This window comes from Drosophila nasuta, chromosome X, assembly GCF_023558535.2.
Source record: "Drosophila nasuta strain 15112-1781.00 chromosome X, ASM2355853v1, whole genome shotgun sequence".
Lineage (NCBI taxonomy): Eukaryota > Metazoa > Arthropoda > Insecta > Diptera > Drosophilidae > Drosophila > Drosophila nasuta.
Genome location: NC_083459.1, coordinates 26,077,064 through 26,652,052, shown reverse-complemented (window position 1 = coordinate 26,652,052; position 574,989 = coordinate 26,077,064). Strand labels below are relative to the sequence as shown.

The window sequence follows — 574,989 nt, the reverse complement described above, 5'->3', positions numbered from 1 at the left end:
GATTGCTCGTTCTCTGCTCTCTAGTCTGGTTTTGCTTTGCCGCGAGATTGTCTGCTATGTGTGTGTGTGTCTCTGTGTGTGTGTGTGTGTGGCATGTGGTTGCTTCGGGAGGCAGACAGAGTGCCACACACAAGGTGGCGCGAAGCAATACGAAGCGATGCCAAGCGGTGGTTGCTGTCGATGTTGAAGTCGAAGTCGATGTGCCAAAACACAAGCGGGGCAAAAACTGAAATAGATATAAATGTATCAACCGACGACGACGCTGTTGCTCATTTCTTTATACACTTTGTAATCGGGTCAAACAGCTAATACGTTCAATTGGTAAGGAACTAAGACCCCTAGTAAGTATGTAGGTGTTTTTGCCCATACAAAAGTATTTCTTTAATACGAGTAACTTCCACAATTTGTATCTGATCGCAATCAAATTTTCAGGACTCATAATTCCTATGGTTATTATTCTATTCACCAAAAATTCGCAGCTGAAAATTACGCTTGTTATTCGATTTTATTGATATGCGGGGGCGGAAGTGGGCGGGGCAAAAATTTGAAACAAACTTGATCTGCGTGCAAACATAACAAATGCTGTCGAAAAAAAAAATTATAGCTCTATCTCATATAGTCTCTGAGATCCAGTGTTCCATACGGACGGACGGACAGACGGACAGACACACAGACGGACAGACGGACATGGCTAGATCGTCTCGGCTGTTGATGCTGATTAAGAATATATATACTTTATGGGGTCAGAGATGCCTCGTTCTACCTGTTACATACATTTCCTGTCGGCTCAAAGTTATAATACCCTTCTATCCTATGGGTAGCGGGTATAATTATAAGCTAGTACTCTGTAGTATATCGATATACCAAATATAGGTTTCGGTATACTTTAGAAAAGTATATTTATTTACTTAGTTGTACTTTTTTAGTATATCGATATACCAAATCTAGCCTTCAGTATATTTCAGTATTTTTAAAATAATACCGTTGTTGCTCATTTCTTTATACACTTTCCCATCGGGTCAAACAGCTAACACGTTCAGTTGGTAAATAAGCTTAATTAAAGTGGAGAATACTAAACATTATTTATTATGCCTTAAATTAAATCAAATTTATTTATTATTAATAAACTAAAATGTAAAATAAATTGTATTTAATTACTTATTTGTACTCTTTAGTATATCTATATACCAAATATAGCCTTCGGTATATTTTAGTATATTGTTTTTAATAAGAATTGAAGTGAAGAAGAGGACGAAACAGAAACTTTTTTATTATGAACAAACAAAAATTAAACTAAAGAAAGGTATTTAATTACTTATTTGTACTCGTTAGTATATCGATATACCAAATAGAGCGTACGGTATATTTTAGTATTATTTGCTCATTTCTCCAGACACTTACAAATCCCGTTTAGCAATTAATTAAAATGAAGAAGTTTAAATAGAAAACTTCCTAACAATTTGTATTTGTTGATTTCTTATCAAATCAAATTAAATTTATTTGTTTACTTAACTGTACTCCAAATGTTCCAAATATAGCCCCAACTAAATTTTCAGTATTTTTGATATATGGCGTTTGTATATTTTAATAATAATACCGTACAGTTGTTCTTTTATTGCTTGTTTATAATAGATTTCATAAATGTATTTATATATTTTGTTATTACTGAATTTGTTGTTAAATAATGTGATTTGAAAGTTATTATTTTAAATTTGTTGAATGTAAACAAATACGATTAAAGTTACGATACGATAAAAGTTATTTTAAGGGTATTTGCTAGTCGACACTTTGCGACAAACTTTTGTGTGTACGTGACTCTGTGTGTGTGTGTGTGTGTGTGTTTAGTATTGTTATAGAAGTGTGTGTGTGTGTGCGAATATTTTTTTGTTGTGTTCGTTTATCTTGTTTATCATGGATTTCATTATGGCTGCGGTTGCGTGTCTTTTGCTTTGCGGTGGCTTATGTCGCCATTCGATTTTGAAAATGTAAATCTCTTGTACTCATCCTGTGCCATCATCTTGCGATGCCCTCTGCCTCTCTCTCTCTCTCTTTGTCTCTGTCTCAACGTGTTGTTCGCGTCGTCATCGTCGTCGTTGTTGTTGTTGGTGTTGGCGGCGTCGTTTGTCAACATGTCAGCTGCGCTGATTGGTGATTTCGATCTGAATTATTAAGTTGCTTTTAATGCGTTTGCTTTTGCTTTTGCTTCTGCTTTTTGCGTTTGCTTCGTTCGATTTTATGTGGCATACTTTTCAGCGCCCGGCGGCAACACTGCGAAAACAAAAGCGGCCAACAGCAACAACAACAACCAGCAACCAACAACAACAACAATGAGAAGAGAAACGAGCGCATATTGAGTGCAAGTGGATCACTTGGATTCGCCTTCGCCTCGTAATTGGTTCCTTACATTATTTAGTGACATTTGACGTGGCTGCTAAGTATTTTTGGATTGCCACAGACAACCATCGAGAAAGAGAGAGAGAGCATAAGAGAGAAAGAGAGAGAGAGAGAGAGAGATAGCGAGAGCTGATGGTTGAGCATAAGATATTTTGGTTGCGGCTTTCAAGTGGTTTAAGCCAAGTGCCGAGCGCAGTCAGCTTAAAGCACATCGATAATAACCAACAACCAAACATACAACAATGATGGATGAGGCAAGCTTTAAGCAAACTGTAAATCTACGTGATTATTAAATAATTTTATTCGCGGTATTTTTGATGACACAAACAATATAAGTAAGGGGCATCAGGTTAGTGTGTTCATAATATAAATAATAATAAAAGTAATGATAAAAACAAATCATCAGTATTTTGTAGTCTTTTAAATATGTTCAGAATTATATAATAATATGGAAATGGTATATTCTAACTATAAATAAGGGATGCAATGATAGTATGTTAATAATAAAATAACTAATATAATAATATAATATAATATAATAACGATTTTATATGAGTCATAAAAAAAAATGTTTATAATATAAGGGGAACAAAAATAGTACTATGTAGTATGTATGTTAATAATATAATATATGTATGTTAATAACGATAATATATGAATAACAAAAAAAAGTTATTTTATAATATCATAAATATAAAAACAAATCATCAATAGTTTGCAGTCTTTCAAATATGTTAAGTATTACACAATAATCAGAAATGGTATATTCAAATTATAAACAAAGGTCAAAACATTGAATGTTGATATTATAACAATGATATTTTATGAATACAAAAATACAAGTGTGCTCGACTGTGCAATACTTGCTAACCATTTTAAGAAAAAGCAATAGTGTGCGGTATTATTCTTAAAATATACCAACTTAATATACCAAAAATATACTAAACATTATAAAAAGTTTGTTTCTGGTATATAAATATACTAATACATTTAAAATATACTATAAAGCACAAAATATAACAAATTAAAAATAGAAGTATATCAAACGTTTATCTTAGAGCCACATAAAAGCAAAACAGTGCGGTACTATTTTTAAAATATACTAAATTAATATACCGAAAAATACTAAAATATACCGAATATTATATTTGGTATATGAATATAGTATTAAATACAAAATATACCACATTCTCAGTTATTTGATGTTCAAATATTATACAAGATAGTATATTAAAATACTTAAATCTGTGGCCTACTCTGCTTAAAATTCTGGTACTTATTTAGCTTAAGAATTATTTATATTAAAGCCTCATAAAAGCAAAAAATACCAAATGAATATACCGAAAAATATTAAAACTACGACGAAGACTATTTTTGGTATATCAATATAATCCAACATTGAAAATATACCATAAAGCACATAATATACCAGATTATCAGATTTTACAAATTATACAAGACAGTTTATTTATATACTAAAATCTATATCGGATACCTATTTAGCTAAAACAACGTTAATCTCAAAGTCATATTCAAGGCGAGCACATTTATCATATACAGCTTATATTATACATATATATATGAGCTATAGATTTCAGTATTTTAATATACTGTCTTGTATAATGTATTCTGGTTGCTATTGCGTCGAATGCAAATTGTCCAAATAAATCCGGGAGGTGCAAAAGGCTTACACATAGACCACAAAACGTGGGCAAAACGACTTTGATAAACCGAAAAAGAGATTTACGAGCCTGATTTCAAGAGATACAAATGCGAAACACACGCGCTTAGTGAGGAGAGGGGGGAGGAGGGGGAGAGAGGGGAGTTTGAGGAGTTTTTTTTGGGGTCGTCCGTCGGCAGAAAAGTTTCAATTGCATTTTCGGCCAAGTTACTTGTGGCTTATCTTTATTATCGTCGCTGTTATTAACACACACAGCCAAGGTGCAGGGGCAGTCTATGTGTGTGTGTGTGTGAGTGTGTGTGTGCGAGTGTGTGTGTGCGTGTGTGTGTTTGTGTTTGTGTAGTGGCTCATAAAGTATGTCATGTGTCATAAATGACAGATTCTTAGGCATACTTCATTGATCCCTTTTGGCCGCAACGTTTTTACGACGACGCTTACACACACATACGTATAGAATACCACTACACACACACACATACACACAGTGAAATTGTTGCAGTATCTATCGCACAAACACACACATGAACAGAGTGCGTGTTTGAAGTTTGCTTTTGATAAATGAATGGATTTTCAAAGGCGACGTTAATGAAATACGCACACAGCATGCGAGCGAGACAGAGATAGCACAAGGTGGGTCAGAGAGAGAGGGAAGGAAAGAGAATGAGAGAGAAGGAAGGAAAGAGAAGGAGAGAGAGAGGAGAAGGAAAGTGAGTAGCAAGCAAGTAAGAGAGAGAGAGAGAAAGTAGACAGTAGACGACGCCGTCTAGCTCAGCGTGTGTCCTGCCAGGATGTGTGTGTTCGTGTGTGTGTGTATGCCTGAATGTGTGTGTGTGTGTGTGTGTGCTTCCATATATCCTTCAATCTATCAAACTCACGTGTCCGTCGTGTCTCAATTTACTCGCTTAGTTTATGTTCAACTGGCGGCGTTTTCCGCAGCCAACTTCATTCTCTCCACACACACATTCCCCACTCTGTCTTTCTCCCTCTCTCTCTCTCTCTATTTCTCTCCCTCTCCCTCTCACATTTGATAGAGTCCGCTTGGCATATTTATGAAGTCAACGCAGCGGGCACTGAAAGGACACAAAGCATCTCCGACTGCTTTGAATTTATTTCTTTTCTTTTTTGCATACAATATCAAGGATTAGCCATAACTAGTTTACTCTCAGAGATAAGTGTGGTAAATACTTAAAAAACAGTATAAAAAATAATAATTTAAATTTGTGCTTACTAAGTATATCTTAAGAAAACTTTCAATCAAAGTAAATTTTGCATTAACTTTATATTTTTTGTTATTTAAATTTGTGCTTTTGTCAGCTTATTTACAAATTTCAATTTAACGTAAATTATGCATTCATATTTAAATAGTTTATCCATGTTAGCTTTTAACTATTTGAGAAAAGGCTTAACTAACAATTTCTACATTCAGTTCAGCTATGAATTTTGAATTAGCAAAGTTTATGACCATTTAATTTGTGAACTTTGAAATAGCAGTGCTTATGACCTACACATTTAAAATTGAAAAATACTATTTAAAACACATTGAGACAAAATTTAGCTAAACCAATTTAATGTATTTAATTTTTAATAATTCAACATTTTTTAAATTTAGGGTAATTAAATATTTTAGTGAATATGGATCAAAATAAAATAATAAATTATGTAAGTATTTAATACTTGATTAAATTTAATAAAATACAAATATTTTGTCCAAAATGATCTCTCCATTAAGAGAAGAGTTTAAACAGTGTGACCATGCATTTTTAATTTTAGGATTTTTATGCTTTTGCTTTTAAAACCTTAATATTAACGACGCTAAGGTAATCTATAACCTTAAAAATGAGATATTGTAGGCAACATTTAACAATATAGTTATTAAACTATTTGAAAGTAAACTAAGCTAATTTATTTTTATTGTAATATGACCTTCCATTCTTTAATATATATTCAAACGATTACTATTCTATAATTATTATGGTTTTTTTTGTTTCTTGTTGATGCTTTCATTTTATTTGTAGTTCAATTTATTGTTTCTTTATTAAAATGAATAATTGTTTTTCTAATCACATTACCTTTGCTTCAGCCCCAAAAATTTTGCTATATCCAAGTAGCCTTTGACATTTCAAGTTTTTCTTTATTTAAGTTTCCCTGTGCATTTTTCCTCAGTTAGTTGGCTAAACTCATCGGGAGCACAGCTAAACTGAAACAAAATTGTCAGTGTTTTCTTTTTTCTTAATATATTTTTCGGATTTCATATTTTTTCTCAGTTTTCTTCTTTTCTTTAATTATCGAATATTTTTCAAAAAGTATGTACTTATTTTTTAATAATGTGAATTAATTTTCTTAACTTTTTTCAGATGTTCCCGATCGATATGCAAACTATTTTATTGAAAGAATAAAAAAAATTTATTTAAGCTGTAGCTGGTACCAAAATGTAGAAGGCTGAGGATTCTTCTTTTTCTTCAGTGAGTTTCAAGCATATTATATTATATTATATATTTGTTGTTGTCTTCATAGTAATCCTATTGTTTAAATTTGCAGCTTTGAAAGTATTTCTGAAACAACAATCTTGCGCCCTTCTTTGATTTCTACATTTCTAATCTGGATGGTACCATGAAATGCAACATGTGATTGGCATCCTTAAAAACCCCAACGAATTAATATTTTACTTATTTGGAACATTGTGGATTTTCATGTACTAGAAGGGCTGAAAAGTACAAAAAATGTTTTTTTAATTTTTTCTTTTTTTTTATTCAATTTAGTCTTCTTTTAGGTCGATACACTTATTCCAGCGATTTTCTAACTTTTTGATCCCATCTGAAAAGTAATTCTCCGGAAGGTCTGTAAATACTCCTCTGCAGCATCGATGATTTCCCTCCTAGCTCGCGGATTTTCACTTTCCGGTCAGCCAATACCATTTCATGTATTTTTTTGGACATTTTCCTGTGTAACCGCATCGGAGGGCCTGCCACTAAGGACTTCATCGGTAGTGAAGGTTCGGCCACCAAGAAACTCTCGAAACCAATATTTCACGGTGTAATCTGAAGGAGCATGAGCCGCATAGTATTTATCCAACTTTTGTTTAGTTTCCGTCGCTGTTTTGCCTCTCAACAAATAATGTTTTATGAGGAAACGAAAATCGTTTTTTTCCATGGTCAACATGATGTCAAACACGTCAACAACAAAACGTAAGAGCTGTATCGCGCTGAATTTCAACATGGTCACCTAAATATGAATGGACTATAAGGAGCGACAATAATTTTTGCGATAGCAGCGCATCTAGTATACACATTTCTTTTTATTTCGTAGTTATCACAATTATTTTTATCATTCTGCGGATGACACACATTCATTTTGTATACCAAATATTTCGACATCTTTATAATATATTATTTTATATGAACTGTATGATTTGTTTTAGTATATATAGTATAGTAATTTTATATATTCTGTTTATTTATGGTTTAACTAAATTTATTTACTATTCAAACTGAATATTTTTGATTTAAGTGTTTGTTCAGTCTTTATTATCTCTTATTTTTTTATAATTTAATTCTCAAGAATGCATTTTATACATATGTTTTTGCATATAACATTTAATATTAGACAATTACGAGCAATTAATGAAGAGCAGACAACAATTGAAAAACAAAAGCAAAACAATAAAAATTAAATATAATAAAAACAAATTTTATGGCTTTGAAATAAACAATATGACAACTTAATCTATACATTTGAGAAATTGAAAATTAATTTTTGTTTCTACCTTTAATTTGTTGTTCATATAATATATTGATTTCTAATTGGATTATATTTAGAATTCTTAATGTAATAAAAATTAAATTGGGTTGATTTTTCTTTATTTATTTATTTTTTTTTTTTTAATTCCCTAATTTTGTCTAATTTCCCTTTCATATATAGCACTTATATATATGTATAATCATGTAATAATCTAATCACATTCCGAATTCCCGAGTTACATTATATTGTCTTTAAATATTTCATCGTTTATTTTTTTATGTGCAATTATTATTATTAAAAATAAACATATTAAGCTGTTACAAATAAATTTTGTTTCGAAGTTGCGTTTATAATAGTATTTTTTAATTTTAAACGCTATTTCAAAGTTCACAGTCGTATATATTTTTAAAAAGGTCTTTCAACTGAAGTTCCGTCCATTTGATAATATGGATATTAATATAAATAAATATACATATAATGTAATAATCGAATCACATTCAAAATTTCTTAAATAAAAAGTAAGCTTAATTTAAGTATTTCATCTATTAATATTTAAAACTATTTGCAACTAATTTCCTTTTTTACTTTAACTTTTCGTGTGCTTCTTTCAGCAAGTTAATGAAGTATTTATGTTGGCTTCCTCTGATCACATTCATTAACACGAAAGAAACACTGACTAAATAAAAATAGAAAAGGTGCCACAAAAGGGAAAGGGTTTTAAATTCAATTTAGACAACAATGCGGTGTTATGTTAAAATGTATCTACTGTTTTTGTATAATTTCCGAGCGGATCTAAAAACAAGGCGAAACCCGAAAAACCGAAAAATGCCAGCGCACTCTCAACTCAACTCTCGACTCTCAACTCAACGCAGACACAATCAAATAAAGTCACGCCGCTTTAACATTTGCGGTTGTCCTGGACATCAGGACATCACAAAAGGGGTCAAGTGATGGACAGGTTCGTAGCCTGGCTGGGTAACTCGATATGTGCCCAGAGAGCGAGAGAGAGAGAGAGAGAGAGAGGGAGAGGGAGAGGGAGAGTGAGGCAGACACATGTGGATGGATGGATGCAGGCGCATAAACTTGCAAAAGGCTGCAGGACATGTACACGAAATTAATTTGCAACGAAGGGCACGACGCGCTTTTAATCCAACATGATATCGCCCGCAAAATGCAAAACGTTGCCCATTGCCTGGCATCATCAACGGTTCGCTCCTCCACTCTCCCTCCTCCTCCTCCATGGAAGTGTTCCTCAACCGAGTTGCAACACAAAAATCAGAAAGCGGATTAAACGTATTCGTGAGAATTCGTCAACGATTTCACACCTGTTCGACAGCCAACACACTGTGTCCTGCTCCCTTTTCTCCTCCTCCTCCTCCTCCTCTTCACCCCTCCTTCCATTGCATTGGCTGCGGCATAAAATGCCAATTAGAATTTCAAGTTCGCAGTCCGTTGAGTTTCCCTCTTTGCCTCGAGTTGAACTTCTGGACAAATTGTTTGTTGCCTGCAGGGGGCGCTTTATTAACTTTACGCCAAGCCAGAAAGAGAGACAGCAACTAAGAGAGAGAGAGAGAGAGACTGAGTTTGACCAACAACTTGAACCGCAACTGACCTGTGTCCAGGCTCCAGGCTGAGACTTTCGATTTTCCGATGTTGCTGTTGTTGGTTCGTTGATTTTCCCTCTGCCAAACGCGTAACGCGGAAATGCACTCAAAATATTAAATGCTTCAGTAGTTTGCAATTATTGAGCCGAGTTCAGACTTCGCGCTGCTTAATTCATAATACGAATGCACACACAAAAATACAAAAATAAAAAAAAAAGAAGTAAAACAACAGGCAAACAGACCTTTCTGTCCCCAGACATCTGTCCACACACACACATTCTCTCTTCACTCAATTGTCCACTTTCCTGCTTAAAGCCACTCGGATTCCGGGCAACAAATTTGCGACTCTTCGTCAGACATCGACAGACAGAATCTGGCAATCAGTTCGTCAGTGGAAGCTTCACTTTAGTGCCATTTATTTGCTGCAATTATAACATTAAAAGATTCATTTATTAAAAATATTAAATATTATATGTGTTATTTTATAAAATGTGATAGAACATATATGAAAATTGTGGCATTAATTTTTTAATCATATTTTCATAGGTAATAGTTTTCATATTAGTTTATTAAATACCCTGATCGAATTTTAATTTCATTCTAGTCTATTCTATTATTCTAACAAATTTGTTCACAATTTTATATTACAAATAAATATTAAATTAAATGTTATATGTGTTATTTCTTAAAATGTGTTAGAACACTAAATTCAAATATGAAAATTGTGGCATTCATTTTTCAATCATATTTTCATAGGTAATAGTTTTCATATTAGTTTATTAAATACGCTGATCGAAGTTTAATTTCATTCTATTCTATTCTATTCTATTATTCTAACAAATTTGTTCACAATTTTATATTACAAATAAATATTAAATTAAATATTATATGTGTTATTTCTTAAAATAAGATAGAACACTAAATACAAATATGAAAATTGTGGCATTAATATACCAATCATATTTCAATCATAAATAATCAATCTAAACTTATAAACGTAGTTTTCATATTTGTTTATTATATTCATATTATTTTTCTTAAATTATTTTATTATTCTAACAAATTTATACACAATTGTTTATTAAAAATATAAAATACTCTATATATTATGAGAGTAATAACAAAAATGCATTGCATATCAAATAAAATAGTACATAATAAAAATAAAATTATAGCATGGAGTTCACTAACATCTAATAATTTATAATATAAGCTAAAATTTGTAGAGCTAACACTTAAAAGAAATATAGTAAAGAAACTAATTGAATTTGCAAGCAAACTTACGTTTAATTATATTATTTACTATCTATTCAATTTTATTTGACACCTAATATTGAATATGTGCCAATAAATAAATAAACATTTAAATATCATTACATTCTTTTATATTTTGTGAACTAGTTTCAACTTTAATACTTTTTTATACATTTAGTTTTGTTTAACACCGATAATTGATGATGATGTTTAGGGATTTAACATAAGAAATTCGAATTGATTTAACATCTGTAAAATTGAATATGTGACAATTGTAAATCAATATTTAAATTTCATAAAATTTTTGTTTAATTTGTGAAAAGCTTAAAGAACTTTCTTAACTTTTTATATTCCAATTGTAATTTCGTATTTAAAAATTGTTATGTTCTTTAATAGTTTAAGAACTTATTTCAACTACGTATAGAAAACCTTAAAGAACTTTATCAAAATATTTGATTTCAATTTAAGAAATTACAATTACAATTAAGACAAACAATTTTAAATCAATTTTGAGGTAACAACAATATAAATAACCTTAAACTTATGAACTTATTTCTACTATAGAAAGATTTTAAAGAAATTGTAATCAAAAATAAATATTTAATTGACACAAAAACATTTTTGAAAAGAATTAACTTCAATATAAATAAGACTTCTTAGCCAAAAATGTATAAACTTAAGTATTTTAACTATGGAAATACTTAAGAAACTTCCTTCTGCTTATAATAAGATTGAAATATTAATATAAAAATAAATATAAATATAAATGTGAATAATACTTTTTAACCTAATACACAGAAAGTTGACTTACTTCAACTATCAACTGAACTCTCCAAATGTTCCGCTCTGATTTAAAATAATTCGAAACTCGATTTCGATGTCACGCATCCTTTTGCTTTGCTAATCTTTAGTCACCTCCACTCCGTTGTGCTCTCGAATGTCCTTTTTCTTCTTCCTTCTTTTTCTTCGCATGACATAATAAAATATGTTTATCAAAGTCTCTGCAAAGTGCATAAAAGTTTTCTTATTATATGAATACTATCTATAGTAATATGTGTGTGTGTGTGTGTGTATTCCATATTTACCAGAGATTGGACACTACTTGACATGCTTCATCCATTCAAAACACTGCGAAAAGGCGTTGAAAAATACATACATACATAAATGCCGATTAAATCTTTATTTTCTAGCTTGACGCACGCAATTCCTGGTTAACGTCCTGCGACCAGGATATTTGGTTACTTCGCTATTTTTTTGTTGACTGTTGACAGACATGTGACAGCGGATGGGCGTTTTTTTGGTCGCTTGATCGTGCAACCTGATGATTTAATAACTGGCAAAAGCTGATTAGGAGTTGGGGGTGAAGTGTTGAGAGGGGAGGATATCGAGGATATCAACGCATCGCCAGTATCCTAAAGTAAAAAGGGGTTGCAAATATTGTTAAAGGTGGCAGCAAATTTGTAAGGGTGGCATCAAAAGAGGGAGACAGGGAGGGAGAGGGAGAAATGGAGGAAGGGAAGGGAAGGGAGCGAGAGAGGGAGGGAGTCAGGGTTAGCTTACCATCAAGGATGACGCCGCTGCTGCTTGTTGCTTCCCTTGCAGTAGTTGTAGTTGTTGTTGTTTTTGTTGTTGTCACCGCAGCGTAGCGCGGTCTCTCTCTCTCTCTCTCTTTCTCTGTGTGTGTGTGTGTGTGATTGATGACAACTCAAATAAGCGATGATTGATGCTTATTTTACACTTTTCGTTACAACACACGGCGACACATGTTTATTTATGTATGCGTGAGAAGTGCATGCGCATGTGTGTGTGTGTTTGCATCGGCGGCCGCTTTTTTTGTTCCTTATAGTATATCGGGATTATGATGAGCACACGTTCGAGCGTCTCCAGACACCGACAACAGCAACAACAACAACAACAACAAGAAGAACAAGAACAGCAATAACAATGGCGGGCGCCGTCAACGAGCCGCAATCATCAATGTTAGCAGGAACCGTTAGCCGCCGGCCAAAAAGTGGGTGGCAATCTGTGTTAGTGTATTGGTAATTGTTTGAATACGCTCCATGCGTGTACCCTTGTGTGTGTGTGTGTGTGTGTGTGCGTCGGTGTTCTTGTGGTTTACTTATTACTGCGCTGCTGCAATACATCATCGGGCTGCCAGCCGCGAGACGACGACGACGACGACGACGACAGCACAGGAGAGATTCTGCACATCACACTAACACTACAATAGTTAATGTTAGCCCAATTGAATTTTAGAGCAGTGGAAAGCCGCAAACGCGCTGCCAAAGTCAGGCAAAATGTCCACGAAGTAGTAGAGATGAGAAAACGACGATGATGATATCGATGCATTGATGTTCTATAAACATATCGATATTTTTGGAAATTGCATTTACTTTACATTTACAAATTGATCAGTTTCATAAAACACTTTTCTATTATTTGTTAGTCAGTTCAACTCCGAAGGGAACTTAGTGTTCATCAAACTTCAATACAACAATTTTGTGCTCTAATCGATTAATGCAATACATCGATAACGATGCAGTGCAGTGAAATGTTGTAAACGTGCTGCCAACGTCAGGCAAAATGTCCACACACGTAGTAGATGATATCGATGCATTGATGTTCTGCAAACATATCGATATTTTTGGAAATTTTATTTACTTTACATTTACAAATTGATCAGTTTCATAAAACACTTTTCAATTATTTGTCAAACTTCAATACAACAATTTTGTGCTCTAATCGATAAATAATACAATACATCGATAACCATTTATTCACGCTTTCAACTGATCGCCTTCCCGTTTCCACTAACAGCCATTCACTCCACAGCGTAAAATACCCTTGGGGTAATGGCAGCAACGTCACGTCACTATTTGCCCCCTTCCCCCACTCCTGCGCAAACAAGGAGTACACTCCGCAGAACCAACGTCTGCTGTCGCGCGCACAAAGTTAGCGGCCACCACATGCAACATCATCACATCACATCACATGACATGGTTAGCACAGCAGCTAGAACGTTAGCAGCTTTTGTTTGGCTGGCTGACACCTTTAAAATGCATCAATGCCACACGCCAGCAACAGCAACAGCAGCAGCAGTTGAAAATTGCAACACAAGCGTAGTTTCAATTATTATTCCTCAATATCAATGCCAATAATGCTAATTTTCTTAAACGATAACCACTTGATGCTTATGTGAATCCTTTGTAATGTATTTCACCCGCGTCACCTGGTGAATGGCAAATTTATCACATGTAAGGTGGTTTTGTCTCGCCACAGCAATTAATTAAACGCATATAATCTTTAATTAACTCAATTTAAATAAAAACAGTAAAGAAATTGAAAATATTAATCATATTAATCATAGCATTGTATGTTTTCTATTTTTGCATCATTTTTACCACTTGCGCTTTGTGCTCATTTGTGACGTCAGCAAGGTCAATGACCGATGATTAGAATGCACGAATGGGGGGCATAAAATACATTTAAATTTGGTAGCGACAGGTGCATTAATTATTTAGCGTTTGAACTGCTGTCAGTCAACTGTCAACCTTAAACGAATTTGGCATATGAGTAACATCAAATTTGGCATTTTAAATCTAGACAGTTTGAGGGCAATTGGAATTCAATAATCGACAACGGTCGTTATCGATATTTTCCTTGATTAAAACAGCAGTTATCCGTTCGCTGTTTCTAACAAATTATTGATATTTGGGAATATCTAAATATATAATGCTATTATAAACCACAAAAGCTTTTAAATAATCTTTTTCCAATTGATTTCTAATCGGTGCACTATCGATTACACAGTCACGATCATCACGGTATTATGTTGCAGCCCTGGATCTCTGCAAATGGCAGTTGCAAATTTTCGCGCGCGTCGGTTGGCTGGCATCGCGTTTTTCGTCGTATTTTTTTCCTTTTTTTTAAGTGATATAATTAAAGTGAGTGTAGAAAAAGTGTAAATTAATGGTTTAAAGTGAATTAGTGATAGTGTAAAATGAAAGAAACGAGCACACACAGCATAATAACTCTCCAATTGGATACGTAGGTGAGTTCCATTCACATACACACACACATTCATAGCTATTAGCTACATTCAACAATTCTTATTGGATTCTTGAAAATTAGACTTTGATGTATTTGTTATAAGAAAAATGCAATTAGTTTGTAGGCGACAAAAAAAATTGAGTATTTGGTTGTTCGTTTGGCACATTCGCTGTAGTGTCCTGAGCAGCGCTAGGGCTTCACTGGCGGCTGCGTCGATCGCAGGACAAAGATGGCGGCTGGCGCAGTGTTGGGCCGGGCTCTTGTGACGTCATTGGCCTGGGGCATTGGCCACAGCTGCAAGAAACAAAGAGAAGGCGAATTGAATTCGCTGCAAATAGCGAAAGTCTATGACTTACATACCTTTCTATGCGGACGGCGAAATCGCTGTCGATGCACTTGCTGCAGCTTGCCATTGGGCAGCAAGGAGCGTTTGCGCTGCTGCCACGACTGCGAGGGCGAAAAAGAGATGGCAATATGTATTTGGTTTGAATATTATGAATTGAAACTATTTGAATGGAATTTTTTGCTGTGGGGAAATTTATGGAATTGGAATTTAATTTTGTTTTCTTTTTTTAAGTCGGTGAAATACATCTGTATCTACATATGTATATACATTGAATTTTACAAAATGAACATTATTTTTTATGTAAATAAACGGTAAATTAAATAGTGCATAGGGACTTTTCCAAGGAAAATTTAAATATCTTTTTAATATAAAGGTTTTTAAGGAAAAGTTATGAAAACTGCATTAAAAGTTTTTTGGTAATTCCATTTTGAAATTGAATATTTAAATTAAATTTATAAATAATTACTTAGAAATACAGATGTTGGTTAGAAAAAATGCACTTAACAATTTGAAGTATTAAATATTTGTTATTAAGGGTTTTAAATGCAGTTAGTTGAGAATGCATAGTCGAAACTACTTAAATAGAGAAAGAAAAATAAATATAAATATATAGTTTGGAAAAATTGTAATTTTGACGAATAAGAAATAATGGATCAGATGAGAATTAATTTTCAAAAATTATTAATTTATTATTATTATTAAGAGATAGGCATAAAAATATAGATTGGAAAAACTTATGGGAAAAAATTGTATATTTGACGAATAAGGAATAATGGATAATACTGATATTAGTCGAGAATAAGTATTACAAAATAATAAAATAGCGAAAACGAGATAAGCATAAAAATATAGATAGGAAGTTTCCCTAAGAAATAATGAATATAATAAAATAATGAATGAATAATGAAATTTGCATTTGAAAAAATCAAGATTTTCAAGAAGCTGTTCGACTTTTTATTTTAATGTAAACGAAGTGGAGTCAATCTACTCGACTATTTCTCTCAGTGTACATGAAGTGGAGCCAAGCTGTTTGACTTTTTCTCTCTGTGTACCGAATTGAAATCAAGCTGCTGGACTTTTTCTCTCAGTGTAAACAAAGTGGTCTCTTTCTCCCAGTGTACGCGAAGTGTCAGCTCGACTTTTTCTCTCAGTGTAAACAAAGTAGAGTCAATCTACTCGAGTATTTCTCTTAGTGTACCGAAGTGGAGTCAATCGACTCGACAATTTCTCTCAGTGTTCGCTCTGTGAAGTCGAGTTTACCTGCAAATTGACGTCGTATTTGATGCGTTGCAACAAAGTCGGCGCCAGGAGTTGCAACTGTCGCTGCAGCCAGTTCATGCCACGTTGCAGATCCTCGTTGTCCATGTGGCAGATGTGCAGGGGGCAACCTGTGCTGCGTGCCACATGCTCGAGTCCAAAGGCATGCTCCACATCGTAGAGCTGGACGCCATCGCGATGCCGTGTGGCAACGAGCAACACCGGCTTGCCACGCATTGCCTCGTGTTGCAAGCAACGTTGCAACACCTCAAAGTGTTGTTGCAACGTCTCGTTGCTGGCACTGAGATCGAAGCAAAAGATGAGCGCATTGCAGCTGGCATAGTAATAAGGCCAGATGCGTTGCATGTCCTGGCTGCCACCGACTTCGGTGAGGAGCAACAGTGTGACCAGATCTTCGATACGATAGCAACGAACTCCGTTTGTTGGCCCCAAATCGTCGGCGTCGCGTTGCTGCCCACTCAGCTGCAGTCCCAATTGTGTCTTGCCACTTCCTGTGGCACCCAGCAGCAGAATCTTAAACTGCGCTGCCGCTGGTGCAGCCGCTGCTTGTGGCGACTCCTTGCAACACCGGAAGCAGCAACAACAACAGCAGCAAAAGCGGCGCAGCTTATCGCACAGCAAACCCATTTAACACATGGCGAATTTGGTAATTGTTTAAGCACTCGTTTTTTTTTTTTCGTTTTATTTATTTGTTTACATGCAGCGGTGGCCAGCTGATTTGGTTAAAAGTTGCCACTGGCAACGACATTGGCCTTGTGTGTTGTGGCTTAAGTTGCCATGGCAAAAGCCACGTATTCGCTGTTAACTGCTTGCTTTAACATTGCTCACAATTTACGATTTATAAATGCATTTTAATAGTTTTTTAACAATCTTTTTTATTGCACGTTAAAAAGCTGCTGCAATGTTAAGTTTGTGGCTGTTATTAGCAGTAAATTAACCTTAACAGATGCTGTTATGGACAGCACTGTTACGTTAACAGCAGCAGCCGCTGTTAGCCAACAGCATGCTTCGGGCTGTTGTCGCTAGAGGTCGCTTTGTAACAAAGCTTTGGAAATGTACCACAAAATGTCCTGCAAATGTACTTAATGGGAATTGGTAGGACTTTTGCTAGGAATTTCCTCTTATGGGGAAATTTAAGCAACACTATTTCCCAAGTTGGCTGCAGGGAAATTAAAAGTAAAAATGTACCCAGATTTAATAAAATTGGGAATTACGCATGTTAATCACGTCAAATAAATTATTAAATTGCAAATTAATATAAATGAAAAATCAGTTAAGATTAAACACACAAATAATAATTATATTCTCTTATTCCCTTTGAGCATTAAGCTCTTAAAACTGGGCGAAAACTTCAAATGTGATGCTTCATTTGTGATTACAAATTCATGGAAAATTAATTAACTAGCTGTCGAGAGAGGCGCAGAGAAGAAAGCACGCCAAATAACAGCTACAAGATTCACCTTTGATGAGAAATTCCATCAACTTTGGCACAATTACTGTGCTGGCTTTACCAACTCTTTCTTTTTTTTTCGGATTTGTTTTTCTTTCTTTCATTCGCTTTTTTGGCAAGCGCAGAACGAGGTGCGGAGGTGAGGTGATGTGAGGTGAAGCGACATATTCGCTAATCGCCATGTGGCAGATGTTTTGAGCTGGGGACTAAGCTTGAAAGGAGCTCTTTGTGTTATTGCATTGCATAATGGCGTCATGCCCGAGACCGTTAGGCACTGTTAACTCGACACACACACTCAACCCGCACCGCGCCGCCCCTCCCCCGCCTCTTCTCACCACCCTTGTGAACTCACACATACCTCAATTGAAAAGTAAGCAAGCTAAACGTTCCCCGAAACTTTGTCACCTTTTGTAACCGAACGTCTGTAGCCTTGAGGCAGTCGTCAGCATCTTTTCGAATACCCTGCGAGCACAGGTTATAAATATGTTGCTCGCATTTTGCGGGTTGTTTACCTTTAAGAGTATCCTACTTATAATCTTACTACGAGTACATACCGAAAATACTGAAAAAAGGGTACATTCTTAAAGTACATACTTAAAATAAAAATATTCCTACTATTAATCTAACTACACGTAAAATACTAAAAAAATAAAGTAAGATGCATACTTAAAATACTGAAAATATATTGAAAACTTAAAATATTGAAAAAATACTGAAAAAGCGTACTTAAAATACTGAAAAGATACTGAGAACTGTGCATACTTAAAATTCTGAAAACGAGTACACACTTTAAATACTGAAAATATACTGAAACAGAATTCAGTACTGAAAATATACTGAGAGAGTGTAGATACTTTAAATATTGTAAAAATACTGAGAAAGAGTATATACTTAAACGAATCCATGCTTAAAATACTGAAAATATACTGAATAAGAAAAATATTATAAAATACTAAAAAGGAGTGCATACTTAAAATACTGAATAATACTATTACATATTAGTAATAGTCTTTAGTCTTTTTTTTATTTTTTCAGTGTATTTTCTGTATTTTAAGTATAAGTATTTACAAATAATATTTGGTCTATTCATTTGATGATTAAATACTTTATTTCTATTCTCTGCAACATGCTTGGAACACAAGAATTTGTAATTCATATTAGCGATACTTTAACTACTTAATATACTTTAAAATATAGAAAAGTATTTCATATGATTATTTCGCAGCCTCCCTTGCAAACTGCATTTATAAGTTCTAAACCTTTCACTTTGTATACTTAGTTGCATTTTTTAACTATGCTAACATTCATAGCATCCATGAAACGGAGTCTTAAATGTTTTATGGTAACTTACAGTCGAGCATACGCAGTGCATTTTTATGTTTTCTTAGCTGGCTCTAACTCTTTTTGTTGATAGTCTTCCTCGACCCTCGACCCCGTGGTACATTTAGTATGTACCTTGTATTCGAAGTCCTCTCTCAGTGTGTGTGTGTGTGTGTGTGTGTGTGTGTTTGTGTTGCTGTCAGTCTTACATTAGTTCGCCTCGGCAGCCACAACGTCGTCCATTTTAATATGCGCATTAATGCGGCACAAAGCGTCGCGAAAAGTGACAACCTGGGAGCTGGATACTGCGAAGACATTTTGCATAAAAGTGCAAGAATGGGAAGTATATGCAAATACCTGCTTGATTGCCTGCCTGCCAGACTGCCAGCTAGCCTGACTTTCAGCCTGCCATCACATGTCTCCCACATTACATTTACAGCAGCATGCATATGTATGTGACCCCAGCGAGATGAGTTCCAACAGTTTTTAGCTAAGTGTTGTCAAGTACTTAACAGTTTAAATACATATTACACTTAGTGGCTACAATTAAGATAAAAAATTAAGCCGCTAAGCGCAATTTGTAGCCTTGGAACATCAGCGAGCTGAATTCAAAGTATGTTTCGTAATGTTCATAAGTGTTTTTGTGCGGCTATCACTTATATCTCGCTTAGCGGTCACAGCTGGATTAAATGAATTGTCCGGTAAACGCAGTTTATTGCCTTAGAACACCAGCGAATTGAGTTCAGTAATACTGATAAGTGATTTTTTACAGTTATCACTTTTATCTCGTTTAGTGGCCACAACTGGGTTAAATAGATGTGCCGCTAAGCGAAGTTTGGAGGTATGGAATACCCACGAATTGAGTTTCAAGTGTGTTCAATAGTGGCGATAAGTGCTCTTTTACAGTTATCCCATATATCTCGCTTAACGGCCACAACAGGGCTGACTAGATGGGCTGCTAAGCAAAGCTTTAAGGAATTTAATACTCGAAAATTGAGTTTTAAGAGTGTTCAATAGTGCTGATATGTGCGTTTTTACAGCTATCACATATATCTCGCTTAGCGGCCACAACTAGCTTAAATAAATGGGCAGCTCAGCAAGATTTGAAAGTGTTGTAGTTAAGTGTGAGCTTTCAAAGAGCAGCATATGCCGCTAAGCAAAGTTGAAAAGTGAGTTTAACTTTGCGGCACACTTCTGGGTTGCAGTTGTGGCCGCTAAGTGAAGTTTTTGCTGATTAGTGAGCTGAAAGATTATATAGAAGTTGAGTTCGTTCTGAAAAACAGCAACAATTAAGCAGTTATGCTTTAAATGCAATGTTGGTAAATAAATGAATATTCAATGCTGTGGCAGTTATCCTTAATTTGTTGTTTTATACATATGTAGCTGCAATCTACTGAAAGACACTATTGCTAAAAATGTGAGTTCCTGGTTGTCTGGCATCTACATTTTTCTATGTGTTACGTCTCACCCGCTAACAATTCAATTATCCCTCGCATGTGTGTGTGTGGAAGAAAGAGAGAGAGAGAGAGAGAGTGGAGTCTTCGTTTTTGTGAGTTTTCTAAAGCTTAAGTCAAACATTTGCCCGTGTGCCGTCGCGCCAGCTAAATGAAGCGACACCGGGTAATCGTTTGTCCTCGCACACAGTCACAGTCACAGTCACACGATGGAATTGTGACTTTCGGACGTGGCACAACATACAAAACAAGCACAACGTGCCACCGTCTCGCTTGCTGCTTGCTGCTTGCAACACCTACTCAATGCGGAGTTAAGAGAGAGAGAGAGAGAGAGAGAGAGAGAGAGAGACGAGCTACGGCTTTATTCGATTATTTGTGCGCAGCAGCATCATTTCGTTTGCTTTCCGGTTGTTTTTCCTTTATCCTCGCCAACGTCCTTCTAGCTATGCTTGCTGCTTGCTGCCTGTCGACTGCTCTTTGACTCTGCCACACGGCGACGTCATATTTCCTTTCTTTCTTTCTCTACGCGCAGACGGTGTTCACTTTTTTTTTTTTGTCCGTTGTTGTTCTGCTGCTGCTCTTCACCATCATCATCATCATCATCGTCATCATCTTGTTCTTAGGGCGGCGACGGCGGCGGCGACAGCGGCACTTGTCGAGTCGTTCACCGTGTGGAAAGTTTAGTGAGCTTAGGCGCTGGGCGCGCCAGCTTGCCTCGGATTTCATTTCCGGCATGTTGCGGTTACGTTAAGTAACGGAGATTGCATCGCTAATGATGCAATTGTGTTTGGCGGAAATGAAAGCGGTTTCGTGTGACGACTTGCGCCCGAGCCGACCGCAAGGACACTCTCACACTCACTCACACACTCGCAGGACACACACACAACCCCGAGTTGAACTTGAAGCAAAATGAAGTAGCAGCAAAAACTTGTAAATTGAGAAAAGAAAACTATGCTGCGCCGTTGACTTAATTGCACTTTACGTTCCACGTTCCACATTCCTCGTTCGCACTTCCGTTTGGCGCCGTCACAAAACCGGAAGTGCATGTCAATGCTAAAGCTTTTTTGCTAAGAAGCAACTCGCAACTAACGCACATAATTGGCTGATTGCCTGAAGTAAATGAGACAGCGAAAAAATGCAAATGAAGCAACGGATTGCAGCCACTTGCTGTGGGCAACTTTAAGAAGTAAGAAAACTGCAGTCGAGAGTGCTCGACTCTAGGAAACCCGCTACACCTTCTGAATAAAAGCGAAATAGTGTGGTATTATTCTTAAAATATTCAAAATGAATGTTAGACCATAAACTGCAATTATACTACAAAATATACCAAAAGCTATATTTGGTATATTGAGTGCATTGAATATATCAGATTGCCAGTCCAAGCAAAAACTTTAAAATATACTAAATACTATATATAGTATAATGATATACTACTACATTAAAAATATACCATATAGTACTTAAATATACTAGATTGCCATACAAACTAAAACTATAAATATACTAAAAGCTTACAATACATTCAAAATATACCATGAAGTACTCAATATACCAAATGCTATATTCGGTATATTGAAAACTTACTACATTTAAAATATACCATAGAGTGCAAAATATATCAGATCCAAAATATTCGGACATAACCATATCGTCTCGTCTATTGAAGCTAATCAAGAATATATTTTATAAAGTCAGAGATGGCTACTTATGCCTGTTACATGCATTTCTTGTAGGCACAAATTTATAATACCCTTCTACCCTATGGATACCGGGTATATAAACTGCAGCGAGAAATCCGAATGGATTCCTATTGTAGCACCTCAAAAACTGAGCACAGCTCAAAACTGAGAGATTTCAAATACAAACATGAAATGCCAGCAGGCTTTGCCGGACATTGTTCACTCGGCTTCTCTCCCCCCCGACAAAAAAACACATTTCATTTCATCATTCAGGCTAAAAGTGCAATAAAACATTAAGTGATTTCCCTCCCCTGCTCAGCATGTACAATGAGTCGCAACAAACGAGAGCAAATGATGCGGCACAGATTCGATCACAACAATGTGAACCAACTGACGAAAATTGGCGAAGGAACATAACATGTCGGTTGAGTTGATTAAACACTTTTCTTTCATTTTGATGCTGCTGCTGTTGTGCCTAACTAACACCTGAATTTGTAGTTGCCAACAATGAAAATGAATTCCGTGGCCCATTGGCACACAATTTGGCCACAATGCCGCTGGAGCAATTGTCGGATATGACGCCCCCAAATTGGGAGACGACAGCGACGACGACGACAACAGCTGATGCATCGACGACGCAACCCAATTCGTATGTGGACAGTTTGTATCAGGAGATTGTGAATCGTTTCGATGAGCTGCGTCGATGCATTGCACGTGGCGATAATCAACAGCAACACCTGCCACACGATGCTTGCGATGTGTGCACCACGCAGCAGGTTAGCCAATAAAAAAGTAAAGAAAAGTAAACGCTTCTCGACTAACTTCACTAATTCACACAGAAGAACGGAACACAGAGAACGATGCGTAAGGTGACAACGTTGCGGGATCAATGTGGCAATGTCACAGGTCGCCTCGAAGAGACGAGCACCGTGTCGAATGGTCGAACAGAACCGCCTGGTGAGCAGCTCGCTGATATTTCAATGCCAACGTTTCACGAGGATAATTCAACGATTCCAACCCTACAACAACAACAACATCTGTCTGGTGAATGCATTGCGAATACAAATGCACCGGGGGCAATGCTGTTGGACTCAACGATGACGGGCAGAGTTAATCAGACTGTGGGCAACATTCTGGCACCGTCGTTTGGCACCAATGTCTGTCTCGAGGATGTCGGCCAAGGCATGCAAACGATGCGACAGCAACAGCAACAACAGCCGGTAAACAGTTTGCCCAATGAGTGCCTGGATAATGTGACAGCACACTCGTCCTGCGAGTGCCTGGAGGATGTCACGGCGCCTTCGTCGTTGGGTCACAGCCGATTAGCGTCAAGACGACACCAACAGAGATCACAGAATATCTGCGATGTAACAGCTCCTTCATTCGCCAGTTCAACTCACGGAGCAACGCGTCTGGAGGATCTGAGCATGCCCAGCTTTGGTGGCATCTCGGGCGCTGCCAGAGCCCGTTCGCCAAGTCGCCAGCAACGTGAGAATATCTGCGATATAACGGCGCCTTCGTTTGGAAATGAATCTATAGGCGATGCAACAATGACTACTGAATGCCTGCAGGACATCAGTATGCCGACATTTGGACAAGTCTCGGGCGCATCGAGAGCTAAATCTCCGCGACGTCAACAACGATCTGGACGCTTTGCGGTCGTGACTAATGAATGCTTGAATAATGTGACTATGCCTTCGTTTGGTGGCGTTTCGGGTCCATCGAGGCGACAGCAAACTATGCCTTCAGAATGCCTGGAAAACATAACACAACCTTCATTCGGGAGGAGTCGAAGTGTAGACAATTTCTTAGATATGCCTTCTTCTTATGGAAATAGTCGAGGCGCAGCTCTCATTAATGAGTGTTTGGATAATGTGACTATGCCTTCGTTTGGTGGTGTTTCGGGTTCATCGAGACGTCATCAAACAATGCCTTCGGAATGTCTGGAGAACATGACGCAACCTTCGTTTGGAGTAAGTCGGAGATTAGCTATAACCAACGAGTGCTTAGACAACATTACGATGCCTTCTTTGAATGAAGCCTCCGGCTCTTTAAATCGTCAGCAAACTATGCCTTCGGAATGCCTGGAGAACATAACACAACCTTCCTTCGGTAGTAGTCGAGCTGTAGTTGATTTTTTAGATATGCCTTCATCTGGAAATAGTCGAGCTGCGGCCATGACTAATGAATGCTTGGATAATGTGACTATGCCTTCCTTTGGTGGGGTTTCAGGTTCATCCAGGCGACAACGAACTATGCCCTCGGAATGTCTTGAGAACATAACGCAACCTTCATTCGAGAGTAGTCGAGGTGTAGATCATTTTTTAGATGTACCTTCGTCTTATGGAAATAGTCGAGGTGCAGCTCTTACTAATGAGTGTCTGGATAAAGTCACAATGCCTTCTTTTGGTGGCGTATCAGGCTCATTGAGAAGACAGCGAACAATGCCTTCGGAATGCCTGGAAAATATAACACAACCTTCTTTTGGGAGTAGTCCAGCTGCTGCCTTAACGAATGATTGTTTAGATAACATTACGATGCCTTCTTTCATTGAAGTATCCAGTTCCTTAAGACGCCAGCAAACCATGCCCTCAGAGTGTCTTGCGGATGTAACGCAACCTTCGTATGGAAATAGTCGATCGCTGGCCATAACCAGCGAGTGTCTGGATAACATGACAATGCCGACGTTTGGCGGTGTTTCTGGCTCGTCACGCAGACAGCAAACGTTGCCCCTGGAATGTCTGGATAATGTCACCCAACCAACGTTTGCCGACAGCCGAAGACAACAGAAAATGTACGATCAATCTGCTTATTATGACAATTCAAGTAACAGTCGGACAGGAGGACGACGGCAAAGATCACAGAATATTTGCGATGTGACAGCTCCTTCCTTTGGCAGTTCAAGTCGCGGTCTGGATGACTTTGGCGGTGTTTCAAGTGCCTCACGCACAAGATCTTTGCGACGTCGCCAGCGTTCAGCGGCCCCAGCATTTCAAAGTACCGGACGTGGACAGTTGACCAACGAGTGTCTGGACAACGTAACAATGCCGAGTTTTGGTGGCGTATCTGCTGCTTCGAGACGTCAGCAAAGCTTGCCCTCGGCGTGGTTGAATGATGTGACACAACCCTCGTTTGGCAGCAGCTCGTCACGTGGTCAGACGACTCGGAGACAGCAGCAGAACATGTCGAACATGCGATCAATGCGGACTCAAGAGTGTTTGGATGATATGACAATGCCGTCGTTTGGCGGAATTTCTGGCATTTCGAGCAGACGCATGCCAAGTGAATGCTTGGCCGATGTGAGTGCCCCATCTTCGTTTGGGGGACGCAGCAGATCAGCGCGACGCTCGCCGTATCGTGGAGAATCCTTCGGGAATTCAACGATTAATCCATGCTTGGAGGATGTGAGCATGCCTTCGTTTGGCGGCGTCTCCGGTGCTTCGCGAGCTCGATCTCCGCGACGCCAGCAGCGATCTGGACGCTCTGCGGTCATGACTAATGAATGCTTGGATAATGTGACTATGCCTTCGTTTGGTGGCGTTTCGGGTTCATCGAGGCGACAACAAACTATGCCTTCAGAATGCCTGGAGGACATAACACAACCTTCATTCGGAAGGAGTCGAAGTGTAGACAATTTCTTAGATATGCCTTCTTCTTATGGAAATAGTCGACGCGCAGCTCTCATTAATGAGTGCTTAGACAATGTAACTATGCCTTCGTTTGGTGGTGTTTCGGGTTCATCGAGACGTCATCAAACAATGCCTTCGGAATGTCTGGAGGACATAACGCAACCTTCATTTGGAGAAAGTCGAAGATTAGCTTTAACCAACGAGTGCTTAGACAACATTACGATGCCTTCTTTAGCTGTTTCTTTAAGACGTCAACAAATAATGCCCTCGGAGTGTCTTGAGAACGTAACGCAGCCTTCTTTCGGTAGTAGTCGAGCTGCGGTTGGTTTTGCCGATATGCCTTCTGCTTATGGAGATAGTCGAGCTGCGGCCATGCCGAGCGAATGCTTGGACAATGTGACAATGCCTTCCTTTGGCGACTCTTTAAGACGGCAACAAACAATGCCCTCGGAATGCCTGGAGAACATAACGCAACCTTCCTTTGGTAGTAGTCGAGCTGCAGCTCTGACAAATGAATGCTTGGATAATGTGACGATGCCTTCCTTTGGTGGCGTCTCAGGTTCTTTGAGAAGACATCGAACTATGCCCTCAGAATGCCTGGAAAACATAACACAACCTTCTTTCGGAAATAGTCGAGCTGCTGCCTTAACGAATGAGTGTTTGGACAACATAACAATGCCTTCTTTTAATGAAGTAGCCAGTTCTTTAAGACGCCAGCGAACTATGCCTTCTGAATGCCTGGAGAACATAACGCAACCATCTTTTATCGAAGGTCGATCGAGAGTTATGTCCAACGAGTGTTTAGACAACATGACTGCGCCTTCGTTTGGCGGAGTTTCAGGTGTTTCGCGACGTCAACAATTATTGCCCTCGGAGTGCCTTGAAAATGTGACTCAACCCTCTTTCGAAGACATGTCCTACTACGTTAATGACAATGCAAGTGTTGCACATGGACGCCGTCAAACGTCGAGAAGACAGCAAAGATCACAGAATATCTGCGATGTAACAGCTCCTTCATTCGCCAGTTCAACTCGAGGAGCAACGCGTCTGGAGGACCTGAGCATGCCCAGCTTTGGTGGCATCTCCGGTGCTTCCAGAGCCCGTTCCCTAAGTCGCCGGCAACGTGAGAATATCTGCGATATAACGGCGCCTTCTTTTGCCCCGGAAAACGCGACAATGCCAAGTTATGCAGGACGCAGTCAATCACAAGGAGCAACAAGGAGAAATATACGCGACCTCAGCTCGGAGTATTTGGAGGACATGACAATGCCTTCATATGCGATGAGTCAAAACACGCCACAATTGTGGGATATAACGCCGCCGGAATGGGATTACAATAGTTATGCCAGCTACACGCGACGACCGCGCTCCGTGGATGATGGGAATGTGATGAGAAGTTTGCAAGTAAGTGGCCTCGAGTGCCTGGACGATGTAACAATGCCAACGATGCGTCGCACTCGTAGCTTTCCATGTGTGCCCAGCCAACAGCGGCTGGGCAACGACAACGAGAGCACAATGAATGTGTTGCACTTCAGCTATCAGAGCCGGCAACCCATCGATGCGGATGCCAGCTATCCGAGTGAGTTGCTGGGCAATGTGAGTGCTCCGACATACGCGAGCAATTTGAGTAGACCACAACGTTCGGATCGAAGCAATATGCAGAGCGAAAAGCCAACGATGTTGGACTCAACAGCGAACCAACGGCCACGCAATAACTTTGCACGCTCCACAGCCATTGGCGAAGAAATTGCCACCGCCGACTCTAATGAGGCACCCTGTCAATGTCCCGCTTCGCAAGTGGATCAAACGAGCAGCCAAATCAGACAGAATGCGAGTGAGAAGCAGGCATCGAATCAAAGCATTGCCAAGCAAGAGGATGGATCTGCTGCCAAGAAGGAAGTTACGATTATTGCGTCTGTGACATCGATGACACGCATCTATATGAAGAAAAACGATGACAGCAACTATCAGAATATTAACGACATATCCATGCCATCGGAATATCAAAGTGGTGCCAATAAAACAATGTTTATCACGAACATCAGTGAGCCGAGCTTTACTAATCTATCTGCCACGAATCCAAATTATAATGCCACAGCACAAACATCGACAACGCTTGGCACTCCCCAGCCAGTGCGTGACAATCCAAATAATGCCAGGAAATGTGTGGCAAACAATCGAGTTGAGGCTAGAGCAAAATGCTGTTGCAGCAACAATTGTCGCCGATATCGCAAATCACGGCAATCGACGATGAAAACTCGTCATAATCCTGACTTTAAATAATTGTACTCATTTTTTTACATTCTGATATTTGACAAAACGCTGATGGGATGGAAACAGTTAATGATATTTATTACATGTTTTATTTTTAGCCTGATGAAATGATCGAAATTTTTAATGCAGTTGACAAAAATAAGAAGTGAATGGAAAACGTTTTAAATATTTTGTAGTTTTCTTCTTCGTTGAAACTAGAGTTAATTTTTTGTACATACAATATCAACCACAATATTTATAATTCTTAAAAGTTTGGTTGCTATCAGATTCAATTGTTTTAGATTGTTTTAGAAGTTAACATATTTAAGAAATACTTTTGTAAGGGGAAAACACCTAATTACTATAGGTCATAGTTGCTTTGGCTGACAATCCGGTATATTTTGCACTCTATGGTATATTTAGAATCTAGTACTATACCAATATACCAAAAGTAGCCTTTGGTGTGGCATTTTTTAATGTTGTACTATATCAAAATACGAAATATTTATATCATCTGATATTGGTTGACAATCTGGTATAATTTTCTCTTTATGGTGAATATATCGAATATACTATATATGATACTTATTATATTTTTAGTATTTTTGTAGCATATTAATTTGGTATATTTTAAAAATAATATCACAATATATTTCTTTTATTCGAAATTTCCAAATTTAGAAACTTTGTTTTCCATATTTTCTACTTTTTCTTCTTTTTAGCTTATAGCTGTCGAGTCAACTTTTCAAATTATTAGAAATATATTATTTAGAGTCCATAACTTTTGGTTAAGAATCCATTTTTTTATATTTAAACTTTATGTACATATAGTATTTGTATTGGACTCTCTTATTGAATATTAAGAAAACATTTCTTATATTTAGTTTATTTATTAAAAATAACGTTCAGAGTTATTGCCAACAAACATGTTCGCAATCAAGTGGCAGCGCATTAAAAGTGTGTCAACGTTTTTATTGACATTTATAGTTAGAGTCAGTCAGAGAGAATTTGCCGCACACCTTGAATTTATTTCTGTGCAAAGTTGCGACACGACATATTGAGACGATTTCCGCTGCAAGCTGTGACATTTCGATGGGGCCAAGTGGGCTAGATATCACATAAGAGAGGAGCGATAAGTGGGCGTGGGGGTTGAGGATTGAAATTGTTCCATGACTGTCATAAGACAATTGAACAAACGCAAAATTATTCACAACAATAGCGACAAAGGCAATCACAACAACAGCAACAACAACAACAACAACAACAACAACTGCAACAGTTTAACAAAACGTAGACAATAGAAACAAGGAAACAAACAAAAAATCGAGTAGATGCAATTGAACTAAGCAAGACTGACTTATACCTTGTAAATTGTTAAAATATCATTCCAAACGTGAGCTACAAATAAAATTTCTAAAATAATCGAGTAATCAATTAAACATTACAATATAATTTTATGCGATTATTGTCGAATTTTTAAAAGGAAAAAGTACATTAAGTATACGCAGAGTATGCAAACACATTTTAAATGCTCAATTATATAAATCGTCTTTTAGTCTTAATGAATGTCAAAGTTGTAGCATGAAATAACATTATAATATTCTTCATGCGAGATTATAAAATTGATAAAGTATATTAAGTATACGCAGGGTGTATAATCACACTTAAAAAAAAAAGAATAATAAACGTCTTCTTAGAGTCGATATTGATCATAAGTTTCATGTCAAATGGAATATATATTCATTATTTTGTATGCACTAACGTTTATGAAATATATTAAGTATACGCATATTTGGCAATTCATAAGACGAATAAATGTATTTTTTGAATTGATATTGTTCGAAGGATCAATGCGAGTATTGAGGAATAAAATAAATATGCACAAAAGCACTTTAAAGGAAAGGAAATGTGGAAATGTGTATGTAAATTATAAAATCTAGAAAATACGTATATTAAGTATACGAATAGTGTTTAAATAGAAAGTTCTAAGCGTTTTTCTCAAGTCGAAATTGTTCGAAAGATCAATGCCAAAACATGCGTAATAAAAGAAACATATAATAATTTATATGCGCTTTATAAAATTGATGGAATAAATTAAGTATACGCAGCATGTACAAACACACTTTAAAAAGAGGGGACTACAAACGTCGTGTTGGAGTCGAAATTGATCTCAAGTTCAATGCCAATGTTGTGCAATAAAATAACAATAGAATCGTTAAAGCCTCTTTGGCATTTTGGTGTGCAGGGTATCAAAGAGGAGAGGCAAAGCAGAACGAGTGGCATAATAAAATTGAAAACAAATAAGTTCAGGAACCAGGAAGCGACAACGGAAGCGCGTTCATTGTTAGCTTTTGTCGTTGTTGTTGTTGTTGTCGTTGTTGTTGCTGTTGCCAGGCAGTTTTGTTTGTCGATGTTGTTCTTCTTGCTGTTGTCGTTGTTGGTTTTTACTGTTGCTGGCAGCAGCAGCAACCGAAGATGGCAATGGAAGAAGGAAGAAGGGTAAAATGCAGGCACACACACACACACACACACAGCATAACACACATGTGCTGAGCCCCCAAGGGGAGACGCTTGGCTGTGTGTTGTTCGAGCGATGTGTGGAGCTATTTAAAAACAATTTATTTTTAGCCACTGCGCGAAAAGCCAACAGCAAAATCAACCTGTCGCAGCATCACCAACAGCAGCAGCAGCATATTGTGGGCTATGGGCGTGGTTTTGCCTGTGTGTGAAGTGTGTGTGTGTGTGTGATTTCGATGAGGGAGCTAAAGCAAAAAAAGAAAAGGAAACGTAGAAGAAATCGAGCATCGTCAGTCAGTCAGTCAGTCAGTCAGTAAGTCAGGTATGCAAAACATGAAGTGCAGATGCTTCAGATTGGTTTTCCAATTACTCAACATTTCAATGCAAATAACACACAGAGCCACGGCGACGGTTAACGCCAACGTTGAGGAATTTAAAAGTCAAACGTACACCTACACACACACACACACACACACTCTAACATTTTCACACATGCTGTGTGTGTTTGAGTATATTTTTCAGGACAGCTGGCTAAGTCGAAGCCACATATTTTTTCGATTTTTTGCAAAAGATAAAATTTCAATCACGTTTCTTCACTTTCGCTTAACATACGTATTTATGCATCTGTATGTGTTTGTGTGTGTGTGTGTGCAGCTGTTAAACCAACAACAACAACAAGAAACAAGAGAGAGAGAGAGAGAAAGAGAAATCTATGCCACGTTATACACGAAAGTCATTGGAAAGTCACTAACTAATGATTTGTGTGTTTCTCACACGACTTCAAATTGAATTTGAACTAGAAATAGTTCAATTGAACTCCTGTGCTTTACGAACGAAGATGCCGAGATGCATTCCAACTTTTTGACAAAATATTCTTTAAAGAAGAATAAGTTGCACGCATTTCCAGCCAGACAAACAATAAGTCATGCATTGCACTATGGGTCAAAAGCCCAAATATGCGGCATAAATGATTTTTTTTGAAATAGTGTTGTTTAATTATTTATTTGGTATCTTGAATACTTAAATGATATAAAAAAATTTTGATAAAATTTTTTGGGAATACCCCTAATTTTTGGCGCGCTTTTAAAGTCAGCTGTTCAGTGTTGTTTTGTTTTAGACAAAAAACCCGCGAAAATTTTGACGACTTGCAGCTCGTAATTCAATTGAACCAAACATTAAAAGTTAAAAGTGTGTTAATGGAAAATAAAGATCAAGGTATGTAAATTAATAGTTACTAAACGTTTTTCTATATTTCTAAATGTTTGTGTTGTTTTGACTAATGTGTTGCAAATGTGTTGTTCTAGTTTATTCTAACAAAAGTACATGTGTTCTGTGAAGCTTTTCTTTTAAGTGCCTCAAAGTGCCTTAAAGGTAAAAATGTAATATTTTTAACAAATCTCTATAGAATCCATTTTTTAGTAATGGTTTTTGCCCGTTTTTGCCCGTTTTTGAAATAACAATACATGTTGCAGGTGTTTATGAGTTCTCTCATGCAGCGCTGCTCAAAGTGTTTTTTTAATAACTTCGACAATTTTAATCTGATTGAAAAATTTTCAGGAATCATAACTACTATGGTAATTATTGTATATACCAAAATTCGTAACTCTAGCTTTAAAATTAGGCTTGTTATTCGATTTTTTTGATTTGCGGGGGCGGAAGTGGGCGTGGCAAAAATTTGAAACAAACTTGATCTGCGTGCAAACATAACAAATGCTGTCGAAAAAAAATTATAGCTCTATCTCTTATAGTCTCTGAGATCCATAGTGCATTGGTCAGCAGACGATAAAGTTCGCCAGGTTGGAGTTAGAGCTAGAGAGCAGAGTCAGAGTCAGAGCTTTTATAGTTTTTAAGCAACCTATCAATAAAGTATCGATATACCAAATATATATACTATAGTATATTTCAATATTTTTTTTGGTATATTAATATTGTTTTAGTTTATGGTTTTTCATCTACGCGGTATCAATATACTAAATATATTTACCAAATATAGCCTTTAGTTTATTTTAGTATGTTTTGGTATATTTTATGAATAACGACGCACTGCGGTATTGACATACCAAATGGTCAATCAATATTTTTTTGGTATATTTTTATGGTCTTAGTTATACTTATTATCTTCACGGTGTCAATATACCAAATATAGTCTTTAGTATATTTCCCTATTGTTTATATAATAATTTGGCTTATTTATTTACGGTATCAATATACCAAATATAGCGTTCGGTATATTTGAGTATTTTTTCGTATATTTTATGAGTATATCGCACTGTTTTGCTTTTATTAAAAAAGAGGAGCGAGATTCTCTTGATTCTCTCTTCTCTCGACTGTAACTTTCTCTTCTGTTTCCAAATCCTATCTAATCCAAACATAGTCAATTAATAGTCAATTCTGTCATTTATTTATTTACGTTTTTTATTAACAATAGTTCATATTAAGCAAACAAGTTTACTCCTATTTGACAGCTTAATCTGATTGTAAATTTAAGAAATTGTCGCTAGCAGCTGGTGATTAAAGCTTTCTAGACTCATGATATTTTTACTAATATAAATGAAAATAGTTCAAATACAACCAAGAATTGACAATGTATGATTTACAGTTTAATATTTCACTTTAAATTTTTTAAAATGTATTTATAATTTGACATTCATTTATATATCAAATAAAAAGGAATTTGATTGAATGCATTTTAAGTCAGATGACTTGCTGCCAAAATATTGAAAAACATATTAAATTCTAAGCATCAATAACTTTACGTTGCTGACCTACTGAAACACCCTGTCATTGGCTGCCGATGCGCCCTGTGTTTGTTTTCAACTGTGGCCTGGTTCATATTTGCTGTTTGTGGATTTAACTGAAACTTTACATCAAGCGACAAGCGATTGAACGGGAAAAAGGGAGACAGAGAGGAGTAGAGGGAGAGATGGAGTTGAAGTGGGAGAAAAAGTGTTGAGTGTGACGATAGGCGAAGCGTGGGAATGGGGAAAGGGGAGAGGGGAAGAGGAGACGTGTGTCAAGTGCTCTGCATGGCTTTAGCAATTAGAGAACTAAATATTTGTGGCGCAGATAGTCAACGCCAATTTGCTAGGAAAACTGCTTGCTTGGAGAGCGTGTTGAGAGTCGTGTGTGTGGTGGGTTAGTGGAGGGAGGGAGTGAGGTTAAGTGAAAGGAGGGGGAAACCAGAAAACGCTTGCAAAGCTCTCCCACATATATACCTTTTATCATTGCTTCATCATGGGCTGATTTACGTGGCGCATTTATTGCAAGGGCAGCCACTAAAACTTTTAAATTACAATTTACAGTTTCTGTTTTGTGCCAAGTGTGTGTGCTGGTGTGTGTGTTAGTGTGTGCACACATACACATAACTTTTATAATATATATGTTGTATATGCATTTAGTTGCTGTGCTCATTGTTTTTAGCATTCAAGTGGCAGTTAAAATGGCTTCAGCCTCAATTGCTGCATCCGGCAAGCTCCCCTTAAACTCCGCCTACCCCCCTACCCCCCGTCCCCGTCTTGCCATGACCTTAGCCCCTGCTCCTTTAGTTGGCCACTTCGCCTCTTCGTCCATCCCCTGCGGCAGCTGCATTAGGAAAGTTGACGTGACGCTGTGAGCGATTTATTGTTTTTGTGTAGAGAGCGTAAAATGGAACAAATTTCGCACACACACAAACACACACACACACACACTCGGAGTGCCACGCCCCCTTGGCGTATGCGGTTTTTAGGCGCAGCAGCCAAACAAGACAAAAAAAAAACGAGTAGAAGGAACCTCGTTCCTCGACAACCCTGACAAGGCTGACAACCCTGCTGACGACCCAGTGTGTGTGTGTGTGTGTGTGTGTGCTGACTACCCTGTCATCCGATGCCGTGGCAACTCTATGACGCCCAGCCAGTTAATTGTAATGCTGCAAAAATTTCCCGTCAAAGTTATGCGAGTGCGAAAATGTCCACAAGCATGGCAGTTGTTGTTGTTGCTGTTGTTGTTGTTGTTGTTGTTGCAACAGTCCGTGGCAAGTCCACGACGTCCAGGCTCAGGCAGGCTGCCTGCCACTTGACAGAGAGAGCTTCAACTCTCGGTGCCCGCAGTTGTGGCCAACATTCGAGGACCGCCAGCTGCATTTTCTCCTCACTCACTTCTTCGCCTGCTTTAAATTTCACTGTTTTTTTTTTCTCCTCATTCTAGCATTCCATTTAAAGGAATTGCATTTGCTGCTTGAAGGTGTTTAGTCACAGCGTCACAGCGCCTTGAAGTGCTGCTCTTTGATTGTTCCGATAAGATTTAGAACTAAGCTTAAGCTTTGCTTCGGGCAGTTCATAAACATCTCAGCAATTCAGCTGCTTAGCACAGCTCAGCTTGCAAATGACCTTTCAGCCTTGGCTACGTGAGTTAAACAGCGAGCAATCGAAATACCGCTGAATTTTCGCTTCAACTCTGATTAACAACATTTTTACTTAATTTTGGGATGAAATAGCATTGACTTTTAAATAAGATTTGCGCAAGCTTTAAGATAATCTGCTTTGATCATTTGTATACCTGCTGCACATAAGATATCGATATACGAAGTAGAGCTTTTGGTATATTCTGGTATATAATTTCAGTATTTTTAGTCCCACTACCCATAGAGTAACAATATACCAAGAAATGCTTTTGGTATATTTTGGTATATCAATTCGGTATCTTTTATTTCCATTAACCATAAAGTAAGGAAAGCTTTTTGTATATTTTGGTATATTTATTCGGTATTTTGTATTTGATCAATTTTATATCTGTTACACATCGGATATCGATATACGAAGTAGAGCTTTTGGTATATTCTGGTATATCATTTCAGTATTTTTAGTCCCACTGCCCATAGAGTAACAATATACCAAGTAAAGCTTTTGGTATATTTTGGTATATCAATTCGGTATCTTTTATTTCCACTAACCATAAAGTAAAGATATATCAAGTAAAGCTTCTGGTATATTTTGGTATATTAAATCGGTATTTTGTATTTCCACTACCACAAAAATTTACATATGTACATATCTATACATCAAATTTATCTCTTATTTCAGTATTTTTTTGGTATATTAATTTAATGTTCTTCATACCCGCTGTTTGTACGGTATCAATACACCAAACATACATACCAAATATAGTCTTTGGTATTTATTTGGTATATAGCTTTAGGTATATTTCGGTTATAGATGTATATATAATTTGGTATTTGTTGTTCCCACTTTGCATAGATTACCGCTATACCAAATATACATATATACTAAATATAATATATATATAATATTAGTATATTTCAGTATTTTTTTGATATATTAATTTTGTTTTTCTTTTACGATATCGATATACTAAATGTATATATCAAACAAAATATTTGGTATATTTAGGTATTTTTACAGTATATTTTAAAAAGAATGCCGCACTGTGCTTGCTTTGCTTTTGTTGAAATTGAGTAGCGGGTATTTCGCATTCGAACACACTCTACTGTAACATTCTAATGTGTTTCTATTTTTTTTTGTTTAATTCAGATATAATAATTTAAATGAAATATACATTACATACAAGATTAACTGCCTATTTGTTGGCAATGATTTAAAATCAATTTCATTTCAATTTATTTGCAGTAACTTGCCTTATGCTTATCCCCATTCAATGGTTAAGCGGTTGAGCTGCAAACTGACCTAAATAAACTCAACGTGGAATGGAATACTCCATTTACAGTTAAGCGTTTCGCTCGCCAGAGTTGCCACGCAACTGCAACGAGGTAAGTCCGCAAAGAGAGTTGCAAGCTTTTTATTCAATTTTCTACTAACATATTTTTGTCGATGGGGATTTTCAATTGATGCACTCACAATGAATCTTAAGCCTTAAGCTATTATTTATGCTTGCCGATTATCTTACATCATTTTGCTTTGCTTTGCTTTACTTTTATCTTGTGTTTTTTTTTTTGCTTTATAGCCCCGTTTTATCCATTTTCGTAATGCACATGCTACGCATATGGTAAAATCAGAGTCGAAAAGTTTTGCAGTTTTGCACAGTTTTCAAATGCTAAAAGCAATATTCGCACGCTCATAATTTACAATACGAAAGTTTTCATGCATAGGGGAAGGAAATTATTACTTACATCAAAGATTTGCATATATTGTCGCTTGTTCTTTCAGCGTCTGTTTGAGTGTGAGTGTGTGCGAAACGAGTGAAAGAGAGAGAGAGAGAGAGTGAGAGAGAGAGAGAGGCAGATTTTCGTGTTGGGGTTAGGCGTCCGATTTAAAGGCAAATTTGTCGTTTGCCAAGCCCAGCAACCAAACCGAGCATAAAAGACAGACCAAGTGCACGAGAAAAAATAACCCAAAAAAAGGTGGATAAAAGAATAAGTGCAAATGCTTTACACGAATGTGATGGACTAATGGATACCCTTTATATTTGATTAGAGTGTTTGGTTTAAGCAGAGTCTTATTAGCTGATGTTTCAAGTTGTAATTTTAAAGTACTTTTATGCATTTCAAATTCCTTAAATTTAGTTTAATAAAAACACCCAAGTTGGTTGTGGACTTTAGTTCTTCGAGGGTATGACAACGGGGAAAAAAAATGGTACCGCACCGAAAACCAAAGTAAAGTAAAAGAATTCGACGGGAAAACTTTGCCTTCAATGAAATGAAATAAAATTGCATTACAACGGGCACAAAATGGGAAGCGTGAACGCTTCAAGGGCGCTGCTTTGCCGTCTCTTTGGCGTGAATTGCGTGGCAAAGAGAGCAGGATAAGACAGAGAGAGAATGAGAGAGAGAGAGCGAGTGAGACGTGTGGCACGATAAACTTTCACCATGATGCCCCCCGTTAGAGTGCTGCAAATGCTGGCTTAAGTAAAGTCAATGAACGGCATCGCCCACAATTCACGCACACATACATGTATGTATATATGTATGTAGCACGCATTTGCTAGTATAAATTTGTTTAACCCGCACATGTGTCAAAGTTTTTTAACCCAATTTCCGCAATTAAGTTTATATCATTCAGCCACCTCAACAGCAGCAGCGCACGCTGTCGACTTTATATATCAGTCAAGCGCAGCCGACAAAGACAGACAGTCAGACAGACAGACGGACGGACGGACGGACAGACAGACGGACGGACAGAGAAAGAGATGAAAAGTTTTCACTGTCTCCGAAAAAAAAATGCAAAAAAAAAAAAAGAAATAGCATTCTACATGTTGTCCCCATGTTTGGATGGGGATGCAAGAGGTGTCCGCTTGTCTCCTCTGGACGACGACATGGAAACTTTTGAACGACGCTGCAGAGGAGCGTTTGCCAGCGTTTCGTTTCGTTTCGTTTCGTTTGCTTCGCTCGATGTGGCTTCATGCGAAAAGAATGAATGTCATGTGCCAGCTGACGTTTGACAACACTGTCTGCTTTGCCTTGACTTGACTGGAGCACAAATTGTGCTACAAACAGCTACAACTACAGCAGCAACAACAATTGTTCAATAAAATGCTATAAACATATATGCAAAAGCTTGTACGTTGATGTGTAAATCTAGTATAACAAATCCTGCAGATATTCGTATTATGTATAGCAGCAAGAAAACATGTTATACTCGTAGAGTTCACAACAAATAATTCTTGTGAACAGAATTGTTATTAACTTTTCGATTGCTTAAATTAACCAAACTACAATTTTGAGTTGATATATATGTATAAGTATATTGTAGAATCCCTAAAAACCTTATCAACATCACTTTATAAATATGACAATGGTGTATTTTATATTAGTAACTGAACTGCTAAAAATACTGAAAGTCAAAATGGTAATACAAAAATTTATTTTTAATGTAGTACTATATTAATATACCAAATATTGCAGTTGGTATATTTTTAGTTTATTTTTTGCTGACAATCTGGTATATTTGGCACTCTATGGTATAATTTGAATATAATACTATATCAATATACCAAATATACCATCTGGTATATTTTGAGTTTATTCTTTTGCTGACAATCTGGTATATTTGTCACTCTATGGTATAATTTGAATATAGTACTATATCAATATACCAAATATACCATCTGGTATATTTTTAGTTTATGCTTTGGCTGACAATCTAGTATATTTTGCACTCTTTGGTATAATTTGAATTTTGAATTCTATATAAATATACCAAATATAACATCTGGTATATTTTTAGTTTATGCTTTGGCTGACAATCTAGTATATTTTGCACTCTTTGGTATAATTTGAATTTTGAATTCTATATCAATATACCAAATATACCATCTGGTATATTTTTAGTTTATGCTTTGGCTGACAATCCAGTATATTTTGCACTTTATGGTATAATTTGAATATAGTACTATATCAATATACCAAATATACCATCTGGTACATTTTTAGTTTATTCTTTTGCTGACAATCTAGTATATGTGGTAATCTAAGGAAAAATTTGAATATAATACTATATCAATATACCAAATATACCATCTGGTATAATTTTAGTTTATGCTCTGGCTGATAATCTAGTATATTTTACACTCTATGGTATAATTTAAATATATTGCTATATCAATATACTAAATATATTTCGTTTATTTTAGGTATTTTGATAGTATATAAATTTGGTATATATTTAAAAACCTTTCTTACTTTTTTACTTTATTTTCAATTTAAAAACATGTAAATCATTTTCCACTTATTTTTTTTAATTAATTTTCAAAAAGATTTTGTTTTAAAATTTAAATGATAGTCGCTGCAGTTTTTATTTATTTGCAAAATCAAATTTGTTGTCTTGTTGCCATTTTCATCTCTTCACGGATCATTTTTGTAACCAATTGAAGCCAACAATTGGGATGCATTAAATATAGAATATAAGTTTTCAGCACTCTCCAACAATTCTAAAAGAAACGATTTTGCATATTGACATAGGTATATGTGTGTGTGTGTGTGTGTGTGTGTGTGTGTGTATGTGTGTTGTTCATGTTCATCTTATTGATGCTATTCATGTCCACTCAACTGCAAGCAACTGCAGCAAATTGCAAACATAACCTACAAATTGAGTGAGCAATTTACAGTTGGTAACAGGAGTTGGGCAAAGGGATTTGGACTTGGACTATGTTCGTTCTATTGTATGTGTAGAATGTGTATAATCCACACTAAATGTAATCAATATTTTATGTATTTTGCAATAATTGAAAAAAAAAACACACACAGAGACAGGCTTTGAAAATTTGAGGAAAATGCAAAGTGTGTTGTGCTAAGAGGCTGGAAAAGTGGACGAATCGGTGAAAACGTAAAAGCACAGTCAGGTCAGCGACCTCACACACACACACACACACACACACACACATACACACAGTTAAGCACAAGAAACACATACTTGCACATTGAGTAAGATAAGGCTTAAGGAAGGAAGCAGTGCGATTGTCAAAAACTGTTCAAAGGATGTGTTTTCTTTTTTTTTTATTTTTATTTTTTTGGGAAGGATAGATGCAAGAGCACGAGAACGAGATGTCTAAGGAGAACACTGAGCTGAGCTGCATTAAATCTATGCTTGTTTGTTTGCTTTTCATATGTATTTGCAAACAAGGACACACACCAGGCGAAGCGTCACATATGTATGCAACCAGCAACCAAACGGGCTCTCTCTCTCTCTCTCTCCGTCTCCCTCTGACATGTGTGTGAGTGTGTGTGCGGCGCGGCTTTACGTTAGTGGAAAAAATAATTCTAACAGCAACTCAAACAAACAGGCAAACAAACAAACAAACCAACCAACCAACCAAACAGCCAACAACCAACATAAAAAGCGGCCCAAGTGCTCTGCTCAACAACAACAATACGCAAAGCTAGACAACTAATGTAGCAGACTAAATAATACCCTGTCAATGCATTAAGATAGTTAGAAAATGTATAAAAAAATCTAAATTGAAGTAATCTTGATTTAAGATTCATTCGATCTTAAAAAAAAACTAATATTTAATGAAATTGGACAACATAAAACAACAACTCAATCTATTTTGTTGTTGTTGTTGTTTTATTTTAAATTATTCAATCTACATTTAGGATCCTGATTAAAAATGTTGCCTTCATGGTTCAATTTTACGATTATTCCATTCTTGAAGCAAAGTTGTTATCTCGAATTTGAAGATAGGAAAATCTAGATCTTTTGTAGAATTTCGATCTTGATTTTAGAATAAACTTTCTTGCTTCAATTTCTACATAACAAAATCTTGATTCAATATATTAGATTTCTGTACGATTTTTCGTTATATTATATGCATATATAATATTCAGCGCATTTCCAATAAATCCATTATAAATTGCAAATATAATTTAGTGTATTATAATCCCTATCGATTTTAACAGTTTCTCTTAAGGCTCAATACAAATTAGGGTGTCTATAAATATTTATTGTAGTTCTCTCTTAAATATTGCCTTCAAATTTTATTTTGATCATGATTTACTTTTTTTTCTGTCTAGCATTTCAATAAATATTTCCCCTTTTAGTATTTAAAGTTCTTCTGTCCCAAAAAACATTCACAAGATGCAAGCTAAGTCTTTAATTTTCAATTTTCCATTTAATTTGTAAATAATTGATGTGTGTTTTACATTATGTTCTTTTCAATGAATCTACTTTATCTAAAATAAGTGAAATTAGGCTGTAACTCTTTTCATAAGAGCTTAAAATACGTTCACATGCATAAATATCCTTGACTATTCTGTTAAAAAATAATGTAATAAATTGGTATTGGTTTTATTATTTTAAACGTGTTCAATTGTTTGTAAAATCGCAAGTATTTTTCTGGCTATACTTTAGTTTTCTGAGTTTTTTTGATCATTGGTTATGCAATCCAATGTTTCAACTTTACAGGGTATCAAAAGTAACACAGGCACACACCGCTTGGATGAGCGTGTTGACCGAGAACTAGTCGAAGCCAGAACCCGAAGTCGAGTGCAACTTTTGTGCCTTGTTCCCCAAGAAGAGGCTGAAGAAGAAGAAGAAACCCCCAATAGTCCATAGCTAACTCTTGCTCTGGTCTCGTCTAGTTTCGTTTGCTCCTCTGCTTCAATGTTGTCTCCTCTTCCCCTTCCCCGTACCCTCATTTCAAGCTATTTCCATTTCTATGCTGCTTCTCTACCCTTTGTATCTGTCTAAAGATCGATCACGTGTTTGAAAAGTGCTGACAGAAGATGATAGGTGTGCGTGTGTGTGTGTGAGTGTGTATAAATGACATCCTTTCTCTCCCTCTCCCTCTCTCTATCGCTGTCTCTGTCTTTTAACTGTGTACTTTATGCCAATTTTGTTTGCATACTTTTCATTCCAAATATATTTATAGCAATTTTTTCTTGTCATTGCTTATGTGATGTTTGTTGTCAGGTGTGTGTGTGTGTCTGAGTGTGTGTGAGTGAGTACACGTGTGTGTGTGTGCTCGTGTGTGTTCATTCAATCATTTTATGCAGCACTTCGACACACACTCTGCCTGTGTGTTTAAGTGTATTTACGACGTTTGTCTAGCGATTGACCCAAAAAATACGTATAAAAAGAGAAAGAAGAACAACAACAAAAATGATGTGAATCGCACGTTCTTCGAGCAAGTTGCCAGCTGAGCAGCTTTTTATCCATATTTGCGAACAATAACAACAATTTTTGGCGGTCGATTTGATTAGCGAAGCGTATGCTTGCGAGCTAAAAAGAGCTCAAGAGCACTCAAACTCAACCATTTCGAATAGTTGGCACTGCTTTATGTAGCTTTCTTCTCATGTGATAGTCCAATGAATAGAACGCAAAAACATTGAATAATGGAAGAGCGTTAAAGCGTCAAGTTGGGAGACTAAATTTCTTTGCAGTTATATTGTACTTATTATTTAGTTTTTTTTTTCTATGAATATAGTATATTCTTGATATCATGGTATTCAATTCTTATTCTTGATATCATGGTATTCAATTCTTATTCTAAATATATATTATACTATATTCTTGATCCTTTGAATGGTGGTATAAAATTATACAAATTATATCGTATGGTATTTTAAGCTTTCTTTAGTTTCGATCTTATTATTTAGTTATTTTAAGTATATACTATATTCTTAATCTTTATGCAATGTTATATAATTATACCAAATATATCTTTTGGTATTTTCAGATTTTTTTCGATTTATATCTATTATACAGTTTTTCTAAGTATATGTTATATTCTTGAATTCTATGCTGTATTTTAAATGTAGTGGTATATAATTATACTAAATATATCTTTTAGTATATTCAGCTTTTTTTCGCTATATTAATTGGGCATATTAGGTATATTATTATTATTCTATGCATATAATATATTTTTATCTCTATGGTATTTTTTTGAATTTAGTGGTATATAATTGTACCAAATCTTTCTTTCGGCGTTTTCAGCTTTTTTCGGTATATTAATTATGCATATTCTTATTGTAAGATTATTCTCTTTTCTTGAGCTCTATGGTATATTTTGAATGTTGTGGTATTATACCAAATATATCTTTTAGTATATTCAGCTCTTTTTCGGTATATTAATTAGGCATATTCTCCATCTTAGTATATACTATGTTTTGGATATCTACGGTATATTTTTAATGTAGTGGTATACAATTATACCAAATACATCTTTTGGTATTTTTAGTTTTTCATATTGAAACGATAATACTTCTTTCATAGAGTTTTGCACTTACTGAAATTTCGAGCATTCTCGAATTGTATTTTTTTTATCCCAGATCTGTTTTCCATATTCGTTGTCTTGCTATTTGGTCACACTCCCAATTTGCTTATTTTTCATTTAACTCTCATACTGAATCCATTTGAATTTTTAATTTTTTTTATTAAGCTTTTTGTGCTTAGTTTGTTTGCCCTTAGCATCGTCTAATGCATCAGCCACAATAAGTTAATCACTACTTTGCTTTGCTTTTATCGTTAATTCTTTGCAAATTGTTTACGTTCTCGCAACTTTTGTCGTTTTCAGCTTGTTTTATTTCCCTTTCACTTTGCCTTCTCATTCCGTGTTGAGCTTATGTTTTCGTGCCCTATTTGAACTGGCTCCCTTTGACTATCTCCATCTCTGTCTCACTTTCGCTCTCTCTCTCTCTCTGTGTCTCGCTCGCTCTTTCGCTTGAAGTCAAATCAGCCATGTGAAAGTCTTTGATAGCACATTCCATCCATATTGCGCAATACATATTGCGGAAAGCATGCATTGCAGTTATGCGACGCCACACCACAGCAGACTGGTCTTGGGCTTCCCTACAACATACATATGTATGTACATACATACATACATACATACATATATGTATATATACATACATACGTTGCGATGCCTGCTTTAATCCACGCCACTCGCCTCCCTTCCGTTTCCCACACCCATTCCTCGGGCCTTTCACAACCGCCTTTGCCGTCGCATAAAGTGTGAAAATACCAAAATTGTCGTTCGTTGCGGTTTTCGAGGACGAATTTTACCCAAAAAATTATTGCAATTTTGTGACTTTGGCTACGTGCACTTGCTACTGCCACATAAACACACATATATGTGTATGTGTATTTGTGTGTAAGAACATTTGGTGTTTGTCTTAGTGCTGGCAGCGTTGAGCATTCATAAAGTTGACTTACGCTTAAGTAAACAGCAAAAGTGTGAAATGATTTCATCTGATGATGATTTGGCTTCGACTTCAACTTTGGCTTTGGCTTTGGTTTGGCTTTGCTCTTGCCTTTTTCCTTCTCCCTTTTCGCCTTTGGGCGCTTCGACTTCCACTTCCACTGCCACTTTAGCTTCCACATGCTTCATTGCGGCTCTTATAGTAGTTATAGTTACACACACGTTCACAAAATTATACAAGTTAATGTGGCAAACATTTACAATTATGATTTCGTTTATTTGCGGTTATCGCTGTCATTTTATGCGGCACCTTGACTTGACCTCATTGAGCACTCAATCATTTCGACTATCTCGGAAATCACCATCAATTAATTACTGTTCCATAGATCAATCAAATACTTTACTCTCTCCGTTTTGCATTTTGCATTGTTTTGGCGCTTCAATTTCTCTTCAAGTGCTCAAATTGTATTCATTTGTGCCAAAGCCACGAAGATGCATCTAAATTATTCAAGTTATTTCGAGAGTCAAACGCAACTTCATTTACCAGAGTCAAAGTCCTTTTTGTGGGTCTTGTGCAAATTTCATTCAATTAGCCAACAGGAGTTTATAATGCAACATTAACATTTGCGAGTAGTTTAAATAAATTATTCCATTTGTAATTTGAAAAACAAACATGCTGTCAAATGTGTTTAGTATGTTCTTATACCCGATACTCATAGTGTGGAAGGGTATTATAATTTTCTGATGCCAGAAAATGTTTGTAATAGGCAGAAGAAGGCATCTTCGACCTCATAAAGGATATATATTCTTGATCATATAGAACAGCCGAGACGATATAGCCAATACTTTTGAATGGACAAAAACGCCTACTTACTACTTTCTGACAATCTGGTATATTTTGCGTTGTATGGTATATTTTGAATGTAGCACTTTATCAATATACCGAGTATAGAGTTTGGTATATTCTTTGTTTCTGCTTTGGCTGACAACCTGGTATATTTTGCACTCTATGGCATGAAGTACTATATAAATATACCAAATTTAGCATTTGGTATATTTTTCGTTTTTGGTTTGACTGACAATATAGTATATTATCGATATACCAAATATAGGCTTTGGTATATTTGTAGTATTTTTTATTACTATATAAATATACCAAATTTAGCATTTGATATATTTTTAGTTTTTGGTTTGACTGACAATCTAGTATATTTAGTACACTATCGATATACCAAATATAGCCTTTGGTATATGTTTAGTATTTTAGCACACCACATTTGATTTATTTTGAATGTGATATCTCCATATACCAAATTCAGTCTTTGGTATATTTTTAGTATACTTGCGGTTCATTAATTTGGTATATTTTAAAATGAATACACCACATCACATTTGATATATTTTGAATGTAGTACTATATCAATATACCAAATGCAGTCTTTGGTATATTTTTAGTATTTTAGCGCTACATTAATTTGGTATATTTCAAGACTAATTCCGCACTGTTTCGATTTTATTCACAATGTGTAGCGAGTATTTCACAGTCGTGCCCACTCGACTGTAGCTTTCTTACTTGTTTTTATATTTGACAGTCGTATTTGAGGAATGTAAAAAATGGCACGCCTTGTATTGCATTAATTAGTTTATGCAAATGGTGTTAATCCGCATTTTAATTAGTATTTAGAATAATGGCAATCAATCAACAAAATGAATCGATATAATTTGTTCTTTTTTTGTTTTGGGCTGTTGTTTGGTGACATTTAAACGCTTAATTAATGCAGTGGCGTGACAACAACTTAAGTGACAAGTACAACATAATTTAGCCAAAGCACTGAGTCCACATTATCCAGCGCAAATCCCCAAGCGAAATCCACCTTGAAAAAAGAAATCGAAAGGAAAGAAAAAAAAAAAATGTAGAATAAGATGAGCAAAACCAATGCGACTCGCGATGTCTTAGCTTAGGTGTGGATCAGAGGTATTAACGAGGAAAGCTCGACAAAAATTTCACTCTGGCACTCGGTGATTAGCTCTCGCACACACACACACACACAGCCACAAAGCAGGAGAGAGAGAGAGAGAGAGAGAAAAAAAAAACGAAGAAAATAAAATAAACGCGGCCCAGAAGCGGAAATGGCAATTTTCACACGTTTCATGTGAGCAAACAGAGAGGAAAAATGAAAGCGAAGCAAAAAGTAAAAACAGTGGCTGTTTTTTTTGCTGTTTTTTAAATATATTTTAGATAAGATCAAGTATGCGCCCCGTGTGTCGGCGTTGTGTGTGCTGTTGCCTTGCCTACTTGTTGAGCATCGCCTGGGCCAACTAACGAGCAGTCTGCCACAGCTGTAGGAGACACACACAAACACAGAGACACACACACACACAGACAAGTTGAGAGCGTGCTAAAAAGTTTCCATAATTGACGACATGCAAAAATGTGGCTAGCGGCTGGCTGCTGCCTTCTGCCTGCTTCTGCTTCTGCTTCTGCCTGATGACGATGATGATGAAGTACAAATATTTTACGTCATTAATTAGCGCATAGCAGAGCGCTTGAAACTATTACGTAATACGATAACACCAACAACAACAACAACAACAACACAACTAGAACAACTATTATATGCGAAATTTTTAATGACGTTATGCAGGAGAAGCAGCCGGAGCAAGCGAGCTAGCTGACTGGCGGCATACAACAAAAGGATGCCACTGAACAAAGGACACTGTGTCTGAGTGTGTGTGTGTGTTGCCAGTTCAAAAAGGACTTTCTTTTTCAATTTTTGTCTGCTGTCGCTGCAATAAAATGCATGAAAAATGGCCATGATTAAGTTAGCAGACAAACCAAGGAATGCCCGTGAGCTTTTCTGAGTTTGAGATCGGTATGATCAATTGGGGCGAAGCCTTTTCTTTGATTTGTTCTCAAGGAATGCACCATAATTAAGTGTGCGAAGAGAAATTAGAGATTGTATCAGAAAAAACATATTTTTTAAGTTTCTCTATCAACTAAACATCGTTTTAAAATTCAAATAAATTGTAAAAGAATAATGGATGTGTGACATGAAGTGGGAAAAGTATAAGGTTTGATGAAAAAATTAAAGAGTATTTTACAACAAATTTGCATATTTTTTTTTAAAGGTTTCACACAACTATAAACAAAAAAGAAAGAAAGCTACAGTCGAGAGTGCTCGATTAAAAGCAAATCAATGCGGTATTAGCCTAAAAATATACCAAAATAATGCACCCTAAAAATACTAAAATATACCAAAGGACATATTTGGTATATTGACATGGTACAACATTAACCCAAGAAAGAAATCTACAGTCGAGTGTGCTCGACTGTGAAATACCAGCAACCTATTTCCAAAAAAAGCGAAACTGCGAGGTACTAGTATTTGAATATACCAATTTAATATACCACAAAAATACTAAACTATACAAAAGGCTTTAATTGGTATATTGATATAGTACTATATTGAAAATATACCATAGCGGGTATAAGAATATACTTCAAAAAACTTCGTAAGGGACTCAACACAGTTATAATTGATATTAAAACAATAAAGAATAAACAGTTTATTCCTAATTGAAGCGTAAAAGTGTATTGGAAATGCTCCGTGACTATAAATGTAACAGAATTCTAGAAAAAATCCTTTTTTTTCACACAACTATAAACCAATAATATGTCTTATATATTTGTATATAATATTATAAAACAATTGTACAATAATAGTTTTTTGCTGTTGTAATAGCAAAAATTTATTTTGAAAACAGTATTTTGAAAACTTGATTTTTATTCACCATTAAAACGTAAAACAAACATATATGTATTACTATTTAAAAAGTAAATTATATTGTATGTATTTCGCTAACACTGAAATAATCTAAGTTCTATCAGATACGATTATAAACCAAACGAATTATATTTTAATGGTTTTTTTCAGTTGCAGGCTACGGAAAAGTTAGAAAGGAAATCCCCTTAATTATTTAATATATTTTAAAATATGCTTGCGTTGTTTTTATTTTTGTTTCTTTTTTTTTTTGAGTAATGTTTTTGTTTTAAGGGTAACTGCTATTCAAGCTTATGTATTTTGTAATTATGCTTGCAATTCTTTGCTTTTGGAGCTGCACTAATAATTAAATTATTTTGCGCAAATTTCTCACAGTTGTTGTCTCTCACATAGACACAAGGAGATTAGATAACTTATCATTAGGTGGTAAAAGTTGGGCACAACCTCCTGCTACACACACACACACACACACACACATACGCATACACAGACAGCAAAAGATAATGAGAATTTAAATCGCAATAAAGTGCTGGAAAGGAGAGGCAAAGAAATAACAAGCAAAATAAATGTTGAGCACGTTGAGAGAGAAGGAAGTAAGCTAGTGCTATAGAGGGGCGCAACAAAATGGAGGGAGAGAGTGAAAGTGCTGCCAACTACACGACAAGTGTCTGTATGTGTGTGCGTGTGTGTGTGTCTGCGCTAATAAAATGTAATTTTGAAGCGTATTAAGGCGAATTTTGTGCCGAGTCAGACAACGGCAGTGTCTGTTGTCTTCTATCTAAATATAGGGATTAAAGAACGCACATTCACACACACACACACACACACACACACACACACACACACACATATATATACATTCACACACAGACATTCCTTGTGTTCCTAAATACAGCGTAGCCAAAGAATTTCAATTGTCACAGCTGAATATTTGTGATAACTAACAAGAAACAAAACAATTTTTGCTAACTTTCAGTTCATTAACATACAAATCTTGCTATGAAGATCTTCAAAATTCTGTTAAACAGATCAAAGTATTTGATTTCAATAAGAATAAAGTAAAGAAAAACCTTGAAACGAAAAATATGTTTGTTTTTTAAGTTGCATTCTTTTGTCTTTAGTCTTTAGTTTTTAGTTTTTAGTTTTTAGTCTTTAGTCTTTAATCTTTAGTGTTTAGTCTTTAATCTTTAGTCTCTAGTCTTTAGTCTTTAGTCTTTAGTCTTTAGTCTTTAGTCTTTAGTCTTTAGTCTTTAGTCTTTAGTCTTTAGTCTTTAGTCTTTAGTCTTTAGTCTCTAGTCTCTAGTCTTTAGTCTTTAGTCTTTAGTCTTTAGTCTTTAGTCTTTAGTCTTTAGTCTTTAGTCTTTAGTCTTTAGTCTTTAGTCTTTAGTCTTTAGTCTTTAGTCTTTAGTCTTTAGTCTTTAGTCTTTAGTCTTTAGTCTTTAGTCTTTAGTCTTTAGTCTTTAGTCTTTAGTCTTTAGTCTTTAGTCTTTAGTCTTTAGTCTTTAGTCTTTAGTCTTTAGTCTTTAGTCTTTAGTCTTTAGTCTTTAGTCTTTAGTCTTTAGTCTTTAGTCTTTAGTCTTTAGTCTTTAGTCTTTAGTCTTTAGTCTTTAGTCTATAGACTTTAGTCTTTGTCTTTTTTGTTAGTACTTTGTATTTAGTATTTCGGTATATTATTTTGGTATATTCACATATTAATACGCCAATGTTGTCCTTACTTTCTTGTTTAATGTTTTCTTTTGTTACACAGTTAATAATTAGCAATTTAAATAGATTGTAAAGTAATTTAAAATATATTTGCAGAGGAGATTGTTGCATTGAAATAGCGTCAAAAAGCCATAATTGAGTGTACTTAACTTTTGGCGTCAAAGTGCAACTAATGGGAGCAAGCATGAATTATAAATAAAAAAGCTAAGATGGAAACGCATCAGACTTATTAAGAAAACTTTGTGCAAAGAAGCTGCAAGTTGCATTTCCAAAGGATTGTTTTCATTTTTGCTGCTTGCGCGAAACTTGAAATGAAAACTAAAGAAATTCTTTGCTGGAATTGTCACAATATGATGATGATGTTGAGCGTTGGAAATCGCTAACTGTGCACAGCTACAAATACAACCACAAACAGCAACATACACACACATGCATAAGCAGAGCTTACAACTACAGGCACATAAATGTTATTAGCATTAGCTGCGTATTATGAGCATTCATACAAATACGTGGCACGCCATCATTGTCTGTGTGAGTGTGTTTGTGTGTGTGTTGCAAGGGGTATTAAGCTCACACATACAGATGCAAATACGCTCAGTTGTAAGCGCATTAACACCCGGCATCAGTTGTTTAAGTTGAAGTCACTTGCATTTTGCTTTGACATTTGATTATTGACTAAGTCGTCATTCTCACCCTGCAGCAGCTCTCAGCTCTCAGTTTTCAGCTCCCTAATCAACATACATATTACATCAATGCAGCTGCAATATTGTCAAACTTCTCTCCTCTTCCACCTCTCGACGTCTTTCTATATTTCTGTTGTGCCATTTGCATTTGACAATGCAATGGGCGTGGCCTTTTGGAAGTCACGTTGCACTAAAACCCAATTTGACGCTAAATCAACTGGCTTCGAGCTGCTGCAAATGCCTCTATATGAAAATGAACAATAACCTTTCGATGCTTGGTTCATTATTCAACCATCTTGAGCTTGTGTAGTTAATCGGGATTTCAAGGAACTCTTTAAGATAGTTGCAAGCAGGGAATCGAATCATTATAAGTTGAAAAAATAAATACATATTAAAGAAAAATCTTGAATCAAGATTGTAAGATGTCAATAGATTTAGATTGCCTTATCTTGAAATTCAAAATTATAATTTTGTTTAAAAAATGAAAAAATCTTAATTTAGGATCATACACTCTTCAACTTATATTGCTTAAAATAAAACAAACAAAAAATATATTGCATGTTTTTTAGATTTACTACAACATACATAAAAGTTATTATTATTACACCTACCCCAAACCAGAAATTATGTTCTAATTTTAAAGAACGGGAATTCTAACATTTTATGAAAGAAGAACAAGCTTTTTCTTAAGACTAAGATTTGCTCTTTAAAATAAAACATTCTTGAAGCAAGATTTTAACTTAAATTAAGATGTTTTGAAACTTAAAATGCAAATTTAGCATCAAAATCTTGAGTTAAGAATTTTTCAACCCAAAAATCTTATTTCAAGATTGCTTTCTTAGTTTGAGATCGAAGAAATCTTAAATAAATAATTTGCAATCTACTTTTTTGTATCTAGATTTTATTCACTTTGTGTACTTTTAGTTAAAAGACTTTATATTTAATTCTTATGATCTCCAATTTAAGCTAATGCGAATTTCTGAAAAGATTTTAAGAAAATTATAGAATAAATTTATATTTATATTAACTTTTTTGAATATAAATGAATTAGCGAAGCTTGACACATAAAACCTGCAAAACTAGAATGTTTGACTTCAATTCAATTTTAATATCTGACAGTTGTAAAGTTCGCAGAATTCAAATTCGTTGTTTATACCCGCTACCCATAGGGTAGAAGGGTATTATAACTTTGTGCCGGCACAGGTAGAAGGAGGCATCTCCGACCCTATAAAGTATATATATTCTTAATCAGCGTCAACAGCCGAGACGATCTAGCCATGTCCGTCTGTGTGTCTGTCCGTCTGTCTGTCTGTCCGTCTGTCCGTATGAAACACTGGATCTCAGAGACTGTAAGAGATAGGGCTATAATTTTTTTTCGACAGCATTTGTTATGTTTGCACGCAGATCAAGTTTGTTTCAAATTTTTGCCACGCCCACTTCAGCCCCCGGCAAATCAAAAAAATCCGAATAACAAGCGTAATTTTAAAGCTAGAGTTACGAATTTTGGTATATATAATAACTACTATAGTAGTTATGATTACTGAAAATTTGATTACGATCAGATAAAAAGTGGAAGTTATTAAAGAAATACTTTTGTATGGGCAAAAACGCCTACTTACTAGGGGTCTGAGTTTCTTTGACCGACAATCTGGTACATTGTGCCGTCTATGGTATATTTAGAATGGTGTACTATATCGATATACCAAACATACAATTTGGTATATTTTTAGTATTTTTTTTAGTATTTTCGGTATATTTTGAAAATGATATCGCAATATTTTGCCTTTATTAAAAATGGGTAGCGGGTATCTCACAGTCGAGCACACTCGACTGTAACTTTCTTACTTATTTTTTGTTTGATATTTGCTTTAACTCAATTGTTAGTTTGTTCTTTAATTTAATAATTTTTTCTTTTAGTCCTTGTATAATATTATTTCAACATCTTGGCGGTGGCACTTTGACCTCCGATGAAAGTGAACGACAAGTTTGACATGCAGGCGAGAAAGGTCAATTTGTTGCGTTACGTGAATGGTAATTGGAAATATCGTAATACGCGTTGTGCAATTGGTATGCTAATCAGTTGAGAGTCCTCTGTCTTGGCAGTGACAGTGTGGCAAGTGCAGCAAAGTGGCAGGCAGCAAGTGGCAGGCAGCAAGTGGCAGGCAGCAAGTGGCAAGTGGCAAGTGCAGCAAAGTGGTAGTAGCTAGTTGGTGCTGATGAATCGCAGCTGCCAGAAGATATTAAAAAGCTTCGCTAACAATTTGGCCGGAAATTACAATCGCTATTTTTTTTCCACGCTTCGTTTTTGTCGCCATGTCTGAGGCACACACACAAACATACACACCCACACAGACACACACACACACACACAAAGAGAGCTTTGAAGATGCAGCCTGCCGCACTGGCAACATGAATGATTTTTTTCGCTCACACTGCTTTTTTTTGTGTTTTTTGCATCGATAACAAAAGGCAGCCTTATTAGAGTGTTCCTTTATTTTAATGCCACATTTTACACCATGTGGGCGGACAGAGGGGCTACTCTTGGGGGCGGTGTTTGGAGTGACATTCCATTGTGCATGCTGTGCGCCCCTTTTTTTATGCAGCTCTCTTTCTCTTTTTATACCCGCTACCTCAAGGGTAAAGGGGTGTTATAGCTTTGTGCCAGCAGGAAGTGTACGTAACAGGCAGAGGATGACATCTGCGACATCACAAAGTAATTATATAACTGTTACAATTCTATTTTAAGAATTCATTTTAGATGGCAAAAGACATTTGGGTCTGTGGTATATTTTGAATGTTATAGTATATCGATACTCTACATGTTGTCTTTGGTATATTTTATTTCGGAATATACATTTTTTGGTATATTTTAATAATAATACTCAACTAATACTTCTATATTCGGTGTATATATATTTTCTTGGTATATTTTTATAACAATACGTAACTGTTTTATTTTTGTTGCACTCTAATTTTAATTTAATTAGTTTTAATTCTTTTTAGTTGACATATATCTTATATATTATTTACTCTATCGTATATTTTGAATGTAATAGTATATCGATATACTAAATGTAGACTATGGTATATTTTTGTGCTCTCGGTATATGTATTTTTTTTTGTATATTTTAAAAATATATATATATATTTTATACTCTATACTCTATGGTATATTTTGAAAGTTTTATCGATATAGTGCATTTAATATATTTTTGTATTTTCAGCATTTTATACAGTATATGTTGAATGTAATAGTAAATCGATATACTAAATATAGGCTACGGTATATTTTTGTGCTCTCGGTATATGTATTTTTTTTTTGGTATATCTTAATAATAATACCCCACATTCTGGTCTCAATTGTTTTAGTTGACATATATTTTATACTCAAGGGTATATTTTGAAAGTATTAGTATATTGATATATTACATTTAGCCTTCAGTATATTTTTGTATATTCGGTATTTTATATAGTATATTTTGAATGTAATATTAAATCGATATACTAAATATAGACCTGGTATATTTTGAGAAAATACCCGCACTGTTTTGCTTTTACTAAAAATAGTATCTCATAGTCAAGCACATTCGATTTGTTCTTCAGACTTGTTTTTGCTCTGCTGCTCCCTCTTTCTTCCTCTTCCTCTCCCTCTCTCTTTATTATTGTTCAGTAGTAGTCGCAGTGGTTCTTTTGTTTTTTTCTGTAGCTGTCGAGGTTCACTTTCTTCGTACTACGTTGCTAACTACTCGAAGCTGAAAGGCAATCGTAGCCCTAGCTTTTGTTATTGCCACACTCTCAACTCTCAACTCTCGACTGGTGTTGTTGTTGTTTTAACCCACTCCCACTCTCAACTAACGCTATCAGTCGCAATTTTTCATTATTAGAAATAGCAGATGAGACACAAACACAGACACAAGGCAGATACATCGAAAGAATGAAAGATAAAGAGAGGGGAGACAGAGAGAGAGAGAGAGAGAGAGGTTGACAATGTGGAAGTTGTGTTCTTAATCAAGCATTGACTTGACGCCTCTTGCAGTTAGCGAAACGTGTCAACGCCTGTCTGTCTGTCTGGGACACCAAAACAACGAACAACGAACAACGAACAACTTTGAAGGCAACTTGTCTCATAATTATCAAAAGAAAAAAAAAACTAACATTCACCAAAGTCACATCAGTCAGACAGTTTTGCTGCCTACAACTTTATTTATACGCTTGGCTAAAAATAATACTCTGTATAAAATATTGATTATTTACTTAGTAAGTTGGTGGCCGCAATTTTATGGCAGTAATAATTTTTGAAGATTCCCACCAAAGTAAAACTTTTTGGTAGCTTAACAAAATATGAAATATTATGCGATTTATTGATACAGCTTTTTGCAACTTCAACTCAATCAACTTTATTTAAATTTGTTCTTTGCCAGTATTTGCCTTTTACCGGAAGCTGGAAATTGATAGATCAACAGAGCAAAGTAAAGCAAAGGAAAAAATGTTTTGCAATGCCTGTGGCATGCCCCAAAAGCTGAGCTGAAAATCGCCTCAAACTCGCACAACTCGAACTCAAGTGGCGACGACTTGTGATCAGATTTTTTGCTGCTGCTGCTGCTGTTGTTGAGGACCGGACGTGGGCACTTTGAACGCCAAATTAAACAGAGCGCCAGTCCATGAACTTGCACAGTCAACTAAACGATGGCAAGGGAAGGGAAGGGAAGGGGACATTGAACATTGACCGGCTAAGAAATTGAGGAGGAGACGAAACTCGGACAGCGATGAGACGAGACAGGACATCAACTAATTGAAATTGCGCGCCAATTTTGTGGCTTGTTTGATGCTGTTGCTGCTGCTTCGGCTTCTTCTCGTTCTGCTCTCGGATCATGCGCAAATGTTGCGCCTCGGCACCTGTGTGAAACAACAACAACAACAAAAAAAAACAGCTGTGTGTGTCTCGTGTGTGTTCGTGAGTGCGTTCGTCGGCGTCGTCGTTTCGTTGTCATCGTCGCGTTCGTGTTCGTCGTTGTCGCCGTCGTCGTCGTCTTTAATGTTGTCGTTGGTCGTGGTTCGAAGCTCGTTTGCTCGTGGTTCGTGCTCGTGTCTTTTGGTGTCCTAGTGCGTGTGTGCGTCTTAAATGCGCCAGCCAAAACAACACTGAATGCAGTCAGTGTCGGTATTTACAGCGGGCAAAACGTGGCTCCCGCAACGCAACGCAACGCAACATTATCAACTCCTTTCGTCGACGTCGTCGTCGTCGTTGTTCGTTGTTCGTTATTCGTGGTATCGTAGTTTTCGTTGCTCGCATTCGTGTCGTGTGTGTTTGACTGCTTGGGCTGTCTGCTGGCCTCTGCTCTTCAGTGACCCAATGAGCCGGGCAGCGACGATATCGTCGTCACTTTCGATGCGGGCTAACGGTTAAACGGTCTTACAATACCTTCTCCATATAGTTATATGTATTTTGAAACTGCCGTTTACGTCCTTAAATATCAATATCCAAATCAAAATAAATAAATACCAACCGCTTATCGTCGCGCGTTCTGATTTCAACACAAGCGAAAAAAAAATAAAGTATACAAATAAAAATAATATTTACATTTTCCGTTTTGTCGTTTTTTTTGTACATTTTTTGTTGTCACTCTGCCATTTCACGCTGTGCTTCGCGCCTTTTTTTTTGAGAAAGTCGTAAACTTCCTTTTGGGGAGTTGCTAGCAAATTAAATATATATTTTGTTGCTCGGTTCGTTTTATTGTTTATTGGCATGAGTTTTGTGTGAGGCCACAAAAAAAAAAAAATAGAAAAAAAAGAAGAAAGCAAATTGAAAATCGAAGCAACAAATCGCAATCATAATCATGTCTGCGTTAATTCCAATTGGCCACTACTGCAAAAGTGTTCAAGTGTTGTTGTGAGTGTCGTTCAAAAAAAAGAAGAAAAATCGCGGTCGAAATAAAAATAATAAACATACAAAGATTACACCGAATCAAATTGTTAAATTCCACGTATTAAACGCAAATTGTCTGAAATTCAGCGTGCACAATAAAAAGGTAAGTAAACTGACAAATTTTGATGACTATTTAAAGACTTTTTAAACATACTCAGAAAGAACAAACATGCTAAGATCAAGAATAAAATCTTGAATCAACAATGTTTGTATGTTAAAACTAAACCAAGAAAGTTTACTTTTAAATCAAGTTCCAAAATCTACAAAAAAAAGTAGATTAACTAATCTTGAAACTCAAGTTTAGAATCAAGAATTCAAGAAAGGAAAAATTTTAAAATTGAATCAAAATCTTAAATCAAGATCAAACAATCCTATATTTAAATTGTTTAAAATAAAAAAAATATAGATGACGTCTTTTTTTTTTTAATTATTTTTTTATAATTTTTACAAATTTTTGTATGTTCTCCATATATTTTTTTAATATTAGTTACAATTATAACACGTATCCCTTATTTTTTAAAGTAAGAGTTTAAATACAACATGATCTAGAATATCTTTTATTTAACAAGATTTCTATTTTGCAAATGCCGAGCGAAAGTCATGAGACCGATATCAATTTAGACAATTTGCATTTACAACCAAATATCGAAATTAATTGATACTTAAGCAAAGCGATTTGTTGCGGCCTTCTGACTGATGATAATTAACATTGCTCGTGAATTGTTAATGCAGCTCTTCAGCTTTTAAGCAGGTAAACTTTTGGTTTATGATAAATTGCCGATGTAGATGATTTACAGGCGGGGAATTTTGAGGCAAGATGCCATTTATTGAGTTGCCTTACAGAGTGATTAACTTGAGAGAAGGTTTATTAGTTGACTCGCATGGCTGGAAGGCTTTGGGTCTTTGGGGCTACTTGCGAGGGAATTGTGTTAACCCAACTATCCAACTATGTAGCTAGGATGCTAGTAAACGAGGTAAAAGCAAACGAGTTCAACTGGTCCCTGAGCGCTGCACTTTCCATGCCCAACGAAATCGAAAATGTTGCACAATTCGACCCTTGGGTCTAATTCGATTTGAAAACTAAAGCCGACAAACTCAATGTATGTGTCTGTGTATCTCTGTGTGTGTGTGTAATGTATGCTGCTTGCAGCCGAAAAGTAGGCAACGCATATTTACAAATGCAACTGCGATGAGGCAGAGCAACAACCACATGCATAAATTCATGTATTGTAAAATAGCTGGTCAACTGCATAATCATCATCATCATCATCATCATCGCTATTGAATCTGGGATGTCTGCTGTCGGATATGGACATCGATAATAAATGCATACGATATGCATTTTATTTTAATTTAATTAAAATGTGTTTATTTATGCACTTAAGTTGCAACAGCAACGGCAGCAAAACCAACAACAACACCAACAACAACAACGATGACGAACTAAATGTATGCACATGAACTAAAGTGCACATTTAACATGCATTTTACAGGTTGCTCATACGCAGTGTGTGCCCAACGAAACCAAATCAAACAATTTGCACTTGTTCATTCAACTTGTTCAAGTCGAACTGCCAATATACTGACCTTATTCCACAAATCCAAAATCCAATTCCATACTCAATTTTGGATCGCTTAGTTTCTTTTCGATTTGAAATATATTTTGCATAGAATAAAGAACTATTTTTTTGTTTTCATTCTTTCATTCCTTGTAGTAATAAGCTGTAAGTCAATTGAATTTACATGCTTTTGGTTAGTGTATAAATCGTATAGCAATGGGCTTGCTAGTAAAAATAATAATAATAATGCAAGCGCCTGAGCATTATAATGAAATATTTTGTTAAAATATTATTTACCTATAATTAAAATAAAGAGTGCGAGGCGCAGAGGCGAAGAGAGTTTACACAAAACTTCTATTGGGCAAATATAAATAATCGGCGCAATTTTGAGAGTAATTAAAGTGCACAAACGAAAGATCGATACGTTAAATAAACATTGGATTCAGTTGAGTAAGCATTGCATATGTTCCTATAGTAATAATCATACAAACAATATACAATACAATTACATGTGTAATAAGAATGCTTCGCAATAAATAGCACAGCATTTAAATATTGAATCAAGGCAGACTTTAACAGCACTTTACAAGATTTTTTTTAAAGTGAATTACTTGCTAACTTTTCTTTTGACTTTTCACTTAAAATTGTATAAATTTTTATGAAATTATTATGTCAAACTTTAATAGAGAAAAGAATAAATTTGCTGACAATTCAATTTGCAGTTAAAGGGCACAAAAAAAAACTTTTTAAACATTTATGATTCCTTAAAATGTGCTTGTAATCAAATACAAATTTTAACTATTAGTTGCTTAGATGCTTTCGGTTGACAATCTAGTATATTTTGTGCACTATGGTATATTATAAATGTGGTAGTATATCGATATACTAAATAGAGTCTTTGGTCTATTTTTAGCATTTGTTCGGTATATTATTGGTATATTTTAGTATTTTTCGGTGTACTTTTCGTAAATTTATAGTATTAGGTATCGCACAGTCGAGCACACTCAACAATAAAAACTGTTGATATTAGTAACGAAATAATTTTATACGACAAAGTTGAGTCCTAGTTGATTTTGGTTAAGAATCTGGTATATTTTGTACACGTTGCATATTTGCAGAATATGGTTTTTATTGAAATTGGGCACAAAACTCATTTTTTAGTATATTTTAGTATTTTTTCGATATATTTTTGGAATATTTGCAGAGTATTGTTTTATTTAAAATGGGTACCAAATTCAGTTTATAGCATATTTTAGTATTTTTCGGTATATTTTTAGAATATGGTTTTTATTGAAATTGGGCACCGAATTCAGTTTTTAGTATATTTTAGTATTTTTTCGATATATTTTTGGTATATTTGCAGAGTATTGTTTTATTTGAAATGTGTATAAATGGCTATTTAAAATGGGTACCAAATTCAGTTTATAGTATATTTTAGTATTTTTCGGTATATTTTTAGAATATGGTTTTTATTGATATTGGGCACCAAATTCAGTTTATAGCATATTTTAGTATTTATCGGTATATTTGTGGAATATAGTTTTATCGAAAATGGGTAGTGGGTATCTTAAAGTCGAGCATACTCGACTGTTAGTATCTTTTCGGTACATTAACTTTGTATATTTTAAGAATAATTTTAGGTATCCCACTCGACAGTGTTATTTTTTGTTGTTGTTGAATTTTGCCAGCAAAATTATGTGAAATTATGAGATTGTCACGTGTTAAAGGATTCTTTAAGGGGATGCTTTAGGTGCAGCGTGTTGCAGTTGCTTTCAATTTCTAATGTAAACTCAAATATTTATGACAGTTGCAAAGCAAATACAACACGCACACACACACACACACACACACACACACGTACACACATTCGTTTCGTGTGCATGCGGCGCAAATCCTTTTGATTATCCTTGTGCATTTACAAACGAAGCGGGCAAAGTCGGCTCGCTTTAGTTTTGCAATAAAATTGAGCAACAAATATTCATTGCAACAACAACGAGATGCAAACAAAACACAAGAGTGAATCGCAAGCACTAGAAGGATTCGCTTTCCTTTCCTTTCCTTAGTGCACAAAAACTAAATAATGCACACTCAAATACACACACATATGCTAGCTGTGTGTGTGTGTGTGTGTGTGTGCAGGCAACAGAACTTTTTCGCCGGCAACTTCAAGGCAAAGGCCAGGCCATTGGCCCAGGTTCCAACATGTTGCCAGAAGAAACAACAGCTATACGAATTTAATATACTTTACTTTTTGCATCTTTTGAATATATTTAACGCATAGTAAATTAATTAATTAAAACTAGAAAAAAGTTTGTAATAATTTGTAGTTAATTAAATATTAGTTTATTAATTTTGAATTGATTTCATAATTGCAAAAGTTGTGCTACATTCGCATAGAGCGCAACTCTCAAAATTCTCTCTCAACAACTGCCAAATAAAGTTATTGAAATAACTTGCAAATAACTTGCGTCTCAACATTTTCAATAGCATAATTGAAATAGTACGAGTTTATTTCCATTGTCTGTCGCTGAAGTGATCGATAAGGTAAGAAGTAAAGTTTTATAACTTGTTGTCAATTGCCAAACTCAGCTTGCTTGCTTGACCTTCATAAGAATTGCAAATCAGAATTTATTTATTTTTACTATTTTTCGTTGCTGCTGTAGTTGTGGTTGTTGTTGTTGTTGCTGTTGTTGTTATTCCCCTGCTATTGACCAAACTGCGTGGCAAAACTCGAGTGCCGCAGACATTTGGCCATCTGTTTCTCTTTTTATACCCGCTACCTGTTGGGTAGAAGGGTATTATAACTTTGTGCCTGCGGGAAATTAATGTAAAAGGCAGAAGAAAGCATCTCCGATACTGTAAAGTACTTATATTCTTGATCAGCGTCCGTCTTTCTGTCCGTCCGTACGTATAAACATCCAGATCTCAGAGACTACAAGATATAGAGATATAATTCATTTTCGACAGCATTATTATGTTTGCACGCAGATCAAATTTGTTGCAAACTTTTGCCACGCCCACTTTCGTCTCCGCTAATCGAAAAAAATCGAAAATCGAGACATGCGAGATTTTGAAACTCACGATTTTCAATATATACATTATATTATTTATGATTGTAGAAGTTATTTTAGAAATACTTTTGTAATGAAAAGAACGTTTCTTAGTTGTTTTGACTAACAATCTTGTATATTGTGCACTATATGGTATATTTTGAATGCATTTGGTATATTTCCAGTTAATGATTTGGCTAACATTCTTGTATATTTTGTTCTCTGTGGTATATTTTAAATGTTGTAGTATATCAATATACCAAATAAAGCATTTGGTATATTTCAAGTTGTTTTAATATAGTATATTTTAGTATTTCATGATATATTTTAAATGTTGTAGTATATCAATATACCAAATATAGCATTTGGTATATTAATTTGGTATATTTTACAAATAATACCAAAATCAGTAGCGGGTAGCTCACAGTCGAGCACACTTAAATGTAGCTTTCTTACTGGTTTTTTGTGTTTTTCTGTACCATGAGTAAGTACCATAAATTGTTGTAAACATTTCACTACAAATCGTTTACTCAACTCCCCTTTCCCCCACACACACACACTGAGGCAATTTTATGATAATCGCTTTGAATATTTGCTACAATATTTTGCGGTTTCTGGTTACGTAGATTGGGCAAGATAGATATGCAAGAGTATGTTATCTAAGAGTCGAAATAAATCGTATTTGGCAGGCACATAGAAATATTTACTCAGCTATTTCAAATGTTATTTCTTTTTTCGAAATATAATACATATTTATTGAGAAATTGTAATGTAAATTACAGGGCATTCAGTAGTCGAGCATGAAGTGTACTTTTGACACAGTTTTGCAATGCAATTGTAAAAACTCTTAACCAAGCAGAAAGCTGTAACATTTTATCGTCAAATTGAATGGAATATTGTTTGATAAAATAGCAAATGAAATTAAAAGACCTCAACCTGAGCCTGAGATAAAAGATAAGCAATAAACAAATGGACAAAACTTTTAGATAGATGTGGTTTCTTCTTGCACTTAATCTCTCCTGTAGTTTCCCAAAACAAAAAAAAAGTAACCTAAAGCCAAATTTGTGTATGTTTGGGATTTGTTGTCAATGCAGCTGCAATTTGTCACGTTTGACTGATTGCCGATTGATGTGAGTGCAAAGAAAAAGCAACGCGAACAACAATGCTTTTAAGTTAAATCCAAATAGAGATATCTTAATCAAATTGGTATTATTTTTGTAATTATAAAATGTTAATTTCAATATTGTTGCTATTCCGTTCATAAATAATGTCACAAGGGATTTCTTGGTCACATCTTTGCCTCTGAAATCGCGCTCTATCAATTTGTTCGCCCATTGTGTGAGGTGATATGCAAATGTCCAAGTGCAGGTCCAATGTGGTTGCTGTGTCCGCTTCATTTGGCTTGGACACGTTTCGCTGTGCTTTCTCTTTCTCTCTCTGTCTTTGTGTGTGTTAATGGTGTCACGTCCTCTCGAATGTCCTGCGACTGAGTCGCTTTGGACTCGAGGCGCTCATTTGATAACCTAATTGGAGGGCCGCAGCTCTCACTCACTTCTCCCATCTAATTGAATTTTATATTAATTAACTAATTTCTTCGCCTGTGCCCACTTTTAATTAACTTTGCCGGACATTTCACTCTCTGTCTCTGTCTCTCTCTCACTCTCACATTCAATACTCATTTTTCGTCGTAAGAAGAGCCTAATATGTGCTATTGCTCTTCTAGTATTTTGGTCATTCAGGTGGGCGCAACAGCGGATACGATTCACTGTCCACGTAAATACACGTGCCGCAGCTTCACTGGTGACAAAAGCACTGGAGAAGGGAGCACACCAGAGGGGGTGAGTTGGGTGTTGGGTGGGGTGGCGGTCACCAGAGAATACATCGATGTGCAACGTGTTTTTCCGGTTTAATACCTTTCTCAACTGAATACGAATGAAAATAACGGTACATGTGCCAAACAAAAAGTGAAAAAAAAAACCGAGAATAGGCTGCCCCACACACACACACACACACACACACACACATCGCAGTCAAGCAGACCTCTCGGTGAAACTTGCACAGCAAAGAAGAAAGCAAACAGAAAACATCATGAATCCCGTATCGCGTTTACCTTCTCTCCATCGCTCTGTGTGTATGTGTGTGTGTGTGTGTGTTCTCGGTTGTTGTTGTTGTTGCTGTGATGCAGTTGAGCACGCGCCGCTTTACGTTGCGGGCGTGACGACCACTGGGAACTGCTGCGAGGTGGAGTAAGGGTCAAGGCACGTCGGTGGCATCAGCGACGGGGACTTCCCCGGGCACATTGCCAGCTGTTGTGGAGGCAAATATTTGGCAAATTTCAACAATTTTCTCTTTGCCAAACCCAAACCCAAACCCAAATCCAAAAACCTAAACCCAATACTAACGCTTAACGCATAGCCAAAGCCTCCGAATTCCGAATGTGCAGCTCGTTGACGTTGCGTCCAAATTCAAATCTAACGCAAGCACCTCGAGTGCTCTAACACTATTAGCGGCAACTGTACTGTGGATAACTTCCGATAAACATGTCGATAACACAACTTGAATGTGTTTTGTTGCTATCGTTTTTATTTTCATGCGGAATTTTTACTCGTTTAGTGTTTGCAGGTACTTTAAACGTGTTCTATGTTTAATTAAAATGTTTTAAAACTACTTTACACATTGTTATCGATAAATGTGTGCATTGTTGCTTACTATCATTTTAATTTCCATGATGCATTTATATTCTTTCAGCGCTTAGCTGTTTTTTTTGTGGCTGTTTTAAAAGTAATTATTGCATATCAACAGAATAACCTTTCCCGTAGTTATCGATAAATTAGTTACTATCCTTTGTTTACTATCGTTTTCATTTCCTTGATGCATTTATACTCTTTAGTATAGTTCTTGTTTAGATATTTCAAAAGTGCTGATCACATTGTTATCGATAAATTTGTTTGCTTACTATCGTTTGCTGACTATCGTTTTAATTTGCACATGCCAATTTTATTTATTTTGAGTGTTTATTTTGTATGCTTTTCCCTAATATCTATGTATAAATTAAATTACCTGCTGTATTGTTATCGATAAATTAGTTATCCAAAATTAGTTATCTTGTTATCGACAGATTTCCTTGTATTTCTACTTAAAATTTTCTGAAATTGAGCTTTCTAATATCGATTGTCATGATATCGATAACATATCGATATACTTCTCAATACATGGCACTATTTATTTAAAGCTCTCTTCAATATATATGTACGTCTATGAGCAAGTTATCGATAACATAACGATAACAATATTACATCGATAACATATCGATGCACCTCGAAGGGTATCTATCACTCGTGTTGAGTCGTCTGTTGTTTGATAGATTTTGTATTTTGTTTTTGGTCTTGTTTATGCAGCGTCCACACACTTCGTCAACGCCTCGCTTTCCTTTTTTGTCTGTTGCCATATTCCTGTAGCAATACGTTGTTGTTGTTGTCGTTGTTGCTGCTGCTGCCATTGTTTGTATGCACAAGGAGGCGACAGCCACGCCTCCTTTACCCCAGCGGCACCTCGACAGCCAAAACAGGCAAAACAGTTGCTTCACTCAGCCTTTGTATTTTCGTATTTCTTTTGCGTTTTGTTAACAATTTTGTTTGTTTTTCAGCCTTTGTTGTTGTCGTTGTTGTTGTGCAGTCAGTTAGTGTGTCAGTGTGCTACACACACACACACACACACACACACACATAAAAACACTTGCTGTTGTTTTTTAGCTGCGTGTAAAGTCGCGTGCCAAAAATCGCTAAATTTTTTGGTGATTTCCGTTTGCGTTTATGTTTTACTTAAATTCCCTTTAACCGGCCTCAACATCCGACCGAACCGACACCCCGTTACACAGTTACAGTTAACCGGAAGTAAGCGCAGACTCACCTTCCCTTCCCCCTCTCCCTCTCACCCCCTTGCCCTTGCCATTCCTCTACTGCTGCTCTTCGCCATTTTACGCAAACGCCCCCATTAAAACCCTTGTTCACCTTTTCCACAATTTCAACGCTGTTGCTTTGCTTTTTTCTTTTTCTTTCACTTTTTACTTGATGTAGTTCAACTAACGATAGACGAACTATGCAAGAGCAAAGTGTTATAGATCAGATCAATGTACAAACATTATTGAGTTCAGTTGCATTCAACTAAACGCTACAGGGTATGAGGTAGTCGAGCATTGGGACTTTGCTTGTTTTTTAGTTGTTGCCATTGCGGCGGGTTTTCATTATTTGCAATATCACGTAACGCCAAATGAAGTCGTAAAACGTCCAATCCCAAACCCCAATTATTCGCTCGCTTTTTGTTTTTCTTCTTCCCAAGTGTGTGTACTCCGAATTCGGAGGCATTCAATGGATTTGCAAGCGGAAAACAAATTGTTAAAGTTATATTATACTGGATATTACAAGTGCGTTTGATTAAGCGCCCCGTCTGAACTCCATCGAAGGATCTGCAAACTTGAGGCATTTAAATTATGCACAAGTCTCGACAACCGGAACCGGGTCAGGACTGAATGGAACAGGACACAATGCCTAAGTGGTTTCTCATTTAGCTGCGACGCATAAATCAAGCATTAAAGTAAACAAAACGAACAAACACACCGACTGACTGACATAGCAAGAAAACTGTGGAGCGCACAAGTAAAAGTCCAAGACGAAGAGCGTGAAAATCAAATTGACAATGAAAACAAAACGTGAGTGGAAAAGCCCCCGGACAAGATAAAAAAAATAAAAACAAAATCTAAACAATAATAAGTGCATTTATGTGTTTGTTGACAACAACAACAACAAGTCGCAACTATTCCGAGTAACCAAAAATAATTATGTTTTTTACTTTGTTAGTATTATGTTTAGGCAATTAAAAGTTAGCTAAAAACTATATCAAATATTTTTTATATGTATATGAAAAGTTTCGCATTGAAAATATTTACCTACTGACAAAATTTCGTTTACATAGTCCTTAAAATTCTCTTGTAATCGGTATATATTTGAAATTTTCACGTGTTCTCCAGGTGAGGAAAAATATATTATTTGAAATGGTTTAAGATCGACGGTCTTATGAAGTTTTTGAATTGATTAAAGTGAACTGCGATTCGAAATTCATAAATTTGGCCTGTCACTATATTCATAAAAGTTTCGGAGATTATAGAAGGGTATTATAACGTTGTGCTTGGGTGAATAAGAAGGAGAAAGAGTTGTGTACCGATCAGACTATATAGTCATATCCGTTTGTCTGTCAGTCCGTATGAACTTCTTGATCTCAGAGACTGTAAAAGATGTTAATACAATTTTTTTCACAACATTTTCTGGTATATTTTGCATGTAATACCATATCAATATACGTAATCAAGCCTTTGGTATATTTTTAGAATATATTTTAATTGAAAATGTGAACCTTCTATAGCTTTCCTACTTGTTTCAAGCCTATTCCAGTGGAAATATCCACAGTTAGGGAATGCCAAGTTCTTATTGAATAAAACAAAAACAAATAAAAGGTAGAACTTCACAGCTGGCGACAGTGAAATGGTAAAACGAAAAAAGTTTCATTTCCCCTGTTGTGTGGGGTGTTCGATGTTGTTGTTGGTTTTTTGTTTTTTTTTTTGGCTAACTTGAAAATTAATTAAAAATCATATAAATTATTTGGTTATCGCGTTGATGTGGGCATCGTGGACGGCATTGTGAACTTGACACATTTGTCGCCTGTCATTTGGTTAGCGGCAACTTGGCAACTTGACTTTTGCCGGCCATCAGCCGCGTGCCACACGTCAAATTCATGGCTGCCATCAATTTGTGTTGTGTAAACGTCTTTTCGGTTAGTCGGAATCAAACTAATATCATAAATTTAATCCATCGAGGCAGGCCTTGAGGTTACACAGTTTGCGGCTTATGGCAATTAAAGCGTCTTAGGTCACACACATACACACACTCAGACACGCACACACTCACACACACAAGCGGTTATAATACAAAGCAGGATATGCATAATCGCAGTCCAGAGAGCTTAACCGCCAAATGACTCAAAGTCGACAGCTAATCGAGAATGCTCGAGACGTAATCATTATCAACTTATCAAGTTGCCTTTGTAGCACACCAAATCGTTGACTTAATCATTGAATATATGAGGAGGAATTCTCTTCAACGTTCAAAGTGCAGTTTGTAGAACTATTTAATGAATTTTTCAACAATTGTTACACAAATTCGAAAATTGTATGCGCAATTAATTGTATTTGAAAGTCAAATATGCTAAATTAGATTTACAAACTACTTTAGCATATTTGGCGATAATCTGTAAAACATTCAAATGCAATTAATTTAATTATGAATTTGAATTAATCAGTTTCATCATCATTTTCATCTTGAACCTCGAATTTCGGTGGAGGAGGCAAGTGTTTCCTCCAGTCCACATATGGTGGCGGCTCATTAGACTTTGGGAAATAATCGAGCTTATCTACAACATCGGCGACTCGACAACACTGAACGACACCGTAGATGGGATAATTTTGCAACTTCATGAAGAGACTCTCCTTCAGCCAGGGCACCTCGTGGCACATGCTGTTGCACAATTCTTGTCGCTGATCGTTGGTTACCTGTGAAAATAGCAAAATACTCGATTAGATGCGATATTGTGGAATGCTTCGAATAATATGTGCACTTACAAATGGTGAGTTGTGGGCGATGGCAACAAACTCATCATTTGTGGTATTATTGATCGATGCCTCGGACTGTTGTGGCAGGTGACGAATGTGGGCCCAAATGTGCGATGGCACAGCGACTGTATCACCATTTGGCAGTTCAAGAATCATTTGCTGGCTCACATTGCAGGACTGCAGCATCGGCAGTTTAACCACACCGGAGACGCCAATGCGAACATCATATTTGCCATTGAGATTGGCCACATCGAGGGCATTGAGCAGATGCCGCCAATTGCCCGAACGCAGAGCACGCAGCCAGACAATGTTTAGCATTTTCACAGCCATACTCGATTCATCGAAATCGCCTTTGAATGCATTGTCCTGTATTAGATTTGTATATTCGAAGGTTTCATCGCCAAACAATTGCTTCAATTGTCTATCCTTTTTCAATGCGTTCAATATGTCCGTTGTGCTATAGTATATTAAATATATTATATATATGTATATGTATATATTATTATTCATTCGAACATTACCTGATCGCATTGAACATGGCGTTTGTCGGAGAGACTTCGACATCAAGACCTAGGCTATTTAGTTGTCCGATTTGTGTCTGCGAAAAATGAGAATCGTTAACTAATTAGGAAATCATTGTTTATAATCCAAAATCCATGTACCTTTTCAATAATTTTCATCTTCGATGGATATGCCGTGTAAGCAACATATTTCAACTTTGCTTTTAGTAAATCATAGCAAATGGCAATGTTCTTCAAAGAGCCCAGCTCTTTGAAATCATCTCCAACAACCAAAGTCATCTCATTTTCACAATCGGGCAACTTTGTAAGACTTTCATACATTCGACTCGATTGCGAACCTGAACAGGATATCCAATTTACTTGCCGAGTGCCGTAATTTGGAGTGTCCATTTGAAAATAGTTGTTATTTTCACACTTCAGTTCTTTATGCTGACGGTTAATATTTTCATAACTTTGGCTAAATAAAGAAGGGAAGCTATTAGACTATGTATACAATATATATTTCACACGCAAATCTATGCAATAGGAATTGGCTTTGTAATGACAAAGTTATTAGATAAGGTAAAACCTACGTTTTAAATCCATGTTTGCAATATATGTCATATTTCTCATACAGTTCTGCGGTTAATGTATAGGGTGTCTCGCGTAACAAATGTTTTGAGCCAAAATGGACAACCATTTGTGGCTTTGGATATCGAAATTCAACACTGCAACTTCCATTTGCTCCATTATTTGCAAAAGAGAAGAGAACTGTCGCGAAAATTAAAACACTAAGCGGAATCATCGCGTTAAGGTTTGAAATATGACTGCAGTGCGCTTTAATCGAGTGGCGCTTTTAAAGCAAATCGAACAAAGGCAATCGCATAAATGCAAAAAAGGCTTATCTTGCCTAATGGCAAAGGTTAAAAGGCGAGCTCGGAAGAGAGATTGTCGTAATGCGTTGCACTCGAAGATGCAACAACTTAGGCTCATTTATTTTACTAAACGTTTGAACTTAGCTTCAGAATTATTATATATATATATATATATATATATATATATATATATATATATATATATATATATATATATATATATATATATATATATATATATATATATATATATATATATATATATATATATATATATATATATATATATATATATATATATATATATATATATATATATATATATATATATATATATATATATATATATATATATATATATATATATATATATATATATATATATATATATATATATATATATATATATATATATATATATATATATATATATATATATATATATATATATATATATATATATATATATATATATATATATATATATATATATATATATATATATATATATATATATATATATATTATTATATATATATATATATATATATATATATATATATATATATATATATATATATATATATATTATATATATATATATATATATATATATATATATATATATATATATATTATTATATTATATATTATTATTATTATTATATATTATTATTATTATTATTATTATTATTATTATTATTATTATTATTATTATTATTATTATTATTATTATTATTATTATTATTATTATTATTATTATCATTATCATTATCATTATCATTATCATTATCATTATTATTATTATTATCATTCTATATGTATTTATCTTCTTTTCTTTTTTTTGAGTTTTTAATACATCCCAATAGCAAATGGGAGTGTATTAATATATTCGTTATAACAATATCACATTGTAGTTTGCAGGCTTGAGGCATCACAAAGAGTGTGCTGATAACTCAAAATAATTTCATAACATGAGCCGCACTTTATACTGACATTTAAAAAATTATAAACTAAAACATTTCTTCAAGTGATGTTTTTTTCTGTACTTATTTTCTAATTTTAGAATATTTGTCAAGGAAAAAAAGTTGAGCTTTGCTTTTAATTTAAAAGTGAAATTGCTGATGTCTCTAAATAATTTTGGAATTTAGAGGAATAAAGGTTTAAATTCTGTAAATATTTATGTCTGAAAAATACACTGAAATACAATTTTTGCTATCATCAAGTTGACATTGCTATTCGTCACTAAGTAATACAGGGTATCTTCTAGTTGGTAGTTGCATTCAGTCTCAAGTAAAGTCACGTTTAGCTTACGTTCGCATTAATTGCGAACTCATTTCAGTTATCAGTTCATTGCTTGAATTAAAAGTCACATTGACAATTTGTACAAAAAAGGAGAATCCTTGCAATTCCATATTGAGAATATTAAGTCTGAATGAAAATGAGCATAAAAATACCGAAGTTTTCACGTATTGAATTTCGTTTTTAGTTCTTTGGTATTTAATAGGTGATTTTAATCAAGCTCAAGTATTTTTACACTCGTGATCAGACACATTTTGTTTTGTCTTGATTGCGATGATGATAACGATTAATTTTGAAATTGACTTAAAATACCAAAAATAAGGCAAATGAGAAGAGGAAATAAAAATGCAAATTGCGACGCAAGTTAGAAATTTTTGCATTATCTGAAATGTTATTAACTACAATGTAAGGCACCTATTGATTGTAGACACAATTCATCCTATCAAACGTCGTTCTCTATCTCTCTTATACTTAGTTTTGCGTTGATAAACACAAAGATTTGCACGCAGTGAACTTCACGACCTCTATATGCGATTATACACAGAGAAAAATAATATATATACGTTTAAAAAAACTGCAACAATTCGTTGTAGAAAATTTAAGAATCTAAGAGCAGAATTTTTTATTAAATAGCTCTTCGATAAATAAACAAACTTGTAATTTATGCATAGAAAAAAGTTTTAATATTAATATTTTGGTCTTTATAGTAAGAGTTGTGGTTTAAAAAGTGCGTTCATGACTTTTATATGAATTTCGTAAACTAAATTTAGTATTTTTGGTCTTATTTTGAGAATTTGGTATTTTTTTAGAGTAAAATTTCTTGTTTTAAGAATATATTCATTTTTTAAGAGCACAATTCTGTTTGATTGAAAAAACTGGTCTTTCTTTCAGTGTATAATATGCAAAAAAATACATAAAAATTTGACTGTTGAATTAATTTGTATTTTGATTTTATTTTAAATATATATTATATAAAGTAAAGTTGAGATTTCTTTTTTGGTTTATGGTCAATTATTTTTTTCAGTGTAGGTAGGGGAGTGGTGTTGCTTTCGTAGTGTCACCGCATGGCTATTAACAACAGTTTGCGTAAATGACACTGCAGTAAAGCATCAAAAAGCAAAAGAAAGCATTAAAATGATACAAGTGGCAAACAGTAAAGTCTCTACCTCTCTCTTTTTCTGTCTCTCTCTCTCTCTCTCTGTCTATCTGATTTGCGTTGTGCACCCTTTTGTCTCAGTTGCTGTTTGAGTCCATGTCTTGGGGCACTCTTCTGACCGCTGGGCAAGGCGATGTCTTATGCACAGATTTATTATGTGGCCATAAATAAATTACAGGGCCCAGCGCACAGAGTGCACATAATAACACGGGCTAAAGCGATGCTGACGATGGTGGTCACACAATGTTTGGCAAAAACCCCCAGATGGGGGGGCGTTGGCGTTGATGGTTTCAAAGCCAAAACACCAAATTACCGAAATACCAAAATACCAAAAATGCTTGCCAAGGGCAATTCAAGCGTGACCCGTTAGTGCGCTGTGCGTTAACCCATTTTGTTGGGGTGGCTTCGGTGCCTGCGATTTATATGATAAGGGTTAAAAGGTCTGTGTCGACAGTGGGAATGAGATATGTAGTATGTAACTCCATCTGCCCATTTCGTTCCATTCAAAAATGCATGAAAATGTTGAACGATCTAATTAGGGCCTCAAACTGTGAAGAGTGAAGAGTAGCTTCTCCCATCCGAGCATTATCTCTCACTTTGCCTGAGTTTTATAATAATAATGCTTTCGGTTGCATTAAGCGTCTACACTACGCACTCATACCCTGTTGGTATATGTAAGTTGCTCTCGTTGATCACTAAATGCATGATATTCTTAGTTCAACTCTGCTTGTGATTAAACATAATTTATGTCGTTGAATGTGCGATTTCACTTTCTGCTACTGCTAAATGGCTGGCCACACTTAAAGCTGACACGCCCCAAAATTCGAGTGAAACTTTGAGTGTGACTTCGTTGGTTTAATGTTGCTGCGAGTAGAAGAGTACAAAAGGGGGAAGAGACCTACGTAGTACATAGCTAAGAAGTAGAGACGATGAGTGTCAGGCTGACTGGCTGTCGGGGCTGGCAATAAATATCAAAGCATTTGTTTGCCGTCAAAAGCAAAAAGGCTGCCAGGTTGCACCACTGACACGCCCCCATTCTATGTGTGTGTGTGTGTGTGTGTGCGTGGGCGACTGTCAGGCACAGTCACTGTCACAGTGACTGTCACAGTCACTGTGGTAGTCACAGTCAATGGCTGTGGCACGTGCGCCGTAATTTACGCATTTAACATTTAAAGCAGCTCGTGAAACGCAAATCGCACACTCTTATAACAATTTCTCTCTCTCTCTCTCTCTCTCTCTCTCTGTCTCTGTCTCTAAGTGAATGTCTCTGTCTACGCTCAGGTGCATGGTAGACATGGCACACGGGGGCGTATGCGCAATAAATTTAACGAGCTGCCATTAGAGACGACGAGGCCAAGATGTCAATGCGGGTGCCAGCAATTGGGTGGCATAGAAACTTGCGTTAGGTTAATGATAAATTGACTTAATTATTTGACGTGCCAAAGCAGCACACACACACACACACACACGCACACATTTTTCGATTGTCTTTGCGAAGAAAAAAAAAAGCGAGCAAATAATTTATCATGCATTGCAAAATTGTTGGCAAATTGTTGCAAAATTTGATTGAAATATTTGATCAATTGTTTTCTTGCTCAATCAAATTATTTCATTAGAACCAAGCAATGCTCAATTTAATTCAATATTTCATGATCTCTTTGTACGGTCAAGAAAAACCTTTCTATGTTGTTCAATTAAAATTGCTTAAAATCTAATATGACAAAATTGCCACAAGTACTTAGGCATAATAATTTACTAATATTTCTATTTTTGCTTATTTTATTAAAAGAAAATTTAGTATTTAATTACTGAATTTAACCCTTTTGAAAAAATATAGCAATATTTCATCCTTTTTTTTAAGTAAATTTATATTTTTTGTATTACAATTTTATTAAAATACTAAAAATGTGTTAATATACTGCAGTGAAAATACCAACAATAAAAAGTAACAATATTTTAACCTTTTGTATTAATATGAAATTTCGAATTTCAATACTAAATTTTATAGTTTTGGTTATATACTAAAAATTAAAAAAATACTAAATTGAAAATACCACAAAAAACAAATATAATATATTCGCTTTTCTTTCATAATGCAATATTTTGAATTTTAATACTGAATTTGAAAATTTTAATAAAATACTAAATATGTATTAATATACTATAGTGAAAATACCAAAAAAAAAACGACAATATTTTGGATATATTATTAACATAAAATTAAGAACTTATAAGACTAATAAGAATTTAACAATTTTGGTAATATACTAAAAGTGTATTAATATACTGTAGTGAAAATACCAAAAAAACGACAATATTTTGGTTTTATTATTAACATAAAATTAAAAATTTATAAGACTAAGAAGAATTTAACAGTTTTGGGAATATACTAAAAGTGTGTTACTGTAGTGAAAATACCATAAAAATAAAAACAATATTATGGCTTTCTTTTAATAATATAAGAATTAGAACTCTAATACTGAATTTAACAGTTTTGGGAATATACTAAAAGTGTATTAATATACTGTAGTGAAAATACCATAACAAATATTGTGGTTTTCTGTTAACAACATAAAAATTTAGAATTTTAACAAGGAATTCAATTAATTTGATATTTCATAATCGGGTTAAAAAGGATATGCAGATACGTATTGAATTCGAACTTCGTTTCCGTAAAGGGACAATTATTAATAGAAACTCAAATTCAAAGAGATAATTGCAAAAGTGTCAGCACTACGCGTATTCTCTAGGGAAAGGTGTCTCATTAATTTTCAGATCACACAAACGACGACGACTGCGAGCTGCCGAAAGATTGACTCGATTGGAGCACACGTGCTTGACTTCAGGTGTGTTGAGCGAGCGAGCGAGAAAGAGAGAGAGAGAGGGAGAGAGAGAGGCTAGAGTGCGATATACGATAATTGAATCCATATTCCTAATGAGTGCACGCGTGAGCGAATTCAACAGCCAAGTTGCCCCCGAACAGGGGCAAGCAAGGGACCCTTGTGGCAATGACGAGGCGCACACACACACACACACACGTGCAGCAAATCAACTTTGGCCGAGTTTCATTTTCATTTTCGTCGTTTCGATGTCGATTTCGTATGCAACATGCGATGTTTGAGGCAACAACAACAACAATTGCCAACAAACATTTTTCAACAATTTAATTTATTTATTTTGGCACATTTTCGTTGTTGTTGTTGTTTTGTGTTGGCAATAGTCTGCTGACTGACATGGGTTTCTCCTCACACACACACACACACCAGACATCCTCTGTGATCGAAACGCACTGATAGCCTCTGTCACTCAAGCGAACTGGTTGAGTGTTTGCCCTTGTGCTTGTTTGGCTTGTTCTCTTCATTGTTGTTGTCGCTGTCGCTGTTGCTGTTGCTTTTGCTGTTTTATTTGGCTGCTTTCTTCTTCCTTTTGGCTACTTTGTCGATATCGCAGTCCGCTAATCTGGACGACAGCAGTGTTTTTGCTCCTGTTCGGACCCACATGCCATTCAATTAGCCCCCAACCGCTGTCAAACCAAACTGTCGTCTGTTGTGTGGCAAAACTTGCACATAAAATCATTAAAAAAACAACACAAAAAAAAAAAAAAAAAAATGGTGCAAAAGAAGCTGACAGAACTTTGAAATACCACAAATACTTTTAATAATGTTATGTGGGCATTTCAGTCAAGATAAAGTCAGTTGATATAGATGGTTCAAAGTAATTGGAAACTCGATTACCAAAAAATAAAAGAAAAAGTTTAGCTTTTTCTCTTTATTTCTTCCTCTATAAAATGAGCTGCTTAACACAACTCAAATTATGGAATAAAAATAGTATTTAAACGAAATAAATTTTCTTAATATTAATTTAGAAATAGAAGTATTTATTTAGCAACGATTTTAATAGCTAGTCGACAATTATTTATACAATTTTCTACTTTTTAATTTAAGCCTCGATAAGCTGCATTACATAATTTATTTATATACATATATCATATATTTAATTGACACAATCGATGTCTAATTAAAAGCACTTTAATTGTGATAGAAATTCATATTTTATTCAGCATGCTTTTCATTTTGTTATTATTGTTTTCTTTTCAGTTGACAACTTTCCCCACTTTAATCTGTCTCGTCATCGTCGGTAAGTTGTTGCTTTATTCTCTATGGTTTTTAGTTGATTTTGAATTCTGAATTTTTGTTTTTTTGTTTTTGCATTTTGCATTGCAAATGATAATTCAATTTGGAAATGTTTTGCTTTGAAGCATTTAATGCAATCAAATGCAAAGTTACATTTTAATTGAGCAAAATTTGTTTGCATTAGATGTGATAACCATGCAGATAAGAAGAAGAATGCATACAGCTGTTTAAACTTGAAGTTGAAAATTCCCTTTGAGTGCAATTTGTGCAAGCAATTTAATAGTTTTGATGCCATTTTAGCCATTTTGCCATTTGCCATTTGGCAATTTTCGCATTTTCGGCTTTAATGTGCCTCTTTCGCCTCGTCCTTTCTCTCTGCCCTAAATTCCCGCCGCAGTTACGTAGCCGACCCATTGGACAACTTGGGGTTGAATGAGTTTATGGGTTAAATGCGTCCAGCTCAGCGTAAAAACTGAATGCAAAATGAAAATTGAGAAAAATGAGAGTAAATGCAAATAAAATAAATGCGTAGAATATGCGAGAATTACTGATGTAGGTGACAAATGACAAATTATATTTCTCCATTCCTAAAAATATATATTTGTAAATGTACACATATATTTATGCAGCTGACATTTCACGACGAATGTTGCCACGATGCTTAACAACAGATTTTTCATCAAAATAAAAACGTTGCTCGGCATTTGTAACAAACATAGAGAGAATACTACAACAAACGCTTAACTCTATGTAATCAAGATAATATATTAACAGAAAAGAAATATCCGCTACACATTGTAAATAAAAGCAAAAAAGTGCGGTGTTCATTTTTAAAATATACCAAATTAATATACCACAAAAATACTAAAAATATACTAAAACGATGAATTTGGTATATTGCTTATTCTTAGAATATTTAAAATTTATATGTCGCAAAATTGCTTAAAAAATATACTAATGCCTATATTTGGTATATTTATATAGTATTAGATGCAAAATATACCATTGAGCACAAAATATACCGTATTGTCAGGCAACTAAGACCCTTAGTATGTAAGCAGGCGCTTTTGCCCATACAAAAGTATTTCTTAAATAATTTCAACAATTTTTAACTGATCGCCATACAATTTTGCGTAATCATTAAGATAATAGTTGTTATTGTTTATACCAACAAATAAGAAAGTTACAGTCGAGTGTGCTCGACTATGAGATACCCGCTACCCATTTTTAATAAAGGCAAAATATTGCGGTATTATTTTCAAAATATACCGAAAATACTAAAAATATACCAAATGGTATATTTGGTATATCGATATAGTACACCATTCAAAATATACCATAGACGGCACAATATACCAGATTGTCAGCCAAAAGTATTTCTTTAATAACTTCTACAATTTTAATCGGATCCAAACCAAATTTTCAGGAATTATAACTACAATAGTTATTATTGTATATACCAAAATTCGCAACTCTAGCTTTAAAATTACGCTTGTTATTAGATTTTTCTGATTTGCGGGGGCGGAAGTGGGCGTGGCAAAAATTTCAAACAAACTTGATCTGCGTGCAAACATAACAAATGCTGTCGAAAATTATAGCTCTATCTCTTATAGTCTCTGAGATCCAGTGTTTCATACGGACAGACAGACGGACAGACAGACAGACGGACATGGTTAGATCGTCTCGGCTGTTGATGCTGATCAAGAATATATATACTTTATACGGTCAGAGTTGCCTTCTTCTACCTGTTACATACATTTCCTTCCGGCACAAAGTTATAAAAGTATTATAATAATACCCTTCTACCCTACGGGTAGCGGGTATAAAAATTGCTGTCGAAAAAGAATTAAATCTCTATCTCTTATAATCTCGGAGATCTCGGTGCTCCTACAGACGGACGGACGGACAGACAGACGGACGCTGATACTTCTGCCTATTTCATACATCTTCTGCAGGCACAAAATTATAATACTCTTCTCCACTATGGGTAGCGGGTATAAAATTATCGCTCGAAGCTTTGGCAATATTTAAGTTGTATCTCGTAGTTGAGCAGCTTTTTTTTTTGCTTAGAAAGCTCAGTTGCAGTTGTGGCACAGTTAAATTCACGTGACAAGCCAATATTAAATGCGATTCAACAGAGCGACAAAGACGCAGCATAGAAACGAAAGATGCATATATATGAAAAACATAAAAAAAAAAAACGAAAGATGCGGGCCACAAAAAGTGTGCTCGAGTAGACGAGCAAAAAGAATAGGCAGAGTTTGCCTGAAGAGAGAGAGAGAGAGAGAGAAAGAGGGAGGTAGGGAGAGAATATAGATAGAGACTGAGACAAAAGCATGGATGGGTGGCAAAAACAGAAATAGAGTTCAGTTGGCATGAAATCGATCGCTGCAAGGCTCGAGGCGGGGCGGGGCGGGGCGTGGCTGAGGTAAACTGTCATGTTTGGTTTGCTTTGGTTGCCATTTGCCATTTGCGCCCGGACAGACAGTTTGTGCCATTCGCCGTTCGCCATTCACCATTCACCATTTGCCATTCGCCATTTGCCGTTCAGTTTCAGTTTCCGTTTCCGTTTCAGCTTGTAGCATTGCTGCAATTAAAATTGAATCAATTATGATTTTGACTTTGCCGCCACACCGAGTGCATATCAAGTGGATAACAAATGTCAACCAATGCCCACCTCCCCGTTCACCCCTTTCACCCCTTCCACTCCGTTCTCTCCTTCTATTTTGCTCTACTCGAAACTGTCTTGCCTGCAAGCATTCAATTTAGGCATCGACACAGCGCCAAACCGAAAGCACAACAACAATCAATAAACACAAACATCTACAATGTTGGTGAGAGGCAAACTTAAAGGTGATAGCGGGCGGGGGGGCGTGGTCGGGGACTGTGCATGAAATGCTTGAAATGAGTATATGTCACACTTGGCAAATTTGATCAACAACAGGCTTAGAGATCCTCAAGAATTCAGAGGGAACTAAATAAGAAAAAAAATTAAATATTTACATATTTTTCTTTAATTCAAAGAGTTTACTTTAACGTGTTTTTTTGCAAAAAAAAACTTTTTTCTTAAGAAAATATTATAGCATTTTCTTTGCTGTATTATTTTTCTTTAATTTCATTAATATTGTTAGATCGAAAACTTGTCTTATTTCATATCATTTAAAACTGCTCTAAAATAATAATAGGCCAGTAAGAAACCTACAGTCGAGTATGCTCGACTGTGAGATACTCGCTAGCCAAATATACCGCAAAAATACTAAAGCATATCGAACGCTTTATTTGGCATATTAATATTGTAATACAATCAAAATATACCAGATGCAAATATCGATTTCAAATTTTTTTTTTTTTCAAATTATTATTGTAATCATTTCGTAATACGGTATACAGTATATTTTGAATGCAGTACTATTTGAATATACCAAATATACATAGGTTTTGGTATATTTTAAACATTTTTGGTATATTTTAAAATGAATATTGCATTATTTTGATTTTTTTTTTTATGTCTCATTAATTGAGTAAGCTTCAATCGGGTGTGCTCGACTGTCAACCACTTGTTTTGCTTTCAATTTCTTCACAGAAATTTCAAAGTCTAGGTTTTATTTATTACTTTTTTTTTGTGGAAAAAATTATAGTTACATTTTTATGTTTTCGATATTCATTCCTAAATAAAATTGCAATATTTGAGATTTTGTTGAAGAAACACAATTTGAATGTTTAAGGTTTTAATTGATAAAATTGATTTTAAATGCAAAACATAAGATTAAAAACATTTAGCAAAACTTGCAATTATCAAACGCTTGAGTGTTGAATGTCGAAAACTACTTTCGGACCTTTTCGACAAATAAATAAATACACTTTTTATTTATTGCGTTTTGAGTTTCCTGTGTGTGGTGCTCTGTTCAATTGGTTTTGCTTGTGTCTTTGGGGATCTTGGAAGTTGGCAATTTTGAAAATGGCACGTGAAGTAATAAGCTCGCTTCGAGAGATGCTGAGTGCCACAATTTGTGTCCAATCCCATTTAAAATTGCATTCAGTCGTGTATCCAAGCGTGCGGGGGTGGATAGAGAGGGGGGTTAAAGGAGCGAAGCAAACAAGTTTTAAAGCAAACAACTTTACTTGTTGTTGCCCGTAACCGTAACCATAGCCGTAGCCGTAGCCGGAACCGTTACGGTTGCTGCGGCTGCTGTTGCTGTTGTTGCTGTTGCTGCCGAGTTCAATATATATGGCAGTTGGCGTTGACTTTTGATCGCTTTCCAACACACACACACACACACATGGTCCGAGCTACTTTGTTGTCGCTGTGGCGAACGTGGCGTATGCGCAATATTTGTATTACTGTTTCATACTCGGTCTGTGCCGTCAGAGAGCCCCCAAAGCGAGAAGTTGAAGCTGAAGCTGTAGCTGCCACGTGTCCTAGTTATGGAGTAAGTGTGTGTGTGTGTGTGTGTGTGCAAAGAAAAACGGCATCAGTTATGGCAAACGAATGCGACGACGACGACGCCGAGTCGCCCTTAACTCAAATGTACAACATCAATAAATAAAAAACCAGGCGAAAGGATATAAAAAAAAGGATAATAAACAGAGTCCCCTAAGAAATCTATAACTGAGTGCGCCACATCAACACACACACACACACACACACATACACATATTGCAACATTTGCTGCCTGAAATTGCCAGCGACAGCAGCAACAACAACAACAACAACAACACGGATGTTTGTGGTTGGAGTGTGCCTGAAACACACGTTCAAATTTAAACGATGTCTCTATATATACAGCGAGATGTCGCTGCTCCACACACACACACAGATATAGAGACAGAGAGAGACGAAGAGAGAGAGAGGGAGAGAGCAGCACACATAAATTTCCATATGGCAGGGCTCATGCAATATGCAGGATAACCTCGATGAAAAGGCGATAAAAGACGCCTCCTAATGCCCGCTCGCAATGCCCTGCGCACTTCTCTCCGTCCTCTCCCTCCTCCCACCAACGTCCACACACACTCTGATGTCGATGGCATTCAAATGAATAAAGCAAAAGCTGGCGCCTATCTCGCTAATGTATCCTGGCCAAGTTATGACTGACAGTCAGCGAGTGCGCCAAGTCGTAAACTCAATTTCTTGCCACTGTCAATGCAGCATGAATGTGCTCCACACACTCACACACACACACACACACACCTACACATATGTACATTTGGCCTGACGCGGTGAACTCTGTGACATTGACATAAATGTACGAACCGGATGCGAGGCAAGTTGATTGAATGCGGTTGCGACTTATCAACAGCTTCAGACATACTCGTATGTTGTACTCCACACACTTGGTGCACATCGAATTTGTCTTTGAATTCGCAAAATCCAAGTAATTGTAGCATAAAGTCTGGCAAACTGTATAGCTCGATAATTGATCTGAATTCTGATTAATTCGTTGCAGACGCTTCTTTTCAATGCAAAGCAAACAAAAGCAATTCCAGTTGAGATTTGAGATTCGAAAAAAGCAAGAGATCTTTTATTAAATTTAATTGATGAAGTTTGGATAAAAATGATGGAGAAAACACAAGTGTTTTACTTTAATTTGGTTTATTTTATATTTTTTAGTATAATTATTTACAAAATATAACGTTCGGTATATTAATTTCGTATATTTTATAAATACTGTTATACCACTGCTGTATCTCTTATGTTGGACGATCTAGAAATTGTTTAATAAACTTTCAGTAAAAACTTGAAAGATAATCATGAGAAAAAAAAATTCAACTTGAATTTAATAATTTCTCTAACGTAATTTCAAAAATAATGTTAACCAAATGAAATATAAAAATGATTTTATGTTTTTATTCAATTTTATCATTTTTCAATATATTTTTAAGAATCTGATGGAATGCAATTGATTCATTAATCAAACTCAAATGACTTTTTTACTAATGAAGAGCATTAAGACAATTTAAAAGTCTTCTTTGCTTAGCTTCACATTCTGGTATATTTTCACTATTTTAGTATATTGTTATACTAAATGTAACCTTCGGTATATTGCGGTATTTTGGTTTATTAATTTCATATATTTTAACTACAATACTGCATTGCATCTCTTTTGTTAAATTATATTTTTGGTATATTTATAATGTTGTAGTATAAGAAATTGATACATTTTGGTATATATCGGTATTTTAATTTAGTATATTTTAACAATAATACCGCACTGCATCTCTTTTGTTGGAGGATCTAGAAATTGTTTAACAAGCTTCAAGATAATATTCATATTATTTGACAAATTTTCGCTCTAAACTTGAAAGATAATTATGAACAAATAAAATGCAACAAAAATTCAATAATTTCTCTAACGAAACTTAAAAAATAATGAAGAGTATTAACACACACATTCAAAAGACTTCTTTGCTTAACTTCGTAATCTGGTATATTTTCAATATTTTAGTATATTGTTATACTAAATATAACTTTCGGTATATTGCGGTATTTTGTTTTTTTAATTTAATATATAGTATTTTAACTACAATACTGCATTGCATCTCTTTTGTTAAATTATATTTTTGGTATATTTATAATGTTGTAGTATAAGAAATATAAATATTGGTACATTTTGGTATATATCGGTATTTTAATTTAGTATATTTTAACAATAATACCGCAGTGAATAAGAACTTCACATTATTCGAAACTTGAAAGATAATCATGAGCAATAAGAATTTATTTATTTCTCAAATGTAATGTTAACCAAATAAAATATAAATTTTAAATGCTTTCTATATATTTTTTAAATTATTGATGCAATGGTGATTATTTGTCAATTTTAGTTGTTAGTTGGATAAATTTGCTGCAGTTTTACTATGTTTTTTAATATTTGTTGGATTTGGTATTTCGTAAGTGGGAATAGTTTTTGATTTGTAGGTCAACATTTGCCAACATTTGTTTGCAGCTGCTTAAAGTATGCTCTGCAGAGCAGCCAAAATCCATTTCCACATTTCTCTTGCCCCCACACACACACACACACACACATTTGGCTGCAGCTGAGCCGATGCTCACTGAACTGAGTTTTAGAAAATAAGCGTTGCAGTTGCAGTCGACGTCGACGTCGACGTTGACGTTGGCAATTCTGTGGCACTTGAACGTGCGCCAAATTAAAACACCGCAAAATGTCAAGTGGCACGAGTTGCAGGAGACACAACTTGATACCGAGAGAAGTGTATGTGTGTGTGTGTGTGGAAGCGGGGGCAACGCATTTATTTTAATGAGCATTAAATGATGTGGCAAGCCGACCCCCCTCCCTCCCTTCCTCCTTTTCGTTACGCCACTGCAAAGCTGCCACATTTACAACTTAATGATGCCAATCGACAACTATGCACAAAAGTATGCAACACATTTTTGCAACATGCTTTTAGACGCCACAAACGAACGCGTCTCCCTTCGCTTCGCTCCTTCGTTTTCAAATCACAATTGAAACAGTGCTTGAGCAGCATAGAGGCAGAAAGTGGGCGTGACTAGTAAATGTTACTAAATTTCATGACATTGCTGCAAAATTTATGCCACACACACAAACACATAAAAATCTTTTGTGCACACACAACATTCCCAGTGCGGCAATCGCTTTGTGTGGCATCCGATGGGATGGGGAAGAGGAAGGGTAAGGGGAGCGAACAAGGTTTGAGGAAATTGAAACAAATGTTTTAGAGATATTTATTTGCATATTTGCATAATTTTTCGGTTGCATTTTTTATGCGGCTTTCTATTATTCATATGCAGCAGCAACCACGGACACAAACAGCCGCAGACGTGACTTCCCATCATGCTGTGCTCCCTCTCTCTTCCACCTTCCACCTTCCTCCTCCCCCTCTCCCCCTCGGCAGTCGTATTAAGGCCGTACATGTAATAACACACACGCTTTTTGCGACTCTAATACGAGTAGATGGCGAATGTAATACAAAACAGTTTCTGATGCGACAGCTCTTCGCTCTTCTGACAGCTGCAACATTAGTCGCATCTATCATCCCCGTTTCCCTTTCCCTTCCCCTCTTCCCCTTTTCTATTCCCATTGCCCATTGTACTATGTGGATCTGGGCTTAGTTTAGAAATGCGCTCGACGCAATTTCTATGCATTGCATTTGTGATCCAAAACTGGGACAATTTTATACGCAGTCTGTGTGACGCTTTTGCCGCGTGTGTTTTAATCAATATCATTATCATCGAAGCTCGGCTTATGAACAATCTTTTGGGGAAAATGTTTCTAAAAGAAAATACCATATAGATAAGAAAATATTACAGTATTTCCAGATGCAGGGAACAAGCAGTTAAAAAGTCTTTTAATAACAAGAAGTTGATCGCTTATTTCGCACTTCAAACTAAAGTCAATCATTTTAATTTCCCTATAATAAATTAGTGGAAAAAAACAGTTCATATTATAGCAAATAACTTGAAAGTTTGAAAATTAATTTATTCATTCAATATCATTGATGAACAACATTTAGAAAAATGTTTTAAAAGAAAGTTCTAAATCTAACAAGTAAGAAAGTTACCGTTGAGTAAGCTTGCTACTTAAATTGAATGAAGCAAAAGAGCGTTAAAATATTCTTAAAATGTTCCAAATTAATATACAGCAAAAATACTGAAAATATACCAAATGGTATATTTGGTTTATAGTTAAAATACTACATTCAAAGTATGTCAAATTATTCTTAAAATATACCAAATTAATATACTGCAAAAATACGGAAAATATACCAAATGGTATATTTGGTTTATAGTTAAAGTACTACATTCAAAGTATGTCAAATTATTCTTAAAATATACCAAATTAATATACAGCAAAAATACTGAAAATATACCAAATGGTATATTTGGTTTATAGTTGAAATACTACATTCAAAGTATGTCAAATTATTCTTAAAATATACTAAATTAATATACCGCAAAAATACGGAAAATATACCAAATGGTATATTTGGTTTATAGTTAAAGTACTACATTCAAAGTATGTCAAATTATTCTTAAAATATACCAAATTAATATACCGCAAAAATACTGAAAATATGCCAAATGGTATATTTGGTTTATAGTTAAAATACTACATTCAAAATATACCATAGGGTGCAAAATATGTCAAAACTGAGCCAAGAAAGTTTATTCTTAAATCAAGATCGAAAATCTAAGAAAAAACTAGAGTTAAGACTATTGTGTAATTTTATTTCAAGAATGGAAAAATCTTAAAATTTAACCAAGATCAAACAATCTTAAATTTACATTGATTAAAATAAACCAAACAAAAAAATAGATTGCGTGTTTTTTAAGATATAAATTTGATTATATCAAAATTTGCATTCTTCTTTCCAATTTTTATTTGAAAATAAGATGTTTGTAACCTTAAAGTACAAAATTTGGCATTCAAATCTTGATTTAAGATTGATTGAACCTGAAAACCTTATTTTATTTTATTTCGTTTCAAGTTCATAGAATCAATATCTTTACAATCTGAATATTTTCTCTCTGTGCACATAATGTGTAAAAGTTAAAGTTGTATATTTAATTACCAGAGGGTTTCAATTTAGAGTTTTGCAGTTATTATAGATTGGACAAATAAGAAAATAATTAATTAGTTGAAATAGTCTTCAAACTTTAATTCATAGCAAACTAATTTCAACGATTAGTTTGGCAGTGATAAATGAAAACATATTGTTGCAAAATATTCACAATGCACAGCATATTTATTTTGATTTTTATTAGTAAGATAAAATATGTTTGCAATTAATTAAATTATTTGTCTATTTGAATAATTGATTTTTGAGCAAAAATTAATGAATGTTGGCTTGAAATTTTCGCTCGGACAACGCAGGGTATTTAATGTTGGGACTTGTCATTTGTTGACTCTGGCATCAACTGTCATTAAAATGGGTCAAGTGTGATATTTTTCAAGAGAGAGAGAGAGAGAGAGAGAGAGAGAGAAGAGGAGAGAAAGGGAAAGAGAGAGAGAGAGAGAGAGAGAGAGAGATAAGGGTTTGAGTAAATTTTTGTAAATGGACATGGACATGGCCACTGAACAGGCACTTTAGTCAATTAGCAGGGCAAATGTTTTGTTTTTATTGCAGTTTTGCTGCAATCTCATTTTAGTTGTTGTTGTAGCTGTAATTGTTATTGTTATTGTTGTTGTTGTAGCTGCCAGTCAATGTGCAAAGACTGACGCATTTGGGTAAGTTTATGCATTTATTTATGATTTTCAACATGGCCACAAAATTATTTTTATGTTTTTATCTGCATATTTGCAATTTTTGGTGTTTCTAGACCATTTCCTGAATTTCCCAGTTATTTATATATTATTGCGCGCCAACTATTATCTATGCACACACACACACACACACACACACAACTACAATATTAATTTGTGTTTGCACACATTTATTATTTATCATTTGGTTTTTTTGTTTTGCTTTTTGGTTGCAGTTTGAAATCATTTCAAATTATTTATTTAAATTGCGCACAACCAATGAAAGGCAATAAACAATAAACAAATTTTCTATCTATTTGTTCGCCATGTTTTTGTTATCATTGCCAATTGTTGTTGTTGTTGTTGTTCTTGTTGCTGCCATTTGTTGTTATTTACTTTTTAATGCTTACATTTCGGCTATTATTATTATTATTCTTATTTTTTCTTTAATTTATTTGCGACAAATACAGTCAAATGGCACTCGAGATACCCTAGAAGTGATTGAAAATATATAAGAATGTATTTCAATAAGTTTAAACTATTATTTGCACATGTTTTTATATATGTAAAAGAAGTTTATTTAATTATTAAAAGGTTTGAAAATATATTAGCACTCACATTAATATGTTTTGTGAGCAAATTTATTAATTATAAAATATGATAAACAATCTGCAATTTTAATTTTAGCCATCCACTTGACAAATAAAAATTTAAAACTTACTTTTCTTCTAATTAAACTATGTTTTCTATATTCAATTGAATAAAATCTACAATTTGGTATATAAATTACTGTTGAAAGTTATAAATGTTCACTTTTCAAGGTAAATTATTTCAAAATATTAAATTTGAAAGCAATCGAATTAAATTTCAAAATTTATGTTCGTAAGAAAACAAAATTCAGCCTTATAAAAAGTATTCAATGATATTAATTATCCATTTTTCATTTTGAAGCTAAATATGATATTTATGAAGTTCCTGAAATTGTAGAAGTTATTTAAGAAAATTTCCGTATGGCAAAAAACCGTTTTCTGCAATCGGGTTTTAGCTGCTTTGGCTGACAATATGGTATATTTTGACCTGTATGGTATATATCGAATGTAGTATTTTATCGATATACCAAATATAGCTATTAGTATATTTTAATATTTTTTATGTATATAAATTTGGTATATTTTAAGAATAACACTGCACTGTCGTGTCATTCATTTCATATAGCCTTTGGTATATTTTTAGTATTTTGCGGTATATGCTTTGGTATATTTAAAGAATAATACTAAACTGTATTATTATTTATTTAATCGATATATGAAATTTGTCTTAGTATTTTTGTGGTATACTATTTAGTATATTTTCAGAATAATACTGCATTGTATTATTATTTACTTCATTATTACTACTTTCAGTATTTTTGTGGTATACTATTTAGTATATTTTCAGAATAATACTGCATTGTATTATTATTTACTTCATTATTACTACTTTCAGTATTTTTGTGGTATACTATTTAGTATATTTTCAGAATAATACTGCTTTGTATTATTATTTACTTCATTATTACTACTTTCAGTATTTTTGTGGTATACTATTTAGTATATTTTCAGAATAATACTGCATTGCATTATTATTTACTTCATTATTACTACTTTCAGTATTTTTGTGGTATACTATTTAGTATATTTTCAGAATAATACTGCACTGCTTTACATTTATTCAAAGTGGGTATCAGATATCTCTCGACTTTAGCCTTCTTATTTGTTTTTACTTACAAAATATAAAACAAAAATCTATTCCTTCAATATTTCGAAATGTATTTAAATGAAGTATACAGGGAATGCAGTAGTCGAGTCACGGGCACAACGCAAACTATTGTGTTTGTATATTTGCATTCAATTTTCGATCATTTCGTGCAAAATGCATTTCCATTTATGTAGTCCCAGATGTGTGTGTGTGTTTGTGTGTTGTGTGTGTGTGTGTGTATTGTGTGCATGTCTAATTTATGTATTTATTAGCATAGCTCAATAACAAAACCAGCAGGCGTTCGCAACTTCATTAAGCAAACAGAAAAGCAATAAGCTAGACAAAGATGGCGATATCGAGCGTGAGCAACTGATAAAATGAAAGCGAATGAGATGAGTGACAAGAGCGGAGGAAGTGAGACAGCAAATTTTAAGCCAAATGCGGCATAAATTTCAGCTCAATTATTTGTAATAGCCGAAAGGTGGTCAAGTTGGTCAACAACTGTGGTCTAGCATAGACTGATAGATACCCTTTAAACGAAGGAAGTAAAGGAAAGTTTAGAGAAGACTTCTAAAGAGGAGCAAAGTAAAAAGCAATTGGCAAATCTCTTAATACTGTAATTGAGTGCTGAGTTCATGTTATTAAGGTGCTTTCAGCTTTCACAATATCTTTGACGTCGACACAAAATTTCGAACTCTGGATTAAATACAATTAAAGACCCTTTGTTGTAATTATGATTACGATTGTCGTAAGTGCTCTGCGCACTAATCGCCTTATGTGAGCTGATTTCGAAACCAGTTAAGTTAAGTTGCAATTTGGTTTGTTTTCATTGCAAGTTACCATGCATACAACATACAAAATTGCAACTTGAATAGCAACAGCCTCGATTGGCAGCTTAGCAAGGCAAGAGGTAAGCTCGAGCAAACAGCAACTCGAATGTTTCTTGCAAAGCACACTTAAGAGGTTACAACAACAAAAAAAAAAACAATGAAATATTTATCAGCAAATGAGTTGGGCACAAGTTGATTCACTTGATTTTTGCTCTACGAGTTGCTGGCATTTGACATTTGTGAAAGATGTTTAGATATTAATAACAAGCCAAGTCAGAGATGAAAAAACAACTCAGAATTGCTTTGTTTTATTTTGTATTTTTATTTCGTAGCTCTAGCTTTTATAGTTTGTTCGAACGACGTTTTAAACTAAACGGACAGACAGACAGCCGGAAATGCGCAACATAAGAATTGATGTCTACGGAATACGGGAAGAAATAAACAGGAAAGAAAGTGTGCTTGACTTTAGATACACATTATGAATAGAAGCAAAACATACCACAAAAATACTAAAAATATACCGAATGTCATATACATGAATGTTATCATAGATATATTCAAAATATACGGCTGGCTGTATACCAAATGCTACTTTTGGTATTTTTATACTTTGGTATTTTTATATATACCAAGCAAGAAGTAAAAAGGTCGACTAGACTGAAATCGATAATACCAAATACAGTTGTTGGTATATATTTTGGTATTTCGAGGTATTGCAAATATATAAAAACTAAAGAATGCAGAATTTTCGTCAAAATATGCCACCAAAATACTGAAATATATACCAACAACTATATTTGGTATATCGATTTTAGTATTTCTCTTTAATTTATATTTATGTTTTTTTTTTTTTGTTATATACTTTTTTTTTATTTATTTACGTTTCATATTTGCTTGAATCTTGAATTTTCTGGCTACAATTTCGCTAGCTTCTGCAACTGAAATGCATTTAAAAAAGGATGCGTTGTATCTTATGGACATTTCCCTTGGGGAAATCGCAGCGAGTCGAGCTCTTTTCACGATGCAATCAGACGGAAAAGTGGCAAAAGAAGAGGCTTCCTCTTCATCGTCTTCTTTTGCAGGCGAAAACAAAAGAATGCAATAATATAACCTCAAAGAGAGAATTCCCTTTCCGCTCGTTGCTTTTTCGCAGTTTTCTCTTGCTGTCTGTGTGTGTGTGAGTAAGATATTGTTGTTGTTGTTGTTGTTGTCCCTTGGGCGAGTGCCTTAATCCAATGTTAATCAATATTTATACTATGTGTGCAAGTGCGAGTGAATAAAGTGAATCAACTGAATGAGGAGTATTGAGTGAAAAATATCTGTTACTTTATTTTACCCACTTGCTCTCTCTCTCTCTCTCTCTTGTTGTGATTGTTCTTGTTGTTTCATTTGATTGTTTACAAGTTTCGGTTTCGGACACGTTAATTAATTGCCGAGCGCCACTTTAATTGCAAGTTTAATTAGTTATTTATTGCGAGATTTGAATACGCACAACGTGTTGCATGTGTGTTTTACACACACACACACACACACACTCGAACAAAAACTTTTACATATGTAGTAAATGCATAATTCATTAGCGCGTATACACGCCAAAAGTTCTCGCACAACATTAAAGTTGTTTTCATTCGCCAGCGAAATTAAATGCTTTCATTACATTAATTATTATTGCATTACATTTCATTCAATTGCTGGCTCACTCCAAAATAATTCGATTATCTAAATTGAAAGCAAAGAAAAAATAAACTTACTCTCTCTCTCTCTCTCGCTGACCAAAAACTTTCTTGAACTTTGTGGCGTTGCTTTTACTTTAATAATTAAATCATAAATCTTTCTATTATTTCCATTTCCTTGAATATGCTAAAGTTATTGCCCCAAGCAAGCACTCGACCTCATTTTGTCTGCGAAATATTCAACATTTTCTTATCAAATAAATGTCAGCTACTACTCTTTAAAGCATTTTTAATCGCATCACTTATCTATAGTTTATATTATCTGATATACGATTGAATTAGAAATTTATTGATGTTGTTGTCAAAGTTTTGATTTCATTGCCGAGCGTATGTTCTTTAAATTTGAACTGAAAGAAAATCTCGAATCGTTCAGCTTAAGTTGAATACAAAGACGACGGTGTCATCTCGTTGTAAATTAAAAGCTCGAATAATAGCAAAGCAATGCGGTATAAGAATAATACCTATAATATACCAAATTAATATACTAAAATATACCACGGTATATAATTGGTTTATCGATATACTATTACATTCAGATGCCAACTGATTGTTATCCAAAGCAACTTGAATATACCATATGCAAAATATAGTATAGTGGGTAAAATATACCATATTCTGAATAAAATCAGTGATCACAGCCATTGTGTCAACCAATGGGCGAACTAACATCGATATTCGGTATATTGATATATTATTTCATTCAGAATATACCCGCTTGTCAACCAAAGCAACGTAAACACGCCACAAGATGTATTTGGTATATCGATTCTATCCAAAATATACCATATTCTCAATCAAAGCATTGATGAAGAACGAATTGGCAAACTAACCCGCATATTTGGTATGTTACTATACTATTTCATTCATAATATACTCGCTTGTCAACCAAAGCAAAGCAAATATACCATATGCTATGGTTGGTATGTCGATTGCATTCACAATATACCGAATTATATAGTATATACCATTGTGAACCAAAGCAACATACATAAATATACCATAAGCTATATTTGGTATATTGATTGCATTTAAAATATACTGAAGTACATTAAATATACCAGATTGTCAACCAAAGCAACGTAAATATACTATATGCTATAATTGGTATGTCGATTGCATTCAAAATATACTGAAGTACATTAAATCTACCAGATTGTCAACCAAAGCAACATAAATATACCATAAACTATATTTGGTATACTGACTGCATTTAAAATATACTGAAGTGCATTAAATCTACCAGATTGTCAACCAAAGCAACGTAAATATACTATATGCTATAATTGGTATATCGATTGCATTCAAAATATACCGAAGTGCATTAAATATACCAGATTGTTTACCAAAGCAACGTAAATATACCATAAACTATATTTGGTATACTGACTGCATTTAAAATATACTGAAGTGCATTAAATCTACCAGATTGTCAACGAAAGCAACGTAAATATACTATATGCTATAATTGGTATATCGATTGCATTCAAAATATACTGAAGTACATTAAATCTACCAGATTGTCAACCAAAGCAACGTAAATATACCATAAGCTATATTTGGTATACTGATTGCATTTAAAATATACTGAAGTACATTAAATCTACCAGATTGTCAACCAAAGCAACGTAAATATACCATAATCTATATTTGGTATATCGATTGCATTCAATAAATAGTAAAGTGCATTAACTATATCCATCGTGGCAATCAATTGATGAACTAACATCAATTATCTGTGCTTTGATTGAAATTGTGTTTTTTGTTTTCCATAAAAAGAATTTAAAGAAAGAATTTCCCTTATCACATATCATATACTACTGTGAGTGTGTGTGTGTTTGGCTTAAGGCAATGAATTCTTTTGACAATTCGAGTAAAGTTCATTAGAAGCACAAGCTAATATTCCAAACATCATATTTCGTAACGTATTTTTAAAGTGCACTTTACTTAAATGCTTTTATCTGCAACTGCATATTTCTTATTGACTCTACTTTATATATATATTTATTTAGTTATTTTGTTTTTGCATTTTAAGCAATTCGTTTGCAGTTTATTGGCAACCGTCTAACTCAATAAATATCTGTTGCGGCATTTTCCCTTGCGAAGAGAGAAGGAGCGAGAGAGTGAGAGAGAGTGAGAGAGTGAGAGAGAGAGAGAGAGCTCTAGTTGTGGCCGCATAATGAAGTTGCGAGGCAAGCTTGTTACTAGTTTATTTCAGTGGCTGGTCTATACGAGGGTTGCTATTTAAGTTTCTGGCCTAGGTCACTTCTAGCCATATTAGGACCAATTGGCTATTTCCCAAAAAAAGTTTGGACTTTTATCAATAAAAGCTCCATACAACTTGTTCATGTACGAGCACGTTTGATATCGATAAACGATTAATCAAAAACTTACCTCGGCAGAAAAATCGAATTAACTCGTGAACACTTTTGAGCAAAAATTTTTCACAACTTTCGACTTGGATTATTACGACACGAGTGCACCGATGAACTTAAATCTTTATAATGCGATGAAGTGCCATCCTATAGCCCTGTGAAATACTGGTTTAATGGATTCTATCGTGGCCGATGCTCGCTAGAAGACGAAGGTTGTGAAGGTCGTCCAAAAACGGACGTTGGGCCAGAAAACATTGATGCCGTGCGTGAACTGATAATGCTAGATCGACATGTGACATATCGTGAGATAGAGGCATCCTTTGACATTTCTTCCACCAGAATACATTCGATATTGCATAAACACCTGGTCGTAAAAAAGGATTGTTCTCATTGGATCCCGCACAATTTAACGATTGCTCAAAAAGGCTTGTGTGGATTGGTTCAAAGAAATTTTGAAAAATACATTCCCTGTGCTTCAAAAGACATTTATAAGATGGTCACAGGTGACGAATCATGGATCTATGGTTATGAGCCCAAAACAAAACAGCAATCGACCGTGTGGGTCTTTGAAGACGAGCCAAATCCAACGAACCTTGTTCGTGGAGGAAGCACTATTCAGCAAATGGTCGCCTGTTTCTTCGGTAAAACTGGTCATGTGGCGACTGTTTCGCTTGAGCAATGTAGGACGGTCAATTCTGAGTGGTACACCATAATTTGTAAGCCTGAACTCCTTGTAGAAATTCGAAAAACGAACAAGAAAAGATGGATCATTCCGCACCATGACAACGCGAACTCCCACACACCAGCTCAAACCCGCGCGTTTTTTTTGCGGTCAAAACGTGGAATTCATGGGTCATCCGCCGTACAGCCCTGACTTGACTTCTTTTTATACCCGCACATCATCGAAAAAAGGCGTGGTCATTGATTTTCGATGTCAGAAGATGCTGTTAAAGTGTTCAAAAACCATGTTTTGGAGGTGCCTCAATCAGAGTGGAAAAAGTGCTTCGACAATTGATTTGAGGGCATTCAAAAGTATATAAATCTTGCTGGAGAATACTGTGACAAACAATAAATCCATTTTTTTTTATAAATATTCGCATTTTCATTATTAGGCCAGAAATATAAATAGCAACCCTCGTATACCAAATATGTGCTGGACTCCATACATACATTCTTTCTCTCTCTCTTTCACTCTTTCGCTCTCTTTCTCTCCATCTGGCAAGTCAATTGCCTATGCTGGCACCTTTTTGCGTTTGCCTTGTTTCTTTCTTTGCCGCTGCTTTTTGTGTTGTGTGCGAGCGGGCGGCAACAACAAAAATGTTATGAATATTAAGCACCTTTTGACTTTTGTGCATAGATGTTTTAGATGGGCGGTGTTGGTGGTGTGGGCGTGGGCGTGGCTGGCCCCCTCCCTGAACATGTTCATATTTTGCGGCTCTTAAGGAAGCGACCATGTATCGGCGTTCCATGAACAACGGATGTTGTGTGTGTGTGTGTGTTTGTGTGTGTGTATGGGGATGCATGTACTTTCACATCATAGCACATTACCATTCATGAAATGCAATTTCGCAGCAAAAGGATACACACACACACACATACACAAAGTGGCCAGAGAGAAAGAGAGAGAGAGAGAGCGAAAGTAGACATTGAGGGAAAGAGATAGAGAACTGGCATAAAGTGCTTTTTTTGCTTCAATGATTTTTAGGCGCAACGCATTAATGTGTGTTATCTGCGTGTGTAAGTGTGTGCAATACATATATGTGTTTGTGTGTGTGTGTGTTTATTAGAAGCTCATTCTACTGATTGCTGTGCAGGGATATGGATGTCTGTCTGCGTCTGTGTCTGTGTCTACATACACACATATGTATATGTGAGCCTGATATGCATATGAAAATTGCCAAGGCAGCCAAGCATCAGACTTTAATCTCGCAAAAACGAATAATTTGTCGATACAATATCGCATTTTGCCTCAAGTTCACAAAGTGACTCGAAATTACCAACAAAAAGAAAACACACACAAATGTAAAAGAACACACAGACGAACCTGAGATCAAATATTTTGCTATCCCAAAAAGACAAATCATAATTGCTCAAAGAGACGCAATGTGAGCTCTCGCAATGTGAATTAAACGAATTACATTCCCCTAATCAGTATATTTGCTTCAGCAAATTATATTTTTATGAAGGCAATAAAATTGAATATAATTTTTTATGTAAAGAATTCATTTTATATATTTGAATTGCTATTGAATATCATTGAACTACAAATTTGTATGACTTTAGGAATATTAAAAGCAGGGAAAAGTATTAATATTTGTATTTTACAATTAAGTAGTTCAAAAAATTGAATAAATAAATGAATATATATATAATTATAAGGTTACAAAGATTAAAAAACACATCTTTATTTTAAATAAGTTGTTTCAATTTTAAAAAATTCGTGAAATTAAAAATATATATTATATATATGATATATTTCAAATAAAACCTATATTTTATATCCAAAATTTCATGAATTCAATATGATATAATGTATTAAAATCTAAGAAAAATAAGAAATTTTTAAAAAAAATTTCTGCTAATATATTTTGCAACAATAAGAAAAAAAAAGTTTATCTTAGTTTTATTCATAATTATTGGACCTTCCTTAATATTATTTTTATGCATATAGTACCGACTAGAAGACATTTGAAGTGCTTAGTACAAGAAAATTAAAGTTGGTATATTTTGCTCTCCATGGTATATTTTAAATGTAGTTTTATGTCAATATATTAAATATAAAATATGGTATATTTTTAGTATTAGTCACTTTGGCTGATCGTCTGGTATATTTCGCATGTAATAATATACCAATATACCAAATATAGTCGTTTGCTATTTTTAGTATTTTTTGGTATATTAATTTGGTATATTTTGAAATTATTATTTAGATTTCTAAATGGCACTTAGCTTTCTTACTTTTTTTTATAAAGTAGAATTTAATTCCTTCATCATTTGAATTTTGTTTCCCTCTGAAAATTCGACAAGCTCTAGGGACCTAATCTGTATAGGATTCCGACTAGTTACGGATCAGTATTTTCTTCGCTTTTCATTTCTTCTCCATCGACCAACAAGACCACAGGACTTAGGAAGCTTTCGCTTTAGTCGAGTTCAGTTCAGTTCAGTTCAGTTCGGTTCGGTTTGGTTTGGTTTCAATATTAGTTGCTAATTATGTATGCATGCGTATTAGGCCAACACTGGGGAAACTTTTGGGTTAGAAGGTTGAGGCAAAAGTGGAATAGAGCAACCTCCCCCCGCACTCTCCCACTCACCTTCCCATTCCCATTCCCATTCCGTTTTCCACTCAATGTTGTTGCTGGGAGGGTCTGTTAATTAGCGTGGCGCATAAAATGGCTGCCGCATCGGCCAACTTTGCTGATAATGAAAATCGAGTCGTTTCGTTTCGTTCTCTTCGCTTGTCGTTTGCAAAAGTTGCGAAAAACTTTCATCAAAGGTTACAATTTTCTGCTACCGGGGTCTTTGTTTAGCACACTCTCCACACTTCTCTTTACCTTCTTCTTTTTTTTTTGTGTTTCTGGTTGTTGTTGTTGTGTGTTGAAAGGGGTGAGGGGATTAGAGGTGTGGACACAATAGTATTAGACTGTTTGCCTCCTCGTTTCATTTCGTTGTGTTCGTTGTTCGCTGTCAGTGGCGACAAAATGTGGGACACTGTCAATGGCATCTGATTATTTAACAACCTGGAATTTGGAATTAGTATTTGGCTGTCCTCGAGCGAGGCTCTTTTCATAAACTTGTCAAGACTTTCACTTGTTATTTCACTCTCTTTTTGGCTATTTTTGTCGCCTTGTTTGTGGCCGTGTTAATGATAAACAAACTCCAACTCATTGCCTCATTAGTGCAGCTGACGAAATTCATTAGTTGCACATTCAATTTTTCGAGGAATTGTTGGTTTATTGTTAATATTTATAAGTACATTATATTAGACAAATTTATATTTCGTACACTCAAAAAAAGAACAAATTCTTAAATCAAAAACATTCATCTTAAAAATTGTTTTCTTGAAATAAGACCACTTTAAGAACAAATTTTTAAAACTTAGAATATTTGTCTAAAAAACTACAAGTTTTTGAAATAAGACTAAAAATTATAGATTTATAATATCTTTTGATGTAATACAAAGATTTTTGGTCTTAAAACAAGAAGAAACATTTTTTTTTGTATTTTTAATGAGTCCTATATTAAATATTCTTGAAATCAAAATGATTTTTCTAACATTATGATTTTCATGGTCTTTACGGATTTTTTTAACCCAAATATTTAGTAACAAGACAAACATTTTTAGAATTTCTATTTTCTCTTAAAGCACATTTTATTACACAAATGGATATTTCGTAGATTTGTTTATTTATTTTTCTCATTTTATGGAATTTTGAGCACATTCATTAAAACATATTTCTAAGTTTGAGATCAGTCTTTAAAGCTAACTTGTTCTCTTAATTTACTTTACATATCCTTGGAATACATTAATATAATTTCTGTTGTATCAAATTATAAAAGTTGATGAGCATTATTCTCTTTTCCTAATATTTGTACTGCATTCTTTAATTAAATTTGTTTTACCTACAAATATCTTTTAGAAAGTATCTTGAAATTTATTCGTGTTACTCTTCATTTTTGTGTTGTAATACTTCTTATCCTGATTTTAGTTGCTCATTAAACTTTTCTTAAATGAAATGTACTTTCATCTTAACTCTATCTCTTTGCCATGCTGCCTACTGTCCACATTTTTAGTTCTACTATCGCTCTCTGTCTCCGTCTCCGTCTCTGTCTCTGTCTCTGTCTCTTTCTTGCCATCGCGGTTCTTCACCCTTTCTCTCACTGTGTCAGCAGTCTTATAATGGATATTTGGCCTGGGTAAACATCCGCATGCCATTGCTCTTCTCTGCTCAACTCTCCACCTCGTTTTTTCCACGTCTTTTAGCAGGGCCATAAGTTGATGTCTATTGTGTGAGTCCAAGCGGGGGGGGAGGAGGAAGCGGGCATCAAGAGGAGGTCGCAAGTGCAGCAAGTGGAGCGTATAAGTAAATGGCGCGCCCGAAAATAAATACGAGGCAGCAAAACGAAGCCGCCAGGCAAACAGGCCAGACCAGGTCCAAGTCCAGGACTATGAAGAGGACGAGAGGCACTGAGTCAACCAGTCAGCGAGTCACCGAGTCAGTCAGCCACTAAGGCAGCCATCTGGGCAACAGCAGCAGAAGAAGCAGCGGCAGCAGAAGCAGGTTAGTCACTGAGTGTGGCAAGTAGCAGGCGGCAGGTGGCAGAAGAAGGTGGAACTGGGCAAAATGAATAACAACAAGACCACCGAACCCGACATCGACTCCGTGAGTCTGTGTGGAAAGGCCACATGGCAATAAAGTGAAATGCCCGCCGTGTGCCACTTAATTTGTTTAAAGCCCTGTTGGAAAGTCTCGAGTAGCAGCTTTAACAGTTCTGAGCTTCCGCAACTCCCTTCAACGAACGAACCTCCATCTCCTCACCCCTTTCCACTTCCCACACAAACCGAGCTGAGCGACGGACACAGGAACTGTGCTGTGCTTGAAGAAATAACTCAAGATGTTTAACAACAACTGCCAGAGGAAACCCTTCCGATAACAAGTCGATAAATATCGCCACAACGCTGACACTTGACATGTACATTAAATTGTGGAAAGCAAGCGGAAGTGTTGACTTTCTTAGACCCTGAATGGTAAAGAATGCAGTAATTAAATCTTTATTTGGGATTGCTAAAAATGGAATCAATTATTTATTCAAAATATATTTACCACAAATACAAATATAAAATACATATTTTTACGCGTGCATTAAATTGTGGAAAGCAGGCGTTAGTATTGACTTTATGAGACCCTTTGTGATGGCAAAGAATGCAGTAATAGATACATTGGGAATAATTGAATTTATTGATAGTGTATTTACAGAAATATAATATATACATACATGTGTTTAAATGCAAAATTTAAATTTGAAAAGATGGCGATAGTATTGACTTTATGAGACCCTTTGTGATGGCACAGAATGCAGTAATAGATACATTAGGAATAATTGAATTTATTGAGAGTGTATTTACAGAAATATAATATAATAATATAATTGAAATTTGAAAAGAAGGCGATAGTATTGACTTTATGAGACCCTTTATGATGGCAAAGAATGCAGTAATAGATACATTCGTTATAATCTATCAAGAGTGATTTTACTAGAAATACAAATATAGTATATAAGTGTTTAAGTAGACATTGAAATTTCGAAAGCAGGCGACAGTATTGACTTAGTTAGACCCTTTACTATTAATGACTGTTAATAATTACCAATTATCCAATTCACTAAGAAATAAATTTAGCTCAAATGTAAATCTAAATATAAATACAAGATAATATTAACATTGAATGCTAGAAAGCAGAAAACATTTTTTCGATATTGATTATCAACTGATTACCATCCGTTTACTTTGTCAACAGGGCAATCACTGTGAATTTCTACATTTCTGACTAATTCTATACTAAATGGCTGAATCGAAAAGATTTGCTTACTTATTACTACATTTTTAATCTAAGCAACCTTATCATAGGGTCAACAACTTTTTGAACTCAGCTCACAGCTGAACAAATTTGTTTAAAATTGCTACAACTGCTGATTAGGATTAAGTAATTAATCAACAGTCGACTGTTTGTCTGATTATAAATAAATATTATTTAATATTACAATATATTAATGAAATGTTCGTTGTAGAGATAAGAGTTAAATTTTCAATATATAAGTTAAATTAATTATATATATTTGATTAAACTTAAATCATACTGCTTTCTGCTATCGAATGACTTTGTTACGAATGACAGGTATCATCAGATAGGTTGTTGACCTATCGGCTTGCAAATTCCAACCGATATCGATAGGTTCTATCGATTTTGCCTTAACCTCTTTTCCTTTTACATATATTTTAATCAAGTTATAGTCAATGTAAAGTTATATTAATGCAATTATATTCAATTGCATTACATCGACTATTTGCCGTAATCGTGAACATTAAGTTGGAAAAAAATGCGAGAGTTGTGGCTTTTCTTAGCTTGTGCCAGCTGGTCAATTGCATTGTCATATTTGGTTATATTTAATTTCCCGAGTTGAGCCACAATTTCCGTCAGTTAGAGAACTTTGCCTGCCCTCTCTCTCTCTCTCACTCTTCCTAGTTATCTTTCTCGTTCTGACACGCGTCTGCGTTGTGTGGAGTCTGCAGCTGTTTTAACTCCTGGAATGATGATTGATAGTGCTGGCTTTGCGCTTTACTCTCGCTTCAGAAGCGAACATTGGGCAGGTGGGCGTTTTTTTTTTTTCTGCTGCTGCTGGTGCTTGACAATAATATTTCATGCCAAGCAGCTGCCATTTAAATATTTATAAGCTCAGCCTACTCCTCCAGCTTTGCTGTTTGCCTGAAAAATCTGCCAAATGCGATAAGCTGCTGCAAAATAAAAACGACTAACAACAACAAGAAGCACAACAACAACAAGAACACCAAAAAAATTAAAACCGAAATACAAAATAAATAAAATTGCCGACAAATTTCTTGGGGGGCAAATCGGGCGCGTAAATGCGCTAAATCAACAAGATGACAAAAAATAAAGTAAGAACGCTACAGTCGAGTGTGCTTGACTGTGAAATACCTGCTACCCATTGTGAATAAACGGATAAACGAAAATATACCAAATAATATACCGAAAAAATACTGAAATATATCGAAGACTTCGTTTGGTATAATGATATAGTACTACATTCAAAAATATTGAGGCAAAAATATACCAGATTGTAAGTCAAAGCAGCAAATACTAAAAATATACCAAGATATACCATTGAAATTAAAATATACCAAAGATTACCAAATATACCATAGAGTAAAATTATACAAGAGTGCAGAGTGCAAACGCAACTAATACTAAAAATGTACCATATGACATATTTGGTATATTGATATACCATCGAGTGCAAAATATACCATAGAGTGTAAAATATACCACATTGTCAGTCAAAACAACAAATACTCCAAATATACCAAGATATACCATTGATATTCTAAAAATTACAAAATATACCATCGAGTGCAAAATATACCATAGAGTGTAAAATATACCATAGAGTTAAAAATATATCACATTGTCTGACAAAACAACAAACATACCAAGATATACCATTGATATTCTAAAGATTACAAAATATACCATACTGTGCAAAATATACCAGATTTTCTATCAAAGCTACTAGGCGTTTTTTCTCCTTGCAAAAGAATTTCTTTAATAACTTCTACGGACAGACAGACAGACATAGCTAAATTGTCTCAGCTGTTTGATTTTGATCAAGAATATATATTATTTATAGGGTCGGAGATTCCTTCTTCTGCCTGTTCTATACATTTCCCGTAGGCACAAAGTTATAATACCTTTTTATGCTTTGAGTATCGGGTATAAACACGAGACCTGATAGCGGGAGAAAATTGACGGCGACGTTGTAAATCCGGCCCGTTAGCTGCCTTTGCACTTATTCAATCAAAATCAAAATAAATAAACACAAATGTTGTAACAATTCTCGACATTAAACAAAGAGCGAGCCTACGGCAGAGAACGAGAAAGAGAGAGAGAGAGAGATGTGCTTTGCTCCCCTGTCAATTGTCATACGTCAGTCACATTATCGTCATCGTCATCGTCTCGGCACTTTTGATGTTGGCGACCTGCTCAATTGATAAGCAAATATTGATAAGCAAACAAATTGCAATTCACTTGTGAATGAATGTTCGTGCTCTCGCTTTTAGTATTTTCCCTTTCTTCTTGTTTTTGTTTTTTTTTGTATACTGATTTTTTAGCGTATTTCCCATCTGATTTTATTTGCAATCAAAGTGCAGTAGCGCGCTTTGAATTTGCTTTTGCATTTGCCACATAAAACGCTCTTCATCCTCTTCCACAGCTGCTTTATGAGTCAGCCAATCATCTCTTCTCCCCAACCACTTCATCCAAAGCAATTCCGATTGCCTGTTTATTCCCATGCACATCAAATTACACATGGAACACACTCGAAATGGATTGTACAGCTGTTGATAGCTTTTCACTCATATAAATATACTATATACTATATACTATATACTATATACATATGTAGATGAACACACAGACTGATTGCGATGCGCAGAAACAATTTTTTTCTCTCTAAAGAAGAGTTGTTTAGAAATACAAATATTTAACCAAGGTCAGCAATAGAGAAATTTCAATGAATGAAAAATTTGAAATTTAGTAATTATTAAGCAAAAATATTCAAAATTATTACATTAATCATTGGTTTTTATTTTATGATTGCATTTTTTTTTAGAATCTGTTTCAATGTGGAAAGCCCAACTAAATTTTTACGCCTCGACTGTTGATTGCCGACTTGCTCAAAAGGTAAAACTTTTTTTTTTACTATAATTTTAAGGTTATTATTTAAAAAAGGTTTGATTGCATTATATTTAACACTGTCTTATCGCTTAATTTTAAGGTATACATTGAGAAATCATTTTGCATTGTGAATGAATTTATTTCAAACTTGTCAACTTGATGCAATTCTATTCAACTGTTGAGCAACAGATGATCAAAAATAAATTTAGGTAAACTCTTCTGCCTGACCACGCCCACTTAGCAGTTCCGCCCACTCGAACACGCATACATCGAAATTTCACACATGCAAGTAAATTTTTGGCAATGATTTTTTTCTCACTGTGTCAATTTCGGAGAATTCTGTACAACAGTTGAGTAACTGTTGAGTTAAAGCACCCTAAGCAAGCTTTTTAATCTTGCTGAAGATCGTGTGCCTGACCACGCCCACTTAGCACATTCGCCTACAATAATATCTCGGTCCGCCGCCTAGTCAAATACACACACATGCATTTAGTTCATAAAAACTAAAATTGTTGGCAAACTTTTTTTACACTCGAGCGATTACCTGGAACACGTTGAGAATGTGTACAACTGTTGAGTAACAGTTGAGTAACTGATTTTAGCAAACAACTGATTACCAGCAGCTTGGCTTATCAACTTGTTGCAATTCTACTCAACTGTTGAGCAACAGTGGACCAAAAGTGCCCCTAAGCGAGCTGGGGAATCTTTGTGAAGATCTTGTGTATGACCACGCCCACTTAGCAAGTCCGCCCACTCGAATATTTTGGTCCGCCGCCTAGTCAAACACACACACACCATATGACACACATATCTCCAAATTTTTGGCATACACTTTTTTTACACCTCTGATTACTTGTCAGCTTCCACTTGTTGCAATTCTACTCAACTGTTGAGTGAACCTTACAACTGTTGAGTGAACCTTAAGCAGTCTTTGAGATGCTATTCTGCTTGACCACGCCCACTTAAAAATTATGACACACCTCTTGATTACCAGCACAATCATTGTGTATTTCTCATCACTCTACATTATCAGTGACTTGCCTTTGCTGTGCTGATTTATTTATATACAAATTTCATTTCTTTATAATAATTACTAAATTTCTAACTGATATATTTCTATACTAGTTTAATCTGTATGCAATTTAATCACTTATTACCTGCTCATTTGATAAGCAAACCAATTGTTCGAGCTCTCGCTTTTAGTATTTTCCCTTTCTTTTGTTTTTATACCCGCTACCCATAGGGTAGAAGGGTATTATAACTTTGTGCCGGAAATGTATGTAACAGGAAGAAGGAGGCATCTCCGACCCTATAAAGTATATATATTCTTGATCAGCGTCAACAGCCGAGACGATCTAGCCATGTCCGTCTGTCCGTCTGTGTGTCTGTCCGTCTGTCCGTCCGTCCGCATGAACACCTAGATCTCAGAGACTATAAGAGATAGAGCTATAATTTTGTTTCGACAGCATTTGTTATGTTTGCACGCAGATCAAGTTTGTTTCAAATTTTTGCCACGCCCACTTCCGCCCCCGCAAATCAAAAAAATCGAATAACAATTAAAGCTAGAGGTACGAATTTTGGTGTATACTATAATTACTATAGTAGTTATGATTCCTGAAAATTTGGTTGCAATCAGAAAAATTGTGGAAGTTATTAAAGAAATACTTTTGTATGGGCAAAAGCGCCTACTTACTAGGGGTCTGAGTTGCTTTGGCTGACAATCTGGTATATTGTGCCGTCTATGGTATATTTTGAATGCGGTACAATATCGATATACCAAATATACCATTTGGTATATTTTTAGTATTTTTGCAGTATATTCGGCATATTTTGAGAAAAATACCGCAAAATATATTTCTTTTATTCAAAATGGGTAGCGGGTATCTCACAGTCGAGCTCACTCGACTGTAGCTTTCTTACTTGTTTTTTTCTTACTGATTTGTAAGCGTATTTCCCATTTGATTTTATTTGCAATCAAAGTGCAGTAGCAAATTTAAATCTGTGTGCAATTTATTTATTATTATTACTACATTTTAACTGATCTATTTCTATACTAGTTTAATATGTGTGCAATTTAATCGCTTATTACAACATTTTCAATCGAAGCAAACCTTATCAGAGAGTCAACTATTTGAACTCAGCTGACAGCTGGACAAATTTGATTCAAATTGTTGCTCAAAACAGCATTAAGTAGAGTAGAGTGCAATTCAGATGTCGATTAATGTGATAAGTTTAAGGAGACATTAGGGATAAGGAAAACGGAATGCGTAACATAATTTGTCGCAAGCGTATGGAAACGTATTTATTATGCCATCAAAACTGATTGCAAATGAAAGCATTTGAAATAGGCTTCGAGAGATAGAGATAGAGATAGAGATAGAGATAGAGATAGAGATAGAGATAGAGATAGAGATAGATATAAAGAGAGTGAGAGAGAGAAGAAGACATATTTTTTGTGTTTTCCGCTTCACTTGCCCGATGCCTAGGAAGCAAAGTTGTCAGGCCAGCAAGACAAGCCCAATTTTACATAATTGAAGGACATTAGTGCGTATCAATTTTGAGTTTCGGCTTGGTCAGCAAAACTTGTGCAGAGGCTCGCAGAGGGGAATGAGGGAATGGAGGTCAGTCAGCCTGGGAATGCGATTAGCTGTTTTGCCATCAGTTTAATGAACCCAAGCAGAAGGTTTTCTGCCCCCTATTCGTTGTAGTTGTTGTTGTTGAAGCATGCTTCAATCATTCTGATAGTGAGAGAGAGAGAGAGAGAACATGGGCTGTTTTCGTTGTGAACACGCACTTATTTCATCATTGTGCCTGACATGCTTACTCAATGTCCTTTTTGCTGTTATTGTTATTGTTTTTGCTGCTTCGGCTTCGGCTGCTGCTGCTGTTGCTGTTGGCTCTCAGCCTTCATCAATCATACGCAACGTTGACACGTGTTCAGAGAGCGTTAAGAAAACTACGAGACGAAGTCTGAGAGACTGGCTGCCAAACCCCAAAAAACCAAAATTTACGCTTCACAACTTTTCGCTTAGTGTCATAACTGGGCTTTAATGAAGCGGCTCTGTTTCCTTATCCCTTTTCTGCAAGCACCTACAGCCTGTTGTTCTCCTTCGTGTTGTTTATGTATACTATATATATAAGTGTGTGTGTGTGAGTGTTGTTGTTTTTTTTTTTGTGGGTCAAATCGGTAGTCGCTTGAGCTCGAACTGTTGCTGTGGCTGTTTGCAGCTGCAGTTCCAGTTGCCTGGCAGCCATCGCAACAATTACAAAACTTCTAAGCCGGGTTGCATCCGATTACGCGTTGAATATACCAGTTGCAGAGGGAGACAGAGAGGGAAAAGAGAGAGGGAGAGCGAGACGTAGCAAAAGTTGCGTTAGTTGCAAACAACAGCTTGATGGTCGAGCAGAAAAGTGGAGTTTTCCTAGAGGAGCAGGAGAAGGGAACGGGAACGGGAAAGGGTTTCTCTCTTGTGCTCCTGCTGCAACGACAACATCCATAAAGTATGACAAAAAATGTGCGCAAAAGTTTTATTTAACTGAGACTCCAGAGTTGCTATAGTATACTATATGTTACTGCTGCCTCAGCTACACTCACAGAAACCACACAGACAGCACAGAAATGTGCTATAAACTATAACTAAACTGCGAGTGTATACTAAATCTAGTTAAAGTCTAGATTATGGCATGCCAGTCTACGAAATGTTTGTTGCACTTTGATAGCAGCTTAAGCTCCACTTGTTCCAAATGCAAGTGCTGGCAATCTGAAGTCACTTTAAATTTCGTTCTATTGATATTTTTGTGACACTACGATGTTTTATCAAAGAGTGTGATAGCTTAACGATGCTTTACTTGTTTTGTCAATAGCGAACAAGTCAAGTAACATACTAATTGTGGAATATAAAGGAAAGTTAATTGGATTGTAACTATTCTCGAGTTTTGTAAATCCATTGGAAACTGAAAGATTGCGTTTTGAAGTAACTGCAAGTTAACGATATTTTAACGATAGTAACACTTGGAAAATGAATTTAAACTATTATAGGAATAAAATATTCCTGAGCTTATACACAATATTATTATTATTGAATTTGTTTGATACATTCAGTTTTGCAATTTCGTAATAGAGTCTTAAGATTACGTCGAATATCAATTAAACATTAAACATTACGATAGTATAATTTATTTAAAATAAACTGTTGAATCAATAGGTTGATGATTGTTAAGAAACCTAAAACCTTTAATAAAGATATCAAAAGTAATGTTTATTTTAAATCAATAATTTTCTATACGCACAGTTATCGATAGTACGCACGATGGTATCAATAACCATAAGCTATTCGAAAGCACTTATAACAATGTAAAAGCTAATATCTAAATCTACAATCTCCAAAGTTATCGATAGTATCGATAACTGTAAGCTAGTTGAAAGTATTTCATTTCAAAGTTTCAAGACAAACAAATCTTCGGCTGTCTAATCATTACTATACTCACAGTTATCGATAGTATGCAAGATAATACTGTAAGCAAGTAAGTAATTACATTAGTCTTATTTTCCTTAAACTAAACTGTTGAATTTATAGGTTGATAATCGTTAAAGTAAAGCAAATATAAATTTATCAAAAGTATTGTTGATTCTAAATCTATAGTTATCGATGGTATGCCTAATAGTATCGATGACTGTAAGCTAGTCGAGCTAGTCTAGTCTATGTTAAGCTTGAAGACAACATAACCTTGGATTAATAGTTTGATAATCGTTAAGGTAAAGCAAATATAAATGTATCAAAAGTATAGTTGTTTTTAAATCTATTGTTATCGATAGTATGCTTAATAGTATCGATGACTGTAAGCTAGTCGAAAGCAATTCATTTCTATGTTAAACTGTTGAATTAATAGGTTGAGAATCGTTAAAGTAAAGCAAATATAAATTTATCAAAAGTATTGTTGATTCTAAATGTACAGTTATCGATAGTACGCTTAATAGTATCGATGACTGTAACCGAGTCGAAAACAATTCATTTCTATGTTAAACTTAAAGACAACATAACCTTGCATTAATAGGTTGATAATCATTAAAGTAAAGCAAAAATATATTTATCAAAAGTATTGTTGATTCTAAATCTATTGTTATCGATAGTATGCCTAATAGTATCGATGACTGTAAGCTAGTCGAAAACAATTCATTTCTATGTTAAACTTAAAGACAACATAACCTTGCATTAATAGGTTGATAATCATTAAAGTAAAGCAAAAATATATTTATCAAAAGTATTGTTGATTCTAAATCTATTGTTATCGATAGTATGCTTAATAGTATCGATGACTGTAAGCTAGTCGAAAACAATTCATTTTTATGTTAAGCTTAAAGACAACATAGCCTTGGGCTGTCCTATCATTACTATACTCACAGTTATCGATAGTATGCAAGATAATACTGTAAGCAAGTAAGTAATTACAAGAGTCTTATTTTCCTTAAACTAAACTGTTGAATTAATAGGTTGATAATCGTTAAAGTAAAGCAAATATAAATTTATCAAAAGTATTGTTGATTTTAAATCTACAGTTATCGATAGTATGCTTGATAGTATCGATGACTGTAACCGAGTCGAAAACAATTCATTTCTATGTTAAACTTAAAGACAACATAACCTTGGGTTGTCCAATCATTTCGCTGAGTGCAACGCACAGATGATGGGTAAGCTGCTGCTGCTGTTCGAAACGGTTTTGGTTGGGTTGAGGTTACTGGGTCGCTGCTTTTGATGGGTTGTATGATGGGTTTTTGGCCTTCCAAGTCGCTGGGTCCGACCGTGTCGTATTTTGTTCAAAGTTAATATTTACATGCCACGAACGCAACGATGGAGGCGCCGCAACTCTCTCTCTCTCTCTGTGTATGTGTGTGTGTGTGTGCGCAACTAGACAACAAGAGGCAACAAGACAGCGTGAGGCAAGTCGCAGCAAGCAGAGAGTGAAGTGAGTTCGAGGAGGAGGAGAAGGAGGAGGAGGAGGAGGAGACAACAAGCCTAGCAACAAATTCTTGTCATTTGCAGCTGCTTTTTGAGCGGTTGCCTTTGCCAGGCAGAGACCCAGGCCGAGTATCAACAACAGCAATGCCACAATGCATAGGACGACAGCGTCAACAACGATAGCTGCGATAGGCAGGAAGATGAAGAGGAAGAGAAGAGGGAGGGAGGAAGGGGAGTGAACGTGAGTCAGGACGTTGGGACATTAAGGACGACAGTTGAGCGTCAAGTTTGTTGGCTAGAAATGACAACTTCAAGTTCATAAAAGCGCAACTAATGTGCATAAAATACTTTTGATATATACGTACATATGTACAACTGCACAGAGTGCGAGTGAGAGTGCGAGTGATAGAAGAAGAGGAAGCAGTAGTCAGTGGCTCACCTTCAACCTTCGGCTTCGGCTTCTGCTTCTCCTTCCTCATTCCTCCTTCTTGCTTGCGTCTCGCATTCGGCATTCTCGGCATTTTATTTGCCATTTCCTCAACGCGCTTCCCTTTCATATTTCGTAAACAAACATAAACGTAAAACTTTGCCTTTCTTTTCCCCATTTTCGCTCCCGCTCTCCCTCTCTCTCTGCCGTTTGGTGTCATCTTTTGCAGACCTTCCACGCCCCCTCCCAAACCCGAAGCGAACCCCTTTGATTGTGCAGTACAAATTTTCGTCTTCTGCGTTTTCTTCTTCTGTTTTGGTTGTTGTTGTTTTGTTATTCTTGCGCATTGTTTTTACCTCTGTTCTGGGGAATGCCCTGTAGCTGACGCCGCTGGAGGGGTATGCTAAGCAAACAGATAAGTCGACAAAAACTCAAGAGTTATTTCAGCCATAAACTTTTCCAATTACTTCGGCCCAACTTTGTGTCATGTGTGCTGCTCTCTGCTCATGACAAGCGGCGAAGCGATTGCGACACAATAATCTGGCAACGCTGACAGTTGGCAGCGCTGCTTAGACGAGTGGGCAGCTCATTAAAAAAGAATACAAAGATTAGGCAATGTAATGAATTACGAATATCATATTCAAGCTGTTATAATTACATTTTGTTTCGAATTGGCGTTTATAATAGTATTTTTTTAATTTTAAACACTTGGATCGTAAGCACTGCTATTTTAATGTTTACAGCTACGACAAATATGAAATCCAAATTTTGTTTAATATTTGTTAAATCAAAAAATAAGTATTCTAAAAGATATTTATTAAGTTAGCCAAAGGCCAAAGCAACCAGATTGAAATTAATTTGTTGTATATGTTTTTTAATGTTTAAGTAATTTTATTCAGAATTAAACTAATCTTCAAAGTAAAGCTTAGGCAGTTAAAAGAGTCAAGTAAATTCATATTTTATTATACGTATATGAATAACTAAAATGTTCATGTTAAAGACTCTATATATATTATACAAATATATATATATCGATTTAAGCAGTATTTGCAGGTCATGCTGAATTTGACTTCTGTTTTCTCCCCCCGCCCCGCACATTGTTTTGTTGACTGCCATTTGTGCAGCAACTTTCAATGAAGCAAAAGAAAAGCCAGCCACGGAGCAAAAATAAGTTTCAAGAAATCACACACACACACACAAAAAGGAAGAAAAAAAAAGGAGGGAAAAAGTTTTCACATTGACATGTTTTGGCTGACGAAGTAACTCTCCGTTTCCACTCACCCCCCTCCCCCCCAACGACGTTCTCAGCTGCCCTTCGCAATCCAACTCGTGATCCCGTCGACCCGTCTTTGGCAGTGACAGTGCCAATTTCTCCCAGGGCGCATCAATTTGTGCACCCTTCGTCCATTTTGTTTGCCATATTTATGCCATTTATCTGGCACTGTCATTGCTCGCCCTTCTCCTCTCTCTCTCTCTCTCTCTCGCTCGCTTGCTTGCGGCATTGTTGTAATGCATTTGATGCTGGCAAAAGTTTCTTGTTTATATTCGTTTATTGTTTATAAATGGTTGATAAGTGATGCCCGTGCTGTTGTGCCCTGCAGCCAGGCAGGCAGGCAGTCCAACCATTCATCCATTCAACCATTCAAGCACTCAACCAATGCCCCACCATTCGGCTTTCGCACTCGCAATTGAAAGCGACGATGCGTTCGAAGTTCGAACTGATGGCCAGCGTCGAAACTCTCAGTGCCAGGTGCTTGTCAAACAGTTATGGCATCTTTCGTTTATGTGCATTCCCATTGAACGATTCAACACTCAATAAACTCTCTCTCTCTCTCTCTCTCTCTCTCGTTCGTTGTTACTTCTTATCCATGAAATCGATAAACTGTCTACATAAATATTAAAGTCAGTCAACTAACTTTTCGCGCGCGAACCCCAAAAAAAAAACGAATAAACTCAGAAGAAGAAAACTTTATTAGCAACTCGGAGTGCCATTTACTCTCTTTTATTCTCTGCATTCATTCATTTCAACATCACGAGCTCTACTTGCGGTTGTACTATATTCATTTATTCATTCTATCGCAGCTTATTTATGTAGTTCGAGCACTTTTAATTTCATAGCAATGTCAGAGAATTGTGCAACCAGAAAGTCGTACAATATCTATGACCATAAACTAAGCAGCATTGTTAAATGAATTGAATTATGAGTGCACTCAATGATTGACTGCCAAATGCGCTTGCTTCGAAATTGTCAAATTTCAAAATTAATATTAATTAATCCTTAACATTTATAGATAAAACTTGAACTATTTATTGAGAAACTTGGCTGTTAGTTTTTAAGGTACACGCCACATGGTAAGAGCTAGAAGGCTGCAAGTTTTACAGTTTATAGTTCGACTTATTTCATCGAGCAATAAAGGGAGATTAATTTGATATAAAATATATTCTTCTTTTAGTTAACTGACTTACTAGCTGATGTTTCAAAGTACAAGCCAAATGGTAAGAGCTAGAAGGCTGCAAGTTTTACAGTTTATAGTTTGACTAATTTAATCAAGCAATAAACGTGGATTAATGTGATTTATATATATTCAAGTTTTTATTGAGAATAACTGTAAACCAAATGGTAAGAGCTAGAAGGCTGCAAATTAATCAGCTTATAGTTTCACTTGAATTTGATCTAAAATATATTCAACTTTTAGTTTAGACTAACTGGCTAATTTATGAAAGTACAAGCTAAATTGTAAGAGCTAGAAGGCTTCAATTTTTCTCAGATTGTATTTTGACTAATTTGATCGATCAATATAGATGGATTATTTTAATGTGCATTTATTAAACTTTTCGTTGGGAATTACTGAAGTATTAACGCACAAGCTGAATTGTAAGAGCTAGAAGGCTGCAATTTTTTCAAACTCTATTTTGACTTATTTGATCGATTAATTTTGATCTACATATATTAAACTTTTTGTTGGGACCAATTGAAGTATCAACACACAGACCAAATGGTAAGAGCTAGAAGGCTGCAAATTTATCAGATTATAGTTTGACTTGAATTTGATCAGATTGTATTTTGACTAATTTAATCGATCAATATAGATGAATTAAGGTATCAACACACAAGTCAAATGGTAAGAGCTAGAAGGCTGCAAGTTTTGCAGTTTATAGTTTGACTTATTTCATCAAGCAATAAAGAGGGTTTATTTTGATCTACATTTATAAAACTTTTTGTTGGGAATAACTGAAGTATTAACGCACAAGCTAAATGGTAAGAGCCACAAGGCTAAAAATTTTTTACGTAGTTTTCAGACGTATTTGATTGTGCAATAGAAGTGAGTTTGCAGTATAAAAAAATAAAGAAAATGTTGAGGAATCTGGCACACTTAAAAATCGAGGAAGTGCAAGGACTCACTGGCTATCATAATAAAGCATTTTATCTCTAACAAATTGATACATTTTAGTTAAGATAAGTTTGCCAAAGATTTCTTTTGGGGTATCCCCTGTGTAATCTCTTTTTTTGCTGCAGGCGATGCGAAGCAAACGCCACAAATTGCAGCGAAAAATTCCTTTGGTGCAAATAATTTGCATCTTCAATCTGAATATTAAGTCGATTAATTCCAAAACCGCAACAGTTGAGAAATTCTTCAAGCTGCACTCTCTCTCTCTCTCACTCTCTTTCTGTCTTTCTCTTGGCTCTAGCTCTCTTGCATTTTTGCAGTTGGGAGCAATAATTGTGGGTAGAATTGCTTAAAGTGCAGACAAATTCATTTTTGGGTGGCAACATTGCTGCTGCTGTTGCTGTTGCTGCTGCAGCATTGGCCACGCCCACAGAGAAATGCCCATTTATAGGAAGCATTGCCAGCATTATCTAAATTTTTATGCGAAAACTTTCGGGCCAAGTGTAGTGAAGTGCAAAAGCAAAGCCATTAGGCAATGGCAACCACCGAACGAAAAGTCGCCAGCCAACAAACAACATCACCACCTCCCCCTTCCTCCCACCCCCCCACAGTCCAGTCTGACATCAATTGGAAAGCAGAGGCAACTTTTCCATCAAATGCTGCACATGCCCCTTCGTGTGGCAAGCTGGCTGGCTGGCTGGCTGGCTGGCTGGCAGCAGTGCAAATGAATGTAAAAGCAACCGCAATGTTTAGCTAATTTAACTATGTCTCCGGGTTGCCTGCCAAACAACAAACTAATGACACTTGGCAACCCTGAAACCCTGAAACCCTGAAAGCTCAACGGCACACAAACCGAAATTAATTTCGCAACATGAGCCAACAAACATGAACAACAAGAAAACGGGGCGCAACTTTAACGCGCGATGCGGTGGCGAAAGTTTTACTCTCCCACCAAAAACAAGCACAAAGAGTGTGGGGAGGGGTGGGAGGGAGGGAGGTAGAGGTGGTGTAAGGTCAGCCAACTTTTAATAAACAAAATTAGCCAAAAGCTGCCGAAGCGTTGGCCAAATAAAAAGCGAGATAAACGACGAGGGTCACTTAAACAGCAAAGCTGCCTTTTTTTGGCTTTGGCTTGGAAGAAGTGCAGGAGTTGCTCCCTCTTTCCCTCTCTCTCTCTCTCACTTTAACTGTCTCGCTCACACACTTATGTCGAAAGTTTTTGGGCACACGGCCAAAAGGCATTTCGAGCAGCGGGAATGTGAATGAAATTTGGCAAAGCAAGGGAAGAGAGAGAGAGAGTTAGAAAGCTGAGGAGGATCTAGGAGGTTAGCGAGAATCGTGAAACAGCATTCGCCCATCATCTAATTGAGTTGTGGTGTGCGCTTTGAACAAATCTAGACATGTCTCAGCTTAATACGTCGACAGCATCCACATAACCCAAGTCAAGCTCCTCTCTTCCCCTCTCGCTCTCCATCCCTTTCCCTCCATCGTTCAGCTAATTATTACGAGCCCTCGACTGTGGGCGACTGTCTAAGCAGCAAAGGATAAGCACAACCCTAACGCTAAATGAATTGTGGTTAAGCTGGGAGAAATGCATTGAGAAGCGTGAGAAGTCGACGTCAAGTTAAGCTCTTTATCAGTTGCATTTGCAGTGCGATTTACCAACGAAAAGATACTGAATGCAGCAATGCAGTTGAACTTCTCTATTCATTTTTCGTTCAGCTACTTGTTTATTTTCTAGTCTGCATGCAGTTGAACTTATCTTAGCATCGCTTCGTTTTCCTACTCGTTGAATTTGTCGCGCATCTTCTCGTTCAGCTTCTCGCTTTACTTCTCGTTCAGCTTCTCGCTTTACTTCTCGTTCAGCTTCTCGCTTTACTTCTCGATCAGCTTCTCGCTTTACTTCTCGTTAATTTCCATATTTTGCATATGGGTGAACTTCTCTATTTACTTTTAGCTGAGCTTCTCGTTAAGTTTGTCGTGTAGCTTCTCACTTTGCTTCTTGTTCATATGCTAGCTTTAGATACGGTTGAATTTCTCTAAATAATTTTGCTTCGCTGTTCTCGATTTGCTTCTTACGAAACTACTCGTTTATTTTCTAATTGAACTTTTCTATTCACTTTTCGTTCAGCAACTCGTTTATTTTCTAGTCTTCATGCAGTTGAACTCATGTTAGGATCACTTCATTTTGCTTCTCGTTGAATTTGTTTGTCTCGCTTTACTTCTCGTTAATTTTCTCGCTTAGCTTCTTGTTAAGCTTGTCGTTCAGCTTCTCACTTTACTTCTCGTTAATTTTCTAGTTTTGTATATAGGTTAACTTCTCTTTCAACTCTTCGCTTAGCTTTTCGCTTTACTTCTCGTTTATTTTCAAGTGTAGACATTGAACTTCTTTAAGTCTTTTTGCTTGGCTGTTTGCGATATGCTTCTCATAAAACTTCTCGTTAATTTCCTAATTGAACTTCTCTATTCACTTTTGGTTCATCTTCTCGTTCATTTTCTAGCTTGCATGCAGTTGCACTTACCTTAGCTTCTCTTTATTTAGCTTCTCGTTGAGTTAGTGTTATAACTTCTCGTTTTTATTCTCGTTCAGCTTCTCGATTTCTTCTCGTTTATTTTCTAACTTTGCAAGCCGTTGAATTTATCTTTAAACTTTTTGCTTAGCGTCTCGATGAGTTTCTTAGATAGCTTCTCGCTTTGCTTCTCGTTCTTTTTTAAGTTTAACTTCTCTAAATCATTTTGCTTAGCTGTTCTTGATTTGTTTCTCATGTAAACTACTCGTTTATTTTATAAATTCCACGCAGTTGAACTTATCTTAGCATCGCAACTTCTCGTTTTAATTCTCGTTTAGCTTCCCGCTTTACTTCTCGCTTTTCTTCTCGTTTATTTTCTGTCTTTGCAAGTCGTTGAACTTCTCTATTATCTTTTTGCTTAGCCTCTCGTTGAGTTTCTTAGATAGCTTCTCGCTTTGCTTCTCGTTAATTTTCTAGATTTCGAGGTCGATGAACTTCTTTATAACGTTTCGTTCAGTTTCTCTCGCTTTGCACTTTTCGTTTGCCTTTTCGCTTAGCTTCTTCTTTATCAATTCGTGCCACTTCTCGTTGTGCTTCTCGTTTCTTTGTTTATTTCACTATTTCAGCGAACTTATCTTTAGGAAAACTTCTCTTATTTCCCATTCCCATTTTTTAAGAGTGTTATTTTAAAAGTGTTTAACAATATTTTTTAACTTGATTTCATTTTAAACGTTCCTTTAACTTCTCTAATTTATTTTCATCATTTCTTGACAACTTTTTCATTAAAATTCTCTTAAATATATTTAAGCTTTCATGTTGCCTTGATTCTTTATAGTTCTCTGCCATCTTTTACTGATGTTGCCAGCTAGAACCGTAATGAAAATGCGTCCATTTTATAGTTTGGTATTCGTATTCGAATTCGTATATGCGACGATATCATGGCACATTTATTTTTTTTGCTGCTGTAACCAATTTGGATATCGAACCTAGCACAAATACAAATATGTATTTCAATTGTATATCGCATTTTTGTGGCTGCGATTGCAAAAGCTGTTAGATTTATTTGGATGCTACCCAAATAGCCGAACCCAAATGGCGAGAAGAGCAAGAGGAAGCAAGAAGAGTGGAGGGGGGGCGTGTCCCAATCCCAAATGTAATCAGTGCCCATATTCATTTACGTTCAAATGGAGGGGGAGAAGACCTGGACCTGGTCCAAATATTTGGCCAACTGTCGCTGGGCGCAGATAAAACGCTCGTGTCACGTGTTAAGCTCGTAAATAAAACACACACACAGATAGAGAGTGTGTGTGTGTGTGTGTGGGAGAGAGAAAGTAACATAACTGTGCACTAAGCTAATTAAAATACAGTGAGAGAAAAATATATATATATATATGTATATATGTAGGCAAATGGGCTGTTGCCGCCGTTTAATTTGAGCCAATTTCTGACAGCGTGAAGTCGCATTTGCATTTGGCTGTTAATCACGATTATGCATAATTAATTGGAATTATGCATAAACACAAATTAATAGACCAAATATGCATATTGCATCAATTAGTCCTATGAAGTGTCTGTATGTATGTATGTGTACGGGTGTATGTGTGTGTGTGTGTGTGCATTTGCAATCTGTGTTGAGGTCTTAATAGAGAGAGCCTTAAAACATAAACCGCAAAACTGATAACCTCATTTCATCTTTAAAGCCCCCAAAACAACGATAAATGGAGTTATCGTGAAATATGAAACAAGTCCCAACAAATCCTTGAACAATGGACACATACAAACACACACAAACACACACACAGATAGACAACACACAGTCACAGGCAGTTAGGACGTTAGGAACGTGTTGAAGCTGAAAAGGATTCAACGCTCCACTTGCAATTTCCGTTGCCCGTTTGCACCACATAAAGATATACGTATAGACTATATATGAATGTGTTTTTATATATAAAATAAATCTTTGTTTAAATACCCAAAGAATGTTGGCAAATATTTTCGCACAATCCTGTGTGTATCAGTGTGTGTATCAGTGTGTGTGTGTGTCTGTGGCTCTTAAGAGTCGCTATCATATCGGAGGTTCGAGTGTTGTGCGAGAGAAATAAAAGGCAAGCCATAAATAATATTCAACAGCATCAAATCCGCTTTAAAACGAGCTCCAATCCAAAATCAAAATTCCTTCCCCCTCTCTCTCTCTCTCTCTCTCGCTCTCTCTCTCTTTTCTCATGTCCTTGCTGCTTGGTCCTTTCGAGCGGTTAGAACCGGATAGCCTGGTCAGTGGTCAAAAGCAACGCATTGGCTATAAACATTAACCCCACGACAAACGCACAAAAGCAACAAAAAACAGAACGAGCTACAGCAAAATGTTGTTCGTTATTTTGAGTGTGCTTCAACTGTCACGTAGTTTAAGTTGTTCTAAATTCATGCTCGACGAGCAGATACCTTGTAATGATTGAGACCAGAAATCAACAAACTTGACAATTATGAAATTTGAAAGAAAGTGTAGCTAAGAAATAAAGCTAATAATGGTTTATTAGTAAAAACTTAGCCTCAGACTAATCTGTTTGCAATTAGGAATTGTGTTCGTTATTTCAATAAAATAATAAAAATAAGCATTAAAAAAACCGCTTTTTAGAAAACATAACTTTTGTTTTCTACTACAGCTGTCAAAGGGCAGCTTAGATGAAAAAAAAGTTAGCTAACTACACAGAGAGAAAAATGTTCTTTAAAAAGTTGATTGCCAATCTTGATTTCGATCTTACAAAAAAAAATTAAAAATTTAAAATAAGATTTTTAGATTGGACAAATCTTAAATCAACATTTTTGTGGTCAACTTGCATTTCAAGATATTATTCTTGATTTTAGCACGATTTTTCTTCTTATTAAATAGAAAAACAGAAAAGTAAACAACAAAAAAGTCTGTCCTAGTAAGTGATAAAACGATAAATTACTTAAATATTTTAAAACAAAAATAGAAAAGCTAACTGAAAATAATAAAGATAAGAAAAAGTTAATTTAAAATTAAAATTAAAATTTAAAAATGGAAAATAATTGATATACTAAAAAAAGTAAGAAAACTACAATCGAGTGTGCGCAGCATTATTCTTAAAGTTAATATACCACAAAAATACTAAAAATATACCAAAATATATATATATTTGGTATGTTGATATACTACAAAATATACCAGATTGTCAGATTGCTAGTTTCTCAATACATAGAACATTGTATGTAGTAGTGTAGTTAAGTGAAGGAGATTCCCAAATTTCATTTAAGGATACATTCTGCTGGCCAATTGAACTTGACAATTGGTTTTTGTGTATGCAAACTAAGCACTAAAAATGGAGAAAATGAATTAAAGTGAAAATGAACAACAACAACTGTCTAATTCCCTAGCGAAAGCATAAATTTAATATTGAAATGCGCTCGATGGAGAAGGTCTCTCTCTCTCTATCTCTCTCTGTCTCTCTCTCTCTCTCTCTCTCTCTCTCTCTCTCTCTCTCTCTTCTCTCTCTCTCGCTTTCTCCCTCGTATAGTGAACTGTAAGCTGACTTAATTGGCGATGGCAAAGTGGCCTCCTCTGGGTTCACTTTGCTTCGCTTTGTGGCAAACGAAGGATGCGAATCAACGTTGCTGCAGCTTTAGTGGCCATGTCTAAACTTTAAAATCAAGCTGAATGTGTGTGTGTTTGTGTGTGTGTGTGTAGGAGGGGGCGTGTCAGTCTATATGTGCGCGTTACGCCCTAATAACCTACAAAATAGTTGGCTCAGACACAAAACAGCACGTCCAGCTTGCATGTGTGTCAGTGTGTGAGTGTGTGTGTGTGTGTGTGTGTGTGTGTGTGTGTGTGTGTGTGTGTGTGTGTGTGTGTTGCTCTTCTCGGGCCACATAACTTGAACTATGCAAAAACAAAATAGCAAAATGAATGGGCAAAATGGAAGAAAGAGCAAAATAAAAGAAGAACAACTACAAAAAAAAAAACAGATGCAAACCAAATGGCAAACAAAAAAGCAGAGCCTGACTGACAACAACAACAACAACAACAACAACAACAATTACGACAAACAGTCAAAAAAAAAACAACAACAACATAGCAATAGAAAACGAGGGAAAATAAAATAAAATGGTTAAAGGAAATGGGGAAAATTCAAGCCAGACAAAACTAACTGCAGTTTCCTTCGCCTTTGCTTGGCATTTTGCTTATCCGTTTTAGTTTTGCATTTTTCCCAGCCGCAAAAAGAAAATCCAGCCAGTGACGGAGGGCAAAGAGAAAATAAAATGCAAATGTCTCCGTTTTCTTTCTCGTTCTCGTTGTCGTTGTCGTATCGATGCTTTTGAATGCTCCTTGGATGCTGTTCTCGAAGCACATGTGCACATCGAAGCCAATGAGTTTGGCAGCTGCCCAAAACTTGTCGCAGCCCAAAAAAAAAATATATATATATAGGGATAAACTGAAAAGCGAAAAAGTTGTAGAATATTCGCTATTCAAATTCGCTAGATATATACCATACATATAATATAGATGCTAGCAACAAGTTTTGTACATTGTTTTCTTTTTGCATTTGCAAATAAGCGGATCTTCAAGTGTTGTTCCTTTTTTCTATGTTCCTTGTATGTTTAAATAAACTGTCAATTCTATGGCAATTTTAAAGCACTTTATGTTAACTTGCCAGCTAAAAGAACCTCGAATTGGAAAGTTCAGTCTGTGCCTAGTTTAAAACATTATATTTGATATTTTAGTTGTTGATTTCTAAAATGTTTTAAAATGAGTTAGAAGGGTATTTTAACATTAAGGCAACACCTATATTTTAGAGACTAGAAGAGCTATAATCGTTTTTGACAGCAATATACCAATTATACATTTCGGTATATTTCAGTATTTTTGTGGTATGTATTTTGGTATATTTCAGTATTTTTCCGTTGAGAGATGAAGCTAAGAAGACTATTTTAACAAGACTTCCTATATCAATATACCATTTATGTTATGCATTTCGGTATACTTCAGTATTTTTTGGTATATGTCAGTATTTTCGATCGATATCCAGTATAGGCAACACCTAGATTTTAGAGACTAGAAGAGCTATAATCGTTTTTGACAGCAATATACTATTTATACATTTCGGAATATTTCCGTATTTGTTCGGTATGTATTTTGGTATATTAAATTTGCAGTATTTCTTCGGTATGAGATGGAGCTAAAATATTTTTAAAAAACACTTCGTGTATTAATATACCAGTTAAACATTTCGGTAAATTTCAGTATTTTTGGTATATCTCAGTATTTTCGATAGATTTTAGTACTTTTCGGTATTTATTTTTGATATATTTAAATGATAATTTCAAATCTCGCACATTTTTGTTAATTTCTAAAATGTTTTAAGAAGGATTCTAGATCCTAGAAGCGATAAGAGATGGAGTTATATGTTTTTTGACAGCACTTTCTATATCTAATATACACTTCGGTATATTTCAGTATTTTTCGACACATTGCAGTATTTTTTCGGTATATTTTCGGTATGTTTAAATGATAATATCTTACTATTTTTGAGTACAGGTAACGAGTTGGATGTGTTTGAACTAATATACTAAATTCGCATTTTGGTAAAGTTTAGTAATTTTTCAATATACTTAAATGATTAAGCCGCACTCGATATATACTAGAAATGCATTTTGGTGTATTTAACTGTAGTATTTGGTGTATTAATTGGGTATGTTTAAGTGAGCAAACCGCACTTTTATTAAGAACGAGTAGCGTTTTGGTATATTCAAGTATATTTTTGTATATGAATAGGGTATTTTTAAATGATAATACCGTTCATGCAATTCCCTAGAAAAGGTATTTCGCAAATGCATTTCAAAGTGCCGAAATAGATCCAAAACGTGCCTCCATAAATTGATTGCCCCAATTGAACACACACATATTCGTATCAAGTGCTGAATGTTTTAGTGCGCCTCATGACTTCATTTGCAGAATGCAAAATTCGCGTGCAATTTACTGCAGTATTTTTGTTTGTAGTATTATGCGAAACGTAATTGAAAATGCTGCTGCCAACGCCAAACGCTAAATTGACGCTGTCAAGTGTCAAAAGTGCAATAAAAGAACAGGAAGTGAAAACGTAAATGCGATGCGTTGGAGGCCAAAGCAAATGCCAAGTGTATCAATATCAGGAAAATACCAGAAACCATCAAGTAATTCTAGCAAACTGGCAAAAAAAAAAGAAAGAAAGTAAAAATGGGTATGGAAAACAAAAATGCAAAACGAGAAAGGAAATCAAAAATCAACAAGAGCATTCTTTTTTTTTTTTTTTTGTGTGTTCATTTGATTACCCTTCGCTTACACTGCTTTTGCAACTAATTTCGCTTTAGTCAAGCGATGAAAGAGGGGATACAACAAAAGTCGAGTGTGCAGAGAGAACAGGGGAAAAAAGGATAACTGATTTGGACACATATTGGAGTCCATGTATCATCACGTTGTGCTGCGCTGTGTGTGGGGAAATTAAAGTAAACTTTTGCTAGATTTATGAGCAACATATTGACCTCAAAGCTGTTGCACTAAAAACCACTCATAAATGTTTTGCATGCAACATAATAATGAATTACTTTATAATAAACTTGTGTGTGCTTTTTTTATGACCGATATCCAAAGGGTAGAAGGGTATTATATCTTTGTGCAGGCAGAAGCAGAAAAACATAGCAATCTCAGTCTGTCCGTCTGTCTGTCCGTCCGTACAAAGACCTAGAACTCAGAGACTATAACAGATAGAGATATAATTTCTTTCGACAGCAATTGTTATGTTTGCACACAGTTCAAAATTGTTTCAAATTTTTGCCACGCCCACTTCGACCTCCCTCAAATTAACAAAACTCAAATAATAAGCGTAATATTAAAGCTAGAATTTTAGCTCATACAATAAATAATCTTAATGATTCCTGAAAGTTTGATTGCGATCAAATAAAAAATGTGAAAGATATTAAAAAAGTTTATATGGTGAAAACTGTCTTAAAAGCTTTGATTGGAAATTTGGTATATTTTCAACTCTATGGTATATTTTGTAATCAAGTGTATATTTTATAATCTATGGTATATTTTGCACCCTACGATATATTTTGAATGCATCACCATATAAATATACCAAATATATATTTTGGTATTTTTGCGGTATAATATGGTATATTTTAAGAATACTAATGCACTTTTTTGCTCTTATTCGAAATGGATGGTGGATATTTTACACCACACTCTACTTATAATCTATGGCACATTTTGCACTCTATGGTATATTTTGAATGCAGTATCATATAAATATACCAAAGATATATTTTGGTATAATATGGTTTATTTTAAGAATAATAATGCCCTTTTTTGCTCTTATTCGAAATGGATGGTGGATATATCACAGTCGACCACACTCTACTGTAAATTTCTTACTTGTTTACCAAAGTAAATAATGCTAATAATAGCATAAAAAGCTGGCGAACAATATCAATAATTTAAAGAACGTAAAGTAAGTATTTCTTACGCATTCACACACCACATTTATTTAAAGAATTGTGGTATCGTATAATATGTATTTACGATTCCTTTCATTTCTTATGAATTTCATCATAAATTTCTAATGTGTTCTAAAAGGGAATAAAAGCGAGAGACACACACACACACAGCATAGAGAGAGAGCAAAGGAAAATAAAGTAAAGGTGAAACGTGTAAATGGAATTTATTGTTATGATTGCAGTTTGACCTGACAGAGACACACACACACACACACACAGAGACACTTGCATGAGCTGTGAGCTGAGCCTTAAAGTTAATATTTAGTTTCAAGGCAAACCATTTGCTGCTGCTGCTGCTGTTGGCAGTGCAACCAAGTGGGTCAAAGGCATTACAAGACAACCGACCAAATGAAACTCAGAGAGACAGAGAAAGAGAGAGCGAAAGGAGGGGAACAAGTGAAGAGGGGGGGGAAGAGGTTGACCACTCGGAAAGCCTGTTAAACTGTTACAGTAAAGTCCTCAAAAGTCAAGAGCTTAATACTCGTCCGAGTCCGTGTTCGAGTTCTAGTTGAACAAAAATACAAAAAAAAAATACAGCAAAAAAAAATACATAAAAATGAACAAAAAATACATGAAATACTAAATGCAACTGTGAAAATTGCAATTTTGTGAATCGCAGCAAAAATGCAATTTGTGTATGTGTGTGTGTGTGTGTGTGTGAATACAATGAGTGGACTACTTATGAATGCAACTGAAGCCTTTCAAAGCATTCATTCACAACAATTTGAAATGCACTTTGAGAATCGAATTTGTATTTTGTCCATTTGACTTTCTCTAGTTTTCCACTCAAATTCAGTTTTTGAGTGCATTAATATTTCGCATTTCTAAGCAGCATTTTTAATCACTTTGCTTAAATGCTAGTAAATCTTTATTGAAGTAGAATATTGCAAAATAAATTTTGTTTTTTTCTACAAATTTCAATAAATTAAACTGGTTTTATTTGCATGTCAATTATTGTTGTATATTAATAGCTAAGTTGTAACTTTTGTTTCTTTCATTTGGAATATAAAATGTTATCAAATTTTACAATTTAAATTAAATTAAATTCTTCTATATAACTTTTTATTTGGTAAATTTGTTAGTAATTTAAAATTCTATATTTTTATTTATTTTATATTTTCCTATTGAATTTGTTATGTTCATATCAATTTACACATTTTGTTTGTTTCATTTCATGTTTCCAAACAAATTTCACTTTATTAAATTGCAAATGTATTTTGTGTAATTTATAAACTTAATATTAAATTACTCAAATGAAATTACGCAACTTGCAACTTTGCTGCTTAAAATCTATGTGAGTGTTGACTTTGATAAAATGTTGGGGCAGTGAGCAAAAAAAAATAATAATAAAGAAAAGGGGGAATAACTATTTTTTGCTGGGGTTAAATCTGAGTAAACTAATTGCTGTCCCTTCTCGGTGAATTTTATTGCATTAATTCGCAAGCAGCGGCGACTCTCGCATTGCAAATGAAATTAAAAGTTTACACGCATCTTCTCTCTCGCTCTCTCGCCCTCTCTCTCTCTCTCTCTCTGTTTTTTTTTTGGTATTTGCCTTTTAGAACAATTCGTGCTTAGCCCGTTCTTCAACAACTCTCTCGCTGCTGAGCTTCAGCTTGGCCCCGCGGCCAAAGCCAATTCCAACTTTAGTTTCACTGCAAGTTGAAAACTTTGTGCCGACTTTTCACCTGCATGTGTGTGAGGGAGTATTACTCTTTCTCTCTCTCTCTCTCTGTCTCACTCTCTCCTCTCTGTGTAAGTTGTGTTAGCCAGCGGCATTCTAGATTTGCATTTGGAAATGTGCTTCTAAGCGCTTCTCGACGTTCGCTGTTCATGTGTGAGAGGGTGAAGAGTGGATGTGTATGTGTATGAATATATGTGTGTGGGTGTATGTGTGTGTGTGTATGTACCAGAGTATACTTGTGTGTGTGTGTGAGTTTATGTGCTGCATCACACACAAATATAATAAAATTGCCCTTTGGAAATTAGTTGCGTTCTGTGCTCACATCAAGCTGCCATTTGGCGCGCAGTCCAAGCACGCCTCCCTCTCCCCTCCTTTCTCCCTCTTGTGCCCGGCACCTGTTACCACGCCCCCACGCCCCACACACTCTACACTTTATGCCCCCCTTTGGAACAAGAACAAGAGCAAATAAAGATGTGGCAAGCGGAAATTTAATATTGATTGTGTTGGTGTGTGTACAAAATGGTTGCGCTTTCACTAAATTATCATGATACTCTAGCCTTCCCCCTCGCCCTCGCCCTCGCCCCTCCACCCTACTTCAACACTCACCAACCCACTCGAACACTCAAACAGACACTCACACTTATTCACACAGACACTCACTCGGTTCGGTGGAAAGTCTCTGGCGAAGCTTTGATTTTAGTTTTGTGGCTTTTGGTCATATTTTGCAGCTAGACAGAGAGAGAGAGAGAGAGAGAGAGAGAGAGAGAGAGAGAGAGGGAGAGCGAGAGAGAGAGAGAGAGATGCTTGGTTTCTTTTTTCTTGCTTTCGCTTTCGCTCTCGGCCAAGTTAATTAAAATGCTTTCTTGATTTCCTGCAGGGATTACAGCTAACCGAGCAGTCTCTGGTTGATCCTTTTGCTTTGGATGATGCCTTTTGTTTGCTTCCTCCGCTCATTATTTCGTTTCAATTTTTGCATGCTGCACGCATAAATTTACTTTCACTTTCACCATTTCAACATCTGTTCTGGGTGTGTGTGTCTACTTTCATTTTTTCACTTGCCAAAATCGCCTTATTTCCTGCCTTGAGCTGATTTTGTGGCTTAGCCCGTTTTGCTGAATGGATTTTACTGGCAATTAAAATGGTATTTGCAAATAGACAGAAATTCATTTCTTCTTCGTCGTTGCCATTAGTATTTTGGCAAAATTATGTTGCCATTGTTTTTTTGCCCCACAATAGTCCAAGCACATTTTTTGCTCTTCATTTATTAAGACTTTTGTGGGCTCTTATTTCACAGCTGGAGCCTAAACACTTAAATTTAATCTGGATTAAGTATTTTTTTTTTCGTTATGCTATAAATTGCCCAGCATAACAATTATTACTTGAAAAGTACACTTTGATTTTAAATAGACACATTTCAATTAGGTGCCTAAAACGAATTATTAATGAATTAAATGATTTTAAGGATTATTATTTGCAATAGACTTCATTTCTTTGGTTAAATATTGTGTTAACAAATTATTCAAAAACACAGTATAGAACAATTTTTAGCTTCTTATTTAGCTATTTCTTAATAATATGCTAGTTAAATTGATATGTTATTAAGGGCTTTTTTTGTTGACAAAATTGTTGTGCTAGCTTTTAGAGGTGGAGAACTATCGATAGTCTGCGCCATCGATAGTTTCCATAAAACTATCGACTATTGACGATAGCAAGGAAAATCTATAGTCGATAGTTGTCGATAGTGAATTAAAAGAAAATACATAATTTAATTAGTTTTTGAAATAATTCATAATTATTTAAAATATGAGAGTATGAAATTGGTTTCCCAATCTGTATCTGAAAATAATAATTAAATTTTACTCGAATAATATTTTCCTTTTTTTTTGAGGTTTACCTTAACTGCTATTTATATAATTATTTCGACCAATAATTTTGTATGCCTGTTTTGAAATGATTTGTCCTGGTTTGCTAAAGACTCTCTCCGACTCTACGGAGGTTGCGGGTATACAAAGATATTTGAAAAAATATCGACCACTATCGAGAGTGCTGGCCGCTATCAAGAGCGTGTCGATAGTGGCGAACCATCGATAGTCCCGATAGTCCCATCGATAGTTCTCCACCTCTACTAGCTTCATTCTTCTCAAAAACATAAACTGAAGCAATTTAAAAAAAATGGTTAAAGGTTATTCCAATAGCTGTGGATTATCACTATACTTAGAGCTAAGATTGATTTTACGAACTTTTTTTCTGTTTAACTATCAAATATAATATATAAATTCATTAATTTTTATACCCGCTACCCATAGGGTAGAAGGGTATTATAACTTTGTGCCGGCAGGAAATGTATGTAACAGGCAAAAGGAGGCATCTCCGACCCTACAAAGTATATATATTCTTGATCAGCGTCAACAGCCGAGACGATCTAACCATGTCCGTCTGTCCGTCTGTGTGTCTGTCCGTCTGTCCGTATGAAACACTGGATCTCAGAGACTATAAGCGATAGAGCTATCATTTTTTTTCGACAGCATTTGTTATGTTTGCACGCAGATCAAGTTTGTTTCAAATTTTTGCCACGCCCACTTCCGCCCCGCAAATCAATAACAATAACAAGCGTAACTTTAGAGCTAGAGTTGCGAATTTTGGTATATACAATAATTACTGTAGTAGTTATGATTCCTGAAAATTTGGTTACGATCAGATAAAAATTGTCGAAGTTATTAAAGAAATACTTTTGTATGGGCAAAAACGCCTACTTACTAGGGGTCTGAGTTGCTTTGGCCGACAATCTGGTATATTGTGACGTCTATGGTATATTTTGAATGCGGTACTATATCGATATTCCAAATATACCATTTAATATATTTTTAGTATTTTTTTTAGTATTTTTGGTATATTTTGAAAATGATACCGCAATATTTTGCCTTTATTAAAAATGGGTAGCGGGTATCTCACAGTCGAGCACACTCAACTGTAACTTTCTTACTTGTTTGTTTTGCGTACGAATCGGTTGATTCTTAATTCTTAATAATTCTTAGTACTAATTCGTGTATGCTTTCTTTCACTTTTAATGCTGTTACACACGAATTTTTCGGTCAACTAATTATTACAAATAATTGGTTTGGTTTCACATAGATTGTTGTCCACATTTGTTGCACAATCAAGTTAAGTTTCAGATGTGCATTGCCTTTAAGATGCCTTTGAGTACATCTTATTATTAGGTTCATTTCATTTTTGGCGTTCTACATACATTTCCAAATTCAAATTGAAAAGTACAGTTGAAGTCGGAGCAACATAAAAGGAGAGACATGCATGCTTAATGGAGTCGGCGCTGTAGAAAATTTAGTTCATTTGGCAAAGGCCTGCTTGCTGCAATGATGTAGTCCACCTTCTATTCTATGTGTGTATGTGTGTGTGTGTGTGGTTGTGTCCCCAGTTTGCTGATGGTCTCGCTTGTAATTGAATTCCATTGCGCGCCCAAAAGTATGCCACATGCAATAACAAGCGAAATTTAGGCGAAAACGTGAAATTGCCTGCGGTTTTTCATCTATGCTCTCTCTATATATATACATATGTATATGTTATATCTATAGTATATATGTACATTCATTTCTCTGCGACTTTCTTTTCTGGCAGGGGGTGTCCTTTTTGGTTTATCCGGTGTAACACGCCAGTGACAATGACAGCAATACTGACAACGACAACGACAACAACCACAACGACAGCAACAACGACGACAACGACAGCGACGACGACAGCAACAACGATAATTAAAAATAATTTGCAGAGCCAAAGGCTGGCAAACTAAAATCCAGCGAACAGAGGCGGCAGCAGTTGACCAATACACACACACACACACACACACATACCAACATACACCGCCACACACTTTACTATGCGGATGATAGGAGAACATGCAACGCATTGGATATGGACAACGTTTGGGTTTGGGCAGCACACACAGAGAGAGAAATAACTAGACATGAAGCGGGATCAGGGCAAAGCTATAGCAACAGGACAAACAAAACTAGTACAAGCCACAAATATGCTGGCCAAAGCACATGCATAGGCCCATCATCATCAACAGCAACAGCAGCTTCACCAACAACAACAACTACAACAACAACTACAACTCGAATAACAACAACATGTTGACGAGTGAAAAGTCAGGTGAAAAAGGTGAAAGTAAAGCCGGTCGCTAGCTCGTGATTAAAACTGCAAATACGCGCAGTTCTAAGCTCCAAAAACCCAAAACTCTAATTTACTGAGAGGGCGAAAACAGCTGAAAAGCAAAAAGCGTTGGCTTAACCAATGCGATGAAAGCGTGACAGGACACGACACACACACACACACACACACATGCATCAAAGAGACAACCCAAAGATTTCCGCAGTCTACAAATTTACTTCCACAAAAAACTCATCAAGTATTTTCAATTTATGCTTGATGTAGTTTTCTGAAAATTTGTTTGCGATCAGAAAAACATCCAAGAAATTGTTGAAGAAATCATTTTGTATGGCTTTGGTCGACAATTTGGTATATTTTGAACTTTATGGTTCATTACATTCATTATATTATATTTTGTACTTTATGGTATCTGTTGTACTCTATGGTATATTTTGTTCTTTTTGTTATATTTTACAATTTATAAAATATTTGAACCGTAACGCTTTATTTTACTCTTAATGATATATTTTGTACTTTATGATATACATTGTACTTTGTGGTATATTTTGTATTGTATGGTATATTTTGTACTTTATACATTTTAGTATATTTGTATTTTGTAGTATATTTTGTACATCACATTTTGTACATATCTTTTGTACTCTATGATAAATTTTGTTCTTTATGGTATATTTTCTAATTTATGGTATATTTTGACAATGTGGTATAATCTGAATGTAGTATTATATCGATACACGTAATATTGTCTTGGTATATTGTAGTATCTTGTCAGTATATCGATTTTATATACTTTGGTATTATTTTTATACCGCACTTTACACTATACAAATACATTTTTTTGTATATTTCAGTTTTTTTTTGTCAGCAGATTAATTTTGTAAATTTGTTGGGTATTATTTTTATACCGCACTACATTGATTTTCAATGCAAAGGGGCAGCAGGTATCTCACAGTCAGGTGTGCTCTTCTTTGGTAATTTATTCGTCATTTAAGTGAATGTATAAATGAGTTCATTATTTGAATAGTATATGCTACATTCTATGGAGATAGTTGCCTCTTTAGTGGTTGCTCCTAAAAAAAGCTTCGAAGTATTTTGAATTGATATATTCAAATCCTACATAATTTGATATTTGAGTGAATCGATATGATGAACGCATTATTGTGGCTTCATTAAAACTTTTTTGTTCAAAATATAATTAGAAGTATTCTTTAATTTTATTTTGATGTGTCTCCATTAAAAGTTCTTTATTCAAAATACAATCTTTAATTGCAGCAAAGTTTTTCATTGGAATTTTACTGATTCAGTTGCATGCCAAGAAATTCACTTTTATGCTGCCTTAATTAATTAATTGTTTGTCTACCGCTGGCAACTAATAGCTGGCAACTGCTGTCATTCATTGTTTATTTATTATAATTGTAGCTCTGAACTAAATTCTATAGGACAATAATAGAAAAGTAACGAACACCTTCAGGCTGCGACGCATCATTGTCATTGCCTTGGGTTTGATTGATTTGTGATTGTGCTGTCATTTAATAACTTTTCAATTAAATTTCAAACTTGTTTTCAATTATTAAAAAAAAAAAATACCATTTTCTATATCGCTTATGTTTTGACAGAAGCAATTGAAATTTTAGGTATATTCCTAAATTACTGAATTGTTGATTCTTGTTGATTTCTTGGAATTTAAAATATAAATGTATCTAAAGGAATTAAATGGTAAACTTATTTAGTTACCGAATAGTTGTAGGCGTTATAAGATTGCAACCTCACGCGCCCATCTCTAGTTGACACACACACACACACACACACACACACTTAGACAGACAGACAGAAGTCCGAATGAAGCGTTCACAGAGTCAGAGCACTGACATGAGCATTTTTAAGTTTGAGTGACACGAAGTGAAGGCACAAAGTGCTTGCCCCCAAAATACAGAGATGAGAAAGGCGAGAGTGCAGAGAGGAGAGAGGTGACAGAGATGACTGCTTGCATGAGGACTGTGGAAAGGAAAGGGAAGGGAAGGGAAGGTGCATGACACTGCAGGAAGCACTTAATGCAAGTGAAAACTTACAAAAGCAAATGGCAGTGGGTCGCTGGGTCGTACGCTCACTTGGCTTTGACTACATCAAGCAGCAGAAAGCGGTAGAAGCTTGGGCACAGTTTAGGTTCTCATCGTGGTGCTCTGGTCTTGGTCTTGGACTGGTCTGGTCTGGCTTGGCTTGGCTTCCTTCGTTTGCTCGGTAGACAGCACACACACACACACACACACAGTCAGCTCAGTCACTCAGTCAAGCAAACAAACAAACAAACAAATAGCCAGGCCAAAGGATAGCACTGAGAGTGAGCGAGAGTGAGAGAGACAGCGTTAGATAATATGTATTGTAAATTGAAATGCATTTTACCTTGGCTTAAAGTGTGTCGAGTGTTAAAAGCATAAATATCATTTAATAACAGGGATTATTCTGCTCACCTGCTAAAGTGTTCACGATTGAGGTCAAACATTTGTTGTAAGCATAGATAGCAAGATCGGGAAAGCATTTTGCCTTAGAATGCAGATAACCTTGCGTTATTGTCAACTTTAGTGCATGCCTGAAGCCCTAGAAAGTGAAAGTATTTTCTCTCCTATCACAGTGTTTAATGTCACTCAGAAATATGCTTGATTTCGCCTACCATTTTCATTTAACACTGCCTTCAATACTATTAAAATCTTACTGTGAGCTAATTGCACTTAGCGGCCACACGGCGTTAAGTAAGAAAATACTATTGGAAGCATAATTTTCCTCATTAAGTAATAGTTAAAAATAGTTAAAAAGGAAAAAAATAAATAATCCTTAAATTGAACGCAAAACAAAAGCAGAGAACGCAAAAAATAGGCTTATTTTTCACTTAAGAGCCACTTTGTTGGCCGCTAAATGAGATAAACGAAAACCCTGCTAGCGTTGTTCTTCTGAATTTTCTATCGCTTCTATTTTCTAATGGCTGATCATGGCTTATTGACTGGGACTGTTTACTTTTGTCCACCATTAACTAGAATATACCATTTTTAATGTTACACAGCGTATAATACTCATGAAACCCTTCCATTTACCTAATTGCACTTAGCAGCCACACGGCGATTAGTAAGAAAATATTTGTACCGACATCATTTTCTTTGTTAACCATTACCAAATGGAGAAGAAGAAATAATTTGTAAATTGAAAGCAGAAGAAAAGTAGAGAAACCTCAACACAATCTTTTTTCACTTAACAGCCACTTTGTTGGCCGATAAATGAAATAAACGTAATCGCTGCTAGCGTTGTTCTTCTGAAGTTTCTATTGCTTCGTAACCAACTTAAAGTTATTTACATTGACAAACAATTTCTGCAAGTTGCAAAAGTATGCGACAAAATTCAGTTAAAGAATATATTTATATATTTTTTTGTTGGTTTTTCTATTTTCTTATGGCTGATCATAGCTTATTCACTGGGACTGTTTACTTTTGTCCACCATTAACTAGAATATACCATTTTTAATAATACACAGCGTATAATACTCACGAAACCCTTCCATTTACCTAATTGCACTTAGCAGCCACACGGCGATTAGTAAGAAAATATTTGTAGCGACATAATTTTCTTTATTAACCATTACAAAATGGAGAAGAAGAAATAATTTGTAAATTGAAAGCAGAATAAAAGTAGAGAAACCTCAACACAATCTTTTTTCACTTAACAGCCACTTTGTTGGGCGCTAAATGAGATATAAGCTTAAATGTTTGCCAAAGTTGCTTTACTGTAGCTTTTATCGCCCTCTAAACCAACTTAAAGTTAATTTAAATGCAAACAAGTATGCGACAAAATTCAGTTGAAGGACATATGTAGATATTTTTTGTTGTTGTTGTTGCTCTTGGTTTTCCCATTTTCCTCTGGCTGATCATAGCTTATTGATGTGTGCGTGTGTGTGTGCGAGCAACTGTGTACACTGTCAATTAAATGTCATTTGTGGCTTCAGGAAATGTGCGGCTTTTGAATACACATACATATATTTCGCACTTCCGCTTTATAGCCGTAAAATATGTTGCCGCTGCTTTTGCTTTTGCTTTCGCTGCTGCTGTTGTTGTTACTGTCGCCTTGGCTGGCCGCTAGATGGCGACAGCTGCTATCGTTTATACCCAGCAAATATTGTGATAAGAGATCATAAACGAATCGAACTCTAGCGTGTCTGCTAGTCGAACTCTTCTCAGTGTTGTATTGCTTCATTTTAAAGTCGAATTTTCATTGCTTTTCATTACGGTTTGGCGCACATTTTGCGCTCAGTGGCCAACTGACACTCAACGCATTGCGATTCGTATAATTTATGCATCAATTTGTACGCTTCCACGTGTGCTTCTCTCTTGCAACATACTATACTACTTCCACATGCATTCAATGAGTGCACCACGCACACACACACAAACACACATGCATTCAATAAAATGCCAAAAACTCGTGATGTCGATCAGAGAAACGAGTAATTAGCTAGAAGATACCCTGTAACAAATAAACTAAATGGAAAATATGATTGCTGAGACAAAATGAAGGAATTTTGATTGCAAGCAAAAAAAATTACAACAAGCTTAAAATATTATTGATTTCATTTGATTCCAATACGAATAAAAGGAAAAATATGAAACTCAAATAATGACAATTTTTATTGTAACCAAAAAAACAAGCGTAAATTATTATTGTTTTATTAAATATATGAAATTTAATCAACAATATTTCATCAACAGCGAGACGAATGATTATTATATTTATTTCGAATAACAATTAATAAAAAATTATTTGAGGAATTTTAGAATTTTATTTAAGTTAAAATTATGAGAGACGATTTGGAAATTTGTTAGAAGTAAAGAAAACAAAGGCTGTTTAAATTCTATTGTTCTTTTATTTCAAATTTATTACTTTTGAGTAGAGAAAATATGTGATATTTAAAGATCTCTTATTTAAACATATTTTAAAAATCGAAAGGAGAGAGAATTGATATTTAAATTGATAATCAAATCAATTGATCATAAATCATATTCTTAATCAAGTAGTGGAAAGAAATCAAACTTTAAGATATATTCTAAATAAACTAGATAAAATAAATAATATCTAAAGATATTTTTTGATTGAAGAAAAGAAAACAATTTATATTTCAAGATAGTTTATAAATGAAGTTGACAAAAGAAATGACGTTTGAAGATATTTTCTACATCAAGCAGAGGAAATAAATATTCAAACATATTTTCTAAATTAAGCAAAAAAAAGAAATATCATTTAAGCATACTTTATAAATCAAATGAAATTTAAAGAAAAACTTTATAAAAATTGTATTGCTCATTTATTAGTTTGAGAAAATAATCACTCCAGAAAGGTTTTCATAGAGCCTAGCTATATGTTTAAAGTAGATAAATGAAATGCAAGCAAAACCTTTGTATGTTTGAATATCTGCAGGGTATAAAACGCGAAAAACGCTGTCGGTATTTGCATTCGCAACAACTACGCAGTTACCTCGCAGGCTATCTCCCTCTCTCTCTCTCTCTCCCCTCTCTCGCTTCTGCTTTCCATTTTTCACACACTCTCCATTTTGGTTGTTGTTGTTGTTGTTGCTGTTGTTGGTTGCGCATGCTGAAAATGTGAAAAGTGAAAACGCAGCACAGCGGCAATAACCGCATTGAGACCAAAAATATGTGCCAATTTTTATTATGGGCGCAGTCAAACGGCAAAAGCCAAACGACAATGCCACATGACGTTTCTCTCTCTCTCTCGCCATGGCAATAAACAGAGATAGCACGAAGCGAGAGAGTGAGACAGAGATACATAGAAATCGAATGAAAACAGCAGGCGCCAAATATGACAAAACATTTTTGAATTGCATCAATTGGATTTTTCATGTTTTTTTCTATTTTCTATTTTCTATTTTTTTTTTTTGACACCAAACTAAACCTGACTGCATTCTGCGTGCTCTGAATTTGATGTTTGAAAAAGATTGGACAATAGTCACGCTTTAAACATTTGAACTTTTTGCATGCTAGCATTGATTAAACTTAGCTTCCAATCGAAACAAATATTTCGACTATTCATTAATTGAGTACACAATTTAATTACAAATTTACTCGTAATGAAATTACATTATTAAATATTTACAGCGTATAATAAATGCTTTTTGTTCTCTATACGGCAATTAATAATTGTGAAATATTATTGAATACTTCATTGTTTCAAAGCCTTCCTTTTTTTTTCTCATTTCCCATTGGAAATAGCAATTAATTAAGGTTGTACATAAATTCTAAATTTCAGCGTTAATTTATAGCCAATGTGCCAAAAGGTTTTCAGTCTATTTGCGTTTCAGAAAAATGCATGATTTTGTGTAACGGAAGGAAGCTATTAATCAATTAATGCAATGGCGACATTAAAATGCTCAAAATTAATTACAAAACAAAAAGAAAACAAGTGAAATAGGAAAGCTGAATAAAAGCAAAATAGTGCGGTTTTAATTTTAAAATATACCAAAATAATATACCAACTAATATATTTGGTATATTGCTATAGTATTACATTCAAATAAGTAAGAAAGTTACAATCAAGTGTGCTCGACTGGGCAACACCCGCTATCCATTGTAAATAAAAGCAAAAGAGTGCGGTATTATTTCTAAAATATACCAAAATAATATACCAAAAAAATACTAAAGACTATTTTAAGTGAGATACCCGCTGTGAATGAAAAAAATTAAAATATACCATATTAATATACCGCAAAAATACTAAAAGTATCATATATATATTTGGTATATTAACAAAGTACAGTTAAAAAATACCATTGAGTGCAAAATATACCATAGATTACAAAATATACCATATGTGTTCATACTAAAAGTATCATATACATATTTGGTATATTGACAAAGTACAGTTAAAAAATACCATAGATTACAAAATATACCATATGTGTTCATACAAAGGGACGGACAGACAGACAGACGGTCATGGCTATATCGTCTCGACTGTTGACACTGATAAAGACTATAAATGTATATATTGTACTTTAAAAATTTGGATATGCCTTTTTTTTCCTGTTACTCTTCTACCCTATCGATAGTTAAATTGATTTTGGCAACTACTTAAAAATTGCTTCTTAATTTGATGAATGGATTTTAAAAGCATATTACGCATGCTTCGAGGGGTTAATCAATTAACCCACTAAGCGAGTTTTTCTATGTGGAAACTTTGTATTCCATTTCAGATAGATGAATGGGATTATTATCGAGGGGGCAGAAAAAAATACAATGCAAACTTTAATATGCTGAAAAGCCAATCGAAACTTTTTTACAGAATTCGCATATAAAACAATACTTCATTTTTTTTTGTTTGGTTTTTTTTTGCTCTATATATCGCTGTGAATTTGTGCAACTCAGATAAAGCATTGAAAATTAGATAACATCGCAGTTCGAGGCGCAAACAAAAACAATAAAATATACTATATGTATGTACAATTGAGAAACTTTTTAATGGGTTTATATCAACACGTTATATTTTATTTTCGATATATTTTATTTTGCATTTGCAACTGTCCAGCTGCAGTTCGTTATTGTTGTGCAAATCACAAACGCATTTTCATTACCAATTTCCTGCGAGTTTTTATCGCATCTAAAAAAAAAAAACCCAAACAAAAAAAATAAAGAACTAGAAATGTTGTCAACCCGTTAACGCGCTTGACTAACGACAACAAAATTCAAATATTGCCAAATCTAGGAAATAAAATTGCAAAAAAAAGAATCTAGAGAATAAATAATTGTCAGCGGGAAAATGTAGAACATTGAATAGCCTTTAGATGTTACATTCAAATTATTTGCTATCTGATTTCGATTTGCGCACGTGGTGCAAATCAAATTTATTTGCTGCGAAACTAAATAAAGAACAACTGAAGTTGATTTAGAGTTGCCGAATTAAATGCAGCTAAAAATACTCAACTAAAAACACAAAATAAATAAAGATATATATTACTAAGTAGATCTAACTAAAGTTGATTTTGTGTATAATTGCAAAACGAAATCAAGCTGAAAAAAGAGAACGATTAAAAGAGTGAACATATTTTAAAAATAGCACTAAAAATAAATAAAAAAAATTAATCAAATATTGTTAAGTAGATTCAAATAAGCAAACTGAAGTGGATAGTTGTAAAAGGAGTATAGATGTAAAATTAAAAATTGTTGAAAAGTTTCAATAAGTAATAAAATATTAAGAAGTAGATCTAAATATAGCTAAAAATACTCAACTAAAAATCACAAAAAAAAGAAAATAAACCTTGAATAAAAAGATCTATCTATATATATATACAAAGTTTATTTTGCGTATAATTGCCAAATGAATTATAGCTAACTAAGATTAAAAGAGCAATAATATTTGAAAAATTATGTTGGAACATTTAATTTGTATATAAACTAGAAAAATAAATAAAAAGATGTTAATAAGTATATCCAAATAAACAAACTGAAGTTGATTTTGTAAGAGTTTTAAACTTTAATATAGTTAAAAAAAAGTCTGATTTAAATCAACAAAAAGATCAAATATAGTTTTTAAAATGAAATATGCTAAACTAGAAAATAAATAGTTAAATGGTAAATATTCAAATGCAATTTTTAGGGAAATGCGAAAGCAACGGCGAAATTTGATCGGGCAAAGAAATGCATAGTTTAAATAAAGTTCACAGCTCGTCTAAATATCGTTTGTATATATCGCATGCCAAACAGCATTTGCTCTTCTATGCGTAGCACTTTCTGTGACAAAATTGAATTAACTTCGACTAGAGTATTAAAAGGATAAAAGGCATCAACAACGACAACGAAAAAAAACAAGAAAAACGTAGGAAAAAATCAGGGGAAATGTAACGAATATTCAAAAACTATTTTCAGCTGGCGCTGCACATTTAACTCAGCGCGTGTGTGTGTGTGTGTGTGTGTGTGTGTGTGTGTGTGTGTGTGTGTGTGTGTGCGATAGTTCAATATTCATTGGCCGTAATTTGATTGAAATAAGTGAAGCGCGCTTTTGTGCGTCGCCCGAGTGAGCAGAAAGGCAGCAGAGAGAGAGAGAGAGAGAGAGAGAGAGAGAGGGTTGAGGCTGATGTCAATGCGAGAGGCGGACGCGACGAGGGATGCGAGGGGGCGTGGCAGGTTAACGCTAAACATGGAAAGCTGTTTTCAGGTCGCAGTTTCCAACATGAAATTTATGAAGTATTCGACTCGTTGGCACACAGGAAATTAAAATTATTAAGCATCACCTTTTATGTGAAGCACACAGAGAGTGTGTGTGTGTGTGTGTGTGTGTGTGTGTGTGTGTGTGTGTGTGTGTACGTGCGTATGTGTGTCTGTGTGTGTGTGTGTTAGTAGGACAACACACACATTGTCATTTTAATGGCATTCTTATGGGCTATGTTATGACCACTTTAAAAATGAGCTGATGAATACAACACAACATTCCACAAAACATGCCACGCCCCCGACTATGATCACATCCCAGGCACTTAGTACCCGTAATTACATAATCAATAGTGATAAACAAGTAAGCTAGCTGCGGTCGAGGGTGCTCAACTGTGAGATACCTGCTGACCCATGTCAGTAAAAGCAAAAAAGTGTGGTATTATACTAAAATTATACAAAGTTTATATACTGAAAATTAATAAAATATACTAAGTGTTATATTTGGTATATTAATATACTAGATATATATAGATAGATGAGGCATAAGCAAACCAATGCGGTATTATGATAAAAATATACCATGTTCATATACCAAAAATATATCAAAAAATACTAAAGACTATGTTTGGTATGTTAATATACTAGATATATATAGATAGATGAGGCACAAGCAAACCAATGCGGTATTATACTAAACAGATACCATATTACTATACCGAAAAAATATAAAAATACCAAAGACTATATTTGGTATATCGGTATACTAGGTAGATAAATGAGATACCCGCTAACCATTTTCAGTAAAAGCTAAAAAGTGTGGTATTATACTAAAAGTATACCAAGTTTACATACTGAAAATTAATAAAATATACTAAAGGCTATAGTTGGTTATACTAGATATATAGATATATGAGTTATACAAGATATATAGATATATGAGGCATAAACAAACCAATTCGGTATTATACTAAAAATATACCATGTAAATATGCTGAAAATATATCAAAAATACTAAAGACCATATTTGGTATATTAATATACTAGGTAGATAAATGAGATACCCGCTAACCATTTTCAGTAAAATCAAAACAGTGGATTTTGTACTGAAAATATACTGAAAGTATACACTGAAAAATACTTAAACATATCTAAGACTTTATTTGATATATTGAGATACTATATTGATTGATAACCATTTTCAATTTAAACAAACACTATTATACTTAAAATATACTTACTTATCATACTAAAAGTCATAACATATACTAAAAGTATAACATATTGTCAATTCAAATAACTAACACACGATTGCAGTAGGCGTTTAATTGTCATATAAAACGATTTCTAAAATAAATACTACAAGGGAGAAAAAATAAATTATGGGAACTCTAATTATGATTGTATGTTCTATAAATCGTAACTCTTACTTGTGGGGATGGAAGTGGGTGGTGGAAAAATCTAAAGCAAACAAATCAGACAAGTGCTGATCTATCTCTTAAAGTCTCTGAGAGATGTTCATACCCACAAGCGGACAGACAGACAGACGGACGGACACACATATATGACAATATCATCTCGGCTGTTGATGCTGATCAAGAATATATATATACTTTATGGGATCGGAGATGTCTCCATCTCCCTCTTACATTCCTGCATTTCCTGCAGTCACAAAGTTATAATACCCTTCTACCCTATGGATAGCGGGTATAAAAAGAGTATCGCTTGCTTGTTTTATACCCTATTCTGTTGTAGTCATAAATGTCAACTCGATGCTGTTGTAAAATTTCAGCACATCAACATTTATTGCTAATTAAACTAATGTCGGTGCAGACAAGCATTTCACAATTGATAGAGTCAAACATTAATTGGCTGATGCGGTGAACAAACGTTAACGCTCATAATAATGGCAGCTATAAAATTGATGTGCTTGACAAAAGAGATAAGATAAGCGCCATGTTTTTATTGTTGCCTTTCCCGTTGTTAACCTTTGTTTTGTTATAAGGTGAGGTTTATTTTGAATAAAGTGTGTTTATTTGACTTGTAATGCGTGTCATTTCTTATTTTTATTCAGTTAGCTAACAAAGTTGAAGGACGAAGCAAGTCTTGAGAAGCTTTGACTCTGTAATGAGAACTTTACATTTAATTGTTTCTTATATTTTTATTATGAGAAACATAAATTGTTAATTTGTGGTTGCTTAGCTCTTTATTATTTGCATTCATTGAAATTAACTAATACTTAAATATGGTTATTTTCTCTTATTAATTTTATTTAGTTATTGAATTCCACTCTGCGATAAGAAATTTACATTTATTTATTTGGATTTATAATGAATATATATCATGTATATATACAAAGGATATATCTCTACTCGGTATTTAATATTTTTATTTTTAAATTCAACAAATTTGAAATGCAATATTAAATATAAGAAGCACTGTTTTTGATAGCACTCTAGTCTGCCAAAAAGAACTAATATTTATTTTTGAATATTTGTGTTTGATATTTATAGAATAATACCTTTTAAATTATGGTTATTTGTCTCTTCATTACTTTCATTTTAAATGATATACTTTAAGTAAATTAACTTATATTTAAGTATTAAAATATCTTTATATAATACTCTTTATTTATTAATTGTATTTTGTTATTTAACAAAGTTCATAAAATTTTGAGATGAGTTCTCGGATATTGGTCTCTAATAATAAGAAAAATTTACTTTGAATTTATTTCATATTTATAATTATATTTCATTCTCATCGATTATTAAGTTACTTCTCATTCATTATGTTTATATAAATGCAAATATGAATATGTCTCAGTTATTAGCATTATTTAGAAACCTAAATGCAAAGTGAAGGCCATTTATTTATATACATACATATTTCATATTTATTTATTTTATAATAAAAGTATATCAATGAAAATAATAAGAAGTAATATCATTTATATACTTTTGTGGAACTCTTTTATTATATTACTGTTATAAATATTTTATTATATTATGTATACATTTCACAATTATTTTTATTTATTATTTATTTATTTTGATTATTATTTATTTATACACATTTTTTAATCCATCTGTTAGTTGATTTTGTTGTGCTGCTTTTTCGAGGAAAGTTTCGTTGCATAAAACATAGAGAGCAAACAAATAAATGCAGACAGCAGTGCGCTTTGAAACTGAGATCATTCGTAATTAGATTTGCTGGAAATTCATTAGAAGTCCGTTCCCCTTGGCCAAAGGACAAGCGTGCATGCATCATAACGCCGAAGCCGAAGCTGAAGTCGAGGCTAATGCGAATGCGAATGCCATTAGTCGATGTGGGGGGTAAAATCCAAAGCTGACCGCGTTAGCTTAATTGTCACCCACACACACACACACACTTTGGGATGATATCAAGTTGCTGCATTAGAATGCATAAACTGCAAAACAAATGTCGTGTGTGTGTTTTTTTTTTTAATAAATTTAATGAAATAAGTTCAACAGTAGCTGCTGCTGGTTGCAGCCAGAGAAACTAAAGCCTCGGGGTTATGGCCAAGTATACATATGTGTGTGTGTGTGTGTGTGGGAGCCTGCAGCAAATTGGTGTGTGGCTCTAATTTTACTAGCAGGCGGCGCTGCTGACTCTCATTAAATTTTCATAGTTTTCCAAACGCGCGCGCCGCCGCCCGAATCTGAAAATGATAATTAAAATGCGACCCAGGCTTCACTTGCCCTCAGTCTGTGTGTGTGTGTTGGTGTGCTGGTGTGTGTGTGTGTGCATGAATTATGCGCAAGCACACTTAACACCCAAACGACCCGGCTTTTCCAAACGTAGCATCCTGCTACTGCTGCATCGGATGAATGGCGATGGCGATGGCAATGGCGGAGCAACTCATAAATGTTGTGCAGGCGAGCAAAAAAGGATACACGCAGCAACAGGAGCGTACTATAATATCCAGCACACACAAGCACACTCACACACACACACACACACCGAACAGCACAGCAGGTTCTGGTTGCTGCGTGTGCTGCGTGCATGCATAAGAAAGTAAGTTCTTACGCGTTCTGGGGTATACATTACGTATACGTAATGCCGAGTACAAGACAAACTGACTACCAGCGACGGCAATTAACTAACATTGATACTACTGCAGTAAAGCTAATGAATAAAGCATTGCTAGTGATAGTATACGAATATAGAAATACAAACAATCGAATATAATAATGACTTAAGAAGTAATACAAATAAGCGTATATAAAATCTGAAGTGAAATGACTTCAAAAGAAGAAAATCAAATAATCGAATATAAAACTGAAAGTTAAAAGAATTAAGAACAAGAAAATAAATGAATATAAAATTGAAAGTTTAAAGAATTAAGAGCAAGAAAATAAACGAATATAAAATTTAAAGTTAAAAGAATTGAGAACAAGAAATACAAAAAAAAACGAATAGAAAATCGAAAGTAACAAGTAAGAAAGCTACAGTCGAGTGTACTCGATTGTGAGATACCCGCTACCCATTTTGAATAAAAGCAATATATTTTGCGATATTATTCTCAAAATATACCAAATATACTACAAAAATACTAAAAAATATACCAAATGGTATATGTGGTATATCGATATAGTACCGCATTCAAAATATACCATAGACGGCACAATATTCCATTGTCAGCCAAAGCAACTAAGACCCCTACTAAGAAGGCGTTTTTGCCCATACAAAAGTATTTCTTTAATAACTACCACAATTTTTATCTGATCGCAACCAAATTTTCAGGAATCATAACTACTATAGTCGTTATTATATGTACCAAAATTCGTAACTCTAGCTTTAAAATTACGCTTGTTATTCGGATTTTTTTGATTTGCCGAGGGCGGAAGTGGGCGTGGCAAAAATTTGAAACAAACTTGATCCGCGTGCAAACATAACAAATGCTGTAGAAAAAAAATTATAGCTCTATCTCTTATAGTCTCTGAGATCTAGCTGTTCATACGGACAGACGGACAGACAGACATGGCTAGATCGTCTCGGCTGTTGACGCTGATCAAGAATATATATAAATGCATATTTTAAAAAATTAATGTATAAATTGATTTAAAAAATATATATTAAAATGCTATGTGAAATTCAAAGTCTATTTATAAGTTTTAAAACTGAGAATTATAGTTTTTCTAACGTTGGCAAGATTTAAGCAAATTCTTAAATTATTAAAAGAATGTGTATTTTAATGATTAATGTAAAAAAAATATAAGTAAAGAAATTAATAATTTTAACATTCAATTAAATCACGGCAAATTATGATTTCTTACTTATATAGTATTTTAGCATTAACATTATCATTTGCTTAAATATTTGTGATTAATTGAAGTATCTTAAAGTGAACGTCTGACGGATTTTAACAAAATCTTAAATGAAATGATTTGAAGCCAAAAAAGACTGTTTAAGTTTGATACACATATTTCAATGATTAATGTAGAAAGTGATAAAAAGATAGGAATATAAATACTTTTAACATTTAAGTGAATCACAGCAAATTATAATTTTTTTTGACTTATCTTATATTTTAGCATTTACATTAGCATTTGGCATTTCGCTAAATAATATTTTCATTTGCCTGCATATTTGCGCTTAATTAAAGTATCGCAAAGATAACGCTGTGCAAGGTTTAAATGAAAAGATTTGGAAGACAAGACTCTGTGCTCAGTGTTTGCTTTAGCTTTTCGTTAATGCTTACTGTACACGCAGACGCTTAACGCGTGTGTTGGTGTGCGTGTGAGGGGAGTGAGCGTAGGCGTGTGTGTGTGTATGTGTGTGTGTGTGTGTGTGTAAGTGTGGCCAGGTGATGTGATTTATTGCATTGTGGTAACTTTTAGGTATCGCTCGCTGAGCTCTGTCTGTGCGTGAGCAAAGTGTGAGTAAGTGTGTGAAGGTTGTGTGTGAGTAGGTGTGTGTGTGTGTGTAACGGTTGTGTGTGTGTGTGTGTGTGTTATGCGGTGTGCGGTGCGTTCTCTTTTGCGCTTAAAAGACAAACCGCTAATTTGTTATCATTTATCACCATGCTGAGACATCTGTATGTGTTTGTCTCTGTCTCCCTCTCGCTCTCTCTCTCTCTCTTTCTCTGTGTGTGTGTGTGTGTGTGCATAAACAATTTGTAAATGTGTTACATTTAAACCCTAAAGTAAAGTCTGTGCTCCCCGTCGGTTTGTCCCTATTTTCTTCTCCTGATTTTATCATTGTGATAAATACTTTGACGTCAACGTAACATGCGAGATTTGCACGTAACTCTCTGTGCGTATGTCTGTGCGTGTGTGTGTGGGTGTCTGTTACTGTGTGTGTGTATTTGTACAGATGCTGGCTTAAATAATGAAAAGGGACCAAGGATTTTTGGTCCAGCCGCTGAATAATGACAGCTGAACTGAACGTACAGCAAGAGATAAACATTTTTGTTCTCCTCTGCTTTTTTTTATGAATCCTATTTCATTTTTGTGACTTACAACAATGCAAACAAAGATAATCACAACACGCAGGTCAGAAGAAAAACCCTTTCCTTTTTTAATTCCCACTTTAATTTCAATCTTTAAATACTCGAAATTGTTGTGGCTTCACTCGCAATTTACTTTTGATCGAACTAATGCAATAACAATTCAATTTGCACATTTCGAATCCACCTTAAAGCTGTCATCTGTCAATTGTCAATGTGTCTCTGTCTCTCTGTCTGTCTGTCTGTGTGTTTGTGCTTGTGTGTATTTTATTGATTGTTGAGCAGAGTTTGATTGATTTCATGCATTTCAATCAATTTGATTTATTGAAAGCACACACATACAACACACAACAAAATGCTACGACTCACATGGGAATTATTGTGCATGTTAAGCATATTAAAAACTGGCAGCTGGAAGATGGGAAATGGGAGATGGAAGATGGGCAGCCAATCATGCTATAGAATCCATAATTGAAACGTTTAGACAAGTTTATGAAAAGGTAGAAAACTAAATGCTGCTTCACTTATTGTCTATGCAAAAACAAATCAATTGTTGAGTCTTGATTTAATTGGAGTTCAAATAGTTATATAGAAAGAAAAAAACTTAATAAAATCTTGAATCAAAATTATGTGATGTCAAAATTGAATTAAAAAGTTTTATTTTTAAATCGATATCTTCAAATTGATTAGTATAATCTTGTTTCATGAATGACAGAATCTTTGAATTGAACCAAGAAGGCAAAATCTTAAATCAAGATCAAACAAAAATAAATTTAGATTGTTACAAAAATAAAATAGATTCCTTTTTTTTATATATGTTTTTTTTTACATAATTATGTAAGCTAATCTATTTTTATTTAATATTAGTTACAATTATAAAAATTACCTCTTTTATATAAGAACTGACTGGAGTTTGAACCCAAGACCAAAGACCATTTAAGTTACTTAAAGAAAGAGAATTCCAACATTTTATAAAACAAGAAAGAAAGGATTTTTTTTTACTCAAGATTCGCAAACTACTTTCCAATATAGATTGAAATATTTTTGAAAAAATATAATAGCAAAGAAATAGGTTTTTAATCTTAAAATGCAAATTAAGCAAAAAAAAAAATCTTAATATACAATTTTTCAACCTAAAAATTTTATTTCAAGTTTTTTTTTTGTGATTGAAAATATTTTAAATCAAGATTTGCAATCTGCTTTTCAATTTAGAATAAAACATTTTTGAATCAAGACTTTTTTCTTAATGTAAGATGTTTTTAATTATAAAATACAAATTTAGCATTCAAATCATTGTTAAAGATCTTTTCAATCTAAAAATCGTATTTCAAGAAAAAGATCGAACAAATTTGTAAACAAGCTTTACTTTTCAATGTCAATTCTGTTTTATCTATGCACAAGTAATCATTTAACTAGCTGCCACTTTACAATTTCATTTAAAACGAAAACGAAAAAGAAAAAGAAAAAAAAATATATCAAACACGTTTATCCCAAAATTTTATTTCAAACTTATTTAAGAGATGTCGAAGCGAACACTGTTGGCACTCACTGTGGGCGCAGCCGGTGCTCTATTGCTCGGTTATTGCATCTATTACGATCAGAAGCGTCGATCGGATCCGAATTATAAGCAAAAAGTGCGCGAACGTCGCCAGAAATCGAATCGTTATGCAACACCGCATTCAATGGTCGTTGAGGGTCTAGATCCAAATCGTCGGATCGCTAACGATCCATTCGAATTGCCCGATCATGAGATTGTGCAGCATTATTTCCAGAATGAAATCAAAATGGGCGAGGAGCTCTTTCGTCAGGGTAAACTGGATGAGGGACTCATCCATTTGGCAAATGCCACAATGCTCTGCGCCCAGCCGGTGGCATTAATGGAGGCCATGAAGGTCGCTCTTCCCGATCGTATTTATAACATGTTGATGCAAAAGCTGCCGGAAGTCAATACGCAAACATTGTTTGCTCAAGGCATTGGCGTCGATGTGCCGCTGGATTAATCAATGGCTCGCGAAGTCGCTTTCAAATTTTATTTTCATTTGAGTTGAAGAACGAACATTGAACAAATTAAATAAAAAGATAAAAGATGAAGTTAGCATATTAAATAAAATAGACAAAGTTTTAAGCAAGTTAAAAGGAAAACTTAAGGCTTAGACAGAATCTAAAAATAACTATAAGAATTGCTTATTTTGGGCTAAAAGTTATAGTAATTTAAATTAAGTGATATTCGTATTAAATTCAAAACACATTTTAAGGGAACATTTTTAAACAAGTAAGAAAGAAAGGTACAGTCGAGTGAGCTCGACTTTAAGATACACGCTGCTCATTAGCAAAACAAAATAATGTGGTATTCGTTTTCAAATATACTAAATTAATATACCACAAAAAACCGCTACCCATAGGGTAGAAGGGAATTATAAGAGTATACTCTGTGTATGTCCGTCTGTCCGTCCGTCCGTCCATATGAACCCCTAGATCTCAGAGACTATAAGAGATAGAGCTATAATTTTTTTTCGACAGCATTTGTTATGTTTGCACGCAGATCAAGTTTGTTTCAATTTTTTGCCACGCCCACTTCCGCCCCCGCAAATCAAAAAAATCATATAACAAGAGTAATTTTAAAGCTAGAGCTGCGAATTTTGGTATATACAATAACAACTAAAGTAGTTGTGATTCCTGAAAATTTGATTGCGATTAGATAAAAAGTGGAAGTTATTAAAGAAATACTTTTGTATGGGCAAAAACGCGTACTTACTAGGGGTCTGAATTGCTTTGGCCGACAATCTGGTACATTGTGCCGTCTATGGTATATTTTGAATGGTGTACTATATCGATATACCAAACATACCATTTGGTATATTTTTAGTATTTTTTAGTATTTTTGGTATATTTTGAAAATGATACCGCAATATTTTGCCTTTATTCAAAATGGGTAGCGGGTATCTCACAGTCGAGCACACTCGAGTGTAACTTTCTTACTCGTTTTTAGTATTTTTGTAGTATATTTGGTATATTTTGAGAAATATACCGCTTAATATATTGCTTTTATTCAAAATGGGTAGCGGGTATCTCACAGTCGAGCACACTCGACTGTAACTTTCTTACTTGTTAATTCTTAGTATGAGACAAGTGACAAAATTATCTGAATATAAGAATTTATTGGTATGCAATTATAAATTAGAAAGTTCGAAAAATAATAGTAATCTGATTATATATCCTGGAGAGTTTCCGAAATGGCAACATAAATTTCAATTTCTCTGGGCACAGTTACGTGTGTGATGGATGGACATAGCAGGGCTTTGAGTTATCGGTTTTGGATTTGGAAAAAGTTAATCAAGCATACTCCTGTATGCTGGTGGTTGAATTGTCCTTGGTCGAGCTGCTGTTGCTCTGCAGTTCGGTGAGTTTCATTAGCAATGGCATAAATACGAAATCCGGCAGAGATTCTTGGATTGTTTGAAGCACTGGCAATGGATGGGCGCACATCATAATCGCGTTGGCAAAATGCGTGACACCATCCGCAATGTTGCCCTGACAAATCAACTGTTCGCCCATCTTCATCTCACTCTCAAAGCAATGCTCCAGTTCCAAATGATCGCTCACCTCACCGAGAGGCTCTTCCATTGGGCACTCAATGGTCAATTGATTGTCATTGTGATCATCTTTGATGTCTTGGGCCTTTTCAGTGTGTTGTCGTCGATCGTGTAATTTGCGTTTGTACTCGGGATCAGCTCGTCGCTTCTGATCAAGATAGATGCAATATCCTAAAAGTATTGCACCGGCTGTGCCCATGGTTATTCCCAGCAATGTTCTACTCGACATCTTCTGCTTCGCTTACAGTAAATTTTTGTGTTTCGTTAAAACTTTTATTTAATTTTGTTTTCCTTTTGATTGTTGTGATTTTATGCATCAAACGAACTGAACAAATGCCAACTGTATACTGAGTTGCTTTTCAATGGAAGCAAATGGCAAGGCAAACATGTTTTCGGGAATAATAAAATTGAAAGGAAATATTTGTAATTTCAATTGTGTTCAGACATAAAAGATTTTCTTTATTCAGTGTTTTTGATTCACAATTGTGGACTTTCGTTAAGCTTATTTCGAAGAATGTTTCAATAAACAAACATGTGAAATAAATGAAAAATACAATTATAAAAAGAGATTGCAAATATTTAATAGGGTTAAAGAAAATAGCAAAATATTAATCCATTTAGTCTTTTTTTTCATATTATGGTATATTTTGAATGTAATAGTATATCGATATACCAATTATATACGCAGGTATATTTTAGTATTTGGTCGCCTATAAATTTGGAATATTTTATGAATAATCAATATACAAAATAATGCCTTTAGTGTATTTTAGTATACTTTTGGTATATTCATTTGCTATATTTTCAAAATAATCGATATACACATTGAGCATTTGGTATATTTTAGTATTTATTCGATAATTAAATTGGTATTTTATCAGAATAATCGGTCGCCTATAAATTTGGAATATTTTATGAATAATCAATATACAAAATAAAGCTTTTAGTATATTTTAGTATACTTTTGGTATATTCATTTGCTATATTTTCAAAATAATCGATATACAAATTGAACATTTGGTATATTTTAGTATTTATTCGATAATTAAATTGGTATTTTATCAGAATAATCGGTCGCCTATAAATTTGGAATATTTTATGAATAATCAATATACAAAATAAAGCCTTTAGTATATTTTAGTATACTTTTGGTATATTCATTTGCTATATTTTCAAAATAATCGATATACAAATTGAGCATTCGGTATATTTTAGTATTTATTCGATAATTAAATTGGTATTTTATCAGAATAATCGATATACCAAATATAGTATATACTTTAGTTTATTTTTGGTATATTTTCAAAGTATAATTTGAATGTACTATATCGATATCTAATTTGGTAAATTTCCAGAATAAGTGATATACCATAAAGCTTTCGGTATATTTCAGTATATAATTGGCATATTTTCAATGTTCTGTTTTTTTTAAATGGATAGTAGATATCTCGCACTTAACTGCAGCTTTTTGTCTTTTCCTTAATAACATTAAACTGTTGAAGTAGAAAGAAAAAAGTATTCTTTACAACCAGAAAAAAAAAACAATATTACATAACTAGCTTATTATTTTTAATAAGCTGCCTGGCTACTGCTGGCCTTCGACCCAATATTAAATTTATAATTTTGCCTAACACAAACTCGACTCGTAATCAAATATACGTAAATATAAAATATACTATGTATGCGACTTGATGCTTACTCGTTCTCTTTCTCACTCTCGCATCTCTCTTTTTCGTTGCAGGTAAGAAAACCTTGGAATAAAATGTATAACGGCAGCTGAAGGAGTCGCTCAGCTAGGCTCATCTGTTTGTTTGTCGAGCTTGAGCTCCCAATGCGACCATCTTAAAGTGAGCGAAGGTCTTTGCTACTTTCGAACTTTAATGAAAAACTTCTGAATGACTGTGTGTGTGTGTGGCTCTGCATGTAAGTATGCCTCAGTGTGTGTGTGGGTGGGTGTGACTGTTTGCCATTTCGCTGTGAGCCCAAAATGAGCATATGCATATTTCATAAGACCTTTTCTTTATTTTTTTTTTTTGTGTTCGCTCTTTTGGATTTTTTTGGTGTTTTTTTTGTTTTATACTTTTCTCTCAAGTTATGTTAAAATTTTTACTACTACTCCGTTGGCCGTTGGCCCATAAAAGAACTTAAGAAAGTGCAGAAATTGTTGCCAACACATCGCATAAAAAGCACAAGAGCACAAGCTACAGCCAAAACAAAAGCAACACAAAGAAAAAAAAAAGAAAAACAGAAAAAAAATAATAGTATAGTAGAATGGGAATAAAAGAAAGCAAATGTGCCAAGAAAAATTGTGATGTGCCCATAACGAAATTTTGCTGCCGCCATTTCCCGTTTGAAATTTCCTTTTCTTACCGTAATTTGTCGGTGATTCATTTTTCTGTTTTCTCATTCCCTTTTTCTTTCTGCTGAGCCATGTCCCCTCATTTGCCTTTCGCATAGTTGCAACATCGCATCGCAGCTTGCCACCTAACCTCACATCCTTCTCAACTGTGCTTTGCTTTTGTCGTTTCCGCTCTCTCTCTCTCTCTCTCTCTCTCTCTCTCTCTTATATAGTCTTGGCACCGGCTGCAGCTTTCCTTATTGTCGTTGCTCTCCTCTTTGGTACCTCGGCACCTCATAGTCGCAGTTTGTCGCGCCAAGTGGACTCTCTATTAAATGCTGCTTGGCACTATTTCGGGGTCGTACTGCCACTTGTCATAGCCCCAGGGCAACATTAAGAGCAAACACGGTAAAGCACATGCACAATTTGCCACGTCGCACATTCTGATCCTCTCTCTCTCCCCCCTCTGTCTCTTCTACTCTTTCTCCATCTCTGTCATTCGTTTGTTGTCGACAGCCCTTCACTTTTTCCTACTTACAAAGCACAGCTCTCACACAATTGTCGCTGGCTGATTTGCTTAGTTATCTCCGTTGAACCACTTTGTGAACCGGTTCTCAAAAGACCCACATGAGCAGCGAACTTACAAAAAAAAATGCATTTAAATTGAAGTTTATACAACTAGATTAAATGAACCAAATTTAAATAGAACGGAGAGTTTTATTGCAACAAAATATGCAACTGTTTCTTAGAGAATTTCTTCAAACCTGAACCACAAACTGAACCGGTTCAATAATTGTGTTGTCACTTTAGTGAAGACAGAAGTTAAAGAAGAATAGTACATAATTTATATGAACTAAATTTTGATCTATTTAGCTAAATCTAATTTACAATGTAATACATGAGGAATTTTTCAAACCTGAACCACAAAGTAAACCGGTTCAATAATTGTGATAAAACTAAATAATGAAATGGCACTAGATAATCAAACAAAAGAAGTATTAAACATAATTTATACAAACTAAATATTTAGCTGTAAATTAATCTAATTTACAAAGTTAAAAAACAGAATGTTTTCAAAACTGAACCACAAAATGAACCGGTTCAATACTTATATTTCCACTAGATAATGAAACGGCGCATGAAATATGTATTGAGCATTATTTATATAAACTAATGATTTAGCTATAAATAAATCGAATTTAGAATATTGTTCTTGAGAATTTTTTCAAATCGGTTCTTGAGATGTGTTTTAACTGAATTATGAGAATTTATCCGAAGCTGAACCACAAACTGAACCGATATTAGCAAGATTTCACACATATTTCATTTTGGTTTAACCACCGTCAACTTGAGCAAATAAATGAACTACAATTTCAGTGAACCGCTCATTAACCGGTTCAATGCTTAACTGGTTCACAGGCAAAATAAGACTCTACAAATGAAGTGCGGTGTTTTACATGTTTATACCCGCTACCCATAGGGTGAAGGGTATTAAAACTTTGTGCCGGCAGGAAATATATGTAACAGGTAGAAGGAGGCATCTCCGACCCTATAAAGTATATATATTCTTGATCAGCGTCAACAGCCGAGACGATCTAGCCATGTTCGTCTGTCCGTATGAAACACTGGATCTCAGAGACTATAAGAGATAGAGCTATAATTTTTTTTCGACAGCATTTGTTATGTTTGCACGCAGATCAAGTTTGTTTCAAAATTTTGCCACGCCCAAATCAAAAAATTTGGTTGCGATCAGATAAAAATTGTGGAAGTTATTAAAGAAATACTTTTGTATGGACAAAAACGCCTACTTACTAGGGGTCTGAGTTGCTTTGGCCGACAATCTGGTATATTGTGCCGTCTATGGTATATTTTGAATGGTGTACTATATCGATATATACTATATCGATATATACCATTTGGTATATTTTTAGTATTTTTAGTATTTTCGGTATATTTTGAAATTGATATGGTATATTTTTGGTATGGTCTATGGTATATTTTGATTGGTGTACTATATCGATATACCAAATATACCATTCGGTATATTTTTAGTATTTTTTTAGTATTTTCGGTATATTTTGAAAATGATACCGCAATATTTTGCCTTTATTAAAAGTGGGTAGTGGGTATCTCACAGTCAAGCATACGCGACTGTAACTTTCTTACTTGTTTTATGTTTCGTTTTTTTTTTCTTTTCTTTCTTTTATGTGTTTTCGTCACTTTCATCATTAGTTTGATCAACCCGCATTGAAAATTTCTTGTCATTTCCGTAGCGAACACATATTTCGCGTGCTTTTAATTTTGTTGTTAAAATTTTGTTTCCTTTTTCTTTTCCGACAATTGTGTAATTTTTTCTGTTGTTTTTTTTTTTGCCCCGCCCTCAGTTTTTGCTAGTTTTTTTTTTGTTGTGTTTTGTTGCTTGTTGCTTGTTGCCCGCATGCGACGGTTGAGGCGTGAAACAAGCGTTGACAATGGCAACAACAAAAACAACCAAGCGGTATGCTAAGGTGTGCTAAGTGTGTGTGTGTGTGCGAGAGTGTGCGAGAGTGTGCGTGTGTGTGTGTGTGTGGGGCAAATAGCATAAAAACGGAGCGTATGAGTGATACAAGTGTAAATTTGTTCAAGTGCTCGGAGAGGACAAAGCACCGAAAAAAATATATAGTAGCATGCAAAAGAGTTTAAACTGAGAGTTTATGCACACAAAATACCCTGCAATAAAAAGGAAAAGCGATAGTATTAAATATAAAATGGAGAACTCTAACAAAGAAATGACAATAAGGGGATGTGAAATGAGGCAAAGAGAGTCTCAGTTAGAAGAAAAAATAATGCAGCAAAGTAGCAACAAATAGATGAAGTATGAAGAAAACAAAGAGCAAAAGATAAAAAGGAATTTAATATGAAATGAATAGAAAAGCAACATGAAAAGAGATTAAAAGCAAAACAAAATTTGGAATGAAAATAAGCAGAAGGCAAAGACAGAGAGATGAGAAAGAAACATTAAGGCTTGTTATGTTTTTTTTTTTTGATGTTTGCGATTACAGGGTATAACAATTGCATACATGCCTCTGAGATGTGTGTGTGCGTGTGTGTGTGTGTGTGTCTGTGTGTGTGCGTGTGTGTGTGTGTGCGAGCGTGTGCTGAGTGCAACTCATGTATTTATGAAGTGTCAACAGCTTCGTCATGATGCATGCTACCTTAAGCTATCTGCTCGCACACACAGCACACCTGCACACACACTATGAGTGCAGAGTGAGAGAGAGAGAGAGTTCTTTTTTTTTTTTTTTGTGCATTGCGTCGGCAACACAATTTGTGCGTTTCGGTTTCAGTTGCAGATGCAGCCGAAGAGCTGAAGCTGAAGCTGAAGCTGGAGATGAAGCTGAAGCTGCTTAATAGGTATTTATGCACACAAAGCACAAGCTACAGCTACGAGTGTGTTTGCCTTTCAGTGTTTTCCCCCTCCTCCCTCCGCTCCGCTCCACCTCCCTCGAGTTGTCTCTTCAACCAACACTGCGCACTCAGTTTGCAGGCAATTAGTGAGCCGAATTTGTCTAAGCTTCACATTTATCTGCTTGCAGCTGGCAGCTAAAAACTTCTTCTTCTTCTTCTATTTTTGTTCTCTCTTTTAGTGCTCGTCTCTATTTAAAATGTTGTTAATTTTCACCTGATTCTCTGCATTGAAGTTTTTTGGTTTATCATCTAACTTTTCATAGAGAAGAGGAAAAAGAAATACTTTGAATGTTTTGCTTAGGCAAAGTTCAAGTATTAAAATAGTTAATAGAAATAAAAAAGTCATTATGATGACCAAAACAAAAGACAATACAATGAAGTTCGTCGAATTAAATTCAATAAATTGAACTGAAAACATAAGAAGAAGAAAAAGTCGACAGTAATGTGATGTTTACAAGTCAATGCAAAAATGTTGCAGCTTTTTAGTCACACATATTTGGTTTATCATCAACTTCAAAGCAAGAGATGGAGGTAATAAAAATATGTTGAATGTTTTGCTTAGGCGTAGTTGAAGTAATGAAATAGTTAATAGAAATAAAGAAAGTCATTATGATGATCAAAATATAAGACAATGCAAAAAAGTCGATCGAAATAAATTCAATAAATTGAACTGAAAACAAAAGAAGAAAAAAAAAGTCGACAGCAATGTGATGTTTACAAGCCAACAGGAAAAAAAAACTTTGTCTCTTTCGCTTTCCGCAAGTTTTTGCAATGAGAAAATACCAAGAATTTGAAATGCCAGCTAGAAAGTTGTAGAGCAACTCCTTAGACAGGATATTTGCTAGTCGAATGAACAGCAAAAATTTAATTCACTCGCATTTTTGAGCGTGTTGCAACTCAATTTGAAAGCAAGCACAAAACATAACAAAAGCAAAAAATATAAAAAAAAACCAACATACAAAGGGAAAAAAAATGTTACGAAAAAAAATAAAGAGAGAGACAGAGAAAGAGAAAGACTTAGAGGAGATGACAACAACGAGACATGAAAACAAGCACGAGAAACGAGGAACGAGGACGCGACGGAGGAAAGAAACAGAAAAGCAACAAGCAACAAAATGGCCGACAGTCAGTCGAAATTGTGTTTCTATGTCAAGCATAAATTTCACCCGCTTCTCTCTAGCAACAACGCTGCTTTGCTCATGATTATGATGATGAATATAATGATAATGATGATGATGAAGACGAACGATTATACAACTGCAAATGAGTCGGCGATGGAGATGTACTCTATATGCTATATGCACAGACAACGACAACAGCGGCGACTGCGACTGCGACTGCGACTGCGACTGCGACTGAGACAGCGACTGAGAATGGCGACTGAGAATGGCGAGAAAGGCGTGAGCCAAGGGAATGAGCCATGAGAATGTGCAACGCTGCTGTGGATGGCATCTAGAGTGCGCTGCACAGTGGAGCAGACTAGATAAAAGCGTGCACAAAAGTGAATGGAGGCATATAATAACGAAAACACTTTCACATATAAGAAAATAAAACAGTCTTTACTTTAATATAAAATATAATATCGTTATTATCCGCTAACTATTCTAAAAAATAGCAAAATTTTCTTAAAAAATATCAAATTAATCAGTGTTATTCTTAAAATATACCAAATTAATATACCGCAAAAAATTACTAAAAATACTAAAATTAAATAAAACAGTCTTTACTTTAATATAAAATATAATATAATAGAATATAATTAAGAAGGCTTCAGTCGTTAATATCCGCTAACTATTCTACAAAATAGTAAACATTTTCGCTATTAATATTCTTAAAAAATATCAAAATTATCAGTGTTATTCTTAAAATATACCAAATGAATATACCGCAAAGTACTAAAATATAGCATGAGGTTTTATTTCTAAAATATACCAAAATTATATTTCACATAAATACTAAAATATACAATGAGGTATTATTCATAAAATATACCATCTTCATATACCGCAAAAAAATACTAAAAATACTAAAATAAAATAAAACAGTCTTTACTTTAATATAAAATATAATATAATAGAATACAATTAAGAAGGTTTCAGTCGTTAATATCCGCTAACTATTCTAAAAAATAGTAAACATTTTCGGTATTAATATTCTTAAAAAATATCTAATTAATCAGTGTTATTCTTAAAATATACCAAATTAATATACCGCAAAGTACTAAAATATACCATGAGGTATTATTCCTAAGATATACTAAATTTATATACCACAAAAATACTAAAATATACAATGAGGTAATATTCATAAAATATACCATCTTCATATACCGCAAAAAAATACTAAAATATGCAGAAGACTTGTATTTGGTATATTGATATAAAATAATATTCAACATTTACCATAGAATACAAAATATACCAGATCGTCAGCACTTCAGTCAGCTACTCATTTGAAACATTTCATTTTTACAATCTGTGTCTTCAAATTATTAATTTATTTATTTAAAGCTGAAGCTAAAATTCAAATTCGCGTTTATCTTAAAGCAAAAACAGTTGAGCTTTGAAATTATTGTCGAAAAAAAAGTGTTACTTTGAATTATGGCAAGTTTTAATAATATGCAACTAAAATCATATTTGAATAATGTCAAATTGTTCATTTATTTAATGGAGGAATATATTAACAGACTATTCTACTTATTGTTACATTTCTACAAGAAAAAGAACTACAGACTGTACCATAATTATTCAGTCAGAGCGAGTAAAGTCTTCAGGCAATAACAAAAATAAGATTTCAATTACCTTAAAAAATACTAATATTTTGCTTTGAATTTTGGAATGTTTGCATCGTTAAACTAAGTGCTGAAATTTACTGTGATATACATATATATTTTATATATTGATAGCAACTATTTTATTTATATTTATATTTATTGATTTGATTTTCATTTAAAGTTCTACATTGTTGGAGGAATTTTTTAACAACTTTTTTTCCTTTAAAGCTGCAAAATGTTGAAGAATTTGTTTAGGGACTTTTTTTTGTCACATTTTTATGTGCATTTGCGACACTGTGCGTTGGCAGTTAGCACTTAATGAATGCAGCCGCAGGGCTGAGCTAACGTTCCACGCACTTATATCATTTTCTTGGGGGTAGTGCAAATAAATTATACGGAAATAATTTCATTTAGTTTGTGCAACCAAAAAAGTAGCAGATGAAAAGTGTTACGAGTGCACCTAAAGGCAAAAAAAAAAAAAACCGCGATATTGTCTATCTCTCTCTCACTTGCTAAAAGTGTGTAATAGCTGCTTGAGAAGAGAGAGAGAGCCCACAAACTGCATTCTGAATGCTGCATTCTGCATTCTGCAATCCGTATTTAGCATTTAGCATTTTTCCCCCCGAATGAAGCACTTAACTCGCTTGAATGCACAATTGTCGTTGTGTGTTTGTTGTCTTTCGTTTCGTTTGTTGTTGTTGTTGTTGTTGTTGTTGTTGTTGTTGTTGCCATCAAGGTTGCTACACCACTGGCAATTGCTGTTGCATCTGCTGTTGCCTTGCGGTAGGTGCAATGAAGGCTCAGCTTTGCTTGCATGCGGTTCCCAGTTGAGCTTCCCCTCCAGGCTAAATGTGCAAGACCCAGACCCAGACCGCATCAGTCCAGTCAACTCAACTCAACTCGGCTCAAGTGGAGTACAATGCACTGATATCCCTAGAGAAAGCACAAGAGGAGGAGGAGATGCAACTCAAGGGTTCGGTGTAATGATGATACCATAAGCATTTCTCTCTCTCTCACCGAGATGATGTCCTTAATTAGAGAATAGCTTATGGTTTCTCACTCATCTCGTTGCCTTTCTAATTGCAATTGCCCTCATAGGTTTTCACCACAACTTTTGTTTTTTTTTTATGTCTTTTCATTTAAGTCATTTGCTTGGGATTTCACTTCATTTTCATTTGCTTCTCTATGAACAGCGTAGATTTGCTATTTTTTCTAAGCTTCTTCTTATGCTTAGCGCATTACATTGAACTTCCTCAAATTTAAGTTTCAATTTTCTGTCATTACTTATAAGTTTCACTTATTTACTGTTGCTAAAAATTGTAAGTAATGTTTATGGTCTGTTTTTGATTCATGTAGACATACAAACGTAAATTCATTCCATGCTTAACTTTTCATTGAATTTCTCTAATTTATTTTCACCTATTTAACGCTTAATTTGTATTCTCTCACTTTACTTTGTTATATTTTATCTTTTATGTTTGACTCTATTATTATAATTATTATTATTGTTTTTTGTTTACCTTAGCTATTCATAACTTCGTTATTTTGTTTTTAATTTCTATTCTCTCTAGTCTATTTTCTGATTTAACTATTTTTATACTAGTTCTAAATTAATAAAACGATTGTTATGTATTAATACTATTTTTTGCTTTTCCTTTGCTTGAACTTCTCGAAATCGTGCTTGGCGTTTAGTTTTCTGTTTCAGTTAGCTTCTGTTCAACTTTTATTCTGTTGTAAAGCATAAGCGAAGAACATCTCATTTCGCTTCTCAGTTATTACACATTTTCACCGCCAACTTGTGGCTTCTCTAACAAGTTTTCTTGGTAACTTTGTCAAGCTTTTGGCATAAAACAACATTGTTGCCTTTCTATAATTTCACTCCATCTGTTTTTCTTTTGATTTGTCTAGTGCTGAGCTGATTCTCCCATTACATTTCGCTTCGCTGCTTTGCTTCACCTTTCAACTCGATGAAGAAGAAAAAGGAAACGGAAATCGACACGCAGCTCAAATTGTTGCTGCTGTCCGTTTGTTTTACATTTTGTTGTTGTTTTTTTTTTCCCTTTTTGTACATTTTTTGGTGAAAAGTCCATTTGAATTTTCCCGTCGAACGCCTTTTGTCCAAGCACAACAAACTTTGCTTCTGCTGGCTGCTCTTCTTTCAATTTCAATTTCGATTTCGATTTGTGTTTTGTTTTATATTTTTAGTGCCATTTGTTATTGTAGTTTTGTTTTTTGTTGGTCCGTGTAGTGCTTTGAAATTCAATAAAATCAACCCAAATTGCTAGACTATATGAAGAATATACACATATATTTGTATATACATATATATTGTATATATGTGGAGTGTGGTCAGTATTACCAAAAAAATAAATAAAAGGAGAAAATAACCACAATAAAGCCGCACGGGTTGCTTTAAATTGTTTTCCGACAAATTCCATGATGAGTTCACATCGGTGAGGACGAGTGCTGAGCACATTTTACAACTCAGCTGAAGTACTTAATTACACACACTCACAGCGAGAAGAAGTAAGAGAGCTAGAGTCGAGTGTGCTCGACTGTGAGATACCAGCTAACCATTTTAAATGAACGCAAATCAGTGCGGTGTTAATTTTAAAATATACCGAATTAATATACCGCGAAAATACTAAAAATTTACCAAAGACATTATTTGGTATATTGACTACAGTCGAGTGTGCTCGACTGTGAGCTACCAGCTAACCATTTTAAATGAACGCAAATCAGTGCGGTATTAATTTTAAAATATACCAAATTAATATACCGCGAAAATACTAGAAATATACCAAAGGCTATAATTGGTATATTGACTACAGTCCAATGTTTTTTACTGTGAAAAACTTGCTTACCTTTGTAAATGAAAGCAAAACAGTGCGTTATTAATTTTAAAATATACCAAATTAATATACCGCAAAAATACTAAAAATATACCACAGACAATATTTGGTATATTGACTACAGTCGATTATGAAATACCCGCTAATCATTTTAAATAATAGAAAAGCTGTGTCGTATTATTCTTGAAAAAATACTAAAATATACCAAAAGATATATTTGGTATATCCATACACTATTACTTTCGAAATATAAGAAACTAGATAATAAATTAAAATATGCCAACTTAATATACTGCAAAATTACTAAAAATATACCACACGTTATATATGGTATATTAATCACAGTCGAGTGTTTGCTCCACTCACTAACCATTTTCAGTAGAAGCAAACCAGTACGATATGATACTAAAAGTGTACCAAAACAATATACCGTAAAAATACTAATAATATACCAACACCTACATTTGGTATAATAATATAGTTCAACACTCAAAATATAGCATTGAGTGCAAAATATACCAAATATCATAGCGTCTCGGCTGTTGACGCTGATCAAGAATATATATACATACGTTATAGGATCGAAGATGCTTCCTTCTACTTGTTACTTACATTTACTGGAGGCACATAGTTATCATACCCTTTTACCCTATAAGTAAGTAGGGTATAACAAGAGGGAGAGAGCGTTAAAGATAGACACATAGTTCGAAGGTGGCAAAAAGGGGACGGACTGTAGTGGCCCAAAAGTAGTGGAAGGCGTTAACAATGCCAAACAATGCGCAATGGCCAAAAGCAGAAGCAAATAAATTGTTTGTGGCCATGCTGGAAAGGGGGAGAAGTGGCTGGGGAGGGGTTGGGTTGGGGAGGTAACGTGTTGTTCTCTATTGTAATCGCCCCGGCAGCAACAAAATCAAAACCACTGCAAACTGCAACTCGCAAACCGCAGGACAGCAGCAATTGCAATAGGTGCAATCTCCTCTCCTCTTTCCTTCCCTTCCCTTCTTCAGCACCCTTTAACACTTGGCATCCCTCTTTCGCTTTTAGTTGGCCATTAGTCTTAATGACTTGCGAGTGGGAGTGAAGTGGAGCCAAAAGCGTGAAAGAGACAGACACAGAGAGAGAGAGAGAGTTGAGAGTGCGAGAGCCAAATAAATAGTCAAGGCCTGAATGAGTTGTAGAAAGCAGCAAAGCAGCGAAGTCTAGAGTGTCCTAAGAAAGTATTTAGCTCCTTGAAATGACAAGAACAAGCTGCACTCCCTCTCTCTCTCTCTCGCTCTTCCACGCTGTCTCCTTCAGAGACAAAGAAATTTTCTCAGCGCGGACAAAAACAGCTTGCAGTGCTTTTGTGTTTTTGATTCATTGTCCATTTTTAACATTGTTTTTCCAACTGTCCCACCAACTAATCATGTTAACGCGTGGCATAATATCATGTTCACTGAGTTTTGAGTAAGAAATTTCATTAAAAATTTAATTTGTTCAGACTTCTGCTGCTGGAACAAAACTTAAAAGGCAACCAAAGCAAGAAAATTTAATTTCAATTTAAGAAAATCTATTTAAGAAATGTATTTACTTACTCCGAGTTACGACTCGTTCATTGATGTTATCTTTGTTCATTTTGTAAATAAGTAAATTACATATCTATTGGAAAATGAATTGGAAATCGATTGTAAAAAAGTGTTCATAAAATTGGGAATAAAAAAATTCCATTTATTTTAATCAGCAAAATATAAAGTTCAAAAACTATATTTGTAATAAAATTATTATATGTTCTACACTTTTGTAGTGATCACAAAATAAGCTACTATTCTTGCGAAGTTACGTTTTTAAATACAAATTCTTTTTTTTTTTTGAGTTATGAACAAAATAATGGAAAAAATGAGTGCTAAAAACTATAACTAGAAAGCTATCTGTAAATCATATTCATGAAAGTTTCTTATTTTAATGTCTTTAAAGTTAAAATTTATGTCAAATTAAAAAAACAGTAGTATTTATAATGGTAAATAGAAATCTAACTATTCATTTGTAAATATCTTCATTCATTTTAATATTTTTTATTTATATGATTTCTGGAAGTTGGTTTGCGATCAGATACAAATTGTCTACTTACTAAGAGTCTTCGTTACTCTGGCTGACAATCTGGTAAATTTAGAATTGTTATATTTCGAATAGTATATTTTTAGTATTTTTGCGGTATATTAATATAATATATTTTAAAATAAGTTGTGGATATCTTCATTACTTATTTATACTTATTTTTATGCAAAGTTGACATATTTTATTTAAAAAATGAACAATAATTTCAATTTTTAATGATCAGAGAGTGTACTTAGTTGAATTCTTATTTTATTTTACATAAAAAAATGAATGAAAATGATGGTTTTAATGTTTAATACTTTGTTACTTATTTATACTTATTTTTCAAAAATGAACAAAAACTTGAATTTTTAATATTCAACACTTTATTACTTGTTTACATACTCGTATACTTCTTTTAGTGCAGAGTTGACTTAGTTGAATTCTTGTTTTAGTTTATTTGAAAAAATTAACCAATATTGGCATGAACTTTTAGAATTCATCTTTTGTTTGCACTTTTCATTTCGCACAGTGCATTTTGCAACGTTGCGTATTATAAACAGTTAAAACTTTGCTCGCCTTTTTCGCAGCAGGCAACTTCACGTTTTAATTCCACTTTTCATAAGAACGGTAATTTTTAATGAGCAGCCACAGAGACTGTGGCACAACATCATCATCATCATCGTCTTCATCTTCATCGTTATCATCATTGTCCTTATGAGAAGGACTGTTGCCCTATGCAGCTCGGCATCTACAACTGAAGCTGAAGCTGAAGCTGAAGCTGAAACTGAAGCTGTGTCTGTGTCTGTAGTTGGCAGCTTGAAGCTTCGCTTTGCTCTCTCTCCACACTCGCTGCGCTTCTTTTGCTTTATCATGCTTGCCCGGTTGCCGCCTTCCGTTCACGCGATGCATCCTGCTGCTGCTGTTGCCGCTCTGGCGTTTTTTGTTTACGACAATAAAACGCGCGCCAACATCCTGCAAAATGCGCCTCCTGTTTGTGCCAAGCAGCTGCCCCGCCCAGTGCAAAAAAAATAAGAAGAAGAGAGAAAAAATGCATCCCAGTTTCGCCAGCATTAACTCCCGTTTTGAACATCCTGCCGCACTTAACCCATTTTCATACTCTACACTTGTCGCTGAAAAGTATGCTACACATTTTTTTTGCTTAGTTATTTTCATGATTAGGTAAATGAAATTACAAAATTGCATAATAGTTTTCGGCATATTTTACTTTTAAAATATTTCAGCTCAAGTTATGCATAAAATATAATAAATAGTTATTTGCTGGGTAACAATTAGCTAATCACTTTATTTAGTTGCGCGCTCGCGTTTTTTTGCACTGTACTTGCAAGAAGCTGAATATAGCATCATTTGCACGCATTCGTTGTAGTCGTTTAGTAATTTTCATAAATTACCCTTCACACGCACACAAACACAAAAGGCGTCAGGGGAATGGAGGGGGAAACAGATTCACACGGATTTACTGACACACTCTTGTACACACACACACACACACAGAGAGAAGACGGAGAATGCGAAGGACGAGCACAAATTATCATTATCGGGCTGCACTCCTTGAACTTTTCCTCGTCGTCGCTCTGCAGACAACAAATTCGTTTTAAATGATCAAATAATTGAACAGATTTTCGCTGTTGTTTGCCGCATGAAAATTATTTCGCAATTTACGATGCTCTTGATTTGATTTCCGCCACGTTGTCCCCTTCACATACCCTGTACATTTATTTTGTTTTTCGTTTTTCGTTTTTTCTTCTGGTACATAAGTAATGGTAATTGAACTTGCAATTTATGGCCAAACTGAGAGCACTTATTTTGCACACGATGCCAAACAACTTCAAGTGTTTAGAGACTCCCATTTAAATTGCCATAATTTAGAACGAATGACGCTTTATGTTTATCAACATTGTTCAGCCATTTGTCGTTAGCTACGAAGTGCAATCTGAGTGGCTGTTCAACTCGAATATACCCTGTAATATTGCTATCATATTTATTTAATTTACTTTTATATATTGATTGACTTTAAAATTAATATTTATTACTTATGTTCTTATCACCAGCTTTAAATCCTATCTGTTCTAAAATACTTTTAGTATATTTTTCTTATTTGTTGGTATATTTATTTGACACATTTTAACAATAATGATGAACTAGACAAATTCATATAGAAGTGCAAAATAACTTTGGTATATTTTTGAATTTCTGTTGGTATATCAATTTGATATATTTTAACATTAATATTGCGCAGTTCGGTACATCTTTTGGTATTTTTGGTATATTACTTATTACTTCTGATTTTTTATTTAACTTGGAATCAGCTTTAAAAACTGTGAGTTTCGATTTCTGTGCAAAAATACTTTTGGTATATTTCTGTATTTTTGTTGGTATATCAATGTGGTATATATTTTGGTATATTTGGTATATTAATTATAACTTCTGTTTTTTTATTTAACTTGGAATCAGCTTTAGAAACTGTGAGTTTCGATTTCTGTGCAAAAATACTTTTGGTATATTTCTACATTTTTGTTGGTATATCAATGTGGTATATATTTTGGTATATTTGGTATATTAATTATAACTTCTGTTTTTTTATTTAACTTGGAATCAGCTTTAGAAACTGTGAGTTTCGATTTCTGTGCAAAAATACTTTTGGTATATTTTTCTTATTTTTTGGTATATTGATTTCATACATTTCAACAGTAAAACTTATCGCAAAGCTTTAAGAACTAAACAAATTCCTATAGAGGTGCAAAAATAACTTTGGTATATCAATGTGATATATTTTAACATTAATATTGAGCAGTCCGGTATATCTTTTGGTATATTTTGGTATTTTTGGTATATTAATTATAACTTCTGTTTTTTTATTTAACTTGGAATTAGCTTTAGAAACTGTGAGTTTCGATTTCTGTGTAAAAATACTTTTGGTATATTTCAGTATTTTTGTTGGTATATCAATTTTAACCTTAATATAGTTCAGTCCGGTGCATTTAACCATCTATTGGTATATTTTAGTATATATAGTAATTATTACTCTTGTTTTTTTATTTAACTTGGGTTCCGATATATGATATATTTTAGTATTTTTGTTGGTATATTAATAAGATTTATTTTAACATTAATTTTGCACAATCCAAAACATTCGACTATCTTTTGGTAGATTGTGGTATATTTTTTGGTATATTATTTTGGTATATTTTAACAACGTAGTCCAACACACTCGACTATAACTTTTTAACCAGTTTTTATACTAGATATGTTAACCTCAATATTCCATATTATTGTTAATTCTGACAATAAATTATTAATAGTATTTAACAAGCAAACAAAAAATCAGAATAATTGAGCTACCACAGAGAATATTATATATTAAGCTTGCTTTAATGCGCTGAAAAGTATGCTATAGTTATTGCAATGCAAATTGAATTTGATTTGAATGGAGCTCGAAGGATAATTGCTAGGTAATGGCTTGCAACCACAATAATACCGAAAAAAATGTGCAATAATTAAATGTAATTGCTTTGAATCAAACCAATTTGCTTTAGTTGCCACAGATATTTGGCTCAGTTAGTTTGCAAATTGCTATGCAAATAATGCTTCAACTCTCACTCTTTGAGAATGAGAAAATCAAACAAAAAAAAAAAGAAGGAAAACAATAGTTAAAGAAATAAATAAATAAATTCTTGGGTGAAGTGAAACCTGCCAGTTGACCTGTGAGCAAAAAGGGTTGACTATTGACTAGGGATGCTGCAATGAAATGAAATGAAATGAAATGCTGGCAAATGCTGCTCCCCAAAGCGACTGCGGCGGCAACCCTAATGAAACGAGAACGCATCCGAGAGTGGTTGTTTCCCTCTCCTTTTTCCCTTCTCTCTGTCTCCTTTGGCCCAGTGTCGAGTTGGTTGGCTGCACTTGAAGTGCATTCAAGTATGTGCTGCGTACAATGCAACAGTTCCTAAAGTGGGCACCTGAGAGAGGGCGAGGGAGGCAGAGAGAGTGGGAGAGAGAGAGAGAGTGCGAGTTGAAGGTGGTTTTAAGGTAGGCTTGGCTTTTATAGGCTGCCCCCTATTTGCAACACAGTTGCACAGTGACACAAAGCGGATAACAGGCATTGTAAATCAATAAAATAAAAATAAATTACAAAAAGTTAAAATCTACAACTGAAGATGAAAATATTTTGACCTACAAGTTGCGGCAAGTTTATTTAAAAGTAGTTCAATTATATTTGATTTGTAAATCGAAAGATTCATTAAAAGAGATAATTTATCGAAGATCTTGAAATAATTTGTCTAAATTCGCTGGAGGAGATCTGAAAATAATTTTTAAATTTTGTATTAAGCTAGATGTTGTTGCAAAAGTATTTAAAATCAATAATTCATTATATTTAATAATATTTGTCAACATTTATGTATCTCAAAATGTCATCAGAAAAATTGTAAAATATTTTTTATAATATTTGTTAGTTAAATCAATAATATCAATGAAATTAAGGTAATTTATAATAAATAATATGTTAGCCACAGAAATATATATTGTTACGTTATTATATGAATTCGAAATATGATTTCAATAGCACTATTATCATATATCGAAATGATAAAATATCAAAATCATGATTCGATACCATTTGCAGTAAAATGGTTAATAATAAAGTGAGTCCTTTTTAATTTCTGAGCGTGTTGTGCTATCGATAAGTCGATAATATAGACTTGATGAAAGAACTTTTAACAAAATTTAAAGCAGATGAAGCATATTTCTTAATATTTAAATTTGTTTGGTAACAAAATTGTCATAGTTGAAGCATAGTCCTTATAACTGATGTTCATGTTGTGCGCTTATCGATAACAGCAATCGATAACAATCGATAAAAATATATTTCATGCAAAAAACATATTTCTTAATATTTAAATTTGTTTGGTAACAAAATTGTCATAGTTGAAGCATAGTTCTTATAATTGATGTTCATGTTGTGCGCTTATCGATAACAGCAATCGATAACTGAGCCGCTTTTCTTTACAAATCGAAGCGAAGCGAAACGAAGACAAAGGCCAGCTACAAATGGGCAATCCTATTGTAAGCCAACAGCTGGAGCACAGTTCGCTTGGTTTACCACTGTTTTTGTGCACTGCACACAATGCTCGACACTCCACAGAGAGAGAGAGAGAGAGAGTGCGAGGGAGATGGAGTTCGCTTTGTGACAGTTGCAGTTACAATGCATGCAGATAAACAAGGGAAGCAGAAGCAGAAGCAGAAGCAGCAGCAGCAACAACAGAGAGAGCAACACTTCAAACAATAATAATAACACAATCAAGTGCCTTGTTCACACACGTTTTTCAAGTGTGCTCGATCCCCTTCCCCCCTTCCCCGTCCCCCTCCCCACCCACTCCCACTGACAGACACTAGTTTCGAGTGCAGAGACATATGCAGTTGCAAATTACGTATACGCAGCGTGCGCTGGCTGCCGGCCGGTCTTTGCATTCTTTTCACACATGCGTGCCCAAGAACAAGCTCCTCACTTCTGCCCCTTTGGGCAGCCGCTGCGCTGCGCGACCAGCGACGCTATTACCGCTGCCCCCACTTCCCCCCCCCCATCCTTCCACTTTGCGAGTGAACATTTTAAGCCTTGAGGCCATCATCATCATCATCATCATCAGCAGCAGCATCACGGGGGCAACATTTTGTAACAATAGCTGGAGTGGATGCACCTTTCTCTCTCTCTCTCCCTCTCTCTCTCTCTCTCTCTCGCTCTCTCGCTCTGCGTGTGTTTGTTTGCTGCCATGTCTGTGTTTGCTTTAGGTAATCATTTCAACGTGGCTCATTCTTGGGCTCTGCATCTCGCATCTTTTCCGCCCATTTTCCATTTCCATTCCCATTCGCCAACGTCAACGTCTCTGGCATCTAAATAACCAAGGATTGTGCAACGTGCATCAGTCTCAGTGGTTTGCCTTGCCTTGCCTTAGCATGGCTTGCCTTCCAGCTACATTGTGCGTGGAGGCATGCTCCAAGTCAAGCAGTCAGCAAGCTGTTCGCTTCTCTTCTCTTCTGTTCTCTGCTTTCCCAGATAAAAGCTGCTGCCAAGCTCTACTCGAATAATAAATTCGAGTTTGACTGCCTTCCTTCTTGCATTCTGCTACTGTGGTCAACACACTCACACACACACACACACACACGTATACACCTTGGTCCTTTGCACCCTCAGCGTCTGAAACTTAAGTAGCCATAACAATTCAAGCACATAAATCAGAAACAAAACATTTGCCCAAAATATTTGATCTCGCAATACACACTTTACATTCAAAACTTGAGCTTTAAGACGTATGTATATCACATATACCAAATATACTACATACACCACATATATAAGATATATAGCAAATATACCGTACATACCATATATACCGACTATATATAAAATATTCCACATATACCATACAAACATACCATATATTCCAAATATATATACCATGAATATACCACATATATCATGTATATAATATACCAAATATATACCAAATATCCCACATAAACCATATATACCATGTATATACCATATATATATTCTATATCCTATATCTTAAGCTAGCACTGAATGAGAAATCTCAAGTATTTGCATACTTTGCGTATACTTAAAATATTTCAATAATATAAATACCATACATACCAAATATATATAAAATAAAATATATAATATATACCATACATTCCATATATTCCAAATATATACCATGTGTATACCAAATATACCACATATACTATATGTTTATACCAAATATACCATATATACCGACTGTATATAAAATATTCCACATATAGCATATATACCATACATATATGGTATATTCCAAATATATACCATGAATATACCACATATATCATATATACCAAATATACCAAACAATCCACATAACCATATATACATATATTCCATATCCTATATCATAAGCTAGTACTGAATGAGAAATCTCTAGTATTTGCATACGTTGCGTATACTTAATATATTTCAAGTTGACTTTCTTGATTGTGAATGTTGTCGAATTGTAGTTCGAAAGGCAATTCAATTTTTATTAACCCACACACAGTAGTAATTGAAAAGAATTCATAGCCAAGAGTTGAGAAATTGTAATCATTGACAATTTTATTTTAAAATTATCAATTTACAAATTTGAAGCGATATACTTTTGGTGCATAAAATAATAACTACAACCATATAACTTTGAAGCTCGTGACTTTCAATACATACAATCATATTTACATTATTTATGATTCCTGAGAATTTGATTGTGATCCAATGAAAATTTTAAAAGTTATTTAAGAATTACGCCTGTATGGGAAATTTCACATACTGCAATTGGGTTTTAGATGCTTTCGACCTCAATGGTACTATATTTCTAATATTGTAAACCCTTCGGTATATTTTAGTATTTTTGCGGTATATTATATAATATATTTTAAGAATAATTCCGCACTGTTTTGCTTTTATTCGAAATAGGTAGCTTTCTTACACTTTTTTAATAATGTTGATCAAAAATGTAATGTAAATTTACAAAATCATGCTGAATATTCATCGATTTAACTTAAAGTATGTTGCTCCCTTTTCACTTATATCTAAGTTTTATATACGATAATTATTATTTGCAGTCTGTTTACAACTAAAATATGCAATTAAGTGAATTACTAAATTCTATTCCAATGCTTTCTGATTATAAGCATTACTTTCATAGTGTAGTAAAGCGAACACTTCTATTAGGAGGACACTTTATGTTACATAAATATTTAATTCCATTTCACTCATGAAATGATTTTCTGAAATTTCGTATATTTACATTTTTTCTGCTCTTCATTTTTGATAGCTCATCTTTATCTAGATCATAAATTTCAGGACATCGAACGCCAAACAAAAAACCTGAATTTAATAATTTAGCCTACAAAAAAAAAAAAACAAAACGAAATGAGAAAGAAACAAAAACCGAAAAACATATCAAAAACTGCTTAAAAAGTGGAAAGTTGCACAAGAAGAAAGCAAAGATGAGGAAGAGAAGCAACAACAATAGCAGTGAACGTTGCAAAACTCTCGTTTATGTATGCATGATGGTATCTGCAATTTATGTGCACAACACACACACACAACACACACACACACACTTAACATCAGAGTGATAGGCACGCAGCCTTGTGTGTGAGGCAAAAGTCAAGTTGGAAAATGTTGCCAGCCAACACCTTTTAATAGTTTCGACGTTGCTGCGCAAAATACCCTTTACTCAAAGGGCAAAAGCGAGCATGCTAAACAAAACATCCAAAAATCATTCGTAATCTGATGAAATTCGATCAACTTTCTTGGAATTTATCGATATAGAATTGTATTCGGTATTGCAACAAAATATTAATAATCATTATTAATGAACAAATCATAAAAATTAATGTATTTTAATCATTCTGTAATTTTTCAAATCACACTCGACGATCTCTGGTAATAATAAGTAATTAAAAGTACACAGAACAAAGAAAGAAATTAAGTTTTTAGTCTTAATACTAAATATTTTAATCTAAAATGTCCGTCAAGACCATGCAAATCTTAATGTTTGAAAACACAACTTGACGTCAAGAACAATAGTTTGTCTATTTGAAATCAAAAGTGACAAAAACAAGCGGCTTTAATCGATAATTATGTTGACAGTTTCATTGGCATTCTTCATGCTATCAAATATTTAATAAGCTTATTAATATTCTTTTTCATTTTGCAAAAATGTTCAAGTATTCTTTTGCTGTAAGTTTCGTATTTTTTAAGAGTCAATTGAAATATTGATCAATGTGACTTAAACTCCAATTGTGGCAATACTAAGATATCTCACTTTTGATGTCATAATAGCAGCCTATAAGAAGACGCTCTTCAAGTCGACTTGAGATCATTCAAAGGCACAAATATTGTGTACTGTTTCTTGCACATCAAAGTATACGGTTTTTAGGGCCAGAACGTGGAAAAAGGCCTAGCAATGAATGTTAATATTCAGAAAGAAAAGAAACAACTTAGGCAATCAAAAATAAGTAAAGAAAAGAGCAGAGTCCAAGAAAAATGAATATGACATTATATTTATGCCATGTATAAAATAGTTAAATATACTAAAGCATACTCATTCATATTTAAAAATAAAACAAGTCAATTTATGGACATGAGCTTAAAAACAGATATTTTCTTACGAATATGTACTTAATATATACAGTTGCGAAATTAGAAATAGCACCAACTTTGTATCTTTTATTTATTGATTATACTACACAACTTCTTAATTATGTTTTTATGTTTTTGTGAAATTCTATTATATTTTGTACTCTATCTACTTATCGTTATACCAAAATAAGTAAGAAAGCTACGATCAAGTATCATCGCAAATATACCAAAATAATATACTAAGAAACGCAGCATTGTATTTCAGCTAGTATATTTTTATAGTTTTAGTATATAATTTCGGTATATTTTAGAACACTCTGGACTGTAGCTTTCATACTTGCTTTCTTAGCGACAGAATTTGTTAAAGTTTGTAATTACAATGCGGTGTAATTATTATTTCTTTTGTTGTAATAGTTTATCGAAATATAAAATATATCCATGGGTATATTTTAGTATTTTTTCAGTATATTATTTTGTTATAATTTCGGGCACTCTGTAGCATTTTTAATTGTTTTACTGACAGACATTTTGAACACATAATTTTAGCCAATTTTCAAGGAATATTGACTGTAGCTTTCTTACTTGTTTTTTTTTGGAAAGTGTACTTAAAATACTTATTTTCGGTTATTAAATTTTAATGTTATTATTATTTATTTTGTTATATTGAAGCCAGAATTAAATGCTTATTCCATTTTAATTGACTTGACTTATATTTTAACAGGCTCATTGCTTTTGCATATTCAATTTGATGGCATTTGATTAATACTGTTAGCAAGCAACGATATGAACTTTGTGGCTAAGACAGAGCATAACTCCTAGTTGAGCACTTTTCAGAAGACGCGCAAAAACTTTTCGTTTTTCCTTTTATCTTCGCCTTGAGCTGCGTCTCCCCTTCTCCTCCTCTTCTTTCATTGCCCGCTCGCTGACACCATTTTGTAAGCCAGCCAAGTGGGTGTCTGTGTGTGTGTGTGTGCATAGGTGTGGTGTATTACCTGCCTGTTTTGTAGCTATTTTTAGTCGAAGCCAAGCTAAGAATTAAAAATTGTGTGTGTGTGTGTGAGTGGAGTAAACTTTTGCGCTTTGACTTTGGCATGATTATGCGCTAAGTTCGCACATCTTGTGGCCTTGTGGTTAAAGGACCGAAAAGAACCAAAAAAGGACTCGACAACAAACAAAACTGATGAACTCACAAAGCCGCAAAACAATGACGAGGATTTCTTCACATTGTAATTGATGTGTTTTGCTGGCAAGTGGAAGTAACTAAAGTACTCAAATGTAGACTCCACTTGATATTTATTTCTGCGTCTTGTCTTAGCCAAATTGTTGCACAACATGCAGACAATTAAAATTATTTACAGTTTCACATATATTCGACTCTCTCTTTCTCTATTTTTATACCCGCTACCCATAGGGTAGAAGGGTATTATAACTTTGTGCCGGCAGGAAATGTATGTAACAGGTAGAACGAGGCATCTCCGACCCTATAAAGTATATATATTCATGAGCAGCGTCAACAGCCGAGACGATATAGCCATGTCTGTCTGTCCGTCTGTCCGTATGAACACCTAGATCTCAGAGACTATGAGAGATAGCGCTATCATTTTTTTTGACAGCATTTGTTATGTTTGCACGCAGATCAAGTTTGTTTCAAAATTTTGCCACGCCCACTTCCGCCCCCACAAATCAAAAAAATCGAATAACAAGCGTAATTTTAAAGCGAATTGTTGCGAATTTTGGTATATATAAAAATAACTATAGTAGTTATAAGTCCTGGTTGGTTGCGATCAGATAAAAATTGTTGAAGTTATTAAAGAAATACTTTTGTATGAGCAAAAACGCCTATTTACTGGGGGTCTTAGTTGCTTTGGCTGACAATCTGGTATATTGTGCCGTCTATGGTATATTTTGAATTGTGTACTATATCGATATACCAAATATACCATTCGGTATATTTTTAGTATTTTTGCGGTATATTTGGTATATTTTGAAAATGATACCGCAATATTTTGCCTTTATTAAAAATGGATAGCGGATATCTGACAGTCGAGAACACTCGACTGTAGCTTTCTTACTTGTTTTTTTTTATGTCAGTTGAAATGACCCGCTTTCGATTGCTTTGATCCCTTTTTGAGCTGTGAACGTTGAACGTTGAACGTTGCTGTCTGCTGACGGCTGGCGGAATAAAAAATGGCAACATTGCAACAGTTGCACTTTAATGCGCAGCTGTGTGGCATGTGGCATGAGGCATGTGGCATGTCCTCAAAAAGGAGCGCGCCATCAACAGCTTTGCAGCGAATTAAAACCAAAATATATGAAGCAAAATGTTGCATAAAGTGCCGCAGCATGTCTCCGCCGTTCCCCTTCCCCCCGTTTCCCCCCACCCTTCACCAATATATTCCCGGCTATTTCTGTCGCACTCCTTTCGCAGTTCCCATTCCTCTTGCTGTTGCTATTGCTGTGTTCCCGCATCTCGGAGCTCAACGGGCACATAATATGCGCCTACGCAATTATTTTGCATGCCCCATTTTAACAATTTAAAACGGAGAAAAAATACAAGCGCCGCATAGCTCGCTAGTTGATGACGCGACTATGGCATACCCTGTAAAAGTCTTTAAGAGTTTGTATATCGATCTGGTATATTTTGCTATATTTGTGTATATTTAGTATATTAATATACCAAATATATTTATACGATTTTTTCTATATACATATGTATGTGGTATATTTTGTGTTAAATGGTATATTTAGAATACATTGGTATATTAATATACCAAATATGTATATCGAAACGACTTTTTCTATCTATCTGTAATATTTTGTGTCATGTGGTATATTTAGAATATATTGGTATATTAATATACCAAATATATCGAAACGACTTTTTGTATCTATCTGTAATATTTTGTGTCATGTGGTATATTTAGAATATATTGGTATATTAATATACCAAATATATCGAAACGACTTTTTCTATCTATCTGTAATATTTTGTGTCATATGGTATATTTAGAATGTAATGGTATATTGATATATCAAAAATATCGTTTCGTTTATTTTAGTATTTTATGGTGATAATTATTTGAAAATTTTGAACTTTAAAAATTGCAACAATTACTTGTATTATTTTAAAATTCACAGAATGAGGTTTATATATTGATTATTATAAGTTTTGTTAAAAAATTCAGAAATAATTATTATTGCTATCATTAAGCTTACATAATTTTGCACTTAATGACTCAATTGAAGTTTTCTTGATTGTTTTTTCTTAAGTACTCAATGTAATGTAAAAGTAAATTAAGTCTGTACTATTTTTAATATGTATCTGGTATATTTTGTGATATTTTGAATGTAATGGTATATTGATATACCAAATAGATCGTTTGGTATATTTTAGTATTTTGTCAGTACAATTCTTTGAAAACTTTTAACTTCAAAGATTGCCATCATTATAAGTTTTAATTCAAAATTCATAAACCGATTATTATATATTGATTTCTATGAAATATCATACATATATATAATATAATATATAATTTTTTATTAAAAGAAATCAGATATCTATATGTATTTGGAATAATATTTAAACAAAAACACATAAATTTTTAAATCATAATGAAAATGCATAGAAATTCCTTAAATTAGTTGAAAACTTTGAACTTCACACACTTTTGCTTTTATTGACTCAACTGAAGTTTTTGTTAATTAAAATCTATACGATTTTTGTCTATCGAAAGACAAATAACATAACATTTAAATATTATCGATTAAACAAAATTGTAAAGCAAAAATATAGATTGCATGATTATTTTGAAATATATTAAAAACCTATTTTGTATAAAAATTTAGATAATCATTCTTATTAAAATATGGTCGCAAAAAGTGTGAGACAAACTTTGAACTTTGTGTAGCCGATATACCCTGATAGCGATTAATTGTGCAGGGTATATGGAAAGTATGAAGGATGAAGTAGAAATGTGAGCAAGTGAAATGTAAAAATGAACGAACGAATGAATGAATGAATGAATGAGTGACTGAGTGACTGAGCGAGCGAGTATTTCTACTGCAGCATCGCTCTTCCTTCACCACCCCTCCACCACCCACTCGCCTCCCCCTTTAGCCTATATACAAGTATAAGGCAAAGTGGGGCATTAAAAAAGAGTCGCATGGATGCAAAATGTAGAAGACTCGCAACCCAAGTTGAGCCAGAGTCTGAAGCTCCAACATTAAATTGAAGGGGCAGGCGCAAAGCGAGCAAAGAGTCGAGTCGAGTCGAGTCGAGTTGAGTTCGCTTTCATATGCACGCTTAAGTACGTTGCAAGTGTGGACAAATCAACAATAAAGCGCGCCCAAAGAGAAAAATCAAGAAAAAATATTAAGTTAACCATGCATCAAGCTGCAACTGGCGCTTGCCTCTTATTTTTTTCACACTCTCTCTCTCTCTCAATATCTCTTATTTTTGTGGTATTTCTCTAAAGTTATTTTCTCATTAACTGCCGACCAGAATATGTTGATTAGAACATGATGGAAAGCTGATTAATTATGCTTAGCATAATGAATAAGAATATATAGCCAATACTATAAATATATTTATATGTTATATATATATATATATTTGGTATAATATAATTCCTGAATTTTTCTTCAATCCGCTTCAAATCTTTAACATTTATCTTGATTAAATTTGATATGGCAAAAATAAAGGTTGAAGCTGTCGAATTTTTGAGTAACAATCTGGTATATTATGTATTCTATGGTATATTTTGCATGTTTGGTATATTTTTTGCATATCTTAGTTTAATAATTTGGTAATTTAAGTATAATACCACAACATCAAGCATCAAGTCAGACTATAGAAATTTTGGTTCATATCAGTTAATAACCTTAAAAATTAATCATTTAAGTAAATTGTATTGAGCTAAAAAACAGCTTTTAAATCATAATTGATTTGACTAACATGCTGGTATATTTTGTGTTCTATGTTATATTTAAAATTGAGTAGTATATTGATATACCAAAGGTATATTTTCGTATATTTTTGGATTTGAAAACTTAATGTCTATATAACTCTCTTAAAGACTTCTGCCATTATTGACTCAACTGACTAATAGTATATTGATATACCATATATTATTTTGGTATTTTAATTTTGTCATTTAAGAATAATACGCTGTCAAGTACACTCGACTATAGCGACTGTTTGCTTGCCATCAGCTAAACATCTTAAAAGTTGTTTATGACATAATTTTAGCTAACTAAAAATACCATAAATATAATGACTCCAGCTGTTGGGCGTTAATTGCTTTGATTGACAATCTGGTATATTTTAGACACCATGGTATATTTGGTATATAATAGTATATTGATATATCAAATATATTATTTAGTATATTTTTGTATTTTGTCGGAAAATTAATGTGAAAACTTTTCAAGTTATTATAACACTCTTTCACACTTTTCCTTTTACTGACTCAACTGTAATTTTCTTAGTTTCATTTTTTTGGATTATTTTTTGACCTCATCGAATTCTCTTGAATGTCATTTGCATTTATTCATTTGTCATTTGACGATTTTTTTGCATTCGTCAAAAGGAAACGGCGAGATCATCAAAATAACCGAATCTGTTGGGAGTGTCGAAATATTGCAATAGATTTAAATTGCATCGATTTGATTTATGTGCAACTAATTGAGCGATTGTTATTGTCTCTGCTGCTGCTGTTGCTGCTGTTGTGTATGAAAAATTTGGGTTCTTTGGCTGCGACTTGATTTGATTTTGGGGGCAACGTTTTGCATTACGCATTACGTATACGCCGCATTGGTCGCAGTGAATCATTCGCTGCCATTTCCTGTCGTGCCAATGCAAAATGCAGGGGTAAAGGGGGGAGGAAGGGGGGCAATCGCAATTGTGAGTGGGTGTTGCGATTCGATGCGATTCATTTCGATTCGTTTCGATTCATTTCATTTCATTTGTATTTTCATTTTCATTTGTCGGCAAAGGAAAATTGTGCGCATTTCCTGTGACATCAATCGGCCGAGTTGCGTTTCATTGTTTTTGCCACAATGGTTATGCATATTTATTGCATGTCGCACCAGAGACACAGAGAGAGATAGAGAGAAGAGAGAGAAAGGAAGAGTATAGGAAAGAGCAAAAAAAATGTTACGTTGGGCATTTTGCAACCGTTTCTTCATTTTTATTTTGCACTTTTTCTGCATTTTGCTTGGTTTGTTGTTTTTGCTGATTGTTTGTTGATTGTTTGCTGCTGTTTATTGTTGTTTTTGTTGTTGTTGTTGTTGCTGCTGTTTGTCTTGCTGTTGTTATTGTTGTCTGTTTGCCAAACCGCAAAATATTTAATTACATGTCGAAAAATTGTATTGTGATATGTTGCAGAGCACGTCAACGAAATCAACAACAACAACAACAACACGACACTGGACACGCCCCCTTGCCGCCCCTTTAATGCATGTCTCCCCCCCCCCCACTCTTTTGTTGCTGGTAGAAACACCTGCTAACGCTTTGTGGCCAGATAAAGCGTCAGCGTCAAGCACAAAATGTTGTTGTACAAGCATTTATGGCACAACATGCAAAAAGCAAAAAATGAGAAAAAAAATGAGAAAAAAGGCAACCTCATTACCAAGCGCACAGGACACAGTCATTGTAAATATCCTACACACACACATGGCTGATACACTTATCAGTTCGTGGGGCAGACATAATTGCTTCCCATGCAACGTTGTGTGGCAACTTTGCCCTACCAAATTATTGACATAGAGCGAAAGAGTGCGACAAGGAGCAAGTGTGAGTGTGTGAGAGCGAGAGCGAGAGAGGGAGGAAATTAGGGAGTGTGTGTGTGTGAGAGAGAAAGAGAGAGCGAGACCCTTGCTTTATGCCATTATAAAAGCCTGCTGTCTATCATCCATCTAATGAATGCAAATATAGCCACAATAAGTGTTGTTACAAATACACAGAAAGAAAGAGAGAGAGGGAGGGAGGGAGAGGGAGAGATACCACACAAACACACACACACACACACACACACACAGACTGTGGCCCATCTAAAGTTTCCATGAAATGGCAAAATTAATTTTCATGTTGTGCTACCTAAAAATAACGCGACTTCATTAATGACTCTGAGCCTCTCTCTTTCCACCTCCCCAACAAGAACAAGAACAAACAAGTAAGAAAGCGACAGTCGAGTGTGCTCGACTGTGAGATACCCGCTCCCAATTTTGAATAAAAGCAAAACAGTACGGTATTCTGCATAAAATATACCAATTAATATACCGCAAAAATACTAAAGCATACCAAGGGCATAGAAACAGTGCGGTATTTGTTTTTAAAATATACCAAACCGATTTAACACTATATACTAAAAATCTACTAAGGGCTATATTTGGTATATTGATATAGTACCACATGCAAAATATACCATAGAGTGTAAAATATACCGACATATTTCATATAAACAGTGTGATAATTTTAAAATATACCAAATTAATATACTGCAAAAATACTAAAGCATACCAAGGGCATAGAAACAGTGCGGTATTTGTTTATAAAATATACCAAACTGATATAACACTATATACTAAAAATCTACTAAGGGCTATATTTGGTATATTGATATAGTACCACATGCAAAATATACCATAGAGTGTAAAATATACCGACATATTTCATATAAACAGTGTGATAATTTTAAAATATACCAAATTAATATACTGAAAAAATACTGAAATGTACCAGAGGCATATAAACAGTGCGGTATTCGTTTTTAAAATATACCGAACCAATATACCAAAATATACTAAAAATATACTAAGTGCTATATTTGGTATATTTGATATGAAAAAATTAATTCCGCATAATTTTAAGATATACCGAATTAATATTCGGCAAAAATACTAAAATATGTCAAAATCTATATTTGGTATATTGATATAGAGCTACATGCAAAATATACCATAGAGTGCAAAATATACCAGATTGTCAGCCAAAGCAAAGAATTTCTTAAATAATTTCCACATTTTTTATCTGATTGCAACTAAATTTTCATGAATCATAAATAACGTAAATATGATAGTAATTTTAAAATATATCGATTATACTGCAAAAATACTGAAATATATCAAAGGCTATATTTGGTATATTTATACATATATATATATTGAAACTCGCGAGCATTAAAATTACGCTTTATTCGACTTTCATCGATTTGTGTGGGTGGAAGTGAAACAAACTTGATCCGTGTGCAAATATAACAAGTGCTGTCTGAAAAGAATTATATCTCTATCGCTTATAGTCTCTGAGATTTAGGTGTTTATACGGATGGGCAGACAGACAGACGAACATTGCTATATCTTCTCTGCTGTTAATGCTGACCAAGAATATATATACTTTATGGGGACTGAAATGCCTTCTTCTGCCTGTTACATAAATTTCCTGTAGGCACAAAGTTATAATACCCTTCTACCTTATGAGTAGCGGGTATAAAAATGAATGCCAAGAAGCCAAAATGGGGGGCGGCAAATTAGACAGAGAAACAGAGAGATAGAGAAAAGGAGGGAAAGAGAGGGAAAGCAGCCTGACAAGTGAATGAATGCTAAATTTAGACAAAGTTGGTTTAGAAGGTTAAGGCTAAGATTGTGGCTGCCTCGTATTAAATATCGTTAATTGATTCAGCGGCAAATGCTATTGATATCTATATTCTATACATATGTATGTCGAAAGCTGCTCAAGTTGTCGCCACTTGTCGTTTGACTCACTTCAATTAGGCGACGCGAGGTGAAGAGGAAGCCAAATTATGGCCACAAAAATAAATGAAGAAAGTATTTAGCTTATTTTGTTTATTGTGCTGAAAATTAATCAACAATTTGTGGGAAATTTTGTAATTAAATACAATTTGAAGAACCTTAAACATTTTAATGTGAAGTACTTCAAATTCGCAATCCAATTTAAGCAATCCATTCTTATAGAAATAAAACATATTGAACCATTTAAAGAAATATGAAGTTTTTTCTATTTTGTTGAATTTTTATTGAAGTGTAAAAATAGTCATTTCTCAATAAGAAATTAAAGTTTCACAACTTTTGCAAAATTGGAAAAGAGTTGAAAAGATGCATCAGACTTGATGACAATGATAGCTTGCAGCTAATTAAATTGTTTCCAAACAAAGATGAGAGAAACTATCGAGATATCAAACAGCAATATTAAAATATCTTTGAAATAATAACTTGACAATTTTAGAACATATTCTGAACATGTTCTAATAAGATGTATTCATAATCGTATGAGTAACAAAACTGAATCAAAAGCTGGAGTGCAAAAGTATTAAAGCTGAGTTGAATATGAATAGTTGTCGAAGTATTATTATGGTCATGTATCTTAAGGATGAGCTGAGCATGAGGAGAGCAATAAAATAAAGAAAAGTGTAGAATGCGGTGACCTCGAGGATTAATGCTTTCACTGTCTCTCTCTCTCTCTGCTTGAAGTGGAGTTTTATTCAACGTGCTGCATGCAGCGTGCATTACGAATGGAACAAAGGTAAATGTATCTGTGTATCTGTATCTGTATCTGTGCAGCTGTGTATCTGGGCTTGTACGACATGCAGCTGCGTGTGTTTGGCATGTGTCTGAAGTATGTCGAGCATGGGAATGTTTATTACACGTGTTCCGAGTGGTTGCCTGGCCGTCGGAGCATCGAAGCATCGTAGCATCGGGGACGGGAGGCGGGAGGTGGGAGGCTGCTTGGCTCATCGAGGTGTGACAGGTGAAATGCCGAGACAGACGATAGAGTTAAAACAAAAAACAAAAACAAAAAAAAGAGAACGAGAACGAGAGTGAAATGGAGATGCAACAGATGCAGGCAGAGACATTTATGAACCAAACGATGAAATGAACGTTGCTTGAAATGAACACGAAATGAGAGCAAAAAAACATCAAGCTGGAAAGAAATGCGCATAAAGAATGCAAACAACTATGGAGCGATAAAAGCGAAACATGATTGACGGCTGCAGCCAAGAAAGCAAAAGACCAAGCATCAAAATGGTTCGAGATTATGCGAACCGGTTCACAAATGGTTCACAAAGCAAACTGAGCAAAAGTATTTCATATATTCTCATATATTTTCATGCTACAGCTGAGACTGCAAAGAAATTTTGTGAAATATTCTAAATACAATATGTGAAATAAAAATATTTTGTAAAGAGAGAAATTCAATTTTAACTATTTAAATAATAAATAATATAAATACTTATAAAAAAAAAAATATATATATATATATATACAATTATCTGGTAAAGTGAGCTACTCAAATTTAAGTACATATTCAACGAATTTTACAAATATTGAACTTCTAATAATATATAATATTTTTGTATTAGAATAGTAAATATAAACTGAAACGATTCAATTAAAAAATTATTTTATTTCTACATGAAATTCTGAAATTGATTTAAACGGAATTTCGCAAGGTTCAAACTAAAGTTAAGCAAATTAATTTGAAAAATGATTTCCATTAAACAAGTGAAATTACTTTAAATTTGAGTTGATTTTTCCTAAAGTTTTTTGGCCAATTTTCTTTGCAATTAACTTCGAAAATAAGCGAATTTTTATATAAATACTTTTTCAATCAAAATGCAATTTAAAGATAGTAAAGTTTTTACATAAAATGTGCAAAATAACATCCTAACTTATTTAATAAAAAGATTAGCTTGTTTTGAAAATGCTTTAACTTGGAAAATCAAGTGCTCAACAAATTGTTTATAGAAATCCCTTCAAAGGCGTTTAATTTGAATTGTGAAGATGCAAATTTGAATGCTGCAAGTGAAAGTTGATCGATATTTGGACTAGATTCCAGTTGTTGTTGTTGTTGTTGTTGTTGTTATTGCATTTGTCCGTTGAGATTAGATAAATGAATGCTTTGCAGCAGAGAAAGACCCTAAACTACAGTCAGAAAATCGCCTCCGCCCAGAGTTCAGAGCTGAGTCAAAGAGTCAAAGACTCTGAGTCTGAGTCCAAGTCAGAGTCAGTTATGGGTGGGTTAACTCTGCAAGTAATGGACCACTTGTCGTGCCCTTTTTGAGTGCATTCAAATGCGCACTCATCAAATCAAAAGCCAAATTGTCAGCCAGCCAGCTGAGCCACTGGACAGACACTCAGCAGGAGGCAGGAGAAGGCAGAAGGATCTGGGAGTTGGTCATAAAAGAGCGGCAAAGTTGATGCTGCTGGCCACCTCAACCTCCCAAAAAATACAAACACAAAAACGACTAATAACAGGCAACGTTTAAGAGCTGAGCTTCCATTTAATGCAATTGCTATTAAGTTCACTTGACGCCAGCTCCAAAGTAGAAGCTTCAACAATCCGAGACGCACACCACAATTGAGAATCGCTCGAGATGACATCGTGAATTTCTCAAAGCATAAAACTAAGCTTCAATTCTTTAATTATAAATAACAACAAGTATAACTGTGAATAACCTTCGACATATACCAAATCGACATACCAAAAAATACTCAAATATACCGAAGTATATATCGTTATACTACTAGTGCGGTATTATTCTCAGAATATAGCAAATTAATATACCAAAAATGTAAAAAAAAAATGTATCTGAGGCCATAACATAAAAGCTTCAATGTACCAAATCAATGTACCATCAAATACTAACTTATATTAAAAGCTAAAACGGCTATATCGTTATTTTAATACAATGCAGTATTATTCTTAAAATATACCAAACAAATATACCGAGAAAATACTAAAATATACCAACGAATATAACTGATATATCGTTAATTTACTACTAGTGCTATATTATTCTTAGAATATACCAAAATAATATACCAAAAAAAATACTAAATGATACCTATTACTATAACGGCTTTATAAGTATACATAATACTACTACAGCATGGTATTATTCTTAGAATATAACAAATTAATATACCAAAAATATACAAAAATATATCAAAGGCCATAACATAACACCTTAAATGTACCAAATTAATATACTAAAAAATACTAACTTATATCAACAGTTATAAGTGCTATATCTTCATTCTATTGCAGTATTAGTCTTAGAATATACAAAATACTAATATATACGAAAGGATATAGCTAATACATATATTGTTATTCCACTACTAGTGCAATATTATACTTAGAATATACCATAAAAATACTCAATTATACCAATGACTATAACTGCTATATAGATACACTATGTACTACAGTGCGGCATTATTCTTAAACCATACCAATTAATATACCAAAAAAATACCGAAGTATATCAAAGTGTTTACAATATTTCAACGTGGTATTCTTCTTAAAATTTACCAAATTAAAACAACTAAAAAATACAAAAATATACCGAATTAATACACCGAAAAGTACTAACATATACCAAAGGCTATAATTGCTATTATTGCTATTATTCTTAAAATGTGCTAAATTAACATATCCAAAAATAGTAAACATGGTCCAAATTAATATACTAGAAAAGTACTAATGTACAACAAAAGCTTTTACTGCTATATACAGTTCGTCTTAAAATATACTAAATTAATATACCGAAAAAATGCCGAATTATACCGAAGGCTATATAAAACATAAAATATACCAAATTAAAATATTCAAAAATACTAAAAAGATAATACTAAAGTAACCAAATTAAAACATTGAAAAATACTAAAATATACGTAACAAACTTAAATAACCCAAATTAATATACTAGAAAAGTACTAATGTACACTAAAGCCTATACTGATATTCTTAAAATATACCGAATTATATACCGAAAAATACTAAAATACTAAATACTGCTACATAGCTATACAATATTCTTAAAATATACCAAATTAATATACCAAAAAAAAAACTAAAATACTCGTGCGTGACACGCGCTCATCTCTGACACGCCGCTCAATCTTTGCTCTCAATGGGCGACAGGTTGAAGGTGGGAGGAGGTGGCAAAGGGAAGTGTGTGGGAACGGGAATGGGGAGGGGAAGGGGAAAGGGAAAGGGAAGTCAGAAGGTCGCCGGCTGCTATTTATTTTCATTTTCGTGCATTTATGGTTTTTATCTCTCTATCTGTTGCCCTCACACTCTCACTCTCTCTCTCACACTCTCTCTTGCTCTTACATTTTGTACGCTACACTCGACTCATGCTGACACTTTGTCGTTTTTATCGTTTCAGCGTTAATTCGGTTAAGCACTTAAAGCGTCCTCGTCAGCAGCAGCAGCAGCAGGAGGAGGACGAATCGGAGTTGGTTGTTGTGGTGGGCTGTTAAAGAGGGCTTGCTGGATTGAGCCAGCAGCTGTCCCAATGTGGCCCAGACATAAGGGCACACAAATTGCGACGCACAGCAAGTTACGTGCATAGTTCAATTGAAGGTGAATTCCAACTAAACGAGCCAGCGACACAATATTGAAACGAAGACAAAACAACAACACGAAAGCAGCAACAGAAGAGAAACAAAAAGAAACAAGCTTCAACATGTCCAGCAGCCATTCAGGCACAATTGGCCGTAAACGCGTTGGCAGCGGCAGCGCAGTTGGCAGCGATTTTTACTACAGCAGCAGCAGCGGCGGCGGAGGTGGCTCAAGCGGTGGCATCGGCGGTGGCGGTGAGCAGCTGCGTCGACAACGCTCAGCGGAATGGCACAGCCATCGACATGGACATGGATATGGCAGCAGCAGCGAAGATGAATATCAAAATACCGCCCAGGCAACGGCCTTTGATACCCAGCTATTGGCTCAGCTGCTGTTGCAGAGTCAGCAATTGGCAAGTGAGTACACTGAGAAAAAAAACATGTAGTTCTAATATAAGAATTCTAGTCTCAAAAGTGCGTGAAGAACGTGTTAGAAAACATACGAAGAAATAACCATAATAATAATAAATAAAATTTGATCTTAAAAGTGTGTCAAGAGTATGAAAATTCTAAGGTTAGAAAAGTCATCTTGATTTCAAGGGCGTTTAATAAAAGACCTAAGTTCTTATAAATAAAAAGAAATAATCATAATAATAATAATAAATCAAATTTGATCTCAAAAGTGCCTGAAGAGCATGAAAATCCTAATATTGGAAAACACATCTTGATTTCAAGCACATTTAACATAAGAACCAAGTTTTTATTTATATAAGAACTAATCCCAATAATAATAAATAAAATTTGCCCCTAAAAGTGCGTCAAGGAAATGAAAATTCTAAGGTTAGAAAACACATCTTGATTTCAAGCACATTTAATATACGAACCGAGTTTTTATAAATAAAAGGAAATACTTTATAATAATAATAAATAAAATTTGGTCTTAAAAGTGCGTGAAGAATATGAAAATCATTTCAAGAACATTTGATATAACACCAAGATCTTATTGCTAAGAAGAAATAATCATAATAATTATAAATAAAATTTGGTCTTAAAAATGTGACAAGAATATAAATATCTAACATTTAATATAAGATCCAAGTTCTTATTAATAGGAACAAAAATCGTATAGTTTTAAAATCAAAAATCTTATTTTAAGAGATGAAAAAAAATATTATAATATATGCGTAATTCTCTGGCGGAATTTGTTGCGTTTTTACACTATTAATAGTGAAAAAACATAAACTGAAATAATTTTAAAAATAAATAAAGGTTGTTCTTAAAGCTCTTGATAAGCACTATTTTTAGAGCTAAAATTGATTTTAGGGACTGTTTTTGTTTTACGATCAAATTTATAAATTCGTTAATTTTTTTTTCATTCATTTATGCAATTATCTTAAAATAATTCCGAAATCATTCTTAGCTCTAATTAAAGTGCTAAGAGCTTTAAGATTCACCTTTAGTCAAAATATAAAAATGTTAAAACATTTTACATTACAAGTAGTTCATATTTATATCACTTTTGTCAGTACTCTCTTCTCTGTTAAATGTTGTATTAAATACTAGATTTAATATAATACAAGAAAATTATTTCACTTTTAATAGTGTTCTACGCGATATTTTTGGTATAGAAAATGTTACTATTGTATGATTTTTTTTACTATTTTATGATTTCATTTGCTCATTAAGTTATTCTCAGTTAAATGTTGAGCACTTTACTTTCGAAATTTTTATCATCGATGCGTTCAGCTTTTGAAGCCAAGACCTTCTCTCTTAGACTTCAATTGAGAATGTTTCGCAATAGCTCGACTAACGAAGCTATGAAGGAAAACACTTTAATCTAGATAAAAACTTTATTGGAATTTCGATAGATTACAGAATTTCGTAACCCAAATCCAGAATTTTTGCTCTTCTTTTGAAAATTTGACTTATTTTATTTTATTTTCTTAATGTTATCTTACTTCAAGAACACAATTTTTAAGACGAATATTCTTGATTTTAGAACTTGTTTTTTTTTAGTGTATAACACAGGCACATATTCATACACACACACTACCTCACACACACACACACACACACACACACACACACACATCCTTGACTGCACACACAAATTGTTATTGTGTTTCGTCGTTGTTTGCTGGGTTTATAAGTCAAGTCAAAGCCACTAAATATTCATTATTTTATTTAATTGAATTATTCAGTGGTCAACTGATCCACGTCCTCCCTCTCCTCCTCCCCCTCCTTCACCTCTCTCCTCTCCTAGATGGGCTCAAGGATAACGAGCAGCAGGACAACAGTCAATTGAGCCACGTCTTGTTATTGCTCTTTACACAGAAGGTAGCTTAGTTTGTGCACAGCATTTGACACAATTGAAGAACAAACTTAAGACTTCGAATTCAAGACTTTGACTTCAAATTGTTTTCATTAACAACAACAGCTTTGATCCTTTGTGTAACATTAAAGCTAGCAATAATATATCTACCTTTATTTAAGTTGTAAACAAACTGCAGACAACTATTTTGCATAGCTGCTACTAAAAATTGTATTAATAAACACAAATTAAGGGAGAGAAACAAGAAAAATTTAGTTGATACTTAATTTATGGTTAATCGAACATATAAAAGTAAGCTCAAAAACAAAAGGCAACCAATTTTTTTCGCATTAATATCGCAAACTGATTAAATATATGATAAATTTAAAAACTATGAAAATAAAGGGACTTGTGTCATTTTTTTATTATTATTATTGAGTCGAAGAACTGCATATGAAATTGAAAATAAATAATTGCAACCAAGTTGTCATCTGTTTCCTTTAATAATTCCATTTATTTAATAGACAAAAGTTTCAGTGGTGTGGCCATCAATTTTTTGGTTTTTGGTGAAATTTCCATGCCAAATTTAGGCACATAAAGCTAGCTGCAAACTGTCATACTAAAATTTGTGTAACTGAAAATATGTAACTCTTTCAAAAGTCATTTACAGCGCTTAAAGGTTAAAAGCAATTTTAAGTTTATATATTATTTAATTACAACTTTCAACTAAATATAGACACAAATATTGTTTATTTAACAGCAACAATGTAAACCAGAAAAAATACAAAAATAATTTAAAAATTTACTCAAAAAAAAAAGAGTCAAAAAATGTTTTCCACTTCATTTTTAAGCACAAAACTTGAGTTGTTTGTTTAGCAATAAATGCAAAATTAAATTGATAGTTACAACCATAGATTTAGTTATTTAAAATCGAATCGATAGCTGTAACTTTTTTGAGCCATTTACAAGCATATTTTATGTATTGCATAGTTTTGCATTTTGTGAAAAGTGAAAAACGCCATCAGAATTGATTTATTCATCAAGTGCAGAGCAAAAAGCAAAAGCTTAATTGAGAGCTGTTAACTGGGTATGCGATAGTCGATCAACGCCTGGCTAATACAATTGTTGTTTGTCTTTTTTTTTTGGCGTTTTTCCATTCTTTCACTCTATTTCGGCTTTGGCTCTGATTGGATTCAATGCTCTTGCCATGCGATGCGATGCGATGCGAAGTGAAGCGACGCGACAGGATTGGATTGCATTGCATTGATGGGTTTTGTGTTTTCCTTTTTTTGTTGTTTGTGTTTTTGGGTGAGGAATGGAGAGAGGAGCTTTTGTGGCCGCTTGGGCTCATTTCATTGAACACAAAACCACTTGACATTTTGTAGCTGACGGCGGGTCAACCAACAATTTTTGGCCCCGTTTTTTCGGCATTTTCATTTACCTTTCTCCACATCGAATACCCTGTAAAGCAACGTAATGGACAGCAAAGTTTGAATTTATCTGTTTGCACTCTCAATCAATCAATCTAACTATTCAGTTCATAAAACTTTCCTTTCTCTTCAATTCACACATTGAATTGCACTCTCAATCAGTCTGTCAATCACGAGTACTTAAAATTGTTCATCAGTTCATTGGCCAATCACAATCTTTTAATAAAACAATCAAATTTGTTGAACAAACGTACTTTTTGTCAATCAATCAATCTAATCGATCACTTATTAAATACAGAATTTAAACAATTAATCCAATCAATATATTCATTAATTGCACAAATATCTTTTGATACTCTCAATCTGTCTGTCAATCTTGCAATTAATTTATTCACTACATCAATCATTCAATCATTTATTAAAATTGATTTAAATACATTATGCAGTCAATCACTAATAAACGAAGTTTCTCAATCATTTAACTCAACTCACCTTCAAATTGTGGTAAATAATTTATTCAATCAACATATAGTCAGGCAACAAACAAGAGACAACAAGCTCAATCAACAATCAATCAGTCATTCAATCAATCAGTTACTTAAAAACTCTATTAATTATGTAGCTAATCAAATATAATCATGAGATTTATAAAATTCCAACAAGTTTCAAATGGAAATTCGCTCAATCCAAAGTCAATCAGATCGTCAATCAAATTTTTAAGCAGCATATTTAATAACATAATAAAGCATAAAGTTACATATGTAATATGGCAAAATATAAAGGGAGTATTCTTGCTCAATCAACAATCAATCAGTCCTTCAGACAATCAGTTACTTAAAAACTCAAATAAGTATCTCGTTTATCAAATATTGTCAAGAGTTTTATGAACTTCAAGCTAGTTTCATATGGAAATTTGCTCAATCAAAGGTCAATCGGATCGTCAATCAAATTTTTAAGCAGCATATTTAATAACATAATAAAGCATAAAGTTACATATGTAATATGGCAATAAATAAAAGGAGTATTCCTGCTCAATCAACAGTCAATCAGTCATTCAATCAATCAGTTACTTAAAAACTCAAATAAGTATCTCGTTTATCAAATATTCTCAAGAGTTTTTTTTGAAGTTCAAGCTAATTTCATATGGAAACTCTCTCAATCAAGAATCAATCATACCGTCAATCACATTACAAAATTGCATATTTAATAAAGTAATACAACATTTTATTAAGGAGCATGTCTAACACGGCAAAAAAAAAAACAGAAAAATTCTTGCTCAATCAACAATCAATCAGTTCTTCAATCAAGCTGTTTCTCAACAACTCAAACAATTAACGTTCCTATCAACTAATCGTTAGAGTTTTATGAAATTTAAGCAATAGATACTTCCTCAATCAATGATGAATCAACCCATCAATCAAATTAGAAATCAATTTAAGTCCTATGGCAGTCAAGTTACCCGCTCAAGCTTTCATTTTTTTATAGGGTATCCGGTGGTTATTTACTGCTCACAAGCGAAGCATTCGCTTTTGTTTCGCCATCACACATTTGTTCCACGGATTTCAATTCGATTTCCATGCCATGCAACTAGACAAAAGGCTGATGTAGAATTCCAAAAAGCCGAATCCGAAACTGAAACTGAAACTATTGCTACAAAAAATTAAAGTACTAAAGAACTTTATTCTTTGCTTGTTTTTTTTTTATAAATGTAATGAAAAGTTTAGAGCATTTAATTATAGCGATTGAAGACACGGGTGGAGATTAAGTAACTCTGTGTGCTGTGGGCTTCAATTCAATTACGAGACGAAGAATGAGAATGAGAATGGGACGTGAGGGTGGCAACAGAGATGGTGGGGGGAGTGTAGAGGGAGGGGGGAGTAAAGAGGGGCAGCTACTCTGAGAGTGAACGCCTAATCGAAGCATAAAACGCAAATCGCCGCCTGCTGCGCAAATTTTTATGTTCCCATTGCATTCGGTGTGCTTCCCTCTCTCTCTCTTCTGCCTCTTCTGTCTCTCTCTCTCTCTCACTCCCAGTCGGTGTGTAGCTTTTATTGTCTGTTAATATTTAATGCAATTTACGATTCATTTTTTACAACCTCATAACTTTGGGTGCCCGTTGTTGGCAAATGCCGCCGCTCTGGGGAGTGATTGTTGCTCTTTTCTCCCTCTCTCTCTCTCTCTGTCACTCTCTGTCTCTTTCACTTTCAGTCTGTGGGCAAATCTCTGTTGGGACTTGCTGCTAAATCTAAATCTGTCAAGACCCCCGAGGGAGTTATTGAAAGGTCAACTAAACACGTAGTCTGCACTCGTCTCTGGCAATAGTTTATTTCATTTTGTGTCGAGTCTGGAAATGCATTAAAACGAGCAACGAAAGACCTGTTGAAAGCAATTCAACTGTCAGCATCCCATTGAATTTGTTGCTTTACATTCTTTTGCAATTGATATTCGTTGATTTTTGGACTAGATATTAGATATTAGAATAGAGGTTAAATGAAGCGAAAAATGAGAAACAAAGCAAATGGCACAAATGTTGAACTAAAAAAACTAAACTAAACTTATTAAACCTGCACTAAACAATGCACTTTGTGGTACAACAAATAATGTTGAGTTCTATTTTCAACATTTTTTAATGATCTATAAAGTTTGTGCCGATGTTTTCTGAAAGGATATTTTAGACTTTTCTATTAATAAGTTGTTCCAAAAAGAGGCTAAAAAGTGTCTAACGTCGTATGTTTCATGCAATTATTATATTTTTGACTATTAAATAAAATATTTTAGAAATTTTGTACTCTTACACTGAAAAAAAAAAAGATTCCAAAATCGAGATTTTGGTCTCAGAGTAAAGAATTTTAATCTTTAAAGTGTGTCAAGCACACGGAAACTTTCGATAGAATATAAGAGAAAACTAAAAAGAAAGCTACCTGATGAACATACAAAAAAAAATACTACAATTAAAAAATAGAATACAAAATATACCAGATTGTCAACAGACCGATTGTGAGATACCCACTACCAAGTTTTAATAATAACAATTCTTTTAAACAGCATACTGAAAAAATACTAAAATATACCAAAGTTGTTTGTTGTTGTTGTTCAAAATACACCGTAGACAACAAAATATACCAGATTGTTAACCAATCGTCTAAGACCAGACTCCAGCCACTATTATACCAAAATCTTTATTTGGTATGTCGATATACTATTTCATTCAAAATATACCATAGAGTCCAAAATATACTGAAGTCTTTGTATGCTATATCAATATACTATTGCATTCAAAATCTATCATAGACTTAAAAATATACCATTCTGTAAATTAGTATCTCAACCATACCAATATACCGTAAACATCAAAATATACCAGATTATCAACCGACTCTTATTATATTGATAGACTATTCCGTTGCAAATATACCGTAGCTAAGAAAATATACCATACTGTCCACGAATCAACTAAAAGCCGAATGCAGCTGTCATTTTCTTAAATAATATTACTTGATAATTTTTTTTTGACTATACAAATTAAGCCATTTAAACTAATTGATTATTTAGTAAGCAATCAGTTGTTAGGTAGAGGTGGAGAACTATCGATAGTTTCCATAAACTATCGACTATCGACGATAGCAAGGAAAATCTTTCGTCGATAGTTGTCGATAGTGCAATAAAAGAAAATAATTTAATAAGTTTTTAAAAAAATTCCATATTTGTTTAAGATATGAGAGTATAAAATTGGTTAGCTAAAAATAATAAATAATTATTATTCAAATATGATTTTTTATTTTTTAGGTTTACCTTAACTGCTATTTATATATTTATTTCAACCAATAATTTTGTACACCTATTTGAAATGATTTGTCCTGTTTTGTTGAAGACCCAAAGAAATTTGAGAAAATATCGATCACTATCGACGATAGCAATTAGCCGCCGATAGTGGCCAACCATCGATAGTCCCGATAGTGCCATCGATAGTTCTCCACCTCTAACAATGTTAGGACCTTTTCTTCTGTTCCATATCTGGCCAAGTAATGAACTCCATTGACTTTAAGTTCTTTAAGCTATTCCTTATCCATTGTAAAGTAATTACTAAAACTCAATATCCCTCTCTCTCTCTCTCTCTCTCTCTCTTTAGGCATGGAGCACTACAACTCGGACTGCGAGCCAGAATATTTGCGTCAGCGCAAACGCGACGCGCGTCACAGCGAAGACAACAACCTCGAGGTGACTTATGCGCAGCCGCATCAGCAGCGTCCCTCTGCCGCTTCCGCTGCCGCTGCCGCTGCCGCTGCGACGTCATCGGGATCGCCGCTAAAGCTGGCAACGTTGTCGTCGAGCACAACAACAACGACAACAACAGGCAACCAGAAATATCAAACGAACGCGAATCTGGGACTTTTTCCCAATAGCAGCAGCAGCAGCAGCACGCTGGCAGCGACGTCAACGTCAGCAGCAGCAGCAGCAGCAGCAGCATCGACGCGCAGCACAAATCCCTTCCTCAACGCCAAGTACAACAGCACAATGGACGACGCGGCTTTGGAGTCAGGAGCAGCAACGTCAGCGTCAGCAGCAACGCCAAGCAGCGCTTATTTGCTGCCAGCGTCGGCGTCGTCGTCGACGGCAGCGTCGAGCAGTCAGCGCAGTCAGCGCAGCGGCGCCGCACGCAACACATTGAATCGATTGAGCGGCATGACAAGCTCCAGCAGCGGCACCTCCGCCCTCTCCGTCAATCGCAGCGATTCGTTGCGCGACAAAACACAACAATTGCTCGCTGCCGCTGCCGCCGTTGCAGCGACGTCGAAGCCAGCAGCAGCAGCAACCACGACGTCGGCAGCGCTGCAGTTACAGCAGCAGCAGCATAGCGATGATGGCGGCGGGCTGAGCAGCGGGGGGGAATCGGAACCGCCGCCAGAGCCAGCGCCGCCTGAGATTCCGCCACGCACTCAATCGCTGTTGATGTCCTTGCGCAAGCATTCCGACTACAAGCTCAAGTACGAGGAGAAGGGGGACCAAAAGCACGAGGAATTCATTCCGACCAGCCAACTCCAGAAGGGTGAGTACCATATAAAGTATTACTAAAAGTACCAAATGTAACACTCAAAAGTACAAGACTTAAAAGTACCAACAAAAGTACCAAGAGTACTAAGAGTACTAATAGGAAAAGTACTTAAATTAAAACCTTAAAGTACCAAAAAAACGTAGAGAAACTAACACTGAAATGGACCGAAAGCAAAAGTACGTAAATTAAAACATTAAGTGTACTAAAAAGAAAATTACCTAAATTGAAGCTAAACAGTACCAAACAAACTACCGAGTCCGAAAAGTACTAAAAGAAAAACTTCGTAAATTAAAACATAAATTACCACTAAAAGTACCAAAAGTTACACTAATAAGTACGAAAATTAAAAGTACCTAAATTAAAAAGTAAAAGTACCAAGTAAAATAGCTTAACTAACACTGAAAAGGATAAAAAAGAAAATTACCTAAATTGAAGCTAAATTGAAGCTAAACAATACCAAACAAAATACCGAGTCTAACACTGAAAAGTAAAAATTGGAAAAGTTTTTAATAAAAACGTAAAAGTACCAAATAAAGTATCGAAACTTAAAGTAAAACAAAGTACCGAAACTACTACTGAAAAGTATTAAGAGGATACCTAAATTAAAACGTAAAAGTACCAAATAAACTACCGAAACTAGCACTGAAAAGTACCAAAAGCAAAACTACGTAAATTATAACATAAAGTAACACTAAAAGTACCAAAAGTAACTTTGAAAAGTGTAAAACTTGAAAGTACCAAAAGTAACACTCAAAAGTGCGAAAAAGAAAAGTACCTAAATTAAAACGAAAAAGTACCAAACAAAATAGCGAAACTAACACTGGAAAGTACCAATAAGAAAATTACCAAAATTAAAGCTAAACAATACCAAACAAAATACCGAAACTAACACTAAAAAGTAGTAAAAGCAAAAGTGCGTAAATAAATTTTGAAGAGTACCTAAAATACAACTGAAAGTACTGAAAGCAAAAGTACCTAAAATGAAAACTTGAAAGTACCACACAATGTCACGAAGCTATCACTTAAAAGTACCTAAAATGCAAACTTAAAAGTATCAAACAAAGTACCGAAACTTACATTAACAAGTACTACAAGAAACATTATTTAAATTAAGACTTGAAAGTACCATGCGAAACTAACACTGAAAAGTACCAAAAGGAAAAGTCCCTAAATCCACATTGAAAAGTACCTAAATAAACACTGAAAAGTACAATTCAAATGACAACATTGCATAGTAAAGCATGTAGAAATTATCAAATATAAATATATCAATCAATGAAATCATTGTTATTATTAAATCATTGATTACAAATTAATTTATAGCATAACGTAAATTTACAAGCGCTTGGCCTTTGACCAACATTAACAAGTAAAATGACTAAAACGATGAGCACCTACAAAGTGCCAAACATAAAAGTACTTCAATGATAAATAAAATGTACCACTAAAATGACTACAGTAAAAAGTACCCTACATGCAGAGTACTTTCAAAGTACCAACTAAAAATATACCAGCCAATTGCAAATTTCCCTTTAAAGAAGTCCCACCAAATGTCCTTCAGCAAAAGCTTAGCATGACAGCAACTTTTGGCACAAATGTTCAGCGCAAGCAGCTGTTAAACTTAACATTACAGCAAAATGTAAACTGCCTCAGCCATGTTAATGATTAACATAACAGTGCACTGTGAAACGCTAACATAACAGCGCGTTAATCTGTTAATGTCTTCAACTTTAACTGCAACTGTTAAGCAGTTGAACATTGTTCAAAGCTTTTCTTTCCTTCAACCAACGATTGAATCAAAAAAAAAATTGAACGTAGCCTGTTAATTAAAATTAGTTACTTAAATTTGAATATTAAAGTATTTAAAATAAAAATAATTACATCAATTCAACAAGATTTTATATTTATTTTACGCTATAATAAAATATAAAAAAAGAAATTCATAAATAGTAAATAATCAAAAAAAAATAAATAAAATAAAAATGATGAAATCCATAAATAAAATAAAATATTTGAAAATAAATTCAAAATATATGTATGAAGAAAATGAAATAATATTAGTAATACTAAATTTAAATATTAAATTCTTAAATGAAATGTCATTACTTATTTTATTTTATATTTGCTCTTTTCTTTTCATAATCTAATAGATTATATTATTAGCGATAATCTTCGCACAGTGGAGCAACAATTAAAACCCATTTCTCCAGGCGATTCTCAGGGGTAAGTGATGAATTCCATTTTAATTCTTAGATTTATTTCATAGAACTCAGTTACTCGGTGTTGAGGCAGGGCTAAGTTTGTAAAATATAAATTAGAATTATTTAATTATAGATATAAGAAATAATTTATCAACGTTAAGTATATTGCAATCTCTTATATTCACCTAAATAATATAAAAATTTCAGGGAGGCCAAACACAAGTTATTTTAAATTGTAATGAAATAAATAAACTGAACTTCAAAATAAAATATTTTAAAAATTTTGGAGTTGGAGACAAAAGTTCTGATCTATATAAAAAAATTACAAAATATGTGAAATATAAAAAATAAGAAAAAATATTTTCAAAATACTGAAATCCAAAAATTGTTCTTTCTTCTGGATTTTTAACACCACATAAAATCGATATATCGATATATATATATAAATTGAAAAAATATATATTTCTTGATATCTTGATAAAATATATATTGAACTGATTTTAAAATTGTGTGCAAAAATATTATGATGAAACTTTCTATATAAAATATGTGTGGGGGGAAAAACTCTTCCAAAAATTGCCTGGCAAATATTCGGAATATTGTATTTCAAAATATTGAAATTCTAAAATCTTAAAACAGTGAAATTCTCTCTCAGATAATTAATTATCATATTATTCGTTGAATATTAATTAAACTTTCTCTTTCATTTTTTTTAAAATTATCCTGTCAATATTACGATTATTGAAAACTCTTAAAAACGACTTCTTAAAAAAATTCTTTAAAAAATTCTTAAGAAATTACGAAACTGAAAACAAAACATTGAAATATAAAAATTTGTCTTACTTGCATTGATTTCTCGGAAACTTTCTTTATAATATTCTTAAAACTATTATGAATATTTTCTCTCAAAATGTATTTAGTTTTAAATCTTTAACGAAAAAGGTGAAAATCGCTTCCATAAAAAGCATTATAATTCGTTGGATGTTGGGGAAACTTTCTTTATAAAATATGCTTGAAAATTGTCTTTCTAATATTACGATTATTTTCTATCTAAAGAAATGCGTTGAAAATAGTTGTGAAAATTGTTTTTGATTTGGCTTTTCTTTATTTTTAAATTGTGTGAAAAAAGTGTGTTTTTTTTTGCTTTTTAAATACTTAAATTCAAAAATATGTGTTACTTTTTAATCTTTAAAATCTTTTAAAATGTTTATTTGTTGGTGCTGAGGAAACTCTCTTTATAAAATTCATTGAAAATGGTTTCGCAAATATTACGATTATTATATTTCTAATCACTTTAAATATATCTACAGAAATGCGTCATAAAAATTGATTATTATTCGTTGATGTTGAGGAAATTTCCTTTATAAATTATGACGATTATTTTATTTCGAAACACTTTAAAGATATCTAAAAGAAATGCGTTGAAAATAGTTGTGAATAGTTGTGTTTGGTTTGGTTTGAAATGCTAAGTCGAAAGATTCGTAGTGCTTTGTGGACTTTGGCAACCGCAGAAGCGCAGCAAAACGCCGTTGAATGCGCGTTATCTGTGGCATGTGGCAAGTGGCAAGTGGCAAGTGGCAAGTGGCATGTGGCAGGCAACAGGCAAGTTGTGTGTTTGCCACCGAAAACTGACCACAAAAAAAAAAAAGAGAGAGGAAGAAGCAGATTCAAAGATGGTGAGGCATGTGGCATGTGGCACGTTGCATGTTGCTGTTGTCGCTTTGCTCTCTAATCTGCGTGCGGCGCAGTCGAGGAGTTGTTGTTGTTTGTTTCTGTTGTCTCCGCTCCGCTTTGATGCTCGTGTTACGAATCTCGTGGGCGTGGCACTAGGGAGGGGGAGAGGGAGGGGAACTTTCAACGTTGCAGCAACAGCAGCAACAAAGTAAAGCGAGCCGCATGTTAACGGCAATTAAATCCGCAAATGGTTGCACATTGGCAGCAGCAACAGCAACAGCCACTTGCCTCCCTCCCTCCCCCTCCCCTTCACTCCCCCCTTTAACTCTTCCTCTTCTCCGCTCGCTGTCTGTGCGAAACTCCATTGTAAAATCCACGACAGACGCCGCAGCAAAAGCCGCAGCAACAGCGACTCCCCCCAAAACTTCAAAATGGCTGCCACACGCACCCCTCAACCCCCTTCTCCCCCCTCCCCCTCTCTCTTGCAGCTAGCTGTTGTCCTCGGCCTGACGTTGGCAAAAGATGTCCGTAGCATTTTGTGGTTTTGTAAGCGGCTTTCGCTTCGCATTTTGTTTGCGCTTCTCATCGGTCATCCTCCCCCCCTTCCCTCCCCTTTTTCTTTCTCCCCTCCCTCTCTGCGTTGCACCTTGTGTGTGTGTTGGGCATTTGGCTGCCACCTGCTGCGCACCGTCTACACAGAGAGAAAAGAAAAGGTAGGTAGGAAAAGGCAGAAAGGTTGATTGAAGATTCTTGATTTAAGTTTTTTTCGATCTTGAAAAAAAAACAATCTTGAAATAAGAATTTTAGGTTGAACTAAAATTTAGATCAAGATTTGTATGCTTAATTTCCATTTCAACATTTATTTTGAGATTCAAATTTCGATGCAAGAATGTTTTTGGAAAATAGATTGCAAAATCTTGATTTAAGATTTTTTCGATTTAAAAAAAAAACATTTTTAGATTGAAACCATCTCAAATCAAGAGTTTGCATTTCAACATTCCAAAAAATGTTATTTTAAAATTGAAATTTTGATTGCTGATTGTTGAAATGTTGATTTACAATTTTTCGTTCTTAAAAAAGATAATTTTGTTCATCTTTCGTAAAATGTTGTTTTCCTTTAAAATTAGAACCTAATTGCTGTTGTTGTTGTTGTTGTTAGCTCAATTCATTTTCTATTTTTTGTTTTTTTTTTGGTTTTAAGCAATATAAATTTAATATTGTTTAATTTTAATTTTAAGTTTTAAATTCTTGATTCAATTTTAAGATATTTCGATTCTTGATAGATAGATAAATAATCTTGAGATTGTCTCATCTTCCCATTTGAGTCATAATCAATCTTATGTCTATATGTCTTGATATAAAATTTTTCCATTCTTGAAAGGTTAAAATAGTGAATTTCAAGATTTTCAATCAAATACAGTTTTTTTGTAGAATTTGTATCTTAATTTCAGAATAAACCTTCTTGATTCTATTTTAACATAAAACAATCTTCATTCAAGATTTTTTTCTTGATTTTAGCACTTTTTTTCCTTCATAAAATATATTTTTGATATTTTTAATTACGCTTTAAAAATGTAATCTTGAGTTTGAAGAATGGCATTTTAACCTTGATTTAAGAATAAACCTCCGCAGTTAAATTTCTATTGAAGATTTGATTCTTGATGCTCTTGATGCTCGTTTTTTCTTTCAGTGTACATGTGCAGCAGCATAATTAAAGAACTCACTAGCAGATTACGTGGTTTTATCGCTACCCGATTCCCCTTTTGACCTCGTCTTTGTCTCTCTTTCACTTGCTGTCTCCCTCTCTCTTTCACTCGCTGTCTCCCTCTCTCTTTCTTGGCATTGGATTTGCCTCAGGTTGCCTCTGAGTTGGCTGCTTCTTTAGCCTCTCATCTCGTCTCATTCTTCTCATTTAGCCAGCTTTTTCTCTTCTGCTTCTCTCGATTGTGTATTGAGTGTGTGTTAAGTGTGTGTTTCTGTGTGTGTGTGTGTGTGTGTGTGTGTGTGTCTGTGTGTGTGTTTACATAAGTATGTGTGCAGCTGCATCTGCGACTTTGCTTACTCAAAGGATTCAACGTAAACGTTTCATGTGTAGCAAATTTTCTACATCAACGCCGCTAATGCACAGCTAATGATTTGTTCCTTGTGGCTAGAGGGAGACAGCAACAGTAGGGAGAATAGTGAGAGCGAGACAGAGATAGTTAGATAGTGGAAAGTGTGAAGGAAGTTGTGGGGTGGAGTCAAAGGGAATTTAAGTGCGGCTTGCAAACAACTGATTCAACTTTTTGTTGTTCTCTCTCTCTCACTCGCACACACAACATAGCCCAGCTCATGCTGTCTCTTTCTTGCACACGCATAAACAATGTGAAGAAGACGAGAACGCAACTAAAGCAGCGAATTTACAACTCGATCAATATCGATTAATTAACGTTACTATCGATAACTTCTCTCGATAGCAGACAACTTTTTATTTACTTGTAATTACTGCTTTTGCATTTGAGCTGCTGCTACAAACTAATTGAGGAGGCAAAGTAAATTAGACTGTTGTTGTTATCGATACTATCGATAAATGTCAGCTACATTTTTATTTTGAATTAAATCAAATGTTAATCATTTTGTTTTCATTACAATTACCTAAAGAGCAAATAAATTAGAGAACTGCTTTACTGCTACTTAAACTTAAACTATAGTTGTTATCGAAACTATCGATAAATGCCATATATACATTTATATTTTATATAAATGAATGTCATTTTATTTATTGTAAGGTTTCAATAAAACTACTTTAATAGCAAATAAATGAATACAAATTTTTCACCGTCACTTAAAATAAAACTTGTTATCGAGACTATCGATAAATGTGTTCTACATTTTTATTATTAATTTATATCTTATTGCGATATCTTATTGCAAATAAACTAATAAAGTATTCCACTACGACTTAAAATGCATTTGTTATCGAAACTATCGATAACTGTCAAACAACTTTGCCACCGCAGACTATTTATCGAACAAAGCTTGACAAATTTTCAAACGCAGTCAGCTATTTCAAAAAAGTTAATTGCCGAATCGATTTGCAGGACTTTTAAAGTTAAACTAAAACTATCGATAGTAAACAGTGCTGCTAGTTTCCTCAAAATAATCGATTATTTTGACAATTAGCAGACTTATTTCTTTATATTTCGTTAAATCAAACAGCTATTAAAAGAGGAATTCATTAACTGATTTCCCATTAGCGACAACTATCGATAGTAAAAGGTAATAAGTCAAATTATAAGTAATAATCGATATAGCTAACGAGTTAATTTAACTACTTAATCACTCAGAAAATTGTCTTAAGTGTAGAGCAACTTTTGTTAGCAGCATTTGAAGTTGGTAAGCGAAGAAACAGGTGATCGATAGTTTTGTTCAATTTATGTTATCGATTAGTTTGTGTGCTGGCAGCTGCGGCATGTCAACTGCCAGGTGCTGTGGCATGCAACCGCAAGGGGGGCACCTAGACGATGGGGGCGTTGGGGGCGTGGCAAGCAGCAGCGTGCAAGCGACAGCCTAAGACATCGATTGACAGCGAGGCTAAAACTTAACACACACACACACACACACACACACAGCTTCACATTTTGAGAGGAAGATGAAGAGTGGGGAAAGGGGGTAAAAGGGGGAAGGAGACGAAGATGAGTCCTTTGCAGTGTCGTTGACAGTCGTCATGCGCAGCTACTTAGATGGACATAAAATTATGATTACAGCAAATACCACATGTCACAGCTAAAGGCACTGGTCGGGCACTGGGGCAAAAGGGAGTAGTTGCAAGCTGGATAGAGAGAGAGAGAGAGAGAGAGCAACCCCCCGTCGACCCCCCTTCCACTGAATGCAGTCAATAACCGAGCCTCAGACTAACGACCATTGCCATGGATTACACTAAAAATATAACAGCAGCAAAAAAAGCAGAAAAACGAAGACAGCGAATGGAGTTCTCGACTTGAAGATACCCTGTACTATAAACTATATAAAGAGCTGAACAATAATTTTAGAAAATAATTCGATTAAATGAAGAAAAAATTAAAAAGAAATATTCTATAATGAAGTTTCTTAATGGAACTGACTTTAATAATAACTTTAATAATAATCAAAATATTAATAGAAATAAAAAATGAACGGAAAATAAAGTGAAAATTATAGTACAATAATGCTCAAAATATAACTTTTTATATTTTAAAACGTTTTTGTAAGATTCGAAAATATATTTTGATATGTTTTCAATAATCAATTTCAATAATTTGTTCATTTTTATGATATTCCCGTTACTTTAATTGTTATAAATTAAAATAAAAATACAAAATTAGCAAAAATTAAATGAAATATAATTATATAAATAATTTAATAGTTATCAATAAAATGTAAATTTAAAAACTAACGAAAATTAAATTAAATATTACAATGCATAAACAAATAAAACCAAATAAAAACTTTCAATATTCTAAAACTTTTTTATAAATTTAGAAACTTTATTACCCGATAAACAATCAATTTAATAATAAATTTCAATAATTTGTAACTTTAAAAGTTATAAATTACAATTAAAATAAACTTAAAACGGAAATTAAAAAAAAATATTTTAAAACATAATAATTTCCGTAACTTTAATAGTTACAAATTCAAATTAAAATACAAATTTACGAATTTTGAATTAAATACTATATTACACAAAAGTGCTCAAGTAATAAATTTTTGGGTATACTAAAGAACTTTAAAATTTGTTGAAACTTTCTTAGCAAATATTTATAATAATAAATTTCAGTTGTGTTCAAGAAATTTTGTACATTTCTTTATTGATTAAAGATATTTTGAATGCTTTTCAGTTAGTCTCTAACAGATGTGAAACATTTTATATTGCCATCAAAAAGATTCTTCCAAACAACTTAATTGTTTAATTCACTAAACGAAAGAAATTCCGTAGAATGAAAATGATTTGAAATTGATATAAAATTCCTGCTTAAAATCGATAGATTTAAAATGAGTCGGATTTGGAATCCATATCGATCTAAAGCTATTCTTAAGTTTACCCCCCTTGGGATATGTTTTATTGTGTAGGGTATCATAAAAAACGAGGAAGAGAGTGAGAGAGAGGGAGGGAGAGGAGGAGGAAGAGCTGCAGAAGCGGCGACGAAAACGAATCCCAAAGTAATTCATTACAATAAGCTCACGAATGTGCCATAAAAATCGCGTGAGATAGACATAGAGTCCACGCTTCGTATACGTAATGTGGTAAGCATCGGAAAGGGAAAGGAAGGGAAGGGAAGAGCAAGAGAATTGTGTATGTGGAAAAGCATCTGCGGGCTAAGGATGAAAAGTGTCGCTGACATGAGAGAGACAGAGAGAGATAGAACGAGAGAGAGAGAGGGAAAGAGAGACAGGGTCGAGTAGTTGTCGGGCAAGTTAATACACTCTTTCGGATATATATCCCAACTGTATTCTATTTATATATCCATTTCCTTTCCTCGATTTCCTCTCTCTCTCTCTCTCTCTCTCTCCCTTCTCTCTCCTCTCGCTCGGTTTTTTTTTTGATTGAAAGCCTTGCACTCGAAGCATGAAATTGGCAATTCGAATCGTTTTAGCTGTAAACTTTCGTGCCTGCTTTCCACGAAACTGCAATTGTTATTGTCCTTGCCAGAGAGAGAGCGAGAGAGAGAGTGACAGAGAGAGAGAGAGAGCAACAAAACTGTCGATGGCCTAGCTTGTGGCATTAATAAGACATTTCTTTGGATTAGCCGACTCTTTTCTGTGTCTCGTTTATTTCGCTTTTTTGTGCTTCACTCGCTGAAATGGTTCATCGACTGTCAACTGACATTCAACTGTATTCGATTCGCTTTCAATTCACATTCATTGCCACACATTACTATCGGAATAGCTAGCAATTAATTTCGCTAAAATTAATTGTGTCTTTTTTTATGACATTTTCTTAATAAACTTCAGATTCAATTGAATTCAACTTAATTTGAATTTAATAAAAGTAGTTTGATGAATGGTTTTGCAAGCGTTTGAAGTTTAGTAAAAACTATCGATAGTAATCGATCGATTGGAAATTACGCATTATTCGATTATTTTGACAATTAACAATCTTGTTCATGGATATTTACGCATTGTGTTTCGCTAAACAAATCAGCTTTAAAAAACAGAGTTAATTAACTGACTTAAGTTTTGCAAGAACTATCGATAGTAAAAAGTAATAATGCAATTAATATTCTTTCATTCAGTTTAGAGCAACTAAATTTAATTGTGTGATTGTATATCATTTTATTAATAAATTTCAGTTGAATTCAACTTAATTTAATGGATTTGAAAGCGTATGAAGTTTAGTAAAAACTATCGATAGTAATCGATCGATTTGAAATTACGCATTATTCGAATATTTTGACAATTAACAATCTTGTTCATGGATATTTACGCATTGTGTTTCGGTTTAAAAAACAGAGTTAATTAACTGATTTAAGATGTGTAGAAACTATCGATAGTAAACAGTAATAATTTAATTAATATCCTTTCCTTCACTTAAGAGCAACCAAATTTAATTTTATCTCATCAGACTCTTTTCAAGAACACTTTTAGCGTTATATTTCTCTAAGTCAAACAACTATTAAAAAATTAATTAATTAACTGGTTAAAGATTTGCGAAAACTATCGATATTACTATCGTAATAATTCATATTATAACTATTTCTTAATAAATACAGCTAGAGTGATATTTTAACTACTACTTTAGAATGTATCTTTTTATGAAATTTCTTAAATAAATATCAAATTCAATTGATTTCTATTAAACACAAACTATTTACCAAATGGATCTAAGCTCTTGCACTTTGAAGTTTTACAAAAACTGTCGATACTAAAAAGTGCTGCAAATTTGTACGAAATTTTCGATTATTTTTGACAATTATGAGGATTCCTTTTAGGGATATTTAAGCATTTAGTTTTGCTTAATCAAAAAACTATTAAAAAATAGAATTGGTTTACTGATTTAAGATTTGCAAAAACTATCGATAGTAAACATCAATAATTTCAATTATTGCTACTTCTTTGTAGTTATATCTGCAAAAATATTTTAACTACTTAATAATTAAGCTTAGCTTGTAGTTTCATAAGGATTACTGAGTTTTTTTTTGCTTTCGGTTTTCGTTTATTATATTGTTATTTGTTGTTGTTATTTATCATTGATATTTCTAAAATATAATATATATATATATACTTATTTTGTTTTTTTCTGCCCGTTAAATTGATTTATGTTTTGTTTGATTTGTTGTTTCGGTTGTTTGTTTTTTAGAAACGCCTCCGTAATGTAATTTTTTTTTGTAAATCTTTTTTTTTGTTGGGTTGGGGAATTAAAATATCGTAAGATATTTCTTTTCAGTTGAAAATATCATTGGCAGCTCGTTAACGGTTGAAAGTCGAAGTTGCAAGTTGAGTTTGTTGTTGTTGCTGTGGAAGTTGCGAAGGCGGCAGAAGGCAAACAGCAGGCGAAGAAGATTCACGCTGACAGCTGAAGATGTATGATGGAAATTAATAAAAACAAGCGTAAACACTTAAAAGGCGCTCCTTCCTCTCGCTTTTGAGTGACTCAATCGACTTCAACTCTTCTCCCTTTCTCTTTCTCGCTCTCTCTCTCTTTCTATCTTTCTTTGTCTACTCACCTTTCGAATCCGTTGACTCAATTGTCTGTGGAGTAATTGAAAACAATCATTAAGAACAGCAAAAAAAAATAAAAGAAAAATTTATACTGAGACTTAGGAACAGCAATCGCTCCCTCTCTCTTTCTTCCTCTCTCTCTCTCTCTCGCTTTATGTGTATCACTTAATTATAACTGTACACACATCCATAGTTTGTATTTCAACTCTGTGGGATACTCGCAAACACTTCGTACATTTGATCGTCTCACTTTCAGAAAAATACTCTAAAAGAGCATGATCAAATTGTGCCAGAGATGAAAATGTTTAAACTATTCTTTCTTAAATTATATATCAAATATGGTTTGATGATAATCAATTTGAATAACAATTATTTTAAAAGTATTTATTTGATAAATACATAAAACTTGAATTAAGATTTTAAAACGCTAAAGTTTCATTCAACCAAGTAAGATAGATGCAAAATAAGGCGGTATAATTCTTCAAATATACTGCAAAAATACTTAAATATATTAAATGGTAGTTTCGGTATATTGATACAGTACTGCATGAAAAATATACCAAAGAGTGCAAAATATACCATTAAGTGCAAAATATACCATAAAGTGCAACCAAAGCAACCACAGAAAGTAGGCGTGAGATCTCAGCCAAATTTTTAGAAATTATAAAAACTAACTTATTAATTTTTTATGTATTTTTTGTAAATTTGATAGCTTGTGTTTTATACGTCTCTTAAGATAATGATCTAAACACAGGCAGAATATTCAATTAATAAGCGACTTGGCTTTAAATTCTGTTGAATAATTTCAATAATTTGTTTAAAATTTTAAGTTTATTTTATTATCATGGACTTATAAATAAAGTGACACGATTCAAATGCGATTTCCACAACAGACTTATGTACTTTTCAATTTTCAATTAAAAGAGGATAAAGTACAGGGTCTCTTGCTGTCGAGTATGCTCTCTTCTTCTTCTTCTTCGTCTTCTTCTTTTTCTTCTTCCTCTTCTTCTTCTATATCTAAATCAACATCGATTCCTCCTCTCTGCATTAAAAGAATATAAAATACAGGGTCTCTTGCTGTCGAGTATGTTACTTCTTTAAAGGAGATTAATTCTTCTTCTTCCTCTTCTTCTTTTTCATCTTCCTCTTCTTCTACATCTAAATCAACAGTGATGCTCTTCTCCGCATTAAAAAAAATATAAAATACAGGGTCTCTTGCTGTCGAGTATGCTCTCTTCTTCTTCTTCTTCGTCTTCTTCTTCTTTTTCTTCTTCCTCTTCTTCTTCTATATCTAAATCAACATCGATTTCTCCTCTCCGCATTAAAAAAATATAAAATACAGGGTCTCTTTCTGTCGAGTATTCTTTCGCGTTGCTTTAAAGATTAACTGATCTTCTTCTTCTTCTTCCTCTTCTTCTTCTATATCTAAATCAACATCGATTCCTCCTCTCCGCATTAAAATAATATAAAATACAGGGTCTCTTGCTGTCGAGTATGCTCTCTTCTTCTTCTTCTTCGTCTTCTTCTTCTTTTTCTTCTTCCTCTTCTTCTTCTATATCTAAATCAACATCGATTCCTCCTCTCTGCATTAAAAGAATATAAAATACAGGGTCTCTTGCTGTCGAGTATGCTCTTTAGCTATGTTTCTCGCATTGCTCGCGCACTTCATTAAAGGAGTTTTGTTGGGTTTCTTCTTCTTCTTCTTCTTCGGCGTCCAACTGCGTCGACTGCGATGCTCCCCTCCGTATTATTTATTTCTTTATTAATTATTTTTGGTGCCCTTTCAACTTGTTGCTCTATCAACACACAAACTCGGGATTCAGTTTCAATCTGATTTGCATAATTCTTGAGTTCTTTGATTGCCTCGACTTTTCGTATTTTGTATTCGCAATTAGCTCAAGTAATTCTCTCCCTCTCTCTCTCTCTCTCTATCTGTCTCTCTCCCTCTCTCTCTCTCTCTCTCTCTCTCTAGAGTGGTCTCAATTCTCTCGATTCTCGTGTAATTATCTTCAATTGTTTAATCGCCCACTGATTTGGCTTAATTACAGACAAATTAGCCAGGCAGCAAATTGAAATTGAATTTGCAACAGTTGTGGGAAAATGGAGAAACAAATAAAAAAAAAAAGAAAGAAAAAAATTGCATTCAACTTGCAATTTTCAATTGAACTTTATCGATTTTTAATTGCTGCGCAAAATTGAAAGCCAAATTGAAAAGAAGCAACAACAAAAAAAAAAAAATTCAACTGTTGAAATTATGCTTATTTAATGCTTCAATTCAGCATATTAAAAATTGCATTTTGCATTTTGCAGTTTCAGTTTTCTTCTTCCCAATTGAAGCCAATTGAATTGAACTGTAAATTGTTCAATCATTAAAAAAATTAAAACAAAATTCATAAAGTTTCAACAGAATTTTATTTCAATTAAATTTTGCCTCTTTAAATTACTTTGATAAATATTCAAATTTGATATTTTGAAACAAAAAAATTGTTAGCCATATTTTCAATTAAATTTGAAATAAATTTTGAAAGTGAAATAATTGAAATAAATTACACAGAATGATTAAATGATGGCATTAAAATAAAAATTGAAATTAAAAAAAAAATAAATTTAAATTTAAATTAAAAAAAAATGTTAACTAAAAAAATTAATTTAATTCAAAAATAAAAATTTGAATGTAAAATTAAATCTCTAAGAACCTAATTTAAATTTCAAAACAAAAATTTAAATTTTGAAAACCACATTTAAATCTAAAAAATAAAATTACAATTTTTAAAATCAGATTTAAAATAAAAATTACAATTTTGAAAACCACATTTAAATTTAATACTAACAATTTAAAATTTAAAATTAAAACATAAACAAATTTAATTTAAAAAAATGGAAAACAAATTTTGAAAAAAACTTTAATTTCAAAATTAATTTTTTTTTAAATTTAATTTAAAACTGTTTCGATACATTCATAAATACAATCTTAAAACTAAAATAAAACGAATATGGAAATGAATAAATAGAAATAATAAAAATTAAATAGTAATCAAAATTATTTTCAAATAAAAATTTAAAAAACAAAATCAAATTGCTTCATAAATGTATGAAATTTAGAAAAATATATAATTCTGTTTTTAATTAAAAAAAAAAACATTTCTACTTTTCAAAAAAGAACAGAATATTTAAGGAAACTGAAATACAGAATTTAAGAATTTAAAAATCTTATGAAATATCTGAAATTTTGAAGTTTATTTTTTGTGGTAAAGTATTTATTTATTTTTATGAATTCCCTAGAAATCACATTCAACGTTTTCGATTTGAATTGTGTTTTCAATCTGATCTCATCTCAATTAATTAAAAGTAATGTATAGCCTGAAAAAAGTTTCACTTGCGTACAACAAACATGTTTACAAGCATTGCTCACACACACACACACACACACGCACACACACGCACACGAACACATTCTCATGTGCACATAAATCATATCATATCATACTATCATTTTACCAAAAAACAAATGTTAACAACAACAGCAAACAACGAACAAGAACAACAACAAGCAGAACAAGAACAGCAAGAACAAGCAATAACAACAACAACAACAACAACAACAGCAATGCGGGCCCACGCAGCAAATAGCAGAGATGGATGAGGAGGAGAGAGAAAGAATAAACACAACAGATCTTTGAGCCCGAGACCTCAAGTGGCGCTGAGAGCTGGCGCTCAAGTGGTGCACACACACTCACGCACACACATACATGCACGCCCAGAGTCAAGCACGCAGCACACAAATGAAGAGAGAGCATCGCACACAGTCAAAGAGAGAGAGAGAGTGGGAGTGAATGATGACAGCGCGCTGTAAGTGAGACAGAGACAATGGCATATAGGAATTGGGAGAGAGAGTGAATGCAGGGAACCCATCGCTCATGTGAAATTCATAAATTCACGCCGCAGACATCGGAAGATGACGACGACGCAATTAATCTGCCTGCTGCCTGCGCAGTCAACGTTGCGCTGCTTGCTTTTTTCGGCCTTCTGCGTCGGCGCGCAGCTGTTGACAACTGCGCTGTCGCCGCCCGCTGCGTCCGTTGATTGACCTTATTATTATTTCTTGCTGTTCTTCGTTTCCATATGTATGTGTGTGTGTGTGTGTGTGTGTGTTGTAACTGTTCATCGATGACAAGCAGACCAACTGCAGTTTTTGGCACTTCGGGTGGTGTGAGAGAGGGAGACAGGAAGACAGACAAACAGATGAGGTGTCAAATTACGTCTTGAGTTTGCACTCGCTCTGTCTCTTTCTGGCTTACGTTTATGACTGTCATTTATAAGACATGAATTGCTCAATTAATCTTGATAAGAAGCGAGGCGCGTCTGCAAAACCAGAGATGACACTTTGAGAGGATATTTATAAACACAAAAATACAACTATTAAGACTTAAAAGAAAAGCTAATTCATTGCAATTATTTATTTTTAAATTTATATATTTCAATATTATAGCACTAAAAGTTATCTGTTATACACTTGCCAATATCCTCAACAAGTTGTTACCGAATTTCGCCAATTTAGTCAATTTTGCAACCATCTTCTACCGATGCTCTGCATTCGTATAAGAGTTACATTCGCCATAAACTGTCACTGTTATACGCTGCTGCAGTTGCTCTCTTAATACTGGCTCTAAGAGAGCGTCGTTAACAGTTGATGCTGCTGTTATTACATAAAAATGTTAGCTATTGTTTTTCGCCAGTTATAAACATAACAAATTATGCAGACACAAGTTCAATTTTGCAATATAAGAAGAATAAACTATCTTGGCAAAAATCAGTACAAATAAAGTATAGCAAATAACGAAAAACTGACAATAAGACAAACAAATTGATCGTATTGAATGTGTTAATATTAATGAAGATTAATCGAGCAGCTATAAAAGTATGAATGGTAATTTTGATTGCCAGCAATCTTTTCTTATTTTCGTTATTTAATTAAACGCAATTAATTAAGCCAACAACTGTTATACGCAGCGAGTCGTAAACAACACGAAACAGCTGTTTGACAGCATCGCAACAACAGAAACCTGTGGCCGCTAACAGCGCTCCTTGGCTGTCCTGTAAACGTATAACAGTCACGTGGGTGAGAGAGCGACACAGCGAGAGAGTAAGAAATTAAGAGAGAGATTGAGTCAGAGAGCGGCAAGAGTGCAATGTAAAATCCTCACTGTTAGCTAACATTGCACATGTAAAGGAAATTATGCTGTGGCTAAAAAGTAACGCAACTTATAACGCAATAACAAATGACAAAAATCGTTGAAATTGCAGTCGAATAAATGCGTAAAAATTACAAAAAAATTCGAATAAGATTCTTAGACATACATACATTAGTAGCTCAAATAAATGAATTGAATGGAATTAGAAAAGAAAGTAAATAATGTTTGAAACATATCATTAAAATTGCTAAACACATTTATCTATTTAAAACATTTAAAGTTTATTTCGTTGCCAATTTGATTTTGCTAAAATGTAATTCAATATTTTGATAAGCATATTGCTGAGTTTTTACAGCTTTCGCAGTTAACAGCGTTGACCGCAGTTAACAGCGGCAGCATCATCAATGTAATCAAGTTCAGTTACAGAGGCTGCGAGAGCCACCCGCATGCTGTTGTGTTGTGCTGTTGTTTTTATATTCTTTTACATCTGCCCTTAGCAGGCGAGAGAGAGCGCAAGCAAGTGAGAGAGAGAGAGAGAGCGGCACACACTTTGCACTCGGCTTGCCTTGCATTTGTGCTTGCTTGCTTGCAATATGTACGCGCGCTCTCTCCCTACATATATTTCTTTTTGGTTGCGCTCTCACGCGCTCGCCCGCTCTCTTAATGCTGAAAGGCTAAGCCAACAACATTCGACGGCGGCGGCGGCGGCGAGACAGACAGACACGCCGGCTCCGGCAGACGGACAGAGACAGCAGCAGTCAGGCAGGCAGGCAGGCAGTCAGGCAAGCTGGCAAGCAAGCAAGCAAGGCAGGCTGTGTCAGGCAGGCAATGGTAAAAGGCAAAGGCAAAGGCAAACAGCAGCAGGCAGGCACGCGTTTAGTTCTGTTCGAATCGTTGAAGCGTTTGGACACGTTGTCGGTGCGTGTTCTCATTGTTCTCGTTTCGTTTCGTTTCGTGTGTGTCGCGCATTTAATCGTCATAATCAGCGCGTTTACCGTTCCCGTTGCGTTGCGTGTCTATGCGTGAGTGCGTGTGCGTGTGTGTGTGTTTGTCTGTATGAGTTGCGTGTGTATGTTTTTTTGCATGCTTGTCCTTTTCTGTGTGTGTGTGTGTGAGACGCGCTTTTACAGCATCCCAGCAGCAAACAACAACAACATCAACAACAGCATATAAATATTATTATTGCATTCTTTTCGTTATCACAACTTCTTCATTATTTTTTTTGCCATATTTTTTTTTCAAGTGCAAGCAACAACAACAACAACGACATAACGAAAAAAAAAAGTAAAATCAAGCAAAACAACAGCAAGAGCAGCTCAAGCCAAATGAAATAAATGAAATAAATCAAAAAAGACTTGCGAATAAAGATAAATGTCAAATTGTTGAGCAAAATATATATGTATATATTTGTTGGTGTCGCAAAAGTGTCGCGAAAGTGAAAAATACAAACAACAACAACAACTACAACAACCACAATTTTTGGATATTCTATTGCCGCCGCAACAACAACAACAACTAACTGCGAATAAAAGGAGAAGCAGAAGGAGACACTGCAAAGTAACTGCAGTTTGCGTTTTTTTTTTTGTCGTTGCTTTGTTGGTTGCCTGTTTGCCAAGTGCAGCGCCGCTTTGGCGGCGGCAGCGCAGCAGCGACTGCATCATTCATCGAGGACTGCGGACAGCGACTGAGGCAGCGACGTCGCCGCGAACCACAAAAGAAAACGCAACACAAATGTAGGTCAAACTATATTATATACTCTTATCTATACAATCTACACACACACATATACAATAATATACAAAATTGTATGTGTGTGTGTGTTTGTGTATTTTACAATCTATCAACCGTATCCTTTTTTTTTCCAACGCTCTTCGTACGTTCATTCTTTTGGGTGTTGTTGTTATCATTAACTCTGCTGCGTCAAGCAAAAGCAGGCAAAAACATTTCTAACGTCATCTCAAAGACAACTCTTTTACTTTGTTTTTGTTTTTCTTTCACTTTTTCACTTGTTTTCGGTGACATTTCAATTTGGGGGTGTTTTTTTTTTTCTTTTTGGGCAATTGCGATTTGCATTTGGGAATTTCCTTGCGTGTGAAATTTAAAAGGTGAATTTTAGCATATGCGTAAAATGATTTTCAAACTCGCTTTTCGCTCTAATAAACTTTTATAAAATTTGTGCAAAATTGTTGCAGTGTTCATGAAATACGGAAACTGAATTAATTAAGTATTAAAGAAGCGGTGCAAATTCAATTTCAATTCATACAAATGAAAACTAATTTGGAATTTTGTTGGCAACATTTCTGTGCAGCAATTATTTTCTCATTTTTCTTTTGATAATTGACAAATTTTGTACTTTGTTGCTTTCGGTTAGTTATTAATCGAAAATGGGAATTTTAGAAGTAAATTAATTCCAAATTTATGAAATATTTTCTTAGTGTAAAGCAATTGATTTGTTTCTTAGATAATTCGCAATGTTCTTGAGATGAGTAATAAATATAGTATAGTAATATTATATTATTATCAATCAATTTCGTTATCAGCATTCACTTTAATCGCAAAAAGTTCAAGTTCAAGAAAGTATTTTTTTTAAATGTTGATTGCAAATCAATTAATTAACGATTAAAAAAAAATTGTGTCAAGTCAAAGTGTTAATTTGAGTTCAATTCGATTCAAGCGAATTAAAGTTCAGAGTTCTTTGTGCAAAAATGATAACAAACTAAAGATAAGCTTTTTTTTTTGTTTCTCTCAAAAAGAAAAATACAGAAATGAGAAAAAGTAAATAAAGTTTGTCGCAAGTAAAATGGAAAATAACAAAGAGCAGGGAATTGAAAAGAAAAAGCAACACGAAATAAACGGAAAATGGAAAATTGTATTGCAGATGAGACAAAATAAAGAGATGCGTGTATTAAAGTGAAAAAAGTAAATGGGAAACTTACAAGGAAAAAGCTTAGAAATAATAGTGTGAAAGAAAAATAATGATATAAAGGTAAAAAAAAGAGAAAAACATGTTTGAATTTGGAAAAATATTTAAAGCATTATCTAAAGTTTATAAATTTATAAAAAGAACAACTAAATTGGAAACTGCAATGAAAAAACATAGAAAAGTAATGTGATAAGTGAACAAAAAAAAAAAAAAACAAAATGAAATAAAGCTAAATAGAAGACAAAAAAATGCTTCAAATTTGGAGAAATATTTTAAACATTATCTAAAGCTTAAAAATGAATGGAAAAAAGTAATTGGTAAACTTGGAAAAAACATAGAAAAGTAATGTGATAATGTGAATAAAAGAAAAATAATGAAATAAAGGCAAATAGAAGCAGAAAAAATGTTAGAATTTCGAGAAATATTTTAAACATTATCTCTTCAAGTTTATAAATTGCGAAATTTAGCAAACAACAATCTGAAAACATTGCTTATTAATTAGCTAAGAAAAAGAAGAGTTATCGGAATTATCTAAACAAAAAAAGGGCAAAGCTAAAGCGTAACGCAAACATCGAAGTTCGTAAAGAAGAGAGAAGGAGAGGAAGAGAGGAAGAGAAACAAGTTTGGTCTGGACAGTGTTAATTAGAAACAAATAAATGATGTTGGAAAAATAATAAAAACATAAATTCAATTAAAACTGACAACAAATGCCATTAATTAAACAAAGTTCGAGTTGAGTTCCAAAAGTAATATTTAGTTGCCCCAAAGTTAATATATTACTCTTCTTATTGTACCATAATTTAGGGAACCGAATGACTGACTGACTGACTGACTGACTGCCTAGACAATTATGTTTTTTGTTTATTTTTTACACACTTTTTGTGTTTATTATTGGTTCCGCCTCCAACTCGCCGACGGTAAAAAAAAAAAAATAAAGTGGCGTCTTCTCGCATTCAAATTGGGAAATAAATCATTTAACAAAAGTTATAGACAATTGATTGGGTCAGCGAACCAGGAAGCATTACTTCTTCTTCTTCTCAGTTCTTGGAGTGTGAGAAACGAAATGTGTGCAAACAAACAACAGTTAAAAATAGATTTTCGCGAACAAAAAAATAAACAAGAACATTTTAATTGGGCCCCAAAAAAATGCAGAATTCCATTTTACAAAGTTTTCGAACGTGGCTCAATTTTGTGGAAAACTGTCTCAACTGTAATAATATCAAAGACTTTTCCAACTGACTAAATTTTCACATGTGAAAAGGGATGAAATGCGATGATAAGAAAGTGTTTCGCTTTAAATTAGAAAACTTGCTTTAAATAAAGACTTTTTTCACAGAAGTAACTCGCTGCTTTATTTTTAAGCTCAAGCTCAAACTCAAGTTTCTTGCTTGAAGTGACTAATCAAAGGATTTTCCAATTGAGCAGGTTTTTCCCTGTGACACAAAAGCTTTAAGTAAATAGTGAAATAGTGAAATTATCTATTGATAAGTCTTGAATTAGTTTCAACACTTTTCATTGCATATTTGTATGTATTTGTTATTTCAATACTTTTATCTTCATTTTGGGGTATTTATGATGTTCCCACAACAGTTTTGAAACCTAAAAATGAGTTTGAATTTCGATCAAGTAAATAGTGAAATTATCTATTGATAAGTCTTGAATTAGTTTCGATACTTTTCGCTGTATTCCTGTGGATGTTTTTTTTTTCAATACTTTTATCTTTATTTTGTGATTTTATGAGGTTTTGAAAACACAAAAATGAGTTATATATATTCTTTATTTATTTACAATCTATCTATCTAAAGATAATAAGTAAATTCTATGACGAATAGAATGACAGAAAAAGAGTTCAGAGTAGTGAAATTATCTATTAATAAGTCTTGAATTAGTTTTTCAATCATTTGGAGACTCGCTTTCAAAATTTTTCTCTAAATGTTGTCAGCTTTTACTTCAACAATTTGCTCTTAAATTTCTTAATTTTATGTTTGAAGTTTTTACAACATTTTTGAAAAAGAAGTTAAAATTTCGTTGATCTAGTAAATACTGAAATTATTTATTGATAAGTTCTTCAATCATTTGCAGACTTGCTTTCAATACTTTTCTCTTCATTTAGTCGGTTGTTTATTTCAACACTTTTCTTTCTATTTTGTCAGTTTTTTCAACACCTTTCTCTCTCAATTTTGTCAGTTTTGATTTCAACACTTTTCCCTTAATTTTGCGATTTAATGTTTGATGGGAACCCAAAAATGAGTTCAAATTTCGCACAGCTGTTGGTAGAATGTTTTAAGCGAAAATCAAAGATGTCAGCTGCTGCTTCTTCTTCTTCTCCATCTATATAGAGATGATCATAATGAACATCATAATGCGCATTAAGTTGCGTTGCAAATGTGGCGCACAGCTGTTGTCAGTTTTTAACGCCAGCGCAAAAAAAAAAAAAAAAAAGAAAGGAAGAGAAAAAGGAGCTGAAAGATACATTTCAGTATCTGTATCTCATGGATGCAGCAGGCGGCGCGTCGCGTTTACCTGTTACAATAATTTTACGGCTCAGAAATTACAAAAAAATGTGTGTATCTTTGTATCTTTCAAGTGCGCAAATTAGTGGAACAAAAATGGCAAAATGTGTGTGTGTGTATCTTTGAGATACACTTGCAAATTGTTATAGTTATAGATACAAAAAACAAGGAATGAAAAACGAAAATAGCTGAATTTGGCCAAAAGCGCAGAGCCAAAGCCAGAGCGGCAGCCACTTGAGATGATTTATGATGCCAGTCAGAGTGCCAGAGTGAAAAGAGTGAGAACGAGAAGAACGAGAGACGAATCGAAGCTGAAGCTGATGCTGAAGCAGACGGAGGCAAGTGCAGACAGACCTTAAAAATAAGGCTGCCATTGATAGCAGCATTCAGCAGCCTCCGAGTTTCGAGTGTCTCTCTCTTTCTCTTTTGGTCTTGGTCTCAGTCTCAGTCTCAGTCTCCTCCTTCTACTTCTGGCATGATGATTGTGCAGAACCAGCTTGGAATGTGTGAGAGAAGGAGAGGAAGCGAAAGAGTGAGGTGTGAAGAGCGAGAGGCACAGGTAGCACAACGAAACCTTGAATTGAAAAATTCCAAAAACAAAAACACGACAATGATGCGGCTAAAACGAGCAAGTAAGAAGGCTACAGTCGAGTGTGATCGACGGTTAGATATCCGCTATCCATTGTGAATAAAATCTTTAAATATACCAAATTTATATTTTAAATTTACTACAAATATATTAAAGAGTATATTTGGTATATTATAGAATTACACTCAAAATGTATCATTGAGTGCAAAATATACCAGATTTCCAACCAAAGCTACCAATACCAAAAATATATCAAGGGTTATAATTGGTGTATTGATATAGTACCACATTCAAAATATACCATAGAGGTCAAAATATACCAGATTGTCAGCCAACACAATTAATACTAACAATATACCAAAGGCTATATTTGGTATATTGATGCAGTACTACAATCAAAATATACCATTGAGTTCAAAATATACCGTAGAGTGCAAAATATACCAGATTGTCAGCCAACACAATTAATACTTACAATATACCAAAGGGTCTATTTGGAATATTGATGCAGTACTACAATCAAAATATACCATTGAGTTCAAAATATACCATTGTGTGTAGAAAATACCATGGAGTACAAAATATACCATACCGTGCAAATTATACCAAATTGTCACGCAAATCAACTAATACTTAAAATATAACAAAGGCAATACTTGGGATATTGTTATAGTACTAAATTCAAAATATACCATAGAGTGCAAAATATACCATAGAGTGCAAAATATACTAGATTCTCAAAAGTATTTCTTTCATAACTTCTACAATTTTCATCCTATTGAAACCAAATTTTCAAGAATCATAAACACATACATTTTCTGCCAGCACAAAGTTGTAATACCCTTCTACCCTTTGGGTGTCGGGTATAAAAAGCAGCAACACGACGACGTCCAGGTAACACACACATACACAGAGCCAGAAACAATCTTTGGCTACATCCTCCACTCCACTCCACTCAGCTCCAACTCTGCAAAACTCTCCACAACTCTCCAACTCCAAGTCCAAGTCCATCGTCGTGGTCGTCGTCATTACCGTCATGCCTTGTCATAGACAACATCGTTTATTTTCCAGCTCGCCTCTTGGCCAGTTTTTCCCATTTGGCACCTCTTCTTCGCCTGCTGTGAATCAGCACAACTGTTGCCTGCCCCTCTCCCCTCTCTCTCTCCTCTCTCCACACCCCTTCGAGCTTGGCAAAACACTCGACTGATTTTGCTTGTTCGTTATTGTTGTTGATTTTGCGTTTGCGTTTTTTTTTTTTTCTTCTTAGCCAGCCTGAACATCTTCTTCATTTTCCCTCTGTGTGTGTGTGTGTGTATGTTTTCTTTGCGCCAAAAGGCCGCAAAACTCTGCAAGCAGGTAAAATACAAGATACAACATCAAGAACATCACGCCAAGACCTTTAAAACCAAAACCAAAACCAAAACTCAAGCTAAACACAAAGAAGAGAACTCAGATTTTGTTGTAGAAAAATTGCAAAGGGAATTTTCTATTTATTTAGTGTTTTAATAATAAAAAACTTTACTCAAAAAGAATCTGAATGCAAATTGAAAATTATTACATTTTATTGTAAAGAAATTTTTCTTTTTTTTTTTAGTTCTTAACTCGCAATTTTTATATTTTATTGTAAATGAATTTCCTTGGTTTTGTAATTATTAATAGAGAATAACTTTACTCGAAGTATTTACAATTGCATATTGAAAATTATTATATTTTATTGTAAAGGAATTTCCTCAAAAAACTCAGCCTTAGAATTTGCATTTGCAAAAGACAAAAATATGTTGCTCAGCTTCGCTCTTTAAGTCTTGCTCTTTTTTCTAAAGTTGTTAAAATATTTAAGATGCCGTTTAAGACAAAGCAAACAAATTGACATTATCGATAGAAGAGACCACAAAATAAACAACAATCTGCTGGGAATTTGAAATATGTGCAGGCAGCTTTAGTATTTTGTATTTTGTATTCTGTATTTTGTTTCAATATGTCAAGTAAACAAATGGCAGCTGCAATAGCTAAAAATTGGGAATTTAAATTGGAAAATCGATTGCGTTGCACATTGAAATGCATTTGAGCGAGCTAAAGAAATCTTTTTAGTGCTGGACAAAGTGTACTCGACTTGCAAATACTCATTGATAACAAAATGAAGCAATAAATAAATAAAAAAGTAAATGATTAAAGAAAAATACCAAAAAAATAAAAAAATGAAAACAAATAAAACAAAATAAGAAAATTTGAAAAAATAAATAAAGATAAATTGAGTAAAAAATATAAAGCAAATTATAATAAATAGAAAAAAGACTACAAAAAATATAAGTACATAAATAAAACTAAAATAAAATAATAAAAAAAATCAATACAGATCAAATAAATAAATATGTACACATAACATAATTTTTAAATTAATGAAAATAATAAAATAGACAAAATAAATAAGAAGTAAAATAAATAGTAAAAAATAAATACAGATGAAATAAATAAATACGCATAATAGTATGTTTGAATTAATGAAAAAAAAAATAAATAAGTAATAATAAAGTAAATGTATAAAAATTAAATAAAATAAATTGATTAAATGAAAATAAATACATAAAATAAATTAATAAAAAAAAAACAAAATTAATAAAAAAAGAAAATATATAAAGATCAAATAATAAATAAATAAAATTAAAATACACATAATATTATTTTTAAATTAGTGACAATAATAAAATAGACAAAATAAGTACAAATAAAATAAGTAAATAAATAGTAAATAATAAATAATAAAATAATTAATAAAAATAATAATAATAGTAAAGTAAATGTATAAAAATAGAAAAATTAAATAAAATAAAATGATTAAATGCAAATAAATACATAAAATAAATTAATAAATACAAAAAAAAATATATAAAAATAAATGTTAAAATACATTTTTGTTTTATATTCCACGTTAAATTGTGGAGCAGAAAAAATACAAAAATCAAATAAAATAAACGAATAAAAATCAAATAAATAAATAAAAATAAGTAAAAAAAATATGTTAATTGGTGAATACAAAAAAATTAAATAAATAAATAATTATGAAAATAAATAAATTTTGTTAAAATGCATTTTTAATTTATGTTCAACATTAAATTGTAGAGCAGAAAGAAAAAAAAAAAACAAAAAGAAAGGAATGCCTGTGAAAACATTTGCTCAAAATTGAGGCTAATTTGCGATGGAGAAGGTGTTGCTGCTTGCTGAATGTTGCTGCCACACACACACACACACACACAGGTGGCAAGTTGTGCTGCTGCTGCGAAGAGAAGCGAAGAGTGCCACACAATGAGTGCCACTCCAGGAGTCAAGTGGCTGTGGTTGCAAAAATATTTGCAGCGAGTCGTCGCATCATGTGTGTGTGTGTGTGTGTATATATCTCTGCATCTGTTTGGAGCGGAGCTTAAGACGTTGGTTGTGCAGCTAAAAGCAGCTTAATTAAATTTTACGTTGTGTGTGGCACAAGTAAGTCCTTGCCCCACCTCTTCCTCCTCTTACTGATGTTGCTTGCCACACGCATCCTGGCGAAACTGGAGCAGCAACAGATTTAAAGTCGACGCGGACGAAGAACTCATTAAATGCCTGCAACGAATTGTTTTATGTGTGTTGCCAAACTTCAGTGCTGCATTTAAAGCAAAGCAAAGCAAAGCTGCTTGCAACATCTTCGTGCTCTACTTCTATTTATTTATCTATAAAGGCTTTGACTTGACTGTGTTTCTGCAGCTGCTGCGAAAAGGAGGAACGACGACGACGACGACGACGACGTCAAGTGTCAACTTTTAGCTGCTCGAGTGACTCAAATGGCAGGCGATTCGAGTGCCACTAATGAGTTGCAAGCTCCACACACACACACGCACACACATGCTTGAGCTGTAATTAGACTGTGGAGCATAAGTGACAACATTAAGCAGCAAATGCATTTAGTTACTTATTAGTTGCGCTTATTCACTTGAAATTGCACTTGCAATTTGTTTTTTGTGTTCGTGCTATTTTTTTGTTCTTTCTTTTTTTGGAAGAGTAAAACAGTTGAGAAAGCTACACTCGAGTGTGCTCGACTGTGAGATACTCGTTACCAATTTTGCAGTATTTTCGTAAAAGATACCTAAATAATATACCGCAAAAATGCTAAAAAATATACTGAGTGTGCTTGACTGTGACACATCAGTTGAATAAGAGCGGAGCGGTGTGACATTATTCGTAAAATATACCAACTTAATATACCATAAAAATACTAAAAATATACCAAGGATTGTATTTGGTATATGAATATAGGACTACATTCAAAATGTACCATAGAGTACAAAAAAGTAGAAAATATACCAAGGAGTACAAAATATACCATAGAGTATGAAATATACCAGATAGTAAGACGATTTTTTGTCATACAAAAGTATTTCTTGATTACTTTTACAATATAGTGCGATATTATTCGTAAAGTGTACCAACTTAATATACCATAAAAATACTAAAATATACCAAGGGTTATATTTGGTATATGAATATAGTACAACATTCAAAATGTACCATAGAGTACAAAATATACCAAAAAGAGTATAAAATATACCAGATTGTCAGACGATTTTTGCCATACAAAGGTATTTCTTGATTAACATGTACAAATTAGTGCAGTATTAATCATAAAATAAACCAAACAAATATACCGCAATAATACTGAATTATACCGATTGTTATATTTGGTATATTGACATGATATTACATTCTAAATATACCATGGAGTACATACCAAAAATAGTCAGCCAAAGTATCTGAAACCCGATCAGAATGAAGAATCGAAAAAGTTAAGCAAAAATCACAATTATTATTAGCTATATTAACTAAAATTTGCATTTCTCAAATAACTTTTAAATAATATGAATAATAATTATTCTTATTTAAAAGTCATAAGCTGTTGATTGTCATTATTTGTTGAATTAGTATTGAATTTGTTAAAGTCTAATTTTAACTTTATATTGTCGAGCATTTATGATTCTTTAGGATATATCTCTGCCACTTCCTGGCTAGACTTTTAGTCATTTCATTGCTTTGCCTGTCAATTTAAAAATTGCATCTATATAACTTTGTGTGTTGTCGTAAATCACATAAAGCTCTGGCATTATAAAACGTTGCAATTATAATGTTAAACTTTTGCCCAAATACATATAATTCATGTGCGCCACAGAAGATAGGGAGAGGGAGAGAGAGAGAGAGAGAGAGAGAGAGAGAGAGGAAGGAGCGTAGTCATTGTCTTAAATCATTTTCATTTTGTAACTGCGTGTTTTATGGGCCGACGGTTTATTGTTTCTTAAAATGTATAAAAATAAATGAGCTAAATTGTTGCTGCAAGGCGCTGAAGTGATTTGCCGCCGTCGCCGCAAAAATGCCCCCCCCCTCCCTTCTACCTCCCCTTGCCACGCCCCCATCTCACTCTAACATTTTATGACCAGTTCGCGAAGGTGGAGTCCAAAAACAAAAAAAAAAACTCTCGAACTCGAGACGAGTTCTTTTTCTCCCGCTTCGAGCGTGACTTGGCTTTTTTTTCCCCATCTCTCTCTGACTCTCTTTGGTTTGATATTTTATAATTTTACAACAGGCAACCGAAGACCATAGAGCTATGTACATATTTATGGCAAAAATATATTATGCGTATAATTGTTGTTGCTGACGATTTTCCTCCTTTCTGTTCTGTGTTTATTATGATGATACTCTTCACTCAAAAAATGGGCAACAAAAAAATTTGTCAATGAAGGTCTCAGAATTTAGCTAAACACATTTGAAGAGTCGAAAGATTGAATAAATTCCTTAAAATTCTGTAAAATGGATTTATATTTTAAAATATTTCATTTATGGTAATACAAAAAAAATTGCTTAAAATTCTTTCAATTCAATTTTCCTTGATTTTTCGATTCGATTGAAGAATTTATAGTTGCTTTTAGTAATAAAATCTGTGCATTTTTTCTTGTAGTCATCAATTTACCAAAAAATTTGTTTAAAATCAAAATCATTTTTTGCCAAAAAGAAATTGAGGAGAAGATTTCGTGTTCAATCGAACTGACAAAATTGTTTTCAAAATTCTTGAGCTTATTTTAAAATGTATTCATTATATTTAATAAACTTGGAAGTACCAAATTTATTTTGAAATTTATTCATTATATTAAATAAACTACGAAATACAAAATTTAATTGACTTCAAAATTCATGAATTTATTTTGATATTTTGAATGTATTTTTTATTTAAATTTAGTATGAAATACTACATTTAATTTAACAGAAAAGATTTTGCAAATCAGCTAAATCAAATTATTGAATTGAATACTAACAAAATTCTTTAATATTCATATAGAATCTTAAATCCATTTGGTTTGAGTTTTTCGAAAATTTCTTTACAGATAAACTCTATAATTTTTTAGAATGTTGCTAAATATTTCTTTATTAATTGCTGTTTTAAGTTTTGTAGAGAATATGTTATTTTTGTTCTAAAACATTTCTTTACTTTGTATATAAAACTCTATAATTTTTTTTAGAATTTCTCAGAAATTTTTTTTAGTCTTTGTTGAACTTAATAATTCTTTGAAATTTTATTGTCTATAATTCATGCTTAATTACAATTTGTAATCGCAGAGTATGTGAAACTTCGTCTATTCTGATTTTTTTTTTTTTGCTGGTTTCTGAGTCGCCAAGTTTTCGTTTTGTTTCTTGGCACCTTTGCGTCGTCGTTTGTTGAATCAATTACATACATTTGCCTCCCAGCCAAATTGCGAGTGTGTGGCAACCAAAAAGAATGAACAAAAAAAAAAAAAATGGTAGAAAAAGGAGAAGCGAAGCAAAAGAAAGTGCACAGAAGCAAAAGGAGCGACAGTTACAGTCGAAGCCAAAGCTGAAACTGAAGCCAAAAAAAAAGCTGTAGCTGAAAAAAAAAAACTGCGCAGACTGGCAGGCAAAAATGGCAAATTATGGCACCCCAGAGATGCGCGATAAAAGCCCATTTACTTAAACTGAATATTTATTATTCCTGTCGGTCCCGATCCCGAGAACTCCGAGAGCCCCTCCCTCCGTCCCCCTCCCCGCCACTCGAACTTGGTTCTGTGTGTTGTGTGCGTTGACTTTTGCCCATTTCCTATGCAAAACGTTTGGCTCCTTGGGCCCCGAACTTTTCTTCATCGTCTCCATTTCGGTTTTTTTTTTTGTTTGGTCTAGTACGTGGCGCCTGCTGCTGCTTCTTCTTCTTCATATGCCGCACGTTTTTCATTTCCTTTTTTTTTTTTTTGGGGAAGCGAGGTTTGTTTTCTGTTCCATATATTTTTTTCGATTTCGGTGTAAGACTTTCTTATGACTGTGTCGTAAAGTTTTTTCCGGGCAAGTTTGATTGAATTGTGCAAAAAAAAAGTTTTCATTTCTCAAATGCGAAAATGTGAGCCTAATTCGATATGGAAATCAATTAATTGCAACCACGAATTTGATATTTAAAGGAGAAAATAAATTAATGAACTCAATGAGCGAAAGTGTTTCATAATTTTTATTCCAAGCGCCGCCATCGACAACACTGATAACAAGAGAGAACACAGACGGCACTCAACCAGTAAAGCAACCCCCTACAAAAGGCCACATGAAATATATGGTGCCCTGTTCACTACCTCCCCAAAAAAAAAAAAGAGTCACTTCTGTCGTCTCAGCCATTTTTGGTTGTTGTCTATTCGAAAAGCAAGAGAGAGAGAGAGAGAGAAAAAATTAAATAATTTATGTTTTATGTGCGCAGGAAACGTTTTTCTACCAAGGCAAGAAGGGGGAGGAAAGGGAGAGGAGGGACAGAGGGGGAGGTGGAGTACGACGTTTGGAACGACTCAAGTGATTTAGGAAGTGTTTGTCTGCGTTACGCTTGGTTAGTTGATAAAAATCAGTCGGCGCTTGTTTCGGTTTTATGCTTTTGGCTTTTTTCAAGGCGTGGCAGCGGAGTGAGGGGGAAGGGTATAGGAGAGGAGGTAGTCATCAGATGTCCAGTGTTTTCTTTTAGAGAGAGAGAGAGGGAGAGAGAGAGAGTTGAAAACTCTTAATTGCATTGAGTAAATTGCATTTTAAGCGCTTCGTTTCGTTTATTTCGCAATCTCTTCGCACAACTCGTTTTTCGTTCTCGTTTTGATTTATGCAACAACTGATCAACAACAACAACAACAACAACAACGTGAGCAAAAAGCGAGTCATAAATGCAAAAAAGGATGTCGATGCGATTTTGCTATTGCGATTTCGATTGTGATTGTGATTGTGATTGCGATTGAAAAGCAATTGCTTTCTTTAGCCACACACAATATTTGATGTTGGCATGATTTTCATGAGTTGCTGTTGCTGTTGTTGTTGGTTGTGCCACACTTTTCAAAACTTGGCCAAATTGCATTGTTGCGTGCCAAATATTAATCAAGAGAAGCCCAAGAGAGAGACAAAGAGAGAGGGAGAGCAGAGACTGAAATAGAAATGAGACCGACCTTAGATAGCAATGAGATACTTTTAGATGCCAGCCGCCACTTCCTGTCGAGTCGAGTCGAGTTTAAAGTGCCATTAACCCACAATTGCGCAGCCCAAAAAAACACACATTTGAGACGGATATAGAGAGGTAGAGCGAGAGCGAGAGATACAAGCATAAAGTACGTGTTTGTATCTTTGTATCTTTGGCATGTGCAGCCATCATCATTGCGAAGAGTTGTGTGGATTTGTGGCAACTAATTGCAAGTTTTATCCATTGCTGCTGCGTGTCAAAATATAATTTTGATTTGAGGAAGAGACAGAGGAGTTGGGGGGGGGGACTGCAAACAGTAACAGTCAGAGACTGAGAGATATAAAGATACAAAATAGATAGACATAGAGATACACAGTTTGTGTAACTAGAGTTTTGGGAGCCAGGGCCATTAATCGTTTTTGTTGCCCATTCGACTGTCATTTTGCGGTACGAATCTGTGGCAAATGTGGACAACACACACACACACACATACACTTTGGTACCTGAACAACATTTTGAATAGTGAATTGTTTGCGTTAGCGCAGCGAGGGTTGTTGTTGTTGGTCTGTGACCAGCTGGCAGGACTCTGTCGCCTGGAGGGTCGTCACAGGATATGCCAGCAACGTACCCTCGATAGACAGAGCGAGAGAGAGAGAGAGAGAGAGAGAGAGACGAAGCGTCTACCTTTTGGGCTGCGCGATAAATTTGAAATAATTTGATGCGTCTTGTTTTATTTGACAGCCAAACAAATTCGTCGCCCAGAGGGCTACAAATCGTCATCTCCCTCCCCTCTGATCTACCTCTGTTTTCCCCTCTCCCCTCCCCTCCCCTGTCCACTCTCTCTCTCTCTCTCTCTGCTTGTCTTTTGTTTCATTTCTCTGGCTGTGTAAACAAAGTCGTAAGGCTATGCGGCAATTAAAAAGAAAATGCTTCACATGGCATGTAGGGAAAATTCAATTTGTAGATTAAAGTATATTCTGTTTGCTTATCAAACCCTCTATACCTCTATACACTCTCCCTTTCCTTCTCTATATCGCTGCTGTCTGTGCCACGTGTGATGTCCTTTAAGCTGTGCTCTGGGAAACGACAAAACACATAATCGCATCGGAATCGACAAAATTTTAATGCTTTAGAGCATAGAGCACACATTTAAAGTGTGTCACAAACATGTAATTATTGTGTAGAGCAAGTAAGAGTGATTGCTTCACTATGAGATACCCTGTTCAAATGAAAAACTTAACGGAGTTTGCAGTTGAAATAGACAATTTCATAGATGAGACATTGAGATACGTATTTTAAACTTTAAAGTTCATCAAAAACAGTCTAAAGAAATCAATTTGAATTGGAATAAAAGCATTTAAAAATCTTATTGATTTGTTTTGTCTTCGAACATATTTTAATGTGAGTTTCTCAGAATGATGATTCTAATCGAATAAATTATAAATCGAATGCTAAATCTTCTTTGGATTTACTTGTTTTATGACAAATATAATTGTTAAGCATATTTAATCCATAAGCAAATTACTTGATCAATTATAAATTAAATTTTCTATAAAGTTACTTGCTTTTTGTGGCGAAAAGATTTATAGATTTAGATTTTTAAACATGTTAGCTAAACATTTAGTTTTGTCAGAGCCCTAATGAATTTTCTTGTATTTAGTTTCTTGATTATCAGTATTTTTATATTTAGTGTTCAGTATTTTTGAATTTATTATTTCTATATTAAGTATTTCTGCTATTGATATATTTTTATTTAGTATTTTTTATGTGTTTGGTATTTTATGCAGTATATTTGTATTTAGCATTTTTGTATTCAGTATTTTTATACATATGTAGTATTTTTATATCTATTACTTTTATTTTTCAATTTCGTATTTATGAAGTTAGTAGATTTCCATTTAGAATTTTTATCTCATTTTTTATATTTGGTATTTTTGTATTTAGTATTTTAATAATGGTTATTTTATTTTCAGTATTTTTGGATTTACTATTTTTATTTCGTATAAGTATTTTTGTATTTAGTATTTTTATAATGGTTATTTTATTTTCAGTATTTTTTCATTTAGTATTTTTATTTCGCATTAGTATTCTCGTATTTAGTATTTTAGTAATGTCTATTTTGTTTTCAATATATATTTTTATTTAGTATTTTTATTTCGCATTAGTATTTTCGTATTTAGTATTTTTGTAATGTTTATTTTATTTTCAGTATTTTTCATTTGGTATTTTTATTTCGTATTAGTATTTTCGTATTTAGTATTTTTGTAATGTTTATTTTATTTTCAGTATTTTTTCATTTAGTATTTTTATTTCGCATTAGTATTTCTGTATTTAGTATTTTCGCATTTAGTATTTTCGTATTTGGTATTTTCGTATTTAGTATTTTTATAATGGTTATTTTATTTTCAGTATTTTTCATTTAGTATTTTTAATTCGCATTAGTATTTTCGTATTTAGTATTTTTGTAATGTTTATTTTATTTTCAGTATATTTTCATTTAGTATTTTTATTTCGCATTAGTACTTTTCTATTTAGTAGTTCACTATTTAGTATTTTTTATGTATTTTAGATTTCTTTAAGTGTTGTAAGTTTATTTTATTTAAATCCTCGCTTAAAATTCGCTACAATTGAGAGTCATTGACTGCAGTTTTTTTTTCCTCTGATAAATGACAGTAAATACGTGATAATGTGGCGCATCAACACCGTCTTCACTCTCCTCTCCGCTCTCGTAGTTTTTCCCCTCGTCCGCTTTTCTTGATGGCATCGCAGCTAAAGTATTTTCATTTTATTGGCCGTTAAAGAGAGCACAGCGCTCAACTGTGTGTGTGTGTGTGTGTGTTGTGTGTTTACTTGGCTGGTGCACAAAGCAGCGGCACTTGCAACTAATATGCAACTATTTGCAGCCACGCCCCCCTCCTCCCCATTTGTTGTTGTTAGCTGCCGCCGCCATCACTTAACTTTCTTACACTTTGGCAGCTTAACTTTTGCCGCCGTCCCTTTAGCCATTTTAATATTTGCATTATAAGCACTTTAAACCATTTAAACTTGCCCCTAAAGGCGGCCAGGATAATGCGCTGGCAAAAGTGGGAAACGCAAGCAAAAAGAGAGAAAAAAAAAATACCGAAAAAGAATTGTAGAAAAAAGGATAAAGTTCACAGCAGCAACGCAGAGAAAAATATATAGAATGAAAGAAAAACTAGAATTGCTTGGGAAAAAAAATGCAATTTCCGCACCGACGCACACATTTTCCGGCCAACAAACATACAGATATATATATATGTTTATATATGTATAAGTATTATATAGAAAGAGATGGTAATAGACAGTTGAAGAAAGCATAAAAGAGAGGGACAGAGAAAAAAAACTCAATTTGCAAACTAAATTCATCGGAAAAAAAATGTAAAAAAAAACGAAAATAAAATATAATTTTTAAAGCAAGACAGGGTTATATAGAAATATATATATGTATGTATAGTTATATATATTCAGTGGGATTTAGTTGTACGTATAGATGGATGCATCATAAGCAAAATAAAATATATATATATATATATATAATAAAGGAAGAAGGGAATTTGTGAAAATTGTGTTTGGCAAACGCATTAAACTTTCATTTTTCTGTCAAGCCAAGAAAAACTCTGCCAGAAAGGGAGAGGGAGACAGGGTAAGAGAGTGAGAGGAAGAGGGAGATAGTGATGCAAGTGGAATGCAAAAATTTCAAAAACCAAACGCCACACTCAAACTGTGTGTGTGTGTGTGTGTGTGTGATATTTGAAAATCAAAGCGAAAGTTGGCTCGGCTTTTGTGTGTCTCCATCTCTTTCTGTCTCACACTCCATATCTCCATCTCGCTCTGGTGCGCCGAAAAACTTTTGTCATGAATTGAGGCTTGGGAAATGTGCGAGAAAAACACATCAAAGCAATCAAAAAGTGACGCCAGAGCAATTGAAAACTTTTCGCATGAACTGTAACAGCAACAACAACAACAACAACAACAACGACGACGAAGACGACAAAAAATGATTATAGAAAATGTAAACGCGCATCAATGCACTTTAGTGGGCGTGGCTGAAGAGTCGAAAAAGTGTGTGGATTGTTGTAGAATAGAAATAGGAATTGGATTTGGAATTGGAATAGAATGCGAAAGGAAACGAAATCAAAGCCAAAGAGTTCACAAATGCCAATTGCCAAATGACATCCTTTTCTCTCCCTCTCTCTCTCTCTCTCTCCCTCTCTCTCGCTGTAGTGCTGTCTCACTCTAGTGCTTGTCCTTGTGCTTATGTTAATGGCTTTGTTTGGCTTTCGATGGCCGCTGGCCAAAGAACTTTTGAGCGCCAAAAACTGTGCTATGATCACATTGCTTGGCACTCAAATAATGAGCTGAATTCCCCAAAGTAATATGCATACTGTATATATAGTATATCTCGTTTAATGTTCCTATTTTGCAAAACTTAAATAATTTGCACATAAAATATAATTTAATGCAGCTCCCTCCCGATTCTTGGATACTTTACCCAACACGAATCGAGGTCAATTGCAGCTCGGGTTAATTTTTTTTTTTGGCAGTCAACTTTTGACTTGGCAAAGAACTAGAAAAAAAAAATGCAAAATAAACTCAAGATTTTAGCCAAAAGAAAACGCACTTGAATATAGTTTTTATGATGTCCATCAGCAGTATAGCACTTAGTCAATGGGAATTGTGATAAACGAGATAGATACTAAATCAGTTAAAGACTTTAGCAGATGAGTTAGTTTTGTATTTAGTATTTTTGAATTTAATATATTTATACTGAGTATTTCTGTATTCAGTATTTTTGTGTCTAGTATTTTTATGTACAGTATTTCTACATTTTTTTGTGTTAAGTCTTTTCATGCTTAGTTTTTTTATATTTAGTATTCTTGAGTTTAGTATTATTATATTTAGTATTTTTATATTTCGTATTTTTGTATTTATTATTTTTGTGCCTAGTATTTTTGTGTTTAGTATTTTTTGTATGTAATATATTTATACTGAGTATTTTTGTATTCAGTATTTTTGTGTCTAGTATTTTTATGTTTAGTCATGTTAAGTATTTTTGAACCTAGTATTTTTTATGTTAGTATTTTTATATTTCGTATTGTTGTATGTATCATTTTTGTGTTTAGTATTTTTATGTAAAGTTTTTTTTACATTTTTTTGTGTTAAGTCTTTTCATACTTAGTATTTTTTTATATTTAGTATTCTTGAGTTTAGTATTATTATATTTAGTATTTTTATATTTCGTATTTTTGTATTTATTATTTTTGTGTTTAGTATTTTTGTATGTAATATATTTATACTGAGTATTTTTGTATTCAGTATTTTTGTGTCTAGTATTTTTTTGTTTAGTCTTTTTATACTTAGTATTTCCATGTTAAGTATTTTTGGAACATAGTATTTTATGATTTCATTATTTTTACATCCAACATTTTTAGTATATGTATATATTTAGCATTTTTGTGTTTAGTATATTTGCATTTATTATTGTCAAATTTAGTATTTTTAAATCGAGTGTCTCAGTATTTTGTATTTCATTTATCATTTCTGTATTCAGTATTATTATATTAAGTATCTTTGTACTAAGTATTTTTATATTTTGTATTTTTATATGCAGTATTTTTTTGTATTCAGTATTTAATGGGAATTGTGATAAATCTGTTGAAGATTTCAGCAGACGAAAGTGCGTTGTTTTTGCCAATTTTTTGATGTATGATTTTAAGAATATTTTTCTTTCTCGCTCCCTTGCACTTTGCGATTGTTTGCTCGACATTTGTGTGTTGATCTACTTTTTAAACAAAGAGCAAGCAAAAAAAAAAAACAAAAAGAGGAAAAGAAAAACGTTCAATCTGGAGCATTTTGTTCAAGTGCTTTTCACTCGTTGTGATTGTTGTTGTTTCCTGTTGCTCATTACACGCACACACACACACACACACACACACACATACTCATATACACCTTCTGCCCACCTTTCTCTTGGCCTTAAGACTGTGCTATGACATCATCAGAGTGCTTCTGTTTGTTGTCAACACATTCGACTGCGTTGCAATTGAAAAGCAGCTGCAGGCTGCAAGCTGAAGACTGACTCTGAAGACTGCGACGAGGCAAATCAAGTTAAGCAGCCAACAGGCACAAGTGCCTTCTACCAAGGGGTTGAGGGGTAGGTGGAGAAAGGGGAGTAGGAGTAGGGACTGCCGAAGGGGTTGCACTTCTCACTTCCGTGTGTTTGTGTGGCGCTCAAGTGGCCAGCACGAAAAAAAAAGAAACGTAGCTCCTCTCTGCTTGTTATTGTTGTGATTGTTGAGCACGTTGCACTCTCCACACACACACACACACACACACACTTGAGTGTGTATGGGTGCCTGCTGCCTGCTTCTTCTTTATGCCCCTATAAACGCCTCGCTGCCCTTACCTTTTTTTTTGACTATTGCAATTGCCTTTTTCAAGAGCTGTTTTCTGAGCTCTGTATCTTTTTTTTGTTGTTGTTGCTGTGTGTATCTGCAACTGCATCTGCATTTTGTATCTCTAGCTATTGCTATGTATCCGTATCCGTATCTGTATCTGTATCTGTATCTGTTTCGGTATCTGTGCAGCTGTTGTTGTCCCGTATTTAAATAGCAAATGATTAGCTCAATTGACTTCAATTGAGTGGAGAGTAGTTCGTGAACACCCAAATTGATAAATTCTTACAACAACAGCAGCCTAAAAAAAAAAAGTTTGAAAAGACGCTGAGCTCTTGACGACAATTTGATGCTCTTTAAGCTGAAGCTAAATATTTTGGCATATGTAAGAAAGCACAAAAAAAATTGCATTTATTTGAGTTTGGTTTTATTTATAATTAAACATACTTGATTAGACTTATCAACTTTAGATTATTTTATAATTTAATGCATTGCATTATTACTTGTTCTCTCGTCAAGGAATTGATTGATTTGCTGATTGGTTTTGAAGTGATTTATATATACTTTCGAAATCTTCTAGTATTATCGGCTGTTTTATTGTAGAGCTTCGTTATGAAAGAATTAATTTATAATCTGTCTGATCATTTATGTAGATATTTCTATATTCTTTTTGTTATATTGATTGTTTTATTATAGAAATGCGATGGATTGATTTACTGACTGTTGTAAAGTTTTATAGAGAATTCTTCTTCGTTTTAGCGATCATATTAATGATCGCTGTCCGATCAGTTATGAATGTATTTCTATATGCTTTAATCATAGCAAATATGTTGACAAGTTTTATATAGAATTCTTCTAGAAATTTAGCTAGTTTAAGCGATCGATTGATATGCTGACTGATCAATTATAAAGATATTTCAGCTTCACATGGTTTTAAACACTTTATGGAACATTTTCATATTCATTTTGATTTGTAGTGTTGATTTACAGCTTGTTTTCTTATCAAGATCGATTTATATACCGACTAATCAGTAATGGATGTTTTGATATGTTTTCTAAAGCGTTGCAAATGAGTTGTTCCAGTCGAAATACTTTTGTTTAGAGCGTCTTTCTATGCAGATACATTTCTTAAGCTAAGCATAGGCTAAATGAATGAATGAATGACTCAATGAATGACTGAATGAATGATTGGCTGACTGATTGACTGCGATATGTTGCTGCGGGTGCTTCTTTTTTTTTTATGGCACGCACATTCATTGCGCGTTTGCCAGTTGCCTTTTTTTTGAGAGTCGCTCAAGTGTCTGGCAAGTTAAATCATTTCGAAATTGTTAGTGTGTGTTTGCTAGCTCGAGTGTGGATGTGTGTGTGTGTGTGTGTGTGTAATTACATTGATTTGAATTGGCCTCGAGTTGAAGGGCCATTGAAACGCAACAAAACGCAAATTCTACAATTGTATCTCGTCGATTGCATTTGCTTCAGCCTCCATCTAATTCTCTCTCTGTCTCTCAGTCTTTCTCTTTCGCACTCTGGCCCACATTCTCAAGCGCCTCGTTTTGTATCTCTGTTAATAATCTGTGGTTTATTTTACGGATTGTTTACTTTAGAGCTGTTGCATATTTGGTGAGCATTGATTGAGGTTTCTTTTCTCTCGATCCTCGATTTTAAATTGCTAATAAGTATGTATTTTAGTTTCGCTTTGATTTAAGATTCGTGTACTTCGAAGTGAAGATTGATTGCCTGAAGATGCCTCGAACTAAATGTGTATTTAAGTTGAGGATCATCTTGAGAACTAATCTTTCAGCATTTACAACTTTCGAGAGTCTTTTGTCTGCGTCGATCTTCTGCTTCACGATCTGTGCAGACCCTAAACATATGCCAAATATGTGCAGAGTTTGAAGAGAATTGTAGCATCTGCAGTTTTACTTTTCGATCGCATGTGGGCGCAACTTCCGCTGTGCTCAGACAATAATCTGAGCTCCTGTTGCTTCCTGTGATTAAAGCAAATGTTTAATTCATAGTCTAGAAAGACAAAAATGAAGTGTGTAATGAAAAGTTGAACAGTTTAGAGAGGGAATCAGATTTTTGACAACTTAAACTTTATGGTAATATTTTTGATATTTTTGTTTGGTATTTTATGTGGTATGAAGGATATGTTTTGTTTGAGAACGTGGTATAAAATATATGTTTTTGAGACCTTAATTTGCATTGTAGATTTTTCAGTATTTTTTGGGGAAAATTTCGATTCTTTGCTATAAAATATATTGTTTTTTTTTTTTTAGGAACTTAAACCGTATTGTATATATTGCAATATTTCTTTTTCGAATTTTGTGGCAATATTATTGTTTTCTAGTATTTTACGTGTTGTAAAATATGTGTTTTCTGAAAGCTTAAATTTAGTATGCAGAACTTAATTTATATTGCAGTATTTGTTGGGAACATTTTGGATACTTTTGTAGTATTTTATGCGGTATAAAATATATATGGCTTTTGAGACCTTAAACTGTATGGTATTACAGTATTTTTTTTTTATAGTATTTTATGGTAATATTTTGAATAATAGAATTGTGTTTAAATGTTGTAATATATACTGCAGTATTTTGTGCTAATATTTTTCATAGCTTAATCTGTATAGTATATATTGCAGTATTTTCTTAGTATATTTATGCGACTCATATAAAGGAACTATTTTTGGGCATATTTCAAGTATTTTTATTACTTGCAATTCTCTTTCAGTATATTGCAGTATTTTCTTAGTATATTTTTGTGACTTAATATAAGGGAACTATTTTTGGGCATATTTTAAGTATTGTCAATACTTGCAATTCTCTTTCAGTATATTGCAGCATTTTCTTAGTATATTTATGTGACTCATATAAAGGAACTATTTTTGGGCATATTTTAAGTATTTTTAATACTTGCAATTCTCTTTCGAAACAGCTGCTTACTTGTTTTAGTATTTTTTTCGGTATTTTATTGAAGTTTTGTATATATTGTAGTATTTTCTTAGTATATTTTTGTGACTTATATATAGGAACTATTTTTGGGTATATTTCAAGTATTTTTAACACTTGCAACTCTGTTTCAAAGCTGCTGCTTACTTGCTTTAGTATTTTTTCGGTATTTTATTGACGTTTTGTACATATTGCAGTATTTTCTTAGTATATTTTGGGCATATATTAAGTATTTTTAATACTTGCAACTCTGTTTCAAAGCTGCTGCTTACTTGCTTTAATATTTTTTCGGTATTTTATTGAAGTTTTGCCATTCGATTTTGAAAGTATCTTTTGCACTTGAGTGCGAAATGATTTTGAAGCATTCAATTTGTGCAGCGTTGCATGCCCATGACCTTTGTGTGTGTTGTGTGTATGTGTGTGGTTTGTTCTGCTGTGGCATGTGGTGTGCGGTGTGCGGTGTAAGAGTGCACCCACACCATAGATAAAGAGAGAGAGAGAGAGAGAGAGTGAGGGAAGAGGGAAGAGAGAGAGTTGCAGTCGCGACTGAGTTGCAGCTGCAAATTAAAAGTTAAACGTTGCATGCTGCGCCTGTTTATCTTACGGATGCGCCCTAGGATGCATCACTCACTCAACTCGAGCGTAGCATTTAACTCATTCGTATAAAAGATACACACACACACTCGCACACACATTCGAGCTGGCAAACAAACAAACAAAACTGACGGCGGCTTCTGCCATTCATGATGTTGCACTCGATTAAAAATTTTCGTGTCTTTCTCTTTCTGTCGCACGGCAGCAACAGCATCCCATATAGCTGCCACATTTTGCTGCCAGTTGCCAGTTGTTGTTGTTGTCGCTTTTGTTGCAGGAAGTGCTCATCTTCATTTACTTTGTTGCTGCCGTCGTCCCCAGTTGCTGCCACTGAGACGTTGACACTGCGCCGAGGCACAGCTTCTGTTGCTGCTTCTTTGCTACTTGCAGCATTGCCAATTTACAACTGTCTCGCTTGCACTCTCTCTCTCTCTCTCACTCGGTTGCTTCGCTGTCTGTTTGCTAATTAAATATCTATGAATGGCGGTTTTCTGCGTTTGTTTCCAATTGCCATTCGCTTTTTGGTGTTTGTATCTGTATCTCTAGCTGTGTAGCTGTGTATCTGTGTATCTGTTGGATTTACCCCACCACCACTCTCTTTTGCCTCTGTCTAGCTGCAATTCGTATTTCGTATTTTAATTTAGCATCTTCAAATTGGCACAGGAAATTGCTTTAATTTTCATTGAGTGCTCGTTTCTTCTGCTCCACCGAATTGCCAATTGCCGTTGCTCTCGTTTCACTCTCAGTTGCTGTTGTTGTTGTTGCTGTTGTTGTTGTTGTTGCCTGGTGATATTTATGCGCGCGTGCCGCGCCTACTTCACTCGCCTCTCAACGTTGCTGCTGCTGCCAATCGTTGTCCTCACTCCACTCCACTCCACTCCATAAAAACACTTAAACGATTTTCATTAATATGCGTGGGGCAACAACAGCAGCAACAACAACAACAACAACAACGTGGAGAACCGCAGCAAAGACATTACAAGAAATTTGCGTGCAGTTTTTGGCATTGCGGCTACCGTTCAGCAAGAGAGATAGCGACTCAGAGTCAGAGTCAGAGGCAGAGGCAGGAAAGCATCCAGTCTGCCAGATCGAATAAGGTGAACAACAGGGGAGGAGGAGGAGTAGGGGGAGACATACACATAATTGTTTTGTGGCATGTTGCTTTGGCAGTCTGCGTTTGTGTGTCTGCAATCTAAGCACAAGCTCGTTGTATAATTGCCTAATTGATGCTGAATTTGTTTGCAGCACAACAAATTGATAACCGAGAGACTTTACTTTTAAATACATGCCACATCAAATGACTGTAAAAAATTAGATACTACAAAATCAGCAAAATAGAAAGAAATTTTAGAAATTTAAATAACATAGTCAAAGCAAAAATATCAATTCAAATATATAATCAAAAGTCAAAAACGTTATACATAAATAAAACAAAATTTGTAGAAAATATAAAAGAAAAAAATGAATAAAACATTTATTAATTTCAACATTTTTAGAACTAAAAATACAAATAAATATATGAATAAAAAATATAAATAAAAATAATGAACGTAAAAAGAAATTTTTAGAAATTTAAATATTAATAAAAATAGATATAAAAAGCATTGAATATAAATAAAGAAAAATATGCATACTTATATATAAATTAATAAATAATTATGTTTAAAATTATATAAAATAAATTTTTCCTCAAAAAATGTGAAATACATTTCGGTATATACCAAATTTGCTTTATTTTTTAGTATTTAGTATTTTTACATTCGATTTTTTTTATCCTTGCTTTATACATTTCATACTAAATATGTATTATGTGATATATAAATATACTAAATATTTATAATATAATAATAATTTAGTATTTTTACATTAGATTTTTGTTGTATCCTTGCTTTATACATTTTATACTAAATATGTATTATGTGATATATAAATATACTAAATATATAATACTAAATAAAAAAAATGTAATTGTAGACGGAATTGAGGATATACTAACATTTAAGTATATACTAAATGTTGTCAATTTATGTATTTAGTATTTTTATGTTTAATATTATATACTATATATATTTCATACTAAATATACAGTATGTAAATATACTAAATATAACTTCAGTCGCAATTTTAGGATATACCAAACTGTATAACAGTATTTTATTGGCCAAAAAAGTCATAGAAAACTTGAAAATGACAGCGAAAAATCATAAAAGAAAAGAGTTTTCAAGCAGCCAAGAAGATGCATGATTTAAAAGATTTCGCTCAACGCAGGCCATAAAGTGTCATCCACTTTATCGAAATGCGATTGTAATAATAGATATGAGCAGAGAGTGAGAGAGAGAGAGAGAGAGGGAGAGAGAGCAAATCAAATGAAAGCCGAACATATGTAAGGCAATAAAAATGTATATAAAAACGTCCAAACATTCATTTCCCTGAGTGCAATTAAAAATGTACCTAATTTTTGTTTTCCACATTTTTAATGATCACCAAATGAAATGAATGAATGAAATGTTAGAGTCCCTAGGCCACAACTAGAGAGCATAAGGAGAGTGATAGGTTATAGATAAAGACGACTGCTTAACCCCCTCGGGGTGAGAGGCGACAAATAAACTGAGAACTGGGTCGGAATTAAAAACCAATGAAATGTCATGAGAAAAGCCAATTGGGGAGATGGAGGGCTGCATTATATAAAAAAGCTATACGCGTGTATTTGTGTGTGTGTGTGGCAGTCGTCACCTCTAACACACACACACACACACACACTCGCACACCCACTCGAGAATCAAAGAAAGAAACCAAACAGATGAGGGGCAACACTTGAGCGCATTTCCCAAGCGCTTTGCATTCGCAACGCTTTGATCTATGGGCAAAAAAAAAAAAAAGAATAACGAAAAGAAAGGCGGCAAAAACTGAATGAAAGCCAGAGCAAAAAAAAAAAAGTCAATGCTAAGCAGACGCATTAGGCGGGGCAAGTGGCAAAAGAAAGAAAGGTCGATTTACTTAAAGAATTTCGAATGGGAATGGGAGGAGGACAATCGATTGATTGGCGCTGGTCAATGGCCAATCCCAAAAAAGCGAATAGAACACACAGAAAAACCACAAAAACCAAAGTGCGAAGCTAAAGAATCAGCCAAACGGAAAGCACGCAAAAAGCAACAACAACAACGAGAGCAACAACCATAATAGAAGATCGTCCGAAGTGGGAGCTGCGGCCATTTTGCTATTTTTATTTAATTTTTTGGCCATTTTGCTTGAAAGATACAAAACAAAAGATACATTCAAACAGCTAGAGAATTTTATTGCGCTTTTGTCGCCCCAAAAATTGCTCCCTGGGGAATTTAGATGCGCGTTCCAATGGATACACTTCGATTTGCTAGATTTGACAATGCTCTCTCTCTTACTCCCTCCTCTCTTACTCCCTCGCTCTCTTTCTATTGGAGAAGTATTTTCATTTGAATTTAGTAGCGCATCTGCCTTTTGACTAATGATGAACGGGGCACAAAGCGCGACGTAAAGTGTGACCCAACTTTTGGCCCATTTGCAAGAGTTTCTCTCTCTCTCTCTCGCTGTGCTCTTTTTTGGCTTCAGCCAATTTATTAGAAATAATATATCAAAGTGACTTGCGCCCCATTCTAGAAAGGGAGTCGGAAAGTTTTTCGGCTTTTGTCGTTTTGTTTTTGGCATATTTGTCAGTGTGGCATTACTAATTGGTGATTACGAGCGGAAGTCGACAAAATATTTCACTTCATTTGCTTTTATTTATACACACATTTTGGTAACACACCAACAACAACTCTGTCAATGATCGACGCTGACATGCCCTGGAAAAGTGTTTCGAAATGTTTAAAGCTAACAGTGGAATTTCTTATTTCAAATTGTTATTTGAATGTTTATTACTTGCTCAGCAAAAGACACAAAAATATATAACTTCACGCCTCTCTCTCTCTCTCTCCAGGGTATTAAAAGAATATATCTATGAAAGCAAAATAAACATGCTTATAAGAAAGATAAAAACGTAAAACGTTGCGGCGGAAATTCAAGTGGCTAAATTTAAATCTAAAAACAGCGACGAATGAGTTGCCCGAACTCTGGATATTTAGCTGTATCCCATGGATGAATGTATCTCTGTGTATCTGTGTGTAAATATCTGTATCTTTTGCTGTTTGCTGGCTTGTTTTGTGGCTGCTTTTCATCAATGGACTTGAGCTGCTGGCGTTCTGCCAATTATTGTTGCAGTTGTCACGTTGGCAACGTCGTCGTCGTCGTCGTCGTTGTTGTCGTTGTTGTCGTTGTCCCAGCTACAGTTTGTCATGTGGCCTGTCAGCTTGAGTTCCTTATACACAGTATTCACTCCACTCCTCTTCTCTCCCTCTCCTCTCTTACTTTATCCCCAGCCAATTTGCATGTGTGTACACATTTTCATTCATTGCCAGGCGAAATGCAAATAAAACTTAAGCGCAATGCCAAATACAAATTTCAAATGCAGTTCTCCAATGTGCGAATACTACGAATATGTATCTGCATCTGCTGCTGCATTTGTATCTCTATCTCCTTCTCCTTTTTCATCTGCAGCTGAGTGTGCCTTATTGACATTAGCATCTGCTGAGATACTTTTGCATTTGTCGGGTGCAATAACTTGGCTAAGCGCTGCTTCATTATTAATAAACCTGCTCCACACATTAGACGTCGTCTAAACTAAAATATTTCTCTCTGCAATGCTATTGTTGATTCAAAACTGTCAAATTAATTGCAGCATTTTTATGCTTGTAATAAAAATATTTACGTTTTTATACAAGGAAATTATAACTTTTGCAACAAGCAGAAGGAGACATCTCATTTTAACATACAATGATAACTGTTGTCTTTGTGATTCCTGAAAATTTGGTTTCCATCAAATAAAAATTGTAAAAGTTATTTAAGAAATAGCTTTGGTTGACAATCTGATATATTTTGTGATCTATAGTATATTTTGTAACTTGTGGTATATTGTACACTTCAATATGCATATACCAAAGCTAACATATGGTATATTTTTAGTATTTTTGTTGTATGTTTTGATCAATTCTACATTGTATATGTGGTATATTTCGGTATAATTTGAGGTATATTAATTCTGTATATTTTAAAATAAATACCGTATTGTTTATACGGTATATTTTGGCATATTTGCACTAAACGGTATATTTTGGACTATATCAACATAGAAAATAAAGTCTTTGGTATATTTTTAGTATTATATTTGCTGCGTACTAATTTGGTATATTTTAAAATTAATACCGCACTGTTTATATGGTATATTTTTCACTCTATGGTACATTTTGAATGGTACTATATCAATATACCAAATATACGTTGTACATATTTAGTATTTATGCGCTAGATTAATTTGGTATATTTCAAAATTAATACCGCACTCTTCATATGATATATTTCGATATATTTTAAATGATACTATACAAATATATCATGGTATATTTGGTATATTTTTAGTATTTTTGCGGTATATTAATTTGACATATTTTAATATTAATACTGCACTGTTTATATGGTATATTTTGGTATACTGCGAATGACACTATACAAATATATCAAATATAGTCTATGGTATATTTTTGGTATTTTTGCGGTATATTAATTCGGTATATTTTAGGATTAATACTGCACTGTTTATATGGTATATTTTGGTATACTGCGAATGACACTATACAAATATATCAAATATAGTCGATGGTATATTTGCAGTATTTTTGCGGTATATTAATGCGGTATATTTTAGGATTAATACTGCACTGTATTGCTCTTATTCACAATATATAGCGACTGTAGATTTCTTACTTGCTCTTTTATCCATTATGTGCATATAATAATTTTCATCTATTTCTCTTTGATGCCGTGTTTCTTAAACGTTGCGAAACTAGGCTAAAGTACTCGGCAAATGAACTCTCGCGCTGTGCCTGCATAATGCACTTGTTTTATAGCCCAGTTAAGTATTTTTTTTGTTTTTTTTTTGCATGCGCTGCGCTTTGACCTCCAGCGAACCCCGAAAAAAAGAACAGCAAAGAAGAAGAAACTAATATGAACAACAGGCCGGGAGAAAAATAAAAGACAAAGTTGATGCCACACTTATTAGAATGCATTTGCTAATGAAGAAGCGGCAGCGACGGCGACGGCGACGGCGTCTGCTGCTCTTTTGTCGTGCCATCAAAATTTCAACAGTCAGCGAAGGGAAGCGATGAAGAGAGGCAGGGAAGGAGGGAGGTAGGGGGAGAGGGAGTGGGGCATGCAGCCTAGACAAGTGCAATGGCCGCCTAATTGCGCTGGCAAGTGCCACACCAGAGAGACAGAGAGAGAGGGAGAGGGAGAGAGAGAGAGAGGCAGCCGAACATGCCAATCAACACCCATGGCAGCAGCTGAGAGAGAGAACGAGAGAGAGAGAGAGAAGGGCAGAGATGTGGTGTAAAGCACTTTGTTTGTAATAGTTTTCGGTTCTTTTTTTTGTTCAGAGTTGAAAGTTGTTTTATTTGCCATGCAGCTCATTTTATGAGCAACTGCAACATTTCGTTTTTTTTTTTTCTCTCCTCTGTCTTTTTTAATATTTTTTTGTTGTTAATGGAAGACTAGCGGGGGAGAGTGGGAGGAGGAGGAGGAGGAGGAGTGTTGGCAGAGTCAGAGACAGTGTCTAGAGTCTGTGGGCATTGTTAGTTGGTTGGTGCCGAGGCTGATAATTATAATGGCACTCTTGACGCCTTTATTATGTGTAAAACGTTTTGCAGCCAGCGCCATGCTGATGGAAATGCCAATAAACGAGTCTGCACAAAAAACCGTAAAAAAAAACCAACAACAAAAAGCGGCAGCAGAAGACGAAGACGAAGACTCGATGGAGCCGCGAAGAATTCTGTGTTTACAGAGATTTTTAGCCAACTATATTTGCTTTTGTTTATTGTATTAGATATCATAGTTATCAGTTTAATAGAGCACTTTAAACAACAAGCGGAAGAATCTACAATTCTATAATTTCAAACTTTAGCCAGAAGAATCTACAATTCTTCAATTCTTTCTGCGAAGATTTTACCAAATATCATATATTAAACAGTCTAATAGAAACGTTTAATCCGTAGCGGCAAGAATTTACAATTCTACAATTCCAAACTTTAGTGAGAAGAATTTACAATACTTTAAATCTTTTGCCGAGTTTTTTTATCTTCAAATATCTTCTACGAAATATCATATATCGATAAGTTTACTGAAAGACTTTAAACTTTAACCGGAACAATTTACAATTTTTCAATTCCAAAGATTAGTAAGAAGAATCTATAATTCTACAATTCTCCTGGATAGATATTTCCTCGAAATATCATATATTGAACAGTTTAATAGAAAACTTTTATTTATTGCCGTAAGAATCTAAAATTCTTCAAATTTTCTACTCAATAGAAGAATCTACAATTCTTCTGCCGAGTTGTTATATATTGAACTTTTATCTATAGCCGGAAAAATCTACAATCTTTAAACTTACTGCTCAATTGAAAACTTTACTCAAAAGAACCTACAACTCTTCTGCTGAGTTTATTTTTCGAACTATCTTTTACGAAATTTCGTATATTGAACAGTTTAATAGAAAACTATTGATGGAAGAATCTACAATTCTTCAAATTTACTGCTCGATAGAAGAAAAATTTACAATTCATCTGCCGAGTTGTCTTCCTCGAAATATCTTTTACGATCTTAACGCGAGTCTGCTAAGTGAATCAATACGATTCGACATTACAAAACAGCAAGTTTCTTTGTGAAGAAAGTATGTCATAAAAACCGAGAGAAGAATCACTCGAGCGTCGTCTTCGTTTCTTCTCTTCTCTTCTCTTCTCTGGAGAGGTGTTAAGTTATCGTAAATGCTGCAACTGCAACCGCTGCTGTTGATGTTTCTCTTGCCTCAGCCTCATTTGGCATGCAAATGTGTGGCCATCGGTTTTATCGTTGAGGATTTATCTAGATGGGTGTTGTTGTTGCTTGTCGCTCATTTGAAATGCAAAACCTTTAACAATCTTCTTCCTACAGCTGATAAGCTGATCAGAGAGCGCATTCTACACATACGCATATGTAGTTTAGTTTTCTTTTAACACCTCTCGAAACTCGGGCTTGAGCTTAGATGGGGCAAAAGGTAGATCTGAGATGAGCTCATGTTGCATGTGTGTGGCGTCTGTTGTTCTCGTTATGTTTTCTAGGCGGTCTTCTGGCAACAACAACCCAACAAAAAATTGATGTTGCAGGCCACTGAAGCGCAACGAGCATTTAACTTTCTTTCTCTGTCTCTCGAATCAATTTCCAGCGACTGGTGAAGCGACAAATGTGTCTGCGATTTGTGTTGTGGGGGCGACAATTCTCTTGTCATTGTCATTGTCAGTCGAAAAAGAAAGAAGACTACAAAAAAAAAGGTTTTCACGATCGCTTCTCTACTTCATTTTTTTTTTTTGGTGTGGGTTGCAACCATGTTTTCCTCAACTCTTTCTCCCCTTTAAAGTTCTCTTTTTTTTTATATGTATGTATGTATATGTTGTGTATCTTTAACAAGCTGTCAGACATTTGATGGGCTTGATGTTGGAGTTTAATTACGAGACGATTGCGAGTCGAGCAATCAAAGCAATCAACTCATCAAAATGACCCTATCGATTTCATGTCTTCACAAGCCCTTCAAAAAATCGAGACTTTGGCAAAACTTCAAAAGAAGAAGAAACAACATTTTTCTTTATGCATGAGTAGAAATCAAGTCATGAGTTAGGCGATAACGTGTGTGTCTATCGATAACGATTCTAGATTAAAGTATTCCTAACGAGCTATTTCCGTAATCAATTGAAATCGAAGAAGTTGAAAAAGAAAAGTTCAAAGAAAACTTTAAATGAGTTCACATTTAAAATTCGATATACATATACTAAAGTTATAATACGATATTTTAGTATTTTATAAGTATTTTGATAAATGAAATATGTTAAAAGATTTCACTCAACAAATGAAGGAAAATACTAGCTTAAGAGGAGCAAAATTTCAAAGTTGAAACAACCTTTTTGTATGCATGAGTAGAAAAAAACCTCATGAGTAAGGCGATAACGTGTGTGTCTATCGATAACTCAAGATTGAAGTATTCGTAATCAATTGAAACTATCGAAGAAGTTCAAAAAGAAAACTTGAAATGAGCTCACATTTAAAATTTCACATATATTAAACTTATATAATAGTATTTTATATCAGCAAATATCTGAGTTCACATTTAAAATTCGATATATACGAAAGTAACATTATGGTATTTTAGTATTTTATAAGTAATTTGATAAATGATATATATGAACAGATCTCTGGATTATGATAGAAAATACAAGCATAAGCGCAGACTTGCAAAGAAATACAACTTTTTTCACTTAGCGCTACTTAAACAACAATAAGCAGAGGGCAATATGATTAGAGGGGGCGGGGCAGGTGTGTGTGTGTGTGTGTGTGGGAGGCAGAGGGCGAGGCATGTTTGTGATATATCTCAGACTGCGCTTTGCTTTATTAGCTCCCAACTTTTTTCGCTCTCTCTGTCCCCCTCTATCTCGCTCTCTTTCGCTTTTTGTCTGCTTGTGTTTAATGTCACAAATTTTGTTGCTGGGTCCAAGAGATTGTCGTGCTTTGTTGTTGTGGATTTTACGAGCAGCATTGTTGTTGTTGTACGAGTTGTTGTTGTTGTGCTAGTTGTTGTTGTTGCTGTTGTTGTTGATAGCAATCAAAGGCACAAAATGCGTGAGACTAGCGAAGAGTCTTTTTTTTGGGGGCTGCGCCTGGACGCTGTCTGTCTGTGTGTGTGTTTTCGACTACTCAGACAAGTCCTTAATGTGTGCGTGTGTGTGTGTGTGTGTGTGTGTGTGTGTGTGTGTGTCAGTGTATGTGCAGTTGCTATTAGCATGCGCTATGTTAATGCTTTCATCTTGGCTGCTGACGTATCTAAGTATCTTTGTAGCTACAGCTACTTCGACGTATGTGTGTGTGTCCTTCTATTTGTGTGTGCGTGTATGTATGTGTGTGTGCTCCTACTGATGTTGTTGTGTGTATCTTGGCCCTCGCACAATTCCTGCAGCATTGTCGACTTATTTCATTTTCAGTTTCATTAAATAACAAATTGCTCTTTTGTCATATGCGAGTGTGTGTGAGCATGTGTGTGTGTGTGTGTGTGAGCTTAACTTTTTATTATATGCCGTGTGTACTTAACTTTGTTTTTCTTTAGCTTCGCAACGCATTTCTTTTCTTTTCCTCTCTTTTCGTTGGCTGTAATGAAAAAAAAAGGAAAAAGAAGCGAAACGAACTTTACATTTGCCCCTCGCTTTAAGTTTTATGCTCTCAATAAATATTAACATTTCAACTTCAACCCTCGATGATGTTTTTGGCGAAGAAAGCGAAGAAGAAGAAAACTCTCTATCTCTCTCTGCCCGTTGTCTTATCACGCTTTTATTGCTATTGTTATTTTTAGTTAGTAGTCACCATTTTTCATATTTATGAAATGCCTTCAAAGATTTTAATCTCATGGAAGCAGTCAGAGCAGGGTTGCAAAAGACAGAGAGTGGGAGAGGGGAGAGGAAGAGGGAGAGCGATGTGTGTGCTCCCAAAAAATATCTCATAACTGCGGGCGGCCCTTTGTAAGCACCGTTAAATTCCTTCTTTCACATGAGTGTGTGTTGATAAGAAGTCGACTTTTAGACAACCGCAAAAATTTCAATGCTGAATTTTCAGGGAATTAAAATTTCCACACAGTTTCCCCATCAATCAAGTGTATTTAGCTCTATTTTTTTTTTGTTATAAGTTTAATTAATTTACGCTCTAGGTTCACACTGCTTAACTAACCCAAGTTCAAGTGTTGGCAACCCGAAACTCACATGCGATTGAGCTGAAATTTTGTGGAACGCACAATGAAAGCCTTAGCTGAGAGTTGAGCACAAGAAAATGCACTTGAAATGTATTTTAAGCGATTAATAGTCTATGCTTCAGTTGTGTGCAACCCTAAAACTTCATACGATTTGTCTGAAATTGCAGATAATGCAATTTAATTGCATAGACAGCAAGTCAAGCCAAGGTATAAGCTATCCCATAAAGATGTTATGGACGAAATAAAGTAATTTACTTCAGGGAACAACCCCTAGAAGAATGAAAGAACCTCAACGTAAATGCTCTTTAATCGCTCAAGGTGTTGGACTCATGTTCAAAGTGCACTAAATTATACACACAGAGAGAGAAGGAGTGGGAAAGAGAAAGGGAAAGAGAATGATGCTATTCTGGGGCAGTCAATCAACAGAAGAGTCGATATATTGTATGTGCGGCTTTGCCACATGTGTTTGAGGGTTCATCATCATAATATCCGAGGTGTGAACACTTTTTCCTTTCCCCCTCCTATGTGTGACATGTGCTCAAGAATCAGATCATTATAGAGAAAGAGAGAGAGAGAGAGGGGGAAGAGAGGCAGCCAAGTCATAAATTTAAAAGCAATAAAACTTTCAAGACAAATAAATGCCACGCAGTAGATGAGGCATTCGCTTATTTATTTATTTATTTTTCTTCCTCACAGAGAGTGAGAATGAGCAAATGCACGCAAAATATTTCAAAGAGAGAGAGAGAGAGAAGAGAATGTAAGCTTTGCTCAATTCAGATTCTTCATTCTCCGTTCTCCGTTCTTCATTCTTCATTCTTCTTCATTCTTCATTCTCCTCATTGCCATGCTTAACGCGTGCGTGCGTGCTAAGGCTTGTGGCTTGTGGCTTGTACCTCCCCCTTTCCCCTTCCCTTCGTCACCCCAAACTTGCCACATACCTGCAGTTGCAGTTGCCTCTTGCCTCTGGTCTGTGCACATTACTAAGGTTGTTTATCTTTCCGCTGTGGCGAGACCTTGAATATGCGCCTGCATATGACAGGGGCGTTAATTTATGTGTTCCCCCTCCCTGCCACACAGGGGCAAAGAGTGGAGTGTGGAGAGTGGAGTGTGGAGAGAAAAGCAAAGTACAAGATTTGCGCTTGCATTCGCTGGCGTCGACGATGCATTCAGCCAAGTGATTGTTATCTCGAGATATCAATTTAAAGCCCTTGCTCTCCACCCTTCTCCTCTCTGCTCTCCAGACATTCCTATTGTGTCTTCTTCTTTGTATATATATTTGTGCTTTTCGATGTCAATTTCATTTCCTATATACTCCGTTTTGTCGCCTTGATTACCTTCAGTTGCTATAGCAATGAAAATCGTTGATTTTACAATGAATATTTTCATAGTTTATAAAGCGATGAATAACGATAGTTAAGAAATGCTGTCAATTTCATTCTTATGCGATGAATATTCTTTTTTATAAAGCTATGAATAACGATAGTTAAGAAATGCTGTCAATTTCATTCTTATGCGATGAATATTCTTTTTTATAAAGCGATGAATAACGATAGTTAAGAAATGCTGTCAATTTCATTCTTATGCGATGAATATTCTTTTTTATAAAGCTATGAATAACGATAGTTAAGAAATGCTGTCAATTTCATTCTTATGCGATGAATATTCTTTTTTATAAAGCGATGAATAACGATAGTTAAGAAATGCTGTCAATTTCATTCTTATGCGATGAATATTCTTTTTTATAAAGCGATGAATAACGATAGTTAAGAAATGCTGTCAATTTCATTCTTATGCGATGAATATTCTTTTTATAAAGCGATGAATAACGATAGTTAAGAAATACTGTCAATTTCATTATTATGCGATGAATATTCTTTTTTATAAAGCGATGAATAACGATAGTTAAGAAATGCTGTCAATTTAATTCTTATGCGATGAATATTCTTTTTTATAAAGCGATGAATAACGATAGTTCTGCGATATCAGATTAAATATATTTCAGCAACGTTGTCAATTTCATTTCATTGTTTTTTTCTCGACATATCTTTTACGATATACATATTATATATTGAATAGTTTAATAGAGCACTTTAAACTACAACCGAAAGAATCTACAACTCGTTAATTCCAAACTTTTACAGCTCAGAAAGTTTGTCATTTTAATTTCATAGCATTTATTTTAAATGACGCTGAATATTCTCTTTTTTTTTCTTACAAATATTTCTATACCTTTTATAGCAAAGAATATCGATAAATCTACAACAATTAGTGACGATGAACATCGCCTGTTTTAGCTTTATTTGCGATTTGTTTGAAGTTTGAGAAATTATGAAATTTGTCGATTTGATGAGTAATCATTGCTTTTCTAAAGCAGCTTCTTTTGAATAGTAAAAGTGTAAACTTAACTATCTTAAGTATCGTATAAGTGAAAGACCACAAAGTTAAATCATATTTCTGATGTCTTCGGCTTGAAGCAAAAGTTTATAAAGGAACTTTACTCGTATTTGCTTTCTTTTCCTAAAATAGAATACAACGCATTTCTATTATATTGATTTTCCTGTTATCGGAAAAGTGAAATAACATATTATATAAATATTTTTGAAATATATTTATAAGTAAATCTAATACTTGGGGATCATCTCTGTTTCTCAGCGACTTCTTTTCTATTACATTATTATATATAATATATTATTATATTAGCTGACTTCTAATAGCTTTGCTTTGTAAATAGAGCGCATAGAATTTCCATCTTTCGTCAGCTTATTAGAAACGCGTGTCTCGTGCTCTTCAAAGTTTTGTGCCTTAGATTTCAACAGGTTCTGCTGCCAATTAGCTGTCGGCTCTCAAAATGAATCAATGCAGCTGCATTCAGTATTCACCATTCGAAGAGACAGTTCTACACGCCTTCTCTACTTCCCCCCAACCCTCTCTTGATGGAGATGAACTTCTATGACACTTTCGTTGGAAGCAGTTCACAGTTGTTGTGCTTAATTGTTGTTGCTGCTCTGCTGTTGTTGTTTATCTGGCAAACATAAAACAGAAAATGAAAAACCAAATAAACGCTAATTGGAAAAACATATTTTATATGAACTCTCGCGAGGGCGCAGAGCATGAAGAGGAAAGGGGAAGGGGCAGGGGAAGGGAATGCATTGCATCTGGCATGAAGATCGTTCTGTGTGCAGCAGCCCCCAAAGAAGTGGATGTGGCATGCAGCAAGCAGCGGCAAGCGGCAAGCGGCACGCACTTCCCACTCATAAAAACTGGAAACATTTTTCCGAAAAATGTAGAACTTCCCCCCGCTCTATCTCTCCCCCCCCCCCTCTCTCTCTCTCTTTGGGCAAGGCAATAACAAGCAGACGTCGAGAAATAAAATCCACACATAAAAATGTTTTGGGTAACCCTTTGCTGTTGTTTCTTGTTGCTTGTGCTGGGTGCGGCCAATGTCTGGGTTAGAGAAGGGGGAGTGGAGAAGGGGGAGACAGCGGATGGGGGAAGCCTTCTTCTTCTTCTTCTTCGTCTTCTTCTTCTTGTGCTCATGGGGGCCCCCGCTTGTGGCTGTCAAATGAAATGCCGTGTTGCCCATGATGATTATTTCTGACATTTGTGGCAAATGTGCGGCAACAAAATGTGTTCCCCTTCCCCTTCCCTTCCCCTTCCCCTTCCCTCGCTCCTTCTCTCTCTTCACCCCTCTCCACTTTATTTATAAACAATCGAAATTGTTGCGCCATTTAATTGTTTTATATTTAAAACAAAACCCCAAAGAAATTCGTTTATAAATCAAATAAAAATCAATTTTAATTGCATTTCCTTGCTGACATTTTTGCAGCAGCCAAGGCAAAGTAAAGAGAGATAGAAGGGGGAGCGTTGAGGGGGGCACTTGTAACGTCTTGCGGCATGAAAACTTGTTTCGTTTGCAACCAAACTGGCTTGGCCAAAAACTGCATCAACTGCAAAACCTGCTTTGAACTCGTTTGGTAGCATTTGGCCACCTTTTTTTTTGTTTTTTTTGTTTTCCTGGCTGCCTCTTGTTTTTGTTTTGCACTGTTTTTGGAGGCGGGGGGCGTCAACATGATTTGCACTACAAAACAAAATTTAAGGAGCAGCTCCGCGCCAGCATCCAATAATCCTCTCTTCCCCTTGAGTTCATGCCTTTTTTTCGCGCTGCATTTTTTGCGTAGGTTTTTCTACTTCTGAATGTGTGTGTGAGTGCAGCGAACTGGTAGCCAACAGGCAGAGATTAATGGTGGTGCAACAGCAGCGGAGGCCTTAGAAGAGGTAGCCAAGAGTTAGCCAAGTTAAGGCCAAGTCACATGGGGACAACGTTTCGTTTCATTTCGTGTTTGTGGCCACTAAATCTTGGGCCAAAAGACAAGACAATTGAGGCGCAGCCTGTGGTAAACTCAACTAGAAGGCACACAGCACAGAATGAGATAACTTAAAAGAGGGAAATAGCAGAAAGAGAGAGAGAGAGAGAGAGAGAGAGAGAGATGTCAAGCGAATTAAAAATAGTGAGAAAAGGCCAGAAAGTATTTAAAATAATGAAAGAAAAAGTAAGATATGACTTAAATCAAAATACCAAATTAATATACCAAAAAAATACTGAAATATATCATAATGTAGAGAGAGAGAGAGAGATGTCAAGCGAATTATAAATAGTGAGAAAAGGCCAGAAAATAGTTAAAATAATGAAAGAAAAAGTAAGATATGACTTAAATCAAAATACCAAATTAATATACCAAAAAAATACTGAAATATATCATAATGTGGAGAGAGAGAGAGAGAGAGAGATGTGAAGCGAGTTATAAATAGTGAGAAAAGGCCAGAAAATAGTTAAAATAATGAAAGAAAAAGTAAGATATGACTTAAATTAATATACCAAAAAAATACTGAAATATATCATAATGTAGAGAGAGAGAGAGAGAGATGTGAAACGAATTATAAATAGTGAGAAAAAGTCAGAAAGTACTTAAAAAAATGAAAGAAAAAGTAAGATATGACTTAAATAAAAATACCAAATTAATATACCAAAAAAATACTGAAATGTACCATAGTGAAAAGCTGACAGTTTTGTAATATATCGGGTTAAAACTTGACGATAAAGCCAGTGAATTTATAATTTAAATATACTAAACTAATATACCAACAAAATACTGAAAATACCGATATGTGTATTTGGTATATTAAGTGTTTTAAGCATAAAAACCATAAGTATTTGCCATTTAAATACACCAAATTAATATACCGAAAAAAATACTGAAATATACCGCAATGTATGTGCGGTATATTGATGGTATATTTGATATACCAAATGGTTTCAACTTGAAAGGCAAGTACAAATACTTCCATAATATAGTCGAGTGATCGTTTAAATATACCAAATTAATATACTGAAAAAATACTAAAATATATCGAAATATATGTCACAAACACAAGCACAAGTATTTATCATTTTAATATACCAAAAATTATACCAACAAATACTGAAATATACCAGAATTCGTATATGGTATATTGACAGTATGTGTGGTATATTCAGTGGCTTACTTACTTTACTTACTTACTTACTTTAAACTTTCAAAGAAAACTCCAATATTTTAATAATTAAAAGTTGTCATGCCAATTGTAATTAACTTCATCAACTATATTCGGAGCGATGTTGAGTCATCTCGGAAATATTCTGAAAATAAGGAATTTCAACATCGATTAACACTCGCCGAACTTTTGGAGTATTTCACTTATGATTATGGCTGTCAAAATTGCAACTGAAATTCATGTAATTCCTTTTTACACTTGTCATAATTTCATAATTATTTTTCATCTTCTCCTTTTTCATATATATTTTTTGTGTGCGGAAAACCGATGCGAGCAATTATTTGATTACCAGTTGTTTTTTTTGTTTTTTTTTCATTCAGTTTTTGTTTTCTTCCTTATTTATTTTGTTGTTTTTTGGTTGCGTGTTGAAAACATTTTTTGGCAGTTTGAAATTTGTGGTGTTTGTGTTCGGTTGTCGCTTTTAATGAACGTGAAATTATTTTCATTTGTGAGCAAATGTTTCATTAGTCGCGCTGATGATGATGAAGGCGATGGCGATGGCGTTGAAGTTGAAGCTGACGATGATGAAGCGACACGCTGAGCGAAAGATACAAATGTATCTGAGGCGGCGAGAGTCTATTGAAAATGGTGTTGGCAAGCTGTTTTTCTGTCGATTGCCAATATATGCAAGCTCATCTCAGCTAAGCTAAGCTATTTGCCCCCTTTCTTCTTCTTCTTCTTCTTCTTCGTTTTGTGGGGGTATTAATTAATGTGCCACGCCCACGACGCCTCTGCTGCTGTGGTTTTGATTAATGGAAAATTAGTTGCAATGTTAGTTCGATACATTCGAGCAGAACAATTGCGAAGCTTTTGCGGTCAGCTAGCTATCTATCTTTTTGTATCTGTATCTACAGCTTTGTACGAGTGTGTGTATCTGTATCTGTGTGTGTGTTTTGTGCAGTTTGCGGTTCATTTGAGGTGTCGCTTCAGCAGCAGCAGCAACTTTGGTAATTCAATTTTTTCTGCCATATCATAAATTTAATTTGAAATGAAAATCCTCAAGATATGCCACATTATCCCAAAAGCGCTTGCTTTTGTATCTGCCAGATACAAACAGACACACACAGCGTGCTCACTCCTCTCTCTCTCTCTCTCTCTCTCTCTCTCTCTCTCTCTCTATCTGTACTTTGCTTTTTCGACCACAATAACGGATTACATTTGAAATTGTTTGGCATTGGCTGCCGTTCGTCTGGCCACAAGCGTTGCCCTCTTGGCAGCAGTCTCTCCTCCTCCTCCTCCTCCTCCTCCTCTTCTCTCCTTGCCTTGCCTGTCGATGCCCATCTATACACTCTCGTTCCTTCTTTCATTCTTTTCTTTTTTTCAATATTACACGATGACTTTGAATATTTGTACTGTTGTTGTTGTTGTTGATGTTGCACATCATGGGTGGGATTTTGTGATTAGAGAGATACAAGCGGCAGATACACAGCAACAGCAACAACTACAACTGCTTCACTGACTGACTGACTGACTGACTGCTTCAAATGGCTCGAATGGTCGAAGCCAGAGAGCAAGTGTAACAAATATGTTGAGCATAGGGACTACGAGATGCCAGCTAAGGCTACAGGCTTTAGCAACAGATACAGATACAGCTAAAGATACAGATACAGATACAGATACAGCTAAAGATACAGATACAGATACAGTTGGAGAGATACAACTGCAGCTATACAGTTACGGATACACTTATTTTGATTGTTTGCCGACTAGTCTGAAGAATCAAGTCAGGGAGGGGGGCCAACGAAAGGGGAGCAAGAGAGAGAGATAGAGGGAGGCAGGTGACTGAGGGAGGGGGGGTTTCATTTGATGCGCCCATTTGCGGCGGATTTCAGCTGGGATTCGATGAAGGCAGAGAAGGCGACCAAAAAAGATGATGCCAACTTGAGCCGAGTTGAGCTGCAAAAATTAAAATCGATACACGAAATTATTTCACATTGCAGCCAGAAATAAATGTGGTTCCTCCTTCCTTCCTCCCCCCTGTTCTCGTTGTTGTTGTTGTTATGCCACAACAAAACTGAGAGAACCGAGAAACAGCAGAGCTGACTGACTGACTGACTGTTTAGAACTATGGAATTTTGTGTGCTTTCAAGTTTTTGGCAGCTGCTGTGCAAAACTATTTGCTGCGTTTGCGTTTTGCGTTTGAGTTGGTTTTAGGCTAATGCCTAAAACTGTTTTTGTTAAAATATGTGAACTGCTTTTCTCTGCAATTTGCACAAAAATCAATCTGCAGAAACCCAAAAAAAAAAATCAACTTAAGAACGTTAACGAAGAGCGTATGGAAATTGGTCACAAGGTTGAATGTGTATTTGACGACTTTAATTAATGTGCTTCTTCTTTACCCCCATATCATTATTATTCTCTAATCTAGGTCTACGATTGACTAAAAAACCGAGAACCGAGAGTCAAGGATAACAACGCGGAGAACAACAAAAGTTGCGAGAGATAAAAGTTAAAATATGTGAAGGCGCTATCAAAAAGAGTGTGAAAAAGAGAAGACAACAACACTGTGTTAGAAAGAGATAAAGAGAGTGAGGCAAACACTGAACGTGTATGTGTGTGTGTGTGTGTGCGATAGTGTTTGTATTTGTGTTCGGTGGCAGGTAAATGAATATTTGCATTCAATTAAAAACGCTGTCGGCGGCAGCGATGCCACCCCCAACCCCACGCCCAAGGGCTAGCCACGCCCCCTGCCTGGCACTGGAGCATTGGAGCATCGAGAACTGAGAACTGCGAACTGAATACTGAATACTGAGAACTGATAACGCATAATTTGCAGCACTTGCACAACCTGCAATGCTCCCATGATTAATGGAATGCAAACGCGCAAAACGTGGCCAATAATAATTAATAATAATCATAAAAGCCAGCGGAAATAATAATCGTAGAAGCAACCGTGAGAGCGAAAGAGATAAACGAATAAAAAACAAAAAAAAACGAGAGTAAATAAATATTTAATGCGCATGCAAATAAATTAAAAAAAAGAAGAATTCACATTAAATACATGTAAAAGAGACCGCATTAAGCGCATTTCTCATAATTCAAGCGTGTGTGTGTAAAAAGTGAAGCAGACTACTTCACTTCGATACCGATAACGATAACGATAGCGATAGCAAAACCAAAATGACTATGAAATCGATGAAGTACTCCGATTGTGATACCATTATGGATGGCTATAATCCTGTGCCGCCTCCATTGCCACGCCGAGTGCCGCCAGTGCGCAACATTTATGCCGAACCCTTTGCCCACGAGCCCAACCATTCCAGCAGGTAAATATACTATATATCTAACATATATTATCATATATACATGGTCAACAAATAACTCAACAACAAATCGATAAACGAGCAACGATTTACATTAACTGACAGCTGTCTGACTGCATCATTATTACTTTTACTATTATCAACATGCATAGTCTGGCAACGCTGTCCAATGACACTCTCTTTATTGTGATCAACAGTCTGGCAACGCTTATTTAACAGCTGTTGCCTTCAATCATTATAACTTTTACTATTATCAACTTACACAGTCTGGCAACGCTGTTCTAGGCTTTTCTTTTTATTGTGATCAACAGTCTGGCAACGCTTATTTAACAGCTGTTGCCTTCAATCATTATAACTTTTACTATTATCAACTTACACAGTCTGGCAACGCTGTTCTAGGCTTTTCTTTTTATTGTGATCAACAGTCTGGCAACGCTTACTTAACAGCTGTTGCCTTTACTCATTATAACTTTTAATATTATCAACTTACACAGTCTGGCAACGCTGTTCCAGGCTTTTCTTTTTATTGTGATTAACAGTCTGGCAACGCTGTTGCGCTTATTTAATAGCTGTTGACTTCAATCATTATAACTTTTACTTTTATCAACTTACATAGTCTGGCAACGCTATTGTAGGCTTTTCGTTTTACTGTGATTAGCAGTCTGGCAACGCCGTTGCACTTATTTGTACATAGCTTTGGCTACATTTCTTTTTGTCTGAATAAGTTGAAAGACATCAAGTCTTTTTGTCAACCATCTGGCAACTCTGTATCCATTAATTACTGCTAAGGTAGCAAATAAGCATGTTTAAAATATAGCTGAAGTTGTATTTCTAATGTGTACATTAACTCTAATATGCCGTTAATCTATAAGCAAGCTACAAATCTCGAAGAAATATAAGCAAACAACGATCTGGCAACTCTTTGCATCAATTTTATGCTTATTTTACTACTTGAATTACTGTTAAGATAGCAAATAAGCATGTTTATAATATATTTACACAATCTGGCAACTCTATCTACTAAGTGAGTTTATAATATTGCTGAAGTTGCATCTCTAACAATCTGGCAACTCTATTTACTAATTCTCTAATGTGCACATTAACTATAGGCAAGCTATAAATAATGCATACATTTACTTACATACAATAGCTATGTGTGATATTATATCATTTAACTATACGATTAAGTTAAGGTAGAATATACCTGAAGATCAGCAGTTGAAATTCTCTGCCAACGATCTGGCAACACTATCAACTAATTTATTTAATATGACTCGCTACTTATTCTAATTTCTAATCACATATCGTCATGTAACATATAACAAGATAAGTTTCTAATAGTTAAATTTAGTATTTTTAAAGTCCGCGTTAACTTTAACATTTAGTTAAAATAAAAATCTAGCTTTACAGATCATTTACAACAGCTGATGATTATATTGAATATTATTTATATGTCCGTTTATTAGTACCTGCCTATTGTCAACTTTAACGTGTACATGAGAAACTACTTAACTGCAAGAATTTGACTGTTCTTCAAAGATCTGGGCAATAAAATTGTTGTCGAGCTAACTCTTGACTCGTTGTTTTAGTTTTATTTATGTTTCTATTTTTTTGTGTGTTGTTTGTTTGTTATACTTTATTTATGTTGTACATAACATACAATGTTAACGATAGCGTGCTAAGAAAAGCTTTAGAGCTCAGGCTGAATGACTGACTGGGAGAGCTAGAAAAAAAAAGCAAAAAAATCGGTTACAACTTGTAAATCCCATTTGAAATTGTATTTTCATTTGGCTTGAAGTGAAGTGTGCTGCGAGTTACAATGTGTCGTCTTAGGAAGAGGAGGAACAACTTGCCACTAGGATTACCTAGAACAAGAACAAGAGCCACCCAAGTGTGGCAAGCACCTCGATTCCCCTTCCTCCCACGCTTCTGATGCTGCTGTTGCTGAGTTGCCAAGTTGCATATTAAAAGAGAAATGTGCCATATAAAGCTCGCGAGTATCTTGTCGAGTGTACAATATGCATTTTGATACGGTAACGAGAAAGCGCACGAACCGAAGAGGGAGATAGAGAGAGAGAGAGAAAGGGGAAGGGGAAGGGGGAGATAAAGTGATGGCTAAAGCATCTGCATAAAGTATAAATGGATGTGAGACGCGAAGTTCGTGTGTCGCATATGGATATTGTGTATATCCTTTTCATAAAACGAGCTTCAACAATGCCAAATAGCCTCGGTCCGCACAAGAAGAGGCGTGGCATGGAGGGGGCGTAGGAGTGCTTGATAGAAGCAGAGCTTCTCTCAGGCTTCAGTTCGCATATCGCATATCAAAAACGAAACAGAGCAAAGAGCTAGAGCGAGAGGGAGGGAAGGGAGGAGGGCAAGTGGTAACCAACAGCCAACTGGTTATAGGAGCTTATTGTGGTGCTGCAGAGCGAGAGAGAGAGACGGGGAGAGATGGACAGAGAGGGGGAGGGCAAGTTCGTCTCTGTGTGGTAAAAATGCGGCGCAATATGTTTGCCTGTCAGTTTTCATGCATTTCATATCGAAAACCATTCGTACTTTTACTTGAGTGAGTTTTATGAGCAACGAGCCAAACAGCAGCTGAGGCCGAGATGGGCAAAAGGGGGGAAGTGGGGAAGTGGAGTGGCAACAATAACAACGACTGAGTGGATACATCTATGATGATGCTCTTGTGTATACATTGTGCACACACACACACACTAAGATACCCTAGACAGTTTTGGCCCCGTTTGTATGCATAGTTTGTAGGCATGGCAAAGGGAAGAGAGAGTGGAGAGGGGAGAGGGGAGGCAATGCCAAAGTTGCCAGCAAACTGGGTTAGAATCTAGCATTTTTTTTTTTTTTCATTTTGGGAGAGAGAGAGAGAGAGAGGAAGAAAAATGGAATTTGTTGCTTGTTATATTAAATGCAAACTCCAATTACTTTTTATTGGACTATTTCAATGATATGAAGGAGTTGAGGCAGCTTCCACATCTCCCATCTTCCATCTCTCTCTCTTTGTGTATGTGCAACATAAAGCACAATGTGTTGCAGGCTTTGTGGGGCAACATTAGATTAGGTAAGCAGCCAGCTTAAGTTGTGTATCGATGCGATGCGATGCGATGCGTTTTGGCCAAAGCAATTTGCATTGAGACTCGAGTTTGCATGTTGAGGGGCAAAACGAACAATGACTAAGCATAGATCCAGATTATGCTACAGTAAATATTATGTGTGTGTGTTTGTGTTTGTGTGTGTGTGTATTGGTCAAATAACTGTGTGGTTAGTTCAAATTAGCTCAGCGTTAGAAATACTTAAAGGCTGTAAACCAATAAATACCCTGTAAAAGTTGAAGCAAAAATAAATGCATTAAAATAGAAAAATTTTATTTTTTTTTAGTTTTTAAATTTTATTTTCATATTTATTTTTAAATTTTATTTTGATATTTTATTTGTTTATTTCAATTTTTATTTTTATATTTCTTTGTTTTAGATTTTTTTTTATTTGTATGTTTTATTTTTCTAATTTTATATTTTATTTTTTTATTTTTATATTTTATTTTCATATTTAGTTTATATTTTAATATTTAATTTTTTTATTTGATATTTTATTTGTTTATTTCACATTTTATTTTTATATTTAATTTTTTTATATTTTTATATTTTATTTTCATATTTAGTTTATTTATTTTATATTTCAATATTTCATTTTTTTTTTTAATTTTATTTTGATATTTTATTTGTTTATTTCAATTTTTATTTATGTATTTATTTTTTTATATTTTATTTTCATATTTAGTTTATTTATTTTATATTTTAATATTTAATTTTTTTATCTATAAATTTTATTTTGACATTTTATTTGTTTATTTCACCTTTTATTTTTATATATTTTTTTTATTTGTATGTTTTATTTTTCTAATTTTCTAATTTTTTTTTTATTTTTAATTTTTTTATTTTATATTATTTTTTCATTCTTTGTTTTTAAGTTTAGTCAATTCTTTCTTTATTTTCTTGTGGTTACACATTTCTTGTTTTGATTGTTAAACAAATATGTTTCATCTACTTCTTAGCTACTCCTTATGTTTTAAGTGTGCCCATATTATATAAATCATAATTAGCATAACAAACGTGACCGTATTTATTTTTAAATATCCTTCATTTTGTTGTATGGTCACACTTTAAATTAACTGCATTTTTTTTGTAAGTACAGTACGAATTTCGAAACGGATATTGACAATAAAATAGATCTTAAAAGAACACTCATTTAACTAGCAAGAAACTAGTTTTTACAGGGTATCTCAATCGTGCATCTTCAGCGCACTGCATTGAAATGTGCTTAAGCTGATTATCAAAATGTATTTCATGTTCAAATTAATAAGATAATAATCATATATAAGTATGTTTGTATGTTAGTTACAGGCTTACAATAATATTAAGATTCTGCTGAAAATTTGAAATTAAATTAGCATTTTCAACTTAATAGCCGAGTAACTGTTGTTGTTCTAACATTTTAAACGCCACAAATTGTTTATGAACTTTGCTTTTATTAACAATATTTTCTCTCTACTTCTTGTTCTTTTCTAGGTAAGTTGCGTCTTGACGTTTTTTGTGTGTTTGCAAAAGTCTGGGTAAGATTTACGACGAGTTTAACTCGATTCCCAATTGGTTGCAGGACTTCGGTCTGCTCTTCTTCTTCTTCTTCTTTCCCCCTTTAAATGTTAACAATTTAAGCAAACAATATGAGAAAGCAGCAAGGAAATGAAACTGAATTTAAGAGTCCGTCTTTCATTCATATTTTTTCTCCATTTTTTTGTTTTGTTTTTGTTGCTGAAAAGTTTGAACGGTGCCAAGTTGCAACTGGCAACTGGCAACTTGCAACTGCCACAGCCAGAAATCTATGTGTGTGTGTGTGTGTGAAGCAAACATTTAATAATTCAAGTAGCCCAGCGGCGGGGGAGCTGCCCCCCTCCCCTCCCTCCTCGGTTCGGCTTCTTTAGTGCTACAGTGAAACGCCCCTAATGACCTACTTCACTTACACTAACAACAACAACAACAGCGATAGCGAAATGTACATAAGTAATTTCTGGCCGAGGGAGTTGACTGTCCCTTCTCCCTTCTCCCACTCCCCTCCCTCCCACTCCCCTCCTCTGTAGTACAGCAGGTGAACAGCAGCACAAAACTTGTGTGTTTGGCTTCTAGTTTTGATTCCAAGTCTCTCTCTCTCCCTCTCTCTCTCTCTTTCGACTTGGAGGTTCCTTTTGCTGCTCTCTTCTCTTCTACTTTTTATTTAGGAGGGGTTTTTCTTACAAGAAGTTCCGAGTTCTGTTTGGCATGGCTTTGGCTTCCGGCTTCCTGCTGCTGTTGAAGTGAGACGCAAAAAAAACCCGAAACGAAACGCAGGCAAAATAACAAAATAAAAAAAAAAGTATTACTATTGCAAAATATGCGAAATATGCTAGCACTCAAGTGGGTGGGCTGAGGGGAGGTACTCAGGGAGGGGGTGTGGCAGCCATAGGCAAACTTGCAACTGGCAACAAAGTTGCTGGTTGTGCAGCAGCGAAATTTGCATGCAACATGAAGGAATGCTCGCTGCCACAGCAAGCACTCTATAGAAAATATATGTATATGCAACAAGAACACTTCACTTCCCCCCTCTCTCTCTCTCTCTCTCTCTTCGTTGCTCCACTTTGGCCACTGACAAATTTTCCGGCGTACGCCTTTTCCTAACCATCCGGACATGTGCATGACCTCTTGACCTAGTCGCACTGCCTTCGGCAAGCCAAAATGCGCAGAAAAGTGACCTGCCCCCCTTTTCCCCCCTCCCCCCTCTTGAACATGCACGTACATGCACAGTTATGAGGCATGGCCCAATCAATATGACAACCCGGCGCCCAAAAGTAGGCAACACTCGACACTCGAGTTATGAAGCTCAGAAGCCAGCTGAAGTAGCTAAGGCAATATTGTGATTGAAATGCTGAGCTTGATATGATTACAGCTAGAGAGAGAGAGAGAGAGAGAGAGAGAGAGAGAGAGAGAGAGAGGGTGAGATACAGAGACAGAGAGAGAAGGTAGACAAAAAGAGGGGGAAGCAAGCACAACATTTGTTTCGGACAGTTGGCAACTAATTTGTTTGTGAAATGAACGGCAACTGGCCCAAAACAGTCAGCACAAAGGTCAACAAATTGAATAAAAATTACAGCAGTGAGTGAGACGGAATAATAGAATGCGAAAAAAGAGATAGTGAAAGATTGAAAGAGAAAGACAAGGCGATTAACATCTAAATACACGAAGAGAGAACCAAGTAAAATCGAAAAAAAGAGAATGAAAAACAATTTAATACAATAGGTATATAAATATGCAAAGTTTATAATACATGATGAATATTTTAGAAACGAAAACTTAAAGAGTTGCCAAAGAACTTGGTAAACTAAAATCCAAAGTTAAAATAGATAAATAGCAAAATCGAACAAAGAAATAAAATTGGAAAAAAACATTTAATACAAAACTTAAGATCGATATAAATAGGCAAACCAAAAGTACATTTCAATACATAATAAATGTTTTCCAAGCAAAAACTTAAATAGATACATAAAATTATCAATAGTAAAAAAAATTACCAAAGTAAAAAAATTGATAGAAATAAAGAATCTTAGCATTTGATGCGAATGTAAAATATATAAAACTTTTGGTATTTGTTTTTTCAAATAAATACAAAAATATTATAACCAAGCTGTATAGAATTTTATCCACAAAATCTCCTTTATTATACATGCACACGAAATGCCAATTTTGATTTAGAACTTGAGCAAAATGAGCAGCAGCTGAGCCACAAAATGCAGACTTTAATGCGGATGCAGCTCTGTCAACGTTCAGCTGACTTGTCATGCCTGAAAAGCTCACTTACCGCGGAAGGCAACAATTCCGCATGTGATTGATCGAATCGAATGCTATTTATAATTAATGTCTACTATTCTTGGACGTATCTATGCGTAATATTGATTTGCGAACTTTCGAAGAAGTGCTGCTGCTGCCAGCTGTTGTTGTTGCTGTTGCTGTTGTTGTTGCTGCTGTTGATTGTCGCAATCGGAGATTCTCTTGTTGCAGCATATCCCGCAGCGTTCTCATCTCCTCGGTGAGCTTCAAGCGCCGCTGCTCCAGTTGCTGCAACTTCTGTTGCTCTGCCTCGAGTGTGGCAAACAGTTGCTTGAACACATTCGCAGCGCCCTCCATCTGCCCTTGTTGCAATCGCTGTCTCTGTGCCTGTGCCTGTGCCTGGACTCGAGTTCGACTGCTGCTCCCTGTTTCTGGGGCATCCTTTGACTTTGGTGTCTGCGACTGTTGCTTGTCAATCATTGTCAAACGCCTCACTGCACTCCCAAAGCAACCGCTCTGTTCTACCAAATAATTTTCAAATATCTCTCTGCATCTGAAAATGTTTAGCTTTCAGTGCTTGCTTTGAAACGTAAAGTTCAACGATTGCTTTGCTTTGGTCGACCTAATAACATTCAATCAGATTTGACTGATATCGAAGTAAAATTTGAAAGCTTTCAATCGTGGTTCTTATTGCAGCAGCAAGCTTTACTTCAAGCGTACTAGAAAGTAATACTTCAATTAAAATAATACCTAAAATCAATCATTAATTGACTGAGCTCAATCTACACTTCAATCACGTTACTATTTCTATTTGAACATTACTTTTCTATTACATCACAGTCAATCAGCAGTTCATTCTGCCGTTCATTAATCAATCGTCTTCAATCACATGTATGTTAGCTCTCAACCATGGTTTCTTAGTTCAGTTACATCATTCCATTTGTCTCATTTTCTTAATCCCATCTTTGCTGACCTCAATTTACACTTCAATCATGTACAATTGCTTGTTAACAGCAATCGAACTCAGTTTTTGCGACTGTCTTTCTCACACTTTGCTGGCTATATACATATACATCACAGTCACACAGTTAATCAATCGTCTTCTCAGACTGATATCAATCGTATATATGTAGACTTTCAATCATGATTTCTTAATTGAGTTACATCATTCCATTCTTCTTCAATCACATATATGTAGGCTTTCAATCATGGTTCCTTAATTGAGTTACATCATTCTTTGCTGAGTTCAATCAACCCTTCAATAATATCAAAGTCAATCCGCATTTAATTTAATCTTCTTCAATCACATATATGTAGGCTTTCAATCATGGTTCCTTAATTGACTTACATCATTCCATCTTTGCTGAGTTCAATCATCCCTTCACAGTCAATCCGCATTTAATTTAATCTTCTTCAATCACATATATGTAGGCTTTCAATCATGGTTCCTTAATTGAGTTACATCATTCTTTGCTGAGTTCAATCAACCCTTCAATAATATCAAAGTCAATCCGCATTTAATTTAATCTTCTTCAATCACATATATGTAGGCTTTCAATCATGGTTCCTTAATTGACTTACATCATTCCATCTTTGCTGAGTTCAATCATCCCTTCACATTCAATCCGCATTTAATTTAATCTTCTTCAATCACATATATGTAGGCTTTCAATCATGGTTCCTTAATTGAGTTACATCATTCTTTGCTGAGTTCAATCAACCCTTCAATCATATCACAGTCAATTCGCATTTAATTTAATCTTCTTCAATCACATATATGTAGGCTTTCAATCATGATTTCTTAATTGAGTTACATCATTCCAGCTTTACTGAGTTCAATCAACCCTTCAATCATATCAAAGTCAATCCACATTTAATTTAATCTTCTTCAATCACATATATGTAGGCTTTCAATCATGGTTCCTTAATTGAGTTACATCATCCCATCTTTGCTGAGTTCAATCAACCCTTCAATCATATCACAGTCAATCCGTATTTAATTTAATCTTCTTCAATCACATATATGTAGGCTTTCAATCATGGTTCCTTAATTGAGTTACATCATTCCATCTTTGTTGAGTTCAATCAACCCTTCAATCATATCACAGCCAATCCGCATTTAATTTAATCTTCTTTAATCATGGTTCCTTAATTGAGTTACATCATTCCTTAATCATGTTGTCTTATTTTCCTAATCAAACACATATTTGCTGAGCTCAATCTTCGCTTCAATCATGAACACAGTTTTTGCAACTGTCTTTCTTCCACTCTGCTGCCCCGACATACATCACAGTCAATCAGCAGTTAATGCCGCCAAATGCGTTAATCAATCGTATTCCGTTGGTCTGCTTTTTCGATTATCTCCGCTTCATCGACATCAGCTGCCCCCGTCGTCAGCGATAACGCTGTCATTTATCTAATCCGCAGTTACCTTTAGGGTTGCCACCCCCGCCCCAAACACACACACACACACACACACACACACTCGTCTGACATCAATCTAGCCTGCTGCTGATGCTGTTGTTACTGCTGTGAATCAAAGTAAAGCTTATGACCTCTGCTTTGATAAAGAGCTTTTGGGCAAAGCTCTTAGCTGGGCTCTCTCTCACTCACTCACTCTCTCTCTCTCTCTGGAATGATAATTCAAGCCCGGCAACAACCGCAAAGCAACGACAGCAGCATAAAACAACGACAGCAGCTTAACCCACATTTCCAACTGACTGCGGAGGAGCTTCACGTTAAGCGGCCTGTTAATGACGCAATTTCCGAGCACTGACCACAACACTGACGACCTTTGGGGTCAGCTTCTTACCTCCCCACCCCCTCCCCCTCCTCGGAGTACTTCATTCCCTCCTCTCTTAAGGTTGGCTAATTAGCTTAGCGCAGTTAAATCGTTTGCTTATTGAACTACACGATGCGCATTTCTATGGCATCCAGATCAAGAGTTCGCATCACCTTCTTACTTGAGTTACCTTCCGTTTCCTTTTCCCCTCTTCTCTTCACACAATAAATAATGTGACGGCTTAAAATTGCTGAATCCAAAAAAAAAAAACAAGAAGAAGAAACATGCCAAACGACATTGAGTGGGAACCAAAAAAACCCTTCGACAATACAATTCCAGGCCATTACACTGAGAAATGTGGCACAATTTGAATAACATTTAAAATATAAAATTGAGCATCAATTCGGTAAAGGGAATAGCTACAGTTGATGATGTGTTTTTTGGGGGGTTCGGTCTTTGCTTCCTTTCTCCTTTTTTTTTGTTGTGGACGGAAGTGGTTGTTAAACCCTCTTTTCAGCTCCAATCTTACACCCAACTGATTGGCCAGCAACTGAAATAGCGCAGTGCCTACATCTTGTATTTTTCTTATACTTTATTTTTGTTGTGTATAAATCTTGGGGCTTTTCTTGGCTGTCATTCTTGTGTGTATTTTCCTCTTTATGTATTTTTTTTTTTTTTTGTTTGACTAAATTGCGTAAATTATTGGCATATGTTGTCTTCGCAGTTGAGAGTCGCGCAGGCAATGAAACATTTTAACCCTTTTTCCTTTGGCAACGTCGAGAATGTCGCTGAAATTGACAGTCGCACATTGTTGGGGCGGCGACGTCTCGAGGAGGAGGTGGGGGGAAAAACACCGACGACGACGACGACGATGAACACACATACTTTTGCCCTGGCATTTCATTCCAATTTTGAACCTCCTCCCTCTCTCTCTCTCTCTCGCTGTCTCTGTTTGTTGGGAACTCTGCCTCTGGCTGCCAGTCGCCTGTCAGTTTTGCTCCTTTTTCGCCTCGTTTTTTTGTGTGTGTTTTTGTAGTTGCCTTTCAGCTCTTTCTTTGCGCTGTGCTGCTCCTCTTCGTTTTTTTTTTTATCATTTATTCCCATTCTTTGGCTTTTTATGTGCGCTATTTCGCGAAGTAGAACAATAGCCCAACGCGGCGACTGCCTTGTGTCCGCCAGTGGATAGGAGAAGGGAAGAAGAGGAGAGGAGAGGAGAGGGGACGTAGGACCTTCAAGCCCATTCATTCATCGCAGCTTCTTCTGCAGCTTCCAGCTTCGTGAGCTTTTGTTACAACTACGCGACGCTGTTACTTTTTTAGACCCCTCCCTCCGTCCCTCTCTCCACTCTCCTCTCTCCACTCTATCTCAGCTACCCCCGAAGCTAAAGTCTACCCATATCAAAACCCAACTCCCCGCCCCGTTCTCGTATCCTTTGCGATTGGTCTTCTCTCTGGAGCAACTTTATTGTCTTGCCAAAGAAATAGACTTTTAATATACTATGAAACACTCGCACTCTACACAATACCAGCTACAACTACAACTACAACTACTACTATATATACATATATGTGTGTGTGTGTGTGTGTAGGGGTGTGAAGTGTACTTCTCTCTGGGTGTGTGTGTGTGGAAATATTAGGCGCTTTTTGCCAGTTCATTGACTTGCCACAACAATAGTTTGAAGTTTGTCTGCCAAAATATGAAGCGAATCCCCATTTGAACCCCTTTTTTCAGAGAGAGAGGGAAAATAATGTCTTGTGGGTAGAATGAACATGAAACTCTATCTTCCCTTCCCTTTCTCTTGCACTTTAAAGATGAGAAAGGTGCAAACGAATTGAAATGAATGGAGTGTAGTGTAGATAAAAGAAAGCCGACTACTTGAGCTCAAATGGGGGAAAACAAAACGCTGTAGGAGCGAAAAGGGATGCAAAAAGGTGAAATGATGCTTGAAAAATGTGTAGATCGGAATCAGAGATGGGTGAGATCATTCAACGTAGAGCATAATCAGAATAAAGCAAAGATTTTAGCAATATTTTGGAAAGAAATCGATTGAAAGCTATAACAACTAAAGAGCTTTAGCTTAATCCTCTTAAAGCTTTAAGCTGATTTTATTGGGCAAGCTGCAAAAAGCCAAACAATTATAAAAGCTTTAGATTTGCCAATAATAGCTATATCAACTAATTCAAAGAGCTTTAGCTTAGTCTTTAAAAAAATACCATTAAGGAAATTTAAGAGCTTTCAGCCGATTCTGATTGGAAAATCTTAAAAAAGAGAGCTTTGGCTTAATCTATTAAACAGCGTAGAATCAATAGAAAGCAAAAAAGATCAAGATATAAAAAAATGTATAAAGAGAATGTGCATAGATAAAAACGTAGAGCTTATTTTATAGAGCAGGGAGTGAATGAAAAATATGTGGAATGAAGAAAAACAAAGATTAATTAAAATAGTGTGATTATAATAATATTATTTTCAACAATTAATGTTTATAGCAAACAAGGGTTCAACTAAAAGTGTTTTGAAAAGCAATTTGAAAAACTAGAATTACAAAAAATTAATGCTCAGCGAATTGTGAAAAGTGTGTTCACTATCTCGCTAAAATTGATTTATGGTTCGTCTCACAAAAGCTGCTTGAAGCTGAGCTGTCAAAAGCACATTAATTATTTTATTAGTATTTACATAGAACACACACACACGCACACCATAATAATAATAATGAGCTGAACTGGAAAAGGCCAAAAGTGAATCAATGCCAGAGACAGAAAGATCTGTTTTAGGTTGCATTTGAGGCTTCAGTTGAAATCTCTTTCAAGTTGGTTGATTTTCTTGGCCTGTAATTGAGCCAACATTGTGCCTGCCCCCCGGGGGCGCCACAAAGAGAAACAGAGAGAGAGAGAGAGAGAGGAGGGAGGGAGGAGGGTCAGCAAGGTTTTTGAAGTTGGCCTAATGAGTTTCATGAAGTCCATTTTGAGTATTCAATTTACTTGTTAGTTTTTATGGCGGAGCAAAAGTAACATTTGCCCAGCGGGAAGAAACTTACATGACATTTGAAGTACATGCCACATCCACATGCCGCATGCCACATGCCACATGCCGCACGCCAGCTAATTGGACAGCTTGTTGTGAGGCGGTTTCGCCAAAAACTGAAACTGAAAGTGAAATGGAAAATGGAGAATGGAGAATGGAGAATGGTGAACGGGAAATTGGGAAATGGAAAAGTGCCTGGCGGCAAAAAGAAAAACATAAATAAAGACGAAAAGTAAGCCAAGAGAACATGTGAAACACACACAGAACACATTGAAGACACACGGCTAATCAGGCACACGCCAAAAGCCCAAAAAGGACATCAGCAGGACAACACAGAGAGAGAGAGAGAGAGAGAGATAGGGAGAGCAGGAGAGAGAGAGAGAGAGAGAACTGAAGATGAGCGAGAACTTCAAAATCAGAGTCAGAGACGATTCCAAGTGCAAGTCAGAAGACAAAAGTCAAAAGGCACATCAATGCGAAGTCAGGCAGAGTTGCTGCTTCCCTCTTCCCCTCTTCCTTTCCCCTGCTCAGCGGTGTTTTCCATAGCTGCTTCTGTTTCTGCCAGGCTCTTAACATATTTTTCGGCTTTTCTCTCTCTCTCTCTCTCTCTGCCCGTTTTCTGTGAACTTTCGGCGCACTTTTTACTTTTTTTTCTTTTCTTCAAACATCTTTTTAGAACTTTTGCTCTACCTCCGCATCGCATGTGTGTGTGTGTGTGTGTGTGCCATGATGCTGCACAAAAAACTTCCGACAACAATTCTGCAAACGCAAGCAGGAAAACATAAATCTGGCTAAAGCTAAAACGCAAACTTTTAGTTAAAAACAGCAGAGAAAAAAAAGCAAGAAACCGAAGCGAAGCGAATTTCTTTCTCCTCTCTCTCTCTTTCTCTCTCTCTCTCTCTCTCTGTTGTTGAGTGCTTGCAAGTGATGGAGAAGGAATCAGCAAATGTTACCAACTGCAGATTGGCGACTTGATGAGCTGCAAGCGAGTGCTTAGACACAAAAAAAAAAGAAGAGGAAACTGACCTCAGGTCAAGCTGAAGCACACAGAGTGAAGAGACACTTGAGAGAGATGCTGGAGATGAGTTGCAAGTTAATAATCTCATAAGACGCTTGATCTCTTTATCTCTTTCGCACAGTTTTTCTCAATATTTGCAGATCTATTTAAATTTTAAAGGCATTTCTTGAGATTTTTGTTAGTCTTCCAATACTTCATATTCTTACTCTCTCTCTCTCTCTCTCTCTCTCTCTCTCTCTCTCTCTCTCTCTCTCTCTCTCTCTCTCTCTCTCTTTATCTTTGTCCCTCAATGTTTGCTGATTGTCTTTCTTTCCCTTTTTAATCTCCAACGTTTTGTCATTGTCTCGCTTGCAGACCTGACTATCACTTTCATTTATCTCTTCCAATCCTTTCTCTCTCTCTCTCTCTTTTTATTTATTTCTTGGCCAAAATGCAGACCATCTGCTGGTCATTGAAACCCTTCGCAACAATTGAGCTGCGACTGTTTCTTGTTTTGTTTTATACATTTCATTCTTTTTTTTTGGTTAGTTCTTTGCTTGGCATTCGTTTTGTTAAGCAAATGTCCACATTTTGACCATTTGAAATCCAAACAGGCAACTTTTATGCCACTGACGTGCGTTTCCCACTGTCTGCACGTTTGTTGTGTGAGTGTGTGTGTGCGTGTGTGTGTGTGTGTGTGTGTGTGTGTGTGTGGACAACAGACTTTGGCTACCATTTGAAGCTTGAGCTTGAAATTTTGCAACATGCCTTCGACATCTCATGGGTATTTTTACGACTATCACTGTTCGGTCAACCATTGCACCTCTCTCCCCCTCCCTCTTCACTCTACACTCTTCCTGCCATTCCCTTAACTCGAACCATTTGCTGTTTGTCCACTGACCACAGACAGCAGCAGACGTTGAGACATCGAGACAGACATCGTTTCCAGCTATGTTGCAATGTTGCCTCTTGGATCTGGATCCCCAGTTGCCACTGCTCTCTCTCTCTCTCGCACTCTTTCCACTCTGTTTGACCATTTGCCTGTCCGCACAGTGGTTACTAAATTAGTATAAATAATTTGATAGTTTTGAAAATTCATTGCGAATGTTTATTTACTTTTTTTTTTTAATTCTTAGCATTTGCTTTGTTATAAACTTATTTTGCAAATGCTTTAAATACAAATTGGATTATCTTTAGAATATTTGTCGACAAACAATTTTAAATATTTTGAGTATTAATCAAACTCTTTTTGGCATATAAATACTACTGCATAACATTTTGAGTATTATTGAAACTCTCTTTGACATATTCAATTTTATAAAATTGCACAGAAAAATGTTAAAAAGCATTATTGCTTAATATCAAACTATGTATAAAATATTAGGAATATATAGTTTTAAATTTTAGGGAAATAAACTCAATTATTTCATTCACTTGTATATATATTTTATTATTTTCTACAAAAATGGTTTATATATTTTTTTTTTTAATATTTGAGGCAATTCTATTTCATACATGAAAATCATGGAATAGATTAGACTAAAATATTCATAAAGATTCTACAAAATAGTTTGCTCTTATTTAAAAAAAAAATTTGAAAGAATTCTTTTTCAAATATGAAAATCATACTTGTAGAATAAATTTGAATTACATTAAATAAAATACGGAAAGGGATCATCGAATAGATTAGATTCGAAAATAATTTGTTCTCATTTCAAAAAAATATTTTAAAAAAAAATTCTATTTTAAGTATGCAATTCACAGAATAGATATAATTAGATAGAATACAATAATGAAAGGGATTCCATAAAATTAGATAGAATACAATAATGAAAGGAATTCTATAAAAATAGTTTACTTATTATTTAAAAAAAAAAAGTAGTTGAAAAAATTTAATTTTAAATATGAATTTCATAGAATAGAATTTTCAGTAGCAAACGTTTCGTTAGAAAAAAGAAACTTGTTGTTGGTTTTTCGCATAGTTGTGAACCACTGTGCACGCTGTGGAGTTTAAAGCGTTGCTTGTTGTGGCCCCGAAAAAGTAGTTGGTCTCTGGCTGCTGCTTAAAATGGATTTGGTCAGCAAAAGGCAACAATAACAACGGAGCAGCCGTAGCAGAGAAGCGAAACAGAACGTGAAATGTATTTGGGGAAAAGCAAAAAGCAGGAGAAGGAGAAGAAGATGGAAATGGAGATGGAGATGGAGATGGAGATGGAGAGGGAAGCGAAACAGAAGAGATAAACCCAGCAGCTAAGTAACAAGATGATGGCGCACGTGATGCGCTTTTCCTTGACCAAAGAAGCTGAAGCTGAAGCTGAAGCTGCTGATGCACTTGATGGTTCATACTCTATTCCATACTCCAAGAAGTGGAGGGCGGGCGAATGAGATAAGGAACGAGGGAAGTCAAGGAGTCAGAGCTAGAGCTGAGACTTGGCTGATTTGCCGCCAATTAGCAGCTAAGTGGATTTGTTTACCAAAAGCCATTTCCATTTGCATTCCGGCATACGGATTTTCGGCAAAAGTGGAAATAACAGTGGAAATGTGTAACGCGGCAAGGTTACGTGCCGAAAGTCCAGGAAAAAAAATGGAACCCTCTACCAATATTTATATCGATAAACAAAATATCTATAAGAGAAAGAGAAAGAGAGTCGAGATGAGTCGAGACCGTGGCTTACGGGCCTAATCTACGTGGCATGCGTGTACGTGCGAGGCCAACACTTGCAGGGCGGGGCGGGGCGGGGCAGAAGGAAGGAGAAAGGAGGCTGGAGGCAAGAGGCAGGAGGCAATGTGATGCTCTCTTGTCGTCTACTACGTGGCCAGGCGAACGAGACAAGTTAAATCGTTGCGTTATTGATGGCAAATGTACGTGATAGGCTCACAACGTGAGCTGCCAATGATGATGATGATGATGATTACGATGATCATCATCATCATCATCATCATCATCATTCGCTTTTGGGTAATGCTAATAATGGCTTCGACTTCGACTTCGACAACAGCAGCTTTCAACAACAATCGAGCCCACCTGTGCGCCAAGTCCAACGGACTAAAGAAATTTAAGCGCATTACAAAACTTTTCCTCCTTCCTTCCTCTCCCTCTCTCTCTCGCTCTCACGCTACTTGTATTGCCATCTCGCTCTGTGCACGCTGCCATTGTTTGTGAAAAGTTTAGCCAAGGCTTTGGGTAAGCGAAACGCTTTCAAGTTGTCAAACAAAGCCAATGCCGCCAACTCTCTCCCTCTCTTTCTCTTTCTTGCACCCCCTCTCTTTCTCTACCCTCTATATAGTATCTGTTATATATATATATCTGCATCGCTGCGTGGCTGTACTTTGGCTTAAAGTCGGCAAAAGCGGCAAGTAAACAGTTTAGATAAAAATAGTGACAAGTCGCCTTCGAACGGATGTGAGCGAGCAAACAGATGGAACGTGCGAAAGAGAGAGAGACAGTTTAATGCGATTGTTTTTTCAGCTTAAAGATTGACCTTAGCCTAAGCGAATCAACAGCTTAAAACCATCAGAGCGTTGAAAGAGTCTCTGCTCTTTTTTCTCAGATTCTCAGAATTTGACTTGATTTCAACAATGTTAATTAGCAGCTTCCATTTCACTTTTTGATCAGAGTTCTCCTGCGTTTTCAATCATAAAAAAAAATCATTTGCCAACTATTTTCAGCGAGTGCGAGAGAGAGGGGAGAGAGAGAGAGAGAGAGAGAAATAAAAACTCATAAAATGCCAAATAGCGCAAACAAAGTTCAACTCGTGCAATATTCGCATTGAAGTGCGCACACTTGAGAGGGAATTGCCCCACATAAAAGATGAAGAAGCAGCGATGGAGAGAGAGAGAGAGGGAGATGTAGAGAGTGAGTGAGAGAGCAAACATTGAGCGAGTGAACCACACAAAACACGCGCCTGCAACTGACAATTAAACATTTAATTAAAAATCAATTAAAAACGTATTTTTGCACTTTGGTGTGAGAGCTGCACAAAAGCGAGGCACAATAAAAATGAAAAATCTCCTAGCACCCTCTACATGGATACAGATACAAATACGGCAGCAGCTGTAGATACAGATACAGATACAGATACAGATACAGATACAGATACATATTCATCTTTGTACGCACAACTTCAACACAAAAGGAACTCAATTTTTGCTGAATTTCGCCATATTTTGTTGATATATTATTTGTATTTTATCTTTTTTTTTTTTTTGTGTGATTGATACCCTGTAAATGTGGTAGAAAAAGGGGGATTGTAAACTATCTAATAAATATATATACATATAGACAGCTGTGAACTTAAAATTGCAAAATATTATTATCAATTTAGTTATAATAGTTTAATGTATTGATTTATAAATAATTCAACAATGTTTTTATTATTGGTAACTCCATGTTTGAGAATATATGGATAATAACAAAACAAAAAAATGGCTGCATTATGAAGTACATTAAAATAGCAGTGTTAAAAGAAAAATATAATTAAATTCGTAATAGCTTTTAAATAACTGAATCTTACTAAATTCCATTTTACAAAAATAATGTGACAGGGATCAACTAACAAAGAGGAAAAGTTCATATATACACATACTATATATGTAATAAAATATATTTATTTGATAGTTCACATCTTCCATTTTCTGCCACATTACATCATATACTATATTTAATCAAAGTAAAGCAAAAACGATTTAAAATTTATCACAATAATTTGAATATTATGGTAAAACATTTAATATTTGCAATCCAACTTTGTATAGAGTATCTTTTAGTCGAGCCACGCACAGTATGTTAAGCTTTGGATTCGTTTTATTTTTTATTGGAATTAAAAGAGTATAATTTAATTAACGTGTCGCGCTTTATGTGCGTGAACAGATGCAGCAGGCAGAGCTACAGATATAGATATATATATATATGGATATATGAATGTATGTTATACAGTTATGCATTCATAAATTGCATAGATGGATAGATGGATGGATGAGTGGTCAGTTGGAATGGATGGACAAAAGTGTATGGAAGTGGATGCAGCTGCAAATGAACTGCAATCAAATGTTGAGTTATGATGCAGATGCAGATGCAGAGAGAGAGAGAGAGACGATGTGATTATTATGTTCGCCCTGTTTAATTGGCCAGCTCGTAAAGTGAGTGTGTGCATCAAATTGAATGAAAGTGACGCGCATATTTATTGATTTTCCTTTACGGCAGTCACGACTTTAACTTAACCCTTTTGTGCACCCTGCGAATAATAGTTCGCGAGTTCGCGCCCATCGTTTATCATTAAAATGCAATTAAAATTGACATGACATTTGATTTACAGCACGAATGCCTGACGCTTCACTTCATATATATGGATATATGTATATATATTTAGTAGAAGTATTATTGCTCTGTTGGGTCATCGAGGGCAACTAGCAAGGTGCGTTGCGGGTTGTCTGCTGCATAAAGCATTCAAATCGACCCAAGGGAATAAGGGAGCAATGTGGGCGGGGCATCTCGCTCGGCGAGGTCATTGCAACTTACTTGATTGATTCAGCTGATAGCAAACGGTTAGCGGAACTGAAGCGTGATTCATGTCATTGTTAGACATGCTTCTTATGTTGCATTCACTTTAATTTTTAACGAGCATTTATAACAACAACAACTTGGTACAAACACATAATTATAAATTAAAGTTTTGAAATTTGTGTAAGAAACAAACAAGATACTAATAAATTTAAATAAGATTTGGGTACACACATCACTAAGTAACTAGCATGCCAAGTTTCAGCTCGCTATCTCTTTTAGTCTCAGAGATTGAAGCACACTTAAAAGCGGACAGACAGAACGACAGATTATTACTATGTTAAATAACTCAGCATTAAAGCGATATAATGTGCTTGACATACAATATCGAATATGATTAAGTAAGATTGAATACTCAGTAACTTGGATGCCAAGTTTCAGCTCGCTATCTCTTTTAGTCTCAGAGATTAGAGCGCACTTAAAAGCGGCCAGACAGAACGACGGATTATTACTAACTTAGCTTACAATTGATATAATGTGCTTGACAATCAATATCGCAAATGTTTAAATAGGATTTAGTACTCAGTATCTAGCAAGTCAAATTTCAACTCGTTATCTCCTTTAGTTTCAGAGATTGAAGCACACTTAAAAGCGGACAGACAGAACGACAGATTATTACTATGTTAAATAACTTAGATTACAATTGATATAATGTGCTTGACAATCAATATCGCCAATGTTTAAATAGGATTTAGTACAAGTAACTATCATGCTAAATTTCAGCTCGTTATCTCCTTTAGTCTCAGAGATTGAAGCACACTTAAGAGCGGACAGACAGAACGACGGATTAGTAAATCGGCATAATTAGTTCAGCTTCTTCGAACACATTGCACTTTCAGCGTTCAGCGTTTCTATGCGTTTAATTTTATCGCACTCGGCAGCAGAAGCAGTAGAGTCTTTAGCATGCATAAAGAGCGCAACTCAATCACAGCCATTATCTAAGTCATTTCAATTCGAACGTCCTAGTTATCTCATCGCTTTGAAAAGCCATTACGAAATGGGTTAACGTCGTCGTCGTCGTCGTTGTCGGTAGAACCTCAAAAGAAGAAGAAGGTTCTGTGCAGGTGAATTTGGAAGTAGGTGGGGAAAGGAACGGTTCAGCAGCCAGCGAGTAGGCGAGAGTCGAATGGTGTCAGCTACGTTACGCCCATTTGATTTGAACATTTTACGGTTATTAGAAAAAATTAAAGCGCAGGCAATTTGCATACGATTTAAATATCAATTTTTTATTGGTTCTCTCTCTCGGAAATACACATAACTTAAATTGGAAATGAAATCAAATGTGAAAAGACTGAGGGAAAAGAGAAATGCGGCATACAAATAGTATAAAAGAGGGAAAACCCGAGAGAAAAACGTTTAACGATGTGTCATATGCGGGCTGTTGGGCATCTTATTGCCTTTTTTTGTTGTTGTTGTCATTTCAATAAAGTGTGTTAAAAAAAATGTCGTAACCACAACAAAGAGGCGACACAATGAAACGCTGTAAAACCGCCAAACGCAGCGTGTGGCATGCTGCATTTTTGGTGCACGGCCATCAAATGCTGGTTTCTTATTAATTTCATATATGCCAAAGAGAGAATAAAGCAAATAATAAAAGGAGAAATTAAAAAACGGAAATTGCACAAAGGGAGAGGAGGATCGCAACTTTTAATAAGGATGTGAATAATGTTAATGCTCGCTGCATGCTAATTGCCTCTCTGATTGCCAATTGCCATTGAAATTTAAAACTCGGCACGTTTCAAGTGGCCCTTCTCCCTCCACACTCTACACTCCCCACTCCGAACTCCTCTTTGCCTAGTCTCCTCTCTCCCACACTGCACTTTATTCATAGAACTCTGCTCTGTACTGTGTGTGTGTGTGGCTCTTCTGGGGGAACAGGCTGAAATTTATGGTCGCAATCAAATTTGCACATTTCATTTGAACTCTCCGGGGCCTATTAAATGAACCTGATATTGGCAGCAATGACGATCGTGCCTTCATGCAGCAAACTGTTGTAGGACTGCAAAACTGGAAACTATTTAAGAAAGAACTATAATAAAAAAAAAACAAGTAAGAAAGTTACAGTCGAGTGTGCTCGACTGTGAGATACTTTTAATAATGGCAAAATATTGGTATCATTTTCAAAATATACCGAAAATACTTAAAAATACTAAAAATATACCCAGTGGTATGTTTGGTATATCGATACAACATTCAAAATATACCATAGACGGCACAATATACCAGATTGTCAGCCAAAGCAACTAAGACCCCTAGTAAGTAGGCGTTTTTGCCCATACAAAAGTATTTCTTTAATAACTTCCACAATTTTTATCTGATCGCAACCAAGTGTTCAGGAATCATAACTACTATAGTACTTATATATACTATAATATATACCAAAATTCGCAACTCTAGCTTTAAAATTACGCTTGTTATTCGAATTTTTTGATTTGCGGGGGCAGAAGTGGGCGTGGCAAAAATTTGAAATAAACTTGATCTGCGTGAAAACATAACAAATGCTGTCGAAAAAAAATTATAGCTCTATCTCTTATAGTCTCTGAGATCCAGTGTTTCATACGGACGGACGGACAGACGGACATGGCTAGATCGTCTCGGCTGTTGACGCTGATCAAGAATATATATACTTTATAGGGTCGGAGATGCCTTCTTCTACCTGTTACATACATTTCCTGCCGGCACAAAGTTATAATACCCTTCTACCCTATGGGTAGCGGGTATAAAAACTACACACAGTTGAGCAGATGTCTTCAACAATATGCTTGAATAGACAATTAAGCTGCGCCGTCTTCTGAAGAAATTGACAGACATTAAGCTTACACTATGGGAATTTATTAAGCAAGCATATTAAGCATATTTCATAGATAATTTTGAATATACTTACTATGTGGAGAAAAAATATAAGTAAAAGATTTAATTTAACAAAATATTGAGCAAATGTTAAAGTTTTTATTCCGCACGATTTTAGTTTAGTTATCTTACTCAATTAATTGACTATGAAATGCAGTTTATTTTGGGAATTTTTAAGCATATTCTATAACGTATTTATTTCGAAGAAATTGGTGAAATTTGTTAACAAGAAATTTTTGAGATCGTGTATATAGCAGAATAACATTCACTAAGTATTTTCTATTCAGAATTATATTCAGAAATAAATATTTTGTACTGAATAAATTTTGCAAAATATGGAGCATATTTCTTACCGCATTTATTTAACATTTGGTTTTGATCTTAATGACATAACAAAATCGAATAAGCAAGCAATTGAGCATTATTTCATAAGGAGAGATTATTTATTGAGACATTGGGCATTATTCTATAAAGAATTTATTTACTCGTATGATTTGAGAATATTATTTAGGTACACGGAAAGAAAGAACGTCCTAAAATCAAATAAAAAATCTTATATGACATCTTAAATTAAAATTTGCAAACCTATTTTTAATATGCATTTTTTGCTAAGTATTTTTAGATGATTTCAAAAAGATTTATTTAGCAAAATTTGAAGCATATTTCTTCCTTTTTTTTATATAATTTATGATACTGTTGTTTATGCTACTATCTTTTAAATAATGAAATGCAATTTCAACTGATTAACAGTGGGTCAGAGAACCTTAACTTTCGACAGTTGAAAAACTTGCTTAACTCTTTTTGAAGCTGTTTTTTCGGTTCTTTTTTTTCGGTTCTAAATACTTTGTTTTAAAGTTATTTTGGCGTTGCATAAATTGCTGGGGTGCGTTGTCAAAAGTTGCTGGCAGCTGCAACGGCAAAAGTAGATTAAAATCTAAATACTCGCAGACACACACACACACACATACACTCGACATAAATTTTGCACAAATAAAGCGAATTAAAAGTGCAAAACAAGGCGACCAACAATAAAATACAAAGAGAGCGCGACAACAACAACAACAAAAGAGGAGAAAAAAAAAACGTAGCAGGAGGGTGCATAAAAAAATAGGAGTAGAAAACAAAAATAAAACAGAAAAAAAAAAGAGTTAAGTGTAAAGGCGCGTCATGTTAGACACACCACAAGCGTCGCCACTGCCACGCCCCCTTGTCGCCCACACAGACTTTTGGTTGACTGGACTAACTTTTGACAAAATGTTGGCAAAAAGAAAGCAAGCCAGTGACAAAATAAAATAATAGAATTTACAGCAACAGAGAGGAGACGACACTGAGGCCAAAGCCAAAATGAGGCGCTTCGCCATTCAAAGAGGAGAAAGGGACGCAAAGGGTGAAGGGAGAAGGGAGAGGGAAGCTCACAGACAGCCGCCACACACGGAAGCCATAAAAACTTATGGCAAAAATATAAAAATTCACCCTTTTTATTGTGGCAAACAACGAAAACGAAACGAAACGAGAAATAAAATAAAATGCAAAACATTTACCCACACACACACACACACACACATATGTAGAGGGAAAGAACAACCCTTTTTGGGCAACTACTAAACTTAAATGCTGAGTTTAGCAAAAATACAACAAAGCAACAGCAACAGCAGCAGGAGCAAACAACTGCCATGCAATTGTTGTAAAACAAAACACAACAAAAGGCAATGAATACACGAAAGCAACAACAGCTGCATAAAAGTAATAATATAAAAGTATTTATACCGTTGAGACGACGTTTTCGGGAGTTCAGCATAAATAAACCACACACACACACACACACACACACACATACACAGAGCACCCACAATGCAATGCACTTTAAGCTACTCTAATGGCATTTTACAACACTCTCGACTCGACTCGATACACCTCACATCTACTGAGTGTGCTCCAGAGTAGCTTACGCTGCAAATTTCATGAGCTTAGCTCACTTACTTTGCGAGCTATGCGTCTGAACCACTTCTGAACCGGTTCAAAATGATGCAAACACAAAAGAGCGGAAGAAGACGTAGATTTAGTATCTGCAAACAATTAGTAAAGCTACTGAATTTATAAATAGGAAATAAAAAATAAGGCTTAGCATTTTCTAAACCGGTTCACGTTTTTTGTGAACCGGTTCAGCATTTTGTAAACGAACGAAATTAAAGAAATAGTTAAAAAAAGTGCATAATTTGAAATTACTTTAAGACAATCTGTATTATATTACGAATATTAGCATGAACCACTTTTGAACCGGTTCAGTGACGGTTCGGTTTAACCAAACAATAATAATAATAACCATATTAACAGAAAGAAAGACTCGTCATAAATTCAAAATAAGTTTTAAAGTCTCTCCTACAGAACTGAACCACTCTCGAACCGGTTCACTGACATAAATTTTGTCTTATTAGCCATATGGCTATCCCAATAATACGAGGAATAATAACAGAGTGAAAGAGTAGCAGCCGAAGGTGATCAATTTTGCAGACCCCAAAAGAACAGAAAAACAAAAACCCTTTCTTAGTCTGTCATCGCGACTTGTATCGAGGTAGTCGAAGTAACTGCTGTGCGGTGTTCTGTGCTGTGACAGGTGCTGTCTCCTCTTCCACTGTCTCTCCCTCTCTCTCCATAGGGGGGAATATGAAACATTTCCTGCGTGCGCTGCGTTGGAGGGAGCATCTTGTGTATTGGCTTGTGCAACAAGCCAGCAAAAAGAAAAAAAAAAAAAGAGAAAAGAATGGAAGAAAAGTAAAGAACGCAATACAATTTTAGTTGTTGTCGGTGGTGCTCACCTTCTCCGATTCCCTCTCTTTCTCTGCCGCTGTCTGTCTGTCTCGTTTATACTGATTCGCCGCCTGCCGTCTGCTGTCAGCTGTTGTTATTGGTATATTGGTTCTTATGCTACGAATTACCGTTGTGCTTGCTACTGTTAACCCTTACCCTTGCTCTCTCTCTCTCTCTCTTATCCCTTTTATGACTCCTTCTGTTGCTGTTTTTTGCTGTACTCGCGGCTTAAGCAAGCAGCCAAAATAGTTGTACCGCTATGCGGCAAATAAATAAACAAAGAAACAAACAAAAACAGACTGACAAAACGGGGGCACGAGCTTGCCAACTTGGCAGGTGTATGCACGACTAGCAGATACCCTGTACATACAAATTGCATGTATTGAGAGTTAAAGGAAGTTGACAAAGGCTGAAGTCACAAATGGATGTTTGAGAAAAGAATATCTGTATTGTGAATTTATTCCTTATTTCGTTGGTCTTTACATGACATACCTCTTAACTCTTAAATGTTGGGTATACTCTGCACTCACACACATACACACACACCTGGCCTTACTTGCAGCGAAAGATGGCGATAGCGACGTCGCTGCCGATAACAGTGAAATGCAATTTTACTCTTATGGCATAGCGTTGATTTTTGCACGCGTCGTGACTCGACAAAAGTCCTCAAGCTCCAGCTGCTACCCCAATCTCCCACTCCCACTCCTCTCTCTCTCTCTCTCTCTCTCTCTCTCTTTCACTGAATTAAATATTCATTTTGTATTGCATTTTCTTGCGGGATAAGAAGCGTAGCACAACACGAAGTTGCATGCGGGTCGCTTTTGGGTCGGTAGAGTTCGGTAGGGTCGGAAGGTTGCTTTGCCGGGCTAGGGCTAGGGCTAGGGTTGCCACCGTTCTTTTTTGTTGTCTTGGGGTGGGTAGTAACTTGGCTGCATTTAGCTCGAGAGATTTCGCACGTGTGCATTTAACTAAGTGTTGTTGTTGCTGTTGCGTTTTGTTTGGTTTTTACATTTGTTCTCTCTCTCGTTGTTGCTTCAACTCGTTCAGCAGCATTGCAGCTGAAGGATAACGAGCCTGCCTCACACACACACACACACACACACACACGCACATCAACAGCAGCCAAATTGGAAAACAAATTAGCACAATCCTTGCGCAATCCCGAAAGAACTACAACGATGCTGCAACATATCAAAGTGCAGCCTGCTGTCACCGTGGCGCAAAAGCAATTTGTCTGCCGCTGACATTTTGGCAGGCAGCTAACTTTGGAGATAATTGTAATTCGCTAGCTGCAATCAAACGTAGGATGAAAGCAGTTAGAGTTCCATATATGTAGATTTAAGTGCTTATTACAAAGTGTTTGATAAAGAAGAAAAGTCAACTTGACTTAATTTGGAAGATTAATGTAGATTTAAGGGAGTTTGTTGAAGTACTTCTTTCTAGGCCATCAAATATTTCCTTATATTCCTACGGTTTACTCCTACTTCCGACTCTATCTAACTAACTCTATCTTCTCTTCGATCTCATCATGTGCATGTTCCACCGTTCTTAGTACTTATTTCTTTATGTTTTCTATACTTAAGATATAGTCAAATATTTCCTTATATTTCTAGAGTCAACTGTCTTCTCTTCGATCTCATCATGTGTTTGCTCCACTTTTCGTAGTACTTCTTCCTTGATGATTTTTGTAGCCAAGATAGTGTCATATACTTCATTATATTCCTATGGTCTATTCCTACTTCCAGAGCTGTCTTCTCATCGATCTCATCACGTATTTGCTGTTCTTAGTACTTCCTTCTTGATGTTTTCTGTAGCTAAGATACAGTCCAATATTTTCCTACTTCCAAGTCTATATTCTCTTCGATCTCATCATGTGTTTGCTCCACTGTTCTGCACATCAAAACCCCTTTCAACGCCTTCTCAGTCCTCACACTGGACAGTGTAAAATGTGCAACCCCAGAAAGGGGGCAAAAGAGGCAAGACAAGAGGCAAAATCACAGAGAGAGAGAGAGTCCGATTGCCATTCTTTTGTCGATCCCTCGCAAATGGGTATTTATGTTATAACTATTGCTCAAAGCACCGAGAGCTGACAAGAGCTGTGAGCTCGCTTGTTATTCACGCTCACTTTGACACTGACACTGTGAACCACCCTTGGCTTTTTGTAGGCGCTCTCCATTGTGTTCCATCGTTCGGTTAACCCCAGCGAAACTACCCTAAAACCCATGTTCCATGTGCCATATTACCATTAACCGCTTTTGTCCCTCTTCTCCTCCTCCTCCTCCTCCTTCTGCTGCTCGGTTTGATGGTGTTATGGAAATGGGAATCGACATCGACATCGGCATCAAACTCATCGCACAGGCAATAAATTTATAAGTTCTGCTAATGTGCGTTAATGGCTTGTAGTTTCGCTTTTCAAAATTTGTTTTGCGCCTTTTAATAGTGTATGAGTGGGATAAAAACCCCGCCTTCTCCCTTCTCGCTTCTCCCTACCCACAATCCAAACCCAACCCGTATCCGGGTTCCATATTTCGTTGGGCTGCTTAGCATTCCTCTTGTTCTTGTTGTTGTTGGTGCTAGCTCGTTTTCTTTAGTCATTCTTCTTGTTGTTATTTAATTTTTCGTTTGTATTATTAAAGGTTATTATGCTAATTTCTTTGCCAAGAGCTCTGCGCTCCCTCGCGAGCTCATTTAGTTTCCGGGGGGGTTCTTTTTTTTTTTTTTGTGTGTGTGTGTGTTGCTGTTTTTCTTTTGCGCCTGCGAGTGCCTGTAAATTCGGACATTATGGCGTAATTAGCAATACCGTTATGTGTCAGACCTCCAGCACGATGCTTAATTTATGCAAACCAAGCAAAAAAAAAAAAACAAAAACAGAACCGAACCCAACTGTCGAATGTCGACAGAGAGACAGAGAGAACCCAAAAACCCGTAGAAATAAGTCGACTCGACTCTTCTGTTTGCTTTGGTGTGTTGTTAATTTCCACATTGAGGCTATGTCGCCACGGATCTGGACAATGTGTTAAATGAGTTGAATATTTGCACAACAACACCCCTTTCGCCTTTTCCTCCTCTTCACCTTGCCCACAACTCGAATATGAGTCAGCGTCAGAGAACTTGGAATTGGATGTCGAAATTGCACTCGTCGAATCGCATTAGAGTTAGGTTTGGCGAACTGCCACTTAGGAAATTAGCACGCCCACACTTGCCACGCCTCCCCCCAAGTGGCTAATGTGCCTCATAACGGTAACGAGTCGAGTTTTGTGTTGCTTCCCCCTTTCTTTTTTTTTGGTTGGTCATTTAAAGACAACTAAGCAATGAAATTGCCGGACATTAAAATAACGAGAAAGCGCATTATTGACTGCTGCTGATCACATGGACGATACAGTGAAGCCTAACTATAATAAACGGAAGTGGAAAAACATTACTCAATATGTCGTTTTTTAGTTTTTAGTAGATTAATTAATTTTATCTCAAATAACCTGACTTTAGCCACACATAACCTCACTTTAATTGAACATAACCTCACTTTAACTCAACATAATCTTACTTTCAAGTCGTGAGCCTCAATAATATCTGTAAAGTTCAGGCATTTGCTTGCTTTCAAAGCACACCATATCTATATATTATACAAACATATAATAAACTTTAGCTTAAAGCATTTTTCACCTTAACTAATTCCATATCTTTCTATTGCAATCTCTTTCCAGGTATGTACACAAGTCACATTCGAATCACAGAGTCCTAACTCAACTTTGGCTGCCTTCTAACGACTGCAATGCGTGGTCAGCGCTGTCCAATTTAAGTACAAACCACATATCTCATATATGCACACACACAGACTACACACACACACACACACACATACACTTGGTTATAGTTGGCCTCAAACCTTGTTGGGGGAAAAAAGTTTCATTGCCCAAAAGTCAACTTGAAATCAACGCGCGAGTTAACTGAAAAAGTATTACGCAGCCAAAAGGGATATGGCCCAAGGGGGCGTGGATGCCTAGGAGAGGGGAGGGAACGTACAGTAGGGAGTCTGTAGAAGTCCGGCTAAAATTCACGTGTGTGTGTGTGTGTGTGTAGACCCAAAAAGCCGTATCCGGAGCGAGCTTAGCGCCAACTTTAAATACAACCACATAATTTTTTGGTCATGACTTAAAACTTGCACCACAAAGAGAAAGAGAGAGAGAAAGGGAGAGAGCGACACACACAGACATTGGACACACTCACACTTATACACACACACACACACACACTCTAGTAATATGGCCACAGTTCGTAGTCAGCTTTGGAGCTATGCAAAAGTTTAGACTGGCTTCATAAATGGATGGCAAGCTGCAACCACGCCCCCGCAGACAGCCTCCCGACACCTCCCCCCTCACACACAGCAGCCGACACCTATCGTCTGCCTCCCCGCTCCCCCCTCTTTACTCTCCCGTTCCCATTGCCAGATATTTTTGTGCTGAGTTTACATTATCAATGAACGGCTTTTGCGCTCTTTGCGCTTTTGTGCAGCGGTCGCCTAAGTAGCCCCAAACGAGGCAGCTCCTAAAGGGAGCATAGAAGGGGAGGGGGGAAGGTGGAGTTGTGTATGTGTGTGTGTGTTAGGATGGGAAAACCGGGCGGCAACTGCGGCTTTTGGGGCTCGGGGCGTGACGGCAACTATGAAATAACGGCACTAACGACTAACGCTCCAAAAGTAAGTAATCTACACACACACACACACACACACACACACGGACATAGAGAGGCACTCACACACACACTCGAACACTCAAACACTCTCACACTTTTAGCTCGTGTAACTGCCAGATATATGCATAGATACGTGCTCATATGGCTGGCTTCAGTTAGTTGCTCCCTTCAGTCTAGGCTTTAGACCTCCTCCTCCCCCTCTTTTAGTCCCCCTCTTTCACTCTGCAGTTGTTTGTGGCCCGCCAACAGAAATTTGTTGGGCAATTTCCAAGCCAACAAATCTCTGCAAAGCTGCCGCACTGCAACATTACTTTGGTCTCCGCCTCCCCCTCCCCTTTCCCCACCCTCACCCTCACCCATTTGCTATCTCCATCTTGAAGCTTGAACATAGGAGCTGTGCAGGCCTAACTAAACCGAACCGAACCGAAGCGAAGCGAACCGGTTTAGGCATCGACTGCAATGCGCTATTCTTCACACAGCAGTTGTCAATGGGTTAAGGTGTCTTGGCTGGCAACAAATGCAAATCACATTTGGCTAAATCTTAGATAAAAAGCACAGGAATTGCGGACTGGACATTATGCTGCATTCTTTTGAGTTATCGATTATCGATAACTTTATATTTTAGACATCAATGGGTTAAGGCTGACGCCAGCAACAAGGGTTAGGGTGTCTTTAGCTAAATGTTAGATAAGAAGCAAAGGAATTGGAGACTGGGCATTATGCTGCATCCTTTTGAGTTATCGATTGTCGATAACTTTACATTTCAGACATCAATGGGTTAAGGCGGACGCCAGCAACAAGGGTTAGGGTGTCTTTAGCTAAATCTTAGATAATAAGTAAACGAATTGCAGACTGGACTTTTGCTGCATGCTGTTGAGTTATCGATTGTCGATAACATTGTACTTTAGTCGCTGTATTTGCTAAACATGCGCCCATCTTGGCGGAGACTTGCAAAGAATATTCTTAATAGTCAACAGGAGCCAGTTGGTGAGCTAATGGCTTTGTGGCCGTGTTATCGATAACATTATCCATATCAATAATGATGCTAGAAATGCAATTTGTGTTAAGTACACATTAAGCAGACACGCAGTAAAGCTAATATACATATATGTTTTTTGAGCAACTAAACTTTTATCGATAAATCGATAAATCAATCAATAAATTGCTGTAATGCATGATTTCGGCTAGTTTTAAGTGGCATGGAAGTGCTAAGGTTTAATTTAAGTATTATCGATGTATATCGATTAATCGAATTACTGCTTTCGATATTTATCGATAGCTCGAAAAGTTGCATATTTCGTTGAAATTGGCAGGGGCTTTCACCATAACTTCCTGGCCTAGACCAAGCACAACTCCACAGCCCTTTGGAGTTCGCCTGCAGTCTTTGGGAATGTGCAGAGGGGCGGAGTGAGGAGTTGCAGCTGCAGAAGCTGCTGTTTGGGATGCCTAACAAGGCATCGCGAACACTGCAGCACTAGAAAGAGGCAGTAGCTGAGGGTTGAAGGAGATGGGAAGGGGGGTAGAGGCATAAGGGGGAGCAACAAACTGTCGCCAAAAACAATTTCGTTGAGATTTAAGTTTTCTGTTGAACAATTTCCGCTCTGGTATTTTGTTGCTGTCGTTCCCCCTCTACCACCCCCTTCCTCCCACCGCACACAGTGCAACAAATCCGTTCCCCTCGTTCATTCTCTTGGTTTCACCACCCCCCAAAAAAATATCTCGCTTTCTCCCTCTCTTGGCTTTTTTCTTGTTGCCCAAAAAAACAAACGAACAGACAGCAGTTGCAGTAGAGTTACGCCCACTCACACACACACACACACACACACACACATACACACATACAACGAAAAGCACATTCATAGATAATGTGCAGCTTGGGCTTGCGGTTATTTTGTATGCTTGGTCGGTTCGTCAGCTTCGTTCCGTCCGTTCTTCAGCTTCCCTCTGTCAGGCAGTTGCCAGTTGGCAGTTTGCAGCCAGTCAGCCAGGACACACACACACACACACACACAGAGAAAGAGAGAGAGAGAGAGAGAGAGGACTCTTTTCAGTACTCGTGATTTGGATTCAGATTCAGGGCTCTTTTGTGGCTGTTGCGAGCTACAGCCGCCAAAAACGCCGACGCTCATCCAATTTTCCCGTTGTCGTCGCATCGCATCGCATCGCATCGCGTTCACTTTGCAAACATTTTTGTTGCGCTTTACAAAAATTGCATTTTCAGCCTGATGCCCACAAACACACACACACACTCACACACACACACACAGCGTCATCCCTGGCTTGACAATATCGCGCAACGTCGTCGCTTTTCTATTGTTCCTAAACCCCCCTCGAAAAAAGAACCCAAAATAAATGAAAAATAGAGGAAATCAAAAAAGAAAAACAACAAAAAAAAAAAAAACCATAGTCGAAAACAAGTTGTTGAAATGACATCCCAATGCTGCACCCCTTCCCCTTCCCCTCCCTCCTACCCCGTAGAGACTCTTCTCGCGGCTACAAATCGTCGACCACAAAGTTTTGGGGCACGATTTTTGGTTAACGAAACATTTTTTGCATGGGTTGCGCGAAAAGTTTTCGCCAATCAGTTTGCCATATCAGTGCATCAGTCAGTCAAGCAGAGTCCCATCAGTCAGTCAATCTGTCAAGCAGAGTCCATCAGTTAGTCAGTCAGTCAGTCAGTCAGTCACTCAATCACTCAGTCAGTCAGTCAGTGACTTACTCAGCTCAGCAGCTCAGATGCCGTCAGTCTTCACTGCAACTCCTCAAGCTGCTGCTCTGTTGCTCACTCTCTCTCTTCTCTTTTTCTCTCTCTCTCTCTCTGCATTTCTTTCGCTACATTTTCCCATTTGTCACTGCAAAAAGTTGACATAATCCAAAGAGTTTTTCTCTTTCCCATTAATGATATGACTTACTATTTGTGACAATGCAACTTTCGCTTCTTCTCATTATAATATTAAACCAAGAAAAAAGGATAAATATATTATCTATTCTACACAAAAATAAGACAAATTAGTTGTAGTAGAATTTAATATATGAAATTTACAAAAATTTAAATCAATGCTGAAGCAAATTCGGAAAAAATTGGAAGAGGAAAGGAATATCTTACTAAATAATCGATTTGTTTTCAAATATAAAACTGCTAATTAACAAAATAGTATAGAGCAAAATATTTCTGTTTTAGAAAATCACGTATAAAATTGTTGTATCTTTTGAGGAGCATACAAAAGACAAATCTTACCAAGTAATATATATCTTTTCTTATACAAATGCCAAATAGAGAGCAAGAGACGAAATTAAATGAGTTAAGGCAAAACATTTGTCATAAATTGACAACTGATAGTTAAGCAACAAATTTTAATTAGTTAGCATCTTTCTTTCCATTTCCTTGGAAGGTAAATATTCCAACATTTGAGAATATATCCATAGTTGTGATAATTCTAAAAACTATTCGTGTATAATTAGACAGCGAAACATATCAAACATCTGTTTTTGTATTCCTTTGACTCACTTGTCCAACAATTGCTAATTGTTTGTGGATTATGCAACAACGAACACCTTACTATGTAATGGATGTATTTCCAAAGTTGCGATAATTTTAGAAAGTATTAATACTTACTTATTACCTTACTGGATAATCGACATATTTCCAAAGTTGAGATAACTCTAAAAAGTATTAATAAAGACTAATTTCAGTCACTTGCTCGTTGCTCACAATTTGTGCAACCTTCGACTTAATTTGATTTGATGAATAGTTATCGATAAATGCTTATGCATTATGCAATCTTGTTGAGCTGTACTGAAACTGGAAGCAAGCCAAGCAAATGTGCTGCACTTGAGTTGCAATTGGCAATGCACTCAATTCATTTCATCTCATTTGATTTGATTTGATTTCATATATACATATGTGCACTTATATAACGAGTGGCTTGTTCTAGGCCAATTTGAAGTGAGTGACCGAGAGCAAATCTTCGAAGAGAGAAAAAAGAAAACCCGAAATCAAACTAAATTAGAAGCGTATAAAAAAGTGAAGTGCAATTCTCAGCGCATTGATTGCGCACTTGATTACGATAAATGAAACGTCAACAAGCGAATGTGAGAGAGAGAGAGAGAGAGTGAAAGAGAGAGAGAGAGAGAGAGAGAGAGAGAACGTGCATTGACTAGGCCCTGTTGTCCTTTTGCTCCCTGTCGTTTGTTGTTGTCACTGATTTCTTTTGTCCACTTTTCATCAGGCTGCCTATTTTGCCCTCTCTTGTCTCTTGTCTCTCGTTGGGGACAAATCACAGTGTCTTGCCGGAAAATCTGTTGTCCAGCGTGCTGCGTCTAGTGTCCAGTTCGCCTGCGGCAGCTGCTGCGTCGTCGTCGTCATCATCGTCTCAAGGCGCAAAAGGCAAAGGACATGCGACACACGGCCTCAACCCCAAACCAAAAAAAGCAAAACCCTGGACTCAGTTCGCTCTGTCAGTCACTCTGTTCGCTCTGTCTGTCTGTCCGTCCGGTCATGTCCGAGGAGCCCAAGAGTTACATTTGGCCCCAATGCGAACACACACACACACACACACACACACATGCAGCAACTGGACGTATGTTTGCCATTTTGAAGCTGTGGCACTTAAGGCGAGAGCCAAGCGAAAGGCAACCGGAACCAAGCAGCAGCCAACTCTCTCTCTCTCTCTCTTTCTATGTATGTGTGCGTGTGTGTTGCATGCCACTAGAGAATTCATTCATGTTGAAATGCGCAAATTTGTTATCAACGCTTTATGGCATTATGCTCATGTTGCCGTTGCCGTCGACTCTGAGATTTCAGCATCCCATTACACACAGCATAGTCTCTCTCTCTCTCTCTCTCTCTCTCTCGCTCACTCTCTTTTACTCCCCTCTCTCTCTCGCACTCTTGGTTTATTGTCTCTGCACAACATTTGGCCAACGCTTCGTTCATTTGTTTTTACTTGAATTTATGGCTTTAATAACATAACAACACCCCGCTGCCACTTCCATTGCCACTGCCGATGTCATCCCCCACTTCAGGCCCCACAACACACTCCACTTTTGGTGTAGTACACAAAACCATGATAGACCGTTAAACAGTCGCTTGGCCCATTGTCTGTCGGCCATTTTGTTTGACCCCTCGCTGTCTCTATGTATTGTATATGCATAGTAGAAATGTGTGTGTGTGTGTGTGTGTGTGTACAGATTGTGTGTGTGTATTTGTGCCTTGTTTGTTCTTATAGCCGCCTCATTAGATTTCGATAAACTGGTTCAATGCTTGTCCAAGAGTCAGCCTATAAAACTCTGCCTCTCTTTCGCTCTCTCTCTCTCTCTCTCTCTCTCTCTCTCTTACTCCCTTTCTCTATCTCTGTTTATCTGTCTCTCTCTCTTTCTCCCCCTCTCTTTCTCCCTCTAAACTTGTAGCTGCTTTTTAAGTGTCTTCACAAAGTTCAATGCAAAAAGAAATAGGTTTTTCTTTTCTTGTTGTTGTTGCGCGTTGAAAAGTGTTGCAACAACAAGTGTTGCAAGTGCTGCAACTTGTGCTGGTCAGTGGCGTTGATTGAAGTGGCAAGCAGTGCGTGTGGCAATGTGGCAGAATGGGGCGTGGTCGCAGGGCAGGCAGACAAATGGATGTGTTGCAGCATCAACATCAACAGCAGCAGCAGCAGCAGCTTGTGGCATGTTCAATAAATTATGCGGATATGCGACAGCAGAGAGCCGGTTGACAATGAGAGAGAGAGAGAGAGAGCGAAGAGAGAGTGGAGACATGGGAGGCAGCCTTCAGTGGATGTTAAGCGCAACATTAATTAGAATTATCTCAAGTGTGCCACAAATGAAGAGTGGAAAGCAGTGAAAGAAGTGAGATGAAAAGAAGGAGAATGCAGCATGAGTCACAGAGCAGAGAGAGAGCGAGAAGAAAATGCTGTTTTTGATAGAATATTTTCTACTTTTCTCTCTCACTAAATGCCAAAGTTTCGACTCGCAAAACATTTTATTGAATATGCAAAGTTTTTGGCCCTTTGCCGCAGTGTATTATAAATTAATAAGCACACTAAACGCTCACACACACACACACAGTCGAACTTACACACACATGGATAGATAGCATAGTTGTGCATAAATAATAAAGTTAAATACGCTTACAAGACGCATTTTGTGGTCTCAGTTTACATACTCAAAGCTCTTCTCGCAGCTCCAAAACTAACCAGAAACTAAAAGCAACACACTTTTGCATTGTTCTCTCTCAGTGTGTGTGTGTGGGTGTACATGTGTATATGTGTGTGTGTGTGTGTGTGTGTGTGTGTGTGTGTGTTGTCAAAGTGCTGTTGTGTGGCGCCTTGGGTAACATTTTGGGTAATTTGCACGCCAAGCGGAGCATCTGCAAATAGCATCGGAAGTGCGCGAAAGTTCAAACGAAACTTCCACCACACAACCATATAATATATGCCTCTCTCTCTCTCACACACACTCTCTCTGTCTCTTTCTGCGAGAGGAACCTAATAAGCATTCATGTGCGTGCATTACAAATGTTTATGACAAAAGTCTGTACCACTAAATTAACAATTCTCTGCAATAAACTCAATTAAGGTTTAATTTCGAAATTATATTCAAATATTTCAAATGCATTAAAACAAAAAAGGGTTTAATTACATATACATTACAATAATATTTTGCCTGATTATTAAACACATTATTAGAAACCAAAAAAAAAGGCTGAATTAGAGATTATAATAATATATTATGAACACTTTCTTAGAAAATGGGGGAAGTAATTATGAAAATGTGAAATAAAAAAAAAAAGATTTCATTGTAGAATATAATAATGTTTATATTCATAATAATCTACTAGAAAATCGGGAAAGACAAAATAAAGAATGGGTATGGTATATTTTAACTGCAGTACTATATTAATATACCAAATATACCCATTGGTATATTTAAGCATTTTTATAGTATATAAATTTAGTATATAAAGAACATAGTACTATATCGATATACTAAAAATAACATTCGGTATATTTTTGAGTACTTTTTCGTTATATTAATTTGGTATATTGCCATAATTCAGAATAGATACCGAGTATCTTAAAGTCGAGTATACTCATTTGTCACTTAATTTATTTGGTATATTTAATTAATATACCATTGGTATATTTAAGTATTTTTATAGTATATCAATTTAGTATATAAAGAACATAGTACTATATCGATATACTAAAAATAACATTCGGTATATTTTTGAGTATTTTTTCGATATACTAATTTGGTATATTGCCATAATTCAGAATAGATACCGAGTATCTTAAAGTCGAATAAATATTTGTCACTTAATTTTCTTAATTTAAATTGTAAAAACTTTAAAGACAATCCAAAATGAAAAGCAATCCTTTTCCAACATTTTGCAGTAATTATCGAGAATTCCTCTTTAAGAGCAGCTTAGCAAAGTCCGCACACTGAAAAGATACAATATCTGTAAGCTGCTGTGTCTTTGTGGTTGTATCTTGAAGTCTTGACGCTGGCTTTTATGCATTTGAGTGCGTTGGCAACTCTATCAAAATTCCAAGAATTGTCATTGTCAAGCCGCTTGTCGCATTCTCAGGAAATTTGACAGAGATAGCGAGGCAGCTGAGTGAGAGAGAGGGAAGAGAGGGAAGAGAAGAGAATTTGATTTAGTGGCGCATTGGAATCAATATATCAACGCGGTTGCACGCGAACCGCGACAATGACAAACGGAGGCAACATTAACGCACTTAACCTGGCCAATAATAATGCCAGAGAAGTGAGAGAGACGAAGCGAGAGAATGTGGGCTGAAATTGTATCTGTGAGATACATTTGCATGTTGCCATGATTTATTCATTGCGACTTTAATATGAATCATTTGACATATTTTGTACTCGGTCTCAGCTTTTGTTTCAAGTCTCGCTCTCTCACATATTTTTGATTTATCACATACCCCCCCCTTTTACTTTCTTCCCTCGAATTGTCTTGAGCAGCAACTTCTTCATTAACGACAACGACGAATGCAGCCTCAAAGCAAACGCGACAAAAATTAGTAACAAAATTTATTGCATGTCTTATCAACGGCGACGACTCGACACTGACTGAATGAATGAATGGGGTGTGAGTGTGAATGTGAGTGTCTCTTGTTGTTTCGAGTGCCTTTTGCATTTCAAATGCATCGCATCGCATCATTTGACTAAAAGTTGTCAATATACAAAATCAATTTGCACATTTTAGCGGCGTCAATTGCAGCGCAATGAATACTTATTGCCAACACACATTCATATACACTCACTCACTAGCTAGCAAAAGGATCAGAAAGAACTTGCCGCCGACTAATAGAAACATAAAAGCTGATAAAAATGAAACGATCGTAAAAAACAGAGAGCCAGAAAGATCATAAAATACGCAGAGATAAGTGAAAGAAAAAGAAAAAGAGAAAAAAGGGAGCTGTCGATTAAAATGGAATTAGATTAACTCTAATGTGCATTAAATTGATCAACATTTGGGAAAACATTTTAAAAGTGATTCAGAATGACTCAATATAAAGAGTTTTAATGGTAATTAGATGTAGTAAAAAGATTTTTAGTAATTGTATTCATATTGAATACACAATTTAAAGCGACTATTTCAATGGTAAATATGTCGTAAAAATATTCTTATTATAAAGTAAATTTTTAAATGAAATAGTTTTAAAGAAGTTCTGCATTAAAATCAGGAAATATTCATAGCTTTTAAAGAGTGATTCAGAATGAATATAGAAATAGTTTTCCACTGAGTCGAAGGTTTCGGCAGTCAGTAATCTCTTTTCATTAAATTAAGTGTAGTATTTAATACTAGATTCAATATAATAAATAATAATTGTACTATTAACTACAATTCTAATATTTGTAGTAATAATAAAAAATTATTCATATCGAATATAGAAATGGATTTCTTTATAAAGGTCTGTCATAAAGGTTTTTATTAATATTTTATTATTACAGTAGCTTTTGAAAAGAAATTTCGAAGATCGTTTTGGAAATGAATTTTGGAATTTTGTAAATGAACTTTAGTAGAACATTAAAGTAACCCTTTGAGAAGAGATTTATAATGAATTTACAAATGAATTTTATTTTTCATATAGTATACAATTGTATTGACAGTTTAGTTTCATTTAATTTTGAAGCTGTTTTCGCGCTGTTTTTAGTGTGACCAGCTTTAAAGATTAAACTCAGCCATACTCATAGTAATAGTAATAGTCTGTATTATATATAAAATCCACTTTATTCAATTTGCATTGAATGAATTTGCTATTGTGGCCAATTCCCCAAACGATTCACAAAGTGCATGTGCCCCAAAGGCGCGTTTTGTTGTTTGTTGTCTTCAGCTTCACCTACAGCTTTGACTGCGACTGCGACTGCGACGACAGCTTTGACAATGACAAGCTGCACAACATTTGCATACAGTAAACAAGCCAGCGATAACAAAAACAACAACGATGACTTCAAAGTTGTCTGCTCACTAAAAAAATTGACTGTCAATGGGAGGAAAGTTAATGCAACTAATGACAAAAACGGCGTCTCATTCGCATTTGGATTCGCATTTGGGATTCATCCTCGTTGTCGTTTTTTATTTTGTACATTTTGCAATGTTGTTCTTGCTGTTGTCGTCACCTTTGCAAAGGGCTCATTGGCCCATTTGAACTGGCTTCCCTTCCACTTTCCCCTTCCCCTCTTCCCCTCTCTTGATAAGCTACCTTTTTAGCCGGAAAAAGTGGAGTCGATTCACTGGGAAGACTCATTCTCTCGCTTGATTCATTCGGCGACACTCACTCAATTTCTTTGCTGATAAACAAATTGAATGTGGATTTAGCTGCTCGCTATCTCATTCTCTTTTCACCCCCCTTCCCCACCTCTCTCCCTCTCTAAGGGGGGTGTCTTTTAGCTTCTCGTTCTCCGTTTTGGCTCCCTGGGGAGCGGAATAAAAGTTGAAAGCGAATAAATAACGAAAAAGCGCATTGATTTATTTCAGCCAGTTTGTTGTTAACATTTTAACGATTTTGTCCTTTGCGTTTTAGTCTCTCTCTCTCTCTCACTCTGTCTCTGTGCTTACCTTTCTGTTGTTGTCTCCGGTGTCTGTCGCTTAGCCAAATTGCTGAACATTAGTCACCGATTGACAAGGCTCCCAGTCGAAGTCGAAGTCAGATCCCAAGCCCAGTCAAGCATTGCGACCGGACTTGAACCTCGACGGCACTTTTTTCCTTCCCTTTCCTTCCCGTCCCTTCTCCTTTCCCGTTTTGTTACCTGACTGCTGTAGTTCTCCTCTTCTGGGGTCTCCTCCTTGTCTCTTGTCTTGGCCATATATACAAATCAACTAATTTCAAACTTGTCGATACTTTAATGAAAATGAAACAGGAAAGAAAACAGAAACCAGAAGGCTGAGAATTATACGGCTATCAGTTGTAGCTGCTGCTTCCTCTTTTCTTTTTCTTTTTCTTCTCTTTTTTTTTTTTGTTTTGTCTGCTTCTAATTTTACTATTGCTGCTTCTCGACTACTGTTTGATACCCGCTCTCCTCTCTCTCTGGGGCATTTATCATGGGGACTGCGGCACTTTGGCTAATGAAACGCTGCTTAGAATAGTAGGAGGCTGTATTCCCTCTCTCCTTTTCTCTTCCTCTCTCTCTTCCATTTTCTTCCCTTATCTCTCACTCTCGATAGGCCATAAAAACAGGCAACCTGATGTCAGCACTTGCTGTTTTTGTCATTGCCTGCCAGTGTTGTCGCCGTTCTTCATTGTTGACCTGACTGCTGCACCTTAAGCATATAACTCAACTCACATTTTGCAGCGATAAGGACTAACATATATCACTCAGTTATTGACAATTGAATGGGCAATACTTGGCCTTGGCTGGCAACCTTGTTTTGTGAATGGGCAACCCTAGGGATATAAGTTATGTCACTTTAACGTTATCTGGCAAGCCTGCTTTTGAAAAGGCAACTCTAGGATTATAAGTTTTGACATTTTAGAAATTAGTGGCAACCCTGTTTTGTGAATGGGCAACCCTAGGGATATAAGTTATGTCACTTTAACGTTAGCTGGCAACCCTGTTTTTGAAAAGGCAACTCTAGGAATATAAGTTTTGACATTTTAGTGACAGCTGGCAACCCTGTCTTTGAATGGGCAACCCTAGGGACATAAGTTATGCCACTTTAACGTTAGCTGGCAACCCTGTTTTTGAAAAGGCAACTCTAGGAATATAAGTTTTGACATTTTAGTGACAGCTGGCAACCCTTTTTTTGAATGAGCAACCCTAGGGATATAAGTTATGTCACTTTAACGTTAGGTGGCAACCCTATTTTTAAAATGACAATCTCAAGTATGTAAGCTATGTAATTTTAATATTAGTTGGCAACCCTATTTTTGAATGTGCGTTGCTTTGAGTATAAGCGATTGGTGGCAAGTCTGCTGAGTAGTGTCAACTCTAGCAATATGTTATATATTTTGTTTTTTGTTGAAATTATGCGGCAAGTACATAAATATTACTACTGTGTGCCTTTTCAATAAAAGTGGCAACCCTGTAGAAGGGCAAAAGTGTTTAATATTTACCACTATTTAATGGAGTGTTAATTCTGTTCGAAGTTTAAGTTTTAAGGGCAATAGCATTGAAAATATGTCGCAGCTTTCACCAAAGGTGGCAACCCTGTCGAAGTATTTAATAGTTATTGCTGCTCTCTAGACTTTAAACTACAATTCCAAGCTTTAAATCACTGCTTTAAAGTTGAATCCATCAAATATTTGGTGTGCAATGACAACTCTTCCTTTCTCTTTCTCTCTCTGGCAACTCTAGGCTCATGATTTTATTTGCATCAGTTTTTCTTGGATTTTTTTCGTTGACAACTTTATAACGAATTTGTCAACGCATTTGAATTGGGTTGGATTGGGTTTTCCTTTTGTAGTCGCTGCTTCGACTGCTGCTGCATAATAGAAACACACACACACACACACACAGGCATAGAGGTGTGCAGCTGTCTCTTTCTTGCACTAAATTGGCAATTGGGAATGAGATTTGCGATCGCCGGACGACGCCACTTGCCGCTTTCGATGCCGTTGTCGTGTGCCGCCTGTTTGCCCAAAACAAGCAAAAAGATATCGATAACACACACACACACACACACACACACCCCTCTAATACACCCACCTGTTTCCTTTTTGTTAGAGTGGGGGGAGCGAGAAGTGGAGGAAGGGGAATTGGGGATTCGCTGACGAAAAATTTCAAACACGTTTCAATAAAATTCAATTTGTAGCACATTTCAACGCTTTCCGCCAGCGCCAAAAGCGCACAATCACCCTCAGTTCGCCCCCTCCCGCATCTGACCCCTCTCCCCTTGGCGCTCACATATGCATGAATTTCCTTTTGCACTTCGCTCGCACAAAACTTCAGCACACACACTTTACCTCGCTTCACTTCGCTTCATTCCCAATCCGCCCATTTGGCATCAATTTTTGCTTTGGCGCCATGCTGCTCTCTCTCTCTCTCACTCTTTATGTGTGTGCCTTTCGGGGCGTTCCTTCTGCTTCCCCCCTCAATCCCCGTTCCTTCCTCTGCCACTCGCTTCAACCATTTTAGCATAGCGCGTAATATTTTCGATTTCGCGTCCTTTTTTGAAGGGGGGCAAAGCAAGCATTCACTCTCCTCTCCTCTCTTTCTCGCTCTCTCAAGGCTCAAGGATATTTTTCATATGTGTCGCACGCACGCACAAAGCAGCAGCAGCTACACCACACTCCCCCTTCGCCCCCTTTCACTCCATCCCTCTACGGTCTCTTCTATGCTCGCCTCTGCCTACAAAATGCAAATGCAAACAGCATACGAATTAGTAAAACGGAAACAGGCGTTTGTGTTTTGTAATATTTGCCCCAAAACACAACTCGACACACTCACACACACACACACACCCCTTCCTCATCTCCCCCCTTGCTTGCCGCCCCTTTTTTGCAAGCACTTTGCATGGCGAAAAACAGGAAGTAAATTTTCGTGTTGTGGCAGCGGGAGCCAAAAAATTGTTGCGACTCTTTAACGTACAACACTCCTTCTTACAAGTGTGCGTGTGTGTGTGGGTGTGTGTGTGTGTGCCTATGTGTGTGTTTTGTGCCTTGCAATTGTTTTTACGCTGCTGTTTTCTTCTGCTTTTCTGCCAACTTCATCAAAAAGGTGTCGCTTTCAGGCAGCGCCGAAATGCTGCTTCTTAATACCCTGTAATTGCACAAATGGAGCTGCTTAGCACCGCAAAGCAATGTGAATAGTTTTGCATATGGAAAATTTCTTCTATTTTTGAGCAGTTTGTTGTTTAAATGAGATTGAAATGCAACAAACTTATAACTTTCGTTTCCTTTATGTTCACTTTAACGAAAATTACTGCTACATACCCTGTAAATGCAGACAAGCAACGCAATTTTCAAATGAGTTATTTGTAAAGATAATTTTTGGAATTTAGGATAACATATTTTATATCTAACCATCTCATAAGCTAGTTTATGGCTGTTTAATGCTTCAGCCTCCTGGTGTACGGCATTTGTATTTGTATATACCCTGTACTTGAAGACAAGCAACACAATATTCGAAATAGTTATTTGAAAAGTTCCAAATATGGACAATTTATGAATTTTTATATTATATTTTTATATCTAACAAGCTAATTAACAGGTTTATGTCTGTCTTAAGCTTCAGCCTCCTGGTGTACGGCTTTTACATATATTTTTTGCACCTTTTCAAATTCAATTGCCAATAGAATGTCTTCTAAACTATCACTGAAGAGTGCTTCACAAATTTCCCCTTTTCATACGAAAAATGGTTTCGCTTTAGCAGCATTACAGGGTATCTTTCGAGCTTATTCAACCTCTTCTCGAGTTGGAGTTTATTTGTCATTTGTTTGATGTGCATATTGTGTATTTTGTGCTGGTCTCATTTGCCATGGCACAAAATTGTGATACTAAATTACCTCAATGGCACGTAATACAACGCCTGACTACTCTCTTTCTACACCCCTCTCTTTCTACCCCCCTTTCCGTCCCCTGTGTATCAACCCCCCATTTTTGACGCGTTTGTGAGACGCTCATGCGTTTGGTTTTAATAAGCAGCGCGTGATTTTCATTACCAAAATGAAATGTATTACGGATCTGTTTAGATTTTGCAATATGCGAAATGAATACACCGCACGCACACACACACACACGTGCAGAACACACCCTTATTTGGTAGTGCTTCCTCTTGTTCTTCTTGTCAAGTAACATAATAAATATATATATATATGTATATAGTACAAGCGGGAAAATCAAGTGAAATCAATTTAATACACTTTTCAGCTGCTAAAGCAAAAATTGTGAAAATTGTGTCGAGGGCTGGGTGAGGGGTGAGATCTCAGCCTCCCCCGCTTTACCTTCCCCTCTTTTTTTCGCATCTCTCTTGACTGCTCGACTTTTTTTCTCCCATTTTTGTTGGCTTCTTCTTTCTGGCTTGCCCTAATTTATTACATTTTAATGACTTTTTCATGCACACAGCAACAGCAACAGCTTTGCCTTTGATGCCTTTGAGGGTGTGTGCCGTGTGCCGCATAAATCGCGACTTGATTTCGTATTTATATGCATGCCAGATAGAAAGAGAAATAGAGAGAGAGAGAGCGAGACATAATTAGGTGGCAGGACTAAGGCTCGAAACACGTGATAAGATCTTGACAAATACGCCGAGATATGCGACCATAGATAATGTCACATCACCCATCCAGAGCTCTCTCTCTCTCTCTCTCTCCCGCTTTAAGCCACCAAGAACAAGTAGAAGCTGCTGCCCGAGACTCCAACATCTTGATAGAGGGAACTTTATAGATTACGCCACTTGAATTTCATTATACAATATGTTGTAAGGCCACAGACAGTCAGCCATTCAGTCAGCTAGCAATTGTGCTTTGTCTAACACAATTCACTTGATGATTTGTTTTTATTTTCATCAGCTGCGATATGTAATAATGCACTACTTACGAGTAATGTTTATGGGGCATTAGCAAGACATTTTAATGCTTAAATGATGTTTTGAATTTAATAACAAATGATTTACGAAGAGCTTGCTGCGTTTATCAACTGAATTTGGCATAGTAAAATAATGTTAAATGTAGCTAATTAAAAGTGTTGAAATCAAGTTGAATACAGCAAATGTGGAATTAGTAAAATCGATTTACTTTAGACAAATTAAGACAGAAATAATATAAAAGTGCGGAATTAAATTTAAAATATACCAAATTATGCCGCGAAATACTAAAAACATACCGAATGCAACATTTTCAAAATATACCATTTTGCACTCTAGTATATTTGCGGTATCTAGCTATCTAACTTTAAAACGACGCTTCATTATTGATTTTTATCGATTTTCGGGGGCGCACAGAGGCGTGGTTAAAATTTGAAACAAATTTGATATGCGTGGAAACATAATAAATGCTGTTGAAAAGAAAATATATTTCTATCTCTTATAATCTCTGAGATCTAGGTGTTCATACGGATGGACGGACAGACAGACAGACCGACAAACGGACTATATCATGTCAACGATGAAGATGCCTTCTTCTGCTTGTTACGAGTACATACACATTATAGCGAGTTTAAAAAGTAGAACATAACTTACGAAAAGTTGCTTAAAACGTTAAGTATTCATCTAGACAGCATTAAGTTGTTGTTAAAACCAAATTCAAATGTTTTCACCGTCAAATTATGCCTTAAACCTACTTTGACTGGACCACACACGTCTACAGAGAAAGAAAGAGACAGAGACTGAGAAACGGAAACGATTATAAAATGATAAACATTATTTTTGCACAATTTGGCAATCGAGTGATGCGGCTCTTTTGTGTTGTGTGTGTGTGGCAATCAAATGATGACGTTTTTCCTGTGTCAGCTGGCAACACTTCTTCGACAACACTTCGACTGTTGAGACTAATTACAAATGCCAGTCACAGAGTTCAGAGTTTGTTCTGTCGGCGTTTCTTTTTTGTCATAAATATCACAATTTTATCGCAATGATCGGAAAAGGCAGTTGACTATTTCCTCAAACTCAAACTCGGAGTCGGACTCAAACTCACACTCCATCAGGCGCAAACGTATAATTGAGATACGAGAGAGCTCAGTGTGATGTGAAGGGGTTTTGAGTTACTGCAGTTGGGCTTAATTACAGAGCCAAACTGTTGCCATGGCAAACAGCAGCTGCGGGATCAGCCACGCCCCGCTTCCCCCTCTCTCTCTGTGTGTGTTGTCTCAGTTTTGATGTGGAAACAAAAAGAGCACCAAACTAACCTTTAGCGAGTCGCGAGTAGTAACTGAAACTGGAACTGAAACACGCTCTAATCTTATTATGCGTCCTCTCCTTTCTCTTTGTGTGTATGTGTGCCACTTCAAACGGCATTCGATTGAGGGGGCGTGGCAGGGACGGGGACGTCATTGTGTAGCAAAGGCCCATCAAGGCATATCATTATCATGTGAGCTGATTGACTGACTGATTGACTGACAGCTGGGCAACTGAGCAACAGAGCAACTGATGAGAGGCTGTGCACCGTGAGAGCGCAACCAACTGCCCCCCAACCCCCCCAAACACACCCCTCTACACCCGTCACTCTCCATCGACTCCTTCACTCGCGTTAAGCCTTTGCTTGAGGTTAACTTTTGGGCTAGTTTCGATTCGAATTCAAGTGAAGAGAAGAAGTTCCTCCTCATCGATTGCCAGCTTAACCCCATTGTGCGTAAAACGTTAACCCATTGTGCGCCCTAATTGCAACAGTCAACGACTTTTCGGGGGAGGCGGCATTTGCATTTGAAGACGCCGCTTCATGTTCCCTTCGAGTGTGTCTGAGTTCAATAGCATCTTGGCTCAGAGTTTTCCCCCATTCCCAAAACAAGGCGCCAACAACTTGGACTGCGACTGCAATGCTTCACATTCAAATTCAAATTCAATGACTACAGCTCCCTGTTTTACTCTCCTCTCTCTTCCTCTTCTCTCTCTTCTCTCTCTCTCTCTGTGTGTGCTGCCAGGATAAACATGTTAATTTCGAAAAATGCAAAATTCTATAATCCGATTTAATGTTTTATTCATTTTGCACAAAAGCGAAGAGCAGCCCGCATGCTGTAAAAGGGAGGAGAAAGGAAGGGAAGGGGAGGGAATGGGACTACCTGTACTACACACACACCAACACACACACTCAGTAAGTTCACTGACACACTCTCTGGCTGGCAATTAGAATTTCAAATTTTCTTTGCTCTGCGCTTGGTCGCCATTTGTTTTCGTCTCTCACAGATTGAAGGCGCTGCTTCCCTTCCTCCCCCTGTCTGCAGTCCCTCCCCCTCAACCAATACAAATGTATATATCCTATATACATATATATAAATGTGTGTGGGTGTGTGGAAATTGTCTATTTTTATCGACAGCTACGTTGCGTTGTGTGTTGAACGCATCTCGCACATTAACCTACTTTGCCGTACGTTGGGCGCCATTTTTGGCGCTCACTTCATCTTGTGCTGCGTCGTCTTCTTCTTCTTCTTCTTCTGCTTGCCTGGACTTGTGCTAATGTTGTGCCTTATCCTTGTTAGATATTCAAATTCTATTTTTTTGTGCCAGAGAAATTGCCAAAGAAATCTAAAGTAAGGCAACAGTGAGTGAGAAAGAAGCTTGAAGAAGCGACCAACTGCAAGCGCATTTGATTTGGGCTATGAACGACTAAATAAATACCACTTGAATGATTCATTCAATTCAATACTCTAACAACAATTTAAAGCGTATTACAACAGCTGCTAAACACGTAGCTCGAATAGCGCTTGAAATTGATATAAATCGTTGAAATTCCCCAAAGTAGTTGCTGATGTTGTTCGAGTGAGATTAAAGTTTTATTGTTGAAAGTTTTCCTTTCCTCTTGGAATCGCTTTCGGCACTTTTGTCGCCTGTTCATCACCTCTTGTAATGTCATTTTGATTCGCCCAGCTCATTATAATCGCTATACAACAAGACGTAAAATAACAGCGACAAGGGAAATTTCCCAAAGTTGTTGCTCTTGTCCATTTTGATGGGCCTTCCCCTCACTTCCCCCTTCTCTTGGTCTCTCTCGTGTTTGTTTGTGCGCATCCTGGGGATACTTTTTTGGGACACACAGGACGCGTCATCGACATCAAGTTTGGTTTTGTGGATCGTCGTCCCTCGCATCTTTTGGCGCTGTTTTATTTACTTTTAATTTACTTTTAATTATAAATTCATGCTTTTCTTCATTGGGGGATTAAGCTTTAAATAACAGTAAACACGAAACACGAGTCCCCTCCCCCTCCATTACCTCTCTCTCTCTCATTCTTTCGCTCTCATTTGCCTATCTATTTTGGCCCAGTGTTTGTTTTGGCATTTCGAAAAATGTTTGCTTCAGTTCTTTTTTTTCTCTTCTCTTTTTTTGGGATGCGAATTCTATTGGCCATATGATGATGTTTCCCGTCCCGTCCCATCCCGGGAGAAAATGCTGCTCCAATTTCCATGGCTCAACCCTACAACAGTCTTTTGTTTAAACAGGCTCACATTTTAGTTGTGGCGAGGAGGGGGAAACCCCTGGAGCATCTCCGCCAAAAGGAATTAATTTCAAATTTCACTTTCAATTGGCCAAGCAAAAATAAAAACAGCAGCGAATTCAGTTGGGTTTTGTTATTGCAACTTTTGTGTGAATTGTTTTTATTTTCGTTTAGGCTTCAACTAATTTAGTTGATTGCGCTCGACGCCACGCCCACAAATAGAAACAACATTTTCGGCTGGCATTGTAATCACATTTGCAATGCAAACTGCATGCGAAAACAGTTTGCCAACTTTGAAAAGCGCAAAAATATTGCCAACTAATGCCAAAAGCTGCGACTAAATAGATACCCTGGGACTTACAGTAATAACTATAGTGTTTATGATTTCTGATCAGATAAAATTGTGGGAGTTATTTCAAGAAATTCTTTTGTTTGGCTAACAATCTGGTATATTTTACATTCTATGGTATATCTTGAATGTAGTAGTATATCAATATACCAAATACAATACAAGTTTAGTATTTTTGTGGTATATTAAGTTGGTTTATGTTATCATAAATACCACACTGTTCTGTTTTTATTCAAAATACTTAAAATATCATTTGGTATATTTTTAGTATTTTTGCGGTATATTAATTCGGTATATTTTAAAATAAATACCGCACTGTTCGGTTTTTATTGAAAATACCTAAAATAGTCTATGGTATATTTTTAGTATTTTTGTGGTATATTAATTTGGTATATTTTAAAATAAATACCGCACTGTTTTGCTTTAATTCAAAATAGGTAGCAGGTATCTCACTTAATTGTTTGTAATGCTAATGCTAATGAGCAACCAATAGATACCCTCTAATAATGTAAATACAATTTTGTGTTAGTTTCTCTACATATTTTTGTAAGCATCAACTAGATACCCTATACATTGTTTCTCCTACAAATTCTTTACATTATTATGCTGATAATGGCTAAAGCAAAAACTAGATACCCTGTAATTTCTTTTTAATACAATTTAATCGCAATTTCTTCTGCTAATGGCATAACCAACAACTAGATACCCTGTAATTTCAGATATACAATTTATTTGTCAGTTCCTTTACTATAGAATTAAATTTTTGCCCCGCTCAACTTTTATACTCTGTAAACTGCGTTGTCCTTTTGTTGTTGTTATTTTGCCAGCTCATCCTTAGACTTTTCCCCATCCTTCGACATCGCCATCATCATCATCATCATCATCATCCCCATTTATTCGCGCAAATATTTGCGCTTTACTGCGTATTTTTCTTTTTTCGTCTTTCGCTTTTTGTTTTGTTTTGCCATTTTTGCCTACCCTCCTCTTCTCTCTCTCTCTCCCTCTCTCCCTTTCTCTCTATCGCTCTCTGTGTCGTTTTTTCGGCGGCTCATCGAATCTATATACTATAGATTCCCATTCAATGCGAATGCCGCGCAACGCAACGAGCCGAAATGAAAATGTTTAAATGAAAGATTGATTGGATTTTGATGAATTTCGACTACACACACACACACACAAAATATCTGCCAAAGCAAAGCCCAAAAATAAAGCAAAAAAAAAAATTGATTTTTCAGATTAAAGTAAAGTAAATCAAAGCAAATCAACAATTTTATTTTTTTTTTTCATTTCTTTTTTTTTGCGCTTTATGCGAATTTCCCTTTTGTGCTCGTTTGACTTTTCCTTTCTCGGCGGAGTTTTTCGCACAGTTTTTTCTCTTTGGTGTCCACGCGGAAATTGCTTTAGCATGCTGCATTGTTGCAAGTGCGTGTTGCGTGCGGCATGCTGCGTGCTGCATGTGGCACGGTCAGGTCAACAGACATGTTAATATTCACTTTTCCAATCAACATGCATAAACCCATTGAATGAATATACTCATAAGCTTAACGGCTTCCATTCCCATTTTCAATAGACGAGAGTCGCTCTGAATCGCATCTGTGCCTCAAAGTGTGGCAAGCAGCATTTCATTGAGCTGTGCTGCAGGCGGCGACACTCAAAGCAAAGCAGAGATTCTCTTGTGTATCAGTCACAATTTTTCGACAAGCCTGTCGCTTAAGCCTCGAGTTCGATTTATTGATTACTTATTTGAAATTATGGAAGCACTCTCTCAATATAATTTTCATTACTTATATGGAATGAAATAATATAAATATTTCTAATAATACAAGATTTCTATTACAACCTACGCGTTTAAAATTGAAAAATATTGTTATAAACGCAACTTCGAGTCCAAATTATTTTTATATAGTTCAGAAATTTTTTCATTTGCAATATTTTAAAAAATATGGAATATATACTGTTAACCAAATATGCTAAAAAATCGAAATCACAATTTCATATAAGCTACTCCCAAAATATCTACATATTCTTTTTAGTTCTATGATTTACATTTATAATTACAATATTATTGTATTTACTTTACATTGTTTCCAAAACATTACTAATCATCTGTACATAGAAGCAAATTACAAATACTTCCCAAATAGTTTTAGTATTTATTTCCGTTTTAGTATTTTCACATACCAACTTAGTTATTATCTTATGCAAATAAACTTATATGCTTTAAATTGTGTAACTATCTAAGGTAGTTACTCCTAAAATGTCATGTTAATAACGAGTTACAAAAGAATTTAAAGATTTATATAAGCAATGGTTTTGCTTGAGTTAAATCAACAGCTGGTGCCACCTATCGTCCGTAGCTGGCAATAATTATCGCCTGTAGAGCATTTAATTAATCAGATGTGTACAAATATAGTAATTTACTCACATTTGTGTAACTAACTCAAATAGTTGTTCCCAAAATTTAATTTTAGTTTCGAGTTACAAAAAGCGTTAAAGAATTATATCAGAAATGGCTTGGCTGGCGCCACCTATCGTCCGTAGCTGGCAATAATTATCGCCTGTAGAGCATTTAATGAATCAGACTTGTGAATCATTGTGTGAATCATATGGAAGAAACAAATCATGAGTTCTGCTCTGTTTTCGGTGTTTTCTGTTTGTGTTGTCTGTTTTCTGTTTTCTGTTTTGTCTGTTGCGTCGACCGCACGCATAAAAACTTAAAGTGGACTCTAGATGGTCGCTCGGGGCATCATTAGGATCATATGTCATCTCTCTTTCGTCCATGGAACTAATGAATTTTTCATAAATTTCCAACCACCGTCGAGTCGAAGGTGGTTCACAGCATTTTTTTTTTGTTGGTGGTGGTTGCTTTTCGTTTTCCTTGTTTCGTTGTTGTTGTTGATGTCGTTGCCTCTGGCTGCAGTTGACACAAAAACCAGATTAAAAGATTATGTTGCAAATTAACTCGGGGGAGGCCGAATGGCAAGGACGTCAAATCTGCACTCTCTGCCACGCCCTTCGTTTATGATTAGACCAGCGAGCGAGATTTACTCGAATGTCCTGCGTGTCCTGAATGTCCTGTCCTGTTTCGGGTGGTTGCTGCCGCTTTTCTGTTGCACTTGCAGCTGCCCCTTTTTCTTTTTGGGCTCGTCTAATTCAATTTGGTGCAAAATGGAAAATGCCATTTTCATAATTTTGTCGTATTTTGCTTCATGTTTATTTTTTATGATCGAATGAAAGCGAAACGAACGGACCATTGGCCACGTGCTGCGTGTGGCAACCCGCTGTGTGTTGTCCTGTTCACCCCCCCCACCCCCGCTTTCCCCCCACCGTCCGTTCTCGCATCATTTCCTCGTGTCGTTTTGCAACTATTTCCATCTAATATTTTTGCTTGGGGTAGAGGAAATTGCTTTGCCTTTGGGCGTCTTTGATTTCGCCTACTTCCAGTAAGAGGGCAGTAACTTTCCTCTCCCTTCCCTCCCCCTCCCCCCTTCTCTTCACTCCCCTGTGAGTGGCGCAATTTCCGTTATTAGCTCGATTGATTTTATTGCAACACTTTTTGCATGCGAGATGGGCACACTTCACATTTGCAGCTTAAAGGGCTGCACACACACAGCAGGTGGCATGCCACTTAACGCTTGCCACCACGACGTTGCAAGCTCGCTGTCTAATCCTTACCAAGCTGTCGCTCTCGCTGCGCCTGACGCTTACCTTATGCCGCTTGCCGCTTGCCGCTTGCCACTTGCCACTTGCCACTCGACAAACAATTAATAAGCGCTCGAAAAATGTTTGAGGCGCTTATCGCGTTGCCTTCACGCTCAGCCCCAAGTCTAAGACGAGACGCTGCAGCGTTTTGCAGCTTTGCTTTGCCAACAAAACGGAGGCTAAGCTCTGTGGGAAACGTTTCAACAAGCTTAACACTCGACTAGCAAATACCCTAGAAAAGTTGAGCAGTGGTAAAAAAAAAATGAATGCAACCCAAATAAATGGAATTTTATATTAACTATTTAAATGCATATTTGCAAACAGTTCTCTTTAATATTTAAATACTTTTGGTATTATTCGGTATTCAAATAGTAATACTTTTATACTTCTTCCATAAGAGATTCACTTAAATAATGTGAAATCAACTTTTTAGGATTTAAATTTTAGTAATATTAAATACTAGTAATTTCAAGCAATTTAAAATACTAAGAATTGAAACGAGAATTATTGAAATAATTTTATAAATTTTTCTTAAACTCTGCATTTTAAGCTTAAAGCTTTATTCAGTATATTTTACATACTGAAAACTCATTATCATATTCAATAAATGCGCAAAATAAAGTAAAATGCATAAAATCGATGTAACGAAATGGTTTTTCAAATACGAAACACAATATAACATTTCATTTTGTATAATAATAATGTTATTCAGTATATTTTACATACTGAAAACTCATTATCATATTCAATAAATGCGCAAAATAAAGTTAAATGCATAAAATCGATGTAACGAAATGGTTTGTTCAAATACGAAACACAATATAACATTTCATTTTGTATAATAATAATGTTATTCAGTATATATTATATACTGAAAACTCATTGACATCCGCAATAAATGCGCAAAACAAAGTAAAGTGCCTAAAATCGGTGTAACGAAATGGTTTTTCAAATATGAAACACAATATAACATTTCATTTTGTATAATAATAATGATATTTAGTATATTTTACATACTGAAAACTCATTATCATATTCAATAAATGCGCAAAATAAAGTAAAATGCATAAAATCGATGTAACGAAATGGTTTTTCAAATACGAAACACAATATAACATTTCATTTTGTATAATAATAATGTTATTCAGTATATTTTATATACTGAAAACTCATTATCATATTCAATAAATGCGCAAAATAAAGTAAAATGCATAAAATCGATGTAACGAAATGGTTTTTCAAATATGAAACACAATATAACATTTCATTTTGTATAATAATAATGTTATTCAGTATATTTTATATACTGAAAACTCATTGACATCCGCAATAAATGCGCAAAATAAAGTAAAGTGCATCAAATCGATATTGCAAAATGGTTTTCAATACGTAAAACACAATATTAAATTCTATTTTTTATAATAACAATTTTATTCAGTATATTTTATATACTGAGAACTCATTGAACTATGCAATAAATGTGGGAAATAAACTGAAATACATAAAATCGCTGTAAGACAATTGTTTTCAGTATGTAAAATATGATTAACTTCTAGCAAATATTTTATAATAACATTATAAGTATTTGGAAGTATGAACTATACAGAATTATAGAGTATATCAAGATCGGTATATACCCCTTAAGATTTCCTCTCTTGAAGTTTTTGCATTGAGCAACATGACAGAACATTAATTATTTGAGTTGAGCGCTTCGATAAGACACGTTTGGACAGCTCACAAAGTTGAAAGCAAACAATAAAGTATATACTATAAATATTGTAGAGTATTTTGCAGCTGTGTTGTTTAGATGTTTTTTTGCTGTGGGTGTGTGTAAATAATTAAACTGCAAGTGACAACAATTAAAGACGCTTTTCAAAACCCAGTAAATATTTAATAAGGCACATAAACCAAGTGCGAAGTGCAGCAACAGACGAAGGGGCGTTGAATGGGAGGGTGGGCGTGGTTGGGGGCAATGTCAAACAAAAGCCAAGAGCGCGACGCTGTTGATAATGATGGCGGCGGTTGTTTTTGCTTTTGCTTTTGCTGGTGGCGACGCTAAATTATCAACGGCAACAAAAAAAAAACAAGAAAAAAAAAGAAGAAATATGGTAGAAAAAGAGTGAAGCCAGAGGAAAAAAAAAGGGCGCAGCTCAGGTCGAGGCAGCAAATCGCCCCTTAATAATATTAATTCCGCCGTCATAACAAAATTTAGCGTGGCGAAAAAAAGGTTGCAAGAAGTGAGAGAGAGAGAGAGAGTGAGGAAGCAAAAAAGGGAAGCAAGCGCTGGAACAAAAAAAAAATGCTTTGATCATTGGCAGCCGTCGACGCTGATGTTGCAGCCACCCGCACCCGCGCCATGCGCCCACGGCCCCGCCCCCGCCCACACGCCCCGCCTCTGTTGCCACAAAACGCAGGCCTTCGAAAACCTTCCAAGTCATCGTCGACGTTGTTGTTGTTGCTCCCTCGGGGTGTTATTAGTCACATGGCGGCGTCGCTCTGAGGCAGCGTGTGTTGCAACTTGAGAGGGGGCCGGGGGCTGTGGCACAGACTGTGTGGCAGCCACTCGTCGCTCTTGTTGCTCTTGTTGTTGTTGTTGTTGTTGCCAGTTCGCTTGGCTTGCTGCGCTTTCGCTTTATTTTCATTCGTTTTTCTATCTGCCTTGAGAGAGCGCGTGTAACTGATAGCAGACTTCTCTCCTCGCCTCTCCCCTCTTCTCATCCCCTTTCCCTCCTTCCTCTGCTTGCCACGCTTCTTCCCGCCTCTGTTGTTGTTTTTCTTTAGATCATTAACGTTCGGGTTGCACGCTTGGATTTCACTCGCCCGATGCACTTGGGCAAATATTTTGAAGCCAAAGCCAAAGCCAAAGAGACAACGCAACAAGAACAGAAGAAAAGTAAGAGCGGGGGAGCAAAGAAGAGGAAGAGGAAGAGAGAGAGGGAAAGCGAAGAGGGAGCAGGAAACGCCTCATATGATGAAGGCAGCAAAAGTTATGCCGGAATCAGAACTGGAAGCGAGATTTTCAAGATGCGGAAACAATTAAGAAACAAAAATGAAAATGAATTTACAAGAAAAAAAAAAAACCAAGCAATGATTCGAATTGATTTTCATAAAAGTTCTTCCAAAGTAAATTCTATAAATTGCAGTACTTTTTTGGTACATTGACTAGAAATGTCTAAAGAAGGTATATTTTGGCATTTTGCGCTATTTGGTCGGATAGATTTTAGCATTTTTCTTAGTATTTTTCGGTATATTCTTAGCATTACTCAGTATATTGATAATGTATACTTTAGTATTTTTTCGGTATACTGAGTTGGTATATTTGTGTATTTTCCTTGTATATCGATTGAGTATTTTTTCGGAATTTGGTAAAATATATTCTAGCATCTTTCTTAGTATTTTTCGGTATATTCCTAGCATTATTCAGTATACTTTAGTATTTTTTTCGGTATACTGAGTTGGTATATTTGTGTATTTTCCTTGTATATCGATTGAGTCATTTTTCGGTATTTGGTAGAATATATTCTAGCATTTTTCTCAGTATTTTTCGGTATATTCTTAGCATTACTCGGTATATTGATAATGTATACTTTAGTATTTTTTCGGTATACTGAGTTGGTATATTTGTGAATTTTCCTTGTATATCGATTGAGTATTTTTTCGGTATTTGGTAGAATATATTCTGGCATTTTTCTCAGTATTTTACGGTATATTCTGAGCATAACTCAGTATATTGATAATGTATACTTTAGTATTTTTTCGGTATACTGAGTTGGTATATTTGTGTATTTTCCTTGTATGTCGATTGAGCATATTTTAGTATTTTTTCGGTATTTGATAGAATATATTCTAGCATATTTCTCAGTATTTTTCGGTATATTCTTAGCATTACTCAGTATATTGATAATGTATACTTTAGTATTTTTTCGGTATACTGAGTTGGTATATTTGTGTATTTTCCTTGTATATCGATTGGGTATACTTTAGTATTTTTGGGGTATAATGACTAGGTATATTTTAGTATATTGGGCATATTTATTAGGTATGTTTTAGTATTTTTCTAGTATATTTTTAGACATATTTCTGTATTTTTGCGGTATATTTAAAAGTGTTATCCGATATCTCACATTTAAAAGTACTCAACTCAAGTATTCTTCTTTTGACTTGGTTGAATTGTGAAAGTATTTTTAATAATTTTTTACAAATATGATAAACACACATTATGGCATAAAGTGTAGCTGCAATTATTGCCAACAAATTTGTTTGTAAGTTATTGAATTTTCCAAGATTTTTCTCACACAGTTTGAAATGGATTTTTCTTAAACACACTTTTAGCATAGCTCTGTTTTAAAAGACTTTGATTGCCTTTCGGTAGCTCACATTTATGAGGCAACTAACTGTCTGTCTGTCTGTCCGTCTGTCTGTCTGTCTGTCATATTTGATCTGTTGATTGCCTTCTTTACCCTTGCTCACATTTCATGCACACATTTCTCTCGCTTCACTTTTCTCATTTCTCTTCAAGTCAATAAATTTGATAATTGTTTCTATTGTTCTAGCCGATTGTTTGATGGGCTCCCCTTTTAACACAGCCTGTTCGCTTTTTATTTTCCCTTTACTGTGCTTTTCTGTTTTTTCTACCTTTTATCGCTCCATTTTTTTTACACTTTCATATTTTTCACATTTATTCTCGGGTTTTTTTTTCACAATTTTTAATATTTCTTTCTTTTTTTTTGCAAATATGCGTGTGTTCTGCGTGTGTGTTTGTGTGTGTGTGTGTTAAAGGACCAACCGCTACTTTGCTGTCCCTTTCCGTCCCCCTCTCCCCTCTCTCCTCTCCCCTCTGACCCTTTTTTTTGCAGCCCCCGCACGTTGCGTGCATTGAAGCATAAGCAAAGTGCAAATCGGGGCCGTTGCACACTTTCCAAAAAGCAAAAAAAAAGAAAATACGAGGAAAATTACACACACACAGACACACACACAGAGAGATATATATACGCAGTAATATGCGTGCAAAAAACGAGCGAGAAAAAAATGGAAATAAATCGAGTATAAAAAATTGTTTCAAGGGGTTGCAATTCGTTTGACAGCGCTGCGTGAATGCTTCTCCCTCTCTTTCACTCCCACTCTTTCTCTGTCTATCTCTTTCGCTTGCTCGCTTGTTGCTTTGACGCTCGATAAAAATTGCTCATGTGTGTGTGTGTGTGTGTGTTTCGCTTCATTTTTATTTTGGGTTGTGCAGGCGTGATTACCTGCCTTTGCCCTTAGCTCACAGCATGCAGCTCCCTCTCTCTCTCTCTCTCTCTCTCTCTCTCTCTCTATTCCCCTCTCTGTTACGCTCTCTTCTGCAGCAGTCGAAGTAGAAGACGAAAAAAGCAGCAAATTTAATAAAAGCGCAAATTAATTTTGCGTCCAACCCTCGCTGATTTTCGTTCTCCCTTTTGGCCTTTCACTTCGTTCGTGTCGCGTCTTCTTCTTCTTCTACATCTTCTACTTCTATTTCCACTTTGCCAACTGCTGCTGCTTCTTCTTCTTCTCCTTGTCCTGTTAGTTACAAGTTTGTTGTTGTTGTTTTGTCCAGCAACTTTGCCGCTTGTCTATCGCTCTCTCTCTCTCTCTCTCTCTCCTTCGCTCTCTCTCTCTCTGTCTCGCTCTTGCCTGAAGTTGAAAGTCTTCTCGACTGCTGCGCTTAATTTATGGTCTCTGGGGCCCTGTCTACAGATTTATGCATAATTTGTAAATGAAAGTCAGAAACTAATTAAATTGATTTGCCTGCCTGCGTTCTCCCCCTCTCTCTCTCTCTCTCTCTCTCTTCCCTCCTCTCGCTCCCACTCTCTGTTGTCTGTCTCATTTTTCTTGCTGATTTGGCGCCTTTTGTCTTAAACAGCAAAAACTTCTTTTGTGTGTAAGCAGCATTGCTTTTTTTCCGTTGGTGGGTGAGAGAAGTGGAGAAAGTGTGCAGAGATTTGAGACTTGGTAGTTTTGTCACTCGAGACTTAAGGCTTAGCATTAGCATTAGAAAGGAATTGGGATTGTAGCAAAATACTGAGTTATCCTTGCAGCAGCCGGAAACCAGATTGCAGATTGCTTACAAAACTTTTGCTTGAAACTCGGCCGGAAATGAAGCGACCAATGGTCTAGCCTCTTTCCATCTCCTTCTCTCTTACTCTATCGCCATCTCTTTCGCACTGTTTCCGCCATGTTTATCCTTTTTCTAGATATATCCAGCTGTCTGGCATTATTTTTGTTCTATAGTCCTTGTTTGCTCCTCTTGAGCACAGCTTTGATTACGTTTATGGATTAGCTATAGCTTGCTCCTTCTAACTGACTATCTGTCTGTCTCTTTCTAGCTCTGTTTGTCTCTCTGAGCTCAGCTTGCTGTCTTATTCTAAAGATCACGCTCTCTCTCTCTCTCTCTGTCTAATTGAAGTTCATCTTATCTTTCTATTTGTGGAATTCATTGTGTCTCTCTCTTTTCTTGTCTTTCTATCTGCAGTATTTAGTATAGTATTTTAATATACTGTATTCAATATATGTATATTTCCCATAGGTCTCCCTTTTTCTCTCTCTTTCGCTTTAAATCAAGTTCTTTTCTTTGTATGTTTTTCTCTTTCTTTTTCTCTCTCTCTATTTGACTGAAGTTTTATCTACTGTATTTAGTATTAGTATTTTAATCTACCGTATTCAGTATATATTTCGCATATGTCTCCCATCTCTCTCTCTCTCTCTCTCTCTCTCTCTCTCTCTCTCTCTCTCTCTCTCTCTCTCTCTGTCTCTCTCTCTGTCTAATTAAAGTTCATCTTATCTTTCTATTTGTGGAATTCATTGTGTCTCTGTCTTTTCTTGTCTTTCTATCTGCAGTATTTAGTATAGTATTTTAATCTACTGTATTCAATATATGTATATTTCCCATAGGTCTCCATTTTTCTCTCTCTTTCGCTTTAAATCAAGTTCTTCTCTTTGTATGTTTTTCTCTTTCTTTTTCTCTCTCTCTATTTGACTGAAGATCTTCTCGTTCTATCTACCGTGTTTAGTATTAGTATTTTAATCTACCGTATTCAGTATATATTTCACATCATTCTAATTAATCAAATGTATTCAGTGTATATTTCGCATATATCTCCCATCTCTCTCTCTTTATTTAATATACTGTTTTCAGTATATTTTTCACATTTTTTTCCCTTTTTCTCTTTCTTCCACTTTCCCTCACTTTAAATAATCTTCTCTTCAACCTGTCTTCAATCTAGTATCATTGTTTTAAAAGCATATTCACACTTTTTTATATATTCATCTGTTTGTTATCTCTTTTCTCGCTTTGTCTCGCTTGGGCAATCGATTAGCCTAGAACGCGTTGCTCCAATTGAGTTGTGTTCTTCGATATGCAATTGAAAAGCAGTTGCAAAGTTAACTTGGTCATATCGCAGTTATGCATGCCCCCAACAACAACAACAACAACAAACTCTCGACTAAACAAAACTTGAGAACATTTAAATGTATGTGATGGGAGAAAGGGAGAAAGGGAGGCGATCAAACTAAACGAGAAACTGGGGGGAAACTTGACGAAACTCTCTCCATCTCTCTCTCCATCTCTCTCTCGCTCGCTCTCGGGTTACTTTAGTCAAATTTGAAATGATTCCCGGCACACAAAACTAGGACAAGCAACAATAACAAAAACAAAATAAAACATTTATGCGAGGCATGATGATGAATTTGCACCACACACAAAAATAGCAGCGAAGAGAAAAGTTGGGAGGGAAAAAGCTGACGGCATTTTCCTTCTTCGGCTGCTGTTGCTGCAGTTGCCTGTTGGCAAAGTTGCTTGAATGAGGCAACACACGCACACACACACACACACACACACACACACACACACACACATGGAGAGCAAGTGGAACAAACTATAAGTTAGTTTTTGGGCAAATTCTTCGACCATTGTTCGAGCTGTGAACTGCGAGAGTTGTGAGAGTTGTGAGTTGGGTCAACTGAAATCGTGCACAACGCAAAACTAACAACGCCCGAAACGTGATTTTCGCTAAATTTTCACACACACACATACAGCTGGAAAAGGGAAGCATAGAGAGAGAGAGAGGAAGAGCAAGAGCGAGAGCGAGATGGAGTGTCTCCCACAGGTCGATTCGCGGTCTAGAGCAAGTTTTCTTTGGCAGCGTAGACAAAGCCAAACAAAATTACACGCTGTGCGGAAACGTGCTAGAAAAATGAAGCGCGAAATCAATAATAATCCACACACAGAGAGAAAGAGACAGATAGATCGGGAGGGAGGGAGATAGGGAGGGAGAGGGAAGCGGACAGTTAGGTGCGGGCGAAGTTACAAGCGAAATTGGCGCACAAAAAGACAACAAACAAACATAAAACGCTACGTGGCCGCAGCGACTAATGCAACAATAGACACACTAACAACAACAACTGAAGAAAGAGATAGATAGAAGAGAGAGAGAGAGAGAGAGAGCGAACACAATGCAAGTGCAGTTTGTCAAACAAATCAGCGCAACTAATTGATTGGACTCGACTGCAGCACGACACGGCTCAGTTGCTTCCCTTCTCCCTCTCTCTCTCTCTCTCTCTCTTATTCTCTTATCTGCCCTCTCACTCTCCGTTGCACTTGCCGCTCATTACTCACCTCGCTTTGCTGTGTTTGCAAATGAAACTGAGTTGCACTAACTGAATACAGCGATTTGATTTAACGACAGCATTTAATGACACTGACAGCCCAGCAAATGTGAGTGTGTGAGTGAGTGTGAGTGTGTGAATAAGTGTGAGTGTGTGAATGAGTGTAAGTGTGCAAATATGAGTCTGGTTTGACAGGTGAAGGTTGCTCAGCTCTGAGGGACAGCTTTAGCAAATTGAAATGAACAGCGAATGGCAAGCTATAAATGAATCATATGAATGCACTCACTGAATGTCTTCGAGCAACTCAAATTGCAAACTTATTTGAACTGTTTAATATATAAAAGCTAGAAATATTATCAACTGTGCACTGACTTCAAAATATTTACAGTTCATCCTTCATTTGTTCACTTCGACATGAAAATGCAAAGAAAATTATTACAAAAGAAAAAAAAGACATATTGATACTTTAGAGCAATAAAGAAAGCCAAAAGAATCACAATTATAATAAAAATTACATTAAAAAAGAATAAATGAAAAATATTAAAGCGATTCTAATAAAAAGACTTGCAATTAACGGAATAATATATTATTCGACAGTAAATTACAAAATGCAAAAAATATTATTTAGCGTTGACTATTTCGAAATGAATGAACAAACTCGTATAATATATATATTAAATCAGACATTTTCATTGTGTGTGTGTTTTAATCTCGTCTCTTAAATTGCATTTAATTTGCAAACACGAAAACTCATAAAAATTCAATTGAGAACAGAACTGAAACTGAAGCTTCTGCTGCTGTTGATGCTGTTTTTGTCGAGTGATTTTTGAGTGAAGCTAAAGCTGGCAATGTGTGTCACAGTAAGCAATTATTTTGTTATAGTTCTCGTTGTTGACACAGAGAGAGAGAGAGGGGAGAGAGAGGGGGAGAGAAAGAGAAACACACACTTCACAAAACATTGAAAACATTAAAATTGTTACAAAAAGGTTTTTAATTCTTTTTTATGCGTTGCATTTAAATAAAAATTAAATTAAATGCACACACTTAAAACAACAGCAGCAGCCGCATAAAAATAATAACAAACAATTTGCTATGGCAACAACAACAATTACAGTAGTAACAACAACAACAACAGCGACAGCGACAACTACAAAATGCTATTTGAAGTTGCAAAATGCGTTACACTCAAAAGTATGCAACACTTTTTTTGTTGCTCCAGCAGCAAAAAAAATGAGGGAGCAAAAATAAAAAAGCGGTTGCGTTGAGTGCTGCGGAAATGAGGGCGCATGTCAAGCAGTGGGGAAGGGGAAGGGGTGAAGGGTGGGAGGAGGTGCGAGTTGAGTGCGGGTGGCAGAAGGAAGCTTGACTGATTCGGGGTCAAACTGTGTTGGGGCTGGTCAACAATGGCAACAGCAACAACAGCAGCAACAACAACAGCAATAGCAATCGCAACAGCAAGTAATAATGCCAAGGATATATACAAACACACACACACATACAGATGCAGTTAGAGAAGTCCACAGGCAGACAGAGGACAGAGGACAGAACAGAGCTCTGCCATTGCTGCCACATTTATGCACAGGAAGCATTTGTAATGCCCCCAGGGCGACGCGATACTATTGCACACATGTGCCCCAAACTCTCCAACTCCCTCTCTCTCTCTCTCTCTCTCTCTCTCTCTCTCTCTCTGTCTATCTCACTCTTAGCGCTACTCAAGTGAATCCATCGTTGCCTGCTTTGCCAAACAGCAACGAATTTGCAATGCTCTCAAAGCTCAAGTTTATTTCAGACAAGCATAAAATGAAAAATATATTTTTGAGGAAGCCCAAAAAATGAATAAAAAACAAAAATTGTAGGAAAGCTACAATCGAATGCTTAAGTATACCAAATTAATATACCAAAAATATACTAAAACTACATTCATAATGTACCAAATGTACTGAAAAATACTCAAATACCAAAATATATCAAAAATACTAAAATGCACCACATACTATATTTGGTATATTGATGTAAAACTACATTAACAATATAACATATAGTATAAAATATACCGAAATATATCTGTATACCGAATGTTATATTTGGTATAGAGTACAAAATATACTGAAAAATACCCATATACCCACATATACGAAAAATACATTAAAAATATACCACACAGCACAAAATATACCTATATAACGAATATTATATTCGGTATATCGATGTAAAACTGCATTAAAAATATACCATATAGTACAAAATATACCGAAAGTTCCTAAATACCAATATATATGAAAATGCACCACATACTATATTTGGTATATTGATGTAAAACTACATTAACAGTCGAACATATAGTACGAAATATACCGAAATATACTTGTATACCGAATGTTATATTTAGTATAGAGTACAAAATATACTGAAAAATACCCATATACCAATATATACGAAAAGTACATTGAAATTATACCACACAGCACAAAATATACCAAAATATACCAATATACCGAATATTATATTCGCTATATCGATGTAAAACTGCATTAAAAATATACCATATAGTACAAAATATACCGAAAGTACCGAAATGACAATATGAATGAAAAATACTAAAATGCACCACATACTATATTTGGTATATTGATGTCAAAATACATTAACAGTATAAAATATAGTACGAAATATACCAAAATATACCTGTATACCGAATATTATATTTGGTATATCGATATAAAACTGCATTTAAAGTCTACCATAGAATACAAAATATACTGAAATATACCCATATACCAATATATACAAAAAATACATTAAAAATAGTAAAAAATATACCTATATACCGAATGTTATATTTGGTATATCGATATAAAACTATATTGAAAATATACCACCGAGTACAAAATATACCAAAATAACCTAATAACTCACTTTGAGGGATTCAGCATTCAAACGCATTCGAAAATTCAATTTCTCATTTGAAGAGTATAACAAATCGTTGAATTAATTGTTCTATCTATAATGTGAGACAACTGTTGAAACCATTTAAATCATAAAATCACTAGCTTAAATTAGTACACAAACAAAAGAATTAGTTTGCTAAATATTTGTAGATTTCAAGACTGTGCTTTTGAAAGCTTCCAATGTCCCTGATAGAAGCATTTTTTTATAGCACTTAAATCTGATTTTTAATTATCAAATTTAAAAGAAAACAAAGCTATGATCATTATACGAATAAGCTTTAAAGCTTTAAATTCGATATATAAGTTAGTGAGAAAACAAATATGCAAAATGTATTTATTACTCTGGCCAAATTGATTGACTTGTTCTTAGTATTATTTCGATTAATATTCGTTTTGTTTGCCCTTCAATTTCTTTGGAATTCTTCTGCTCAATCTCTTGGCCACATCTATGAATGTTATGCCTAAATTGTCAAGTGTCCAAAGTGCGACTCTCTGGTCACGATACACTGCAATTTATGCTGTAACAAAACTGTTTTTGTGGTACGCCCCGTTGCGTGTGAAGTTGTGTTGTGTTGCGTTGTGTTGTGGCCCCTTCTTCCTGTGGCATGCCACACACAGTGGCACTGTGGCACAGAGGTGCCGCCGTCGTCGTCGTCGTCGTCGTCTCGCTTCGTCCGCTTGGCAGACTGTTTATGGTTTTTGGCTACAACTTAATTTAAATTGTTTAATTCTATTATTGTTGCTAATAAATCACAGGCACAGCTTGCGCTGTTCGCTGGCTGGCTTAGCGTTTGCTAAGCTGCCTCACACACACACACACACACACACACACATACAGAGGCACATTTATCTTGTGCATGGCTCGTGGTGTGTGGAGAGGGAAGTAGGGAGGGGGAAGTCGGGTCTAGGCCGCCTGCTGTTGTCGTTGATTTTGTTGTAAGCGGCTTTCGCACTCATTTTGTCTCCTCTCTCTCTCCCTCTCTCTATCTCTTTCTCTTCAGCGCTTTCACTCATTGTTTCATTGCATACTTTTCAGGGGGCATGTGTGTCTCTGTCTGCGTTATAAATTACGCTGATCTGGTTGCTTTAGCCGCTGGCAACTCAACACAACGTACTCGTAAATTTGCAGCTTGATATTTGGGTTGATTTGCAAATTTCGGATTTGTTTTTTGGGGTCAACAGCAAGTGAAGAATGCAAGCAGAGCAGAGGGAAGGAGAGAATTGTGCATTGGTTTAGGCTGCTTGTTATTATGGTTGATTCTTTTTTTCTCTCTCTCTCTCTCTGTCGGGGTTAGTCGAAACAGATTTTTGAGCGCGCCAATCACCATTTTGTCGACCCGTTTTCCGGCTTACCAATTGCCAATGGCCAAACAAAAAAAGAAAACAAAAAAGGAGGATGAAGAGTGAAGAATTTAGAAATACAACAGACCAAAAAGGTTTTGGCCCGCACGCAACCGCATGTCAAATGCAGGCCACGCTGATGACCAAGTGGGTTGCGTTTTGCGGGGTCTCGGGGTTTGGGGTTTGGGGTTTGAGGGAGCGAGAGCAGCTAGCAGCTCTCTCTTGACCAGCTGGCGACCGCTTGACATGGCCATAAATAACAAAGCCAAAATGGCGTCCAAAGCACACACAAAAATTTGACAAGAGCGAACCAAATGTGATATGTCAAATGCACTCGAAAAACGAACAAACTCGCTGCCAGCCAGCCATGATGATGAGCTACTATTGCTGCTGCTCTAACAAGAGCAGAGCGAAAGAGAAAGACTCTTGACAATGGAGCGCGCACAAACCATTAAAGTTATAGTTATAAATAAATAAGAGCATTGCATACTTTGCAATTTGCAGCGACACATAAAAATGTCACAAACTCCCACGCGCAACTACCAAAAAAAAAAAAAAAAAAGGATGGAGGAGGAGGAAAATAAAAGCAACGCCCTTACGTAGCAAAATTTTGTCAGTTTTGGCCTTAAAGCCAAACAAGCATTAAAGGCCCAAATTTATGAACTGCAGAGCTTAGCTTTCGATCGATTATACAAATATAATTTTGTGAGCAATTCTGGCGATTTATTGTGTTGAGTCGAAAGTTAGTGGAAAACTTTAAAGTAAAGAAGAATTTTGGTTTTGTTTTTTATTTTTTATAGGTAAAGAACCTGTGCAAATTAATTAGTTGCTTAACAACACAGGGTTAGTAAAGGAAAATTAAACTAAACGTCAATACAAAATAGGATGAAAAAGTATAGAAAAGAAATAGTTCAATTTTTGCCTTCAACTTAACTTTAAATTACGTCAATTGATATACAAAACAAATATATAAATTTAAGTATTCAACTTAAAATTAAATAACATCAATCGTTATAGAGAATAAATACCTAAATTTAAGCCTTCAACTTAACACTAAATAACGTCGATTAATATACAAAGCAAATAGTTAATTTTAAACCTTCAACTTAACATTAAATAAAGTCAATATTGATATAAGAGAAATACTTAAATTTAAGCCTTTCACTTAACATAAAACACCGCCAATCGTTATAGAGAAGAAATACTTAAATTGAAGCCTTTTACTTGGATTTAACTAAAAGCACCTTTTGCTGGCTTTCGATGATATGAAAAAATACTTTTGCAAATCAGCAATTTCAACAATTTCGCTGGCAGCATTTTTAATTGCATACTTTTGTGCGCGCCGCTCTTAACAAAATGCTTCGGCAAAAGAAGCGCCAACGTATGTGTGTGTGTGTGTGTGTGTGTAAGTAATAGCGTATATACCACAGCATGTTGTAGCAGCTGGTTGGCAAGTCATCAAACAACATGCGTGTGTGTGTGTGTGTGTGTGGTAATTTTACGCTTTTGTCTTGTGAATCGCAGCAAGTGAGAGCAACATAAAAAATTGTTGCATACTTGCGGGCGGAGCGTGAAAAACAACAAGAGCGAGCAGCTGAGCACAAAAATGTGTTGCATATTTAAATGGGCAACTGCAGAGGCAGCAATAAAAATAACAACAACAACAGCAACAACAACAACTGCAAGTCGTTATCGAATGCTGCTGGCGTCGCAGTCGCAGTCGCAGTCGACGTCGCTGCCTGTAGCTGCATTTCCGCTTAATGTTGAGCGATAATAAAATACAAACAGCATCGCAGTCGGCTGCTGGCCAACGATAATGAAACAATGGCCACACACACACATACACAGACACATGTGCATTGATTTATGTTTTTTAATTTAAAATTTCCGCATCACTTAACCGTTAAAAATAATAATAACAATAACAGCAACAACTACCAAAAGAGAGACAGAGAGACAACACAATAACAATAACAATGGCTTTTTGTGTAAAGTGCACCTCAAAAAAAAAAAAAAAAATAAAATGAACCAAATATGCATATAGATAGAAAAGATTTAAATATTGTAAAAAAATGCGAAAAAAAAGCAAAAATCGTTGAACATGTTTTAATTTCCGTATTACAAGCATCGTTCTCATGGCATTTCTCTTTCCCTCTTTTTTGTGTCCTTTACAGATTGGGCGGCCACCAACAACAGATGCCACAAAGTATGTCAACTGGCAGCAACACAATCGGCCATGGCGGCATCGATCGCGGCGGCGTCGGTGTCGGCGTCGGCGTTGGGATGCCAATGGGCGCTGGCACAATGCCTGGCGGCGTTGGCGGTCAAGGCGTTGGAGGACCCCAAGTGTCGGTCGGTGGACCACCGGGCAGCGGCGGACCGGGTCCGCATTGCCAGATAAGCGGCTCACAGCCATTGGTCATGCCTGGATTCCCATTGCGTAATTCGCACTCAGCGCATGCACCGCATTATTCGCCATATTCACCATCCAGGTAAGTTCTTCCTCACAATCCTCCCTAGTAATGTAGGTCACTCGGCGATTTAACAAGTCCCCAACTCAGGGTCAGCTGAAGCAGCCATTAAAGTCCCGTTTCAATGTTGCAACTTTTCGCTTTTCGTTTTACTTCTGGTAACGCACATTTAACTTTGCCTCTCATTTATTTTGTTCACTGAAAATGTGGCATTATTTTTATACCCGCTACCCATAGGGTAGAAGGCAGGAAATGCATGTAACAGGTAGAAGGAGGAATCTCCGACCTTATATATATCTAGCCATGTCCACCTGTCCGTCCGTCCGTATGAAACACTGGATCTCAGAGACTATAAGAGATAGAGCTATAATTTTTTTTTCGACAGCATTTGTTATGTTTGCACGCAGATCAAATTTATTTCAAATTTTTGCCACGCCCCCCTCCCGCCTCCGCAAATCAAGAAAATCGAATACCAAGCGTAATTTTAAAGCTAGAGCTGCGAATTTTGGTATATACAATAATAACTATAGTATTTATGAGTCCTGAATACACTCTATACTATAGCTTTCTAACTTGTTTTCACTTCTCATTAAGCTGCTTTCAGTTCCGTTTTACTTATCTAATTTAGTATGGCAATCGATTGTTTATAACATTCCCTGACGCCTTTGAGCTTGTCGTTGTATATTTAAAAATAACTAGTAGAATTTTCCGCATTTAACTCCTCATTTTACTTCTCTGTATTTGTGAACTTCTTTAAATGCTTATCCTACTCTTTTGGCTGCTCTTCATCACTTGAATATGTCACAACTTGAGAGAATTTCTCAACTAGTTCTCATCAAAACTTTTCTCTTCACTATCTATCATGAATTTGATTTCATTGAACGTCATTTAAAGTCGTTCCTTGGCATTCCAATATTGCTTTACCATCTAATTTCGTTGCATTGAGCTTTTCACAGTGATGAAGTGGGGCTATTTTAGGTTTTGCCATTCAAATGACAGCTGCACAATTTTGTCGCTAAGCGAGCTTCCTGCCTCAAATAGGCTAATAACCGAGCTCATTTAGTCGCTGGCTTGACAAGTTTTTCAATATTGTAGCAGCAGCTAAGGAAATAAGCAAAAGAGAGAGAGAGAGAGAGAGAGAGAGTGAGAGCGAGAAGCGAGACATTTATGCCATGTGTGTAACTATCTCGGGTCAAGTAGGTTCATTAGTTTTCCAATTTGCACAGCATATGAGGATGGTTCTTTATGGCTTACATAGAGACTTTTTTCTCCCCCTCTCCCTCTCCCTCTCTCCATCTCCGTCTCGTTCCTTCTTTTTCGCTTGGTAAACAGAATCTTTTCTACAACTTTTATGCAATTAAGGACAGAGGAAACTCGGAAACGAACTGCCTTGCTTTGCTTTGCTTTGCTTTGCCTTGGCCTAAAGCAGCTGTAGAAATGGAGGAAGGCTAGAGTTGGCTTTGCTTTTCGCTAGCTGCTCGTGTGATTAACACCCATGTGTGTGCGTATGTGTGTGTGTGTGTATGCAGCCTACTCCCCCTTTCATCCTCCTCCTCTCTCCCACGCTGTAAGTTGTGTATCATTTTGCGTTGCGTTGCGTTGCTTTATTAAAAAAGTTGACAGTTGACAAACTCATTGGTCTCGCTCTCTTTCTCCTTCACTCGCTCTGCCTCTGCATACACGCAGTGTGTGTATGTGTCTTTTGTTGGTTTTTGCGGTCCTTGTGATATGTCAAGCGACTAAATCCCCCCTCTCTCTTCGTCCCACTCTCTGACTGCCTTGCGGTTGCTCTGTCATATGCCTGTGAGCTCTTAGCTCCGAGATGTGACGCGTTTAAATACCTGCTTTAAGGTTATGAATTCGAGTGGCGAGTAGCGAGTGATAAGCTGCAAATGATTGCAGAGCAACGAGTGTGTAAAGATCTTTAAAATTGATTGTTAAGTAAATAATAACTTGGAGTTAGTTGCAACGAGAGATAAGGATACAAGAGATTCGTTTAGCAAGAATAACGAGTAACGAGTTGAATCGTTAGGAAGTAACATGTGAAACAAAGTAATAAAGGTGCTGATACGAAAATATCAAGTCTCTACAACATTTAGGCGAATTAAATATAGCAACGAGTAACTACAAGTAGCGAATAATGCAAACATTGCTTGGAATGCATGCTGTCGAGAAGTACCTAATAAAATCAGCGAAAGCACCAAAAAAAATGAATTAAATTAAAAGCTGATACAGAACTTAACAAAGCAAGGAGTACTTCATTGCAACGACTACTTGAAAGAAACAACACAGTAACGAATGCTTCAAAAATAACTACGAATTATTACTGTCGAGGAGTAGCGAGTGAAATTAGCAAATGCATCAAGCGGCGAGTAACGAATCCAAAAGAGGACATAAGACGACATAAAGAGTGTTTCACATCTCTACAAAGGAACGAGTGCATAAATTTAACGAGTACTTGAAAGAAGCAATGACTAAAAGTAGCGAGTATGCAAAGGAAGCAATCAAATAAGAGCGAGTTGAACTTTGTTTATAGGAACAAAGTAACGAGTGTGAAAAACTCTTAAATTCTATGATACACTAAATAGAGAAGCTGCATGCAAAATGTTCACTGTAACTTGACTTTTAATGCGACTTGTTCAGCCAACATTCAACATTCTCTTTTTGTCTCTAACTCGCCAGCAGCTACCTCTCCCTCTCCCTCTCTCTTTCTTTCTCTTCTCACTCTTCAATTCCACACCATTTCCTGTTTCTTTCTGCTGCTGTTGCTGCTTTCTATTAAGGACAGTTTTTGTTTGCCAGTTGTTAATTACAAATGCATTGCAAAATTTACTTAACACGAGCTGCGTCTCCTCCTCTCTTTCTCTCTCTCTCTCTCTCTCACTCTCTTTACGTTTACTGATGATGTCTCTGTTTCTTTTCCTTGCAGGTTTCACATAGATAAACGCTGTCAACACCGATGTTCCTGGAAATGCTTGAGCATCGCCTTAATATTCATATCCGTCGTCCTAACCGCCATGTTGGCATACTTTGCAGGTAAGCACACACAACACGTTGACGTTGGGGGGGGGGAAAGAGGCTGTGGGTAAAGGGAGGGGGAACATTATGGACATGCTGAATGTAATGGCCACACTGAAGCGTGAAGCGGTGGGAGGCTGAGGGGGGGCGGCGGACAACGCGACGTTGTCATAACGCCAAACACAGTTAATGAAAAATACACATACAAGTGCAAATATCGTAACACACACACACACCTCCTAGGCGCATATAAGGAAATGCTGCTAAATATACTTTAGACTTTACTTGCGGGTATAGATGTATGTGTGTAAGCACACACACACACACTCACACACTCGCTGGCACAACAAGGCAAATACATCAAAGTGTTTGCTTTACATTAGCGTTAAATGGTGTTACTTTGCACACACACACACACACGCACACACATGCGTGCATGTAAAGAAACTTTGCAAACACAACAATACAACCCTGCTAACTGTCGCCCCTCTACCTCCCTCTTCCCCCTTCATCTAACTCCTCTCTTCGTCTTGACACACGCTCCAGTGGCAACTGTTCATTTGCCCAAATGAATGAGGCAACTGTTGGTCAGCCATCTGCACAATTGACAAGCAATTAGAAACCACAACAGTCAGACGAACGGACGGACGGACAGACGGCAGGCGACATTGCAGCCAGAAGAAATTCTGCAGCCTTCGAGAAATTAGCAAATCACTTTGAAATTCACAGTCACAAAACGAAGCTTTAAGAGACGAGGAGGTGAAACTAAAGCAGTTTAGAGCAGCCGACAGAGAAGTTGTTAGCGAAGCTGACAGAGAAGTTCTAAAGGAAGATAAAGAATTGACTAGAAAAGCTGAAAGAGAGGTTGTAAGAGAAGTTTAAAGAGTAGTTCATTAAAAACCTTATAGAGAAGCATAAGAGAAGTTCTCAACAAAGCTGAAAGAGAAATTCTTAGGTCATTCGATGAACAAGCTTAAAGAGAAGTTCATTGACAGAACTTATAGATAAGCTTCTTTAAGCTTAAAGTTCATTAATATGTTATATATAGTTCATAGAAAAAACTTATAGATAACCTAAAGGAAATGATGCTAGAAAAGCTTTTAAAGAAGTGATTACAAAAATTTAAAGAGAAGTTCATATAAAAATTAAAGCTCTTAGCGAAGTGCCAACAGAAGCTCATCAAGAAGATAGAAGAAAAGTTCCTAGAAAAACTGATAGATAAGCTTAACGAGAAGTTCTTAGAAAAGCTGCCAGAGTAACTGATAGAAAAGTTTAGAAAGCAGCTTCAAAATAATCGTAAAGCTAAATTAAATAAAGCCTGGTTAAATCAAATAATTTATGTAGTTTGTAAAAAAAGATACAAATTATGTTCAAGGATGAACTAAGCGAGAAAATGTTAAAGAAGTTATTGGAGGAATAAAAACAAGGAAATAGTAGAACCAAAATTTATTCAGGAGCAACTTAAAGATAAAGATTAAAAGAATACTCATAAAAACTACAAAGTATAAAGAGACGATAGCGAAAAAAGAAAAACTTACGAGGTGAAAGAATTTAAGAGAAAAGAAACAAATTTCATAAATTTCTTAAACTCATTTATTAGTAGTTATTTTATTAAAATTTTAATATGAATAACAATGGTTGAATGAAGTAAATGTGCTGCTGCTGAGCATTAAGTGGAAAGTCATTTAAATGTGAAGCTTCAACCTGATAATTGTGTGTGTGTGTGTGTGTGAAAGTGTAAGCTAAGTAGCTAGCTATCTCTTTTTATTGGCACTCTCTGAGTGTAAGTGAATGAGTCTCAATTTCAGGGGCAACGCTTTTTGCTTACTTTAAACTTTTTGGTAAATAATCTAACTGAAGCAGCAACAGCAACAGCAAAATGTTGAATGCCACGTGCTGCAGCTGCCACAAAAGGGGAGGAGAGAGAAGAGGTGTGGAAAACTATGTGGAAAGCCTTTCTCTCATTAGCTGACAATGGCAAATTAACAAAATTCTGTGAACGCCAGCGACTTCTGAATGAGTGTGTGTGAGAGGGAGGGAAAGAGGTGAGAGGGAGCGAGACGAAGCGTAAACAAAAATGGCGACAGCGCACAAAATGATTCGCTTAAATTGAATGCGGCAACACACAGCAAGTGTTTTTTCTGTCTGTGTGTGTGTGTGTGTGTGATTGTCCTTGCTGTCCTTCAACTGTTGTTGTTGTTGTTTACAACTTGATAATTAAACACGTTTCGCATTGTTGTTGCTGCTACTGTGGCTGTTTTTTGCTGCCACCTTTTAAATTATATTTACAGGTCAATTTGATTTTTTACTGCCAACCTTTTGCCAAGCGGAGCAACTTTGTCTCGCTCTCGGTGTCCCCTCTCCCTCTCTCTCTTCCCCCTCTCTCCACTCATCCCCCCTTGGCTGTCGCATTGCAAAATTTGTTGCTGTTGTTGTTGTTGTTTGGCTCTGCGCTCGACAAAACTTTGCACATTAAAATATGTAAATTTTAATTTGAAGCAAAAGGGTTGACGTGCTGCCACTGCCTTCCCCCTCTCTTCTCTTCGCCACCCCCCTCTCTTTCCGCACCTTCACCTTGTGCTCGGCATTTTATCTAGTGAAACATTGGCACAACTTTTGTGTTGCTGCTGCTCGGACACTTTGAACGGTTTCTCTCACTCGCTCCTCGCTGTGGAGCTGCCAACTTGCTTGATAAATTTGCCGCACACGCATTTAATTTATGCGTATCCCCCGCTTCTTCTTCTTCTTCTTCTTCTTACTCTTGTGCGTCACAAATTGTTGTTGTTGTTGTTGCTTTTCTTTGTCTGTTAAAGTCTGCGCTGCCAGCTGGCTTGTGGGCGTGGCTCGAGCTGCCAACTGATGCGAAATTCCAAGAAAAAATTGCTATTGATGCTTTCTCAACTAAATGATTTTCCTTTTGGCTTGCGAAAAGTGTGAAGACAACAGACAAGAAAACTTTATTTACAGCAGCTTCGATATAAATAGCTAAGCTAAATAAGTTGAGTAAGCTTAGGACTTGCGTAGGATATTATTAAATGGAAATACAATTACGAATGTCAGCTCATAGATTAAAAGCGTATTTCATGCTGATTTTTGAATTATGTGGAGGCTGACAATCTGGTATATTTTGCACTCTACCACATGGTATATTTATAATATTTATATATATCAATATACCAAAAGCACAGTATTTGGTATATTTTAGTATTTTGTGGTATATTAATTTGGTATATTTTAAGAATAATACTGTATTGTTTATACAGTATATTTCGGTATATTCAGTACAACAGTATATCTATATACCATCATATATCAGTATACCCAAAAACACAATTTTTGGTATATTTTAGTATTTTGCGGTATATTAATTTGGTATATTTTAAGAATAATACCGGATGGCTTATATATTATATTTCGGTATATTCTGTATAGCAGTATATTAATATACCAAGTATATATTTAGTATTTTTTTGGTATATTCATTTAGTATTTTTATAAGTAATACCGCAATGTATTTCACACAATCTTTGGTATATTTTAGTATTTTGTGGTATATTAATTTGGCATATTTTAATAACAATACTGCATTATTTATACAGTATATTTCGGTATATTCGGTATAGCAGTATATCAATATACTAAATATAGCCTTTGGTATAGATTTAGTATTTTTGTGGTATATTAATTTGGTATATTTTAAGAATAATACCTCATTGCTTAAATATATTATATTTCGGTATATTCGATATAGCAGTATATCAATATACCAAAAATAGCCTTTGGTATAGATTTAGTATTTTTGTGGTATATTAATTTGGTATATATTGGATATCTGACAGTCGAGCATAATCTATTGTAGTTTTCTTACTTAAATTGAATTATTTTATTGCGGTTGCCAAAGAGCATTCAATAATCAATATAAGCACCGATATAAATAGAGTTTTTGATTTGATTTTGCGTACACATTAAAAATGTATTGAATACTGTCCAAATTTAGAATCACAACAAAATGAAATACACTTATTTTCCATTAATTTCTGCGCAGCAAGGTTTTTGTGATTGTTAACAATTTCTAATTACAATATTTATGTGAAAGTCTTTGTTAAGAGTTGAAGCTCATGTAATTATATAGTAAAGAAATAATTTAACTATTTTCAAATGCCAAAACACAAAGTAGTTAAAAGTTAAATGCAAGTTTTAATTTCAATTTCAATTACAAGTTTTGAGAGCACGTGAATTTCGCGTAACTCATGTCGTTTCTTTTCCCTCCCCCCCGCCCTCCCTTTGCCCTGCCCGCTTTTCTCACATGACAATCTAATGTTATCAGTGAGAGCGCAGAGACAGAGACAGAGAGAGAGAGGGAGAGAGAGAGAGAGCTTTATACCTGCGTCCTCTGCTGTCCGCATGCCAAAAAAGAGACCTTCAAAGCATCGTAGAGAGATGCTTACTCATTTTGAGGGGGGCATGATGAAGAGGAAAGAGGGGAAAAGGGGGGGGGGGAATGCAGGGTCGCCATTTGACTTGAAGCGTGCTGCGTTTAATTTATTATCTACGCTTTTAGCAGGCAGCAGTAGCTGAATGTTGGAAGCTGAAGCTGAAGCTGAAGCAGCTGCTGCCTCGCCGAGTCACAGCCACTGATTTACAACAACAACAACAACGAGAGAGGGGAAAGGGAGAGTGGAAGTGGGGGGAGCAGCTAAAAGTTGCGGCTTCCTGAATGTTTTCGGTAGCTTTTCCTCCGCCGTCTTTCAGCTTTCGGTTTGCTGCGGTGTCACAACGTTGCAAGTGAACGAAAACAAATTTACAACAAACCACGAGAAAAATGTGTGATGCCACTTGGCTGCTGGCATAACCATAGTCTACCCCCCTCTCTCTCTCTCTCTCTCCATAACTCCCCCCCTTCGGCGCTTTGAGGGAAGCGGACTGGCGGCACTTTCCTTTAGCGCTTTGGCGCACAAAATGAATTTAAGTTGAAAAGTTGTGAACATTTTGTGGGGAAGACAACACAGACGCTATCTCTCTCTCTCTCTCTATGTGTGTGTGTGGGGCCAAAAGCTGCGTGTGGATTTCACTGATTTAATTGTTTGCCAGCGCAGGCAATAGATAAAGCAAAGAGACGGAGAGAAAGGCAGCTTGAAATTTATCTTTTAAAAATAATGTATTAATTTTTGTGGCTGCCCTCGCAAAAGACGTGTGTGTGTGTGTGAAGAGAAAGAGAGAGGGAGACAGCAACGTTCATCGTTGCCTGCACATAAACTCATTTGTGTAAAAAGCTTTTTGTGTTGTTGGCTTCGCTGGCGGCGGCTGCTTTCCACTTTCCACTCTCGGCTCTTGCGGTAAATGAATTTACGCTTCGAATCTCGCTTCCCCTTCTCTATATGTGTGTGTGTGTGTGTGTGTGTGCCTGGGTCGTTTTATGGTTGAATAGTTTTAAAGCTGCGGGGTTAAGACAAGCAACAGCAGGTGATGAAGCCAGCGAACAACAACGAACAACGAACAACGAATGGCGCCATGCGGCATTTTAGCTTTTAATAGTGGCTAATATTTTTGCAGCTGCCGTCAGAGCTAAATCCCCATGCCATCCTTGTGTGTGCCTGTCTGTGTGTGTGTGTTCGACGTCTGTTTGCACAATAATTTTCTATTAATTAAGCGCAAGAGGGTTTAATAAAATTAGCAAACACTTGCGGGTGAGACCAGCCATGCGCTACAGCTGCAACAGCTAACTCTCTCGCTTGTTCTCTCTCTCTCTCTCTCTCTCTCTCTCTATCTCACTCGTTCTCTCTGCTAGACATTAAAAAATATACAAACAAAACCACACACACACACTCGCATACACGCAGGAGCATTGTCAGTTAATTAAGAAGCGCAAACACATGAGTTCCGTCCGTCTGCAACGAACGAGGAGACAAACACACACGTTTTCGTTGCTTGTTGTTGTTGTTGTTGTTGTTTGTTTGCAACTTCTATACGTGTGCGTGTGTGTGCGTGTGTGTTAGGGAGGGAGCCATGCCTTTAATTTGATTTGCATTTTGTTGTTCAACTGTGCCAACGCCCACAAAATTTTGGACGAACTTGAAATTGATGAAAAAGCTGCCAGGCACACAAAAACTGTTGCCTACTTATGTGGGCAAAAGAAATTGTATAGAGCAAGAGAAGCAAGCAAAACAGATGCAAAAAATGCGTGTGTTGTAAATGAAAGTGCGATAATGCGCGCACATGTGTGTGTGTGTGTGTGTGTGTGTGCATGTGTGTGTTAATTAACCAGAATGCCAAATGGAAATTGCTATGGTTAAGTCAAAGTGCTTAAAATAGCGAACCAAGGCGAGAGTGCAAAAAGTGTTGCCTACTTTTGAGGGTCGCTTTGAAATAGTCACTACGAAGAATTAAAGCATTTATCGGTTAGACTTAATAAGTTGTGCAGGTTCTTTGCTTATTAGTTAAAAGAAAATAGTTTATGTAAACAAAGCTAGATTTTTTAATGCAGATTATTTTTATTATTCTAAACAAATTTAGAAATATGAAAAAATGAAAAAATATAAATGAAATGCTGCTTAGCACAGAGTACAAATTAGTTATTTTTCTATATTGTTTAAGCTTGCTTTCTTACTGATTTATGATTTAATATTCTTTATAAAATCATAAATGATTTAATCTTCATTTATTGCAATATATCTATATCTATCTCTAGATCTATTTATTTGTATCTTTATTGAATATATTTAATATTTAGTCTTGCTAACTATTTGTATATTAGAAAATGGAATGCTTAACAAATTTTGTTACTTTCAAGCAGCAGCAACTTTAGCGCAATTAAGAGAAACAGAGAGAGAGAGATTAAAATGTTGTTGTGTAATTTGTGCAAGCAACAATTTTATCTAGACTGTCATTATTTGCACGTGTGTGTGTGTGTGTGGGTGAATGTTATTGTATCTGTCATATCTGTGCGATAATCGACCACAGTGTCAACAGGACAACAACGATGTGAAATGTTGAGCGCGCACCGCAGGCAACAGCAGCGTGAACAACAACAACAACAGCAACAACAGCAACAAGAGCAACCAAAGCAGCCGCAAGCAGACAAGTTGTCGTTGTTGCTGTTGCTGTTGCTGTTGTTGTAGCAGCAGGCAGAAAATGTTTGAGCTGCTGGCCAGAGTTCGCTTTACCACTGATGTGCCACTTTCTATCACAACAACACACACACACAAGTGCAGCAGCAACAGCAACAGCTGTGACAACAACAACACAAACAATGATGAGGCAGAGGCAGAGGCAGATGCAAAAGGGGGGAAGAAGCGACAATCAGGACAGTTAACATGTTTGACTGGCAGTTGGCAGAAGAGCAGAGAGCGGAGAGAGTGGAGAGGTGAATGCGGATGCGCATTGCAGTAGTTATCGGAAATAGGTTAATCGATTTTTAAGCGGATAACTATCGGAAACTCATTCGATATGCACTGTTTCACAATTTGTGCGCACACACACACACACAACACCCATCGAAAACATGCGGTGTTGCAACTGTCTCCCACCTTCTTCTTGTTGTTGTTGTTGTTGCTGCCTGCTGCCTTCTTATCGTTGTCATTTACACAGTGGCAGCTGTTGGCCAACAGCAGCAGCAGCTGATTGCGTTGTTGTTGTCCTTGCTGGCCTCGTAGCTTATGCGATTTTATTTCCATTTCACTCGTTTCCGTTGCGTTGCGTTGCGTTGCGGTTGCTGGCAAAATGTAATTTGTTGTTGCTGCTCGGTATTTGAATGTGCATTCATGTGCTGCATGGCTTTAGCTTTTCTTTGTGGCCAACATGAAATTAGATACGCTTTGTTGCAAGAGAGAGAGAGAGCGAGAGCAACTCGCTTTGACAATCGTCACACACATTCATTTGTCATTGAGCAGCAGCCAGCAAACACGCAAACGAATTAATTGCTACTCCAATTGCACTTCAATTAAAGCACTCTCTTCTTTTGCAATCTCAGCTCAATTACGACATCCTTGAGATGCCTCTTCGGCATTCGGCATGAAGCCAGGCTTCACTGTACTCTCAATTAGTTACGTTTTTGGGGCTTGTTCATTTTTCTGTGGTTTTTCTTAAGGCATTCGGTATTTTGGCATTTCGTAAATTGAAAGAAGCAAATAGAAGCACACACACATACTTTTAGGCCAACAGAAACTTGTTTACAAGTTTCGCATTTTGCATTTTGCATTTTGCATTTAGAAGGCCAATCGACTGGAAATTTCATCGCAAAACCGCAACAAAGAAAGTCAATTAGCAACACACAAATACAAGAAACATTTAGGACGCTATCCAGATCAAAGCAATGTGCAAATAGAGACGACAACTAAGGGCAACAAAAAAGCTCAAGCACTCAGAATGAAAGTACACTAAATATCAATGTCCTTAAGACAAATTGAAGTTGAATGCAAATAAAATTGTATGTTGTTATGAATATACTGTCTAAAGTATATTTTTAACGTAATAGTATATTGATATATCAAACACATACATTGATTTACAATATCTTTGTAATTTTTCGGTTTATAAATTTGGTATATTTTAAGTTGCATACTGAACTGTTTAGCCTCTATACCAAATGGTATATTTTTTTTAAAGAAATACTATACTGATATACCAAATATAGACTTTGGTATATTTTTAGTATTTTTGAATTTGGTATTCTTTAAGATTCATACTGCTCGGTTTTGCTTCTATTGAAAAATATATGTTTTAACATGATAGTATATTAATATACCAAATATAGATTTTAGTATATTTCAGTATTATTTTCGGTATATTAATTTGATATATTTTATAAAATCAGTAGTATGTACTAATAACTATCAAATGTAAACTTCGGTATATTTTAGTATTTTTTGGTATATAATTTTGGTATACTTACAAGGTTCATACAGCATTGTTTTGCTTTTATTGAAAAAAATATGTTTTAACATAATAGTATATTAATATACCAAATATAGATTTCAGTACATTTCAGTATTATTTTCGGTATATTAATTTGATATATTTTATAAAAGTAGTAGTATTTACTAATAACTATCAAATGTGAACTTCGGTATATTTTAGTATTTTTTGGTATATAATTTTGGCATACTTACAAGATACATACTGCTCGGCTTTGCTTTTATTGAAAAAGATATGTTTTAACATAATAGTATATTAATATACCAAATATAGATTTTAGTATATTTCTGTATTATTTTCGGTATATTAATTTGATTTGTAAAAGTAATAAAAGTAATAGTATATACTAATACTACTACCAAACGGTATATTCTAGTATTTTTTGGTATATCATTTTGGTATACTTACAAGATTCATACAGCATTGTTTTGCTTTTCATAAAAATTAATAGAGAGTCTCTCTCTGTCGACTGCAGCTTTCTTACTTGTTTTTATCATAGAATGTTGGTTAAATTTATGAAATAAAAACAATCGCAATACATCTTTTACTTTATGAATGGGAAAATATTGAAAAGTATGAATATTGTTTCTCTCAACTTTAATCTACTAAAAGAAAAATGCCTTTAGTTGACAGAAATGTTTGCAAATTAAAAAATACACAAAATGTTTGCCAACTGATCTGCGTCCAAAACACACAAAATTGCCAGCTGCATTTTCCTTTTTTTTTTTTTGTTTTTGGCTATTGGAATTTTGTCGGTCTCACATTTTGATACCCAATTTATGTTTAATCTTAAGGAAAAAAAGTATGCAAATAATATTATGCAACTGTTCGTTGTGAATGTGTCATCAAGTTGGCTGCAATTGTCGTAACAACAAAACGAAGGCAAAATAACTTTGACAACTGACCACAACAATGTTTTAGCCAATTGCCAAAAAAAAAAAAAAGAAAAAGAAAAGAAAAGAGGAGAAGAGAAGAGTAGAAGAAGAATGCAGACAGGCAAAAGAGATTTCAATTTAAATGACGCAACACGACATTTGCCACAGGCAGTAGAAGGACAGCAACTATTACAAGTCAGGGCGTGACCCAAGACTCCTTTTATTTTTCCTCCTTGCAGTGTCTCCCTCTCTCTCTCTCTCCTTGCTCTACACATTGTTTGAAGAAGGAGCAGCTATGAAAGGTGTGCGCTTGTCGTTTAAATAAATTATTTCTCTTCAAGGAAGTGCAATTAAGAAAATGCTTCATAAATTTCTGTAACTTTGTCCTGCTGCCTGTCATGCAGTGTGCTTCCTCATTCCCTCTGACTTTTTGTCTCATTAGTTTTATTTTTTTTTTTGTTTTTGTGTAGCAGAGAGAGGCACTTGGTCTCATCGAGCACGTAGATTCAATTAGTTGATCTTAAGTGCAAGCATTTCCCAGTTCCTAGTTCATTGCGTGTGCCACATTCTGAGGACAACAAAAATTAACTAATCGAATTGCCACACACCCTTTGAGCTACAAATATAAACAACGACTTGACTCTTCCACTTGCAAAGGAGTGTCCTCTGTCCACTATTTAGTCTCTCTCTCTCTCTCTCAAATTGAGTCGTTGTCAATTTCAGCTGAGACACACATGAATTTATCGACTTTAGGGTTGGCTTCCACACAAATTGTAATCAAATTTAATTGGTGTCGCCTCCAACCGAAAAGAAAGGCGCGGAAAAAGTATGCCGCAGTTTGTTGTCCTTTCCAGTGTTTGTTTGTCCTGTTCCTGTTCCCGTTCCAGTTGGTTGACCAGTTGCGAGGCACTTAAATGAAAAGCTTGTTAACCTAATAGAACAACACATACCACAACGAAGCCCCTTTCTATTCTCTCCTCTCCTCTCCTTTTCATTTCATTTATTTATTAATGATGTTGCCCGCTCTCTCACTCGCATACGAAATAAACATAAACTGTATATATTTTTCTATGTGTGTGTGTGTGTGTGTGTGTGTGTGCGATGTCCTTTGTTCCCTCGCCAACAAAAGCAGTAAGGAAAAAAAGAAACGCAAAAGAAAAAGTGGAAGTTGTTCGTGTATGAGGAGTTTTCTGCAGCAGAGAGCGCACTTGTCTTGAATTCAAAATTACTGCTGCCTTATTATCTAATTTTCGTCTGCAAATAGTTTTAAGTGCTTTTCCCTCTTCCTCTTCCTCTTCCTCTTCCACTTGCCGCAACTTCAACTTCAACTTCAACTGTTGCTTGCAATTTTGCTTAAATTGTTGAAACTTCAATGCGAGTTTCAACACTTGAATGTTTGAATCAATATTTGTCGAACACAATATCAGTTTGCTGTCAAGAAGTAGATTAATTATGCCAGCATTTAGTTGCCTTAACCTTCGATTTTGCTCAGTGTAGTACTTGGCCTATAAATATCAAAGTGTGTGTTTGCCTGCTTTCCACGTCTTGTTGCTTAAATTAAAAGCTCAACAGCCAAATTGAGGCACGTTCGCTGACGTTAATTTGTCGTGCCTCATATGAGTAATTGCGTGAGTGTGTGTGTGTATGTGTGAGTATCTCCTCTCTCTCTCTATCTCTCTCTCTCTCTATCACTCCTTAGCAGCTTTGTTTGTATCCAAGACATCAACATCGACGACGTCAACATCGACATCATTAGGTCGCATTAGTTTACATGTTCGTTGGCTGTCGCATGGAGAATGGGAATTTATTTTGTCTACGGCGCCATTACAATTCTCATTCCCATTCCCTATTCTCCATTCCCCTACATTCCTCTCGCCCTTAGTCACTTTTTCACTTGAGCCATTAACATAATTTCAATGTGACCTCCCAGACGCAAACAAAAAAGTCGCTTTGTCTAATTGCTTTTGTTTGAAAATCATGGAAAATATAATTCTATGACTTTCCTTTCCTTTCCATTCCTTGTGTTGTTTTTTATGTTCTTTAGTATCAATGAAATATATATTTTTTGATTGATTGGCTTATAATTTATTTGGTGATTGAAATTCCCATTGTGTTATGTTGCTGATTGAAAGAAATCGTTTTCATTGTTCAGGGATTTTTCGCAGCGAATTTGGCTACGCAAATTAGAATTGATAATGAGCCTGCTCTCAGAAGGTTTGAATGATTTGTTTACAGCGCGCTTCAATGAGCACATGATTGAGTATAAAATATTCGAATTGATTGATGAGGGAATAATCAAGTGAGACTTGCTTGGTTATTTCCAATAATTTAGTTACGTCTAAATGGTGAAAATTTCAAATAAATAAATTAAAGAATTATTTGTATTAGACTGATTGATTGATGTGTGATTGATTGCTTAAAGATTTAATAAATCTTTTGTATTAGATTGATTGATTGATGTGTGATTGATTGCTTAAAGATGTAATATTTGTTTTGGATTAGATTGATTGATTGATGTGCGATTGATTGCTTAAAGATTTAATAAATATTTTGTATTAGACTGATTGATTAATGTGTGATTGATTGCTGAAGAATGTAATATTTGTTTTGTATTAGACTGATTGATTGATGCGTGATTGATTGCTTAAGGATGTAATATTTGTTTTGTATTAGACTGATTGATTGATGTGTGATTGATTGATTGCATAAAGATTTAATAAATCTTTTTCTATTAGACTGATTGATTGATGTGTGATTGATTGCTTAAGGATGTAATATTTGTTTTGTGTTAGACTGATTGATTGATGTGTGATTGATTGCTTAAAGATGCAATATTTGTTTTGTGTTAGACTGATTGATTGATTTGTGATTGATTGAACTATATAAAGGCATTTCATGTTGTTGTAATTATCTGTAAAATTGATTAATGGCTTGTTACTCGTTTGATTGACACAGATTTCGAATAAGAGTCAATTTTTTTGTGTATTGATTGATGTATGATTGATTGAGATGTACTACAAATGTGTTTAATGATGACATTTCGTGTTGTTACAATTATGTGTAATATTAAGTGATGCAGCTTTCAAATAACAGACAATAATTTTGTGTATTGATTGATTGATTGATTGATTTAGCAATTGTGAATCTACTAAGTCATTTCATATTGATTGCTTGATTGAGCGGTTAATTGATTCGGCATTTCAATAACAAACAATTATTTTGTGTATCAGACAAATTTGACAAATTGCATTCGAAATCCTTCACAGTGAGCTTCAATCATGATTGACGATTGCGCATTTTGTGGTTGCCATTTTAAACTTCACAAGCACGTTGACTGCATAAGCATGCGTGCAAGAGTGTGTGTGTGTGTGTGTGTGTGTTTTATTTGTGGATGTTGAGGCAGCTGGCGCCACTGGCAAAGCTCATAAATTTGGCAAGTTATCGATAAACGATAGCAAGCCGCAGTCAAGCATCGATGGCAAGCAAAATGCAAACGTGTTAACAACGCGTACTTTGTGTCTCTTTCACTGGATGTGTGTGTTCCACACATGTGGTTGAGTTCGCAGCAAAAGATTGAACGAGAGTGAGAGAGAGAGAGAGAGAGAGAGAAAGTGGCATGTGCGAAAGAGTTGGCCATAGTTTTGATTTATGGACGAGTGCATATTAATATGGCGTTAAAATATGATGCCAAAAATTTATGTGTGCGAGAAAAAAAAGCAAAAAGCGAGAGAAAAAAAACAGATGAGAAGCAAAGTAGCTGGCAAAGAAGCGAAACGCAGAAGTAGCTGTGGAAAAGGGAACTAGTCGGGGAAAGGAGGCAAGGGGAGGTAAGGGGTGCATGGAAAAAAAGCATTTTGGTTGGGGGGCAATTGCAGCTGTGTTCGTTCGGTGAGCCGCAGGGCGACAGCAGCACAATGCCACAAGCACGCACACTCACACACACTCGCACACACACACGCAAGCTAAACATTATTGCTGGCGCTTTGGCCCAAAAGCAGCATCAGATTTATGGCGTTGAATTTAGCATCATGCGATTTATGTGCGCCACATTTGGAAACTAAAAGAAATAGCAAAAGAAAACTAAAACTTAAAGCGAACAATATAAATTTTGAGCAGCAACTCTAACGCGTTTCTTTTTCCTTCTCTTCTTCTCTTTCCTCAGCAGTCAGTTCGATGAAGCCGAACATGGACAGCTCCAATTGCATCCTAGTCCAAGACGTCAAGTCGCAACCGCACGATCTGCGAGGCGGTATCGGAGGCAAGGCTGGCGACAACAAGGCGCTGGGAGGCGCCACCGCATACCCCACTGAGGAATCGATACAGACGAGCACATCCGATCACAATAGCATCAATGTGAATTTGGCCGGTTTGCCGGCGGGCGCAACGGGCATACAGCAGCAACTGTTGTTGCAACAGCAGCAGCCGCATGCCATCAATCAACCGTTGACCCCGTTGGATGCCACCAACACACAGCTGCAGGATCAACTCACGTACGGCGGTGCAACTGGCGATGGCCACCAGCATCATGGCATCAATGGTGGCCTCAACGGCGGTGGCATCAACGGCGGTGGCATCAACGGTGGCGGTGGCATGATGGGCGGCATCAATGGCGGTGGCCAGCAGCAGCACAATCTGTTGTTGCAACAGGCGGGCGGACATCATCATCCGGCATTGCAGCAGCAGCAGGGCATCGGTCTGAGTGGCGGGCAATGGCCGCAAGTCGTTGAGCTGAAGGACTTCAATGAGCTGTATCATGCCAATATACCGGCCTATCAATTCTGGACTTTGGAATTCCGCAACAAGCATCCGGCATTCATTCGGTTCAACTTTACGCTGCCGTGGGGCGCACACTTTGCTGTCTATTCGCGTCGCAATGTGGCGCCATCGGTGACGCAACACGACTTTGTGGAGTTCATCAAGGGCGGCCGGCTCGACAGCCATCTGCGGCATCGACGCAGCGCTGGCAATGCAACAAGCACCGGCAGTGGCAGTGGCAAGGATCGCGGACTGATCGATGTGGCAAGTAATGTGGAAAGTAAGCAGCAACAACAACAACATTTGCAGCGGAAACATCGCAGCAACAGCTACGAGGAGGAACCCTACGACGATGAAGCCGATGATGAAAGCAACAGCAACAGCAACAGCGCCAGCGAGGAGCAAGAATCTCCCGCGAGTTTGGAATACTTTGATGTCGAGGCCAAGTCTTCCTTGGCGCATCCGTTGCACAAACGCTCTGCGGCCGATGGCGGCGCTGGAGGTTTGCCCGCTCTCGATATGGATGCGATGACGGTGAATGTTTCGCTGTTGCAGTATCTGGACACCGGATTGTGGTTCATCTCTGTCTACAACGATGAGTTGGTTGCCCATTCGGTGTCGCTGCTCGCCGAGGAGGCCGAAGGTGTCAGCACCACGTGCCCCAACGATTGTTCCGGTCGCGGCAGCTGCTATTTGGGCAAATGCGATTGCATCGATGGCTACCAAGGCGTTGACTGTTCCAAGAGTAAGTAAATTCCTCCCTCTCTTTCTCTCTTTCTCTTTCCCTTTCTCTCACTCCTATTTGCTCACCTAACAACCACTTAGCACTGTCCACTCAAGCTGCAATTTAAATTAAAAACTTACGCCAAAGTTGAGCTGTCAACATCACCTGCTCTCTTGTTTGTTTTGGCATCCAAAAAAAAAAAATTCAAGTCCGTTCAAGTCTGCACCCAAAAACAGTTCGAGCTAGAGAAGTGTGTGTTGGGGGCAAAAGCAACCCAATACCGAATCCTAAATCTACTCGAAATGCGCTCTCAGTAGCCACTTGGCACACTCCTCTGCACAGTGTCCTGCAGCACACTTAATTCTAGTCAAAAGTTTCCACTTTTTTTACTATCGATTAAAGTATCGAACTATCAAAGCATCACAACAAGTTCCCCAACTATTTATATTACTTAGCGATTAACCTTTTTATATGTATTTAATGTGAAGAATTTCTATTAAAGCATCACAACATGTTCCCCAACTATTTATATTACTTAGCGATTAATCATTTTATATGAATTTAATGTGAATAATTTCGTAAACTATCAATTGCTCTCAGCATGTTAAGTGCATAATTCAATTCAATAATATAATTTGATATTCAAAGATATACAACTATTTGTAAATCCTAATGATGACAAATTTTCAATTGCTGTTAGCAATTTACGATAACGACACAAGACTTTTTCAAACGCTTTCAAATTAAGGCATAACTAACTATCGATTATTTCATAATTCATTTAAGCGCTTAGAATGGAACATTTTAAAAGAGATTTTCATCAATCTCGCTGTCAACTCATATAAAAATATATTCTTATAGTTCTTGATTAGCACTTTAATTAGTATTTAAAGTGATTTTGGAATTATTTTTCTGTTTTAAGATCTTTGTTAAAATTAACGAATTTATATATTTTATCATAAAACAGAAAAATATAATCGAATTTTTGCTAAACACTTGAGCAACAATGTCAGACATAAAATAAATGTATATTTCAATTTCAATTATAAGTACTGAAATGCTGAATTTATTTTAAACTTAATGAGCAAAGTTTGTCTAAAGTTGTTCCACTGTGCACGAAAGTATTTTTATTTATTTGCAGCTCTCTGCTTCTTCTTCTTCATCTTCTTTATTTCGCCTTTGTCTGACACTTTTCAATACCAATTTTCCTTTTTATTTGTATTTTTTTCCATTCCTTTCCTTTCTTTTTTGCCTTCTCACACACACACACACTCTATCACACTTGCTCTCTTCATCTCTTTCTCGCTCACATACTAATTTCTCTCTCTCTCTCTCTCTCTCTCTCTTTGCAGGCGTTTGTCCGGTGCTCTGCTCGGCTCATGGCCACTACGGCGGCGGCGTCTGTCACTGCGAGGACGGGTGGAAGGGAGCCGAATGCGATATACCGGTCGGTGAATGCGAGGTGCCCAATTGCTCCAGCCACGGACGCTGCATCGAGGGCGAATGCCATTGCGAGCGCGGCTGGAAAGGACCCTACTGCGATCAACGTGAGTGTCAAAAACTCCCATTCAGTCCCCTTTCCCCGTCACCGTCCCAACCTCAGTTCGTGTGTCCAGCGAACCTTCTCGCTGTCTGTCTCACACTCTTTCCCCATTCTCGTTCTCGCTCTGTCTTTCGCTTTGTCGCTTTGCTGCTGACTTGGCATAAAAATGCTAAAATTATTTATTTGCCTTGTTTGCAATTTCGGGCTGTTTTCCACCTCCTCCTCCTCCTCCTCCTCCCCTCTTTGGTCCTCTCTCGGCTTTTCAGTCTCTGAGCACGGCATGTTGACACTGCTCCGATAAGGCAGCTGTTTGGTTCTGGATATGGCAGCAGCAGGAGCAGGGGGGGGAAGGGGGCGTGTCATGGTGACGCCAAAATATTTCAGTTATTATGCCGCCCCATCGTTTAGTTTCTCTCTCTCTCTCTCTCTCCCTCTCTTTCAATGTTTGCTTTCTGTTGAAGCTTTAAATTGAGGCAAATAAAGCGAGGTCCAAAAAAAAAAGCATTGCATACTTTTCAGCGTGTGTGGCAAGAAGTAGAACGAACTTTAGAAAGATTGCCCAGCATTGATAGCAGAGTTGCCATTGACCGGACTCAGCTTCAGCATGAGAGTTGGCAACTCTGGCAACTGAGTGTTTCAACTCGCTTAAATACAGAATTGATTTAGAGAAGTTCAGTTTCCGTTTTTATTTATAGATTCATTAACGAAGCAACCCATTATAGGAAAACTGATTCAGACCAAACCTCAAGCTCGTATCACGAGGATGTTACAGAACTTGAGAATTAGACTTGAAAAAATTTAGTAAAATTAAGAAAAGTGTAAGGATTATTCACTTAAAAAAAATAAATAAAAGAAGCTGCTTGCAAAGCAATTTAAATTTAAAATACTAAAGATCTTTTAGGTATATTTAAAATAACATATAACATTAGTTTAGAATGAAGAAGTCTCATTCTTCTGCTTCTGAAAGTTGCTGACAATAAAGAAGCAATCATTAATAATTTAACATGCTTCAACTCATCTAAAACTCCATTAAACCAAAATTCTATAAAGAATTTCAAAGATTTGTTAAATCAATTTATAATAGACTTTAATGTGGCTTCGCTCAGCTGAAAATTCTATCGAAATTCTAGAAATAATTTCGATTATTTGTTATAATGAATTGATTTTATTTATGTAATACGAAACTGCATACGAAATTCAGGTAGAATATCATTAAATCTAAAAGATTTGCTAATTTTGAATCGTTTACTCTTTTGTCACATTTTGCCAAGGAAGCAATGCAAATGTAACAAGAAAAGGATTAAATTTAAAAACTTATTAGGAGATATGCTAAACTTAAATCTTTTGCTTACATTTTTCGAACATTGTGCCAAGACTTGAATAGAAATTCAGCAAGCATGGTAGCCAAAGTAAGGTTAGCACTTGAATACCCTTTAAGGTCAGGCAGTTGCAGCTGCTTATATATGATATAGAGGGTATATAATAAAATTGCATTGGATATGCAGTGCATAGCAATACACACGCTTAATGGTTCACATGTGATTTCTCTTGCATGTGCGAGTGTGTGTGTGTGTGCTGGACCCTTGGCATACAAAAGAAGCGAGCAACAAACCAAACCGAGCAAACAACAACAGAGAATAAGAACAAGAACAACAATTGAGAAGAACGTCGAAACGTTGTGCAAACATAAAACGTATAAAATCGAATTTATATGTCGAAAGCATATTTCTCATACAAAACGCTTTCTGGGTGGCAGGAGTGGTGCGGGGAGTAGGAGCTCTGCGGGGGAGTGACGAAAGTAGCACAACAATTGAGAAAGAAGAAAGAAGAAAAAAGTGTAGCATACCGCACGGCGCACGAAATAAGAACAGAAGCTGAAGCAGCCAGCAGAGAAGACAAGCCAAAGGCAAGGAGAGAAAGAGATAGCAGAAAAGAGGGAGCAGGAAGTGAGAAAGAGAGAGAGAAGAGGGAGGCAAAAAATTGCAACAACTGCGCAAAATTACCAAGTTGAACTAAACTGGAATTTCATTTTAATGACCACTTTCGTACGTGTCTAACATACTAATCATGTCATGTGTGAGTCGAAGAGTGTGTCCCAGTGTGTGTGTGTCAGTATATGTGTGTGTGTGCATGTGTGTGTGTATAGAGCTGACCCCGAGCTACGGGCGGAACCTGCTGCTGCTGTTGCTGTTGCTGCCGGGGCATGTATCGCCATCGGTTCGTGACGGGCTTTTGTTTTGCCAAGGCTGTTACGCCCCCACCCCCGCCACGCCCACTTACAGGCAACTGTACATATTGTACTTGTTTGCCTTTCTTTTCCAGCTATTTTGTGTTTTTCTTTACTATATATGTATACATATACTTATATTTTCCATGTGTGTATGACTAACATTCTGTTCTCTCTCTCTCTGTGTGTGTCACATCATATATCATCGAATGCTGGGACAGATGATTGCCTTGATCCTTTGTGCTCGGGACACGGCACCTGTGTGGCCGGTCAATGCTACTGCAAGGCCGGCTGGCAGGGCGAGGACTGCGGCACCATTGATCAGCAGGTGTATCAATGCCTGCCCGGCTGCTCGGAGCATGGCACCTACGACTTGGAGACCGGACAATGTGTCTGCGAGCGACACTGGACAGGACCAGATTGTTCTCAAGGTAAGTCACAATCCCTTTTCACCTCCTCTTTCCTTTCACCACACCTACACACACATAACAATTGCAGTGCAGTGTGTTATTTGTATATTGTTTGCGAGTGTTGTTTACTCCCATTTTGTGTTGTGTATTGGATTCAGTTTTGTTTGCTTTTGTTTTGCTTTGTTTCCTCTCTCTCTCTGTGTTGTGTTGTGTAGTGTTCCGGTGTCGTGGCGCACAACAAGCTGCTTACAAATGACTCTTTAGTTCGAGCATTGAATTCAAATGAGCTGCCAATTGAAGACGAATGCGAACAAAAAAAAAATCCAGAAAAAGGAAAAACATAGCACAAAAGTCGTAAGAGTTGCAAATGTAGCTACAATTTCGATGGCAGCAGCTTCAATTACAACGAAAGAGTTTTTCGAAAGCAACAAATAATTGTGCAGAAGAATGCGCCAGTTAATAACCAACTAAAGTCAATTACAATGTTTTTATACCCGCTACCCATAGGGTAGAAGGGTATTATAACTTTGTGCCGACAGGAAATGTATGTAACAGGTAGAAGGAGGCATCTCCGACCCTATAAAGTATATATATTCTTGATCAGCGTCAACAGCCGAGACGATATAGCCATGTCCGTCTGTCTGTCCGTCTGTCCGTCTGTGTGTCTGTCCGTCCGTCCGTATGAACACCTAGATCTCAGAGACTATAAGAGATAGAGCTATCATTTTTTTTCGACAGCATTTGTTATGTTTGCACGCAGATCAAGTTTGTTTCAAATTTTTGCCACGCCCACTTCCGCCCCCCGCAAATAAAAAAAAATCGAATAACAAGCCTACTTTTAAAGCTAGAGTTGCGAATTTTGGTATATATAATAATTACTGTAGTAGTTATGATTCCTGAAAATTTGGGATCAGATAAAAATTGAATGGTGTACTATATCGATATACCAAACATACCATTTGGTATATTTTTAGTATTTTCGGTATATTTTGAAAATGATACCGCAATATTTTGCCTTAATTAAAAAATGGGTAGCGGGTATCTCACAGTCGAGCACACTCGACTGTAACTTTCTTACTTGTTTTGCTATTAACGAGTGGAAAACTAAAGCAGAGAACAAGCAAAAGAATAACTTAAATGTGCAAATGAAAAGCAGAGCAAGCAAAATATATTTCAAGTATTCTCATGGTAAAAACGTATTAATAGACTTTTGAGAAATAACTAGATGTTTATAGACGCTAGAAGAAGAAGGAAATAATAATAATAATAGTATATTTTGAATGTCGTTGTATTTTATATGTATTTTTAGTATATTCAGTATATTTGGAATACTTTCAATTAATACCGCACTGTTGAAATGGTATATTTAGGTATATTTTGAATGATTATATCAATATATATCAAGTATTTTGCACTGCTTTTGCTGTTATTCATAATGGGAAGCGTATCTTCTTTCTTAATTGTTTTAATTGCAAGAATTCGTAGAAATTCCTTTACTTGCGAATTTGCGCATTCAATTATCAAGCTTCAAGCTGAAAAAAAAATAAATAGTTCAAGTGTTTGCAGCAACTGCAACAAATCTTGAATTGAACTTTTTGCTTTGAGTGGCACTTGACGAGTTCGACGAGTGGAAATGGAAATGGAAATGTTAACAATAGCGACTACTCACAATCCTATGCGCATTCATATTCCTATTCGTATTCCTATTCGTATTCGTATTCGTACCTGAGCTTAATCAAATCAGCAGTTTGTCAGAGTTTTACGAGCATAACTCTGGCAAGCTCAGCCAAGAGGCTGTAAAATCTCTGTGAGTCCGGTGGCAGAAGAGTCATAAACCAACGAGTAGAGGGGAAGGGGAAGGGGAAGGGGGCAGGCAACTAATGCAGTTATTACATAAGGCATAAGGCATACATACATATATGCGTAATGATGCTTTATCGCATGGACCGAATCCAAATTAGATGATGCCCATAAAGTCGAGCCTTCAATTAGGCCAAAGGCAAAGCCAACAAACAAATTTACCGATTACCCAGTAACCAGTAACCAGTAACCAGTAACTGTAACAGGCAACAGCAACAAAAGCGAGGAGAACAACAACAACAACGAGAGGGAGAACTAAGAGAACGACATCAAAAACTGTACCTGGTCCATAATCATTTCGAGGGCGTTGGAGCCCAATAAAACATGCAGCTTACGAGATGTGCCACACAGGCAGGAGAGAGTAGAGAAGGGGGAGGGGAAAGGGGGAGGGGGAGAGGGAGAACTCGGTGGCACACTCTGGGCACGCACGCCTAATTTGCTTAACTTTTTAGCACCGACTGGCGGCAAACAAGGACGACGCGCCTCGACTCCACTGAATTTTTGCCTCTGTTATCACCGAGAGAGAGAGAGAGACTGAGAGGGGAACGGAGGGGAAAGGGAACGTAGGGGGAACGTAATGAAGCAGAGCTTCATAAAAATTCATTATTTATTTAATACGCAGCTCTCGCAGTTCGCTTGTCCCGCACAAAAAGCAAATAAAATAAATTTACGCCTGCGACGCACAGAACAAAAGTCAACGACGACAACATGGGGCACATTTGAACCAAGCCAGCAGAGGGGTGACAGGGGGTGACGGGGGCAGCTGCCACGTAAATGTTACATTTATAATGTTGTTTTTATGGTTCACTCGGTGGGGCAACATTTTACAGCCAGAGAGAGAGAGAGAGAGAGAGAGAGAAAGCCAAATGCCACACCGAGTTGCGATTGCGATGCCAAGTGTGAAAAGCAGCGAGTGCAAAAGCAACGAGTGGCGAGTGGAAGATTGTTGCTTGCAGCACTTTAATGAATTTAAATGCACATATGAACAAGCATAAATATATATGATAATGCAGCCAAGGAGCTTAACACACACACACACACACAACATATACAAGTATATTTCCCCTTTATTCCACTTATTTATATTGCACTTCTTTTCTCTCTACTCCCTCCCTCCCTCTATAGCCGTCTGCAGCTTGGACTGTGGTCGCAATGGAGTCTGCGAATCGGGCAAGTGCCGTTGTAATACCGGATGGACGGGCAATCTGTGCGATCAGCTGCCCTGCGATGCACGTTGCTCGGAACATGGTCAGTGCAAGAATGGCACCTGCGTCTGCTCCCAGGGCTGGAATGGGCGACACTGCACGCTACGTAAGTACAAACAATTACCACTATACATGTGTTCAAACAGTTTTATTACGGGAATGCAATTTTACCTCCCACATTTCACCATGAACCGGTTTTGCTCTGCGTTAAGCTTAAGTTACAGAGTTGTGAGAATAAGTAACTTGTAATTAGATTAGGTATTGTTTCGTTTTTTTATTTATATCTGTATGAACTGGTTCGCTTTTGGTTCATCTAATATTATGTCTCGCACTTCTTACTACATTGAACCGGTTCGATAAGCTTAGGTTGCACAGTTGTAGAAAAAGTGATTTTTAATTAGTTAGGCATTTATTTAGTGGTCACTTACAACTCTATGAACCAATTCACTTTACGTTCAATTAAAATGATATCTGCATTGAACCGGTTCGCCCTTTGTCAATGCTCTCACAATTACAAGCTTAGCCTAGTTTAGTTATTTCTTAAATTGTCATTTACAGCACTGTGAACCGGTTCGCCTTTGGTTCAGCATTATTTTATTCTTTCTAAACTTTCGAACCGGTTTAGTGTTAATATTCAAAATTGGTTTACGGATCATTTCCGTTTTTCACTTGATATCAAGCAATATAGTAATCAATACATGTATTTATCAGCTCCTGAACCGGTTCGGCCAAAGTGGTTCACTACCTTATTTCAGATGAAATCAAAGTAGAGCCTTACTCTTGTGTCGAAAAACATTTATAGATTTGTATATCTTGCATATGACAAGTTTTTGCACTTCTGAACCGAGCCGGTTCAGTGGAATCAACAATGTGGTTCATTGGCATTTCTTAGTCACAGTAGTTTCTATCTTCACTTCCGAACCGGTTCAGTGATATCAACAATAAAGTTCATTGGCATTTCTTAGTCACAGTAGTTTCTATCTTTATTGTAGTACTTTCTCTCTTTGTTCAGTGCTTAACTATCTTTTTAGTTAGTTTATTCTTCAATCAGTTTGAGCACTGACCACTAAAAGTGGTTCACAAAGCGGTTCAGCGACTGAGTGCAAATTTGTCATGTGTGCAAGGCTGCGAAACTATTTCTTAAACTTGGCAAATAATTCACATTGATGCTGGGATTCAACTCTGCCAGTCATTTGCCTTGACCTCAACGTGAATGGCAGTTGGCAGTGTGGCAGTGTGGCTGCAAATTGATGTAGCACTTTGCCGCTGTAGATGTTGCAGCAACAACAGTTGCACAGTTGCACAGTTGCTGCTGCAGTTGTGCAGGTTACAATCTGCCATTGACCATTGACCATTTACAACTGACGCGCAATCGATTAGCGTTGCGCCAATTCGAAAAAGCGAGCAACCACAGCTGACACTCGCATCGTATCGAGTGGCAACAACAAGAGCAACAGTGTTGCTGTTGCCTCATGTCGCAACGCGGCAAGCCAAATCGAAAACATTTCGAAGCTCTTGCCACGCTGCAGTTTTGCAATTGAAGTTGCTGTTGCTGTTGCTGTTGTCGTTGTGCTATCTACTCGCATCTGTCGGGCAGTTCAAATATTTTGCAACAAACACAACAACCGATAACGACAAGCTGCCGATGTTGCTGCTGCAATGTTTACTTGCAACATTTGCTGTGCGTCCATTCGCTTTTTAATTTTTATCAATATTTTTTTGGCTGCTGCTGTCGCGCCAAAGTATTTTGTACATGTTTACGCCATTTGGCCAAAGTTCTGCCCAGCAGCCAAGGGGGGGCGTGGCTGCAACCTGCCTCTGTTTCTCAACTCTTGACAGTTTTTGCCGCCGCCGCCGCCATGACTTAACCAACAGCTGAACATACGATATATATTTTTTATTTGAGTTGTTGCTTTACTTTTGCCAACTGTCAATTGAAGTGCAAGCATCGAATTTTTCCGAAGAAGGCTTTCGAAGAGTGCAGAAAAGAAAGAAAGAGAGAGAGAGAGACACAATTCGCGGCAGGAGGCAGATTTGTGCAGCATGATAAGTAGCTATCGATTGACAGTGATTAAAACTTTAAAAACAAACAGTCATGTTGCAAAAACATACAAAGCGAGAGAGAGAGAGAGAGAGAGAGAGAGAGTGAAAGAGAGCACCTATGATTGTGTGTGTGTGTATGTTTTTGAGGAAGTTTTGCCCCCCGTTGGCGACGGCGACGACGACGGCGGCGGCTCAGGCATGCATGTAATGGCATTACACACAGCAAGAGGTAGAAAGAGTGAGTGAGAGAGAGAGAGGCACAGGTCTGCTGCGTATGTTGACTGCCAGACTGTGTGCTACATATGTATGTACTAACTGTGTATATACGTCAGTGTGTGTGTGTGTGTGTGTATTACATTTCGTTGACGTGTGCAAAACCAATAAAACTTCCGACGTCATTTCACTTCAGGCCCAGCCGAAAGACACTTGCCAAGCGGTCTCCCATTTCTCCTCCCAACTGACTGACTGACTGACTGACTGGCTGGCTGCCTTAGCCCCCCTCTCCCCCCCTCTAAGTCCGTGTCGAACGCCAGTCTTGGGGTCTCTCGATGGCAGTCCCAGTGGGAAGTTGCTCTGACAACATACGGCCAAAAACGTTTTGAATCGATTCAAGTGTTGCAGCAACGCTCCAAAAGGGAAGCGAGAGGGCAAGGGGAAAGGGAAAGAGAATACTGGCTGGCTTAGACGTGCGAGTCACGCGAGTCACACACACACACACACACATAGAGAGAGAGCGACATTAACTAATACATGCATGTTTGGCATGTATTTTTAGAAAGTACTTAACGACTTTGCAGCCGCACATGTCTCTGTCGCCTTCGCTCTCTCCCCTCTCTCTCTCTCTCTCTCTCTCTCTATCTTTCTCTCTTTTAGTTGCCTCTCTTTCTGGTGCACGCGACTCACACAATGCGGTAAAGTTTATTGAATTTGAGCCGAGATTTGTAACAAATTACACGACTGCAATCCTCAAGTGTAGATACATTTTTATGTCTCTCAATTTCATTTCTCCCTCTCCTCCCTCCCCCCCCTTCGTGCACTATACTATACTGTACAACTCTGTAGTGGAGGTGACATCTAATGCCAAAGATACCAACAATAGTCGTTGACTTTTTATGCCGCACTTACGTTTAGTTATGCCATTTCCTTTCTCCTCTCTTTCTCTCTCTCTTTGGCGTTTTTTTTATTAAAAGTCGGCGCCGAGATTTTTACTATCCGTCCGAAATATTTCGCTAAAGATTTGCAGTAAAAAACAACATGTGTGTAGTATAGTATATCATTTGGAAAATCTGCAAATCACTGTCAGCGAATTCCACACTTTGAGCTTTGTGGAATTCCAGTCAAATTTTCGCATATGCTGTCTAAAGATACATCGAGTGATATGAGACCAAGTTTGATAGAAAATCTGTGTAAAACAACAGAGTTACTTGAGTTTAATAGGCGTCGTTATGCGGGAATTCTAGACAAATATCTCCAATTGTTATTCCGAGATGTATAAAATGATGTGTGTCGAATCACGGCGAGATTATGCGTAACATTGCTGAGTTACTTAAGGTTAGTCGGGGTTGTCACGCAGCAATTCCGGGAAAATGCTCAAATTGTAATATTTAAATGTATTAAAATATGTTTAGCAAGTTTCAGCAAAATTGCATATCAGACAGCTGAGTTCCTTGAGGTTAGTGATGGTTATCACGAAGTTAGACCATTGGATGTTGCATATAGCGAAAGTAGACTTTAGTAAGCAACGCTTAGAGCAATTTCAGCTTCAACGTAGTTCAGGTAGCTGAGTTCCTTGAGGTTAGTGATGGTTATCACGAAGTTAGACCATTGGATGTCGCATATAAGTAAAGTAGACTTTAGTAAGCAATGCTTAGAGCAATTTCAGCTTCAACGCATTTCAGGCAGCTGAGTTCCTTGAGGTTAGTAATGGTTATCACGAAGTTAGACCATTGGATGTCGCATATAGCGAAAGTAGACTTTAGTAAGCAACGCTTAGAGCAATTTCAGCTTCAACGCATTTCAGGCAGCTGAGTTCCTTGAGGCTGCTTCAGATTTCGTATGGAAATTATATAGCATATGTAAACTTCAGATGCCAACAGGGCAACTAGCAAAGTTCCAGCTGAGTTGTGTGTGTGTGTGTGTGTGTGTGTGTGTGTGTGTAATAACCATATTAACTACACTAAGCAGACTTGAGAAATTCAGGAAATCAGCGCACTTTACTTGGGAATAATCTGGCCACCAACAGAGAGAGAGAGAGAGAGAGAGTTTTCAGTCGAAACAGGTAAAGCGGCAAAGTTGCTTGAAGTTATTCTCGTATGCTATACTACCTATAAATCTAGTGCATGAAATTCGCAGTGGATTTGCGAGTTTCTGGGAAACTATGCAACTTTTGACAGATTTCTGGGTTGCGGCTTCAACCCGAGCCCCCCACACAGAAGGGAAACTTAGCATAATGCCAACACACAACATACACGCACACACACACACACACGCACACGCACACTCGAGTTGTCGAAGCGATTTTGTTTGTGCAATGGCAGCGTCAGTAGACATCGTTCAAATATTGGCAGCAACACTTGACGTTATTGCCAATATGTGGAGCGTACACAGAGCGAGAGAGAGAGAAAGAGTGACAGAGAGAAAGTTTAAGTATATACTCACATGCGTGTGTGTGTGTGTGTGGGTCGTAAACAGGAAGGCAGTTACGACAAGGAAGTCATTTTATGCGCCGCAAACTTTTTAACATACCGGAAGTTGAGTTAGCGTCGAGGTTACCCATTTTGCAAATGACACATGTCAAGTGACATTAACTTTGCGTCAAATGCTCAAATGCTGCCATGTCATTGTTGTTGTTGTTGTTGCTGTTGTTGCTGTCGTGGAACAAACAAATAAACCCCAAACCCCCCAAAACGCATACTCCCATTCTCTCCCATTCTCGTTCCCATTCCCATACACAAAACCCTACGCAATCCAAACAACAACAACAGTCACATCAACGGTGGCATCTATCGTTACGTTTCGTTGGCTTTTTATGTTTACTGTTTTGTAGATTTCTCCACATTTCGTTTATGATGTTGTGGATGTGCGTGCGAAGGGCACTTTGATATTGCTCTCTTCATTCCTCTCCTCTCCTCTCCACTCCGCTCCCCTTTTTTAACCGTCGTGCTTCATACCACATACCACTTCTGTGCCTGGACTCACTTGAAGAGCCAAACATTAACATTATTTTTATATTAATGCCCTTGAATATAAAAAATAACAACGAGCACATGTCACATGCTCAACCCGCTAACTACTTGTCTGCCTCCTTCTGGCTCCTCAGACACTAAGTGTCTTCTCGTCTCAGTCATTATTCAATTGAAAATTCAGTTTTCAACTGCAGTTGGTCGATTGAGTTTAATTTTCGGGTGCACTCGTTAAAGTCAACGGTTACTCGTTACTCGTTAATCGCAATGTGTGCAACTCGTTACTCTATCAACGCGTTGAATTTACTACTCGTTAGTATAATCTTAAAGATTTTCTCTTCACTCGTTATTATTATTCACTTTTTACTAGTTCCTACGACTAACTCGCTAATGTTATTGAAGCTCCCTTGCCTCATCTGCAGTTGGTCGATTGAGATTAATAGTCGAGTGCACTCATTAAAGTCAACTGTTGTTAGCTCACTTATTAATCGCAATGTGTGAAACTCGTTACTCTTCATACTCGCTACTTTTGCTACTCGTTAGTATAATTTTAAAGATATTCTCGTTAAATTTATTGACTTGTCACAATACCTTTCTACTTGATAGTAGATAATTTTAAAAATCTACTCGTTACTTGTCAGTTGTACTCGTTACTAGTTCCTACGACTAACTCGCTACTGTTATTGTCTCAACTGCAGTTGGTCGATTGAGATTAATAGTCGAGTGCACTCGTTAAAGTCAACTGTTGTTAGTTCACTTATTAATCGCAATGTGTGCAACTCGTTACTCTATCAACTCGTTGTTTTTACTAATCGTTAGTATAATCTTAAAGATTTTCTCTCCACTCGTTATTATTATTCACTCTTAACTAGTTCCTACGACTAACTCGCTACTTTTATTGAAGCTCCCTTGTCTCAACTGCAGTTGGTCGATTGAGATTAATAGTCGAGTGCACTCGTTAAAGTCAGCTGTTGTTAGTTCTTGTATTAATCGCAATGTGAAAAACTCGTTACTCTTCATACTCGCTACTTTTGCTACTCGTTAGTATAATTTTAAAGATATTCTCGTTAAATTTATTGACTTGTTACAATACCTTTCTACTTGATAGTAGATAATTTTACAAATCTACTCGTTACTTGTCAGTTGTACTCGTTACTAGCTCCTACGACTAACTCGCTACTGTTATTGTCTCAACTGCAGTTGGTCGATTGAGATTAATAGTCGAGTGCACTCGTTAAAGTCAACTGTTGTTAATCGCAATGTGTGAAACTCGTTACTCTTCATACTCGCTACTTTTGCTACTCGTTAGTATAATTTTAAATACAATACCTTTCTACTTGAAAGTATAATTCTAAAAATCTACTCGTTACTTGTCAGCTGTACTCGTTACTAGTTCCTACGATTTACTCGCTACTATTTTTAACACTCGCTTGTTATCTCCTCACAGCTGGCTGCGAAAACGGATGCTCTCGTCACGGTCAGTGCACATTGGAGAACGGCGAATATCGTTGCGATTGCATTGAGGGTTGGGCCGGCAGCGATTGTTCGATCGCATTGGAAATGAACTGCAAGGACAACATTGATAACGATGGCGGTAAGTACCAAATAGAATTTCAGTAGTAGTTGATCAATAGTTGTAACCACAACGAGTTATGCATAAAACATTCTGCAAAACCAAATTGAAAATCCCACATTGAAAAACCTCAAAACTACAAAATAAAAAACAAACAACACAGATGGCATGACGGACTGTTCTGATAGCGAGTGCTGCTCGCATCCCGCCTGCTCGGAGCACATCATGTGCCTCTCGTCCAACGATCCCGTTGAGGTGCTGCTGCGCAAGCAACCGCCCTCGGTGACAGCGTCCTTCTACCAGCGAGTCAAGTTCCTTATCGAGGAGAACTCAGTGCAATCGTATGCCCACATGGATGAGTACAGCGAAAAGTAAGTACAATGCCAGTATTTTTCAAAATTAGTTCGTAATATACCCACCCCCATTCATTAGCTGAGGGTGCTGCCCCAAACCCAAATATATTTGGGGCTGCGATTGTACTATATATTTTGTATACTGTAAATGCTGTATAATCTCTTAGAGCGCAGTTTAGGTCCAAAGTGAAGGGGCAAACAAAAAATGAGGCATATTGATTAATCAAAAGTATTTTAGTTTTCAATTTTCTGTTACAAATTTACGATATTACGATATACCTTAATATATTCTATATATACTATATGCATTTCTTTAGTTGAATTTTGAGTTCTTCCGTCAGTCGATAAGAAAGTGCATTAAGCGTATAAGAAACTAATTTATAAACCTCAATTATATATATATATATGTATATATACCCAATATATACATCGAAATTAAACAAATGCACCACAGAGAGATATCGAATATCTATAACATATCTCTACCTCGATTCATTGCCTAATCTTACGTTTTGTGGTACTGTATCAACGAAGAGAAAAAGCTCAAATTTTCTATCAAATATTCCTTTTGATTTTCGTTTTACGTTCACGTTGTAATTCTTTTTCGGTTGATCATACGTATATGTATATATATATCAACAATATTATATACCTATATATATATATGTATACACTTAGATATGTATAGTTTTTGGCGTTGAGTTTCTTATGTGTTTTGCTTTGACAAAAGTTATTTAAACAAAAAAACCAAAAAAAAACCTCTAAATGAAAATTGTTATTGAAACTTGTTTATATTATATATTTTTCAAACTTCAACTGAACACATTCAACTAGTCTCAACAAATCAAATCAAATCAAATTCTATGCAAAAAAAAAAAAAATCAATGAAAAAAAATATGAAATCAAATACCCGCAATCACATTCCCACAATCCCGTACGCCTCTCTCCCCTCAATGAGTCTATCATTTATGCGTTGGACGTGCTACAAACTTAACCTCAAAATGTATATTGAAAGATCTCTTAAAGAAAAAAAAAAAAAAAACAGAAAAAAACAAAAACAAAATGTTGAATTTACCGTTTACGTTTATGTTCTCTCGTCTTTCATTCAGTTCGATCTAAGTTCTATATGTACTATTTTCCTTACTATTCTCCTTATTTACAATCCTTTCTTACTTTATGGCCTAACCTAACAAAAAAAAAAAAAATGGTAATCTGAAATATGAAATCAAAAAAAAAAAAAATGTATAGTTACAACTGTCGCTTAACGCGCCACAAAATTTTCTCTTAGTTTGAGCTTTTTCTTTTCTTGCCTGCCTCAAAAAAGTAAGGGTACTTAAAAAAAACATACAAAAAAAAAAGAAAATGAAAAAATACTTAGCGCAAATAAAATTTTCCGTAATTTTCAAGTTTTACGTTTCATTTATGATCTTCATTTCTCGATTTCGGTTCAAGCTTCATTTCTCATTCTCGAACTCCACGTTTTGTCTATAATAATATGATTCAAAAAAAAAACAAAAACTGTTTCAAAAATCCAAAGCGAAAATAATGATAGCACTTCATTGAGTATGTGTGTTGTCTAGTGTTTTACCTCCTTGTGTTCGTCTAACCCTAAAAAAAAACAATGACTATGAAATACTAAAAAAAAAAACAGAAAAAATACAAAAACACCTGTGTCTTAAAAAAGAGTCTCAAAGGTCGACACAACAAAGTCAAGAAACTGTGTTGTCAATATATAATTATAGAATTTTTTTTTATATTATATAATTAGGTGAGAGTTGTCCCATACAGATAGCTGAAAAAACAATATCTAATCTTAATCTTTACCAATTTCTTGATTTCAAACTAATTTTAAGTTTCCTTTTGATTTGTGTGCATTACGGGAAAAAGATTTCAATCTTGCAATGCTCTCGAAATTTCTTTCTGTTTCTGTTTTTAAAACGAAAATTAAAAAATCTAATACTTACACGAAATTGTGTGAGTAAATTTTATCTCTGATTTGCTTGTGTTGAGTTTGTCAAGTATTTTCTTGGACTATGTTTTCTGTTGTTGTTTTTTGTTTTTGTTTCTATCTATGAATATGAACATATTCGATTCAAAAGAGTCTCTGAAGAATTGTAGTCGAAAAGTGTACTTTTTTGTTGTTGTTTTTGATTTCTGATTTCCGATTACCGATTTTTGACATTTGTTATCTAAGTATGAGAAAGAAAACAACCGATGAAAACCGCATACTGAATACCGAAGAAAGTAAACCAAAAACCATATTAAATACGAAAGCAAAACAAGGACTTAAAACTATTTTCGAATATATGAAAAAGTAGATTAAAAAAAAAAAAAAGATCTATAGAGAAATTTGACTTGTGTGTTTCTACTTCGACTATTGTTTTTATTGACTCGTATAAGTCTATAAGTATATGTTTAATGATTTGATTTCACTTCAATTTCTTTCTTGAGTTCATCTTATGAAAACATTTTTACTGTAAATGTGTGTGTCTAAAGCGAATTGTTTTTGTTACAATTGTATTTTATGATTATGATTTGTAAGTAATGCTAAATATGTATACTAAATACATATATAAGATTCGATCTTTGGTTTTATTTAACAACAAACATTTAACCAACTAACCATACTAAAAACCAAAAAAAAAAAAAAATGAAGAAAAGTAAAGAAACCGAAACGAAACCATTTGAAAAAAAAAACAAACCCTTAAAATGAAGCCTGACGCCTGCTAAGATGTATCCCAAAAAAGTATCTTCGATATTCACTCCAAAAAAAAAAAAAGTCTCTCTACCATCTGAATTAAGTGTGTTTGTCAAATGTGTTTTATGATTTCATTTGTAAAAGTGGCGTTTAATGTATTTTTCCGTTCGATTACATTGCTTTAGTTTCAAGCTAAGGAAGTATTTTAGGTATGCCTCTCATAAAAAAACCAAAAAACCAAAAAAAAAAAAAAATGAAAAACATACAAAAATTTAACAATCTCAACTTGATGAAAATTCGTTAACGAAAAGCATTTTTGTCTTTTAATTTCTTTTTTATTGTCCTGTCAATTAATTGTGTACTGTCCTACTCTGTTGCTGTGGCTCGATACCTTCATGTTGTGTGCTAAACCAAACAATCCAAACAATCAAATCGAATTTCAACACAAATCAAATGCAATCCCAAAATGCAAATTACTACAAAAATCGAAAAAAAAAACAAAATCCAAATCAAAATAACAAAAAAAACCAATCTCTTCATAAAAAATACGAATAAAAAAAAAATACAACGTATCAACTCGTGAATTTGTAGTCTCTTCTGGAGCTCGTTCACACCTTGGTAAGTCGAAAAAAAAAATAAAAAAAAAAACCACACACAAAACAAAATAAAAAATACTTGAAAGGAAACAAACACAGGCGTATAAATGGTACTATCAACAAAAAAAAAAAACAAAAGAAGAACAACTTAAGAAAATACCATTGTACTTTTTGGCCTAGGCCTCAATATAGTCTCAATATTTAGTTGTGTCTCTCTTGATTTGTTTTCAACTTTTCCTACGTCATCTAAATGCATCGTTTTTCTGTTCCTTTCGTTTTTGATTGTATTCCATATTTGCATCAGAAAGTTTTACTACACACTCCAATTTATTCGTATTCTTTATTCACTCATTCCATTCCTCCCAACAAAACAAGTAAAAGAATATCCAATTCGATTCACACAAATTACAGTCGAAAAAGTGTAACAAAAAAATGTAATTCTAATAGAAATGTCCAACAAATTTATTTCCAATATGTCAATTTGATTAATTAACCTCTTCCCGCCGCTAGATGGCGCCCTTTCACCTCTACTTGTTGCACTTTCAACGACCTCTTTCCAGTTCCTCTCGCCCCTGCATTTAAATCGTATATTTTTTGCATTTCGTTTCTTTGCGAGCTTTTCGTTTACACTTTGCAAACCCAAAAGTCAACAATCCATTCATGTAAATAATATAAAACGTACACATATTAAATGTGACAACATCAACATCAAAAAAAAAGAAAACGAGGAGACTGCAAAAAATCCATATGTTTGTTTTTTTTCCGCACACATTTTCCACAATTTTCATGTCATTAATTTATGTTCCTTTAATATAATAATAATACCGATCAACAACAAAAAAATATATATACATTAAATAGCAAGCATACTTTTTTTAGGGCCATGCAAAAGAGTACTATAAAAAAAAAAAAAAAAAAAAAAAAAAAAAACCGAAATCTGCAACTGCAAAAATAATAATAATCAAGTATATAAATATTTGTATGTGTTATGTGTACGTGTCTATGTGTATTTAGTTGATTATTTATTTATGTTTTTCCCTTTTCTGAATAACAAATATTAACACGCATACTAAAAACCAATACAAATACAACTTCAGTAACAGTAAAAACAGTAACAACAACAACAACAACAACAAATACCCCCGAAAAATTCACACATCCGCAAACACATATAAACATGTAAAATGTCATACAATTTTTCTCGTCATTTCCATTTAATTTTCCGCATGAACAAACAAAATATTTAAAATTCTTTTTGTATTTCGTTGTTTTTTTTTTCGGTTCGAATTTCGATTACTTTTTATATGTATTTCTCTCTCTCTAATTTAATAACCAAAACTCCATTCACTCGCCCGTTACACACTCGTTACTCGCTACTCGTTACTCGTTACTTTCTCCACTCTCTCTCTCTCTGTCTTTCTCTCATATACACACAACCTTGCTCGCTACATCTTTCGTTACCACAACAACAAAAAAGTTCACCAAAAAGAAAATGAAAAGAAAAAAAAAAAACTTAACGAATCTCTTTCTCATTCACAAAATCCAAAATGTCGATCCGCTTAATATTTTTCGTTTCTTTTTATTCCATTCATCATCGTACCAAATTTTTCCCTTTCTCTCTCTCTCTCTCTTGTTTTGATTTATCCTTTTGATTTGATCAATGCTTTTTATAATAAATCGAAAATATACTCATCTTAATCAAATAGAAACGCTCATTTGTTCTCACATGGTTTTCAATCTTTTTCAATTTGATTTGTTATCAACTATTTTAAGAATAAAACAAAAAAAAAAAAAATAAAATCAGTGAGCAAGTCGAGACTTGCAGACGACAACATTAACAACAACAATATTTAAAAAAAAAATACCAAAATATATAGGTGTTTAGTATATTGTGTATTTATTAAATACCAAAAGCAGTTGTACATCTCTTTTTGTATCTCTAAATGTAACTCAAGAAAGAAAATGCAAAAAAAAAAACAAATAAAACCGATAATCGAATAAATATATATAACAACTATATATATGTAGACATATATATATATATATATCCTTATATGTTCAATCCTCCCCACAACAAAAAAAAATAAAATAACCCAAAAGAAAATCCCTCCCAACGTTTTCCCACGTGTCCTAATTGTCTGCGTCTAAGTCATTTGTTTATATGTTTTCCAAATACAACAACAACAACAACTTAACACAAACAAAACAATTGTCACCTCACACATCAACCCACACACACACACACACACACACTCTCACACACACACCTAACGCTCTATAAAAAGCGCCCTGAAAAAGGTGCACAAAACAAAAACAAACAAAAAGAAAGAAAATTTCAAATTGTATTACAAAAAAGTGAAATTCATGAAAAATTTTTACAACAATTCAGAATGCAAATTTTTTTCACAATATTTTCCTAATAGATTTTTTTCGTTTCGTTTCGTTTCGTTCATTTTTTTCCTGTATGTTTTCAACAATAATTAACTAAAGATGTAAACGTTTTGTTTAAAATAATTTTCAGTTTTTTTTTTGCTCTCTTCCATTTTTTAATTGTGCATAAAAATGTGATATTTTTCATGGTGCTGAGGTAATTGATATCTTTTGCCTAGTTGTTTATCGAAATAATCGATGACGATGAGAGCTATACATATTTATAACTCTGTTCTCTGTTAATGAACTCAAGTAATTAACTAATTGTCGAACTCATTAAATATTTAATTAACACACACCTGACGAAGAGGTGAAAAAAAAAAACAAAAGAATTGATTTTAGCTGTTGAATTGAAAATGAATTTTAAATTGAGCTTAGATTTTTAAGAATGTATTTTACGATTTTATTGATTATATTTCGACTGAAGTGTAGACAGTTATATGAAATCATTGAAAGCTAAGTCAACAATATTTTAACAGCTTCAGATTTACGTAATTATAGCATATCCGCTATAAGCTCTGATTAGATTACCTGCCCCCTTATCTTAAAAGTGTAACTCTTATAATTCTTTATTGCAGCTTGAACATGTATTTTTTGCTTCCCAAGCTTGTTTGTTGCATTTATCCCTCGGACTTTGTTTAGCCCAAGAGCTTTCTTTGGCCTTACTTATTTCACTATCTATCTAGCTATAGTTTGGAGTGGAATGAAAGGAGTGAGGGAAAGGGAGAGAGAGCGGGGAAAGAAGTTCTCTGTTGTTGCTCTGTTGACAGCATAACCATAATCGCAGGCGATTGCTTTGCATCGTTTCTGGTTAGCTGCCGCTTATAGTACAGCTATATACACACAGATATCTATATCTATATATATATATTTATAAGTATATATATATATATATCTATTCTATGACACCGACAACGACACCGCAACGCAATTATAAGGCAAGTGGAGGAGGATGCCATGGAAACTGGGTGACATTGTTGTCCTTGTTGTTGTTGCTGTTGTTGCTTGCCGATAAAATGAAATCCAAGTAAATGCGATACGGGCGTATCTTGTGAAGAGATAGAGGAACGGGAAGGGGGTGAGCTTGGTGGGGGGTGGATTCTAGGGTTTCGAGACGGAGACGCTTGAGACGACGCCCCACGAATGTCGCCTTGTCAACGTCTTTTGGCGAGAGCGGGTTTTGGCTTTTGTCTGTTTTCTTTTTACTTTTCACTCCTCTGTGTGTGTGTGTGTGTGTGTGTTTTTCTTGCCTCTCCACCTCGTTTGCCTTTTGTGCCGCCTCAAGTGGAGAGGAGAGCGAGAGGGGGTATAGCTAAGAAGGAACAATGCTCGTTGAAAAGTTTTTGCTACTTGCAACGGCAACGGGCAAATGCAAAAATTGTTAACAATAGAAATAAAGGCGAAGAAGCAGCAGACGTCGAAAAAAAAAACACACACACACACAGAGAGAGAGAGAGAGGTAGAACGGAGTGAGCAACAACAATAACAAAAGAGAACAACAACAATAAAGGCTGACTAAAAATTAAACAATAAACAATGGCGGGGCGACTATAGATTACTTCCTGTTTTTGGCTTCCATTTTGGGTTGACTTTTTCCCTGACAACAAGGACGTCGAAAGGAGAGTCGCAAGGGAGGGGAGAGGGAAGAGGGGAGAGGAGGACGAACTCCGTTGGCAATGCCCTTTTGTTGGTAGTTGAAGCAGCGGCGGCAACCATAAGGAAACGCGCCTTCGTTGGCTTTGCCTTGTCCTTGGCAAACGGCGGCGCCATTTCCATCTTTGTCTAACTGTGTGTGTGTGTGTGTGTGTGTGTGTGTCTCTCTCTGTGTATGTGTGTGTGTGCGGTTAGTTACCCGCTAAGTGGTTTTTGCCACAGCCAGAACAACAAACAGTCAGTCGCCAGGCTAATGTATATTCACATTGCTGCCTTCTCATATTTGCACAGTTAGTTGCCCTTGTGCTTTTGTTTTTCATTTAAACTGATTAACTAGCCTCGCTCTCTCTTTCACTCTCTCTCTCTCTCTCTGTCTCTGCTTATCTGTCAGCTCAAGTGGAGAACAAACTGCAGCAGCAGCTCAACTCAAACTCCATCAAAAAGTCAGCAACAGATTTGGCATTGCGTCCCTTCGAGCTGCGTTTTCTTCTTCTTTTCATTCAAGTCAAGTCGGCTTAAGCCTGGCAGCAAAGACAACAACTACTTCAGCAGTCTAAGCAGCTGAGCGACATTTGTTCTACAGATTAACATATTTGCAGGGGACTTTTCAAGGAGTATAAAGCTGTAGAAGCTTCTGAATTCTTACGATCTTGCAAACATAATTCATAAAGTGTTTGTATTCAGAATGAAAATGAGAATTGCACAAATTTAAATTTAATAGTAAATTGTTAGTCAGTTGATTAATGCTAAGTTTTCTTTTGGAGAGCTATTTCTAAATCTCCTCTATTCAATTATATTGCTAACATATCTTTTTCTTAAGATCCTTGATTCAATCTCAGATGATTTTCACATCGCCTTCTCCTTTGATTCAGATTAAGATTTACTTCACATCTTCTTAATCTTTTTAATTCAATCTTAGATATTCTTCACATCTTCTTCTAAAGATCTTCGATTCAATGTTTGATTTTCTTCACATCTTCTTTTTCTCTTCGCTTCACATCTTAAAATACGCCTCACTTAAAAAAAAGCGTTGCCTACTTTTGTGGGCTACAAATTAATACTCAGCGTTGTGCAAGTTTCTTCGTTTGCAACATTTTGTTGCCACATTCTGCACATATTTGAATTATTTCTTGACTTCTTCATTGCATTGAATATTTGCTTATCATATTCACTACTTGAGGTCGATCTAATTTCCCATTTTCTTCTCCTTAATCCTTCTAATGTATCTATAGAAATTGAGTCAAAGATTTCGACAGTCTTCAGCCATTAAATAGTCGTTCTCCTCTATGAATTTTCTTTCGTTATAAACTAGAAAGACTTTTTAATGTTTAGTCTTTCTACTTTATACATTTCTTTTCTCTAGTGATTAGTCATTTAGTATTTTCCTTTGCTCTTCAGCTTTGCTTTCAATTGTTTCTGCTTACCAAATAAGCTATAAAATGCGCTTTGCATTCTGCGTTTTTGTGGTCTTCCATGCGAAGCTGTTGAGCACAATATATGACTGCAGATTTATGCCGATTTCAGGCAATGTGTGTGTGTGTGTGTGCAACAGAATGTTGCACGTATTGCATGTATAAATTAAAAACTTGCCACGCCGAATGTTTTCATAGTCATTGTCGCTTTTGCTCGTTCCATTGTTGTTATCAATGACTGAGGAAGCGAAGGAGAAAAAGAATGGGAGACAGTCAGCTTCTGCCTTCATCTCTCTCTCTCGGTCTTTCACTCCGTCTCTCTCTCTCTCTCTCCTCTCTGTCTGTCGCTATCTTGGCTGTTGTTAATGTCAGGAATCGCCGTGGCAGTGTGAAGAAAAAAGCACAAAAATTACAGCGTACAAGTTGCACATAAACCAAAATTAATACCCATATAAGTTACAGACACACACACACAGAGCAGACACCAGACTCAAAGGCAGCGACAGAGCGAGAGGGAGAGAGAGAGAGAGACATACTGACAGCAAAGGAAGACAGCCTTAAATAGCCTGCGCTTCAGCCTGACTGCAAACTAAATGTGTTACTGCCAAAGAGAGGGAAAAGAAAGGGAAGGGAAGGGAAGGGAGGAAGGTTAAAGCGAGGCTTTAGGGCGAGAGAGGGGCGGGTGGGGCGCCCAATAGAAATGGCAACAAACTGTAGGGAAAAATAGTAGCTGCAAAAATAAAAAAAAACGAGTGGGAAAAAAGCGAAGAGAAATTCGCGGAATTTTCTGCTGCAGTCGCAGTAAAAAGCGAGGCGAAAAAATGTCGACGGGAGCCCAACAAAAAAGGGGGAAAAAAAAATTAAAAACGAGGAGAAAAAACCGTAAAATACATTGGCCCAAAAGGCAAGAAGGGAACTGAGAAAGAGAGAGGAAGAGAGAGAGGACAACTGCCGGCAGTTTGCGTTGTGTGCTTTGGCTATAGTTATGGCCGCTGCTGCGGTTGCAGTCCAAGTCCGTCCGTATGTGTATGTGTGTGTGTGTGCATAGGTGTGCCAACTATATATGTGTGTGTGTGTGTGTGTGTGCACTCAATATAATTTAATATTTTTCGATAGCAACAGCAGCTGAAAGTAATTACTTTTATGTGAGATTAGATATATTTATGTGTGTGTGTCGAGCGTCGAGCTTATGACCATAACACTGCCCCCTATGTCTATGTCCCCTTCCCCTTCGCACGCCCTGCCACGCCCGCTTTGCTAATTCGACATCAGCACAAAATTTTTTAATGGTTGCAAGAGCAACAAACCAAAGAGAGAGAGAGAGAGAGAGGCGAGCATGTTGCAGGCAACAGGATAGTGAAGTTATGCCTGGATTTTAGTTAGTTGTGTGAGGAGTAGTGAGGGGAGTAGAGAGAGGGGTAGAGAGGGGATTGGTAATAGAAATAGTGAGAGGAGTGGTGAGAAGAGAATTGAGAGAAGTGGTAAGGGAAGTAGTCAGAGGAGTCGAGGGAGAAGTCGAGGGAGAAGTAGAGAGAGAAGTATAGAGAGCAGTATTGAGGGGAGTAGTGAAAAGAGTAGTCGCAGGAGTAGTCAGAGGAGTAGTGAGTGAAATAGGAAGAGGAAGAGTAATGAGAGGAGCTGTAATAGAAGTAGTAAGAGAAGTAGAGAGAGGATTAAAGAACTAACTACCAAGGGGAGTAGGGAAAGGAGTAGTCGCATGAGTAGTCATTGGAGTAGTGAGTGAAGTAGGAAGAGGAAGAGTAATGAGAGGAGCTGTAATAGAAGTAGTAAGAGAAGTAGAGAGAGGATTAAAGAACTAACTACCAAGGGGAGTAGTGAAAGGAGTAGTCGCATGAGTAGTCATTGGAGTAGTGAGTGAAGTAGGAAGAGGAAGAGTAATGAGAGGAGCTGTAATAGAAGTAGTAAGAGAAGTAGAGAGAGGATTAAAGAACTAACTACCAAGGGGAGTAGTGAAAGGAGTAGTCACAGGAGTAGTCAGAGGAGTAGTCAGAGGAGTAGTGAGTGAAATAGGAAGAGGCAGAGTAATGAGACGAGTCGAGGGAGAAGTAGAGAGAGGAGTAAAGAGAAAACTACCAAGGGGAGTAGTGAAAAGAGTACTCGGGGAGAGTGGGAAATGGGGCACGATGGCTTGCTGTTGTGGCCAGAGCCATAAGTTTTAGTTGGCTTTACAATTTTTTACAATATTATCGCAGTTGCCGCTATTGTTGTAGTTGTAGTTACTGTTGTTGTTATTCCTTTTTGCATTTAAGTGAAGTGCAAACGACACAAACTGAAACTGAAAACTGCGGGCAAACAAAACAAAACAAAACACAACAAAACAGAACAGAACAAAATAGAACAAAGCAGCAAAAAAGTGGAAACGATTTCGCCCCGTTGCCATGCACTATGAACTGCAATGCCAGCGGATTGTATAATGGCTTCATGTAACTATAAAATGCATAAGCTGTGCGCCATTGTTGTGCCACCTTCCGTTCTATTCACTCATCTCTCTCTCTCTCTCTCTCTCTCTCTCTCTCTCTCTCTCTCTGTCCAAAGGCCGAACAATGACAGCTCTAAAGAGCCGCATGTCAATCTCTGCTTAATTCGCTATTTGTTAGCATTAGAACAAACAAATCGATGTACTATATTCTTTAATACTTTGCTGTATTTAATATCAAGTAATAATAAATAGAATTTGTACTTAAATATATTTATATAAATGAAAATAATAATGAATAGCATTTGTATTTAAATATATTTACATATAAAAAAGTCTCAGTTTTATATAGGAAAAGTATATTACAAAATTATCTCCCAGGAAAAAGAATTTTTGAGCATATTCATTGCTGATGTTTTCTCTTCTATCTTCTACTCACGATTCTTCCAGCAATTCCTTAATTTGTAAACTTTTTGCTTAGCTACAAGCTTGGATGAATTCTGTTATTCAACTGACGTTTATTTCTTGAAATTCTAGGTCTTGTATAAGTTTTAAATTGTTTTATCTCTAAGCGAACCCTTTTCTATTTTAACCTTTATATGATGCAACACATAAACAGTTGACATCCTTAAGTGAAGTAGTTACACTGATCATGTCTGTTGTGCCAGAGATACATTTTTATTATCTTATCTTAGCTAGTAAAGTATTTATTTAATCTTAGGCTAACTCAGTGAACAGTGACGTGAATGAATTGAATATAAGATTATAGAATCCGAAAGTGAAAAAGAGAATTGAAAATGTAGTAAAATATTTATGGATAGGAAATAAATATTTTACTATATTTTGAACTCGCCATTTCGCAATCCTTTCTAACAGATCTTTGATCTAAGTTCTTGCTTCTTTTCTTCGAAATTCCTTTAGTCGATTTATCAATTAAGTTGCTTCTTTTGCAAATCTCTGCGTTATTCTCGTTCTTTTCACTCCGTCATAATCCCCACTTTAAAATTTTTTGCTTTGCTTTGCAACAGCATTCAAGATAGTCGGTATTGTAATCTTTGAATTGATCATTTGAAGTGTCTGCGACAAAGCTTAAGTCCAGCTGCCATTCTGAGCTGAGCATTCAAATGAGCATGAGGAGGGGTGAGGAAAGGGGAGGGGAAGGGAGGGAGGTGGAAAGCATCCTCCTACTTTGCTTGCAACTCAATATAACATGTGTAATCTTCTTATGGGCAAACAAAATGACATCTTTGCTGGCAGCTGGCAATCGAATACGCTTCACCCTAACCTCACTCTCTGCCCAGTCTGTCTGTCTGTCTGTCTGTCCATCCGTCTGTCTGCCCGCACTTGGCTCAATTTGTTTTGTGTGCGTCAAATTGGACAGCCAAATGGTGGCATAGCCAGGTGGCAATGTTGCCTTAATCTGAGCAAGCAGCAGCAACATCATGAGGCAAACGCTCCTCTGTCTTCACCTCCACTTCCGCCTCCCTACTTTTGCTGTGGCAGGCAATGAATGTCTGGTTTTAAGTATGCAGGCAGTCATGCCTCAACCTCCCGCCCCGCTCCCCTTTGCTTGCCAAGGACTTGTCCTGCTTACTTAGTGGTATGGCTAAAGTGACGACACATGCTCTCTTTCTCTTCCTCTTCTACTACTGTGTGTGTGTGTGTGGCATTTACATATCGTCTCTATCTTGGACTTATGCCAGTCTTCCAATCTAACAGCTGCCCCCCTCCTCCACCCCTCCTCCCCCGTTCAGTGTCGCTGCAGCTTTTATGCAAATTTACAAAGTGCAAATTACACGCTACTAAAGGTTTTTCACTCTCAGCTCCCTGGCGCCCCCTATCGGACACGTTTGGCGCTTGCATCGCTGTGTGTGTGTGTGTGTGTATGTGTTGGTAAATGGCAAACTTAAAAATTCTATTCAAAGTTTTCTATGAGCTTCTCTTTCTCTCTCTCTCTCGCCCACCTTTAGCTATTTATTTATTATGTGTGTTTTTTTTCACTCGCTCTTCCTCTCCCTCTCTCTCTCTCTCTCTTGTCTCCTATTCTCTTCGTGCTTCGCTATTCTTCTCACAATGAAGCTTCACAATCTCAGTCATAGCCTGCAGCAAAATGTCTCTCTACCGCTTCAAATAATGCTTTGATATCACTTATTCTATCAATGGAAATCAAAGGCAGTCTTTGCCACAAGTCAAGCTGCTTCGTAGCTAAATATCAAATTGAATTGCCAGTGTTGCACAACGCTAGATTATCGATACAATCTCAAATGAAATCTGATAACTTTACACTCCATTCTGCATAAGATTCTCAAGACATTTCTGCGTATAGCTATAACTTTAAAAGCAACTCAATTTCTTACCTTAGTCAGCAATTATTTGGAATTTACCCTTCAGTAATTGACTTGAAAATTACTTTTTCAGCTGCATTTTCAAATTTTACAATTTACGTTTCAATACTTTCCAGTTTTTTGGCTCCTCTGAAATAATATTTACAATATTTCATTTAAATTTTCACAAAAAATTTCAAAAGGTTGCTCACTTTTTTTGTGAACCATTCTTGAGCGTAATATTTAGACATTTTTGAATAAGACTTCAAAATTATGATATTAATTTCCTTATCTAGGTAATCAAAAGAAAACAAGTTTGCAATATTTTTAATAAAATGCGAATTCTTCAGCAAAGTTTCCATTTCATTTGCTTTCAATTGCTAAACTATTTACCTTATTTTCTTGTACTCCTTTTGCTGTCTCTTTTCACGCCATTTTTCCCCACTGTGCAACTTCATTACCTTTTTCTGTCCCGTTCTTACGCTATTTTGCACCACTGTGCAACTTCCTCGCTTTTTTTTTTGGGAGCCTCTTTAATATTTTCTATGCATAACTTTTTCACTTTTTTTCTCGCTCTCGTAGTAAGATGTGAAAATTGGCGAAAGTGCAGCTCACATATATCGCTCTCTTTCTCACCCCCTCATCTCTTTCTTTCACTCCCTCTCTCTCTCTCTCTTTCTCTCTCTCTCTCTCCACTTCATAGCTGTGCAATGCTGAGGCCGTAAAGAGTCGCAGCTAACGCTACATAAAGCACATTTATCGTGGTTACAAAAGCGTAAAAGAAAAGTGTGGCGCACCATTTCCCCCCCCCCTCTCTCTCTATCTAACTGTCTTCTTCTCTCTTTCTCGCTCTCTCTCTCTGCAGTCTGCACTCTTCTGCCTTGGCTGTCGCCTTGACTGCGTTTGCTGCCGCTGAAAAATGTTTCAAAAACTGTTTCAGGCTAAATGAACATAAAGCGAAAGGAATACCGGGCTTGTGTTCCTCTCTCTCTCTCTCCCCTCTCTTTCGCATGGCCTGCAGCCTTGCCTTTGTTTCTAAGCAGCAGCAAAAGAGTGAGAGAGAGAGAGAGAGAGCGAGAGGAAGAGGGATCGACAAACGCTTTCAGCTGCTGCTTCTTTCTCTGCTGCTCATCGCAACGTTGCGAAAATAAAGCCAAATTAAAATTATATACTTTTGCCCCCCGCTTGCTATATGTGTGTGTGTGTGTGTGTGTGTGTGTGTGTGTATGTGTGTGTGTGGGTGCCCTTTTGTAGCATGTGCAAAAGTCAACTAAGTCGTGCTCAATTTTTATGATGAGACGACGCTGCGCCGCGTTGCGTTTGAGTTTTGAGTTTGAGTCTGAGGTTGCCTCTCGTTGTTGTTGTTGTTGTTGCTGTTGCTGTTGTTGCAACTGCTGCTGCTGATGCTGCTGCAGGCGTTTGGCTTACCGCGACACACAAAGTGGCAGCAACAGACGCCAGACAACAGAGAAAGCACGAGAGAGACGAAGAGACAAGAGGGGGGGGCAACTCTCTAACTGCCTCTTGGGCTCAAATGAATGGCTGACGAAAACGCGCTTTATGAATGGCCGCAAAGCAGACGTCGACCAAACCTGCTGCTGCCCCCCGCCCCCCTTTATTACCCCCTCTCACTCTCCCTTGAAGCTAAGCCGCTGTGTGGCCAACAAACTTGGCAAAGAAAAAAAATTAAATGCACTTCCTTTATGCACGGAGCTGAGCTCATATTTTCGAGGCGCCAGCAGCATTTTTTTCCCTCCCAACTCTTTCTCTCTCCTTGGCCACACAATGCGCTAATAATGAAAGTGCACTTTTGACACAAAAGGTGGCTGACTCTCTGTGTGTGTGTGTGTGTGTGTGGCGACAATGCCAAAGACCCTTTCCCCCTCTCCTCTTATATGAGCTGAAAGGCAGCAGCATCTTGACTGCTTTATTGCTCATTCGCTGCAAACGGCGATTAGACCCAAAACTCTGAGATGAAACCGAGGCTGAGGAAAACGTTGATGACAGGGGAAAGGAAGAAGTCAGCAGTCAGAAGATACTAAAGGAAGGTGACAAATTCAACATCAGGGGAAAGGAAGAAGTCAGTAGAAGAAGGGAAGAAGTCAGCAGTGATGAGATCGAAACTGAGGAAAACTTTGATGACCGGAGAAGGGAAGAAGTCAGCAGTGGTGACTAAAAGAGAGGCGACGACCGCAATGATACGGGATAGAAAGAAGTCAGCAGAGGTGACATCGAGACTGAGTAAAACGTCCAGGACATGGGAAAGGAAGAAGTCAGCAGTCAGAAGGGACCAAAAAGAGGCGACGATTGCAATGACAGGGGAAGTGAAGAAGTCAGTAGAAGAAAGAAAGAAGTCAGCAGAGGTGAGACCGAGACTGAGGAAAACGTTGATGACCGGAGAAGGGAAGAAGTCAGCAATGGCTAGTAAAAGAGAAGCAACGACTGCAATGACACGGGATAAAAAGAAGTCAGCAGAGGTGAGCGCGAGACTGAGGAAAACGTTGACGACAGGGGAAGGGAAGAAGTCAGCAGTCAGAAGTGACTAAAGGGAGTCGACGACTGCACTGACAGGGGAAAGGAAGAAGTCAGTAGAAGAAAGAAAGAAGTCAGCAGAGGTGAGACCGAGACTGAGGAAAACGTTGATGACCGGAGAAGGGAAGAAGTCAGCAGTCAGAAGTGACTTAAGTGAAGCGACGACTGCACTGACAGGGGAAAGAAAGAAGTGAATAAAGGGAGGCGACGACTGCAATGACCTCGCACGAGATTAGAAATTTTGTGGCCTGGCTTTCACTTCACTTCAGGTCTGTTCTGTTTGCATTGTTCGCAACGAGGCCAATGGCAATAGACTAGATTACAGCACAAAGCTGCTGCCAGCGTCTGCATTAGCATCAGCGTTTTTTGTGTGGCGGCAGCCAAATAACGTCATAATTCTAAGTGCGCTTCGAAAGCTGATTGAAAAGCAACGCAGGAGGAAGCTGAGAGAGGGTGAAGCGAAAAGACAGTTTTATCACACACAAAAATTGCTTGAATTGATCTTAACTTAACTGCTTTTTATCTCTCTCTGTCTCTGTGCCTCACGTTATCGCTGGCTTTGTTTACTCTCCCTATCTCTCTCTCTCTCTCTCTCTTTCGCTATCTCTGTCTTTCTTTTCATTCCCGCTCCCTTTGTTTGCCTTCTTATGCGCTCTCTTAAAATCAAAGCAAACTCGAAAGCGCTTTCAAAAGCCTGTCACAAGAAAGATGACGGGGCGTATGAGTAATTTACTTGTATATCATCTGTGTGTGTGTGTGTGTGTGGCAAAGGTCAAGAAATGAAAGCAGCTCTCAAAGAGGTTCTCAAGCAGGTCGTCTCTGCAGTGAAACTAAATCAAATAAATAATAAATGAAACGAAACGAAACGAATCAAATGCGAAATAAAAATCAATGGCACTCACCACTTCAATGAATTGGAATACACACAAACACACACATGTGTATGTATGTCTTGGGTATGCGTGTGTGTGTGTGTGTGTGATGGCTGGCACACATGCAATTTGCTTTTCGGTTTGATTTCAAATAAAATTGTGCTTCAATGAATCGAATTGAAGCAGCAAAAATGAAACGAGCTGAGGCACAAGCACACACATACACACACACATACACACATACAGTTGCAGTGAACAGACTGTACAAATAAGCAGCAGCTGCTGTTGAAGGCGGAAGTCGAATGAAACGATGAAGCGATGCTGCCTCTGCAGTCGTCTGCCTCGGCATTTGGTCAATTGCAATTAGAAGTCAGTGCAGGAGAAAGCAAAAGAGGTGGAAAAGCAGGCTGAAAGAGTGTGGGCAACGAGAAGGAGGAAAGGTTGAAGAGAGGGGTAGAGGGGGAGAAGGGGGCAGCAAGAAGCGCGTGCATCTTTGACCCAAATATTGTACATTATGTGTTTATGTACACAGCGTAAAGAGCTGAGAGCATGAGTTGATAGCAGCAGTAGAGGAGGAGGGAAAAGGGAGGAGGAGGGGAAGGAGAGAAGCACCAGCCAAGCAGCAGTTGAAGTGTGCATGTGTGTGTGTGTGTGTGTGTGCGAGGCTTGAGAAATTGCAACACTTGAAAAGTTGAAAATGTTTTCGAGAACTTTGGCAAAAAGTTCGCTGTGCCAAGCGTCCTCTCTCTCGTTCCCCTCTTTCTCCCCCTCTTCGCCCCGCTAAATGGGCTACCTGATGATGACGTTGTGCCTGCAACTACTTCTCCCCTCCCTCCCTCAGCGCACATTGAAGCGTCCGGCGATAATTAGTGCAAACAATTGCGCCATTTCAAACTCGAGTTGAACGCGCAACACTGCGGCATTTTGTTTCAAGGTTTTTGTGTGTGCGCGCCGCAGCGATAGCCACGCCCCACGCCCCCTTTTCATTACACATATTTTTGTTTTTTTTTCGCCATTCTCATCCTCATCGAAATTGGCAACTGCAAACCGGATATCGCTTCTTGCTTCTCAATTCCCTAACAATACGTTCGCTCTCTCCTGTTGCCTGTCAGCCTGCCAGGGTTGCCAGGGTTGCCATAGCTGCTGGCAGGCGCAGCTGCCTCATTAAAATGAATAACATTGTTTTCGCCTCTCGGTGCGTGTTCGGTATTAGGTTTTCAGGTCAAAGTGAAAATGTCATTTGTTTGTAAAAAAAATAAAGCAAAAAAAAAACATTTATCCAGGGTTGACAGGCAGGTCGATAATTATCTTGAAAAACAAATAGGTGTACTCAAAATGAAAAACACAAAGCTCAATATCAGTTTCAAAATTCCTGCAAAAAGTTATCGCCACGTCAAAAAAAATATCACATTTTGCCATAGGGAAAATTACGCTTTAATTTTCGTTACAATTTTCATAATTTTTCATTATTCATTTCGTTTCGTTTAAAGAGTGAAATATTTAATTTTATGTTTACTTGTGCAATTCAAGAACTTAGTGTGTTTATCGTTAATCGTTTATCGATAGATTATCAAACGAAACGTACAAAACTACAATATTTAAGTATTTTCCTATTATCTCTCTAATTCTCTGCTCTCTCTCTGTCTCTCTTAATTCGCATAGTTGTATAATTACATATAACTTCATACATATGAAAATATTTAGATATATATTCTGCATGCATATTTTCGATACATTTTTCTCTCTTAGAGATGCGCGGTTTGCTGAGCGCAACGATAACGATAATGATATCGATAACGATAACTTTACCGATGGCGATGCCGACAACGACAACGATGCCGACTGACAACTTTTCCGATAACTTTATCGATAACAATAACCATAACGACACTGATAAAGGCAACGCTACCGATAACGATAACTATAGCGATAACGATAACGATACCTATAACGATAACGATAACCATAACCATATCGATAACGATAACCATAACGATAACGATAACAATTATCGATAAATTGCGCTCAGCAATCGCAATCGCAAAAAAATAAATCCTGCACAGTTTTCATCATCTTTATGTACACTTTAAAATACCCTGTAGTTGAGTTAATGACCGCGAGCAGCTCTATTCTTCCTCTTCCCCCGAAATATCCTCAATAATTCCTGAGAACAGATTGTCGTTTAACTGTTTCGATAAGTAAACATATTCCACATCGATTTGGCCTCTTTGGGCTCTCTATTTCTCTCTCCACATCGCTGCCGCGTGTCGCTTTTTGCACTTGAACGAACAAAAATGAAAAGAATATGTGAGAAATGAAAATAACAAAAAAAAAAAATAGCTAAGCATTTGGCGTACTTTTTTTTATACTTTGTAGCCAAGCACAAATACAAACACAGACACGAGATTGTGAAAATATAAATAAGATTGAATGGATTTATTTGGCAAGCTGTTTTCAATAATTGAATTATCCAAGCAAAAATATTTTCACAACAAATTAAAAACTCAACAAAGCAAACACACATCGTACACACACACACACACACACACACACACATTCAGACACTCAGTTAGACGGATGACAAACATTCATCATTCATAACATAACAGAAATTTCTCTCTCTCACTCTCACGCTCTCACGTTCTCACTCTTCATTCAGACCTTTTTGCATACATATTTCTCCCATTCAAAAATAGAATCAAATATTTATTAAAAATATGTTTTCTTCGCATACGATTTATTTTGCGTTCTCATTATTATCAAACAAACAACATGAACAGAAAACAACAAAAAAAAAACAAAAAACAAAATACCGATAAACAAAACTTGTTTAACTTTTATCGATATTAGTTTGAAATGTTCTTCCACCAAACAAATTCTCCATATATAAATATTTTTAAATATATCAATATAAATATATATACTACAATATTATTATATATCTACTCGATGTTTTTCATACACTTTTGTTTCGATTTTATGTTTTCAAATCAAAAAAAAGAAATCTACAGAAAGATACAAAGCAAAAATCATAATAATAAGAAATCAATTTGCAACACGTAACTAACAAATCGCTTTTTGTCTTTTGCCAACCACACAACACTTTCTTCTCCCCAAACCAACCAACTTTTGCCTCGATCTGGATCTGGATCTGAATCTGAATCTGGATTTGATAACAGTCGTGTTTCGGTGATGCGAGGTCAGGTGATAACGCCCCAAGGTCTGGGCATCGTTGGCATTCGTGTCTCTGTGGATCGTGACTCACGTTTTGGCTTCACTCTCACACGACAAGGCGGCTGGTGAGTACACAGAATACTAAATATATTCGAAACATTTTTAAGTTGGATTTCTAGTAACTAGTTTAAGATTATTCACCTATTTACTAAATAAGATTTACAACTAGTTTGCTACCAAAAAAAGTTAGTTAAAAGTTTAATATTATTCACCTATTTACTAAATATGATTTATAAGGCAAAAGAGTTAGTCAAAACTATAAAATTATTCACCTAACTCACTAAATATAATTTACAACTAGTAAAAAGAGTTAGTCAAAAGTATAAAATTATTCACCTACTTGCAAAATATGATTTATAAGGCAAAAGAGTTAGTCAAAAGTATAAAATTATTCACCTAACTCACTAAATATAATTTACAACTAGTTTGCAACCAAAAAAAGTTAGTCAAAAATATTATTCACCTATTTATTTCAAACTCTATCAGTTCTTTTTCCCATTAACCGCTTTAATTAAGCGTCTTAAAAAAATATAAAGTGCGCGCTAAAGTTTTAATTCGATCAAATATAAAGTTATCTGCTGTTAATCGGACGCACGGCGCGTATACGTAATATCCAATTGCTGCGGGCGCCCTCCCCAAACGCAATTTAATTAATTTTTTATGCGGCAACAGCAACAACAACAGCTAGAGCAATGACGTCGTCGTCGTCGTCGTTCGGTGGTCTCTTTAATCTCTTTTGGCTTTACTCCAAATGCAAATTACTTACGTATGAGTAATTTTTCATAATTTGTCAGTCGCCGTGTGCTTCTCTGCTCTTCTGGGCTTTCTCTTGATTACATTTTGTTAATAGAATTTTATGCGCAGCCAAATACAAAATAAGTTATCACTTTTTAATTAAATCTTTCACTTTGATGTGACCCCTAGAATCCGTGTTGAACCCAAAAGTCGAGACACAGTCTGCGATTTCGATTCCGATTCCGATTGCGTTTGCTCTTTGGCCTCAGCTTGAAATGTGAATTTTTGCCTATTATTTCGTTTCTTGTCTCTTGTGTGTTTGTGTTTGGGTCACTTTAGCCACTGGCCACAAAATTCGCTTGCAGCTGGCAGCTGACATCTCAACACAGCTCAGAAACAGAAAACCACACGAAATGTTCTTGTTGTTTAGGCACAAGTTGCTGCTCATTAATGTGACGACATTTCCAAATCGATTTCTACCTCAAGAATGCTTCTTATAATCATTTAATGAATGCTGCAGACTAAAGAGTTGAAACTACATTCAATTGCATTTCATACAATACAAATATAAGTAATATTTCAAAATAAGTATTATCCAAAAATATCAAATATATTAATGTAATTTTGGTTACAGATTTAATTGACACTATAAATTACTATCGATAAATTTGAAAGTAAAACTATAGATTTAAATGACGAGCAATAATTTAGTGAAATATTTCATACAATACAAATATAAATAATATTTCAAAATAAGTATTATCCAAAAATATCAAATATATTCATGTAATTTTGGTTACAGATTTAATTGACACTATAAATTACTATCGATAAATTTGAAAGTAGAACTATAGATTTAAATGACGAGCAATAATTTAGTGAAATATCCGATTACTAAAGATTTTAGAAATTTTATAGCAGAACTATAGATTTAAATATAAATTATATTTCTTGATAAACATTATTTTCGAAAAATCATAACAAGATTACTGCGGCTTCATATCTGAGCATATTACATTTTGTATATCGATTAGTCGAATAGGTTTTACAATTGATACATTTTAAAGTGGAGCTACAAAATTTGTATTATCCCGCATTATTTTATAAAGATTTCAACGACATATCTGAGGCTGCTGTTCTGACATTAATAATGCTTGTATATTGATTACTTAGGTGGCTTTTACTATCGATAAATTGCAAAGCAGATAATTGATACAATTGATACATTTTAAAGTGGAGCTACAGATGTAAAAATTTGTATTATCCTGCATTATTTTATAAAGATTTCAACGACATATCTGAGGTTGCTTTTCTGACATTAATAATGCTTGTATATTGATTACTTATGTGGCTTTTACTATCGATAAATTGCAAAGCAGATAATTGATACAGTTGATACATTTTAAAGTGGAGCTACAGATGTAAAAATTTGTATTATCCTGCATTATTTTATAAAGACATTTCTGAGGTTGCTTTTCTGACATTAATAATGCTTGTATATTGATTACTTAGATGGCTTTTACTATCGATAAATTGCAAAGCAGATAATTGATACAATTGATACATTTTAAAGTGGAGCTACAGATGTACAAATTTGTATTATCCTGCATTATTTTATAAAGACATTTCTGAGGTTGCTTTTCTGACATTAATAATGCTTGTATATTGATTACTTAGATGGCTTTTACTATCGATAAATTGCAAGGCAGAGCTTAGTTGAGTTGAGTTGCCATGTTGCCATGCAGCCAGCCACATTTAAATGTCATTCGCTTTGCTTCGCTGCGCATTTCGGCAGTTTGCTTGATAATTTTAAATCAAAAACACACACACACACACACACAGAGGGAAAAAGCAGGAAAATGGCAAAATAGAAAATGGAAATTGTTGATAAAGATAGAGATAGAGAGCAAGCAAGGAAGTGAGGGAAGAGGAGCGAGGAGGGAATCCAATCCAATCCAATTCAATCCAATATATCTAATATAAATATTTTTGCAGTTGTTTTTGGCAAAAAGGATTTCCGTTATTCACCGAGCAAAGGCAACAGCAGCAGCATCATTATTGTTCTTGTTTTGACATTTTCTTTTTGCATGTGTGTGTGTGTGTGTGTGTGTGTGTCTTTGCTGGCCAATTTAAATAAACATTTCGCACCCGCTTTTGCCTGCCGCCATCGTTGTTGCTGATTTTATTATGTCGCAACAACAACAACAAGCTTGCCACACAAATAAAATCTGTGCAACAGACAGACAAACTAACTGTCTGATGATTATTTGTATTTACTTTACACACACACAGACACAGCTGCACACACATAGACGAAGTTGTCGTCGCTTTGCTTTGTTCCAAAAAGTGTAGCATACTTATGTGGGCGCTGCTTTTCTCTCTTCTCTCTGTTGCCATGGGCTACGCTTTTGCTGTGTGTGTGTGTGTGTGTGTGTGCTATGTTTGCTCTACGTTTTTACCTACTGCGCCATAATTTCTCATTAGCCCAGTGGCCGTTAAATGCCGCTAACGTTGACCATTTTTCACAATCGTTGTTGTTGGCTACACTTTTGGCTGCGCAACTCTCAACGCAATCAGCAACAACAACGTAAACAATTATAAAAACACAACTAGCAACTGTCTCTGTGTGTGTGTGTGTGTATGTGTGTGTGTGTGTGTGTGGAGCTCAAGAAAACATAAAATCACAAACATGTCCTGATTTGCTGCCTTTCCTTTCTCTCTCTCTATCTCTGCTCCTTCTCAGCAGCTCATATAAATTCCTCAGTTTTTGTTTTGTTTTTTTCCTTTCTGCTCCTTTATTTATTTTTATTATGACTACTTTGTTGTTTGTTATTCTTTTTTTTTATGTATTCCTCCTTCCTCTTCGCTTCTCTGCTCGTATTTTAAAGTTTTCTTTTGTGCTTGTTTTCTCTTACATTCTTACTTTTAGCTGCGCAATAATTTCTGTTTATGTTCACATTATTTTTAGCTCAATATACGACATGCAAGGAGCGGGGAAGGGACACGGGGGGAAGCCATGTGTTTGGGCTTATGCAGCTGCAAACAGTGCTCTATAAAATTAAATGTGCAGCCTTCAAAGCCTTGGCACACACACACACACACACACACACACACACAGTGAGCAATGAAATTATTGCGCCATTGCATGCTATAAACTAAATGCAATTGCTGCGCTTCGTCGCCCCTTCTTCGTCCTTCGTCCTTCGTCTCACCCTCTTTTTGCCAATCATTTGTAAGCCCATTGTGTGTTCAATAAGCTCCCACTGTTGCTATTATCTGATACAAGGTGATAAAAGAGCCTTGAGAGAGAGAGTGAGAGAGAGCTGCATCGCATCAATATCAATAAATGAGAAGAGAAGCAGCAATAATTGAAATTAACTGAGCAAAGTCAACGGCCAAAAGTCTGGCAGATGAATCAAGATGCGATATATCCAGCAGTAATATGTGAAAGTTCATTGAGAATATTTACTTCAGACAGCAGCAATGAGACGTGATGAAATTAGGCAAGCAAAAATGAGTAGCTAAAAAAAAAGCAGTTTATAAGAAGCATTGAGAGAAGTTTAATGGGAAATGTGTGATTAAAGTTGTAGACAATAATAATGAGTAGGAAAAGAAATAGAAAATAGAATAAAACACTAAAAACAAAAGAGAATGAATGTCGCAAGAGAAGTTAAAAAATTCGAAAAGCAAAAAAGTAAAGCTTATAAAAATGAGAATCATTGAAAGAAGTTCAATAAGCAATGTATGATAAAATTAAATGGAATAATACAAAAAATTCAATGAGAAATATTTTTACAAGAGAAGCAAAACTTAATAGCAAAACAATTATAATTACCAATACGAGAAGTTCAATGGGAGTTAACATATTTGATAAAAGTTGTAAGAAAAGTTCAATATGGAAAAAAGAAATAAAGTAAAAACTATAAACAGCTTATGAAATAACTGAATGAAGTTCAATGGTCAATGCATTATAATATTTGTGGAAAAGTTGAATAGGAAATTTAAAATATTTTGAAAGAAAAAACCATTAAAAAACAATATAGTAACATCCATTAACACTTTATGCTTTATAATTATATGCATATGTATGTTGAACATATTTCAACGATCACACACTGCGTTGACATACTTTTTGGCACCACTGTGCTTGGCTGGCTGTCGCTTTTAATGTTGTTGCTCGTTTGTTTTTATGGCTTTGTATTTATAATGTTTATTTCGATTCGATTCTATGCCCGTATTAAGCTCTTCCCTTGCCTTCCCTTCCCACCCCATTTGACACTTTTAGTGGCTATGTGCAAAAACCCTTTTACCCTGTAAAGACCCAGAAGAAGGGTGTCTTTGCAACAGGTCAGGGAAATCACTTGATCCGGCTTTAGCTTTCGCCATTAAGTGTAGTAGCAAAAGGCGATAGGTAAATAAGCTGCAGCTGCTTAGCAGGCGGATTAGAGAAGCAAAAGCAAAGGTAGAGATAAAATAGCATATATACTAGTACTATATAATAAATAAGTCGAGAAACAGCTGAGTTGAATGCCGTTTAAATGTCTTCTTCCCACTGTGCACTTTACTCTCTGTCGCTGTCTCTGTCTGTCTTTGATGCACTTTTTCCGTTATGTTACTTTGCATTCGACGCGTTCTTTTAATTCGATTTTACTGCTAATTTTCCACTTTCAACTTTTCTTCTTTACGTTGCTTAACAGCTGCAAATTTCATTGTCTTCTTTTCTGCTTTATCTTTTCTCAGTTTTTATTCTTTTTCATTGGTTTTCTTTATGGTTTTGTGATTCGCTCAATCTTCTCTTAAATGTGCTCTATGCATCTATCAGCAATGATCATCACAATGGTGTTTTCTTGTATTCTTCTGTTTTTCTAGAACTTCTCTTTGAATTCTTCCCATCTTGTCTTCTCTATAATTTCCTGGTGACTTCTTCCTTTGACTTTTCTCTTTCACATCTTCGTTTGACTTCTTTCTTTGACTTCCCTATAACTTCTCTTTGGCTTCTTCCCTTCACTTCGCTTTGCCTTCTTCCCTTCACTTCACTTTGGCTCATTCCCTACAACTTCTCTTTGGCTTATTCCTTTCACTTCTCTGTGCCTTCTTCCCTTCACTTCTCTTTGAATTCTTCCCTTGTCTTCTATATAACTTCTCGGTGACTTCTTTCTTAGACTTTTCTATAGTTTCTCTTTGTCTTTTTCCTTTAACTTTTCTACAATGTCTCTTTCACCTCTTCGTTTGACTTCATTCCTTGACTTCTAGACAGCTTCTCTTTGACTTTTATCCTTGACTTCCCTACAACTTCTCTTTGGCTTATTCCCTTCACTTCTCTTTGGCTTCTTCCCTTCACTTCTCTTTGAATTCTTCCCTTCTTGACATCTCTATAACTTCTCGGTGACTTTTTTCTTAGACTTTTCTATAATTTTCCTTTGACTTCCCTTTGACGTCATCCCTTGATTTCTCCATAAATTCTCTTTAACTTCTTCCCTCGACAACATTTTCCCTTGACTTTTCTATAACTATTCTTTAAATTTGTCCCTTCTTGATATCTCTATAACTTCTCTTTGACTTTTCTATAACGTCTATTTGACTTTCCTTGACTTCTCTGAAACTTCTCTTTAAATTCTTTGCTTTTTTTTCATCTCTATAACTTCTGTTTAGCTTTTTCCTTAGAATTCTTTTCGACTTCCTTTTTCTTTACTTAACTTCTCTATGATATCTGCTCTTGTTGACTTCTCCGCAACATTTCTTTAGCTTCTTCTATCAAATTCTCTACAACTCTTTCTCTTTGACTTCTCTACTTTTCTCATTGATTTCCATCCTCGACTTCTCTGCAACTTTCCTCAACCTCTCTTCTGTCTTTTCGCTCTATATTCCTAACTTCTTCTCGCTTTTCTACCTTTGCTTCTCATTCTTATATCTCACTTTGCTTCTCTCACTTCTCTATTTGCTTCTCTCAATTCTCACTTTGCTTCTCTCGTGCAATTTCATGGACAAAACCAATCATGATCATTGAAAAGCAACAACTGTAGCGCATTTTGAAGTCGACTTAGTTGACTTTGCTTTATAAAAGCATGTTACATGTTGCTCTCTTGGCAGAGTTTTCTTTTCGATATTGTTCGTATTTTTCATTTTTCATTTTTCACTGTACCCATTTTATTTTTTTATTTTGTGTTCACTCTGCTCCATTTGCTGTTTTGTTGTCCTGTTGCTGTTGCTTGTTACAATTGTTGTTGTTGTCCTTTGACATGCATTGTTCTGCTCGTTGTTGTTGTTGCGATTGTTGTGATTATTATTATTGTCGCCCATGTTGGTTGTTGTTGTTGTTGTCGCTCTTGTTGGTGTAGTAATAAAGGTAATAAAAGTCATTATATTGTGCTGCAGGACATTATTGTCGTGGGCATTCGACTCGCTCTTTCTCTCTCTCCCTCTCTCTTTCTCATTCTTTTTTTTTATTATTTTGCATCATATTATTAGAGTGTGCTGTGTAAGTGTGTATGTGTGTGTGTGTGTGTGCTTGACATTACCATTACAAGCCTTTTTTTTTATTTGTTGCTGCCTGCCATATGCAATTCAATTACAGATAAATAAATGGCTCCTGCTTTGCCCTCTCTCTCACACTTCTCTCTCTCTCTCTCTCTCTCTCTCTATGTGTGTGCAACCAACAAGAATTGCAATTACAACAAACAAACAAACAAATAACGCAAATGAAAACAACTTTTTGAAGCGTGACAACATTTAAATTAAATTAGCAAAAATTGTAACAAATTCATTTGCATTTCTTTCTCTCTCTGTGTGTGTGTGTGTGTGTGTGTTTGCTTGTTTATTGAAATGTTTATAAATGCTTGTACCACACACACACACACACACACACACACACACACACACACACACACACACACACGAACACATCGAAACGATGACAATAAGGCCTCGACTTTTGTTTATTGCAAAAATTAAATGTAATTATTTTTTCATTTCATTATTTTGCCCACGAACAACAATTGTTGTTGCGTCCCACAATGCGACCACGCCCCTTTTTGCGCCCACAATGCAATTATAGAGACGATTGGTGTAATGAAATCGATATCCCGGCAATTTCACAGCTAAATTGCTTGGCCAGGTGTCGAATGCATTTTGATTGCCTGCTCTTGCCTCAATTTGTGGCATGTTCACCCCTCTCTCTCTCTCTTTCTCTCTCTCTTTCTATCTCGCCCCCTCTCTCGCTCCCTCTATCTATCTCTATCCTCTTTGCACAACTCGCGCACAAACACAATTAAAAATCACATTAATTAAATATTTCCAAAGCAAAAGTTTTGCCATTTCTTAAGCTTTCTACCCGACTGACTTGCCTTTTGCTTTCACCTCTTCACCCGCTCTCTCTCACTCTGTGTTGTTGTTTTCCTCTTTGTTTTTGCCATCTTGCATCTGCCAACGGCCAGAGCAAAAAGTTTTTCGCAACTTTTCTTACGCCAATGCGAAAAATACTCGGCAAATATAATGAAGGCGCGGCCCTCGCCAATCGTTGCCATCATTATATTTAATGCGGCTAACGCATGACCCCCAAAAGGGGCATCACAAGAGTGGGCGTGGCACTGGGCAGGGCAGGGCAGGGCAGGGGTTAAGGTCTTAACTTATGCTCTAGCAATTGTTTTGTTCTTGCTCTCGCTCTCTCTCTTTCGCTTGTTGTTGTTTTTGGACAAATCCTAAAGTTTTTCAATTTCAACAAACAATTGAGGCATTATCTTTTCACTGGCTGTTAAAGGAGGTGGGGGAAGGAGGGGAAGGAGGGGATCTGCATAACTCTCGTGTGCGTCAAACGCAGACGCAGTTGACGTGGGCAGCTGGAGAATGAAGTTCATTAAAATATTAATTTGCATGTTTGTGCCATGAAATTTGCTGCACAACTTTTATTTCTACTTTTCTCTCTTCTACTAATGTAAATAAATATATGTGTGTGTGTGTGTGTGTGTGTGTGTGTGTGTGTTTGTGGGCGTGACAATTACATGTCGCAATAACTTTAGTAAAACTTAACTTTAGCCATTAGTTTAATAGCAGGTTCGTATTTCGATTCGTATAACGTGTATTTATTTCATGGCTTTTGACTCTCGCTTTATTAATAGTGTAAAACAAAATGAATTTCATTATATATTTGCCATAAAATCTATGTTTATATTAGGCGTAGTAAAAGCTCAATATTCTGTTAACCGAAAGTCAAATTTTAGCTACTAACTATGAGAGGGAAAGCAATGAAATTCTATGTGATAATACTTATTTACAGTTTTTAAGCATTGCAAAAAAGAGTTTACCACAATAAAATTGTTGTTTAGTTTTGACTGAATATAGAATGACATTAAATATTAAAGAAATTTACATTAATATTACATTAAATAAAATATTATGACAAACAAATACTTTTAAATTTACTATCAGCTAATTTTAATACCATATTTTCTATAACAATTCAGTTTTAAGCTATACTTTGAGTGACAGTTCTCTAGAAGAGTTATTATATCAATGTCTCAAGCATAAAGATATCAAGAAATCAAAAAAATACTTCAAATATACTATTATCTAATTTTAATACTTTATTTTATACTATTACCTGCCAGCTTAAAGCAATACATTATGACATTGACATTTCTCTCACAAGCATTATTAACACTCTCACTTTTTTGCCTCTTCCACAGGTTCGATGTGCTGGTGAATGGTGGCGGTGCAGTTACCCTGCAATTCCAGCGATCACCCTTCCGTCCACTTACCCGCACCGTGTTTGTGCCCTGGAATCGCATCGTCGTGTTGCCGCCGGTGCAAATGCAGCTGAGCGATGACGATGAAACCACCAGTCGCAACATCAAGTGAGTTAACTAAACTAATATACTACAAAAATACTAAATACTACAAGTATATACTAGAAATATACTGTCAATATACTATAATATACTGGTACACCAAAATGTTCCATTATATACTACTAATATACTACAAAAATACTAAATACTACAAGTACATACTAGAAATATACTGTCAATGTACTATAATATACTGATACACCAAAATGTTCCATTATATACTACTAATATACTATAAATAGACTACTAATATACTACAAAAATACTAAATACTACAAATATATACTAGAAATATACTGCCAATATACAATAATATACTGATACACCAAAATGTTCCATTATATACTACTAATATACTATAAATATACTACTAATAGACTACAAAAATACTAAATACTTCAAGTATATACTAGAAATATACTGTCAATATACTACAAATATACTATAATAATATTTGTAGTATTATTATTATTATTACTTGTAGTATTTAGTATTTTTGTAGTCTATTAATAGTATATTTATAGTATGTTAGTTGTATATAATGAAACATTTTGGTGTACCAGTATATTATAGTATATTGACAGTATATTTCTAGTACTGGTACACTAAAATATATCATTATATACTACTAATATACTATAAATATACTACTAATAGACTAAAAATACTAAATACTACAAGTATATACTAAAAATATACTGCGAAAAATACTACCAGTATACTATAATATACTGGTACACCAAAATGTTCCATTATATACAACTAATATACTAGCAATATACTACAAATATACCGAAAATATACTTCAAATATACAACTAGTATATAAAATATGTATTATTTATATATTACTAATATACTAGAAATATTCAACAATTATATCACAAATATTCTACAAATATGTATATTACTAGTATATTAGGAATGCACTATTAATATACTACTAGTATACTAAATATATACTATTAATATACTAGAAATATACGGCAAATATACCACAAAATTTGCTACAAAAATACCACTAGTGTACTAAAAATATAATATTAATATACTACCAATATGCTACTAATATACTACTAGTAGTCGAAAAATATACGATTAATATACTAAAATTATTCTATAAATATACCACAAATATACTACAAATATATTACTAGTATATTAAAAATATACTGTTAATATATTACTAATACGCTAGAAAATACTGCAAATATACCGTAAATATACTGCTAGTATACTGAAAATATACTATTGAAATACTACAAATCACTAGAAAATACTACAAATATACTATTAGTATACTTCAAATATTTACCATTAATATACAACTAATATACCACAAATATACTATTAGTATACTACAAATATTCTATAAACATACCACAAATATACTATTAGTATACTTCAAATATTTACCATCAATATACAACTAATATACCACCAATATACTACTAGTATACTACAAATATTCTATAGACATACCACAAATATACTACAACTATATGACTAGTATATTAATAATGTACTATGCATTTACTACTAATACATTAGAAAATACTACGAATATACCACAAATATACTATTAGTATACTTCAAATATATACCATTAATATACAACAAATATACCACAAATATACTATTAGTATACTTCAAATATTTACCATTAATATACAACTAATATACCACCAATATACTACTAGTACTATCCCTTACTACAAATATTCGATAAACATACCACAAATATACTATTAGTATACTTCAAATATATACCATTAATATACAACAAATATACCACAAATATACTATTAGTATACTTCAAATATTTACCATTAATATACAACTAATATACCACCAATATAGTACTAGTATACTACAAATATTCTATAAACATACCACAAATATACTATTAGTCTACTTCAAATATATACCATTAATATACAACTATACAACAAATATACCATCAATATACTATAATTCACACTCGATTCCAATATAATTTTTCGCTACAGGGTCGCACCATTGAATCCGGCATTGACGTTCCTCAACTCGATCCATTATCACACGGCCGACGAGGCGAACGATGCGAGCAAAGTGTGCATGGATCATGATCACGAGAAGCTCAAGCCCCAATTGATTAGCACTTGGATGCCAAACGGTGTGGGCGCCATGCCCGGCAAGCGGGTCATCTTCGCTGAGACGCAGGTGAGTTCTATGTTGCTTAACTAGCGGTAGCTCATCCCTTAACAAGTAGGGGAGAGGTGGCGAAGGGGGGGCGAAGAGATGCCACTCCTAATTAGCGGTCGTGCAACAGAAGCAGAAGCAAAAGCAGCAGCAGCTGGACTCTGCGTACTTTTAATTAATTTAAAGTTCGCCTTAATGACATTATAACTTTGCATCTAACACAGACAGCGGCGGCACAAGCACACACATTAATTCTCTAAAGCGTGCCACAGAGAGAGTGAGAGAGAGAGAGAGAGTGAGCGAGAGCGCATTACATTTAATTGCTGCATTCGACCCGTGGCAGCTGTGGCTCGAGACTCGACCACAAGGCTTAATAACCAACTCACTTAGTGGCAGCGACAATTGTAATGCTCATTCCCTCTCTCTCTTTCTCCTTCTCTCTCTCTCTCTCTCTCTCTATCTCTTTACCACTCCTTCTTCTTTTTTTCAGTTCATTTTCCATGTTTCCACCTCTTGCCTTTGCAAGTTATGCGCTTTTGTTGCCGCTTCATTTTAATATTTCCCTCTTCCTTTTTGTAACTTTTGCTTTGTGCTTCTCTCTTTTTTTTTCGTCTGCTGCAACTTCCTCTGTCATTTTTAATTGTTGTCTTTCTTTCAGTTGCGCATTTTACTTTCACTCGCTCACTTCCGCAATTTCTTACCTTTGTTGTGCTGCACCTTTCGTTGACTTTTATTTGAGGCCTCAACTCCGATTACTTTTTGCATTAAGCCCCACAACAATCCATTTTTCTCTCGCTCAAGTGGCACTTTTGCTTTTGGAAAGTAAACAAGTGTCAAAGTGTAGAAATATAAATAGAACAGCGACCCATCAGTATTTCGAATCATCCGTCCGTCTGTCTGTCTGTCCGTCTATTTTCTGAGCTTTTTCTTAGCAACCACAAAAGCTGCAGACTTGAGAGTTTTGGCACATGTTCCGCTTGTTGTGCCCATTATTTAAGGACTTTACAATCGCAATATCATAACTGTTAATTAATATACTTAATGCGTTTAGTTTTAAGTGCTATTTATTCTTACACTCTCTTACCATGCGTTCTTCTCCCATTTCCACAACAGATTGTACAGGAGTCTATACAGATTCCCGGCTCGGATCTGCACCTCACCTATCAATCGTCGCAGGCTTCTGGTTATCTGAGCATCGTGCGCATGCGTCTGACATCTGAGACCATTCCCAAGACCCTGACCCACGTGCATGTGGGCGTTGAGATCGAGGGTGCACTGCATGTGAAGACCTACGAGGCTGATCCGAATCTCATACACACGTTTGCGTGGAACAAACGCAACGTCTATCGTCAGAAGGTTTACGGTGTGACCATCGCACGCATCTCGGTGGGCTATCAGCACACCACGTGCCAAACTCCCGTGTGGATCACACAGACAGCGAAGCTGCAGGGTTACGATGTGGATATCTCCGATATCGGTGGCTGGGGACTGGACATCCATCATCATTACAATTTCCATGAAGGAATTCTGCAGAAGGGCGATGGCAGCACCCTGCACATGAAGGAATATCCCCGCACCGTCAAGGTGGTGATGGGAACCGGACTGCAACGACCTCTGAATTGTCCCGACTACTGCAATGGCGTGGCCAAGGATGCCAAGCTGTTGACCCCGATCGCATTGGCCACCGGGCCCGATGGCAGTCTGTATGTCGGCGACTTTAATCTGGTGCGTCGCATTACACCCGACGGCAAGGTGTTTACCATTCTCCAGTTGAGCGCCACTCAGGTGTCGTATCAATACTATTTGGCCGTCTCCCCCGCCGATGGACATCTGTACATTTCGGATCCGGAACGTCATCAAATCCTGCGACTACTGCGACTGGAGAAGGTCAAGGATCCGAGCATCAACAGCGAACCGGTTGTGGGCAGCGGTCAGCGTTGCATTCCCGGCGATGAGGGAAATTGCGGCGATGGAGGCGCCGCTCTTCAGGCGCGTCTCTCGCATCCCAAGGGACTGGCGATTGCCGCCGATCGCACCATGTACATTGCCGATGGCACCAACATTCGTGCCGTCGATCCCAAGGGCATCATCCACACCCTGATCGGACACCATGGACATCACAATCACTGGAGTCCCGCACCATGTTCGGGCACCCTGATGGCCAATCAGGCCCAACTGCAATGGCCCACCGGCTTGGCATTGAGTCCGCTCGACGGATCGCTGCATTTCATCGATGATCGTCTCGTCTTGCGTCTGACTTCAGATATGAAAATACGTGTTGTCGCGGGCACTCCGTTGCATTGCAGCAACAATGGCCAGGACAATGGGCGAGCGAACAAGACGGCAACGGACAATGTCCTTGGCACTGTTTTAGCCATGGCATTTTCACCCTTTGGCGATTTGTACATCGCCGACAGCGATTCGCGACGCATCAATTCGATACGTGTTGTGGACACCGCGGGCAACATGCGTTACTTTGCTGGCAAACAGGAGAGCACCGGGTAAGTTGACCCAATTATTCGAGTATTTGCATTTTCGGCCAGCATAAATAATACACAGTTGGCACATTTTTTGGTTTTGCATCGATTTGTCGTCAGCGTTTACTTGATTAAAACGCTTTTCAAAGCGAAAGCGGACAGCAAATTAATTGGAATCCCGAACATTTCCCCATTGGCTGTCACAACAAATATGTGCATACAATATGTGTGTGTGCGTTGGTCACACTGGCACACTATTTGCATAGTTTATGCAAATACTGGAACTGACAACAGTGTTGGTTAAAAAAAAAAACAGAGTTGCAAAATCAAAGTGACAACAGTGTTGACAAATACCACATTGCAATGTTGCTTAAAACAGTGTTGCAAAAACAAAAGTCAACTTTTCAACAGTGTTGCAATAGCTGACAACATTTGTTAAGGAAAATTTGCAGGAAAATAGGATTTAGGCATGAAACTTTAGGTAGAAAAATGGTGTTGAAAAATGTGCAAATTTAGCATCATTTATACTGGTAGTAAATGTTTAGTAAGAAAAGAGTAGCAAACAAATACGAATTAGTGACAACAAATTTAAGAAACATTGAGTCGAACAAATTAATAATACAGACAACTTTAGCTATTTAAAATGTCAAGCAAACAGTGTTGGAAAACTTAGCAACACTGTCAGTAAATGTAAAATAAGAAATAATGAGTCTAATGAGTAATAACCAAATCAATAAACATTGAATAGAATCAATTAATAATACAGAAAACATTCTCTAAAGCAAGTAGTGTTGTAAAGTGTTAGAAAATGTTGCAGGAAGTGTTAGTCAATTCAATTTTAGATCTCAAAACGCAGTTAAAGAGAAAGTCAAGGTGAACCTCACATACAATTGTGGCAACAGCGATCACAAAACTAAGCGCTCTCTCTATAGTTCCTTCGCTATCTCCCTCTAAAGTTAGCTGCTTCTCTGTCGCTCAGTTGCATTATGTGTGTGTCTGTGGTACAAAAATGTTGCCAACTAAAGCAATTAATTTGGGTGCGCAGCTTTTGTGAAACTGCCCCAAGCGGACGACATACACAGAGTGAAGGAGAGAAAAGGAGTTACGCAGATAGGCGGGAAGAACAGAGAGGAAGGGGACGGGAGAGAGAGAAAGGTGCTCCACACACTCGCACTCTCACTCTCTCATTTGTTGTGCAACTTTATGCAGTGGCTGTTTATTTAATCTAATAGAATTTGATGGACTAAACTGAAGAGTTGCCCCAAACTGAGGGGAGCTGAGCATGAGAAAGACACAGGTGGCTACCAAACTATGTGAAGCGTTGTCCTTGTCAGTTTGCTTTCTCCCTCTCTTTTTTTGTCCATCCTCTTGGATGGGGGCGTGGCAGACGTGGCAAAGTAATTAGCAGACACCGCAAAACGGCGCGCCAACGACAGAAACTATAAATCAACCTTTTTATAGAGGAGCAGTCCAAGGGGTTAAAGGGTTCGGTTCAGTTCAGTTCAGTTCAGTTGTTAAGGGAGAGTGGAGCTTGTATGGATGAGAGGGAAAGGGAAGCGGGTGTTGGCTGCAGGGGCGTGTCCGTGGGCGATAAGCAAGCGAAGCGAAACTCGACGTCGTTTCTCTGCACTTTACTTTACTTTTGCGCTTGTTTATCGAACAAACAATGTCATCATAAATACGCGGCCCACACACAAAACAGGGTTGCCACAGCGCCCACTCAAAACAAAAAAAACAGTCTTCTGTTTGTTGTCCTTAGACTTTATGCGCTGTATGAGGGTTTCCTAATTTGATAGCAATTCAAAATGAAAACGTCGACCACACTTTAAGATGCGTATACTTAATTTTGTAGTCATTCGTCTTTCTGTCTGTCCGTCTGAATTTATAGCTACAACTCGACAATTAAACACACAAGAGTTAGTAAATTTGGTGGCTGACGTTTTATACTTAATAGATGCTTTAAATTATGGTCACAACTGCTTAGGCAAAATGAAAAGTGTCTCTAAACTTGTAGTTTGTAATTTTGGCACAACAAAATGTCGAATTATTATCAATTATTTTATAATTTTGATTCCTTTTTTATATTTATCTTATTCAGCAAATATTTGCATAGAAATTAGCATTTGTGACATATAAATTATGTAATATAAAATATGAATTATTTGTGTACCCATAAAAGTGCATTGCAAGTACCTCATAGTCGAGCACGCTCAACGGCTGCAGTTGTCTGCCTTACTCTCTCACACTTCCTGTTGTTGCAGTTGTAGGAGTGCAAACAGGGCGTGGTTAGCGACATGGCAACTCTACCCAAGCAAATGTGCGGGAATGAGGGGGGATTTGATGCAGTGCTGTGGTGCTGTGGTGCTGTGGTCTGCTGCGTTTGCAGCCGCGGCTAACGCTCTAAGCATTTCCTGTTGCATTACTAACGCTCTCAATCCTTCGCTAACGCTCTTCTAACTTCTTCTTTCATTTCATTCAGCACCCAAACCTGCGACTGTGCAATTGGAAATGGCAGCAACGGTTCGTCGGCGAACGGTTTGACGTTGGGCAATGGTGGTGCTTATTCAACGACCGTGAATCCGACACGCAATAATGGCGGCACGACGCCAACGACACCAGCTGGCGGAAACGGAAATAATGCTGGCAGTGGCAACGGCAATGGCAACTCTGCCGGCAATGGCAATGGCATCAACATCGGCATCATCAGCAGCACCGGCGCTTGTGTCTGCGCCGGCGGCGTCAATGCTGCAACGGCTGGCGGCTCCGGCATCGGCTCCTCCTCCTCCTCCTCATCGGGCTCAAGTGCCGGCCAAACTTTGGCGGGTATTGTGGCCGGCGGCAGTTTAATGTCAACGGGACCCACGACAACGACCACGGTGCTGTTGGGCGCCAAGACAACAGCTGCGAATCTCAACGGCAACGGCGCCACCCTCAACGACGATGGCACTCTCAGCAATGCCGAGACTCTTCTCTCTTCCAATGCCCGCTTCCAGGCCATCTCTGCGATTGCCGTTGCCCAGGACGGCGTCATCAATGTGGCCGATCAAGGTGAGTACTAAATACATAGCATATTAAGTGTCATTTCCTTAAAAACAAAAGAGTAAACTGAATTTGAGCATTAGGTCAAGTAAAATCAGCAGTGAAACAAACTGATTAGCACAAACAGAAGTTGCCAATAGTTGACATATATTTAAAAGATATAAAAAAAAAGAATTCCTTTTTAATTTGTCTGGAATATTACATTAGAAAGCAACTTCATTCATTAATACAAAATATGATAATTATGAAATAACAAATATATTTTCAAATTTTAACAGATTTGCTATTTTTATCAATTGGTTTGAAGGACGATCGGCATATCCTTTGCAACAACAATAGTTTCAATCAATACAAACCGATTGGTAAACTAAAAACTTCAATAGTCCTTACAGGACTCGAGATTTTTGTGTACAGAAATTAGTCTAAAACTCGCGAATGTCCTTGCGTATCCTGACAAGCGATATGTCAAACTATGCACATTGATCAGGCCTTTCTCTTGGCCAGAGGACATTCTTATCGTCACTGTGGTTCTTAAGTTTTTCAGATTGAAAAATTTCAAATGTTGTATCCTTAGATAATCACACAATTTTTTGCTGCCAATCGGTAGAGTTGGTCCTTGTGATCATAGCAATATATGTCCTTTGAAAATCCCGCAGGACATGACCGAGATATAGCTTGTTTTCGAAAAAAGGTCCTCATTACATCCTCAAAGTATGCTATAAAAAATTATATTTTGTTTAGCGCCAACTTCAAGTTTGGAAAGCAACAATTTTACACTTTGTGTAGCATACTCTGAGGGGACGCCAAGTTTTGATCGTAGTTTCGAGATCGTTCGATAGATGGCGCCACTTGTTGACTTTTTGGTTATCTACTTGCTGCTGATTTATGTTCGCCTGGTATTTCACCAGCTGATTTGGTACTTTTTAGCCGTTCACGTGGCTCACAAAAAAATTGAACTAGTAGTTTCGAGATCGTTCGATAGATGGCGCCACTTGTTGATTTTTTGCATATCTACTTGCTGCTGATTTATGTTCGCCTGGTATTTCACCAGCTGATTTGGTACTTTTTAGCCGTTCACGTGGCTCACAAAAAAATTGAAATAGTAGTTTCGAGATTGTTCAATAGATGGCGCCACGCCTCTACTTTTTGCAGATCTACTTGCTGCGCACTTATGTTCGCCTGGTATTTCGACTGCTGATTTGAGACTTTTAAGCTGTTCAGTCCAATTTAATTGTAATATCGCGACCATTCGATGGATGGCGCCACTTATTGATTATTTCTAATTGCTGCTCACTTATTTTGTAGCCTGGTAATTTAAGTAAAAAAAAGTATCACAAAGTATTCTTCAACTGGATTATTTTTATTTTCAAAAGTATTACAATTAATAATTTACAAAAAGGAAAGCAGGCTATTATTTGTTGTTATTTCATTGGAAGCTGCTGGGATGAATCGAATGCCGTCTTATTGAAGTCCTTGTGTCCTTCGCAGGTCAGAAAGCGCGAAAAGAAAAAGCTGTAGAAGAGAAAATAAAAATAATTTGATGAAATTAAAAATATGAAGCATTTCAAAATTGCTGCCGATGTTTATGGCGATTATAAAGCTGGGTATCAATGCGATGTTCACTGCCAATGACAAAGTTCTTATAGATTCAAACTGTTTCGCTTCTCTTCATCTTCTCCCCGCCTCACTAATTTGCTCGGTTGTTTCAACTATTAATGAGCTTTTTGTCATTGCCCTAATTCGTAGCGCCGTAGCCGGTCAATCTTTTCCCTCGCTCTCACACTTGTGTCTCCCTTGCGCTTCTCACTCGCTGTCGCTTTCTATCGTTTGGTCCGTTTTGCTTTGTCTTCTTGTTTCGCTTGCAATTAACGCAACAATTTTTCATACACACGCATGTGTATTGGCACTTAAGCTGTAAGCTTTTAATGGAGCTTATTTACGTTTTACTCCTTCGCCTCTAAAAACCCTCAGTCGCAGTCGCAGTCTTGTCGTATGTCTTGTCTGCACTGCCAGACACACAAGCACACACACATACATACGTATTTGCGCTTGATTAATGCAAGCTCATAGAGCACAGAGTGGCCACAAAGGCGCAAGCAGAGACAACACCAAGCAGTCGAGGGCAGAAAGGAATGCTGGATGGAGAGGAGAGGAGAGGAGAGGTAAGCTGAGCTGAGGTGAGGCGAGGCGAGAGGTCAACGCTATAGCCGGGCATTACTTTCGCCAATTCGCGTCGAGTTGGTAATAAGATTGATTTTCACTTTTTCGCTTTTGCCGAGTCTCTCCCTCTACCTCTCTTTCCTCGCTCTCTTCCTCTTGTTCCCCTCTCAGCAAGTCTACATCTCAGGACTTTTTCCCCAGACACACACACACACACTCTCTTTAGCTTGGCAATCACTCACACGTGGCTCGTTGTCGAGGGGGAGTTTAGGGTGTCAAGCAGGTGCTGGCAGCGATGGAGGAGGGGGACGGGGTGCTAGCGTAGCAGGACTAAAACTTGATTAATTATAGCCATTGATTTGCTTTCCACGGCTTCGGCTTCGGCTTCGGCTGCCGCCGCCACTTCATTCACGTTGTCCGTTTGTCCCGTCGTCCTGCCTTTCATTAATTTGTGTTGCGCGTTGCCAGGCGGCGTCTAACTCCCTCCCCTTGCCTCTCCTACCACTTCCCTTCTCATCCCCTCCTCAACGACAGCGTGCAACATCGTTAGCGTCGCCTGCCTCGTCGTCGTCGTCTGGGCCATTGTCGAAATTTATTAATTACATTTTTGGTCTTATCAAATTACGTTTTGCTAATGCACTCAAATTTATACCTTGATTCCACCTCACGCTGTCTATCTCCCTCTCTCTTCTATGCTCTTCTCTGCTCTTGTTTTTTGAGCTTTTGCTTTTGGTTCTTTGGCTCGCGTTTCTTGCAGTTGTCGTAGAACTTTTGGCTGCGTTATTTATTGGCGGCCATTTTGATTTCTCTTTTTTCTTTTTTTTGCTTCTGTTTTCGGCGCCTGTTACCTGGCTGTGTGTGTGTGTGTGTGTGTGTGTGTGTGTGTATATACGTGTGTGTGTGTGTGTTGCTAACGTCCTAATTTGTCGATGTTCGAATTGTGACGGAAATTGGTTTCGCTTTTTATTCCAGCCCAAGCTGCCGGTGCTTTCTCTCCCTCTGCTACTTCCCTCTCTCATTCCCTCGCCTGCCACTTCAGCCATAATGGCCAATTACAAGCGGCAACAACAACCACAGGCTGCGACAACTGTTTTTAGCTTTTTGCGGCGGCTGCAATTGTTCTTGTCCCACTTCTTCGGTTTGGTTATTGTTGTTGTTGTTGTGGCTATTATTATTATTATTATTATTGTCGTTTTGTGTTTTGCAATATGTCGCAACATTCAACATCCGCTTTTGCTTTTCAACCAATTTTTGCTTTTTTACTCGTTTCCCCTTCTTTTTTTACCCCAAATCAAGGCAAAGAAAATGCCATCAAAATTTGCCAAAAGGAAATGTAGCATTTTCCCCAATTGCACACGAGTGTGTGTGTGTGTGTGTGTGTGTGTGTGTGCGTGTGTGTGTATTGCCTTTTGCCAATTTGTTTGCAGTTGTTGCCTTTGGCTTGTGTCAAATTTTCTATCAGTTTGCCAAGCGACGCAGCGGATACAAGTTTCTGTCTCCTCTTTCCCATTCCGTATCCCGATCCTCCTCAATCTCTGTCACCTTTTTGATAAACATTTAGTTGTGCTCCTTTTGCATGCACTGCACAAAAAAAGTGTGTGCTCAACTTTGTTCGAAATAATTGACAAATAAAATAAGAGAGATATTTATGCCACTTTTATTGTCTAGAGTGTCGAGAGGCTATCTCGAGAAGGAGTTGTAGATAAATCTGAGAGCGATGTGAATGGGACTATTGTCGACACTTTAGTGTGCTACAACTACAGCAAATGAGGCTTAAGGCTTAAAATCAGCGAAGCGTAGCTGAAACGACCGACATGCGAACCGATATAGACCGATAGACCCACAAAAACCGAACGAACACTCAACGTCAACGAAAAATAGCGAAACAATGTGAGCGTATGGGCGTGTGCCATAAAAACACAACTAGAGGGGGTAGGGGGTAGAAAAAAGGGGGGCAGCAAAAGGCGACACAATGGCAACAACCCCTTTCAGAGGAAGAGAGACAGAGAATGAGAGTGAGAGAGCGAGAACGAGCGTAGCGTGGAGCACAAACAAGTTGTTCACTTTATGGGGTCATTACCATTACATTACATTACATTATACCACACTGCGACGGCAAAGAGAGAGAGAGAGAGAGAGAGCTAGGGAAAGGGAGAGAGGTGAAGGGGGCACGCCCTCGCCAACCTTTGGCAATGCATTGAAATTCGCTCAATTGTTGGCGCTGTGCCAATGTCCTGCTTCCAAAAAAAAAAAAAAACAGAAACAAAAATGAAAAAAAGCAACGCAAGAAAACTCGCTTCAAAATGGCAGTGTGTCTCTCCCCCTCCTCCTCCCCCCTGGCCAACCCACTCTCTTGGTATTTTTCGCGCTGTGTTTCTGGGTAAATGAACTGTAACGCAATCAAATCAACACTGGCAGGCAGCAACCACAGCAGCAGCAACAACAGCAAACAATGTATTTAATATTTTATTGTAATGTGTGTGTGTGTGTATGAGTGTGTCTGTGGCACACTAATACGCATAATGATTCAAATTGTAAATTGTGAATGAGTGCATGAATGAACGCTCGTAATTGCAACTGTGATTGAAGCACAGCAAACAGCAACAGCAACCAGCAACCAACTGTGAGATGAACGCGTCGCGTGTGTTCTTTTGAGCTACAATTTGAATTTTGAATTTGCGCAAATTAAGTTGCTGGCAACTTCGAGTTACACATAATATGAATGCTGACTATGCTAAAAATTGCGCTTTCACTATCTCTTTTTGTGTTTCATATTCTTAGCAGAAATCTAGCTTGGAAATTTTGTATCTTATGGATTCGTAGATAAAAGAGTTGTATTTGTTCTCTACATATTTGCAACTCATATTGTTTCACGTTAAATGAATTATTCTTTGATACATCCATAGTATGGCAAGGCTAGCGATATTGTAACTTTAACATAACTATAACATATGTAGCATAGAATAGAATATAGGATGCTAAACAAAGTCTTGAGCAGTCTATTTTAAAGGAGAGAGAAAGAGAGAATCTCTACACATATTTTTGTACATAGTGAAGAAACAAATCATGAATCTATCTATGTAAACCGCAGAAAACTATTGCTTTAATAGCTAATTGAGCTATCTACCTGCGTCTTAAATATACATTTTTAATATTTATAATAGTGCGGAGAGACGTGAGCTGAAGTTCTAACAACTTATGTCAAACTGCAACATCAACTTAAGCAAGTACATCTTACAGCTTTCAAGGAAAGACTGCAAAATAATGCTTCGAATTTCAACTGGTTGTTGTTTGTCGGCTACTCATGTGGTAAAGCTGGACATTACGAATAGGAAATGTGTTAAAGTTCGGAGTTAAACCAACACTGGAGCATCTTCTCTGTGTATGTTCAGCGTTATCTTATCGCGATTTTTACCAACTAGGAAGTTTTTCGGGTTGCATTCTGAAACAAAGTCCAACTTATACCGGTACAGCTACGGATCACCCTGATTCTCTATGCTCCGTCCCTTGGGCTTACGAAATTCAACACCTGTTTCTCAAGTTTGTTTAATAAGTATGAGAATTCTATTCGCAAATGTTTCCCTCTCACTAAAGCAGCCTCATGATGATAGCAAGCAAGTTGTAGACTTTCAATCTAACTGCCACACATTTCTTCACCTTCTCTCCACTCTTCTCCTTTGTCTGACTGCTGTTCGCTGCTTGTCTGACAGTCTGTCTGAATGTCTGAGTATCTGTCATCTGTTGTCGTCGTCGTCGGTGTTTGCCATGCAAAGCTGGCAAGCAAGCAAATTTATGCAAATCCAAAGCGATTTTCCAACACTAACTAAAATGAAACGTAACAGCAACAGCAACAGCAACAACAACAACAACAACAACGAGAATAATGGACAACATCTAGCAAATTGCACAAAAATACTTAAGACACACTCGCACAACCCAACTACAGTTCTCTTGTTGTTGCAGTGATTTTAAAACTTGAAACGTTTTATGAGCAGCAGTGAAGGAAAAGTGCAAATTTGGCACAAGGCGGAGGCGAAGGCGGAGACGGGGAAGAAGTGTGATTGTAAAAACAAAAGCAGCCAAGAGAGAAGACGCTGGCGTTTGGCTTAAGCAAATGCAACCCGACAAACTGAGCGCAAAGAGGAAGAAAGAAGTAACGAAATAGGTGGAAGGGGGGGAAGCGGCTTTCGAGAGCTGGACAAACCAATTTAATGACCGTTTTGTAGATATTTGCACAAAGTAAATACCCTGTAGTCATCAAACAAAGCCAATGGGGTGTATTCAAGAAAGAAGCACATACAAATAAATGCCAAGTTTAGTAGTCACATCACAAAGCTATCAAAACTGACGAAATGAACACATAAATTAAGTATACGCCTAGTTAAACATGCTCAACAACCAAATAAGAGTCGAAAGACTTTAAGTTAGTTTGCCAATCGAAGTGTGTTCAATGCTGTAAAGAAAGTCAATCCTTTTCTGGTATAAAATTACTTAATTCGTTGAATTTTAGTTTAGTTTCCCCCAAACTAACTCCATACTTCCTCTTCTCTTTCAGGATCATTGCATGTGCTCGCCTTGGAACACTATTTGCCGTCGCATGATGAAAATGGTGAATTCCACATACCCTTCCCACCGTCCAGTGAAATCTATGTGTTCAATCGCTACGGTCAGCATGTGGCTACCAAGGATCTGACCTCGGGCAAGACTCGCTACTCGTTCCTCTACTCGAAGAACACGAGCTTCGGTCGTCTGTCCACTGTGACCGATGCTTCGGGCAATAAGATACAATTCTTGCGCGACTACAGCAATGTGGTGAGCTCGATTGAGAACACACAGGATCACAAGTCGGAGATACAGATCAATGGCATTGGCATCATGACCAAACTGAGCGAGAAGGGACGCCAGGAGATCGAATTGGACTACGACAGCAACACGGGACTCTTGAATTCCCGGTCGTCGGGTGGCGAGACCTACATCTATCAGTACGATGAGTTTGGACGCGTCACTGGCATGATTTTGCCCAGCGGTGAAATTGTGCGTATCACCTCACAGCTGGCCGATAACAAGGGACTCACCGTGTATGTGCACGCCTCCGTTGAGTCGCTCTTCTCACGCGAACGCTCCACAGGTCCCAACTCCGGATCCGGTGATGCCAACGAACTGCTCGTTCTCGGTGGCGTTCGCTCGACGTTCCTGAAGCGTGGACGCGCTCATGCCGATGCCGAACTCAAGGCTAACAATACGCTGGTAATTCACGGTGCCAATGGTGTGGTGGTTGAGGCTTCCGCGGTGGCCCGGCATCCGTTGCTGGAGGCTGCGTTGCCCGTCGAGGCTGAAATGTTGGCCATGTGGTCGCATCAGAGCGTCACGATGGGCGATGGCCTTACGAACTCCATGTATTCCGTGTACAATTTGATCGGGGATGTGCGCAATCCACAGCAGACATTGAATCGCGAGATCTGGGTGAATCAATCCCGGGTGATTGGCGTTGAATTCGATCAGTTCACCAATCGCGAGACCTTCTACGATGCCCAACGCACACCGATACTGATTGTCGCGTACGATCAATCGGGTCTGCCCAAATCGTATTATCCGGCCAACGGTTATCCCGTCAACATCACCTACGATCGCTTCAATCGCGTCGAGGGCTGGGCCTGGGGACCCGCTGAGCTCAAGTACAGCTACGATCGTCACGGTCTGCTGTCGGAGATTACATCGCAGCAGGACGGCATCATTTCGTTTGTGTACAACGATTGGAATCTGGTGTCGGAAATCGGTTTGGCCAGTCAGCGCAAGTTTGTGTTGCAATATGACGATGCGGGCGGCTTGCGACACGTTGTCCTGCCCTCGGGCACCCGGCACAGCTTCAGTATGCAGACTTCCATCGGCTTCATTCGTTGCACCTACACGCCACCGGGCAGCACTCGGGCTTATCTCCAGCACTACAGTCACGCCGGAGCGTTGTTGCAAACGATTCTACCCGGCGATGGGGCGCGCATTGTGTATCGTTATAATGCGGCCGGCCAACTGACCGAGGTGGTGCATGGCGACGGACGCAGCGAGTTCCAGTATAACGATGCCACCGGAATGCCGAGCACGGTGTCGCATGCGGAACGGGAACTTGAGTACCGATGGGACTTTGAGTATGCCGCCGGATTGTTGACGGAGGAGCGCATCGATTATGTGGCCAAGACCGGTCTGAGCAACGCGAAGTTCAGCTACGAGTACGACAGTCAATTGCGTGTGATTGCACTCCAGGGACGCATCGGTGGCCAGAGTTTGCCCAGCCAGGCGTACGCTTACGATCGTCGCACCGGTCAGCCAAGTCTGATCGGACAGTTCAAGTTCACGCGCCCGGCCCTGAATCAAACGCAACTCCACGATGGCACCGCTGGCTTCACGCGCACCGTCGACGGTCGCTTCCAAACGCAACGCATGGCCTTGACCATCCATCGACTGGAGGTGTTCCGCATGGAGTTCAGCTATGGGGTGCACGGTCGCATCTCGCAGACGCGCACTTACACTCGCAACATGGCCGTGAATAGTTACACGAACGTGAAGAACTACACGTGGGACTGTGATGGGCAGCTGATGGGCGTGGAGGCGCAGGAACCGTGGGGATTCCGGTACGACGACAACGGCAATCTGTTGTCGCTGACGTATCGGGGCAACACCATACCGATGGAGTACAATGCCCAGGATCGCATTGTCAAGTTCGGTGAGGGTCAGTACAAGTACGATGCTCGCGGTTTGGTGGCGCAGAATGCACGCGAGGAACGCTTCCACTACAACACGCAGGGTTTGTTGGTGCGCGCCTCGAAACGGGGACGATTTGATGTGCGCTACTATTACGATCATCTGAAGCGTTTGACCACGCGCAAGGACAACTTTGGCAATGTCACGCAATTCTTCTACACGAACCAACAGCGACCGTACGAAGTCTCGCAAATCTATTCACCGCGCGATGGTAAACTCATGTCCCTGACGTACGACGATGTCGGTCACTTGATCTACGCCCAGGTGTATCGGCACAAGTATTATGTGGCCACAGATCAGAGCGGCACACCGTTGATGCTGTTCAATCAGTACGGCGAGGGCATCAGGGAGATAATGCGTTCGCCCTTCGGTCACATTGTCTACGACTCGAATCCGTATCTGTATCTGCCCATCGATTTCTGTGGCGGCATTCTCGATCAGGTCACCACGCTCGTGCACATGGGCGACGGACGTGTCTATGATCCCCTGATTGGCCAATGGATGTCGCCCGATTGGCAGCGTGTTGCCGAGCGCATCATAACGCCGACGCGTCTGCATTTGTATCGCTTCAATGGCAACGATCCGATCAATGTGGGTCAGGAGCGTCATTATCCCGCCGATTTTGCCAGCTGGATGCGCACCCTCGGCTACAATGTGGGCAACATGATGCCCCAACTGTCGAAGGACTTGTGGCAACCGCCAGCACTCTGGGGACGTCCGCCCACCAATCCAATAGCGTTGAACATGCGGCGACCCTTCGACAACATCCCGACGATGGCAGTGGAAAGCGGATTCCTTGCGCACCTCAATGTGCGTCGCATGTCCGACTTTGAGCAGCTCTCGGCACCGCCGCGCTCCGCACTCAAATGCGATGTAATGGATCCCTCACCGCGCAGCATTGGCTCCGACACTGAACCGCCTTTCGGCAAGGGAATTGTTGTCTCACGCACCGCCGACGGTCAGGCCATTGTGTCGAGTGTCCCCGCAGCAAATGCCATCTATCGGGATGTCTACACGAGTGTGTTCAATCGCTCCAAGCTGTTGCCGTTCACTTTCGTAGTGCACAATGCGCAACAGGATTCGTTCTTCTTTGTCAAGGAGGATGCGTGGCGCGCCAGCGAGGATAGACAGCAACTGAAGCGACTCCAGGGTCAGGTGAACACCACGTTCCATGAGATCACACGCGAGACAACGCCCGGCGGTGGTTCGGGCTCACAGAGCGGTGCAGCTGGCGGGGCAAACGCTGCTGGCGCCTCGACTGGAAACTATCTGGATGTGAAGATCCATGGAGCGCATGCCATCATCAATTTGCGCTATGGCACCACGGTGGCCAAGGAGCAGCAGCGTCTGATGCATCACGCCAAGTTGACGGCGGTGCGCAAGGCCTGGCATAGGGAGAAGGAGGCGTTGCGCAGCGGTCTGACAACAGCGCTCGAATGGACACAGCAGGAGTCCGATGAGATTGTGAAGCAGAGCTATGCCAATAACTATGAGGGTGAGTACATACACGATGTCGCCCTGTATCCGGAACTCGCCGAGGATCCCTACAACATCAAGTTCGTGAAGAAGAAGGGCGCCACCGGGGGTGCGGCGGGTGTGCCAAATGGTCAGCAGAGGCGACGACGACGCAGCCTCACATCGGCCTGGTCGACTGGCTCGGATCACGGTGATTCGACAGGGGATGCGGATACCGAGTCCGTTGCGTGTTAGTCGCATCTTCCCCCATCGCCACTCCCCTCTACCCACTACCCACTAAACATATGCATATACTATATATATATATAAATTACAAAGAAAACATATTTATAAAAGAGAACAAAAGAAAACTATCAATAATTACCGAGTATTATTAGCCCCCGAAAAGCGGAAGGGCGCAAACGAGAGAACGAAGATGAGGAAGAAGAGGAAAAACTGTACTAAAAATAACTAAACAATAGGATCTAAAAACTCAAACACACACACACACACACACCGTAAATGTTAATCGAATTCATTTATAAGTCAAGCTAAAGAATGTTTTTTTTTTAAATCGTTAGTAACTAGATGCGACAGAGCAAATGCATATATATAATGAATGATGATATATACACTATATACATATAATATATATATATACAATATAAAACAATAATATTATTGTAATAGTTTATAGACGGACGGACAGTTCATGCACAGGCGTGTCTATAGATTGGGTATGTGTGTAGCCGATAAATATATCTAGATGTCTAGAAATGTAATAAAAATATGTGTCAAGATATTCTGTATCAATGTCTACTAATACTACACATAACAAGCAAACGAAAGGGAAGGTAAAGGAAGTTAGATCTATGAGAGGTAAGCCAACTAGTTTTTTTTTTTTTCGTTGATTGATTGATCGTGGTACTCGAGCTTTTTGAGACTGGCATAGTTTTAAACAAATCACACACACTCACACTCATACAAAACATACCAAGCTAAGCGAGATGGAAGAGGAATATATATATATATATGCATATATACTCGATATAGACACGCTTGAGCATGACGTATAACTATGATAACTGTATATATAACGGATATGAGATGGGATGCAACAAATAATGAAGCATAGTTTTAGGGGCCCGTCGTAGCTGTAGCTAATTATGCCAAGTTTAGACCAAAACGAGCAGAACGAGAGAGAGAAAGCTTGATATACACACACACACACACACACTGACAGACAGACAGACATGCTCATGCTATATAGCCAACTTTCTATATATGAAATGAAAAGCGAAAAAAAAACAAAACAAAACAACATATTACTATTATAAACTAATAGAGAAAACGCAAAACCACAATGGAAACAAAAAAGAGAGAAAACAAAAACGTAAAAACTAATTAAATATGCGCCATAAATGTAACTGTAACTGTAAACCATAAAAGCATGGCTAAAATATTTAAACAAATTAATAGGCCACACATTAACGTCGAGGCAATTACGCTGCAATTTCGCAAGCATATTGCAGCGAAATTATCAGGCGAAAGCATAAAGAACAAACCACAATAGCGAAACACACACAAAACAAGAACAAAAGGCATAATCATGCAACATAAATTTTTAGCTCTTAAATATAAAAAATAATTGCATTTTTTTGTACGTAACTTTTAACTTAATTAATTTATTGCTTTCAAAATGGGAGGGAAACAAACAAATGGAAAAAAAAACCAAAACAATTGCAACATATATATTATATTTAAAATAGTGTACGTAAAGAGCTTTTCTTTTTTTATTAGATAGCTTGTAAGCGAATTATTATTATGAATTAATGATTAAATTAAAGCCTAATTCTATTATTAAAATTGTATAATGTTTTGTTATTATTTGTAAGATTCTTTGCGCTTTCTTTGACAAACAAAAGAACAAGAAAAACGCAAATCTCATTACACAAATAAATAAAATAAAACGAGCAAACGAAAAAAAAAAAAAACAAAAATTGTGAAATCAATTAAAGAAATTACTATTACAAGAAGAAGAACAAGAAAAACAATTGACAGTATTACAAGACGATGGATGAGGAAGAAGTACAGCAAAATTCACTCAATTTCCGATTCAAACAAAAACACTCACACTCACATGCAGCTGATTCATTTTCCGTCCAATTGCATGCTCACACACACACACACACATACACAGACACATTCACTTAAGTTTTGATTAGTTTTTCTGCTTTGCAATTGTTTGAATTCAAAAATTATAATTTAATAAATTGGTGCTTATCGAATTTATTGCAAAAAAGAAAACTATTTAAGCTTAGAATAATAACCGAATTTTCTTCCTTCTTTTTGTCCTGTCGAGAGGGGTCGAAGGATTTGTTTTTTTTTTCTAGCGCCTAAGTGAGATGATATAATACGATATGCTAACGATAATATATACATAAATATATATACATAAATATATATATATAAATGATATCTATAGAGAGATTTGGCCTACAAATTGCTGAATTAGTTGCAACAAAAAAAAGGAAAACAAAAAATGAAATTTTTTAGATGAAATGTGGCCAAAAGACGAAAAGAAAGAGAGAAAGGCAAGTGCAAGGCAATTGGCGTAGATACTAACGATAACGATAGCGATTACGATAACGATAACGATAGCGATAAACGATAACTCTGTGTTTTCTTTTCTAAGTATGTTCTGTTTTTAGTCTGTAATGAACATAGAACTTGGCAAACACCGCACCCGACCTAAGCAACTGCTAGTTATGTAGCTAAGTATGTACTATATACATACTCTCTCTCTATATAGTACGATATGTGCAATGCAATTGTATGTATGTGTGTATGTACTTACCCGCGTATGTCGAGGGGCGTGGTCATGGGTCGCATTGCATACATAAGCGTTATATCAAAAGCTTTCTGCTTTCTATGTTGGCAAGAGACAACAAAATACACCTAAAATGAGAATGAGAATGAGAATACCGCAGAGGAGAAAAAATACCATATAAATATACTAGTTTGTAGTCCAAAAAAAAAATATGGCTGACTTGGCTTTGCTTGGCAAGTGGACAGCCCCACTGTTAGATTTTTGTGTAAATACTTCTTAAGGGCTACTGAACGGTAAACTAGTGTTGTATAACGCAAACATACTTATATAGCACACACACACACATACACACACACCACATAAATGTGTAACGACATGTTTTTTTTTTTTGTGTGGCTTTTCTCGTCGCTCGCGCCTAAAAATACTTAAATGTAATATATAAACATAATAAGAAACCAAATAGAGCTACATAATAAATACAATAACATAATGATATGCAACCAATTGGTATTTAAATGGTATATTCTTAGTATTTATACAAATATATATATATATATATATATAATTAAAAATATATATAAATGTGTGTGTAATGTTTTTTTTATATATACATTTAGTTACGCGATTTTCACGGTTTTCTTTTGTTAATTGGCAAAACAATGACAAACAATTTGACAAACAAAAAATAAGAGCAAAACAAAAATCACGTAAAAAACAAAAAGAAAAACACAAATAAAGAGCAGGAGTCAGTTACCTATTAGAATTTGGCAAGCATTAAAAACAAATATGAAAAAAACCAAAAATAAATTGCTTCAAAAGCAACAAAATACTAATAAATGATACTGCAAAAAGAAAACGTAAAAATGAAACTCACGTAAGAAGCCAAAAATGCAAATGAAAATGAAACAAAATGCAGAACAACAAATTGCGCACGAGGAGGGAAAAAAAAGGGAAAATAAAGAATACTTTAGAGCAAAAGCATCCGACGATGAAATGGCTTAAAGAGAAGACGATGCGAAAAGCAAAAAATAAGTATGTATATGTATATAAAATGGTATTTTAGTATATTTATGTTAGATGCGCCGTCAAATAAGAAAGAAACAAAATAAATGGCAAAGTCAAGATGAAAAAAAAAACAGAAGAGAAAACAAAAAAATACTTAGCAAATAAAGAAACAGGGAAACAATTGAGATAAATTAACATTTAAACAATTAAACTCGATACACACACATGTACACTCACACTCACACTCACACTCTCACAGACATTTGCAGATAGACAGAGACAGATAGCTATTCTTACAGCGACAAACAACAGAAGATGAAAGAAACCCACAAACATACTCACACACACAAAACGATGGAAAAGAAAACAAAATTTAGCAACAACAAGAATTTATGAGATATAATAAATAACACTAAATAAAGTAACGTAAAAAAAAACAAAAGCCAGACAAAAGCGACACAACCAGTTATTATTATTGCAAAATAAGAAAAAGGAAAAAATACAAAAAAAACAATGGCGAAGAGGAAAGCAGAACAAATTATATTTATTAGACAAACGAAAAAACAAAGAAACCACACAACAAAAGAAACAAAATAATATAATAAAACAAAAAACTTAAAGTTTGTAGTATATCAACTATGTATTTCACAACAAAAAATAGTAAATAAACATAAAAAGAAAAGCAAAAACAAAAAAAATACTGTAGGACAAATTCTACTAAAAGTAATGATAAAACGAAAAAAAAAACCAAAATGATTTTTTTTTGTAACCTAGAAAAATAATGAAATAATAATGAAGAAAAAATAACACCCTCGTAAGCCCGATAAAAGCGAGAGAGAAGTAAAAGTAAAAAGAAAAAAGAAAATACTGGACAGAAAATACTGCCAAATGTGTGTTTCGGACATTGGCAGATCGCAGGATCGTAAAACCTAAGCATATATGTATATCAATATATATGTATGTATATGTATTCGATCGACAACAAAATGAACAATTATATATGGCATTATATTACCAGCAAGCGGACATAATAATAATAATGACGATTATCTTATGTATATGTAATAACTAATAAAACAAGAAATTATTTTAAGCATATTAAGTTGAATTATACAAAATATAAAAAATAAACCACACACACTTCTGAGGATATCAAGGGTCTAAGAATAAATAAAAAAAAAGAAAAACAAAAACAAGAAAACAAAACTAATGAATTAATTAAAAATAAATAAATGAATATAAAGCTAAATGTCAAGCAATCTCCAATGTGTTCTCATTTCCTCTCACTCGATTTCCCAAATTGCATTTTCAGCGCTAGAAATTTCTCGCAGTGTTCTTGGTTGTTGTTAATGTTAAATATTCAAATTTATACAAAGCATCTTCACTGAGCTCACAGTTGTTGCCCCTGTTTGCCAACTACAAACTATGTGTCAACAGACTGAGGAGAGCCCAAGGGGCGAGAGGTGAAGTCACAGGTAAGTCTGAGCTGACTGACAGCGACAGCTGAAGACAAGTAAGAAAGCTACAGTCGAGTGTGCTCGACTGTGAGATACCCGCTACACATTGTGAATGAAATCGAAACAATGTGGTATTATTTTTAAAATATAGCAAATTGATATATCGCAAAAATACTGCAATATACCAAAAGCAAATACATTTAAAATATACCATAGAATAAACAATATATCAGCTTGTTTGCAAAAATACTAAAATATACCAAAAGCCATAACTGGTAAATTGTTATGATATAAAGCATTCAAAATATTATATATCATAGAGTATTCATCACTATACCGCTAAAATACCAAAATATATCAAAGTATATACATACATATAGTATTATACTACATTCAAAATATACCAGTGAATAAAATAATTTACCGCAAAAATGCTCAAATATACCAAATGATATAATTGGTATTTTGATATAGTACTATATTCATAATATACTAATTAATATAACGCAAAAATACTAAATTATATCAAATATACTTTGAGATACCCGCTAATAAAAGCAGTATTATATTTACAAAATACCAAATTAATATATCGCGAAAATACTTTTGACATAGTACTATATTCAAAATATATCAGAGTAAATATTAATATGCCGCAAAATACTACAAAATATACCAAATGTTATAATTTGTATATTGTTATAGTACTTAATTCCAAATATATCATAGAGTGTAAAATATACCAGATTGTCAGCCTATCTAGCACACTCAAGATATCCGCTACCGACTATCAATAAAAGTAGAACAGTGAGGTATAATTAAAATATACCAAATTAATATACCGCAAAAATACTAAAACTATACGAAATGATATAATTAGTATTTTGATATAGTGCAACATTCAGAAAATACCGCAGAGTACGAATTATTATTAGGGCTAATATACAAAAAATATATCAAAGGTTAAAATTGGTATATTTGTAAAGTAATAAGTTTAAAATATACCATAGAGTACAAATTAATATCAAATAAAAATACTGAAAATATACCAAATGCTATAATTGGTATATTCCAATAGTACTTAATATACTACTATGGTACTAAATATACCATAGAGTAAAAAATATACCATATTGTCAGTCGAAGCTACTAAGACCCGTAGAAAGTAGGCGATTTTACCTATACAAAATAACTTCTATGGACGGACAGACGCTGATCAAGTATATATATATACTTTATAGAAGCGTCTGTTACATACATTTTCTTCCGCCACAAATTTATAATACCCTTCTACCCTATGGGTAGCGGGTATAAAAACTGCTGTAAAGTTCTCTCTCTCACTCTCTCACTCTCTTTCTTCCCCTCTCTGCCAACTGTGACCTGACCATGGCCAGTCTTGTGTCGAGGCTGCTGCTGCATTATTTATCATGAGGCCAAAAACTGGAGGGTTGCATGCTGCAACAAGGTGTCAGCGAGTTGCCTCTTGAAGATGCTCTGCTCTGCATTTGAATTAAAGAGCAGCTCATCATCATCATCATGATCATTATGATTTACATCATTTACTGTGCTCGTCTCGTTTTGTTTAAGTGCGCTCGCAACGTTTATATTTTTTGACAGCAGCCGCAGTTGGCAAACGAAACGTCAACGCCACCGCCACCGCCACAGCAACCGCCACTAAACCATGCGTGGAATATGTTAAAAATGCAGTTGCATTTGCCCCACATCATTATCATCATTGTCGTCATCTTGTGTTTTGTTGCATGTAATTCAAAGTATGCACATACACTTGACATTCCAAAGCTGTCATTTCGTTTGGGCGCCTGTGCAAATATTTATGAGCAGCACTGTAGCGATTTCCCCCGCCTTTTCTTCTTCTTTCACCCTTTGCTCTGCTCTAATGAGCACTGACTGCATTATCAATGCGCAAAGCAGACTTTTAAAGAGTCACAACACACACACACACACACAACCACACAGTGTCTCATACAAAGCACTGTGCACAGTGGGCGCTAATGGGCAGTGGACAGTGAGCAAGACTCGCAGCGTAATCAGCTTACGTAAATGTGCGTGGATGCGGTCAAATGTAGTTGAGGATTTACGCAAAAAGGATTTCCATGCTGTAAGCCAGGCAGCAGCCATCCCCCTTCCCCTCTCTCTCTGTCTCTCGCTATCTCTCTTTCTCTTGCGCTTTGTCTCTGGTCGAGGTGATGCTATGAAACTTAAGCAGGGCAAAAGCCGCTGTCGCCAAACGGTAAGTCAACCTGTTAAGTAAGTCAAGTCAAGTGACGACCGCCACCAAATGGGCGTGGCTATTCTCTCTCAGGAAAACTAAAAAACCAAAAAGAGAGAAACAACGAGAAAAAAAAAGCTAGCACTTATTCCGAACACATGGTGACCGCAGCTGCAGCACAAATCCTAAAAGCAGATAGCAGCTAGACGCAGCACATATTTGCGCCAATCGATGCTGCGTCCACTTTCAGCGTCCTGTGCGCATTTGTTTTATGCCCATATTGAAATAAGCTCGTGTCCTTGACACTACGTCACATTTCTGTCCCCAGACAGCCAGAGTTATGAAGCATATTGTTGGTTTTGAAATGCAACTTGATTGAAGAGATAAAAATATAGTTTATAATCTATAATTGTCATTGCTTACTATCGATATAAATGCTGTGAATCAATGATTCTCATCGGTTATTATCGATAAATATATAAATATAGTTCATAATCTATAATTGTCATTGCTTACTATCGATAAAGATATAAATATAGTTCATAATCTATAATTGTCATTGCTTACTATCGATATAAATGCTGTGAATCGATAATTCTCATCGTTTACTATCGATAGAGATATAAATATAGTTCATAATCTATAATTGTCATTGCTTACTATCGATATAAATGCTGTGAATCGATAATTCTCATTGATTAATATCGATTTGTTTTAGTCCCATATTGAAATAAGCTCGTGTCTCTCCTCAGACAGCCAGATTTATGAAGCATATTGTTGGAATTTAAATGCAACATAAACATTCAATGAAACAAAATCTTGTACGTTAACTGGAATATGATTATCGATTATAATCGAAAGATATATAAACTTTATAATTTGTTTTTTTCATTGCTTGCCAACGACACAAATACATCGATTGAAAGCTGTCCATCAATAATTCTCATTATTTACTATCGATGTATTTGTCGCTGCCATTAATCAGTGCATTTGTGTTTACGATGAACATTCAATGGACCACAATCTATTACATCAACTTGAATATTATTATCGATACACAGTTACAGATATTCGTATGCCTAGTAATCTATAATTGTCATTGTTAACTTTTAATATACTCTGAATCAATAATTCTCATTGTTTACTGTCGATTGATTTTAGCTGCCATTAATAAATGCATTTGTGTTTTCCATGAACGTTCAATAAACCACAATCTTTTAACTTAAATTAAATTTGAACAATCAATAGTTTTCATGGTTAATTATCGGTATAATTTCAAACGATTTAAATAAGTATTTGTGTATTTACCGATAACAAAATGTACGAGAACTCTTCAATTTCAACTTAATAATATGAACCTTAAATTTGCAAATGCATTTGATCAGTAATTCATATTGCTTACTATCGATATATTTACATCTATTGTTTATGATCGACTTTACAAATGAATTCAATACATTATCTAATGCTAATGAATTTCTTAGCATTTACCGTAAGTCATTAATGGAAATTCTGCAACTTGAAATTGATAATACGTTGTTTACAGTTGACTTTAAACTTGCATATGCAATCGATCAAAAATTCCTATTGCTTACTATCGATATATTGGCATCTATCGTTAAAAATATTCATGAGCATTTTCATTAATGACTATCGATACATATGACTAACAAATTTCTTAGTCTTCATCCTTCAATCCTTCAGCTTGAACTTGAATATGAATACATCGATTAATAGATAGACTTTGCAAATGCTGGCCATCATTGTTTACTATCGATATTAATTGATATGTATTTACGAAAGCTCACCAATTTGATATCAAACTTTTTATTTCTCTAAAGAAACTCTAAGGAGGCTCGTCTCTTTACAAAATAGCTCCAAAAATTGTTTCTCTTCTGTGAGTTTAGAACTAAATACGAAGCGAACAAACTATTTGGGCGAAATGTCGTTTTGTTGCGGCGACTGAAACATCAAAAAGATGCAAAAGTCCACATGACAAAGCAACTCGAGTTGCAGAACAAAGAAAAAGTCTAGGACGGTGGAGGTGAAGGGAAAAAGGACAAGACAAGTATGTTAAATGAAGAAATGTGTGTGTGTGTTTGCTGGGCACATTATTAACTAGTCGACAAATTTGCAGTAGAATGAACTGAACTCTGCTGCTGCTCTCGGAGGCCGCAACAAAGGCGCTCGCCAATAGGCGTGACGCACACAGCGACTCATGTGGCATGCGGCATGTGGCATGTGGCATGGGACACGGGGATGAAGCTTGGATTTTGATGTGGCTCATGCAGCTCAGGGCAAACTTTTGCATATTTGTTAAATACTTTAATTAATAATTTAGAGAGATAGCAAAGGCAAAAAGATACCGAAGGGAGAGAGAGCGCGCGCAGAGCTCACAAACAAACAGAGACGTGAGGAGGGGGGGAGAGAGGGGGGAAAGCGGCAGCAGAAAGTTGAGCAAACAACTAACAAAAGATCAAGGATTATGCGTGCCCACAGCTCGTGTAAGTCGCGAGAAGGCAAAAGAGAGGCGTGTGTGTGTATCTGTGTGTGTGCGTAGCTGTGGTCGCCCTTCTGTCCTAGCAAGAGGATGCCACACACACACACACACACACACACTCGCACACACATACACACATGACACAGAGCTTGGCACTCGGCGCACGGCTTTGTGCTAAAAAGAAAACAAAGAAGATTAGACTAAATGCAAAAGCAGCAGCTAGAAGCGAGATTGAGAGAGGGAGAGACGCAGACAACAGGAAATACATCCAAGAGAGGGAGGGGAAGACAGCAGAGAATGGGGGCGTGGCTGGGAGGGCGGCAGCAGGTTAGCTGCGTGAAATGCTCATAAGGCAACTTGATGAGTTTAATTATTTGAATGCTTGAGCTCACACAAACACACATAGCGAAGAACAGCACACACACAGACAGGCAGACAAACACACTCACACACATATACACACTCACACCCACCCACACACACACAGAGAGAACACACAACGTAGGTGGGCCAAGGGCGCGTTAGGCGAGTCAAACAAAAGCCAGCTGCTTTTGTCACATGCTGTCCTCCGCGTGCCACGCCCACAGCCAGCAAAAGCGCGCAAAAGCGGTGCCAGATAAAGAGGGAGAATGGGAGAAAGACAGAGAGAGAGAGAGAGAGAGAGGTAGAGAGATCGAAAGAGAGGGCAGAAACGTTCATCCGCTTGCACCTTCTTCTTCACTTTGCCCATGCAAGTGCAAATGTGTGTGTGTGTATATGAATGTGTGTTTGTGTGTGCGTGTACATATGTGCATGTGTGTGTGTATGGTTAACAATTCAGAATCTTTTTCTGCTATCCGCAGCATTATCTTTGTGTCAAGACTATGCCCGGCATGGTTATGGAATGCTTTTGAGTCGCATCTCCCACAACTTGCCCAAGTTTCGCTCAATTGATGGAGACAACCATGAGGGGGGGAGTAGAAGGGGGAGCGTGTGTGTGTCCTGGTGACCAGCCAAAGGGCTCCAGGAGTTCCTTCTTCTTCTTCTTGTCAGCAACGAAAAAAATGCGGCTGGCGGCAATTGCATTCAACGCTGTGAAATAACTCATAACTTGCGAGAGATGTAAAAAAAAACAAAACAAACAACAAAAATTAGGAATGAATAGCAAATAACAGGCAAGAAGATTTTAAAGCACTTGGAAACGCAGCTCATCAAGTTAGCTTTAAACAAAATGATGCACTTCAATTGCAAGGAAAAACAAGCTAATACAAATTTCAGATTAAAACAAACTCAAGATTTAATACGAAATTTATATTAGGAATCAGGGTAAAAAAGCAAATAATTTTTAAAGAATTGCAACAAAAATATAATTTACTAAATTAGCGAAACATTTGCTGTATTATCAGCACTGAGAAAACAATAATAACAGCTGAAAATGATTATCTAAGGGGTTTAAATTAGATGTACAATATGCTAAGGAACAATTAACGCAATGCCATTGCCAACACAGTCCCCGGATATAAATCCGATTGAAAACTTACAGGAGACCATTAAGCGTTAAGTTGCCAAGAAATTACTTTGAAAAGTTGAGGAGGAGACATCCGACAAGGAATTGGTGGACTCCATGCCACATAGATAAGGCATAGACATAGATTAGGTCATAATCACATCGTAATTGAGTATGATTATAGTATAATATTTATAAACTATTTAACTTTATAACTTTGTGCCGGCAGGAAATGTATGTAACAGGTAGAAGGAGGCATCTCCGACCCTATAAAGTATATATATGCTTGATCAGCGTCAACAGCCGAGACGATCTAGCCATGTCCGTCTGTCCGTCCGTCCGTATGAACACCTAGATCTCAGAGACTATAAGAGATAGTGCTACAAATTTTTTTCGACAGCATCTGTTATGTTTGCACGCAGATCAAGTTAGTTTCAAATTTTTGCCACGCCCACTTCCGCCCCCGCAAATGAAGTCGAAGTTATTAAATAAATACTTTTGTATGGGCAAAAACGCCTTCTTACTAGGGCTCTTAGTTGCTTTGGCCGACAGTCTGGTATATTGTGCTGTCTATGGTATATTTTAAATGCGGTACTATATTGATATGCCAAACATACCATTTGGTATATTTTTAGTATTTTTGTAGTATATTCTGTATATTTTGAGAAAAATACCGCAAAATATATTTCTTTTATTCAAAATGGGTAGCGGGTATCTCACAGTCGAGTACACTCGATTGTAGCTTTCTTACTTGTTTTCTTCAAACACTGTTTCAATGAATCATTAGTATATTATATTGTGTGTTAAACTGCTATTGCAATGAATCTCATAATCTCATTAACTTATGTTAAACATATTCGTTAAAATATTGAAATACTCAAAATGAAAAAATTTGTTGAAATATTTACCATGAAGCTGGTATAATTACCTTTTTATCTTTAAATTATTTTTAAAATAATAATTTTCAATTGTCATACGCACTGCTATTTCAATGAGCACAGCTGTAGTGCATAATATAGAAATAGGTTTCAACTTTTTATATTCTTTCTACTCACATATCTCACTTAGCGGCCACATCAAAAAAGAGGCCGCTAACTGTAAAGCATTATCTGTATTTTGTATGCAATTCTTTTTAAAGTCCTTGGAAAGCTCAATGAGTGAAATTTGGTTGCACATACAGAGTGGCTGTTAAATTGGATGCATTAGAAAACATTGATAATAGAATTAACAACTTCAGTAAGTTAAGTAAGCTTTGTATAGAGCGAAGTTTTTATTTATAATACTGTATATACTCACATAGTTATAATAAACTTGAAAGCATTTTTTGAAAGTCTGCATGAAAGCGAAACGTGTGAAATTTGGCTGTAAATGCAATGTGGCTGTTAAGTTGGATGCATTAGTAAACAATATTAACTACAGCAGAACTAACAACTTTCATAAATATTTGTTAATATTCAATACTAAGCTTGGCAAATACTAAATATCTATGCTAACTGATATGTGAAGCTATCTCAATGCTAAGTGAATAGTTGTGGTCTCTTTTGATATGATTTTATTTGAGAGTAAAGGGAAGGCGGTAAATTGATGTCAAGCAACTGAAGATGCTGCATGTCAAATTGGCCACAGGAATGACCTCTTTGATGTCATTACCTTTGCATGTTCACACACTCAGCACACACACACACACACACACACACACACTAGGACACTTGGCAAGTCAGACAATAGAACTGTTGCTACGTGCAGCAGAAGCAGCAGCAGGCGATGAAATGTGGCTTCGTCTGGCCGAAATGGAAATGGAGCTGCTGGAGGTTAACCCATGCACAGTTGGAGTAGGCCAACCGACGCATCAGGAGGGGGAGGTGGGAAGGCAGAGAGAAAAGGGGGAAACGGGAGTTCGGGGAACTTCACTTAATGTCAACTTAATTGCATTGTTTCAGCCACAAATTACAAAACGAGTTTTGCACAAGGTAACAAAACGTCGTCAGCTTCACGTTGCAACTGCTGCTGTTGCTGCTGGTTGATGCCACACACAGCAGTAACAATAACAGCTAAATGTGAGTCGAGTCGAGTCGAGTCGAGTTGAGTTGGGTGTGTGTGTGTGTGTGTGTGTGTGTGTGTGTGTGTGTGTGTCAGTAAAAAGAATCAATTGTGTGTGACCAAATTAAGTTCACTGACTCACAGCGATAGAGAGCGAATGTGTATGTGTGTGTGTGTGTGTGTGTGCGTGTGTGTTGCCATTGTCAAGTGGAAGCCAAACGGGAATTCATTTGAATTGAGTGGCGCCACCAATGGACCAAGGCAACAGCAGCAGCCGAGTTGCGAACTGCAGCCAGACAGTGATCCCAATAGCAATCCCAAAAACCCAATCTCTCGCTCTCTCTCCATTTGCAACTCTTTTTCATGTTGCACCATTGTTGCATGCAACGCCAGGTGCTAGCTAGCGGCCGCTCTATTCGACTCTGCGCCTCCTCCTCAGCTTCTTCTCTGGGGCAAAACTAAATTGAAAACAGAGTCGGAGTCGGAGTCGAAGCGTCTGAAATGCTTCATTCCCCAAATGCTTCGGCTGCAACAGTCAAATGACGGCGACCATTTGGGTAACCAAGGCGACACACACACACACACACACATAGATAGACTGTCATCTCGTTCCTCTCTTCCTTTTTTCTCATTTGCTTCGCTTTGTCAATTTGGTTATCGAAAACGGTGTGACCGTGTGTTGGGAAATTTACAAAAGTTATGTAATTTCGATAAGCAAATCAGTGTTGTAAAATGCCAAATATAATAAAACATTTATTTGGCTAAGAATGCTTTTGAGCTTTGATAAAACAGAACAGAACAGAATAAATCTTTTATTAGGTCACGTCAAATGTGAAGGAATTTGCTAACGCTTTGCAGCTTCGATAAGAAAACTAGTGTAATTCAATGTTGTAGAATGTCACATAAATTGTGTACAAAATTGCAGCTTCGATAAGAAACCCAGAGTAATCAATTGGCCACATTAAAGCTCCTTCAAAAGATTATTTTTTTAAATCGAAAAGTGGAAAAAACTAAGTTTTAAGTTTGCAAGTTAATTGAATGTGTTCAACTTATGTAGATACAAGTTATGTGCACAAGGTGCAAAAATGTTCGTATTCATAAAAGGCCCGTCTTTGTAAAAAGTGCGAAAAGATTGAGCTCAAGCACACGCAGCGGGCACAAAAGCGAGTCAAGACGTCGATGCCTGTTGTTGAGCCTCAACAAATTCCGATTGAAATGGAAATTGATGGGACATGTGGTCAACAATTAGTCGAACCCGTTCGAGTATTAAAGATACCGCGATCTGAAGGCAACTCTGACTTGAAGTCCAATTCGAATTCGGAATACTGGAAGAATTTCGATAGACGTGTAGAGGAGAGACTTGAGATTCACAAAGAATATCCCGTCCCTCAATATGAGGTGGTCGAGTCCGAACCTCAGGCGTCTCAGTGTCTTGATCATTCGGGAAGTGAGCAGCCGAAGTTGATCCTCAAAATTGCGCGCATAAAGCCGCCGATGCCAAAGACGTCGCCGAAGCAGATGAAGGAGTCGGAGCAGGGGATAAGGGCAACGAAGGATGTCGCTGTCGTTGCCGATGCCAGGGGGAATGCAGCGATCTCCGATGCAACGGCGCCAGTCATTGATGGGGCACCCAATGCAGATGCAGCAATTCCAGCAGCCACCGCAATCCCAGCAGCAGCCAATGCAAGTGCCACAGCAATTGCAGCAACCGATGATGATGATGCCACAGCATCCGATGATGATGATGCCACAGCAGTCTCAACAACCGATGATGATGCCTATGCAGTTCCCGTCGTCAGATTCACAGACATCGCAGCCAATATTGCCAGAGGTGCTCTTGTCACCATCGATGCTGTCATCGATCACATCGTCAATGATGCCGGCAATAATTATGCCGTTGATGCCGCAGCCACAGCAGCAGCCTCCGCCTTCAAGAATTCCATGAATTTAAAAGCGTTGCCAAAATATATGTCACAACTTTTTATGATTTGCAAATAAAATTGTTACTCCCTCGACTTTCAATTATCTGTCTCAAACTGTCCGAGGGAATCCCCACAAAATAAAAGGAAAACAAGTAAGAAAGCTACAGTCGAGTGTACTCGACTGTGAGATACCCGCTACCCAATTTGATTAAAGCCAATATATTTTGCGGTATTATTCTCAAAATATACTAAATATACTGCAAATACACTAAAAATATACCAAATGGTATATGTGGTATATCGATATAGTACCGCATTCAAAATATACCATGGACGGCTCAATATACCAGATTGTCAGCCAAAGCAACTCAGACCCCCAGTAAGAAGGGGTTTTTGCCCATACAAAAGTATTTCTTTAATAACTTCGACAATTTTTATCTGATCGCAAACAAATTTTCAGGAATCATAACTACTATAGTTATTATTATATATACCAAAATTCACAACCTTAGCTTTAAAATTACGCTTGTTATTCGATTTTTTTGATTTGCAGGGGCGGAAGTGGGCGTGGCAAAAATTTGAAACAAACTTGATCTGCGTGCAAACATAACAAATGCTGTCGAAAAAAAATTATAGCTCTATCTCTTATAGTCTCTGAGATCTAGGTGTTCATACGGACGGACGGACAGACACACAGACGGACAGACGGACATGGCTAGATCGTCTCGGCTGTTGACGCTGATCAAGAATATATATACTTTATAGGGTCGGAGATGCCTCCTTCTACCTGTTACATCATTTCCTGTCGGCACAAAGTTATAATACCCTTCTACCCTATGGGTAGCGGGTATAAACACCTCTTAAAATGAATAGGAATAGGAAAATAGAAAAAAAAGTATGTGAAAGGACGCAACCGCAACATGAATAAACGCCACACTCAAAGTGCAGAATTACGGAAATTAATTTTGAAGCATGTTCCCTTAACTTTAATGAGATTTACGTGTCTCCGTCTCCCGTCTGTCTGCGTGTGTGTGTGTTCCTCAATTTTGCGGTTTTAGTGGGTTAAGCGGCTTATGATGTTGCTAAGTGACAAAAGAGCAAACTACCGAATGCCATAAAGCATAATTAGTTGCATGTAATAACCTCAGACCAAAGCATTCTGCCTCGATTTCCGTCTCTAACATTCCCTCGATATTCTACAGCTTTTTTTTTGCTTTGCTGATGGACTAAAAAGCGAGAAGCAAAACAGATTTAAAGCCAACAAAAAATTATACAAATTTCTCACATTACAAAGTGTATTTTATGCGCTTTTTAAAGCGATACGTTATTGCCTTTTATAGGCAGAAAGTTTAGTAATAGAAGTTATACTAATATATACTAAATGAAATACTTAAAGGGTTCATATATACTGAAAGTGTTACCGATGCAACTGTATCAAAATATACTAGATATATACTCGAAGTGTTGGCATCAATGGTTTACCAAAATTATACTCAGTGTTGACATTTCAGTTATACCAAAAATATACGATATATATATACTCACACTGTTGGCATTTCAAATATACCAAATATATATTTAAAGTGCGGACATTTCAGTTATATTAAAAATATATTAGAAATATACTCAAAGTGTTGGCATTTTAACTGTACCAAAATATACTAGAAATATACTCAAAATGTTGACATGTCAGATATACCAAAATATACTAGAAATATACTAAAAGTGCTAGCATTTCAGCTATATCAATACCTAATGGGTTGGCATTTAAAGTATACATAAAATATACTCGAAATATACTCCAATTGTTGTATTTACGAATATACCATATATAAATATACCAAAATGGACTAGAAATATACTAAAAGTGTCTCGATTGAAGAAACTATTAAAACTGAACGATCTAAGTTTGGTGGAAAGTGTTCGTTAAAATAATTGCAGTTTGCATTCGAGTTTATCAAATGATATTTTCAGTATTCATTCATCAAAGCAGTTCAGATAAAATATATTACTTCTTTAAGAGTATTAAAGCAAAAGTTACTTAATGAATACTTGTACTTACATGTTCCAAGCAGGCGAGGCAAATAAATTAAAGTTTTCAAATATTCGGGGAATTCCAACTTCTCGATAAAACTCTGCAAAAAAAAAAAAGGAAAAATCAAAGACTGTTCGATTAACGAGTATGGGATTTATTTGTTCATAATTGTTTGTTGCTTGGAATTCAGTTCGAAGGTACTGAGATTTTTTTGAGAAATGAATTTGATGTATAAAATATTAAAAGAATAACATATATGTGTGAGATGCATCGTCTGTGTTATGTGTGCTTGTTTATCACACAAAGGACTCGGCAAAGCGATTTGTTGGGGGCAGTTCCGGGCATAAAGTCGAAAGTAAAAAGCAAACTGTGAACTGTAAACTGAAAACAAGAAAATTGAATTCGAAACTGAAGAGAACAGAGAGAGAGAGAGAGAGAGAGAGAGAGAAAAGGGGAGACGTCTAGTGAAAGACTGAGAACAAAAAGTGAATTAGTGGGCAACAACTAAAACTAAAACTAAAACTAAAACTAAAAACTCAGCAAGATTAATAGGAACACGTAAAATGTAATTATTTTCCTGTACTTGTGCTATTTGTGCTTGGCCAAAGGGGGAGAATGAGACAGAGACAGAGAGAGCGAGAGAGAGGGAAGCGAGGGGGCAAACTGAGACGAGACGAAGCGAGGACAACTTCACACAGAACACACACACACACACGGCTAACATGACAACTTGGAGCATTTTTCCAGCAAATGTTGCTGAAGCAGCAGCCAGGACACACACACATACACACACACACACATAGACAATGTAGCTGCTGGCGCTTCTAGCGCGCTCTCTCCCTCTCCCTCTTTCTCTTTCCCTATCTCACTCTCGCTGTGTGTGTGTAAGTTGTTTCGCCCCAAGTAGTTTTCTTGTGTAATTATAATTGCATAATTTATTTATAATATGATTTTCATGCTGTTTTCCCTCGCACACACACACACACACATACACTTCGTTGTTACGTGTGGCATGTGGCAAGTGGCAAGCGAGTGGAGAGGCAAGCCAGACTCTGAGCTTAGCTCAGTTGAGTTTAGTTTAGTTTATGTATCAGCAAATGCATCGGCAACGCCAATTTCGGGCTAGCTCAGGCCTAGCCACAATGCAGCCCCGGCCCCGCTGCCTCCTCTCTCCCTTTCACCCCTTTTGCTTTGGCCGGGCACTTGACTAAATGTTGCCACAGGAGCCGAGTGGCCAACAAGCCAGGCGGCAGCCAAACTGCATTTGGCCAGCAGTGAATTCAACGCCTGACAACAGAGCGTGAGATAGAGACAGCAGCTAGCTGTGGGAGGAGCGGGAGAGTGAGAGGGAGAAAGAGACAGAGACAGACCGAGAGTACGTGCAAGTGCTTTGGGTTCATTATATTTTGGGCATATAAATTTCACTTGGCCGCAAACCGAAATCGGAGTCAAATGGCTCCGGAGGCATTTGGCTGTATAATATGCCACGTGCAACACACACACACACACACACACACCGAGGCACAATTATGTCTGTAGTCAGACAAAAGGTGGAAAAGCACAGCAAATGAGACAGAGAGAGAGAGAGAGAGAGAGAGAGAGAGAGAATAACGGCTTTGTGACTGACGCCACTTGACACTTTACTTTTATTTTTTTGTTTTAGTGTTTTTGCTGCCTTCTAATTTTCATTCTTGTTACCAAATATGCAGCAAGAGCTTTGCAGAACTGTGAAAAAGGGGAAACTGCAACTGCAACATGCGCTTTGACAAAGAGAACCCGAAAATATTCGCAAATTTGTGCATTTCGAATGAGGAAAGTTGAGCCCGTCTCTCTAATTATTTTAGCTCATGTTTCACAGCAACAAGACAAAAATTGTCAACGAGCTTGCTTAGTTGATATTATTATAAACTAAAATATAAACAGCAGAAGAATATTTTTTAAATATTGTATATGAACTAGAAATAAATAAACTATCAATATTGTTTTCAATGTTACTGCCACGTACAAAGTCATTAAAACCATGGGGTGTGATCAAGATAAGCTGGAAAACAAGAAAGAAAGCGACAGTTGAGTGTGCTCGACTGTAAGATATCCGATATCAAAACAGTACGCAATTGTTCTTAAAGTATACCAAATGAATATACCACAAAAATACTAATACTAATACGATACCCATTTTGAATGAAAGCAAAACAGTGCGGTATTATTGTCCAAATATACCAAATTAATATACCGCAAAAATACTAAAAATATGCCAAAGTATATTTAAGGTATTATATTGACTAAAAATATACCATAGAGTACAAAATATTACAGATTGTCAGCCAAAGCAACTAAGATCCTATTGCAGTAGTCGTTATTTGCCACACACAAGTATTTCTTTTATAGCTTCCACAATTTTAATCCGATCGCAAGCAAATTCTCAAATTTAGTAAGTATAATATAGAAGCATAATATGAATTTCACTCTCATGATTTTGCATGCACAACATCAATTCTTTCTATTACATATATAGTACCTTATATTTATTCCATTTTTGGAGGAATACAAAAATACCAAGAATATAAATGACAGTGAAGTCAATAAGCTGGTATGAATTGTAAAACATTCGACAAAGATTTGAGGTACTCTTTAGCTAAGTTAAGTAGCAGCTTACTATCAATTTTGGAGTCTTAAACTTTGCTGCCAGCTAAGTTCAAACAGGCTGCCAAGATAAGACAAGTTGCAGAAGAATCATTCATAAATCACGAATTATAAATATGTCAATATTTCTTAAGATATATACATATATATAATAAATTTGCTTTAGATTTATCTTTGCCTAAGAATCCTTTCCCAAATAAATAAACTTATGATTAAGTTGTCATTATTATTACATATTATTATGTTATGAATCTTTACCACATCAAAAGTTTTTTTTTCTTTTTATCATTAATAACTTCTCTTTGGTCTCAACTTAACTCATATATCGAAAAAAAAGCTATAAATGCGTAGAGTTGCAATCATTTAAAGAAGCAAACTTGAGTAGGCATTAGATAATGATTTACTAAACACATCAGAGTTATTTAGTTGCAATGCTCTCAATAAGCTTAAGAAATTGCAAATTGCCAAAGCAGGCAGCAGTCGACTACTTCGGCTAATTGCATGTTGCCAGGTTACACATTGTGGCTTTAATTGCGGTTGATAAGCGGTCAACAGCCACGCAACGCAACGCAACGCACAGCCAACATCATAGATGGTGTGAAAAGGCAGGTACTAGCTGGAAGGCTGAGGGTAACAGACAGTTGCCTGGCGGGGCTCAGCACATTTCATGCTCAAAGGCGGCAAATTTTGTGTGGGGAGAGGGTGGGGGGAGGTGGAGGAGATGGTGGCAACCCTGGCAGTGTCGTTCGTGTTGGCCGCGCATTATTTGTTTGCATATGCATTGACGTATTTGCCGAAGCCAGCGAAGCGTGTGATTAAATTTAAAATATTTAAGCATATTTTACGCGTTGACTAAAAAACAGCCATTGACCAAGTGGCGGCTGGTTGCCTCTGAAGCTCAGCCTGATGCTGATGCCGATGCTGTTGCTGTTGCTGACGCTGATGCTCGTCGACTGTCGATGATGTCCTGCCCCCCTCCCTTCTCCACCCTTCCCCCTTTTTATTCCGTTGGCCGACGCCGCAGCGCCACAATGAAAATAATAACAATAAAAAATTAACTGCAAGCGCAAAAAAAAGGCGCACAAATTAAAAAGAAAACCGAAACACACAAAAAATGCACGAAAAGAAAATAAAAATAAAAGGGAGCCGAAAACAAAAACAACACAATATAACGGGCAAAAAAAATGCAATGAAAATGCGCCATATGAAAATGTAAAACTGCATGGATAAATTATGCCGGACTTGATCGACTGCCAGATACGCTGTAGGCAACTTAAAATGCGAAACAACAAAAAGGATTTAAATAGTTTTTAAGTTAGTTAACTAAAAGCTTAATACGAAGTTAAAAGGCACAATCTCAAGTGGAAGCTGAGTTCAAATATACATAGATTAATTTTAAATACTTTTTAGTTTAGTTAACTAGAAGCTTACTGTGAACTTTGGAGACTCAAGCCTTGCTCCAAACTGAGTTCAAATAGTGAGTTCAATAAGCTGGCATAAATTGTGAAACATTTTAAAAAGATTTCAAATACTTTTAAGTTTAGTTAACTAGAGGCTTACTATGATTTTTGGGGATTCAAGCTTTGCTCTAAGCTAAGTTCAAACTGTCGGCTAAGAAAAAAAAAAATGAAGAAGAACCATTAAAGATTTAAGTAGATGCTGAGTTCAAATAGTGCAAAATAAGCTTTTATAAATTATGCAACATTTTACAAAGTTTTAAATACTTTTTAGTGAAATTAACCAGAAGCTTACGATGAATTTTGGAGGCTAACTTCCTTAGGAGTAAAACAGGTAGCTAAGATAAAAGTTGATAGTAAAAGAATTGTCAAATGTTTTTTTTTCTTTTTTTTAAGTTAATGGTTCTTATTCAACTTGCATAATCTACATATATGCATATTTACGATAAGTTTATTTTGCTGCACTCGCCTTTATGCCCCACTAAAGCTTGCGTATAATTACAGGGTATCTCAAACTGCAAAATATATGCGAAAAAAGAACCGCGCGCGTGTGGAGTAAAAAATGTAAGCAAACGGCGCTGAAAATGCGCAATTGTTTACGGCCAGCGGATCGGGCCAGTGAAGTAAGAGCTGATAGAGGGGCGAATGGGCAGCGGAGCAGAGCGGGGGGGCGTGGCAGTGGCTGTGTGATAGGCTGCTGCCCGCTAGCGTCAGTATCTTAATATGTATGTGTGTGTATTTGTTTGTGTGTGTGTGTGTGTGTGCGGCGCCTGCCTTGTTGTCTGCTAGGCATGTGGAAAATCAGCGCCAGCGAAGCGAGAGACGCGAGAGAATCAGCCAAGAGCGAGATGGTGAAAATGAGTGAAAGAGAGAGAGAGAGAGAGAAAGAGTGAGGAAGGGGGAGAGGGGACGACTGTGCGGGAGGCTGCAGCAGCACACAATATGTTTCCAATGTAGCACATTTAATATTAACTTTTCGAATTTATTTTTATTTCCGCTTGGCGCAAATACATTCACAGCATCCATACATGTGCATGCGTGTGTGTGTGTGTGTGTTGTATATGTGTGTGCCACATTCATTTCGCTTCATTTCTTGCTTTCTTGCAGGAAATTACAGCATGTAATTTGCATTCAGTTGTAAAGTGAAATGGAATAATTTCACGTTGCCGCTGATGGCGCCCAACGTGCGGAGCCAGCTCTTCATCGCTTTCTCTGTGTGTGAGTGTGTGTGTGTGTGGTCGATAGCCATGTGTGTTTGGGTGTCTCTTCCTCCATCACTCTTTCTTTTTCTCTTTCTCTGTGTGTGTATTAATTTCTCAATCATTCAATCATGCATTCTCGCAGGCGTGCGCTTTGCTTCTCTTTCTTTGCCCCCCCTCTCTCTCTATCTCGCTCTCTCTGTGTGTCTCTCTCTCCGCTAGTCACTTACCTCTTACCCACTTTCGAGTGTGTGTAAAAATTTGACATGCTTTTAACCGGCGACGACACAAGTGAGTGCCTGTCTCCCCCTCGCTTCCCGCTCTCGTTGGCTTCTTTCTTTTTCTCTTTTGCTGCTGTGTGTGCAAAAACGCGGAAGTTGACACTTTCATGTCTAATGGAGGGGCTCGGGCAAAGCGGAAACAGCAGCAACAGCAACAGCAGAACAGCAGCAGCCATTCCGTTGCGCCGTGCCATAAGAGTCCTCAACATCATGCCAAACCCCCACACTTGCCATAAAAGCCCATTCCCATTCCCATTCCTAACCCAACCCTAACAGGCACCTATACTCCACTCCACACTCCATCGCTTTGGCATCGCCCGATGCCAAGTCAATAGCTTTGTGGGTCGCTTTGGGGAAAAATTTGAATAGCACTCAATGGGTATGTCATCATTTTCTTTCCATTTTTTTTTATTTTCTTCTGAGTATTTATTTTTATTTTCTTTTGCTCCTCGAAACTCTTGAAAAAGAATCCGAAAACATAAATTTTAAATCATTTTCAAAGAGATGATGAATTGCCGATGCGAGGCTGCACAAATAACTTAAGATTGAGTCGCTAAATCCTATTAGGCACAAGTACTTTGCTTATGTATGAGAATGTGTTAGGAGACACCTGAGAGCCTCAATTGAGTTTAGTGTCCTACACGCTAGATCATATTTGCCCACATACCCTGCAAAGCTGAGCGTATCTATACAATTACCTACGAATTGTACACAGAAAGAAAAGCTTGCTAACATCAAGATTTAAATTTTCAAACAAGATTGTATAATGTCAAAATTGAACCAAGGAGGCTTATTTTTAAATCCTGATTCGAAATTCTGTATGAAATATAGACCCAATCTAGAAATTCAAGATTATAATCTTGTTTCATGAATAGAAAGAATCTTAAAATGGAACCAAGTGAGCAAAATCAGGATTAAACAGATTAAATTCAGATTGATTCAAATAAAAATCTCTACTTTATCTTTATTCTCTCGACTTACTAACCTGACAGCTAATTTTAAAGGAAAGGACAACATTTTCAGAAACAAGAACGAACTTCTTTTTTTCTTAAGACAGAAAAGTTCTTAAACCAAGATTTGCAATCTTCTATTCAACCTAAAAACATTGCAGGATCAAAATGTAAATGAAATTTAGTATAAAAATCTTATTCTAACATTTCTTTAACCTAAAAATCATATTTTAAGATTATTTCTTATGATCGAAAAGCTTTTAAATCAAGTTTTAAAATGTTCTTTTCAAGCTAGAAGCTTGAAGAGTATTAATTCTTAAACGAAATTGCTTACAGGGTATCATTTAGTTGAGTGCAAGCAAATAATGTGCTACCTATTTATTAATGACCTATTAATTGAAGTGCTTTGGGTGCAATGTAAATAGTGTTGTATTTTTGTAGGAAGTGCGAACCTAATTCGATTTTTAGTATGAGAATTATTGAGAAAACTAACTTGAAATACTTTCGAAGGCGAATAAAATAGTCTCTCGAATCGATTCACATCATTCAGCAGCCTCTCGACGAGGTTCTTTGACTGTTGTGTTCATGCCTTATCAATATTTAGACAACATTCGATTAAAAAGTCCACAACTCTTGAGTGGAGTTATGACTTTAATGCCAAAACTTCGTTCAGCAGACTTTTATATATAGCCGAGAGCCATTCCAAAACTTGGTCAGGGGCGCAGAAAAAGAAGAAGCTGAAACTGAAGAAGAAGAAGAAGCCGTAGCAGGTTTTTGCCTTTTGCTTGCAAGAAAAAGTAAAGTGAAGTTTTTGGTTTCTTTTAAAGCGATAGAAGTCAAAAAGAAAGAAAAAAAACGAACGCAACGCAACCCAGCAGCCCTCTATCTAGTCTCTCTGTGCGTGTGTGTGTGTATGTGTGTGTGTGTGGCAAAGCCATTTGTAGAAAGAAATCAAATTAAGTGCCTGGGGCAGCCATTTGTAGCATACGCTATATCAAATTATGCCCGCACACACACACACACACACTAGCGGCAACGCAGAACGCAGCACGAAAGTTGAAGGAACGATACTGAAAGAGAGAGAGAGAGAGAGAGAGAGAGAGAGGGAAGAGCGGAGGATATTTCCGTGTTAGTCAGGTGAATTCTTTGGGTTCGCCCGTTAAATGGCAGCAGCAATGGAATTGAATGCTCTCGCTGCTCTTGCGCTTTTTGTGCAGTTTAAATTTTTAATTGAAATTACAAATTGATGTCAGCAGCGTCGCTGACCAACGACAACGACGACGACGACGACGAATATGTGAATACAACCAACCCGAATACGTCTGTGAATCATATGAAAAGAATCCAAAGTGCAGAGGGGGGGAGACACACACAGAGAGAGAGAGAGAGAGAGAGAGTACAAACAAAACGACAACAAAGTGTGTAAAAGAGGCGGCGAGTGTTGAATGTCCAGACGACTATCAAAAAAGGCGCGCAATCCGGCAACGCCGCCTCGGCCCACGACCCAGAGCTTTATTTCAGTAGCCAACATTGCTGTTGTCCTCGTTGTTGTTGTTGTTGAGGTCAGGCATTGCAATGTCGCGCCATATTCCCATGGTGGACATGGGAAATTTGACCACTGTTTGTGTTCACAAACTCGAATTTTAAGTTAAATTGAAATATTTTCCAGAGCATATTAAAAGGATAATCAGTAATCACAATAAGAAATGTGATAAATTAAACAATATATGTAATATTTGTGATATCAATTAGAACCGATTTTAGAAAAAGTGTGAGCAGTTAAACCAATATAAAATTCTAATTTTCAAAAACAAAAAGATTCACAATGAGACCAACTGAATTTATCAATCAATCACATATAGTAACTTGTGTGTTTTAGACATGTTTAAACAATTGAACTTGAAACAGACCATTTTAAGTCCCATTGCCTAAAAATTTCCGAAATTTATACCCATTTTGTGTCATTTTTTTCAAGAATATTTTGAACACTCCAAGTTTGTTAGACTTCAACGAAAATAAATGCAAAATTGCAGAATAAATTTAATACTTTTGTCTTTGAAAGACTAACTACAAAGTAAACAAATAAAGAAAAAATTAATAAATTAATTCAGGATATTTTAGAGATCCCAATATTAGGATCGATTTCATGTAGAAACAAAATGTGAAATTGCAGAAAACATTAAACATTTTTGTCTTTTAAAGACCAACTACAAAGTCAATAAATAAGGTAAACTCCTCTTACGAAATATGTTGTTAAATTTAAAAACGATGTTCAAAGAAATAATTGATTTTTAAGCTTCGTTCATTTTGTCCACAAAAAGTGTTAAAAATTCCCATTGTACATGCGCCGGAACTTGTTTATTATTAACAACGACAGCTGCAGCTGCAGCGACGCCATATTGACAGTTATTAAAGCGAATGAATGAATGAATAAATGCATATGACAAATTAGGCTGGTGCCAAAACGAAACAAAAATAAAGTCTGTATAGAATTAAATAGGCAAACAAGCTAAAGTGCAGTTTAGACAACTCGAGACCCTTTAGAGAACTGCAAATATGATTGACTAAATTTCATTTCAATTTTGTTAAGTACCCAAACTAGATAATGACAAAGAGATTGCGAAAGGCTGATATTAATGTTTAGTTTAGTTAATAATCAAGGCTTAAAACATTATCAACTTATTAAATCTTCACATAGGTAGGTAGATGAAAGGAGTTAAAAACAGGTACGAAAGTTATAGCAAGTGTGCTCGACTGTGAGATACCCGTTACCTAGATACCCTATTCTTAAAATATAGCAAATCAATATACATACCTCAAAACTACTAAAATATACCAAAGGTTTTATTTAATTTATTTATAATTTTTATATTACAACAATTAAAATATACCATTATGTACAAACTAATATACCGCAAAACATGTTATAATATACTAAAATTCGGTATATTGTCATAGCATTAATATACAACTAAAATACTTAAATATACCGAAAGCTATATTTGGTATATAGATATAGTCCTACATTCAAAATATACCACAGAGTGCAAAATATACCAAATTGTCAGCCAAGTCAGCTAAGATCCTATTGTAGTAGGTATTTTCTGCCATACGAAAGTATTTTTTAAATAGAATTTCTAGCATTTTTATCTGCGTCTCTAAGATCTAGATTCTTACGGACGGACATGGCTATATAACATACTTTATAGGAAATGCCTCCTTCTTCCTGTTACATAATACATTTATATCGAAAGCAGGTAGAAAAACAGTCTACATACAAATTATTTAAAACACACATCACATTTACTGAAAACAGAAGGAGTAAGCAAAGGACTGTTATAACTAGTCTGCCGCTGACAAAACTGAACATTCAAAAATTCTACTGCTAAATTAATTTCAATGCAATAAATTCACAATTTCAATAAATTCACAAAAAAAAAACAAAACAGCTTAACATAACATCCCAATTTCACTTTTATTATATTAACAAATAACTAAGTTCGATATAAAAATGAAATTAATAGAACCAAACAGGAAAGAAATAAAAATCGGTGTTGTTTTGAATTTCTTAGGTTTATCTGCTTAAGATCCACTTGAGCACAAAATAAACTTGTACTTTTTACTAATAAGCATGTTCAGGTGAGACTGACTGAGAAGAGAGAGAAGAGAGGTGCACACACCTCTTACTATAGAAAGTGTGTGTTCGTGAGTTCGCTTGGGATTTCAATTTGTGGTTGATTCGTGTCGGTTTTTTGGGCTGTGGTCATTGCTGCAAAATGTTTTGCTTAACACCTTCACGTGATTCCGGCATTTATTAAATTGCTTTGTACTTTGTTGCCATTTCCGTTGGCGTTGCACGAGACGCAAAACATGCGACGTGACGAATGAGATGCCCCTCCCTCCACCTCCAACTCCATCTCTGACGCGACGATGAGACGTGCGTGTGTCAGGCAGGTGTTGGTAATGCAGAGGAGGTAGAAGTGCGGTAGAAGGTTGCACAATAATGAGGCATATTTACAAATGCATCGCTCGCTCTCCATCTGTGCTGTGTTCTGTCTCGACGTTGCTAGCAAATTTGTATTTTAAATTATGCGCATCTCTTTGCCAGGCCACAGACTTTGCATGTGTGAGGAGGAGGAGGTTGTGGCAAGTGGAAAGGGAGGCCGATGGTGGGTGCCACGTCCTGGGAGACATCGGTGCGTCTCTTGCCTCGGCATCTAGAGGGTTTTAAAATGCGACGCATGACTTTCATTTCACGTTGTTTACTTCGCATGCGGCCGCGTGATTTTCGTTTACGGACAACGCCGGCAAAATGGAGTGCTGCTCTCTCTCTCTCTCTCTCTTTCTGTCCCACTCTCACCCTCTCAGTCCTTGGCGGAGGTGTGCAACGGTCTTTTGGGTCTTGAGGCCGCGGCACGATGCGGCACGTGTCAACAGTTGGAAATGGGTTTTTAAGGCGCCGCAACGTATGCTCCTCTTTTGCTTGGCTTCAACTTTAGTTTCAATTACCGTTACCTGTTACCCACCTATCGCTCTCTCTCTCTCTCGCTCGCTCTCTCTATCTCACACACTCTTCATCTGTCTCGCTTGCACGTTGTTAGTGTGTTGCTGGCTGGTCGTGACCTCGTGGCAAAAAGCAACTTTGCTGACGTATTTTTATGACTCAAGCGTGTTCATAATACGCTTTAGTACGTGTCCAGTGTTGCACAACGACTGCGGCACACCACAGCCATAATTGCTTATTGACAACACTGGTCATGTGCACACACACACACACACACACACACACACTTGCTCTCTCGTTTTGATTTCGATAATTGCAGTTGTGTCACTCGTTACAACTCTTTTGTTGACGACTCATTTTTCAGGCGCCTCACAAAAATTATTCACAGCAAACTCTCTGTCTGCTCTCTAAAATCTCAACTGGTCAAGTTCGACACACACACAAACAACGAACAAATAGAGTTTGCCAATTGAACTAGAAGGACATTAGCTTAGAAGACATTTTGGCAGAAGCTTTGCTGCTACATGTTACCTACATATCATATATGCTAATTTAGTTTTGAGCTTTTCAACTGTCTCGGCATTAACACTAATTTATGGTATACTCTTGGTTTTAGTAGAAAGTACAACTGACATTAAAGTGCTTTACATTTGCATTAATGTCTCATATTTAAATGTTGTAAAGCATTTCATGACACATAATAAGATGCGTATTTTTAAATGGTAGATAGATTTTTTTAAGTCGATTGCTCACTATTTTATTGCGTTTCTCATTTTAGAATTCTTTTTGTTGTAAATTTGACCATATATTTTACACTTAGCATTACAAACGTGACCGTATTCAGTTTTAAGTATCCTTAACTTTGCTATAACACATGGTCACACTTGATCTTAACTTTTTCTGTCTACGAATATATAAGTTCATTATATACATTTAAATCTTAATCGTTGTTGCGTATTTCATTTAAAACTGGATTTTGATAATCAAATAGTTTTATTTTTAAAATACTTTTTTGTATCTTAAAAATTCATTATATTATTCCTGACATGACTTTATTGTGTAAGCAGATAAGTATGGTCACATTATGGAGTAAAATTAAGTAATGGTCCCTTTTAAAATGCTTTCTGAAAAAGTCTTAAGAACCCACTGCTCGTATGTGTGCTCTGCTTCACATACTCACAGTGGATCACAGCTCGTTTTTAATCATCACCAACCGACAACTTTAAATAATACCCCAGCTTATTTCAAGCAACAACTTTAGAGCTGTGTGACAATCAGATTCCTGGGACAACAACGGTTTGTTTATTAAACTTTTGCTTTGTGCATAATATTCGCAATCTTAAGGTAGAATTTTTGATCGTCAAAGCTCATTTAAAGAATAAGCATTTCTTGCACATTTAATTTCATACTTGATTTATGCAATCTTTCGGGAATTGGCAATCGTAATTTTGCAGACACTCTTCTATTGACTGTTACCAATGTGATGATCAGCCTATAGGACTCACTTTGTGTGCTGTTAGCGTAGAAAGCGTATGTGCTTATTACAACTTTGCTGTCAAAGATCGATGCAACTCAGAAGCAGACAGAAGCTTGGTAATTGTGGAGACAACAATAATCGTGATATAAATAACAATAATTGTAATAGTTAAATGTGAAATGTATATGCAGATGTTCTATATGTGATTCTGAGTGTGCATGTGAGTGTGTGTTTGTGTGTGTGTGTGTGGCAATGAATAAATCAAAGTTGTTGCCCCAACTAAGTGCACTCGGAGTGCCATTAATAATGCCCGCTGGCCATTGGCATTTCGGGGTTGCAGAGGCAACATCTTCTGCCTCACTCTCCCTCTCTATCTATCTCTCTCTCTCTCTGTCTCTCTCGCTCTCTCTTGGTGTAAAAGCGAACCGGGTCAGTGCATAACCCGGTTATTCACTCACTCGATCCCTAACTGGTTGCTGGTTGTCTCTCTGTTGCTGACGCATGCATATTGCATGTGGCCTAATGCCGAACGATTAAAGCCAAGTTGCAAGTATGCAGCTTGCAACACAACAGCACAACATGCTGCTGCAAGTTCATGTCATGCATTTTTCACCAACAGACGACGACGACGTCGACGAGTCTCTGTTGCAAGTTTGCGCCCAGACAGACATTAATATTAAACAATAAATACCAACAAGTAGCGAGGGGTGAAGTGAAGTGAAGGGAAGGTGCAAGTGCATATGCAACTGCCATTGCCACTGCAACTGCAACTGCAACTGCGAGTTGCCCCCCCCAAGTGGTCGTTGGCATAAATGCATCGTCAATTAATGTAAATTAAAGGCAAAACCGAATTCCATTTCCGTTTTAACAAGACACTTAATTACATAAGTGAGTGGACACACACACACACACACACACACACACATGCAAAGGGGGGAGGGGGAGGAAAAGAGAGCGAAGGGTTTGTTGCTAGCAACTATGTTTAGAATTTACTTAACAAGATGACGAGTTGAAGTGCCTGAGTTATAGAGCATTATGGACATTATAGGCGCATCTCTCACTCACTCTCACTCTCTCTCTCTCCTTCTCACTTTAGTTGGCATTCATGCATATTACTCATACGCCACATACACACACACAGAGAGACGAGTATCGAGCACTTAACCAGGCGTTCAGACGTATAAACAGCCCCAGCTTCAACTGCAGCTTTGGCTTTGTCAGGTATTTGCATTTGCATTTTGCATTTGCGAGTTTCGTAATTAAGTTTCAAGTGCAATTCGAGTTTATCGGCTGCTGCCATTCCACATTTCAGCCATCTGTCTCGCTCACACCCGTCTCTCTCTCTCTCTCTCTCTTCCGCTCGCACTTCTTTTATCTCTGTGCATCTCTGTTGGTTGGTGTGCATCTCGTTCTAACCATGGCTCTAGCGCTATCTCGATGTGCGTAATCCAACCAATTTGGCAAGCTCAACTTGTAATACTCATGTACTCATCCATTTCGATACCCTGTAAGCAGCAAAGCCACCCACAAAGGTTGTGCTCGACTTACAGATTCATTCCATTATAAATCATACTTTTTTCAACTTTCAAATTGAATTCATTACATATAAATATTTTTTTTTTCAACTTTCAAATTGATTCCAATTTATATAGCCCATTCTTATTTCTACAACTGAAGACAACTCTCAAAAGTATTCTTGCCATATTTCGTCCTCAAAATATTTGTCTCTTAAAGTATTAGTTGTTAATCTACAATATTTAAAATGTGTTCGAACGTTAATAAACATATTCACTACATATTCGGAATATTTCAGCTAGTTCGCAACTGCCCAAAAAACTATGCTACACATATCTATTTTTGGGTATTTACAGGGTATTCTCAAGTCACACTCAACCACTCAAAGACCCCATTTTACAGCTGCAACAATACGAGAGTTACACGAAAGGTGAAACCTTCAAATGCATTTTATTGTGGCATACAATTTTGATGCTTGCCACAAAATACAAAATAGTTGCCAATTGTTCTTGTTGCTATTGTTTTTGTGGCTTGGGCTTGGGGAATTGCAAAGGATGAATGAAAATGTTTCCAGAGGTTTGCCAAGTGCCAATAGACAGGAATAGAAATTTAAATTAGTTGATAATTGGCCAGCTACAACTTGGGGGAAACCCGACAAGCAAAAACGATTCACTCACAACGAATCGCATCGAATCATATTCAAATGTTATTGTTTTTTGTACCCATCTTTCCACCTTTGGACGAAGGGATGCTGTTCTCACAATTCAGCAGGAATGCAAAAAATGTTTCCAATTATGAAAAATGATTATGATTTATGTGTAGCTTTTTTTGCTCCGTATTTTATTTTTTCGGTTTTGCCCTCAACAATTTATGGGTTAACATTACGATTATCACATGCAAACACCTCATTCCCATTGTCTTTCTCTTTCGCTGAGTTGCTCTCTCTCTCTCTCTCTCTCTGTTGCTCTGTAGCATAGTCACAAACCCGCAACAACTGAATTTATAGCAAGCCTTTTTATGGCTGACCCAAAGAGCGAGAGCGACAGAGAGAAAACGAAAACGAAAAGAGAGCCGCACACTCAGTGCGCAATATGCGAGTTAACAGAGCAGAAACTCTGCATTACTGCGGAGCTCTTGAAATGGATGCAGGAAAAGTGCGGGATCTTTTCCGAATTGAATTTAATTAAAGGTGGAAAATATAAGCAAGTATTTGATACGGTAAAATTCCGAGGTTTTACTAGAAATTTAACTAGCAAGAGCGCTAGTCGAGTGGGCAAATTAAAAATAACTGATAAAAATAAAACAAATATCCCAAAGGCTATATGACGAATATTGAAATTATACCGAATTAATATACTAATAAAATTATAAATTATAGCACAGGATAATTAAGGTATATCGTTATGATGCTACTTTCAAAATACGCCAAAGGCGTGTATATTAAATATACCGAATTAATATACTAATAAAAATATAAATTATACCAAAGACAACATTAGGTATATCAATATACTGCTATATTTAAATATACCGAATTAATATACTCATAAAATTATAAATTATACCAAAGACAACATTAGGTATATCAATATACTGCTACATTTAAATATACCGAATTAATATACTAATAAAAATATACCAATTATACCAAAGACAACATTAGGTGTATCAATATACTGCTACATTTAAATATACCGAATTAATATACTAATAAAATTATAAATTATACCAAAGCCAACATTAGGTATATCAATATACTGCTACATTTAAATATACCGAATTAATATACGAATAAAATTATGTTGCTGCCTTAAAAATATAACAAAGACTATAATAAGTAATTCGATATTGAACATATTGAACATTTAGAGTATTCTCAATGTAGCAGTAACATTAAGAATACTCTAAATGTTCAATTAGGTATATCGATATACTGCTACGCTACAAATATACCAAATTATTATACTGATAACATTGTAGAATATACCAAAGGCTTTATTAAGTGTATCGTTATGATTGAAAATATACCAAAGTCTCTATTGATAAATATATCATAGAGTAGAAAATATACAAAAATACGCCCCTCTACCATACTAACAATAAATGGAATGTTTAGTTAAGAGATATAAAGGTAAGAATTATAAATACACGACAACTTTAATGCATTTGTATGGTATTCTTAAAATTCACTACAATAATAATAATTGCTACATAACAAATAGACCGATTTAATATACTGATAAAAGTATAAAATATACCAAAGGCTGCTTTAGGAATATCTTTATGATACTACATTTAAAATATACCAAAGACGAATAGGTATATTTGACATATCGAATATGTCATAGTGCTTAAAATATACCAAAATATCCCCTTCTACTCTACGAACAATAAGTGTAATGTTTAGTTGAGGGTTAAGAAGGCAAGAATGATAAATACACGACAACTTAAGTGCATTTATGTGATGGATGGAAAAATGAATCTTGTCTTTATAAAAATATTCGAAATTTCATAAAATCGATAGCAAAATAACTATGCAGTAGTTGAAAAAAAAAAACAAACGTGTTTTTATTACACAAATTTTCGTAATTTCATAAAATCAATAACAACCCATTCGATTGCGCCTAAGTAATGCATTTGTATTTTGATTAACTCAACAGGCAGCTTTAATTACGAAATTAGAGTGAACGTCAACTCGACTCATCAGCTGCATTGACAGCTGAGGACAGAGAGAGAGAGAGAGAGAGAGAGACTGCTAATTAATGAGCCATGTAATACAAACACTAATGGCAAACATAATGTTTAGGCAGCTGACAGGACAACACAGCGTGGCCGAACTGAATGAAGTGCATGAATTGTGATCAAATTGTTGAAATACTCGTAACTCGTCACAGTTAATAAAAGTGCGGCAAAGCAGGAGAAAGAGGAGAAGAGGAAAGGCGTTTTATAGCATTTGGGGAATTGTAGTCGATTTGGTTTGGTCTGGCACAAAATGAGCCAGAGGATTTGAGCATGCAACGTGCAACATGCAACATGCAACGAGCGAGCAAAGCGAAGTTGACGAAACTTGGCCACAAAATGCAAATTCCGCGAATTCGTTTAAACGATTTTGATTACTTAAAACGGAGCAACAACAAAAACAACAGCTATAGCTATAAAAGTAATAATAAACAACAACGAACTCAAAAAAAAAACGAAGAGGAAGAGGAAGAGAAATACAAATAAATAAAGCGTTTTTATATTTCCGGCTACGTTGCATTCAACGACTTTCCTTCTGCGCCTCGTCCTTCATAATGATGACGATGATGATGATGATCCTGTTGTTGATGATTATTACTATGATTATTATTATTATTATTATTTTGGCTCTGGCGTTTTTCTTTGTCTTTCGTCTGTGGCAAGACGCGACGCCGCGTTGCATTTGCAATGGAAATGCCGCCCGTCGACGCTGCATGCGAAATGCATTTTAAATGCGAGTTTTGTCGAATGCAGCTCCAACCTTCCCCTCCACACTTTTCCACTCTCTCTCTCTCTCTCTGTGTGGAAAGTCGTTGACAATTTGGCGACGGCGATGAAAATAAATAAATAGGCAAAGCTCCCAAAAACAAAAACAAAAAAAGCAGCAACAGCAGCAGGACTATTGCTATTACTCTAGTCGTCCCCTTCTTTGCCGTAAGCATGCAAATATTTAGATTAATGCAAGACTTTTGCAACAAAATACGCGGCGCGCATATTGCCAAACAAATTTTTATTTATGCCACAGTTTTGCGCTCTTCTCAGAGTCAGAGTCAGAGTCGTGGCCATCGTGGACTGGGAGATTGCAGCTGTCTGGCAAAGTCACTTGTCAGTCGCAACACGCTGACAAAAATTAGTTTTTTATTCTTTTTTTTTTTTTTTTTCTTTAATTTTTGGTGTTGAAAGTTTTTATTTTTATTTTTTGTTTCAAGTTCTTTTCGAATATGTTATCAAGTTGAGAGATTTTCAAGCCCGACATTAGATAGTCAAGCTACGTTTTGATGAACGTTTCGTATTGCAAAAAAAAAAAAGAGAAAAACTTTTTGGAAGGCTGCAATATTTGGACTTAATATAAAATTATATATTTGAACAGTCGAAACGATAAATCCAAGGTGGCTGTAGTTCTTTCTTTCACATTCAAAATTCCTACTCTAACTTTAACAAGTTTAAAGTTATTAATACACCGCACAAACGGTAAATCGAAGGAGGTTGAAAATTGTACACAACATAGTTTAAGACCTTTGATATACATTACACTTTTGCTCAAAATCTCAAACTTAAATTTATGTAAAGAGAATCTACAGTTAGTAAAGCACAGACCAAATGGTAAATTGTGGAATACTTTTGTTTCTGCAATTCGTTTTTTTTTTTCATTTTTCAAAATTCCTATTTTAAAGTTAATGTAACACACAAACGGTAAATCGAAGGAGGCTGAAACTGTTGCACAACGTATTCTAAGACATTCGATAGACGATACTTTTGCTCAAAATCTGAAGTTAGTAAAGCACAGACCAAATGATAAATTCTAGGATCGTTTGTACACAATAGAAATAGTCGAATACTTTTGTTTTCGTTATAAAAATTTGACGCAAAATAATTACGATATTGTATATATGATATTTTGTGTCGAAATGTATATGTATGTAAAGAGAATCTACAGTTAGTAAAGTAAAGGTAAGTCATAGAAGGCTGCAATTTTTACATTCAACATTTGAATCAGAGTTTTCACTTTGCAGATATGGGAACAGATATGGGCAATAATGTTTACACAATAAAGTTTTTCCTCAAAATTGCAAGCTCAGAGTTTGCTTTAGAAGTATATAAAAGCAAGGAAGAAAGCTAGAGTCGAGTGTGCTCGACTGTGAGATACTCGCTACCCATTTTGAATACGAGCAAAACTGTGTGCTATTATTCTTTACCATAATAATATACCGCATTGATATAGTACTCCATTCAAAATATACCACAAAGTACAAAATGTGCTAGATTTTGGCTATACAAAAGTATTACTTAAATTACTTAAAAATGTTTATCTAATCGTTCCGAATTATAGTTATTATTAATGTTCAAAATTTGAATTATTACATATTTTTACACAACATATTTTACATTTAACATTTTCTAACTCAAAAGAATCATATAAATAAGCACACAAAATAGAATACAACAAATAATCAAGCATGCTTAAATTATTTGTAGTTCAATTTTCAAACGAAATTAACTTTAATTTTGAGTTGTGCTTATTAATGTGAACAGCAAAATTCTGTCATCTAATTACACTAGCAAAATAATTGTATCTATTTAGTAGTCATTAAATTTATTGAGTCTAGATCTAAAGCGATGTGCTCAGACAGCAAACTGCAGTATTGAGATGAAAAAAAAAATAGAGAGAAAAAGAGTTATACCCAATGCGAAAACTGTGTAGGTTCTCTAGACTTGCAGATTGTGCACTGTGAATGGGAATGAATGGGAAAAAGTTGGTTGAATGTGCGACAGGCTATTTGGCGAGTGGCAAGTGGCAAGAGGGGAGAGAGAGGAGAGAGGAGAGGCGACTTCATCATAGTTGCAAAACGGTTGCCGTAGCTTTTTGGCTGCGGCAACGTCTATATGTCAAATTAATTGATGACCAATTTGCGTTTTCAATTAAAAGCAGCGCGCACTTTTTGCCCAGATACGATTTCATTTTTGTGTCGCGCCACACGCCCCCTTTTTCTGTGTTTTTGTTTTTTTGTCCGCCCACTTTTTTCTATTTTTGTACTGTGTGTTTTTGTCTCGTTGTTGTTGTTGTTGTTATTGTTTTTTTTCGGGTATTGCTTTTGGGTTGTTGTTGTGAGTTGTCGCTGTTGCCATTGGAGTTGCAGTTGTTGTTGTTGTTGCTGTCGCCATCGTTTTCAGCACGGAAATTGCCCCTTTTTGGGCAAAAGCGATGAAGTGCAGCCGCAGACGTTGTCCATCGCTCTTCTCTCACTCTCTCTCTCTTTCGGCTTGGAGTCGTTGCAGTTCCATTGAATTGCGTTATAATGCACAGAAAGCTTTCTGTGCCTTGCCCAAACTGCGATCCGTTGACGCTTTTCCTCTACGCCGCCGTTGAATGTGTTTCTGATTCAGATTCGGATTCCGATTCCAAATTGCGATTTCTGCATATATCCATCCATATGTGTGTGTGTGTGTGTGTGTGTCTCTGATGTGGGCGGCTGGGCCACGCCCTCCGTCCAGTCCCGTTCCATCCCGATGAGCGCGCTCAATGGCCAAAGCTTAACAGCGTTTCTTTAATTAAGTTGCACAATTTGTAGCCAGTTGTCAGGCATAATAGACTTTTCGCGGCCACTTTTCCAACCAGACGAACGACGAGCGACACAACTTCCATGACAGTTTGATACAAAAACGAATGCGAATGCGAATACAATTTCAAATGCGATTTCGAATGTGACTCTATTAGCTCTAACAAGCACTCACAGCTTTTGCACCTCGAAATTAATCAGTTATGCAACGTGTAACCGCCTTTGAAATCTTCCCTCACTTTTTAATATGAAAATTTAATTTAAATAGAAATTATTCTACTCACCTTTGTCGCTGATATTTCGTTTCACTTTCCATTAATAAGCTCTGCAACACTTTCTCAACATTATTTCACTTTACTTTGTTAATCGAATTGTTGCTTTTTGATTCCAATAATGTAATTTATTTCGCTTCCATTGTGAAAAGTTATTTTCATTGATTCTTTTACACTTTGTGTCCAAAATTATTACATTTGACTCGTTTTCGTGTTTCCATTCCATATTTGAATTTTATATTTTATATATTATATTTATATTTTATTTCTTCATCTAATAAACTTAATTTTTTTTTGTTGTTTTCCTTGTATTTTGCTTGTCGTTCTATTGATTAGCTTTCGCTATTTAAATCTGTAAAAGCATAGAGAAATATCTGAAGAAAAAAAATTACAATATTTATTCGATTCTTTTACCATTTTTCTCAATTTTTAAACCTTATGTCAATAACCATATAATTCCGATATTCGTATTGTTTTGCTTTCATTTTGCTCATTATTATCTGGCTTAGATTTTCCTCTGTAAATCTGTATAAGCATAGGAAAATGTCATAAATTAAAGAAAGTACAATATTAACTTTAACTTCATTCATTTATCATATTTATACCTTATGCAAATCTAGCTTTAATTTCAGTTCATTATTTTAGTTTTCCTCGCAATTTTTTGGCAGTTGATCTGAAAAAATATTAAAAATATGCAATAAATAAAAAAAATTTTAAATATAATGTAATTTTTTTACCATTCAATTCCATTTCATTCTGATATTTTAATTTCATTCCTTGAGTTTTGCTGATCTTAATGCTCTTGATTAGTTTTTCACTCTTTTAAGCTATAAGAACATTAAGAAATGTCTTAAGTAAAACAAATTACAATATTAACTTGATTCATTTACCATTTTTCTACATTTCGAAACCGTGTGACGAAAGCAATTTAATTCCGTTATTTGTATTGTGTGTCTGGCATTTTTTTGCTGTTGAAATCTGTAAAATATTAGAAATATGCATTAAATAAAAAAATTGCAAAAATTATTTCCATTATTTTACCATTTCTATCTCCAGAGAAAATAGTCTGACACATTTCCTTCTTATATCATATTTAAATCGTATTTTTTCAGTTTACAGCTTCTTCAATTAATTTGCCGCATAAAAATCTGCAAAAAATATAAAATATTTTAGTTAATCATGCTTTATAAAATATTATTCCATTCCTTTACCATTTTTTTCCATTTTAACCATTTCATTTTGATATTTCAATTGTTTTCTTTGCAGTTTGCTTTTCGCTTTTTCGATTAATTTGCCGTATGAAAATCTGCAAAAATTAAGGCATATTTTAGTTAATCATGCTTTTTATAAAATGTTATATTAACTTTAATATTTATAAGCTACAAAGGCCACATAAGACTTTTTATTAAAGGGACAATTGTTAATTCCTAGACTGCAAAATATAGTATGTTAAAATACGAATTTATATTCAAAAGATACTCGACTTTTAGCTTCCTCGAATATCGATTCAATTCATGAAAAATACTTTTATACATATATGTATGTATGTATTTAGGCAGCCTAAGCATAACCTCACTTTGAATGAAACCAATCGAAATATGCATAAATTCAACTAAAGTCAATTGCCAAAGCTAGGCGAAAGGCCAAAACTAAAGATTAGAAAATAAAAATGAATATAAAAAGGGTAATAAAGGTGGTCAACTGGCAAAATGAAACGAGAAATTGGGATTAAAGCAATTCGATGTGAAAAATTATTGACGATTCGATGAAGCACAAGATGAAGGAGAAGAAGAAGTGGAAAAAAGGACCTGCGTCATCTTCATTAGGCGGCAGGCAACCTGACGACGCGACGCGACTTCAACAGGGAGACAGAAGAGGGGAGGAAGACGAGTTCAAGTGACAGCGATGAAGGGTGTCAATGTGTGTGTGTGTGTGTGTTGGTGTGCAGGACTAATGCTGTTAGGTAGCAAGTGTATGGGCATGTTAAGGACATCGCCAAATGAAGTGACAAGCAACTTAACGCATTTAAATTAATTAAAAATGTGCTTAAGATGTTTTCGACTTGCGACGATGCGACGACGACGATGGCAACAAAAGGCATTCTTAGACGGCCTTTCTGCCTTCTGTCCCTGACAACGGTTGAAACTCAACAACAACAACAACAACAACAAGAAGAACAAGAGAAGATGCTTCGCCTTGCAGCTGGCAGCTGTAATTAGACAATTCACTCGCCATTCGCCACTCGCCGATCTCTCTCCCTCTCTCTCTCTCTCTCTTTCTCGCCCACTCTTTATTTCCCGCTCGTTGTTTTGGGTTTTAGTTTAGACGAAAGAAATTTTTAAAAAATGATGAACTACAATATACCCTGTAAACTAATATTAAATGTTGACAAGCTTAAGCTGAGCTAATTGCAATTGCATTTGCTAATTTTAACTATAATTTGCTTGACTAACTTTCGATGAAAATACACTTTCAACTTTTTTATAACCGCTGCTATTTAAAAGTTAATCAAAAAATGCTTTTAGACGGCAAAAACGGGCTGAACATTTGGTATATTATGTACTCAATAGTATATTTTGAAAGAAGTCGTAGTCATACGGTATATTTTAGTATTTATGGTATATTAACTCGGTTTATTTTAACCACAGAGCTTAGAGCTATGCTTTAAAATTTGGTATTTTATGTACTCCTTAGTATATTTTGAATGCAGTAGTATACCGAATGGTATTTTATCCGTATTTCTGGTATATTAATTCATTATATTTTAACCAGTTTTTACATTCTTTTGGCATATTGTACTCTTTAGTATATTTTGAAAACAGTAGTAGTATATATGGTATATTTTAGTATTTTTTGGTATATTAATTTGACATATTTTAAGTATAAAGACAGCTTTTGCATTGTTTTGGTTTTGTTTTTAATACACTCCATTGTTTTGTAAGTAACGAGTATCTCACAGTCGTGCACACTCACTTGTGTTTTTTTTTTTTGGTTTTTCTAGTATTTTTTTTTTTTTTGTTGACGGCACAGATTGAAGCCGCGCCGCATTGGCGGTAAAGTTTGCAACAGCGTCAGGGAACTTTGTCCTGGGGAACTTCTACCGTTGTCACTTGAGCAAGCGAGACAAGCAGCTGCAGATGTGTATGGGTGTGTGGGAGAGAGAGAGAGAGCGAGTGCAAAAGTGTTTTAGCCTTGCGTTTGCCTTCTTGGCGCATCGACTTTTAAGTAGTTTGGGGCGTGGGGAGGGGGCGTGGCAGGCAGCTGGTGGGATTGCAGCTAAAAGTCGCTCACTCGTAGGCGTTAATGAAAATGCTTGTAATTAGTTTTGTTTGTTGGCAACGTTGGCAGCGATGCAGCGGAAACGGAAGTGCGCCAAATAATGCCAACTTGCGCTTTTGCATGCATCGAACTAATTGATTTGCCGGTGCTACAAAGCATCCCCCTCTCACTCTCTCTCTCTCTCTCCCCCGCTTTCACCCCATTTGAGTGCTCTTTCTCCCACTCTTTGAGTGCTTCCGACGTAATGAATTTACTTCAAATGCACTCATCGCTGCTGCTGCTGCAGTGAAACAATGAATGAAGGCTTAGCATTTTCCAGGCAACAGATCAACTTGGCCAACGCTTTAAGTTCCGCTTATAATCGATAATATATTCAAGACTTCCGCAGGAAATATTAAACGGTTGTTAACCTCACAACAAAACCGATTTCAATTTCGATTTGCATTTCTCAAAATATTGCTGCTAAATCGTTTAATTTTAGTTTAATATTTGAATTTAATTTTTTGGACATTTACAACTTTTCTTAATACATAAATGTATTTTTATGAACACATTAATTTTGTACTTATTTTATCTATGAATTATTTTATTTCTTTTTTTTAATGATTTCATTATTTTACATCATTTTCTAAACTTTAAAATTTGTTTGTTTTTATTTTTCGAATTCTTCTTTGTTTGCAACTAAAACGTTGCGATTAATTTGTACTTCGCTTTGTTGTAGCATTCTTAAATATAATTCCATAATGCAATGTTCTCTGTCGTTCCTTTTTTTTGCTTGTTTCGTTCGTTTTTTCTCTCTCTTCGTCTTTGCTTTTGAACATTTTTCTGTATATTTCACTTTATGCTTGATTGTTCTTATCTGTTCTATTGGCAATCGAGCTTCGTTCTAAATTTGCTTTGTGACATTATTCTTAACTGTTGTTTACTTCTTTCCATTTTTTCTTTATTTCATTTATTTACTTTTCTAACGGGGTTTCATCTCGTTCGCTTGATTTTGAAGTATTTATCTTTTGATATAACTTTAATTAGTTGTGTTATACTTCTTTTCTTTCCTCTTTACACTTCTTAACCATTTTCCTTTTAAACCTTATTCTTAAACTAACGCATTTTTTATTCTATTGGTTTTCTATTATATGTTTGCTTGATTCTGATGCATTTATCATTTGATATAACCTTAATTAGTTGTATTATAACTTCGTTTCTTTCTGTATCTTTACACTTTTTAACCATATTCATTTTCGAGTTTTATTCTTAAACTATTCTATTGGTTTTCTGCTATATTTTGATTGTTCTAGCTTTACATTATTCTGTTATTGTTAGTGACTTTCTTTTTGCCAATTTCCCTTTCTCCCTTTATTCTTAAATGTTTCAACTTTCAACTGCATTGAGTTTTGTTTCATGATTTTTCTGAGGTGTCCACCAGGTGGCGTCTTTTCACTTTCGAATGCTGCACGTTGCAAAGCAGCTTAATTGCCCCAAATTTAATTTCCGCTTTAAGTTTGCCACACACACTCCAACACACACACACATACATACAAGCAAACACACGCACGTAGTAGGCATAAATATGCAACAGCAACAACGGGAACGAAAACAAAGACTGCAAAATGAGAGAGCGAGAGCGAGAGCGAGAGAAAAGCAGCGAAGAAGAAGAATGCGGTGGGTCAGGGAGATGTTCTCTGTGTGTCGTTGTCGTTGGTGTTGCTGTTGCTGTTGCTGTTGGGTCTGGGTCACTCTCTCTTGGCTGGCAGGCATGAAGCAGGCCGCAGGAACAGGAACAATTCATCATCTATATGACAAGCAGTCGAAAGCAATCGTTTTGTCATCTTCTTCTCTGTTGCTAAATTGAATATGCCCAACCAACCAGCCAGGCAGTCACCCAACTCCAGAGAGTGCCACACTCCAGCATGCAGAGAAACAGAGAGAGAGAGAGAGAGAGAGAGAGAGATGGATGCATAGAGACATTTCGAATGAAATGAATGAATGAGCACACATAGACATGTGAGTGTGTGTGTGTGTGTGTCTCTTCACATATGCATATCTGTCGCCGCATTCCAAAATAACACAAAGCATCGAAGGCGGAGGGGGCGTGGCAGAGAGTAGGAGGAAGGGAGAAGGGAGAAGGAGACTCTCGCATAGTCGCACGTTCGCAGGAAGGAAGCTTTACAGACTGATAGATGCTCAGAGATGTGCACAGCGTATGCCAGCGATAGAGAAAGAGAAAGAGAGAGAAGAGCCACAACACACACACACTCTAACACACACACACACACACACACACTTGCTCACAGCAGACACGCATACAAAGTAGGCAAACGAGTTGACTTTAAAAAGCCTTTTTCGACTCAGGCCTATTCAACATCTCCCCTCTCTCTCTCTCTGCCACTCTCTTCCCCATCTCGCTCGCTCGACTGCGACAATAGATCATCAAATTCATTACATTACATTTCATATGTCTCATTTGTACATGCGTCGAATCGAGTCAGCGTCAGAGTCAGAGTCAATGACGAGGTCGTCTGTGCGTGACCATTGCATTCATCAAAATAAGCCAAATTCAAGCAGCAATAATTTAGTCGCACACACACACACACACACACACACACACACACACTTTGGCTTTCTTTTGTGGTAACTGATGCTTCATCATCAACAGCAGCAGCAACAACAACAACAACAGCAACCAAACTCCCCACAACCGACAAAAGTTCAGCACTTCGTTCAATATAAAGACCTTTTGGTCGACTGCCTCAGACGTGCGCTTGGCTTTATCAGCAACAGCCCAAAGACTGCCCCCCTGCCCCCGCCTCTGCCTCCCTTCTCCCCCTCTCACTCGCTCCCCTTACTTGCCACACTTGACCAGGGCCACAAATTTGCCTAGCGAATTTACCGCGCTGTCTAGACAAAGTGTTTCAAATGTGTTTGTGTAGAAGAGTTCTAAACTCCCTCTCTATCTCTCTCTCTCTCCCTCCCTCTCTCTTTCTTTCTCTGACAATAAGTCCCTTAAAAAATAGATATGCATATATTTGAAATAATTGTGTTTACGCAAATAAATCAAATTTAAATGGCGAATTAAGCCTGAGAACAAAACCATGTGTAATATGCGTGAATCAAGAGTGTTTGATGCACTTGCAGATACCCTGTATAAGCACAAGACTTTAATATAGTAGGGACTTGCACATATCCTGTTTACAAATTTATTCTGTATTTTTGGAACTCATCAAGCTTAATGAACTCAACAAAATTAATAAATAAAATCAAATAAAATCCACAAATATTTTAACATACGAGTAAAAATAGATAGAAAAGTTGTGGCAGCCTCTTGTTTACCTTTAAAAACGAGTGGGAAAGTCATTCGCTACCCATTTTTAATAATAGCAAAACAGTGCGATAATTTCGATAAGATATACTAAATTAATATACCGAACAATACTGAATATACCGATAAAACACTAAAACATCATCCGCTGGCTATGTTCAATAAAATCAAAACAGTGCGGTTTTATCGTTAAAGCATACTAAATTAATATACCAAAAATACTAAAATACACAACAAAAGTGGTACTATAGTATATTGAAAATATACCAGAGTACAAAATATACCAGATTGTCAGCAATACAATGAACAATTTCTAAGACCTTTATTACGGTATTATCGTTAAGACAAACTAAATTAATAAACCGAAAAAATACTGAAATGCCCCTATACCTATATTGGTATTCTGGTATATTAAAAATAGACCATAGAGTAGAGAATATACCAGATTTTCAGCAACGCAATTAAGCAGCGTCAGCAGCAAACTTTTTTTCAGCATTGATGAACAACTTTTTTATCACGAAACATAAATTATAATTGTTACATGTTTAATTTTAAAGAAAAAGAAAGAAATCTTAGCAAATAATATTTGCCTATATATAGACAACAAATTGCATTCTTTTTAGCATCTTCATTGAAAGCACATGTATATATGTGTACCCCATAATAATAAAACGAAATGAAAGACGAACTGCTTAATTTGTATATAAAATAAAATACACAACAAGTTTCCGATAGTTAAATGAAACAAGTCAAAGCATGAATAGGAAAAGAGTAGCGAAGCATTAAGTAACTTTGCTAGTATGGCATTACGACTTTGATTAATTGATGGCCATAACTAAGATTTAGTATTTTGCAGCATACATTAAAATGCAAAGCCAAAGCCAAAGCCAAAGGATTTCCTAAATGAGTATTCATTGGAAATTGGGCTTTAAAATCATTGTCATTAGTCACACAGCTGTCAAGCGTGCTGCACTCACAACACAGCATTGAATCAATTGCCACTCTGGTCACACTTAAGCACTCTGGTCACACTGGTGCAACAGACACACAGCACACACACAAGCCAAGCGAAGCCTGGAACATGCCTGAGAGCATCATCAATAATAATTTGCGGGGCTAAACAAATGCCTAAAAAGCAGATAAGCACAAGGATTAAATAATCGACTCGAGTATTTCGTGCGTTGCCTGCAGGTGAAATGAATTAGCTGGCTAGCAAAAAAAGAGAAACGCAATCCAAAACCACCCCAAAGAATATGAAGGAAACAAAAAACAAGTAAGAAAGCTACAGTCGAGTGTACTCGACTGTGAGATACCCGCTACCCATTTTGAATAAAAACAATTTATTTCGCGGTTTTATTCTCAAAATATACCAAATATACTGCAAAAATGCTAAAAATATACCAAATACTTTTTACCCATCAAAAAGGATTTCTTTAATAACTTCTTTGATCGCAACCAAAATTCTCAGGAATCATAATTACTACAGTTACTATTGTATATACCAAAATTCGCAACTCTAGCTTTAACATTACGCTTGTTATTCGATTTTTTTCGATTTGCGGGGGCGGAAGTGGGCGTGGCAAAAATTTGAAACAAACTTGATCTGCGTGCAAACATAACAAATGCTGTCGAAAAAAAATTATAGCTCTATCTCTTATAGTCTCCGAGATCTAGGTGTTAATACGGACAGACGGACAGACACACAGACGGACATGGCTAGATCGTCTAGGCTGTTGACGCTGATCAAGAATATATATACTTTATATGGTCGGAGATGCCTCCTTCTACCTGTTACATACATTTCCTGTCGGCACAAAGTTATAATACCCTTCCATCCTATGGGTAGCGGGTATAAAAAAAAACCCCCCGTTCCCTTTATTCCTTTTCGAGGGCGTGACGCTGCCAAGTGGGAGGTTGGAGGGTAAAATTATGAAAATTCCAACCACCTGCAGCTGCAAATCGCAAAGTCCGACAATGGAGCAAATTATGCGCGAAAAGTGCCAGACCAGGCCAGACATGTTGTTGTTCTTCTTGGCTGGACGAAGGTCCTCTTCCAGCAGAGGCCATAAAAAAATGGGGAAAAGAAACAAAAGCGTACGTAGAAGAAGGACGCAGGACGAACTTTTGCCAATACGGCTCAACGGATAAATTATGCCGACGCACTCGAGTGCTTATTGTGACTGCTGCTGTTGCTGCTGTTCCTCCTGCTGTTGGTGTCCTTGCCCTTGGCCAGGACGAACGCTATCGAGTGCCTGCCTCTTTACTTCCGTCTGCTGCTTTTTTTTATTCACCTCCCCTCGTCGCCGTCGCCATCGTCAATACAAGTTGGCCGCCGTTTTGTTTGCCATATTCAAAGTCATAAATCATAAAACTGCTCGAGGATATTTTATCATAATCACATCAGGAAGCGAAGCGTCCTTCACTTCACAGAGGGAGGATGAAGGATGAAGCGACTCGATTTCGATTTTGCTCAATAGAAAAATGACATTATCCATATTTTTGGCGTTAAGTGTTTGGCTCTTGTTGCCCTTAGTTGCTGCTGATGTTGTTGTTGTTGTTGTAGCTTTTAATTTGTGTTCGCCTTCGTTTTGCTTTCTGCATTTGACAAGTGACTTTGTTATGTGCTTTCGCTCCCCCCTTCATGCCTGCATAATTTAAGCGACTTGCACATGCTTTCACACACACACACTCGCACACACACCCACACTCTGACTACTGCCTGCCAAATTGCATATGAAAGTCAATAAATAATATTTCGCATAAGCATTTGGCAGACACCATCACAACAACTGAGCAAATCACTCGACCCGAGCTCATTAAGCATTCAGACAAGCGTTTTTAATATATACATATACATACATATATGTATATGCGTGGCTGCCACGCCCACATGCCTACTCCCACACAAGGGGCAAGAGACACGCCTACTGTCAGCTTATAGCTCTGAAATAGAGCGTGGAGTTTCTTTGAGTGCTTTTAGGAATTTGCAAACGAAAAGAAAAAAATCATTGCATACTTTTCAGCACAGTCTCTTCTTCCTCTTCTTCTTCTTTTTCGGCGTCGATGAGAAGTTGTTTTGGAGGCAAGCGAGGCACGATTTATGACACCCAATAAGCAGTTAAATGTAGTTTCCAAGTGCTAGTTTGTTATGCATAAACGAAGGAATTAAAACAAGATGCACAGCATGGAAGAATTGATGGAATTCAACTCAAGTTTCGACTGCTAGAGACCCTTTCTTTGGTGTCAACATAATTATGAGTTATACAGACATATACATACTATATGTATATTATAAAAAGAATTTGACATTAGAAACGAGTTAAAAGCGCCTAAAGAGCATCGAAAGAATTGCTAATAAATAAATTGACGAAATCAGTTGAAGCTTCGACTGCTAGAGACCCTTTCATTAGTGATTTCAAGATAATTATACATTTGTATACATATATTATACGAAAAGAATTTGACGAAATAAGAAACTAGTGAAAAGGAACTGAAGAACAACGAAATATGTAATTGCAAAAAAGTGAATAGCATTGCAGGCAAGAGATATTGTTGCAATTCAGCTTTTTTTTTTGACTGCAGGAGATGCTTTCAGTAGTATCAACAAAATTATAAATTATACATATCTATTATAAAATGAATTTGACAATATTAGAAACTAGTTAAAATCGCCTAAAGAGCATCGAAAGAATTGCAAATAAATAAATATATAAATAACATTGCCAAAAAAAGATTCAATTGACGAAATCAGTTCAAGATTCGATTGCTAGAGACCCTTTCATTAGTGTGAAGATAAGTACAAAAAATATAAAAATATATTATACAAAGAATTTAACAATATTAGAAAGGAGTTAATAGCAGCTAAGGAACAATGAACTAGTACTTGGAATAAATTAATAACATCGCAAGGAAAAGATACAAATGTTGAAACTGAGCTTGGGTTTCGAAAGCTAAAGACCCTTTCGAAATTTTAGATGAATACAAAGTATCTAAAGAAAAAATAATAATTACAAGCGAAATAAGAGCAATAATTGTTAAAGTTAAACTCAAGATAAATCAATAAGTTTTTGAATGTATGCTTAAACAATTGCAAGTTGAGAGAAGACATTAAAGTAACGACCGTAAAAGATTACAGACAACAAAAAAGTATTTGAGAATTTCGCAATGTTAATAAATACAAATTAGAAATTAGAAATAAGTTGTTTGACAACCAAATACATAAATGTGTAAAAAATTAACTTCAATTAATAAATTTCGAATCTCTTATTTAATTTCTGAGTAAATTAAAAACTCGAATGTGATAACAGCTTACAATTTGTAGAAGAATTTGAAAGAGCATCGCGCAGATATCAAATAAATTTCTAAAAGAAAAAATATGCTCAATAGCTAAATAAATTTGTAAATATTCTTCATTGAAATAATGATTGAACAATTATAATTAAAATTTGAATGAGATCATAGCATGCAAGATGCAAAGAGACAAGTTTCCTCATTACATTAGGCAACAAAGGTAAGCACATATCACAGTTTCGATAAAAATCTATGTTGAGAGAAGTCAAACTGTGTGCGAGAAACTAGAGAATACCGGAAATTTCCATTATAATTACCACAAGGCAATGTTGGTAAGAGAAGATGAATAGAAAAAAAGGGGGGCAGCAAAAAAAAGGGATATGCCATTGACAACACATCCTGTTAAGCAGTGCAATGCCATTACAATGGGTCATGCAAAAATTGACAAAAGGCTAAACCGCATCCTGGCAGCCACATCGAAAGAAAGACAGAGATAGAAAGTGTGTGTGTGAGAGAGAGAGAGAGGTGAAGCAATTGCTGCTAATGCTCTCGTTGCCAACATATGTTTTGGCCAAATGTTGTCATAAATTTGAAGTCACCCAGCGACGAGGACAACAACAAGGACAAGCAAAAGGACCGATGAGAGGATGAGCTGACGATGCTGCAGACAAAGTGCAAAGAAACAATGTGCAGTGCCAAACATCAGCAGCAGCAGCAGCAGCGTCGGCAGCAACAAAGGAAATGAGTGCGGTTGTCGTCTGGCAGCAGGACGAAAACGAAAACGAGAACGAGAACAAGGACTACGACTAAGGCTCAAGCTCATTCATGGAGCAGACAGAGCTTGGCAAAAAGTTGGCAAATGATCTGGCAGAAATCAGGGCCGCTTAAGTCCAGTGCAACCCCCTCTCTCTATCTGTCTGTCTATCTGTCTGTCCAACCCTGCCCGCTGTCCAGCCCTGGTTAGCTTCAACTAAAGCCCTGAACTGGGCATCATGCAAAGCGATTAGAGTCGGAGACTCGACACACAGCAGACGGGAGCAATCAGGCAAAGTGCCTGCTGCCTGTTGTCCACTGTGTTGGTCACGTTGCACCTGCCACAAAGAGCGAGGGAGAGAAAGAGAGGGAGTTAGTGTGCGAGAGGGAGAGAACAAACGCACACACAGGCAGCTAAAATAATTGCATAATTTGCATATTATTTTCTGCTAAACATGCAAAAAGCGCCGCGGCAACAACCTGTGTGTGTGTGTGTTTGTGTGTGTGGCGCATTGGGAATGCATGTTGCACACACACACACACACATTAAGTGCAAAGTGTAAATAAGCAACTCAGCATAAATCGTGATTACAACATTTTGTGTATGTGCGGATATTTGCGGACTTGCTTTTGTGGTTTTAATTTAATTAATATTTTTTTTTACACTCTCTCTCTCTCTGGCTGTCTCCTTATTGCTGTCTTGCCTTTGAGCACCTAAAAGGGTTCGAAACGGGGCGTGGCAAGTGCGTAGCACTTTTGTCAATTAGTCGCAAGCGTTTTCAATGGCGTTGCTAATGAGCTGATAATTGAAATGTACACACGCAAATTTGCCAGACAAACACACACACACACACATACAGCATATTATTATGATTATGAGTGCATTCACACTTCATTCACAAACAACAACATCATCATCATCGTCACAAAACATTCATCAAATTGCCAAAAGGAAATTCGAATTTGAATTGATTACACTCCATTCTCTTCTCTAATTGGAACAAGTGCCGCATTCTCAAAGACTCGACTTGACTTGTTAGTTTAACAATGTAAACATTAGTTAAATAATATTGATTATTAAAGCATTGCTCACCCTTTTTTTCAATAGCTGAAGCATGGCGATATGTTAATCTGCTTCAAAATGTCGTATAAGAATCCAATTGAATGTTGAAAGTTCATATTGTTTTGTTCACTTTTAAGGCTTGATTGTTCATTCACTTGTTCGTTATTAAACATGAAATTGTATTCCACTTTTGAATGTATCATCATTTTTCTGTAAGCAAAGGACATTGATTAGCTTGGTTATTCTTCAATTGGAAGGATCATAATACTTTAGCAGCTGAATTGCCTATAAGAAACCATTTCGAATAAGCATAGAATAAGCTTTCTTGTTGGTCAACACTTTTTCGAGACACAGTTTGTTTCACATTTTAAGCATTCTAATTTGATTTGCGTTGTTGAAACAAGCGTTTCCAGTTTAATATAATTCCCCTATTGAAAAATACAAATTAGTAAAAATAAGTGTTCAGTATCTGAAATTCTTAATTTTTATGTCTCAAACTTACTTGTGATTGTGCAAATTTCCAGCATGGTAAATTTCCTGTTAGTTCCACATTTTGATTATAAGAATCAATTGAATTGTTGTTTACAATTCATTTTATCCTAAGCGCCTTATTAAACTTTCCAATTGTTCTGTTTACTTCGCTTTGTGGCATTATTAATTGTTAATACAGCTCTCAAGCTTTCAATAATCCATCGACGCTTATAAGAATCAATTTACTTCTTGTTTTGTAATTATCCAATTCGATTATTGTTCACATATTCGGCTATCAGAAACGAAAACAGTTAATTGGGCTTAGCCATTCTCTAATTGAATGTTAGTTGACCAAGATAAATATTTGTTATAATTAATGATATTATTGTATTGCTCACCATTATTTGTTGTATAATACGTTAAATGGTGTTGCACTTGTTGGTTTTCAATAGCACTTGCACTTTCTCTGTTGCTGTCTCACTCTTACAACCAACTTTGCTATCACTTGCTCCAAAATTGCGCTTGTTATGACGTCATACTTGCAATTTTCTACGCCTGCTTTTTCTGCTTCTTCTTCCATGCGACATTTTGGCGCTTCTCTGCGCAAATTTCTAAGCGCTCCTGTGCACAGCTGTGGTCAGAAAAACTCTGTCCGCAATATTACCAATGCTAAAGTGTTTTTTATATGCATTTACAGCTACTCACCTTAACAACAACAAAAGAAGATGCGCAGGAACACATTTACTATAATTTTTTCACAATTTAAAAATTAATTGTTGAATTTGCATTTTTTCCACGAAACGGCGACGCCGCACAGCTGTTGATCGCAAACATATCGATATATCGATATTACACGTACAGCGATATACATACAAGTGCTGCCCATAAATATGCAGGAAACCACAATTTAGCAAAATATATAAATAGAAACGAAAAAAAAACAACAACAAATAATTGCATTAAATAACTTTGCTTTTAAGTGCGAAGTATGTTTGAATACATTTATCGATGCTAATCGATCGCGGCATCGATGCCACTCAACCAATTATGTGCAGCATTGCCCAACACTGCAAACTGCAGTGGCAGTTAAAAAGTTTTTTTTTTTTGTTTGTGGATGTGTGTTAGTTTTCGCAATAAACGCGCGCGTGTGTAAAATGAACTGCTGATTGCTGATTAGTAGTGCATGTAAGTATATATACTTTGTATGTGCATATCTATAAATCAGGGCACGATTTCGCGACTAAGCTAATGCGTACATTGCATATTTGCACCCAAAAACGCTGAACGCAACGTACGTTACATACATACATACACATTCATCCTCATGTGTACATATGTATGTATGTATGTAGGTATGTGTGAAATGTGTTTGCTTTTGGGAAGTTGGCATTTTGTTGCATTTTATTGGGTCTTCATTGGCGGTGGTGGGCAACAATGCGGTTATGTAATATAGTGCAAATATTGCGTAACACTTGGATAAATAAATTTTAGCTATGCAGCTATCTATGTATGTATGTGTGAGTGTTGGAAAATGCAAACGTGCAAAATCGCATTAAATGAGCATTAGAGCGCATTGTTGATTCTGTGTGCATGCCATCCATCCACCCATCCCTCTCTCTCTCTCTCTCTCACTCTCATTCGCGCTGGCATTGCTTGCGGCGCCATTTGCAAAATTTCAATTTTTGAAATTTTCTGCTGCTTCTTTGGTTTTTGCTTTCAGCTGTTTTCGCGTTTTGGACTTTGATCTTCAAGCTGAGTGACCGCGACGCTGCGGGTCAAAGTTCAGCGCGTTATTCGCGCGGTGCGGCACTTCAATAAATTAATTTAAAGTTTAATTAAAAAATTGGTCTTTATTTTCAATTAGGACAAACTTGCCTTTACGCGTCCTACACTCCTATTGGCATCTCGCTCGCTCACACTTCACTCTATGCATCTCGTTCTGGCCGCTTGTCGCCTCATTGCCCTTTGCTTTGCACTTAAAGTGGCCACGCCCCCCTCTATCCCCCTTCCCCTTCTCTGCCGCCCCCGTCGCCTGAGCGCCCGCTTCTTCTTAATTAATTAAGCAAATTAAATTTATGCATGGGCCAACAACAGCAGTGAAAGAGGAAGAGCAAGAGCAAGAGCATGGCACAATAATTATCAATAAAGCTGCCGTTTCTACCTTTTTTTTTTGTAGTAGTTGTTGTTGTTGTTGCTCTTTCTTGTTGCGGGGCAGCAACGAAAAGGGGCAAGGAGGGGAGAGGAGAGCAGCTGTAGCTGTGGCACAACAATGGCTATTAACTTACATTACCCAACAAGTGCGACGGGTGACGGAGAGGGGGAGGTGGAGGGGCTGCCGTTTCGGGCCACTCACGTAAAAGAAACATTAACGCGCCATCTCTGGTGACCCTCCATTCGCCCCGCCCCCGCCCCCGCCCCGCCCTCTCCTTGAACAAAACGCCGCACGCTCGCTTGCTCCCAAAGCTTGTTAGCCATCCAGCGCAAGGAGTCCAAGGAAGCCATCGCAGGCACGTGACCTGGACCAAAGCACAGAGAACTAACAGCTCCTTCTTCGGCTGCTTCTTCTTCTTCTTCATCGGGTGTCGCCATGTTGCATGCAAAAGAGGCAAAGGCCAAAAAGGTGAAAAAGACGCAGCTCAAAGCTCCAGTTGACTCTCCCTCTCTCTCTCTCTCTCTTCACCTCTCCTCTGCTCTGGCTGCATATCCTCAGCTTATCTTCGCCTTCCTTCGGGTGATGTGGTTCATATGCCACATGCCACATGCCACTGATGTTGCCACAGTGGCGTTGTCCAGCAGGCGAATCTCGATTTCTGCTGACTCTTTGTCTATATCTTCTATTCCTCTGAACAGACTTTAGCACTTCATTATGTTTTTAAAAGTTCTCTAAATTCGAAATTATATCTTTAATTGAATATCTTCGTGATGTCCAAAGTTACATATTTCGGAACTACAATCTTTAGCTCTTTCAATATATATAGAACTATATATCTTTTAGATTGTTTCCACACTGAACAAAAAAATGTTCTAAAATCAAGATGTTGTTCCAAAAAGTGCGACAACAACATAAATCTTGATTTCAAGAACATTTGATATAAGATCCCAGTTTTTATTACTCACAAGATCTTATTAGAATAAGGTTGTAATGTAATTAGCGCATTCAAGTTTCTTCAGTTGTAATTGGTTTTCATTAATAGTATATTTCATAATAATATTTTCACTTCCGCTTCACTTTTTATCTCTAAAAACCTTGTTCCAAATTGTATACTGTTTATTATCGCTGAACCCAGGACCTTTTCTTTTGTAGACTATGAAGAATAATTTTCGACAGCTCGTCTAAATAAAATACGATCGAAAACACTCAAAGCTAGATAAAAACTATTTATGAATTTCGATGAGTTGCATAATTTTATAATCAAAATCTATTATTTTGGGTCTTATTTTGAGAATTTGGCATTTGGTAAACTGATGCTTTTAGTTTTATGAATTTGTTCTCTAATTGGTTTTATATTAAGACCACAATTTATAAAACGCATGTTCTTGATCTGTATCTATTGAGTTCATTAGTGTTTGATGTATCCCATAAGACTTCAACTTAACTGTTAATATCGTAATAGCTGCACTTTATTTCATAAACTTCGCTCCAATTGTATTCTGTTTATAATCTTTGAATTATATTTTATATTCTATTTTATTTTTTCCCATTCTATTCTATTCTATATGTTTTTATTCCTAATCTAATCTATTCTATTCTATATATTTTTATTCTACTCCATTCTATTCTATATATTTTTATTCTATTTTATTCTATTCTATTCCATTCTATCCTATTCTATTCTTTTCTATTTTATATATTTCTATTTCTATTCTATTCTATTCTATTCTATTCTATTCTATTCTATTCTATTCTATTCTATTCTATTCTATTCTATTCTATTCTATTCTATTCTATTCTATTCTATTCTATTCTATTCTATTCTATTCTATTCTATTCTATTCTATTCTATTCTATTCTATTCTATTCTATTCTATTCTATTCTATTCTATTCTATTCTATTCTATTCTATTCTATTCTATTCTATTCTATTCTATTCTATTCTATTCTATTCTATTCTATTCTATTCTATTCTATTCTATTCTATTCTATTCTATTCTATTCTATTCTATTCTATTCTATTCTATTCTATTCTATTCTATTCTATTCTATTCTATTCTATTCTATTCTATTCTATTCTATTCTATTCTATTCTATTCTATTCTATTCTATTCTATTCTATTCTATTCTATTCTATTCTATTCTATTCTATACTATTTTATTCTATTCTATTCTATTCTATTCTATTCTATTCTATTCTATTCCATTCTAATCTATTATATTTTATCCCATTCTATTCTATTCTATTCTATACTATTTTATTCTATTCTATATATTTTATTTTATTCTATTTTATTCTATATTCTATTCTGTATATTTTTATTTTATTCTATTTTATTCTATTCTATTCCATTCTATTCTATTCCATTCTATTCTATTCTATTCTATTCCATTCTATTATATTATATTCTATACTATTCTAATCTTTAGTAGTTTCTTCTCAATATATTCGTTATTTTTGCACTTCCTACTCAACTCGAAACTCGTTTGGAAAGTGACGCAAAGACATGAAAATTGCTGTTCATAATATTTGCAGCGATGTCAAGTGCCTAATTGGGCAACAGTATGAGCATCCCTTTTGCTAGCGACGTCTGTGCAACGTGCAACGTGCTGCATGTGGCAACAAGCTGAACTTTGGTCTTTCGTGTCCATTAAAGTGTCTCAGGTAACAAGGAAGAGAGTGAAATAGAGAGAGAGAGAGGGAGGAAGAGGGAGAGGGAGAGAGCAGCAAAGTCTAGAGAGGGCAAAACAGTCGAGCGGGACAACTTAATTTCCGCCTAGATTTCAATAATAATAACAAGAGGAGGTTCTTCTTCTTCTTCTTCTACTTCCTTCGTTCCCACCATGAATGCATTTTAAAATATTCATAAACGAAGGCAACAAGAGTCGAGTGTGTGTGTGTGTGATAAGTGTCATGGGAGGCAAAGCTGCTGAGGTCGAAAGGTTTTTGCATCGTGATGCACTAATTGCAGCCACGCCCCCTTCTTCGCACGCAAAGTGGGTGAAATCGATGACAACCGGGAGTGAAGGGAAAAGGAAAACAAAAAGGAAAAGGCAAAGGAGGAGTAGAAATTGTAACTGCGGAGCGAGAAAATAACAAAAAGCGAAGCTTGGCAAAAAGGTCGCTGCTTCGTTTTGCTTGAAGCTTCATGCTCCACACACACACACACACACACTTGCAACTTCAGCTGCTGCTTCTTCTTCTGCTGCTTCTGCTGCTGTCAGTTGTAATAAACGTCCAAGTCGCACCTAAAGTACCCGCGCCTCGCCCTTTGCCCCGCATCCGCTTAACAACTGGCAGCAGCAATTAGAAAATGTTACCAACTTAGAAATGCGTGGCGCCTGACTAAATGGACGTTAATGGCCAGCTGCTGGCAACCAACTAATAGCACCAACAACAACAACAACAACAACAGCAACAACAACGACAATAATAAAATTATCGCTATGGCTCCCGGACCCCATTTCCATCATGACAGCCCTTTTTAGAATTGCTCATACGCCCAGGTGGACCAAACAAACACACACACACAGTGAGAGTGGGAAAGAGATAGTAGAAAAAGAGGAAAACGGAAGAGGAGGAGCAGGAGGAGGAGGAGGAGGCTAGGCACATTAAAATTAAATTGCAAATTAAACATCAAAGTAGTTCATGGGCAAAATAGTGAAATGAGTTCATAATCGGATTTGACGACTTGTGAAATGGTTTTAAATGACGATCGCACACACACAGAGTCCAAAAGGGTTGTATTGGAGTTCCACAACTCGGGAGTTGGAGTTGGAGTTGGAGCTGCAAATGATTGTGCTGATGGCAGCATAAGCTCCTAATGAATGCCCATGCATACAAAGAAACTACGCACTGTTTTGTCCCTCGACAATTCCCCATTTAAATTGCTCCACGTTTTATTTGGTATCTTTATCTTTTGACTCTTTTGTGCTCGTTTAGAGAAATCAATCTGAAACAAATTATTTTAAGGGCCTCGTTTTTTGAAATGAACAAAAGAATATACCAAAAATATACTGTTTGGTATATTTTAGTATATTTTCGGTATATTTATTATTTGGTATCTTTAACTTTTGACTCTTTTGTGCTCATTTAGAGAAATCAATACAAAACAAATTATTTTAAGGGCCTCGTTTTTTGAAATGAAGAAAAGAATATACCAAAAATATACTGTTTGATATATTTTAGTATATTTTCGGTATATTTATTATTTGGTATCTTTATCTTTTGACTCTTTTGTGCTCATTTAGAGAAATCAATCTGAAACAAATTATTTTAAGGGCCTCGTTTTTGGAAATGAACTAAAGAATATACCAAAAATATACTATTTGGTATATTTTCGGTATATTTATAGTATTCAAATTCATTCTAAATTAGATTAAAAAAAACTTCATTGCAAGTTTGAGTACGCAGCAATTAAATTAGCGTTTGGTATGTAGTATATATTAGTATATTTTCGGTATATTAATAGTTATTGATATTCCCATTTAAATCGCTCCACGTTTTATTTGGTATCTTTATCTTTCGACCCTTTTGTGCTAATTTCGTAAAATCAATCTGAGCAAATTATTTTAAGGGCCTCGTTTTTAAATTGAACAAAAGAATATACCAAAAATATACTGTTTGTTATATTTTAGTATATTTTTGGCATATTAATAGTATTCAAATTCATTCTAAATTAGATTAAAAAAAACTTCATTTTCGGTATATTTATAATTCTTGATATTCCCATGTAAATTGCTTCTCGTTTCGACTCTTTTGTGCTCATTGAACGAAGTCAATCATAAACAACTTTGTTTTAATGAACAAAATATACCATTTGGTATATTTTAGTAAATTTGTAGTAAATTAATAGTTTTAAAATTGAGTTTAGGTAGCTTTGAGTTCGCTAAAATTGAAATAGCGTTTGGTATATTTTAGTATATTTCGGTATATTAATAGCCGTAGAGCTCTTTATAAGAAATTGGTTTCAAATTACTTAAGTTTGTCTTTGAGTTCGCAGGAAATTAAAAAGCGTTTGGTATATTTTAGTGGATATTCGGTATATTAGAAATCTTCCAATTCTTTACGAATAGTTTGGCTTTTTAGTTTACTTTAAGGAATTAAAAAAGTGAATTGGAAAATCGTATTTTTTAATTGTTTGCTTCGCTTTTATTATAGAAGTAGAAAATAATTATTTCTATTATCTTTATTTTCTAGTTTTCATATACAACGAGAAGAATACTATTATTATTTGTTTCATAATGATATTTATTGATTATTATTAAATTTTATGATTTTATATATTTTTATTATAATAAATAACTTAATTATTTGTATTGGAATTAATATTTATCTATTATAATTGCAGTTAAATTTTTTTTATGATTTCTAGACATTTTTATTATTAGATTTACTATAATAAATAATTGTACTTTTTCTTGATGATAATGATTTTATTAACTTATTGTTTTGTATTACCTATTAACTATTTACTGTTTATTCCAATTCCAACTATCATTATAAAGTTTTTGCGCAGTGTATTCGCACTTTGCATTTGTATTTCGCACTTCAATGACTTTGTTGAGTGCTGGACGGGGAACAGTTCGGTCAGTGGCAACCAGGGAAGGGATTGGAGATGGAGATGGAGTTGGAGTTGATGGGTAGGAGGAGGAGGGGTAGCAAGAGGTTTATGCGTACACTTTTGATGGAGTGACACCTTCACTTGGTTACACGCTTTTGCCCCGTGATGAGCATTTGGTTGTTGCTGCCATTGCCGCTGATGCGGCTGCGTTTGCAATTTTGTTGCTGCCAACGCTCTTTTAATACCCGGCATCTCCACGGGGTTAAAGGGTAGTATTGCACCCAGAAAAAAAGAACAGTTTTGATTTCCTAAACTTAACATATTTCTCAAGTTCTTCAGTTCTACAAACACTTCAAGAATTTAAAGTTAACTTTTTTGTTAAATTGCAAATTAAACATCAAAGTAGTTCATGAGCTAAATAGTGAAATGAGCTCAAAAGAAAGAAAAAATAAAAAAATTAGTTTTAAATGAAGATTTGTTTTATTATTGTCATTTCTTTTTTAAACAGCTTTTACTTGATTTCATATTTTATGCATTGCAAATTTTAATTTTCCAGTTGTTAATTTGATTGAAAATTATTTTCTTGGCAATTTGATTTTTGGTTGTGAATTTGATTTCAGTTCCTTGCAAATTTTGATTTATTTATTTCATTCCAAATCATTTGGTTATATATTCTTTTTCTGTTCTTTATTGACTTTTCTATTGACTTAGAACATTTTTGTCTGCTTTGATTGATTCCAATTAAATATAATTATTTTTATTCATAGTTTGATTTCAAGTTCGTTTCTAATTTCATTTTAATTTTTGACACATTTGATTTTTAACTAATAAATTTAATTGGAAATTTCCACTTGCTAATTTCAGTAAATGAAACGAAATGAATTTTATTATTATTTTATTTTTTCTTGTTAATCAATTAATTTAATTTGAATTTGTTTATTTCTTATTCTTTTTTATACACATTTTTATTTTCTATAACTTTCTTGTATAATTAATAAATACATTAGTTAGTTTTAATCAATTAAATGAAATAATTTTTGTATTTCAGGTATTTCGCAGTCAAGTCTACTCGTAATTTAGCTTTCTAATTTGTTGTAGTTGCTGCTGCTATTTTAGTTGTTAAAGTTAGAGTAGTTGTTGTTGTTGTTGTTGTTGCTGCCACCGCCAATAAACATTAAAAACAGGCAGCAAGGCATTGAGCGCTGTGAAACAAACGAATTCTTCAAAAATCAATAGCGAGAAGCAGCAACAACACGCACTCTTCTAAGTGCGAGTGTGTGTGTGTGTGTGTGTGTAGGTGTGTGTGTGTGTGTGTGTGTGTAGGTGTGTGTGTGTGTGTTGGGTTTCGGTGTTTGGCTTCGCTGATGTTGTCAGCTTTTCGGTGGCTACAGCGGTCACAGCTTCAACTCTCTCTCTCGCTCTCTCTTTCTTTCTCTCCCTCTCTCCCTCTTCCCCTCTTTCTCTCTCTGCGTCTCTCGTCTGCTGGCTGCGGCCTGTTCCAGCGGTTGACTGACGCGTATGCGTTATTAAATCTGCATATGTGTGTGTGCTGCTCTGTGTGTGTGTGTGTGTGTGTGTGTGTATAGATATGTATGTGTGTGTGTGTGCTGTGTCTATGTCTATGCGTGCGCTGCTGACAGCAATTTGCGTATCAATATGGGCACATAATGCTTCGAAAATGATTTCAAAAATTTGCATTTAAATTAAAAATTATATTTGCAACACAAACAGACGTTTCACAGCGGGGCAGACGGGGGGCGGAGGGGGGGTTCTCCAAGGCACATGTAGTGCGATGACAACAATAACAACAACAACAACAACAACAGTTGGCAAAAAATGCAAATTTTGCAAATTTTAGCTAAAAATTTAGCCATTAGTTGTTTCAACGTGCGTTGCGCATACGCAACGTAGGCTCGTCTCTCCTCTATCTGTCTGTCTGTCTGTCTGTCTGTCTGTCTCTCTATCTGTTCGTCTGTTGCTGATGTCCGCACACCTGCGAACGCTTCCCCCTCCTCCCCACCACTACCCTCTCTGAAAATGTTAGTGCTACTCGGCAAAAGTCTCTTGTGCATATGTCAGCTGGTATCTGTGTGTGAGTGTGTGTGTGTGCGTGTGTGTGCCACGCCCCTTTTGACCGCCCAGCCCAACCGCCGACAACGCATTGGATTGCCTCCCTGGCGAAAAGCCTGTCACAATGCTGCGGCTTGCATAGCTTCTGTTTTTGATTAGGCAACCGGCAACCGGCAACAGAAGCAGCAAGAATAGCAACAACGCGTTGCCACATTCGTGTTGCAACAACAACAACAACAGCAACAAACGCGACCACAAAACCTTGCTGTGTGATCTTGCAACAAAAGCTTCATATGCATAACATATTTATGCATTTCGCTCTTTATTAGCTGCTGCTCGATTTGCTTCACATAATTAAATGCTTCTATATCAAAGATACGCATTAGATAATCTATTAATCATGAAGTTGACAAACTGAAGCACATATTTAATTGCCTGTATGATGTGTGTTCTTTTTTTTAGACCTGTTCCCTACAGAAAAACAAGTAAAAAAGTTACAGTCGAGTGTGCTCGACTGTGAGATACCCGCTACCCATTTTTAATAAAGACAAAATATTGCGGTATTATTTTTAAAATATACCGAAAATACTACAAAAAATACTAAAAATATACCGAGCGGAATATTTGGTATATCGATATGGTACCACATTCAAAATATACCAGATATTCGGATAAAGCAAAAAGAAGGCGTTTTTGCCCATACAAAAGTATTTCTCTAATAACTTCCACAATTTTTATCTTATTGCAACCAAATTTTCAGGAATCACAACTACTATAGTTATCATTGTATATACCAAAATTCGCTCTAGCTTTAAAATTACGCTTGTTAGTCGATTTTTTTGATTTGCAGGGGCGGAAGTGGGCGTAGCAAAAATTTGAAACAAGCTTGATCTGCGTGCAAACATAACAAATGCTGTCGAAAAAAAATTAAAGTTCTATCTCTTATAGTCTCTGAGATCATAGTCTCTGAGATCTAGGTGTTCATACGGACAGACGGACAGACGGACATGGCTAGATCGTCTAGGCTGTTGACGCTGATCAAGAATATATATACTTTATAGGGTCGGAGATGCCTCCTTCTACCTGTTACATACATTTCCTGCCGGCACAAAGTTATAATACCCTTCTACCCTATGGGTATAGCGGGTATAATAATAAGTAAAAAAGTTCTCTTAAGCCATTTTACCAAATGAACAAGACTCTTCATAAAGATAAATGCTTAACTTTTATGCTAAACCGGGATAAAAAGCTAGTCAATATTAAAGTATATGAATGCTTCATATTATTTTAGAATTGATTTTATTTGTTTTTTTACGCTTCGTATATTTTTCAAGTTGTGAAAAGCAAATACAAAATGCCAGTGAAAGAAGATTTATTACTCATATGTGAATTCATATATTTGAATTAATAAATCAACATTTTTCATTGTACTCTGTAAACCTTAAAATGACATTTTCGTTTTGTATTTTATTATTTTCTTATTATAATATTATATTTATAATTTCATTGTGCTTGAACAGGTCTCACACAGTCAACACCTGACTCTAATTTTCTTATTTGAACTTCCTTTTAATATTTCTTTCCGTCGCATTTGTAGCAATCAAACGTTCGCAAGCGTTGGAGACTTCTGTAAATGAATCAAGAACTATTCATTATAGCAAACTTTATAAAATATACCCTGTAAATTATGAAGAGCATGCAAATAAGGATTTAAGACTTGTTTACTTCTTTTTGTGCCTCTAATGCGCGGATTTATTGAACTTATAGTGTATTATGTTCAGGTATACCCTCTAAATTAGCTGCTGAGAAGCAGTAAAATAAACACTTTATTTAGTATGCTGAAGCATATTTAATGACTTAGTATACTCTGTAGATATTAAGAGACAACAAGTGGCATGCTAAAAGATTACCTTATTTTTATTTGGCATTATTTAATGTGCTATAAACTTTATTTTCCCAGACCTCGAAAATTACTTTAAAAGAGTTTTCAATTGACTTGTGTTTAACGCGACTTTTGTCTTAAAACAATTGCTATATGAATTTGGTAGTGTTGTTAATACCAAAATATAGTATTAAAAAATACTATAAACTACTTACAGAATGAAGTAAATTTGCAGAATTTTAAAAGTCGTAAACCAAAAGTAAGCGATTAACTTTTTAATAAACATTACACACATCTTTCTCCTTAACTATAAGGTATACCTAAAAATACCAAAGGGTAGGGTATTTGAAATTCGTTGCCAGCAGCTGAACAAAGTTTAATTGTTCGTATTTTATTTTGGCAAATGTTTCTAGAGCAAATGACACTCACTCGAACTGAAACTGGGCGCCGAATGCAGGAATGAACGAGTTGCGAGTTGTGAGTTTGAGTTTGAGTTTCGAGTTGGACTTGCGACTGCGGCTATTCGTTTGTCATTGTCTATTGTGGCTGCACCTGCCCCTCTCTCCCTCTCTTAGACAAGAGAGTTGAGTATTTGTTCAGCGTCCGACTGTCGTCTGCTCTGCGGCTGTAAATGAAGTTGTGTTTTAATTAAAATTCCAGACTTTATTTCTGTAATTATATTAACTCGCTGTTCGAATTCGCTGTGCGAAAACGGAAACTCGAGGCTTTGGCTCTGACTCTCGGACTCCGACTCGGACTCGGACGCTTGCCACTCGATCGATCTATGGGTGGGTGCAACGTTTTGTGGCAGCGGCAACAATAAGGAAAAGATAAAACCATTAACGGTGAAGAAGCCGAAGAAATGTGGAAAACGTGGCAAAGGCATGCGGCAACTGTGACGCCCACAGACGTCCACACAGAGTGCCACAGCAGCAACAGCAGCAGCAGCCCCAACTGGGCCATCACAGGACGATTTCCAACTTCATATCCAGCTGCTTCGTCTTCTCTTTCCCTTTGCCCCTTTCCTTCGCTTTTGCGTCCATCTCGCATCCTGCTGTGTCCTCATTGGCATTGGCATCTTCGTGTGCTGCTTCTGCTGTTGTCCTGCCGCCTGCAAATGGTGTTAAAATTAATTTAATTGAATGTGAAATGAAATTTGTTTTGACACACAACCAACACACACACACACACACACCGAGAGAGAGAGAGAGAGAGAGAGAGACACACACATTCGTTCGTACTGAAGTTGTAGATGAGAGAACTCGCCTGGATTGCTGTGAATTCCTTGGCTGCCTTTGAATGCCGTTCTTATTGTTTCCCTATCGCAAGCATCGTCGAAACAATTCACTGCCTCATTGCAAAAGTCCTTTTCCCCTCACCCACCCCCTGGGCTGCATTTTGAAGTGAAAGATGCCTTCAATGTGCGGCGAGAATGTGTGGGGAATACTTTAGATACTATCTACAGCCTCAATTGTTAATCGTCGTTGGCCTAATGAACATCCATCCCTTTAAAGCGCCTCAATTGAACACCAGCATCATCGCTTCCATGACGTTCACACATTATCGATAACTATTTGCATATTTAATAGGGCTGCCAACTTGTTTTCTGGTGCGATAAAAATGCAAAGTGAAAATGGTATTTGTTAATCCAATGCAAATGCTGCAGCTCATGGGTAATAAGAAAAGTTAACGTTTTTTACTTCAGCTAAGCTAACTCTTATTTAAATAGCGCTGCCAACTTGCTGAACAAAATTCAAATGAAATACTTTTTTGTATGGACTGAGAATAAAAAAGGTATATAAATATTTGTGCTAATTTGTTGACTTTTATTCACAAATATGAACAGCGCTGCCAACTTGTTTAACAGAATTAGAAGAAATTAGTCTAATTTTGTACTGTGCTTAAAAATACTATTATAAATATTTGAGCTAATTTGTCAAAACTAATACACATTCTGATTCATCTTCAATCGAATACTCAAGGCGTAAGAAATTTAGTAAAGCTGCCAACTTGTCGCAAATTATTGTTTCTTCAGCTCAGGAATAATACCAAAGGATTTTGTCTTTAACAAAGCTGCCATAATTTTTCACTCCAGCTATGCCAACTCGTATTCACACAATAGAACAGCGCTGCCAACTTGCTTAACAAATTAAAATTAATGAGTCTAGTTTTTGGACTGTACTTAAGAATAATACTCGTATAAGAAATATTTGAGCTAATCTTTGAAAGCTAATTTTAATCGTAATAAATTTTAAATTAAATACTAAAGCTAGAAATTTAGTAGAGCTGCCAACTTGTTGCAATTTATTGTAGTCTGTTCATTAACAATTTGAATATGCTACTTTTAAAAGTTCGTTAGTGCATTGTTAATTGCCAGATAATGTTTTTAAGTCGAGGTATTTATTTGCTCGCGGACTTAACTACCTTTATCTCGTTTCGCTGAGTTCCACGAAATCTTTTTCCATTTGCACTTAATAAATTTCCATTTGGAATCCATCGTGAATCTGTCATTTTGTCTTCTTCAGTCTCAGACAGTTTTCCCTTTTGAACATTTTGTTGCATTCGTATTTTTTTTATTTTTGCCAGCTTTATGTTAATTGAAAACCAATTCGCTGGCAAACAAAAAAAAAAAAAGAGAAACTGAAATGAAATGAAATGAAATGAAAAAGGGAATGGAAAATGCGATGTGCGTCCTTTTCAATTGTCTCCCATGCTGTTCGCTGTTGAGAAAGAGCAAGAGTGGCCAGAACAAACAGACTCTGGACATTTGAAATTGATAGATAAACAAATTGTATATACGATACGCATGGGCTTATAGTGCTAGTATATATTCTATATAGGAATATATATATATATATATATTTATATATCAATATATTTCTTTTTTTGTCTTTGGTTTTTGTTGTGTTTGTTTTTTGTTATTGACTTTGGCGTTTTCAATTAAATCACGTAATTGATTAACGTTGAAGCGTGCATAAAAATTGAAATTTTTATTTACTTTTTATGATTGCCAAACGGCCATTCGATGTTCTCTCTTCCTTTTTTTACATTCGCTGTCTCGCTCGCACACGGTGCGCGTAGTAGCTTGATCTGCGAACTATATTAAAGTATTATGCGGTGTTTGATTCGTGTTTGCTCTCTAACAGCATTATCATCGTTTGGTTGACCTTTTAATGACTGCTAATGCGTATTTAAAACTATCGATAGTATGCGTATTTCACAAGCACTATCGATTGTGCTTGTCATCAATAAATAGGATATGAATTCTCGTTTTAATCAAATTACTGAAAATTCAATAAAATCAAGTTCTCAAAATTAATTAATGTTCATTAAATTTTTCTAATAGCATTATTTATCATTTGATTGGTCATTTGACAGCTGCTACTGCCAATTTAAAACTATCGATAGTATTCGTAATTCACTCGTACTATCAATAGCTTCAATGTATCGCAAATGTAATAGGTTTTGAATTCACGAAATTGCTTGAAATTAATGAGAAAAATAAGGTATAATTAAATTGATTGAATGAGTTTATGTTACTTTTATTCATTTCTATTTAATGCAATACACTTAAATATCTACTCTTATTTAATATCTTACAGCTACAGTGTTATACCTCAACTCTAAGAATAAGCTGCTAATGACTGCATCAACTACAATTATCATCCACATTTTCTTGATGTTATGAAATGTAAGTGTTAACTCTTTCATACAAGTATTTCTATGCCTCAACCTAAATGAGCACAAGTCGATAACCTTACAGGGTCTTTGTTAGTCGATACTTGCATCCAATTAGATTTCATATATCATACTATATATATTTTTGCGTTTTGTTTTGTGTTGACCTTTTAAGTGCGATTTGCTGGATTTTTGCTATTCAAACTGACGATAGACATGCAACAATTGCAGTAAGCCAATGTGTTGCCAACAATTTGCAAAAATTACTTTTAAAAATAATGCAGCACACAAGAAGAGGAAAAACAAAAAAAAAACGAAGTAATAATAATGGCAAAAGTGAAGGAAGGAAAACAGGTTGTTGCGAGTTGAAGTTGCACTTTGCAGTTTGCAATTGATGATGATGTTGTTGTTGCTGTTGTTGTTGTTGTTGTTGTTGCTGTTGGTGTTGTTGGTTCTGAGCATTTGCCGTCCATATTGTGCCAGTTGTTTCCCAATTTCCCAATCCCAATATGCCTCCCCCAATCTTTTGTTGTTGTTGTTGTTGTTGGTGTCTCGTTCGTTGGGCGCCGGGTCTGAGATTTGCATAATAAATGAGATACAAAAGCCAAGCGGGGCTACTGTCACATAGCCACTGGTTGTCGTTGTCGTTGTTGGTTGCTGGTTGCTGGTTGTTGGTTGTTGGTTGGTCGTGTGCCATCTATAATGATGATAATAATGATGCCCAGATATGTTCAGACAAACATGGCTAGCAGATAAAGCCAACTCTAGCCTGAGCGCTGTGGCTGTGGCTTACGGGGGCGCTGTGGGCGTGGCACACACACGGCGCAGAGGTCGTGGCTGCAACACTAACACACACACACACACACGCACACACAGGTGCAAAAAGGGCCAAAGGGAGTTGTTGATTTCCACTCAAAATGGGGTGCTATATACATACACACATACATATAGACGCCGCACGTTGGGCGCCTGTCAAATTGCAGGGCGTTGTCGTATGGCAAAACAATATGCAAATTTCGTTGCATACTTTTTTGGAGGCAGCGTGAAAATCATTTCAGCTAAGCAGACATACAGTCCGTTAACCGAGTGAGACAGAGACAGACAGCTAGAGAGAGGGTGTGTGAAAGAGATAGCTGCAGTCAGTCAGTCAGCCCAATCAAACAAATAAACAACAACAACAACAGCAACAACAATGCTGACGACGATGACGACGACGACGCCAACAACAGACACGGCACAATACAGACAGACGGATAGCTGGACAGAGAGGCAGAGCTGGCAGAGTTGTTCGACTGACTAACGGTAGCAGCTACTAACGGCACGTGGGGCAAGTGGCAAGAGGCAAGTGGCAAGCGGCAAGCGGCAACATAATGCCTTTCCGGTATCCAATAAACCGACTGCACTTGGGACAGCCCGGATTTCCGCTTGAATCATTGATGAGCTATTAAAGTCATTTCTATTTTGCTGTTTGTTGTGCGGCAGAGTTGCCACCCTACTCCATCTCTTTGCCTCGCTCCTTTTCATCCAGGCTGATCTCTTACTCCATTGCAATTGCACTTTCGTCTCTTCTTTGTTGCTGTTGTAGTTATTGTTATTGTTGTTGTTGTTGTTGTCATCAACAACTTTTGTCACGTTCATATTCGGTAGTTATCACAACGCGTTGGGGAATTCGTTGCAAATTAAGCATGCAACTCGTTTTGAGGCAGACACACACACACACACACACTCAGTTCACCTTTTCACTCACATCTGTTTTACACACACACACACATTCAACCTTACGTACGTTTATCGATAACAATCATTGGCATTTCATTTACTTTACATTGCATTGCTTTATTTAGCTCTTGATTAATCAGCTTAATCAAACGCTGTCAAAGACTCAATCAATCATCCACAGATTGGGCTCTTCGTAATGATATTTTTGTGGATATTGTAAACATATTGAAACGTTTTTTTACTAAATCGTTTAATATTTGCATTATGTCATATTTTTTACAATACTTTAATTAAAATTTGCATGTGTAATGCTCCTTAAATGTTCGTTATTCATCAAAGAGATCTGATGTTGACGGATCTGAGTTGCTTTGGTTGAAAATCTTGTGTATTTCGTAATGTATGGTATATTGATATACCAAAAATAGTCTTCAGTATATGGTTTTACATTTCTTCATTTCTTTAAGCATATTTCATTTAGAAAACCATAATTCTGTTATATACCAAAAAAATAGTAGATTTCTCGCCATTGAATGCTTATTTTATTTTATTAAACCATATTTCTGTTATCTACCAAAAATAATCCTCAGTATATTTAATTATAATTTTAGTTTCCTTGTTTTTTGCTATTTTAGTTTATTAAACTATATTTTTATTATATACAAAGAATAGTGTTCATTATAATGATTAGGAATATATTTGTTTTACTTTTTTTTACTTAATTTGTGCCTACTTTATTTTATTAAGGCATATTTTTGTTATATACCAAATATAGCCTTCACTATATTTAATTATTTTTTGATATATTAATCAGGTATATATTTCGCAGATTTCTTACTTCTTTAATGCATACTCTAGTTAAGAAAGCAATTTTTATGCTATCAATATGGCAAGTTAATAAAATGACAAAACTTAGCAGGAAATATTTATGAACTTGACGAAATCATAAAATAAATATGGAATTAAATTCTAAGCCCGATAAGCTTTGGTATTATTGGCTAGACAATCGATAACACGATAATCGTCTGTTAATTATGCTTATGCTTCTTTCACAAGCGTTTCACGCAATCAATCGTTATCGAGAAATGCGCTGCCTCGATAAATGATTAATGAATGCGAAAAGCATACTCACTCCTGCCTGCTTGCTTACTTGCTCTGTGCTGAGAACGGATGTGTTCCGTGTTCTTGTTCTTGTTGTTGTTGTTGTTGTTGTTGTTGTGTCTGTGTGTAATTTGATGAGACAATTAGCGAAACGAAAATTTGATTTAAGCCGCTTTTAAGAGGCGCACACGCGTCGACCAGCAAAATGGCCATTGTTTTGGCCCCGTTGTCCTTTCGCGGCATCCTTAATGAATCTCGACGTTGGACTTGAGAAGAGCGTGGCACAGCGAAAAGGGGTGCAGTCAACAAGAGGACAAGCGGATGAGAGAGAGAGGAGGGGATTGGGAACGCAGGACTGATTGCTAAAAAGCTTAAGAGAGCCAACAATTGAACGCGATGAGTGGAACATGGCAATTGGATGCAGGACACAGCAGCAGCAGCAAAAGCAGAAGCAGCAGGACACACAGGACGTTGACGGAAATGAAAAGATAATTTACCCGCATGTTCACATGGCACGCCTCCTCCGCCTCCTCCTTTTCGGAGGAGCAACTATTCGAACTTAGCGCGCTGCAATCGCAGCCTGTGCGGCGCTAATGCTAATGCTGGTTATCTGTCCATCCATCAGTCTCCGTCCGTGCCTCACCTCCACTCGCCTCACATCACATCGCATCGCCTCGTTATGATGTAAATGCCGTCGTCTGCCATTGATGATAATGGCCACCACAAGAGCTCTGGTTGCAGTTCTGACACTGATGCTGATGCTGACTCTGACTCTGTCTCTGACTCCGATTCCGATTCCAGCCAGGGGCTTTGGCTGCGGATTCCGGTTACGACAACGGCGACGACAACGATGCGGTGGCTTCTGTTTGACGCAAATATGTCGCCTCTAGTCTTGTCAAGGCGCAGAGGGGAGGACAAGCAGGCGGGCAGATGGACGGACGGAAAGACAAACAGAGAGGCACAGAGATGGGAACAAAGCTACACCGAACGAAAAAAATCATGAATAATTACCCTGAATTCAATCCGGAACGGTGTCAATATCTGATGAAGATACTTGACTTTTTCGCTCGCGAAAAAGTTTAAAATGAGGATTTCAATTTGGTAATTTTTAACTCAGATTTCAGTTGCACTTCTTTGTTTAATGTTACTCTTAAAATATTTATCACATTATCTCGTATTTGTTTAATAATACTTTCAAGGATCGTTTTTTTCCCTCTGTACAAACGGATAGCATGGATGAGGAGACAATTGGTTGAGGGACAAAAAAGAAGTTGGTCTTGAAAACGGATTAATTTAGCATCTTAAGTCCAAATGCATAATTCAGAAAATCCAGGTTAGGCTTAAAATATTTCAAGGATATTTTTTAGCTCTGTATCAACGGACAGACAGAGAGACAATTGCCAGAAGAAGAGACAGTGAAGCTTGTGGACAGACGGCCAGACAGATTGTCGAACGAACGGACGGACAGACAGACAGACAGTCGAATAGGCAGATTGACGAACCTAAGAAGAGACAGGCGGACAGATCGCCAAACATTTGGTTTGTCTACTACACAAATGCATTACGCACATACAAACACTCACCCCACCCACACACACACACACACACACACACACACACACACTTGTCTCGACGTCGTCTCGCACACAAATTTATTGTTCTTAAACATCTGAGCTTGAATGAATGACTGCGCTGGCTACTGAAACTGGCTATGGATTCAGTCAGTTTTGCTATCAGAGAACCCAACGGCAACGGCAACGGCAACGGACCAAGGCATCAGGATGGGAAGGGAAGTGTTCAGGCACAGACAGAGACTCAGTTTGGTTCCCTGGGCCATTGCTGGCGGCTCTGGGTTATATTTGAATGCCAAGTTGCCAGTTGTCACAAAGTGAGTGAAATATAGCCAAAATGTCAAATGTCAGCGAAAGACATTATTACTGGCTAGTTGATCCGTCGAGCAACGAGCAACGAGCAACAAAACCCCACAACATCCTCGAGTTGAGTCTCCATCTCCTTCTCCTTCTACTTCTCCATCTCGAACTCTGCCTCCATTCTCGCATTCCGTCTACGGATTGTCGCCGTCTGCGTGTCGTGAACGGCACAGATAATCGATACGCACACGCACACACACTCGATGTCTGTGTGTGTGGGAGTTTGTCCGTCAAGTCTGACAACATGTCAGGCCATCAGCCGCAATCATCATCGAACTTGTCTCGTTTGCAGCTTTAAAAAAAAAAACAGAGAGACAGAACAACAAAAACTTTACAACACATTCCTCGTCTCAATTTTCACACAGCTAAACGTTGATGTGTAATGTGGACTCAAGTTGCCTTTAATCAAATCAAACTAATCGATTATTAGATTGCTCGCAATACATTTGATGAGTCAGCTTTAACTTTTAACTTTGGGCATACACAAAGCAAAAGTTTTAGCTTCTCTTACTTTAATGAAAGTTAATGCTGTTGCGTTTAGAGCTGTTGCTGCTTGGAATTGAAAATCCTCTGATTAAACTTGATGAGCATAGAATTTATTGATGATAACAACTAACATTCTATAAATAAAGAGAGCGATTTGAAAATGTGTTATAGAAAGCTTATGTGAAGCTTGCTTAAAAGTACTTTTGAAGTACTCTTGGCATAATTTTTAAGTAGATTTGGTAGGCTACATAAATATGAGTAAAAATATTCAACTTATAATAAGCTTTTGCCTTTTTCTATGTTTTTTAAGTATAATAAAGTTGTATCTAGAATTGAGTAGCTAACATCTAAAATGAAATATGCTTCATAAGCTTTGAGCTTAAAGCTGTTGCTTTTCATCTCGGCTTCAAAATGTGCTATGGAAAACTGGTTTGTAGCTTGATGAAACTCAAGGTACTTTTGAAGAGCTTAAGTTTTTTTTTCGGATGGTACCCCACATAAATTAAATATTTTTGCGTATTTTCCTGTTTTTAATTTTCATCTTATAATCTTAAACTGTATCTTGAATTGCGTCCGAAATGAAATGTGCTTTACTAGCTTTGAGCTTAAAGCTGCTACTTTTCAGCTTCAAGTCTTACATATCAGTTAACACTGTGATAAGCAGCTTCTAATACTTTGATGAGCTTTTAATGTTCTTTAAATTAGAATTGTGATAAACAGCTGCTTCAATTGTCACGGGAGTTTATTGCCAGTTTTTGAAAACAATTTGAGTTGTAATCAGAGTTTTGTATTTGAAGTTTTTCTACACTTTCGCAGGTTCACGTAAATTGCAAACAGATTTAACTTGAATTTCCAGTTGCTCGCCATGGAGAAGATCAGAGCCAGCGAAGTACGCGAATTCTTTGTGGGCGACTACAAGGTGCTGGGGCAATTCGATAGCGGAAGCTTTGGCGACATCTTTCTCGGCGTGTCTCTCAACACCGGCGAACAGGTGGCCATCAAGGTGGAGAAAGCCGGTGCACCGCATCCTCAGCTGGCCTATGAGCATCGAGTGTATCGGGCCATTCGACCGGCTCGCGGTTTGCCGCAAATTTATTTCTTCAGCGAAGAGGATGATTATTGTGCCCTGGTCATGGAGTTGTTGGGTCCCTCGCTCAACTATCTCTTTGAGTTTTGCAGTCGTCGGTTCACCATGAAGACGGTTCTGATGCTGGCCAATGAGATGCTGTTGCGTCTGGAGCAAGTGCATAATCGTGGCTTTGTGCATCGCGATATCAAGCCGGATAATTTTCTAATTGGTCGCGATATCAGCAGCAAGCGAGTGCATCTCATTGATTTCGGTTTGTCGAAAAAGTATTGGGATCCCAATACCCAAGTCCACATTCCATATCGTGAGAACTGCAGTTTAACGGGCACCGCTCGCTTCACCTCGATCTCATCGCACGAAGGTGTCGAGCAATCCCGTCGCGATGATCTCATCTCGGTGGGCTATGTGCTCGTCTATTTTCTGCGCGGCAATTTGCCGTGGCAGGGCATTAAGGCCTCAACCAAACAGCAGAAATACGAACGCATCCATGAACTCAAACGTTCGATTAGCAATGAGAAATTGTGCAAAGGTTTTCCCAGCGAATTTCTCATGTATCTCAACTATTGCCATCAGCTGACTTTCAATGCCGATCCCGATTATAATATGCTGCGCAAAATCTTTCGTCATTTGCTCTTAAAGTTGTGCGCGACTCCTGCACAGATCTTTGACTGGGAAGTGCTGACGATCAAATATCATCGCAATCAACCCAATCCGGGCATTGGTCTCAAAGTTCCTCCTCTCAAATGCAAAGCGGATGGCGGCTCCAGCGGTTTTCCCATTATACGCAATGAGAAGTGCAATCGTTGGTGAAATTCGTTGTGCAATCTGTTTAGTTTAATTTCGCTACAAGCGTGCATAAATTTATCCATTTAATCACCCATTAATTGGTAGACGCTATTGTGATTAACTGTATCGAAAGTGTAGTAAATTTGTGGATAAAAAAAGCATTTTAAAAATTTTATGACTTTTATTTGACCGAAAATAATGAGCTGAGTTTTTAATGCAAAACTCAAGTCTATTTTTATTAAATGGCAAATTTATCGTTGCAATAAAAAATAAGGAAAACAAGTATATCTACTTTGGAGTATACTCAACATTGAGATACCCACTTAAATAAAATCCAAAAAGTTGTATTATCGTTTAAATATACCAAATAATAATGCCGAAGAAATACTTGAGCATACCAAATTAATGTATCATTAAATTTATAAATTTATTTATTAGGTATATTTACTTTAGAAAATAAACTATCATATTTATTTTTAATTCTCGGTATTATTGTTAAAATATACCAATTTAATGTGTCATTTATTTAATAATGGCAAATACTACATTTGGTATACTAATATACTAAAAATTCCTCAAAATACAATATATTATATTCATTTTGTATTACTTAGTTAATTACAAATTATTAAGAGTACAATCTACCATAAAATATTTAAAAATACCAAATGCTATATTTCCCATGTTACAACTCTCGCAATAAATGTATTTATTTTTAATTAATTATTTTTCTTTAACTTTTTACAATTGCACAAGAAAGATACTTTGTGAACTAATTTAGTATGTTAATATACTACAATTCTCAAAATATACTATATTATACATACATATGTATGCCATTCGTTGTGAACTAGTTTCTATGCAACTATTGAGCCAACTTATTTGCAATTAATGTGCCAAATAGCAAAACAGTTTTTGAACACTACATATCGCGATTAATTTGTCTTTGCTGCAGTAAATGAGACAGCTAAAATGGCATCTGAAGGCATTAGTTGAGTGATGCAAGACAAGTCGACTCGATTGCATGTACTTTTTTTTGTAATTTTATTTGTGCCGCATGCGAGTTAAGAGCTATTTTAAAAACATGCTATGCGAGAAGCTATCACCTTAATTCCTTGCAGCTGTGAAAGACGAAGCAATGGCATTGAATGGGAATGAGGAAAATGGAAATGGAAATGGACGAACTGCGAGATAGTCGTAGAAATCACAATCACATTTTGCCATAGTTCTCTACACACTCGACAAACAAATGAGAAGTGCTCTGGAGTGTGGCAAGAACAGGAAAGGGGGAGAATACAGTCCAAGGGAGGTTTGATTGTGTGGTGTTGGATTGTTCGAATGGACAGATGAAGAGACGGACGGACGGACGGACGGACAGACGGACGGACAGGCAGCATCAACAGCCACGCTCCAGCGGCGACAGCTAATAAAAATTGTCCAGTTTTTCCAATTTGAGAGATGCCAACGCCAACGCCTTTGCCGCATGCATTTGCCACATCTGCCCCCCGCCGCCACCCACATTTGCCACTTATGTTACAGCCAGGGAGTGGTGAGAGGGTGAGAAGAGAGAGACGGGAGGAGAGCAGAGCAGAGAGCAAGCGGCAAATAGAGCAATTTAAATTGGAACGTGATTATGCAAACGTTTGCGCAGCTTAACTCAAGTGGCGCTCCGTGCCGCTTGGCCAGTTGCCGCTTGCCCCAAGCACACACACACACACTCGCATACACACACACTAGCATACACTACACTCATGTGGAGGAGGCAGGCGGACGGGGGGCGTGGCTGCTGGCCATGCATTACAAGACTTAAATCAATTTTTAAGGCTAACAAATCCGTTGAAAGTACCCAGCATGTGCAGCATGTGGCAAGGATACAGCTAACAACCAACAGCTTATCAACTAACAAGCAAGCAAAGACACCGAAAATTGCATACTCTTGCGTAGAAAAACGTTCTATGATTGATTATTAAAAAAGAATTTATATTAGAGGCATAGAATATGATAATGATGACAGGCGAAGGAATAGAAGAATTCTTTAAAAAAAAACAAATTTTTTAATTATAATTGTAGTAGGAATAAAATATACTATATATACTAATTCTATAATATTCTGTATATAATATGGTATTTTATATTATATTATTTGTAATTCCTAAAGTAATTGTAAGTTATTAAAGAAATACTTTTGCTTTGACTAACAATCTGGTATATTTCAGTACTCTATGGGATATTTTGAATGTAATGCTATATCAATATACCAATTATGGCATTTGGTGTATTATAGTAGAATAATACCGCACTGTTTTACATTTATTCAAAATGGGTAGCGAGTATTTCACAGTCGAGCACACTTGAATGTGGCTTTCTTACTTGTTTCCATTTTATTTGTATAGAATATGATGCCTAATAATATCTGAAAAAATATAAAAACTTCAAAAAGTTTTATTTATATAATATCTTAACTAGAAATATTTAAATTGAAAAGTTTGTAGTAGTAATATATATTTTGTAATGTTAAGCATTATGTACAGTTAGACACTAATGTACTTTAACGACTTTTCATTGTGATTGCTTGAAAGCAGTCAGACTTGTGAGTATAAAGAAATAGTAAATGAAAACAAAACTTCTCTACTATTTTGCAAAAAAAAAAAACTATACTTTATTCATAAATTTGTTACATAATGCTATGGCTAGAAACTGCAAATATTTGCCACCATATTACGTAATTTTATAGCTTGAATATATTATTATAAACCATATTGTGTGTGTTTTATAAGTTGAATGTATTATTTTAATCTTATGCTTATCTTATCAATGCAAGCTACTTAAAATAGGACAGAGTTATAGCAAGTATCAATAAGATAGCTTTAAAACTGGCAAACTTTTGAGAAAACGAGGATCACTGAACATATTTCCAAAGAGATTAAGCCAGCTTTCTTTCATTTCCCTGACCTCCCACTTCATGCTCTTCACTGCAGCCTGTCGAAGAGTCGCCGCAAGCAGCGGCAACGCAATGCCAAACGCTCGAGCAGAAAGAGGCCGCCGGCCACGCCCATGATCACGATAAAACAACGATAAACGCCACGCAGCATTTTGTTGGTGATGCGCGGCACCAGCCGAATATTGTAATCGAGATCGGCATACGAAACCTGCAGATAGCGACGCTCAATGTGCGCCATGACTCCCGAGCTGAGCAGCTGGTTAATCTTGCGATCGAAGGTGAACTTGAAGAAGGTATTTTGTCGAAAGTAGATGACCAGCTGATACAGATAGATGGGCTCTCGGACGTAGGTCAAGTGACTGCTGTTCCGATGTTGCATATTCCAATGGGCCAGATTGTTCAGCAGCGAAATGGTGGCAACTCTGGCACCCAGCGGGGCATGCTGCACCAACATATAACGTGTCGAGAAGTTGCCATTACTCACACGCGTCAATTCGTGCAGATAGAAGTCATGATACCCGGTGCTAATCAACGTGTAGTTTGCCTGCAGCAATCCGGCCAGACCGATGGGCAGCGGCTTGTAGGGATGAGTGCGCAGCACATCGAACAGCTTCGCCTGGTAGGCGCAACGCAGCACCAGCGTGAGCACCAACCAATTTGCAACCATGTGTCGCAAGAAGCCGCCACGTGGCAAGCGATGCACCGGCACCGCATTGCCAATCGTTGAGGCCAGCAGATTCTCCAGCGGATGCTTGAGTCCGACTCGCCGGCCCAGGCATCGAGCGCACATGAGGGCGACCAGAAAGCTCACAAGCAGACACAGCCACACTTTGTGGCCGAAGGGACGCATCAGCTGGCCGAAGGGACCAAAGTAGCGCTCCTTGCGCACCACAAAGATGAAGTAGCTCTGGTGATAGACCACCGAGGTGGTGAACTGCATGCGACGATTGTCCGAGCCGCTGAAGCCGCCGATTGCAATGTCCGCTTTGCCAGCAGCGAGCTGGGAATTGAAGAAAACAAAGTTAAGTTTCACAATGAAATACTATCGATAAAAGTTGTAGTGATAATACTAAAAGTCTAACTAAAGATATTTATAATGTCTTCGGTGCTACTTTACTATCGACAAGAATTAAGTATTAATACATTCGATAGTACTTTACTATTGATAACAATTTAGTATTAACGTGAAGTGTCGACAGGCATCTTCATCACCAGCAGCGAGTGGCAAATTGTAGGAAAACCATTAAAAGTTTTAATTTGAAATTAATCAAAGTATACCATCGATAGCAACGATTTGCTAATTAATAATGTCTAACTACAGCAATACTATTGATAACAGAGATGGTGGTGATAGCTTTGTTCATGATATTTATAATGCCTTCGGTATTACTTTACTATCGATAACAGTTAAATATTACCGTTAAGTACCGACAAGATTGAAAGTTACCAATATATACTATCGATAACAGCGATTTGGTAATTATTATGATATCTTTCGCTACAGATTTACCGTTGATTACAATCAAGGCCTAGCTTAAAGCATCTACATGCAATTGTGCTACGGTTTTGATAGCATCCGACTGATAAAAACACAATAGAATTGATCAAAACATTTTTTAAATATTTTGGCAATGCTTTACTATCGATTACATCTATAGACTAACTTTAAGTACTTCTATTTATTTTTTGGGCTACATGTAATTGTTCAACCAATTTTAAAGCTGCAGACCGATTGAAATGCATTAGAGTTTATCTAGAAATACTATCAAAAATGTGGTAATGCCTTACTATCGATAACATCTATCGACTAACTTAAGGCTTGGCTACATTTTCATCGGTATATTTGCTAATGATTTCACTTGTATATGAATAGGGATTGAAAAAGTCTACCTTCAAGTTCTCAATAAGAAACTGCCAATATTTACCTGAGCAAAGCAGCCGTTGATGGTGTCTTCACTAAAGATTTCGCTTTTATCGCTCGGTATCATGAGACGCACACGAAATCGCAGCGCAGTCGCCAGCAGTCGCAACAGTTCGCCATCGATGCCGCGCAGTGCATCCAGCTCGATAAACTTGCCATCCACAGGCAATGGGGCACCATCGGCCGGCTGATACATGAAATGCGGCGGCAGCTGATGTGCCGTCACATTCAGGGCACAATTGCTGAGATTGGTGAAGCGCAGCGGAAAAAGCTCATCGCGCAACAGACTTCCGCTGGCAAGAAATCGATTACTCTGATAGGCATTAATGCTCGGCGAGCAGTGTTCGTTGAAGAGCTTGTACGCATAGAGGGCTATTTCGCCATTGTAGCGCATCGTCAACACAACCACATTGATAACGCGACTTCGCAGTGCCATCGAGCAAATGTGACGCACCGAGTCATGCAGCTTCGACTCCGATTGCCGTGAGACGAGCACGACAAGAAAATAAAACTCGTGCTCGTGCAGAATGTATGTTGCACTCACATTGAAATTACTGACGAAGAGTAAGAGAAAAGTCACATTGGAGTAACGAAATTTACGATTTATTCACTAAAATGCTAATAGTCGCATCTAATCACATTTAATTGCACATAATTGCATAAGATTGTATGTAAATACAATCATGTCATAAGCTTAATTTTTGTAAAATTCAGTATTCTTAAGCTAAATCTAACATTTGTAATTAGTTGAATATAATCGCTTTGGTCTTTACATCTTTTCACTTAACTGCATTGCACATAAATGCATATTTTCAATTGTTGGAAGAAAATAAAACTCGCATTCATGCAGAATGTACGTTGCACTCATTAGAGTTACGAAACTTACGATTTATTAACTGAAATATGAATAGTTTCACATATCTACATTCAATTGCACATAATTGCATAAGACTGTATGTAAATGTGAACATTTAATAAGCTTCATTCTTGTAAAATTCAGTTTTCTAAAACTAAATCTAGCATTTGTAATTAGTTAAATATAATCGCTTTACTCTTTACATCTTTTCACTTAACTGCATCGCACATAAATGCATATTTTCAATTATTGCAAGCAAATAAAACTCGCAGAATGTAAGTTGCACTCATTGGAGTTTCGAAATTTATGATTTATTCACTGAAATATGAATAGTTTCACATATTTACATTCAATTGCACATAATTGCATAAGACTGTATGTAAATGTGAACATTTGATAAGCATTATTCTTGTAGAGTTCAGTTAAAGCTACCATTTGTTTGTAATTTGCAAAATATTGTTTCTTTGCTTTTTACATCCTTTCACTTAAATGCATTGCCCATAAGTGCATATTTCCAATTATAGCATTATTTTTAAGCGGACGTTTTTTGACTTGGGTATTATTAAGTAATTGATTATGACCTCTCACAAAAATTATGATCCGTTTCATATTCGTTTAAAAAGAAGTTGCACTTAAACGCACTATTGCAGATAATTGCAGTTTCTGTAGTGTAAAATATGAGTGTTATACGCATTGTAATGTGCTTGAGTTTGTTCATGATTTTGAGATTGAATGACCAGCTTTTATTATTTAAAAGATGAGTGTGAAATTATACTCATCAGAGTTTGTTCATGATTTCATTATTTGAAAAGATGATTCTAAATTTATACACAATAATAATATGCACGAGTTTGTTGATGATTTAATATTGAATGAACAGCAAGATTGTTGCTACAGTTCAGTATTTAAACAGGAAATCAGGCATATGCCCATATGAAAGCTCATGTTGAATACTCACTCAAAGGCCTCCGCCTGATGCACCACGAAGAGCGTATAATCCTTGGCGGCGTCGTGTGGCGCACCACGCGAGAGGTAGATGGTTAGGTGCGGCGCCAAGTGTTGCAGCATCTGGTCGAGCATTTGGCTCTGTTGCAGCTGCTGGACGGCATTGCAATCACGGCAATCGAAGCGAATGGCGAGCGTGTTGATGCGTGCCGCAATGTATCGACTTGCCACATAAACTGTGGCATTCGCCAGACGCTCCACATCCCGATCGAGGTTGGGCAAGTTGAAGCTCAAAGTCGCTGCCATTGCCACAGCCAGTGGCACACTGAGCCAGCCATATGCCAGCAGCTGGCGAGTCAGGAGCATGACAACACGTTGCACGTTGACCACGTCTGCCACTGCCACTGCCACTGCCACTTCCACACACAGCCACAGCTTGAATGGCAAGCTTGAATGGCAAAATGGATTCGGGACACATGCCGCAGCAGGTCCAAGTCTCCGGCACAGTCTGACAAGGCGCTAATGTAATTGCCATCGATGGCCGGACAATGATTAGCGTTGGCATCGACTTTTTAATGGAATTGAATCGATAATTGCGACTAGTTAAAAGATTATGAAATTCACAATTTTCATACTTTGTCTTCCACCAAGATTTCACTCGATTTCACTGCGACAAAAATGATAAAAAAATAGTAATTGTATTAAGGTAATGTTATATTTTGGATAGTATTTTTAATTGAATATTCTACATTCGCCTTTGTCTTTTATTTTTGTAACTACTTTAAAGATGCATTGAAAATTCCAGAATAGTTTCAGTATTTGAAAGTACTGCACTTTATTGATTAAAGCAAGTTTTATTTTATTAGTAATAATATGTTAATATTCAAATTAGAATTAATAAAATATACATATATATTAAATTTGTCCTTTATAGTTGTGATTAAAGTTCCATTGCTATTATTAACATATTGCAAATTTGAGTATAGTTTATGTTATGTTGAAATACTGCAAGTTATTGATAAATGTAAGTTTAGGTTTCGGTATTTGAAAATACTGCATGTTATTGATAAACGCAAGCTTAAGTGCAATACGATTAGCCATAGAATGTTATTATTAACAGTAGAAATATTTAATTGACATAGAATTAAATAAATACAATTCTAAGATTTTAATTTTAAGCTTAAATATCAGACTCACTTGCAGCACTAAATTGCTCCGCAATTATAAATATTCGTAATATTTTATTCTTTATTATTATTCTCTTCCATTCTTCTAGATTTTAACTAATATTTATAGAATTATTGGAATTATAAATAGAATTAATTTGACATTTTCATTTTGTAAATGATTATATAAGCTATACGTTTTCGTTACATCCATATTTATTTAATGACTTAACCTGCACATTACAAAACTGTATAATTAATGCAAAATGCTGAAGTTGTTTGACTTAAATAGTTGACTTTGAGCGGCATTAAAAGTGTGTGTGCTGTGGCTTTAAATCGAGTCAAGGCTAAATGTGCTTAGCTATGGCTAACTATAGGCACGCCTCACTCCCCACTCCCCACTCCCTCCTCCTCTGTTGGCTTTAGGTCCTCATCAGTCAAAAGCTGAGGCGCAAGAGCGAGGCGAAAGCAATAAGCGCCACAAAACGCGCACTCTTGGTAATTTAAGAAGCAGTCAGCAGAGGGAGAGAAAACCACTGCGAGATGATGAGATGAGGTGAGGTGAGGTGGATGGGCAATAGCTGGCCTCTAGGTTCAGTTCATGTTATTTTACAAGGACACGCGCACAATTTATAATAACGCCGAGCAGCGTCCTCTGTTAAGATCCCTGGCTAGCTAGCTCTAAATGGAGCGAGAGTCGCAGCAAATGACGCCTTACAGTAAAGTAAAGTAAAGCCATGAGCAAGCGTCTTGAGCTCTCTGTGGAAAGGACACACACACACACAAAGTACGCCAAATAGAGATGTGCGTGTGTGTGTGTTTGCAAACGAGAAAAATGAAGCGAAACAATTCCAAGTAAGCAAACAAAACTGATGGAAGATAATCTACTTGAAGCATACTTTAAGGCGTATCTAATGGTCCTTTTAATGTTTAAACACGCTTTCGTCTGTCTTCTCTCTTCTCTCCGCTCTCCGCTCTCCTTCTCGCTCTTCCCTCCCTTTCGCCTATCTCTTGGGCCATTCTTTAGAGCTGACTCCTTCCCCTCGGCCAAGCGAAACCAATGTCCTATGTTTATTTTATCCACATCATCAGCCTCAGACCCAATCTCTCGCTCTCTCTTTCTCTCTCTCTCTTTCTCTATAGTGGCCAGGCCAATGTCACGTTCTTTTTTTTTTTGCACGCCTTCCCCCCGCTGCCCCTGCGCACTCTATGGCTGTCTTTCATATCCGCTTCGCTTTCTTTTATTCACGTAGTTGCGGCTTCGTTTCTTGTGTTTATTTTATCACAATAATTCCACATTTTTGCTTTTATGAATTTTTAATTTGAACAACGATACGAACGTTGCGGAGGCGTCACCGGATTTTGGAGGGAGGGCAGCTGCCAGCTAAGCAGCTGTGGCACAAGCGGAGGGCGGGAAAAGGGGGAGGAGAAGGTGGAACAGTAGAAGAAGAAGCAGTTCTCGAATGGTCAGCAGATGCTGCTGCAATCTCTCCATCTCTATCGCTCCCACTCTCTCTGTTTAATAAATAATGCGTTAAACTCTTCGCATAAGCCACAAATCGATTGTGATTGCCAATAGTATGCCTATCGATTGCCGTAATTTATCGTTTATCATAGTCAATAACACACATTGTGGAATATTATGTTGCACTGCATTATTGATCAAGTGATGCCAAGTAAGCGACTTATCATTGAGTTTTAGCAAAGCTAATGCAGTTAATTAATGGTCGATAACCGCTAATAATCGATAGTATATAATTTCAAAACTTTTTTAACAGGTCTCATAGTGATCTTGTTGATAAGTAAACAAATACATTTAACTCTGCCAAGGATACAAGATTAATATCGCATTTCAAACGGATATTTGAAATGCATTAGGAGTTGCTTCGGTTATCGATGACAGCATTTTATCGAAATGTTAAGTTGTGGCTCGAACAAGCAGCAAAGTTACATGTTTAATGTTATGCTAAGTCTTTGTTAGATATATGTAAGTAACTATCTATAGTACTTTGATAACAATAGTAGACATTTATGTAGTTCTTAGATATGAGTAAGTGTCGATAGTATCTGCAGACACTTATTCATGAATAGTTTTTGGTCATTTCCCTTGTACATTCGGACTTGTCGTGACACGACACGCGCCCATCTCTAGCGTCAGTGGATTTGGCTGCTTTGGTGCCTCTTTCATTATCACATCATGAGTTTCATGAGCTATCGATGACAGAATACTATCGATAGGTTACGTTATTTCTTCAATAAGCAACAAGCTAACATGTTTAATGTTCTGCTAAGTCATTCTTAGATATGAGTAACTATCGATAGTATTCTGTCATCGATAGCTCATGAAACTCGTAATGTGATAATGAAAGGGGCACCAAAGCAGCCAAGTCAGGAGATGGACAATAAGAGACACTTACGTAATTCCTAGATATGAGTAACTATCGATAGTACTTCGATAACAATAGCAGACATTTATTATTAGTTTTTGATATTTGTAGAATTGTAAAGAGTGTCGATAGTATTTTGATAAAAATAGTAGACACTTATTCATTAATAGTTTTTGGTCATTTCCCTTGTACATTCGGACTTGTCGTGACACGACACGCGCCCATCTCTAGCGTCAGTGGATTTGGCTGCTTTGGTGCCTCTTTCATTATCACATCATGAGTTTCATGAGCTATCGATGACAGAATACTATCGATAGGTTACGTTAATTCTTCAATAAGCAACAAGCTAACATGTTTAATGTCCTGCTAAGCCATTCTTAGATATGAGTAACTATCGATAGCACTTCGATAACAATAGCAGACATTTATTATTAGTTTTTGAAATTTGTAGAATTGTAAAGAGTGTCGATAGTATTTTGATAAAAATAGTAGACACTTATTCATCAATAGTTTTTGGTCATTTCCCTTGTACATTCGGACTTGTCGTGACACGACACGCGTCCATCTCTAGCGTCAGTGGATTTGGCTGCTTTGGTGCCTCTTCCGTTGCCACAGCATGTTGAAGCCGTTGCCGTTGTCGTTGCCGTCGAGTCGACTTGGTTGCCTGCCACTTGCCTCTCTCGTGATGGCAGCTTAACCGCAAACAACGTTTCGTTTTGTTGGCTCGCTCTCCTTCCCTTCCTTGCTTGCCCGCTGCTGTTGCCTGTTCCTGATAGTCCTGTTCTCTCACTCTCTCTCTGGAAAGTCCTGGTCCTGTTTCTGATGTTGCTGCTGTGTTTTGGCTGCCATCGTTTTACGAAAAACGATTACGCACTAAGCCTATAACTTATGTTGATGTTTTCTTTTCGTCTTAACATTTGCAAATTTGTCATTTTTTTGTGTCTTCCTCCTGCTTACTCTCTCTCTCACTCTCTCTCTCGCTCAGCTCTCTTGACTTTCTTTGGCTTGCTTTAGCTAACCAATATTTTGCTTGGCCGTGTTCTTATGCCGGCTCAACATTTCTTTTCTTTTCTTCTCTGCTCGTTTCGTTACTTTGCTTTGTGCCTCGGCTTTCTTGGTTTTTTTTTCTTCGGTCCCTTTGCCTGCTAATAGCATTGTCCTGCTCCGCACGTGTGTGTGTGTGAGTGTATGTGTGTGTGTGGAAGTAGTCAACATTTTGCTGCTGCTTTGCCATTTTTAAGTACTGTTTGCCTATTCCAACAGCGTTATCGGCTGCCTCTGTCCGCCTCCCCCTCCTCCATCTGCTTCTCCACCTCCTCCTGCTCCATCTGTGTCTGTATCATATTAAACTAATCCTAAATGGTTTCTTCACGGCACATTTGCTGGCACTTGTTTGAAGCAGACGCCGTCTCCATTCCTCACGAAGGACCTTAACCAGCACCATCCAAAAAAAAAGAAAGAAAGAAAACAGCAGCAGGTGTGCTCTAGCCATTTTAAGCCTGGCTAAGCATATTTTAAGAACACTTTGCTGAAATTAAACATAGATCTAGGCCACATACATATGTTATGTTATATAGTGCATACTCGGAATACCCTAAAAGCCGCTGAAACAACAGTTTTCCATTCGAAATTCCTGAATAGATATTTGCTATCGCAGCTAAACCTTTGTCACATCTTTTAAATTGCATTTCATTTGTATTCCAATATTTTGAAATTTGTTATTTTGTATAAAGGAAATGTTTTCACTTTACAAAAATGCGAATTTCATTGATAAGAATTGAGACATGTATTACAATACATTTATTATGTGAAACAAATTTATTTTTGTACTTTTTTTAATATACGAAGAATCGAAACAAACAAATGAAAGTAAATAAATAATTTATTATTCACAAAAATATAAAATAATGCCACAATATCACAGTTTCAAATGTATATTATTAAAACTAAGTCCCAAGCACACTTTAAGGAACTAGAATTTAATTTTATTATAAGAAAAATAATTTTCAAATTCTTTATCAAGTAAAGTATTCCTACATATAATCAACCCTAAGACAATCTTTTATGAATCTGAGAAATCTTCTTGATAATTTGTTTATATTTTTATCATTTAATAAAATCAAATCATAATTGAAGTATTATTAAAAACAGACTAAACAAAATTGAGTTTGTATGGAAAAGTTTGATTCACCTAAACATTTTTTCTTTTTAATATGTATATATATATATTTACCCAATGAGTAGGCTTATAAGATTGTTATATTTTAGTATTTTTGGGGTATAGTACTTTGGTATACTTTATCTCGCAGTCGAGCACTCTCGACTGTAGCTTTCTTTCCTCTTACTTCATATATCGCAAATTGTATCCCATTTCACATCTTAGCACATTTCTTCAGAATATGGCAGCACACGTTTTACTAACACACACAATCGAAAAGGCCAAATACGTTAAGTGAAATCACTTTAAACGGTATTAGATCTCGTTAAGTTTATTACCTGAACATTTTCCATGAAATTCTCCCATTCACAAATTGCAATGAAGCGCAAGCTTAAAATCTATTGCATACTTTTAGGCTGCCGGAAATCCTGTTTTGATTTGTTCAAATCGAACAAGTTTTTGTGACAGTTTTAAGTGTGTGTTTTTTGTTGTTGCTCAAGTCAGTAATTCAATTTGGTTAAAGTACATTGAGACTGTGCTGTTGGTATTGAAATGTTTTATGTTTTTCAATTAACAAATAACGAAAAAGTTATGTCGAATGCTAATTGAAGAGCCAAAACACTTGTGTAATTGCTACTTTTTGTGGGGAATTGAATTGAACAATGGCGAATGAATTGAATGAAATTGCAAAATGAAAAGGGAACATTCAAAACGGCGCCACGAAGCATGGTCAAAAATCGGTGTCAAGATAACTTGGCCAAAACTATGCGAAGTAGGAAGAGAAGGAGGCGGAGGATGAAGGGAAACACGGTGAGAAGTGCGCTTAATTTTTGACTGATTGCAACGAAATTGATATCGAATGAATGCCGCTAATTGAACAACAAATTAAAATCAATCCAAATGTAACATACGCTTATGATTTACCTCCAAATCCAAATCCCCTTCATCCTCCCAAATAATTCGGAGTTCGAGTTTTTGGGAGAAGGGTCGCCGCATGTGCTATTCAACTTTGACTAAATTACATTTTGCGAATGCAATTGAAAGGAAACCAACGACAATTGTGTGTCTCTCTCTGTCTCTCTCGCTCGCTCTCTTGCTCTATTGATCTGTGTGTGTTGAGCTCATTTATAAAGTTATTCGTTAATAAATAGTTAACAATCAACGATAAATTGGCAATGGTCATGCGGCCTGCTGAACTCAACAACTGAGCTCAACATTGTCAACAACAGAGGCGTCTTCACAAAGGGATGCGATATTAATAAAATGAGAGCTTTGATTTAACGATAAATAGGAAAAACTAATGAGTAAATTTATAGAAACAAATATACTGAATGAATTCTGAATAATAAAAGAATAAACTAAAAGATTCACAATAAAAAAACGTACTGAAATAATATTGAATATTAAAAGAAACATTTAGTCAAATCTAAGTGATCAAATATGAAAGCAAAAAAAACAGTTTAGTGGAAATATTGAAAGAATTACATGTTCATGTTTCATAGAGAAACAAATAGAAAAGAAAATATGTCAAATTATAAAAACTAAAACAGTTTATTAAATATTGCGTATACGTACATCAAAAGTATTATTTTCCAAAGAGAAAAGATAAGAAAATGAGAATACAAAACAATTTAAATAAAGATATTGCATTTATTTATTAAAAAATATTACATAAAAAAACCGGTAAGTGGTAATATTAAAAAAATTGCGTATACGCACAACAAGAGTGTCAATTGCCGAAGAGAGAGGATAAAAAAATATAAATCCAAGAGATTAAATTTCTTTTTCATTTGGAGGCGTTAAACAAATATTATTACATATTACAAACAAAAAACAGTCTAGTGAAAATATAGTAAAAATTACGTATACGTAAATACGAATGTACCAATGCCAAAATGCGAAATGCGAAAACAAGAAATAGTGCAAGGAAACGAGATTCAATTTCTATTAAATAGAGACGCAAACAAAAAAAACAAATATGACAACATATTAAAAAAAAAAATCAGTTTAGGCGGAAATATTTAAAAAATTACGTATACGCACAGAAAATGAAAACATGCCAAAGAGAAAGTAAAATAAAAATAATTGACCAAAGCAAGTGAAATCTTAAAAAATAAATTTCTGCTTAATAGCGAAACCGAAATGAAATTAAATATTTCAAAATACAATAAGAAAAGAGTTTAACCGAAAAAAATTACGTATACGCATAGAAAAACTTACAATGCCAAAGTATCAAATTTCGGCATATGAATATGAAATCGTAATCGTGAAAGGATTTAAATGAAATGCTTTTCAAAATAGATTATTATAATTAGTCCCGCAATCGACGCCACTGCCTTGAGTTCTGACCATATAGAAAATGGCACAAAATGATAATAATTACACGTATTATGTGTAATGCAGGCGGTTGCACAAGAACAAGAGAAACAGAGCAAGACGGAAATAGCGAATATGTGTGAAACAGATAAAGAGAGACAGAGAGAGAGAGGAAAAGAGAAGGTAGAAGCTGTGCATATTTTGCCGCTGATTTCCACTTTTAATTTAAAGCCATTGTTCTAAGGCACGCATACACTCAAACACACACACACACACACACACACACACACACACTCAAACACACACACACACTCAAAAACACACACACACATACACTCGTGTACTACAAAATCATTTCGAATCGACAGGCCAGTCGATAATTTGAGGCTCGTTGAGGGAGTGTGAGAGAGAGAGAGAGAGAGAGAGAGAGAAGAGAGAGAGAGAGAGAGATGGACGACATGTGCATGTAAATGCTGGCCCATTGGCCAAACAATAGCCGTTAGTTAGTTTGCCTGCCCGCTTCATTTTTTTTTTTTCGTTGCCAATAGATTTGCTGTTTTTTCGCTGTCAAACTGTTGTTATCATATACTTAGTAAAGACAAAGTGGGTATATTGTATGCTTACTAAATGTCATTACATAATATTATACCATAATTACAAAAAAAATACTGTCATCTAATAATATACAATCATTGTCTTTACATTTCCAACCAAGTAAATTTCCTACTCTAAATAACTAAACTTTTAAAACATACTATTTACTTTACCAGCCAAGTAAATTTCCAACTATAAAAAAAATACTTTGAAATACTCGTATATAATAATATACTATAATTTAAAAAAATACTGTAATATACTACCATTTAATAATATACTATTAATGTCTTTACATTTCCAACCAAGTAAATTTCCTACTTCAAATAACTATACTTTTATGAAATACTATTTATCTTACCAGCCAAGTAAATTCCAACTATAAAATAAAAAAATACTTTGAAATATACTGTAATATATAATAATATACTATAATTTAAAAAATACTAAAATATACTATTACATAATAATATGTTATTATTGTCATTACTTTACTAACCAAGTAAACCTTCTTTTTAAGTACATAATTAGTATATTATTTAAAAAGATACTATACTTACTTAACCAGCCAAAATATATAATTTATATAATAGTATTATACTTTTATGTCATTACTTTAACAGCCAAGTAAGTGTCCTATTACAAATAAAAATAATAAGCTATACTAAAAATACTATATACTTTAAAAAATGCTATATTTACTTTGTCAGCCAAGTAAGTGTTCTCTACGTCTACTACAAATAAAAATAATATACTATACTTACAAAAAATACTAAAATATTGTATCAGTTGCAAACTTATACTACTAAATAAAAATATAGTATACCATACAATATATATAATATAATATACCATCATTTGCATACTTCCAATAAATACTACAGGGTATCTGTTAGTCATCCGTTATCTGACCGCAATTGTCAGATTATAAAGCACATGGATTGACCATAATCACATAATCCATGACTGTCCAGATTAGGGCGATATTCTAGCAGTTTATTAAATACAGGGTATTTATGAGTGGCACATTACTTTATGCTTTATAGAGGACATAAATTTCCAATTCATTTACATAAGATATGAATTGTTTTTGATGCATGTGCTAACCACAGAATGTTCGCTAGTCACTTACTATCGTAAATAATATGATTAAAGGATGAAATAAGAACGCTTTGCTATCAGAATTTATACTTTAACAATTGAAACTATGAATTCCACTTTAAAACATGTATTTAAGTGAGCTACAAAAACTTTGTAGATTAATTCAGCTATTTGCTTGCTTCTCTTCTAAATTCTTTTGACAAATACAAGTTGATAGTTTTATACGAATTACAGGATATGTGTTGGTCCCCCAACTATGTTGTTGTTTTATGTTGGTCGCCGCATTAATTAAAACACAATCAATGAAAATTATGCATGGCGTTGCCTCATCGATACAAAAACATTTATTGAACGTTAAATAACTGGCCAACCGATTGTCAACTGTCTCTTTGTCTTTCTGTCTCTCTCTCTCTCGCTCTGTTGCTCGCTCTCTTTGGTAGCCGCCTGCATGCCACTGGCCACATAATAAGTAGCCGCACCGTATGACATTTCAGTGAGGTTGCCGCCAGTTGATTAGCCGCACAATGGGCAACAAGCGAAACCCGGCCAAAATGACAAACCAGCTCTCATGCTGTGCAATTAGAGACGAGAACTGAAGAGAGCATAATAGTAGTAGTTGTTGTTGTTGTTGTTGTCCCAGTCTTGTTGGCTTGCGGTGCACACACACACACACAGATAGTAGATGGTACAAAGCAGATGGAGAGGAGGAACCAAAGGCAGTCGCTGGCCCGTTGAGCAGCTTACACGAATAACGGCGGCAGCTTCATAAATAACTAATAACCAAATAATTGGGTTGACAACGTCACCGCCGACGATGCCGCTCCGTGAATAAGGATTGCAAATGGCCAGGCACAGTTACAGTTTGCTTGGACCGTAGGAGAGGGGAGATGAAAGGCGAAGGCGAAGGCGAAGGCGAAGAAGCAGCGCACAGGTTGAGCCCTGAGGGAGTCTGTAAGTGACGAGTGAAACAATATTCATTTACTTCTTCACTTTAATTGTGATACCCTGCATGCGACACAAGCTCAACGGGGGATGCAATTAATTTGCCAAAGCTTATATCTACATATTTAACGCAACTCAATATGCAATACACGAGTTTCTCAAGATGATATCAATCAACTCAAATAAGGAAGGAAAACAAAATCTGTCTAAATTGCAGTTTCAAAGCACAAAGAAATTATTACTGGAAAAATCCAAAACCAAATTTTAAAAGAATCAATTGTGCTTGACTGTGAAATATCTGTTATACATTCCTAATGAGATCGAAATATTGCGGTATTATCTTTATAATGTACTTGATTATTATATCTAAAGAATACCAGAATGTACTGAAGGCTGTATTTGGTATATTTATATACTAATTCTTTCAAAATATACCACATACCATATGCCATACCATAATATACCAATAAATTAATATGTCGAAAAAATACTGAAACATATTGAAGGCTGTATTTGGTATAATATATATATGGTATATTTTGAATGAACTAGTATATACGGAATACAGTCTTTGGTATATTTTTGATATATAAATTTTGTTGGCATATTATGTGATCTATAGTATTATTATTATACTACTACATTCAAAATATACTATAGATCACATAATATGCCAACAAATTTATATATCAAATATTTGCTAAAATATACCAAAGACTGTATTCCTAGCTCATTCAAAATATATATATATCAATATATATATTATATCAATAAATTTATATATCGAAAATATACTAAAATATACCGAAGGGTATATTCGGTATATTTATATACTACTACATACGCAAAATATACCAAATTGTCAACCAAAATAATTAAGAGCCAACAGTTGCCGCCTTTTTATGGCGTGAACAATTATTTCTCGAACTACTTCTGAGATTGTCATCTGTATTTGGTATATTAACATACTACTATATTCAGAATATACCAGATTGTCAATCAAATAAGCTTAGAGCCCTTTTCTGCCATTTACAATAATTTCTAGAACACTTCCTAAGGTTTTCATCATCATGATAATAATTGATAACACTCTTTCACTCTATGGCTCCATCTGGTATAAAAATCTCGATGCCTAAAAGCAAACGCTGAGATCTAAGAGCAAAAACTCAAACAAAGGGCCTAAAGCCAATCGAAAAATGATTCACACGTTAAATGTCAGATGTCGAACACACATTTCCCTACACTATAAGCTTAACATATTTGCGCAGCTCAAGCTCCAAATTCATTGTTCAATCTGGCAATGTTATTGCAAGTTCAATCGGATAGGTGTATGCCAACATTCAACTGTAACCATATAATGTCTGCTCAACTGTTAAGTGGATTAAATGTTGCTCATAAATGTTTCCCACTCGAAATGCAGTTAAAGCTTCCGCAAAGCTTCACGTCGAAATCAATTGCAGCTGCGACTGCAGATGGCGCCAGCAAAGCTTTTACGCATTGCAGTGGGATATGTGAATGCAATTTATAACGGGATTTTCCAAAGAATATTCACATAGTTGAAATGTTTTATTGCGTTGTGAAATCTTCATTTATTATATTTTTAAAAACTTTTAATCGATCCTATGTTTCACATTTTATGTGCTGCAGTTAAACGTTGTACTTTTGTAATCTTCTTTATAGAAAATTCTAAGCAACTTCATGATGGGAGAAATAAGAGAAAGTTTTTCTTTTTAATTGTAGAAGTTATATAAGAAATACTTTTGTATGAACACAAATTCCAACTTACTTCGGGTATTAGTTGCTTTGGCTGACAATTTGGTATATTTTGCATTCTATGGTATGATTTGATTGTAGTATTATATTAATATACCAAATATATCATATGGTATATTTATAGTATTCATGCAGTATGTTTTTTTTTTTGGTATATTTTGCACTATATAGTAAATATACCGAATACAGCTTTCAGTATATTTGCAGTATCTTAAGTTGGTATATTTAAAAATTAATACCGCACTGTAATGCTTTCATTAAAAATGGAAAGCGTGTATCTCAGCTTTCTTTCTTAATTGCTTGTAAAATTTCATTCACTATTTTTCCTATTTATCAACTTTCATTTAAGAGATTTTTGATAATTTTCATGTATTATATTACTAAAATTTGATTTTATCTTTTACTATATTTCATTTTTCATTTGTAAGTGAATTTGAGATAGGTGAAATACTAGAAAGTTATTTTTTTGTGCTATAATTTATTTTTTTATTTACTAAATTCATCTTAATGCTCAAATTTCATTTATTTTGAATGAAAATTTGATTTTCTTTTATTTATCATTCATTTCTCATTTCATTTAAATGGATTTGTGCCGAATTTATTTATGAACAGAAATATATTTTTAAGAACATAACATATTGAAGGCTGTATTTGGTATATTGCTATACTACTACATTCAAAATATACTATAGATCACATAATATGCCAACAAATTTATATATCAAATATATGCTAAGATATACCAAAGACTGTATTCCGTATATACTAGTTCATTCAAAATATACCATATAACATATTATATCAATAAATTTATATATTGAAAATATACTAAAATATACCGAAGGGTGTATTCGGTATATTTATATACTACTACATACGCAAAATATACCGAATTGTCAACCAAAACAAATATATTTTTAAGAAAAGTTTGAGCTGAAGAAAGGAGTTTCAAAGAAAGTCGCAAATGTATTTAATAATATGCTTTTAAAAACAATCTACCAAAGTTTGAAGTTATTGGATTTAAGCTTTAAAAACTAAAATAGTAGGTTGTATAGTGATGTCAGCTATGCAGTTAAGGTCACATTGTAATGCGAGTACATTTCATATATATATCCATTAAGGCAAGTCTTGAGTGGAAAGCAAAGAAGAGAGAAACGAATAAATCGAGCTGAAAGTTAATTACAGTTGCAGCTCGGAGCTCGGAGTTCGCAGCGCATTGCGTATATCAGCATTAATGCGAATTTCACTTGCAGCACTTTCTTTTGTGTTTGTCATTTTGTCGCCCCTTTCCGCTTCTTCAGATTCTGTTAACCAGGGCTGCACAGCATCGTTGTTGTTGTTGTTGTTGCTTACTGAATATTAATTACACTTATAGAAATCAAAACATAAATGCAAGTTAAGCACAGCAGCGACACGTGTAAAATGCGAAAACAGCTGCGCATAAAAGTTGAATATGTTTAAAGGGGGTAAAGGGGAAGGGGAGGACACTCAGTACAGTGAACTGAGCCAAATTGTAAATTGTATTAAAATAATTACATTAAATGGCAGCTGATCGCCGCGTGAAACTCATTTGTTTTTATTAACGCATTGTAATTGCAACCAGGCAGAGAGACAAACAGACAGACAGACAGAGAGACATTCGGTTAGCACGTGCCACGCAATGGGGCACAGCAAAAAAAAGCTGATGGCAACTGTTTGCAACTGTTGCAAATGCGGATTGTGGTGCAGAGGGGGAGAGGGGGAGAGGGGGGAGTGGCGGTGGTAAAAATTGCAACGCCAATTGCGTTGCAGTTCAATGGCCAACAAATGCTGGGGCAATTATTTAACCGAAAGGAATTAACCCAATTTTCATGGTTTCATAATTAATCCAATTTTGCTGAGCGCATAAATTTACATACTTTTGTGGCTTGGATGGGGATGGGGATGGGGATGGAAGGGATCAAAGTGTCAGTGGCATTCTGAGGACTGTACTTGCTGCGGTGAATAGCGTAGAGGCGATGATCATAATTGCAAATTTATTACACACAAGTGAGTTTTCGGCCCTATTTCATACCCCAACAGCAGACACGTCGTATACGCAATGCCTGTCTCTTCGCCCCTCTCAGCGACGCATATTATGCGTGCACAATTCACCGTCGCAATTTCCTTTTCCCAACCCAAAATTTCCCCACAGTCTTTTTTTCGGGGAATTTTTCTGTGCAACTTTTGCAAGCTTTTCGACTTGTCCCAAAATTACTTTCGAAACTTTTCAGAACTTTGCGTTGCTTAACAGAAAGTTAGTAAACAGATGCTGCTTAACAGCATGTTAGTTAACAGCTGCGTGCACTGTTAACCTGAAATGTTAGCTGTAACATAACGTGCATTTTATTTAAGAACTTTCGTGATTTTAACAGCAATTAAAAGCTTGGAAAGCGCATGTAAAGCGATTCAATATTGAATGTGGCAACGAATTGATGCGCTTAATTGAAATTCACTCACAATAATGATGTTGTGAATACTTTTTAATGTAGCTTATACAGTTTTTGTGTGTCATTGTAGAACACAGTGGAACTATTGCAAGATTAGACATGTCAAATAAATAAATTAATATATAAGCTTTTAATTTTAAAGTTACGACACTTGACACTTATTTTACTAGACATTAAATATGTAACTATGAAATTACTTCCATGTGTTGTTAGGCTGGAATTTTCTACTTTTTTAAACCCGCTACCCATAGGGTAGAAGGGTATTATTTCCGGCAGGAAATGTACATATGTAACAGGTAGAAGGAGGCATCTCCGACCCTATAAAGTATATATATTCTTGATCAGCGTCAACAGCCGAGACGATATAGCCATGTCCGTCTGTCCGTCCGTCTGTATGAACACCTAGATCTCAGAGACTATAATAGATAGAGCTTTTTTCGACAGCATTTGTTATATTTGCATGCAGATTAAGTTTGTTTCAAATTTTTGCCACGCCCACTTCCGCCTCCGCAAATAAAAAAAAATCGAATAACAAGCCTAATTTTAAAGCTAGAGTTGCGGTATATACAATAATGACTATAGTAGTTATGATTCCTGAAAATTTGGTTGCGATCAGATAGAAATTGTCGCAGTTATTAAAGAAATACTTTTTTATGGGCAAAAACGCCTACTTACTAGGGGTCTTAGTTGCCTTGGCTGACAATCTGGTATATTGTGCCGTCTATGGTATATTTTGAATGCGGTACTATGTCGATATACCAAATATACCATTTGGTATATTTTTAGTATTTTTTTTAGTATTTTCGGTATATTTTGAAAACAATACCGCAATATTTTGCCTTTATTAAAAATGGGTAGCGGGTATCTCACAGTCGATCACACTCGACTGTAACTTTCTTACTTGTTATAAATAAAAATAAGTAAATATATAAGAGCCTTTTTTTAACAAATACTGCTTTGAATAATATTTTGTATTACTAATTGTGAACATTCGACATATGAATGCAAATTAAATTGACCACTTGGATCGCAGAGGCCAAGGAAAATTCCTTCTCAGACTTGTCGTTGAAAAAAGAAAGAATTTTATGTGTACGTATAAAAAAAGTCGTATTTTCAACACATTTTAAATATGGAAAAATAAAATGATTTCTGTTTTTCAAAAACCTTTCAAATATAACTATTTTTTCTAATAAATATTTGAAATATTATAAATTTTTTTATTTTTATATTAATTTTAGTATTTAGTCTCTTTTTTAACATAAAATTAAATGTAAAGCATTCCAATTTACCTTCGATTGCATTGAGAGATAGCTGAATATATATAGGGAAAGAGTTCATTGTTTTCACTTTCTATTATTTTTTTTTTTCAATTCGCAAAGTAATTAAATGAGAAGCTGGCTGCTCACGACAGCAGCAGTTGATCAGAAATATATTAACATACTACAGATACAAAAATATATTAGCATACATGCAGATCCCTAGCTGTAAACTTATCCTACCTGAATCCACTTTGATAGCTTATCAAACGCACACACACACACATCCACACAGATGTAAATGACACACATTCATTCAAAATTTTGATAATACCTTTTTTACACTGTATCAATTTCTTGGTTCTCTGCTCAACTGTTGAATAACAGTTGAGTAAAAGCACCTAAAGCAAGTTGCTTCATATTGCTAACGATCTTCTGCTAAGCCACGCCTACTTAGCACATTCACCTTCATTTATAAATCGGTCCGCCAACTACTCAAACATACTTTCATTCATTTGTCATGCATAAACTAAAATTGTTCTTAGCTGTCATGTGCACACCTAATCTAGGCCAACTTTGTGTAGCTGCCTCTACTTGACGACGCCCACTTTTAAGCGCATTGATTACCGACAGCTTACTTTCTACCTTTGTTGTAATTCTGCACAACTGTTGAGTAACAGTTGATCAAATAGACACCTAAGCAAGCTTAACAGTCTTCAGCTTGATCACACCCACTTAAAAGTTCCGTCTATTCAAATAGCTTGATCCGCCTTCTAGTCAAACACACACACACACACTAGATCACACACACACACATACACGCAAAGCACTTTTTCACTCGAATTATTATTATATTATATTATCAGCAGACTCATCTATGGAAGCCAAGCGATGCTGCAATAGTTTGATGTGAAACAAAGCTGCTGGTGAAAATTTCAAAACAATTTATTGAACAATAAGAAATATGCAATTTAAAAACAAATTGATTAACTTAGGGCTTTATAAATTTTCTAGCTGCTTAACAAAGTTGCTTTCATATAAACTGCAAACATAAAAATAAAATTAATAAAATATCCGACACAGTAATTAACTGGCTGTATACTGATTTTTTGTATAATAAATTTGTCACTTAGATATATTATTCATTCAGACAATTTAATTGATTTTTTTTATTATGCGGTGATTGCACATAAATTCTATTAGACAAATAAAAAGCGTAAAGCTTTCTATTGATTGGCGATAAATCATGCCGAATTCTGTTTTGAAACCAAACAAACATTTGTCAATACTAAGAAACCAAATTACAAATGAAAAGTTTTAAGATATTTTTGATATGGGGAATGGGAAAACAAATAAGAAAGCTACAGTCGAGTGTGCTCGACTAAAAGTGCTAAAAGTGCGGTATTATTTGTAAAATATACTAAATAATAAAAGAAAAATAGTGCGGTGATATTTGTAAAATATACCAACTTAATATATCAAAATACTAAAAATATCCATTAAAACAAAGACTGTGAAATACTCGCTACACATTTAAGATAAAAACAAAACAGTGCGGTATTATTTGTAAAATATACCAAAAAATATTAAAGTATACCTAAGGTTGTATTTAGTATATTGATGTAGTACTACATTCAAAATATACCATAAAGTGTAAAATATACCAAATTGTCAGTCGAAGCAACAAAGATCCATTTTATTTTACAATACAAAAGAATTCTTTAAACGATTTCTCAAATTTTTATCTGATCGCAATGAAAATATTCAGAAATTATAAATACTTAAGTTGTTGTTGTGTGTACCAAAAATTACCCATATTATACTATATTTGTTTCTTTTATATTCATATTATTATTTTGATGAATTTACCAATTGCTTAAACTGACAAAGAAAAAATACTTGTTGAAATAGTAGAATAGTCTGTAAATAATGTTTATTATAGTAATAAAAACTGTTCTACGCACACATTAGCAACAAGTTTTAAACCATTCCGAAAAGAAAGTAATGTGAATGTGGATAGTAATATAAGAGAATCTCTGTAGAAGAATTTAAGAGACTTTGCTGCTGAAGCTGCGCATGAGTTGAGATTTATAACAGAAATGGTTGAAAGAATGTTATTTAGCTGACATCAATTTGAAATAAATTACAAATTTTAACCAATATTTAGTAAAAAAAAATATGAAATAAAAAAATGGAAATTATTTTGTAAACGTTGTTAAATTCGAATATTTCTTAGGCAGGTTTCAAACCGCGCTATAAATATAAGAAAGAGAAAGCGTATTTAGCAGTAGTTGCGTTCTCTTTCATTTACTGCGCCAGCGCGCTGAGCAACAGTTAATAAATGTTAATAACATTTAGCAAAGTGCAAAAACTGTGCGACTGTTGAAATTTAGTTAAAAACAATAAATATGTTAGATAGTCAAACATTGTGATCAATTGTAATGAGTTAAGTATGCAATTTGATTGATTTTAATTACTTTAGAGTGAGAATGAAATTTGAATAGTTTAAAGTGTAAAAAGTAATACAACAAGGATATTAATGGGTTAAGGGAATTCCCCCAATTTTACTTAGAGTATTAGCAAGCTTGAGTACACATCTTCCGGTCTAACGTCTTTATGACAAAACGAGCAATCTGCCGAAGCACACACACCAACCAAAAAACAGAAAGCAAAAGCAAAAAGCCCTCAGTCAACTGGCTGTCGTCTCACTCTTTTGGTCGGCACATTTTCGAATTTTAAATTTCGCACTTGGGTCATTTTGTTGTTTGGTGTGGATTATAAGACCACTTCATATTCATGCAACTAACAACCGGAGGCCGAGGCAGCCAACAACAACAACAGCAACAACAACAACACACACACAAAAAAGCAAACCCAAGCCTCAGACCCAGTTACAGACTCGAGACTTTTGCTACTTGTGGACTAGAGCAACAGCAACAGCAACAACAAGGACAATAACTAGAAACAGGCACACAAAAACCAGCCGCCTTTGTATTTAGCCACAAAAAGGAGCAACAAAAAGTGGACGAGCATAACAAAAACAAAAAAAAAAAGAAAAATATATAAAATATATATACATACATCGTTATATATACATATATATCGTAGTACGACGCCAAGTGCAAGTTGACCAAAATGAAAGGCAAAAGGTTTTCCACCGGCAAGGGCAAAAAACAGTGAAACAATCTCTCTCCCTCTCTCTCTCTCTCTCTCTCTCTCTCTCTCTCTCTCTCTGCTACTTCTCTGTGTCTGTTTGCTGGCTCGTTGTTGCCTGGACACAGGCGGACAACAAAAATATTGCGACGTGCGGCATAAAGAAACGTATAAGTAGATATGTTTATAAGGCTCGTCCTTCCCTTTTCTCCCTTTTCTCTCTCTCTCTCTCTTGTTGCTGTAGCTTGTCTCCTTCATCCATCCGGCAGAAGTAACAACTTAATTTTTGCTGGCATCGCTTGACCTCTTGACTCTCGAGTTGCGAGTTGCGAGTTGCCAGTTGCGCCTTTCCCTTTGGCATCGACTTGACAATTGAGTTCATCAATCAGTGGCTACTCTCTGATCGAAGGCAGCTCTCAATCAGCGATGAGTGTGCCCCGTGTGCTTCTTGCTTCTTGCTTCTTGCTCCGTTTCCGTTTCCTTGCGGATTGCTCTACTCGTCTATAGGATGGAATTCCTCAGTAGAGTTCAAGTGCCTGAAAATTGTCTATGATTGCCAAAGTTGTGCCACACTTAAAGTCTAATTGATAAATATATTTGTGCGGCGAGCAACGCACATAAAACGAGTTCATTTAATTATTGTACTGCAGCGAAAATACTTAATTAGCATTATTTAATTTTAAGGATTTTTAAACAACTCAATTTTACTATCAGTCTTACTATAAGAAATTTTTTTTTTCTGTTTCCAAATGAGTTTTACTATACAATTTTTAAGATTTTTTGAATAATCTCGCATTTGTTATACTTCATAGTATATTTTGAATGCAGTAGTATATTAATATACTAAATATAGCATTCGGTATATTTAAGTATTTTTTCGATTTTCCAATACAGTGCTTCGTATATTATTAGTAATTTGATGGTTAATTGAATTTATATATTGTTATACAAAATATACTAAGTTGCCATATTTTTACAACGATACTTACAAAATATAGCATTTGGTGGTACATTTTAGTATTATTTTAGTATATAATGTCATTTTTTTTACTTGTACTTCAAAATACAGGTTTTCGTATATTTTAGTATTTTTACGGTATTGGTATAAATGTATATTGATATACCAAATATAGTTATATACTGTTTTTCGTATATTTTAGTATTTTTACGGTATTGGTATAATTATACCAATGTATATTGATATATGAAATATAGTAATATACTATATATTTACAACAATACATACAAAATATAGTATTTGGTACATTTTAGTATTATTTTGATATATGGTTTTGCTATATTTTTGTATATAGACTTCAAAATACAAATACAAATGTATTTGAATTGGTATATTGATATACCAAATATAGATATGTTGGTATATTTTTTCATCGATACATACAAAATACAGTGTATGGTATATTTTAGTATTTTTATTGTATATTGACTTAGTTTATTGATATACCAAATATAACTAATTTGTTATATTCTTACAACTATAAATACGGAAAAGAGCTATTGGTATATTTTAGTATTTTTTATGGTATATTGACTCGGTATATTGATATACCAAGTATACTAATTTGCTATTATTATGTACAACAAAGAGGTATATTCATTCAGTATATTTTTAGCACACTCGACTGCAGCTTTCTTAGATGTTATTTTTACATTTACTTGCCAAGTCAAACATAAACTTGTCTTTATACGATCTCTTGGCCTAAGCTTGTCTATATACGATCCGTTTACCTTTCGTTATCCTCCTTTTTCGACCTCGGCTAATGAGCATCAGTTGGCAACAACAATTGTTATATGCTTTCCAGTGACTAAGTCCAGCTGTAAGCTTCATAATTATTGCAATGCCAAGTGTAAGTTCAGAGGGGGGGCAGAGACGGGGAGAAACAGATGAGACTTGGCTAGCTATAGAAAATATTTCCATTTGGGCATAGTTTTTCTTTTAGGCCATTTTAGGGGCCACAGAAAAGCTCTTTATGCGCGTTTCCGTTTCACATTCAGCTGCTGTTGCTTAACTTCCCGCTCTTTCTATAGCTATCTCTCTCTCTCTCTCTCTCTGACTATCTCTTTCTTTTTAACTCGTTTTTCTTGAACTCCTCGCAAGTTTCGTGGGCGTTGAAGTTCACAGCTGTTCAGCGTCGATTCGCAGCGCCCTTTTTGGTGTTTTTAATGTAGTTGTGTTGTTTTTGTTTTTTTTTTGTTCTGGTATTCGCATTTGTTTTTGTTTCCCTTTTATTTTCCCTTTTGCCCTCTCCTTTCGTTTCCGGTGTTTTATTTTGTTTTTGTTTTTGATAATTTGTTGACCGTCACATTTTCCGCACATTTCGTTTTCGTGGCCAAAACCTAGAAGAAAAGAGCTGAAAACGTCTAAATTTCTTCTTTTGCCGCACTTTATGACCAGCTTCGCATCATCTTCATTCCGCACTGCACTTCATTTCATCTCTTCCTCTTTCTCCATTTGCTTATTTAGTCGCGTTTCTTTCTTTTTTTCTCTCACGCACTCTATGATTTATTTATTTATAGGCACATTCGCTTCAGCTTACATCTTTAACTTTTTTCGCTTTACCCTAAGCTTCGATTTTAACTGAACTTGTCGTTATCTTATAGATATGGGCTTATACTTCGGTAAGCAAATAGTGATTTTGCAATTCACATTTATACTATAATTTATCAAAGTTCCTAATATTATAATTTAAAAATTTCTATCTTATGATAAAACAAGTAAGAAAGCTACAGTCGAGTGTACTCGACTATAACAATATATGTATCTGTCTGCATTGATTTCTAGTTGAGCTAAATATTGACTTAGACTAACGAATGGACTTTAATATTCTACATTGTTGCATCTAATATTTAATTAAGACATTTAAACTTATATTTAAAAACACTTATTTTTGCGCTGATTTACTACTTTTATAGAAAAAAACAACCTATGTTATATATATACAAGAGTATTAAGACATTGACAATATTGTAATTACATGAAATACGTAATTTTCAATTATAATTTCAAATATAATATAATACAAAAATGCATTCCCATGAATGAATGAATATTTTGGAAACTCTATTCTCAGGCTAACTGTTCATTTGTTTTCTAATCTGTAAAATTGTATTCTTTTTCAAAAATGTTGCCCAATAATTCAAATAGTGTAAGCTTCATTTATTTTATATTGCCAAAATCTACTTTTGCTCTTATTTATTTCTTTTAAATCTATATAATTCTTAAGTATATAATATTATAATATTTTGTAGTCTCCTATTTTGTACTCTCTCTCTGGGTTTCCTCAAATTTCTCATTTTGTATATCCAAAAGTTGTGCCTAATAATTGAATAAATAAGTGAGGCCCCAATTAGCAGTCCATTGTGGGAGATCTGTGACCATTTGGCAGCCTTTTCATTACAAGTATATCCTTGACACACACACACACATAGAGAAAGAGAGAAACACTCACTGAATGCAGTGATGAGTGTATTCAAGTGTCGTGCTTAGGTGATGGCTCATTTTGCTTGTTTTGTTTTAATTAAAACTGTTGACCACCACACAACGTTTGAGGCCACAAAAACTCTCCGAAAAACGCAAACGCAGACGCAACTTTCATCTAGTAGAGAGTTTCCCAGTTTTCTCTAATTCTCAGTTAGTTCCTGGTTTGTCTCTTTATTCTCGCCGCTGTCATCGTCATCGTCATCATCATCACCATCACATCATCTATGCCGTTTCGTCTTTTACTTTTGTGCCTGGAGTTTTTAGAGAGTTTTGCTTGAACCTTTTTGCAGGCGCATGTCTGTGCATTAATGTGGCTTATAATCAAGCGAGTCCGGCTCTCTTTTCTCCCCTTCGCCTTCTTTCCTTCCCCCAGACGAAGGGTAAAAAAGTTGCCCAGTTTGAGAATCCCAGCGCCCGGTTTTGTGTGTTGCGCTGGGCAGCCACATCAAAGGCAAGGCCAACTCGCTCTGTCCCCAGCCTCAGCTTCAGTTTCAGTTTCAACTTCAGCTTTTCTAGACAAGCGAATCGAGGTGGGGTTGAGGCGGAGTGCGGGGTGCATTCTCTCCATCGATTGTGGTCGCATTTTTGTTTATGTTGGTTCCATTTCATTTCGCTGAATGAGCTCAACAGCTTTTATCACACGCTTAGCTCTGCGGTTGCCCTTTATTACAAATGCCCAGTCCCCGGTTTTGCCCATTATCACAGCTCTCCCATTGATATTTGAGTTTAGTTTGCACTCTCTATCTCTATCTCATTCTCATCATATCTCTCTCTCTATCTCTGTCTCTATCGCTCGCTCGCTGTCTGAATTCAACAACTTGTGGGCTCTGTTTATTTTTGATTCCGAGTTTATTCAGCACTAGCTTCATTTATTGATGTCGAATGTCGATGCCGACTATTAAAAGTTCAAAAGAACTTGGGATATCAACGACATTTTAGTTTCAACTGGCAATTGCCATTAGTTTTCCGATTGTTCCTCATTGGGTCCAGTCCAAAATTAGCTCTACTTGGCTGCTTTCTTTCTCTCTCTCTCCCTCTCTCTCTTTCTCTTACCATTTTTTTGATTTATCTCCAGCAGCTTTAACTTGGCATGCAATGAAAATTATTAATTAAGATTGCACTACAAATATTTATTACAACATTAATTATAGAGCTAAGGAAATTGGATAGACGTAATGAGCTTATTCATTACAGTTCCATAAGGAATATTGAGAGAACTTTATGCTCCACCAAATTTAACATCTGCCAATTGCTTTAAAGAGCTTTCAAATTTCATAAATAAGCTAAACATATTTAATACAACATTAATTATAGAGCTTAATGAGCTTATTGATTACAGTTGCAAAATAAACTTACGCTTATGATAAAGCATTAAAAAGAGCTTTAAGCTCCACAAATTTCAACGTCTGTCAAGTGTTATAAAGAGCCTTCAATTCAAAAATGTTTGCACACGTTTACTTTCTGGCTTCCATTTTTTATTACTTCTAAAAGTAATAAACTTAACAAAGCGAAAGCTTCTTGTAATTAGCTTATTCATTACAGTTTTGAAATAAACTTTGCATTAGCATAAGAGCTTTAAGCTCCATAGAAATTTACTTTTGTTAAGTGATTTAAGGAGCTTTCAATTCAATTTTAGTTCTCGCCAATTTTATATATATTTATGTGATTTCTCTTAAATTTATAAACCTAACAAAGCGAAAGCTTTTCAGATGCTTTCAGTAGCTTTTATTTTGACTCAATTCGATTAAATGAACGTACTTCGTTATATAATTTGAAGACGATTTTAAGCGCTTTCAAGCATAATTCTAAATTATTATCGTCCATCTTTTGTATGCTGTCTGGCCTACTTTCGAGTGTTCTATCACGATTAATCCAAGCTGAAACTGTAAATCAATTGAACAGCTTTTACCTTGAACTCAGTTTTCTTCTTTCTCTGCATGGATTGGGAATGAGATTGGCTTTTGTTTTTGGGGTTTTTGCTTGGGAAGCGATGTGGTCGGAGTCTCAGCAAAATTAACGACATTTTGCGCTTTCATTTGTTTTCTAATTTAAATTTATGTTTATGAGTTATGGCCGCTGCCCAGCGACGAAGCGAAAGCACGAACCTGAGCCTATATACATACATATATAGTATAGTATATCCTTTATCCTCCCATCCCACCCTCCCTCATCTCTATGAGATGAGAGTTGCCAGCATGCACTTGTACAAATTATAATTATGAATTTTGGCTGCTGCGCTCTTTGAGGTTAGCTATTAATTTTTAAGCGTAAAATGCCACAAATTCATTACAAAGTCTGAGATTAGTTTCCGGGCCGAGAATAATTGCCCCAACTTTTGTGCCTTTCGCATCGCTCGAGCGTAGCGCCCAATTAGTTTTGAAATATGCGACCAGCCGAGCAATTTGATAAGACACTCGACTGCCTGCTGCCTGCTGCCTGCTGGCTTTTGCCTTTTGCAGCAAGGCAGCTTTCTTTCTTTCCCCTTCCCTTCCCTTCCCTTTCTCTCTCTCTACAATATGTAGATGAATTGCTCAACTCAACTAACAAAATACACTTTGAAGCGAACGAGTTAGTGAAAGTTGCTCAAATAAAAGGCATTACAAATAGGCAGCTACAATTAATATATGGCTTGAGAATGAATATCAAGCATATGTGATCGAAATAATGACAGCCAGCATCTAATCAAATTGGGGGGAAACAAATATGTTGGCGGATGAAATTAAATTCATGTATAATTAGAAATGGAAAAGTAATGTTTGGCCAACAATACAATCAGAAAAAAAAGGAATACAAAGTTAAATTAATAAATTGTAAATACGAAAGGCATTTTAAAAATGTTTAATAGAAAGACATTCAACTATGAGATATAACTAAAAAAAAATAGTTGGCACAAATGAGTAAAAGAGTGATTGGCTTCCGTTTCATAGCTTCATTCGAAACTTAATATAATATATAATATTACTTATGTTATATATGTTTGCTTTTGTTCAATCGATAATTTCGCTTTTAAAATGCCTTGAGAAATAATACATTTTTATGAGAAAACTATGACAAGACCTTTTTTTTTTATTTGCCGACTCAATTAATTTGCCATAATAATGTTGATAGTAATATAAATACTTGTTTACTTCTAAGGTAAAAGATAAACTAATAAAAACAAGTAAGAAAGTTACAGACGAGTGTGGTCGACTGTGAGATACCCGCTACCCATTTTTAGTAAAGGCAAAATATTGCGGTATTATTTTCAAAATATACCGAAAATACCAAAAATACTAAAAATATACCAAATGGTATGTTTGGTATATCGATATAGTACACCATTCAAAATTTACCATAGACGGCACAATATACCAGATTGGCGGCCAAAGCAACTAAGACCCCTAGTAAGTAGGCGTTTTTGCTCATACAAAAGTATTTCTTTCGCAATCAAATTTTCAGGAATCATAACTACTACAGTAATTATTGTACATACCAAAACTCTAGCTTTAAAATTAGGCTTGTTATTCGATTTTTTTGATTTGCGGGGCGGAAGGGGGCGTGGCAAAAATTTGAAACAAACTTGATCTGCGTGCAAACATAACAAATGCTGTCGAAAAATAAATTAAATAAATTAAAGCTCTATCTCTTATAGTCTCTGAGATCCAGGGTTTCATACGGACGGACGGACAGACGGACATGGCTATATAGTCTCGGCTGTTGACGTTGATCAAGAATATATATACTTTATAGGGTCGGAGATGCCTCCATCTTACTCTTACATTCATTTCCTGTAGGCACAAAGTTATAATTCCCTTCTACACTATGGGTAGTGGGTATAAAATGCAAAAAAAAATTACCTGCTCCGGGTGAGGCTCGAACTCACGACCTTAAAATTATGAGACTTACGCGCTGCCTACTGCGCTACCGAGGCCTTGTGTCGATGGGCAACAAAATAATCAATCAATCAATCATACTTCGATTCTTAGATGAAATCCAAATCGATTACCGATGTTTTCATTTATAGATTCATTCTTCTTCTAGCGAATACTTTCTTAATCGATAGTTGTGTCTACAGCGATGTTTTCTGAAAAGTATGCTTAACATTGACAAACCAAATAATCAACATAATCATGATGCATTTATTATATATGACTATGAAATTATCAGTCACTCATGCACACATATTTTTGACAGTTCAAATCGATTACCAGCTGCATACTCTGACACTCCTGTCATTTTAGTTAATCGATAGTTGTGTCTGCAGCGATAGTTTTTGACACAAATGCTTTTTTCAGCATTTGCTGACATCTCTTTATCCAGGTTCCACTTGTCAAATATTTAATAAGCCGCTAGTCATTGCTAGCATTATCGTCGAGTGTGAAGCAGCTTTTTAATTGCGCATATTTTTTTCATTTTTAATTCTGCAAAAATGCCTAAAGAATCTCCCCCCGGTAAGTTTTTGAACTTTTATGGTGATTGTGAATTAAATGTGTATTCAAATCCGTTCATATTATTCTCGAATAGAAGCCGAAAACCTTATTTATCGAAAGGTGTATAAGGGGCCAACCATATGTCTCGCGCTATGGCCAAGAAGTTGAGGCTAGACTCCTGGTAACGTACAAGAGGGGACATGCCATTGACACTCCTGAAGAAAACTTCGAGTCGGAGATTCTTTCGGGAAGCAATCGTTGCAGCAAGTGCCTTCTACCCACATATATGTGCTGTAACTTTGAGAAGAAAGTCAAGAAGGAAAGGTTTGAGGCCGCCAATCCGAAGCCAAAGGATGTGAATGCTCAGGCAGATGTGGAGAAGAAAGAAGGAGAGCTTCAGGAGGAGAAAAACCTTAAGGGGGGAGAAGCAGAGCTAGAAGGAAAAGGAGTAGAAGCAAGAGAAGAAGCAAAGGGAGGAGTAGCAGAGGGAGAATTACATGACGAAGCAAAGATGGAATCAAGAGAGGAAGCAAAGGAGGAGCCAAAAAAGGAAGCAAAGGAGAAGGCAAGGAAGGGAACAATAGAGAAGGCAAAGAAGAATACAAAGAAGGAAACAAAGGAGGAAAAGGAGGCAAAGAAGAATGCAATAAAGGAAGCAAAGGAGAAGGCAAAGGAGGCAAAGATGAATGCTATGAAGGAAGCAAAGGAGAAGGCAAAGGAGGCAAAGATGAATGCAAAGAAGGAAGCGCAGGAAGCAAGGGAGGCAAAGAAGAATGCACAGAAGGAAGCAAAGGAAGCAAGGGAGGCAGAGAAGATTGCAATGAAGAAAGCAAAGGAGAAGGCAAGAGAGGAAGCCAAGGAGGCAAAGAAGAATGCAAAGGAAAAGGCAAGAGAAGAAGCAAGGGGGGCAAAGAAGAATGCACAGAAGAATACAAAGAAGCATGCATAGAAGGATGTAAAGGGTGAATGAGAAGCAAAGAAAGAAGCGGAGAATAAATGTTAGAATCTAATAACATATATTTTTCTGTTCTAATGAAACTAAATTAAAATAAAAAAAAACGTAATATGTTCCATTCTGTTTTATTTCGATTCAGATGAAGATTTTTATAAAGCAACTAAAGTAATAAAACTGTGCCAAAAGAATTGCGATAGTGTAGTGAAAAAAAGTAACAGTCGATCGATCAATTTACATCTCATATCTTAATCGAAACTGAGAAAGAAGAGAAGAAATGTTTGTGGCTAATCCAATTATGAAATGCGCCAAATGCGGCTTTCAAGTCATACAATATTTTGTTACAAGGTTGTTCCCATATGTCGCTTTCGTTCTGCTTCTTTCTCCTGCCCTGATTACTTGCATATAGTATTTGTGCTGATCCGGCAAAGAAACAGAAGAGGAAGAAGTGAAGGAATTCGTTTGCACCGAAGAGCACTAAAATGTAAAGCAGGCGAGCAGCAAGTGTCCTTTGCGCCCAAAAAAAAAAACTATGCACATCAACAACAACAACAACTGACGCTGTCCTTTGGCTCCGCCAGGACGAAACCAAAAATTTGAGTCCCGGCGATAAGAGAAAAGACACACAGAGCAAAAAAAAAGCAGAAAAGAAAAAAAATTTCATTTATTATTAAAATCACTTTCGTTGCAATGAGGATTCCAAATGTCCTATCGTTTCGTTTCTTTTTATTGGTATGCGTGTGCAGACCTCCTTCTCCCTCTCCGCTCTCTCCGCTCTCTCTCTCTCTTTCGTTCCCTTTCCCTTGCTCACTTCGGTGTATTGAAATTGTCTTGAACTAGCGCACAGACTTTGCTGTGTTGTGCTTCATGTGCTTCATGTGCTCGTCATCGACTAGAGTTGTTACGTCGTCTTCGTCCTCCTTCTTGCTTGTTGTTATCCTTGATGTTGTTGCTTTTGGATTAACAAGTGTCATATGTGGTTGTGTGTCCTGTTCAGCCGCTGCTTGTGGTAATGGCAAACATCGACACATAGCAACACACACAGAGATAGAGAGAGAGAGAGCTCTTCGCTTTGCGCTTCACTGCCTGCCGTGTCCTTTTGCCAGGACCTTTGCTTACCATCGCACACCACATTCCCACACATTTAAGTCAAGTGTGCTTTGGAGATTTTGTAGCCGCTTTAAAAAACCAAAACAGCAACAGAAATTCCTTATGTGCTCCTTCAACCTGTTCCCTGTTTCTATTTTCTGCTGCTGCGGCAAACGGTGCGTATGCGTGTTGTTACATACCTCCGTTTTTTTTTTTGGCTGGTTGGGGGATGTTAGATCGCTGCGCAAATGTCAACGAAAGTGCAAATAAAATCTAATGTGGAAATCATTGCAAAAGTAACCCAGCCAGGTGCGAGTGTGTGTGTGTGTGTGTGTGCTTAATGTCCTTGTCATTTGGTTAGTCACACCCGCGTGAATTTGTTTTTATATCAAACATTGCATTTTATTGGTATGCCGACATTTTAGTTTTTTTTTTTTGTTTCTGCCCTATGCTTTGTAGGCAAACGCATCTCACAGCGGCAATTGACAAGAACGAAAGTTCGTCCAACAATTTTTTTTATTACAAAATGCCAAATGCTATAAATTTGATGAAAATTAAAGTAGAAAGTTAGACTTGACATTTGCCTAAATATTCATTTCACAATTTGATGAAATTGCAATTTTATAAAACTATAAAACAATATATTTTTCTCATAACTACACAGAAAGAAAAAACATGATAAAATCATGTATAAAATCTTGAATCAATATTGTATGTCAAAATTGAACCAAGTAATTTTATTTTTAAATTACGATTAAAAATCTACAATAAATCTAGATTGCCCAATTCTGAAATTCAAGATTATATTCCTGTTTCGAGAATGGAAAAATCTTAAATCAAGATCAAACGTTCAACTTCTAGATGGGATAGACTTGATATAAGATTGATTATTGATTGATTATGAAATGGAAGAATTTCAAAATTGAACAAAAAAAGGCAAAATCTTAAATAAAACAAATACATTTGATATTATTATTTATTAAATATAATAAAAATCTTTAAGATTTCTTCAACCTAAAAACTAATTTCAAGTTTGTTTTTTTTTTTAAATTAAAAATCTTAAATCAAGATTTTTCAATCTAGATTTTTTTCCCGTAGTAAGTAGGCATTTTTAATTATAATAAAATAAATGAAAGCTTAAATTAAAAAAAAAACCTTTAATTTTATGATACAAAAAAAAAAGGTTGTAACGTGTTTTTAAAGTAGTTTTTTCACGAATTCTTCATAAGTTTTCAATCAAACGACAGTAATTACATCACTTAGAAGTTTATTATTATTGACTTATATATATATATATAGACTAAGAGATTTACATACGCATTTTTATATATATAACATACATTATAGATATCGATTCTAGCATGTTTTGGTTTTATGGCGTCTGCTTATTATAAAGCAAACTGCGAGTGGAATAGTTACGAATATTCAGTAAAGCTGTTGCCTTATTGACTTTGGCTTATTGGCCCGGCGATGCTGCGTGGCTTGAAGCGTGGAGATGGCATGGAGATGCGAGAAGGGGGATTGAGGGGAGAGAAGAGCGAAGAGAGGCGGAAGGCGGGAGAAAAGGGATTCGTTGTGGATATTCGGACTGACTCGTTGGGGCAATTGGCTGCACTTGCGTTGTGTTACAACTGAATATTGAATATGAAGCGATTGCCGGCCACGTTTATAAATATTTGATGTGACGCACACACTCTGACACACACGCACACACACACACACAGAGACACACCTGTAATGTAATGTGTGTAATTGCGCACTATCGTATGTTAGCATACTCTGGCCATATCTATATCCATATCCATATCCATATTGCTCGCTTTGTTTACGGGCGACAGATTTAATAAAGCTCTTCATCTCTCTCCCTTTCAATAATAAAGAAATAAAGTGCTAGAGATAACTTAGGAGAAAAGTGCAAGAGAGTTAACTCGACTGCGAGATACGTGTTACACATTTTGCAATAAGAACAACTAAGAAAGCTGCAGTCGAATATATTACAATATTATATATTTCAGTATTTTTGGTATATTAATTTAGTATAATTTCCGAGTGTTTCACTGCTATTGCAAATCGTCGGCTATCAATTGAAACACTCGGAAAATATACTTAATTAATATACAAAAAAAAAAATACTGAATTATATTCTAAGTTATATTTCGTATATTGAAACACCATAACGATCAACATATTTTATTTACCATAAATATACCGAATTAATATACTAAAAATACTAAAATAATAAGAATATAAGATATATTTGATATAGAGATATACCACTACAATCAACATATACCATATACCATAAATATACTAAATTAATATACCAAAAAATTCTAAAATATTTTCTGAATTATATTTGGTATATTGAAACACCATAACGATCAACATATCCTATTTACCATAAATATACCGAATTAATATACTAAAAAAATACTAAAATAATAATAATATAAGATTTATTTGATATAGCGATATACCACTACAATCAACATATACCACAATACCATAAATATACTGAATTAATATACCATCAAAATACTTAAATATTTTATGAACTATATTTATTAAGCGATGCACCACAACAATCAAAATATACCATTTACCATAAATATACCAAATATATATATCAACAAATTACTAACAACAAAATCCATATTTCGTATGTCGATATACTTCTACTTCTACATTCAAAATATACCGAAAATTGCCAAGTATACCAAATATAGCGTAGCTCTTTTTAGTCGTCATTAATATTTTGCATACAATTAAGTATTTTTTAAATACTACAAACTCTGAAATGTATGTTGAAAGTCAAAGCAATGAGTAAAGTAAAGTCTTTGCGATCGGCGTGGGTAAGATGGATTGAAATGACTTTATTGTTTGCTTGGCATACCCTTTAACGCTGTGCTTAGTGCCGGGTATAATGAAAGAGCGAATAAGGGCATCGCCTAAATTCAGAAATTCATTGACTTCCTTTCCTTTCGCTGATTATCCAAGCGAGTTGTGGAGCCACTCAATGACTCCAACTCTCTCTCTCTCTCTCTCTCTTCGACTCTGAATGTGAATGTTCGTTGTTTCTTCTTACTCGCATTCAGCCCTTCGTCCTTCCATCCATTGCATGTATTATTCAGTGAAGCGCCGCTTCGGTTATTGTATATCGCGAGCAGCGTTTGCCGCAAATAGTTTCATTTTGTAGTCATTGTATTTTGTGCCCGACTCAGCACAAAGATCCCCAACCAAAATTGGCATAAATATTTGAGCACCTTTCTAGTTGGTTGGCTGGATGGCTGCCTGACTGGTTGAAGCTCCTTTCTCTCCCTCCTCTCCCTCTCTCTCTCTGTCTCCTCTTGAGTTGCTCGCCAGCAGCTGCTCCTTCATTCCTCGAGAGAGATATTTTATTTGATTTCTCGCTGTATTTTCTTTAGTTTGCTTTTTGTGAAATGAATGAATGGCAATCAATACACTTGAATCCACTTGCATTGATTCATTTTTATTTATTTAATTAATAACTCTCTTTCAATCGTTCGTCCACGTTTCTTGCCACACACACACACACACACACACTCACATACACAACAATTTGCAACTTTAACCAAAAGTTAAGCTTTGGGGCGAGCGTCGTTGTTCCCTTTTGAATCATTCAACTTGGCAGCTATAAATAATGAATGAAGAATGCTTCAAATGTTAAATAAGTAACGTAGCAACAACTTTTCACCTCTTACTTTTTATTTGCAAATATTCAAACGCGTTTCATCGCTTCAATTTCATATTTAAATGCATTCCGCTATATTTATAATTATACTTTAATTATTCAGCCTACTCATTTCTATTATATGAATATACCAAATTTAGCCTGCGGTATATCTTAGTATTTTTTACTACGTCCTACTCATTCTTAGTATATCAATATACCAAATAAAGACTGATGTATATATTAGTATTTTTTAGTACAGCCTACTTATTTTGATTATATGAATATGCCAAATATAGCCTGCGGTATATATTAGAATTTTTACTACAGCCTACTCATTCTTAGTATATCAATATACCTGCGGTATATCTAAGTATTTTTTACTACATCCTACTCATTCTTAGTATATTAATATACCAAATATAGACTGAGGTATATCTTAGTATTTTCTACTACATCCTACTCATTCTTAGTATATCAATATACCAAATAAAGACTGATGTATATATTAGTATTTTTTAGTACAGCCTACTTATTTTGATTATATCAATATGCCAAATATAGTCTGCGGTATATCTTAGAATTTTTTAACACAGCCTTCTCATTCTTAGTATATCAATATACCAAATATAGGCTGCGGTATATCTTAGTATTTTCTACTACAGCCTATTCATTCTTAGTATATCAATATACCAAATATAGCCTGCGGTATATATTAGTATTGTATACTACAGCCTACTCATTTCTATTATATCAATATACCAAATATAGCTTGCGGTATTACCTAGAATTTTTTAACACAGCCTTCTCATTCTTAGTATATCAATATACCAAATATAGGCTGTGATATATATTAGTATTTTTTACTAGAGCCTGCTCATTCTTAGTATATCAATATACCAAATATAGCCTTCGGTATATCTTAGTATTTTCTACTACATCTTAGTATATCAATATACCAAATATAGACTGAGGTATATATTAGTATTTTTTAGTACAGCCTTCTCATTCTTAGTATATCAATATACCAAATATAGACTGAGGTATATATTAGTATTTTTTAGTACAGCCTACTTATTTTGATTATATCAATATGCCAAATATAGTCTGCGGTATATCTTAGAATTTTTTAACACAGCCTTCTCATTCTTAGTATATCAATATACCAAATATAGGCTGCGGTATATCTTAGTATTTTCTACTACAGCCTATTCATTCTTAGTATATCAATATACCAAATATAGCCTGCGGTATATATTAGTATTGTATACTACAGCCTACTCATTTCTATTATATCAATATACCAAATATAGCTTGCGGTATTACCTAGAATTTTTTAACACAGCCTTCTCATTCTTAGTATATCAATATACCAAATATAGGCTGTGATATATATTAGTATTTTTTACTAGAGCCTGCTCATTCTTAGTATATCAATATACCAAATATAGCCTTCGGTATATCTTAGTATTTTCTACTACATCTTAGTATATCAATATACCAAATATAGACTGAGGTATATATTAGTATTTTTTAGTACAGCCTTCTCATTCTTAGTATATCAATATACCAAATATAGACTGAGGTATATATTAGTATTTTTTAGTACAGCCTACTTATTTTGATTATATCAATATGCCAAATATAGCCTGCGGTATATCTTAGAATTTTTTAACACAGCCTTCTCATTCTTAGTATATCAATACACCAATTAAAGTCTGCGGTATATCTTAGTATTTTTTACTACACATACTCATTTACAGTATATCGATATACCAAATATACCTTAGTATTTTTAAATTATGCTTGATGTATGTACATATAGTATATCATATATGAATATCATATTTGTTATAATCAGCCTGATCAGTTATAACACATCGATCTATCAAATAAACCCTTTGGTATATTATACTTTTTGTATTTTTACTTTATATTTTCATATATTAAATATGTGTTTCATTCCTTGAATTAAATATTTAAATGCTTTGCGCTTTATTTGTAATCACACTTTAATTATAGAGCCAACTCATTTATAGAATATGGATATACCAAATATAGCCTTCGGTATATTTTAGAATTTACTAATAACACTTCAATTAATTCAATCAGCCTAATCAGTTTTAATGCATCCAATATACGAATTATAGTCTTTTGGTATATTTTAGTATTTTTTCGGTATGTTCATTTAGTACACTTGAAGAATAATTTCGCACTGTTTTGCTTTGTTTCGAGAATGAATCAATCACATTCGATTTATTACTTGCTTCCACTTTTTTCGTGTCGAGTATTTTCCAAATGAATGTCAAACGTAGTAGGCCATGGAAATGTGAGTAAAGTGCTATGCTCGACAACAATTTAGAGTCAGTCAGTTGGCATTTCACTGTCGACGCGTTTATTTCAATTTTCTAATTCACAAATTGTTCAAAATGAGTGACGAAAATATTTCAGAAGAAAATAAATCAGCTGCTGCTGGCATCACTTCGGGTAAGTTGAGATTCAAAAAGAGCTGAGTGATAAATAAATAAATAAAGAAAATTCAATTGCAGATGCAACAAAATCAACCGAATTCGATAATCATGAATTACCCTGCGTGGGCATTGTGACCAGCGATGGCGTTGTGATTGCTAGCTGCAACAAATTTAATGGCTTCGAATCCATATCAAATTCGAAAGTTGTGCCCGTCACCGATCAAATTGTTTTGGCGTACACGGGTCGCTTCGATAGCTTTCTATGTGGCGCCGGATTGAAGCTGCACGCCGACATGGAACTGGATGACATTGTCTTCAATGTGGCTGCGAAGATTAAGGAATTTCCACCGACATCAGCGTTCAAAGCGCTCTTCGTTAGCTTTGCCAATGATGAGGGCAAAATGTATCTGGTGGATGACAAGGGACAAACTGTTGCTCACACTACTTTGGCCGTTGGCTGCAATACGGATATTTCGAATGTGATTCTGCAGACATTGCATACGCCATCGTTGATCCTTTGGCATGGCATCTGCTTGGCCATCGAGGCCCTCAAGTTGGCCTGCCATCCGTGCAAACTCGATGCTTGTGATTTCGATATGTGCGTCATTGATAAACATGGCTATCGCCATTTGCAGGAAAACGAGATCGAGTTGAATCTTAATCGTTGAATTCGCATTGCAAAGAAAATCAATTAAATTAAATAAATCAATAAATTATTTTGACTATTTCCCAGTTATAATATATTCTTCGCTCTCTTCTCTTTGTTACTACATCCATTATTCCCTTTCTTTTATTTTCTATATCTTTTGTTTATTTATTTAGTTCTATATCATTTGCAGACTTTATATTCATTTATTAGTATTCTCTTATAATTACGACTCGTCTTTTATTGAACACAAGTGTCTGTCTCACTTAAAGCGAGAGAGAGAGAGAGAGAGCGAGAAGAGAAGTGTGACCAGACATAGCAAAGGAGACAAAGCCTGAGTTCTCAAACAACCAGAACTAAAATGGACCTACACAGCCAATGGTCACACCTTAAGTTCGCATACCAAAAATTAAACTGCATTGCGTATTTGACGACAAAATTTCCACATTCTTTACTCTTTATATATGACTTATTTTTTCAACTGTTAATTTCCTTGTTTCTGTCTCTATTTTTATATTCATAACTATCTCATGTTTCTCTACATTTTCGCTTTTCTCTTTGTTATTTTCTTTATAGTTTTTCTTTGTTTTCATTTGCTCGCTTTCATTCTATATATTCTTTCGGCTTGACTTCCTATTTTCCCTTCTTCCTTTCCTGTCTCTTCTCATTACTCGTTCTCACTCGCTCTCTCTCCTTCACTCTATGTCTCTCTCTCTCTCTTGATCGCTCTTTTCTCTTTCTCCTTTTTGTTTCATCTCCTATCGATAGCTATTGCATTTCCCTCATATCTTTTCTTCCTCTAATTTTATTGGGCGCTCAAAAGTATGCAACACATTTTCACAATTCAATTCTTTCGACTTGACTTTCTATTTTCCTTTTTTCCTTTCCTCTCTCTTCTCATTACTCGCTCTCTCTCTTTCACTCTATGTCTCTCTCTCTCTCTCTCTCTTGATCTCTCTTTCCTTTTTGTTTCATCTCCTATCGATATCTATTGCATTTCACTCATATCTCTTTTTCCTCTAATTTTATTTGGCGCTCAAAAGTATGCAACACATTTTCACAATTCAATCACTTGCAATTTGCCTCAAGCGCGTTGCTCATTTGCCTTTTTTACGCTGTGTGTGTGTGTGTGTGTGTGTGTGTTTGTGGCGATTGTAAACAATTGTCAGTGCTGGACAATGGAGGAGAGTGCGAAAGTCAGTGTGGTAGAAATGCCAAAAGCCAAATGGATTTAGGCAAATCAACACTACAAATAACATGACGTTGTTACTGTTGCTGTTGGCCTCTTGCATTGAATGCGATTGTGCGAGTAATTAACAGCTGCATACGGGATGCAACACGAGGGGGACGAAGCGCGAGGGGATGAGAGATGACAGAGCGAGTTAACAGTTTATTTGGAGTACTTAAACAACAGTTGAGCCGATGCGCATTCATATTGCGGCATGTTAAGCCCAAATGTAAGCAAAAATCATTATGGCTTTGTTGCCAATTATAAGCGCAAAGCTTTCACTTCCCTTCCCTTCCCCCTTCCCCCTTCCCTCTACTCCACCCTCCCCCGCTGTGTGTGCGTGTCTGCGTGTCTGCAAATGTATCTGCGTCTGCATATGTAAATGCAATCAAATTTGCAACGGTCATTTGGCCAGCCAACCGTCCAGCCAATCTAACGGCTATCATGTGGCATGTGTGGCATGTGCCATGGACGGGGCATTTATGTATTCATAAAGCTGCCGCTTCTGCCACTGCCACTGCTACATGCCACATGCCACATGCTACTGCTGCTGCTTGCAACTGAATGATGTTTACCTCATAAATAAATAATTGTTAAGCGCAAATATATACACACATCTCTCTCTCTCACTCTCGCATTTGTGGTAGGCGTGGCAGCAGCCGCCGCCCTCTCTTTCGCAACAGACAAATTACCAGCACTCAAAAAGTAGCCAAAAAATTTCTTCAGCTCGCTTTATCAGCATTCCACACCTTTCATCCTCACTTTGCAGACACAAGCCACAAAACACAGCAAACAAAACACAACGCACAACGTATTAAACAGATGCAAATCTCGCCTTAAAGCAATCTCTGATATACTCTCCACTTGCAGTTATATTTTTTATTACAATTATTTTACTGATTCGTTGAACTGTGTTCCTTGAAATAGCAATGCATCAGACGCAAGTATTTCTTTAATTCTTTTAATTTCAATTGAATTACTGAATGAATTCTAAACAAATAAAAACAAAAATTATCAACTAAGTAAATCTACAAAGCAAATAAAAACATATATCAAGAAAAGCTCGAAAAAATCTATTTATTAAATTGAAATTATAAAAATCATGCAGTGTAGAATAATGGTAAATTATTTGCGTATTTGAGCTGTCTTTTATTTGGCCCTTAACCAAGTTTAACCTTAAATAAAGATGGCTTAAAAAGTGAGTGATATTGTATTAAAGTAATTTAATACAAAAATATTTAAACAATAATTTCTTAGCACTCTTAGCTTACTTAGAAAATTCTATACGATGGCTTCAAAAATATATGAAGTTGTATTAAAAGTATTTTTAAATTAAATATAATAATAATAAAAATGTAAGCAATAATTTCTTAGCACTCCTATATGAAGTTGTATTAAACGTATTTTTAAATTAAATATAATAATAATAAAAATGTAAGCAATAATTTCTTAACACTCTTAGCTTACTTACGACAACTTTAAAAATATATATGAAGTTGTACTAAAAGTATTTTTAAATTAAATATAATAATAAGACAAGTGTTCGGCTACCTTTTACGATTTATATCATATATAGAGACGTAAAAAAAAACCATTAATTAATGCGATAAACAAAAATTAGATATTGAATTGAATACATCAAATTATATTCAATTAAGAAAACTCGTTGGCATATCTACGAAATGTGTAATTTGCTTAAATAATATACGCTTTGATTTCTTTTCAGAAATCACAAAAGTTTTAACCATTGAAAAATAGAGAAAATTGAAATTGACAGCAACAGATGGAAGGTATGTTGAATTATTTTCTATGCTTGCAAACACTTAACCCCAATAAGTATGCAATGATTTTTGTTGAGGTTTTAAGTGTAACAGAAATGTATAAAAATGAAATGGCAACAGATAACAGCAGATCGGATTTACGATAACATTATAGAAACAATTGCATGTTGAAAATACGCAATTAATTATGGCACATTCATATTTGCATATGTGTATGTGTGTGTGTGTGTGTGTGTGTGTGCTGCAACTGTAGCGTATATTCTGTTACACGCTGCTTCACAATAATGCGCTCTGGCCAAGGCTTATGAGAAATAAAAGGGGACTTAATATTTTTATGTTTATTTCACATGCAGCGCTTTTTGTTCTTTTTGTGCAAATGAAAATCTACTTATGCGACGATTGCACGACGATTGACTTTGTGTGTGTGTGTGTGTGTGTGTGTGAGGGAGTGAATGTGTGTGTATGTGTGTGAGTGGTTAACATTTGTATACGCAGCTTATAAGCGGATTATACGGCCAGCCTATCAAAAGGTAGGCTGAGCTTTTTCCTTTTTGTTCCCTTTTGGTTGCGAGGCAGCAGCTTGGGATGCAACAGAGCGTTGCAACTGCATGTTGCATGTTGCATGTGCTAATTGCCGACAACGATGGCAAATTGATGGCAACTTTAAGCAGCAATCAAGTTGAAAGACACAGACAACACGACGCAACACAATGGGGAAATAAAAACCCAAAATAAGTTGCACTCTAATCGCCACAAAGTGTTGCGGCAGACACATGCGGCAGATGTCAGCTTGCACCATGTGCGAGTAGTCTATCATTATACTTTTTACTTTTCTATCACCTTTTTTTTTGTATTTTTTGTTGCCCACTCTTTACCACATAGCGAAAGAGAGCAACCACAGCAGGACCTTCACAGTACAACACTGAATGCAGAGTCTTAGAGAAGGTGAACGGAGAGTTTTTTGGCCGCCCGCACTTGAATTAAACATCTTACGGTGCTTATTTCCACTGCTCCACTGAATGCGACCAGACATTCCATATGCAGCAACTACACTGAGCAAAAATACGAGTACTTTCAACAAACATTATTGCAACTAAAAATCTGATTAACTTTCCAACTTGATTTCAATTAATTTGTTCATTTTAAATTTTAATCACAATATTTATTACTTTACTGCATGGTAAATATTTAATTATTTCTAGAGTTTTATGGAGATAAAATTACACGCAAAACAAGTTTGCAACATTAATTTAAGGGCACATTGTACTTAAGTGCAACATTTTTAAAGTAATCATAAGTGCACACTATAAAGATAATTACATAATTACTTAATTATTGATGAGGTTATTAGGGAAATCCAAAAAAAATTAAGTAATATAATATTATTTATATGATATATTTTAAATAAGGTAGCAGACAAAATTATCTGGAATATATCAACGAGAATACTTTAATAAATATATCAAATAACTCTAATATGTATATTTGGTATATCTTTGTATTATTCGGTATATTTTAATAACAATGCTTTATACCAAATAATTCTAAGATATATATTTGGTATATTTTTGTATTTTTCTGTATATTAATTTTGGTATATTTTAATAACAATTCTTTATCATATCAAAAAATAATACTAAGATATATAATTGGTATATTTTGGTATTTTTGTATATTAATTTGATATATTTGAATGAATATACCAAATAATACTCAGATATATATTTGGTATATTTTATATTTTTCTGTAAATTAATTTGGTATATTTTAGTAACAATTCTTTAACATACCAAAAAATAATACTAATATATATAATTGGTATATTTTGGTATTTTTGTATATTTATTTGGTATATTTGATAGAACATACCAAATGATACAAAGATATATATTTGGTATATTTTCGTATTTTTTGTATATTAATTTGGTATATTTTAATAACAATTCTTCAACATACCAAATAATACTAAGCTATATAATTGGTATATTTTGGTATTTTTGTATATTTATTTGGTATATATAAGTGAATATACCAAATAATAATAAGATATATATTTGATATATTTTTTGTATTTTTGGTATATTATTTTGGTATATTTTAATAACAATGCTTTAATCAATATGCCAATAAATACTAAGATTCACATTTGGTATAATTCAATGACAATACTGTCATAAATATACCGAATAATACTAAGATGTAAATTTGGTATAATTTTGTGTATTAATTTAGTATATTTTAACGATAATACTGCACTTTTTAAGCTCGATTCCCGAACTTATTGCAAAAAGGTTCATTAAACTGCAATTTCACCAATTTCTCTCAGTGTAGACACACACATACATATGTATGTAGGTGCATGCACTCTCTGTCTCTCGCATAGTTGCAGTTGTCTACACACTTGTGCTAAACCAATTTGTCTGGCTGCTTGCGGTGTGTGTGCGCACTTCTCTCCTCCTTTGCGTGTGTGTGTGTGTGTATGTGTGTATGTGTGTGTGTATTTTGTATTTTGTTGGCAAATATTGTTGTCTGCCTGGTGCTGTCGAAGAGTTTTCTCTCTCTGTCCCTCTCCCAACATAGTACATAGAACACATTTATCGATAGTTTCGCCTTTAACTGCAATTTCCTCGCATTTTATTGCTGATTTCCACAGACACAAACACACACAGATTTCTTATTGCTCTCGCAAACTGCTCAAGCTGCCCTCTGGGACTGAGGCGGAGACGAAGGCGGAAGGCGTGTGGCCACATTACAAGCTGAGCAGCAGCTGCGTCTTTGCAGTTGCTTTGCTCATTTGTGAGTGCAACAAACGGATATGCACGAATTTTGCCAGCCGCTTGTTAGCACAAATTCAGATTAAGTATACGATGAGGAAGGCATTGAATTAATAGTTTGTTTCATCAAAGAGTTGCAGCTCCAAACTTTTAGTATATGAACAACATACAATTGTGTAAAGTTATTTTAATTACACTCGTATTTTTCAATTTTAAACGCACTGCTATTTTAAAGTTCACAGCTCTATTTAGAGGTTTTATTTTAACACACACACATTTGATACAATAATCATTTAATTTTCTATTAATTCAACATCCAAATTCCATTATTACTTAACTTTATCCCATATAAGTAATGTGAACACACGTTTTCCTAGAGACCGCCCGAATCTTTTTTTAGCATCGTATTACATATATTTCATTTTACTATGTTATAGTTACTATTATGCATTCAGCCTTTTTAGTAGCTTTTTAGTCGTATACTTAATTTTCTCTATAGAAATGTTATATTTAGAAGTTTAATAGTTAAATTTTTCAAACACGTGTTTTAACATAATAATTATTTTACACACTAGAATATTCAACATTTTAATGACATCTATTGTTAATGTTGTAACTTAAACTAAATAAGTATGTTAGCATAAGAGGCGTATGCTTAATATTTGCTTCCTTAACATACAAAAATTGCAATATTGAAAACAATATTTATTTTTACAATTCCAATGATAACCATTTTTTTTTTTAATTTTTATTTGATTCCTATAATAACGATATGAGAGGCATACTAGGCGTATGCTTAATATTTGCAGCTGAGCTCTAAGACTTGGTTTTGTTTGTTTTATTATCATTATTAATGGTTGTTTCTACAATAACGATATACTTAATATTTGTGGCTTTATGGTAAGTCCACATAATTGGCACCTGATTCAAAACATTATTAATTTAATATTTTACAATATTCAACATAGTTTTGAATTATTATGTATAGCATGTTTTTACTATGACTATATATGAAGGTTACTAGGCGTATGCTTAATATTTGCAACTCTGCTTTAAGACGCTTTGTCTTAGAGAAAACATAATTTGCATATAAATTATCGCAATGTTTATTAAATATTTTACAATATTATTTATAGAAGATGTTTATACGAGGCGTATGCTTGATATTTTACATATTTATTTAATATTTTCCAAATATATTTAATATTTGTTGTTCTTTTTTATTATCATTATTAGAGATTGTTTCGCAAATATCGATATAAGAGGATTACCAGGCGTATGCTTAATATTTACAGCTTCACCTTAAGACGTTTGCAGTTTTATCTTAAATAAATGCATAATTTAACATTTTATTTATACATTATTTTACAATAAACGATAACCTATTATAGAATATTATTTAAATTTATATTATTTTTTTTTTTTTTAAATTGTTAGATATAATTAAAATTAACGTTAAGGCCTTTAGCTTTTATTATTTATATTTATACTTTACATATTTAAATATTCGAATAAAAACTCAATAACTAAGCAAATTTTGCTAGAGTATCTCAAGGTTTTGATTTCCATCGACTCGATTGTAGTTGTGTTTGTTGCCTGGGTTCAAATTGTAGTCATCGTCATCGTCGTTTTCGTCGTCGTCGTCGTCAGAGTCAGAGAAGTCGACGGCACTTGCTTCGTCTGAGGCTGAGGCTGAGGCTCATAAGAAATTCATAAGTATTTCCGCCTCTGTGATTTTTGATTCGGTAATTAAAATGCAACTGAGATTGCGCTGCACACACACACACACACATACACATTCGTATGGTATAAGAGGAAGTATTTTTCATTTGCTATGGTTTTATTTGTTATCGTTGTTGTTTGTGTTTTCGGTTTTTGTTGATTTACTCTGTACACACACACACACACACACTTGGGGCAACTGTTATGGCAGGTGTTCGATTGCTATGGTTACTCCCAGGGGGAGGAGGGGGAAAGGTGAAGTGAACTCTGTAGTCTGGTCTCTTCTGATTGCTTTAGCGCATTGTGAGCTGAGCTTTGATTACTCGAATGGTTTCTAAGCACCTGGCGACGCCGATTCACAAATGCAACAGTCGCAAAACGCATTATCTGCTTCAACTGGCAAGTGGACACGAAGTGGCAGCAACATCAGCAGAAGAAGAGACGAGAAGAGAAGAAGTGAAGAGGAAGGAAGAAAAAGAAAAAAAGCGAAGCAAATACCACGACAACAGCAACAAGAGTAAAAGCGAAACACATTCTGCAATTTCATTTACAAAAGTTTATCTACAAGTGCGCGACTTGTGTGGCCGGCTATCAACGTGTGGTGGAAAGGGGGGGAAAGGGTATCAGGTGGGTGGGGAGGGGGACATCAGGTAGACAAGTGGAGTGAAGAGCTCTGCACAGGCCCAACGCACACACAAATCCGCAATCCAGCGAAAAACTAATGGCATCAAAGAAGAAAATCAAATATTGCTCGAGTGCCACTGGCAGCACAATATCCAGCAGCACTAAGGGACGGGTATGCACGACTATGAGATACCCATTTAGCAAAAAACGTAAACTACAAACTTTGTGCAAACGAAAGGAAATCACTTGGAAAGTGTTTACTACATTTTTTTTTGTATTTTATTTATATGAGAAATTCATTTATGTATTAGAAACGTGTTAAATTGTATTTTATAAATGATAGTTATAAATAATGCACTGTATTCTAGCCCTATAATTAACATTGTTGAATCATTAATCCGAGTCGAATTGATATTATATTTTATTTTTTTTGTATATATTCTTTTTTTCCATATTCTACAGTTTAATCAGCTGTTCTATTGTCTGCATTTTGTCGAAAAGTTTATAATACTAATTCAATTTGTATATAATAATAATCATTATATTCTTAATACCCCGAAATTAAATTCGAGCATGAAAGGGTTACAAAAATTGTAAACTTCGCGTTTGAACTTAAAATACAAAAACCAATTTCAACTTCTTTAATTGGACTATAAAAATATTATATCTAACATTGTTTTTTTTTGTTGAGAATTTGAGCACTTTATTTATAAAAATATTTAATAAACAAATTTATAGTATTAAATAAAAAGAAGCAAATGTAAAGAACATAAATTTCAGTGAACATCATTATAATTTGATATTGGAAAATATACAAGAAAAATTAATTGATTTAAAAATTTAATTAAAATGGAAGTATATTAATAAATATGCTAGATTTCTTATGGATTCAATGATAACATAACTTCGAGTAAAAGTTAAAAAAAATAAAATTAGTTGTTAAACAAGAATATCAATACTGAAGAGGAGACAACGAGAAATGCTCGCAACATTTTGAAGCTCGAATTTCTGAAATAAAAAAGTAATATAAGAATTCTTACAAACAGACTTAGATAGAAAGCAAGATCAACTAATAAAGCTGTACTCAAAAGAAGAATTTTAAATGGATTACATTAAACAATACAATATTTGAAAAATGCATTAAAAATTGAACCAAACATTAAATTCAGATTAAATGAATCTATTGTATTATTTATTTATTATATTAGTACTGAAAAAAGTTGAAAATCATTCAAAATTAAAAAAAAAAAAAAAATTTTTAAAAATCGATTAAAAGTTGAATATTAATAAAATGGAAAATCCGGCAACATTTTGCTTAATAAAAAAATTTTAAAATCGACAAAAAAATGCAAACCAAGCAAAAAAAATTACTAAAAATCGTATAAAAACAATAAAACTTCAGATAAAATTAATTTATTTTATGTACTTATTATTTTAATACTGAAAATAGTTTAAAATCAATCAAAATTTTCAAAAGAACAAATTTGAAAAATCAACAAAAATTTATATATTATTAAGAAATAAAAATCGGTGAAGCATTGCCAAAATAAAATATTTACTTTATGATTATAAAGCTGCCACTGAGCCGCCATACCCTGTTACCCTATGTGAGTTGACGGGTATAACAGACTCGACAACAACAACAACAACAAAAAGAAGAAGAGTATAAGAAAACATGCAGATGGTCCGTCAAAAGTTTTGGCTGTAAGTCGCGAATGATAAACCGCAAAAGCAGAACGCAGAACAGAACGCAGAACAAAACGGAACGGAGCTAAGGAGGAGCCTCAAGGAGCTGTGCTGCCTGCTCCCTTCAAAGACGCAGCTCAATGGCCAATGAAGAAAAAAAAAATGAAGAAGCGAATGAGAGGGCGAGAGGAAGAGGCAGAGGCAGAGGAGGGGCAAAGACGGAGTCAGGCGAACGAGTTTATATGATTTTGATGAATTTCCGTGGCAACGACGCCAAAATGAAAATGAAAATGTTCCCAAGCGAAGAAGGAGAGGGTGGAGAGAGGGGAGAGGGGAGGTGGAAGAGGCTACCGAGGGGCACGCCTCGATAAGTAGCAGTTAGGATTTTGCTGCTCCAACATCCGCGGTCGTGAGAGAACGTCTCTCTCTCCCTCTCTCTTTCTACCTGCTTTCGAGTTTAATATTAGAAATTGCAGCAAAGATGATAAAAAAAAACTAAATAGTAGAAGTAGAAAAAATCCGCATCATTGCGGACAAACGCTGAGCCGGAAGGAGCGGGGGAAGGGGCAGGGAGACGACTTGCAGTGGCACTGCAAAGTAATTTCCTGCAATTTAAACTTAAGAAAAATAAGGAAGCGTCTTTGATTTCCGTGTGAAATGATGTGCGCTGCGCCTTCGCGGCATCCAAAAGGATGCTTTCTCTTCTTCTTCCTCGCCAGCTGCAACTGCTTCACCTGAGTGAAGAAAAATCTAATGAAGATTTAAGTTGATTTGATTTATTATTTGCTCTCCCTCTCCCTCTCTCTGTCTCTGTCTATCTTCTGTGTTGCTTCTTATTGGATTATTATTGTGACCACTCTGATTGCCAATTGCATTGGCTGCTTATATTTTATATTTTCACTCGCAACTCGCAAGTGGATCGCTTTTGGCCAAGTGCAACCGGTTGAGAGCAAATGCAATATTGCGACACTCAGCGAAACGAAACGAAACGAAACTCAACTCAACTCAACTCCAACGTTGCATTTGCGCATAAATGCAATTTCCTGCCTCCGCCTCCGCCCCGCGTCTTCTCACCCACACTATTCAAAATAAAACGCATTACAAATTGCCTTGTTATAGTCTTTACCCAAAGGGTAAAAGGTTCTTATAACTTTGTGACTGCAGCAAATGTATGCAAAAAGCAGAAGGAGTCATAAAGTATAATATATATATTCTTGAACAACAGATAGAACCAAATCCGTCAGTCTGTCCGTCCGTCTGCTTGAACACCTAGATTTCAAAGACAGATCAAGTTTTTCGAATACCAAGCGTAACTTTGAAGATAAAACGATTTTATCTTATAATTAAAACAAGTAAGAAAGCTACAGTCGAGTGTGCTCGACTTGAATTGAAACTAACTACATAGATCAGTGTGCAAACATAGCAAGTGCTATCGAAAATAAATTATATCTCTATCTCTTATAGTCTCTGAGATCTAACGGGTATTTACAGTATTTAAGATTTCTGATTTGATTGACGTTGACTGAAGTTATTAAAGAAAAACTTTTGTGTGGGAAAAAAGCCTACCTTCTAGGGTCTTAGATGCTTTGGCTGAAAATCTATTATATTTTGCATTCTATGGTATATTTTGAGTATAGCACTGTATCAATATACCTAAAAATATCCATTAGTATATTTTTAGTATTTTTGTGGTATATTAATATGGTATATCTTGCACTCTATGGTATATTTTGAGTGTTGCACTTTATCAATATACCTAAAAATATCCTTTAGTATATTTTTAGTATTTTTGTGGTATATTAATTTGGTATATTTTGAATTCAGTAGTTTATCGGTATACCTAAAAATATCCGTTAGTATATTTTTAGTATTTTTGTGGTATATTAATTTGGTATATCTTGCACTCTATGGTATATTTTGATTGTAGCACTTTATCAATATACGTAAAATATCCGTTGGTATATTTTTAGTATTTTTGTGGTATATTTATTCGGTATATTTCGAATGGAGTAGTTTATCAGTACACCAAAAAAATATCCTGTGGTATATTTTTAGTTTTTTTCTTCGATATATTAATTTAGTATATTTTAAAATGAATACCGCATTGTTTTGCTTTTATTCAAAATGGGTAAAGGGCATTTTTCAGTCGTGCACACTCAACTGTAACTTTTTTACTAGTTAAGTTTTACTTTGATCTGCTTTTTCGGAATACTAATTTGGTATATTTCACAAAAAACTAATGCAATGTTTTGCCTTTATTGCAAATGTCTGCATTTACCATTGACAAAGTGTTTGAAATATATTTATTTCGTATTATTTGTAATACGACCTTAGAAAATTTGAACTCGATACTAAAAGATTATCATATTAAGGTGCATAAGAAAAACAGTTTGAGGTTTGTTTGCTTATTTTTATGCTCAGTGAAGAGAAAAGTTTTCAGCAATTAATCGCTGCATCCTTTGCATTGCTCTTCGCATTGTTTTTTTCCGCTTTCTGCATACGATTCACACAAGACGAGTTAACCAGAGTTAAGAGAAGCTTAACCAACGTGTCTCCCGAAACTCATGTGTTCCAGTTCCAGTTTGTTAAATGCTTGTTATCTCTCACTGTAAAGCGAGCACGGGCTAAGCGAAGTTTGGCTGCCATTTATAGGCTATTTTGTATACCCGCTACCCATAGGGTAGAAGGGTATTATAACTTTGTGCCGGCAGGAAATTTATGTATGTATGTACATATGTCCGTCTGTCCGTCCGTCCGTATGAAACACTGGATCTCAGAGAGTATAAGAGATAGAGCTATAATTTTTTTTCGACAGCATTTGTTATGTTTGCACGCAGATCAAGTTTATTTCAAATTTTTGCCACGCCCACTTCCGCCCCTGCAAATCAAAAAAATCGAATAACAAGCGTAATTTTAAAGCTAGCGTTGCGAATTTTGGTATATACAATAATTGCTATAGTAGTTATGATTCCTGAAAATTTGGATCAGATAAAAATTGTCGAAGTTATTAAAGAAATACTTTTGTATGGGCAAAAACGCCTACTTACTAGGGGTCTAATTTGCTTTGGCCCACAATCTGGTATATTGTGCCGTTTATGGTATATTTTGAATGGTATACTACATTGATATACCAAACATACCATTTGGTATATTTTTAGTATTTTTTTTAGTATTTTCGGTATATTTTGAAAATGATACCGCAATATTTTGCCTTTATTAAAAGTGGGTAGCGGGTATCTCACAGTCGAGCACACTCGATTATAACTTTCTTACTTGTTTTTTTTTTTGGTTTTGTTTTTTGGTTTTTACGTGGCAAGCCAAGTTTGAAGGGGAAAGAGGGGAAGAGGCAGCGACATTCATTCCAATCAGGCAGCCAGAATACCGATATAGCATTTTCGTAGGCTCAGAGTCGAGAGGCGAGTGCCAAAAATGTTCATGTATCGCATCTACGGTTGCTGTTGCTTCCTTCGCTGTTTTCTACTTCTTTTTTTTTTTTTTGGTATTTGTTGTTTTGTCACATTTCGGAAATGTTTGCGCCCAGAGTTGGAGCTGGAGCTGTAGCTGGAGCAGCCCCAAAAATGAAATGCCTGAGGGCAGTAAATTTAAGCGACTGCTGGCGCAATTGCAAAGCGAGAGAGAGAGAGGAGGAGGAAAGAGAAGCGTGCAGAGTATTTACCGCCATGTGCATAGTTTGCAAGTCTGTGCAACCGTCGCGACACCTGCAGGAATGGTCAGAGAGAGAGAGAGAGAGAGAGGGGGAGCGAGAGGAACGACATGGCCACTAACAACATCAAAAAGTGCCAAGTGCCAAGTGTTTGCCTTGGTCAGCTACAGCAACGAGTCGAGACACTTTTTTTTTTGCCACCATTTTTGGCGCTGTGACATTTTTTTGCCTCTCCCTCTCTCCCTCCCTCTATCCCTTTTTCACTCTCCCTCCTTTCTTTTTACAAGGGGAACAGGATGCCGGTTACGGTGTATAGATGCCAGAGAGCCGTGGCCTAATGTCCTGCCTGGAGTTTGGTTTTTTTTTTTTTTTTTTTGGGTACACTTGTTGGGCTACTCTTTTATGCACATCGATTTTCGCTCAGTGCTTTTTATTTGCCGTAGTTTGCGACAGCCTGAGAACTCGCAAGTCCAGAGTCTGGAGTCCAGCGTTTTGTTGTCACTGTTTGTTGTTTGTGCACGGCGTTTTGTTTATGTGCCGTAACTGGGCAGGAAGTTTTTTAAAGCGACATTTAACCAAGCAACAGCCAAAGAGTGCTTAGAGTTCAGTAGCTGTTGCTCCTGCTGCTGCTGTTGCTGCTGTTGCTGTTGATGATCATCGCCTGCAATCTTGTCTTTAATGCGCACAACAAATGCTGTATTAGCTTCGCTTTGGCATTAGCATTAAAGCTACATTATGAACTTGCATTGTTTTCAATTTGCATTGATTGCACTAAAATTGACGTACTATCGAAATGTGATTCCAAGTTTTACTATCGATATTTATATTTTTTTGTGAAATTTGAAATTGTTGCACTAAAATCAATTTACTATCGATATGTTTTTCCAAGTTTTACTATCGATGTTTTTATTTCTTATGCAATTTTCGAATGGTGTATTAAAATTAACTTACTATCGATATGTGTTTCTCCGTTTTACCATCGATATTTTTATTTTTTATGCAATTTTCGAATGGTCTATTAAAATTGACTTACTATCGATATGTGTTTTTACGTTTTACTATCGATATTTTTTCCTTTTTGTATTGATAATGGCAAATTATATGCCTTGGCTTTTAAATTCGAAGGAAGCGATGCTTAAACTAATGCAAAAATAAATTGTTAGTGCAGTAATTTAGTAATTTATAGTAATTTATATATGAATTTACAAAATCTTCGATATCAAAATCTATGATAAACTTGAACATTATAAATTATTTCCTTAAACTCTTTATTTGCTATCTTTTTTGTTTTTCAGTTAAAACATAACACATTTAACTAACATCGGTGTGGCGCAAAGCAAAATCTTAAGGATAAATGTTTAGAGATTCCAAAAGTTGGAGATGTCTAGCAGCTTTATGTTAATTAACTTGACTGCACCAGCAGGATCTGCCTGCTAGGCTTATACTCTAATCTATCTGCGATCTGCATTGTATTGTAAATCTCGTCCTGATCTCCCAGTATAGTCAATATTTGAAATTGTTAATATGTACATATATAATTAGGTTAAGCTGAATTACAATTACAATTAGAGGTTAAAATGAATTGAAAATATTGAAACTATCGATAGTTTTACTTATAATATCGATGTTCTCCGACTAATTTGAAGTGCTTGGAAATATTTGCTGAATAAAGAGGTGTTCGATACTAATAAAATGTGGAATGTTTTAAAAGTAAAACCATATTATAAATTGAACTTTATTCAGTTTAATTGAGTGTGTTTGTAGTACAAATATTAGTGCAACTATCGATAGTTAAACTACTCATGCTTTTGCGATTACGATTGCCTTATGCAACAGGAAAGTTTTGACGGTAGTCTTAATCGGTTTGAAACTATCGATAGTCTGACTTGTAATATCGATGTTCTCCGACTAATCTGAAGTGCTTGAAAATATTTGCTGAATAAAGAAGTGTTCGATACTAATAATATATGGAATTTTTTTAAAGTAAAACCATATTATAAATTGAATTTTATTCAGTATAATTGAGTGTGTTTGTAGTACAAATATTAGTGCAACTATCGATAGTTAAACTTCTCGTGCTTTTGCAACAGGAAAGTTTTGACGGTAGTCTTAATCGGTTTGAAACTATCGATAGTCTGACGTGTAATATCGATGTTCTCCGACTAATCTGAAGTGGTTAGATATATTTGCCGAATAAAGAAGTGTTCGATACTAATAATATATGGAATTTTTTAAAGGTAAAATTCAATTATAAATTGAACTTTATTCAGTTTAATTGATTGTTTTTGTAATACGAATATTAGTGCAACTATCGATAGTTAAACTACTCATGCTTTTGCGATTACGATTGCCTTATGCAACAGGAAAGTTTTGACGGTAGTCTTAATCGGTTTGAGGGGCTTCTCCGTTGCCAATTAATAAAACTATTTCAGTTGTGTAACAAAGTTTGTCAAGTTCTGCCACATCGTAACGGAGCACCGATCCGACAGTTGGCATAGTTTGATTGTCGACGTTAAGTTTCGGCTTCTTCTTCTTCGTACATGGTGCGACAAAGTCAAATGCACTTTGGCCACGTGTGTGTGTGAGTGTGAGTGCTGCATTTTGCAATATTGCATATTGTGAGACGCACTTAAATTCAATTAAGCTACAAAGGCAGTTACACACAGAAAGAGAGAGGGAGAGAGAGAGAGAGAGCGAGAGAAAGCCGAAGCAGCCATCCAAGGACCACACGCGTCCAAGATGAGGATGAGGATGAGGATGACGACACCGAGGATATGTAGTCCTTACACTTTATGTCGTTGCCCTTCTTCCAGCGCTCATTCATTCATGCACCAATTCGCTCAACCATTCAAACTTGCACTCATTCAATCATAGAGCTGCTCACTCGCTTCACCTCGCCTCGCTCTTTGTTGTTGCTTTTACTTTTGCTGCTGCCGCTGTCGTCACTTGTGTGAAATGAGTGTTTGTGTGTGTGTGTGTGTTTACCAAGCAGCCAGCATATCGAATGCATTTGTGAATAGCATTCACGAATCAACAACAGCTTTGCATCTGCATACCTAGAAAACATAACCTAAAAATTTAATTTTTCGAAACAAAGCCTTTTTGAAATATTTATGAAAACGTGTTTAGTTTGAAGCCGAAAACTTTAGCTTACTTACAATTAGCATTTAATATATACATCTAGTATATACAAATATACATATACATATATGTAAATAAAAAAAAAAATAAATTTTTAAATTATCTGAATACCTAGAAAACATAACCTCAAAATTCAATTTTTTAAAGCAAACCTTTTTCAAATCTTGTTGAAAGCTTGTTTAGTTTGAAGTCGAAAATTTTAGCATATTTAACATTAACATTAGGTTTATACATATATACACATATTTCTATATATATATATATATATATATATATATATATATATATAAATACCCTTTGTTTTGACATCATAATTTTGAGGTTATGTTTAATAGGTATTCAGGTAATTTTTTTTTATATTTTGCTGCATTATTATAGCCGCTACCTATATGGTAGAAGGGTATTATAATTTGTGTGAAATTATATATATATATTTTTTTTTTTGTCTAATTTTTATTTACAATCTGACTTAAAACAATTAATAAATTAAATGATATGAAAGAAAATTTGTTGTATGAGGAAAACGCCTACTTACGTCGGGTCTTAGTTGCTTTGGCTGACAATCTATGGTATATTTTGAATATAGTACTTTACTATTATAACTAAAAGAGCCTTTGGTATATTTTTTGTACTTCTGCGTTATATTAATTCGGTATATTTTGCACTCTATTGTATATTTTGAATGTAGTACTTTATCACTATTCTAACTAAAAGAGCCTTTGGTATATTTTTAGTATTTTTTATACCCGCTACCCATAGGGTAGAAGGGTATTATAACTTTGTGCCGGCAGGAAATGTATGTAACAGGTAGAAAGAGGCATCTCCGACCCTATAAAGTATATATATTCTTGATTAGCGTCAACAGCCGAAACGATATAGCCATGTCCGTCTGTCCGTCTGTCCGTATGAACACCTAGATCTCAGAGACTATAAGAGATAGAGCTATAATTTTTTTTCGACAGCATTTATTATGTTTGCACGCAGATCAAGTTTGTTTCAAATTTTTGCCACGCCCACTTCCGCCCCTGCAAATCAAAAAAAATCGAACAACAAGCGTAATTTTAAAGCTAGAGTTACGAATTTTGATATATACAGTAATAACTATAGTAGTTATGATCCCTGAAAATTTGGTTGCGATCAAATAGAAATTGTCGAAGTTATTAAAGAAATACTTTTGTATGGGCAAAAACGCCTCCTTACTAGGGGTCTTAGTTGCTTTGGCTGACAATCTGGTATATTGTGCCGTCTATGGTATATTTTGAATGCGGTACTATATCGATATACCACATATAGTATTTGGTATATTTTTAGTATTTTTGCAGTATATTTGGTATATTTTGAGAATAATACCGCAAAATATATTGTTTTTATTCAAAATGGGTAGCGGGTATTTCACAGTCGAGCACACTCGACTGTAGCTTTCTACTTGTTATGGTATATTTTGCACTGTATTGTATATTCTGATGCAGAACTATGTATATCAATATATCTAAAATAATATTTGGTATATTTTTTGTACTTCTGCGGTATATTAATTCGGTATATTTTACACTCTATGGTATATTTTGAATGTAGTACTGCATCAATATACCTAAATTAGCGTTGGGTATATTTTTAGTACTTTTGCGGTATATTAATTCGGTATATTTTAAAATAAATACTGCAATGTTTTGCTTTAATTCAAAATGGTTAGCGGGTATTTCACAGTCGAGCATACTCGACTGCAGCTTTCTTCCTTGTTCTACAAAGAATTTAATTAAAATTCCGCTGAGACTATTTTAAGATATTTTAGCAAATGAAAGCGTGTCCCAAATTCGTTTTGTCTTCTCAGGAACCGGAGTCCATTCGGTTTTTTAGTGTTGACAGCGCGCTGCATGTTGAATGGTTGCCAGGATGAGAAAGGAGGAAGGGGAAGGAGAATGCAGCAGGAGGAGGCGAGAAGAAGTTGAAGATGGTAAGTTGGTTATCTGCAGCGAGAGATGGAGCGAATGTCAAACGGGGGGGGAGTGGAGAAGGAGAGGAAGGGGAAAAATGGCATACATTTAGTTGTGATGTGTGTGTGATGGAGGGGGTGGGAAGAGGGCAGAGAGGGTAAAGGGCAAGGCGTAAGGGGGCGTGACAGTCTAATTTCAATTTACACGCTTTGCTTCAATCGAGAGCTCTATTTAAAAATGTTTTGCTAGGTGTGTGTGCGTTGTCCTTTGAAAGGACATAACTTATCGGGCAACCTTTTTAAGTACGAAGCGCTAAAAGGGATCTATTGTGGCAAGACACGAGCTTGTGTATCTTTTGCATCGTAACTGAAGCTGAAGCTGAAGCTGAAGCTGACGATGCTGTCGTCGCCTGGCTATGTACAACTAATTCCATTAAAGCAAGCTCTAAGTTGATTTTCAATTGACTCCTCATTTGTGGAGCAGCAGTAGAGGAAAGGAAAGGAAAGGAAAGGAGAGGGGAGGATGATGATGAGAGCAGCGTCTGCGCTGTCAGCAATCAACATGTTCAATTGAGCATATCCCGGCCGAGCTTGGTCCAGGATACTGCTGCCAGGCCAGGACACCAGGACACTGCTGCGACGCAATGTGATTACCCCGATGCTATTTTGTACACACACGGACCAAGGACCAACCAACCAGCAGCTCCAACGTCAGCGCAAGGACATCATCGTCCTTGTCCAGCAGCAACGGCAGTCGAGTTGCTTTTGCCTTTTACATTTCATTGGATTTTATGCGTTTTACTTTATGCTGATGTTTTTATTATTAAATTTCCTTGAATTTTCATTTACATTTTTTGTGTTTCGCTTCGCTACGTTGTGCTTAAGCCTCGCCCCCCTTACTTCCCACTACTTCTTCTCTTCTATTGCTGTGTGCTGATGACTCCTCTTCATTTTCACACTTTTCATTCAATTTATCGCATTTCGCAAATTGAGTGTCGCTTTCCTTAGATGTTCTCTCACTGCTCCGTTTTGTTTTTTTGTTGTTTTCTATTCTTTTTTTTTTGTGTCCTCATCTACTGCTCTGTCTTCCTCCTCCTCCTCCTCCTCCTCTTTTGCTTGGCTCACATAATTAACCATTTTCAGATCTCCAATTACGATTTCGTTTTCTCACTTTTTCGCCCTTCACAATCGTGTTCTACCTTCGCGTCTTTCTCATTTATATATTCAACAGTCTAATCTACAAACTTTTTTAAATATTTTGAAGACTGAACTTTAGTTATAAGATGAGTATTTGATCTATTTATCATAGTTTAACATTAGCAAGTAGTTATTTTTTTGTAGCATACTTTTTGGGGCACACATAATAATGCTTTACATTTTTTTTCTATCTTCTTTTATTTACAATCTGTCTGTTTTAACAATAAGTAAATTGTATTCTTAATATAGAAATAGCATTTATTAAAATTAGTTATGTTATTAAACTTCTTCTAGAAGCCAACAAAACTAAGCAATTAATAACAAAATTAAAAAATTTTATGAAAAAGAATTAGTCAAATATGAAACGAAATTATAAATGTTGTTCTTTTAACTAAATCGATTCAGTTGTAGTTCAGCAAGAGTGTTTAAAATGGTAATTCAATAATTTCTAATATTCAATTTAGGTTGATAAAAAAACAAACGAAAATATTGTAACTAATTTATTTATCTTAAAAGAAGTGCCAAAGGGTCTATAACTTTTGACTTGTTATTTTGGTTCTACACTTGATTAAATGTTAAATTAAAGATCACAATTGCTCTGAAAATATATCAGTGACAAGCTTTAAACAATGTCGAAACAAAGCATAATATTTCTTCTTTGAAAAGTAGCTTCCGAAACAGCCTCCTCAACTACTGTTCTATACTGTTCTATGTAAATATTTGTAACCTAAATTTTAAAGGTATATATTTATGGAATTGCGCTTCACTTTCGCCGCAAATCGTGTTGAACCTCACTTTTGCTATAAACAAAAGTGGCCATATCTCTCTGCCCTAATTACATGCGGCCTCTTCCCTGACTCCCACCAAATGCCTTCTGCCTTCTGCCTGCCAGCCTTGCCAGAGTTGCCATCATCGCTGCAGTTCAATGTAAATGACCCAAAGGGCGGTTGGTGGGAAAAGTTGAAGGCGGGTTTGTTGTGTGTACTTTGGTATATCGCCAGCTTGGCTCTCAACACCTTCAGCCAAACAACCCATTCGCGTTCCAATTCATTTCCATACCCGGCACCCAAAAGAGCGTAAGGTGTTTCAAGCTAAATGAAAGTGAACAATAAATATAGTATATAATTTATACTGAATAATCTTTGGAGGGGTTTCAAACTAAATGAAAGTGAACAATAAATATAGTATACAATTTATACTGAATAATCTTTGTAGGGGATTCAAACTAAATAAAAATAAAGAATAACAAATAGTGTAGTCAATATAGTATATAAAATATACTGCATAATCGTTATAGGCGAAATAATACCAAAATTTTGACTTACAACAATATTATGAAACTAGGTAAACACAATTGTGGAAGCCACTAAAATATTTGGTTAACAATATGACATTATAACATATGTCTAAAATATGTATTCTAAAATAAATTTTCATTATTTTTTTGCTCATACAATTTACTTATTATCTTTAGATAGATAGATTGTAAATAAAAAAAATATAAAAAAAATTTTTTTTGGTATATTTCATCTATCAAACCATTTCTTAATCCATTTGTCAATATCGATTATATATCGATATCGATATATAAAATTTGGTACATTTTTTGTGACATTTAGCGTTTTAGTCGGTTTCACATTGTTAATTACATTGATGTTTTGTATTTGCCACCTAAAAGCGAACTATATTTTTCTAAAAATTGTGAATTTGAATTATATTTTCGGTATATATTTTTGTATATTTCAGATGCCATTTAAAAGTCAACAACATTTTTCTTAGTATATTTTTGGTATATTTCAGATGCTATTTAAGAGCAATCAATATTTGCCTACAAATTATGGATTTGAATTATATTTTCGGTATATATTTTTGTATATTTCAGATGCCACTTAATAGTAATATTTTTCTACAAATTGTGAATTTTAAGTATATTTTTAGTATATATTTTTGTACATTTCAGATGCCATTTAAACGTGAACAATTTTTTTCTACAAATTGTTAGTCTTTTGGTAATTGCGGTATATTTTTGGTATATTTCAGATGCTATTTAAGAGCGAACTATATTTTTTCTACAAATTGTTGATTCTTAGCATATTTTCGGTATATTTTTGGTATATTTCAGATGCTATTTAAGAGCGAACTATATTTGTCCACAAATGATGGATTTTTAGTACATTTCGGTATATTTTAGGTAGCAAGTGTAGCAGATCACACCTTCTTACTTGTTGTACTTGTATTTTATTGGCTACCGGATACCATCAAGTCGGATACACAAAAGCTTGCCTAGTTGTTTAAGCTGCCCCCGCTGCTGCCGCCATTTTGGCAGCGCCTTATGCACGGCTCACATTTTGGCAGCCTCATGAATATTCATGGACATGAACGCGCGCAAAGGCCTCCTCCCTCCCTCTCTCTCTCTCTCTGCCTCTTGGTCACCTCTTTTGGCCACCTCTCCTGGCTCTTGGCTCTTGGCAACCAGCTATCTGGCGGCGTCAGCAAGCACAGTCTTTTACTTTCCGCCCCGCTATCACATTATAGAAGCCATATTTTTTTTCATTCTTTTATTTTTTTCTTCTTGTTTGGTTTGCGTTTTTTGCGCGCTTACAAATTGTTGACGCCCTGGCGAGGAGACGAAGAAAACCACAAGCCGCAGTCTAGTCAACGAAGCGACTTCTTCTCAACTACTTCGCTGTTATCTTTTTTCTCTCTCTCACTCTCTCTCTCTCTTTCGCTCTTTCTTTTACTCTCTTTTTCTCTTTTACTCCCTTTTTTGCTCTTTCTCTCTCTCTCTATCTCTCTCTCTTTCTTTCTCTCTCTCTTTTACTCTTTCTCTCTCTCTTTTACTCTTTCTCTCTCTCTTTTACTCTTTCTCTCTCTCCCTTTCGCTCTTTCTTTTACTATCTTTTTCTCTTTTACTCTCTTTCTCTCTCTCGCTTTCTCTCTTTCTTTTTCGCTCACATTCCCTTTCTCTTTCTCTCTGTCAACGAAGCGACTTCTTCTCAACTACTTCGCTGTTATCTTTTTTCTCTCTCTCACTCTCTGTCTCTCTTTCTTTCTCTCTCTCTCTCTTTTACTCTCTCTCTCTCTCCCTCCTTTCGCTCTTTCTTTTACTCTCTTTTTCTCTTTTACTCCCTTTTTTGATCTTTTCTCTCTCTCTCTCTCTCTCTTTCTCTCTCTCGCTTTCTCTCTTTCTTTTTCGCTCACATTCCCTTTCTCTTTCTCTCCTCTATCTCTTTCTATCTTCCTCTGTTTGTGTCTCTAACGCTATCTCTATATCTCTCTATCTTTGTCTGTATATCTATATTTCACTCTATCTCTCTCTATCTTTGTCTTTATATCTCTCTTTTTCTCTCTCTCTCTTTCCCTTTATCTCTCTCTTGTCTTATTCTCACTATCTTTTTCTTTCTCTCGTCTATCACGTTCTATCTATCACTGTCTGTATCTCTCACTCTTTATCTCTCTCTCATTCTCTCCTCTCTTACTTTCACTCTCTCGATCTCTCTCTCTCTGTATATATCTATCTCCCTTTCATCATACCTCTTTCTTTTTCTCGTTCTTCGTTTTTTTATTTATTTTTCTCTCTTTCTCCTTTTTCTCTCTGCCTACGCTTATTGGACATTCTCTGTCACCTGCTCCTCGACTGTTGTCTCCCTCTGCCCCTCTTCCGCTTGCTCCTCGACTGTTGTCTCCCTCTGTCCCTCTTCCGCTTGCTCCTCGGCTGTCGTTTCAGTCTGTTCCTCTTCGGCTTGCTGCTCCTGCTCCTGTCCCTGCGCTTGAGGCTGCTTCTCAGCTGCTGCTGCCTTGGGCATCGCATAACGCTTCGTCCAGTGGCGCGCGATCTTGTCGTGCTCCTTGCGATTGAAATTATACTGATTGGCAATGCCCATGACAAGCGGATCCTTGGGATTGCATTCACCGATCAGCACCCAAATCGATAGCAGCACCTTGGCGATATTCATCACCGGCGACCAGCGTTCGTCCAGCACATCCAAACAGATCACACCGCGACTGTTCACATTGCAATGATAGATCCGGGTGACGAACCGGATCTGTGGCGGACGAAATGGATACGAGGCCGGAAAGCGAATGTCCAGCTTAAAGACCCCGCCCTCATACACGGTGCCCACTGGGCCCAAAATCGTGGCACGCCAATGACACAGATCCTCCTTGTGCATTTCGGCACTGCAATTCGGCGGCGGATTCTGTGTGATCTCGTTCAACTCGCGCTTGATCCGCATCTGCGGACCGTTCGGTGGCGCCATCTTTGGCTCATCTGTTGCACCACTCGGACGTGGACTTATCGATGTTAATCCATGCTGCTGTTGCTGCTGTTGATTGCTGGTGCTCGGTTCATCTCCAGTTACAGCTTCGGTGTGCTCCTCCTGCTGCGTTGACATGGCTGAACAACGCTTTAATTTAGAAAAATGTTCAATCGCAAATTTACATCAAATGGGGGCAAACAAAAAATGAACACTCAAATATTTCACACACTCAATTCGACTTCAAAGCATTTCTGATGTGAGACGCCAATGTTTCTAGAGTACCTGAACGAACTACTATAATCTCAAGACTTTAAAGTCATTAGCTACTGTGACAACCCTGAAAATGCAACATAACCTCAAAAGCAGCTAAGAAAAGTTGTGATAATTAAATTTTTACTGCTTTAAATACATTTTTTCTCTAAAATTTACGGAATCTATAGAAAACTAAGAAATTTTTTTCATATTTACACATTTATAAGACACCTTTCTATTTCTTAATTGATTTCTCTGAAATTTGAGATAACTAAGAGATATTAGTTTCCAAATAATAACTTGACAATTTCTTAACTATCTTCTTTCAAATTTGTAGAACACTTTCGAAACTCGTTCAAAGAGTATCCCATAATTGTGATAGGGAAAACTCTGCATTAGTTGTAGCCACAAAACTTGCAACTATTTGAGGCAAAAGTCGCTTACATTTGATGGCTGTGTCAAGGCACTTGAGGCCAGACTTTAAGTGAAAAGCAATTTTCTGCTGACAATGCCATCAAACTGGGCGGCTCCCCCCTTCCCCGAAGAAGGCGATGTTGGGAGGGGGGGTTGGGGTTACGAAAGGGGGTGGTACGCCCATTCGATGTATCGCCAAACGACAACGACGATGAGGACGACAACGCTTGCTTAAACAAGTCAAACGTTAATGAACTTAAAGAAATTAATTAAAGTGCCACACACTATCACAAGCAGAGCGAAAGAGAGAGAAAGATACATAGCTAGAGATGAGGACAAGTCAGACGCATATGTGTCTCAGTATGTGCGTGTGTGTGTGTGTGTGTGTGTACGACGCCTTTATTGAAAACGACATCCGGTTCGGCCATCAAGCGACGTCATTGGCCGCTGGGTCGGTCGCTTGTAGCAAAGTAAATGCAATAAAAGCAACACCCAAAAGGGATTCCGAGCAGGAGCAGACTGTCAGTCAGGTGGCCAGCAAGGCCAAGGTGTGCACATGTGGGCGTGCCAACACACCAGCTAACATCGCCAACTAGCAGTTACTCTGCTTTTGGTATTATTATGCAATATATTAGTGTATTTACATCTCGCTAGTATATTTATTAGTTTGGTCAAAGTTCGCTAGTTTTGACGCTTGGTATATTTTTGTGTATACCAGCCAGCTGTAGAAAATGCGTTCACACTGACTCCACAAGTGAAATTAACGAGCCGATTCGGCGCATTGTTGCTAATCAACATAATGTAACTCCATATGTAGATCACGGTAAAGCACATACATAACTACCAATTGGCCGCCTTCGAATTAAACACATTCAAATTCAGCATTAGTCGACACATCTGCATATGTACAAAAAAAACGTTGATGTGCTTTCTTAAAAGCAGCTGACTTACCAATGCATATACATACATACATAGGTGCAAATGCAAATACACTGAGGAGCAAAAGGTCAATTGTATGGTACTGATTCTAACACACAGGCATAGAAATATTTCACAAATCGCTAATTTTCTTGCAATTGAAAACGTATTTATTATTATTGTTTTGCTTACTACTCCGATAATTGTATCGATGTTGTATATCGTTTTACCACCACATGTGGTCTACCAAGTTATCGAACACTGCGAAATGGCAGCTGTGTTACACTTGTTCGCTTAGTGAATATGCCGCAGCAAGAGGCGTGGTGCGCATGTTAAATATTGTGGGCCCATTTGTTGCCAATGTGCCGGCTTGCAGAGCATGAACATTGCTGCACGATATTGCGCAAAATTAACAAATGAGTCGCGGCAGTGATGCGTCCTGTTGTCCTGTTGTTCGTACGTACACGAAACACTTCGCAATCCAAGAGCCTGGTGGCCGTTTGCGTGTCAAACGGTTTCTGCACTCTCAGCTTTTATTGAATTCCATTACAGTCTCATGTCAGTCAACCGAGAGAGAGAGAGGGAGAGAGAGAGAGAGAGAGCGACGTTCGGTAACGTCATCATAAAAGAACGCCTGCACTGCCCACTCAGCCACCCAACCTCAACCCCGCCCACGCCAACGTCCAGTCAGCATCCTTAACACCCCCCGCCCACACATCGGATTGTTTGTCCTGTACAGTGCCAGAATGACCAAAATAATGAAAAGACATTGGAAGAGCGCCAGTGCCTGATATTGACGTTGTTATCATTAATGGAAAATTGTTTTAGATGTTGCAGCTATTAAAACGTCCATCCGGCTAGTCAAGCCAATTGCTATAGCACTTGTCGCTGCATCCATAAAATTTAAATTTCAATAAGTTGCTCGCGCAATCGATAGCGACTGAAATGTGTTATCGAAAATATCGCAATCAACTTGACAGCCGATAGGTCATTGTACCATTCGCATAAATTAACTCCCCAATTGGCAACGAGCAGATAAAAGTAATAATGTTAAAATATTCAAATTTTTTTTATAAAATATGTATTACAAAAATAATGCAATAAATTCATTATATTGCAGTAGTGGACAAGGCAGGCAACATATAAATGGGCAGCACTGCGTTCTGCTAGATCGTTGGCAACACTGCGTTCTGCTAGATCGTTGGCAAAACTGCGCTCTGCTCGATCGTTGGCAACACTGTATTCTGCTAGATCGTTGGCAACATTTGCATTATTCAAAATTGTGCTTCGTTCGCGATTCGACAGCGTTTTTTTTTTTTTTTTTATAGTGATTAGTTTTGCTTGTGAAAAGTGTATGCGCAAATTGCCATGTGAATAAATAATAAAAGCAAAGTGAAGTGATGTGAAAGATCTAATTTGCCAAGGCAAGTTGATAATTTCGTAGTGCGTGTGTTTTGCTCTAAACTGAGCTCGGGCCTGTCCAACAAAATGGAGGAGCAGCGTCTGCAGCTGACAGCAGCGCCCAGTTTTGCTGCTGCTGCTTCTCTGCTTACTGTGTTCGGTTTGACAAAATTTCTAGCTTTCTCTGCCTCTGCTTAGTCAGCATGCGGGCTGCACCCAAAAATCAGATCCAGTCGGTGATAATGCCAGCAGTAGAGTCTCTCTGGCTGTCTCTCTCTCTCTCTGGCTAGTGGGGTGGGGGGTTACTCTGACAAAAGCCCAGACAAAAGATGCTTATCGCATTTTGCTTTGTGGCGTCTTTCCTTTCTTTGCCTTTGCCTTTGCCGCCTGTTTTGCCTGCTGCTGTTGCTGCCGTTTGCTGATTCGGATCTATGAAAAGTATGTACTTACTACTATTATCACTGCTATTACTACTAATATTTGTGCACGATGAGAACTGATGCCAAATTGGAATTTGCATTCAATAATTAAACAAATTTTTTTCGCTCTCTTGCAGCTGTGCTGATTGGGTGAGTACATGCAAACTCCTTTGTTAGTACTATTTCAAGTGCTACTACTATTTAAAGAGCTACTACTATTTTGTTTTGAAGTTTGTGCTAAGCAAATTGATACGATTTCATCATAATTAAGTGTGTGTGTGGTTATGTGTATGCAAAACAACAATAACGTAATTAATTGGACTGGCTTAAGACAATCAAATGCCAATTAACAAATCGCAGCCTAATTTTCCGACTGCCAAATTGCGGAGAACATAGAAATGCCAGTGTTGCCCACTTGGCAATTTTCTAGCTACATTTTACAGCTAATGAATATTTGTTTTGCAAAAATGAAGCCATTTTTTTTTTTTTTGCTTTTTTTTATATTTTGACTTATATTTTTGGGAAATGAGAATTCAATTGCGCACAAAAGCGGCAAAAGGCAAAAGCAAAAGTTAATTTCGTCAACTAAACCGAGAGAAATGTTGTTGTACGGCTTCACAGTCAATCTTATACACAAAAAGCTGCAACTGCAGGAGGCATAACTCGAGAATGGCAGAGGGTGATGCGGGGAGGGGGAAGGGGACTCAATTAATTTAAGGGATTTCACAAAACTAACACTGGCATTTTGTGCAGCGACTCCTGGCTTTAGCTTTAGCTTTAGGTTTAGCTTCAGCTTTTGGCTTTGGCTTTGCCATTTTGGCATTTGGCGGTCTTCGCACACAGATTTTCGGCCCGAGACCGAAAATTTAATTAAACTACACAATTTGCCAGCCAAAAACGGAGCCAGAGAGAGCGAGAGAGAGCGAGTTGCAGCTACCAACTATACTTTATACAATATCTACATATATATAGCTTCAGTCTTAACTTTGCTTCGCTGCCTCTGTATGTGTGTGTGTGTGTTCTGGCATCTAAATATTATTTTACACGACGCTTTAACTGCAACTTTTGCATGCCTCATAATAATCATAATAATGCCACGAGCAACAACTGTTTCATTAAAAGAAAAATAAACCAGGCAAAAGATCCTCCTCTTACAGTTGTGCAACACTTAGTCGACGGGGGCCACGAGGAAATGCAACGCCAGAATGGTGGGGTAAGAACGCGGAGGTGGAAGAGGTGGGGGAGGAAGGAGGAGAAGCGTATGTTGTTTTATGCGTATGATATTTTGCCAAGCAAAAGTTATAAGGCAAAAGAAGCGAACAAGAAAAAGGATAATTTCTTTTCATTCCCCTCCTTTTTGCGTTTTATACCCGGCACATCAAATAAGATCTAAAAGGGCATGCTCATTCAATGTGCAACTAATTTAAATGCTAAGTCACATTTTTATAATAACAGCCTACAAATGATTATTAAAGTGGTTCCCAGTTGTCTATGTTCATTAAAATAGCAGTAACGGTTGTTCTATTTTTTTTTTTTTTGTATATTCCTATTTGTTAATTGATCATTGCTTTTACTTAGAGATAAGAAATAGGCTAAAACCACGTTAGATTTCCTTTTTTTTTTTGCACAATGTTTTGGCTATTCAATGAAATAGCAGTTTTTGATTTGTAGGTAAAATGTTTACCTTATTAAAAATGAAATATGTTAAAGATTCGAATGTCAGAGAGAAGCTATAATCATCATATATAGAGAAGCTATAGTAGATAGATTTCGGTTAATGAAAATCTCTTTTGCATTTACCTGGTATTTTAAAGTCGAGCTGGCAGAAGTAACTGTAGCTTTCATACTTGTGCTTATTGTTGTTGTTGTTGTTGTTTCCATCGCTTGGGGGCGTAAGAGGCGGGGGCGTGAACGGGATACGAGACTTGCTCTTTTAGTTAAATGTTTGAAAAGAAAAATTAAAAACTTTTTACAACAGCATGCGCTCGCGAGGGCTGCTTCATCTTCATAATATGCTGTTGCTGTTGTTGTTGCTGTTGTTGTTGCTGTTGTTGTTGCTGTTGTTGTTGCTGTTGTTGTTGTTGGTGGTGTTGGTGTTGCTGCTGATGCTACTGTTTGCTGCCACACTGCTGTTGCAAGCAAGCGAGGCAAGTGCAAGTGAAAGAAGTTAAGCGGCCAAGCCAAGCGCCAAGCTCTAGACCAAGCCCAAAGATTACGTCGCAAGTTGCGTTGCAGGGCAAAAACAGCAAAAAAAAAAAAAAAAAAAAAAAAAAAACAGCAACACCAAAGACATGTTCCACATGCGGTTTAATCTTGACGAAAAACAGCCCGTGGCCCGTCGCTTGCCACTCTGCCACAGCTGGTGGCATGCCACCACATCACACTCTTGCAGGTGCACATAAGCCAGATAAGTGCGCTTAATGTTGTATTTAACATCACAAACAATTTCAGCTAAATATCGTTTTGCAGCTGACAGTAAAGATTCACTTTTATTGATGCTTGATTCCATTTTTATTTATTTCTTTTATTTTTATAGTTTCTTTTTTCTTAATAATATTTGAATTTTGAAGCAACTCGCCCAAAAAGTATGCTAAATTATTTATTTATTAATTTTTTTTTTTAGAACTTTTTTACATTAAATTATTAATCGATTTATCGAATTCCTAATGCTATAAATTATAGATCATTTTTTTTGCATTCTTGGGACTTTTGCATTGACGGATGTTTTACTTATGTGATTATTGTCATATTCATGATGGTGATAAAAATATGATTTTTTTTTTATTTTTCTATGTGCATTCTTTCTTCTATAATTTGTTGAAAGTCCATTGAAAATTAATTGTAGAAGTTATGTAAGAAATACTTTTGTATGAAAAAAAAAACTTTTACTACAATCGGGCTGACAATCTGGTATATTTTTGACTCAATATCGATATACCAAATATAGTCTTCGGTATATTTAAGTATTTTATGGTATATGCGTAGGATATGATTTTTTGTATGGAGAAAAACATTAACTGCAATCGGGCTGACAATCTGGTATATTTTGTACTTTATAGTATAATTGTACTACACACAATATCGATATACCAAATATAGTCTTCGGTATATTTAAGTATTTTATGGTATATTTGCAGAATATGATTTTTCGTATGGAAAAAAACATTAACTGCAAACGGGTTGACAATCTGGTATATTTTTGACTCTATAGTATATTTGTACTACACACAATATCGATATACCAAATGTAGTCTTCGGTATATTTAAGTATTTTATGGTATATGTGTAGAATATGATTTTATTGAACAAGCGGTTACGGGTATATCACAGTCGAGCACACTCAAGTGTAGTTTTCTTACTTGTTTTTAAGCTAAAGCATTGATATTCTTTTACAAATTATGTGATTTTCAAGATGTTATTAAGTTTATTAAGAATATTTTAATATTCTTTAAGCAAAGCTTTTAGTTTTTTTTTTCATTAATTGAATCTATTTTTACAATTTGGCCGCTTTGCTAATTGAGCTGTTTCTACTTCTTGTCTGCTGGCATTTCAAGCAAAGTTTTCGACACGAATTGAACAAAATAGTTCGAAATATTGGCGAATGCTTCGAATGATTTATTTATGTGCGCATTAATCTCGCTTCCTTTCGCCCCCTCTCTTTGTTTAGGGCTGCTTTAAGTAGCGCCTTTCTCTCTTTTTTTTTTTTGTTGGTTGCCAACACCTTGCCAACATCTGCGGTGATGAGCGCCAAGTGGGGGAAAGGGACGCGACTAAATGGGGAAAAAACAAGAAAAATTAGAAGAAAACAAAGGAAACGCAAGAAAGAAAGTAAACTTGTAGCAAGTTTTCTTTTTCTTTCCCGTTCCTTCTTCTTTCTTTTTTTTTTTAACATTTTTAGTCAGCTGCGTTGGCTGTTGGCTGAGTTGACTGCCATGTCTTGTTCTTGTCTCGGCATGTGTACACACGCCATCCAGAGATCCGGAGATGCGCTCGTTGTCAATCCCTTCTTCCTCCTCCCCTCTTCCCCTTCCCCTTCAACTGTTCTCAGCTCATGCTGCAGTGTCTCCTCTCGCTTCGCTCGTAACTTTTGCTGGTGCGGCGACATCTGCCAATGTTTTGAACATTGCAATACACACAAACAGCGAGAGAGAGTGAGAGAGACTGAGAGAGGGAGCAGCATCAACAGTCAGGAGTGGGGGGGAGCGTCTTGAAGATGCGGTGCGGGGACATGTGAGCCAAAGTGTCTTTGCCGAGTGTGTCGCACACACGCGCAAAAGGACAAACTCCTTGGTAAAATAATGAAAAAGTAACTGAAAGTCGTATTTGTATTTATACCTGGCACACAAAATCAATCAAAGGGTATTACAAATTGTTGATAGATGGTAGAGGGAAGCTCATAACTCGTAAGTTCCTTATTTTTAAATATAATTTAAAATATAAAGTATGACTTTATTTAAACAATTTTTTATATAGCAGACTTATTAAATTTTAATGAACTTTATGACAGAAAAACATTCATCAAGATTAAAGATTCGTTGTAATGATCACCTACATAGCACTTGGAGCTATCAAATTTGTTTAGAATACACATTAAAATACTACTTATACTAGGTTTAAGTTTTTTTTTTAATGAAAAAGAAACTATTTGAAATATAGTAAAAGGAACAAACATTCTGTACTACTTTGGTCACACTGAATATGTTGAACGGGTTTCTAGATGTTTTTTGAAAAATTAACAATTTGAAAGATAGTAAAAGTTAAATTATATGTACCTCTGGTCACACTGAATATGTTGAACGCGTATCTAGGCGTTGAGCACGCTCGTCTCTAGCTTTCAAACATGTTTCCCTTCACTCTATGGTGACGCTGCCAGCTTCTCCGGCCCCGGCCCCGACTCCGACTTCAGGTTGAGCTTCAGCTACAGCAGGAGCAGGAGCAGCAACAACGTTACGCTTGCCGTGTGCTCAAAGTCGAACTCTTCCATCACGATGTTGTGGAGGAACCGAGAACGGGACGAAAGTCGAAGGCAGCCTGTGGAAATTGGTGCGAGTAATTGGTTTGTTAGAACAAAACTTATTGCAAGGCAAATGGCATGCCACGCCCCTTTCCCCGCAGTGTCTCCTCCTCCTTCTCCTTCTCGTTCTCGTTCTCGTTCCCCATTCAGCAGCTGGACATGGGCAAAGTTTTGCCGAAAGAGAAGCTCACCTGAGGAGCGCAGTGAAGAGAAGTGAAGGGAAGGGAAGGGAAGGCAACAACCTAATAATAATCTGCATGTGCATGCCAGCCGACAAACTTAAAAGCATGTCACAGAGTTTTCAGCTTACAGATTTCGATGCTGCACAACTTTCCAAACACACACACACACACACACACCAACACACATTTACATTGAATGTGAATGGATTTTTGGCTTGGACGGACCTTGACTTGGGCGAGGCAAACACACACACACATACACACACAAAGACACACTTAGTCGAAGAGATACACGTGTAGCATGTCAGTGACATGTAGAGAAGCTTCTTCTCGCTCGCCAAACTCTTGCGATTCAGTTTGCCAGTCCAGGCACAAAGGTTAAAAAGCAATTTTTCGAAATGTCAGCGCACAAAATTTCATTACAAAATTTTTATTTGCCTTTTGCGTTTCTGCGCACTTTTGTATCTGTGTGTGTGTCGGTGTGTGTGTGAGTCGGTATGTGTGTGTGGCAGCCATTGTTGTTAGTCTTGTGCGCTGTGTGACCAGTGAACAATAACAACAATGATCAGCTTCAAGCATAAAGCAACACAACTGGTTGTCTTGTCGTTATTATGCTTAGCCCAAATTTCTATTTCCGTTTCTACTTTGCTCAACTTTTTTTGCTGCTTCCTCTTGTTCCAGCTCTCTCACTCTTTTCTCTGTGTGTGTGTGTGTGTGTGTGTTCGATACCGATAAACGTCAGTTGGCAACATTGTTGTTAAACGTTCAGTTGTGCAGCAATTGCAATTGAAATCAACACACACGAAAGTGCTTGTGTCAAAAGCAATTAATAAACAATCATGTTGCCAGATCTCTTAGCCAGTATTTACAGCTAAATGACTGGCTAAAAGCAAAGCCAACTTCCTCGAAAACTGATTATCACAAATAGTTGCATCTCTTGCCAATATTCTTTCGATATTTTCTTGTTACTTCATAATTTGAGTGGCTGAAAGGAATAGTTATCATTGCTTACTTAAAAGAATTTAACTATCTTGATGAAATTCATAACCATCAATACATAATAATTCCGGTCTCTAGTTTTCATTGTCATCACTAAGCGATTTAATTAGAGATGTGATTGAATATCGCTAATAAGTTGGATAAACAGCCTATCGATATGTTTGCCTAGCCGAATCGCTTAAAGTACTTTTTAATATACTTTCTTAACTTGATGAAATTAAAAAATATAAATTTAAAATCATTATCACAACATTTATTTTGAAATAATATTGTCATCACTAAGCGATTTAATTAGAGATGTGATTGAATATCGCTAATAAGTTCGATAAACAGCCTATCGATATGTTTGCACAGCAACAGCGCTTACTATAGTTTTTAATAGACTTCCATATCTTGATGAAATTAAAAAATATCAATTTATAATCATTATCACAACATTTTTGAAATAATATTGTCATCACTAAGGGATTTAATTAGAGATGAGAGGAATATCTGCACGAATTCAATATCACTAAAAAGTTAATTTGTGACTTCGATAAACAGACTATCGATACTTTTCAATAGACTCGTTTAATATTTAATTCCTATTTTGTGGTTTTGCGCCAAATGAAAAGTCTGCTCAATTGCACACATTAGCACAATTTATGGAGCATTTGACGAATAGTCATATTTCATCGCGATTTGCAAACCACAAATATTGTTTTGGGGTCTGAGCTCCACCCCTCACCCCCTCCCTCATCATCCCCTTACACACATACTCGTACAAAAATGAAATGCAAAACCTTCTTCTGCCTGGACGAGCAGCAAGAGCATCAACATCTAATTTATTATTATTAATAACAATAATACGCATATATGCATATGCAAAGTACTTCGGGAGAAAGAGCAGCAAACCGAACCGAACCGAACCGAACAGCGAACCAAAGCAAACCAATAGCTGTGGCCATAACATCCTTCAGCGCGGACGCTGACTGCTGGAGTCGAAATCAACGTTTAAAAAGGATTTGCCATGCTAAATATTTTCAAAAGCCTTAAGCTATTCAAAAATTACATCACTCGAGTAAATATGAGAGACTTGAGAGTCGACTTCCAACAACGAGCGAGCGGCAAGTGGACGACGCAGAACGGACGAAGAACGGACAGATGGAAACGGGAGAGAGAAGGACGTAAATATAGATGTGGATGAGGACAAGGACCCGAGTCACAAGGCAGTAGGACATTGTGAGGGCCTGCGAGTGCCGGCAACTGGGCAACTGGGCAGCCACAGACCAGACCAGACCCACGATTAATGGCAACGAAGAATGTAATGTAGCGAATATGTGAGTTGCCGTACTGATTTCAAATGGATATACAACTTGTAAGGCTCTACAGCAGACATTCTCTATATGTGCGTGTGTGTGTGTGTGCGAGTGTGTGCGTGTGTGTGTGTGTGTGTGGGCGGCAAACAAAACAAAGGCCCCAAGTTGTTATCCGCTGGCAGCAGCAAAAACAACAAGTGCGAAAGCTACGTGCGAGTGTGCACGACTTTCAAATACGTGTTCAATATTTGTAGAGAGTAAAACTCTTTTATGTTTAACCTGGTCACACTTAATTGGTTTACTTAAGTAAAGTAATTAAATTAAACATAAAACTGTGTCAAAGCTTTCGCTTTGAATTGCATCTTTGTACACTAGAAATTTAGTTTTAAGCTATAAAAAAGTGTGACCAACGCAAGCATACTCGCTAAGTTTAAGCTTCCAATTAGTAGCTTGCAAATTAAGTACAAATAAGCATGAAGACCTTAGTTGTTGCGGATTATGTCTATGTACCCTAGAAAGGTAATTCTGAAGTATAATAAAGTGTGACCAACGCAACTGTAGTAGCTAAGTTTAAGCTTGCAAATTAAGAACAAAAAAGCATGAAGACCATATTCACTGCTAGAAAGTTAATTCATAAGTATAAAAAAATGTGACCAACGCAACTGTAGTAGCTAAGTTTAAGCTTGCAAATTAAGGACAGAAAAAGTAAAAAGACTTCGGAAATCAACAATCGAAATAGTTTTTTTTATTTTAATTTCGATTAGCAATTTAAATACTTGAATAGTTTTTATAATTTGGATCAGCAATTGAAATTGAAAGCATGAAAACCTTAGTTACTGCTAGAAAGGTAATTCTGAAGTATAAAAAAGTGTGACCAACGCATCTGTAGTAGCTAAGTTTAAGCTTGCAAATTAAGGACAGAAAAAGTAAAAAGACTTCGGAAATCAACAATCGAAATAGTTTTTTTTTTTTAATTTCGATTAACAATTTAAATACTTGAATAGTTTTTATAATATGGATCAGCAATTGAAATAGTTTTTCCCACAATTGACGATGGTCAGTCAGTTATCATACCCTGCTCATGCCATTGAATGCATGACATGAAAGTCGCTGCCTCCGCCTTCTGATGCTCCTACTCCTGCTCCTGCCCCTCCGCTCAGCCTCCTCAAGCCAGAAGCGAGCGGTTCAATGGTCGACCGCTGCTGCTGCTTGATTTAACCATGCATTGGGCCCAAGAAGAAGAAAAAGAAGAAGAAGAAGATGTGGAAGACCGAGAAGAACAAAACTAAAGCCGGCAAATGTTGATGGAGTTGGGAGTTTTTGGCCAGATGGACGGATGGATGGGCCGCAGGACACGAGAACGATGAAGACAGAGAGAGAGAGAGAGAGCGAGTGTGTGAGTGAGATGCCCACGCTTGGTGCTTGGATGATGGCGGAAGGAAGTGGCAACTGAAGGAATTGGGGTAAAACTGCGGTCGCCTGGCCAAGAGTTGGGTTTGGGCTTGGGCTTGGTTCCGAGTACGGTCCTCGACATCATCGAGAAATGAAAACAACTCAAGCGAAAATACAATCATATTTTTATTGCCGGCTGGTTGGCTGCATGTCGAGGGCAACTGCGACGAGCGCGCTGTCCCAAAGAGATTGACTGAGACAGAGACAGAGTAAACGCATGAGAGAGAGAGAGAGAGAGAGAGAGTAAGAACTGTAGAGGGTCGTCAAGCAATTCTCGTTTGCTCGCTCGTTTAGTCGATTATTCTTGGAGGCGTTTTTCTTAATAGTAGCAACAAGAACAAACGACACAACCGACAGCGGCAACAGCAATAACAGTCACTGGCGCCCGTCGAGTGAAATGAATTAAAACTGAATCAAAACATCTGGACGCACGACCATGAGACAACATAAACAGTAGCTGGAGCAGCGGCAGGAGCATCGACCAAAAGGACACTTGTTTTTCACTTGTGTGCAACTCCTTCGACATTCACACTATTTACTTTTGCCAACTGAGGCCGAGAGACCAAACGACATCGACATCGACGTCGACATCGTTGACAATGCGAAACTGGAAAACGCTAAACAAACAATCCCCACCATCTGTCTCTCTCCCAGCTCACTGTCAGTGTAGAAAACGATACGCTTTTCAATTATAGCATAAATAAGACAACAACAATGTTGCAAAATGAAGGAAAAGTGTTTACTGTATCACACAGTATGACATCTCGCATAGCATAGTAGTTGGCTGTTGATTCCATGATTAATGAGTTCAGTCAAATACGTGCTTCCTTCTTCTTCTTCTGCTTCTCCCTGAGTTCACTTTTATTCTTGACCAACTGTCTGACTAACGGCAAGTAATGTAAACAAACAAGTTCAGACACCTAATGTTTTTCAAATCAATTTGAGTTCCTGTTTTTAAATGGTTGCATTGAAATATTTTAACGCTAGCTAAGCTTTTATATTTGAAATAGTTAAGCGGGATTTCTATTTCATATTCATTATTTGTTTACGGAATTTTCAACTACAATTTATAGCTTATATGTAGTAGTATGTATGCATGTAATATTATAACAATATACCAAATATAACATTTAGTATATTGTTAGTATTTTTGTGGTATGCTATTTTGGTATATTTTGCACTCTAATATTTTATGCATGTAGTATAATGTCAATATACCAACTGTCGCTTTTGATTTATTTTTTAGTATTTTTATGGTATATTAATTTGGTATATTTCAAAATACCGCTTTATAGCTTAAATGTAGTAGTATGTATGCATGTACTATTATAACAATATACCAAATATAACATTTATTATATTGTTAGTATTTTTGTGGTATGCTATTATGGTATATTTTGCACTCTAGTATATTATGCATGTAGTATAATGTCAATATACCAATTGTCGCTTTTAATTTATTTTTTTTGGTATTTTTATGGTATATTAAGTTGGTATATTTCAAAATACCGCACTATTAAACTTTTATTTATTATTTTATTAATGGGTAACGAGTATCTCACAGTCGAACACACTCGAGTGTGTCTTTCATACTTTTGATTTTTAAATTTGTTTTATTTTCGCTCAATTTTTCGAACTTTATGAACTTAACTTTAATAGCTAACTAATAACCTAAATATAATGGATTAATTAATTAATTATTTGTAAACTTAACTGTTATAATGGTAGATAAAAAAAATAAGAGCAAGAATACTCCCAAGTCTAGTGCCGACCTCAACTTGAGAAGCTTCGTAATTCGATCAATGATATAAGTCTGCCTTGCCTGTTAGTATTTGAGTGTTTGTGTGTGCAGGTGTGTGTGTGTTTGTATTTGTATTTGTATGCTCAGCTGCCTAGCGAAGCTTTTCTTTGGCCCTAAACTGAAAACCCTACAAATATGCATACAAATAATAAAACTATCAACGCGGCTCGTCGCGCTTCAGCAACATCAGCATCTGTTGTCTTCCTTTCCTCTCTCCCCCCTTTGGAAAACCTAATATGACCACACTACAAAGGTGGAACGAAGGTAGAAAGAGAGAAGGGGGGGGTAAAAGTAGCATAAAGGATATGCAAGCCAAGCAATTTGCATTTGCACACCGCAAACGGTGAAGCAAAACTTGAAACACAGCAGACGACAAAGCAGATGACAACAACAGCTCAGCAACAACAATAACAAAATGCTCCAGAAATATGCTAAATTACTAAAAGACAAAAAAAGCATGGATATGTATGTGTGTGTGTGTGTGTGTAAGAGAGAGAGAGAGAGAGAAAGGAAGAGGGGGAGCAAAGTACTTTCAAGAAGTTGCCGAAAGTCGAGAGCAAGCAAAGACAAAAACCAGTGCCAAGAAATGGCAGAAACACAAGAATAACAAGATGCTAAGAGCGAAGCGGGCGGAGGAGGGATGAAGATAGCAGGAGCAGCATCACCTGTCCTGCTCTTTGCTGTCCATTCCCCAGCACAACTCTTTAACCTCTCCCCCACCAACGCCCGCAAGCCGTTCAATTGGCAGTCAGAGTGGGTTCAGATCTCAGGGCCAGTTCAAGGTAGCCAAAGCAGCCAAAACCAAATAATCAAACCAAGTCCAAGACTTGAGCAGAGAACAAATTTCAAAATATAGTTGATAGTCTTTAATGTACCCGGATAACATATTACAAAGATAGTTTCATATATATTGGGCTTGATCTGTTCTTATACATTAAAGAGATCTTGCGGAATTAATTCAACTAATCAGTTTTGTTCATTCACTTTTGATTTTATTTAAAGTTAATCCTTAAAAGTGATAAGAACTTAGTTTATTTTGGTTCCAACCGATTCCTAAACGATTAACGACAACGATCAATATGGGAAATAAATTACAAAGAACAAAAACGATCTAGTTCATTGATCGAAAGATTTATTTCCCTTATCAAAAGTTCTTCTTTGTGGAAAGCAAATCCCTAAAAGTGGCAGGAACTTTGTTACCTTTGCTTCTTAACGAAAACGTAATGAAACTAAACGATGAACGATAACTATCGATAAAGAAATAAATTAGAAAGAAGTAAGTAAGAAGTCTCTAAAGTATATTATGGAGTCTTAATCTTAATTGAAATGCCCTTTGCTGTTTATGGTCTACCGGGTATAAAAACCTCAACTTGGAGCATGCTTGTTGTATGCTGTTATTGAAAATAGTTTTACAATTTATATAGTGCAGACTCTGGACAAAGGTTTGTGTCCAGGACCAAGACCAAGACCCAAGTGCGAGTCAGAAACGCACGGACAGACAGTCACAGATTCAGATTCAGATTCAGATGCAGATGCAGATGGAGATTCAAATGCAGAAGGCGACTCGACTCAAGTCTCGAGTTCGAGTTCGAGTTGGAGTCCGGGTCAGAGGGCGCATTGCATTTTGCATAACAAAGACAAGCGCGTCCAGTCGTTCAAATTGTCAGTTGAAATGTCAGCTCAAGATGGACCATCGCAACAAAAAGCAGAAAAGAACTACTACAACATATACATAGAGTACACCAGCATGAAGGCGAGATGTGCCAGATGGAGATGGAGATGGACGAAAAGGAACGAGATGGATGGAATGGATGGAAGCAATGCTAGTGGTAGTTGAATGTTGGACGTAAATCAAGTAAGCTGCTTTGTCGGCTTACAAAACATTTTGCTTACATTTCCACAGCAACAAACAAATCAGTGAGAAATTTTCGCTCAAAGGTGGAATGATAATAAACGATGAATACCGGAATGTGAGAATGTGACATCATCCACTTCATGCTTTATGATGGTTTTCCTCTCTCTCTCTCACTCTCTCACACTATCTCTATCTCTGCCTCTCGCTTCGAGAAAGTTAAGTAAAATCCTTGCGAGTTTTGTAGTTTTTGCAGCAGTCATGCGTTAATGAAATGTTGCATAGCAAACGCTAAGTTGGCAGCAGCTTAGCGACAAGTTGGCAGCGCCATGCCACAGATTACCGAGTACATATATAATAAATATTATACATACTAGTGCAGGGATTTCACCTTAAACCCATTCAATAAGTCTTCAAATTGACTAAACTAAAGCTCTTGTCTGTGCGGCGGCAGCAACGTATCGAATTAAAAGAAAAGTGCCATGGAAAAGAATTACATGAATTCATAATGAAAACTACTGTCAGTTCGCATTACCAAACTTTCCATCATTTGACGACAACGAAAACAGAAGAAGAAACCCCAAATAAAAAAAAAACAAAAGGAGAAAAAATGCGAACGCGAAAGAAACAAGGATTCAAGGATATACAATATATGAAGTAGGGTTTGAGTTGGGTGCGGTAACGTCTCGTAAATCCATTGGGGATATTTCCGCATGCACAGCGTGCACTCCCTACACTCACACTCACACACACACACACACACACTAGCTGGCTGACTGTGGTGTTGTATATCCTGAAATAGGTGTATGCTATTTTGCGATTGAGCTGTCCAAATGCGCCTTTTAATGTAATCTCTTACGGATTTGTTTTGACAAGCGCACTCTGTTCGCCGTTTTGCTCTCTACCTTCCATCTCTCGTGTTTTTTGGTTCCTTTTCAATGCATACGAAATGGGCGTCTGTTCGGGAGAGTATGTGTAGTTATGGGGTTGCTTAGGTATATTCATATATATATATATATATATATTTCTATTTTTTTGGTTCGCTCTTCATCTTTCATCATCATAAATATTCGATTACTCGAGCGTATGTAATTTGTTATATTATATTTCATAAAACGATTTTTTATTAAACTTCCCCTCGTCAATTCGACTCCGCCCCAAAACCAAAAAAATCGACTCTTTCCCATTTGTCCCTCACTCCATACAATTAGCCTGCAGCTGAGCTTAGATATGATGCCCATATGCTGCGACTCTCAGATCTCCACGGACCCTTTGTAAGGTTTAAAATTGGTAACTGCGCTTCTTCGATTACACACGACTCTCAAATCAAGCAATTACCAGTCAAACACATTCCGTTTGAGTTAACTATAACAATGTTTAATTTAATATCCGACATAATTGTGGAAATTTTGTTTGTTTAACAAAAAAATGCACTTGATTCATGAGGTTTGGCTTGTGAATATGTTGCATAACATTGAAAAATAGTTTGTCAAACTTCCAATTGTTTTAACTTCTACATTGTATACAGGAAATCGTAGCTTCTTTCCTGCGGAAAAAGAGCGTACAACTATTTATGAATGTATGATCTATTTGGAAGTAGATGCAGTTATTAAAATTGGTAATTGCGCTTCTTCGATTACACACGATTCTCAAATCATGCATTTACCAGCCAGACACATTCCTCATGATTTAGCCATAGCAATTTTTATACCCGCTACCCATAGGGTAGAAGGGTATTATAACTTTGTGCCGACAGGAAATGTATGTAACAGGTAGAAGGAGGCATCTCCGACCCTATAAAGTATATATATTCTTGATCAGCGTCAACAGCCTAGACGATCTAGCAATGTCCGTCTGTGTGTCTGTCCGTCTGTCTAGATGAACATCTAGATCTCAGAGACTATAAGAGATAGAGCTATTTCGACAGCATTTGTTGTGTTTGCACGCAGATCAATTTTGTTTCAAATTTGTTCCACGCACACTTCCGCCCCCGCAAAACAAAAAAAATCGAATAACAGGTTTGGTATATACAATAATAACTATAGTATGTATGTTTTCTAAAAATTTGGTAGCGAGCAGATAAAAATTGTCGAAGTTATTAAAGAAATACTTTTGTATGGGCAAAAACGCCTACCGCAAAATATATTGCTTTTATTCAAAATGAGTAAATGGGTATTTCACAGTCGAGTACACTCGACTGTATCTTTCTTACTTGTTAATTAAATATCACTCATAACAAGTCCGGCATAATTATAGAAATGTTGTTTGTTAACAAAAAATGATGCATGCGGATTGTGAATATGTCACAAATAACATTGAAAAATAGTTTGACAAACTTCTAATTGCCTTAACTTCGACATTGTTTGTATACAGGAAATCATTGCTTCTTTCCTGCGGAAAAAGAGCGTGCAGTCTTTTATGTGTGTATGATCTATTTGGCAGTAACTTTTTTGACTTTCAGCTGGTTGGTGGTTGGTGGAAAATGTTGCTAAATTTTCAGTGCAATGCATATTTAATAGCATGTGTGAGCAAAGTAATAGGCTGGGGCTGATTTAACTGAACGCAGTTGGCACTCACGTACTTACATACATATATAAATATATGTACACTCACATCAGTGTGTGTGTGTGTGTGGGGCCAACTCATTTGTGGAGCCAACTATGATATGTAAATATTGGGGTAGCGCCAAGTGGATTTTTCCCATAGGAAAATAACTGAACGCTATGCCACACGGAGGCGCTGATGCGAACTGCGGAACTGTGGACAAGTATAGTAAGGAGGTGTGTGTGTGTGTGTTGCATGCGGTTGCAGTTGCAGTTGGAGCTGATGCGAATGCGGATGCGGATGCTGGGAAAGCTTTGCTGACTCTGAGCAAACTCCACTTTGGCACTGGCAATGCGATTTACATATTACTAGGAGAGTCTGCTTTGAATAAACTCGCAGCACTCGGTTTTATCTACCTACAGCGCTGTCTCTCTCTCTCTTTCTCTTTCTCTCTCTATCTCTATCTCCCTCGCTCTTATTCTCGTGGCAAATAGTTACGCACAGCCGTCTCGCTTGCACTTATACAGCGAAGAGTGCAGTTTTTAAATTTGCAAACATGAGCATGTAAATTTGCAATGAATAAATTAACCACAATCTCTCTACTCCTTGCTTCCCCCTTCTACTTTTCCACGCTTCGTTTTGCTCTGTCTATGTGTGTGTGTGTGTGTGTTTGCAGCGTTACTCAACACTTTCGCTATTTATTAAAAACAAATTGGCAGCCCTTAAAGTCAAAACCTTAAATGGGCAAATGCTCAGAGTCTCAGTTTTTTAATCACTTTTCATTATGCGCGTATTGCCGCCGACATCGTCTGTCCTTGGACAGCTGAAGAAATCACTCAGCCTTCGGCGAGTTTCTCAGTCCGTCTGTCTGTCCGTCCGTCTGTCTGACTGCGATATGCTTGCATCTCTTTTTGGCTGCCAGAAAGCAAGGCAACAAAACAAAAAAAAAAAAAAAGGAAAAGAAAACAATCACGTGGCGCTAGAGATAGACAGGCCTGGCAGGCTGACAACAACTCTTTTTTGCAACATCAACACAATAAAAGAATGAGAGAGAGGGAAAGCAGAGAAGCAGAGAGGCAGCTCTGAACTGAGATGAAAAAACGTCAACAGCAGCGGCAAAAGCAGCCACGGCGACAGGACGACAGGACTTATCCAGCGAATGCTGGATAAACTTCTAGTCCCAGCCGCAATGACAGCACGACAACAACAAGTAAAACAACAACAACAACTACAACAGCCACAGCAGGACAACAACAAAAAGATAGCAAAAAAAAAAAAAGAAAGAGTCTAGAGAAAAAGAAAGAAAAGAAACGAACACAACGAGCCGAGAAAACTCAATTAAACTTTTGTAATTACAGCTAAAACGGAAGAAGATATTTATCCAGTATAATTGCATTGAAGGCAAATGAAAGAAAAGAAAACTGCCGAGAGAGAGAGAGAGACAAGTAAAAACAACAACAACAACAAGAGCAGCAAACATGAAAACAAAAAATAGGAACAGAAAGAGAAGAAGCCAAAACCAAAACAGCCAGGCGAACGAACGAAAAGAAAAGGCAAAAAGAAAATAAATAAATATAGAATGCCGGTAGACAGCAATAAGCAGCAGCAGAAGCAGCTAAAGCAACAGCAACGACAAAACATTGAGAGACAATCCCGGCACAACGACGGCACCAGGTAAACGTTATCCGTCCTGGCGCCACAAGTGCCACTTGACACATCGGGCATTAACACAGAGAAGTAGAGAAAGCACCAGAAGAAGGTAGAGACAGAGATGCTAGAAGCAAAAAGCTCAAATCACGACTCTGGGATACTCTACAAGTATAACAACAAGTAGCGATGGCATTCGAAATCAACAATAAACAGCAAATAACATGCAAAATTTGAAAACAATAGTACTGAAAATTACTAAGATCATGGCGCTTAAACATGCGGACGGACGGAACGACGGAGAACAAACTTCACGCTGTCACTTTTTTGTTTGAAGCGTATCAGTGTAGTCATAAAAAAAAAGTAAGAAATGCAAACACCAGCAAAGTTCGTTTTGTTTTTTGTTCTCATCTCGAATGGCATTGTCCAGTTTTACGCCTGGCTAGTTTCTGGCTTTTTAGAATCCAAAACAATGTCTCAAATCAGATGCAACAGATCGCTCGCCCAGATGCAAACTCATTTCTAGTTATGCTGTGCAAAAGCCAAAGCGAAAAGCGCCAGCTATGTTAGGAGTCATAATTTATTGTGCGATAAAGCTAGAAACAGCTAAAACTATTGTGCAGTCGTCGGTGGCGCCATCTGGTGTTCAGAATACGCTCTATTGGTAAATTTAGTGTTGCAAAATGCGCGTTCACATGACTGTTTGTAATCTACACAGCAAATACATAAGTACTTAAAAGCATTCGGTTTGATTTAAGCTTGGATTTTTAAGTATTAAATTTTTTTTTATTAATTCTGTTTGAGAATTGAAATAACACAATGTAATTCTTCACCCAGTTTCTACATTTCTAACTAAATCAGAGTAACCGTAAGTATGAAACTAAACTAAACCGCGAGTTATTTTGCCAAGTTGTTGCAACGTTCTCTGTGAATCGCTCACACAGGGCAAAGACAAACAACAAACAAAACGTACACGAAATCAAATTATGACATGCAATTAGACAATTGCACTTGATTAGAACTCAGTTTGTGAGCATTCAGGTGAATCCAACAAGTGATTTAAAGTGCTGCAGCTTCCACAACCCGAACCGAATTGACCCTTGTTTTGTGACCTTTTTGAATGTAGTTGTGAGGTAGTCGAGAAGGGGCGACATCGCTCTGTTTGTCTGTTGATGAAGACATTAATTTGATGCAAATCGCGTCAACCGAACACAATCGAAGTGCTAATTGCGCTTCTTTCATTGCGCCATCGCTTCAACCCCTCGCCCCGGTTCGCTTCGCCTAACAAACCGTTAGCCAATCAGCAGCACCCCATCCACCTCTAACAGAGCTGAAAGTGGCAGCAACAGTAGCACCATCATCCTCATCATCATCATCCACACCATTATCATCATGAACATCAGTAGCAGCAACAGCAGCATCATCGTTATTATTATCAACGTCATCGTCATCGTCGTCGTCGTCGTCATCATCAACGAATCAGGTGTGGCATAGGTACAGCTAAATGCAGAAGGGGGGAAATGCAGTTGTCGAGGGTAGGGTCAGTAGCTGCAGTTCTGCTTCACTTCATTATGTATGCGCGACACAGACAATGGGCCACTGATGGACGTGCTGCAATTGCAGCAGCGGCAGCAACCCGGGCAACAAGCCGGGCACGGGGCATCAACATTCGTCCCTGGCTACCGCAAACACAGACACTGCAACCCCAACCTGCCACAGGGCGTTGCTTAACCCCTTGGCAGTAGCTGCTGTCGAAAAACAAGCAGCAAAGCTACTCACAACTGCAAGTTACCCGGTAAAGCATTAGGAACTAAATTTTTCTCTTTTTCATAGCAGAGACAGACAAAATAAGAATTTTATATAGAATTTTAAGCAAGCGGACGGCAGGGCAGACGAATACAAAGGATTAATCTGTTTTATTGTTGACCAATCAAAACTAGAATTTAATATTATTAACAATGCTGTTTCAAAATATTGTAACGCAAGCGGATGTCAGGTCAAACGGATATAGAGAATTAATCTATTTTATTGTTTAATATAGAAAACTGGAATTATAACTTTTAACTTTTCAAACCAAAACAGGCAAACTAAGAATGTTGTTTTAAAATTTGGTAGTTGCAGTTTTTGTGGTTTAGGAGATATAACACTTTAAGCTAGCGGACGGCAGGACTGATGGATATAGAAGATTAATCTCTTTTATTGTTTACCATTGAAAAATAAAATTTTCAAAACGAAAACAGATAAACAATGAATGTTGTTTGAAAATATTTTAGTTCTAGTTTTTGTGGTTTAGGAGATATAACACTTTAAGCTAGCGGACGGCAGGACTGACGGATATAGAAGATTAATCTCTTTTATTGTTTACCATTGAAAAATAAGTTCGAAACGAAAAACAGATAAACAATAAATGTTGTTTGAAAATATTTTAGTTCTAGTTTTTGTGGTTTAGGAGATATTGCACTTTAAGAAAACGGACGTCAGGACAGACTTATAAAGGGGATATATCTTTTTTGTTCTAATAATGTTTATAAAGTTAACGTAAATGGATTTAGTATGCTAAAAAAAACTGCTAATTTCTGTTCGTGCTCTCAGGCATTCATTGTTCATTTGTTATGCTTAGAATGAATATTAATTATAATACCCTTTTATCCTATGGGTAGCGGGTATACAAATTAAATATATAAGAGGATTATTTAGGGTCTTCATTCCTTTCAATGAAATCCAATTTATTTACTAATAACTAAACCAATTTTAAAATATTATAAAAGTGAATTAGAGAGCTTTTCAACTTAGTATTAGCACTAACTAGCTAAAGCCTGTTATGCAATGCATGCCGGGTATAAAAAAAAGAAACCCAACTCTTGTCCGAATCTGAGCAGCGACTTGGAGTCGCCCTCAATGAATAAAATGTTTTGTAAATCTGAAACGCTTGGCTGTGGCATGTGTGTCCAAAGAGGAGAAGGGAAGGTAGTACAAAGCAGGAGAGAAGCATGACAGGGCGTATGTCTGTCTGTCTGTATGTGTGTGTGTGTGTGTGTGTGTGCTTGTGCAACACCTTGTCGGGGAGTCAAATAGCGTAGCTTGTGGCGTCAGTTTATCTATTTGGCCGCCTGACCAGCTTGTTAAGTTTTTGTTGCCACACTTGCAACCCCGCTCATCACTTCCCGTCTGCCTGAAGTTGGGCACCACAAATCGAAGCTTGACTGCTCCGAAAATGAATGCCTTTAGCTGCAGCTGGAAGCTGCTTCCGTGACGAGGTGAGATGACAAGGGCGAGGCTAGCTACTGGAGATGCCACAGCAGCTGCCACACCTGGTGTCCTGTCCAGTCCGGGCAGTTCATCATCAAAAGACGTACTGCCTCGGGTTTTAAGTTTCGTTCTGAGTGTGAGTCTCTCTCTCTTTCTCAGTGTGTGTGTGTGTCTATGTGTGGTCAAGCTCCTTTTTGGAGCTAAAGCAAAAGCCATCCGCACGCCTGTAATTTAATGTGGCCATCATGGTCATCTGGTCATGTGGCTATGTGGCAATGTGCCCATAAACGCCCATTTGTGCACTCATTTATCTGGACTCGGCGAATGGCAAAACTGCAGATTGGATTTGTTAACGCAATTTTGCGCTTATACAACATTATTTTAATGCAAGTAGACTTCATGCTACGCCCTTTAGGCTGGACCTTATATCAAACACGTTCACACGCACAACAGAATGAGCTTTGGAAAGTAATCTGTTGCAAGTTTTGAAACGTTTATTCTAAGCTCAGTTAATTATTTCAGAAAATTGTTTCGAAATTATGTATTAATAGATTTTTAATAATTTAATTAAACACTTTAAGCCATTTGATAGGTTTCGTAATCCAAAAGCTCTTGCTTATTCCAAAGTTTTTTTTGTTGCAGTCTGTCTTTTATGCTAATTATTTTACCAAATTGTTAGAAATTAATGCATTTCAAGTTTTTAAACATATTTAGCAATTTAAAATGCTCGATTAATCCAAAAGCTTTTCTTGTGTTTCTCTGTTGCTATCTGTCCCTTAAGCTCAATTGCAGTTAATTAATTCACAAAATTGTTTTAAATGAATGCATTAAGAATCTCTTTATAATTCAAAAGCTTTCGGAACAACAAAAGCTTGCTTAATTCAAAAGCTCTTGTTGCTTATTCCAAACATTCTCCGTTGCTGCCCTTTTTCATGTTTCGTTCGTTGGCTGTTAAATCAGTGTCAGCCTAAATCGCGTTCTCTCGCATAATTTATATGCAATATTTTATGCATTCTTATATAATAGATTTAAGTGCACACGCATTAAGGGCGTTAGGACGCCATTATGAGAGAAGCGCGCGACTCTATTTCGTTATTATTTCTGCTCTTTTTTTTGGTGTGTGTGTGTGTGTGTTCGTTGTTGTTCATTTTATTTTATACACACTCTTTGGCGTTTATTTTGTATCATTTTATAAGCTTTTTGCATGGGCCACAAAAGCAAAACAAAACAAAGAAAAAAACACAAAATGTTTGTTGACCCTAAGTGCCTGACACCCAGGACTTTAACGCGTATTCGAACTTAACGGCTAAATGTGGCGAAATGTGTTCATAAAGGAGCGTCAGCGATTTACGAGTTGTATCCGCCATATCTACAGCTCGCACACACAAACACAGAACAACACACACAGAGAGAGAGAGAGAGAGAGAGAGAGGAGTGCGGGGAGAGCTCATTAAGTTCATGTACTGTCTACTGGCGGCCATCAAAGTCGATTACCTAGAAAATGCCCCCGAAAATGCCACAATGTCAATCGATTAAGTTGCATAAGGGGCAGTCAGCGCCAAACAGCAGCCAGAAAAGCAACAGCCAGCCAACAAACCAGGCAAAGTCGGGGTGCCTATTGCCATCTGTGTACCGAGAGTCACGACGAGGAGTCAGCAAAGTACTTTGGCCTCTGGACTCCTCTCTGGGCTCGGGTTTGGGCTCGGGCTCATCGGTTCATTGTCAAATTACATTAGCATCCAGAGTTGGCTCGAAGCGTCTGTGTTTTGACAGCTGCTTTTGCTTATTGACATACGCTTCTTGCCATTCAACATAGAGAGAAAGATAGAGAGAGAGAGAGTGAGAGAAAGGGATAGTGTACGAGCGAGAGAGAGAGAAAGGGAGAGGACAAGGGGTCAGTGTACAAGCACATGTAATCACAATGCAACGTTATGGTCAACGCTATGACAGCTCCAGCAGAGTACTTAGCCATGTTCCTTTTACAGCCACTCCTACAATACACACACACACACACATACCTCCTCCCTCTCTCTCTGTTTCATTCACTCACTCGGTTTATCTATCTCTTTCGCCTGCCCTGCTCCTTGCCCTCATAAACGGCATGTTTAGGAGCCAATGAGCTGCGTTTTTATGGCACCCACCACATCGAGTGTGTGTCAAAGTTAATTTTCGGCACAGTCTTTATGAAGTGTACACACACATACACACACATGCACAGCTGTTGAGTGAGAGCGCTTGTGGCAATATGACAATGTGCCACACACACACACACACACACACACACACACTCTGACAACATTAACTGTTTACCAAGTTTCTTTACTAATTGCAAACTCCATCCTCAAATTAAAGTTGCTAAACTTGCAAATAGCTGTTTGCATCACATTTTGAACCTGACTCGTTTTCACTTTGATTTCATATGCAAATTCCCTCAACGATTTATTGCTTTCGAAATTTGAATCTCCTAAAACGTGTTCAAAGCGAGTTAAAGATTTGCAAACACTTTTTCAATTGATAATTTATTGCTTATCATTTGTCTTTCGACAAGTGTAAAAAATTCAAACATTGTTTACATGACATTTATGTTAGTTTATTGGAGAGATTGTTATAATAGAAGGGAAATTTTTAGTTTAATGGAAATTTTCATTCACAATATAGTTATTCAAAAGTTGAATTAAATTTTGTTTTAATTTATATTGTTATACTATACATATTGAGGCATACAGTTTTGAATGTACTCGTATATTAATATACCAAATTGTAGTATTTTTTGGCATATATGAATATATATTATATATATATTAAAAGTCGATTACTTAGAAAATGATGATAAAAATATCTATCTTTATGATATATGGTATATTTTGAACTTACTAGTATATCGATATACCAAATTTTAGTATTTTTCGGCAAATTCATATTATTCATATATTTAAAGTCGATTACCCGAAAATTCCAATCTTATGATATTTTTTGAATGAATTTTGAATGTACTAATATGTCGATATACCAGATTTTAGTATTTTTACGTATATTCATTTTATATATGTATATTATACATTAAAAGTCGATTACCTAGAAAATGTCAATGGAAATCTGAATCTTTATGATATATGGTATATTACGAAGTATATCGATATACCAAAGCTTAGTATTTTTCAGTGTATTAATTTTATATATAATATAAACATATGTGCATACTATATATAAAATCAATATACCAAAAAATACTAAAATTTGGTATATTATATTATTTATACTAATAAGAGCGAGAATTGCAGAGTCGATTGCCTAGAAAATGCACTCGATCTTTATCATATTATACTTTATGGTACATTTAAAATGTACCAGTATGTCGATATACTCGATTTTAGTATTTTTCCGTATATTCATTTCATATTTATTATATTAGTAATACTCATAACATTGCTATAAATTAATACTTGAACAATTCACATTATTGTTTAGATGAATTTCTATAAAAAAAAAAATAAGAACTGATTAATTCACAAACTGCATTGACTGTCATACTGCATCGTAGTTGAGCTTTGTACATCTTTGTGCCGTGACTATCAAGTTTTGAACTTAATTTTGCTAATTTCGCCCGGCTCAACGAAACTTTGGCATAATCCTTACAAGAGTTTTTGGACCTAAAAACAAGGGACGAGCTGAAACAAGAGCGGAGGCAGACTTAGAAGTACATAGTTGAAGTATTTCGTGAAAGCTTGAGCAGCCATTAAATGTGGCTCTGACTTCGAAAAGAAGCCACAAAAAGGGGAAGAACTGCGTTTGGAATCTGTTGTTACAGTTATTCCATGCAATTGTTATGCCTCCGTGTCACCATCATCAATGAACGGACCGGACGGACAGACAGACAGATAGAAAGAGGAACGAACTCACGTTTGTGGTGCTGTGTTCCAATAATAAAAATCACTTTTATTGCTCAATATATTCTAATTACGGTAATTCTCCGCATAAACGTAACAAACTTGACTAATTTCCCAGGCAAGGCCAAGACACCGGGCAAGCAAGCAAACTATCGACCTCTCTCCCCCCTTCGGGTGTTAATGCTTGGGGTGCGCGGAGCTCCCTTGATAAAGTGTAATTATTCTATGAATATCGAAAAAGTGTGTACGCCTTGTGGTCAGGTAACCGAAAGGGGGAAAAGTGACTGGGGAGAAGAAGAAGCAGGGTGGGTGGCAAGACAAGGCAAGGCAAGGCAACAACGACGACGACGACAAATGGCAACCCGTAAGGCACGAACTCAACTAACGGTCTATGTGATTTTATGGTAATTTGATTGTAATGAAAACTAATAGCAATTGATTGTACGACGTGTACAAATGTCCAGACTCGCCAGACTCGACGACTCTTCGGCGGCTCCTCCACTCTCCACAATTGTGCAAGGCGACTTTGACACTGACTGCGAACTGCGACCCTTTCGGCCTTCTGCTTACCTTGCAGTCCATTGTCTTAACTTGTCCTGTTTCTCGGCAAAAGATTCTCTCTCTCTCCCTTTCCCTGTATCTCCTCCCATTTCCATTTGCATTGCGTTTGTTCTTACCCTTCTGACTTCTGACGTTCATGTCGATTGCTCAGAGCAGAAGTTCTTGACCCTCGGCATCATATGCTGTCCTGAATGTTGCCATAACAACAATGGTGACAATGACGACGACGACGATGGGGAACGAGGTTGAGGATGAGGAAGCGCAACAACAGTGACAACAATCACATCATCATCATCAACAACAACAACAACAATAACGAGAGTCAGAGAGAACAAGAACAATCGCAGCGGACAAATGTCGATGTCTTCGTAAACATCCAACTGACACCTGATAATGACTATGGATTGTTTTATCAGTCGACTCAGCTGACGTCGCTTCGCACTTCACTCGCATTCGCACTTCTTTCCCATTCCATTCAATATACACATATACACAATACACATACTCGATTCTGATAATTAAACAAATCTTCAGATTGGTTGAGCAACCAGATACTTTTATTTTTTATCTCTGCCTCGCTGAATTCGCAGTGTGCGGCAAAGATCTTAAGAATTCCACCAATCGAGACAAAAACTGAGAGAATCTGCAGAATTTTATAAATTTACTTTAATTTTGCTTATCATAAGAAAATTATATTCCTTATCGTCGATGTACGAAGTATTACATTTGATATATTTGAGCATTTTTTCGGTATATTCGTTTAGATATTTGTTCAATAATACAACGATACAACGATAACAATAATATCGATGTTGAAGTATAGCTTTCTGTATATTTGAATAAATATGCTTTCGGTATATTTTAACAACATTACCTATATAACAATAATATCGATGTACGAAGTATAACTTCCGGTATATTTTAATATTTTTTCGGTATAATCGTTTAGTATATTTGTGCAATAATAATGCCGATACAATGATAACAATAATATCGATGTATCAAGTATAGCTTGTAGTATATTTTTGCGTTTTGGTATATTTTGGCAATAATACAGATACAGCGATAATAATATCAATATACAAGTTTAACTTTCGGTATATTTAGTATACTTTCGGTATGTTTTAGTATAATTTCGGTATATTTATTTGGTATATTTTTAGAATAATACCACATTACTTTGATTGAAAATGGAGTCTCTTATATTATTATTTATAACTAATAATCTCAGTAAAATCGGTTCACAGTGACAGTCAAAAAAAAAAGCATCTTTGTAATCTTGCGACAATGTCTCAATGACTTACGTTAAATTCCCAGTCAAGTGAGTAACACAATAGCTGTTTAGTAAAGCAGACATTGCTAAACTGATAGCTAGATACCCTGTAATTAACATTTAAATTTTTGGTACCTTTGATAAGTTTGTAAGTTTTGACAAATTAGTTGTTCGAGCCTTAATATTTCGATGATTTATTTACCAAAACGAATTTATGAACTTTGAGAAATGTGGCATACTCGTTGTAATAAGTATATTATAGAGTATAATATACTACAGTTGCTACAGTTGGTTTGCAAGTGTCCAGAAATGCAGCTAGTGCATCATCTACAAGGATATGTGGCAAGTGCATTAGTTAGTTGAACGAACAGCAACAACTCGAGCTTTGTGGAACGGAAACCAACGCCAAAATCCGGGTTCATTGCGAGCTGCATGCAATGTTTTGGGTCAAACAGCTGGCCGCAGTCCCAGCGCCAGAAAGACAGAGACAGAGAGAGAGAGAAGGAGAAGGAGAGTGAGAAGTGAATGTGCCACTCAAATGATGGCCACTTGCCACATGCAACACAGCAAACGGACAACAGAAAATACATAGATGTGGAGTATACATATAGCAGAGAGCAACTTAGAAATAAGCACAATACACGCGACTATCTATTATGTGCTGCAATGCAATGCACAGGAGACAGACAGACAGAGAGAGAGAGAGAGAGTGGATGAGATGCCGGGTATCTTAAAGCGTAGCCTCTTTAAGAGTCAGAGCGATGAAGTTGCCCCCCAGACGACCACGATGACGAGTTGATGCTGCATGCAAATTGGAGAGCAACAACAACAACAACAACAACAACAAACGTCCTTCGATGGGGCAAAAAGTTGAAACATTTTTGCTTGATTAAGTTTCGAGATGAATATCAATATACTGCGTACCAAATACCAAATACGCAAAAATACAATATTGTAGTCGCTCCACTTTGTGAGTGGATAGAAGAGAGGATATCACAGATACAGATACAAGAGTGTGTTCGCAATATGTGCGAGCATTTTCATTATTGTCTGGGGCCAACTGATTTATGCCATTCAATTGGCTTTCAGGCAGACAAACTGCCCGGGAAATGAGGCCAATGAATCAGTGTGGCCAATTTGGAATACAAATGCCGGCTCTCTCTCTCTCTCTCTCTATCCCTTGCTCTCTTGCTCTGCCGTTTCTTCGAGTTCGCAACTTTACAGGCAAACACACACAGAAAATAAAAGTTAAATGATAAAGTTTCTTTTTGGCCCCGTCGTCATCCTCAAAAAGCATTCACTCGCTTTGGCCTTGACTTAGAGACTCGACTCGATGTGAAGGATGCTTTGCATGGGCATAGAAAATCACGAGTCTATCGACTCGAGTCCAGTTCTACTTTGTCTAGCTGTGTCTTATTCAATTTTTGCTATTAAAGCTGATCGATTGCATAGCTGAGCAGCTGAATATGTTCATAATTCACAATGTTTATAAACCGAGTGAAAAACTAGAATAGAAATATTCAGTTTGATATTAAAAACAAAACCTGAAAGTTATCGTTTTTGAGTTTAGAAAATCTTGTTTAACGATCAATAAGTTCTTTCTGAAAGTTAATCATAATAATATTGTGCAAAGTAAAGTAAATATCTTCATAAAAGTATTTATCAATCGAGGCAGAGTGAAGAAGAATTCCCTTCTTAAGAAATGTCAACCTAAACTCTGAACTCAAAATTGTAAAATAAAAGAAATTTTAACTATAAAAAAAATATATATACTAATTAAACGAATTAGTATTTGAAATTCGAAGATAAGAAATTCGAAAAGACCTTTTTCCCCCTTTTAATTTAATTATTTTTATATATTTTTCCACTTCAATTTTGTTTACAACTTTTGCATTTCAGTTTGAAAGGCTTCAAAGCACCTTTAATTTGTTTTGTTTTTTTATGTTTGTTAAATACACTCAAAGCTTGATGAATTTAGCAGACACAGAGAAAAAACAAGTAAGAAAGCTACAGTCGAGTGTACTCGACTGTGAGATACCCGCTACCCATTTTAAATAAAAGCAATATATTTTGCGGTATTATTCTCAAAATATACCAAATATACTGCAAAAATGCTTTTAAAAAAATATACCTAATGGTATATTAGTATAGTACTGCATTCAAAATATACCATAGACGGCACAATATACCAGATTGTCGGCCAAAGCAACTAAGAGCCCTAGTAAGTAGGCGTTTTTGCCCATACAAAAGTATTTCTTTAATAACTTCGACAATTTTTACCTGATCGCAACCAAATTTTCAGGAATCATAACTACTATAGTTATTATTATATGTACCAAAACCTTAGCTTTAAAATTACGCTTGTTATTCGATTTTTTTGATTTGCGGGGGCGGAAGTGGGCGTGGCAAAAATTTTAAACAAACTTGATCTGCGTGCAATGCTGTCGAAAAAAATTATAGCTCTAACTCTTATAGTCTCTGAGATCCAGTGTTTCATACGGACAGACGGACAGACACACAGACGGACAGACGGACATGGCTAGATCGTCTCGGCTGTTGACGCCGATCAAGAATATATATACTTTATAGGGTCGGAGATGCCTCGTTCTACCTGTTACATACATTTCCTGCCGGCACAAAATTATAATACCCTTCTACCCTATGGGTAGCGGGTATAAAAATCATAACTGTCATTTTGAACCGTCGTGATGTCCTATCAAAAAAATGTATTATCGACTCATCATCGATACTGTTGATTATAATTTATTATCAACAACAATTAATTTCAATTAAAATCGAAAAAATTGTTTTTTTTTTTATTAATATTTGATTTTATTTATTTTTATTTTAAAATAAAAAATATAATTTTCTTTTACTGATGTTTTACTTTATTTATTTGTATTTTATTATATTATATATTGTTTTTTGTTTTATTGATGTTTTACTTTATTTAATTGTTTTTATTTTATTATAATATTTTTTTTCTGAATTTCATTTATTTTTATATTGAGTATTAACTATACTTTAGCTGCTGGGACCTTCCACTCATTTTACTTACTTATCATTCTTAAACTATATATTTTGCTTTTAGTTTATCTCTAATAATTCGCAAGTTAAAAGACGCGTTTACAATAGCATTAATTGTAAAATTCGTTGCATTTGAGTGACGAAAGTTTCGTGAATAAAGTTGCATTTGAAAATGTGAACTAGCTTCGGAAAGTGCTGCAATATCGGAGCTGGTGATCGAACTGTTCGATCGAATTAACGAGTTGAGTTGCATGTAAATCGATAGCTCAACTTTTCATACACTCTCCACAAATGTGGCAAGCTCCGCAGTTCGTCACAGAGAGGCAAGTGCAACAGTTGACAAACGCAAACGGAAAGAACGGATCAGAATAATGGGCAATCTATTGGGACGCGAAGGCTGCTTGAAGATGCAAAGCGAAGAAGTCGTCGAGGAGGCAGCATCGAAAGCATTTGTTGAACCGCCGGGCTTCAATCGGGCGGCCCCATTGAAATGGTTTGCCGACATTGAGGATTACTTTGAGGAGTTTCAAATCTGCAGCGATGCTGCGAAATGTGGTGTGCTCATCGATACCCTGGACATGGACATCATACAGCTGTTCAATTATCTGCAACTATGCGGCACAATTAATCCACCCAGCGATCAGCGCTACGAGACCTTCAAGAATCTTGTCTTGCACACGGTTTGCACAGCTCAGCCCTTGTGAAGATCGAAGAAAAAGGGCGTGTTTCCTCTTCTTGCATCTCGCTTCATTCCCACTCTCTCTCTCTCGCTCTTGCTCTGCTGCACTCTTGAATTGCTGAAAAAATATATTTAAAAATACGCAAACGAACAAATATTTCGAGAAATGCGAGGGCGCGTGCCTATAAAAGCTGCCAAAGCTTTTTTCTAACGCTCCCAATGCCAAAGACGAATTTTGTTTACTCTATGTGAAACTTGCCAACATAAGTGCTGATGTAGTTGTATAACAAAAAAATAAATAACTATATGTAGAGCAAATAAAATCGAGTTTACTACAAAAAAAGAAAAAAATGTAGATTGAAAAACATTTGATTTCAGATTTTATCTTAAAGATTTTTTGGTGAAAACAATCTTAAATTAAGATTTCCATGGTAAATTTGCATTATCAGATTAAAAACATCTTATTTTAAGATTTAAATCTTGAAACAAGAATGTAGTATTGAAATGAATCTGCACTTAAGATTTTTTCGTTCTAAACAAATAAGAATTCTTTTCTTGTTTCTAAAATGTGTTGGAGTTCCCTTCCTTTCAAATTAGTATCTAATTTCTGGTGCCGCAAATTATTAATCCCTGTGGTCTTTGGTTTTAGAGTTTTAAACTCTAGTCAATTCTTTTATAAAAAAAAGGGATATGTGTTATAATTGTAAATTAAAAATAAAAGAAAGTAAACAATATGCGCAAATGTGTAAAAAAAACCCGCAATCTTCTTTAATGTTTTGGTTTATTTTAAAGAATATATATTTAAGAATATTTTATCTTGATTTAAGATTTTGCCTTCTTGAATCAAGATTTTTCCATTCTTGAAGATTATAAGATTATAATCTAATCTAGGCAATCTAGATTTTT

The 574,989-nt window shown here is 36.0% G+C and overlaps 11 protein-coding genes, 7 long non-coding RNA genes and 1 other non-coding gene across 29 annotated transcripts; 7 read left to right on the top strand and 12 right to left on the bottom strand.

The window, feature by feature from the left end:
- The first annotated feature begins 6,220 nt into the window (after positions 1–6,220).
- LOC132795917 (uncharacterized) lies at positions 6,221–7,475 on the top strand. The gene is made up of 4 exons (XR_009633483.1): positions 6,221–6,378; positions 6,430–6,537; positions 6,614–6,767; positions 6,835–7,475. It is a non-coding gene; the product is annotated as an uncharacterized LOC132795917 (long non-coding RNA).
- An 899-nt stretch (positions 7,476–8,374) lies between these two features.
- On the bottom strand, positions 8,375–12,980 carry LOC132795943 (uncharacterized). The gene is made up of 6 exons (XR_009633484.1): positions 12,232–12,980; positions 11,757–12,083; positions 11,483–11,672; positions 9,660–9,839; positions 9,426–9,580; positions 8,375–9,369 (listed from the first exon to the last, which is right to left on the bottom strand). It is a non-coding gene; the product is annotated as an uncharacterized LOC132795943 (long non-coding RNA).
- Positions 12,981–14,910: 1,930 nt separating this feature from the next.
- On the bottom strand, positions 14,911–16,972 carry LOC132796739 (uncharacterized). Its single transcript, XM_060808001.1, has 3 exons — positions 16,328–16,972; positions 15,082–15,168; positions 14,911–15,015 (listed from the first exon to the last, which is right to left on the bottom strand). The coding sequence occupies exons 1-3, from the start codon at positions 16,970–16,972 to the stop codon at positions 14,911–14,913; spliced, it is 837 nt and encodes a 278-aa protein (XP_060663984.1).
- Positions 16,973–22,473: 5,501 nt separating this feature from the next.
- On the top strand, positions 22,474–28,310 carry LOC132795966 (uncharacterized). Of its 2 annotated transcripts, none has more exons than XM_060806949.1 (3): positions 22,474–22,668; positions 22,747–23,024; positions 23,091–28,310. In XM_060806949.1, exons 1-3 carry the CDS (start codon positions 22,569–22,571, stop codon positions 28,158–28,160), a joined length of 5,448 nt encoding a protein of 1,815 aa, XP_060662932.1. In that variant the 5' UTR covers positions 22,474–22,568; the 3' UTR covers positions 28,161–28,310. The 2 variants fall into 2 exon arrangements, with proteins under 2 accessions (XP_060662932.1, XP_060662931.1); XM_060806948.1 differs by having other exon boundaries at positions 23,088–28,310.
- A 38,853-nt stretch (positions 28,311–67,163) lies between these two features.
- LOC132796723 (uncharacterized) lies at positions 67,164–68,947 on the bottom strand. Its single transcript, XM_060807981.1, has 5 exons — positions 68,699–68,947; positions 68,268–68,583; positions 68,127–68,203; positions 67,615–68,062; positions 67,164–67,545 (listed from the first exon to the last, which is right to left on the bottom strand). Exons 1-5 carry the CDS (start codon positions 68,908–68,910, stop codon positions 67,288–67,290), a joined length of 1,311 nt encoding a protein of 436 aa, XP_060663964.1. The 5' UTR covers positions 68,911–68,947; the 3' UTR covers positions 67,164–67,287.
- Positions 68,948–101,865: 32,918 nt separating this feature from the next.
- On the top strand, positions 101,866–402,744 carry LOC132797174 (teneurin-a). Of its 7 annotated transcripts, none has more exons than XM_060808718.1 (19): positions 101,866–101,936; positions 182,735–183,326; positions 190,780–191,697; positions 193,854–193,926; positions 319,934–320,251; positions 323,160–323,266; positions 337,202–338,536; positions 339,868–340,062; positions 342,507–342,716; positions 345,681–345,866; positions 352,433–352,579; positions 352,722–352,929; positions 356,201–356,227; positions 373,045–373,164; positions 382,516–382,683; positions 384,686–384,878; positions 385,971–387,358; positions 389,814–390,382; positions 397,089–402,744. In XM_060808718.1, exons 2-19 carry the CDS (start codon positions 183,035–183,037, stop codon positions 400,997–400,999), a joined length of 10,365 nt encoding a protein of 3,454 aa, XP_060664701.1. In that variant the 5' UTR covers positions 101,866–101,936; positions 182,735–183,034; the 3' UTR covers positions 401,000–402,744. The 7 variants fall into 7 exon arrangements, with proteins under 7 accessions (XP_060664701.1, XP_060664700.1, XP_060664702.1 ...); XM_060808717.1 differs by having other exon boundaries at positions 337,199–338,536; XM_060808719.1 differs by lacking the exon at positions 356,201–356,227 and having other exon boundaries at positions 337,199–338,536.
- On the top strand, positions 144,811–145,290 carry LOC132796738 (mitochondrial import receptor subunit TOM20 homolog). Its single transcript, XM_060808000.1, has one exon. The coding sequence runs from the start codon at positions 144,811–144,813 to the stop codon at positions 145,288–145,290; it is 480 nt and encodes a 159-aa protein (XP_060663983.1).
- On the bottom strand, positions 146,429–147,225 carry LOC132795899 (mitochondrial import receptor subunit TOM20 homolog). The gene has a single exon (XM_060806844.1). The coding sequence runs from the start codon at positions 147,110–147,112 to the stop codon at positions 146,624–146,626; it is 489 nt and encodes a 162-aa protein (XP_060662827.1). The 5' UTR covers positions 147,113–147,225; the 3' UTR covers positions 146,429–146,623.
- On the bottom strand, positions 391,701–439,080 carry LOC132797176 (uncharacterized). The gene is made up of 4 exons (XR_009633632.1): positions 438,856–439,080; positions 418,277–418,349; positions 403,602–403,702; positions 391,701–391,885 (listed from the first exon to the last, which is right to left on the bottom strand). It is a non-coding gene; the product is annotated as an uncharacterized LOC132797176 (long non-coding RNA).
- A 3-nt stretch (positions 439,081–439,083) lies between these two features.
- On the bottom strand, positions 439,084–439,513 carry LOC132797179 (uncharacterized). The gene is made up of 3 exons (XR_009633636.1): positions 439,449–439,513; positions 439,258–439,368; positions 439,084–439,195 (listed from the first exon to the last, which is right to left on the bottom strand). It is a non-coding gene; the product is annotated as an uncharacterized LOC132797179 (long non-coding RNA).
- An 82-nt stretch (positions 439,514–439,595) lies between these two features.
- On the bottom strand, positions 439,596–440,144 carry LOC132797178 (uncharacterized). Its single transcript, XR_009633635.1, has 4 exons — positions 440,055–440,144; positions 439,885–439,991; positions 439,734–439,821; positions 439,596–439,670 (listed from the first exon to the last, which is right to left on the bottom strand). It is a non-coding gene; the product is annotated as an uncharacterized LOC132797178 (long non-coding RNA).
- Positions 440,145–451,688: 11,544 nt separating this feature from the next.
- Positions 451,689–452,834, bottom strand: LOC132797177 (uncharacterized). 2 transcript variants are annotated; one of them, XR_009633634.1, is made up of 5 exons: positions 452,721–452,834; positions 452,414–452,636; positions 452,047–452,347; positions 451,813–451,972; positions 451,689–451,754 (listed from the first exon to the last, which is right to left on the bottom strand). It is a non-coding gene; the product is annotated as an uncharacterized LOC132797177 (long non-coding RNA). The 2 variants fall into 2 exon arrangements; XR_009633633.1 differs by having other exon boundaries at positions 452,047–452,307.
- Positions 452,835–463,319: 10,485 nt separating this feature from the next.
- On the bottom strand, positions 463,320–464,924 carry LOC132796324 (uncharacterized). 2 transcript variants are annotated; one of them, XR_009633548.1, is made up of 3 exons: positions 464,369–464,843; positions 464,113–464,308; positions 463,320–463,428 (listed from the first exon to the last, which is right to left on the bottom strand). It is a non-coding gene; the product is annotated as an uncharacterized LOC132796324 (long non-coding RNA). The 2 variants fall into 2 exon arrangements; XR_009633547.1 differs by lacking the exon at positions 463,320–463,428 and adding an exon at positions 464,854–464,924 and having other exon boundaries at positions 463,881–464,308; positions 464,369–464,794.
- An 8,419-nt stretch (positions 464,925–473,343) lies between these two features.
- LOC132795675 (casein kinase I) lies at positions 473,344–474,630 on the top strand. The gene has a single exon (XM_060806532.1). It carries the CDS (start codon positions 473,461–473,463, stop codon positions 474,490–474,492), a length of 1,032 nt encoding a protein of 343 aa, XP_060662515.1. The 5' UTR covers positions 473,344–473,460; the 3' UTR covers positions 474,493–474,630.
- Positions 474,631–477,437: 2,807 nt separating this feature from the next.
- Positions 477,438–485,533, bottom strand: LOC132796735 (uncharacterized). Its single transcript, XM_060807998.1, has 4 exons — positions 485,475–485,533; positions 481,145–481,579; positions 479,335–479,884; positions 477,438–478,409 (listed from the first exon to the last, which is right to left on the bottom strand). The coding sequence occupies exons 1-4, from the start codon at positions 485,531–485,533 to the stop codon at positions 477,438–477,440; spliced, it is 2,016 nt and encodes a 671-aa protein (XP_060663981.1).
- Positions 485,534–487,568: 2,035 nt separating this feature from the next.
- Positions 487,569–509,412, top strand: LOC132796734 (uncharacterized). Its single transcript, XM_060807997.1, has 2 exons — positions 487,569–487,652; positions 508,451–509,412. Exons 1-2 carry the CDS (start codon positions 487,569–487,571, stop codon positions 509,303–509,305), a joined length of 939 nt encoding a protein of 312 aa, XP_060663980.1. The 3' UTR covers positions 509,306–509,412.
- On the bottom strand, positions 507,785–507,857 carry Trnam-cau (transfer RNA methionine (anticodon CAU)). The gene has a single exon. It is a non-coding gene; the product is annotated as a tRNA-Met (tRNA).
- Positions 509,413–516,436: 7,024 nt separating the features above from the next.
- On the top strand, positions 516,437–517,304 carry LOC132796129 (uncharacterized). 2 transcript variants are annotated; one of them, XM_060807180.1, is made up of 2 exons: positions 516,437–516,575; positions 516,623–517,304. In XM_060807180.1, exons 1-2 carry the CDS (start codon positions 516,518–516,520, stop codon positions 517,225–517,227), a joined length of 663 nt encoding a protein of 220 aa, XP_060663163.1. In that variant the 5' UTR covers positions 516,437–516,517; the 3' UTR covers positions 517,228–517,304. The 2 variants fall into 2 exon arrangements, with proteins under 2 accessions (XP_060663163.1, XP_060663164.1); XM_060807181.1 differs by having other exon boundaries at positions 516,441–516,575; positions 516,638–517,304.
- A 22,995-nt stretch (positions 517,305–540,299) lies between these two features.
- Positions 540,300–541,459, bottom strand: LOC132796836 (ubiquitin-conjugating enzyme E2 D2). The gene has a single exon (XM_060808153.1). The coding sequence runs from the start codon at positions 541,347–541,349 to the stop codon at positions 540,561–540,563; it is 789 nt and encodes a 262-aa protein (XP_060664136.1). The 5' UTR covers positions 541,350–541,459; the 3' UTR covers positions 540,300–540,560.
- Positions 541,460–574,989: the final 33,530 nt, after the last annotated feature.

Excerpts from the sequence above, each read along its gene's own strand:
- LOC132796738 (XM_060808000.1), top strand. The coding sequence starts at position 144,811 with ATGTCGAAGCGAACACTGTTGGCACTCACTGTGGGCGCAGCCGGTGCT.
- LOC132796129 (XM_060807180.1), top strand. The coding sequence starts at position 516,518 with ATGAGTGACGAAAATATTTCAGAAGAAAATAAATCAGCTGCTGCTGGC. Across the intron at positions 516,576-516,622 it reads TGCTGCTGGCATCACTTCGG|AAAATTCAATTGCAGATGCA; the intron begins GTAAGTTGAGAT and ends AAATAAATAAAG.
- LOC132796734 (XM_060807997.1), top strand. The coding sequence starts at position 487,569 with ATGGTCAAAAATCGGTGTCAAGATAACTTGGCCAAAACTATGCGAAGT. Across the intron at positions 487,653-508,450 it reads GGAGGATGAAGGGAAACACG|AAGCCGAAAACCTTATTTAT; the intron begins GTGAGAAGTGCG and ends ATTCTCGAATAG.
- LOC132795675 (XM_060806532.1), top strand. The coding sequence starts at position 473,461 with ATGGAGAAGATCAGAGCCAGCGAAGTACGCGAATTCTTTGTGGGCGAC.
- LOC132796723 (XM_060807981.1), bottom strand. The coding sequence starts at position 68,910 with ATGATTCCGCTTAGTGTTTTAATTTTCGCGACAGTTCTCTTCTCTTTT. Across the intron at positions 68,584-68,698 it reads TGCAAACATGGATTTAAAAC|CCAAAGTTATGAAAATATTA; the intron begins GTAGGTTTTACC and ends TTCTTTATTTAG. Across the intron at positions 67,546-67,614 it reads TCGCCCACAACTCACCATTT|GTAACCAACGATCAGCGACA; the intron begins GTAAGTGCACAT and ends CTATTTTCACAG.
- LOC132796739 (XM_060808001.1), bottom strand. The coding sequence starts at position 16,972 with ATGGGTTTGCTGTGCGATAAGCTGCGCCGCTTTTGCTGCTGTTGTTGT. Across the intron at positions 15,169-16,327 it reads AATACGACGTCAATTTGCAG|TCGTGGCAGCAGCGCAAACG; the intron begins GTAAACTCGACT and ends TCGCCCTCGCAG. Across the intron at positions 15,016-15,081 it reads TTCGCCGTCCGCATAGAAAG|CTGTGGCCAATGCCCCAGGC; the intron begins GTATGTAAGTCA and ends TGTTTCTTGCAG.
- LOC132796735 (XM_060807998.1), bottom strand. The coding sequence starts at position 485,533 with ATGGCAGCCAAAACACAGCAGCAACATCAGAAACAGGACCAGGACTTT. Across the intron at positions 481,580-485,474 it reads CAGGACTTTCCAGAGAGAGA|CTTGCCATTCAAGCTGTGGC; the intron begins GTGAGAGAACAG and ends TTGCCATTCAAG. Across the intron at positions 478,410-479,334 it reads TCAACGGCTGCTTTGCTCAG|CTCGCTGCTGGCAAAGCGGA; the intron begins GTAAATATTGGC and ends TTCAATTCCCAG.
- LOC132796836 (XM_060808153.1), bottom strand. The coding sequence starts at position 541,349 with ATGTCAACGCAGCAGGAGGAGCACACCGAAGCTGTAACTGGAGATGAA.
- LOC132795966 (XM_060806948.1), top strand. The coding sequence starts at position 22,569 with ATGTACAATGAGTCGCAACAAACGAGAGCAAATGATGCGGCACAGATT. Across the intron at positions 22,669-22,746 it reads TTGGCGAAGGAACATAACAT|TTGCCAACAATGAAAATGAA; the intron begins GTCGGTTGAGTT and ends CTGAATTTGTAG. Across the intron at positions 23,025-23,087 it reads ATGTGTGCACCACGCAGCAG|AAGAACGGAACACAGAGAAC; the intron begins GTTAGCCAATAA and ends TAATTCACACAG.
- LOC132795899 (XM_060806844.1), bottom strand. The coding sequence starts at position 147,112 with ATGTCGAGTAGAACATTGCTGGGAATAACCATGGGCACAGCCGGTGCA.
- LOC132797174 (XM_060808717.1), top strand. The coding sequence starts at position 183,035 with ATGTCCAGCAGCCATTCAGGCACAATTGGCCGTAAACGCGTTGGCAGC. Across the intron at positions 342,717-345,680 it reads AGGACCAGATTGTTCTCAAG|CCGTCTGCAGCTTGGACTGT; the intron begins GTAAGTCACAAT and ends CTCCCTCTATAG. Across the intron at positions 345,867-352,432 it reads TGGGCGACACTGCACGCTAC|CTGGCTGCGAAAACGGATGC; the intron begins GTAAGTACAAAC and ends ATCTCCTCACAG.